This window comes from Sarcophilus harrisii, chromosome 3, assembly GCF_902635505.1.
Source record: "Sarcophilus harrisii chromosome 3, mSarHar1.11, whole genome shotgun sequence".
NCBI lineage: Eukaryota > Metazoa > Chordata > Mammalia > Dasyuromorphia > Dasyuridae > Sarcophilus > Sarcophilus harrisii.
In genome coordinates this window covers 389,640,654-390,217,369 of record NC_045428.1, presented here as the reverse complement: position 1 = coordinate 390,217,369, position 576,716 = coordinate 389,640,654, and the positions used below count along the sequence as shown (strand labels likewise).

General features: G+C 33.3%; 2 protein-coding genes and 1 pseudogene across 7 annotated transcripts; 2 read left to right on the top strand and 1 right to left on the bottom strand.

The window, feature by feature from the left end:
• The first annotated feature begins 257,989 nt into the window (after positions 1-257,989).
• On the top strand, positions 257,990-258,607 carry LOC100925686 (annotated as a pseudogene).
• Positions 258,608-283,122: 24,515 nt separating this feature from the next.
• On the top strand, positions 283,123-375,915 carry ITGA4 (integrin subunit alpha 4). Of its 3 annotated transcripts, XM_003764019.4 has the most exons (28): positions 283,126-284,097; positions 284,626-284,747; positions 306,672-306,778; positions 306,873-307,002; positions 310,058-310,125; positions 311,175-311,304; positions 318,341-318,426; positions 319,274-319,336; positions 319,427-319,564; positions 321,140-321,251; positions 330,423-330,517; positions 333,108-333,198; positions 335,931-335,976; positions 336,449-336,603; positions 339,190-339,344; positions 349,095-349,244; positions 350,936-351,012; positions 360,697-360,847; positions 362,090-362,185; positions 362,876-362,955; positions 363,354-363,443; positions 365,311-365,401; positions 367,421-367,528; positions 368,690-368,815; positions 369,603-369,722; positions 371,834-371,932; positions 373,439-373,558; positions 374,105-375,915. In XM_003764019.4, the coding sequence occupies exons 1-28, from the start codon at positions 283,904-283,906 to the stop codon at positions 374,195-374,197; spliced, it is 3,093 nt and encodes a 1,030-aa protein (XP_003764067.2). In that variant the 5' UTR covers positions 283,126-283,903; the 3' UTR covers positions 374,198-375,915. The 3 variants fall into 3 exon arrangements, with proteins under 3 accessions (XP_031816231.1, XP_023355090.2, XP_003764067.2); XM_031960371.1 differs by lacking the exons at positions 360,697-360,847; positions 362,090-362,185; positions 362,876-362,955; ... (6 more) ...; positions 373,439-373,558; positions 374,105-375,915 and adding an exon at positions 354,765-354,803 and having other exon boundaries at positions 283,123-284,097; XM_023499322.2 differs by lacking the exons at positions 336,449-336,603; positions 339,190-339,344; positions 349,095-349,244; ... (10 more) ...; positions 373,439-373,558; positions 374,105-375,915 and adding an exon at positions 334,176-334,303 and having other exon boundaries at positions 283,123-284,097; positions 335,931-335,975.
• CERKL (ceramide kinase like) lies at positions 322,657-565,699 on the bottom strand. Of its 4 annotated transcripts, none has more exons than XM_003764024.3 (14): positions 565,290-565,699; positions 491,888-492,130; positions 453,057-453,188; positions 428,704-428,767; positions 401,552-401,694; positions 395,079-395,153; positions 393,880-394,057; positions 393,699-393,764; positions 391,835-391,860; positions 391,630-391,738; positions 388,156-388,252; positions 377,171-377,343; positions 376,833-376,892; positions 322,657-322,819 (listed from the first exon to the last, which is right to left on the bottom strand). In XM_003764024.3, exons 1-14 carry the CDS (start codon positions 565,537-565,539, stop codon positions 322,741-322,743), a joined length of 1,695 nt encoding a protein of 564 aa, XP_003764072.2. In that variant the 5' UTR covers positions 565,540-565,699; the 3' UTR covers positions 322,657-322,740. The 4 variants fall into 4 exon arrangements, 3 of the variants coding, with proteins under 3 accessions (XP_003764072.2, XP_031816233.1, XP_031816232.1); XM_031960372.1 differs by lacking the exon at positions 322,657-322,819 and adding an exon at positions 348,882-349,205; XM_031960373.1 differs by lacking the exon at positions 395,079-395,153.
• Positions 565,700-576,716: the final 11,017 nt, after the last annotated feature.

Genomic DNA, 576,716 nt, shown 5'->3' with positions numbered 1-576,716 from the left:
TTGTAGTTTATGCTAAAAAATAGTGGTTGATCTGTATTGTTTCTTTCTCATAAGTACCATAAGTATTTTTTATTCTCTGTACCACTTTGCAAAAAATTATTGAGAGACCCAAAGAGCTTTTGTTTATGTGAGTTATAGCTATTAAAACTGATTATACTATAAATTAAAACTGATAAAATTTAAAAAAATACTTAATTTATGTGAACAAACAATATTTATCATATTCACATAAATAACATCTTAAGATGCAAAATAACTATATTTCCAAATCAAAAATAATAGTGACAACAATTCCATTGTTTTGTACAGTTTTATAAAACTCTTTACTCTCTGGTTTAATAAAAACCAGCTGGGATCCTCATCTTTGCTTTTGTGTTTAATCTCTTGGGTTATGTTATTTTGGTTGATGTGAATAAAAATAATTTGACCTCTCATAGACATGTAGTTGGAAAAGGAAAGAAAACTTTAATAGGCATAAGTATGAAAATAGTTTTGCCTTTGCAGACCTCTTGAAAGTTTCTTTGAGCAGACCAAACTGTTTGAGAACTGTTGACCTACATTGATAAAATTGTGGGTCTGGACAAAAAAAAAAAGGCCATTCAAAATGTTTTATATATTAAGAAGAAAGAGAGTGCTTAACTATTTGCTTTTTGGAAAAGGTTCATGGTGACAGTTTTGACTGGAGCTGGACCTTGAGAGATAGATAGAATTCTGATAGCTAGAGATCAGAAAAGGGGTAAGGGATATTCTAAGCACTAGGAATTGGCCACAATAGAAAAGCACTCGGTATATAATTAATTAGTTAAAAAGCATTTCCTAGACACCTAATACATGCCTGGTCCTAGAAAAACAAAACCAAAAGACTCTCTGTCCTCAAAGAACTTATGTTCTACTAGGAAAACCAAATAAACAGATAAGGACAATATTTAAAAAAAGTAATCACAAGGTAATTTTGGGAAGTGGGGAACACTGAAAACTGTATGAGACTTTTGAGCTGATCTTTGAAGAAAACTAGATTCTTAAAGGAGAAGATGGTAATTCATTTTAGGATTGAGGGAGAACCTGTGTAAAGACTTGAAGGCAAAATAGACCTATGTGTGAATGACTTAGAAGAATCATAATATGCATGAAGGGAAATAATGTATAATAATATTGGAAAAGTAGCTGATGGCAGACTGTGAATGACTTTAGATGCTAAGTAGAGAAATTTGTATTTTATCCTAGAAGCAATAGGGAACCATAGAATTCTTTGAGTATGGGAGTATATACATTATGAATATCACTTTTGTAGTTCGTTGGAGGATAAATTGGAAAGGGAAGCTTAAGTGAAGACAATAAATTAGGAGGATATTAACAGTTCAGGGGAAACATGATGATGGTCTGAATTGGGATAGTAGCTATGTGATTAGACAAAAGCAGATGTAGATGAGAGCCATTATACAGAATTGACAAGATTTGCCTATTGTTTGGATATTGACAGTAAGAGTCAGTCAAGATCCAAAAACCTCTTGACAGTTTTTAAGCATTGGGCTGAAATGAATAAGATGAAATTCAATAAGGATAAAAGTAAAGTATCACACTTGGGTACAAAAAAAGTCAATTTTTAAATTCAAAAATGAAAGAAACAGACAGTAATTATTCTGAACATGATATAGAGTTTTTAGGATTCTGTCAGCTCAACATGTCAACAGTATAATGTATTGGCCAAAAAATCTAATGTGATCTTGGACTGAATTAAGGAAGGAATAGGTTCCAAGAATAAGGCAATAGTAGCCCCACTAAATTTTACCTTTGTCATAAATCTTTTAGAAGTATCAAACTTGCCTCCTTAAAAGCAGCTGGCAAAATTATTGAGTACAGTCTAAATCAGATTAAAATATAATTAGGAAATGTTAAACAAAGCAAAAATACAATTCAATACACATAATGCTAACTTGCATTTAAAAAATCAATACGTGAACCATAGGCAATTTGTTTCTATTTCAATTTAACACCCCTGTTCTAGATTATTATATTTAGTTCTGGTTCACCAGAGTTTAAGAAAGACTGATAAACTGGTGAAGAGTTGAGGATCGGTTGAAAGACCCGGTTATGTTCAACCTGGAGAAGAGAAGGCTCCCAGAGGAGAGAAACAAATAGCTATCATGTAGATGAAAAATAAGAGTTGTTCTGAATAACTCTAGAGGACAGAATCAAGAATAGTGAATAGAAGTTGCGAAAAAAAAAATTGGGTGTGATATTAGGAAAACTTCCTAATAACGAGAATTATCCAAAAGAAGAATGGATAGCCTTGAGAAGTGGGTACCTTTCCCATTCCGGCAGGATATGGACAGCAATTTATTGTCTATATTAGACTGGGCATTCCTTTCATGTATGGGTTGGATTGCATGACTTGTAAGGACCCTTTCAACACTTCAGTTTTGTAATACTGTCATTCTTGGGAGTGAAAAATCAAGGGTAACTCTTAATTACAAATCTTTGGTCCCTACAAGGATGGTTGTTGTGATAAGGGAGCCGCCTGTCAGTGGCTGCTGAAGGTCTAACTCAGACCCTGTAGAATGGATCTCTTCATGTGAGAGGAGAAGAGGAGGAGGAGGAGGAAGACGAGGAGGAAGAGAAGGAAGAGGAGGAGGAAGAGAAGGAGGAGGAGGAGGAAGAGGAGGAGGAGGAGGAGGAAGAGAAGGAAGAGGAGGAGGAGGAGGAGGAAGAAGAGGAGGAGAAGGAGGAGGAGGAGGAGGAGAAGAAAAGGAGGAGGAGGAGGAGGAGGAGGAGGAGAAGGAAGAGGAGGAGGAGGAGGAAGAGGAGGAGGAGGAGGAGGAGGAGGAGGAGGAGGAGGAGGAGGAGGAGGAAAATCTGTTCTCTATTGCCTCCAATTTATTTCATTCCCAATCCACAAAAAACATCTTCGAAAGCTACTTTGCAACTCTTTCAAATTTATGATTCACAGTTGTGGAGGCTCTCAGAGAACTGACCTGTCCCTTCACTTAGGCATGGTTCTTAATAGGTGGTGGTACTTTAAATCCACCGATACTAAGGTTAAAAAAAAAAAAAAAAAAAAAAAAAAAAAAAAAAAAAAAAAAAAAAAAAACAAAAAATATAACAATCATTTGATTTGATTTATATTTTTTTCAAATATATCCTTTAAAACTCTGAATTTCTTCAGAGCTCTACCTTCACAGAGGTTCTTAAAAAAAGTGCACTTATCTGAAGGGGAATTTCCTATCTGATACTCAAAATAATTCATATCTCTATTCAACATTTTACCTCAGAGGTTGTTATTTTTCCCTTAAATTAATTTTTTAAAAGTTGGTTTCCCTTACAAGATTTTCATTCTTTCTTGTTCAGCAAATGGAATGTCTGCATTTAAAAAGGGAAGTACCTTACAATAGAAAAAGGGGAAGGCAAATGTAGAATAACAGATAAAAGATGCAATAAAGAGGAACTGATTAACAGAGAAAAATGTAGAAGAGATGGGATGAAGGCTTTTGGATGAGAGTTAATTTTGGAAAATGGAGGGATGACTCTCCCTCTGAAATAGGAGAAAAGTAGACAAGGATGGACATAGATTTTTTTTTTTTTTTGAGGTGAGGACAGTGGTTAAGTGATTCTTCTTTAACATTTACATTTAGTTATTGTATCAATTTGTCATAATTTATTAACACATTTCATGGCAAACTTTCTCATTCCTTCCCTGATAATTCCTTAATTTCACCTAGTCATACTTTAGCAGAGGAAGGACTAATTTTGACATAAAAATATAGAATAGGAAGATTGGATTATAAATGCAGAACATTGTACAAGAAATTATACTATTTTCATAGTTGAATGATGTGTTCAGTATAGATTTATGGAAGAAAAACTCTGTGATTATTTTTTCTGTAGTGTCATCTCAGCAAAAATGCCTTACCTTTGAGCTAATTGTCTACTTAGCTTACTGTCAAAAATAGGTGTACTGGTAGGGACTTGTAAACTATTGTTTTAGAAAGCAAATCTAAGGTATACCGCAAACTTAGAAGGAATTTTTCCAATGAGCAGCCACTTTGGACCCAGATCTTACTTACCATAAAAATGTTCCTATTACTATTTGGAGATATATGTATAATATTTCACCTTTGTTTGTGCTTTTGATCTTCTTAGGATGAATGCTTGCATTTCATATTGATTGTATAAACTTGGTTCCATAGAAAACAGTTAACCACTTACTATAATGTCTGTGTCTAAATAAAGGTAAGCTCTAGTTGACAGATTTTAAAAAGTGGAAATACAAAATTTGACTTTGTAAACCAAACTTTTCACAGGATTCAGTTTGAACAAGATTGAAACTCTATGTCAAAAACATCATTCATCAAAATTAGTGTTATTTGTTTTGTATTTTGGGAGGGAGTGGGTGTGGTCTTATTGTCTTTTTGTTTCATTTTGGAATTAACCATATCTGCACTGAAACTTGAAGAAGTTAAATTAAGGAATTATTTAGATAAACAACCAGGGTAAATTCCTCCAGTCCTTAAAGCTATGAATGATAAAAAGCAAATCCCTCAACTTCCCTTCCTCTCTAAACATATGGATATTTGAATTAGGCTAATAACTGGAGTCTCTAGTCATGCATTTTATCTCATCTATCACTGAAACTTCTCAGCCCTTAGAAATGTAGGAGTGGAATATAAATGAGCAGGCTGTTCCAAATGGTAGGGGACCACCTGTCTAAAAATGGCAGCAGTCCAGAAGCCCAGTGTCTAATTTATGCTTTGCCACTGATGTGAAAACTGTGGGCCTACTCTTGAATGGTCATTCTTAGAACTATTTGTCAAAAAAAAAAAAAAAAAAAAAAAAAAAGAACATTGTGGAGGGGAAAAAAGAAAAACAACTTGTCTTCATGATAAGTCTAAAATGGCAAAACCCACTTCCTGCACTTGGTAATTCAAAAGTAGGTGTTAGGATCTGAGGAAGCAGTTGGGGAAGCAGTTATGCTTGCCTCATAATCTGGAAGTTTTGACATCCTCTCTAGCCCTTTAACTTTAGTTTCTAACCCATAATCTGTTTGTTTCAATAAAAGATAAACCAGTAATTTAATTCTTACTCTTTACATGGCATTGCACCTTTCCCTATTCTCTTTCATGCCTATGTCTTCCCTCAAAAATGTTCTCTAATTTAATTGGTTTATATCTTGTTTATTCATAAATGCATGTTGTCTTCCTCGTTAGACTAGGTACTCATTGAAAGCAGGAAGTGCCCCCTTTTTTTGGTATTCCCAGCATGCAGCATAATGCCTGACACACAGAACGAGCTAAATCAACTCTCCTCAACTACCTGTTGATGAGAATTTGAAACTATAGACTGTCTGTGCTAGTGTTGCTGTGCTGTTGGGATGCAGAAATGAAAACAGTGCCTAACAATAGGGAAATTATAGACTAGTAAGGAGATGAGACATGTAAATAAATAGATATAATATATATTAGAAAATAACTAAATACATAGGAAAGGCTAATGGGAATGGCCTGAGAAATTGGGGTTGCTTGCATTTGGGGAAATCAGAGAAGGTATCATGGAGCAAGTTATACCAAAGTTGAATCTTAAAGGAGGGGAAATGTCAATAGAAAGAGATCTAACATAATCCATTCCAGCTATGGAAAAATAGTGTGCCAAAAATTCAGAGGAGAAGGGGCAGGATGAGAGCAGAAAACAATGAATGAGTTTGGTCAGAGTGCAAAATATTTGAAGGAGAAATACTCTGAAATAAAATTGGATTGGCAAATTGTCACCTTGAATTACAAGCTAAGAAATTTTTATTGTATGGGCAATATAAAACCAATGAAACTTTAATTAATTTAATCACTTGATTTTTCAGGGAACAATATGGACAGGCTTATATATAAAGAACATTCTGCAATAATGTAGTAGAGTTGGAACTCTACACTTTATTTTATAACTATATCACTAATTAACATTTATATAATGTTTTAAAGTTTGCAAAGCACTTTAGCTTCATTTTTTCACTGGATTCTGACATCTCTGTGAGTTAAGTACTTTCTACAGGTCTTGTTATCTCCATTTTATGCATGAAAACACTAGAGTTCAGTGATTGGCCTAAGCCATATAGGATCTGTCAGAGTCAGGATTCAAACTCATTTCTCAACTAATTTCAAGTCAAGTGCTCTTCCCATTACAGCATGTAGTTGCTAAGGTTTTACAAGCATGAAAAAAAAATGCAGTAATAGTATTTATATCCCAAATATTTTTGTCATCCCCATTTTTCTTACAAATTAGCATTTAAGGCTTAAAGTAATTCTATATTTATTTGTCTAGTATCTAATTTTTGTCTTTTTAGACATATGTATATATGTGTATATTAATGTACACATATATGTATACATATGTATCAATTGGGACCTGCCTCTTTAATAATAATAATGGCAATAGTTAACTTCATATAGCACCTAGTATGAGCCAGACACTGTGCTAAGCACTTTATATTACCACATTTGATCCTCATAACAACTCTGGGAGATAGGTGCTTTTATTATTATAACCACTTTACAGATGAAGAAACTGAGGCAAATAGCCATTAAGTGACTTACTCAGAGACCTATCTAGTTAAATGTCTGAGGACAAATTTGAATCCAGATTTTCTTATCTCTAGGATCAAAGCTCTATCCACTGCATGTCTTGGTTGCCTCTTTACATAAAGGGTTGGACCCCGCTTAGTGGGTCCTCAGTAATAATGTTTATACTTCTTTTGCCTTCCCTCAGCATTTCCCTGCCATTGACAGAATTACAGTTGTGTTTGTTCCTAAATATCTATCTTTTAAGAGAACTTTCAACTGTCATATAAGTACTCAGGTTAACAAGATATTGAATTTAGGACAGTATTTAGTCCAACAAAACACAAGCCAATCCATAAAGGATTCAAACAACTTTCACCTCTAGGAGTTTCATCTTCCTTTAGACAGATACTGTCTACCTGACTATACACTGAAGAAGAGATTATTCCAGTTTCTTCCTCTGCATGTGTTCTCTGCTGGGCAGATTATTTTACTTGGGACAGCTTGCCCAAATTGTCTTGGTGTATTATTCCAAAACATTAAAATTAGTCCTTTCACAAAATCTAAAAATCCAAGAGTTGAAATTGCCCTGGGGGCTATTTAAAGCAACCTATTCTCAACCAAGAATTCCTTCTATAGCATTCCCAATAATTATTTAGTTGGATAGCTTTTGTTTAAAGACCTTGAATGAGAGAGATTCCATATCTCTAGAAAGAGCTTGTTCTCTTATTTTTCCTATTTTTGTCTTTTGGAGATAAGCAGGTCACCCCTAATCCTTTTATGTGGAAGCCCTTCAAACAATTTAAAGACAACTATTATTTTCCTAATGAGTCTTTACTTTCATAATTGCCCAGTTCCTAAAATCATATGGTATATTTTTCAATGCTCTTATAATCCTGGGCACCTTTTTCTGGAAAGGTCATTCCTAAATTGTGACATCTAAATCTGAACACAGTATTCCACATGTAGTTTAGCCAAAGAAGAATAAGAAGAATGGGGGTGGGGAACACATTTATTAAGTACTTACAAAGCATTCTGTTAAGTGCTGGAAATACTGTTTCTTTCAGTATACCTTAGAATAGCCTTTTTTGGCTGCCATGTCACAATATTGACTTATACTGAGAATCAGTCCACTAAAATCACCACATTCTTTTTATAATAATTGTAAGTTAGTCTTATCTTCCCCTTGTGAAATTACTTGTTTTTAATCCAAATATAGAACCTTATCTTTATCTCTATTAGGTTTAATCACATACAATTCAAACTTTTCTAGACTGTTGAGATCTTTTTAGATCCAGACTTCATCATTCCATATGTTAAATATTTCTTAAAATTTAAGCTCATTTTCAAATTTGATAAATATTCCATGTAAGCTTTAATTCAAATGTCTAATAAAAATATTGAACACAAGGCTAAGTAAAGACAAATGATAACCAGGGCACTTGACCATTTATAACTGACTACTTTTGGGATCTTACTTTTCAACCAATTACAAATCCACTTACCTCTACTTTTACCTATTTCATCTCATTTCATAAACATTGCATGAGAGACTTTGTCAAATGCTTTGCTTAAATCTAAATATACTATATTTACAAAATTCCCCTAGTTAACTAGTCTCTATGCCCTATGAAAAAAAGGAAATGAAATCAGCCTGGTAATGATCTATTCTTCATATTTTCATTCAGTGATCACTGCTTCCCTTTCTAAATGCTTACAAACTATCTCCTTAATAGTGTGTTCTAGAATTCTATCATCAATAAAAGTGAAGCTCCCTGGTGTACAGTTTGAAGAGTCATTTCTGTTGTTCAATTTTTTTCTTTAAAAGAAGGCATTTGCTCTTTTCTAATCTTTCATTATCTTTCCTGCACTCCCATATCTTTCAAAAATCACTGACAGTAGCATAATAATCAAATTTATTTTTTTTCTTTCAGTACTTAAGGATATAGGTTGTCTTTGATTGGTAACTCATTGAGGTCAAATAGATTCAGTCTGTCATTGTCCACATATCATGAGTTTCTACTCCCTGCTAAGCATTTCCATTCTATCTTCTTTAGTCCAAAGGGCTTTGATTAAGAAAACAGAAATATAATAATAGTCAAGCATTTTAGCCTTCTTGCCATCATCTGTGATGATTATTCCACATAACACACAGAAGAATTCTAACCCTTCTTTGCTCCTTCTTTTCTCCCCACCAAATTAAAATTACACATTGAGAATTCACTCAGTTTATTGTGGATATGTACATTTTTGTCACACTTCTTATAAGACAATACTACTCTTTCACAATGATAATACTTTTATGAATTTGAGCTGAACAATAATTTCTGATTGGTTTACTTTTGCCTCAAAAGAATCATTTAATTCTTGTTTTATTATACTGAATTCAATTAATAAACATTTATTCTCTCTCTCCCAATCCTCTTTTAAAAATGGGGGGAAATATTATGTTACAATGATACAGTCAAGCAAAACAAATCCTTATATTGGCTATGTCAAAAATATGTGTCTCCTTCTGTCTCTCCAGAATTTTGTTCTTGAACATTTCTGATCCTTTGCGTGCTGACTTCTCTATCAATTACCACTCTGTTTTCTAGGATGCTTGTCAAGCTGGATAAAGCTATGCTCTCTTCTATTATACAGATGTTCTGTAGTGGTCCCTAGCAAGTAAAGTTTCTGCCATTTCTATTTCAGCAGCCAGTTCTAATTTTTATCAAGACTGGGCTCAGAATAGCAACTCTACTTGTCATCATTAATGTATAGTTACAAAGTATAAGCTACTTTGCTTTTAGTAGAGAGAGAAGGCACCCCCAAAAGTCCTAACACATGATTATTATGTCATCCTTCTTCCTATACCATTTCATGATCTCTGTTCTCTTTGATTCTGATTTGTTGTTGGAAGACAATATGGTATAATAGAGAACTGTCAAGAAACAGGCTCTTTTACTAATTAGTTATATGAGTCGGGAGGAAAGTCTCTTGAACTATCTGGACTTCAGTTCTTCATACTTAAAATAAACAATTTGAGCTGGATGACCTCTACGATCCTTTCTTTACATCTATCTCTCTATAAGATTATGCATTTCCAGGATTGTGAGATATAAAATCATAAAGTGTTAGCACTGCAAGGGAACATAGACAAACCACCTTATTTTATAGATGTGTAAACTGAGGCCTATAGATTTTTTCCAGGTAGGATCCTTAGAGAATAGAGTCTGAACCATTGATTTTATTTATTTAGAGAACTTCTTGATGAAGAACCTCCCTGTAATAATGCAAGTTGGCAGCTTCACTGTAATTTATAACCTTAAAGTATTGCCTTGAATATTGAGAGGTTAAGTTACTTACGTTGGGTCACACAGTCACATATATATCAGTTATTTCTGACTTCAAGGCTAGCTTTCTAAACATTGGTATTAGAAAACCTTGCTTTCATAAATTTACCAAATAAAGTCTATGGATTTAGTTAAATGACTTGCTAAGAAGACATATGGTTAAGTGGAAGAATTGGATGTGGTGTTCTTTCCACTTCACCATGAAGCTTTCTCACCATTTTAAGTTTGTACAGATTCCATGATATTATTCATTAGACTTATAAAATCAGCAGCAGTTGCCCTGAATGGAATGTTTATGTTTCAATATTTGACATTACTTTATTTGATATTCATTATTAACATTTCATTACTTGTAATTTTGGTCATTTTCTCATTAAGCTGCTTTTCAGAGATCATAGACCTATTGACTATTTTACACACACACACACACACATATATACACACACACACATATGTGCTATAATACCGAGACATGCCTGTAGAACTCTATTTACCTTTCTTTGTTTTCCGAGAATTTAAAATGCCTGGCACATTGTAAGCATTTAACAAATGCTTTTTAATTGATTAATCAAATTGTTACGTGGTATCTCCTTTTACAATCTCCTCTCCCATCAGGTTGGGCAACTGATGCACTACCTTGACTGTTTAACCCATTTTTGGAAGCTCAGATATAAAGCATTTAAATTCACACAATATTAATATTTCAATGTATTAGTGCCAGAGAATAAGCAGATTTATTTTAGACTCATATTCCCACAGCAACATCTTCTCATACTTTAGGTATACTTAGCAACTGAATGTTTTCCTTCCACTGCATTATAGGCAAAAATCAGTCTTTCTTTTTAGGATTCAGAAGCAATTTAGCATTGCCCCAGGCATGGAAACAACCACCATAGACACTGAGACACTGAGAAACCTTTTTCCTCACAGCATGAAGTTAGTTTTTATCATGGCAACCCACCAGTATTCAGTGATAGAAGTTTCTTCTATTTCATATAATTTATTTGAATATAATTCATTCCCTGAACACATTGATGCTGAACTCAGATGGCATCTTTAAGCATTCTTAGTAGCTCCATTTAGGATTTAAGACTATGCTATCTGTGAACTTAAAAATGTTCCAGGAAAAGAACATGAATGATCTTTGCAAGCTGATGTCTCTAAACAGTGGGATTCCAACCAAAGATATTATCTCATTCACAGCCTATCTGTAGCTTGTGAATTTACAATGAAAACACCATGATAACTTGATGATAACTTTACAGTAACTATTACATGACTATTATCTTTGCTTTTAGTGGGTCTTTTGGCTCCAGGATACAATGTGAAATCCTTAAACTAGCATTTTCCACCTCTGGGAATTTTTGTAAATCAGAGCAATAACTATTAATATTTTCTCATGGGACCAAAACAAGTGAGCAGGTCTAGAGAGAAGGAAACAGAGTGTTGCTATGTCAGGAGAAGGACTGGTTTGGTCTTTTCTTCGAGGGGGATTGGCAGGAGAAAGATGGACCCTGTGACAAGATACTATAGCAACTTGGATTATTAATATGAGTGTGGCCTGAAGAGAACTGCATGGTATGGTGGGATGAGTAGAGCTATGAGATAAATTATGGGCAGGGAGACAACAGTCATGATGTTGAGTAGGCTCACTAGATGTCAGCATTGTGAGGGACAGGCTAGATGATCAGAGATATCTTCAGGTACAAAGAGGAAGCTTTTATTAGTCCCTGCAGAGAGAGAGAGCCAAGCACACCTGGGAGACATCTCAGCTCCCACCATGTGCTTGTGTGACAACCCAGAAACAGGAAAGGGGTTAAATAGCAAAAGACACAAGCCTTTTCATTGGATAGACTAAAAAAAGTAACCAATACTGACCAATGGTCACCAATGTTGTCTGCTTCCTGGGGCTCACATCACTTTCTGTCACTGACCTGGGGTCTGACCTTTAGAGACCTCTAGACTTTAGAGATCATGTGACTTCCTGCAACCTGGGCCCAAAACCTGATCTTCCTCTCTGCTGATCTCTGGGAATAGGGATCACATGACTTAGGCCTGGTCTTAGACTTCTTGAGAAAGCTTCACCTGTCTCTCAGCATCCTTGGACAAAGCCCTGTTTGCTCCATGCTGAGTTACAATTTAGATGAAGGCTCTCCCTTGTGATTATAATGTCTTTATCCTTTCTGTCTTTTAGAATCCCTCTCTTCCCTCAAGACTCAGCTCAGATGTTCTTTTCTTGTAACCTTCCCTGATACAGGAAATTTGATGGTTTTTTTTTGTTGTTGTTTTTTGTTTTTCCCTCCAAATATTCTTTTAAAAACACTTCGCTACTTTTCTTTCCTTCAGTTTCTACTTAACTTGTTTTGTGTTTATCTGTGTATACATTCCATCCTACCTCTTTTACTGCTTCTACCTAATGGAGTATAACATAATTCAAGGCAGGGATTTAATAATCCAAACCCTTTATTTTACAGATGAGAAAAAATAGGATTCCAAAACTCATAGAATCATAGCTCTAAAGCATGTAGAGACTTTAGAATCCATCTTGTCCAAACTTCTCACTTTATAGATGAGGAAACAGGGACTCAGGGAGTTAAAAGATTTGAATAAAATCCTCTCCTGTATCAAGGTGGCATACATGAAGCAAATGGCTCAAACAGCTAGTTAATAACTAACATCACTTCTGACTTGCAATATCATGTATATTTTTCCCCTGAATGACTAGAAAGCCATAAACCCATATTTCCACATTTCAGCAATTGAGGAATCTGAGAATAAGATTAGAAATCAAACAGATGCTGGTAGATAATAGGTAGATACTGACATCTGACAGCTGGAGGATGGTTCTCTTCTTAACAAAGGTAAAAATATTTTATGTTATTTTATTTTGGCTGCTTCTGTTCCATGCTCTGTCTCTTCAGTTGTAATTCTGACTCCTTTATAACATAATCTATTGCACACAAAACAGGGAGAATTGGGTCTTTGTTTTCAATTTTTTTTCAAGTAGTGACCTTTTGTGAATGCTGTAACTAGATAACCTCAATCTTAGTAAATCAGAAAGGTCTAGCATCACGCCCATTTTTTTTTTAATCTAAGGAACAGTTTTAACTATATACATATGAATGTGATTAACTTTATAATTTTATGGAGAGTAGATGTGCTTACTGTAACTCTGATGCTATGTACAGAAAAAGCTTTTTTCTCCTTTTTTCAGATCTATCTGTAAAATTTTGTCTTTTAGAATGGATATATATGTATCTCTCTATATAAACACTTATTCTCACACATATGTAATACATATAAACAAATATATATGTGTGTATGAGTGTAAATATGCACACATGCATATACATTTTATGTATGTATGAACACAGGAATGCATTTGCCATGATTAAAGCATGATTTCATATCTAGGTCATATCTATGAGTTAGGACATAAAATTTAAAAATGCATATTAATGATTTCTTAATGTTGAAATTAATTTTACTCCACATTTCCCTTCTATTTCATTCTAGAGCTTCAGATCAAAATAACTAATTTATTTGACGCAATAAAATGAAATCATTATTATGAATCAAGGGACCCAAGTTTTGGTCTTTCAATCTAGTAATATATCAAACTAGAGAAAATTTTTGAATCATTCTGTACCTTGGTTTTTTCATCTGTTAAATGGAGACAATGATCCCTACTTTCCTACCTCACCAGATTTTGTTGTGAAACTTAAATGAGACAAGTTCTAAGAAGGCTATTTAGAATTAAAAAGACATCCAGTCAAATCACAATACTAGAGACACAAAGAAAGGCAAAAGACAGCTCCTGCTTTTAAGGAGCTCACAGTGAATTGGGGAGATAATATGTTATTGAATATGCACATACAAATTATATTCAGGACAAGATAGAAATAACCAGCATTGGGAAGGGAGTATAATTATGGGGGATTCAGAGAAACTGGAACTTCAATTGAGATTTGAAGGGATCAGGAAATCTAACAGGTGGTATTGAAGAGAGAGCAAATTTCAGGTATAACGATAGCTAGAGAAAATGTGAGGAGCTAGGAGATGGAATGTCATGTTTCAGGAAGAGTAAAGGAGGTTCATGTCACCAGATCAAAGAAGGAAGGTGGAAAGAAGGTATAAGGTATAAAAATACTAGAAAAGAAAGGGGGTAAGTTATGAAAGAGCTTGAATGTTAAACAGATGACTATGTATTTTATCCTGAAGGTGATGGGATCCACTGAAATGTATTGAGTAGGAAAGACACATGATTAGACTTCTGCTTTAGGAAAATCACTTTGGTATCTGAATGAAGGATGGATTGACGTGAGGAGAGACTTGAGGCAGGAAGACTCACTAGCTGGCTATTATGATACCATAGACACATACTATTTTGGTGGTAGTATTAGGATAAGAAGGCTTATTTGAGAGATATTGAAAAGAGGAGATCAACATATTTTGGTCACAGAATGGCTTGCTCAAATAACTTAAAAAATATGTGTGTGTGTGTGTGTGTGTGTGTGTGTGTATATATATATGTATATGTATGTATATATACACACACACATATATATGTAAATAAAACATTTATAGTTACCAAAACTACAATTCAATGTAGTTGGTTTCCTTTGTAATTCTTTGTATTTTTTAATGTGTTTAAAAATGTTCTGGTAGGGATCCATAAGTTTTACTAGACTGCTAAGAAGGGCATCTTCTCTATCTCTCTCTGTCTCTTCTTTTTCTTTCTCATATATACGTAGATACACACACACACACACACACACACACACATACACACACAGAGGCACACACATCTCTGATGTAAATATTTATATAGTATATATGACAGCACAATTGGAATCATATATACATATAAATATCTCTATAGCTGTCAAATATTAATGATAATCTTTAAATTCCCTCTCATCTATAACTTTCTAAGAATTTACCAGGCCCTTTAAAATGTGGTCATGATATTACATTGTTTGGGATTCTAAATATGGATTATGTTATATAAAATGAACATAACCCTAATAACACATTAGGCATTAAAGCAGAAATTTCATGGAGAACTCTGTAAGTATCAACCACCATATAAATATGTATATATATATATATTATACATAATATATATATATATATATATAAATTAGTATTATTGTCATTATAATTTTTGTTAATAAAATGTCAATATTAAAGATGTTGTACAACTATTTGTTGTACCAGAATGTAGGGAATATTTAACAGCAAAAATATATTTTTAAATATCATTTCACAGGTTAGCTCTCTTCAATATTTAAAAAAATACACATCTACCAAAATATTTCTGCAACACATTGAATAAGGTTAACTTGGAGACAATGAAAAAAGTTTTACTTTCAAAGGTTATTTTCTGCAAAATGTTATGCCCTTATGCTAGAGTTCAATGGAATTTGCCAATGTTTTTGTTTTTCAGAATGACTCACTCAGTTGTGCAATGAAACAAAAATCAGTCATGAGAAATGAAGATAGTGGATGAAATAGAACTATGTGCTTCTCTTTTCCTTGTTTCTTCCACAGGGGAATCAGCATAAAAATCTCATGTCACCACATCCTATGGAGGAAAAAAAAAAGTAGCATTAAATCATTCACTTCTCTTTATAATAGAAGCTGATTTCTAAATATATTCATTCATGTTTTGATTTGGATACATTCCCTAGAAGGCAATATGATATTCTCTATTATTTCTATCATATAAAAGTGCTTCTGTGGTTAAAACTGATTCATATAAAGCAATACAATTTTGAAAATGAGAACTACCAAAAAGAGGAATTGAGTCAAATGTTATGGCTCAGGAGATTTGTGGGAAATTATTGTAAACTGCTGAAAACTAAATCATTTCCAATTTTTTTTTCTGTTTTTATTTTCTTAACACCATAGTATACATACAACACACACACAGATACACACACACACACACTCACAGATACACGTCCTTAAAAAAATATTTCAGTTTCTTTTTAAATGAAATTACATAGTGGGATTTTCATTTGGGGAAGTAAAATTGTTCAGTGTTAGACATATACAATATTTGAGTCCACAAATAAAACCATTATTTGTTGTGTAATGCTGGAGAAACTGAGGCAAGATAGAGATTAGAGAGTATTTAATAATTCATTTAAAAGGGAGAGATATACTGGGACCAAATGGATCCATGGTTTGGTCCCAGGGCTGAATGAGACTATCATCTCCAAGAATCCAGCAAACAATGTGAGTTCTCAATGATATATATATATATAAACATGGCTCAGACTCAGGGGGTAGATTAAGGCAGGGGCAGAGTCAGGGTGCTGAGAGCAGGAACGAGGACTCTGACAGGGTGGGGTGAGCCACCGGAAAAGGGGATAACATAATAAGGGGAGGCACCCCAGAGATGGGGAGAAGTATCTTGATAAGACGGTATCTGATATTCTGATAGCTTGGGATGGGGAAAGGCATTCTGATATTCTAAAATATAAGATCTTTTATCCTTTTCATATTCTCTGATTAAGAGGGAGGAGTGGTTTTGCAGGACTGAGCAGACAATTATAAACTGAAGCAGAACAATTAGGGAAACTGAGGCAGGACTGGATCAGGATAATTAGGGGAACTGAATCAGAACAATAAAAGAGAACTATGGCATAACAGTTGGATCCCAGAAATAATTATTTTGAAAAACTAAACCAGAGAAAATAGAACTCTTGAAAAGAGTACACCAGAAAATGTTCTCCATACACTTCAGGCAACTCCCTTCTGGTCCTGTTCTTTTTATCAGCTCTTCGTCAAATAACCAGGTCAGGCTATATTCTAGAATGTGTGGAATTCCTTTTTTTTTTTTTTTTTTTTTTTTTTTTTTTTTTTAAACAAAATGTAATGTTTCCTTCTGTATCAACTGGCAGATGTTACAAGTCCTTTAGTTTGTGTTTAGGGAATCTTTACAATGGCAATTAATCTCAACACCTTACATTTTTCTAGTGCTCTCATGTCTATAATCTCCTTACTCTGACAACAATCATATCCTCTCTATCCCCATTTAAATAAGAAAACATTGTATCATTGAGAGGTAAGTGATTTGTCTCATTTGCATAGCTAGCAACACCTTTCTGTTAGACTATTGTACCTTTCAAGGGATAAGCTTCATACTAGAATCTGATGATAGAAAAAATATTCTAGGTAAAAAAATCAAGAAAAATAGTTTCCATCCAACATGAAAACCAAAAGATGAGAACTGGGAAAATATCAGACTACACAAAATTAAATATGAAAATGAAAGGGATTTCATGAAATAAGATAATGAAATGAAATATGAAGGGAAAAACCAAATGATAAAAAGATACATTAATATAATATACACAGAGAAAAAAAGTGAAGTCAAATATTAGAAGCGATAAAAATAAGAAGAAATATGGGTAATGGGTAATGTGGGTAATGTGTCTTAAAGTCAGGATTATTATTGTTGCTTGTTGTGACACTAACATTTAAGTGAGAGAAGGAAATCCTCACTTTCTCCTCTGGAGTTATCTGGGTCCAGTGGCAAGATGCAGATTAAAAACAATGGCCCTCGAAATAGAAATGGAAATGGTTTTTATAACAGTGGGACATCTTTTGGCTTTTATAAAGTAGGGTGTTTAACAAGTCTTGGTGTTACTGAAGCAATGGTCAATAAGTGATTAAAACTATATAAGAAATAAAGCAGAGAAGGATCTCTTTTATTGAGTCAAAAAACGATAAACCTATCAATTTGGGAAGGTAAAATACTCAGAGCATCTGGTAAAAATAGAAACAATTGTTGTTTATATTCACTCTGAGACAATCAGGTCCCAAACAATGACCACACAGGGCTTGGTCTGGGACATATTTTTGGCCAATCAATGAGAGCTAGAGTGATTTGGGTTTAAGATGTGCTTAAAAAAGAAATCTATATTGTAAATTTCAAGAAATCTTGTGAGGAGATGACAAAGTAGAGAGGAGAGGAGGGAAGGGAATGGTCAATCTAGTACAAACCAGTATTGATCATCAATTGTTAATAATGGTTTTATGTAGATAAAAATGAAAGATATGTCAAGTTCTCATTTGATTTATAGATCATAGGTAATATACTGATGCATAAAAATCACTTCTCAATGTCTAATTGTTGTTTATTATTAAAGACAAATTTAATCATTTAATTGAAATATTTGCATCATTCATATACATTGGGAAACAGCATATATTTGATCAACATTTTTAAAAATAGATATTTCATTTCTTTTTACTACCTATGTAGTGACAAGTTTACTGTTGAGATAAAGGGTTGATAAAACAATAATAGCAACAACCTAGTATTGATTTCTATTTTGGTAAAACCTGCTATATATAATATAAACCTTAGTTCACTCTGTCTTGGAAATGTGCTACTTTAAGTAAACGCAAGAAGGACTTTAGAAGTCATTCTTTGTCTTAAGAACAAAAGATAATATCACGGTGGACTTAGAAATCAATTTAAAAAATTCCTTTACCAACCAATTATTATGGAACCTCCCAAACTTGGAGAAGTAGCCTTGAATAATACTATATGGTAAAAGGTTGAATCTTAATCAAAGCTAAAATAGCATGTGATTATACAAGCTTTTGTGGAGGAAAACCGTCTAGTTGAAATAGCAAGGACTATGGCTTTTAAATAAATACAAAGAAATGTTGATTTGTTCTTTGGAAACTATTTAATGATTGATTGAACATTAGTAGGAGCCCTCTGACTTTAGGGCAATTGGAGATCCAATATAGGAAATTAAAGAAGGCATACTGGAGAAAGAAAATTTAGATGTTTTAAGAATTCTGCCCTAGAAGTTGGGTAACAGATACACTAAGGCAATCTTCTGCTTAAAGGTTATAAAAATTTTATTTCAAGAGAAATATTCTCAGATATAATTCTTGGTGCATATTTTTAATTTAGTGCAGAATATAAGAATTTTATTATGGATTATAATAATTACTATTTAGAAATAACAGTTGTCAGACTTTAAATGTTGGGGTTAAAAGAATTAGATAAAAACATATTGCTAGGAGAGAGAAAATGCATCTTGGGAGCAGCATGTAATATACAAAAGAAACAAACAAAAATTGTCTATGTACTCATTTATTAAAGATGATCATAGTAATTGATGTGGGTAAAAAAAGCATAAATATACTTTTTGAGGTTATAATTCATACAAACAAGAATTGTTTTAAAATTACTAGAAGTAATTGAAAAGAAAGGTACAGTCCAGTTCAGACATGCATGATAGGGAATTTCAGACTATTATGAAGGAAGGGCTACAATGTTATTGGATTTTAACAGGACAAAGCTTATCAGTTGTCAAGTTTTAACTAAAATGTACACATGATTAAACATTAAAAATAATTTTACCATTTCTGTCTATAATAAATCATGTTTTCCCTGTAACTAATGGAATGATAAGTAGAGAGGATTGTGAGATAAACAAACATTACTGGAGTATACTGCTATAATTGTTGATCTACTTACACAGCTTAAGTAAAAAAGAAAGAAAAACATATCTTTATATTTCACATAATAGAAAATGTGATGCCACACTAAAATTGCAATTACAATTGCATTTGTAGTGAATAGGCTTAGTTTTGAGTCCAATCTTTGCTCACACTATCTGTGTGGTCTTGGGCAAAATTTCTTCTACTCTCTTGGTCCCAGTTTCCTCATCTATAAAAATGAGAGAACTGCACTAGCTGATTTCTAATATTCCTTCTAGTTTTAAACCCTATAATCTATGACCCTAAATTTATTTTCTATGTTACATTTCTACTAGATCAAAATACAAAAACTACATAAAGACAAAAATTCATCATCTTATCTTCATTATTTAATGAGGCGATCTTTATTCCATTAATATAAAGTAAATAAAGTAAAATGTTAAAGACCTCTACTATTTTGTTATAAATATGAAGTGTTCGCTTACTAAAAAAAGAATCCAAATTTCCAACGAGCTCTTATGTGTTCTCAATATTACTGGAAATATGATCATGCAAATACATTGAAAATGTTAGATTTTGGAGAGGTATCTCATCTTGCTGATTTTGCTTAAATCCTCAGCTGCCTAAGAACTTACTAGTCAGCATCTGCCAACTATCCTGAGATTTTACATCATGTTAGTTTCCACTCTAGTCCCAAAGAAAATCCTGAGTATCTTGTTTTTTGTAGCAAAAACATGACCATAATTTCACTCATCCCATTACCATGTGTATCCTGCCCTTTTTAGCATGTGCCTTTAAAGGCAATCATCTTAACTGTTCCAAAAAGGTTTTAGTCTAAGGAAGTTAATGATACTGTAGTTGACTGTAGCTATTAAGTCAGGGTTCATCTACTTTAAAACAGAGACATTTACTATGTAATGTACAGTAAATGAAAATGAGTTGTTTCTCTTAGAGCAGTGCCTTTATGCAAGACTATTATTAGTATAGTTGATGTTTGTGCATAGCATTAAGGCTTCCAAAACATTGTAGTATAGCTGAAAAAAAATTAAAATGTCTTAACTTGAATTCAGATTTAGACAAATTGGAATGATAATTCCATATGACATAGAAATGGGTCAAAAATTAGACCTTAAGAACATAAATATAGAGTTAGAAGGATTTTTAAAAGGCATCTTGTCCCATTCCTTCATTTTGTAGTTGAAAATCTGAAGCACAAACAGATTAAATAATTTGCCCAAGGCTATTGAGGCACCCAGGAAAATAGGTTTGAACCTAACTCTAACCACCCTACATCCAGTATTCTTTTCACTATATCACATTACCTCTCATAAAAGATGTGATGGCATAACTAGGATTTTTACATTTGTTTCACCAAAAAATGTGAATTTCCTATGGTATATGTAAATTTTTAGGTATGTTTATCCAATTGGTATATTGTTAGGGATTATAATATTTGCTGGATTGGATGTAACTTCCTTGGTTACATTATTAACTGAGGTTAACATTATTTGCATTTGAGGTTCAAGTCTGAGTTGGTTGGAGTTTCCAGTATAACTGCCAGCTCAACTCTATTATTGTTCATTTATTAATTACTGAAAAACAGGGACAACAGAGTATAGTAGAGAGAGGGCTGAATTTAGAATTAGCAAGACCAAGATTAAAGTCCTGCCTTGGACACATATTGACTATATGATCATGGGCAAAACTATAGTTTGTGGCTTAGTGATTAATCATTTTGTGGTCATTCATTCACTTTCCAGTTATATCCAACTTTTTATGACCCCATTTGGGGTTTTTGTGGCAAAGATACTAGAGTCATTCTCTGCATCATTGTTACAGATGATGAACTAGGGCAAAAAGACTTTAAGTAATTTGCTCAGTATCACACAGCTATTAAGCATTTGAGACCAGATTTGAACTTAGGGAGATGAGTCTTGCTGACTCCAAGTCCTGCACTCTATCAGTTATGTCAACTAGGGGTCCTATTGGTTAGTTTACTATAAAGCAAAGTCAGGAATAAATAATATAATATATTCCACATGTAAACCTAGGTCACATTCTCCCATTGCTAAACTTGGAGTTCACAAACCACATTAGTGGGGAAAAATTTGCTCATGGCAACTTGCAACTCTTGACTGAAAGACTTAATGTTTTGTTCTATTCAGGATCAATATGCTCCCACATAAAACTACTTCTCTAGAAGCTTTTGGTCCTCCCCTAACTCCTACTGGGAAAATCTTCCCAAAGGATTAGAGATTTAGAGGTAGAAAGAAATTTGGAGCCCTTCGAATTTAATACGTGAATTTACTGCTTGAAAGTTTCAAAACACTTTACATATGTTTCATGATGTTTACAACAATCTTATGATGTGTCATTTTTATGCCTAGTTTACAGGTGAGGAAACTGAGACAGATTAAGTGATATATACAAGGTTAGCAGCCAACAAGTGTCTGAAACAGGATTTGTGGTCTTCTTTATTCCAGTTCTTATACTTTTATCCACGATGCCAACTAGATGCCCCATTTTTTGCATATGTTTAACATGTCTTTTATGTAATATACATGTTGTTTCTCATTGAGGGGAGGGATTATTTCCTTTCTGACTTTGTATCTTTAACATCTGGCACAATGTCTATAAGTATAACAAGTGATTAATATGTTATATCATAGATGGAAATATATCATCCATTTTATATTGGAGAAAACTGAGTTTAGGAAGTTAAGTGATTTGTCCCAGTATATACATATAGTTAAGGATCTAAGATACGATTTGAACTTGGCTCTTGTTTACTCCAACACCATGCTCTATCTCTGGAGTCACCTAGCTAGGGAATAATTATAGTTTGATACATCAAAAATAATTTTTTAAAATGTCAAGTACTTACAATGTGATGGGAAATGTGCTATGCACTGAAAATATAGATATGGAAGCAAAATGCTTTCTTCTTTCACGGAATTTAAACTGTTCTAGTTGAGAAAACATGCAAACAAATGGTTACAAAGGAAGAATTAATGAACTTAACAAAATGTGATTTGATTCTTAGCATTTTAAATTATATTTATTACCTAACATTCTTTTAAAATGTCCCAAATAAACTTTGATAAAATTGTCATATTTCTATGTTCTATGAATTAAAATTTTAATTATTTCTTCAAATTCTCATTCTCTCTTATTGATTAAAATTTTCATTTTGCTAGGGTCAATAAAGAATACTTAACGCTTTTGTATTTACTTATGGGGTTTTTGTACCTTAACACATCGTCACTTTATGCAAAGGTGTTATATGCATAACTGATATATGTGTATATTTTTTATTTTCCTATTCAGAAATTTCCAAAGTTTTTCATAACTAACTTTTGTGAAATTCTACTCATGCTCTTAACTTCTTTTTATTTAGATTTTTTTTAATTCTAGAAGGTTTCCAACTATTACAATCAATTAAAGTCTCCAACTATTGTAGATTTCATGTCTATTTTCCTCTAAAAATTGATGGTGTTTTCCTTTAAATACCATTTGGGGCATTATGTATTGATATTATTACATTATCTATGGTATCTTTAAACATAATTCAGTCTCCTTGTTTCATTCTTTTAACCATGTCTGTTTTTACTGATGCCTTGTCTGAGATCATCATGACAACCCCCACTTTTAAAAAATTCACTCAAAGCAAAATAAATTTTGGTGTGGTCCTTCAGTTTAGCTCCATGTAAATCAAAAATTTAATAACGAGATTTAAGCAGTTGCTTTGATTAAGGGCAATTGAGGATATTACCAGACAGCTATGTAAGTGTGTGTGTGGGATAAACTGTATAACTAATAGGTAACCCATATGCTCCATTACTAGCCATGCAGTGTTAAGAAACTGAGAGGAAGACCTTCCAAATGTGGGGTGATCCCTGTGGAGAATTTACAGGATTTAAACAAGGTTCACATTGGATAGGCCGGCACACATAGCTGTAATCCCTTCTCTTGACGAAGTACTCAACTCCCACAGCCTCACATTAAAGTATATAAAAGTACTCTTGTTTCTAAAATAACATTTAAATTCCCTGCCATTACTATGAATGTGGTTTCATCATCTAAAATGATCTTCTATCCTAATTCTCTTTCACATTTTATTTTGTCAGACCATAATTTAAATACTATGGTAAGAAAGTTTTCCAGAAAAAAAACAAATGATAAAATTTAGCATTTCTCCCCACATAACAAACCACTTTGACTCTAGGATTTTCTTCGTTTGAACTAGTTTTCAGGTTATCCTTAAGGGCATATTTTAATGAGAAGGTACTTTAGGAAGAAACTAATTTTTCTTTTTGTTGGAGGCATAGCAAGGAGAGTCAAAGAAAGTGCCTATTAATTATAGCTTGTTTTGCCAGACACTTTAGGTTCAAATTTTGGACAATTTCTGTCCCATGTGAAATCTGTCACTAGAAAGAACTGAAGTGAACTTAAAAATCCCCAAGTGTGAAGATAAACTTTTGACTCCTTGGCTATGGAAGATCATTCAGTGGTTGCCACCCCATTGTAGAAAATATAGCCATGTGTAGGAAATCCTAGAAAGGAAATCCAGTGAGTCCCAGGTATGCCTTTGGTTAAATTTGTTTGCTGAGAACTTTGAAATGAACTCCTAGCTATCTGATAAATCTCAAGAAGCATTAGGAGGATTGACCATCCTTCTATCACCTTTTTAAAAATGAATATCCTTATGGCAGATCTGTTAACTCCAGAAACCTGGCTAGTTCCTGGAGTAAATATAATTCTTATAAAGGAATAAATAAATATTCTCTTTGTTGGACTTCTTGTGGTAGAACATCTCTGTACCTGAGAGGGTGCTCTGTCTCAAGGGTCATGTATCAACTGAGAATATTAAGTGTAGTACCTTCTTTGTTCTCAGTCTATAAAAACCCCTTAGCGGAAAGGAACTTTGAGAACTCAGGAAATTTGGTACCACTTGCCTTACAAAGCTTCTCACTTGACTCTGGATAGCTGTGATCTGGAATTCACTGTTGGAATTCAGATGCTGGTGTTTTCTTGGAGTGGTGATGATATGTGATATATGATGATATATGTTGTATGTTGTCTATTGTCTGTTTCTTATATTGTTTTGGCGATCACCATGTTTGTTAATTGTACATTATTTTCATGCTATGTTCCTCTTTTGAGCAGTAATAAACTTGTATCCACCATCTTTACGACTGCCTGTTGAATGCAAATTCTGAAACTAGATTAATCCTATACCATGTATGTTCCTCAAGTCCATGCATGAAAGAATGTGATTCAGTTACACCTTAAGTATCCTTGATAACAGATAGTGTTGTCCCTGGCCTTTAACTTCTTGTCAGAAGGCTTGAATAGGTTGTTAACAGAACAGAAAGAAATCTGACAAAAATCAAGCCTGAATTACCTCAGTTGTTCTCCTTATACAGTAAAACTCTTTTGTAGCTTGTACGAAGATTCTGTAAAAAGTTCAAGGCTTTTATAGAAATTCTGTATATGTCTTACTGATGAGGTAAGGATTTTTTTTTTAATCTTTAAGGGTGTTCCAGCAATTGAGGTATATTGATAAAAATGCAAACTGTATGTAGTAAGAAAGCTCAAAACTTGACACTTCCTCCCTCTTGTGGCTTTTACACAGTTGGCACCTGTGAGCTCTGATAAAGAGCAATATAAATGCCACCCATAAAGCAGCTACTTCTGGAGGAAAAAAAAAATCCCCATATAGATTTGTTTCTAGTTTTCTCCTGCTCTCAGCAACTATAAAGTAGGAGGGCCAGGTTTCCTATAAAACTGTACAAAGTTGATGGCTTTTCAGAAAAACTCAATAGAAATGTAATTTCATCTCATAAGGAGAATTAAAAGGAAATTTTTCTAAAAAAGCAGATTTGAGTTTATGTATTAGTGGTGTTTATTAACTTATAGGAGCAGTTAGATAGTGTAATGGATAGAGGGCTGGGTCAGTGGGATCTTCTGGGGTTCTCTGACAGACAAGGCAGACATTAGCTGTGTGATGCCAGACAAGTCATTTACTTCTGTTTGTCTCAGTTTGCTCATCTGTAAAATGAGCTGGAGAAGGAAATGGCAAGCCACTTCAGTACCTTTACCAAGAAAATCCCATAGGGGGTCACAAATAGTCAGATATGTCTCAACAACAATAACATGGATTTATATTAAAATCAAGGGTATTTGGGCAAAGTTCTTATTTAGATAATTCTCATTTTCTAAAGAAGAATTAGATTAAGTAGTATTGCTTTTCACTACTTTTTTTTTTGGTCCCTGAAGCTAAAGTATTTATTTGTTTGTTTTTGGTAGCCATCAATTCAAAGCATCAGCTACTGTGGGAAAGCTAAAGACATTTGAATTAGGGAACCTGGATTTAATGTCCAAGCCATGTCACCTTCAAATTATGTGACCTGGGTTGTGTTATTTTTATTCTCTGAGGCTCTGTTTCCATATTGATAAAGCAAGGGATTTAAATGAGATGAACCCTGAGATTCTTTTCAGCTCCAAATCTACAGTTATATATATGTATACAGAAATTACATAATAACCTACTTTATCAATGAACTCTCATTCACCCCACTCTTGGGGGGAAAGCAAGAATACATTATGAGAGATATACACATTTTGGAATTAACAAAAAAAAATTCACTTTGTCTTATAGTTGAGAAATCAACAATCAGTGATTTTGTTTCATTAAAAGGGAAGGAAATGTCCCACTTGTTACTTTATATGGGACATTATCATTGATTTCCTCAGTTCTGTTGAATTTTATTTTGGTGGCAAGGCTACTGAACAGATGAATTACCCATATAGCTGCCATGCCTTGTTCAATTACTCTTGGCAGAGAGTACCAGACATACATAGAAATGTTAGTGAATACACCAGAACCTTTAGATGTTTGACATTTGGCAAAGACTCTGGGCCAAGACTTGTTTAGAAGTTTGAAGAAGCCCTGTGATTATTTGGAGTGTCTCAGTGAACCTTAAAAGCAGTATTCCTAGGCACTATGACAGACTTAATGCAAGTCTCAGAATAATAAGCCATAGTCATAAAGAGAAACAGGAAATAGTCTTTTATTTATTTACTTTTAGTTATTCTAACAATACTTTTCCTTCAGTTACATGTCAAGACAATTTTTAGCATTCATTTTTTATAGAATTTTTAGTTTCAAAATTTTACCCTTCCCTTCCCTCTTCCTAAGTTGATGATCAATTTGATATAGGTTATACATGTAATATGAATGTATATTTCCATAGTAGTTACAATTATGAAAGAAGAGTCAGACCAAAAGGAAAAAAAACACAAAAAAGAGAATAGAGTAAGTGAAAAAAGTATGATTCAATACTCATTTAAAGTCTATCAGTTCTTCATCTGGAAATGGATAGCATTTCCCTTTGTGAGTCCTTTGTATTTGTTTTGGATGATTGTGTTGCTGAGAACAGCTGAGTCATTCATAACTGATCATGCAATATGTAAAATGTTTTCTTGGTTCTCTCATTTTATCTTGCTTCAGTTCATATAAGCCTTTCCAGGTTTTTCTGAAATCTAGCTGTTCATCATTTCTCACTGCACAATAGTATTCTATCACATGTTCAACCATTCCCTAGTTGAGGGGCATCCCTTCATTTTTCAACATTTTGCCAGCACAAAAGGCCTACTATAAATATTTTTGCACATCTAGGTCCTTTCGTCCTTTTTATGATCTCTTTGTGATACACACCTAGTAAGGTTATTGCTGGATAAAAGGCTATGCATAGTTTGGTTGCCCTTTAGGTTTAGTTCCAAATTGTTCAACATAATTGTTGGGTCAGTTCACAACTCTATCAGCAATGCATTAGTGCCCCAGCAGGAAAGAGTCTTTTAGAAGAGTCTGGGAATTAGTGAATTATGTATTTTAATTATGTATTTCAGGGGCCCTGAGAAACTAAAGTGATATTCATCAATTCAAGAATGGCTGAATTAGGAAATGTATGGGAAGAAATAAGGAAATAGATTTTTTTTTTGCCCCAGAAGAACATGAAAAGACTTATATGAACCAATGCAGAATGAATTAAGAAAAAATAAAACAATTTACACAACATTAGTTTTTAAAAATGAACTATTTTGAAGACTTTGATAATCTGACAAAGAATGAAATAAGCAGAACTAGGAAATAAATATTGTTATCCAAAGCAAAAGTTACCTTGCAAAAATGAACAATTTAAAATTTTAGTTCCCAGCAATGTTTTACATTCTCTAGATGAAAGGCTCTTAATGTGTGTTCTGTAAAATTATTTTAAAATATTTTGATAACTATATTCCATTATAGGTTTTTTTGGTCATTCTATTTCATTTTATGCATTGAAAAAATGTCTTTCTTTTCCCCTATGTAAATAATCTCTCCCTATTAGAATGTAAGCACTTAAAGGAAGAGACTGTATTTGTTTTTGCATTTTCCAATTATTTATAAATACTTAGCACTTAATAATTGCTTTTTAAATTCATTCATCACTCTTCAGGGAAAGCTAATAATTTTCAGAGAAAAAAGAGAAAGGGTGTCTAAAAAAAAAAAGAAAAAAGATGGGAAGAATGGGTACTAGAAAGAATTATCCTGATATATGTGAAAAGAGTGAAAGACTTTTGTAGCATTTCTCAAGTCTTAAAAATCTCTTGGTTACAATTTTTTACTCTCTTGAGGCAGGATGTACATTTATAGACTGTTTACTAAGTAACTGAAACTTTTATTCTTCTTTTAGAAAAAAAGTAAAATGCTAACCTTATAAGAGAGCTTCATCTCTAGGCACCTTAAAAAACAATATACAAAAACCAAACAAACCCTAAAGCCCTCATGTGGTTTCAGCTGCGGTGTTTTCAGAATATTCTTTAGTGACTCAAAACAGTTACACAAAGCTCCTTAACTTCAAAGACTTCTTAAAATGTCATCTACAAGAAAGTATTTTCAGATTAAGTAACTTTTCAGAGAAATATTTTAATAAATATTACATGATCTAGATATAAAAGTTTACATTATAAACAAATTGTAAAAACATGGAGAAAATTTACTCAGATCTATAGTTAAGAAAAAAGTTGGTGAGTACACAAAGACAGAGAAAACCACAGAAGATAAAATTGAAAATGTTGATTACATAAAATCTTAAAGATTTTGCAGAAACAATTCCAACAAAGCTAAGCTTAAAAGGGAAGCAACTTTCTTTGCAAATTCTTTCAGCAAATTTCCCTGATGATTTCCAAGGTATATAAGGAACTGAATAAAATTTATAAAAATCCCTTCCTTAAATGATTAATGGTCTAGAACATGAAATGACCATTCTCAAGGAAAGAAACCCAGAAAATTGATAGCCATGTTGAAAAAAAAGTTCCAGATTTCTTTGAATTAGAGAAGTATAAATTAAAGCAACTCAGCTCTGAGATTCTATGTCATCCCCATCAAAGTGGCAAGATAACAAAAAAAGAAAATGATATATGTTAGAGGGGATATAGGAATAGAGGCACAATGCACTATGATGGACCTATGAATGGGTACAAAAATTCTGAAAAACAATTTAGAATTATACATTAAAAATTATTAAACAGTGTTTATCCTTTGAACCAGCTATACTATGGTTTGGTCTATAACCAAAAGAGAGCAAAGAAAGAAGAAAAGATCCTAGGTTTACAAAATATTTATTATAAATTGTATATTTATTAATATATCATAATATGTTATATAATATACATTATATATTAACTAATATATAACATATATAGCATAATAATAATGTTACATTAACTCTTTGTGAAAACAAAAAGTTGGAAACTAAAGGGATACTTATGAATTTAGGAAGGTCTAAGGAAATGTGATGGAACACTATTAGGATATACAGAATGAAAACTCAGATGATTCAAAAAAGACAAGGAACAATTTGTATGAACTGATACAGAATAAAGTAAGTAGAAATGGAAGAACGATTTATACTAAAACATCATCTTATAAAAATGAACAATTTTCAAGACTTTTATAAAGTGATGAAAAATAAAATGACCACAACCAGGAGGACAATTTACACAATAGCACCATAAAAACCAACAAGTCTGAAAGTTGTAAGAAATATGATTAACACAATGACCACTCATGGTTTTGCAGGATCATTGATGAAATATGCTACCCATGACAAAGAAATGTTGGCTTTAGGATTCAGTTTGAGACATGTCTGCATATGCATATAAATATATACGTGTGAATGTACACATGTATATGTATGTGTATATGTACACACACACACACACACATATATATATATATATATATATATATCATTATACATATCCATACAAATTTATGACTTATATGCTTGGGTGACCAGGAGACTGTATGATGGAAATAAGCCAATCAGGTCCTGAAAACTCTTTGTCTACTTTAGGGAAAACTTTTCCTTATTGTAGGAGGAAAGAAGAAGGAATAGACCTAACCCAAATTGTGGGGAAGTGCTGATAGGTAACACTTCTATTACAGACAACTCGTGTAGATGGAATCACCATATTTCCTATTCTGGTTTTTCTAATTTGCCACTTGAGACTCCTAAGCTATTAGGACTATTAATTCAAATCCCAAGAGAATTAGTTGGGATCCTGCATGGACTTTTGTAACATCTATTTGTGTGACTCAAAATAAAAATATATCAATATAACTTTTTAATTGAATCTGCAATTTGATTAGTGTCAGAAAATCTCAGAGAAAGCTACTTCTACCAATTGAAATGCTAAAAGTTTACTAATTTTCAGAAAACCTTATAATTTTATTTCTTCTCTCCAAGGTTACTGCATCTACTTCCTATTCCATTTTCTCTCTTGGAATCTGTTGGCCACATGTCTTTGTGAAATTTGAGATGTGCAATTCACTTTGGGTAAAATAAGAAATGCCCCTTATGAAAGTTCACTTTGTATTTCAAGTGTTCATGCTGCAAACAGAAGTGCTTAGGTCCCGTGAGAATGAGCTTAAAGGGAAGTAGGAAGTGCTGCAAATGAAATGAAACCACATGCACATTGTGTCAGAATTTTTCATTCCAAATTTTTTTTGTAGATTTTTTTTTTTCATTAAAAATCATGAAGTTGGACTGAAACTCTAATCTTTTCTGGTAAACATTAACTGTATGATGGAGAACATGCTTGGGTTATTTTTAACTATAAGAAATTTTGCTATTTAGAGATCTGGATGGGATGAACCCAGTTTCAAAGTCATTTGTGATAGTGGCCCTGGGAGATATTTATAGGAAAATTGGCTAGTGTAGTAAACAAAATCCTGAAGAATCTAAATCCTAGTTCAGGCTCTACCATTGATGGGTTTTTTTCCCTTCTTGTCAATAGTTTTCATATGTCAATAGACAGAATTATTACATTTTCATTTAATATCCTTTAATTTTTCCTCATAAAGTTCCTATATTGATCCTCTAAGGGACTAGAATACTTTTTTGTTTTCATATTACATTTGTGGAAAGTGAGTTGTAGAGAATTTAAGATCAGGTAATTAGCTAATGGCAGAACTGAGACCAGGGATTCAAGTTTCCTGACCTGTAGTTGCACTGTTTTCTATGTGACTGCAATATTCATTCCACTAACTAGCATTGATCTCAGTCACATTTGGGAAATACTAATCCAGCTTCTTCCTATTACTTTTCTGTAATATCAGGCCAGAAAACCTAAGGGTTCAGTTACCATAAATATACTAAGCATAGACTTGGTTTCCTATCAACCATTTGTTTATTAATTAAAATACTTATTGAATGCCCGCTATATGCGAAGTAGTACACTATATTAGAAAACTCCCCACTGCCTTTAGAGACAGAAAACCTATGCTTGTTACCATTTAAAAAAATTATTTACTTGTTTGTTTAAAAGCAAAACTTTGAATTCCAAATTCTTTTCCTTCCTCCAAGCCTTCTTTTACCCATTAAGATAAACAATATCAATTATACATATAAAATAATGCAAATTATATATTGCAATTATATAATCATGAAAAATTATACATGAAAAATGTATTTCCATATTGCTTAATTAGTTGCTTGTATGACCAAGTAGCACAGTAGACAGAGTGTTGGGTCTGGAGTTTAGAATATTCATCTTTGTGTGTCAAAGTCTCACTTATTAATCTTAGACATTTACTAGTTGTATGGCCCTGGACAAACCACTTAATCCTATTTGCCTCAGTTTTCTCATCTGTCAAATAAGAAAGAAATGGCAAACTACTCCATCAACTTTTGCCAAGAAAATCCCTGATGGGGCTGAAAAATCAGACATAACTAAAAAATGACTTAACAACACTATTATTAGCTATGTGACCTTTAAACTTTCTGAACCCTGAGTTCCTACATATGTAAAATAGTGATAATAATATTTATAAATGTATCTTACCTGGTTTTAAAGGAGCATATTATAACTAAATATATACATACTATATATATTATATACTTAACTGTTTTACTCTTAGTGTTCTAAATTACTAAAAGCTAGACAGTTATTATTATTTCTATTTTGTAGATTAGGAAATTAAGGTCTACAGAGATTATGACTTATAGGTGACACAATGGATAGAGTGTCTGAAGTCACAAGGCTCATTTTCCCGAGGTCAAATCTGGCCTCAATACTAATTATGTTACCCTAAGTAAGTCACTTAGCTCTGTTTGCTTCAATTTCTTCATTTGTAAAATAACTTACAAACTACTCCAGTATCTTTGTCAAGAAAAGTCCAAATGGAGTCACAAAGAATTAGACACAACTGAAAAATGATGAATAATAACAGATAAAAAAACCAGGATTTAAATCCAAATCTTATTAAATGCAATACCATTCAAGGCATCTATTTCCTCAGCTACAAAATTAGGTGGTTGGGATGGATGGTGATAGCTAAGATTCCTTTCAGTCTCTAATTGTTTTTTGCTTTCACTGACAGCATATCTCCAAAGAGATTGATATTCCTAATCTTAGTAACCTGACCTTGATTTTTGTGCAGCTAACAGTGATTAGTTTTTGGATTTTAACCTTGGAGATTAGGACTATAGAGTTAGAGGTGGAAGATATTTTAAAGGTCACCTAGTCCAAATCCCACATTTAAAAATAAATAAAGTGAGGTTCCCCTTAAGTTAAGAAACTTTCCTAAATAGTAATTAAATTATACACAAATAAGATTACATACAAGTATTGGGACTCCAAATCTATTTTCTTTCCAGGGTATTTTACTGATTCCATTATAGACTCCACACACTCAATGCACTATGGCATTTACAAGTCATAATCTCTGTAGATCTTAATTTCCTAATCAATAAAATAGAAATAATAATGTCTTGTTTTTACTAATCTACTAGGCTTTTCTTACATCCTTAGAATTTTTTCCACTCACACAGAAACAACTTAAGTTTAGGACTTAAAATTAAGAACTAAAACTCACACAATAACTGCTCCAACAACCTCCTCACTGATCTCCCTGCCTCTGGCCTCCTCTATACAATCCATCTTCCACACAGCTGCTAATTGAATATTCCAAAAGGATAAGGATGATCAAATCATGTTCTATTCAAGATAAAAACCTTTCTATTGGCTGTCTAATGTCACAATCTTCTCATTAGTCTATCTTTTTAAAGTGATTACTCCCTCTCATGCATCTCTATGCTCACCCAAAATGGCATTCTTGGTATGGCCTGTATATGAAAACAAGACAAGCAGATGGCACAATGGATAGATTACTAGGCTTGGAATGAAGAAGACCTGAGTTCAAATCCAGCCTCAGACACTAGTCATGTGACTCTGGACAAATTGCCTCACCTGTTTGCCTCAGTTTCCTCATCTTTAAAATGAGCTAGAGAGGGAAATGACAAACCACTCCAATATCTTTGCCAAGAAAACTCCAAATGGGGTCAAAAAGAATCTGAAATGACTCAATAACATGTATAGAATCCCATCTTCCATCTCCCACCTACCTGCCTATGAATAAACTTTCACATGTCTAGGATTTTTTCCCTCGTTACCTACATCTATACCTAGCAACTTTCAAGACATAGATCAAATGCCATTTCTTATATCAGAACTTCATCCTTTCTTTCTCAAAAGTTGTCAGCAACTTCTCATATCCTCAAATTATTTTTATTTATTTTGTGAAAATTAGATATTTACTTTATATGAATACATGCCATCTCCCCATTCTACCACCACCACCACCACCACACATACAACACACTATAAACTCAAGGGCTATAATTGCTTTTTATTTGTGTCCATTGGCTTAGCAAAGTGCTTCCTGATACTAAACTCTCAATAATACTTGTTGAATTGAATTAATAGTGGTATAGTGGGAAACAAAAAACAGTAGATTAGGAAGCAGGAGATTTTTTATTATAGTCTTACCTCTGCTCCTAACTGCATGTCTTTAGTCAAGTCATTTACCTTTCCCCACTATAGTTTCTAATTCAAAAATAGGCAAATGATTGTAGAAGAATGTTAAATAATTTCTAGGTCTCTTCTAGCCCTAACCTATTATGAATCAAAGTCAGCTAACATGGTGCCATAATTCCAATAAACAGATAACAGAAGTATAGAAGGAAAAAAAGAAAGAGGAGGAGGGAGGAGAGATGAAAGATAGAGAGATAGAAGACATGAGAGTAAGGAAGAAAGAAGAAAAGAAAGGAAGGAAGGAAGGAAGAAGAAAAGAAAGAAAGAAAAAAAACCAAAATAAACCAAAACGCTGTTTTTTGCATTGGTGCTTCCCTTTGTTCAGCAGTATTCTCTGTCATACTTAGCATTATAGAAATTTTTAAAAATGTCTCATAGTCTGCAGGAGTCTCACAGTATTAATCTGCAGTGGCAGTGAATATAAGGTATATAAAAAACACATATGTTTGTATACCCGCTTAATGGAAAGATTCAACATTGTCAGGATTTCATATAATTTTCCTGAGAATCCTCTAGGGCTGAGGGGTGAGGATGGTAATGGGGTGGGAGTGAGAATAGATTGTAAGAATTTTAAATAAATGTTTCCTGGTCTACCCGAAGCTGAACCACAAAAGGTTTGGCTGGAATCAGCTGAGGAAATTAGAACCCCAAAATGAGTTGCTTAAGATCTATCTTTTGAGAACAAGTTTTCTGGGGAAAGCAAAAGAGAATGCAAAAGGGGGCAGTGGGAAAAGTGCCTCCCCCCCAGCTCTCTAGTACTAAATGGAAAGGGGCAGCAGCTGTGCACAGAATTGAGGCGATATGGCAATCTTATGCACCTGCTCCACACTTACATCTGGAAGCCACCCTCCCTTCCCTCTCTCCTCCCCCCAAGTCATTTTTCACTCCTGGAAATGCAGTAGAGATTGTGAATAGGGCAGACTCTTCTGAACTATTCACATTCCAGATGTCTGGTTTTCAAGGAAGGATAGGGAAAGGGGAAAGGGGGAGGCAAGAATAACCATAGGTGTTTTCAATATTTATTTTCTTTGCTTTAAAAAAAGAAATGCTAGAGTGGTCTCTAGCAGCACATGGCAATTAATTAAAAGATAAAATGGAGTTCTCTTAGAAAAGAAAAAGGATATGGCTCATGGCAACATGGTTTTTTATGTATAGCTGCTTTGGTTTTCAACTCTCTCCTTTAATGTGTTAGCTGCTTATTATGCATGTAACAGAAATAAATGAAAATACACAAATATGCGAATGCTCAAGTGTATTTGTGGAGAGAGAGGAGAGAGAGATAGAGAGATTGTTGTTGATTATTTACTTCAATGTTCAGGTGAACTGTTCATCATCATTGTGTCCTGTCTATGTGATTGTAGAAACCTTAGAAATGTGATAAAGGACATGTGAAGTCATTTGCTTCTAGAAAGGAATATTGAGATGCGGATAATTTGACTCATGGTAAAAATTCCCCTTGGTAGCAGTATTTGTGAATTTTCCTTCCCCCCAGATATGGACATACCTTCTATTTCCAACTAAAGGAACCAGTTTCCTGTCAGCTTCTGTTTTCTTTATTTTTCTCTGCATAGTGAAAAAGGCAAAGAACTTGGGGAAGGTTATTTCTCATACAGAATTTTCAGAGGATAGCTCCATATTAAAATATAGGGAATTGTTTTAGCTATTTCCAGTAAATAGAACCTAGATTAAAGAAATATGTCAGTAAGAAAATTAATCTTCAAAAATAATCAAATTCAATTCAATAAACATTCATTAAATAGATTCTATGTTCCAGGCATTGTGCTAAGTGCTAGAGATACAAAGAAAGGCAAAAAGTATTCCCTGTCCCAATAGAGTTTACAATCAATAGATATTCTTTTAGTAATAAAACTTGTATTATTTAAAAACTGATTTACATTTAAAATAAAATCAAGGCATTAAAAGGTGACAAATTTGAAGACTGGGGACCTTAGTTTTTTTTAAAAGTTTTCCATTCTATATTCCCTCCCTTCCTCATCTCTCTTTCCCCATCCCTGAGATGGTATGGAATTAGATATAGGCTATACATGTGCAATTATGTAAAATGTTTCCATATAAGTCATTTTGTATAAGAATAATTTAACACAAAATGAAATTGTGAAAAATAGCATGCTTCAGTCTATTTTCAGTCAATATCAGTTCTTTCTCTGGGGGTGGGTAGCATGCTTCATTATTAGTCCTTTGAGATTGTCTTGGATGACTATATTGCAGAGAACAGCTAAGTCATTCTCAATTCTTCATCAAACAATATTCCTATTACTGTGTACAACATTCTCCTGGTTTTCTTCATCTAAGTTTACATCAGTTTATATAAGTCTCTCCAGGCTTTTATGAAATCATCCTGTTTGTTATTTCCTATAATGCAATAATATTTTATCACAGTCATATACAATAGCCCATTAAGATATTTCCCAGTGAATGAGTATCCCTTTGATTTCCAGTTTGTAGACACCACAAAAAGACCTATTATAAATATTTTTGCACAAATAGGTCCTTTTCCCTTAAAAATATCTTGGGGACAAAGACCTAGAAATGGTGCTGTTAGAAGAAGGGTATGTACAATTTTATAACCCTTTAGCATAGTTTCAAATTGCTCTACACAATGGTTGGATCAGTTAACAAATTCCACAATATATTAATGTACCATTTTTCCACATCCCCTCCAACATCCATTTTCCTTTTTTGTCATATTAGTCAATAATATAGGTGTGAGGTTAGTTAGAATTGTTTTCATTTGCATTTCTCTAATCACTAGTGATTTGAAGCATTTCTTTTTCATGGTAGCTTTGATTATTTTGTTTGAAAACTGCCTGATCACATCTTTGACCATTGGTCAATTGGAGAACAACATGCATTTTCACAAATTTGACTCAGTTCTCTAACTATTTGAGTAATGAGGCTTTTATCAGAGATATTTGTTGAAAAATTTCTCCCTAATTTTTTGCTTTCTTTGCAAAATTGCATTAATTTTGTTTGTGCAAAACTTTTAAATTTTAGAGAGTAAAAATTATTTATTTTATATTTTGTAATGCCCTTTATATCTTCTTTGGCCCCAAATCCTTCCCTTTAGCAGATCTTGTTTCAACTTAGTGTCACTCATTAAAGAGGCATGAATTATCTACTTTGTGCAAGGCACCATATTAAACATTAGTAGGACTAAAACATTCTCTCATTATTATATAAATACTAATCTGGCACATCTTCCAATTCTCAAGTAGAATGAAAGATTCTGATATGTGGGACTGTTTTTGAAATTTCTTTTGTTTCCCCAATGGCTGCTACATAGCAAATGCATTTTAAATGATTATTGGATTATACTCTAATAAACTAAAATCGTCCCCATTTTCAAGAACCTTATATTCCCCTATTAATTTTTTCTAGCACTTTCAGAATTTCCTCTTATTTTTACTCTTCTTCCTTTCCTACCATCATTTGCAAATAGTGTCATGATTTTTATCAATTCAAGACTCAAAAGACAGAATAATCAACCATAATCCTAAAATAAGAAAGACAACACAGGCAGTTCTCCATTATGCAGTGCTGGGGTTTTTTGAGATTTGGCTGGGTTTTGGCTAGGTTTTTATTTTGGGTTATTTTAAGATGATCCCTGACATTCATAGCAACTCTCTACAAATGAAATTATTTCACAGTTGACTTTCTCTCTTTACAGTTTCTTACTTTGGGCATAATATTTTTGAGTATTTAGACTTTTACTCCTTTTCAAGAGGAAATCTATGTACCAAGAATAACGATGCCAATAATACCAGAAAAGGAAATAGGTATTCAAAGATTCAACACCCATGATTGGAAGGGGAAGAGAGAAAAAAAAATAAAGAGAGAGAGTGAGAAAAGAGAGGAGGAGAAAGAGGAGGAAAAGGAAGAGGAGGAGAAGGAGGAGGAGGAGGAGGAGAAGGAGAAAGAAGAAGAGAAGGAGGAGGAGAAAAAGAAGAAGAAGAAGAAAGAAGAAGAAGAAGAAGAAAAAGAAGAAGAAGAAGAAGAAGAAGAAAGAAAAAGAAGAAGGAAGAAGAAAGAAGAAGGAAGAAGAAAGAAGGAAGAAGAAAAGAGGAAAAAAGAAAAGAAGAAAGAAGGAAGAAAAAGAAAAGAAGAAAGAAAAAGAAGAAAGAAGAAGAAGAAGAAAAGAGGGAGGGAGAGAAAGAGAGAGAGAGCATAGGTCAGAGAGAGAAGCAAAGAGAGACACACAGAGAGATTGTTAATTCATTCACCTCAATATTCAGGTGACTTGTTCAGCATCATTGTCTCCTGTCTATGTGATTATGACACATAGTGTGGAGATCTTAGAAATGTGATAAAATATCTGTGAAATCACACATTTGCTTTTAGAGAGAAATATACTCCATTTCACCAACATAAGTGAAAAACCTCAGTATTGTATCTTGCAATCTGGAAATGGAATATTGATTTGTAGATAATTTGACTCATGATAAAAATCGCTCTTGGTGTCAGTGTTTGTGAATTTTCCTTCCCTCAGATATGGACACACTTTCTATTTCCAATTAAAGGAACCAGTTTCCCATCCCCTATTTTCTTTATTCTTCTCTGTATAGTGAAAAAGGTACAGAATTTTCACATAAAATTTTCAGAGGATAGCTACATATTACATCATGGAGAATCACTTTAGCTATTTCCAACAGATAAAACCTAGATTAAAAAAATATTTCAGTAAGAAAATTAATCTTCAAAAATAATTTACCAAGTAGATACTATATTCTAGGCACTGTGCTAGAGATACAAAGAAAGGCAAAAAGTATTGCCTATCCTTATGGAGTTTACAATCATTATATATTTTTTTAGTGAAAAAAGTTGGATTATTTAAAAGCTGATTTATATTTAATATAAAATTAAGGCAGCAAAGATTGACAGATTTGAAGATTGGGGACCTTGTTTCAGTTTCCCACTCTGTTATTTATTTGCTAGTTATGTGATTTTAGGCAAGTCCCTTAACATTTCTAGATCTCAAGTTCTTCTCACCCACAAAATTAGGAGGTTAGATTAACAGGCCTAGAAAGTTCTTTCAGCCTTGGGGCCTATGATGAATGCCCTATCGTTGTACAAAAGCAGTAGCAGCAGCAGCAGCAGCATGTCACTTTTACAAAGCATTTGACCATTTAGAAAGTCCAAAATACTGTCGAATAGTTTATATGAGTAGTATTACCCCTTACTACCACTCTGCAAATAAGAAAATTAAAATAGAAGTTGTCACTTATCAAAGTCATACAGCTAACAAGCTTAGGGGAAAGAGGTTGAAATCTCAATCTTTTGATTCCAAGTTCAGGATTTTTTTTTTTTAATTGCACACTACACACTTTTAACTAGGAGCAGCTAAGTGGTTTGGTGGATAGAGTTTTGGGCCTGGAGTCAGGAAAATTCATCTTTCTGAATTCAAATCTGGTCTCGGACATTCACTAGCTAGACAAACCACTTAGCCCTGCTTGCCTCAGTTTTTTCATCTGTAAAATGAGCTGGAAAAGGAAATGTCAAATCATTCAACTATCTTTGAGGAGAAAACCTCAAGTCAGACATAATTTAAATAATAGACAATAAAAAAGAGAATACGAGAAACTAATGTCACCAATTTGAGGGATATATCCAATATTGTATATTTCTTCAAAAAAATATTCCCTAAAAGAAAACAAAACTCCAAAATATAGTGGAAGAAATGCCATAACATGGCATGCTTCCTAGACATCATGTATATTTAACATGTATTATTAAAATTGCATTATATTTTAACATATATCTAAAATAAAAAAATAAGATTTGCTATAAGGAATCTATCCTATTTTCCCATTTGTGTAGTTTGAAGAAGCAAAAGTTTTGTAGTGAGACTTCTTCCCTTGTATTTTGGGTATAAATTATATTTGAGTAAATTTAAAAGGATTGACATGGTTTGAATTTGTTCATATAATATTTTCTCTGAAAAATCTTCATAAATTCCAGTAGGTACAATACCCTTGCTCTGACTATAAGAGAGCACCCCAGTACAATGGAAAGCTCACTGACTCCAAATTCACTGGATTCAAATTCCAAGTCTAGTGCTTATTACTTTTACTAATTCACTTCTCCTTAGAGCTTAGTTTCCTCAAGTAAAATGAAGGTGTGAGATTCCTTCCGGATCTAGATCAGGAGTCTAAGACCAGTCCTCCTTTTGTGCAAAGAGTGATTCAAAATAGATCTATCAGTGATATCAAATTAAGATGCTATCTCTTTTATAGTATTATATTATGTTATAGTATCATAAGTATCTCTGAGGGGTGTATATTAATTAAAAAAATATATTAACATTATCTTTTTTTTTTTTTTTTTGTACTGTTGTTTGTTTTTGTAAATACTTCCCAGTTACATTTATGTCTGGTTCCTGAGCTGTGTGTTTGTCCCTTCTGGTCTACAAGTTATAATGGGACCAAATGTTTAAGACTCAGAGGAAAGCCTGTAGTATATTGGATAGATTCTCTGTAGAGGATTTATGGAAAATCAAGAATTTTATAAAGTAAGGAGATATTGATAGATGTAATCTATGTGAGAAACTACATTTTTGTTGAGATTGAGTATCTCTGGATATATTGAATAAATAAAATTATGCCATTACCACTAAGGAAGAAAGACCCTATATTTGCAAATAAAGCTTATTTCAATTTAATATAATTCATGAAAGATTTATGAAATGTCTCCTATGTGCAAGGTACTATGTTAAATATTAGGAAGACCAAGATATTTCCTCAGATTATTATGTAAATACTAATCTGTTTGCACATACTCCTTCCAACTGTCAAGTAAAATGGAAGGTATTAACACCATGGACTGTTTTTCCCTTTGTTTTTGTTTCCCCAATGCCTTGCAAATAAAAATGCTTTTTAAATGATTGTTGGATTAGACTCTAATAAACCAACATAGTCCCCTGCTGTCAAGAACCTTACATTCCCCCATCATCTTTCTCTAATATTTTCTGAATTTCCTCTTACTTTCACCCTTCCCCTTTCCCACCATCTTTTGCAACTAATGTCATGATTTTTATCATTTCAAGATTCAAAAGACAGAACAGTCAACCATAACCATAAAGGAAGAAAGATAACACAGGCAGTTCTCCTTTACAAAATGCTAGGTTTGTTTTTTTTTTTTTTTTTTTTTTTTTGTTATTGTTTTGTTTTGTTTTTGTTTTTGTTTTGACCACTTTTTTCTTTAAATAAGATGATAATTGGAAAAAATCCAAGATGATCCCTGCAGCAACTCCCTACAAATGAATTATTTCATAGTTGACTTTCTCACTTTACAATTTCATCCTTTGGGTATAATGTTTCTGGGTACTTAACCTCTTACTCCTTTTCAACAGGAAATCTCTTTATGTGTTGAGAATAACAATGCCAGAAAAGGAAGCAGGTGTTTAAAGCTTCAGCACCCATAATTGGAAGAGTGAGGGGAGAGAGAAGAAGAGAAAGGGGGAGAGGGAGAGAAAGAGAGGTAGGGGTGGGGGGGGGAGAAGAGAAAGAGAGAAAAAAAAAGAGGAAAGGAGAGAGGGCAGGGAAAAAGGGAGGGAGGGAAAGAGGGAGGAAGGGAGAGGGAGAGACAGAGAGAGGGAAAAGGAGAGGGAGAGGGATAAGGAAAGGGAGAGAAGGAGAACACACACACACACATAAAGAAACTACATCTTCAACTGAACTAAATATATTTTATGCTTTTTTTAAAAAAAAAATATATATATATATATATGCTTCCTGAAGCATCTTATTGAAAAATTTACTGTTTGCTTGTCTTTGAGATCACAACACCATATTTCTTTGTTTTCTTGTTATTGCTAATAATAATAAAACCCTAGATATTATAATCTTTCTGTGAAGAATACATCCTTATTTAGAATTCAAGAATTTCACTTAGAATGAGAACAAGATATACTTTTTCAGGAAAATACATGCTGTACTCTGGAAACCAAATTTCTCTAAGTCCTTTAGTCTGATGATCATTATATACACATTTTTAATGTCTTGTAATTCTTTTAAATTTTACTTTTCAATGTGAATCAACATTTTCCATTTCTATACAATATTTTACAATATGTGACCTATTCATGCAAAATAACATCAGTACCAACTTCCTCCAGTAGGTTTATGATCTCCTTGATGTGGATACTCCTCATAATGGTAATCTCCAAATCATCCATCCCTGCTCATTCTGCATGATTCTTGTTCATTTCCTCCTAGGTATTCAAAACAGGAATAGATGTTAAGTGGTAGCAACTCAGAATTTTGACAAGAAATAAAAGGTACTATATTTCAACTATGTTGTGCCACAGTTCTCTTTTAATGTCTTGACCCAGTTTTTCCCTAATTGTCCTATTCAGTTACTCTGCCTCAGGTTATAACCATTTCCTCTTAATTAGGATAAAAATTTTATATCTTAGACCTTAGGCTATAATCATTCCCTCTTACTGTTTGATGGGATAAAGGTCTTTATTCATTTTGATGTCATTAGAATATCAGGAGCCTCTCCAGTACCTCCCATTATGTCATCCTAGGTGCCTCCCCATATTGGGTCATCCCCATCCAGGTACCTCCCCCACTATGTAATTTTTCTTGTTATCCTGTAAAAGAATCTTGTATCTGACATTCACTGCTGGATTCTTTGAGATGATAGTCTATTCAGCCCTGGGACCAAACCATGGATCCATTTGGTCCCAGTAAACCTCTCCATTAAATAAATTATTAAATTGTTCTCTAATCTCTATCTTGATCAGTTTCTCCAGCATTACAACTATACTTAAAATATTTGCTATTTAGGTAGAAGATGTGATCCAAAATACATTAGAGTAGCAATTTGAAAAACATTTATAAAGTTTTCAAATTTGCTTTGAAAAATTTTATGTCATTTGAATGACTCCTCTGCATATAGGGATGTACTCTTTAAAGTTGTTTTGATTGGCTCTATTAGACTGATGAAACTTGGGAAGAGGCAATATTTTCTTTACCTGTGCTGCTTCCTTCTTAATTTTTCTAATTGTTTTACACCTGACACTTTAAAAGAAAAATCAGGATTTGAGGGGAACTTTTCAATTCTTCCTCTTAAATATTCTAGAGAACAGAATTTCTTTATAATCAATATTATTCTAGCATAACTCTTTTTTAGAGTTTAATAAAAAACTTTCAGTTAAATAGGTGGTATTAGTTGTAGAGGGCTGGAACTCTGAAAAGATGTACTTGAATCTAAGACAGCAGAGTACTTGAGGCTAAGTATCAATGGTTCTATAAACATATACTTAGATAATATGGTGATGTGATGGCTCTTCTCATGATTGGTGCCTACTGAATGTGTTGTAGTGATGTAATTGTAGGAAAGGATTGGAGGGCTGAGGGAGAAAGTCAGTCTCTCTGCCATAGCACGCTCAGCAGGGAAGACTTCAGGCTCCAGACTTCAGAATCCTAGATCCATCTTTGATGAGCCACATGGAAGGTTGCCTGCCTCCTTCATTTCTCCTTCTAAAGACCAAAGACTTTGATTGATTCTGACTCTGACTGATCCTGAGGCCAGACGTTACAATTAATATTACTATTATCAAAATCATTGGTCATAAAAAATTAATGTAGCATTTTAAGCCTTATGATAAGGTAGGAAATTCAGTTATCTAGACTTATAGATGAGGAAGTGGAAACTTGGAGAGATTTGATGATTTAAGTTTAAGACAGTATAATGATGGTTAGATTCTTTTTGAGATATTTCAGAATGCAGAAGGCATGAACAGCTGGAGAAAATTGGGAAAGATCTCATAACAAATGATAACACAACAAAGTCTTGAAGCAAAGCAGGATTTCTTTAAAACAGAGGTGTGAAGTGAGAGCATTTTGTATCTGAGGGGCAGCTAGTTCAAAAACACTTGAATGGGAAAAGACTTGCTAAACTACATTATAGACTTTTCAAATAGTCCAATATGGCTGGACTAGACTGTAGGATTTCTAGAAGAGAGTAGTATATAAGAATAATGGAAAGAGAAGAAAGTTCAAGATTGTGAAGAATTTTATATTCAAGTAAAAAATTGTTAACTTTCAGTAATTACAAAAGCTCTATCACAGTAAAAGCTCCTTTTTTGAAATAAACAAATCGGTGAATCTATATTGCTGAGACTAATAAAATACAATTGTTCTGAAAGGATAAAAATTACAAATAAGCTGAAGGACAATGGAAATTGGCAAGTATAGGTAGGCTGCAACATATTACCAATAACTACTTGCATTCCTGAAATGAACACAAAGAATTCTATACCCAGAAAATGAGGTGAGCCAGTCACATACTGAATGAGAGATGACAGATCAGCTGCCTTGTGTGGTACTCTGGCATTGTCATAATAAAGATTCAAGAGGAAGACCTCCAGTGTTTGGATAGATCCTTTTGGGAGGATTTATGGAAAATAAAAAATGGACAAGAATTATATAGGATGAAAAGGCCAGGAATACATATGACAGCAAATGCCTCACAGTAAAGAAATCGTTGATTCAAAGTACTTGCAAGTCAAAAATTGTATCATATAGTATAGCACATAAGACATTCTTAATCTAAACAATACAATGGAAATTTTCTTGATTTGTTACTTGGTTAAATTTTTGTGATGAATCACTATGTTTGGAACTTTCCCCTCAAATATGATCAGGAGGAAATATCTCAAGGACTTGGATTTGCAGAACTTTGAAGTTATCTTTATCTTCCAGTCCAGTGAAATTGGATAAATGAGCAAAAAAGAAAAAAAATTGCCAAAACTCATTTTGATGTCCTTATGGTGGCAGGAATAAGAGTTCTGAGGTCCTCTACCAATCCTTCAAACGTGAAAATGGTTGAAGTAAATAGGACTAACCAAACAAAGCCTTTTTCTGGTTCATAGATTTAACCAGCAGATTATTCCTTATCATATACTACTTTGAAACATTTGGCCAGCAATCCTAAAATCATAGAAATGTTATCATTAGAAGAAATTTTGGAGATACTTTAATGCTATCCCTTAGTTTCTAAATTAAAAAAAAGTGAGATGGAGAGGATAATTAGATGTCTTACATTAAGTTACTCTGCCATAGATTAAATTTTTTCTATAAAGCCTCAACAATCACCTTTCTATCAGGTACGAATATCTATAACTATTTAGATATCCAATATCTATATCTATTTAGGTGTTGTGAGATATGGTTGAATAACAGGATAATTTGAACTTTTAAATTCCATTCAGCTAAAATTTGTAATCTGTTTTCTGGGTAAATATAGTTGTTTGTGAAATCTAGAATTAGTCCTCTGGCCTCCTTTTTATTTATTCTATACCACAAATTAAACCACAAGCCTATGTCTTTTTAAAATAACAAATAGCCTTTTATTATCAAAACATGTGCAAAGATAGTTTTCAGCATTCACCACTGCAAAACTCTGTGTACCAAATAGGTGCTTAACAAATGTACATCAAATTAAATCAAATTCCTTAGTAAAAAAAAAAAAAAGGAAGCCTCTGTTTTAATTTGGTTACTTGCCATTTTGCCTTCTGTGTGTCCCAAAAATAATTCCTATAAATGAATATTTATTTTGTCCCAAATAGTGGCCATTAAAACTATATAAGAAATACATGTGCTACATCATAAACTGTGAAAGATATAATAATATCAGGGCATATCATTGGTTGGATTTACTGTTGTCATGGCCAGAGAAATATTTGGTCAAGCTATCTGTCTTTTTCCAGCTTGAAACTGTGCTGATTTTACTTTGAATCTCTATCTCAGGATTGATTTTTGTGTGGATTCTACCAAAAGCATAAAATACTTAGTATAAGATAATGATATGACTCCTAGAATGATAATCAATCAACCAGGATTTTTTAAGCACCTCCTATGTACCAGGCATTATTCAAAGTTCTAGGGACACAAGTCAGAAATGAAGCAATCCATCTGGATGCTGCTTAAATGTTTTACTGTGGGATGTTTTTCATGTTGACTCATGGATGATGATTTCTGTCACAGGGAAGGGCAGTGACTATTTTTACCTAGAAAACCTGAAAATGGCTAATCCATTACCTTCTGTCTGAATAACAACTGCTAACTCATCATTGCTGACAGAATGTATGTTCATTTCTAGGAAATGAGATGTATTTTTTCTTGATAGATATCATTGTCTTTTTAAACCAGCATGTCTTTAGAGAGGTGATAGGAGATGTGCTTTTGCAATTCATGTGTTATAAAATCTTTTGGGCTTCTGAGAGGAAAAATATAAAATGAAAAGCAATCATATCAGACCATCTTCTCTGGGCAGAACTAATGCTTAAGACAAATCACTGCCAGTACACATGGATAAGGAAACCAAGAAAATCATATGAGATTCAGAAAAAGTGTACATTTATTTCAACATTTTCATGTGTATTGCCTTGGATTTTCACAAATCATTCTGGTTACTTATCCAGAGCATTGGAAAACTTTCTAAAGCTCTTTTGCTAAAGTTATAGCCAGAAGGTTGTTGTTTTGTCTAGACCTGTAATTTATTAGTTCTCCACGAGGAAACAATGAACATCTATATATTTTTTGCTGTTTCTAGTTTTAAAGAGTTGCCTTTGCCAGGGAAGTGTGAAGTGGTTTGCTCAAAGTCACAGAGTTAGTATGTTTCAAAGACAGTATTTGAATACAATTCTAGATTCTGAACTCAGTATTCTATCTACTGCCCAGTGTTGCCTCTCTTATATGAGTTGGGATCTGAAAAACAAATGGTACTGCATATAATGACATGTACAGAGACAGCTTCTGGATTAAGGAAGACCAGGTCTCAAGTTCCATCCCTGGGGCATGTTGGTAATTTTACTCTGGAAAATTCATCTAATTTCTCAGCATCTTGGATTACCCCTTTAACTCTGAAAGTTGTAGAGAAAATGCTGATCTGAACTGGAAAAGTGGTTTCTTCACCAGTAGCTCCTTACATGGATGAAATTACAAGTTCCATTTTTAAAAAGGGTATATCCTTAATATAAAATATATACTTTAATTTTATCTCATTAAAAGAGAGCATATATTTTATAGGCAATAATGTTAGCCATTATTAAATGATGAAAGGGACAGTTTTTGGGAAACCTTTTAGAGTTTTTTTTTACATCTCCATAATTAATTATATATTTAAATGCTTGAATATATAATTTTAATTTTTTACATATTTAAAATGCATATAAAATATTTCTTAATACATATATTAAGAAGCATGTATTTATTTATCATATATTCTGTGTATATATTCAAAGACATATATACATATATGCGCATGTCATATATGTATATGTACACACATATATGTATCAGCATAAACATATTTTTAATACACACTAACATACACATAGAGGCAAATGAATACTCAGATAGAATACTGAGTTTGGAAGCAGGAAGGCCTGAAATCAAATCTACTCTCAGATACTTCCTAGCTGAGTATCCTTAGCAAGTCACTTAAGCTCTGATGGTCTGACACAATTGATCTACTAGTCCACTGAAGAGGAAATGGCAAACACTCCAGTATCTTTGCCAAGAAAAACCCAAATTGGGTTACGCAGATTTGGATATGATTGAAATGAATGAATAACAACAATAACACACACATGTACATATGTGTGTGTATATATATATATATATATGTGCATATACACATAGAGGGACAAGTATATACACATATGCATATGTGTGTGTACACACATGTATGTTGTGCATGCTTATGTGTGTATGTGACAATAATAACAAGGCTTGGGTTGGCTATTACTGAGCCACCTCTTTCTCTATCAAGACCATTTCACTGGTCCTCACTACCTAATGACCAGATTTAGTCCTGGGGGAACTTAAAGAGAAAGTTTATTTTTTCTTGTATTCTTTGGGTTGTTGCATCCACATGTTGTTTTTCTAGGGGTGTGTGTGTGTAAATTCCTCAGAGATTAGGTTTAGTTCATATCTAGGGTATCCCCAAAGAACGGAGTAGAAAGGTGTTCAAGGTATAATATAAACCATGTATGGAGTAGCTGTTTATTTTTTAGACATAAAAGAATACTTAACATACATAAGATCTGCCAAAACTCACTGACAAAAAGCTTAAAACAATAACATAATTACTATGAATTTTACCAAGTTAAGGCTTAAAACATTAAAACAAACCATTTTATAGGACTGACAAATATATATTATTATATTTAATTTCAAACCTTTTTAAAGTTTAGCTACAATGGGCTGAAGAGATATAGGATGATAACAAGGATGGAAGGATCATGTAAAGATGTATTTCAGAAGAGGGGAGACATGACTATGTTTGTGGGCAGTAGGAAATGAGCCGCTAGAGAGGGAGATGAAAGAATAGGGATGACAGAGAGAGCAATTTGTTGGAGGAGATGGGATATAATATAATTACTTGAATAAGTAGAGGGATTAGCTTTGGTAAGGAGTAAAATCATTTCATCACATGAACATGAGTGAAGTAGTGATAGTGGCAGAAGGCACCTAAATAGTAGAAGATGAGGAAGAGGAAAGAAGAGGGAAACTGGCAAATGGCCTGTTTTGTTTTTTGATTATAGGCTCCTTAAAAGACAATTTTATTTATATATACTCACATATACATTTATATGTTTCACTATGTAGAATGAAATATTCATGAATTCATCTATATAAACATTTATATGCATATACATACATGTGAATAGATATACACAATTGCTTATAGTCTAAATGTGAGAAATCTTTATCCAGTAACAATGAACAGAGAAACCAAATCTTATTTTCTTGACTTAAAACCGGAAGATAAAGGAAGTTGCTACTAAGTAGAAGGATGACACAGGTTTTCCTTTGGGGGGAAATAAACAATCTCTTCTTGTTTTAGTTTTAGTTTTCACATCTCCAAAGTCAATGAGAAATGTCACCTCATCACATCCTAGTCCTCTAGTATTGCAGGCTTCATGATATGCTCCATAAAAAAATCCAATTCAAACCAAACCAAAACAAACAAAAAACCTTGAAGATAATTGTAGCTTGATTAAAAACAAACAAAAAAGCAAAAAAAAAAAAAAATTAACCCACCATGAAGATGTTACCATTTTTCATAGATGATAAAGAAACAAAGTTCTATGAGAAATTCAAAAAGCCCTTCAAATTAAGGCAAGTTATATGTTAACATAAACAATTCAATTCAAAAGAGGATAGAGGAGAGAGAAAATTAAGTTGCAAAATATAATGCAATTTACCCTCCTCTCAACTCTGCAAAAAAAAATATGGGACAAAAGCATATAGACTACATGGCAGCCTAAACACTTTCATATTCAGAATACTTTTTCAAGAAAATTCTTTGGAGATTATATACTTGGCAAAGACCAAAGAGCATTAAAAAAATAAGATTGTTTTATAAAAGAAAACAGAAAACTGATCACCGTGGTTGGAGTCACTTAAAAAAATGATAATAGCCTTTTATTTTTCAAAATACATGCAAAGGTAGCTTTCAACATTTACCCTTGCAAAACCTCATGTTTCAAATTTTTCTCCCTCCTTCCTCCACCCTTATACTACAAGTAATCCAAAATTATTAAGCATGTGCAATTCTTCTAAACATATTTCCACATTTATCATTCTGCACAAGAAAAATCAGATGAAAAGGGGAAAAATGAGAAAGAAAAATAACCAAGCATACAACAACAAAAAAGGTGAAAATACTATTCTATGATCCACATTCAGTCTTCATAGTCTTTTCTCTGGATGCAGATGACTTTTTCATCACAAGTCTATTGGAATCTCCTTGAATCCCCTCATTGTTGAAAATAACTAAGTCTATCACAATTGATTATTACATCATCTTGTTTTTGTATACCATGTTCTCTTGGATCTTGTCATCTCACCATCAATTCATGTATGTCTTTTCAGATTATTCTGAAATCAGTCTACTCATCATTTCATATAGAAAATAATATTTCATTGCATTAATATGTCATAACTTATTCAACCATTCCCCAAATGATGGGCATCAGCTCAGTATCTAGTTCCTTGCTACTACAAAAAGGGTTGCTACAAACATTTTTGCACATGTGGGTATTTTCTCTTTTTTATGATCTCTTTGGGATACAGATCCAGTATAGACGCTGCTGGATCAGAGGGTGTGCACAGTTTGACAGTTTTTTGGACATAGTTCCAAATTTCTCTATACAATGGTGGGATCAGTTCACAAATTCACCAACAATGCATTGATTTTCTAGTCTTTCTACATCCTCTCCAACATCCATAATTTTCTTTTTTTTAAATCAGTCAATCTGATTGGTATGAGATAGTACCTCAAAATTGCTTTAATTTGCATTTCTCCCACCAGTAGTCATTTAGAGAATTTTTCATATAACTATAGATAGTTTTAATTTGAAAGTGATTTTTGTAAAGCATAAATCTGATAATGTCACTCTTTTACTCTTTAAAATCCAATGACTCCTTATTACTTTTATAATCAAATATAAACAGCTCCATTGGGAATTTAAAGGCTTTACAACCTAGTATTGTTTGGTTGCTTCAGTCGTGTCTAATTCTTTGTGATTCTATTTGAGGTTTTCTAGGCAAATAAATGGAGTGATTTCTTATTTTCTTCTCCAAGTCATTTTACAGATGAGAAACTGAGGCAAACAGGATTAAATAACTTCAAAAATAAATATTTGAGGCCAGATTTGAACTCAAGTCTTCCTGATCCAGGCCTAATGTTTTAGCTCCCCCAACCTGGTAACTAGTTTTCTGACCTTACTACATAATACTCCCCTTCATGTATTCTAAAGTCAAGCCACATTAAGTCTCATTTTCATATGTGGCCCTCCATCTCTTATCGCTACATTTGCATTGGTTGCCCAACATACATATTACTCCTTTCTTATGTCTCTTATTTCCTCCAATTCTCTTTCAAAATGCCACCTCAAACACAACATTTTTCCTGATTCCCTCCAGCTATAACAGACATAAAAATTGAAAAGTTATATCAGAGTTTCTATATGAAATGATTTTTCCCATCAATGACAGTGGGACATTAATATCACAATCTATAAGTTACAACATGAAAAATCAAAAATGTCACAAAAGAAAATAGAGGTTGAAAGAGAAACTGAATTAAAATGGGTATAAAGATGGTTATACTGAAGGCATTGAGGGCTTCTCAAGAAATATATATCAGAAGAGATATCAAAATCAAACAAAAAAATTCGAAGACATCATTTTAAAAAGGCCTACATGCCCACAGGTCATCTTGCTAAAACTAGTGGGAACATACTTGTTTTTTGGACTGATAATTGCTAAAGTTGGAAAAAGGGAAAACATAGGTATTCTCAAGCAGTATTCCATAACCTTTTACATCTTTATCTTAACACAATTCACAAAGTGGAGAACATTCATGATTTCTTTGTGCTTATTGATTATTGGTTATATATATATATATATATATATATATATATATATATATGTATGTATGTATATGTAAAACATGCTTCAATAGAACCTTAAGGGGTGGTCCCTGCAAGGTCTTCTAATACATATTTTAAAGTAATGTGGAATTGCTTGAAAGCAGTAAAATGTATGACTATTCAAGAATACTTTACCATTACTATCCAGTGAGACCAAATATCAGGGAGATGTATTTGCTCAAAGTATTTGCTTCTGTTGTGGAAGATATACCAGAGTCCTAATTGAGTAGGAATTCCCCATTGTAGATAAAGTTCTCAAAATGTTCAGAAGATATTATGCCAATTGCAACAAGTCCTATAAACTTTCAATGCCTCTCAAAGACCTCTATATTTACTCCATCTTTAGACACACTATCCATAGGAGAAAATTTGAATAGATGAGGCTAGACATATATTTAAATAGTTATCCCATAAAGATGTTTCATTAGAATATATCTTTGACAAACACCACAACAGCAACGACTATAACAACAGCAAAAGGCTAGGTCATGAAGTAAGTAGAGCAGAAATTAGGAAGATTCAACTTCATGAATTCAATACTGGCCTCAGACTTACTAGCTATTTGACACTGAGCAAGTCACTTAGCCCTGTTTGCCTCAGTTGCCTCATCTGTATAATTAGCTGGAAAAGGAAATGATAAACTACTCTAGTATCTTTGCCTAGAAAACCCCAAAATGCAGTCATAAAGACTTGGGTGCAACTGAAATGATTGAATAACAATGACAAAGGGGAAGTTGAGCACATTCTTCAATTAATGATATCCCCTCAGTTTCAAATTCTTTGCCATCTCAAAAGAAATTGAAAATGTTTTTGCATGTTCTTATTATTTGTTTTGCCTAGGATTAATACTTTCTTCAATCTACTCTCCCTTTAATCTCTTCTTTCCCTTTTCCCTTCTTCCTTTCCCTTTTTCTTTCCTTATTTTCCTGTTGAGTGAAATGTATTTTTGCATCCAATTCTTTTGTGTATATTTTTCTCTTTTGACTAAGAGGTCAATATCTAACAAAATAAATAAATGAAATAGAATATAGACAATGTTATTAATAATATATAGTTTTCTAAATCAATATATGACCAATAGGGATCTTTATGTGGGGTTTAGTGGCCCCATTTCAATTTGATTTTGATAACTTCTCTATTTCATTAAAGATGCATTTTCACCTAAAGGATTATACTCAGTTTTTCTGGGTAAATTAATCTTGGTTATAAAAGTATAACCTTTGCCTTCTCAAATATTGTATTCTAAACTCTCTACTTTATCATAGTAATGGTTGCTAAATCATGTATAATCATTCCTGTCACTCCTTGGTACTTATATTTTTCTTTATGGCTGTCATATTTTTAATTTGACCTAGAAGTTTGGGATTTTGGTTATAATGTCCTCTGGATTTTTTTTTTTCACTTGAGGATTTCTTTTAAGAACTGGCCAATGTTCAGGACAGTTTTGTGACTTCTTGAAATTTAATATCTAGGTTCTTTGGGGAGGAATGTCTTTTAGGTGTTATAATGATTCTTAAATTTCCTAGACTTTTTTCATATCAGTTGTTTTTGCTATATCTTACATTTTCTTCTTTTCCCTCTTTTCCTTTTTCTCCTGTTTCTTCTTGTCCCTCTTCTTCCTCTCTCTCCTTCTTCCTCCTCCTCCTATTCCTTTTCCTCTTTCTCCTTCTTCTTCTGTCTTTTGACTTATAATTTTTCTTTCTGGCTCATTGAATGATTATCTTCTATTTGGCCCACTCTAATTTTTAAGGCAAGGTTTTCAACTGATTGTGCCAAACTATTAATTCCCTTGCCAATTCATTTTCCCATATCTCTTGTTTCTTTTCCAATTTTTCCCCTCTAGCATTATCCTTTCATTTATCAAGCTATTCTTTTTTTTAGCTAATTCAAAACTCTTAATTAATTTCTTCTAAGAATGCAAATTGAATTTGTGTCCAAATTGTATTCTTCTTTCAGGCTTTGCTCATTGTATATTTTGAATTAAGTTGCTTTTTGGAAGGAGATGGATTTGTGTCTTGTCACTATTATAGGTTTTTTTTTCCCCTGAGGAAATTGAGGTTAAGTGACAGCTAGGTAGTGTTAACTGTCTGAGATCAGATTTGAACTCAAATCCTCCTTCAGGGCTGGTATTGTATCCACTGCATCACCTAGCTGCTCCTATTATAGTTTTAAATGTTGGGATTTACTTGTTTTTTGTTTGTCCATGTCCTTATTCAGATGTGATATTATAGCTCTCTACACATCTAGAGGGAGATAGCTAGACAACTCAGATTAGGGATCTGTAAGCTTTCAGTGCTCCCCAAGTGATTTGATCCAGAGCCAAATTTAAATTCCTGTCTAAAGGATTTGAGTTTTGCCAGTCCAGATCTGAGTTTAGGTACAAAAACTAACTGCTACTATATTCTGGCATCAACAGCAAGACAAAATACTCTCCTGGTTTAGAGTCACAGAACTGTACGCTTCCATTTTGTTTGTATTTCCTGTCTAGCTTGTTCTTCCTTGGGTTTCAGTCTAACTTGGTTAGAAGCTGGAACTGAGACTCTTCTTTGCTCCTGGAGGGTCCAAGCCACAAATTTACTGCTTGCTTCTTGGTTGGTATACTGTCTAAGGTTCATGATTGCTCTTTAATCTGGAACACTACTACCTATTCTAGGTCTATGACCTGAAAGTAGGAATTGAATGACAAAACTGACAGTTGGCACCTATTCCTTCACCCTCCACAAGTTTAGATCCTTCACTGGGGGATTTGGAGCCTCCTTTTGCCCTTGTGCACAGTCTTTCCCTGTTCTGAAAATGGTCTGTGCAATATACTTTCTCTATTTGTCTCCCTATATTGAACTAGGCTGGAAAAAATGACTCATGGTGATTTTTTCCTGGATTTGATTTAGTACGTCTTTTAGATCTGTCTGGAGTAGAGTCTAGATCTGTCTGGGGATGGGGCAGAGCTTGCTGTTTCTTATACTCTGCCATTCTGCCTACTAATGCAAAAATAAAGTTAGCTGTATTTTGAGAGATATTTTATGGTTATCTTAATGAACCAAACTTCTCTCTAAAAGAAAGGCTTGTCTTTTAAAAAATTGCTTTATACATCATCTGCATTTTTCAGTATATTCTTTCCTCTTCTCTCTTTCAGAGAATTATGCTTTATAATAAAAAAGGTATGGAAAGTTCAACAAAACCAACAAACACATGGAAAAGGTGGAAATTATTTTCAGTGTTCCATATTCATAGTCCCTCACCTATTCAAAGAAGCAGTGGAAGTTGCCTCCTCATATCTTTTATTTGGAGCCATGCTTTGTCAACATAATTTCATAACATTTAATTTCCATTATTTTGTTGTTCTAGCATTTTATATTGTAGTCATTATTTAAATAATAAATAATTATTTATATATTTAATAAATTTATATGTTTAATAAATAAATAATAAATACTTCCTGATTCTGCTTATTTCACCTTATATCAGATCATGCACTATTCTTCTATGCCTCCAACATATTTATCATTCATTTTAACACAGTAATTTGTTATTTAGTAATTTTTCAATTATATAAGACTCTTTGTAATCTTATTTGGGTTATAAATTTGTAATCCTATTTTCTTGGCAAGGATACTGGAGAGGTTTACCATTTTCTTCTCTAGCTCATTTTACAGTTGAGGAAACTGAGACAAATGTATCTAGATTGAGTGACTTGCTCGGGGTCATACAGCTAGCAATTGTTTGAGGTCAGATTTGAATTCAGGAAGAAGAGTCTTTTTGATTCAAAGTCTGATATTTTATCTACTGCACCACCTAGCTGCCCATCTCCAGGCTTTACATCACCTGAGTTTCTGAGGAAATTTGTTTCACAACTTTGATCATTTTTATATAGCATAGTCTCACTAAGTTCCTAGTTCAAAGCTACTCCTCACCTCCACTTCTCTGGCTTGTATCCAACACCTTAGTTTATTAATAATTCCCTGTTGTGATGACACAATATCTAGGGAACATCTTCATGGCTTGAGATTCTGCATCTGAGAACTTTATCACTTAAACCTAAGGTTGAAAAGACAAATGAAACAAGACCAAAACTCCAAATCCATTTTTCAGGGTCAAAGTACCTAAAGAAAGAAGAGAAAGGTAGCTTTTCCCAACTCAGTTTAGTGCATGGTGGTCATGCTTCAGATGAATGAACCTTCACCCCCTGCTCAGACATGACTAAATACAGAGACAGACAGTCTCTCAGATAATGTCAGATAAATGTAATTATATAACCCATTCCACGCAATTCCAAGCAAGCAATAGAAAGTGAGTGTTCCAATCCATTTGGAAATGGAACACAAATTATTTTTCTTCCAGAAACAAGTCCATTATATTTCCCACATTTTTTCCCATCTTAGTTGATATGGGCGCATGCCTAACTCTGCTATAATTGTCAAATAGAGAGGTCCTAGCCAGTTTGTATTGGGTGATTATCAAATAGATTACTATTTTGCTATATAGGCTATATAGTTTAAAGTCTAGGAGTGATATAACCACTTCAATCATATCTTTCAAAATATTTTGCTCTGATATTCTAGATCTTTTGTTCCTTCAAATGAATTTTGTTATTTTTAATTTGATTTATATAGCACCAAATCTATAAATTAAGTTCTATTTTCATTTCTATTTTTTCCCTAGTATAATCATGAGTACTTACTATTCCTTCAGTTAATTAATTTGGTTTTAAATTATTATTATTATTATTATTTGCTGAGGCAATTGGTGTTAAGTGATTTGCCAAGGGTCACACAGCTAGGAAGCATTAAGCATCCGAGACCAGATTTAAACTCAGGTCCTCCTAATTATAGGACTGGTGCTCTTATCTATTGTACCATCTAGTTGTCCCAGTTTTAAAAATTATTAAAGGAGCATTTTATAAGTATACTTATCTAAGTATTGAGAATTTTGAACTCCCAAATATTTAATTCACTTTGTAGTTATTTTGAATGGGACTTTGCTTTTTCTTAAAACTTTCTGAATTTTGTTATTGCTATATAGAACTGCTATTGGTTTTTGTGGGCATAATTTACAACTTGCAATTTTAATGGAGTTTTTGATTATCTCAGTTTCTTGACTAATTCTCTAGATTTTTCTATATTATCTATCCATCATGCCATCAGATTAAATGAATAGTTTTGTTTTTACTTATCTTTATGTCTTAACTTCTTTCTTTTGTTCTTTTTTTCTAGTTAACATTTTAAAAAATATATATCAAATAACTCTCGGGAAAAAGAATAGTTTTGTTTTATTCCTGTTTTCACTGTAAAATCTTCTAGCGTTTTCCTATTGGATACAATAAATGCTTTTAGTTTTAGACAGAAAAACCTATACTTTTGTATTTTTTTTTTCCAGAGGATAAATAGGTACTGTATTGTACCTTACCAAAGATTTTCTACATCCATTGAAATAATTATATGATTTTAGGTGATTTTTTTTTTTTTCTGAGGCAACTGGGGTTAAGTGATTTGCCCAGGGTCACACAGTTAGGAAGTGTTCAGTGTCTCAGATCAGATTTGAACTCGGGAACTCAGATCCTCCTGAGTTCAGGGCTGGTCCTTTATTTACTGTGCCACCTAGGTGCCCCTGAATTTGTGGGTTTTTAAAAATATAATTAATAAAGTTAATTATTTTTATAAAGTTGAACTATTCTTGCATCTCTATGATGAACAGAACATTGTTACATATAGTGAACGACATTTAGCTCTTTTTGACCCAGCCCTCAAGCTGTCTACATCTTCTCTTTTAAGATTACCTCTTACCTATCTTGTATCATATATATGCATGGATGCATGCATATATCTCCCCTACTAGAATATAAGCTCATTGAAGGTTCAAGATGTTTCATTTTAGTCTTTGTATATTTCTAGCACATACCACAATGACCGTCACACACTAAATACGTAGTAAATGTTTGCTGAGTGATAGTTTAATATCTTCTTTCAGATATCATCACCACATGAAACATTCCTACTTCTTTCAATGGATCTTCTTAGCACATGTCTCCAGTTTTACCAGCCAGGTTGTTTATATTTTTATTTATTTATATACTGTTTTGTGAGAATTGCTATAAAGGTTTTATTCATTTATCTTAATTCCCTTCATGCTACAGATACTTTTATTTTTCTTTAAGAAGGAATGGAGATTAGCTATCATCTTCTTTGTATTAGAACTTTGTAGTACATTTTATATTAATGCATTTCATTTACTGGTTTGATTAGTCTATAAGATCATTTTAATACCTTAAATATATGCCCATATTATGCCAAATCAAATGTATTGTAATTAAATCATTTGTTCAAGATTTGTAAAGATTATCATTTTTTGGTTTATTCCTTTTCCTATCCTTTAGCAGTACTGAAAGTAATGTGATAAATCCCTAGATTCTTCACAATAAAAGTATCTGGTAAGCTGGATTTGAGATTAAAATGCATTAAATTTCAAAAGCTTGCATTTTTGCATACTTAATATTTATCATTATTGATTTGAGATTTTTAACATTTATTATGTTGTATCTGTGCTTTTAAATATTTTAAATATTAGAAATAGAGTAAGCAAGTAATTTTAGTAAGTAAATAGATTTTCTGCATGTGAAAAGTAAAAGTTTTGTCTTTTTTCGGATTTTAATATATAGCTTTGTGTCTATCTTTCTTTTCATTTTGATCCTTTCTAATGTAGTGAAATTGGATATAATCAACTAGTCTATAGAATTTTTAAGTATCCGGTCATATAAACCAGGAAACACATCTTACCTGTTCTGCATAAAGCCCATTTTTCAGTATCCATCTTGGTTCATTCCCTCTATGCCTCCTTCCTGGGCCATTGTATTTATCTCCTACTCCACTCATTCTAATGCAAGCTTTACAATTTTACTAGATTAATTTTCCTAATTCACAGATCTCTTGCTCAAAAATTACCTATTATTCTCCACTAATTCATGTGGAATACAAACTCTTTAGGCTCACTAAAAGACCTTCACAATCCAGCTCCAACCTTTGCACCCTCATTCCAAACTACTATTCTTCATGGACTCTATATTCTAGCCAAATTGTATTGCTTACTTTTCCCCATTCTTGCCTGCCATAACCTGCCTTTTCTCTTTTGTTCAAGATATTACCTAGCCCTGGATTTCAATCACCCAATATTTTTACCTGTTGGAAAATATTGGAATGGAATGGAATATATATATATATATATATATATATATATATATATATAAAATATATATATATATATATATATATATATATATATATATATATATATATCATGTCCTAAGTGCATTCCATATGGTGCCACCTCAATGAAGATACTAGCAGCTAGAAATTGTCTCTATCTTTTCCAGTATTGCATGCTACTGAACTTAAATGTTCTAAATACTTTGTTGACTCAAAATCATATTTTTTGTCTGCACATCACATCTTCTCTTTCTATATTGTAACCTTCTACAAGAGGAAGACTGTCATTTTTATATTTGAATTTGATTTTTATCTTGTCGCAGTGCTTGCCCATAGTAGATAACTAAGAAATGTTACTTGAATTGGTATAGATTTTTGTAGGCCTTAATACTGTCTCACCTTCCAAACAAAGAAAAATAAAATTGCTTCCTATATTACAGCTGACTGAATTTATCTGATCTACAGGATACTTAATGGATTAAAAAAAATCCTTACAAACTAAAATAGACCATATCAGCTAGAATTTCTAGATAAATTTGCTTAATTTTTTTTAGAGTTCTGAGGACATGCATAAAAGCTGTGAATGCTATGACTCCCTAGAGTTGGAAAGTGGTGACAACAATGGCATCTCTCTAATCTAATACAGCATGTTGAGGATTTTTCTTAACTGTCTTTTAACTTCTGGATTACTGAGAATGGTTGATTTCATGACTTTTGATAGGAATAGTTTCTCTAGTGGTACTCTAATTGTGGCTCAAGCTAATTAACTCTATGACCATTTGTCTTCAGTCTACTGACTGACATAACCTAAATGTGGTCTAATCACCTAACCAAGTCAGCAATAGAAACTCCAGAGAACTGTCACCCTCTAAATATATGAATATAATATTCTTTTTAACCACTAGATAAAGGCAGGCTATTTTTTTCCTTGATCGGCTTAACTACAAAAGAATCAAGTTGATGTTGAAGAAAACACTGTATGATGGTATGTTCTATGATTCACAATAAAGGGTATTTTTTTTAAACCATCACATTTTGAGAAATCTCTTTTTAGTGTCTCAGCATGCAGGACAACAAATCATCTCAAATGATACTTAATCTTTAGAAAGTATTTACAACAAGCCAATGCCCTCTAGAATAAAAGAGAGCATTTAATGTGACAGACCATGATGTAGGAGAAGTCATATAAAGGGAAAACACAGCTTGAATTGCAGTATTACTGGGTGACTTACACCTCCCTGCTGAAGGCAGCAGACTTGCAGTTACTGAACTGCTAATCTGTTCTACTGTTTTTTAATCAGATGTTGGCATTATCTGCCACTAATTGCTTTTTCATTTCCACTTGTAATTATTCCATTGCATGTTTGTAGTGAGAAGCTGAAAATGAGGCAGATCACTGAGAAAGAATTAATTGTTAATGAATAATCATCAGGAGGAAGCCAATTTCATTATCTTCAAAGAGGTAGCCAGAGATTAACCGCTAACAGTAGTTCTTCTACTTTCTGTGCATGACTGTAAAGTAATCACAAATAATCACACCCTCCAACTTCATCAATTATTTTCTATTATGTGGATTGATACCCATTTTTGTCTTTGTTGTTTAATGATAATGGTGGGGCTCATGCTGGGGAGTGCTAATTGGAAGGTGTTACATTCAGTGGGCTCAAGGCCTAATTATTAGAGCATCTTCTTCATTAGCACATGATCATACAAGGGTTGCATGATGGGAGTTAGCAATTTTTTTTCAGGCATAGGAAAATCATGGAGGCACATTTCTAATGCCTGTAGGCCCAACAGCCTTCAGAAAATCAGCCTCTATATCTTTATTTTATGTTTTGCTTATATAATTGCTTCTTATAAACAAGGCAGGATGAGCAAAATTTGAGAGAATCAGATTTTTCTTTTGTTATTGCTATTGTCATTAATTTGATATTGGTTTCCTGTAAGTCTTCAAAACAAAAGGTTTGTTTGGAGGCCATTAATCATTTTGTGTATTTTAAATTTTTCTCTTTTTCTGTCCTTTCCAATTTTCCCTTTTCCCCTAAATTTGACATGGTTTCCTCTGGAGTCATGATGACTTACTGTCAACTAAGTTGGGAAGTCCAAATGTTACCTGAACAATCAGACAATATTACCTTCAAACAGTGTTACTACCTTGATAAAGGCATAAAATAATAATTCTTCACATCTGCATAACATAGCATTATTTTAAGAATCTCTCTCCCCCTCACACCCTGATTTTGCTCTCCCAAACATGGTAAGGAATAAGGATGTACTACTCTAACATGCAATAAATTGGGTCACACAGGGTCACACAAAGCTATATTTATGCATATTTCCTTCTTGAACAATCACAAAGACCTTTCTATAGCTTTGATATCACTTTTTCTGGACTTTCACATTGCAGAGTATATCTATCTTTGACTTAGTTTCTAACATAAGATGTAGGAAAGTATACATCACTATATCTAAATGGTGAGTCCAGGATTGTCTTACCTTTTTAGAGCTTCATCTTTAGGTGTTTCTATTAAAAGGTGCATAACATAATGTCAACAACTTAATAAGCATTTATTAACTCTTTACTCTGTAGCAGGCATTAAGCTAAGCACTGGGGATACAAAAAAAAAAAAAGCAAAAAAAAAAAAGAAAGATGTTGCAGTTCTTTTTAATGAGGGAAGAGAATTTTAATGGAGTAAAGCAATGTACACAAGGAAGCTGAATGGAGAGTATGGCTGTGGATGTACCCCCACAAGGATGTGGTGAAGAAACAAGCCCAGAGAATCAGGAAAAGGTATCAGAGAGGAATGAAAACGTAAATGTGATTGATTTGAAAGTCCTTCCTTGAAATGAAGGTTTGGGAAGAAATAAGCAATCAGAGGAAGGGGATATATGACCAGAGGGATTTTTCAGAATGAGAAGACCACAAGAGAAGGGTTTATGAGAATGTGAAGTCTGTTGGAGCATGTAAGTGATGGCAGTTTCCAGGATGAGAAAATTTATCATTATAAATTGTACCACTATCATGAAAAGGAGTGCCTACTATTTACAAAAAGCTATCTACAGTGTTATTATACCATAAACAGTAAAGGGGTTGAAAAGCTGGTCAAAAGGTCTCTATTAGCACTGAGGAAGGACTCTGTTGCTTTAGCACATTAGTATTTACAACTACAGCGCAGTGGGAACCCTCTTCATAGTTCCAGGGCAGAAAAGAGTGCTTATAATTAGGTCCTTAGAAGAATCTCTGAAAACAATTGCACAAAACTCTTGAGGCTTGAGGCATTATACCTTCTAACCTGGAAATAGAGTCCTACTTTAATAAGGAGTTAAAATATGGGTATAGGTTAGGAAAAAGAGCAAAGAATTGAAAAGTTTTCTGACCATTTCTGACCATGTAGCAGGCATTAAGCTAAGCACTGGGGATACAAAAAAAAGAAAGATGATGCAGTTCTTTTTAATGAGGGAAGAGAATTTTAATGGAGTAAAGCAATGTACTCAAGGAAGCTGAATGGAGAGTATGGCTGTGGATGTACTCCCACAAGGATGTGGTGAAGAAACAAGTCCAGAGAATCAGGAAAAGGTATCAGAGAGGAATGAAAACGTAAATGTGATTGATTTGAAAGTACTTCCTTGAAATGAAGGTTTGGAAAGAAATAAGATCATTTCTGACCATAAAGTTACCATGGTGACAAGGAAGATCAAAATACACACTCAGAAGAAGATAAAATAAAATCTCCTATATCTAAAGCATCCAAGAAAAATGAGAATTGGTCTCAGGCCATGGAAGAGCTCAAAAGAAATTTTGAAAATCAAGTAAGAGAGGGAAAGAGGAAAAATTGAGAAAAAAGTGAGTGATGTAAAAGGAAATACAAAATTCTAATGAAGAGAAGAATGCTTTAAAAAGCAAAATTGGCAAAATGGGAAAAGAGCTACAAAAATTTATTGAGGAAAATAATTCCTTAAAAATTATAATTGAGCAAATGGAAGATAATGACTTCATAAGAAATCAAGAAACAATAAAACAAAACCAAAAGAATGAAAAAAAAATAGAAAACAATGTAAATGTCATTATATAGAGATACATGAGGACTCTTTAGGCAACCAACCATAGAGAAGTATGTTTAGGCCTAAAAATATAATGCTCAAATAACTCAGTGGATCCATGGTCTCAAGTATGTGACTATCTCACCCATTAATACAGACAAAACTCATCCATGCCCACCCATTATATACCATTATTCTTTTTCATGTCCTATCAAAAATTCCCCACAGAGAATCCATTGAACATTCTAGGAGACATTTTCAAGTTTTTATTATATAAAGATCCCATTGGAAAACATGGACTTTGCATTTGTTATCACCTATTCTCAGCATGTGCTCAGCCCTCCTCCTCTAGGTTTTATTTCATTGGTGATGTCCATACTCCTCCTTGTGATGTTTTATTTGTAATATGTTGCATTTTGCTGGTGCCATATGTGCTTACTTTGATGCCTCCTTGTGGCATAGGTAGCAAAGAAGCAGAAACAAATTCCACTGACTAAGAAATGGTTAAACAATTATAACACAGGAATGTAATAGAATATTCAATGGAGTAACAAATATAATGAATAAAAAGACGCATGAAAAGATTTACATGAACTAATACAAAATGAAATAACAGAACCAAGAAGCCACAGACATAATGATTACAACCATGTAAACTGGCAAGAACAACCACAAAACAATTAAAAATAAATGTCAAAAAATTGTAAAGAATAAATATAGTCCTAAGAAAGAGAAAAGAGAAGTAACCTCCCTCCACTCTTTGCAGAGATGAAGATCCATAGGTATAGAACAATGCTTTTGTTTTTTGATTTTTTTAAAACCAATTAACTGATTTTGCTCATATCTTTAATTAAACTTGCTTTTCATGATTAGCCAATTAAATGGAGACATGCTTATCACCTGTTTGTTGGCTGGCCAGATGATCATGAATTCTTTAGCTATGACGACTCATGAAATGCTGAAAAACACAAAATTACTCTTGGTTCTGGGTAGTTCTCTTTTAACTCTACAATGATTATGGTAAAGTAGAAAGCAGGAATCACAAACAAACAACAACAATAATTTTGTCATATTTATAAAGAAATTTAAAAATCTAAATATTGCAATGTAGGGGAGACATTTCAATCTAGTGATAATAAAAGAGATCCAAATGGAAATGAAATGAAGATGTCAGTTTTCCTGACTCTTTCAAGATTGTTTTGAGACTAGAGGTTCAGCTGTGGGACCTTTAAGCATGAAGAATAGCCTCTAGAGTTGAGATTGGCACTCCTTCTCCATTTTGTCCCCGTCTAGAACTCCATTTTGACATTGTCAAGGCAGGAAAATTTTGAAGTATTTTATTCTGTATTGGGCTGGGGCAATCAAAAAAATGTTTTTTGGTTTGTTTTTTCCTCTAAGGAAGGGCTTGTGGTACTTCAGGAGTTAAGTAAATCTAGCATTTAATGGAACTAAGAAAGGTATCGTAGGGACTATTTCTCCAGAGTGACACCAGTGTGGACCTGTAAGAAGCAATGCCTTGCAAGACTCCTACTGAAGCTATATACATATCTTGGGAAATGTGTCAGTTATTTTTCATAAGCCTTAAGATGAGTTTTATTCATTTTCTTTGACTTAGAGATAAAATTTTTGCTCTTTGAATTATATGAAGTGTGTGATTGCAATGAGATTTGGCAACAGTATCCTGGTTGCTGTGATATAGTAATTTCTGAGATCTCAGAGTAGGGTTAATGAGTCAGAAAAGAAAACCCTTTTTCTTCTCCCTTTGAACGCTCCCCCCCCCCACTCATGCATTCAGATCCTTATTTTATATTAGTTGAGAAGTTTTTAACCTTTGTATGGTTCTTTAAAAATTTGCAAAACACTTCCCTATCAAAACTGTACAGCATAAAGCATAAATATTATCAAATTACTATTTGACAAAAGTGAACACTAAGGGGAAAAGGGTCAAAGTGACCTGTCCTATGGTGACAAATTTAAAAATCAGAATTGGGATTCAAACTCCTGATTCTAAGGGCTGGATTATACTGGATTATACTCTGAATCAGCAGTAGCTTCTGTGTAGACATTTTCATGAGTAGTTCCAAATAAATCATATCTTTTCCCTGATCCTTTTTCTTGCTCTATCCTTGTTGTCAACATGTAAAAAAGGAAGAAGAATTACCTTCCTAGTAAAGAGAAGTAAACATAGCATAGTTGAAATAGGAATGGCTTTGGGCTCAGAAGGTTTGGACTTAGATTCTGACTTTGCTACACACTGTAAACAATCTTGTTCAAATCAGATTCATGACCTTTGATTTCTTCATTTCAAAAATAGTGCAAATACTGTTGAGGTCTAGATTTGGGGTACCTAAATGAAATTAGGGTTTAGTTGAGGTCTAGTGGCAGGTTTGGGGTACAGGAAGTCAAACATAGCTCCCCTGCAAGCCCCTTGGAATCGGTGCAAGGATACAGTGGTAAATGAGGTCTAGTAGCAGTTCGAGTTCCCAATAAAGGAATTTATTGGCCCAAGAGCTAGATTGATACAAGAGGTTTATTATTGGGTAAGCAAGGTTAAAGTATAGGCGAAGGTAGAGATAAGAAGGGCACCGGACAGAGGGTCCAGTGGACAGAGGGTTTTCACATGGCTGGCATGTTTGGAATCTCTGCAAAGAGGGGGTCCCAGCATCTCCCTTTTGTTGTGGGAGATTTAGTTTGAGGGGCTTTGGGGTGTAGCCCCAAAGTTGGCTCAGATCCAGATGGGGCTGGGACAGGTCCGGATCTTCTATTGGAATTCAAAGGGACCAGGATTTGTGAGTCAAAGGGTAATTACATTCACTAGAAAGGTTTGGGAATCAAAGATAGGAATCTTTCCCACATCAAATGCATTTTCCTATCTATTATTACTTGGGTGTGCTCATCCAAAGGATCAGGGCTGCACAGAAGTAATCAGTAAGATTTGGGTATTGACTCTCTTAAATTGGGCTTAACCTGTGATTCACAATTCCATATATGGGGTCTTGTAACTGAATATGGGGGTTGTGAAATGATATACCTATATGCCCAGAGTCCCACAAAAATTATTGGATGAAAAAAAGATCATAAGAGGAAATAGTATAAGAAGCCCTACCAAAGATGACCAGAAGTTAACTATGACATCTGGGGTAACATTCTTGACTAGTCACACCTGCCAGATATGAGCCAGTATGAAGAATGAGAAGATACATTTCTTCCCTTCATATTGTTCCCTAGCACAGAGGGAAGAATGCACTTTATCTTCTTTTAATAAATGTCTTAACATGGTTGAGTATAATAATAATGACAACGAAGATGCTTCATAATTTCTTTGATGCAAATTTTTCAAAATATTTTCCTATATATTAATTCACCACAATAATAGTTTTATTCAGAACCATTAATAGCAATGAGGTATTTGGGCTTTGGAGGAGATGAGGGAAAGAGCAACAGAGAATTCTTTCTCTGCTCCCTGAGTTTCACTTTGTGATCCCTGAATCCCCCCAAGGCCGGGCCTCTCTGGATGAAGGAAGATACCTTCCTAATGTGATTGTATTCATGGAGGGTCTGTTTTTTACATAACCTTCCCTCCCAACTGATTTTGCTCCAGGAACAGTTTCAACTTGTCCTAGCTACTTTCAGCCTTTGTAATATTCCCAGTGGGATGATGTGTCAATGAAGAACAAAAAGATTCCTAAAGGGAAACACTTGGTGCTGGTTTAGAAATAATTATACTTTAAACATATAAATATTGTTGCTTTGAGAAATATGTAACTCTTCATGAGTTTATAGTACTAAACTTGAAGATGAAAGTCATTCATTTCATTGCTTTTTAACATATTGTAGGTCAGGGTGGTTTATGATTAGAAGAAAGGTGAATAAATCTTGGCACAATTAAAGAAACTGCTGTAGAGCTGTTTCTGTCTGCAGCCCAGACTTTGGGAGCATTAATTCTGACAGTCACCTCTAGCCACTATGCACAACTTGCTCTTACAAATGGGATCTTATTAACACTTAATAAATTTTCTGTACTGTATGCAGGAGATATGAGCTAATTACACACCACTGAGTTCACATCCTATTCCTCTCCGTGGGAAGAATCGGGCTGTGAATCAAGTGGAACGCGAGGCAGTGCTTCCCAGGAACTCTGCCATCAACAAAACCCCTCAAAGCAAGTGAAAGACAATCCTCCAAGCGATGCTAATGTTCCCATTTTGTCATGTGATATCAATTTCAATAGTTTATGTCTCATCAGAGAGGAGTGATTCTATAACATGCTCCCTCCTGGTGCAAGATGGCAGCTAGTAAAATATAAATCACAATAGACAATTGCCAGAGGTAGAGCCAATTCTTTTCATTGAAAATACCAGCATGTTAATTTCTGAGTTTGGATGCCACTTTTTATGCTGTGAAATGAGTATATATGTTATAATGGGTGTCAACTAGTACATCGATATATACCTCAAACCTCATATGTTTTACATTTAGAACAAGATGACTTTCATCATCTTTCTTTCCTTCTTTGTGCTTATTTTTGGCATGGATTCTGGCAATCTATTAAATAAATATTAATCCCTAGTTGCCCTCAAAATAGGCTTTGCCATATTATGACTTTAAATAAATATCTTCATTAATTGCTTAACTACATTTTCTCAAAGTCCCTAAGGGATCCTTTGATGCTAGTCTTTCTAATGTGTTACCAAGTGATTCATGACTTCAACCTGCTTAATACAGAAAGTGTTTTTAGCTGGAAATTTTTGCAGATACTTTTGCCAGAAAAAAAGCAATCTTTTTTGACTTTAAAGTTCTAAAGTTATAAAAGTTGGTTAAAAGCTTCCACTTATGCTAGGTAAGAATAAATATACTGCCATTTTTGTATTGACTATCTAAAATGAACTAATATGTTCAAGAAAATCCATTCAATTAGACAACTATATAAAAATGAAGGCAAAGATCCCCATTCCATGGAAGACAAGCACTATGAGAAAGAAAGTTCTGGTATTGTTAATTTTGTATTGACTCTCAATAGATTGTATAGAAAATTTTGTTTTGTTTTACAGGAAAGTTAGAAAAAAAAGAGAAATAAAGGCAAATAATAATAGTAGTTAGGTTTAATAACATTAGTAAACATTTATACATAACAAAGCTTCTTAAATTCCACATGAGGTTGTGTAACTAATTATGGGGGTCATGAAATTATCATATATTATCAGTAAATGTTTGATTTGCATGCCTATTTTATATAGCTATATGCCTGGTGTCTTGTAAAAATTTATCAGGCTAAAAGGGATTGTGAATAGAAAAAGTTTGAGAAGCCTTGATTGATATATAGCACTTTGAAGTTTACAAAGTGCTTCACAAATTAAGGCTATTATTATCCTGTTTCACAAATGAAGCAATGGAGACTGAGAGAGACTGGGTTGGACACAGCCAGTAAGCATTTAAGACAGAATTTGAATAAAGAATTTATAATTCTAAGCTCTTTATCCAATGTACCAATTAGATGTCTTGGGAGAAACCAATATGTAAGGGATGAAAGGAATAGTAAAAGATAGAAAGAAAAATAGAGTATAAGAAATATGACACTCATGCAATATGAAACCTTAGGAAAATGAAAAGACAAAGAAGGAAAAACAATTTTGTCAAAAGTTGAGAAAGGTCAAGGTAAGAAAGACAGATTGGGATTGAGTGATAAAGAAGTTTTTAGTAACTCCAGATAAAGAGATTTTGACAGAATTGTGTGCAAATATGAGTGGAAACATATATAAAGAGTGGCTTGGTGGTAAGGAAGTAGAAAAAGTCACTGTTCTTTCTAAGAAGTATATTAGTGAAAGAAAGTAAAGGGCTAGGACAACAGAATGAAGAGAACACAGCACAAATGGACAGACATCTCTTAGTTTTTGTTTCTGTTTGGTTTTGTCTAGGAGAAACTTGAGAATGTTTATAATTTCAGAGAAAAGAGTCAATAGAAAGGGAAAGAGTGTAAATGGAAGAGAAAGAAGATATTATTGAGGTGTCAGAGAAGATCCAAAGAGGTGGGCTTGAGAGCAAAAGAGGTGGATCACTAAACTCTCTGAGATATTAGAGATAAGAATAATGAGTGAATATACAAAGAAAGTATTATCCAGTCCAGAAAAGACTAAAAAGGAAACTCTCCTGTCCCAAAAGATAGAAAGTAAGGAAGAAAACATGAAAGAAGCTCCTATATGTGTAGGCTCCATGAAGGTAGGAACAAAGTATAATTTAAAGTTTGCATCATGAATTCCAAGATGCTTAAAGTTTTCAAAGAGCTATATATTTATGTCATTTCATCTAATCTCTTCATCTTTGTGAGACTGGTATTCTAGTAATGATTATCCCCATTTTACAGATAAGTAAATTAATGCTCAAGGACAAATGACAAAAGTGTCTGCCATTCTTGCCTTAATTTCTTTTCCTTTCATTCATTCTAAATTCTCTGCAGTATGGATCCTATCCTCATCAGTCAATGGAAAATTCTCTTTCCAAAGTTAGCAAGCTCTCTTAATTTAAAACTCTGTTGGACTTTATTCAAACCTCATTTTTTCTTGAATTCTGAAACATTTGATCATTCTGTCATTTGTCTGATTGTTCTCACTCACCTTTGCGGATCATTATTGAAATTCCTCTTCCTAACTACAGTTGTTTTCCAACATTCTTTTCCAATCCATTGTTTCTCTTTATTCTTTTTTGGTGACCATATCAACTCCATTGGGTTTGATGAATATCATTATGAAAATTATGCTTAAATTTATACATCTAGCCTTAGGCTTTCTCCTCAATCATAGTTTCACATCAACAACTGCCTATTGTTATAATACTTCATAGATATTGTGGGTTTAGTTCCAGACCATCTCAATAAATCAAATGTCTCAATAAAGAAAGTCACATGGATTTCTTGGTTTCCCAGTGCATATAAAAGTTATGTTTATACTATCATTTTATCTATTAAGTGTGCAATAGTATTATGTCAAAAAAGAAATATACATACCTTAATTAAAAATGTTTTGTTTCTTAAAAATATTAAACATCATCTGACTCATCAGAGAGTTATAATCTTTTTGCTGGGAGGTGTGGGTGAGTCTTGTCTTGATGTTCATGGCTACTGACTAATCAGGGTAGTGGTTGCTAAGGATTGAAGCACTTATGACAATTTCAAACAATGAAATTTAATGCCTTAATTCACTCTTTTTTCATCTAAATATTTAGGAGCTGTTGTAAGATTATTAATTTGCCTGATTTAAATATTGTTATGTATTAGGGAATAGGGAGGCCTGAGTGAGAGAAAGAGATGGGAAACAGCCATTTTTGAACAATTAGAACCTATACAACATGCCCATTCTGTATGGGCATGGTTCATGGCACCTCAAACAATTTCAATAGTAACATCTAAGATCACCAATCAAAGATTACCATGATGGATATAATAATAATGAAAAAAGTTAAAATATTTAGAATTACCAAAATGTAATACAGAGATATGATGTGAACACATTAGAAAATGGCAAATAGATTTATTTGAAGCAAGATTGACAAAAACTTTCAATTTGTAAAAATTCACAATATTTGCAAAGTGCCAAAAACACAGTGCAATAAGATGTATGCCTGTATTTCCCCATATGTTTCATAAATATATCAAACTAAACAGGTTTAATATAGACCGCATTATTCTACTTTTCTCATCACCACTACCCAAACAGTTCCTTTTTCTAACTTCTCTTTATGTAATTCTTTTGAAAATCAACAGAGTATCAATCAATTCTGTGTTATTTGTGCTAATTTTGACCTAACAATCAATACCAAGAAAATAGGGTCTTCAGCCACCACCATCATGCCAGCAATTCATAGAATCATTGGTTATGGCAAATGTTGAAATTTTGAATGCTATGAATGAATTCACTTACTTCAGGAGAATACTGATTTTCTTTTATCTTGTGAATAATGCAGATTATTCAAGAGTCAAGCATTATAAACAGAGGACTTTGTCAGTGGGGAGAAAAAGAAATGGAGAAAAAAACAAATCTGGAAAGACATCAGTGAGAAAAAAATGCCTAATTCTTGTACATATATTTGAGTGACAAAATTGGTCAATAATTTGAAGTACATATTTAGGAGGTTGCTTATATTGCATAACATGTCCTTCAGTGTCACTATTGGGATTTTTGCAGCTGTAACATTTTAGTAATGATTAATGCATCTGGGCAGCATTCTTTGAACTTTACTTTTCACAAACATAGAGAGTATTACCACCTTTCTAGTCACCCAGATTTGAAACCTTGAAGTCATTCTTACTATCTCACATTCAACATAGCTCAGTAGCTTCTAAATCTTGTCCATCATATCATCACAAGATTTTCTACATCTGTTCCCTTCTCTCCATTCACATGTCCATGCATCTAGTTTTGGCCTTCACTATTTCTACAGAGTGACTACATTGAAGTAACCTCTGGAGACTGATCATGGTAAAAATAAGCAGTGAGATTTATTCTCAGAATTTGGTATATGAAGTCCATCAAACATTGCTTGTTGAAAAAGTTGGTATTCTTATGAGTGAGGCATAGCAGAAAAAAGAAAGCTAGAATATCATCTAAAAAGACAATAATACAGAAATTGGGAGGGGGGAAGGACCCTTAGAACTAATATTTTTAATGGTTAATTATAATGATCATGATAGATCAAAGATGAATTTTTTCAAAGAATAAGAGAATTGTTTATCATCCATAAAATGAAAGTCAGAATAGACCAAAAAGGAAAAGAATCAAGGATGACAATGAGAATAATGTGGGAGGTCGTATGGTACCACACAGAAAGAGTACTGGTTCTGGAGTTGAAATAATCTCACCTCTTTTGCCTACTACTTCTGTGACTCAATCACAGCCTCTCTAGGTCTCATTTTCTTTAAGTGTGAAATAGAAAAGTTGTACTTAGACGTTCTCAGAGTGTTGCCTTATTATTTTAATAATTATGTACCTTAATAACTAATCTTACAACTTAATAACTTCCTATCATCTTAATTTTTAAAGAAATATTTTACATACATTAATAAAGTAACTTTCCTAAGTTAATTCAAAGTTACTGAATCAGGGTAAAATTGAGACTGAATTACATGTGCTTTTTGAGTTTCTTTCCCTTTAGTTTCAAAGAATCATCCTACAGACTCAAGATTGACTTCATTCATCATGAGACTAGAATAATCACTCAAAAGCCCAGCTTCAATGTATCGTCTCTTTGAGCATTTTTTAAATAAGAACAATCATCAACAAACAGAAACATTTCAACATACAAAGAACAAAAAAAAAAATCAGTGTATGAATGCATGAAATTTTGTGTAAATACATTTTTAAAAATTACCCTTAGAGTAATAAAATTGCTCTGTATGTGTTCCATTTTGAACTTTTTGTTTTCTGCTGTGTATTTTTAAATATTTTATTGATGTTCTTTCCTTCTCCATAATAAGGCAACAAGCAAAATAAATTAGCACTATTAATTATACATGAAAATGAACGTATCATTCTAGTTCATCACTTCCCTTCCAAGATACAAGGCCTTCCTGAATTTCAGCCTCCAGTTTAGCTCATTTCCTCCAATTTTTCTAGTATTCATGCCTCTCATGCTAATTGCTTAGAGTTCTTTCTATATATGCAAGGTTTCTCTGGTGTGAATTGATACTACCTGTTCTCTAACTGTTGTTGAATACTACTATGACATTGTTTCAAGACTTTTAATAGATTGTCAATTGCACTGCATATAATATTAACAATAGGTATTTTGGGGTTCTCTTACATAGGTAGGATAAATTCTTTTGAGTAATTTTGGATGTATTTTAAGCAGTACTGCAGTGTTCAAGAGCAAGATCTAATTAGCACAGTACATCATTTTTATAATACTTCATATTCTAAATTTTTTCCCTCCTTTCCTTACCTCTCCTCTCTCCAAGACAGTAAGCAATGTGATATAAGTTAAATAGGTACAATTTTTTTAAACTCGAGAAAGAAAAAAAAACAAACAAAAAGGTGAAAATACTATATTTTGATCCATATTCAATCTCCATAGTTTTCTGTCTGGATGTAGATGGTATTTTTCATCCAAAATCTAATGGAATTGCCTTGAATCACCAAACTCTTGAGGAGAATCAGTTGATCATTACATAATCTTGTTGGTGCTATGTACAGTGTTCTCTTGCTTCTGCTTGCTCACTTCACTCAGTCTCAGTTCATTTCTAGGCTTTTCTGAAATCAGTCTGCTCATCAGGAAATTTGCATTTTCTATAGCTATTTGTATGATGGTAAAGATGTGATCTTATGCTAAAACTGATAACTTGTGAAAATCCTTGTGTTACCTTCTAACATATCCCATGTGATAGGAACATTATTTCTCTTATACATCTTTTCTCTCACCTATAAGTAGGAAGCCTTTTCTTAAAAGGAGATAATATTGCCGTGAGACCTGATTAACTTCAACTTCTATGATACAGCTTTCTGGTCATATAAGGATACAAACAGTCCCAGCCATATGGAGTCATACTTGATAGACTTCTGAAGTCCCTTGAATTACCATGTACTTCATTATATCCTTCTTAGATAACTAGATATATTTGCATATGGTGAATAGAGGACCCAGTGAAGCTAAATGATACTTGATCCTTATTGTATATCCTTAATGTGTTAGGGAAAACTAAATCCTCCTTTTCTTAACTATTCAGTGACATGAGAGATCCAGCCTCATAGAGGCCCAATTTGGAATTCAAATTAAGAAAGTTCTTGTGCTAGAGTCATCTCTCCAGTCTGCCAAGGATGCCCCTGATGTGGAAATTTATTTTCACAAATATTTTCTATCAACAGGAAGGAAAGGATATATATGGGTAGTTATTGATGTTCCTTAGGTACTAGGTAAGTAGGTTTTCCCCCTGTTTCAGTCCTTATATAACTTCTTTTCCTTTAGATATTTTAAGAATCAATCTCTCTGGAATATTGTTATTCTATGGGAAATGATGAGCAGGAAGCTCTCAGAAAAAAAAAAGAGTCCTTCATGAACTCAAGCAAAGTGAATTGTTCTGGTATGACCAGTTGTAAATGACTTTGCTATTCTCAATAATACAATAATCTATGACTACTCTGAAGGACTGATGATTAAAAAATCCTATCCATACCCAGAGAAGGATGAATACATATTGAAGCCCTTTCTCTTTCTCTGTTTTTTAAACTTAATTTTTCTTAAGTGTTTTTATTTTTATTAGGGTGGGAAATGTATAACTTGAATTTTATAGAAATGTTTTGTAAAACTTCACATGTGGTTTCTTAATTGTGGGTGGGGATAAGGAAGAGAATCTGGAATTCAAAAATTTAAAAAAAAATGTAAAATTTGTTTTTTAAATGTAAATGGGGAAATATTAAATAAATAAATTAAATATAAAATAATTTTAAAATGCAGTAGCCTATTCTCTGCACACACACACACACACAAACACACACATATACACACACACAAACATATACATAGGTAGACACACACAAAGAATCACTCTTTCAATACCTGCACATTTTTGCAAATACAGACTTCCTAGCCTACTGCTTTTCTTATTTTTGTTTTCTTTACATGATTTCCACATTTTCTTTGAGCATATTGGGGTCTATGAAATTAGAATTCAAATATAATGGCTCCACTATCCTTGATGAGAAAGTTAGTTATAAAAACTTTTAATAAATCTTTTATATTTTTTCCTCTGTTGTTTTTCTGGTTTCATTCTTATATGAACTTGAAATGACTTCGCTTAATTGTTTGGCTCAACATACTTTCTTTAACTGTTAAATGTAATGTTCTCTCTAAAATGTAATGTTCTCTTTTGAGGTTTTCTTGGGGTCTCTAGAGGCAGCCTTCGTTTCAGTTCAGTAATTATCACAAGTACAGTCAGGTGTTAAAGTCCAAATCCTTTGTTATCTCTTTCAAAGTCTTATCTTCTTCACTTAGGGCTTGGCTAGTTTTCTGGAGGTCTTCTGGAGTCTTGGTTTCAGTGAAGAAGCAAAGGAGGAGAGTCTGCCACCAAGGTGGTGTGAGATGGGATGAATCTGTCTGAGTCCAAGGGTTTGTGCTCCAGCCTCCAGTCTTCTGTCCACTTGTCTCTGAATCTCTGAATCTCCCTGGCTGTGGCTTCTAGTTTATATGCTACACACTGAGTACAAATCAATCATTATATCACTAGGAAACCATTATTTGTTGTAGGATTAAATCAATGCTAAACTAGATTTAACCATTGTCTCCTCAATTCCACCTAGTTCCTTGTTTCAAGCTCTGGCCCATAACATCTCCTTGTAGCATTAAATCAATCATACTGAACCATGCTGAATTAGATAACTATTGTCTCTATCAATTCCACCGACTTAGTACCTTGTAAGAATCCTTTGTTTCAAGTTCAGAGTTCTGGCCCATAACAGTTAAAACTCCTGATTTCTTGCTAATTTATGAGGTCATGCTGTTAATAAGGATCCATTGTCCTTCTTTGTAAAATTTTACAAATGAGTATATATTTAAATTGGTGTTAAATTCTATTGCCATTCCTTTCCACTTGGCAAGTAACTCAAGTGTTTAATGCCTAATGTTTTTTTCAAGCATTTTGGTCTCATAATTATACCATATGATTTTTGTTATTTAAACTTTTGAATAAAATGACTACAAATAGTGATAATGTGTTCTCTTTTAGTCCTTTCCCCCTTTTATCAATCATTTAGTTAGATATCAGAGATAGAATTCCTTCAAATGCATATTATATTTTTCCCTCATTTTTATTCTTGTTTTGCATTAATTTTGACTTTTGCTCCAAGAAATTGGTGGGCTGTGTGTATATAGACAGCAGATTCAGGAATGACTTCCACATTAGTAACAAGACATTTCCTGTTTGTGAAAATATAATCAATTTCGTTTTTGTTGAATTGTTTGGTGTTTGTCCTGCCTAACACTATCCAATTCCCACCCCCAAATACTTTGATAACATATGTAAGGCTTCTGTATAGTTTATCCTTATTTGTCTATTATCATTTTTTCCCTTAAGTTCTTAAGCATAAATTACATAATGACATAATTTGGAAAGTCAAAATCATTGTTCAAAGAATTTCTCTATTGCTTCATAGCTTGTAACAGATGTTTTTTCTGCAAGTACTTAATAGGAACACAGGAATATGGGATAACCAAATATCCTATGAAATAATCTTTCTTACTGAGTGGATGCCCATCAGTTGGAAAATAGGTGAATAAATTATGGAATATGAATGTTATGGAATATCATTGTTCTATAAGAAAGGATCAGTAGAATGATTTTGGAGAAACTTGGAGAGACTTACATGAACTGATACTAAGTGAAATGAGCAGATCTAGGAGATCATTGTGCATAGCAACAAGATTACATGATGATCAATTCTGGTGGATGTGACTCTTTTCAACAGTCCCAATGATCTTGTGATGAGGAGAGCCATTTACATCCAAAGAGAGGACTGTGGGAACTGAATGTGTATCACAACATAGCATTTTCGCTCTTTTTGTTGTTGTTTGCTTTCATTTTATTCCCTTTCTCATTTTTTCCTTTGTGATTTGATTTTTCTTGTGTAGCAAGATAACTGTATAAATATGTATGCGTATATTGGATTTAACATATATTTTTACCATGTTTAACATATACTGGATTACTTGCCATCTAGGGAAAGAGATGGGGGAAAATTGGAACACAAGGTTTTACAAGGGTTAATGTTGAAAAATTATCCATGTGTATGTTTTGAAAATTAAAAAGCTTTAACAAAAAATAATGTTTTTGTTGTTTTTGGACACATGTTTAAAAACTAATTCCATCCACTTTTTTTGTCATGGGGTAATGTTGGAGCCATCCATTCATCTAAGCACATCTTTTTTCTATCTTTTAGTTTTGTTTATACTACAAATATTAAAATTTATCCAATTCTACTATTCTAATTATCCAAGCATACCATGTCCATATCTTGGAGCACCAAGAGCTAAATGCTCTTAAGCAACCTAGAAAGCCTAGGGTGCTTCTTTACTCTTTTGCCTCTTTTTATTACTCTGTGATAACCACAGTAGAATCAAACAGGGGGTAGTTGCAAAGAACTGGCATTCATTTGGGCCAATTACTTCATAATAAAATGGTCGGCCTATTTCTAATGAATCTCTCTTTATTTATTTCCATATTTTTATCTGGAAAGCAAACAGCCTGTTGCTGCAACCATACTCAAAGCTTTTCCAACATGTCAGAATGTACCAGATTGTATAGTCCATAGATATAGCCTTTGAGAAACAATAATCACCCAGGTGAAATGGTTATGTATTGAAGAAGTACTTTGGAAGCATTACAATAATATATATTGGAAGATAATAAAAAAATTAAATAGAAATGATAAATAAAACAATTATGTAGCTGCAGAATTATGTGTGGCTGATGTATTATGTAGCTCTGATAAAGAGCATTTTTGGTGGAACTTTTGAAAATAGCAAAGGTTGAATGGAATCAGGGTCCACATATGTTGACATTTTTTTTTTGCCTAAGTATAGTTTGGATAAGCTCTGAAATAAACTTTTAATTGTCATATTGTGAAGAGGAACTAATAGCTTCATTTTCACTTCAAACACCCTTTCTATACATCATAGACAATCATGGTGAAATTTTTTTAACCCAGGGAAGGGCTCCTCTATTCATCATATGCAAATATATGTAGTTATTTAAGAAGACTATAATGAAGGACATGGTAATTTAAGGGGTTTCAGAAATCTATCAAGTATGACTCCATATGTCTGGGACTGTTTGTATCCTTATATGACCAGAAAGCTGTATCCATAGAACAAAGTAATTAATTTAAAAATTCTATTGGCCAAATACAAAAAGAACTAAAAAAGGTAACTGAAGAAAATGATTTACTAAAAATCAGAACTTAACATATGGAAATGAATGTCTCAATAAGAATCAAGTCAAGCAAAACCAAAAAAATGAAAAGATAGATGACAATGTAAAATACCTACTTGGAAAAACAACTGACTTGGAAAATAGATACAGGAAAAGCAATCTAAGGATTATTGGACTTCCTGCAAACCATGATGAAAAAAAAGAGCTTTGTCATTATCTTTCAGGTTTTCATCAAAGAAAACTGCCTTGATGTCCTAGAATCAGAAGGTAAAATAGCCATTGAACGAATTCACCAGTCACCTCCTGAAAGAGACCCCAAAATGAAAACCCCAAGGAATATCATGGGTAAATTTCAGAACTGTCAGGCCAAAATATTGCAAGCAACCAGAAAGAAACAATTCAAATACTGAGGAGCCACAATTAGGATTACCCTGCTCCCAGAAGCTTCTACCTTAAAGGATAGAAGGGAATGGAATCTGATGTTCTGAAAGGAAAAGAACTTGTAATGCTGCCAAGAATAAACTGACCATTTTTCTTTCAGGGAAGAAGATGGACATTCAATGATACAGGTGAATTTCAATAATTTCTGATGAAAAGACCAGAGCTGAACAAAAAATTTGACCACCAAATATAGAACTCTAGTGAAGCATAAAAAAAGATAAAATGAAAAGAACTCTTGAGAACTTGAGAACTATATCTCTGGCTACAAATAGAGTGAAGCTATAATTTGATTTTATTGTCATAATATTAAAAAAAAAACTAGGGGTGGAAAGGGGATTGTACTGGAAAAAGGGGAAAATTGAGGTAAAATGAGGGAAATTACATCTCATGAAGAGGCAAAGAAGACCTATTATAATTGAGGGAAAGAAGGGAGAGGGATTAACATTATATAAATCTTACAATTATAAGATTTGACTCAAAGAGAGAATATTAAATATATTTGGTTTCACAGAGAAACTTGTCTCACCTTGTGGGGCAGTGAGAGGGGAAAGGGAAAAGGAAAGGGGGAGGCTAATAGAAGGGAAAACAGAAATAGTAGGGGAAAAGTATAAGAAAGGGGGAGGGACTATAAAGAGGGAGGGCTGCTTGAGGGAAGTGGTGGTCAGAAGCAAAATACTGGGGAGGAGGGAAAGGGGAAAAGGAGAGAAAAAAGCATAATTTGGGGTAACTGAGTGGATATCCATCAGTTGGAGAATGGCTGAACAAGTAATAGAATATGAATGCTATGGAATATTATTGTTCTGTAAAAAAAATCAGCAGGGTGATTTCAGAGGCCTGAAGAGACTTACATGAACTGATGCTAAGTGAAATGAGCAGAACCAGGAGATCATTATACATGACCACAAAATTATACAATGATCAATTTTCATTAATGTGGCTCTCTTCAACAATGTGACAATTCAGACCAGTTCCAATGATCGTGAGATGAAGAAAGCTATCTGTAGCCAGAGGGAGGACTGTGGGGAATAAATGTGGTTCACAACATAGCATTTTCATTCTTTTTGTTGTTGTTTGCTTATATTTTATTTTTTCTCTTTTTTCTGGTTTGATTTGATTTTTCTTGTGTGACAAGATAATTGTATAAATATGTATGCATATATTGGATTTAGCATATATATATGTATATATGTATATATATATATATATATATATATATATATATATATATATATATAAAACCATTTTTAATATATATTGGATTACTTGCCATCTGGGGAAGAGGAGGGAGAAAATTGGAACACAAGGTTTTGCAAGGGTTAATGTAGAAGAATTATTATTGCATATAGTCTGAAAAAAATAAAAATCTTTAATAAAAATAAATTAAAAAAGAAAAAGCTGTAGAAAACTATCCTTATGTGTAATGTAAAAATACTATTAAAAAAAACAAAAAAAAGGCTAGGATATCAAAACTATTTTTCAATCTGCACCTTGACCATATGCAATAATAGTATATAATATATACATCATATATATATTATATTCTCTTGGTTATGAAGTGGTTAGCATATTTTATGATAGGACTTCTGGAATAGTGATCAGTCACTGTATTAGTTATAAAGATAAACTTTAAAGAATTAAAGACAAAGAGCATGGTTTTAAGTAAGTTTATTTCCTTTGAATTCATGATTTAGAAAGCTAGAATTTTCACAGTGCTCCTTAACTTAAAAGGTAAAGCATGTTTTAAAGCTAATTACTTATAAGTCTATTTAGATTGGTTTCACTTAGTATTTATATGGAAATATGAAAGCAAGACCTGAGTCCTTATTAGATTTTCTTATGAAATTTCTAGTGTTAAAGATGACATGAAAAGATTGTAGGTACTTGGATACTTATGCTTGCTAACATTTTCATGTAAGTGTATTATTTTAAGACATTTTAAAAGCAAAGTAAAACTGTTTAGTGTAATCACCAGGGGCCTAGGGCAGAGGAAAATAGGTTCTGTCTAAAAGAAAATAATAAATAAGAAAAAAAAATAAGCAAAATTGAAAATTCAATGTGTTGTTCTTCTTTAGGCTTATTGAGATTATTTATTAACTAAAATCAATCAACTAGTTGTGAAACACTTAATATGTGCCAGGCACTATGTTAGATACTAGTGGTACAAGTACAAAAAATTATGTACAAGCTATATTCCCAAAGAACATACATTTTATGGGGAGGGAAACAAAGTATAAACACACACACACACACACACACACACACACACACACACACAAATATGTAGACACTAGAAACTAAAATGTGTAACTACAAATATTTGCAAATTGTTAAATAAATAGGAGGCACAGTATTAGCAGTTGGGGAGGACAGACTTCATGTGGCTATTCAAAGTTAATGTTTCTGATTCTTGTCCCTATGTATTCCTATCAAATAGTACTTAGGGTGATAGAATATCTTCATCTCCCAAGGCAATTGCAATTTGCCTCAGTTTTCCTTAAGCTAATTAAATCTCCACTGCTAGCTTCCCACTCCAGGAAATATCACTCTGGATTTTGGAAAGTCTTTAGTTCTGAGCCAAAGCAGCTTCCATTCCTGGACCTGCCCTAAGATGGAATCTGAAGAAACTGTATTAGCAAATAGTGTAAGGTGGGATGGTAGGTGGCACAGTGAATAGACCACTGACCCTGGAATCAGAAAGAGTTCAAATCCTGCCTCAGACATTTTACATTTACTAGCTGTATGACCCTGGGCACTGTCACATAACCCTAATTGCCTTACAATAAAAAAATATAGGTTAATTAACAATTTTTACAAATTTTATGCTATTTTGTAGATCTTTATTCAGAGATTACTTCAATAATTTTTAACACATTGCAGTTTGAGGTATAGTGGTGGGTTGGTTTATGATGTTTCCTTTAGAATCTCTTCTGAACATGCAGTTAGTGTGGGTACTATGCATGTATAGTCAAGTCAAACCACAACACTGGAGAAATATTATAAAATATTTATCTAAGAATATACATCAGTTGGAGTTGGGGTTTCTAAGCCAAAAAGGTTTAGGCTCTTATCATTTCCCTTCATTATACCCCAGAGCACAAGTGCACATCATAGATTAATGTCTTGCAAAAATTCCATTTTTAAATTGGACTATTTTTATTTCTACCCTCTGCATGCCTGAGTGCACTAACTTTTTATTTTATTCTGTGCTCTGATATAAGGAAAAGCCAAAGAGACCCCAAATAGGAATGTATAATGTAAATGCTGCCACAACCTTCCTCATAATGGTATCAACATTCTTTTTAAAATAATGTTACTTGAAGAAGTAATTTTTTTGCATTTTTTCAGTGCCAACACTGTCAAGAGTAGCCATCTTTATGGCTCTCATCTTTATGAGAGCTCTGAAAGTCTCAGTGATGGAAAAGAATTTTGATTTCTTTTGCATTTATTTTCAGGCTCTATTTCTAATGCCAGAGAAAATTTCATTATAGCATGTGTAATTTAGTCTGGTTTTAGGATTTTCACTAAACTAAAAGTGAATTGCCCTTCTGGCTGCAAAGCTGTTTTCTATTTCTCTTCCCTTGGTTCCTTCTTCCCTCCTCTCTCTACCCATTCTCTTTAATTCCACATAGATTCTGTGGATTTTATTTAAGCAGGACCAACTTGCACAAATGCATCTACCCTAGAGAAGTTTACCACTTTTAACATGCAACTCACTACTAATGTTCCTTTTTCATTTAGGTTTTTAATTTGGATGAATTCCAAATTACCATTTATTCTGATAGGAACACTACCAATTACACAAAGCATCTTAATAAAGAAGGAAAACAAGATTCAGAACTTTCTCCTTGTGGTATTCTAATGCTCAGTAGCTTTGAGATAGGGGCAAGGCACTTTCTCTTTACAGCCTTTCTCTAATCCTAAAAAAAAAAATCTCTTTTTTGGCAATTACTACAATAATTTATTGCCAAAATACATAGTCTATACTAAATACATCTCAGACTATATCTACATGTATCAAACAGAAGCTATTAGACCTATGAGCTGATACAATTTCTTATGCAGCTCCAGTTTGGGGCACCTCTGTGTTTTTTAATTATCTCAAGAGTTGAATTCAATTTAATTTTTAGGAAAAATTAAATGCATATGTTATAACCTAGTTGGATAAAGCTGGAGGGAGAAGCTTATTTAGTATCAAACTAAAGGCTTCTTACTTTAATTAGATTTAAGGGTTCTTAATCCTTTTTTGAGTCAAGAACCCCTTTGGCAATCTATCTTCCTCATAATGGGGTTTTTAAGTGCATAAAATATAAAGAAAGGAAAGTGTATTAAATACAATTATCAAAATGTTTTAAGTTCACAGGCCCCATGAGTTATATAAAATTTTGACTATGACTTCTTTATCAACTTGGTATAGGCTCCTTGGTTAGGAGAGAACTGCATAAAACTCAGAGCATGGCAGATACTTGGATGGACAGGGTCTTCCTCAAGAGAAAGACATAAGCCAATCTCACAATTCTTGTTCTGAGGGCTGCATCCTTTAGTTTTTTAGTATCAGGCCTATTGTTTATTTCCTCTTCTTCAGCCTAGAGGTCACTTCCTTTTCCCTGACCCCAAAAATGTATATTTGTTCCCATCCCAAAATGGTTGTTGTTTGTCTTTCATTCTCAAAGAAGACCATGAATCAGGAAGGTGATGCCGTGACAAACAAGTGAATAAGAATTAAGTGAGGGAGGACTGTTCAAGATAATCTCCCCTTACTTTCCCCTCCCTCATTTTCTGAGCCTAGTGACCAGACATAGATCAACACCATTGGAGATGGCCCTTGGCCTTGGATGAAATGGGAGCCCTTGGCCTTTTTAAGTTAATATCTTCAACAGGTCTCAGTTTTATTAGGCTGCACCCATTTAGTGATTAACTAGGTAGCAATTGAGGCAAAGAATCTCCTCTTTCACCCAGTCCAAAAAAATCTAAATGAATGAATGAATGAATCTGGGAGGGTAAGACTCTGAGGCTTCTGATTGTTCCCATCCAAAGATCATAGGGAATGCCAAAGTTTTCTAGAATGACACTCCTCCACTCTTTTTCTTGTGGCTTAGCTTTCTCATCTACTCTTCTGGAGATGTGGAAAGTACTATGGCAGCTCAAGCTCCCCAGAAGCTAATGCTATTCTTTAAGCGTCTCTGTCTTTTCAGACTGTCCTGTAGACAATAGGCTTGCCACTCAAAAAAAAAAAAATCTCTTCCTCCATGAATGCTGCTACAAACTTTCAAGGCTTCTAAGTTAAAGATTAGGTCCTTTGCTGAGGTGCCTGAAATTTAAGGAAGCCTTTGGAAAAAGCTAAACATTCTAGATGATGGCTTCTTTCTCTGGCTTGAATATTTCTGAAGCTTAAGGCTAATTCTACTGAGCTCAGCCACACTCCAGAATGCAAGACTTTTAAGTTCTCACAGTGTGTCCAGCTGGGATTTAAGCTCTTTTAGCAAAAAATATAAAAAAACCAAAAATGTTCACACAATATCCTGTAACTGAAGAACCTTCACTAAGATGTAGAAAATATAAATAAATCTGAGTGTCAGTCCTTTGGGGGATAGGGAGGGAGAAGGAGGAGAATATTAATGCTGACACATCTTTTCTACTGTTTAATTATGTCCAATGGTACAGCATTCAGCAGCTTCCCCTTTATCATTTACTTGGAAGGAATTTAAGCAGCAGAAATTACTCCCAAGTGCCTTTAGAAAGAAATACACAGGCAGAAGCAAATAAGGACTAGTTCCAGGCAATAGATTAATAATTCTCAAACACCAGCCATGCTTGTGTGACTATGATTGTTTACATGACTTGATCCTTGATCCCCTCATTATTTGGGCCTCCAGGATGTACAGTTCCTATTTGAAGTAGGATCTTGGCACTTTTAGAGTACAATTAAAATGGTACTAAAGAATAATCTGTGCCCCCTCTAATGGCTTACATGCCCATGTGAATATAGCGATGGAAGCATGCATATTTTCTGCATTAATGTGTTTAAGGTTCAAATGCATATTTCATTTAGCATTACAAATTGACTGTCTGACAGAATTAGGTAGAAGAAATATATATAAAGGCCACGATGATTTGTGGATAATTGACTAACCACACAGGTGCATGACTTCTCCCATGAGATATCCCTTTCCACCGTGGCTCATGGGTTGTCATGAGACCATGGAAGCAAAATTCCAATCATGCCTTAGAGCTTTTTAGAGTCCATTAATGCAGAATTACTTATTTTATGATCCAAAGTTCCACAAAATCCTTTCCATTATAATATTAACATTAATGCTAGGATAATAATAAAAGAGCATTGCTTTTCATTCCAGTAGGCATGATTATACCATTGAGAGAATTAGCCTTATTCCAGGGATCATTGTTTTACTAAGAAAGAAGAAAGTCTCTGCTTCCCCCAATGTTCTCCCTTAAATCTGGGGACACTGGTCATATCACATACTGGTCTGTAATCTCATGCAGGAGAATGCCAGGACAGAAACTTTCTCAGCTGGTGCCATATCAGGGTGTATGCTTATGGGATCATCAACTCTGAGAAGTAGGTGCTATTGTGCTATTTTTAAGGGTACATCATTAAGGAAATAGGTAAAGAATTAAAGAGAATTTATAAGCCATGAAGCCGCAGCTGTTATAATTCGTCTTTGTATCCTTAGTATCTGTCAGTCTCTTATTCATGAAGGGATTTAACAGAAGATTGTTAAATTGAACACTTTTTGAAGATTGATAGATGACTGAAGACACCAATATGTGGATATATCAAAGAATGAAGAAGGATGAGTGTCCAATCATTACATTATATTAGAATAAATTCATTCGACAAATGCCTAGTGATCACTTATAAGTGCTATGTAAAATTTTAAGCATTAAGTAGAAGTGAGCTTTGATCATGGTTTAATTATCATCAAAATCATCATCTTACTCTTCTCATCTTTTTGATAGGGTTCAGGTAAAAATAGTCTTAGAACAAGTGTCTATCTTTTATATTTGATGTTCTACTGATTACTGCAAAGGTTAATAAAATAATTACTTTTTGTAGTTGAATAAAAGTATTAGGATGTAATCTCATCATTTATAGTTTTACAAAAAGCATTCTTTGTGCAAAACAAGTAATAGATAGGATAACCGACATGACAGATGGATATATTATTGTATACCCACATGACTTTGATTTCCTTTGATCTCCTTTGCTTTGTCTCTATATTTTGAAAACATTTTGTTCCCAGTAAGTAGAAATGATGGATGTTTGGTATAATGCCATCTACTCAAAACATTGTTCTAAAGTTTTTATGGATCGATGTTACATCTTGGCAATTCCAAGCAATAGCTTAGTCTTCAATGATAGTCCAATTCATGCATTTTATTGATTGGGTTCTCTAGGTTAATATGAGGTCAATATTGACAGTATAGGATTTTATTTACCAGTTAATGAAAAATAGATATTCCTTGAACTTCTGAGAGATATTCCTAGCCATTAGGTTATGTCTTGCTGGGTATTTTGATAGGTGTTAAATTTTTATAACCCAAAGTTTCCTTGTGTTATTGTCATTACCACCATTATTATTAATATCATGTGTAAGATACTAATCCAAGTACTAGGAAGTCCTACACTCAGAAGGCTCACAATCTAATGATGGTGGTGATATGAGTGTGTGAGTGGTGGGTGGGATTGATTTATGTTAAGGGAGGAGTGAGAAGATATATAGGGGTAAGAGCAATATCTATTAGCTTACTAAAAGCACCCTCAGCATTGCTACTGTAATAGAGAATATCAGGGATGACATACTATTCTGTTTCCACATGATTTTGACCTTTTCTAACAGATCACTATATTTTGAATATGGCTATAGATAGCTATTATATAGCTATAGGTATATTTATATCTATAGATATAGATATGTTCATATACATGAGTACCTATAATAACTACTCAGTACCAAATAATTCATGTGAACAATAACTGCTGTAGGATTCTGGGAAGTGAAAGATTACTTTCTGTTTTCATATAAACTATTCAAATTATCAAAAGCACTTGGCATAATCCTTAAAACTTAAAATATCTTAGAATTCGTAAACCTTATATATTATCCCTCCCCCCCCCTATTTTATATAATACCATTGGGTGCCATATTGAAAATGACTGATGTTCTAATATCAGACTCATTCTTTAAAGATCATTTGACCAAGGACAACAGTGAGGTGGGACCATAGGAAAGGCACACATCTGAAGAAACTGTCAGACATCAGTCCACATTGCCTGCAAACAGCTGGCTGATTCAACTCCAGTAGACTAACCATTTCTGGCAACTGGATTCCTGGGGGCAGGGAAGGAGGAAACCCATCAGAATCGTTTAAATCTTTGAAGTGTAAATGGATTACAGCTGACACTAAGGGACTGTTTTTCAGGAGGGAGGTCAGTGTCCCATTGTCTATTGGCCTTTAACAAGAATGACCCTGACAGCATCCTGAGTATTTGGAGAATGTCACTAGGTAGGATTTAGAGAACAGAAATAGTACAGAAAGAATTTTAAAACCATTGACTAGAGCTTAAATGGCATGAAAAGCAAATAGATGAATTTGTATTTGTTTTCTTTCTCTTGTCACAGAAGCATGCAATGTAAAACCATATGGAGATAGCTTTTGCCACAGTTTGATTTTTTTTTCTTTTTTTTACATTCAACATTTTCTTCCACTTGAAATTTAGAAATCCCTTGGATATTTCAATACAATGCCAAGCATCCAGATATTTAGAAATATTCAGGTGATTGCTACTGAGTTCTTCATTTTTCAGTTAACTCTCTGGCATTACATGGACACAACCAGTCAATCCTGGCTAAAGCCTAGAAGTACATCGAGTTATTATACCTCATGTGCTTCTCCAGAAATCTGCATATTCTAGGTGTTTTATCAGGTCAAATTCAGTTGTTAAGTTGTTATTGGCCTTGAACAATTTGTGTTCTATACAGTCAAATCTGGGTGGGTCTCAAAGACTGGAAAGCTCTATTTAGCTAACCAGTTGTCCTGTACTCTCTAACTCTCATCATGTTCAAGGTCTTATAGTTAATTCCAGGTATACATATTGTCATTATTTTCCTCCTTATTCCTTTTCCAACTAGTTCTACCATTCCAGCTCCCAAAGGTAAAAAAGCACATTCCAAAGCTACTTTTGGGAGGAGGACATTCTTCATGGGTTGCTTCCATTGGAAATGGAAATTGAGAGGGAGGGAGCTAATCATTGTAATAAAATACTGATTGATATAGAGATTATGAAGTAGAGTTTACATTTGGGGCATTTGCTTATATTTAGTTTCACATTATTTGATAGTTGTTTTATGCTTACATATTCCATTTTCATAACAAGATTATAAGCCCTTAAGGACTGGAGACTTTCATTAAAATTATTTTGTATGTCACATGTAGGGACATTGCAGAAACTCAAAAAATATATGTTGAAAGAATAACACAAACTTCCTCCTTTAGGTGGCTTTCTTCAATGCTTGGACCCATTTTCAAACCCCTTTAGACCATTTCTGATATTTTCCTCTTTATTGCTCTTTTTGAAGAGGCTTTTACAATCTCTGTAGTTAGATACATGTTTATATTAACAAATTTATCTTCTTATTCCCTACTAACTTATAAAGTCATGTTCTTTTATTCTTAATTATTTATGCCAGGCATTAAGTATTCACTTCAGTAATATGAACCGTCTTGGTAAATACTCCTAATTAAATAGGTACTTGTTGACTAAACTGTTAAATGTTCCCTTTGTGAAGATTTCTTTAAAAATAGCTATGTTGTGATAAGATCTCTGTAAAGAATGATTAGATTTAATAATAATAATAACTTTAGAAGCCTACTAAAATCTAGGCAAAGCAAAAGCCTTGTAAAGGCTTTTGTTTTTGTTTATATCTCTTATAGAAATTTGGAGATATTAACTACTATAGTAACTCTATAGAGTTAGTATATAGAGATAGGCTTACTATAGAAGCCTATCTAAAGTTCATAAAACTGGGCTTGGCTGAGAACAATGGCAGGTCAGTTTTCAAAAGATTCAACTTTTGTTTTTTGGTGAAACTACTTATAATAGTTCTTGTATGATTTGAGACAATAAAGAGTCAACAATATTACTGAGCACATCCTATGCGCAAATTATTGTGAGGAAAGTTAAAATAAGTTAAAATTAGTCATAGTGTCTTTCCTTAAGGAGTTTACAATTTAGTTGGGAAGAGAAGTAAAAGATTTGGCATTAACAATGAATCCTATGAAGTAGTATCATTATTCAAATTCACACTGAATATTTCTATTGGGTTGGAACCAATGTCATATTTTATATAATTATAACTTCAAAGAGTGAAAATTCAACATGCCACTACTTTGTGAAATTCATTCTTTATAATAATAATGAACTAGCTATATCTCTATCATAATAATAAAAGTAACATTTATATAGTACTTGAAAGTTTTAAAAGAAAAAGGTAAGTGCTATAGGTGATATTATGCTCATTTTACAGATAAAAAAAAATGAAGCATTGAAAGATTTTTTACTTATGGTCACACAACTAAAAAGTGACAAAGATATGCTTATTCTTGATTCTTAAGTTCTACTATTATATGGGGTGCTCTTAATCTGTGGTTCTGGAACCCTCAGCATGTCTATGTAAAGATTTCAGAGGTCTGTGAAGTTGAATAGGGAAAAAAAATGTAACTTTATTTTCACCAACCTCTAATTGAAATTTAAAATTTTCTTTAATTATGAATGTAGCCAACAAAACTATTTTCAGAAGACATCATAGGTTTCTAACTTTCATAATTCTGCCTAAGGAATCCATGACACTGAAAGGTTAAAACAAACAAACAAACAAACAAACAAAAACCTCCTGTCTAGTTAGGATATTCCAGATGGAGGAGTTGTGAAAAGAAAGAAGGGTTGGCAGGGACAGGTTGGTGTTTAGGTTCCAGTAAAGAATCCCCTTTACTATCAGCTTTAATCACAATCCTGGGAGAGAATTTAGATGTATAACAATATGCATCCAACCTAACTTTCCAACATTCTTCCAAATTATTCTCCTTCAAGCATTCTCTATTCCAGCAAAATATAACTTTCAGATATTACCCAAACTAAATATTCTATCATCTAATTTCCTTGCTTTTATAAGCCATGTCATTTCCCCTACCTTTATTATCTTCCTTGAAGATTCAGTTAAGAAATTCCCAATCTCAAATAGATTCTTGTGTCATATCTTGATTGCTCTGCCTTCAAATTGCAATGATTAAACCGTGTACCGTTTCTTCATATTGCATATCTTTTCCATGAAACCTCTCCAGTTCTTAACTTCTTTGAACTCTTAACATGAAATTTTTTCCACATTATAAACATTCCATTGATAGTCAAACTCTGGCTCCCAATTCTGCCATTCTTGACCTAAATTCTCAGTATAGATTCCCACTATGCCTTTGGAAATTTGCCTACTAAGTACTCCCAGACTAGATGTTCCTATCCAATTGTGTCTACCTCAATATTAGGTTTAGCCACCTTTTGATACATTCAAAGTATCACTAGTCAGATTTTACTTATTCAATGAGTTGTCTTCCGTACCTAACACTCTACCACATCTTCTTACTAGGTGGTATATAATCAAGGGTTAAAGACTTGCAGCAAAACTCATCTGTTGAAGGAACCTAGAATATGGATAAGATGAGAGATAAAAAAGAGGTCACAAAGCACTAAACAATAAGAGTCAAAACAACTATTGAAATGCCAAAGTCAGATCTGGATAAAACAGACAGAAATCTGGGTGAGACAGAATAAAGAGTCCAGAATAAGCCAAGTTCAAATATGTCAGAGAAATTAGTTCTAGTTTAAGAGCTCATATTCATTAGAGGAATGACAATTTTCTATGCTCAGTACATGCTTCAGTACTGCTCCCTTTAAGCAATTGGTATTGTGTCCCAGGCATATCTCCTTCTGCCTATTAAAATAGCAGACTTGTCATAAGTTAGAATATAGATGCAATCTAGTTGTACTGGAGAATTCATGTAGAAGAATAGTTGTAAATAAGATCAGAAAGGTATTGAAGGTGAATGTCAGACTAAAGAATTTGAACTCTGACATGAAAATAATAGAGGACCATTTGTGAACAGGGTTGTCATAATATTTGAGTCATTTCTTAGTAAAGTTGATCTGTCAATACTATTCAGGATGATTGGAAGGGGTTAGAAAATGGAGACAAAAAGACCAGGAAATAAGACACTAAAAAGGACTGGTCGTAGTGGGAATGAAAACATAGTAGAAGGTGAAATTATTTAGAAAGAATTAATAGTATTCAATAACTTATTTTGAGGGCAGTATCCCATTGATTGATTAATGGGGCATCCATTTATATTGATGGCAAAATTATGAGAAAGGAAGACAAATTTTAAGGAAAGTTGCTGAGATTTTGTCAGGTCAAATTCAATGTAATATTGTACTAACCAAATAGAAAGAAACTAGAATTCAGGAGAGAGGTGGATGCTAGGGAGATTTATGTTTGGAATGAAAATTACAAAGAAGTAATAAGAATACATGAGATATAAGGGAAATTGTAGAGAGTGAGAAAATAATGAGTCAGCCTTAGGGCAAATATTTAGGGGACAAAAGACAAAACAGTAAATAAAACAGGGAAGCTGAAGTGAGGATGATGAGAATACAATAATCAGACAATCATATGTGTAATGAGAAGGATGAACTAAGGACTTTTCTAACCCTAAAATCAATGGAATGGGATTCATCTGCTGATTCTTCTTACAGTCTTACATACTGCTTACAATCAAGTGAAGGAGGTGGCAACTTATGGTATTCTAAGGATAGCAAAGTTACCTTTCCAGCAAATTTACCTCCATAGTATTCAAACTTTGATAGTTTAGGCTCTATGGGTGGTCTGTAACCCTAGCTTGGGGCCAGGTCATCAGCAAGGCTGTGAAAGCAAAAGTGACTCTCTAAGGTAGATAAGATCTAATCCATAGTACTTCTACATGAGTGTCTGAGGTGTTAACATCCAGGAGGGAGCCCATCCCAGTGTACAATCACGGAATCCAGAAAAAAAAAAAAGTTTCAGTAGAAAGATGGTCAATGGTATTAAATTCTTCAGAGATAAAAGACAATGAGCTCCAAGAAGAGACTGGAGAGGAGGTAATGTCTAAAAGATCACTGATGAATCTGAAGGGGGCAATCTTGGTGGAGGGGTGTGAAGAGAAGACAGATTACAGGGAGTTCAAAAGTCATATATGAAAAGATCAAAACAATCAGGAAGTCAGGAAGTCTGGTAGTCATATTATTATAGGCTAACCATCATGTGGCTCTCTTCAACAATTAGATGATTCAAACCAGTTCCAATTGTTCAGTGATAAAGAGTCATCTGTAGATAGGACTGTGGGAACTAAATGTGGTTTACAACATAGCATTTTCACTCTTTTTGTTGTTGTTTGCTTTCATTTTATTTTGCTTCTTTTTTTTTTTTACTAGTTTGATTTGATTTTTCTTGTGCAGCACAATAATTGTATAAATATGTAGGAATACATTAGATTTAACATATATTTCTACCATGTTTAACATATATTGGACTACTTGCCATTAGGGGAGGGCATGGGAGAGGGAAGGGCATGGGGGAATGGAAGGAAAATTAGAACACAAAGTTTTGCAAGGGCTAATGTTGAAGAATTGTCCACGCATATGTTTTGAAAAATAAAAAGCTTAATTAAAAAAAAAAAAGAAACTATAGGCTAACCATCTAAATGAAATAGAGATAATAATTACTTGGACAGTTCTTGGATCTATTTTCATCATAGCCCCCAAATAAGCAATTAATAACCAGTTAACTTAAATATAGAGTAATGCAGCTGTAATAAAGTCTACATTTTAAGAGATATATATTCAATGTGTGTCATGCACTAAAAAAACCTATTTTTTTGTTATTTCTATCTGACAAAATCTAATTCATACTTTGCTCTTTAGAAATGTAAATTAAAGTCTATTTAGGATAGCAGAGGTTAACCAAAACCCCTGTGTTTTAAAAAGAATATCCATATTTATTATTTGGATTATATGTAATTCTATTTATTTTAACAATATTTTTCTGGATACAGTTTTGAATCACATTGACTAGATGTCCATTTTCAACTCTCTCCCAGTGAACAATATTCACAAGAGTGTTTTGTTTAAAAATGCACAAAGGTATCTTATTAAATAATGTCACAAACATGAAGTTCATTATTATGCAAATGCCATCCTTGGAACAGATTTGTTAATTGCAACTCATTTGCATAATTAATGAACTCCCAAATGAATAATGCCTTTGCAGATTTGTGCAGCATTGTTTTAAAATAAATTATAAAATACATGTCAAATGAAGAGTGCTTCCTAGATTCCCATAGCATTGTTTGAAAATTAATTACCAAATGCTTGTCAAATTAAAATGAGTTTGTAGTTTTTACAATGTTATTTTAAAATTAATCACAAAATAAAATGTCATTGCATTAAAGTAAACAACTTGTTCTTTTCTCTAAAAGAAGTACAGAAAATACTGTTTTAACTTCAATTACATTGTTTGTTATACTGATTCCAAGGTTTTATTCATTTTGTCATCACATTATATTTTAACAAAGTTGGTAGCTGTTAGCATGTTAATATTTTAGTAAATTGAGATTTAATTGAATTTTATTATGTTGCTTACTTAACAGAGCTAATGATTAATGTATTGCATATGGACCCTCTATGGGAATGTCCATAACAGATTAATGATATCTGAGGAAAAAAGAAAAGCAAAGAAAAACTTAATGATCACTAGACCATTACTGTTAAAAGACTTAAAAACAGTCTTTCTAGTCCTTGCTTTTTAAAGTCATAGTTTTAGAAACCATAGTTTTGGTCTATTTTAGTTTATAGAAACCTGAACCTATAATTTTATTGTTCTAGGTCTCTCTTAGGTAGGGAAATTCAATCTGTTAGTTTTCTGCAATTTATAAACTTGTAGTGGTTGGGGGTTTTGGAAGCTTCAATGGTTTATCCTTGGCCATAGAGCCAGATCTTATTGCTTTCAAGATCTGTTCTCTCCTCACTATGCTACATTGTCTTTCTTTTTGTATGATAAGATTCTTTTACCATTTCAGCGATAATTATATTATGGTTTATAATCATTACTTGTACCCTTTTAAAAAACTGATAAAGATGCTTCATAATCAGACAAAAGCTTTACCTGCTAGAATATAATGTTTTAGCAAAAACTTATTGCTATGAAAACCTATCTGGTATAAATCAATAGAAAAGAACAAGTTTGCTTCCTGTAATCCAAGGTTACACAAGGCATAGAAGTGGTACAATAGTTTTCTTCAAAAATCAGTTCAAATTTCATTTCTTATATGAAATCTTTCCTGTTCCTCTCAGCTGCTAAGACAATCCACTCAGAATTGCCTTCTATTTGTTCGTGCCAATCAGTTCAAAAGCTTACTAGCTGTGATCCTGGGCAAATTATCTGACCTCTTTTAGGCTCAGTTTTTCTTTTCTGTAAAATGAGGGTGTTAGACTTGATTGCCCCCAGGGTGCTTTCTTTCTCTAAATCTATGATCATGGAACAAACATAAGCAATGTTCTCTGCACTTTTAGGAACAGGCTATTACTTTATATGATGACACCCTAAATGTCCCTTATAGTCATCAAACAACCTTCAGATCATAAATTTCTTTACAAATTTTTGTGCCAAACTGAAACAACACAGAAGATCCAGCTAGGACTGTTGACTTATAAAAATGCATTACACCTATGTTTGGTTTTCTGTCACTAAATGGTTTTTTATTTGAACATCTAATTCAGTTGAACATATGTTCTAGCCTTATGGATATGTGAACACAGCAGAAACATTTGACTGAATCCTGCTGTTTAAACCAAAATACAGTTTTTAAAATGCAGATATTCTGAACTGCACACTAGAAGCATAATGGGACAACAGTTTGTGTGAACTTCCTGAAATGAACAAAGGGGATGTGAGAAGTACAACTGATAGTGTTTGTACCTGTCCTTGCAGTTTCATTGGTGCAGCTGAGCAAAGAAGGATCTAAACCTCTATATAGACTGGTGAGGTGGTGGTAGGAAAGGTCCCGTCCAGGTTGAAAGGCAGAATTTCAAAAGATAGATCACATCAATCAACTCACTTAAACTTTTGGTAGTCTGAGTTTTTATTTCTATGTCCACCTCTGCTGCTTCCTACCCTTTATCTCAGGGAGGTGATGTTTTAAGACTCTCTGACTCCTGATTAAAAGATCAACCCCTACTTTGGGTCCCATTTCTTCTTTTCTTAGCTGGGAATTTTTCTCTTCAGGCTCACTGATGATCCTAAATAAAGCCAACCTGTCAACAATCTCTTGTTGGGGATCTGATACTATTATCTAGTCATAGGAATTGTTAACTTTTTGTATGTGTCTTAAACCCTTTTGTGAAGTTTATGGACTCTTAAAATAATGTTTTAAAAAGCATAATACAAAGAAAATCCATTGTACTGAAATAGTTATTGTTCAAGTCCTTGTTAAGATGCCACCTTCTATGGAAAACCTTTCCCAATCTCTCTAAATCTAGTGCCTTCCCTCTGTTGATTATTTCCAGTTTATATTGTTTATATTATATTGCTTTTATCTTCATAATTGTTTGCATTTGGCCTCCCCCTGTTGACCAGGAGCTCCTTAAGGGCAGGGACTGTTGCTTTTTTTTTTTTTTTTTGTATTTCCAGTGCTTAGCAAAATGTCTGACACATAGTAGGTTTTCAATAAATATATGTTGACTAAATAACTAAAAATTAAAGTTAAAAAAATTCATGAATCTCAGATTAAGAGAAAGAATACCATCCAAACAAATTTCCTCTAATAGACAATGAATCAATCACTTGCAGGTCTTAAAGTACCTAAGGGGAGGATTCCAATGACTTCAGTATTTCAAGTTCAGTTGGAAAAGTCCTCTGAAATGAACTTGCTTCACTTCAAAGAGCATCTGTCATATTTTTAGAAGCAAACTTCTGGCTCTGCCTGTTTCTCTTTCAGAATTACATCTAGCTATAATCTCTCTAGCCAGACTCTGGCCATGAAGTGCCTTCCAGCATTTGAATTATTAGGATTTTGGTTTTGGTTTTGTTTTGATTTAATGTCACTATAGCTAGATGACTGGACAAGAGATGGTAGTACTCTGGATAGAAGGAAAAAAAGAAGTTTGTATGAGATCCTACTTTCATGGATATAACATAGTCACTGAATACCAGTATTTGAAATGGTGACAGAAGCATAAACTTGAGAATCAACCAATGAATAAGTATTTGTTAAGCACCTGCTATTTGTCTGGCACTGTATGAGATAACTAAAGAATACAAAGTAGGTAAAATAGTCCTTGCTCTTAAGTCGATTATACTGGAATGGGAGAGATGGTTTGGGAGCCAGCATACAATAAACATACCAAGTAGAGATTTGTTTCCATCAGCATTATCTCACCAAACCACAGCCTTCATATCCAGGATATCTTCCAGAGAAAGGATTAGATTTTTCCCCTAATAGTAATCAATTCAGTATGACAAAGAATTTTCCCATCATGTCCAAAGGTCCACATAACAATGCAGGTCAATGCAGTTTGAAATTAAAGAATAAAAATCCAAGGAAGCAGACCATATCAAAAAATCATGTCCTTTAGGTTTCTGGTAGGATGCCAACTAATCTTCCCATAGACATCTTTAGCTTGAATTTCATCCCAATTCTGCTCAAAGCTCCTAGTCTCCCATCTTAGTCCCTTAAATTTGGTATGCCTGAGGAACTCATTCCTAACCTGGCTAGCTCTTTGACTTACATGTATATTTTTAGATTCTACTCCTTTTTTTTCCAGGAAGGTGTTCAGATTAGATTGCTCTAATAATTACCAAATTCAGCTTCCTCTGGGGACATCTAACAAGGGATGACAATATACAACCATGGAACTTGCTGATGCATGCTAACTTAACCAACAACATTCTTCATTACTATGGTGTTCTTCATTTCTCCACCTAGAGGGTAATTCTAAACTCCTTGTTTTCTTTTCAAAAGGCAAACTGCCCTTCTCCACCAAAGCTGATGGCAGATCCTGTGAACCTTTATCCCATCCATGATGCACTCAATCAGAAAACACCTGTTAATAATGACTAGTTCTAATCATTTTTTCAAAGCTCTCTTGAATATTCAACTGGTGAAAACTCTTCAACCATAAAAAACCATCTCATAATTTTTCATAATTTAGATAGGCTTAATATAAGAAGGATATCTGACTTAAAGTCCTGGAAATGAAAGGTTCTTTTAAATGATAGCCAACCCTCCCTTTTTGCAACCTTCTGCCCAAACCCTAAACTGATTGTTATGATTTTTTTATCTTACTGTTTTATTCTTGAGACTTTGGAATGTCAGACTTTAATTGTTAACAATTCTACAGATTTCTATTGCATTAACAAAGTTCATTAATGAGAATATGAAGGATTTTCTTTGTGTAATATTCTGTGTGTATCTCAGTGTTGCTGTTCTTTGCTACTCTCTCTGTCAGACTGAATTCCTTTTCACTCCATACCTTACATATGAATAAGAAGCCAAATGGCCTCTAATGGGTCATTAATTTGACCCCCTCTCATTTTCCACTTTCGCACAGATAATACTCAAAGAATTATTCCTACAATCAAATGAAATCTATGTTCATCAGACAAAGATACAATTATAATCCATTCAGATTCATTGTCTCAGAACTTTCATTTAAAAAAAAATAGCATTCTTTTCAGAAATACTCCTGCACAGTATCCTTGTACAGTTAAATCAAAATAAACTTCCTTTTGTTCATTATTTAATAGCTTTTAAAGCAACTTGGAGCATGAACTAAGAGAGTGCTAAAGTTGCCTTCAACACCAACATACTTGGATACTTAATTAATACAACTTCCATTTCTTTCCAAAAAGAGCTAAGAGCCAAGTTTTTCTTCCTAGTAACAAGCATCATCTTTTTCTGAACCATTATACAATATTAGTTCTACTACATTAGATTAATATGTAATCAATGCCTATAAAATTCAGAAAATTTGTCCAAATAAATGAAAAAAAAAATTAAACCATCTCCCCTACTAAACTGATTATTTTGCCTTTAGGACAGTTGATTCGATATTATACATATACATATTTAGAAGGCAATGATTTTTTTTAGAATTTTTATCATGATGTAGAGTATTTTTTTTATTGTTTTTCCTGTATGCACATTTGTGTAAGAGACTTTCTGTAACTTAACTTTGTGGAAAGAGCCATGGGTTTATTGAATATTCATAGGTTTCATTTGAGATCTTTCTTCCCTAGAGTTCAAATTGAAAAATATTGTTGATGTATATCCACTGTGACATAATGACACTCTTTTGCAGTTTTTTAAATTAGGAATAAAATATTAACCCATTTAAGTTTGGAGGAAAGGGAGAAGATAGGGATTTGGAGGGGTGAGGAGACAGAATTTAATTAATGTCTAGAAAAATAATTAATAGTCCTTACTAGAAGAGCAGAATAGGGCTGTCTCTGATGATTCCTTTTATGATCGAGAGGAATAAAAACACAACATCTACAGCCTTCAAAGAAAGAATTGAAAAGCCTTTATTTAGAGTTTGGTCCCCCTCACCAAATTGTAGCAGACAAAGAGCCTGTTTGCTTCCTCTAGAGTTAGAGAGGGTAAGAATCTGAGTGTACTTTTTTTTCATTTGGCTATAGGCTTCTGCTATTAAGGAAGTCACTGGACTGATCTTCAAAGGTGAAGATTTTAGCATTCAAAGAAGTCTAATATGCAAAACATCTAAAGGAATTCTCTGTCTAGTCCAACCTGTGATGAAATTCCAGACTGTCTCCTCAGGAAAAGCAGATCCCCAAGACTGTCTACTGGGAATATTAATAGATAATTAATGCTTTTTATCCAGTTAGACTTCATTAGTGTGCATATCAGGAAATACTTGGTACTGGTAAACTAGTATGCAATTGTTTATCTACTAGTATAATCTGTTTTGACCTATGATGTGAACTTTGCATGTTCAAACACTTTATCCTTACTTTGATACAAAAATATCTCTTGGAAAATATCAGTTCCTTTTATTATTAAGGAAGTTGAATTTAATAGTTACTTAATTTCAACCATTTTTCCAGGGTGCTATATGTTAGTTCTGTTTTATATTCCATTCAATATTGAAGGACAAAAAGCACTCAAAATCATAAAGGCCTTAGACAATCTTAAGTATGAGATACTTGTTCAATGATCAGGTGAGCAGGCATTCTATTGGAGCAACTTAATTGGATCAATCTTAACATTCTCATTATAAGCTAAACCAAAAATCAGAAGGAAGTTATCATTAAATGGAAGTATGATGTTTCTCTTTAAAGAGGCATAAAAAGAAGTCAAAGGCAATTTTATATTGTGCCTAAAACCAAGAAGAAATATCACTTCATGGGGCACTTGATCATTTAATTTTATAGGGTACATGATAAGCATTTGTAAAAAGATGACTGTGAAAATAATTTAGCTTTTATGCAATTTGATGCAAAGGATGAATAAGTAGAAAAATGTACACAGACTTTGATAAGGACTTCCAAATTATGTCAACATATACTAGTTGAATGCAATGCAAAGGCTTGGAAATAGAAGATAATAATAAATATATTGCAAAAAATAAATCAAAAATGGGAGTAGCTGAAGTTTTACTGACAATACAGAAGCTTTCTACCTATATGTCATAAATATTTTCTCTGAGAAAAAATGAATCACTGGTTATAAAAAAGACTGAAGATGAATAATATCACAAAAGTGAAATTTCTTATATATTAATAGATAAAAAATAAACTTACTGATATAGGAATCACTCTGACCTCTGACTTGTTAGAGCAAAGATCAAAATTAATATAAAACTAGGAGAGAGAGTAACAGTATGATTTGCCATACAATTGAAAGTACTTTTTGCTGGCCTATTTAAACAAGATTTTGTTTAAAAAAAAAAAAAGGACATAGACATTGACTAAAGTCACTTTATGTAGAAGTTTAACAAAAAAATAATCTGTCCTAGAAAGGAGGTTAAAAAAAAGTTTAAAAATTTTTTTCTTTATTTACTAAATGCTTTACCTAATACCAGACAACAAAGGGAAAATTGCTTTAGAAATTCATTTGCAAAATCTTACATGAAGAATGGTAGAATATTAAAGAATACTGATTAATAAAACAAAAAGAAACGACAAAATTTAAAGATTACTGGACAAAAAACTCAAATTTCTCAAAGTCATCCTGAGGGGCATTTAAAAATAAAAATGCAAAGCAGATAACTAACCAAAAAATGAGGAAAAATCCAAGATATTTTATAATATTATCCTGGAGTTTATGGGCTAGATTTCTTGTTCAAAGACCATACCTCTCATTTATGGGCTAACAGTCCCAGGCCAAGTCCCACTTGGTCATTGTTTGGGCTCTAATTGGCTCTGGATAAATACAAATAGCAATTATTCCTGTTTTGGCCAAAAATTTTCCCAAATTGATGTTTTTTTTTTTTTTTTTTTTTTTGGATTAAGGAAAAGAGGTCATTCTCTGCCTCATTTTTAATTTAGCCTTAATCACTAATTGGGTATTGCCTTAGTCAAACTGAGATCTGTTAAAGACCTTAATTTTAAAAGGCCAAGGTTTTCCACTTCATCCAGGACTATCTCCAGTCTCCAAATCTATATCTTGCCACTGGACCCAGGTGACTCTGGAGGAGAAAGTGAAGCTCATGACTTTGCAAAGCTCTTCTTCACTTAAATCCAATTCACTTGCATGCCATGGCATCATCTCCCTGATGTCATGATTCTTTTTGAGAATGTATGACAAATAACAACTTCTGTGAGCAGAGCTGCTCCAGTGGGGACGCAGCTGGGTATAGCTCTTTCTTGGTTTTTTCTTTTTTTGTTTTTTTTTTCTTCCTTCCTTGTCCCCTTCCTTCCTTCCTTCCTTCCTTCCTTCCTTCCTTCCTTCCTTCCTTCCTTCCCCCCCCTTCTTTCCTCCCTCCCCTTTTCCTTTCTTTCTTTTTCTTTTTTCTTTCTTCCTTCTTTCCTTTGTTTATATAGAGTATCATAGTATAAAGTGAGGGCACTCTCTACAAAGGAATACATTTTTTAAATTATGTGAAACTTCCCAAGGTATCTTATGGTTTACCAGGTAGATTCTTTCTCAAGGATCATGCCTTAAATCCAAATCACTCTGGTTTTCATTGATTGGCCAACAATGGGTCCCAAACAAGGTCAATTGAATGGTCCCTGATTGACTCAGAGTGTTTGTAAATACCAGTTCTTGAAGTAACATTTGTAATCTGAGACAGAACCATATTACCAGTTATCTCATTGCTTTTAGCCACTTTATAATAAAACACATAGATTTATGGTATAGTGGAGAAAACACTGGACATGTAGTCAGTTAGATCCAGGGTCAAACATCCCTCTCCATAGGTGAGACATGTCTACAAGCATCAGAGTTCTTATCTATAAAATGAGGAAAACAATAGCACCTATCTAACCAGCGTTTTGTAAAGAGTGAATGAGATGATATACAGTGCTTTGTAAATTTCAACATAGTCGATAAAAGTAAACTGTGAAGTATAACTTTTTGTGGGAGTAATACAAATATTATCTCTAGACATCATTATCATCTTGTTTGTGATATAGTTTGTTATTTCCACTTTCTCCCTGATTAAATTTTGAAATCAATTTCCACTAAATTAAACCAATCTTAACTTGATGTTATATTTTGGTTTAATTTCTTTGAAAAATAAAATTGGTTTATCATTTCAGCTTACCAGAAAAACCAAAAAAATACTTTTTTTTAAAGAAATAAAGAATTTGTATAGTTATGATGTAAGAAATATTTCTTTGAACTCTTCAAAGAACATCCTTGAATAAATACAAAGTATTACAACTTATCAACAGTTATCCTCACATAATATATATCATGGTTATCTGAAAAAAAGTACATGGACATATCAGACAATTTAAAAATATTTACCCTTAGCTGACTGTATTTTTAAATTAGATTTACTATGTCTAATAGTACTCCCCAAACCTGCATTTTTTCAGACTCAGAGACACTAAAGGAAACTCAAAACTTGGGTATGTCTCTATATAAAAGGGATACATCCTCTTTAAAACTGTGGTATATTGCAATATTATCTAGTATAATCATATGCTCAATATAACCTTAGAATAAGAAGAATTCTCAGAATAAGAATCATAGATTCAGATGAGACCTTGATGAGACCTCAGAGGTCACCTAGTCCAATTCTCTTACTTTACAGATAAGGGAACTGAGACCCAGAGAGGCAGAGATAAAATTTAAATAGATGTTTTATGATTGTAAGTCCAATGTTCTTTCCATTATATTATTCTGTTTTTTTTTTTTGCCAGGTCCATCCAATTTTATAATTATTTGAAAATAATGCTATTTGGAAAATGCTATAACAAATTCTATACTTTCATTCAAAATAGCATTTTAAGTATCTAATATGTGCTAAGAGCTGTACTATGTCTAGGGACACAGGGCTAAAATAGAATACTGTTGCATTCAAAGAGCTTACATTTTATTTAGGAGAAATATACATAGATAAGAAAATGCAAAATGTATGTATGTGAAATAGCTATCCCACAATAAAGAAGAACTAAAAACTGGAGAAATCAGAAAAAAATCTGTTATAGAAGGTAATTCTTGAGCTGCACTTTGAGGAACATGAGGGTTTTCAAGAGGAAAAAGCAAAGAAGAGGTCAAGTATTACAAGCACAGGAATAACTGATGCAAAGGCACATGTGCTGAAGACAAATTTTCTGTGTGGGGGAAAAGTAAGTAGACCAGGTTGGCTGGAATATAGATGCATGAGGAGGAGTGAAATATTATAATTTGGAAAGGTAGGGTGGAGCCTGAACATTACATTTTGGCACCCCATTACATTTGGGCACCAAAATATAATAGCCAGGCTAGCTTTCTGGAGGTTCTTTGAATGGGCTTTATGCTCAGCAGGATAGACACTATAAGAATGGTCAAGAATAGAGTCTAGATTCTTTATTCTGGCCCAGTCTTGATCTTAGTGCAGGAGGCATGAGAGCCACCACAATGCTGGTCAAAGATAGAATGTTTATCTTTCAGTCTTTCTTAGCCCTTATATACCTTATTGTAATTACATCATTACAGCATACTGATTATATGTGAACTAGAGAACCATTACAACACCATGCTAAGTACTAAGCATACATGTGAACTAGAGAATAATCATCTCATCTATTCCACTGAGTTAATACCTTATTTCAAGTATACTTCTCCAGAGTTCTGCCCTCTACAATTGGTGCCACAAAATATTTGAATACATATCAGAACAAAAGCCTAGTGGCTCATTTAGGTGTATAAAGAGGTAGTCTTTGGTCATTCTGATTAAACAAAAGTCAAGATAAAAACAAAGAAAGGGAGAGTTTTTGTATAGTAATAAAGAGAAAAATAGCAATCCTCAATCTGCTGTGTTTTCATACACTAAAGAAATGTAATTCCTTTAATCCATTTCCCTTTCCTTTAACTCTTTTTTTTTTCTATTTTCTTTTAAGTTGTTTAATTTTTTAAATTAAAGCTTTTTATTTACAAAACATATACATGGGTAATTTTTCAACATTAACCTTGGCAAAACCTTCTGTTCCAAATTTTCCCCTTCTTCCCCCCTTCCCTCTCCTAGATGTCAAATAGTTCAATACATGTTAAATATGTTAAAATATATCCCTTCACTCTTTTTAAAATAATAGCCTTTTATTTTCAAAATGCATGCAAAGATAGCTTTCAATATTCACCCCTGCAAAACGTTGTGTTCCAAATTTTTCTTTCTCTTCCCTCCACCTCCATTCCCTAGACAGCAAATAATCTAAGTTAAACATTTGCATTTCTTCTATATATATTTCCACATTTTTCATGCTGCACAAGAAAAATCAGATCAAGAAGGGAAAACATTATAAAGAAAAAGAAAAGCAAGCAAAAAACTACAACAAAGGTGAAAATTTGTATGTTGTGATCTATATTCACTCTCCATAGGCCTCTTTTTAGATGTAGATGACTGCATCACAAGTCTATTGGAATTGGCCTTAATCACCTCATTGTTGAAAAGGGTCAAATCCATCACAGCTTTTCATCACATAATCTTGTTGTCTCTGTGTACAACTTTCTCTTTGTTCTACTCACTTCATTTAGCATCAATTCATTTAAGTCTCTCCAGGAGCTTTCTGAAATCATTCTGCTGATCAAAATGTTTTATGAATATTCTTACCTGCAAGTTACTAAGAGAATAACTTCCTTAAAAAAACAAAAAACAAAAAAAAAAAACACTTTTCTTTTAAAAATACATTTTGTTTATTTTTTTTTGCATGTCAATTGGAGTCAAGTGACTTGCCCAAGGTCACATAGTTACTAAATTTTAAGTATTTGAGGTCAGATTTGAACACTGGACTCCAGGGCCAATGCTGTATCTATTGCACCAGCTAGCTGCCTCGCCTTAACTCCTAAAATTCCTACTTCCTTCAAAACTCATCCTTCTTAAAGTTCTTCCTGCTCCATCCAGCTGCTAGTGCCATCCCCTCAAAATCATGTTATATCTATTTTATATATATTCAAGCTAGCTGAGTGGATAGAGTATAAGCTTATAGTCAGCAAGACCTGATTTCAAATTCTACCTCAGAGATTTCCTAGCTATGTAATCCTGAGCAAGTCATTTAATCTTGCTCAGTTTTATCATCTGTAAGAGAATTGTTAATAATACCACAAACATAGCATGTTGTATGAGGATCAGAGATGATAACATATCCAAAGTATTTTGTAAACAATACAGTGTTATTATAACGTAAACACACTTAAGCTCCAGGAAGTATAAGTGTTTTAAGGAAAGAAATTGTTTTCTGTTTATTGTTGCATTTCTAGTGCCTAAAAATGCTTCTTTGTTGATTAAGGAAAATGCAGGTAATTTTTAATGTTAATATCTTTTGCATTGATATATTTCTGTTTGTGAGGAATGTGATTAGTCTGTGCAAATGTCTCATTTTGTATGTTCTCATAACAGTTGGAAATAAAAAAAATGATTACCATTTTTAATGTCTACTTGGGAAATGAAGGTATGAAGAAATGAAACCAGCTATATCAGGAGAGAAGAGTTCTATGTTCTATGATGAACCTTCAAGTGACCAGACAGTTAAATTCATTCTAAAGTCAAGGTCTGGTTATTGTAGAGGTACTTCACATCTGTGTGCATACACACACTTTTTTTTTTTTTTTAAATAGGAAGTCCTTCTTGGAGTATTACCATTTTTATGGGAAGAAAACAAATCTATGTTTGGTCATTGTCTATGTTTAGGAACTAGTTTGTTTTGTCATACCCAATTATGTTTTTTGTTTGTTTGTTTTGTTTTGTATGGATCAGTATTTTCCATTGATGTAATTCTCCTGCGGATTTTAATCTTAAAGAATTTTCCAGGCTACCTAAATGTTAAAGATTGGCCTAGTGTCAGACAACTAGTATGAAGTGAAGGCCAATAGCGAATACAGACTTTTTGACTCCAAGGACAGTCAGCTCTCTATCTAATATATCCTTTTACCTCTGAATTCCAAATTCTTGCATCATGATCTGAAAAGAAAGCATTTACTATTTCTGCTTTCTTGCATTTAATTTTGAGGTCTTTATGTCCTAATATATGGTCAATTTTTGAATAGGTTCCATGAACTGCTGAGAAGTAAGTATATTCCCTTCTATCTCCATTCAATTTTCTCCAAAGATCCAACATACCTAATTTTTCTAATATTCTATTTACTTCTTTAATTTCTTTCTTATTTGTTTTGTGGTTTGATTTGTCTAATTCTAAGAGTGCAAGGTTGAGATCTCCTACTATTACAGTTTTGTTGTCTATTTCTTCTTGCAACTCTCTTAACTTCTCCTTTAGGAAGTTGAGTGCCATACCACTTGGTGCATATATGTTTAATATTGATATTGCTTCGTTGTTTATGCTACCCTTTAGCAGGATGTAGTTACCTTCCTTATCTCTTAATTAGATCAATTTTTACTTTTGCTTGATCTGAGATAAGGAGTGAAGTCAAAAAAGCAGGGGTAGCCATCCCTAGATAATAGATTTTCCTCCAGCCTTTTACTTTTACTCTATATGCATCCCCCTGCTTTAAATGTGTTTCTTGTAAACAACATATTGTAGGGTTCTGACTTTTGATCCAGTCTGCTATCTGCCTCCTCTTTATGGGGGAGTTCATCCCATTCACATTTACGGTTAGAATTACTAAATCTGTATTTCCTGCCATCCTAATAACCCCAGATTGTGCTTTACTTATTCTTGCCTCCCCCAACCCTCTTTCCCCCTTTTAAACTTATGTACCCCTCTTGTATCACGATACTTATCCTCTTTATAATCCCTCCCTCCCCCCCTTTGAGTCTTTCCCCCTTCCTTCCCTTATTACTCTTTTTCTTTTCCCTTTTCCTCTCCCCCGTTTTTAATGAGGCGAGAGAGAATTTTCTCTAAAACAAATGTCAATTATTTTTTCTTTGAGCCAACTCTGATGAGAGTAAGATTCACACAATGTTCCTCCCCCTCTCTAAATTCCCTCAGATATGATAAGTTTCCTTGGCCTCTTTGTGGGATGTGGTTTCCCTCTTTTTATCCCTCCTTCCCACCTTGTTCTGCCATCATCCCTTTTCCATATCTACTTCCCTTTTTTATGTTATATCAGTACAATCAAATTATACATGTATTCTTTTTGTATATCCACAACAGAAATACAATTCTCAAGAGTTATTTTTACCTTTTCTGCATCTCTTGAGTTCTATTCTTGGAGATCAAATTTTTTGTTTAGTTCTGGTTTTTTCTTCAGAAACAAATGGAATTCATTTGTTTCAAATTCTTTATCTTGTCATTTAAAGCCAAGCTTACAAAATTAGATGGGTAATAAATGTTGTTTGATAGTAGCAAAATACTATGAAACTTTACTCAGTAAAAGTCATATAGGGAGGAAAATGTCCATTTAATTTTAGGCCATCTAAAATATATTTTATCAATTCATTTATTAAAAATAGAAGTATGCTGTAGTGGTAAGATTTGTGGTCAGAAAACCTCTGAATTCTGATTTTGGTGTGTTTCTTCATCTATAATAAGAACTAGATTAGATTAATTAAAGTTCCTTCTCACTCTAAATTTACTGTTATATATCCTATATTATGAAAAACTTAAAATGTATATGAATTTCATTCAATTCAATACTACTAACCATATGGAAAGGAAAAGGAAAAAAAAGACTGAGTTCAGCAATGAAAACAAATTTCTGACACAGAGGCAGAATGCAGTGATAGAAAACTTCAAACAACTGGATGCTTCCTGAATTTTCTCTCTACCAAAGTCTCAGCAACTAATACATTCTAGACTTCCTTTAATGATAATTTTATTCTGCCAATAGATTCAGAAATGGTATTATTCAATTAGTTGATCTATATTTTTAAAGTATTTACTGTATTCCAGATATTATATCAAGTGCTAAACATACAAATACAATAGATAAAATAGTCCCCAAACCCCAAAAGCATACTTTCTAATAGGAAAGACAACCACATATATGAGTTATCATAGAATTAATGTGAAAAGGTGAAAATAAATTCTTATTAAATTGCTTCAATATAAGATTGTTTGGGAAGGAAAAGGAGACTAAAAGGGTGGTGGTATCTATGACAGAAATGGAAAAGTCTGAAAGAGAGAGAAATTTTGGTAATAATAGTTCAGTTTTGATCAAGTTGAGTTTGAACTAAGACATAGTTTGAAAGGTTCAAGAGGCAATTGGTGATGTCAGATTGAAGCTCAAAGAAAAGAGGAGGTATGGATCAGTCAATTGCATATGGATAATCAAATCTATAGGAATTGAGAGTATAGGGAGAATGGAGAAAAGAAACCAGGACAGAATTGGGGTACCCCAGAAATAATGGGGCAAGATTTAGATGATGAACTAAAAAAAGGAAAAGGGGAAATTATAGTCATATGGCTAGGAGGAGAAAGAAAAATCATTAAAACCCACAGAAGAGATAGTAGCTAATAGAAGTGCATAGTTAACAGTGAAGCCAAAAGATCAAGAATGATGAGGACTGAGAAAAGACAATTAAGGAGCTTAAGAAATTGTTTATAATAACTACAGAAAGGAATTTCTTATAGCTATGAGTTCAGAAGCCATGATGTAAAGGACTGAGAAATAAATGAAAGAAAAAACAAAGAAACATAAGAAGTACAAATAAAAATTGCCCCCCCCCCCCAGGTATTTGATTGAGAAAGCAAGAAAAAATATATAAAACTTAATGAGACATTGGGATCTTATTAAGCTTTTTTTTTTTTTTTTTTTTTTTTTTTTTTTTGATGGCAGAGCCTTGGCTGTGTTTGATTATAACAAAAAGTGAACCAATAGATGATGAGAGAGAAGATTCAAGAAAAGGGGGCATGATTGAAATTGTGGTCTGCTAAAGAAGACAAGAAGAAAGGAATGGAATTAAACACACAGATTAGAAGTTGCTGTTGACAAGCAGCAAATTTGTCAGAGACTGAGGGAAAGAGTGTGGGATGTTATCAATGGGTTTTGAGATGAAGAAAAAAAGAAAAATTAGGAGAGTGATGGTGGGGGGAGGGGAGAATATGAAGAAGGAGCTTGAGAAAAGAAGATAAGATTTGGAAAAGCTTTTATGAGAATTATTAGAGAGAATCATTAGAGAGGGCAATGGAATAAAAATATTGTCTTGCTACAACAAAAACTAAATTGAAGTTTAATCATATGGATTTATTTTTTTCTTATTGATATGGCTTGGTGTAGTGTTCTCTTCTCTAAATCATAATCGTTCTCCAGGAGCAGATTTCTTGGGGGACTTCTGGAGGCAGTCTTAGTTTCAGTTCAAATCAATAATAGCCTCAAATGCAGCCAATTGTTAAAAGTTCAGTCCTTTATTGTCTCTTCCAAAATAGCCCAGTTAGCTTTCTTGGAGGTCTATCTCTCTCCTTGGTTCCAAGAGGTCTTATTGCTAGTCCTTTGCCTCTTCCAGCTTCAGCCTCTCTTCTCCCGAATCCTTTGTTCTGCCCAACTGACTCCTGGCTGAGTCTGTAAGAAGTTCTAGTGAGCTCTTTTAGAGGTGTGAACTCAAAGGTTGACTCCTCCTCCAACAGTGGGATTGTGGGAGCTGTGACTTGTGAATCTCCTCCACTAAACTTGTGAATCTCCTGGACTTGTGAATCTCCTGGAGTGCCTATCAATTCCAATGACTTAGTATTTTGTAAGAATCCTAACAGCTTGGGAAACTTCTTTAAAAAAAAAAAAAACTTATTTTCAAAATACATAGGTAGTTTTCAACATTTACTCTTACAAAACCTTGTGTTCCAATTTTTTTCTCCCTACTTTCCCCCCACCCTCTCCCCTAGATGGCAAATAATACAATATATGTTAAATGTCATATTGACAAAAGGTATGGATGAATGGTAATTTTCAAAGACATAAGGCAAAGCTAAGTTTGTATTATATACATATTTCCACAGTTATCATGATACAGAAGAAAAATCAAATCAAAAAGGAAAAAAATGAGAAAGAAAACAAAATGCAAGTAAATGACAACAAAAAAGTGAAAATACTATATGGTAATACACACTCAATCCCCATAGTCCTTTCTCTAGGTGCAGATGACTTTCTCCATAACAAGATCATTAGAACTAGCCTAAATCACTTCCTTAATAAAATAAATTTATGATGTATCTAATCATCATGGTGGTGAGACTTATTCTAGCACTGTTTAGCAGTTCTTTATTAGAAACAGGAATGATGGGTGATGAGGGTTATTTACACCTCAGGTCTGACAAGAGATAAACAGCAATAGATCAAGGGGTAAGAGATTCTAGGGCAGAAGACTTCAAAAGAGGCAAGGTTGAGTAATAAAAGGAAAAGAGAAAAATATTAATGGAGAGTAGGAAGTATTTTAACTCCTCCTCTAGGACCATGGGAGTAGCTAGTGTGACATATTATTGAGAAAACTGATGGATATGATTGCTGAACCAGTGATAATGATAATGGATATTATTTGATTCTCACTTGAATACAGTTATGCTGTAAGAAATGAAGAAATAGATGATTTTGAAAAGACATGAAAAGATTTATATGAACCAATAGTGAAGTGAGAAGTATAATAATTTATACTAAAACATAAATCATATAAAATTAGTAATTTTGAAAACTATATTAACAGATGAAGAATACAATAAGTAGAAAAAAGAGAACAATTTACACAGTATCAACAACACTGAAAAACAAACTTTGAAAGCTATAAAAGCTATGATCAATACAATGACCATTTGTGATTCTGGAGGACAAATGATGAAACATGCTATCAATTATAGAAAGGTCATAGATTTATAGAAAGAGTTTTTCTACACAGCCACTAGGTTAATTTACTTTGCTTGATTATGTATATTTTCTATAAGTAATTAGTTGCTTTTTCTTTTTCCTTTTTTTAATAAAAACTTTTTATTGACAGAATATATGCCTAGGTAATTTTTTACAACATTATCCCTTGCACTCACTTCTGTTCCAACTTTTCCCTTCCCTCCCTCCACCCCCTCCCCTAGATGGCAAGCAGTATTATTCATGTTAAATATGTTACAGTATATCCTAGGTACAATATATGTGTGCAGAACCAAACGGTTCTCTTGTTGCACAGGGAGAATTGGATTCAGAAGGTAAAAATAACCTGGGAAGAAAAACAAAAATGCAAACAGCTTACACTCATTTCCCAATGTTCCTTCTCTGGGTGTAGCTGCTTCTGTCCATCATTGATCAAATGGAACTGAGTTAGATCTTTTCTTTGTCGAAGATATCCACTTCCATCAGAATACATCCTCATACAATATTGTTGTTGAAGTATACAATGATCTCCTGGTTCTGCTCATTTCACTTAGCATCAGTTCATGTAAGTCTCTCCAAGCCTTTCTGTATTCATCCTGCTGGTCATTTCTTACAGAACAATAATATTCCATAACATTCATATACCACAATTTATCCAACAATTCTCCAATTGATGGGCATCCACTCAGTTTCCAGTTTCTAGCCACTACAAACAGGGCTGCCACAAACATTTTGGCATATACCTTTCCCTTTTTAAGTATTTCTTTGGGACATAAGCCCATAGCATTTCTGGATCAAAGGGTATACACAGTTTGATAACTTTTGGGGCATAATTCTAGATTGCTCTCCAGAATGGTTGGATTCGTTCACAACTCTACAAAGCATCAGTGTCCAGGTTTTCCCACATCCCCTCCAACATTCATCATTTTTTCCTGTCATCTTAGTCAATCTGACAGGTGTGTAGTGGTATCTCAGAGTTGTCTTAATTTGCATTTCTCTGATCATTAGTGATTTGGAACATATAAGTGGAAATAGTTTCTATTTCATCATCTGAAAATTGTCTGTTCATATTCTTTGATCATTTATCAATTGGAGAATGGTTTGATTTCTTATAAATTAGAGTCAATTCTCTATATATTTTGGAAATGAGGCCTTTATCAGAACATTTAACTGTAAAAATGTTTTCCCAGTTTGTTGCTTCCCTTCTAATTTTGTTTGTATTAGTTTTGTTTGTATAAAGGCTTTTTAATTTGACGTAATCAAAATTTTCTATTTCGTGATCAATAATGATCTCTAGTTCTGGTCACAAATTCCTTCCTCCTCCACAAGTCTGAGGTAAACTATCCAATGTTCCTCTAATTTATTTATGATTTCATTCTTTATGCCTAAATCATGGACCCATTTTGATCTTATCTTGGTATATGATGTTAAGTGTGGGTCCATGTCTAATTTCTGCCATACTAATTTCCAGTTTTCCCAGCAGTTTTTGTCAAATAATGAATTCTTATCCAAAAAGTTGGGATCTTTGGGTTTGTCAAACACTAGACTGTTATAATTATTGATTATTTTGTCTTGTGAATCTAACCTATTCTACTGATCAACTAATCTATTTTTTAGCCTATACCAAATGGTTTTGGTGACTGCTGCTTTATAATATAGCTTTAGATGAGGTACAGGTAGGCCACCTTCATTTGATTTTTTTTTCATTAATTCCCTTGTAATTCTCGACCTTTTGTTCTTCCATATGAATTTTATTATTTTTTCTAGGACATTAAAATAGTTTCTTGGGAGTCTGATTGGTATGGCACAAACTAAATAGATTAGTTTAGGGAGTATTGTCATCTTTATTATATTCGCTCGGCCTATCCAAGAGCACTTGATATTTTGCCAATTATTTAAATCTGACTTTATTTGTGTTGAAAGTGTTTTGTAATTTTGCTCATATAATTACTTACTTTGGTAGATAGATTACCAAATATTTTATGCTATATATTTTGAATGGAATTTCTTTTTGTATCTCTTGCTGTTGTATTTTGTTGATGATGTATAAAAATGCTGAGGATTTATGTGGATTTATTTTGTGTCCTGCAAAAGCTATGAATTATTTCTAATAACTTTTTAGTAGAATCTCTGGAGTTCTCTAAGTATACCATCATATCATCTGCAATGAGTTATAGTTTGGTTTCTTCATTACCTACTCTAATTCCTTTAATCTCTTTCTTGATTCTTATTACTGAGGCTAGTGTTTCTAATACAATATTGAATAATAATGGTGATAGTAGGCAACCTTGCTTCACTCCAGATCTTACTGGGAAAGGTCCCAGTTTTTCCCCATTACATATGATGCTTACTGATGGTTTTGAGTATATGCTCCTGACTATTTTAAGGAAAAGTCCATTTAAGGAAAAGTCAAGTGTTTTTATTAGGAATGGATGTTGGATTTTATCAAATGCTTTTTCTACATCTATTGAGATGATCATATGGTTTTCATTAATTTGGTTACTGATATAGTTAATTATGCTAATGGTTTTCCTAATAGTGAACCAGCCCTGCATTCCTGGTATAAATGCTTCTTGGTCATAGTGTATTATCCAGGGCATGATTTTCTGTAATCATTTTACTAATATTTTATTTAAGAGTTTAGCATCAATATTTATTAGGGAGATTGGTCTATAATTTTCTTTCTCTGTTTTCAACCTACCTGGTTTAGGTATCAGTACCATGTCTGTGTCATAAAAGGAATTTGGTAGGAGTCCTTCAATCCCTATTTTTTCAAATAGTTTATATAACATTGGAGTTAATTGTTCTTTAAATGTTTGGTAGAATTCACATGTAAATCCATCTGGTCCTAGGGATTTTTTCTTAGGCAGTTGGTTAATAGCTTGTTCTATTTCTTTTTCTAAAATGGGACTGTTTAGACTATTTACTTCTTCCTCTGTTAATCTGGGCAAGCTATATTTTTGAAGGTATTCTTCCATATCATTTAAGTTATCGAATTTATTAGCATAAAGTTGGGCAAAGTAATTCCTAATTATTGCTCTAATTTCCTCTTCATTAATGGCAACTTCCCCCTTTTCATTTTTAAGACTAACAATTTGATTTTCTTATATCCTTTTTTAAATCAGATTTATTAAGGGTTTGTCTATTTTGTTTTGTTTTGTTTTGTTTTTCATAGAACCAACTCTTAGTTTTATTAATTAATTCGATAGGTTTTTTTTTTTTTTTTACTTTCAATTTTATTGCTCTCTCCTTTTATTTTTAGAATTTCAAGTTTGGTATTTGACTTGGGGCTTTTAATTTGTTCCTTTTCCAGCATTTTTAGTTGCAAGCCCAATTTATTAACCTTCTCTTTCTCTATTTTATGCAAGTAGACATCTAGAGATATGAAATTTCCCCTTATTACTGCTTTGGCTGCATCCCACACATTTTGGTATGATGTCTCATCACTGTCATTTTCTTGGGTGAAGTTATTATGTCTATGATTCGCTGTTTCACCCAATCATTCTTTAGTATGAGATTATTTAGTTTCCAATTATTTTTTGGTCTATTTTCCCCTGGCTTTTTATTGAACAGAATTTTCATTGCATCGTGGTTTAGAAAGGATGCATTTACTATTTCTGCCTTACTGCATTTGAGTTTGAGGTTTTTAATGTCCTAATATATGGTCAATTTTTTATAGGTTCCATGAACTGCTGAGAAGAAAGTGTATTCTTTTCTGTCTCCATTTAGTTTTCTCCAGAGATCTATCATATCTTTTGCCTTCTTTCTTTTCTTTTCTTTTTTTTTTTTGATTTATCTAATTCTGAGGAGTGCAAGGTTGCAACTTCCCCTCCCCCCCCATTATAGTTTTGCTGTCTATTTTTTCTTGCAGCTCTCTTAATTTCTCTTTTAAGAATTTAGATGCTACACCACTTGGTGCATATATCTTTAATATTGATATTCCTTCATTATCTATGTTACCCTTTAGCAACATATAGTGCCCTTCCTTATCTCTTTTAATTAGATCAGTTTTTGCTTTTGCTTGATCTGAGATCAGGATGGCTATCCCTGTTTTTTTGACTTCACCTGAAGCATAGTAGATTCTGCTCCAACATTTTACCTTTATTTTGTATGTATCTCCCTGCTTCAGGTGTGTTTCCTGAAAACAACATATTGTAGGATTCTGGCTTTTAATCCATTCTGCTAATCGCTTCCTCTTTATGGGGGAATTTACCCTATTCACATCTATGGTTAAAATTACCAATTCTGTATTACTTGCCATCTTCTTAACCCCTGTTTATGCTTTTTTTCCTTCCTTTCCCTTTACCCCCCTCCCCAGTATTAAACTTGTGAGCACCACTTGCTTCTCACAGCCCTCCCTTTTTAGTATCCCTCTACCTACCTTAGAGTTCCTCCCCCTGAGATAGGGGGAGGATACTTCTTTTCCTTACAATTTCTGTATTCCCTTCTGCTTAGCTTACTCCTTCCCTTTTCACTTTTCCCCTCCCACTTTTCAATGAGGTGGGAGAAGTTTCACCATAAATCAAATATGTCTAATATTTTTCTCTTTAAGCCAGTTCTGATGTCAGTAAGATACACACTATGTTCATCCCCTTCCATTCTTTCTCTCAGATATAATAGGTTTCCTTTGCCTCTTCATGAGATGTAGTACCCCCACTTTACCCTTTTCCAGATACAATTTCCTTTCCACCTCTATTTTCTAGAACAAAGTATACATGTGTTCTTTATATAACTTTATAGCAGAAATATAGTTCCCAAGATTTCTTTTTATCTTTTTAGGTTTCACTTGAGTTCTATATTAGTAGATCAAACTTTTTGTTTAGTTCTGGTTTTTTCATCAAAAATAGATGAAATTCACTTATTTTGTTGAATGTCCATCTTCTTCCCTGAAAAAAAGATGCTCATTTTTGGCTGGGTAAGTTATTTTTGGCTGCATACCAAGTTCCTTAGCCTTTCAGAATATCATATTCCAGGCCCTTCGATCCTTTAATGTGGACACTGCTAGATCCTGGGTAATTCTTATTGTTGTTCCTCTATATTTGAATTGATTTTTTTGCAGTATTTTTTTCTTCGTCTGATAGTTCTGGAATTTGGCAACTATATTTCTTAGCATTTTGATTTTAGTGTCCCTTTCAGTAGGTAATCAATGAATTCTTTCATTTTCTATTTTACCCTCTGTTTCTATAACTTCCGGGCAATTCTCTTTGATAATTTCCTGGAAAATAGTGTCCAGGATCTTTTTTTTTCATCATATTTTTCAGGGAATCCAATAATTCTCAGATTGTCATTCCTAGATCTATTTTCCAGGTCTGCTGTTTTACCAAGAAGTTATTTGACATTTTTTTCCATTGTTTCATTTTTTTTGGTTTTGCTTGACTGATTCTTGGTGTCTCCTCGAGTCATTCAATTCCATTTGTTCGATTCTGATTTTCAATGAAGTATTTTCTTCACTCACTTTTAAAATATCTTTTTCTAATTGTCCAATTAAATTTTTAAGTGAGTTGTTTTATTCTTTGGAATTTTTTTCCATGTTGCCAGTTTAGTTTTTTAGAGAGCTATTTTCTTTTTCCAACTCATAATTCTGTTTTTTAAGGATTTGATTTCTTTATCCACTCTATCTTTAAATGAATGGGATGACTTATCCAGACTCTCTTGACAAGCTTCTCTTTCCTTTTCCCATTTTTCTTCTAGCTCTCATGTGAAAGCCTTTTTAATTTCTTTTATGAGAGTCTTATGTGTTTGACGACCAGATCATATCCCTCTTTGGGAATTCATCTGGAGACGGTCTGTTTTTAGTCTCCTCAGGGTTTAAAGTCTGCTCTCTATCCATATAGAAGATATCAGTAGTTAGAGTGCGCTATTATTTTTTGCTCATTTTGTCAAAGAAGAGTCAAAGACAAGAAAAACAAATAGTCTGCTTTTTTGGGGGAGCAGGGGTGGGGGAGTGGGGCTGAATGGTATTACCTAGCTTCCTCTGCAGACTGCAGGGGGCAGCAGCAAGGCACTAGCAGGACAGCAATGGTTGGGCTGCATCTGCACTCTGAGATCCTGAGAGTGTGGCCAGAGGTGGGTGTGGCCAGGTCCTGAAAGACCCTAGCTTTTTGGTGTTATAGTCTTCACTCCCTGTGTTTTTAGCTTCTCTGCTTGTCTATTGGCTTGCTGCCAGAGCAAAGCAGCCAACACTGTGTCAAAGCTCTCTCCACAGAAACGGCTGTGATCACACCCCACTCAGGTCTGCTCAGCTGTGATCTGCCTGCCTTACTCTGTGCTGCTGCTGCCTGTCTTCAGTCTGCGCCTGATCTATCCATCCCCATCCATGAGCAAAACCAGACCTTTTCTGGTGAATTTCAAGAATATTTTCTCTTGGTAATTGTGTTTTTTTTTTTTTTTTAGTAATTTTTTTTGTGTTTTTTTTTTCAGTCAAGCACTAATTCTGAGACTTGTCATGAAATATATTATTCTGAGAGAAAACATGAAGCTTAAGTAGATGTGTGCATCCTCTCTGCCATCTTGGCTGGAAGTCCCCATATGCTGCTTTTTATTTTTCAAGGGGGCACTGATGAAGAGAGAAGGTAGATTTTCATAGAAATCTTTTAAAAGAAATAGGTTGGAAGGTGATACAAAAGCAAAATGTTTCATGAGCTTTCCATTAAGTTCATAGAATTATCAGTTTTACTTAATGGTTTTAAGTTTTTATGAAGTGAGAATAACTTTAAACATATGTGATAAGGATACAAAATGCATCAATAAAACTGAAAGTGGTTTCCCTAAATTACAAAGAATAAGAAAGATAGCAAATAACAAAGAGAAAGGCAAATGTCTTATTTTTCAAAAAAGGAAAACAGAGTACTCAGAGAACTATAGGCTTATTAATTTAATTCCAATCTTTGGTAAACATTTTAGAAAGTATCATTTAAAGGGTAAATCTGGAAGCATCCAGAAAAAACAGTCAATTTCTAAGAAACAACATAGTTTCCATCAAAAACATATTATGACAGACTACAGCCATGATTTTTTATTGGCAGAGTTACTATAGACTCTTACTAGATCAGAGAAATAGTTGGATATTAAAACTCAAAACTCAGCTAAGATTTTTGAGACATCCTGTATTATATCAAGATTTCAGTAAGGTATTTAATCAGTCAGTCTTTCATGCTAAGTAATAGAAAACATGCAAGAGATGTGGGACAAATGAAAGTACAGTTAGTTGAATTTGGAACTGGTTGCATGACCTGACCTCTTATCATTAATAGATTGATGTCAGTTTGGAGGGAGATCCCCAGTGAAGTGGGTCAGGTCTCTGTCCTGTGAGATGTAACAATTTTATCAATAATTTAGATAAAGTCATGAATTAGATAGTTGTCAAATTTGAGATTACACAAAGCTGACAGTTAATTCAATGATCAAATGACCCTGCAGACTCTAAGAGTGGTATAACAGAAACCAAAAAGTAAATGAAATTTGAGAAAAATGTAGCCTTGTGTTTGTTATTTGGTCATTTTCAGTTATGTCTAACTCTTTCTTCTTTTGGGATTCTCTTGTCAAAGATACTGGGATCGTTTGCCATTTCCTTCTTCAGATTATTTTGCAGATGATGAATCTTGAGAGGAAAAAGGGCTAAGTAACTTGCCCAGAGTCACACAGCTAGTGTCTAAAATCAGATTTAAATTTAAAAAAAAAAAAAAAAAAGATTAGTCTCCTTGACTTAAGAACTCTATCCATTGATTTCAGAAAGGCCTTGAGAGACTTACACGAACTGATGCTGAGTGAAATGAGTAGGACCAGGAGATCATAATATACCTCAACAACAATACTATATGATGACCAGTTCTGATGGACCTGGCCATCCTCAGCAACGAGATCAACCAAATCATTTCCAATGGAGCAGTAATGAACTGAACCAGCTACAACCAGAGAAAGAACTCTGGGAGATGACTAAAAACCATTACATTGAATTCCCAATCCCTATATTTATGCCCACCTGCATTTTTGATTTCCTTCACAAGCTAATTGTACAATATTTCAGAGTCTGATTCTTTTTATACAGCAAAATAATGTTTTGGTCATGTATACTTATTGTGCATCTAATTTTTATTTTAATGCATTTAACATCTACTGGTCATCCTACCATCTAGGGGAGGGGGTGGGGGGTAAGAGGTGAAAAATTGGAACAAGAGGTTTGGCAATTGTTAACGCTTTAAAGTTACCCATGCATATAACTTGTAAATAAAAGGCTATTAAATAAAAATTAAAAAAAAAAAAAAAGAACTCTATCCACATAACTATCTAGATGGCTTTAAAAAAAGGGAGACAGAAAAACAGAAAGGGGGGAACAGAGAGACAGAGAGGACAGAGAGAGACTGAGACAGAGAGAAAGAGAGAGAAGGAGACAGAGAGAGACAAAAAGAGGAAGACAGAGAGCTAGCAAGGGAGTGAGCGACAAAGCGAGACACAGAGAGAGAGACAAAGAGAGGGTACTGTGCTAGAGTTAGATCTATCTTCTCATCTCCCAAATATTTCTAGTTTGAGAGAAATAATTGTTTTTAATTTAACTTATGTGGGTGGACATAGTGGATGGAATGCTGGTCCTAGAGTCAAGAAAACTCCTTTTCATGAATTCAAATCTAACCTCAGTCACTTATAAGCTATGTGTCCCTGGTCAAATCATTTAACATGGTTTGTCCTACATTCCTCATCTAGAAAAGGAAATGACAAACTACTCCAGGATCTTAGCCAAGAAAACCCCCAAAACTCAAACATGACTAAAAAATAACCAAACACCCAATTGGAGTGTAAAATTCAAGATTTAACCGTTTTCCTCTCAAATTTAAGTTAAAAGAGGTTGGACATAGTAAATAAATAAATTCATTCATCCAAGCTGGTAGCAAACAGAAATTAGAAACATAGGAAGATGAAAATATGCCAGACAATATAAAGCTTTAATGAGTTCTTCAACTATGTAAGATATCTCAGGTCAATCAGCAAACAATCCCAAGGGAACTCTTGGGATGATCTAGGTGCTGGCTCTTCTACATGTCAGCCTTTTCCTCTGCCTTAAAGGTCTTCTCCCTAAAGAGAATCTGGAACTATGTCTACTCTCTCAAAACAGGAAGCCAGAAAAAACTAAGATCTCTCCCAAGTTCCTCTAACTTCCCACAGAGCATCAGCTAATTATGCTCCACCAACCAAGAGAGTCTGATACATATGAGTTTTGAGCCCCTGTTTAGAGAAGTATCTTTGGATCAGTCTTTGAAAATAAATGAATGAATGGATGAAAAAAAGAATGAAAAGCATTTATTAAGCACTTGCTATGTGCTAAGCACTGATAACACAAAGAGAAAAAAGGCAAGGCATTTCCTGCTCTCCAGGGCATACAATCCAGCTGCAGGATATATGATGACAAGGTATAGAGATGTTAGTGAACATGGTAGTCTGGCTGGAATGGAAGGTTCTTGTAAGAGAACGTAACCTTGAAAGATAAAAGAAGTTACTTATATGAAGGTCTTTTCATGTGAGGCTAAGGAATTTAGTCTTCATCTGGTAGATAGTGAGAAACTACTGGCAATTTTTAAACAATGGGGTGATACATTAAAATGACATTTGAAAAAGATAAATGTTTAATTTGGGGAGTTAGGAACAACAAAAGATAGAGGTTTGAAAATGTCTTTAACAACAAAAGATAAGAGGTTTGAAACCATCAATATAATTAAGCCCTAGATTCATAACAATTAGTGGTTACTAAGGAGGACAATTAGAAGTTGCTGAATAATAAAGACAGTGCTTCATAAAAATCTAATACAATGATTGGTTTAAGATAACTTTTGAATGGTTTATCCTACTTCAAATTTTTGTTTGAAGTTCTAATATGCTGTTTCTAAATTATTCCCATTTCATGGTGTCATTTAGATTTCTAAGTATTATATTATAAGATAATAAAAATACAATTTTAAGCCATTCTTAAGTATGATTGGCATTTTAAAAAAAATCCAGGCTGCACATTTATACAGAAAAGTTTTATATGATAATACAATAGATTATTATTTTTCTCAAAATATTTTCTAACTGAAATCATCGGGCCCAGATCAAACTTAAAAAACATGAATTCATTCACAGAATACTTTCTTATTTTCATAGAATATTATTTTATTACTTTCATAGAATATCATCATTCTGATTGTCCTGAATATCATTATTCATAATTTATTTTAAAGACCCCCAAACAATACACTAACAATACATTTACCATTAGTTTATAAAATATGAAATATTCATGAAATAATACAGTTGAAGTTTTGTTTATGAAAAAAAAAAATAGATCACTCTGACTTAACCCCTTTGGGCAGAGACAATCTTCCAGAATTTATTTTTTTTTTTTTGCTTTAGAATTATAGAAATGAGCCTTAAAATCCTATCTGACAGACATCCTAGTTTGTTAACATTGCAGGAAGAACGGTATGCAGAGGTGTTTAAAAATAAAAAACAATAAGCTTTAAATAGGAAAAAAAAAAACAAAACTATTATGGTTTGGGGGAGTTTGGAGGAGGATTCTGGTATATTCATTATCACAAGAACTCAAGACTTCTTTCACCATTGTAGATGAGTGATTCATCTGGAACTTTTAGTATAGTTTGAGGGAACTAAAGATAACATGACTTGTCTATGGTCATAAAAGTACTGTATAGTACATACCAGACTTAGGACTTGAATCCAGATTTTCCTGAATCTGAGGCTAATTTTCTGTCCACTATATCACAGTTGTTGCCTCTCATTAAACTAAATTGTCGTTTAGTAGCTTTCAGTCTTGTTTGACTCTTCAGAACTTCATTTAGGTTTTTTTGGTCAAAGATACTATTTCAATGATTTATGGTTTCCTTTTTCAACTTAGTTTACAGATAAGGAAATGGAGCCAAACAGGGTTAAGTAACTTGCTCAGGATCATATAGCTAGTATGTGTCTGAGGCCACATTTGAACACAGATCTTCCTGACTGCAGACCCAGTACTCTATTCATTGGGTCACTTAGCAATAAGATTTGCTTTTGTTTATCAACACTTAGGACTTACTTCTGGGGATGAAAAAAACAAAAACAAAAAACTTGAGGACAACAGAAATATGTAAGTTTTGAATTTAGGTAATGAAATAAGTGTTCAATTCCTAGATCATTGCTTTTGAACAATGATGTCAAACTTGCAGTGTGAGATAAGCAATACTCTAAAATTGTAAACCAGTCAATTTTAAAATTTAATTGTGAAATATTTAACAAAATAAATAAAAATATAATAGAACAAAAATAATATGAATATGTGTTTTTCTAAGTCAATATGCATTCCAGGGATGTACAGTTATGTACAGTTTAGTAGTTCCCATGTATATTAGATTGCTATCTATTTTGCTTTTGAATTCCAGCTGATTAACCAAATAGCCAAATGCTAATGGACTCTGAATTTTTTCATCATACAGGCCTATCAATTAAAAAAAAAGAACAATTTTGAGCATTATACTCCTATTCTCTCTCTCTGTATGCATATATATTTATATTTATAAATTGTACCTCTGCACTGATACTATAGGAATAGAGTATATTATTACAAAATTTATAAAAAATGGAAATTTACAAAGAATATGATGATATTGAGCTGGAGAGTACATAGAGCTGTTCCTGAGAAAGACAACTTTGGTATCTTACTGGATAATGAAGTTAGGAAAGACTAGAACCCTCAGTGGCCCTAGTTACAAGGCTGTTGCAGTGGTCCAATCCAATTGTGCTGCAGTCATAAATTAGAATAGTGCCTGTCTGAGCAGAGGGAAAGGGAATATGTATTTATATAGCATCTACTATATGCTGGACCCTATGCTAAATGATTAAAAAAAAAAAACAGATGTTATCTTATTAGATCCTTTCAAGAATTCTATGAGGTGTTATTCTAATTTTATAGTTGAGGAATTTGAAACAAACAAGGTTGAGTTACTTGCAAAGAATGACCCAACTAGGAAATATCTGAGGTCAACTTTGAATTCAGGTTTTCCTGATTCAAGGTCTATCACTCTATTTGCTGTACTTCTAAGCAAGAAGGGAACTAATATGAGAGATATTGTGGAGGTAGACATCACAAATATAGGCAACTGAATAAATTTATGGGGAGAAAATGAGCATTGATGATACACAGTTTTGAGCCTGTGGGATTGGAAGGATGATTGTATTCTTAAAAGAAACAGTTGAGTTATGGTTGAGGGAAGAATTTAACATGAAATTATATCTTCAAAGCAAATCACATTCCATCCATGACTTCTCATCCTGTATCCACTCCAAATAAAAGGCAGAAAAAGAGTCTTCCTGGTTCTTGTCTCAGAATATAGAGCCTTCTCACAGAGAGGCAACAGGAAGTGATTTGGAGAGGAGGGGACAGTTATAGTGGACTGGGGATTTTTCCAATGACACCTACATACTTGCCACTATGGATGTCTGGCAATACTTTGAATTTGCCCTGAGGAGAAAGTGAGCGTTTGGGAGAGGCACTGCTAGGAGAAATGGTTGAAAGAGAGAGGGTTAATTTCTAGTCATATGAAAAGGTGCTCTAAATCACTATTGATCAGAGAATTGCAAATTAAGACAACTCTGAAGTTGTATGTACCACCACACCTCTCAGACTGGCTAAGATGACAAGAAAAGATAATGACAAATGTAGAAGGGAATGTGGGAAAACTGAGACACTAATAGATAGTTGATAGGTTTGTGAAGTGATCCAACCATTCTGGAGAGCAATTTGGAACTATGCCCAAAAGGCTATCAAAGTGCTCATACTCTTTGATCCAGCAGTATTTCTGCTGGGTTTATATTCCAAAGAGATCTTAAATGAACATGTGCAAAAATATTTGTGGCATTCTATTTCATCCTAGTGACTCTAGTTCTCAGCAACATATGAGAGAGCTATATATCCTCTTCCCAGTTTTCAGGAGGGTTGCCCAGATCATTGTCATCCTTTCCTTATCCCATTACATGACCAGACCATGGTCACTTGACTTAGGACAATTGAGACCTTTTAGTTTTAAGACAAACCAAAGTTTAGTTATCTTCATAATAACAACATCATACCTTAAAATGTGTGAAAGTTAATCAGTTAATCAGGCATTTTTATCCCCATTTTACAGATGAAGAAATTAAGACTCAGATGTTAGGTGTCTTACCATTGAAATCCAGTAAGTATCTAAGCCAAAATTTGACCCTGGGTATCCTCACACCAGATGCATAGATATGACTGACTCTCATTCTTACACTGATATCCTATAGGGAACTTAGAGAGTCTTCTGTTAGCATGATGGTAAGGTATTTGTGTGTGTGTGTGTGTATGTGATGTGCACATGCACATCAAATGTATGCAGTCAAGTGTATTTTTTTTGTTTTTGTTAAGTTCTAGGCATTTATTCAAAATATTTAGATAATACCATCAAATGTATCTTTTTTTGGTTAAGTTCTAGTAACTTATTCAAAATTTTTAGAGAACAACCCCCTTTTTGCTTTTATTGTTCTTGCAAAGTTATCAAATCTCCATCAGATCTTCTAGTTCCTGTTTGCAGTTATTTTCTTTTGGTCTTGTATGGAATTCCCAGAGACAAATGCACAGTTGTTAGTGGATTTTCCACATTTATGCCCCTAGGACACTGCCCTGCAGTATAATATCTTCTACTAAGATGAGCAAATGGTTATGACAGAGGGTCTAAACTGATACAGCTGAAACTTCCTGGGGGCTTTGCAATGAAATATATAAAACACATGACTAGGAATCAAAGAGATTGCATTCAAGTCTGGCTACTTCTGTACTTGAATTTAAACTATCTTAATTCTTCATGTGTAACAAAATGAAAGTACCTGAAACTCCCTGGAAGGAATGGTTCCACTGTGATTAAAGGCATCCATTCATTCCTGAAACCAATAACATCCCACAAGTGTGTCCCCCAGGCTCAATGCCCTCATGGGCTTCCTTACTATTCAGTCAGTGCCTTCATCACAGAGAGAATTATTCCTTGGAGACCAGGTGGTCACCAGATGCATAAAGGTTTGCCAATCTCACTTCTATTTTTCATTGATGTCCAGGCAACTAAGCTAATGATTCAACTTGCCCATGTGTAGTTAATGGGCTAGGATTGGGTGAAGCATTTAACTTTGACTATACTTAAATGAGCAAATTTGAAATAGAAAAGCATCAGGTCTAACTAGTGGGCTCAGGATTCTAAAAATAGTATGTCATTTTTTCATAAGTATATTGGATACTGGCAATAAAGAGGTTAACAAAATTGGAATGTTCACAGTATCAAGCAGGGAAACAGAGGGTTATTGGTTTCATGTTTCAATGATCTGTTTGTTCCTAAGTGTCTCTGTAGTAGTCCTTTTTGGAAAATTGCTCTGAGCACTCTGCCTTGCTGACCCTTCACCCAGTATGGGAAATGATGGAATGAGGGCACTTTTCTATTAATCTTAATGAAGCAGCTGTAATGTTCATTGTCATATAATATGTGTAAAAACTTCAAGAAATTTGAATTCAGTGAGTTTCTCAAGGAAAATATAGTTATTTACTAATATGTGATGTCAATTGTCAAATCCTATCAAAGGTTAAAGTACCTATTACAATAAATTTGCTAAATTTTTTCCTAACAACTATTTTTATTTATTATTATTAAATATTTATGTTCCATGAAAATTATAATTAGTTGGGGATAAATTAGTATCATGAATACTGTTTTATTCAGAGTTATTAACTTTTACTATCTTTTAAAGTAAATATCAGTTTCAGTATTTTTATAATAGAAATTTGTTATCAGCATAGTGAGAAAACAGAAGAAGCTAAAAAGTTATAACTCCTCATATCATTTGTTATTCCCCCTCTTTACCTTTTTTCATTATTTCTAACTATCTCAGACTACCTATTTTGTATAAGAAATTGCTACAAAAATCAGGTAAGAATCTTTTTTAAAAAACAGATGTTATTTTTGATGGAAATTTCAACAAACATGCAAATATTCAGAATCCTATCAATTTTGAATAGATAGAATCAGACCTATCACATAAAGGGACTTGAAGTATTGCTCTAAGTGTCTCTGACAGTGTCAGCTATTTGATTCTATAGACTACCAGAGACATAGAGAAGAAAGCCTTTTTTTTTTTTTTTTTTTTTACAGTGAATATCAGGTAATAAGAAAGACTTAGAACAAAGACATAATTGAAACTTAGGAATGCTCATAAAGAGCAACTTAATTTGTTCAAAAGTAAATTCTTCCTATTGAGGAAGGGGCACAGTCAGCTTTCTGAGAATCCACGGCTGAGCTATTGCCCCAGACAAAGGGCTAGTTCTTAGCAGCTCCTCACTACTTTTAATCTTGGCATGACATTTCCGGTCTCTGCTCCCCAGCTCAACATCCTACTTTCAGAACTGGGACAGTCCTTCTCATTTGAGAGCTCAGAAAATAAAAGGGGGGAAAAAAGACTCTCAAGAGAAATCAAAATTATAGAAATTCTGTGGATTAATCTTTCCCCCAGAGATTGTGTAATCTCAGGGCAGGCCATTTGTTGCTATTATTAAACTAGTTCAGTTACGCATTCCAAATTCAACCAAGATGAGGAATGTAAGATCCTTGAGGCCAGTACTATGTAGTCTTTATGTTCTGTTAGCCTCTATCCTCAGTTTTTCAGTAGAGAGAACAACATACTTTAAGGATACTCAATAAACAATGTCTTGAATTCAAAGTGAAAAAGTAGAGCGCAAGGGCAGATCTCCTGGGGTGAATGCCAACCCCAGCTCACTCTGATGTGGTGCTGGACAGGCTGAGGTATCTTTCTCATGACAGAAGTCATTTCCTCTGAGCAGCATCAGCTGTTGTCAAAGGTCCGAGGTCAGGCATTTCTGTGAGCCATAAAAACAAAGAGCCAGTCTAGGAGGACAGCTGTGTGAGTTCAACAGAGAAGTGATTAGATAGAAAATAACACTTTGTCATGAGGTCACAAGAGAAGTTGTAAGAGGCAATGCGATAAAGGGATTATAAGAGAAGACTTAATAAAGGGGAAAAAATGAATGTAAATGGAATTAGTTACACTGAATGGAAACAAGATTCCTCAGTGGCTTAACCAAGTGGATCATACCAAAAAAAAGCCTCAAAGTCACACACAAAAATAGAAACATGCACACAAACCTGAATTAAGTAGATCTGAGAATGTTTGAAAGCATTTGGAGATGGGAACATGTGCAAGGCTGCCAAATGGTTCATTGTTTCTAGAAATGATGTGTCCCAAGATGACAGCAAATTTGTTTGCCAGAGACTAGCATCCTTTTTTATATGCTCTCCATGGTCTTTTCTGCTTTCTTTATTTGTCCAGTCTAGTTTCTATTCTGGCAAGAATAGGGGATAGACAGCAACATTTTCAAGTTTTCAGTGGGTGAACATCTGATCTAGGTAAAGGAAAAAAGAAGAAAAGTCTCACTATTGTATTAAACAAGATCAGTTTTGAAAATTGGAAACCAGAATTAGAAAAGAGAGACTCATTAATGAATTCTTTATATTTGTGTTAAAATGTCTAACCCATCTTTGGAGTACTATTGATTATTTTCTGTAATAAATAGAATCTTTTAAAATTACATTTGACTTTTATAAGCAATTGTCTGTTTGTTTTACATACCAATGGTATTTAGAACTTATTTGAGGTACATGCATCATGTACTCTATGTATAATAAAAATGAATTTAAGCATATCAATCTTCAATTCATTTGACATTTATTGAATACCTAACCTTGTATAAGGCATTGAATTAGCATCAGCCACAATAGTCTCCTGGTGATTCTGTGAACAAGTTATTCCCTCTCTTGGCTCTCAGCACTCTTTCTATTTCCATTCCTGGAATGTTCTCCTGCTTGGACTAAAGATCTGCTACATCTCAAATAAAATTCCACCTTCTAGAGGAAGCCTGTTCCAACCCCTCTTAATTCTAGTGCTTTCTCTCTTTAAATTATTTCCTAGTTATCCTAGATATATAGCTTGCTTTGTATATATTGTTTACAAAAAATGGTAAGCTCCTTGAGGACAGGGACTGCCTTTTCCTTCTTCTGGTATCAGCCAGTGATTAGCACAGTATGTTACATAGTAGACATTTAGTAAGTGTTTATTGAATTTAACTGAAAAACAATGTAATAAATGAAACAAGCTCAACTTTCAGAGGCATTAAGGGAGAGGCAGTGTGATGCAATGGCCAGCATATTGGCTTTAGAATCAGAAAATTTGGGTTCAGATCCTCTAGGAAAAGTCTGCTTTAGACTTCTGGCTCTTAGTTTCTTCCTCAGATTAAATGATTTTAAGGCCTTCTGGCCTAGCATCATGTAACAAAGTTTTATTTCAGAAACATGAATAAAATATTGCTAACTTTATATTGCAGAAAATATTATAATAGTAGTGAGAGTGTGTAGTACTTTACTTTACATCTAAACACATTTTTTTCAGAAAAAGGGATCACAGATCTACCGCCATATGTGTTCATAACACAAGAAAGGGTAAGAACCTCCCTAACTTGGAGAGTCTCTTGGGTCACTGAAACGACAAGTAGCTTATCTAGGATAAGTGTCACAGCTAGCATGGACCCAAGGGACTATTCAAGCCAATCTCTTCTTGATTCTTAAACTAGACTGCTATCAACTTCTTGGTGCACTCCCCCTCTTTTTCTCTATCTCTCTTTCTCTCTGGCTCTATGTAAGGATAAAATATATGATATCTGTATCATAGACTATATGGAAAGAGCTTTATAGGCAGGTTTTAAAATATACAGGAATACCACATATCATTATTAATTTATTCAAAAACATGTATTAAGTACCTACAAAATGGCATTGCCATAAACAACAATACATACAGAAAACAGTAGATAAGGAACAGACCAAAGATGGGCTTTCTCTATTCACTAAAGTTTTGGGGGGTGAATGGGGGTGTTGAGAACAGCTGGCCATATATTAGTGTTTTCAGTAGTCATATCCCAACACATAGATAAAATCATGAGTGACATTCTCTGCAAATCTGAAAGCACCTATATAAATCACAGTGAAGGGAAACTTGTAATACATTAAAAGCAGTCTTTCTCATGTCTATTTTTTCTGTTATTTCATAATGTATTTACTGAGAAAACTGAAAAATATTTTGTCAAGGTTAGTCACATAATTATGCTGTTTACATGTTAGCTGAGAATGATAAGAAAAGAGAGAGAATAAGGCCAAGGTCATAATTTTGAACTTCAAAAATCCTAATTTGCTGTGTTCTTTTCCATGATTGATTACAGATACTTCTTTCCTCCCCACCATAAGAGACTCCCACCTTTGCTCTCATCAGTCAGTTCAAAATCTCCAGCATTTAGCACAGTACCTAATATCTAGTAGGTGCTTAACAAATGTTTATTGATTGAGTGATTAAAATGTTGGATCTTGAAGAATGGGTAAGATTTTGATTGATAAAATGGAGAAGTGGGTTTTCTAAGTGTGGTAAGTATCGTGTTTAAAGGAGAAAAGCACAGAGAATGTTCAGGTACCATTTAGTGGTCCATTTTGAGTAGATTACAGAAAAGGGGGTAGATGCTTTAAGGCCAGAAAAAAATATGGCTAAAGTGAATAGAAGGTCTTAAATGCTAAGCTAAGTGTTTTAAAATATATTTCAATGTAGTAGGTACTGGAAGAAGGGAAGAATTGAGTGGACCAAATCAAGATGAGTTTTAGAACAATAAATTGATAAAGAAATGTAAGATATTGAAGTGAGCAAAGAACCTAACCAGGAGAAACAGGAATTTATTGTAACAGTGCAGACAAAAGATAATGAGGGATGAAACTAGGATGGAGGCCATTGAGATGGAAAGCAGAGGAGAGTGGTGAGAGATCTGATAAAATAGAACTGACAGGACTTGGCAAATGAGTGGCTCTAGGGGGTGAAAGAGACTGAGAAATCAAGGCTGACTCCTAAGTTGAGCCTACATAACAAGGAAAATGGTGATTTTATTCTCAGAAATACAGATGTCAGAAGGGAAATTTAAATAATCGTATTTTTCTAAGAACTTTCTCCTCAAAATACAATTTTAACTTTAATTTCATTGAGAATATTGTCAGGTAATCTCAGCAACTAAAGAAGCTCAATAAAAAACAATAACAGCTACCACCACAACCAAATCTCTAATAGCAATAAGAATGAAAATTATGCAGTATCCTGGAAGAGTGGGTGAGTCTACTTGGCTGGGTCTCCTGAAGTAAGTCTTGCAAGCAGCAGGGTACAGCCTTTCCAGCATCTTTTTTATTGACACAGATGAATAGATTTGCAGTAGGGACTGATACAATCTCTAGAGCATCTCCAAGTCTGTTGTATTCAGTGTAGATACACAGTAAATTCTAGTGATAAATAAATTAGAAATAATAAGACTAAAAAATGTCTGGACCTCCTTATTACTTGTTCCCATGCCTAACATCTTTACCTGTGGGAACGTGGGGAAATCACTTAAAAAACGATCTCTTGGTTTCCCCTTATTCCCAATCTGCATTCTGCTCCAAATCCTTTAATGCTAACATAAAGTAGACAATGTAGTCCAATTCCATGTAGTCCAGTTCCCTATAGTCCATAGTTAAGGGAGCTGAGTTTCAGAGAAATAAAATTACTTTGTATTCCACATCTGACACTTATTTGTTGTACATCCAGGGATAAATCACTTAAACTCTGGTTCTATATATCTTCATTTGTAAAATGGGGATGATAATTATAGTACCTCCCTTGTGGTTTTCTAATAAGAATTAAATGAAATAATATATGTAAAGCCCAATGCAAACTTTAGAGTGTTATGTCAATTTCAGGCAAGATATTGCCTAAGGTTCCATAGTATAAGGGGCAAGATCAAGATTTAAATTTGAAGCCTCTGGCTTTAAGTCTCATGTTCCTTCTAATACATTATACTTCTATTACATTGCCTCCTCAAGGTAAAGAAATATTTCAAATGTTTAAACAACTTTTTCTTGGAAACTATATATACATTCTCCCCTATACCATGATGGGAGAGGTAGATGTATGTTTTTGAGAAGCCTCAAGCTAGCAAGATTAAGTTTTTTTTTTGTTTTTTTTTGTTGTTGTTGTTGTTGTTTGTTTGTTTCAACCAAGTGGTGGTCATAAGAACTTTGAGGTAGCAGCTGTAGGCATCCCTGGAAGAGTGGACAGGATTGACAAGTATCTTTATGGACTGATGAAAGTATATTGACTTCATAGCCAGAGGCCCTGAGTTTGAATTTCAATTCTGTTATATATCACCTGTAGAAATCTAACAAATCTGACCCTCAATGAATTTATAAAGTATGAGGGTTGGATTAGATGATCTCTAAGATTCCTTGCAGATTTAAATCATTTGATAACCTATAAAAAAGTAAAGGGGGAACTTAAAGGGAAAAGGAAATCAGGAGCTTTTGAAAGCCCAAGAGAGTAAGAATAGGAAGGAATAGGTTAGAACTCTGAGACATAAGAAAGGAAAGAAAAGGAAAGCAAATCAGGGAAGACTAAGGAAGCAATATGGGGAACTATGGCAAAGTGAGACTGGAAGACAAATGTGGGTTGTGAGAATTATTTTTCAAAATGCTCAGATATGCAAAAGACAATCAGACATGATGAAGTATCCAAAATATAACAAGGAAGAAGGAAGGCCCTGTGCAATGGAGAGAGTATGAAGCCTAGAGACAGAAAGACCTGGATTTGAATTATATTTCCATCACTTCCTAGCTATATTATCATGAACCAATCACTCTGCCTCTTGGATTCTGTTACCCCATTTCTAAAATAGAATTGATAATCTGAGTAGTATTACATACCTCATAGGTCTGTTGTAAGGGTCAGATGAAATGAAGTAGGCTAAGAATTTTTTATACAGATCTTAGAGAAATAGGTAAATGCTACATTTATTGTTGTCATCATTCTTTTTATTTTAGAGTTTTATTATATTTTAAAATAATAAAATAAACATTTGCATAATATAGTTGAGTGAAAAAGATGATGATTGCATGTAAAAATTACAAATCTATTATGTACAACTTGCTATCATTTTAAATATATAATAAAACTATCATGTAAATTTCTCCTGTTTTCTTTCCTCCCTCAGCCTTAGAGACGGTTACTATAAGACACAAATATATATATATATATATATATATATATATATATATATATGTAATTTTGACTATATATATATATATATAATAGTCAAAATTACTTATTCATTTAAAGGTGTTCTTTACAATATATTACTATTATTCTATACAACTTGGTTATATTTATTTTACTCTTCATTATTTTGAGTAAGTCTACCCATGTTTTTCTAAAATCAGTGAGTTCATTCTTTGTTATTTTTACAGTTTTAAGAGACATAATTGAGGGAGGAATGTATTCCAAGTATAAGAGATAGCCTTGGTAAAGGCATAGAGATAGGATACAGCATTTTACATTATTTTGGATAAGACAGTCATTAGAGAAAGAGAACAGGATACTGTGGAATCCAGAACCTAGGAGATCTCACTTCATGGTAAGATAACAGCTGTGGAGTCACAGAAACATCATGCATAAATCAAAATGTATACCTGGGACTCAACAAGAAAATACTCTTTCACTTAAATGGGTCAGGTCCAAGGAGAACCTTGAGAAAGGTGAAAGAAGTATGTGAAAAAGTTATATAGCTTCTGCCTAAAATATAAGAAAACACCTTAGTCCTCCAAACTCTGAGCCTCTGTGGGAGGTAATTTGATAAAAGAAGTAAAGATAAGATATCAACAAAAAAAGAACAACTGGTGACTTTTTTGGCTTATCCAATATTATTTAAAACTATCTAAAAACTTGAGGAAGCAGGCCTGTTTGGTACAGTGAACTACATATCATATTTTCCATCCTGATAAAGTATGGTTGCTTGCCCCTCTGGTTCACTTGTGAGCATCAGATAGTTTAGACCAAGGTGAAAAGAAGAAAACAATATGAAAAAAAAATTAGAATTCAAGAATTTCCTTTTCTGTCTTTCAGTCCAAAAGAACTGAAGAGTCTGGGATGAGCTAGGAAATCCTGAGGCAGATACTAATTCATCTGAAGGTATGTGAGTTTTTGAGGAAGTAAAAGGCTGACGTTTTGTTCTTCATTGTCTTTGTGGAATGAGAGGGTGGAAAGTGAGAGGTAGTGTCAGACAACATTTCCTTTCATTTTCTGGAAACTGCCAGTCTCCCCATCTTGGAAAATAATATTGCTTCAGACAAAGTAGCTTCTTATAAATGTCAGGGCTGTGGTCAACAGTGGGAGATGATCAGTTTGACCCTCAACAGCCGAGCTGATAATAATCAGTCACTTATAGGCTATTTCACAGCTGATACCTCCTCCAATGAGGAAAAAAAAAAGATATTAATTGCAAAAGTTTCACAGATGTCTGCAGCAGTTGACCAGAGCTCTTGGGTTATTGCTTGTCAGACTATTAATGGGGTTTGGCTAACCATGACAGTCATTACTTTTCCCCCTCCTGTGAGCTACTTTCTGTGTAATTTATGCATAGGTTTTGCCAAGATTTGACAACTTTCAGGATATTAACATAAAATTAGACTGCAGAGCTGAACAATGGGTGGCATTAAAATCAGCAGTGGTGAAAACCAATCAAACAGAATTGGTTTTTCCTTTGCATTGTCCCTATATTTATCCTTTTCTTTCTTTCTTTGTGTATTTGTGTATTCTGATCTCTGAGATTCAGCACAAAAAAAAAGGCATAAAAGAAATGTTAACAGAGGTCTGTTGCCCCATGATGTTGGATAATCCTTTATATCTCAGGGTAAACTCATTCATATCAAATTCTTTATAAATCTTAAACATACCTGCCTAAGAATGCTGCTGAAAAAATTCAACATTTCACTTCTACCCCTAGAAAGAGGTGTGTTCAAGAGGGGGCCCTTTAACTTCACCATCACCCATGCCACACAGATTGCTCAGTGGATGCCATTACAGAATGCGATGTGTGTGTTAATAAGCCAGGACATCTGGTAACCAGCTTTTTTCTGATTCATTAACTGACTGGCTTCTGTGGCCAGAGGTGGGGGGAATGAGAGGGAAAGCTGGAAGGTTTTCCCTTTAGTGCATGCCTCCTTTCCTTAAGCCTTTAAAGTGTTTTTGGTTGTGAGTGCTTACATGCACAATATTCTTCAAAAGTTTGCATCACTCTCAACCTCAAAAAAAAAAACCCTATTTATTTTATTAGCTATAATAAGTAACTTCCATGTAACACATTTCACAGAATGCTAAAAATTGGAAAGCACCTTAGAGACTATCTAATTGAACACCTTGATTTCACTCACAGGTGGAGAACCTGAGATGGAGAGAGAGAAAGGGAGCATGTGTTCATAGTCGTGCAATGTATTAATAGGAGTATCTGAACCATGACAAAGGCACCCTATCTCTTAACTCAGTACTTTTTGCATTATACTTCAATGAATTAAGTTACTTTAGCTTTATTCCATTTTGGTCGACCTTGATTTATTCTAAATCATTATTATTATTATCATCTTTATTTTTAACCTCATTATTATTCCCAATTTCCTACTATTCTACTAGTATACTAAGGTATCCTGACTTTATTCCAAGCAAGATTTTCCCACCTCCCTCCTTGTGTCCCATAATAAATGGGTATATATTTACTGTCACTTTGAAAAGAGTGTCAGCCTCAAGTTTGTTTCCAGTTTTGAAGAATATACTGATTATTTCCCCAAACGTTTAGTTGGTGACTGTGAGTGGAGAACAGAATGAACTCCATAAAATGCAATGAGTGAATTAGTCTGGAAATAAATTGGGTTTATGAAAACCTGTAAGAAATTAATGAGTTTGTGGAGAAAAAAAATAAAATCATCATGCCGACCTTATCAAAAGGTGATTTTTTTTTTCCATGTCCAAATCAGAGCTCCAAATGCTCGGGAGAATGATTGAGCAAAAGAAAACTGACTTGATGATACATGTTGAGGGATGAAATGGACAATGAAGTTTCCATATGTTGTTTTTATGCAGTAATTAGAAACTGTCACACACCGTTTCATTTCCCCCTTTCCTTGGGCTTATTTGCATGTTGGAGCTTCCCTTGGAGCAGAATCGAAAGCATCAACCTGGCACCCAGCTGAAATCTGGAGCAATGACACGTGGACTTCCCTCCCTACCTCCCCACTGCCCCACCTCCACCCCCTGGCTCAGCAGCCAGTGGCAGGTCCTGTCACAGCCCAGAGAGCAGCTAAGCTGTGGGCAGCTGCCTCCACACAGGATCCCATTCACATGGCAAGCCATCATGCCCAAACTGAAAATCTGATCAAGTACCAACAATCAGGCGCCATACCATGGATCATTTTAGCCATCATAGGCATGTTATATCTCCAGAAGACTTCTGATTTACTTCTTTTCTTATTTGAAGGATGTTTTTCATGGTGCTATATACACTTATTTCTTATTTTCCAGACCTGATGTGAGTCATGTGTGATAAAGACTGTAAATTACTAACTAAAGCAAATGCCTTCTTCATGTCCTCCTTTTTATGTAATTATTTCCCCCCATTATTTACTGAGATTACAAGTATTGTAGCAAAGCAAAAAGGAGCATGTAATTCTCTATATGACAAACACTACAAATAGATAATGAAAGAGAAAAATGCTTTTCTATGTCAAATGGATGTTTTGAAAAGCAGAATTTTCTCCTTGAGCTTCAATATTTGACAGATTCTGGCAAGATCTGACTGATTCTGAATATTGAAAGAAATCTATTCATTTGGATAAAGCAGATGATCTATCAAAAAAAAAAAAAAAAAAAAAACTGTTTAACTTCTCACTTCTCTTCTTCTTCCAAAAAAAAAAAAAATCTGTGGTATCTCCTTCCACTGACAGATTGAAACTCTTCCACAACTTGATAGATGATTTTCATGGGCCAAATGAAATTCATCACCTACTAATGAGTCTTCAATTCTAGAGTCTCTCTCTCTCTCTCTCTCTCTCTCTCTCTTTCTCTCTCTCTCTCTCTCTCTCTCTCTCTCTCTCTCTCTCTCTGTCTTTGATCTTAGTTAAGTTGGCCCATGTTTGGTCCCAAACAACAAAGATTTATTAAGCACCAACTATGGGTCAAACACTGTCCTTGATGATGATACCAAGATAAAAAGGAAATAAGACTTGCCTTCAAGGAACTTACATTCTTTGGAAAAATAATGGATATGCATTTGGAAATAGAAATAGAAATTTATATGTGTTTATGTACATGTATGTACACACAAATATAATATTACATAACTAATAATTGCAAGTTAATATTCTACCTACTCAACCACTCCCAAGCACTTATATCTTTCAGAATATTCAAAGGCCTCTATGTTGAAAGCAAGCAGCCCATTACTGAGACTTTACCCAAAACTTATCTTCCTTGTAAGAATCCGATTTATGGCACGTTATTATAATGTTTGATATCCTGAGGTGATTTCCTTGCCACAGTGAAGTATCAGAATATTAGAATTGTTCTGCACCAATACTTCCTACCTTTGACTTGAAAAAAAAAAGACACATCAAAGAGACATGATTTTATTCCTTTGGTTTTGAGACTTCCTAAAAACACACATCCTTTCAAACAACCAGAAATTTCTCAGAGAAAGCAAAAGCCATTTTAATTCCTGTTTGAAACAGAGAGAATGGTATCCAATTGCTTCTTAGTCTGACTGGGTTTATCAGCACTCTTAATCCCTAGAAGCATTGGTTTCTATCTTGCAGAAATTTCATTCTCAAATGAGTCAGAAACATTTTGACCTATTAGTTGAGAAGACTGTATAGTTTTTTCTTAGGGAAGCTGAACAACTTTGCAAATATACAATCTTTTGTCTGAAGAGAAGAAAGTACATTAGACAAATTTAGTAAAAAGATAACACTGAATGTTAATTTCACTGAGGGAGAAGTGAGTAGGATGGCAGGGCAATGACAATGTTATTGGTCAGCCCAGTGGAAGGCATGTCATTGGTTATGGCACAGCTGCTGGAGGTGACTGTGTTGGTATCTGTAGCATGTTGATGTGTGAAGTACTAAAATGAATCCTATTCCTCAGGAGAGTCCTGCATATGTCAAGTATATTGTCTCATTAAGCCAATCCATTTATCAACCCACTGAATGCCAATTAAATTGCACAGGATGGTGCAGGTATATGGTGGGCTGATGGTGCCAAACTTTATTACAGCTGAGCTCTTCTGGCTCAGTGTGTTCCACATAGCAAAATGGCAGACATATCAAGCCCAAATTAAATGTTCTTGCAATAATGCCTTTAAAGAGGAGAAAATGTCACAGCCTGGCATAAGAGAATGTGAAATGTAATGTTGGGTTCTTAGTGTCCTTTGAGTTCCAATGAAGATGTCAAGGCTCTGATCCAGCCAGTGCCAAATGTCTTCACAGCGTGCAAATTAGATCAGTGTAATTTCATCAGGATGATGATCAGACTCGGCTGTAGTTATGGCTGAATTCACTGTGGCGGCTGCTGCCGTTGGCCACCTCAGACAGTGGGGCACAGCTGAGCTCTTGCTGCCATCCTCAGAGAGAGACAGAACTTGATTTAATATATTGCTCTCTTAATGCCACAGTTGAAAGTCAATCCCACCTCACAGAGTTATTGCTAAATGAGCATTGAAATGTAGATGACAGTGAACATGTTTGGAATTTTTTTTTTAATCTGGATGGCAAAAAAGCCCCCAACCCCCAAAGAAGTAAATGAGCTTCTAGCCAGCTGCTAAAAGGTTATTGGAAGAGCAGAAAAGCCTTCTGTTTGTGACCAAACATTAGCATCCTAGTGTTACAAATAACAATCAGTATTACTAAAACTTTCAACTCCCGCATATATCTGTAGGTATCTAAATTGATCAGAGGATACATTCAGGATAGCCAAAGAATAAAAAAAAGAGATTTAACTTAAAAAAGAAAAGCAGAAAGAAAACTCAAAGATCAAATAAGTGAGCTGTGATGAATTTAGACTGTTAGACACAGAAAAACTCCTAGTGACAGAAAGAAAAGAGATGAGAAGAGTTAGCCAAGCAAGTAATTGAGGAAGAGAAAAAATAATATAGGCATTGGGAAAAATCAATTTTCAAAGGAAAGAAAACAACACTTACCATCACCAAACTATTATTCATTTTAAAATTACCACTCTACAGATTTTTTTGAAATGGTCATTTTTGGTCATTTTTAATTCAAATATTGTGAGTTCTTTTCCTCTTCTGTTTTCCTATAAATATGAAGACTGTTTTATGAGAGGGCACTGAACAAGGTGGTAGGGCTACAAAAGAAAAATAAATAAAAACTAAAACAATTTCTGCCTTTACAAAGCTCACATATTATAGGAGGGGCAGATAACATAGCATATAAGTAAATATAAAATATATACACCAACTTAATACAAAGTAATTTCAGGTACTAAATAATGATAGAGAATTTAGAAAGAGTAATAGGTTTGAGGGAGAAAGATAATGAGTTCTATTTGATATAAGCTTTTTGAAATGCCTTCAGGGTATCTGATGGAAATGCCCTACAGAGAGTTGTTAAACTCTGGAGAAATAGTTGGGTTTGATATTTAGATTTAGGAATCATCTGCATAGAGATGATAATAAAACCTATGGGAATTTATGAAATCATCGAGAGCCTAGTAGTAGTTGAGACAATAAGGAAAGTGGGCCCAGGACAGAACCTTATTGCAGAGATGGGATATTGAGCAATTGATGATGATCTACCTAATGATATTGGGAAGGAATGGTCAATCAGGTAGGAGAAGAACAAGGTAAGAGCAGTATCATGAAAATCCTGACTCAGACTATCTAGGAGGATAAAATGGTTAGCAGTATCATATGTTGGAGAGAATTCAAGAAAGATTAGAATTTAGAAGAGGCCACTGGATTTTCCAATCAATATATTATCACAAAGGACATAAAAAGTTCTCACAGAATTACCACCTCTTAACAAATATATGGAAGAATTCCTTGAATCAGTAATAATAGGAGAAAAGTACATTAACACAAATCTGAATTTTTACCTCATAAACTGAAAATTGATGAAAATGACAAAATATGGGAATTGTCAATGTTGAAGGAGTTGTAGGAAAATGAACATTTGAGTTGTTGATAATTTTGGATCATTACAACAAATTTAAAAATCACTTTGTTGTTATGCAAATAAAGTGACTAAAATGTTCATATCCTGTGACTCAGAGATTCCATTACCAGTCTTATACCCCCAAAGAAATCATTCATAGGAAGAAAGGTTCCACATAAACCAAAATAGTTTTAATATCAATTTTTGTGATAGCAAAGAATTGGACATGAATGATTGGTTAAATAAATTGTGGCATAAGAAATTGATGAATACAGAGAAGCATGGAAAGGTCTATATGAACTGATGCAGAATGAAATAGGAAGAGCCAAAAAAAAAAAACCCAATATACATAATGATTAAAACAATGTAAATAGGAAAAAAAAAAAACTTTAAAAAGGTTTAAGTTACAATAGCATAAGAAGGAAGTTTGACTTAAAAAGGACATAGGAAAAGACATTTCTATTCCATCCCTCTGGAGAGGTGGGAGATCAACAAATATTGTGCATCCAAAATATTTTCAGATTTTTTCAATATATTGATCTTTTATATTGATATTTTCCTGTTTTTTATTTGTTTTGCAAAATATTTGTTATATGGGATGCCTCTCTTGGAAAGACAGGGGTGGGTAACGGTTGAAACTGTGGTGATATAAAAAATTAACAATAAAATTATTTTAAAAAATCACTGGAAACTTTGGAAAGAGTTTTTCTAATTTAGTGATGAGGTAGGAAACTAGATTTTTAAGGGGCTGACAAGGAAATGAGGGTAAGGTAAGTGGAGGCAAACATGTAGACACTTTTCCTAAGTTTGTAAAGGAAAGGGAAGTTATAAGATAATAGTGGCAAATGATATGGGAAGAAATCTATTGAAGGAGAAAAAGAGAGAATGGAATCAATGATGCAAACAGAAAGATTTACCTTGGAGAGAAGGGCCAAAACTCCCTCAAAGATTTAAGTGAAAGAAGAGATAATAGGGGATAATATCACAGGATTTAAAGAAGTAGAATGGGAAAAGTACTACAAATGCCCTCTACTTTCTTTGCTAAATATAAGGCAACATCATCTACTCAGTAGAATGAAGGAGTGGGTTGCATAGGAATCTTAAAGAGAGAAAATAATTTGGTTGGAATACTACTGAGGAGAATTAAATCAATTAGAAAAGAATAAAAGGATTCCCCTTTGGCAGTGAGGACTCAATTGGAATGAAATAATATGGATCTATAGTAAACCTAGACCCCAAGATTCTGTGATTCTTAATCAACATGTGAGTAGGACAATTAGAAAGAGATTATAGAGGTGACTCAGTTTACATAGATCCCTGATTTAACAAATTAATTTCCTCTAAACATATTTTATAGGGAATAAAACGCAAGTTGTTCTGTCCACTGTGAGATTCTATTCATTTTCCTCATTCCACTTAATACTTGCTGATGAACAATTAATTATATAATATCTCATTTTTGCTCTTATCTTTTCTCTCTTTCATATGTAGAGTTCAAAAATCTGTTCAGCCACTGGTTTGGGTTTTTCCTTTGATTACTTATTCCAACAACCAACACAAAACTCCAGCTTATTTCTGGGGGATGGCAAAACCCAGATGCCAAGCCTCAGAATATTTCAGTAGCAACATCTGGCTTTTTGGTGAGCTCCACAGGCATTTGTGCACACAGCTCTAGAATGGCCTCTGGGGATGTCACATTGTGAAATTATTCTTTAGATATTTGGAGTTTCTGGCTGGGGGGGGGGAGAGAGGAAAATGTCTTTTGTTTATATTGATATTTATATTATATACTGCCTACAAGAACAGTAGTGGCCAACAGATAATAGTAAACCATATTTATTTGGTAAAGCTAAATGTTGCATGCAGAATCTGTCTTTTAAAAAACCTATTACCTTCTATTTTAATTAATCAAGCAAGGCAGAGTATGCCACTAAGAAATGTTAGATGTTATTGATAAATTTGCAGCATTGAAGTGAGTCTAGACTTTATTTCAAATTGGGTATGTTTTTGTACAATCCTAAATCTGTTAAACTTTTCTTTCAAATTTACTCACTTGTTGATGAGAAAGAAAATACTTTTAAGAAACATGTTTGGAATGTTGAAGTCTCTTCAAAACATACTTCATTGTAAATTGTCTTAACTTACTTCCTGATAATGCCTAGAAACGACCCATAATTGTTATTTGGAACTAAGCTCTCAGAGATGTTGAATTGTCATTTAATCAGATCTTTAAACACACACACACACACACACACACACACACACACACACACACAAATACAATCTACTTGTATATCAACAATGATTATTTTAAAATTATTTTCATTCATAGCAGACCCAAAAAAACACAACTAAATGGTCCCCCAGATTGGACATGCAAAAAATACATTTTTTTCTCTCAATTTTTAGACTTCCAAATATTGTCAGCAAAAAATAAAAAAAATGTGAACATCAAATCAAAATGTATGATGTGTTAAAATGGTTAAAATACGAGGTAATCAGAGCATGCATTCATAGAGCTGATACCATTTTAAACAAGGCCATTTCCAATTCATTTTGCAGATTGCTGGGTTTTACCTTTACCTTACTAGGCTTTTACCTATCTGATGTGCTGCATCAGAGTGCATTGTCATGTGATTAGATAGATGTTTCAAGCTATCATTTGACTGAGAGGAACTACTGCAAAGGTTAGAAGCTTTTTATTTTGTGAGCTCTAATTTTATATAATAATTTTAAAAGGTTATATATATGTGTGTATATATATGTGTATGCACACATATATATATAACCTTTTAAAATACACACACATATATATATATATATATATATATATATATAAAACCTTTTAATATATTATATATATATATATATATATATTTTTTTTTTTTTTAAAGAAAACATTCATTCTCATCCTTAGTTAACTCTCTGTAAGCTTTTGACACCCTCTTCTCCTTGTTGGTCTTTTAAGGTTTTCAGGGTCCTACTCTGTCCTGATTTCCCTCTTACTGAGTTGACACTTCACAGCCTTCTCAGCTAACTCTTCATTCAAGCAACATATCCTTACTATGAATGTTGCACAGGGAACTCTTCTCTTTCTATACTATTTCATTTAGTAAACTAATAAGCTTCCATGGATTCAATTATCATTTCTATGGTGATAATTCTCAGATCTACTGATCCTGTCCTAACTTCTTTGGTATTACACATCTTAGACTTAAAAATCTTAGACTCAATAAATCCAAAATTGAACTTGTGGTCTTTTTCCTAAATGCATTCCTCTTCTTATCTTCCCTATTACTATTGAGGGTAATATCTTCTACCTAGTCAATCAGGCTTACAACTTAGATTTCACACTTCCACTTACTCCCACCCCCAATATCCAATATATTACTAAGGCCCATCAATTTTATCTTCATACCATATCCTGCATATTCACTTTTCTTATTTACTATTACCATTTTAGCACAGGCCCTCATCATCTCATAACTAAGCTATTGTAATAGTCTCAGGTTGGTTTTCTTACCACAATTCTCTCCCCATTCAAGTTCATTCTTCACCCATCTGTCAAAGTGATCTTTCTGTTCAGACCTGACCATGTCACTTCCTTATTCAATAAATTTCAAAGGTTATTTATCAAACATGAGATCTGGCATTGAAAAATCTTCATATCCTAACTTCTGGTATCTCAGTAGTCTACTTGTACCTTAACTCTCTCACTTCCTATCCCACCCCCAAAAACCTCATGTACTCTATGATCCAGTGTCATGGCCTCCTTACTTATTCCTTGAACAAAATAGTCCATCTCTTGACTGGATATTTTCATTAAGTATTTTCTAAGACTGAAATTCTCTCTCCTCATTTCACCTCTAACTAAAATTCCACTTTCTACAGGAATTGTAATTCCTCTTAATTTTGGTGTCTTCCATTTGTTGATTATTTCCTTTTTACCCTGTGTATAGCTTATTTGTTTATTATTATTTGCCTATTATTTTTGACATTTTACCTGTGCGGTCCCTTAGCACAGGAACTATCTTCTGGTTTTTTTGGGTTTTTTTTGTTTTTTTTTTTTTTTGTATCACCAATATTTAGCATAGTGATGGCAGTGCTATAGTAAGAGCTTTATGTTTATTGATTACCTGATTGTACAAACTAATCAGAGATTGAGCACTGAATTAGAAAATGCTCTGTCATGAATTAAGGTTATATACAGTCTCTTAGGAATGTCTCTTAGGAAAGGAGCAAGTCTTATTTTTTTAGCTAATTCTAGAAAAGTATATTTTTCTGAGGACAAAGAGAAATCCAAAAATTGGCAGAGAGGAAGAGCACCAGAAACCTACAGAAAAATAATCTGATTTAGGAGTGAAGGAGGAGGAAGCATTCAGGTAACAAAAATAATGGACAGTCACAACAAGGCAGACCACTAAGAGGACCAGATCTGAATATGATAGAAAAGCAGAGGAGAAGCAACAATATGACTGTCCAAGGAAGGGCCCAAAATGGTTAAAAGAACAAGAAGTAAATGGTATGAAAAGACAATTTTCAGATGAAGAAATTAAAACTATCCCTGTTCATATGAAAAAATGCTCTAAATCACTATTGACTAGAGAGATGCAAATGAAAACAATTTTGAGGTGCCGTCTCATACCTTTCAGATGACAGGAAAAAATAATGACAAAGGTTTGAGAGGGGATATGGGGATGTTAATGCATTGTTGGTGAAGTTGTAAAATGATCCAACCATTCTGAAGAACAATTTGGAACTATGTCCAAAGGGTTATACAACTGTGCATACTCTTTGATCTAGCAGTGTCTCTACTGAGTCTGTATCCCAAGGAAATCTTAAAGAAGGAAAAAGAATCCACATATGCAAAAAATGTTTGTAGCAGCTCTTTTTATGGTGATGAAGGATTGGAAAGTGAGTAGATGCCTGTTAATTGGGGAATGACTGAATAAGTAATGGTATATGAAAGTAATGGAATATTGCTGTTCTATAAAAAAATGATGAACAAGCTGACTTTAGAAAGTTCTGGAAAATTTTACACAAACTGATGCTGAGTGAAACAAGCAGAACCAGGAATACAATGTATACAGTAATAGCAAGATGATCAACTACAAAAGATTTAGTTCTTCTTAGTAATTCAGTGATCCAAGGCAATCTCAATAAACTTTGGGTAAAAGCACACTTACATACCCACTCACACAAAGGATAAGAAGCCAATTAATTGACTCCCTTAACAGTTGTCATTGTTTGAGCAATAAGTACTTTCACAGAATCATTGAATCTGAGTTGGGTGAGTCCTCAAGGGTCACCTGACCCAACCTTCACCTGAACAATCCTTTTGACAACCTACCCAACAAATTGACATCAGATGAAACCTCTACCTCCTAAAGCCACCCTTTCCATTTTGGGAGAGCAATATTTTTTAGGACATCTTTCTTTATATAATGTCTAAATTTTCATTGTGGAAAACCAACAGTTATGTATTATAGGGAAAATGCACAAAAGTAGGAATATATAAAGGGTTTTAGTCCTGACATTAATAGGCAAAATCATCATGGAGTCATAGGATTTGAAAATTCATAAGACCATAGATCCAGGATAGGTAGAACTCCTTCATTTCTTAGAAAGGGTCCAAAGAAATGAAGTACCTTCATTGATTCATTGATCCTTCAATGACTGATGGGAAATTTTCTCTTGCATCCTATTAAGATCTCTGCAATTTTCATCCACCATTCGTAGACTATCCTCTGAATCAAAGCAGAAGAGTCTAACTTTTTCCACATGAAAACCCTTCAAATATTTGAAGGCAGCTTTCTTGTGTTGATCTCTCCCTCAAATGTTTTCTTCTCCAGGCTCAACATTCCCAGTTCTGTTACATGCATTATTTCCAGATATTAGCTAGTTTCTTCACTTAAGAAATATGAATAATAAAGTAAATAGATAACTATTTTTTCTTTTCTGTTCTGTTCCCTCCCTTTCTCCTTCCCTATTTCCCTCCTTCCCTCCCTCTTTTTTCCCCTCCCTCCCTCCCTCTCTTCCTTCCTTCCTTCCTTCCTTCCCTTCTTTCTCTTCTTTCTTCATAGTTTTAGAGGCAGCTAAGTGGAAGCATAAATAGAGTCAAGAAGACTCTTCTTCCTGAGTTCAAATTTGACCTCAGACATTTACTAGCTAAGTGACTCTGGGCAAATTACTTAATTCTACGTCAGTTTTCTCATCTGTAATTTGAAAAAAAAAAAAAAACTGGAAAAGGAAATGGCAAAGGAGTCAGTATTTCTGCCAAGAAAACCCTAATTGAGGTTACAAAGATTCAGAGATGACTGAAAAACAATTGAAAAACTGGTTTGTGTATTAAAAACATTTATTAGATACTCTCACTTTTAAAGAAGTATCTTATAACAAGAAAAAACAGATAAATAAAACTAATAACATAGTGATCTCTATATGAAAGTACAGACAACACTTCACATCTATAGTACTTTCCTTACCTCTGTTAATAAAAAAAAAAAAACAAAAAACTGTGTTTTCTCTCTTTCATACCACACTTCATCCCAGTGAATTAAAAGGGAAAAAACCCACATTTTTGTAGCAAATATGTGGAATTAAGGTGTAATGGATTTTCTCAATGTCTATATGCAAACATATACACATTTCAATCGGCATTCTAAGTCCATTGTCTTTCTGTCCTGGATAGCATGTTTCATCATCAGTGCTCTGGTATCATGAATGGTCATTGTATTGATCAGAATTCTTACAGCTTTCAAGGCTGTTTGTTTTTACAGTTGTTATTGTATAAATTGTTCTTCTGTTCTATTTCATTTTTACCAGTTTATAAAAGTCCTCAAACTTATTTGTTATGATTATAGTGATGTTTCAATATAAAACATTCTTTTGGTTGAACTGATATTTCATAGTTACTAGCATTATGCAATATATAGTACAGCTCGCTATTTTTTTGTCACTCAACCAAGGAAGCAATCAGATATAGATTTCAGGTCAATTTGTGGTCATCCACCATTTTAAAATCAAAATGACAATGGATAAATTTTCCAACTGTACATATCTGTAATAATTTAATAGATTCTAATAAAATCTGATACATAGGTAGAGGTTACAAAAAATAATTGCAGAAAAATGAAGTCAACAGTTCCCGTGAGTAATAGCTATTCTACAAATCTCACTGAACAATTGTGAATGTCAAAAATAAATGAGAGATTTGAAAACACTATGAAAAGGCATTTATGATATACTGAATGAGATTCTAAAGTTGGAGCCAAGGTAAAAAAAACACAATTCAAATCCTTGACTTTGCTTTAGCTGTGTGACTATGAATGAGTCATATAACCTGTCTGAGCCTGTTTCCTCACCCATAAAATGGAAAAATAATGCCAATAACAATTGTCATAGGACTATTATTAATCTCATTGAAATAACATATATAAATTGGTTTGTAAGCTTTAAAGTTCTATATATATATAATATGTTTATATCCTTTATAATTATTAATATTTTTTCATTTAGACAGGATCTTGATTAAACAGGAACTGTACCACCCAATCAAATGAATTCAATCACACACATTTTGGTCACAGCTAAACCTGCCACAGTGTTAGAAGTTCCACGCACACTGTGGGTAAGACATTAAAAAGGAATAGCACATGGGCCTAAGGAATGCTGACACTTGTGGGAAAGTGGAAAGCATCTTGTGGAAATTACCAAAAAAGGAAGTATTTACAAGCAGGATATATGAAGCAGACTCCAGAATTGAAGAACATTGAGATTATTCTGAGACTAACCAACTATAGCTCTGCAAAAACAGTCTGGATTACAATAATCTGTGTGTAGATGAAAAGAGTAAGGACAGCTTTAAACTTGAAGATAGTATAATGTTGCCAACTTCAGCACATCAAGGTTTTGATAACCTTAACCCTTATCTAAGCATCTCTGTGGCACCATGATGATTCAAAACATATCTCCAGCATTTGTATCACTAATTACAATAGTTATCATGTTTATAACACTTTAAAGTTTGTAAAGTGCTTTAATGTGCTTTATCTTACATGATATTTACAATAGTCCTATAACTAAACTACTATAGGTATTATTACTCCCAATTTATAGAAGAAGAAAGCTGGCATTTCTTATCATGTTTCTAAAGCATTCTTCTAGTAATGTTCCCCTTTTCATGTGTTCATAACAATAAACTCTGCCTCTGATGGAATGATTACAATTAATCCAGATGGTAACAAATGGCCAACTATTCCTTTTGAGATACAATTTTAAGTGACATCTTCTGAAGTTGTTGATTTTGTTGTTGCTGTTTGTTGTATCGTTATCTTTATGTCCTTGTTTTCTTTTCTGTTTGGATTGAGGCTCCAAGCTAGTCCTAACCTATATGCAGGATGGATGGTCTGGTAAGGGAGCCATCAAGAACTCTAATAACTCTGGGATGATATTGCCCAGAGGTACTCAGGTCATGAGTTAAAAGATGCCTAGAGATTTCCTGGCCATTCTCCAGCTGGATCAGAATTCTCTGGACCAGATGGGGAACAATGTGCTCATCTCCTGTTATAGACCAACCAGGCTATGCACCACAGAGTCTGGCTGAGAGAAAATTCAGTTAGGTTGGATCATTTGTCTTTGGCCAGTAATTATCCAAAAAAAAAAAAAAAAGAGAGAATCAAATATATTTGAATCATTCAAAACTGACATTGCTTAACTAATTCCTTCAAGGTGGTATAATTTACCTTTTTCATTTTAAAAAAATCTTTATTTGTTCTATCACATAGATATAGTCTTAGTAAACCATCTAGGACAAGACTCAAGTTAAGCTTCTGGTTCAGTTTCTCTATTTTAAAATGCAGATTATGAAGCTTTTCCCTCTGGCATCTGGTTGCCATTAGAATGGATAATGCTTTGATTCATACTGCTTCCTTGTCCCAAAGGTTCTGAACACTTTTCAAAGTAGTAGTTAGTATTTTAGGACTAAATGAAATACATCACCAAAATTTCACAATTATACTAAACAATGATATATAATACAAACTTAGCTTTGCCTTATATCTTTGAAAATTACCATTCATCCATACCTTTTGTCAATATGACATTAAATCTGACACAGACATATCTGAGTAGAGAAGGAAGAGCTCAAAAGATGTCATCAAAAACATTGATGTTGCTGACAAACTCATCATTAACTAGTTTTCATTGTTTTATGTACCCCAAATCTTGTAGCTACCGAAATGGCCCAAAGCACAAGCCTTCCTCAAAAAGTTAAATAAATAAGAGAAAAGAGAAACATTTGAAAAAAAAATGCCCAGGAATAGGAAACTAGATAGCTTGGAATCAGCACTGGCTCTGGAACCAAAGAACCTGGGTTTAAACCTTCCTCCAAAGATTCCTGTTTATCAGACTCTAGGCAACTCACATGCCTCAGATTCCTCATTTGTAAAAATAAGTGGTTTCAAGTAATGATCTCTAAGTTATTTTCTAAATTTTAACCTATGATACAAAATACTGCCCTTTCCCCAAGACCCACTTCTCTACCCCAAAGTGGTTTTAAATGACTCATTCTCCACATGACTGCAATTCTGGTGGACCAACTAAAAAAACCAGCTCAAGGTTTTTGCTTCTCCTTCCCTTTATCTTCACCTCAAGCAGTCTCAATGGAGAACTAGATTGAATCTGTTCTCAAACTTGCTTACAAACTCCATGTTTAAATTTCTCCAGCCACTTCCCTGTGATAGGATCTTCATACTCTTGTATGTACTTGATGGAGACATTTTTATTAAATAACATAGTTGCCTAATATGAGACCAGAGGTCAGGTGATACAGATACCTTAATTGACTCCAGGAAAAAAGCATAAAGCTCTCAGAAGATGAACCTATATCTATTAAGAAACATTTTCCCGAGGTCAAAGCTTTAACAAAAAAAAGCTATTAAGAACAATTAATGCCTACATAATGCAAGCCTCACACTTTTGGCATGGCACAATGGATGACAAAGGATCTAGAGGTATCCAAACAAAAATTGATATAATGTGAAAGAAGCAAAAGGCTAATCACCACATGGTAGCTTTAGAAAGATTAACATTTTCTCATCAAATAGAAGGAAGGGGATTAACAAATGTGCTCAGGATAGCCAATAAACAGATTAAAAATGTTCAGAAATACTTTCAAAACAAAAAAGATTTCATTCACAATGAAATGCTAAAGGCTGACAATAAGTATATGGAACTGGATTTGTCAAATATAAACCCACAATGGAATCTGTGAAACAGTTATGATCTAATGGTAGAATCAAAAAGTCCTCCAGGGATGACATCCACATGAATTCAACCAACAATATTTTGTTTAAAAAAAAAAGTCAAACAAGTGGCTGAAAAATGTGGATGTGTTTTGAAAATGAAGGGATTTTTACAGTAATTCAGGATTAGAGCCCTACTACTTAAATGGCAACAGGATTAGTCTTAATGGGAAGCTAAGTGCCTTAGTGGATAGAGTACTAAGTATGGAATCAGGAAAACCTTAGTTCAAAAATGGCTTTAGACATTAGTCCTGTGACCCTAGGCAAGTCACTTAACTTTATTTCATTCAGTTTTGTTGTCTATAAAATGAGCTAGAAAAGAAAATGAAAAACCATTGTAGTATCTTTGTCAAGTAAGCTCCAATGGAGTTATGAAAAGTCAGACACACTGAGCAACAAAAACAATAGCCTTAATGAATTGATGATAATGAATTAATAGATTAAATAAAGGTAAAAGATGATAGAATTTTCAGGCTTCAAAATTTTAATGCCTATGGAATAACTAGAAAGATCAGAGACCTAGAATTCTATACTTAAAACTCACAATTTTTTTTAACAAACTGAAAGATCCTAATACTACTATGAATAAAACAACTTAAAATATCCTTGAGATTTCAACAAACTCTACTAGAAGCAGAACAGTATTTTTGTGGGCAATACTGTTTTCCACAAATGTCTAGATATACCATTAATCCACAAAAATTAAGAATGTTTTAATAGATGTCATGACAATATTCATAATGTCCAAACCATATGGAATAAATAACTCTCAAAATATAGAAACCTACCAGAAGAAATCAAAGCCACAAAGCAATAAGATGAAGTTCATATCATTCTACCTGTTATTAGACTTGTCTAGAAGATGCTTTAAGGGAGCATAAAGAAGATGAGTCTATATCCCAGTACTCATAAGGCACTGAAATAACCCCGTGGACAGAGAGCTGTATATAGAATCAGAATGATCTGATTATGTCTGGGCTCTGACTCTGAGCAGCTGTGTAATCTTAAGTCAGTTAAATTCTCACTACTTCTACGTTTCCTTATCTGTAGAATGGAAATAATAATAATAAGTCCTATATACAAAGGTTGTTAAGAAATATGTATATTATAACTATAAAATGAATTATTTCAATAATCTAAAGCATAACTTCTTAAAATTTTTCCACTCACAACTCCTTTATGCCTGAGAATTTTTTTTTTTTGGTAGAAGCAATTGGGGTTAAGTGACTTACCGAGGGTCACACAACTAGGAAGTGTTAAGATTTGAACTCAAGTCCTCCTGACTTCAGGGTTGAGGCTCTATCCACCACACCACCTAGCTGCCCCTACCTGAAAACAATTTAACCTGACTGGGTATATAGGTATTTAAAATAAGCAAATAAATCAAACATTTCCTGATAATAATAATTTTGTGACTCCCACATTCAGTTACAAGACCCCACATGGGTTTACAAATCATGGGTCAAGAAGCTAGGAACTAAAGAACATTAGATATAAAAGAAAAATAATAGGTAGATAACAAGTTGTAATTAGACCATGTGTATCTCACTTCTACCCAAAAATTATAATTTAATCATCATCATCATTATCATCATGATAAATGCTATTTTAGCAAATCAAGGTGTTATCATTTTGGTTAGAGTGGATATTATCTCAAAGGTAGAAAAAATATTCATAACTGATATTGCTCCAGAATTTATCATCCTGAAGCCAAATGGATACTGAGATTTTCCTAACCTAATTAGAACTCAATAGAAATAGATCACTTTCTATTTGAAATTGACAACTTTCTGTCAAACTGTGCATACCCTTTGATCCAGCAGTGTTACTACTGGGCTTATATCCTAAAGAGATCTTAAAGAAAGGAAAGGGACCTGTACAGGCAAAAATGTTTGTGGCAGCCCTGTTTGTAGTGGCTAGAAGCTGGAAACTGAGTGGATGCCCATCAATTGGAGAATGACTGGGTAAATTGTAGTATATGAATGTTATGGAATATTAATGTTCTGTAAGAAACTACCAGCAGGGTGAATACAGAAAGGCCTGGAGAGACTTACATGAACTGATGCTAAGTGAAATGAGCAGAACCAGGAGATCATTATACACTTCAACAACATATTATTATGAGGATCAATGGGAAGTGGCTATCTTCAGCAATGAGAGGATCCAAATCAGTTCCAACTGATCAGTAATGAACAGAACCAGCTACACCCAGCAAAAGAACACTGGGAAATGAGTGTGGACCACAACATAGCATTTACACTCTTTCTGTTATTGTTCACTTGCATTTTTGTTTTTCTTCCCAGGTTATTTTTACCTTCTTCCTAAATCTGATTTTTCTTGTGTAGCAAGACAACTGTATAATTATGTATAAATATGTTGTATTTAGCATATACTTTGACATATTTACATGTATGGGACTACCTGCCATCTAGGGGAGGGAGTGGAGGGAAGGAGGGGAAAAGTTGGAACAGAAGTTTTTATAAGAGTCAATGCTGAAAAATTACCCATGCATATGTTTTGTCAATAACTATAATAAAAAAATAGGAAAAAAAAAGAAATTGACAACTTTCAATTTGTGACTTTATTATATATTTAAAAGGAATAACAAATTGTAGCTATGGCATTTGGAGTTTTATATACAATCATCTTTTTATTATACTATGTAATGATTGGTTTATTCCATAAATTAAAAATAAAAATATTAAAAAAGAAATTCAAAAAAATCAATAAGTCAAGTCCATCTATGGATCTAAACTCAAATCATTTACAGTTTGGCAGGGATTTCCTTTATTTGACAGAGGCTTTAAGATCCCAAGGTAACCTTCAGATTACAATGAGACATTAGAGGAGGATGTAAAAAAATATATACTTGTCATGGAAAACCCCAGGGTAAGTAGAAGGATTTTCTCAGAATGAAGTTAATTTGCTGACCTCTGACTGTGCTGACTCCTACCGTTTCCCCACCTATGCCATGGAAAGTCCAACTTCATAGATCATGGTTGTGTTAAGATCATTTTCACTTCCTATAATAAAAATAATTTTTATTTTAATTCAAATTTTAAGGATGAAAAGGTATTCTCTTCATAAAATTATATGCTTTATATATATATATATATATACAGATATATTAGAATATCAATATGCCATATAAATAATAATAAGTAAAAATATAATTAGCCCCATTTTTAACCAATGAAGCAAATGAGACAGGGGCATTAAGTGATTTTTCTCTTATCTTTTTAACTCAAGTTTTCCTTTTAATATGTACTCTTTCTACTACAACATTCTACTTAAGAGCATATTTTCCCTGAGTTCATGAAGCTTAGATGAGGAATGCACTTGAGTAATCACCATGTAAAATAAAATAGGAACAATTCATAAATACAGAGAAGTAGACTGAGGCCTTGTTAGACAATTGCCCTCAGTAACAGGAAGAAAGAGAGTCTATGTGACTTAATTTTCAGTACAACTCTCTAAGATGACTAGGTGGTGCCAGGAATGGAGTCAAGAAGACTCATCTTCTTGAATTTAAATCTGGCCTTACTGACTGGTGACCCTGGGCAAGTCACTTATCTCTGTTTTCCTCAGCTTCCTCATTTGTAAAATGAGCTGGAGAAGGAAATGGCAAACACTTCAGTATCTTTGCCAAGAAAACCCCAAATGGGATCATGAAGAATTGAACCAGCTGAAATGACTAAACAACAACAAAAATATGGCACACTTGCCAGTGTGCATTGCTGAAAGAGGCTTTCTCACAAGAACTTCTCTATATCAATGAAATAATGGGTTCAGGTTAAAAAAAATCCAAAGGAATGAGATCTAATTCAAGTGCTACCTACCAATACACAAACTACCAATAATTTTGGAAATATCTCCATAATATATCCTTTTCTTAATGATATCTTAAGGTATCATAAAAACATACCACCCACAAAAAATGAGGAACTTCTCTCTTTTAATGTCCACTTTTCCTTAGGGGAGTGGGCTACTATGATGTTTTTAAGTTAGTGTTTATTTTTTATAAAATATTTTTATTTCTTTTATCATATATACAAAGAAACAAAAAAATTACATTGTTATGGATAATTTTAACTGTCTTATCTATAGAGTTCACAAAATTATTCAACTTGAACTGAAATGATAGTTGTGTTCAAATCACAGATCTGTCTGTTATCTTGGGAAAGACTGGACCTTTACCTCTTTTGACTGAATAACCTTGAATTTTTCTCCCAATAAGCCTATGGGCATTTGTTGTTATTATTTTCACTCATATCTTAGGATTTTTCTTTAAAAATTTTTTTTCTTTTTTTAAGATTTTTTCCCACTGAGGCAATTGGGGTTATGTGACTTGCCTAAGGTAATACAGCTAGGAAGTGTTAAGTGTCTAAAATCAGATTTGAATTCAGGATGTTGCCCTATGCACTGCACCACCTAGTTAACCCTAAAAATTATTTTCAAGTAATAATTTTTTATTGCTTAGTCCTTCCTACTACTTCTCATCCAGTAAGCTTGCTAAAAGGAAAAGAAACCACACAAATACAGCAATTAATTACTATATCATATTATTAATATAATTAATATATAATATATTATATTATATAATATATATATATAATTCCCACTTTAGCTATGTTCAATAATTTAGGTTTCTGAATTTAAAATTTATTACCTCTCAAAGAGGAAGTAAGTGATACATTTATCTTCATTCATTTGATTTTATTGTTTATTATTGTGTTGGTCAGAATTTTAAAGACTGTCAAAATTATTTTTCTCTACCATGTTATCTCTGAAAATTTTTTTTCTCCTAATACTTCTAACTTTGCTTTGCTTAAACTCATAAACATCTACTCAGTTTCCTCTAAAATTGTTCATTTTATAATTTCTTATGGCATAGTAATGTTATAGGGACTAAGTCTAAGTAAATGTTTCTTTATGCAGAAGTCATCAATATACACATATAGCTAAGAATTCCTCTCTCCAGAGCAGCTAAAGTTGAACATGCAAGAAAGCTGCTAAATGATATGTCTCCACATATGTGCCAGCCATTATATATTAGGTATGCATAATGCATGTATTGAATAGATTTTCCTCTAAGGGAAATAGGAAGGGCCAAGGATAGTGCTTGCTCCTGGATGTGCTGACACCCTCTTATTCTTCCCATCCCTATATACCCAGCTACCCAGCTTACATTCTACTCATGGAGATAGATATATAGATAGATATGCATATACATATATAGAGATAGATATAATTATATATATTATATGTTATGCTTGACTTTCAGATATTTACTCAGCCCTCAGCTAACTTCTCAAAAGAGTCACTTACCGCTGTCCTTCTTGATCCAATGACTTACCACGCTTTTACTAAACATCTGTTCCATGCAATACCCTGGGCTGGGTACTAGGACTACAATGACCAAAAACAAACAAACAAAAAAACAAACAAAATCAGTTCCTGCCATCCTAGAGCTTACATTCAAAAAGGGGAGGGGGGGAGATTCAACACATATAGATAAATAAATAAAAGGTAATTTGAGAAGAAAGGAGCACTAACAACCAGGGAACTAGGGGAGTAGGAAAGACTTTCATTTGGAGTTGGAACTTGAATTGAGTTTTGAAGGAAGCTAGGGGTTCTAAGAGACAAGCATAATACAGGGGAAAGAATAGCTTTGGAGTCCAAGGACTTGCTTTCCAATCTTGCCTCTGATATATGTCTATCTTGTACAATTAAGTAATGAGCTTCCTCATCTGTGATGTAAAGGTGTTGTCTTGGCAACATAACAGATGGAATGATGCTGGGATGGATAGGCCCAAGTGTCCTGACTAGTGGTTAATGGGATGTGAGATGCAGTGAGCTGAGGGGAATTTTTCATTCACTCATCCACCAATTGTTGTTCATCCTTTGTTTTCAAAGAGGTCTAATGATATTACAAGTAATATGTTGATTTGATTATGAATTGTATTTAAGTGAGGTACAGTAGTAGAAAGTTATCAGCCTAACTCTTTCTTTTAGTTATCAAAGTCCAGAGACAATTCAACAGTCAAGATGACTGGTGATGGCCAAGAATGCAGTGGATGATGTTGACATCTTCAATAACTGATCAAGCTCCAAGTGCTTCACAATGCCTTCCTCAGCTTCTTTATAGCAATTGGAACAAATTGTTCTCATCTGCCTATTCCACTGGAGGAAAGCTTCACATGCTTGGGATAAACACTCCCTTAAATCACTAACAGGTTTAATGCCTGTTAGTTACCATCAACTTAGTTTAGCATTTAATATGTATAACAACTACTAATTAGTGTCAATGAATGGGGAGGAAAACATTTATCAAATTAATAAACATTTATTAAACAACTACTATGTGCCAACCACTGTGCTAAATGTACAAATATTATTGCCCTTGTCTAATGTATTATTACTTTAAGGATTATAATAGACTAATGAAGAGTCTGTTTTAATATTTTGTTAAATTTAGCAGCAATTAAGTAATCAATTTCTTCTCCTTGCCCCACCTCTTATCCCCAGCTGACTCTCAGAGTCCCTTTGCAGCCTGACAGCAGTACTACCTCCATCAATAGCCAGGCCCAGAACAATTCCCCTAATTCACCATAGATGGAATGGATCTGCTTCTATGTACTTAACTATGTGCAAGTCACTATGGAGACATAAAAGGCAAATAGTTACAATCACTGATAAAAATAATTTGTAGTTTAAGAGACAAAACAGTCTAATGTGAATTGAATTCAAAGACATGTTACCATGTGCCAAATCATACATCCCAAGTTATATACTCGCACAAGAAAACAAAAGCTGGGGTGATATAAGGTGAAAGGAGCTTACTTCAGGAAAGGAAGGCTTTATAAAGAAAGCCATCTCTATCCTTTCCTTTGGGTACCATTGCGATTTTCCCCAAATTATGACTGGATAGATCACTAATTATGTGATATAATTTAATTAATTTTGCATTATATTCCCTTTTGACAATATCATGTCATTAAAATGAAACTATATCATAGCATTATATACTTAAATGTTATACAGCTGATTAAGTTGTTGTGATAAATCATTCCCATAGTATTACTTATATGATATAGCTTATTTTAATGAATTCCAAAGCATCGTATTTTTAGAATGTCTTATCTATAAAGACCCATGGGGCTTATAGATTTATAAGGTGAATTAATAAAAAAGCAATTATTAAATACTTACTATGTTCCAGGTCTTATGATAAGTATTGAAAACACAAATACATGTCTTTAAAATCGTGTTTTCCTTGAGACAAGAACTCACTATTTGACAACAATTCCTGAGAAAACTGGAAAGCAATTTGGTAGAAGCTAGGTATAAATCAATAACTCATACTGTATGCCAAGATAAGATCAAAATGGGTATGTGATTTAGACATATATGGTGATAACATAAGCAAATTAGAAGAGCATGGGATAGTTTACCTGTCAAATGTATAGATAAGGGAAGAATTTATGACCAGAGCAAAGATAGGGAACATTATGGGATGGAAAATGGATAAGCTTGATTACATTAAATTAAAAATGTTTTGCACAAATCAAACCAATGCCACCAAGATTAGAAGGAAAGCAGAAAATTGGAATGGGAGGAAATGATGTTACAAGTTTCTCTGATAAGGTCCCATTTCTCAAATATGCAAATAACTGAGTCGAATTATAAGAATATAAGTCATTCCCCAATGGATAATTGATCAAAGGAGATGAACTAGAAGTTTTCAGAAGAAATCAAAACTATCTATAGTTACATGAAAAAAATGAGCTAAATCATTGTTGTTTATAGACATGCAAATTGAAATAACTGAGACACTACCTCATTCATATAAGATTGGTTAATATGACAGAAAAGAAAAATGGCAAGTGTTTGAAGGGGTGAAAAAAATTGGGACACTAATTTGCTGTTGGTAGAAATGAGAACTGATCCAACCATTTTTGGGATCAGTGTGGAACTACACCCAAAGGGCTGTAAAACTGTATATTTTGATCCTGCACTAGCCCTATCAGTATCCCAAAGGCATATTTTTTTTTTTTTAAAAAAAGGAAAAAAATCTACATGTACAAAATTATTTATAGAAGCTCTCTTTGTGGTAGCTAAGAATTAGAAATTGAGGTGACAACCATCAATTTGAGGAATGGCTGAATAGGTTATGGTATAAGATTGTGAAGGAATACTTATTGTGCTATAAGAAATGATGAGCAAGATGGTTTTGGAAAAAACTTGGGAATACTTATATAGAAACTGATACAAAGTAAAGTAAACAGGATTAGTAGAACATTGTATACAGTAACAGAAATGTGGTAAGATGATCAACTGAGAACAACTTGCTATTCTGATCATTACAGATTCAAGAAAACTCCAATGGACTTATTATGAAAATGCTATCCATCTTCAGAACTAATAAATGCAAATTGAAATATACTTTTAGAATTGTTAAAATTTATTTCTTGTTTTGTTTTCTTTTGGTCAGTGTTTTCTTTCACAACATGGCTAATATGAAAATATGTTTGGTATGGTTGCACATGGATAGCCTGTATCAAGTTACTTGCCTTTTCAAGGAGAGGACAGGGCTAGAATTTGGAACTTGAAATTTCTTTAAATGAATGTTACATATTGTTAATATATAATTTGGAAAAAAAAATTTTAAATTAAGTCTGTTACTGGGACACTAATACATTGTTGATGGAGTTGTGAATACATACAGCCATTCTGGAGAGCAATTTGGAACTATGCTCAAAAAGTTATCAAACTTTGCATACCCTTTGATCCAGCAGTGTTACTAGTGGGCTTATATCCCAAAGAGATTTTAAAGAAGGGTAAGGGACCTGTATGTGCAAGAATGTTTGTGGCAGCCCTCTTTGTAGTGACCAAAAACTGGAAACTGTGGATGCCCATCAATTGGAGAAAGGCTGAATAAATTGTGGTATATGAATATTATGGAATATTATTTTTCGCAGGATGATTTCAGAAAGGCCTGGAAAGACTTACATAAACTGATGCTGAGTGAAATGAACAGGGCCAGGAGATCCTTCTATACTTCAACAACAATACTAGATGATGATCAATTCTGATGGACATGGCCCTTTCCAGCAATGAGATGAACCAAATCAGTTCCAACAGAACAGTAATGAATTGAACCAGCTACTCCCAGTGAAAGAACTCTGGGAGATGACTAAGAACTATTACATAGAATTCCCAATCCTTATATTTTTGTTCACCTGCATTTTTTGATTTCCTTCACAGGCTAATAGTACACTATTTCAAAGTCCGATTCCTTTTGTAAAGTAAAATAATGTTTGGACATGTATATTTATATTGTATTTAATTTATGCTTTAACATATTTAACATGTATTGGTCAACCTGTCATCTGGGGGAGGGAATGGGGGGAAGGAGGGGAAAAAATTGGAACAAAAGGTTTGGCAATTGTCAATGTTATAAAATTACCCATGGATATAACTTCTAAATAAAAAGGTATAATTTTTTAAAAAATTAAGTTTTTTTTTACCAAGGAGCTTATATTTCAACAAATACATAAATGAAACTTGAAGAGGGGTTGTGATATGCTTGTGGATGGCTGATTTGGCAGTGACAAGGAAGTGACATAATAACCTGATTCCTTGTGATATAAAGCAAAAATCTTATCTGAACCAGCATTGCAGGAGAAGAGTCCCAATTCTAGAGGTAGGGGAATTGAAGAGAATATAGGTAATCAGAGTACAGATAGCATGATTTGGAAATGATTAGTTTAAAAATATCTGTAATTCTCAGGGTATTAAATATAGTTGTTTGAACATGACCATGTAGGAAAAAGGAAGAATAATTAATGGACTCATTCATCTACATACATCTTTGAAGATATCAGGAGGAAATAAGGGTGTTCTCCAGCACCTTGGGTGAACATCTTCATGTACACTTTCAGTATGAAATGGACAATGGTCTCACAGAATGAGTAGGCATTGGTGAGTTGTGATTTATATTGATGAAAGGATAAACACAAGGATTGAATCTGTGATTTCATTGGAATAGGGAATAACTTGATGAGAAAATTCCTTCTAATTAATGAGCTTCTCTGTAACTTAAAGTCAAGAGTTAATCAGGGGATCAACTTGCCCAGGGTCACTCAGTTAAGTATGTCAGAGATGGGACTCAAATCAAAGACATCCCAAACTTAGAAGCTGACTACTTCTTTATTACTACTTTAGCCGAAGCTACTAAAAATGCTTCCTTTTAAAATTGTGAGAGGAAATGTGTGAAGACCAAGTTAGCACCCCGGATACCTTAGAATCAGCTAGAGTCAGAATAAGCAAAAGTCCTTGGTCTTTATTCTTGGTTTTTAGGGGTAGAAGTGAACAGGATGGACGCAGGACCTTCCTTCTCTTCCTCTACTGCCAAAGTGACTCTGGCTTGTCTTACTCCACTCCCTAATCCTTCCCACAATTCTCTGTATACACCAAAAGATTGAACCAGCACAAAATAGTGGGAAGGACCATTTTCCAAGCATATGCTAATAGAGTATTATCCAATCTGTAGCTAGCCTTAAGTGCTCGGTTGTCTGTTCTCAATGCATAAATTCAGAGTTTCAGCCCTTTACAGAAATGTCCAATCAATGAGATCACAGCTACATTAAAATATTGGAATATGGACCTGATGTACATGACTGGCAATGGCCCAAGTTGGAATCCTGAAACATTTACTATCTGTGTGACCTGAAGCAAACCACTTAAGCTTTTTCAATCTTTCTTTCATCATCTGCAAAAAGGATTACTGTTGCTGTAATCACTGTAGTTTTTGTTTCAAGGAGTATTTATCCCCCCTGAAAAATTTTAAACAAAAATGATATTCTATTTTTATCCACTTTCCTGCCTCACTTTGAGAGAGTTACTTTTAATGAAGATGTGAATCCAAGATTTCTAATGAAATTGACTTAATAGAAATTGTGATTGAAGAAATATAGGTAAAACCCTCAATTTACATAAATGTTTAAATTAAGTGTCCAATGATAGCTCTTAGGCATTAGAATTATGATTTAAACATTTTAATTTTGCATGTAGACTGCTTGACTATCCTTTTCTCCAATTTTATATTTAAATCATTATTCATTTACCCTTCTACATTAAAAATGTTATTTTTATGGACATGCATGTTAAAAATGAAGTCATAGAGTATTCAATAACAGATATAACTTGAAACATCAACATATATTATGGCATCATGGTATGGTGAAGCAAGTATGAGATTGAGGTTTTAGAAGATCTAATTTCTAATTCCTATTCTCTCTGTCACAAATAATAATAACATCTTTATTTTTTAAAAGTTTTTTTAAAAAGCACATCAGAAACATTAGGTCATTTGGTCTACCCAACAACTTTAGAAGACAACTTTTTTGAGAATACTCTACTATTTTCATTTTACAGGTAAGGAAATAAAGACTTATAGAAGTTTGGTGATCTTCCTTGTAGTCACAGAGAAAATGTGCCAGCTTCTTCAGCCACATCAGTACACATTCTTTTACATAGTGTCTTATCTTTTGGGTTCTATTTCAGTGGCCCAGTTCCATCAGTTCTTTCCTTCTTTTCTGAACTTTTTCATTGTTGCCAGTTATAAACATAACTACTGTATTTTCTTCTTTACTTCCCTTGAAATAATGGTGTCTATCAAAAAACGAAAAAAGAATCTCACTTAAACAATTACACTTATAGGAATTAAAAAAGATTGCTGACAGCGTCTTTTATTAGTTGGTAAAGTCTGTAACCAGGTGGCACACTGGATGAATCATTGTACTTATACTCAGAAAGACGGTAGTTCAAATTTAATTTCAACTACTTGTAATTATGTGATCCTGAACAAATCATTGTAAGCTCAAAAACTGCCTCAGTTTCCTTTTATATAAAATGTCAATAAATAAAGTATTTACTTCCCAAGGTAATTTTGAAGATTAAAAGATTCAGTAGTAGTAAACTATGGACAGCTAAGTGGCATAGTGAATGCCAGAAGAGTCAGGAAGACTGATCTTCCTAAACACAATTTGATCTCAGACATTTGCAAGCTCTAGGACCCTGGGCAAGTCACTTAATTCTGTTTGCCTAAATTTCTCCTTTGTACAATGAATTGGAGAAGGAAATGGCAAATGGTTCCATTATCTTTGCCAAGAAAATCCCAAGTGGGGTCACAAAGATTCAGACACAATTGAAAATGATCAAAGTTGCAGAGTGGTTTGCAAATCTCGAAGCATTAGATAAATGTTAACTATTTTTTTTTTATTCTTACAAGTTTAACAAGTTAAGAATGAAATACTTAACTTTCCCTTATATGTGCACTATTACAGAAACAATTTAGAAAATTTAAATAGATCTTTGACATTTTTTTTCATTCTGATTAGGAGTAAAGGCACATAAAGACAGAGTACTCTGGCATGTTTAATTGCTGCAGTTTTAGCTTTTTGCATTTCCCCTAATGAATTGCATCCATGATGTAAAGAAATGATTCTCTCTAAGGACAATCATTTGTTACACCTGGGTCTACCCACCACCATGTGTGCCACATGCTGTTTAATAATTTGCAATGATTTAGGGTTATCACAATAACCATCCATTCACCAAGCTTTTGCTCTCAGTCTGGAATACGGAATCATGGTGTAAATTTAGAACTCTGTTGTTGGTTTATAATTATAGCAGTGTGCAGCATCATATAGCACTGCAGGTAGTATGTCTTAGGGGGTAGAGTGTGAGACTTGTTATTAGGAAGACAAACGCTCAGATCCCACCTTTAACACTTAGCTATGTGATGTTGGCAAGGCAATTAACCTCTCTGAATCTGAGTCAATCCTCTGAGACTGTAAGTTATAAATGAGTTATGATCCTCAGTGGTGGGAGGAGTTCCCACTGCAAGTTGCAACCATCATTATGTTCCCATCTACAAAATCTTAGATTGTTTATTATTGGTTAAATAAAATTCACTATTCCTAATTTTCTTGGGAAAGATACTACAGTGATTTACCATTTCCTTCTTCAGTTCATTTTACAGATGATGAAAATGAGGCAAGTGAATTAAGTAAATTGCTTAGGGCCCCACAGCCAGTAGGTATCTTTAGTCCTTTGTGAGTCCAAGTCAGGTGCTCTATCCACTGCACAACCACCATGTCCTGCTGCTTTCTCAGCATCATGTTAAGTGGTGGAAAGAAGGGAAAATTTTGTTAAGATACAATCTCTGAAGAGCTTACACTCTAGTATAGAGAAAGGACAAGGATATTTCTCAGTAGGATACATAGTGATACATAATGTATACAATAGCAGTACAGGTTAGAGTGCTGGACTTGGAGGCAGAATGACCTGCATTCAAATCCAGACTTAGGTTCTGACTAACCATATGTCCCTGGGCAGATCACTTAAAATAGGATGATAATAATAATATTTATTTCACAAACAGCTAACATTGAGCTGACATTCATATACAACCTTGCTAATCTTAACATCCTAGCTATTTCTATTGTTATAATTACTGAAGAAGTACAGAACCAAAATATTATATGTCCTATAAAAAAGTTCTTATCAATAGGATAGAGGTACTGTTTAAGAAAGCTTTTTGAAAAAGATAGCATTTGAATTGAGTTTTAAAGGATGGGTAGGAATTCAACAAGCAAAAGAGTAAATAATATCATTCTAGACTCGGGAAGTAGCAATGAGTGATGTAATATGCACAAGTAAACCAGATAGCTGTATGACAGATCAGTCATTCAACAAGCAGTAATTAAGTACTTACTATGTACAGAGCTTTTTGCTTGATGCTAGGAATGCCAATATACAATTGAGAATGCTTTAGATATGTCTAAATGTCTAAATGCACTTATATTCTCCTAAGGGAATAATGCTTAAGATCCTAACCTGAGAATTGGTAGGGACCTCAAAAAGTATTCAGAACAATTGAGGCTCAAGGTTACCTGGACAATAAGGGTGAGAGACAATATTTAAAGCCATGCCCTTTGACTTCAGTGTCAATGTTATTTTCAGGATAGTGAAAGGGGCTCAGGTCTAGGCAGTCATAACAATGATGAGTGGATGCCCTCCATCAATAAATCCATCAATAAATATCCATGCCCTAAAGATTGTAATAAAAACTGAAATGGAAGACTTAGAGAATATTTTAATAATCAGCTTCAGTTCACATCTTAAATCATGTTTTAGAATGTAAACAATACTTATACTGAGAATCAAAAGTCCTGGGTCTGATCCTAACGGCCAGATATTTATATAATAATAATAATCATATAGATGGTATATTTTTATATCACTTAGAGATTTTCAAAGAGCAATCTATATATCCATGTATCTAATTTGATCATCAAAACAACTTTTTGAGATATGTGTTATTATTAATTCCCATTTACAGAGAAAGAATAATAGACTGAGGCAGAATCTGAACTCACGTCTTCAAATCTAGCACTCCTATCCACCATGCTGCCATCTAGTTGCCAAGTGAATAAGTTTACAGTTATATAGCACCTTATAGTTTATGGCATAATTTCATATATATCCTTTTCCTCAGTCTTTACAGAAACCCCAGAAGTAATTTTATTATGCTCTAGAGTATAATTTTTTATTATTCTCCATAGTAGTTTTATCATACTATAGATAACTAGATAGATTGGTTCACTAGGTAATTTTATAGTTCTAAAACTCTAAACAATGACTTAACTAACCTATTCCACTGTAATCATCATGGTAGATATAGAGGAAACAATTGCAGAGAGGTTTTATTCCTGTTTTTTACCACCTGCTTTGGGGGAGAGAAAGAGGTACATAGCTTAACTCAGTTCTAAGGAGCGCATAATTCCATGTCTAAGTCTAAAACTTCATAGAGTTTGAGTACTAGGCACTCTGGTAACTCTGGGTAAAGCTTTCCTGCCAGTCTGGCTGACAATATTATTCCACATGAAAACCTGGCTCCAAGTATATCACGGTTTCAATTGTACTCCATTCCCCACCACACACCCACATACCCACACAGCTACTCCACCCCCACAGACACACCTAATTCTGAGGACAAAGGAAACAAACACCTCTCAGGCTCATTTCTTGAAGCCAAGGTAAAAGAGAAGGACAGCAAAAAGAAGGAAGTCCTTCCTCTCTTATTGGTTTAGTTCATTGTACCAATGCCATTTGGGTGGACTACACTGATTATCCTGTGAGCCAGAAAGAGAGATGCAGAAAGAATTACACATGCTTATTTAAAAAGCATGGCTCAAGTAAAATTGGAACTGAGGCATTGCAAATCCATTCCTTTCTTTACCTATAATACTACTTATACTACTCCTCTAGCAGATAGAATGAAGAATATAAGCTCTCTGAGGGTAGAGACTGTTTCACTATTTTGTTTTCCTAGTCAGGGTACCTAGCACAGTTCCTTGAATGTAGTGGGTGTTTAGCAAATATTTGTTTATAGCTGAATCCCAAATTAGAGTGAATAATGAATCCTTTGAAACAGATATAATATTTAAATTTATATTGAAGAGTTCTATTGGGCTAGAACCAATGATAGCATTTTATATAATTATAAATTTCAACAATGCAAATTCAAATAGGTCCAACTACTCCAGGGAATTCATTATTCTCACTAATTAGGACCTAGATACAATTCAATTGAGTTAACTTATACTAGCTAAACAATCATAGCAATAACAATAATAAGATTTATAAATAAGATTTATTATTTAACAATAATAAGATTTAAGTGCCAGGCTGTGGTTGTTTATATTTCGTTTTCAGAGGACCAATGATATCGCAGAATGAAATTTTATTTACATGTAAAATAGATTTCAGTGAGGCAGAATTGCACAAGCAACAATTTCTCTCTCTTCCAAAGTCATCAAAGCCATCACTGGCAGGACAAAATTTAATGCTACTGTTATGCCACAGTTCTCTTTAACTGTTCTGACTCAGTTTCCCTGAACTAGTTTCCTTTGTCTCAGTTTCCTTAACTGTTCTGTCAAATCCCCTTAGTCGTAAAAACCCACTCTAGTCCGTTAAGATTGGGAACCGTTTACTCTAAGGTTATATATTGCTAGCAAGATAAACAAGAGAGCAGAACTCCCGTCCTCAAGAATTTACAATATCCCTCTAAAATATTCCAAGATACCTCGCTGACATCTTTATCTCTGGGTATTCAGACATCCTGTCTCTGGGCTTTTAGGAGTTATGGTCTCCCCCCAACCTGACAGAAGCCTTCCCGCCTTTTTTGGGAGGTCTTTGTCTCTAGGGTTATTTAAAGGAGGGGGCCACTCTTATTCTTTGCTTCATTCTTTGAGATGACAGCCCTGGGACCAACATGGATTCCTTGGTCCCAGTATATCTTTACCTCTATCTGACTGGATAATTTGAGACGAGAGTCCTGTCCAGTCAATTATACTCTCCAATTAATAAACTATTGAAAACTCTCTAATCTCTCTCCTGCCTCAGTTTCACCGGCATTACACTACTAGTGACAGCACAGGATGCAGGGAATGATCTCTCTTAGAATTTGTCTCACCCAGCTCTGATGTTTGCTTCAACTGCCTTTGTGACTGTTGGGACAAATTGTTCTCATCTGCTATTTCACTGGGGAAGTCTTCACATGCTTGGGGTAGATATCCCCAAGTTCACCAATAGTTTTGAGACCCATTGATTATCTTTTACCTGGTTTAGTTCATCTGTCAAGATAGTTTTAACTGGAATGTGGCAACTGCATACACCACAGGACAAGTGAATGAGCAGCCCTGGAAAGGACTCAGCAAGCTCTCACACCAGAGGTGCTAGTTTTCCCCAAACACCTTATATACCTATGCAATAGAAGCAATTAGATTAGAATCAGTCTAATACTAGGCACTGTGTTGAGTGCATTATAATTAGTTATATCTGTAAGAGACATATGGGCAAATATGGTGATGATACTTGAGGAATTTCTTCCTACTACAAAACACTTCCTGTCTTTGTCTCTCACAATAACTTGATCAGTAAAAATTTTCAACTTTCTTGATAGTTTTATTTTTATCTCATAGTCATTTCCAGATATATACCTATTCAAGGATGGTGCCCTATTAATTCAGGTTTGGTTTGGATCTTATGTCATTGACAATTAACAAAAATTTGCCTTAAGGTATCAAGGATATGTAAAGAAGATACAATGGTTCTCCTTGTCCAGTCATCAAAGGAGGTAGGGTATGGTAGCTCATAGTCTATTAAGTATGATAGGCCCAACATCCATGTGCCAAGATTTTTTTCCCTTTAGGTGATCAGGAAACTACATTAGGAAAGGCAGGAATTAATCAGGTCCAGGAGACAGCCTATTCATCTTAGGCCCTGTAGATGGATGAGCTGTGCCAAGTACAGTATCTATCTGCTACAGCAACACTGACTCTCAAAATATAATTCACCTAACCAGATACTAGACTCAACTTTTCACTTTTCGTCAGGATATTGAAACCCCGATGCTTTTTAGCTGACATTGTCCTATTCATCAATTATACTTTTGGTATATATAAGATTTGCTCTAAAACATTAGCATTAATTTTAAAATAAACATATTTTACCTACTGTCTTAAATAAGTGATACTCCCTTCAAAGGAATCATATTTTGTCTCAATATTTATTCCATTTTTCCAACTTCTTTTTTAGATCTGGTGCCAAATGCCTTAAGTACAAACTTTCAAATATGATATAAGGTATAATCTACATGGAAGGTAAGCTCTTTGAGAACAGGACTGTTCCTTTTGTCTTTTTATTTCTAGCACATAATATAGTGCCTGACACTTAAAAATGCTTATTAGCCTTGGAAGTAGCAAAGTGTCCCTTTGAGAGGGTATTTTGATTTTTGGAAACAGACAAACATCATTCAATGCCAAATCCAATTAGTCAGGTGGGAAATTAATTTGGGCAATAATATCATGGAGCATGTGACATGGTGGATAGAAGCTTGAATTGAGATTCAGGGGACTGAGACTTCAGTCTTCTAGCTAGAAATGTCTTTTTCTCACAGATTGCTTTCATCTCATCTGAAAATATCTTGTATATCCCTTGTTGTTTATGGATTTTCTCCCTCATTATAATGGAGGAGTTTCTTGAAGACAGGGACTTTTTTGCCTTTGCTTTTATCCCTACCCCTTAATCTGGTGCCTGACACATAATAAACATCTCATATAGGCTCTTTGAATAACTGATGATCAGCTCCATGACTGTCTGTCATAGCTTTGAATGAAGTTTTCAGCTGCCAAACCTGTAAAATGAAGAAGTTGAATCAGATCAGTATGCTACTCCTTGGCATAATTTGGTGGAGAAGGGTACAAACAGACAAAAAGCCCAAAATGGTTTGCAAAGTAATAAGATTGATTGCCTTACCTAGTTTATAAGTCATCTCTGAGAACATTTCAAATGATGGATTACCAGAAATGTGTCAATTTTCATTGATGGGAGGAATAGTTTTGCCACTTGCCAGGGGGGAAATATTTCTAAAATGTGTTTAAAATCGTTTTTGTTGTTTTAGTGTATAAATTTTATTCATAATAGAATTGTTATTCCAATCAGTGAATTCTCTTATATTTACAACTTGTTGATTAAGTTTTGTAAAGATTATTTTTCTCTGCCTTAGACTGTCCCTCAGGGGAATCCTAGATGCTCAGAAAACTCTCTTTGGAAACAGACTTGATTTTCTCTTTTCTTTTTCTTTTCTTATTTTGAGTTGAGGAAGACCTTCCTTTTGTAAATACCATGGCAGGTGCTTAATCTATTACTACCTTTAAGAGTGATTTCTGTTTGGAAAAAAAAGTGTTTTTTCTAGTACATATATTTTGTTCAATTTTCAGCCATGTCTGATACTTTGTGACCCCACTTCAGGCCATGAAACCCTAACAACCAATGGTATTTGTCTATCTACTAGGTGATAAATTGAACATCTAACAGAAGGCTTCCTACAGGGTGATTAAAGGATCACCTTTGGTAGTTTTGCAGGTTCTCTATTTTAGTATCTCACAGCAGAACAAATAATGCCCTTAGTCTTTTTCCCTGAGCAGCATGTTCAGGTGTCCTGCTAATTTTAAGATATGAACAAAGTTCTATAACATGACATCTATCACATTTATCAAGAACCTACATAATTTAACTTTTTTTCCCACTATTAGCCATGTCCAGTACATTATAGCAATAATTATACCTCACATTTATTTTTTTTTCAATTGCCACCTTCAAAAACTGCTACCTAAGAACCTATCATGAGAATCAGTATGACACTGAAGAGAAAACTGACAGGAGAAAATGTTTGGCATTAGAAGCCCTTCTTATATTTCTGCCTCTACCTTGTAGTCTCCTTATCCATTATACACTCCCTCAATTTATTCATTTATTTATTTTTTTTTTTTTACTTGACTGGGTGAAGAAAGCCATTATTTCCCTCAATTGCCACTAGTCTTAACCACTGAATAGGTTTAGTGTCATCAAACTGAGACTCGTTAAAGATTTTAGCATAAAAAGAACAAGGTCTCACATTCCACCCAGGGCCATGTTGTCATCTTGATTTGCATCTGGCTACTGGACCCAGATGATGCTGGAGGAGAAAGTGAAGTATATGACCCTTCATAGCCCTCCCTCACTTAAAACCAATTCACTTGTATGTCACATGGCATCACCCTCCTGATATCATGGTCTTCTTCAAGGACAAAGGATAAACAGCAACAACAACAACCACCCCTCACACACACACTTCTCTTTATTATTATTATTATTATAGATTTTAATTGACAGAACATAGGCATGAGTAATTTTTCACCACTGACCCTTGCAATAACGTCTGTTCCAACTTTTCCCTTCCTTCCTTCCACCCCCTCCACTAGATGCCAGGCAGTCTCATATGTTAAACTTGTTAAATTATATCTTAAACACAATATATGTGTACAGATCCATACAGTTCTCTTGTTGCACAAGAAAAATCAGATTCAGAAGGTAAAAATATCCTGGGAAGAAAAACAAAAATGCAAGCATTCCACACTCATTTCCCAGTGTTTTTTCACTGGGTGTAGCTGGTTCTGTTCATCACTGATCAATTGGAACTGAATTGGATTCTCTCATTGCTGAAGATAGCCACTTCCATCAGAATTGATCCTCATACTGTACAGATCTGCATCCATATATTGTATCCAAGATATACTTTAACATGTTTAACATGTATGAAACTGCCTGCCATCTAGAGAAGGGGGTGGAGGGAGGGAAGGGAGAGGTTGGAACAGAAGTGAGTGCAAGGAACAATGTTGAAAAATTACCCATGCATATGTTTTGTCAATAGAAAGCTATAATAATAAAAAAGAATTGATTCTCATATAGTATTGTTGTTGAAGTGTATAATCTCCTGGTTCTGCTCATTTCACTTAGCATCATTTCATGTAAGTCTCTCCAAGCCTCTCTGTATTCATCCTGCTGGTCATTTTTTACAGAACAATAATATTCAAAAACATTCATATGCCATAATTTACTCAGCCATTCTTCAATTGATGGGCATCTACTCAGTTCCAGTTTCTAGCCACTATGCAAAGGGCTGCCACAAACATTTTTGCACATACAGTCCCTTTCCCTTCTTTAAGATCTCTTTGGGTTATAAGCCCAATAGAAACACTGCTGGATCAAAGGGTATGCACAGTTTGATAACTTTTTGAGCATAGTTCCAAATTGTTCTCCAGAATGATTGGATCAATTCACAATGTATTAGTGTCCCAATTTTCCCACATCCCCTCCAACATTCGTCATTATCTTTTCCTGTCATCTTAGCCAATCTGAGAGGTATATAGTGGTATCTCAGAGTTGTCTTAATTTGCATTTATCTGATCAATAATGATTTGGAACACCTTTTCATATGGCTAGAAATAGTTTCAATTTCTTCATCTGAAAATTGTCTGTTCATATCCTTTGACCATTTATCAATTGGAGAATGGCTTGATTTCTTATAGAGTCAATTCTCAATATAGTTTGGAAATGAGGCCTTCATCAGAACCTTTAACTGTAAAAACATACACACTTTTCTACCAAATACTACTGAGCTCCTTGTCATTCCTTGGACAAAACACTCCATTTCTTCATTCTGGGCATTTTCAGTCATGTTATTGCATGGATGAAATGTTCTTCCTCCTCAATTTTGCCCAGTGGCTTACCTGACTTCCTTAGGTAAGTCCTGGCTAAAAGCCTGCTTTCTACAAGAGACTTTTCCAATTATCTCTTAATTCTAGTGCCTTCTCTTTTTTGTGCCCTATTTCCAATATGCCCTGTGTATAGATTATAAGCCATTTTTATCTTATTGTCTCTCACATTTGATTGCAAGATTGAAAGTAGGAATTTGGTCTTTTATCTTTCTTTGTATTCCCAGCACTTAGCAGTGTCTGGACATAATAGATATTTAATAAATATTTTTGGTTTTGTTTTTTGTTTTTTGACCATGTGGCTCTTTACACATGTAAATCTCTCAGTTGCTCTGGACAACTGTCTAAAACTATAAATAGCTTTAAAACAATTGATGAGTTAGTAACACAGATACCAAAATCAAAACAATATGGAGAAGATTAGTTTTATTTTTTCATAGCAAGACATGCACATTTGTGAAGTAATTCATAATTTTAAAAATTCAATGATTTACATTGTTAGAGGAATTTTTTTCACCAGTGAATTCCCTATGCCTCTTAATTAAATCAGAATTTTGGATCAGAAAAAAATCCAACTATCTTATTGAAGACATATACTAAACAGACATATAGGTATTTTTTATGTGAAGGAACCACTATATCTTGGAAGGTTTCTCAGTAATATTCTTGAAAGCCAATTCTTCTTAGTGTGGAAAGAAAAATATTTTTATTTGAACATAAAACAAATTTCAAATAATGCAGACAATGAATCCTTGTATCTATCACTCTGGCATATTTTTATTACATGTTCCAGATGATTTAAATGAGTCTGTGGCTATGTAAACACACAATAGTGTAGAATATCTTAATAATCATGATTTGAAAAGGAAAATAGATCAAAACATGTTAAAGTGAGAGCAGTGCAAATAAGAATGAATTATAGACTCTGTCAGAAAGAAGTAGATGGTAACATAAATAATGTTTTGAAACATTTGAGATACTCATTATTCACTAGTATTGGACTAAGATCTTTAGAAAAAACTAGCAATTGAAACCAAAATAAATTTAAAACACACGAAACAATAAGACATTACACAAATAAATTATGCCATTTGAAATTCAGAATGAACACGTGTGGTTCAAATTACATGCGTAGTGGGAAATTCTTAATTTATTATGGTAAAGGTTTAAGAAATTATATGATATCTTATGGGCATTCTTATGTATTTTGCTAAAATAGGTAGAGCCATGAATAGCAAAAAACTCCACAAATATTAATCAATAATTGTTCCCAAATGACAGGCAAGAAAGAGCTACTTACTTATCTGTCAGCTTTATTCCTGAAAAGAAATAGTCTATAGCTCCTACTATAATTGTCTATACTACTTTTTAAATAGGGGGCCAGTTCACTGTCCCTCAGACTGTTGGAGGGCCCGACTATAGTAAAAACAAAACCTTTGTTTTGTGAGTCTTTAAACAAAGAAACTTCATAGCCCTGGGGATAAACATCCTCAGCTGCCAATCTGGCCCGCGGGCCGTAGTTTGAGAACCCCTGGTATAATGGGGCTTGGGGTCTCCCATCTCTCACTACAGCCACCATGAACCTGGACTGGAAATTAGGATACCACATCAACCCCTGAATATGCTCAGAGTTTGGAAATTTCTTGTTCAAGAAATGGCATGGAAGTCAGAATTCCTGGACAGAAGAGGACATTTGTGTTTGAGAAGGTAGCATAGAATAGTGTAAGGTGTAAGAAGACTAGGTTCTTCTCATGTATCTCATACAAGCTAGCTAAATAACTTTGTACAATTAAGTCACTCATTTTCTGGAATACTGTTTCTTCCTTGGTAAAGTGACTGGATGATTTTTGAAGTCCCTGTTAGTTCTGAATAAATAAATAGGTCAAAAATTTAATATTCCGAATACTGGGGATACAAGTAGAAAAGCAAAGATAATTTCTGACCTCAAGGAGCTTACATTTTAATTAAGAGAGACAGCAGTAGTCTGGCACTGCTATTTTTAATCCAGGAAGTTTTAGGGACTGTGAGTAGGATAGACTAAAATACCTAATCCTTCAAGAACAATGGCAAGATTGATTTGATCATATTTGTAGAATTAAAGTGGGGAGAGAAAGAGCAAACATTCAGCAATAAGGTAATTGTCTAGGCTGTCAAGGAAATGTTTGGAGATCAGAGAGTGAAGAAAAGCAGGATTGTTAAGAATCCAGGACAGAAATTCTGTAGATGAACACTTAAGATCTTCAGGATTTAGTTTCCTGAGTTATTGGCAAGGCAGTAGTCTAGGCTGTCAAAGAAATGTTTGAACAGATTTCTAAAAATAAAATTCCATTTATTCTCTGAATAGGGAACAGAGAGTATTCAAAATGTAGAAAGAGTCATTAAGGAGTATTAAATCAGATGGCCAACATCTTCTCAATCAAATAAGAGAAGACTCATTTTCCTGAGTTCAAATCTGCCTTCAGACACTTATAAATTATGTGATCCAACGTAAGTCACTTAATCTTGTTTGCCTCAGTTCACTCATGTATAAAAATGAATTTGAGAAGAAAATGGTGAACCACACCAATATCTTTGCCAAGAAAACTTCAAATGGAATCATGAAGAGTCAGACATGAATCAAACAATTCAACAACCACATCAACATCTACTTGAAGAATAATATTAAAATATGATACTTTTAGGCTTTTCAACATTTTACATAACTGATTGTAGAGTGTGGCTGGGAATTTTCTATCAGGTATGAAGACCAAATGAGATAATGTATGCAAAAGCACTTTGAAGTAGTTATTATTGAACAGTATGCAAGTAAAAGGCATTATAATCACCAAAAGTTAAAGTTCAAGCCCTTTAAACAGGCAAGTATGATTCTTCCACACTTTCCCCTTGACCTTCCTTTTTCAAGTTTCTATCTCAGTATTTCTGAAAACACCATGGCCAATGGAGTCTAATTTTTTTTTGTCATACTTTGTGTTCTCCCATGTGAACCTTTGCTCATGGTGCAGAGAAATTAAGGAGAATAAAGAGAAAAATCAACTAGATTGGCAATTTGTATGTCATTGGTGACTTTGGAGAAAGCCATTTTAATAGACTAATAAGGGCAAAAGTCAGACTAAGAATAAGGAGAATAAGGAGCAAATGAGTAATGAAGCCTCCAGTGGTCACTTCAAAAAAATGACATTAACAATAAATGAGAAATTATTAGATAAAAAAGGAGAGTAGGGTTCAGTGAAATTGTTTTGCTTTGTTTTTGTTTTAAAGATCAATCTTGTGCATGTCTGAAAGGAAGAGAGTTAGAAGAAAGGAATTTGAAGATTTTTAAAGAGAAAAGAAAGGTCAAAGGAATAAGGTTCTGGAAATGCCCCAAAAGGTCAAGGGCATAAAATGGAATGGTTAGCTTCCTAATGAGGAGACATATTTCTGCTTCTAATCTGAGCCCAGCTACCATTATCAAGAGGAGCAACAATCCAATCTGATATCCCTTTATAAGTGGTACAATCTCTGATTCTTCAGCAATTATGTCTATTGAAGACCCAGAAAAGAAAGTTCTCACTACCAAAATCCTTGAAATTACCAAATGGTTCATTATCAGAAATGATTATATTTTTATTAATAGAAATAGCACTAAAGAAATAATGTGAAAAAATCACAGGAAAAACAATTTACAGTGATGCAAAAACAATTTTCATTTTCCCCCCTCACTTTCCACTAGGTCCTAATGTCTTCCATGCACAGTGCCATCACATGGTTTTGATTGATCTCATAAGAGAACTGAACTTGGACTTGCACAAGAAGGACAACCTCTTGACCTTCTAGTGAATTCCATTTTTACATTATACTGATTTTATGACCTCATATAGAGTTTAAGTCAGTGAACTTCTGTAGGGTTTGGATTTCTCTGGAAGGGAAATACATTTTAGGGTTACTGGACAGGCTTCTCCTTCCTAACCTACATATCTAAGCCACATAGTCCATGGTCTGCTGAAATAGTAGAGCCTGAACAAAATTTCCCTTGCCTCTTCATATCATAGCCTTAGTTCCTTTTACAGCTGTTCTTCCAAACACTTGGGGGGTCATTTGTACAATCTTTCTCTTCTCCTATCCAACACTAGTACTCAGAAAAAGCCCCTTTTTTCAGTTGATGGGTAGGTTCTCAATTCCAAAGCTTGACCATACTTGTAAGGTGGTCCCCCAAACTGGCATTTTTCAACTTACTAATGTAAAGAGATAGACAGACAGACAGACATGTACATTTGTATATGTATATAAATATGTATATAGGTATAAACACACACATTATCTATATGTTATTAATATTTGAAAGATTATAGTATTGAAAAGGTTTTAATTTGTTCCCTTTGTTTTTTTTCAAAGGGTAAAACTAGTAGTGAGTCGGATTACATGAACTCCTAGGGCCTATATAGCTAAATGATTGTTAAGGTGTAAGGAGATATGAACAGACTCATTGCTGTTGATGAGTCATTTTTCAATTATATCTGCCTCTTCATAACCCCATTTGTAATTTTCTTGGCAAAAAATACTGGAGCAGTTTACTATTTCTTCATTTTTCAGATGAGATAACTGAAGCAAACAGTGTTAAGTGGTTTGCCTAGGGTCACACAGCTAGTAAGTGTCTGAGACCAGACATGAACTCAGGTTTTTTTCATTCTAAGTTTAGTGCTCTATACACCGAACAACCCAGCTGTCCACAAGTGACCCAATTAGCTATGATGTTTTTAAAGACCCCTAACAATAGCAGTCCTTGAAAAATAGAATGGGCTATCTTAGCAAATAATGAATTCTCTCTGATTCAATTTCTTTAAGCTAAAATTGAATGAGTCACAATGCGTAGAATATAAAGTAGAGGGGACTATGTTCAGATGACCATTGCAACTCTGATATTTTATAATTCTGTGATGCATTTCTTAAGTGAGAGCCTGTTTCCATCACAAATTGGCCAGCATAAATATGAGTCATCTCTTATTTAATTCCATGAATACCATAAAACTTATATAGCCAATTTGATGGTGCAAATCTGATCACTAAACTTGGATGGTATCTTCTATTCTTATGGAAGGAGTGCCATTTGACAACAAGAACTTTAGATATCATGTAATCCAATTTTCTCATTTCACAGACCAGAAAACTAACGATTAGATTCTATAACTTTCTTAAGGTCACTGATATATTTAAGGTTAGAATCAAGTCAAGAGCACAGATCTTTCTCCTTAGGGTTCTTTTTATTGTTTCCTCCAAGCAAGCAATACTTCCTATTTTTTTCTCTTTGGAAAATGGGGCTAATCAATCAACAATTATTTACTACTTGACAATAACGTGATAAATGCTAGAAATCCAAAATCATAGGTGAAAGTGTCTCTGTCCTCTAAAAGCAACACTCCAACAGAATATGAATAAGTACGCATATATACTGCATATACAATACATATATGCGCATATGTTCTGCCTACATAATAAATGAGTATAGGAAGGTTCGGGAAAGGAAAGGAATAGCAACTGAGAGAGGTTAGGAAATGCTAAATATAGAAAGTTACACTTGAATTGAATTTTGAAATAAAGTAGAGATACCAAGAGGTAGCAATAAAGAGAGGATGCATTTCAATCATGGAGGATAGCCAATGAAAAAAGCATAGAGACAGAAAATGAAGCATCATGTGTACATAGAACAAAAGATAACCTAATATGGCTAGACCATAATACATAGAGGCAGGTGATGTATAATGATTGATAGAAAGGGTTATGAATACTAGATAAAATAATTAAGTATAAGTAACAGGGAGTCACTGGAGTTTATTGGGGTGGAGAGATGGGATTAACAAGGTCAGACCTGGTTTTCAAAAATCACCCTTGCAGTTTTAAAGGGTATGGATCCGAGTAAGAAAAGGCTGTCACAATCATCCAGTGGATCAGTCATTCAACAAACATTTACTTAGCTATGTGCTAGACACTGTGCTACTAAGCACATGGAATACGAAAGACCTCATATTTCACTATAAGAGATGACATGCAAATAAGTAGGCATAAAATACATGTACACAGGATAGATGGAATGATAAAAAGATACTAGCTGCAAAATAGTTTGGGAAAGATATACTGCAGAAGGTAGGATTTGAACTGAGTTGTGAAGGAAGCTGGGAAACTTAAGAAGTAGGAATGTGGAGGGCATAGGGGACAATTCTAAAGCATAGAGGCAGAAGTGATTAGACTTCAAGGAATAGACGGTAGGCCAATGAATATTTAGAGAAGAGTAAAATGCAAGAAGATTGAAAAGGCAGAAAGGAGCTAGAAGATGATGAAGGACTTATCTAAGTGACCATATGAGTGGAGAGAAAAGGAAAATGATAAGAAATATTATGGAATTAGAAACTAGATGTGGCAATGAAAGGTGGGGGAGTAAGATTGTGAAAATAGATGGTTGAAAGGATGGTGATACCCTCTAAAGTAAGAGAGGAGTTTGGGGGAGTAGATGATGAGTTTTATTTTGGATCTGTTCAGCTCAAGATGCCTGTAGAATATAAGTTCAGAAAGCTATATGTCATGATATGAAACTATACTTGGCCTAGATATAAAATATGGGTATAATTTGCATATATATGATAATTGAACCAGTGTGACCCAATAAGAGCACCACTGAAAGAATATATAGAGAAAAGAGTCTTGATATACAACCACAAGTGGTAGATATAACATAAACAATGATATGGCAATAGAGACTAAGAAAATTTGGTTGGACCAATAGAAGGATAATCAGGAAAAAGGCAATATCACAAGAAAATTCAAAGAAAAAAGGCTACCCAGAGGATGATCTACAGAGTCAGTTGATATAGAGTGGTCAAGAATGATGGAGTTTGAGAAGAAACTATTAGATTTGCCAAATATGAGATAACCAATAACACTGGGGAGAGCATTTTTATTGAATAATTAAATAGGAAGCTAGACAGCTGTTGGTTTGGAAACAGGATGTACAGGAAAGGAAAGCTCTTTTTCAAAGTTTGGCTGAGCAAATAAGGAAATATGGATAGCAGAAGGATGAAAGCTAGGGATGGTAATCATCTACTAAAGACTTTATGGAGCTGAGTGTAACTTGATCAGACTTCTAAGCATCATGGAAGTATTTAAACAGCTTATGTAAAGTGATGCTTGTATGAAAAGTGTTTTGTAAAGCACTATTAAACAAAGAATACCTGGAACTTGGAACAGCTGAGTTTAGCTTCTGATAGAATTACAGAATTGGAAAGAAACTCAGAGAAAGTCAGAATTCCTCTAATTCGTCTCTTCCAGCAATATGTTCACTCACTGGGCACTGGGACTGGACTTGAAGATTTTTGACAACCTAAAAGCTATGTGACTCCTAGCACCCTCTTTCCTGCTACTCTGTCTCTGTCACTACAAAATAGGACTGAGAGTATAGTTATGAAGTCCTCCTCTGAGGAGGATAATGTAGAGGGCTGCAGATAGTGGGGAAACTCTGGGTAATGTATAAGACCCTTCAGCCTAGAGTGAACCTGTTGACAATGTCTGGTTTGACTCCCTATTTCCCTTTGGTGCCTCTCACCCTTCCTGAGAAGTCAAGGAGAGGGTGACCACCTGTGTTCTACTTAAAGCAAGGGATACTCACAGTGAGAGGCATTTACATAATAATAGCAGGGTGCTTATAGTTAGCACTAGCTCAGTGTGCTGTGATGATGTAATGGTGCTATAGTTGGCACATGCTCAAGGTGCTGTAATGATGTAATCATACTAAGATATTTAAGGGCTGAGAGGACTTGAAATAAGGACTCCATCTTGATCATCCTTGTGAGTCTCCTACTTCCTTCACACCTCCACTATGACCAAGGCTGGCCCCAAGATCCTCCAGAGAGCTAGTCCGGATGGTATATTTTGGCACCCCAATTTGGGGGCTCTAGAAAGCACACTACATTTTGACGCCTCCAGAAGGATACTACAGGATAATATGGAAATGACCTGGGATTCTCAAAGACTGTGCTAGTAGATCAAGCTGGAACAGGTTGAAAAGGCTTTGAATAAGGTCTGAGTCCCATGGAAAGGCACATTGCTGTTTAGGATGAACACTGGAAATATATTTTTTCTTTGTTATGGCAACCTATGAAACAAAAGGAAAAACAAAACTGAAGTATCAAAATAAGGAGAAGAAAATTTCAAAGACGATAAAGAAGAAAAATATATTCCAGCAAAGTAGCAAAAACACAATTAATATTGATTATAAAAAAGCATTTGCTGGTACCATGCTTTTTCGTAAGTAGTTAGTTAGATGGTATAGTAGATAGAGCACTGAATTTGAAGTAAGAAAAACTTGAGTTTGGTAAATGTTCAAATGTGACCTCACATACTTATAATTAGTTATCTGCCCCTTTTTAAGTCATGGAAACTTGGTTTCAATCAGTTTGCTCATTTGTAAAATGGGGATAATAATGGCATCTACCTTTTGGAATTGTTGTGAAGTTCAAATGAGGTAGTATTTGCAAAATGCTTTCAAATCTTAAAGCACTATATAAATGTTAAATATATTATTAATTTAATTATCTTTGATCCTTAGGTATTTTGTAAGAGAATGAGTGTTATATTTCTTAGCTTATTTTTTTATCTCATCCTAAATATTAAATTTATAAAAATGTTTCTAATCTTAAATATTATGATTCCCTATCCTTTATTCAGTTAAAAAGTTTTTTTTTTCATTTATAGATGAACTACTTCTTATATTGAACAAGTCTCTGGGAGATTCCTCAGATTTAAGAGGATATGTTTAACCCCGCTGCCACTGAAGTTTACATCCTATGCTACATTGGGTCATTCATATAATCTCCCTGAGTTTCTGTTTCCTTATCTGTAAAATAATGCCATTGGACTAAATGATCTTTGATATTCCCATCAAGTTCTAGATCTATGTAATCTAAACTTCCAAACCTTGATTTACTGTACATGTAGGAAAAGATTTGTATTTGATGGAGAAAATGTTTACATAATACTGTGAGCCTGGGTTAATAGTAAGCATGGAAGCAAGAGTTTTTGAGAAGATACATTCTTTGAGTAAGAGTTTGATCTCTTTTAAGTGGAAATTTTCTTTCCAGAACCCCTATGGAAGCAAAATAAGAACAGGGCATATGATGAGATACCAGCTTTCCCCTCATGTGAAGTTTCTCTTTCTTCCCCCACCACACCATATCCCAGTCTATCTTGAATAAAGTTTGGAACTATGCCTATCACTTTCCAAAAGTCCTAACCAACTTTGTTCCTTACACAGAAGTAACACTACGACATCATCATTTCTTTTACCACTTAGAATCACAGAAGCATACACAATATCCAGGCCATAGGTGTACCAGATCTAAAATTATATTATAAAGCAGCAGTTACCAAAGCCATTTGGTATTGGCTAAGAAATAGATTAATTGATCAGTGGAATAGGTTAGGTTCAAAGGGCAAAACAGTCAATAACTTTAATACTCTAGTGTTTGACAAACCCAAAGACCCCAGCTTTTGGGATAAGAACTCACTGTTTGACAAAAATTGCTGGAACAATTGGAAACTAGTATGACAGAAACTAGGCATTGACCCACACTTAACACCGTACAGCAAGATAAAGTCAAAATGGGTTCATAACCTAGCCATAAAGAATGAGATTATAAATAAATTAGAGGAACACAGGATAGTTTACCTCTCATATCTATGGAAGAGGAAGGAATTTATGACCAAAGAAGAACTAGAGATGATTACTAATCACAAAATAGAAAATTTTGATTATATCAATTTGAAAAATTTTTGTACAAACAAAACTAATGCAGACAAGAATAGAAGGGAAACAATAAACTGGGAAAACATTTTTAGTCAAAGGTTCTGATAAAGGCCTCATTTCCAAAATATATAGAGAATTGACTCTAATTTATACGAAATCAAGCCATTCTCCAATTGATAAATGGTCAAAGGATATGAACAGACAATTCTCAGATAAAGAAATTAAAACTATTTAAAAGATGCTCCAAATCATTATTAATCAGAGAAATTCAAATTAAGACAACTCTGAGATACCACTACACACCTGTCAGATTGGCTAGAATGACAGGGAAAGATAATGTGGAATGCTGGAGGGGATGTGGGAAAACAGGAACCATGATACATTGTTGGTGGAATTGTGAATACATCCAGCCATTCTGGAGAGCAACTTGGAACTATGTTCAAAAAGCTATCAAACTGTGCATACCCTTTGATCCAGCAGTGTTACTACTGGGCTTATATCCCAAAGAAATCTTAAAGACGGGAAAGGGACCTGTATGTGCAAGAATGTTTGTGACAGCCCTCTTTATAGTGTTCAGAAACTGGAAACTGAGTAGATGCCCATCAATTGGAGAATGGCTGAATAAATTGTGGTATATGAATTTTATGGAATATTATTGTTTGGTAAGAAATGACCAACAGGATGATTTCAGAAAGATTTGGAGAGACTTGCATGAACTGATGCTGAGTGAAATGAGCAGGACCAGGATATCATTATATACTTCAACAACAACATTATATAATGATCACTTCTGATGGATCTGGCCATCTTCAGCCATGAGATGAACCCAATCAGTTCCAATGGAGCAGTAATGAACTATACCAGCTACACCCAGCACTCTAAGAGACGACTAAGAACCATTACATAGAATTTCCAATCCCTATATATTTGTCCACCTGCATTTTTTATTTCCTTCACAGGCTAATTGTACACTATTTCAGAGTCCAATTCTTTTTGTACAGCAAAATAACGGTTTGGATATGTATACTTATTTTGTATTTAATTTATACTTTAACATATTCAACATGTATTGGTAATCCTGCCATCTAGGGGAAGGGGTTGGGGGAAGGAGGGGAAAAATTGGAAAAAGGTTTTGGCAATTGTCAATGCTATAAAATTACCCATGCATATAACTTGTAAATAAAAAGCTATTAATTAAAAAAATCCAGACCAGTAGTATTTCCACTATATATAATTATCTATCAATTGAAAATAATTCTAACAATAATAATGACCATGTAAAAATAATACCTAGCAATTAGATGAAACTTTGTTTTGCAAAGTGTTTCATACATGTTTTCTTATTAAGTATTAACCATCATTATACAGTGATACGAATACTACTAGAAAAACATAATAGGCCCCAGTCAAGTTTTTCAGTACATTTTCTGGTAAACCCTTCGAAAATCTGCTTACTTCTTAAGCTATGAATTATAGATCATTTAGTTAGGAAATCTGAATTTGAGAGAAAACAAATGATTTTCCCAGATGATAGCAGATGATAAATAATCAGATAGATAATAGGTAATAGAGACATTATATTCAGTAGATAAATGATAGAGACATAGATAGAAAAATAAACATATGCTAGATATTTTGTATGTACTCTGTTGTTTGCATGTTGTTCTTCCTTTTAGAATGTGAGCTCCTTTGAAAGAAGAAATTTTTCATTTGCCTATGTCCTCAGTGCTTTAGTTCCTGATTATTAGTAATCATTTAAAAAAGGTTTGTTGACTATAGACTGCTCCAAATATATAGATTGTTAATGTTAAAAGATATATCACACAGATATCAAAAAAATGGAGCAAAGCTATTTTACTTTGTGTTTAAAATTATCATTCATGCCAAGGACTGTAAAATTTATTTTGTGGTTGAACTCTTCAATCAACATTTCTAAAAAAAAAAAAAAAAAAAAAAAAACACTGGAAATGTGGAGATAGAACTCTAATCAATGAGATGTTATAATAATACATGACATCATAACCACCAGAAGTAAAAATGACAATTCCTCTGTTCTGTTTGACTAGTGCAAAAGCTAGAGAAGCAAAAAATAGCCAAAGGATACTATAACCAAGATGAACTAGATAGGTTTATTTATTGGATTTTACCATATGCTACACATCTACCACATATTTTAAATGGATGCTTCTTCTTGGCCTCCTGATGAATAAACCTCTTTTTTTCTTTTTTAGCAAAATATTCTTCTCATATCACACTAGAGACTATCAAAAGTGACTCTAACTACTGATCTCTACACTATGACATTCTGATTTTTTATGGCATAATTTCTTCAAAAGGCAAATTTCATTGAAATTAGCTGATATTATGATTATGATATATTATGATATAAAAATATGCAACAATATTAGCCATACAAATTGTCCTACAACCTAATAAGAAATTCAGAAATTTTCTAGTATGGTGATTAAGTACAGAAACATACAAAGGCAAGCAAATTGAATGTTAGATTATTTTTGTTTTAGAGTGGCAGTGATGATTGGTCTATTAAAAATGATAACTTAATGTAGAAGACAGCACAGAGGAAAGACTATTGAACTTGAATTCAGAAAATTTGGGTGTATGATGGTAACTAAAATATTTTAAATCTCCCAGGCTGTTTTCAAACCCACAAATAGGCATAATAGCAATCTTACTACCCAGAGCATGCATGGGAGAAAGAGTGCTAGAACTGGGGTCAGAGAATCTGGGTTCATTGTTTTTTTCTCTTTTATTTCCTATGTGACCTTGAGCACATTATTTAATATCAGAACCTCATTTTCCTCACCTGTAAAAACTCAAGTAGAAGTGGGAGTCATAAAGCCATACATAAGTATCCATATTAGGGCAAAGTTACTTAGAACAGAAATGTTAAATAAAACCCTATTGCATTGCAACATTCCAAAGTACAGCTGGAGCAAGAGTAAAACTTAATTGAGAAATATTCAACAAATAAACAAAATACAATAGAACATACACAGTGTTCTATTAATTAAATTAAAATACTGTTGTTATTATAAATAAAAATGTTTAATGTTTCTAAGTCAATAGGCATTGATAAGAATTCTTATGTACAGTTGAATGGCCTATTTCTATTTAAATGTTTTCTTCAATCATATATAAAATAATATCTATATTCTGTTTTTTTATTCATTGTATTAAACAATTTCTAATTCCATCTAGTTGAACTGTACTCCAGAGGACTGTGGGCAGCATGGCTTTCTGCATATTTGAAACCTATTGACAAAATGACTTCTGAAATCTGTTCCAGGGTCAAATTCATGATATTATGACCCAAGTCTGATTATTGTTGTTATTCAGGCGTTTCAGTAATATCTGACTGTTCATAAACCTATTTGAAATGTTCTTAGCAAAGATACCGGTGTGTTTTGCTATTTCTTTCTTTAGCACACTTTATAAATGAGGAAACTGAGGCAAACAGGGTTAAGTAATTTTCCCAGGATTATACAATAAGTGCCTGAGACCAGATTTAAATTCAGGGAAAAGCCCAGTGCTTTACCCCTGTGTCATCTAGGTGCCTATAAGTCTGATTAGGACCATTGTGAAGAATGTATTTCTACATTAATATTAAAATGATAGTAGTGTGAAGACTATACAAATTAGGTCAAGTTCTCTCTGTGGTAAAGTGTTTCAATTGGAAAACATCAGGAAGGGTAATCTAGAATGAAAATAGAGGAATAGACTTGATCAAATATGAATGAAATGACTGTCCTATTGTAGATGAGCTAGTTACCCTGAACCCACCTGAAAGACCTCTGATGAACTCTGATGAAAGATTTTCAAATCTTTAATTTTTTTCCAAATTAAAAGGAGTGTATTTTCTCTCTTTTTGAGCTGAAGAGTCAAGCTTTTCAATCATAGAATATGCATTTATAAAATCAGATATATCTTCTCATTCATTTTTTTGCCTTAATTAATGCTTTTTCTAATCTTGTCACAGGCTCCTTAATAGGTGGTTCTGTTTGCATTACTGCCTCCCTCCCTCCTCCTTCTTCCTCCACCCATGAAGGGTTAATTGAGGGGGGAGGGTCATGAGATGAGGAATGATCTAATTTCTCCTGCTATGAATATGATTCTTTATTCTTTTCACCTAGTTTAGTAGGCACCTCCCTTTCCTGCACTTTCTTCTTTTTCTTCATTCTAACATTTATATAATTTCCTAAAGCCAGTTGTATTAAATTATATGTATTAAGTGTGTCTCTGGAAATTGAGTCAGGTCCATTTTTATTGCAGAATTGACAAAGATCCTCTCCTACTAATTTCCACTCATTTGGATCCAATTCTTTTTCCATAGAGAACCAAGGAAATATGTGCTTTACAATTTCCTAAAGTTCAGTGATCTGCTCCAAAATTATAATCAAATCTTGGCTTTTCATAACCTTGACAAGGCTCTCTAAACATTTTCCTTGAACAGAAACAGAAGGCTGTTTTCTAAACATCTGTCCCATCTTAGCTGAAATTCTACTTTAACTCTTAACAAAATTTATTTGTTGTACTCACCCTAATTTCTGAGTTAAGGAGTCCTTTCCACTGGATTCAGGATCAGAGCCTTTTCACTGAAATCAGAGTCCTATCAATCCCACATTCAGGGTGCCAAAATGTGGTGCTCTCTTCTTTTCTATAATATAATTATCCTTTGAGAGCAGGTTTCTTGGGGAGGTTTTCTGGAGGCAGCCTTAGTTTCAGTTCAGAGTAATAATCGCTCCAAATGCAGCCACGTGTTAAAGTAGTTCCTAATTGTTTCTTCCAAAGCCAGTTAGCTTTCTTAGAAGTCTCTCCTTAGTTCTAAGAGCTCTTGTTGCTAGCTTCAGCCTCCAGCTCTCTCTGAATCTTGGTTCTGCCTGACTGCAGATTAGCTTCTCAATCTCCTGAATTGAACTCTCACTCTGTAAATCTTCCAAAGTGACTTCTGGCTCAACTCTGAACTGGCACTTCTCCACTCTGAATCTTTTCAACTGACTCTGCTGACTGAGCTCAGCTGTTTTTGTGCTCTCTCAAAGGTTGACTCCTCCTCTGAGAGTGGGTTATAGGAGGTGTGAATTCACAAAGTTACAAAGTAAACTTTGTCAATCTCCCATACTTGTGAACTCCAATCTGTGAGCTAATGTGTGAATTCTTAAAGGTGTGAGCTCTAATGTGTGAATTCTTAAAAATTGCAAACCCAAGCACACAAGCATTGCTTCCATCAATTCCATTGAGTTATCGCCTTATTTCAAGTTCTGGCTCATAACACTAAACTATTTTATTCTTTAATGTTTTTTTTCCAGGGAAACCTGAAAACCTGATCTGGTGACAGAATTTCTCTTGGTATTTAAAAAAAATATTTCTTTGCCCCAAATTATAAACAAAAAAAATTAAAAGTGAAATTTTGCATCCTAGGCTCCAGATTAAAATCTTACCTCTGATATTTACTTATATTTATTGTAATTTTGGATAAGTCACTTTGCTCCATTTGGCTTTAATTTCCTCATTGATAAAATTAAGCAATTGGACTAACTGACCTCTAAGTTTTCTTACTTTTTCATGTCTATGATGTTATCGATGTCAACAAACCATTTATTAAAAATTTGTTATGTGACAGTCACTGGACTAAGTATACAGAAAGAACTTGAACTGAAACTTTCAGTTTCTAGAATCAGAGTGATTTAAATTAAATGCTATAAAGAGAAATCCCTATGACTTCATTTATTATTTTTCCATACACACACACACACACACACACACACACACACATACACATACATCTCCATGGAAGACACACATACATATTATAAAACTCATACAAAATGCATGTATATATAATACACATGTACACAAACTGTACACACATACAGACATACATATTCTACTGAACAACACATATTCCTACTGGACCTGTGATTTCTTCAGTGTGAGGAGCTGCTATAAGGAACTTATCCTGCTAATATTGATCTGTACCTTCTTAAGAAGCCTGTATTCCTAAAAAGTTGCCTGCAGCATGAAGAAGATCATAGAATTATAGATTCCAAACTAGAAAGAACTTCAGAGGCGACTGAGTCAAACTCATCACGAAATTGAGGTTAAGAGATTTGCCCAGATTCACATATGCAGTGTGTATTAAGGTCAAGACCTCAGCCCCTTTCTGGTTCCAAAGTCAAGTTTCTATGCACTATAATGCCGATTCTCATGGAATAAGGGAGTAGCAATAAATAATTATGCAATCTATGGCAGTGTCACTGTAGAAACTATGACATAATATTTATTATCTTTTATCCAATGCTTTAAGTTTTGTAAAGATATTAAATAACTTTTTTATATTTTAGTATCATAATAATCCTATGAGATAGCTTCTGAAGGTATTAGTATTCCCACTTTACAGATGAAACCAAGGCTCAGAAATAAATTGACTTGCCGGCACTCATATAGCTAGAATAAATCGGAGGCAAGATTTGTATCTGTGTCTTCCTGGACTTGTTGTAGCACTCTTTCTGGTCTGTATTGGTGCCTTTCCAAGAGAAACACAATAAGGGAGACAGTCTGCTTCAAATTTAGTAACCGGCCAGAGACCAACAGGAAAACTTTGTAGGTGAATGATGGATATTAGAGAAAAGTAAAAGGGATAAAAAGGTGGTAATCATAAGCCCAGCAAAATAATTTATAATTGAAAATGAGTTCTAAATACATAATAAACTTAAATGGGACAAAATTTTTCTTTTTATGATTTACAGTAAGATTATAATTGAAAAGCTTTGCAGAGCAAATTTTCATAAATCATTAAGTTAAATAATCTAAATATTGTTAGTCATCTAGATAGTATAGTGGTAGGACTTTTTCATTTGGAGTCAAGAAAACTTGTTTGAATCCTCCCTCAGATATTTGTTACCTGTGTGGCCCTGCAGAAGCCATTTATCTCTCTCAAACTTAATTTTGTCATCTGTAAAAGGGGATAATTACAACTATCTCATTGAGTTATTATGAGGATAAATTGAGATAACATATGAAAAATGTTTTTGCAAACCTTAAAGAGTTCTATAAATGCTAGCTGTCATCAGCATTGTCATTGTTGTCATTATCATTACCAGATGAATTTTACAGATAAATAAATTGAAGCTAAGAAAACTGACTTAACTTACTCATGACAATATAGTTAGTCAGAACTAAGTGAGACTAGACCCCAGGTTTTCAGGATAGAGAGGATACAACATGGGGAAATTAGAGACTAGATCCTTAAGTTAACATTTATCTTAGTACAAGTATTCAAAAGGAAAGATGCCATTATTCTCATTTATAAAAATCAATATGTTCTTAGTAAATAATCTAAATATTAATTCTATTGACTGACATAGAAAATCAAAGTTTTATTTTTTTATGGACTGCTTTCTTTCAGTGATTTGTGGGAATTGAAGGGTGAGATAACATGGGAAGTTGAAATCCAAAGTCAGTCTAATTTAATTTTTAGCAATTATTTTAGAAATTATTCAGAAAAATCAAATGTGAATATTTATTAAATGCTAGTGTTTGTGAGGCAGTACATTAAGTATCTGTGTACACAATGGCAGATACCAAACAAACTCTGCTCTCAAAGAATCTACAAGTTAATGAGCAGAAGGAAAAGAGTGAGAGATGAGAGACTGAGTCAACAGGTAGCTACTGACAAATAGCACATTGAGAAGAAGGAGCAGGATTCTGAAGAAACATAAACTTCCATCATCAACTCACTAATAAATATATCACACTGCCTTAAGTATTTGAAGATCTGTCATGGGAAACAAGAAATGTATTTGTTTTGTTTGATCCCAGAGGACAAAATTAGGAAGCAATAGGAAGAATTTCTAGGAAAGGAGATTATGACTCATTATACAGAAAAAACATTCTATTAATTGGAATTCTTCAGAAGTGAAATAAGCTCTTTCTGGAGAGAATGAACTCTATGTCACCAGAAGTCTTTATCATCAGCTCCTATAGATTTAACTATCAACTCCATGTAGATATCCCTAGTCTATGTTATCCAGTGTTAGTTTCTCTCTTGAGGTTCTAGTCAACTGTATCAATAGTTATCTATCAGACACTTCAACTAGGCATCTTAAACTTAACATGTCTCAAATTCAATTTAAATCAATTTAATGATCATTTATTATGTGGCTGTTATATATGGATTGAGATTAAAAAAGAAAGACAGTCCCTTCTCTTAAAAAGCTTAGAAAAATAATGGGGATATATTTTTACCATGTTTAACATATATTAGACTACTTGCCATCTAGGGGAGGAGATGGGGGAAGGAGGAGAAATTGAAACACAAGGTTTTGCAAGGGTTAATGTTGAAAAATTATCCATGCATATGCATTGAAAATAAAAATACAAAATACAAAAGGAAGCTGGAAAAGGGAGAGAGAGTCAGGGGATACCCCACTGAAGGAGATGGAAAGATGTTGAGTGTCCAAAGCAAAGTTTATTTTAATAGTATTTTATTTTTACAAATACATGTAAAGATAGTTTTCAACATTTGTTTTTGTAAAACTTTGTGTTCCAAATTTTTCTCTCTCCTCCCTAAGAGAGCAAGCAATCTGGTATAGGTTAAATATGTCAAAGCTAAGTTTAATAATATCTAGATGAGATTGCAAATGATCAGCTTATTCCCTGAGAGGTATCCCATTTTGGGGAGTTCAAACCAAGCAGAACTGCAGATGAATCTCCCCTTCTTTCCAAGTTTCTCCCACTGACTAGAGCCCTACCCCCCAAATTATTTTATACTTTGCCTGTATTTTGCATTTGCATACTTGTGTTTTTATTATTTTTTCCAAATAGGACATAAGTTCCTTGAAGACTATTTTTTTTGTCTCTGTATCTTCAATACTCAGATCACTGCCTGGCACCTAGGTGCTTAATAAATGTTTGTTGAATAAGTGAATCAATGAATGAAGCTAAAGCTTGATAGCCTAGCATTTGTCGTGAATGTTATAGAGAGAATTCTTTTCCAAGTATGAACTGAATTAGATATTTTCTAAGGTTCCTTCCATTTCTCATATTCTATGAACAACAACAAGCTGACTCCCTTCCTTCTTTCCCTTCATTTGCTTCATTCTTTTTAAAACAAAAGAATGATTGACAGATGTTTAAAGAAAATACTCTGTTGTCCTTACTTAAGTTTTAATGGCTGTTGTAGTCTTCGGGGCAATTGTGCCTTAATACAGACCCGTGCCCATTTTTTTCCACAAGCTGCAGCAGTTATAGCTGTCACTCACCAGTGATGGTTTGTAATCACCTTAAATAGAAATGGCTTAAAGAATTGAGACATAAGGGTAAAGCAGATTGTTCTCAGGACATAAAACTAAACTCACCTTATTATGTATTGTTACATTGCTGTCCACTCTCATTACTGAAGGCTATAAAGCAATTTTAACTGGTCCCTGGAATGCCACAGGCAGTAAATGTTTTTACTTTACTGTTCTATTGAGCGGAATAGAGCAGCAACATTTTAGTAATCTCACAGCTGGGGAGCCCAGAAATGACATTCTAATTGTTATGAATTCAGTACAATATTTGGTTTGAGTAACCTTGATATTTCTTTAAGGATGGTTGGGGAAATCATGTCATAATCATTGAATTTGACAGTGAATACCCTCTCCTGATCATAAAATTCAATGGTCCAAGACCTAGTATTGTTTTGTCTTATACTGGTAACTTCATCTTTTCAGTTGCCCCTAAACATTCCAGGCCACATTCTAGTTTCGTGAGGGCACTGTATCCATTGCTGTCCTTCACAGTCAAAGGTGGCAGAGTTCATAGTTCTTTTCCCTGAAAGAACTGATGTCTATGTCTAGCTGATGGTAAGTCTGCTTCTTTAGGCCTTCAACTGTTTTTCATCCTAATATTCAGTGACTCCATTAGCCAAAATGCATGGTAAAGTGAACCCAGAAAATCTGGATTCAAGTCCTACCTGCAATATATACTGGCTATGTGAGTATGGACAAGTCACTTAATTTATCAGTGTTTTAGATGACTGTCTAAAGATGATAAGATGTAAAGAAGCTATAAGCCTGTCTTGCTTAGTAGACGATATTTACCCATATGGGAATTCTCTATGCTGATGAAAGCACATGTCTAGTTTCTGTTCTTCCACAGCACATTATTGTTGGTACTACATCATTATATATTTACTTCATGCACGGTAAATTGATCTCTCCATCACTACCCCCTTCAGTACAAAGAGTGGCTTGTCTTTTCCCTTTAACCCATTGAATCTTAGAAGTCAAAATGCAATTGGAAAAATAAGAAAAAATTAAGGAGTAAAAATTACTACAAGCAAATTTGAGAATTCAGATCCAACCTAATTCAAATAACAGATGGTACTTTATAAAGCTAATAGGGGATGGAAGTAAAAATGCTGACTAATTTCCACTATTTCATTGAGAAATTTAACTGACATAAAATTGTTACCACCATGAGGAAACCTGGAGTCCCATATTGTCTCATACATTAAATACTTAATCTGCATAGTATTAGGTATGTGCCCGTGGTATGCTACATGGAGATATGGAAATAGCACTGAAGAAGACAGAAATTGAAAGACTGGTAGAACAGGACCTTGTATACACAGACCAAGTGTCAGCCCTCCACTATAAGTCATATAGTTGTGAAGAGATTCAAGGATGAGTTTTCAAGAAGTCATGAAAAAAGCAAAATGACAAAAGATTGGGATGGGGGAAATCAGATGTTTTCTTCTAACATACACATACATACACACACAAATAATCATTTGCCTATTTTTTTTCACTTCAATAAAATCTTTATGAAACTAATCTACATAGATATTGAGTTGTTATTGTTTGTCATTCGTTCTCAAAGAGGACCGTGACATCAGGGAGAGAATGCCATAACATGTAAGTGAATTGGATTTAAGTGAGGGAGAGCTGTGCAAGGTCACCTGCCTTACTTTCCCCTCCAGAGCCATCCAGTGGCAGGATATTGATCAAGATGACTGGAGATGACTCTGGATGAAATGGGAGACCTGGACCTTTTTAAACTTAAATCTTTAATAGATCTCAATTTTCAACTGACACCAAATTTATAAGGCTATGATTAAGGCTATGTTCTAGATAGAAATAGAAGGGAATAGAAAGGTTTTCATAATTTTCTTCAGAAAATATTTTCAGTAAAGCATCCTTGAATTATTATTCCAACTTGCAATAGTGCTCTTTGGTTAGCTGTCCAGATAAGCCTACTTTGTAGGGAATACCTTATAAATACCTACTCTTAATATTGTTGTTGAAACTCCCATTAGTGATTTTCCCTTTAATAGTTAGCAATAGACACATTGCTCAGAGTAATGAAATTTACTAAAATGGCATCATTAGAACAACATCTATGAAAAATTAACCTTCTTATCTCATAAATTTAGGTTATGTTCACCTACAAATAGAGTATAATAGTAGTGAGGTACACATGAATTCAAAAGAACTCAGGACTCTATTATTACTAGTCTTCCATATCCTTTTTCTCCTCTTTGAGGTCTCATCTAGATACCCTCAGAGTAATTTTGCTATGTAAGAAACCCATCTGAACCCATGTGAACAATAAGTTCTTGGATAGAAACCCATTCTGTGTCTTTCCTCAGTTCAGTCCTATAGTGTGGAGGCTAGTTCTCCAGGGAATCCAAAGCTAGTTTGTTTCTTTGATGTCAGGGTTCTTATTCCTTGAAAGTGCTTCATAACTTGAGTTGCAACCTCTCTTTGTTTATGTCTATCTGAAGAGAGTTTCTGATGAATATTATACTTTGTACTGAGTGGATGGCTCCATTTCAAAGTACTATGGACAATGGGGAAGGCTAGTTCTCCTCTTAAGAGATGAAGAACAATTCTCCTCCTCGGGCTCACTCCTGTCATAATTCATAGCCACAGATGGTGAACTAACCATTTTAAGAGCTTTAAGGGGGGGAAGGATTCTGGGAAGATGGAGGAGAAGGTTGGTAAATTTCAAGCTCTCTCAATTTCTCCCATAAATAGAACATATTTATACCTCAAAGCAAATATACACTCATGAAAAATCAAACTTGGGGTAGAATAGAGGTCCTCCTAAAACAATCCAAGAAGATCTGAAGATCCAGGCCTAGCTCTGAAGAAACACCAAATGGGAAGAACATTAGGGTTTGGCTGAAGCTTCATTCAGAAGCACAGAGACTTTCACCTCCTGAACTGTTTGTGGAATATGGGTCTGAGACTGGGAAGACCTAGAGAATCTTCTGATTAGCAAAGCCAGATCCAGCTGTGATAAAGAACATGGTCCTTTAGGGGTAGGAGCCAACATCAGGTGAGTGCAGAGGCAGTGAGGCAGGGATGCTGCAGGCTGTGGGCATTTGCTGAAGGTGGTGCTTTTGTTTGGGGGTTCCTGGTCAGAGGGGAGAGCTGAAGTAAAGCCAGAAACGCTATCCCTCCACTCCAGGATTAGAGGTGTTTACACTAATACCTATTATTTAAAAAAAATAAATGAACAGGCAAAGAAGAAAGAATTCCATAGAAACATACTATAGGAATAGGGAAGATCCGAGTTCCTCTTCAGAGGAAGACCCTGACATAAAACAAGCTTCTACCCCAAAGAGTGAGGTAACATGGTTCCTTCTCCAGAGGGAATTTATAGAACTCAAAAAAATTTTCAAAAATCAAAGAACAGGCATTGAGGAAAAAATAAAAAAAATCTGAACCATCTAAGAAAAAGGGGAGACTAGAAACTAGAAGAGGAGAAAAAGAGTCTCAAGTATGAAAATAATTCTAAAAAGTAGAATCAGGTAAGGGGAAACCTGTGGTATTATGAGAGACAAGAAATAACAAAATAGATGTGAAACACCTTATAAGAAAAATGACAGATCTGGAGAACAGATCAAGAAGAGAAAATATAAAAATAATTGGACAGCCTGAAAGTTGTGACCAAAAAAGGACCTTGACATAATAATGCAAGAAATAATCCCCCAAAATTGTCCTGAAATGATAGAACATGAGGGGAAAATAGAAATAGAAAAAAAATCTACTGATTACCACTCAATGAGATCCTTTGTGGAAAATAAATAGGAATATTATTGGCAAATTTTGAAAACTGCAGATCAAAGAAAACATTTTGCAAGAAACAAAACAAAACAAAAAAACCAATTTAAATACACTGGAACTACAATTAGAATTGTACAAGACTTATCAGCAGCCACCATAAAAGACTGCAGGTCCTGGAATCATATCTATGGCAATCAAAAGAACTAGGCCTGTGGCCAAAATATATACAGCAAAATTATCTATAATATTAAACAAAAAATGGGCATTCAATGAACTTGCAGATTTTCAAGGCTTTCTATCAACCAAACCCAAACTCAATAGAAAATTTAACATATAAGAGCCAATATCAAAGATCAATTTCAAGGAACTCAACATGGATAAATTGTTTATAGTTTTTTTACATAGGACATTTATAACATATGTTTAAGATTGACATCAACAATATGACAACTCAAAATAGTCATAGCATACAAATGAAGTGCAGAGGAAGAATGTATACAGAGACATTAGAGAAGGATGTAAGGCTCTCAGTTCTGAAAACTTACTCATATAGGGAATGGGTTTAATAGGCAAGACAGCATATATACTGTGAAGGATATAGCACTCTCCAATATCTATAAAGAAATAAGGGTGGAGGGATAGACGGGGAAGCAAAGAGTGAGTGAAGAAGACAAGAAAGAGATCTGTGGCAGGAGGGCAGAGAGGAGGTTAGTAATAGCAAGGAAAGTTTGGAGCAGAATTAAAGTAAAGTGTCAGGGGGGAATAGGAAAGATTTGTGTATATCTGTATGTGGAGGTATGTGTATGTGTATGTATATATCTATATAAATATATAGTTACTTAACTAACCTACTTGGAGGTGCTGGGGGATGAAAGAAGAAAAAATGAATAATATAAAAAAGATGCGCAGCAGTTCTTGAACTGGTAATTTGTTGTTATATATTTTGAAATATTCCTGCTGTTCTGCTGGGCACATGACAATGTTCTATTTTGTTCTATATTCATTTTCTGTTTTGCTTTTCTCTTATTCTGTTTCTTTAAATAAAATAAATTTGGGGAATAAAGAGCTATCAGGAGTTTGGCATGTCTTGAATCAATGCAATTGCCTCTTTCAATTCAATTAAGAAAATAAAAAGTTTTTTTCACACTTTATGAAGGGATGACAGAATGTTAACAGCATAATTACTATCTAATAGCATGAATGTGGTGTTAATATAGTATTAACTTATTATCTTTGTCATCTTTCCCTTTATTTTTATGACTATGTAAAATGAAAAGAGGGCCAATCCCCCATCACCATCAATAACGCAATAGACTGAAAATTTTAAAGACTATATTCCACTCTAATCATCATTTTTTTCCACCAAAGCATCTGAGTCAATAGAGCCAAATTCAGCTTAAAAGATCCTCTTCTAATGGTGTTGCCCATTCACAACTTGAAATCACAAAAAAATTCTTTTGAGATATAATCAAATAATTTTTTCAATTATCTTTTGGTTATCAATATCAAGCAATGCATAAAACAGGAAAATATAAGTTTGCCGAAGTTGTTTGACACTTATGGAGGATATCCTGTATAAAAAGTCCAAATCATGCAAATATTTAACAACTATGTTCTCTTTTGGGGGTGGGGAGGGTGTATGACCATACATATTTACATTTAATCTATATTAGTAACACTTTATTTATTCTAGACAATCAACAAAACAAAAAGTCTCCTGATTTGTTGCAACTTGAATTTTGATGTGTAAAGGCTTACTTGGATAATTTCACAATGGGTTCTTGCAAACTGGTTAGAGCTTGTTTCAGCACATTGACGTTCATATGGAAGTAAGTTTTCTTACATATGGTAATATGATATAGGTATTCCTTTCAACTGATGTCCATTTTTCATTTTCTACTAAAACCTCTTCTCATTCTGGAGATGTCATCAGGCTTTAACAGCAATCATGATTTCTGAAACTTATATTCCCCAAATCATCTTTTCCAAAAAAATAAAATTGATAGCTAGAATGTTTATAGTAATTTAAGGTTTTCAAAGTGCTCTACATTAACATTTATTAAACAATTAAATAATTGTTCATGCTGAAATTTAACAATCACTTTGGAAATCAATTCAAGCAGCTTTTAGCATATCTCATGCAGACGAAAGGAGGTAGGTGTAGAAATTCTTGGGCAGATTAGACGTTCATGGCATTGAAAGTCATTTAAATAGTTTCTATTAAAAACTTTTAAAAACTATTAATGTGATAACTAATACATTTTCCATACAAAAATGAGATGAAATTGAGAAAATTACAAGACTCCAGTAGTTTGCATATTAAAATAAAAACTGTCAGATGGAGAATGTTGAATGTGGTTCAGTAATATCCATCTGAACTCAATATCAGATTTCCCTCTAATACTATAATTTCTACCTACATAAAGAGCAACGTTACTTTTCAAATACTGCCATGATTCCAGTATGACAGCAAACAGCAATATTTATGCTCAGTCATATACCAGTTCAATGACTGCACTCTTAAACAGGTCCAAAGCTTATAGATCATGACTTGTAAAGTCAGCTTTGGGATAAAGCAAGATGCATCCACATTATGTTCTAATGCAAAAAGACTATTACCAGGCCATTTACAAAGATTGAAAAAGTAATGATGTGCATCATTTACATGCTGTAGGGATCATAAAATACTTAATGCTATTTTGTGGTAGTTAATCTCAAAATTTATTATTACAATAACAATATATCATTGTGTATAATATGAAGAAGATTTCAGAATACTCCATCAGCTAGCACTTCATAAGAATTAAAACTCATAGTCATTATGGATGGGAAGATGTTCCCAGGCAGGAGAAAGCCATTAACCAGCATTCTTTAATATTATTTCATGTTCATTTCATCATTTCCACTATCCTGGAGGGAATTTCCAGGCATAACAGAAGTGAATTTTGTTCAGAGAATAATAGAATTTTTTAGAACTGAAAGGGGACTAGGAGCATGGGATCTTAGATTTATAATTGTAAAGGATCTTATAACTATCTGATCCAACCTCTTCTTTTTATAGAAGAGGAAACAGGCTCAGAAAAACACAGTTAATTGCCTAAAATTACACATTATCCCAAATATTTAAGGGATAAGGTAACTGCATCTCAAAGAGGTTTTCCCAAAGTTACACATTTAGTTAGGAGCAAAGATAGCACTTGGCATAAAATGTTATAACTATAAATTCCATTTCAGCATTGTCAATGATTAACCAATCAATATATTTATTAAACGTCTACTCAAAGTGTCAGGCACTTTGCTAAGTGCTAAGTACATAAAAAGAGGCAAAATATCACCTTTTCCCTTACAATTTATTGGGGAGAGGCAACACATAAACAAAACATATAAAATATATTATAAATAAATATATGCAGAACAAGCTATATATAGGATAAATAGTTAACAAATGGAAGGCACAAGAAATAAGAAGAGTTGGAGAAAAGTTTTTATAGAAGGTAGGAGTTTAGTTGGGACTCAAAAAAAGCTGGGGAGGTCAGTATTCAGAGTAGAGGAGGGAGAGCATTCCAGAGTGTGATTCCAGTGGTCTATGCTAAGGACTGATCTTTTTTTTTTTTTTTAATAGCTTTTTATTTACAGGATATATGCATGGGTAATTTTTCAGCAATGACAGTTGCAAAACCTTTTGTTCCAACTTTTCCCCTCCTTCCCCGCACCCCCGCCCCCAGATGGCAGGTTGATCAATACATGTTAAATATGTTAAAGTATAAGTTAAGTACAATATATGTATACATGTCCATACAGTTATTTTGCTGTACAAAAAAGAATAAAGTACAATTAGTCTGTGAAGGAAATCAAAAATGCAGGCGGACAAAAATAGAGGGATTGGGAATTCTATGTAGTGGTTCATAGTCATCTCCCAGAGTTCTTTTGTTGGGTATAGCTGGTTCAATTCATTACTGCTCTATTGGAACTGATTTGGTTCATTTCATTGTTGTAGAAGGCCATGTTAAGGACTAATCTTAATTTAAAGTTCTAGTAATACTTATTTTTTTATATCTTCTCTATAACCAGTACATCTCCCTTTCATTTAACCCTACCTCATAAATTGCTAAGGAAAATTGTTAAGGAAAACCTCCTGATAAAACATACATGTCTGGTAGAATATGCAACCTTCTTCCATTTCCTCTCTCTCTTTACTGAGAGAATGGAGATATATTTCGTCATCTATTCTAAGACTAAGACTGGTGACTATAATTAATCTGCAATTAATCTGACCAGCTTTTGGTGTTTTTATTTACATTATAGTAACAATGACTTTCTGTTAATAGCATTTATAGGTCTGTGAAAACAGTATTTTTGGAGAAATAAATGACTTTTTAATATAATTAGTCTGAGAGCTTGATAAATAGATAATTAGAATAATGAACAGATTTACAGGAAGAAGGAGGCACAATGTAGAGGAATAGCTGTGGGGAGACTTTAAAAATAGTAATGTTTTCCTTTTACACTTCAGAAAATATTTTGTTTTTGAAAAGACAGAACTAGTCTGTGTATTAGTACTCTTGAAAACTGCTTGAATGTTGTATCAGATATGAAATGTAATGACTCCAGGCAGCCATTTCTCTGAGTTTTTTTTTGAAATATTTCCATCTGGTTGGATGTTTGCTGATGTGACCAAGAAAGTTTTAAACTGAAAATTGATGGGTAGAGAGAAAAAGACCTAGAGAAAATGATAAATCCAGATACTATTGAGGACAAGTAAATACAGAAAAAAATAACAGTAGAAAATTTTCAATAATTCAGAAAAACACATAGCATCCAGAAACAATCTTTGAATGTTTATGCAAATAATTAATACACTTCCATTCCATAAACATATGTTATATGCTTAAAGTGCTAGAGATAGAAATACAAATTGAAAAAAATTCTCTCCCCTGGGGAACTTTCATTTTCCTAAGGGAATACAACAAGTACTCAAATAAGAAAAAATATGTACACAAAATGATTTCAAGAGGGAAATAATATTAAGCACTGGAGTATCAAAAAAGGCTTCATGTAGTTAGTTGCACATGAACTACTCTTTAAAACTACAATTTAATGAGGTGTAAGGGAAAAGACAATGTATTCTAGACATGAGAGAATACTTGTACAATGATATGGAGGCGGGAAATTAAATATTGTGTGTAGGACTAAGTAAATAGTCCGGTCTAGCTAAAATGGACAAGGTGTGAATGTAATTAATATGAAACTATATTGGAAACGTAATTAGGAATTAGATATTGTGGAGGACTTTAAATGAGAAGAGAATAGATGCAAACACTATTGTGAATGTAATTTCATGAAGTACAGTAGCATTTCAACAGAAAGAGAGAGAGAGAGAGAGAGAGAGAGAGAGAGAGATTCCTACTCTTTTCCATCTTAAAAAGTTAAAAATATTTTTGTACAGCCTTGCTTAGAGTCTGTTTTGCTTAGGACTAATCCTTCTTTTAATCTACCCTCCCTTTAATTGTCTCTTCTTCCATCTCTCTTTTTCTTCCTACCTCCCTGTTGAGTACAATTTGTTTCTATAAACAATTCTGTGAGGGTATTTACTTTTCTGCTGACCAGTTGAGAGTGAGCTTCAAGTATCAGTCAGTCCCCTCACTCCTTTTTTCCTTTATATAAACTTTTATTTGCCCACCTTGATTATGTGAAATTATTTTCTCTAACTTCCCTTCCCCTTTCCTCTAATGTGTTTTTCTTCTTTCTTTACCATTGTTCTTTGAAAAATTATGAAGACATATACTCAGGCTTTCTGTTCAATGAGACTCTCTGTAACTCATGAAGATGATAAGGTTCAGAGAAGATATATATATATATATATATATATATGTGTGTGTGTGTGTGTGTGTGTGTATATATATATATCTTGTCTTATCTCTTTTTATGGTTTCTTCATGTTTACTTTTTATGTTTCTCTTGATGTCTGTTTGTATGTCAAAGTTTCTATGCAGCTCTAGTCTTTTTATCAGTAATGTTTAAAAGTCCTCTGTTTCAGAGGTGTCATTTACAACACTCTCAAGTATAACTTGAACCAGATTAAAATGTATTTGGGAAGTATTTAATGAAATAAATAAAAATATAGTGATATAGATAGCTCTAATATATAGCCTTTCCTTGTTCTGGATTATTCTACTGAAATTCATTCCTGTCTAGACTCTATCCCAGTTTCCACAGATTTCTGTTGCCTTATGTTAACATAAGCTGGAAAAATGATTCACTGGGATTTTTTCTTGGATTTTCTCATCAGGATTCAGTATGATCTATTATTTTCTAAATTAATTTGGAAGAGTAGGTGGATTGGCAGATATATGGTACAGTAGGTAGAGCACAGGCTCTGGAGTCAGGAGGACTTGGGTTTAAATCCAGCTTCAAATGTTTGATACTATGTGATCCTGGGCAAGTCACTAAGCCCTGATTGTCTTGCCAAAATAAACAAAAACAAATAAGCAAAAAAGTTGATGGAGAAGGACTTTGTTGTACTGGCTTCTACTCTCCAATCATGGTCTTACTGTTTCAAAATAGCTTAAAAATTATTTTGTCAATTTAGATTATCATATGATTTCTGATTTTTTTTAATTGATATGGTCGATTACAGTAATAATTTTCCTAATATTGAACCAGCCCTGCATTCCTGGTACAAATGCGACTTGGTCATGGTGTATTATCCTGCTGATAAGTTGCCATGATATCTTTGATAACATTTTATTTAAAATTTTTGCATCAATATTCATTAGAGTGATTTTCTTTCTCTGTTTTCTCTCTTAGGTATTAGTATCATATTTGGTTTAGGTATCAGTACCATATTTGTGTCAAAAAAGGGCAATACTACTTCTTTACCTATTTTTCGAAATAGTGTAAATAGTATTATTCTTTAAATATTTGGTAGAATTCACATCTGAATCCAATTGACCCTGGAAATTTTTTCTTAGGGAATTCTTTAATGATTTGTTCAATTTCTTTTTCTAAAATGGGGCTATTTAAGTAATTTATTTCCTTTTTTGTTAATTCGGGAAATTTATATTTTTGTTAATATTCATCCATTTTGGTTATATTATTAGACTTGTTGCCATACAGTTGAACAAAATAGCTTCTATTTATTGCTTTAATTTCTTTTTCATTGGTGGCACCATTTTCATTTTTGATGCTGGTGAGTTTTTTTTTCCTTTTTCTGATCAAATTAACCAAGGGTTTATCTATTTTTGTTTTCATAAAATCAAATCTTGATTTTATTCATTAGATCAATAGTTTTCTTAGTTTAAATTTTATTCATCTCTTTTTTGAGTTTCAGAATTTCTAATTTGGTATCTAATTTGGAGGAGTAATTTGTTCTTTTTCTAGTTTTCTTAATTGTATACCCAATTCACTGATTTCTTCTTTCTCTATTTTATTTAGAGATATAAAATTTCTTCTGTGAACTTCTTTGGCTACATCCCACAGATTTTGGTATGTTGTCTCATTACTGTCATTCTCTTGGATACAACTATGGATTGTTCCTGTGATTTCTTGTTTGACCCACTGACTTTTTAGAATTAGATTATTTAATTTCCAATCAGTTTTTAGTCTATCTTTTCCTGGTTCTTTATTGAATATAAATTTTATAGTGCTGTGGTCTTAAAAAGAAGCATTTACTAATTCTACCTTTCTACATTTGATTGTGAGATTTTTGTCTCCTAATACATGGTCAATTTTTATGTAGGTGCCATGTAGTACTAAGAAACAAGTGTATTCCTTTATGCCCTATTCAATTTTCTCCAGAGGCCTATATCTAGATTTTCTAGGATTCTATTAACCTCCCTAGTTTCTTGTTGTTTTGTGGTTAGCTTTGTCTGATTCTGAGAGGGGAAGGTTGAGGCTTTCTACTAGTATAGTTTTGCTGTCTATTTCCTCCTATAACTGATTTAAAATCTTTAGGAATTTGGCTGCTCTATCACTTGGTACATATACATTTAATGGTGTTACTACTTTATTGTTTATGATATCCTTTATTAAGATGCATTTTCCTTCCTTATCTCTCTTAAATAGATCTATATTTACTTTGTTTTATCTGAGGTCAGGATTGCTAACCCTGCTTTTTTAAAAAAAATCAAATTATAATAAGTTCTGTTCCATCCTTTTACCTTTTCTTTGTATGTATCTCTCTGTGTCAAATATGTTTCTAATGAACAACATGTTGTAGAATTCTATTTTTTAATCCACTCTGCTATTTTATGGGAGAGTTCATTTCACATTCACAGTTATGACTACCAACTCTCTATTTTCCTCCATCCTTTTTTTTTTTGTCCATACTTTTGTTCTCTTTCCACCTTGTCCCAATAGTGACCCCACTCACTATCTTATCTTCTATCACCCCTTCCCCACTTATTTTACTTTTTTTCCCTGTTTCTGCCCTCTTTTTTATCCTGCCTCTGCCTTTTCCCCCTTTTTCTCTTCCTACATCTTTATAGGGTTAGATAAATTTCTGTACTCAACTGAATGATTAAGTTATTCCCTTTTAAAGTCAAAACTGATTAGATCAAGTTTCAAACAATGATCATCCCCCTCCCTTCTTTCCCTTGATTGTAATAGGTCTTTTACACCTCTTAATGTGATCTCATTGTCTCATTATACCTCCCCATTCCTCTTTTTCCATTATAGACTTTTTTCTACCCTTTAATTTCTTTTTTTATATATTATCACATCAGAGTTTATTCACAATCACACCCCTCTGTCTGCCCTAGTGACAGATTACAAAAGTTGTTTTCCTATCTAGGAATGTAAACAGTTTAATCTTTATATATATATATATATATATATATATATATATATATATATAAAATTTTCTCCTCTTTACCTTCTCTTGAGTCCTTTGTTTATAGATTAAATTTTCTGGGTTTTTTTTCAAGAGAAATGATTAAAAGTCTTTTACTTCATTGAATACCCATTGCCTCCCCTGAAAGATGATGCTGACTCTCACTGGGTAGTTAATTCTTGGTTGTAACTTGTTTGGCCCTTTGCCAGGCCCTCCCATCCTTTATTTTAGAAGCTACCAAATCCTGGGTAATTCCCACTGTTGCTCTTTGGCATTTGGATTTTTTTTGTCTGGAAGCATCTATTATTTTCTTCTTGAGATTCTAGTTCTGGAGGTTCACAACAATGTTCCTTGAGGTTTTCCTTGTGGGGTTTGTTTCCATAGGTGATTGATGAATTCTTTCAATGAGTATTTCCCCCTCTATTTTCCCCCAAAAATATTTGGCCAGTTTTCTTAATGATCTCTTGAATAATGATATCCAGGATCTTCTTTTGATCATGACCAAATAATTTTTAAATTGTCTTTTCTAGATCTATTTTCTAGGTAGGCTGTTTTTTCCAATGAGATATTTCACATTTTCTTCCATTTTTTCATTCTTTTTAGTCTGACTGTTTCTTGCTTTTTCATAAAGTCATTAGGTTCCATTTTCCCTGTTCCAGTTTTTAATATGTGGTTTTCTTCAGTTACCTTGTGTATCTACTTTTCATTTGGTTAATTCTATTTTTAAAGTAGTTGTTTTCTTCAGTAAGTTTTTCTCCTTACTTTTCTAAGCTGTTGACTTTCTCATGTATACCTCTCATTTCTTTCCTCAGTTTTTCTTTTACCTCTCTTATTTACCTTTTAAAGTCTTTGTTGAGCACATCCAAGAAGCCTGTTTGGGCTTGAGACCAATTCATATCTTTCTCTGAAATTTCTTCTGTGTACATTTTGTCCTCATTTGAGTTGGTGTTTTGGTCTTTCCTTTTATCATAGTAACTTTCTATGGTCAAGGTTCTTTTCTGTTTTTTACTCATTTTCTTTTCTTTCCTTTTATTTTGATATTTAATTTTTATTTTACTTTTGTATTTGACCTTTGCTCCTGGGGTAAAAGGGACACTATTTCAACCTTCCTCTGCAGTTCTGAGCCTTGGCTTTGAGCACAGGGGGCCCCTTATGTTTGTAGGGGGTGGCTTTACCAGCCATTTTCATAAAATTGCCTGGTTTCCCAGAGTTTGCCTTGTGAGCTAGGACTGGAAGCTGCCCCACTGATCTGCTTCTCTGCTGAGCCAGGACTGATGGTCTTAGTTGCTGATTTGTTGTGATTAGGACTCTCTCACCATCTTTCTCAGAGTCTGACTGAGCTGAACTGAACACCCTTTTCCACCCAGTGACACTGAGTTTTCCTGAAGTTTTTCCAATCTACCTTGAGATGGAGAGTGGTTTCATTCCATCAGACTCTGTTCAGAGGCTTGGCTTCATGTGATTTTTGAGGGAAACTGGGAGAACTTGATCAGCTTTCTGGCTTTACCCGGCAATCTTGGCTCCACTGCCAGATGTGAGTGTACTAGATTACATGTAAAAGTTTAAGTGGAAATAATTGGGAAAATATGAGTGTGTTATGGATTAAAACTAGGTCATATGAAAATATAATATTTAATTAATTGTAAATTCTATATGAATTAGCTATGTGATGTTAATGTCTCTTCAAATTATTAGAAATAGAGCATCCAGAACATCTAAGGGAGCTTTGTTGAATTGTGGTCTCCATATATCAAAAGGAACATTCATAAACTGAACAATCAAGAAAAGGTAATGAAGATGATGAAAGAATTCCAAACTGAGTAATGAAATATGGTTGAAAAAATCAGAGATGTATACCCAAGAGAAGAAAATCTTTAGAGAAAATATAAAATCACAGAAAATGAGAACTAGAACAAATCTTGAAGATCATCTCATTATATACTTTTATTTACAGTTAAAGACATGTGTTCCGTGTAAATGAATTGACTTTCCCAGGGTCATGGAATAAGTTCATGACTAACCTAATACCAGAATTAGATTTACTGATTCTCCATATTTCCATAGATGGGATTCAGAATTGGGCAGAATGTTGAAAGTTATTCAATCCCACCCTTATTTTACCAATGACTAAGCTCAGAGGGCATTAATCCTGGCTGAGATTACATGAGATTACATGAGATTTACATGGTAGTAAATCCAAGATTAACATCCAGGTACTTGTCTTTAAATAAAAATATTCAAAAGGTTATTATTTGGAAGAGAGATAAGACTTTTTCTGAATGGGTTCATAAGTTAGAATTTAGACTGATAAGTGGACATTTTAAGGGGCAGATTTGCATTCAGTGTAAGAATGAACATTCTAAAAAATGGAACCATATGAAAACAAAATTCAGTCTCACAGAAAATACTTATTAGCATAAATTTTAAATGTGTGTATGGGGGGGGGGGAGTGCACAAAGTAAAGCAACACAGCCAAACTCTCTCAACTTCCTCTCCAAACAACTTTAAAATAACACTTCAAATCAAATCAAGTCCAGCATGGCCACACCAATGGTGGACTTTGTAGATGGATGTAAAAGTTGGGGCAACAGCTTCAAAGACTTTCAGTTTAGAATTTGTAAAAGGATAGGCAACTAGCCAGAAAAAGATTTAAGGAGACACTTCACTGGCAGTGGGTGCAGGGCATGGTTCTTTTGGAATCTCAGTGGAGTTACCCATATGCACATGTGGGTCACAGTTCAAGAAAGAAAAGCATTTATGCTAAGCATTTCCTTTTTTAAAAAATATTTTTATTATAATAACTTTTTATTGACAGAACCCATGCCAGGATAATTTTTTACAACATTATCCCTTGCACTCACTTCTGTTCCGATTTTTCCCCTCTCTCCCTTCACCCCCTCCCCTAGATGGCAAGCAGTCCTATATATGCAGTATATCATAGATACAATATATGTGTGCAGAACCAAACAGTTCTTTTGTTGCACAGGGAGAATTGGATTCAGAAGGTAAAAATAACCTGGGAAGAAAAATAAAAATGCAAACAGTTTACCTTCATTTCCCAGTGTTCTTTTTTTCTTTGGGTGTAGCTGCTTCTGTCCATCATTGATCAATTGAAACTGAATTAGATCTCTTTGTCAAAGAAATCCACTTGCATCAGAATAAATCTTCATACAGTATCATTGTTCAAGTATATAATGATCTCCTGGTTCTGCTCATTTCACTTTATGCTAAGCATTTCCAAAGCAGAGAGAAATACTAATACTTGTGGTTGCAGAAGAAAAAAAGAACATGGTCACAATGGTAATGCTGAGAAAAGTACCATCATTTGCAACCCTGGAGAAAGTCCTTTCTGAGAATAGACAATAGCACAGACTAGTAAAACAGGACCACATGTCTTTCTGGATCACACCATTTTGGAAGCAGCAAAAATTTGCACACTCCCCCAAAACTACCCCTGCAAACAACAGCAAGAAAAAGTCTGAAGCTTGTACCTCCCTAACCTCAGATGAACAGATAAAAATTTTAACATAATATGAAACATATTTCAAGGCCAAGAAATAGCCCAGAAAAAAAATTGATTAAGCAGCAAAAAAGAAAAAAGAAAAGGAAAGGAAAAAAGAAGAATTTGACAGTAAAATGCTACTACAATGGCAAAGAAAATTAATAAATAAATTCAGAAAAAGATAGCTATATCAAAACAGCTACAACTAAAGCCTAAAAGAAAAAAATGTTAATTGAATATAAGCTAAATGAAAATTCCTGGAAATTTTATTTTAAAAAAGTGATAAAGGAAAAATTTGTGGAAAGAAATGAGAATCATGCAAGAAAATTATGAAAAAGAATTAACAGCTTGGTAAAAGCACAAAAATTACTGAAGAAAATAATACTTTAAAAACTAGAATTGGCCAAATGTAAAAGAAGCACAAAAGTTCACTGAAGAAAAGAATTCCTTGAAAGGCAAAACTGGCCAAGTGGAAAATGAGGTATAAAAGTCAACAAAAGAATCAATTGCTTAACAATTATAATTGGGTGAATGGAAGCTCTTGGCTCCATGAGACTTCAAAATACAATAAAACAAAGTCAAAAGAATGAAAAAAAATAAAAGAAAATGTGAAATATTATATTGGAAAAACAATTGACCTAGAAAATAGATGAAAAGAGATAATTTAAGAATTATTAGACTTCCTGAAAACCATAATCAAAAAAAAAAAAAAGAACTAGGATATCATATTTTGAGAAAATATAAAAGAATACTGCTCCCATATCTTAGGTTTAAGAGGGTAAAATAAAAATGCAAAGATTCCATAAATCACTTCCTGGAAGAGATCCCAAAATGAAAACTATCAGAAATATCATAGCCAAATTCCAGAGCTCTAAGGTCAAAATATTGCAAGCATTCAGAAAGAAACAATTCAAATGCCATAAAGCTATAGTTAGGATCACACAAGATTTAGAAGCTTCCACATTAAAAGAGCAGACACAATATTCTGTCTGGAAATACAATATTCTAGAAGGCATAGGAGCTAAGTTTATAACCAAATAATAATCTACTCACCAAAACTGAGTGTAATCCTTCAGGGGAAAACGTATATGTACTGAAATAAAGGACTTTCAAGAATTCTTTATGAAAAGACTAGATAAATGTAAATTTTGATATTCAATCCAAGACTCAAAAGAAGCATAAAAAGGTAAACACAAAAGAGGAATCCCAGAGGACTCAATAAGGGCAATTTGTTTGCATTCCTATATGGGAAGATGATACATGTAACCCCTCAGAACTTTGTCATTATTAAGACAGCTATAAGGAGTCTACATAGACAGAGAACATGGGTGTGAGGTTTTTTTTTATGTTGGGGTGATCTCAAGGAAAATGAAGGGGTGGGAAAAAGGGTATAATGGGAAAAGGGGAATGGAGAGGAAGAACAGGAGAAATTATTTTATTCAAAAAGAGAGATACACAAGGAATAGCTTTTACAATGCAGTAGGAAAGGGAATAGGCAGGGCAGGCAATGTTTGAACCTCTCAGTTGGTTCAAAGGAGAAAAAAAATTTAGACACATTTGGCTGTGTATAGAAATCTTTTCCAACAGTGAAAAGAGCAGTAGAGGGGAGGAAATAAGGAAAAGAGAAGGGGATTATAAAAGAAAAGGCAGATTAATGGAGACAGCGATCAAAAGTAAAATCGACTTTTAAAGATGGGTAGAGGGAAGAGAGACAGAGACAGAGATGGAGAGAGACAGGGTAGGGAGAGAGAGAGAGAAAGAGAGAGAGAGAGAGAGAGAAAGAGAGAGAGAGAGAGAAAGAGAGAGAGAGAGAGAGAGAGAGAGAGAAAGAGAGAGAAAGAAAGAGAGAGAGATAAAGAGAGAGAGAGAAATTAAGTGAAAAAAACAACTCCAAGAGAAATATGCAGCCATCATAAATGAATGTCAGTGGGAGAAATTTATCCCTAAAATGAAAACAGATTGTAGAATGAAATAGAAACTGGAATCCAACAATATATTATTTACAGGAGGCACAATTGAAATAGAAAAACACAGAAAAAATTAAATGGCCGGAGCCAAATGTATTATATTTCAGTTGAAATATAAAAATGATCACTATAAAAAGGTTAGGATAGCTAGCTATCATGATCTCAGACAAAGCAAAAGAATAAAATAGATTGAATTAAAAGAAATAAATAGAAAAATCACCTTTTGATAAAAGGTACTATAGACAAATCATATAAAAAGAAACTCTGCACCAAGCTTCTCAAATAAAGGCCTCATTTCAAATACATAAGGAATTGAGTCAGATTTAGAAAAATAAGAACCATTATTCAATTAATAAGAGGTCAAAGGATATGAAAAGATAATTTTTAGAAGAAAACAAGGCTATTTATAGCGATACCAAAAATGCCTTTAAATTTCTATTGATTAAAGAAATGCAAATTCAAATAATTCTAAGGTTACCACCTCACATCTATTAGAAGAGAAAAATGTTCTAGGAGATTTGGGAAAACGGGTACACTAATGAATTGTTGGTGACATTGTGAACTTATGGGAAGCAACAAACTGGGAAAACATTTTCACAGTTAAAGGTTCTAATAAAGGCCTCATTTCCAAAATATATAGAGAATTGATTCTAATTTATAAGAAATCAAGCCATTCTCCAATTAATAAATGGTCAAAGGATATGAACAGACAATTTTCAGGTGATGAAATTGAAACTATTTCCACTCATATGAAAGAGTGTTCCAAATCACTATTAATCAGAGAAATGCAAATTAAGACAACTCTGAGATACCACTACACATTGGCTAAGATGACAGGAAAAAAATAATGACAAATGTTGGAGCATCCCGCTGGAAAACTAGGACACTGATGCATTGTTGGTGAAGTTATAAATGAATCCAACCATTCTGGAGAGCAATCTGGAATTATGCCCAAAAAGTTATCAAACTGTGCATACCCTTTGATCCAGCAGTGCTACTACTGGGCTTATAACCCAAAGAGATACTAAAAAAGAGAAAGGGACCTGTATGTGCCAAACGTTTGTGGCAGCCCTTTTTGTGGTCTAGAAACTGGAAAATGAATGGATGCCCATCAATTGGAGAATGATTGGATAAATTGTGGTATATGAATATTATGGAATATTATTGTTCTGTAAGAAATGACCAGCAGGATGAATACAGAGAGGCTTGGAGGGACTTATAGGAACTGATGCTAAGTGAAATGAGCAGAACCAAGAGATCATTATATACTTCAACAACGATACTGTATGAAGATGTAGGAAGTGATTTCTTTGACAAAGAGGCCTAATTCAGTTTCAATTGATCAATGATGGACAGAAGCAGCTACACCCAAAGAAAGAACACTAGGAAATGAATGTAAACTGTTTGCATTTTTGTTTTTCTTCCCAGGTTATTTTTACCTTCTGAATCCAATTCTCCCTGTGCAACAAGAGTACTGTTTGATTCTGCACACAAATATTGTATCTAGGATATACTGTGACATGTATAAGACTGCTTGCCATCTGGGGGAGGGGGTGGAGGGAGGGAGGGAAAAAGTCAGAACAGAAGTGAGTGCAAGGGATAATGTTGTAAAGAAATTTTTTTCAAAATAAAAAAAAGGGGAAAAAAAGAAATTGTGAACTTATCCAACTCTTCCAGAGAACAATTGCCAAAAAGGAACTATGCCCCAAAAATGATGGTGAAGAAGTGGAAATTGAAGGGATATCCATAAACTGAGGAATAAATGATTGAACAAGTTGTATATACTGTGATGGGACATTATTGTTTGTAAGACATGATGAGGGGGATGGTTTCAAAAAATCCTGAGAAGACCAAGATGAAATGAACAGAGCCAAGAGATCATTGTACATAGTAATTATAATCTCGTAATGATGGCTAAAAACACTTATTTACTTTGATCAATACAATTATCCAAAACAATTAAGAAGGACTCATGATGAAAATTGCGCTTTATCTCCAGAAAGAAAGAACTGATGAAATAACTGAAAATTGCAAGATAAATTTCTCATGATATTTTTCTTGATTTTTGTAACATGGATAATATAGAAATATGTTTTATGTGATTTTGCATATATAAGAGGCATCATATTGTTTGTCTTATCAATAGGTGTGAGAGGAATTAAAGGGAGGGAGAGAATTTGGAAGTCAATTTTTTAATGTGAAAAAATCTTTAAAAATTAATAGCAGTCCAAAAATTACTTCACCTACCTGAGCCTCAGTTTCTTTTTCTGCAAAATGGCAATCTTAGTTGAATCAGTTGTACTTGGGTTACTTTTTATTTCTAAACCAGGGAGATGGAGAGGCAAGGAGAGATGTAGACTTAAATATAGCTGTAGATATGCCTTTCCCTAATTGGACTAACTCTGCATGACAAACTAATTATAATTGTCTTGCAGCTTTGCAGAGAACATGTTGGGGAGAGGGAATAGGAAAATATTTAACTTATGACAATTTCATTGTACCATGAAAATTCCAATATAAAACATGTTTTTTAAAAGAGTAATACACAAATTCTCCAGTGTAGAACTTAAATCATGCCTCTGTGAAATGACATGGAAGAGGGAGTTGACAGGTCAAGTTCAGGAAAGAAGTAGGATTTATCTGGCAAAAAACATAGAATGTATGAACGAATTAAGATAAAATAGATCTGGAAAGGTACGTTGCAGTAGGATTACAGAGTGCTTTAAAATTCAGGGATCCTCAAACTACCACCCCCCGGGCCAGATGTGGCAGCTGAGGACGGCTAACCCCCTCCCCCAGGACTGTGAAGTTTCTTTATTTAAAGGCCCACAAAACAAAGTTTTTGTTTTTACTATAGTCCAGCTCTCCAACAGTCTGAGGGACAGTGAACTAGCCCCCTACTTAAAAAGTTTGAGGACCCCTGCTAATTCTCTATTGATGCATTATATTTATTATTATAAATGCATCAATATCTTAACAATAATAGGGAGCCACAGAAAATTTTTCAATAGGTGAATGATATAGTTTGGCCTGATTCTTGGTAATATTGATTTGGCAGCTTAAGAAATTGGATTAATACTAATAATAATAATGATAATGATAATAGTTAGCATGTATGAGTATTTCAAGGTTTGCAAAGCACTTTACAAATATTATCTCTTCATTCTCACAAAAACCATGGAAGGTAGATACTATTATTATTCTCATTTCACAGTTGGGAAAACTGAGGCAGACAGTAAGTAGTTAAATGATTTGTTTAGATTCACATAGCCTTTAGTGGCCAAGGTCAGAATTCAACTTAGGGGTTCCTCTCTTTAGTTCTAGTGGTCTATCCCTTGTGCCCCCAATTTTCTGTGAAAGGAGGAAAACCAATATGCACATATATGGAAAGGTATTTGAAAAGCAGAAATCACTTCATATTATTATTTTTTCTTTAAAAATACTATATGATTTAAGACCTATAGCTTGAAAATCCTCTCTTTATTGTGTATCATTATGCTGAATTCAGATTATGCTGAATCTTCTGCTTAATTGTTTCTGTATTTTAGTCAATTGGATTGAAGAGTGGGACAGGAAAAAGATTGGAGGACCATAAACTTGTATATGGTAGAGGCAATCTAGCCAATGCTAACTATATTAGTAAGAAGAGGAGGGGAATAGAAGTAAGGGTTGAGCATGTGAAGCTGATGAATTATGCTTGATCAAAGGATAAGTTTTTAGGATTGTGTGTGTGTGTGTGTGTGTGTGTGTATGTGTGTGTGTGTGTGTGTGTGTGTGTGTGTGTGAACTGCACATCACTTAGATAAATCAGTTAGCAAAATCTTTTCAATATGAATATACAGCAGAAAGTTACAAAAATCTCCCACATTTTAAAAATTTAACAGAATCTTCTTTTGGAAATTCTTCTTAAATCTGGGTCATGGTGACATTTTAAGCAAACAGTCTGTGGTTGTTCATGTTATTAGAATCCTTTGTTTGCCCTGATCACCAAAATACCTCATTTTACAAGTGAAAAAAGGATAAAATCACAAACTCATATAAAGTTTAGTAGCTTTTTAATGTTATTGTGGATAACATTTGCCAGAGGTTTAAATTTTAATATTGATGGTTCCTGATATTGTACTTTTAAGAAAATTGGATTAATTATTTAGATCTTATGTTCAGAGGGCAGGGTCTGTATTAGTACATGTTTTATGTTCTGCCTAATGTACTGCTAACACTCAGTGGCATAGGATGCAGAAAATTTAAGCAAAGTATTAGGGTTCCATGGTTTAGGTTTCCTCATATAAAATAATTTTAATCTGTCTATTTTTCATTTTAGATTTCTATTTTCTTCCCTAAATAAGCAAATGGAGGTCCATGCTACTCTTAAGTGTTTTTGAACCATGATTTTTTGCCTCAACAGAAACTGATGTTAAAAACCCTCTGGAGTACACCCTTTATTTCCTTCTAACTTTTTTTTTTTTTCTTTTTAACAAGTCAAAGCATCTCAAATCATGTTACAAGTAGACCTTTGTTTTTTTTTGGGGGGGAAGCAGTCAAGGAGCAGTTATTGAGTACTGGCATACTTTATCATATGCCAGGAATTGCCCTTCCTACTTTAATAATATTTCCTCCCTTCAAAGAGCTCACAGTAGAATGGGGGTAACAATATATAAACAATTACAAACAAATAAGATCTATACCATATAAATGAGAGGTAATCTCACAGAGAAGGAAGGGAGGAAGGGAGAAAAAGAAGAAGGCAGAGACAGAGAGAGGCAAAGACTAAGACAGATAAAATCCAGAGGTTAGGGCATTTTATGTCTGATAAACAAATTAGTCTGTAATGAAGAGAGGATCAGTTTCCTATGAGGAAGGAAGTTTCCTTCATTATAGTGGTAGCCAAATCCTGTCTTTAGTTATTAGGCTTTTCTATAGTATGCACTTAAAATGAATTAATACACAGCTGTTGGCTAGGGGCAGAAAATACTTAACTCATGCTCTTAGAAATACTGGAAGATACATTAGCATCCTGAATCTCATTATTATAAAGAGATCATGTCCTATCATGATCTATATATCTTCCTGATTTTTTCCTGAAAAGTCTCCTTGTTTTTTTTTTTTTCTGTCTTCATCTTGCTCCCTCAGTCAATTATGATTCCTTTATTAGACTTCTTTCTTTTAACCTTTTCGTGTATGGTGAAACATTTCACATTATAATTAGAGAGATAAATTTGCTATTATTTGCTGTATATGCCATTCTTTATTATTATTATTATGTTAAGTCCTGACACTATGTCATTACTTTTTAACCTAAAATCCATTAACTTAACACATTACATAAATATATATATACATGCATACATACATACACACACATAGATACTAATAACTTTATTTCAATGTAACTGGTTTTCTTTTTAATTCTATGTATTTTATTTTATGCATTTAAAAACATTATCCTGGGAATAACTTCATAGGCTATATCAGAAAAAAAATTATAACAAAAACAGCTAAGGCTCTAGCCTCTAGAAAGTCAGTCCTCAAAGGAAGTTATTAACATTTCCCTATACTTAGGGAATCTATACTTAGGCAGTTAGATGCAGCCTACTGGATCAGGAAAAACTAGGCCCAGGATAGGTTTATTTCCTCAGCTATACAATTTGTTCTAGAAACTAGAAAAAGAAATTGTTGCTGCAATCTATAGTGAGAAAATAGTTTTAGAAGGGAACTCCGTCTGGAAGCATCAGGGGTTCTTAAAACTTATAAAAAGGATCTTGGAGGGGATGTGGGAAAACTGAGAAACTGATACATTGTTGGTGGAATTGTGAATGGATCCAACCACTCTGGAGAGCAATTTGGAACTATGCTCAAAGAGTTATCAGACTGTACATACCCTTTGATCCAGCAGTGTTACTACTGGGCTATGTAATGTCCTGGTTAGCTCTCTAAAGGTCTTGGGACCAGCTTTCATTTTAGCAGAATAATCACCATGAGAATAGTCAGGGATAAAATTCAAAGTCTTTATCATCTCCTTCACAGTTTTTCTTCTTGACCTGGGGAGCTTTCTGGAGGCCCTCCGGAATGGGTCTTGGTTTCAGTGGAAGTACAGGAGAGCTACCAGGACAGTTTCTATCTTGAAGTCTCTCTGTGGCTGAGTTTGTCCCCAGTTTATATACTCTATTATGATTACATCATTACAGTATACTGAATATAAACTAATCCTTATATCACTAGGGAACCATTATTTGTTGTAAGATTAAATCAATCATACTGAATTAGAGAACTCACATGCTAAACTAGATAATCATTGTCTTATCAATTCCACTGAGTTAACACCTTGTTATAAGAATCCTTGTTTCAAGTACATTTCTCCAGAATTCTGGCCCATTACAGGGCTTATATCCCAAAGAGATCTTTAAAAAGGAAAAGGGACCCGTATGTGCAAAAATGTTTGTGGCAGCCCTTTTTGAAGTAGCAAGAAAATGGAAATTGAATGGGTGTTCACCAATTGGAGAATGGCTGAATAAATTATGGTATATGAATGTTATGGAATATGATTGTTCTGTAACAAATGATCAGCAGGATGAATACAGACAGAGTCTTGGAGAGACTTACATGAACTGATGCTGAGTGAAATGAGCAGAATTAGATCATTATGCACTTGAACAATACTATATGATGATCAAATGTGATGGAAGTGGCTCTCTTCAACAATGAGATAATCAAAATTCCAATTGTTAAATAATGAAGAGAACTAGCTATACCCAGTGAAAGAGCTATAGGAAATGAGTGTTGACAACAACATAGCATTTCCACTCTATCTGTCATTGTTTGCTTGCATTTTTATTTTCCTTCTCAGGTTATTTTTACATTCTTTATGAATCCAATTTTTCTTGTGCTGCAAGATAACTATATAAATATGTATACATATATTGTATTTAACATGTACTTTAACATATTTAACATGTATTGGACTGCCTGCCATCTAGGGGAGGGGATGGGGGAAAGGAGGGGAAAAGTTGGAACAGAGAATTTCTCAAGGGTCAGTGATGAAAAATTACCCATGCATAGGTTTTGTAAATAAAAAGCTATAATTAAAAACTTATAAAAAGGGACTTATGGTATCCTAGACAATATGATTGCAGAGTTATTTGTTCTTAAGTTGGTAAAATGCTTTGATGCTTGTCTAGAATGGAAGGCTGAAGAAGACAGCTTATCCACAAGGTGATTTTAGAATAAGTGATAGTTTTTTTGGTTCCTGACTCATTATTTATTAGTATTAAAGCTTATTTGAGTTTACAATATTGTCCCTGAATAGAAGGGGGAATCAATGTGAAGTAGTAGATAAAATCGTAAAGTTAAAGTGAATAACATCTTTGTTGAGTCCTATCAACTGGAATGAACCAGCCCCTAACCTGCAAATGGCTGGAGCAGGCTTTAGATAGGAGAGTCAGGCATCAGAAAGAAGTTTGGGTGAGGAAAACAGCTTGCAAGTGAAGTCTTCCTTCTTAAGAAGGGGACCTTAGCTACTTGGGCAGGAGTAAGAATTTTAAGCATGAAAACTACAAATGGCTTGCCTACAGCACAGGTATTCTTAGGTCTTGAGTAAATAGTCTCCAAGTCTAGTAGTATCTAAACATTTTCCCCTTTTGGCCAAAAGGGAGGGAGTCTGAAAGAACCCCTATTCTTTTGGTAAATAAAGGAGAAGGAAATATAAGCCAAGATACCAAAGAGACTATTTGGGCCAGGACAAGATGTTGAGTTGAGGGACAATTGTAGGCTTTGGTTGATGCATTTTTATCCTAGGAGATCAAGTTTTTTTTAAGTAGACTTATTAAGTAATTGTGTTCTAGGTATCATTGCTAGCCATAGTTATAAGCAGAAAAGAAAGGAGGACCAAGAATGGGGATGAAGAAAATGCCAACACATACTTTAATCAGCATCTTAGTGAATGGATGCATAACAAAAGAGAAAAGAAAAAAGACTAGGACAGTATATTCAGTCTTTGTTTAGAATTTTGAAACAGCTTTCATCTGGATGTCAGCTGCTTCTGAGTATGTAGTAGATAAACTTTGAAGTTCCTGTAGGGTTCTGCTGTCCATTTAGGAATACGGGCTTTTTTCAGATTATTCAGGAATATACACCTACAAGTTTGGCAGCTATACAAGTAGGCAGAAGGACTGGGTAGAGGCCCTTAGAAACAATGTTGGATTGCCAGTTTTCAGGTAAGATATATGGATTGCTTGAGATATATAATTGGGAGAAAAGTCCTTGCATCACTTTTTATACTTGCATCTGGGCAGCATAACATAGCTCCTTGCTTAAGAATCTCTAAACAGCATATAGAAGTCAAATTTCCCAACTACACAGAACTCAGTTCCAACAGTAAAATAAAGGTTTTCATAAACTCATAATCATGAATACTTTAAATAAGGTGACATTAATGTTATGTTACTGATCAAACTACTTAGAGAACTCACAATGGACTAATTTTAAGAAGGGAGATTTATGTCACCAACAAAACATGTTTTTAAAAAAGCAACCCAAAACCCTATATCCTTGTATTCTAATTACCCATTCACAATTTCCATTCAATTGGTACATTTTGAGTCTCAACTGTCTCATGTAATTACCTGGTCCCTAGATAGCTTTTCCTGGACACTAGATTTTATTCTCAGGACAGTTCTAAAGGGGCTCTGTTTTTCTGGTTCTAAATCTAGAGGTTCCTATATAATTCTGACTTAATATAATTACTTGAATTTGATTCTTCAATCTTGAAACTTCAAAGAATTTCAGCATAGCCATTTGGTGTTTCTACTCCTCCCTAAATTCTGTACATGATATAGGAAAATTTAATTAAAAATCAATAATTATGGACTAACCATAAAATGGACTCTACTGCTTTTTATGATTATCAGAGATACTTTAAAAATGGGAAAATAACTTCAGTTTATTTACCATTATCATTATAATTTATGTTTAAAATCCTTAATCCAATTTTGAGAATTTATTACCAAAATATACTAAAAAAGTGAATTTCTATGAAATTTGGATAAATAAATTTGGAAGTAAATCATATATATATATATATATATACATATGTATATAGTTCTTTTTTATTTTTTTAATTTTTATTTATTTATTTATTTATTATTTAATAGCCTTTTATTTACAGGTTATATGTATGGGTAACTTTACAGCATTAACAATTGCCAAACCTCTTGTTCCAATTTTTCACCTCTTATCCCCCACTCTCTCCCCCAGATGGCAGGATGACCAGTAGATGTTAAATATATTAAAATATAAATTAGATACACAATAAGTATATGTATATAGTTCTTAGAGAAAAAAGTTTAATTCTGTTGCTTTCTCAAAATGTATTATTCCATTAAGTTAGAAAATTTTTACATTACATATTTGTCTTATTACTTTTTCTAATCATTTTCCCTTTGGAGGATATCACCTCTATATTATAATTTGTCCATAGAAACAGGCTAAAATGGTAAAATGTTCATAATTGCATCCTATTATAGTAACTCAGTGATATTCTAGTATCAATTTATTACTTAATATATTTGCTATTATACTTATAAAACTTCTTGATTATAGAAATTAACTATAAAAGAAAAAAGAGGGACATACTTATAACAATGTTATATATCATAAGAGGGGAAAATTCCCTTAGCTCTGATTGATTACAGGCATGAGATATATCTGACAACCAATTATGTAGTCATAGGTTATCAAAAAAGGGCTTAGAATTAACTAGGTGGGAATTTTTTCCTTTTCAGAAAGAAAATAACAAAATTGTGAAAGAGTCAAGAAGATCCTAACTAGGCCATGCCAAGGTTGTCCCCCAAATTTTTCCCAGACAGAGACATCCATTTTTATCAGTTCCCAGACTGCAGGTTTCTGTACCACCTATTGTTGGTTTCACGACAATTCAGACAACTATCCCTGTAAATAAAGCTCAAAACAATGAGATGTCAGTCCCAGAAATTTTTATCTTATGTTGCAAATTTTCACTGGCTATATCTTAGGGTTTGAATACATTCTTGATGTTTCCCTAACAATTAATATAGCATTTATCTTTTACTAATAAATTAAAACTACCAATATTCTGAAACTTCAGATATACAATAAATATCTAATCATTAACTCACCATTAACATGTTGAAGCTACAGCTTTAAACCACTTTCATAATAGTCAAGAATTTTCAAATGAAAATTCACTATTATAACAAGCCTCTCGTTGTTACTGTTTTTATCTGTTTTGTAACACAATACATTTTGTTAAGTATTTAACAGTCTTCAAATATTTATTTTTAATACCTCCTTTTAAAAGCTCAATTCAGGTATAATAACTTCCAGTTTAAAAAGGAAGCTTTGTATAACAGAATTTCTGTTACAGTGGTCTCTCAAATTTTACAATACTTTTTCCACTCTTAGATTACTTCTAAACCACCTGCCTTCCTTCATTTATCTAGAACAAAAAAGCTATTAATCTTGTTATTTACTTTTAAAACTTTTAGAACTTACTCCTTACTCTTTCTCAAAACAAATTCTACAGAGTAGTACCCTAAAACTTACTAACATATTTCAGAAGAGAGTAGTTCCTAGAATTGCCCAATATATTGGGAATTCTCCCCTAAAAATTTAAAATGATAAATTTTCAAACTTCCAAAATCTGCCAAGATGTTTTTTAGCATTTCTACAGACTTTAGTTATCTGACTTTCTCCCCTATAATTCCAATATAACCAAAGTGTTGAAATGACAGGTGAAAAGTGTCTTGTGTTTTTTGTTTCCTTTTCTTATAACCCAAACTCCCACAGAAAGCTTAAAGTAAGAATTATTCCTGCTTACTGGGATTTTAAGTCTAAAAATTCATTAATTTTCCCATTGTCCTAAACTATTTAGCCATAGCTTTGGTTGTTTTTTATTCTGACTGGCTGTATTTTAAATCTTTCAACATACCAGAATCTACACAAAGATAGATATAAACACTAATAATTCTAACAAAATGCACAGACACAGTCCACAACTAGGAATGTGTTTACCAGTCTAACAAATGCATGCTGCTAACTGAACATTCTCTTAGTCTGCAGAAAGGCCAAAAATTAGAGAAGAATAGGTGAGAACCACCTTGCTTGCAAGTCAGAGCCAAACAGAGCAGGAAGAAATAGTTCTTTTAGAATACACAATATGAAGAAAGTTTATCCTTAACATACAGACCCAAGATGAATTGGATCACTGGAAGATCCCAGAGGTTTCCGTACAAAGAATAGCAAGCTCAACCAAAGTGGGAGCTCAAACACTAGGACAAATGCAGAAGACTCACCAGATAAGGTATTGTGAAAGGAAGAAGAAAAATAAATCTCTGATGTTCTTGGTTTGTTCTTGCTGATACTAAAGAGTCCAGTGGCTCAATTCTATGTTCAATCCCATTTCTGACACCAATTAATGTAAATCAGAGTGACCCAGCCTTTAACTTTTTGATGGCTAGAAACAGAAAGAGGTTAGAGATAAAAGAGTCAGGAATCAAAAAGAAGTTTAATTTCAAAGTGAAGGGAACAACTTGCAAGGGAACTTCGCCTTCCTAATAAGGAGGCAGGAGTAGGATTTTTAAGCATGAAAACCACAAACAGCTTTACCACAACATAGATATTTGGGGATCTTGAGCAGAGTCTCCAAGTCCATGACTGGACCACAACAGTCTCCAAGTCATTAGGATCATTGATCCTTATGGCTGTTCAGTGGAGCATAGAATAGGGTTAGCATGGCCAGGAGCAGCAGTGGAATACCTGCTTTGGTTCTCTCATTTATAAATAATAACTAGCATCTATAGAATGCCCACTATATATGCCAGATACTGTGCTAAGCACTTTACAAAAATCTCATTTTGATCTATAAGGTAGGGATTTTTATCATGCTTATTTTACAGTTGAGAAAACTGAGTTGAGAAAACTTTAAATGATTTTTCCAGAATCATACAGCCAGTAAGTGCCTGAGATTATATTTGAACTCAAGTTTTCCAGGTCTACTGTTCTATCAATTAATTATGCCTACTCAATGGCCTTTCAAATCCCTTTCAACTCAAAATCTATGATCTTATAAAGGGGAATGAAGCTAGTTAACATGTTCCAAATAAAGCAATGCTACTCCATAAACTCAAGGCTAATATACTTTGTTTGCTGTAAAAATTATTTTTTGTAGTTGCCAGAAAGAAAGGTAATTAAATGTTTTATGATGCTTTATTAAATCATCTGTACCACTCTTGGACTGATTTCTGTCAAGTACTCCCAGATCAGACATTGCCTGTTGGCCTGTTATGTGAGTAGCTCATTTGACATCAGTAGCAGCTGGTCTATGTGGCAGTGCTGGTGTAAACACCAATTAGCCAAAGTTTTCACTTGACTCATTTAAATTGGGGCAGGGAAAGGAGTAGAGAGTTCATCTTCATACAGAATTGTGGCAAACACAACCAGGATAACATTTTAGACACCTTGTTTAGCTTCTGTGAGATCCACCAAGAGCAAGATTGGGACGTATTACCAACAGACATGAATGTCTGATTTTCCAATATTGAATGGTCATGGAATTGTATCAACCCTGATACATATATCTATGAATTCTCATGTCACACATAGATTTAGAGTTACCAATTGCTGGAAGGTAGCCAGTTACCCATAAAAGGGTTATAAAGAATATGTTAGATTTCAGTATTAGCTTTGGTAGAATAACACAAAAACTCCCCTCAGGCACAGTCTGATAGACTTCTGCTGTTGCTAGGCTGTTGCCAGGGAAATCAAGAAGTTGCAGAAATGGACTGGCTCAGAGCCCAAGGTAATCGAAGAGCATCCTGGAGTGCATGTTGAATACTGATGCCTTCATAGATGCCAATTGTTTCTTAAGCAAGCATGCTTGACATTCCCAGTCAAGCAGGGCCACCACTCACACATCTGTCCATGAATTTGTGTTTCTTCTTCTCAGATTCCCCAATGAAGAAAATTCTACTGATTTCATACTCTGAGTTCAGAATCAGCAATATTAGAGAATAGGGGAAGAGACTTGTTATTTATATGGTATAAGAAACTCACATGTGAGGAAACTCTTTTTACTCATGTAAGTCAGCATCTTTTCTGCTATGTATGATCTTAAGAGATTTGCCTAGAACATTAAGAAGGTGAGATGACTTGCCCAGTGTCATATATGCAGAATGTGTCAGAAGTAGGATTTAAATTTAGGTCTTTCTGGATTCAAAGATGGCTCTGCCATTGAGTCATTGTGTCACTTGATCTTATATTCTGAATTTATAATTAACAACTTCATGATAAAACTATGATTCCATAATCCTGTAAGTTTTCCTTTACCTATTAATCCTTTCCTTCATAATGATTTCTTAAAGTTACTGTATGGGAAGGGAAATTGAAATAGTCTCTCCTGTGTCTGATTTTATAACAGCAAGAAATACTACTTTATCACTAACTTATCAAAATGAAGTCAGAACTGTTTTTAAATCAATGTGATTTTCTTTGCTTCACACATTTCAATTTTTATCCAAATCTAACTTCTCCATTACATTATAGTGTCTTTTAAATTTTGTCTGTTACAGAACCCTTTGGCTCTCTCTCTCTCAAATTGTTTTTTTTTTAATAGCCTCAGCCACCAACACTAGGGTTCTATTCCCCTGTCATTCAAGGACCTTCACCTTGCCTATCATCCCCTATGTAGGGCACAGCTTCTATAGGAAATGGGCTGCTTGTTTCTCTTCAAAAAGCATTTGCCTAGGATGACATTTAAGATAATTATATCTTAATGTCCCTTCCCTTTATTCCAAGAACTCTATGTCTTTTCCCAACATGTGACTACTTTCCTGATCTGTAACTGACACCTAGAATAGGTAACTAGATGATAGGACTTGGAATCATGAAGGCCCTAATTAAAACCTAATCTGAGACACTTAATAACTGTCGGACTCTGAGAAAGTCATTAAAGCACTGTTTGCCTCAGTTTCCCCAATTATAAAATGGGAATAATAGTAGCATCTACCTCTCGGGATTTGTTATATAGATAATACATACAGATATATAGGTAATATTTATATAACACTGATCATAATGCCTGGCACATAGTATGCTGGCACACACTGATAAATGTTTTCTACCTTTCTCTGCCACTTCAGAATCCACAGTTCCCCAATGTATCTTAAAACCATTATTCAAATAACTTTTGTTCTCACATGTCCTTCATGAAATTTGCCTAACCAAGAGACAAGAGTGATATGGGGGTACAGTGTGACATGAAATCTGAGTTTCATATTCTATTTCTGGAAGTTATTTCTTTTGTAAGCTTGGTCAAGTCAATTAGTCTCTCCAGATCTTAGTTACTCGTCTGTAAAATGAGCAAGTTGGACTCACTTATACAATTCCTTTATAGTTCTAAATCACTGATCCTCTGATCCACCCAACTATGGTCTAGTCAAAGCCCGCACATTTCTCTTCATTTCCTATTCCTATGCTGAATCCTGGGTTTATATGTATACAACTTCTCTTGTTTGTCTACAAAGCTTGTCTGTCTATAATGACAATTTTTAGACTTCGAAAGAGTAGGCACAATATCTGTGATTCTCTTAGACACAGAGGGCCTCCCTTATTCATACAGAGAACAAATTTCTTAAGGCAACAGAGGATTCCATGACTGTCGCTCCCAGTTTTTACTAGTCCTTGGGGTTCAAAACACTTGATGACCATTTCATTTGTATCTGTCATTTTTATGCATTGATAAGTGATTTGTACTATCTTTGTATCTCAACTCTTTCCAATCCATGATGAAAATTAAATATGTTAAGATATACATTCAACAAGCACAGTTAGTATGGCAATAAGGAAAACAATGAAGGAGTTGTAATGAATTTAAATCAGTACAAGCACTCAATTTTCCAGAGTGAACATTTTGAAAAGGAGTCAGGTATCATTCTCTCTGGGGCTTTGCTGGCTTTGGGAAATCACTTAGTTTTATGTTAATCAACTTGTACTTTTCTAAGGTATGGTAACAGGCTAGGCCAAGAACCCTGGATGCTCCTTCATGGAGCAAAATGCAATACTCACAGGACAGCCAGTGTTGGGTGTGGTTATCACAGTAATGGCATGGGCAGTTTTGTATAAGAAGTAAGTGAAAGAATATGAACAGCAAACATGTCCAGCCACCACAAGATGACAAATGGGTAAGAACCAGAAGCAAAATGTCTATTGGAGAATCATAATAGTAGGTTGACAATGTGACAAATACCAAGACAAAATGGGAAAATTCAATGTGAAGGCATGCAAGTGATGCATAGAACTGGATATTGAAACAGATCTGAGCTCATAAAAGAGAATATTCCTAAAATGACTTAATCGTCAAACTCTCTCACCATGCCACATACATTTAGCATTCTAGCATTGAGGCTAACCCTGAATCCCCTATCTCAATCATCTGCATTGGTTCAGTTGGGCATATTTCCTCACAATGGCCCAAATTCCTCATATTGGAAATACCTTTGTTTGTATGGCTGTGGAGAGAACATGGTCCTCCTGTCCTTTTCTTCCTATAAGCTCCCCAAACAAGCAGAACTATCTATACTTATGGATATTTCCAGGAGTAAAATTTTGGGGAAAAACCTGATAAATAGGAAGCCTCCATTGTCAATATATCTGACCTAACATCACTTTTTTTTAAAAAATCATTTTAAAACTTAGCCCTTTTGTCAAATGAAGTTATTAGTAAAAAATCATTTCCTGAAATGGATGTAGATTTTGATCTGTATTGATTAAAAATTACCCTTCATTAATATTTTGGTTTATGGTCAGAGTTATATATAATTTGTCATGTTGCTACATGGGGCAAGTAACCCAAAACACTAATAGAGGAAAAACACAAAATGTGCTTTCACATTTTTTTTCCTGAGGCAATTGGGGTTAAGTGACTTGACCAGGGTCACATAACTAGGAAATGTTAAGTGTCTGAGACCCGATTTGACTCAGGTCCTCCTAACTTCAGGGCTGGTTTTCTATCCACTATGCTACTTAGCTGAGCTGGGACTTCACTTTTGAATAAAGCACATAAATAAGCTATTTTTCTATTTATATCTCTACTTTTGATTTCATCTACAAATAATCTTGGAATAATATGTTTTGGTTGGGTATCATGATAATTTTTTTGAAGGTTTGTTTTCCTAATCACTGCTTTTCACTATTTTGAGATGTGTCAAAATGTGCAATCTTTGTTCATCCTTCTCTTTAAAGCTTTATAAGTGATTTTATATTCAAGATGATGTTGCCCTTAAATGCCATGTCTCTCCACGTGCCAGAGAGATCAGGTGTTTCCTGATTCAGAAAATAACTAGGCTCTTTGGGCCTGTTCTTAGTGACAATTATTTTATATAGGACAAATTTCTCTAAGAAATGATTACAGAGTTAAGGTTCTTGCATTTATCCATTTTCTATTTTTAAGCATCAATACTGTTTGACAAAGTAAATTTAGAGTTATAATTTTATTCTATAAAGTGTCTTTTACTCTTTCCTTTAATGTGAATAATTTTTATTTTCATTCTAATTAGGCAATGAGCTGATGTCACACCAACAATTGACTTAGAGATGAGTTCTGTGTTAATAAACAGTTATTTTGTTTCCATTAAAATACAATTGATTTAATTTTTGTGACTTTATTCAGCACTTTCCTAAATACCTTAGTATTCATTTCTTGAAGAAAGTCTTCTAGATATGCCAGCATGACTCATCTACAAGTTAATCCCAAAGAAAATTTTTCAAAATATGTTTCATTATCCTTTTCCTTTCCACAATTCATCAATAAATTAATGAGCACAAACTTACATGTTAAGGTATTTCACTGTATGTAGAACTACTTGATTGGTGTATACAGACATATGTTTTTAAAACTTAAGGATAAAATTTCATTTGATTGTCAAATCATTTTGTTTGGGCAATCAGCATTATAAGTTGTAAAGTTCTTGCAAAGAGGATTTCTTCACTTTAATTTTATTTATTTTTGGTAAGTGTATTATTCCTAGCTAAATGCTTAACACATAACAAGAACATAATAAGTATTTGTTGATTAATATAGATTCTAATGAATAAAAAATGTACAGATTATTACATATTATGATCTGCTGCAAAGGCAGAGATTATTTGCTATTTTGAATAAACTATCTTTATATCTTCCCTCAACAAATTTATCTTTTTCAAGAGGTTAAAATTCTGAGTCAGTTTCAAATTCTCTTGGAGGAATTCAGAACTTTCAAAGATAGTTTGGATTTATCATATATTTTTGCCATGTTTAACATATATTGGATTACTTGCCATCTAGGGGAAGGGGAAGGGAAAGGAGGGAAAAAAATTGGAACACAAGGTTTTGCAAGAGTCAATGTTGAAAAATTATCTATGCATATGTTTTGAAAATAAAAAAGTTTTAATTTTTTGTCTGAAAATTGTTCATATCCTTTGAACATTTATCAATTGGAGAATGGCTTGTATTCTTATAACGAGTCAATTCTCTAAATATTTTAGAAATGAAGCATTTATCAGAGCCCTTGGATATAAAAATTGTTCCCAGTTTTCTGATTTCTTTCAAATTTGGGCTATATTAGTTTTGTTTGTACAAAACTTTATAATTTAATATATTCAAAATTTTGTATTTCATAATATTCTCTAGTTCTTTTTTGGCCATAAATTCCTTCCTTCTCCACAGATCTGAGAGCTAGACTATTGCTTGTTCTCCCTCATTTTCTTCCTAGATCTTAATGCTAAGAAATAGGAATTAGCTTTGCTGCTTGGCCCCAGAAGTCAGGAACAGAAAAACATTGGTGGAAGCTACAGATACACAGTTTTTACCTTGATATAGAAGCAAACCAAATCCCTTTTTGATAGTTAAAACTACCCAAAAGGGGAGTGGGCTTTTTGGGGAGGTAGGTGTTCATTATTCCTGGAATTTTCTAAATGGAGACTGAATGACCTTTTATCAGGAAAGCTGTTGAAGGGATCCTTGCTCATACACAGAGGAGATAAATTAGATAAACTCCAAGGTCTTTTTTCAAATCTGAAATTCTGTTATTCTAAGATAACACTTTCATACATGAAGGTTTTCTTAAATCTCAAGCAATACCTGGCTTCCAAGTAAAGGTGAATGTGACTATATTTGTATTAGGATGGAAAGTTCTCATAAATATGTGAGGAAAGAGACCCTTTATGGCAAAATTGAAGCAAAAGGAAAATCCTTAACAATTCCAACATTTATACTATTGAACCCCAATCTTAGAATACTTGCCTTCTTTTTACCTCTCCCAACAAATAGGAATTAACTTAGTCTTGAATATATATATATATATATATATATATATATATATATATATATATAGAGAGAGAGAGAGAGAGAGAGAGAGAGAGAGTCATAAAGCTAATGACAGGAGTTATGAGGTAGGACACAAGTTCCTTTTGTATAAGTCAAAGTTTATAGAAAATATGAGATTATTAGTTGCAACCAGGGTACTCAGATTTTCTTAGAGTTGAATTACTTAGGAGCACAACCTCAGGGGGAGTCAAAATCTAAGCCTAAATAAAAGCAGGGATTGATCTCTCTCTCTCTCTCTCTCTCTCTCTCTCTCTCTCTCTCTCTCTTTCTCATTAATAGTGCAGCTGAAATATGAAAGGCTTAAAAGCAAAATAGAATAAATCTGACTACATTCCTGTCACTTGGAATGTGTGTGTACTATTATATTTCACTGAATTCTACCAAATGAATATACTGGCTTACCCAAATTATGTTTCTTTGCGAGACCTTAGTTCCCTTATCTATGTAAAATGAAGAGTTCATACCAGTTGAGCTTCCAACTCTGACATTCTATGAATCCTTCTCAAAGGAGCAAAGAAATGGAGATTATAAATTGGAAGGAACTTCAGACATCATCTTGCTAATCCTTCCTTTGTCAGAGGAGGAAGTTAAGGACCAGTTTACAAAGACACTAAAGACTGGGTTGAAATCTGAACTGAACTTCTCTGACCCAACACAAATGTCCTTTCTGCCTCACCAAGCTGTTTCTATTAGGACAGAACTCTGAACTACAGAGTATGAGAATATATATTAACCTGGTACAATCTATTCTATTTCTTTACATACTCTCTGATTACAAATTAAACCCCATTTGACCCACATTTCCTGTTGCAAATGAAGTGTCTCAGCCTTATTTATATCTAGATTCAAAAAAAAAAAAAAAACCTATTCTCTGCTAGTTGGCTCAGCTGAGTAAAGCAAGGTGCTAATGAGGCCAAAGGATATGCTCTTTCTTCTCTATATAGGTCTTCTTCCTGAATATGAAAACAGAATAAAACAATAAAACAACCCAACAACAACCCAAATCCAAACCAAGTCATATCTTATCCTAGTCAAATAATTTACAAATGTAAATCAGCAGTTACAATCACTACCACTGGAAAAACAACTCAGAGTGAATGTCAGCAGTAGCATCTTTACATATTTAAAGACACAGCATTTAAAAACCAAGTCAATCAATAAAAATGTATTTAGCACTTACTACTTAATAAACTATTTAATACATAAAATAAACTACTTAAATAAATGAAGTACTTACTATTGACCTATACATTGCTAAGTGCTAGGGGAAAATTTTGTGCTCTCAAGGAGCTCACAATATAATAGAGCCCTAAAACTATTCATTACTCTGAGGAATAAGAACTATTAATATTATTTGTAAAATTTCTTTTTACTAATTGCTAGAAAACATCTATGAATTGACAAATTATTTATCTTTTTGGCTCTAGCCCAGGATTTCATTGCTTTGGATAGATAACTTTCTCTACTAATCCAAACTGATCCTTAATTTACAATCCTGGAGAGTTGCCTTTAGCACTGAAAAGAACTTGCCCTGCTTCCCACAAATGCTACATATCACAGGTAGTCCAAGAAGCTGTGGCATTCAAGGGAGCCTCTGGTAGATAGGCTAAATCAGGTTGAGGGTAACCAAATCAGGTTGAAGTCTTAAACCTGTTGGTGAATCAGAGGGCTGAGTACTTCAAGCATGTGAAGATTTCCCCCAGTGCAATAGGCAAATGAAAGGAATTTGTTCCAATGGCCATAATGTATCTGAAGTAGGTTCTGTGGAGTACTTAGAGCTCAGCCATGCAGCAAAGATGACAAGGTCATCCATTGCAACTTGAATCCTCACCAGACATCTTAACTTTTTTTCTGCCACTGGACTACAATGACTGGGATAAAACATGAGGCTGATGAATGTGTACAAGTCTGTCTAACTTAAATCCAATTTACAGGCAAACCAAATCATCACCCCACCATGTCATTGGTCCTTTTCAAAAATGAAGGACCAACAACAACAAAGAGTCAGAGAACCCAGGTATTCTTGGCTCAAAGGCTGGCATTCTTCCCAACATAGCAGACAATATCTCAAAATGATAAGCATCATGAAAATAATTTTAATCAGAAATTCTAAAAGAGCTATACTTCTTTTTAAGCTATGTGTTCCACTGACATAATGATTAACAACAATATATTTGAAAGGGATATTATTAAAATTAATTCAATTTGTAATATTTTTGCTTAGCAAGATCTCTCAAGAATCACTTTTTTCCTCCTGAGTTTCTTAAACGTTTCCATGTTTCCAAGAGAGTGCATTAATTCATGTCTTTTCTATTTTTATATCATTTATTTTTCTGGTTAAATCTTTCCAGTGAGTGCCAATTCAAAGCATCACATAGAGATAGTGAATGTAATTCTCCTGTGTTCAAAATAAACTCTTGGTTAGAACAAATATTTAACACCTGTCAAATATCGGATTGAGTGTAGGAAACTAAGCTTGTTTAGTTGCCATAAATTAAGCCTTCAAAGCAAGTCTGTCTGGGTTTTATTAATAGAATGTAGAATAAGGAACTTTTTAATACAACTTAACTACTTTTATAAGTCCACCTGTTAAAATTTTAAAGCATGTTTTGAATGTAATACATGGTATGTCAACTAGAATTCCTTTATAAAAATGAATGAAATTAGGTACATTGAATCTAAAAGTAACTTACAATATAGAACTAAAGTTTGAGGTTTGCAGGGATTGAGTTCATATTGAATTGGGGTGGGAGAAGAGGGAAGTAGGGAGGAAAGAGACTCACAAAATCTGTCCAGTGTTTTGCTAAAACAATCTAGCTCTATGATTTCACTTATAGAGGGAACACCTAGATCAGGAAACTCTTACAACATAGGTCAACATCTCTCTCATGAAGCTAATTTCTGTCCAAGTTGAGACTTGAATGCAATTCTTCCTAAAACCAAGTCTGGCTGTCTATTATACAATACTGTCTCCAAAACAAACACAAAAACATTTTTAAAATTAAGAACATAATAAAATCTCTAGCTTCCCTGCCGTCACTTAACCTAATAAAACAATCTAGAAATAGTTTTACTTAATCCAAGAACAACCACAACAAATGCAAAGATTCTTACTTGACTTCTTTAATGTAAAGACAACTTTTCTTCTCTCTTCATTGGATTACTTTTTATTTTTATTTTTTTACTTTTTAAAGCTTTTTATTTTTAAAACATATGCATGGATAATTTTTCAACATTAACCCTTGCATAGCCTTAGGTTTCAGATTTTTCCCTCCTTCCCCCACTCCCTCCCCTACATGACAAGCAATCCAATATGTTATACATGTTAAAATATGTTACATCCAATATATCTAAACATATTTATACAATTCTCTTGCTGCACAAGAAAAATCAGATCAAAAAAGAAAGAAAATGAGTAAGAAAACAAAATGCAAGTGAACAACAACAAAAAGAGTGAGAATGTTATGTTGTGATCCACATTCAGTTCCTACCATCCTCTCTCTGGGTGTAGATGGCTCTCTTCCTCACAAGATCATGGGAACTGACATCAATCATCTCCTTGTTGGAAAGAGTCATGTTTATCAGAATTTATCATTCTATACTATTGATGTTGCCAGGTATAATTATCTTCTGGTTCTGCTTATTTCACTTAGCATCAGTTCATGTAAATCTCTCCAAGCATCTCTAAAATCATCCTCCTGATTGTTTCTTCTAGAACAGTAACATTCTGTAACATTCACATACCATAACTTATTCAGCCATTCTCCCAACTGATAGACATCTACTCAGTTTCCAATTTCTTACTACTATGAAAAGGATTGTCAAAAACATTTTTGCACATGTGGGTCCCTTTCCTTCCTTTACTAAGCTCTTCTAAGAAAATTTTCTCTTTTCCAGACTTACAATATCTCACAAACCAAATGTTGTGCTACTTGAAGGTTAACCCTCTCCTCTAAGGAACTCCACTTCTTTCAGGACTTGGACAACCTCCAAATTTGCAGTATTACCCTGGATTTGAGAATCTTCCAAAAAATGGAAAAGCATCTCAGCTTGCCAGAATTGACCCTTTTTCAAAATTTAAACAATCCCCACAATGATTAATATCAATAATTTCACTCAACATATGCTAAGTGCCTACTATTTTGTTCCAGATGAGAATAATTGTTTCATAATAGATAAAAAGGCAGTTTTTAAGTCAGGCAAATCTGGATTCAAGGCCCAATATTGAAATACACTGACTGTTTCTCTGGGTAAATCAAGTTCCCTCTCAATAACCTCAGGCAATTCTGTATGCAGGTACTGACCATTACTGGTAGAGGGAATTTCCTTCCTGGGAAATATACCAATGACATCACAGGTCCAGACTAAAATAAACAAATGTTTCAAGCATTGTAATATTCTTTTCTTAAGTATAATGTTCTCCAGGAGCAGGTTTCTTGGGGGCTTCTGGGAGCAGCCTTCCTTTCAGTTCAAAGTAATAACACCTCAAATGCAGCCAGGAGTTAAAGTCCAAATCCTTTATTGTTTCTTTCAAAATAGCCCAGTTAGCTTTCTTAGAGGCCTATCTCTCTCCTTGGTTCTGAGAGCTCTTGCCACTAGACCTTTGTCTCTTCCAGCTTCAGCCTCTAGCTCTCTCTGAATCCAAAGCCTCCAGCCAGCACAAAGGTGGAAAATGGAATGAATTGACTCTGTCTCCCAGAGAGTAGGCTTGTGGGCTTCTGACTTGTGAATCTCCAAAAAGTCAAACCTAGTTGAGACTTCTAGCTTATATATGCTCTCTAAAAGTGTGAACTAATATGTGAACTCTCTTAAAGGTGTGCACTCTAACGTGTGAACTCTCTTAAAGGTGTGAACTAAGTATATAAGCATTGTCTCTATCAATTCCAGTGACTTAGCACCTTATTTCAGGTTCTGGCCCATAACAAGGCATTATGCTAAGTGTTGAAAATAAAAAAAAAAAGACCAATATGGAAATGATGCCTCAAGAAGTTTAAATTCTACTATGGGTAATGTTTTGCTTGCTATGACCTATCATTGCTTTGTCCCTCTATGTTTGTCAGTTCCTTAATATAGAAATTAATTTACTTGTCCCAAGAACTTCCTAGGTACTTGCCCCTGCCATTCCAATGCTGTGTACCTGAGTTCCTGAAGCTCTCAGCATTGGCCAAGAACTTCTCAACATCTAGCTACTGACAAAAAAACAAATCTTTCCTGAGGTCCCACCTCACCTGAGGCCTGGAACCCATGGAAGGGACTAATGAATGATTCAGCTTTCTAACAGGAAATCAGCCTTTCTCTAGGCTTTGCAACTCTGTTTCTTTCTGTTCTTAAGTATCTGAACTCTATTTGCAAATTCAAGTTCAAGATATAACCTTACTATGTACCAGTTATCAATCAATACATCAGCCTCAAGGTAATATGAATGGGATAGTGAGACTAACAGAGAGAATTTACAATTTATTAATGTACACCAAACATTAATACCAAAATGAAGTTCTCATCAGACCAGGGAAATGAGAACTTATGATAATTCTGGATACACCTAGTAATATACTTTTATAAAGGTTACTTTTAGTGTTGTGCTGACTTGAGTGAATCTATTGTTAAATTTTCAGCTTAGAAATTGGAAACTGCTGCATCTGGTTTTGATTTGTGGTTTTGTTGATTGTCTATAGCTAAAAGGTGATGTTAGGACATTAATAATGCAGATTAGACTTAAAATATAGTGGATTCACTAGTTTTTGTTGTTGTTGTGGAGAGCCAGTTGTGGAATATTGCCAGTATACCCCTAGTTCCTGTATATTGCTGTTTTTTTTAATAATGGAAATTTGTTTTTTCTCCTTTTTTCCAGCAAATTACCTGATAGTTTGTTTACTGGGAATAAGATGTTAAAAGATTTCATCTTATTTATTAAATCATTGGGCTTCTTTTTTTTCAATTTTGTTAATCTCTTGGTTGATTTTTAGGATTTCTATTTTGGTGTTTAATTAGGGCTTTTAAAATGCTGGGTTTTGTAGTTGCTTGACCAATTCAGTGACCTCTTCTTTTTTTTTTCGTTTTATTAATAGAAGTTTTTAGAAATATGAATTTTTCCTCTGAAGACTGCTTTGGCTATATCCTACAAATTGCAATAATGTTTCCTATATATGAAAGAGATACAGTGAACACTCCATCTATTAAGTTTTACTATATATTTCTACCTGTAACTTCTTTAACTTTTTTCCCCTTTAAGTAATGCTATTTGGCAATGTTATTTAGCAAATATATGTTGAATGTTGATATTATTCATTGTCTGTATAATGAAGTTTCACTGTTTATTTCTTTCCTTACTTTTTTCTTTTAATTGAATCTGATTTTGCTGTTGTCTTGTCTGAGAATATGATTGCAATTCCTGCTTTTTAAAGTTGAACTGAAACATAATGCTTTGTTTTCCACAGTACTAATACCTCTCATAATCTACCTTCTCTCTAATTTCTTTCCTCTTTCTCTTTCTTTCCTGTTTTCCTGTTGTGTGAAATGGATTTTTCTACCCAAGGTATGAATATGTATGTGATTATATTTTTCCTTATATTGAACAAATTAAATGAAAGTGAGATCCATATGTCATCTACTCACCCATCCCTCTTTCTTGTGCATGTAGCTATCTACTTGTGGACCCTGATCATGTGAGATAATTTTTTCTAATTTTCTTCCTTTTCTCCCCATCAATTCCTCTTTGTCTTTCTTTCTATTATTTTCTTAAAGTTATCCAGACATAATACAATCATTTTCAGGCTTAGTCTAACTGAATTCCCTCTATAGCTGATGATAATGCTAGAGTTTAGAGAGAATACATGTATCTGTTGCCCATATTTAAATGTATTTTATCCTTATTTAATCCTTTATCATTGTCCACTTATATTAACCTTTATATGCTTCTCTTTATTCTTGTCTTTATACTTCATAATTTCTCCTTAATCTTGGTCTTTTCATCAGGAATGTCTGGAAGTCTTCTATTTCATGAAAATTCCATTTCCTTCCCTGTTGTATGGGTGTATGAAATGCTCAGTATGACTAGCACCACTGGTGTGAGGTCTTGCTGAACCCTTTTTAGGGCTGTTTATTTACCTTTGTGGTTCACCTGATTCACTCAATTCTTACCTATGGTTCTAGAGAGCAGTAGCATGTGCAATGACCACACCCTGGTAAAACCATCTTGGCAGATGATCTGAGAAAGGTGAGGGTAACTGACAGACCTCAAAACTATCAATGAGTTGGGAGCTGTCTACCCTCAAGAATTTCTTGCGGAATGGGTGCATGAGAATAATTTGTTTCTGTGACTATACAGGCAGCTGAAGCAAGCTCTATGGAGTACACTCAATCAGATATCAAAAATGCTAAAGTTAAATTATGCATCCTGGGCCATTTCAAATTGTCTTGATTCTTGTCACTGGACTTCTATGGCTCAAGAAGAGTGTGTGAGATCAATGATTGGGCAAATGACTTACTTAAATTCACAGGAAAGTCAAAACCACTCCATTGATAGTATCAGTCCTATTAGAAAACAAAGGACAAAAAAATATAAAATTCAGTTTTGCTGGTAAGTTATTTCTAACTATAGGCTCATAATCTTTGCCTTTTGGAAGATTGTTTTTCAAGTTCTCAGCTGCTTTATCATTCATAGCTGCTAAATCATGTGTGAGACTAACAGGCTTCTTAATACAAGAATTCTTTCTTTCTGGCTGCTCACAGTACTTTTTTTTCTCTCCTGGAAGCACTGGATTTTGGCTTTGATGATCTTAAGAGTTCTCATTTGGGGAGGTTCTTTAAGATTTCTGTTTCTAACAGAGCTGGGAAATTTTCTTTTAAGATTTCTTGAAATCAAGCCATTCTCCAATTGATAAATGGTTAAAGGATATGAACAGACAATTCTCAGATGAAGAAATTGCAACTATTTCTAGCCATATGAAAAGATGCTTCACGTCATTATTAATCAGAGAAATGCAAATTAAAACAACTCTGAGATACCATTACACACCTGTCAGATTGGCTAGAATGACAGGGAAAGATAATGCGGAATGTTGGAGGGGATATGGTAAAACAGGGACACTAATACATTGTTGGTAGAACTGTGAATACATCCAACCATTCTGGAGAGGGAAACTATGCTGAAAAAGTTATCAAACTGTGCATATCCTTTGATTTAGCAGTGTTACTATTGGGCTTATATCCCAAAGAGATCTTAAAGAAGGGAAAGGGACCTGTATGTGCACGAATGTTTGTGCCAGCCCTCTTTGTATGGCCAGAAACTGGAAACTGAGTAGATGCCCATCAATTGGAGAATGGCTGAATAAATTGTGGTATATGAATATTATGGAATATTATTGTTCATAAGAAATGACCAACAGGATGATTTCAGAAAGGCCTGGAGAGACTTACATGAACTGATGCTGAGTGAAAGGAGCAGGGCCAGGAGATCCTTATATACTTCAGCAACAATACTATATGATGATCAATTCTGATACACCTGTCCATCTTCAGCAATGAGATGAACCAAATCAGTTCCAATGGAGCAGTAATGAACTGAACCAGCTATGCCCAGAGAAAGAACTCTGGGAGATGACTAAGAACCATTATATTGAATTCCCAATCCCTATATTTTTGCCTGCCTGCATTTTGGATTTCCTTCACAGGCTAATTGTACAATATTTCAGAGTCTGATTCTTTTTGTACAGCAAAATAACTGTTTGGTCATGTATACTTATTGTGTATCTAATTTATACTCTAATATATTTAACATCTACTGGTCATCCTGCCATCTAGGGGAGGGGATGGGGGGAAGGGGGGAAAAATTGGAACAAAAGATTTGGCAATTGTCACTGATGTAAAATTACCCATACATATAACTTGTAAATAAAAAGCTATGAAATAAAAAAAATAAAAATAAAATCTCGAAATAGAAGGTCTGGGTTCTGGTTTTTGGCCATAGTGTTCAGATAATCCAGTAAATATTATCTTTTCTTTTGTGACCCATTTTCTAGGTAAAATATTTTAGCTGTGAAATATTTTATATTTTCCTCCTTTTCTCAGTTTTTTGATTTTTCTTTTTGGATATTTTGATATTTCTTGTTACTTCAAGAAGTCATTTTCTTTTATTTGTTTGGACTATTCAAATTTTCAAGGAGTTCATTGTTTGGGCAAGGTTTTGTACCTCTTGGGCCAACCTATTTATTATCTTTCCACTTCTTTCTTCCATAGCTCTCATTTCTTTTCTAAATATTTTTATTTAAATATAATTACTCCATTTATTAAAAAAAAGTTTTAACCCTTTTAGTCCTTCTCTCTCAAAAATTCAAGTTGTTTGTGCCCAAAATGTGTTTTTCTCTGAGGCATTGTTTTTAAATGTTTTAAAGTAATTTTCTTCTTCTAGTTTGTGACTTAAGTATTCTGTTACAATAATAGCTCATTGTGGTGCAGTTGCTTTTATATATGCCAATTATTCCAGCCTATTTCCTGACTTTGGACTTTAGATGATACAACACTTTTGGTAAAAAAGTCTGGGCTAGTCTTGTTGCTGCTTCCTTAGAGTATTGAATGTTGTGCTATCATAAGATCTCAGCCCTGGGAACCTGTAAGCTTTCAATGCTCCCAAAGTAGTGGAATCTAGGAAAGGCTGAATCCTTTCTCTCCTTGTCTGAGCTCTGCTAGTGACTGATTTGGGTTTGGGTCTAGGCAAAAACAGTCTGCTTCTAGATCCTAATTACAATGAATGTGGACCTAAAGCCCAACTTAACATGTTTCTTTGAGTTGATATATTTCCAACTGTTGGTTGATAGCCATCATTCCACTGAAAAACTATGTTGGTAATAGACTCCCCTTTGGTCTAGGTTTCTTGCCTTGATGATTTTTCTTAAGGCTGGGATAGACACTAAAAGTGAGACCCTATTTGGAACTGTGGTCTGAATCACACCACTGCTGCTGTTGCTAACCTCTGAACTTCCTTCTTTAATATACTATTCTGAGCCTCCTTACACTGCACCTAAGTCCCTTCTTACCCTATTTGGAGTAGCAAGATCGGGGAGTGGTGTGGTTTATGTTTGTGTGTGGGTTTGGAAATTCCTCAGTGTAGTCCTGCGACCTTTTTTTATACTGGTGTGCAGCCCTCTCCTAAGCACTGGATTGTTCTTCATATCATTCAAATCCCTGCAGTGACTCTATTGACAGTGTCTGCAGCCTTCTCTGTCTCTCCTGCTGATTTGGACCAAAACTTTCACTTGTAACACTTTTTAGATTTCTCCACTGTAATTAAATCTTGTGAATTTTATAATCTGTTTGGAGGAGTTGTGAAAGTGAGTCAGCTACAATGCTTCCTTTTAATCTGTCATATTGGATTTACCCACTGTTTATGATTTCTTCATAGTCTAATGATATACATACATATATATGTATGTATGTATCTACACATACATATATGTCTCTCTGTTTGGGTGTATAAAAACTCTCTTTAACCTATTTTCTAAACCATTTGTTTTTTATACAAAGTATTTTATATTTTCCCTATTTTTTATGTTCTTTTGACTTTATTTCAACATTTTTTCCATCATGGAATCATTAATTTTCATTAAATCTATTCTAATTTTCTGGGAATCAATTAATTGTGTAAGATTTTATACTTCTTGTACTAAGTTGTTTGTTCTACTTTCTTTTTGAGTTCTTGTTTCATTTATGCTCTAAGAAATTTCAAAGTTGATCTTGTGGTCAAGCTGTGTTGTTTGAGGTTTTTCTTATAGCTATTATGAAGTTATTCTGTTCTCAGTTTGTCCTGGAAATCTTTACCTCCATATTACCTTTTTATCATTGGTTTCTTTTTTTGTTGTTGTTCACCCATTCTTTTAGTCTCATTTTCTGCACTGTAACTTTGTTTTAGAGCTGGGCCCTTCACAATTCTGAAAGGAAATTTGAGGCCTGGTTTGGTTCTCTTAGGTCACGTTACTGTTTTCACTAGGTATTAAATGCTGTGTTCTTTAAAGATATCAGGAGTAACATAAGCAAGAAGCTACAGACTTTCAACATATCCTAGAAGAACAAAATCTGATCTTTGCACATCTAGTCTGACCTTTGTGGGTTTCCAACATCAATTTGAATATGGAGTGCCTCTGGTGCTTATAATAGAAGGCTCTTCAGAAGTTTTCCTGGCTGGCCTTCCTCCTTAGGACTCCCAGGCCTCTCACTGCCTTTTTATGCCTTTATATGACCTATACCAGAAAACTGAGTCAATATGGTTTCTTCTTGGATTTGCTGAACACCAATTGGTCTAATGCTTTTCCATGCACTTTGTTAGGTTATTTGAGGGACAGAAATAACTATGATGCTTCCTCTTCCAGGTTCATTTAGAGTATCACATTACTACATGGTGTGCAGATAGAAATATTTCATAACAAGACATCAGAATTTACAATAGTCAGAAGTATGTAAAGACCACTTGAAGAAGGAATTAGGAGACTTGGGTTTGAGGTCTAGCTCCACAATTAAGCAGTTGCATGACTTTGAACAAAGTATGTAATCTCTCTGGGCCACAATTTCTTTGTCTATAAGATGAAGCAGTTGGAATAATGCACCTTTCAAGCAGGGATTAACTGGAGTCAGCTCATTCTGCCATACAAAAGCCAACTGTTAAATTTCCAATATGTGCATTTACATGTCATAAATTGGCAAGCATCTCAAATCAGGGTTTGATTTATTATTTGATTATTATTTAGTTTTAAGAACAAAAAGAAGAATATGTGAATAATACAGGTTAAATTTAAAATTGTGTTGTATATACACTCTGGGGGGAGAAGCAGCAGAGTCTTTTATTAATCATTTACTAACACATTCTTTCTTTAAAGTTACTCAAAGTTCTAGTAGTCTATGAATCTATTATTTCTCAAGATTCCATCGTAGTTATTAGTAATTAAAGAGATTAAAAGAATTTACAGAATATTTAATCTCCAACTAAATTAGTGATTCAATTCTCTTTCATAATATTGAAAAGTCTTTCTGCTCTTAACTGCTATATCTGGGTTTAAGACAATAATTACAAAAGATTTAAATATCCATTTTTTATTGAAATTTAATTTGTTTGATACTCATAATCTCTGTATTCCTTTCTTCTGTTTATGGTTTTGTCAATATTAATAAAAATGAATGAGAACTAGGATTTGGGCTCTTCACCAAAGTGTCACCTTAATTGTCCAGGATCTAAAAACATCCAAGGTCATTTTCTAGAGAGCTGGTACCAGATTGATACTCTCTTTATGTATCACACTTCACAAGTTCTGAGATCCATTCCTAGAGAAATTGGAATATGACATCAAGTGAACAGAATACCACAAAAGCTGTAAGGATCTATGCTTACAACATCTGCTGCTCACTCAGAGATATCAAGAGTTTTCCTCTGGGATCCTATGAATCTTGTTTGAAGTGTATCAAAATGGTCCTGGGAATGGTGCTTTTATGACATGTATTTTACAAAGCTGATGGAGGTTCCTCAAATGTATAAATCTCTATAGCCCTTTGGATTTTTTTAAAGTTATAATTTGCTAATTTCAACTAAAGGAGTATGAAAGACAGAAATATTTTTAAAAAGATATTTGTTTAGAATTTCTTCCCCATAAAATTTGAAACTAGTATAGCAGAAACTAGGAATTGATCCACACCTAATACCATATACTAAGATAAGGTTGAAATGGGTTCATAATCTAGACATAAAGAATGATATTATAAACAAATTAGAAGAACATAGGATAGTTTACCTCTCAGATTTGTGGAAGAGGAAGGGATTTGTAACCAAGAAGAACTAGAGATCATTTTTGATCACAAAATAGATAATTTTTATTGAAATTATTTGTAGTCATATGAAAAGGTACTCCAAATCACTATTAATCAGAGAAATGCAAATTAAAACAACTCTGAGATACCACTACATATCTGTCAGATTGGCTAAGTTGACAAGAAAAGATAATGAATGTTGGAGGGGATCTGGGAAAACTGGGTCACTGATACATTGTTGGTGGAACTGTGAAAGGATCCAACCATTCTGGAGAGCAATTTGGAAGTATGTTCAAAAAGTTATCAAACTGTATGTACCCTTTGACCCAGCAGTGTTTCTACTGGACTAATAAACCAAAGAGATCTTAAAGAAGGGAAAGGGACCTGTTTGTGGCAGCCCTCTTTGTAGTGGCAAGAAACTGAAAACTGAGTGGATGTCCATCAATTGGAGAATGGCTGAATAAGTTATGGTATATGAATGTTATGGAATATTATTGTTCTGTAAGAAATGCCCAGCAGGATGATTTCAGAGAGGCCTGGAGAGACTTATATGAACTGATGCTAAGTGAAATGAGCAGAACCAAGAGATCATTATACACGTCAACAACAAAACTATACAACAATCAATTCTGAGGGACATGGCTCTCTTCAATAATGAGATGATTCAAACCAGTTCCACTGGCTTAGTGATGAAGAGAGCCATTTACACCCCCAGAGAGAACAGTGGGAACTAAGTGTGGACCACAACATAGCATTTTCAGTCTATCTGTTGTTGTTTGCTTGCATTTTGTTTTCTTTTGCAATATTTTTTTCTTCCTTCTTGATCTGATTTTCCTTGTGCAGCAAGATAACTGTATAAATATGTATACATATATTGGATTTAAACATATATTTAACATTAATGTATTGGATTACCTGCCATCTAGGGGAGCGGGTGGAGAGGAGGAGAAAATTTGGAACAGGAGGTTTTTCAAGGGTCAATGTTGAAAAATTGCCCATGCATATGTTTTGTAAATAAAAAGCTTTAATTAATTAAAAATAATTTCTTCCCCATGCCTCCAAATGGATTCATAAGAATCTGCTCAGCATAGATTCCATAGATTATATGCTGAGTATAGTCAAGAATCAGGGGTGCTGAAGAACAATGCTTGCCCAATCAACCTGTTACCACAACCTTGTTAATAGTCATTCAACAGTCAGTTAATAAGCCTTTATTAGGCGCTAATTATATTCCATGTACTATGATAAGGGTTAGATATATGAAGAAAAACAAAGGCAGTTTCTACCCTAAAGAAGCTTACATTTTAATGGCTAATAAGACAAGACTAGTAACTTCAGGAAGGTCCTATCTTTGTAACTCCAAATATTCCTTTTTATTATCATATGTGTAGATTGTGGTATAAAAAAGGAGAGGTATAAAATTGCTACCTAACATAAGGTGGCTGGATCAAAGACTTGTGGAGGAAGAAATACATACATATGCACATGTTATATACATGCATGTTATACATATGCACATTTTATACATACACATTTGTTTTATATATTCTTACATGCATAATTATATATATATGTTATATATATATATATATATATATATATAATATATCTGTGTGGTGGCTACTATTTGTGGTTCTTAAAAAAAATTCTCTATCAATTTCCACTCTTAGAGGGTTTTGTAAATGATGTCAGTGATATAGAAGCTTTTCTTAAATGTCTGTATATACTTTCACTGCTTCATGATCAAGATGAAAACAACAGAAAATGAGCACTAATTCTTCCAGTTGAAAGAAGATGGCTAGAGAATAAAATATGTCCATCTAGTTGTCAATAAAAGAAAGGCTATTTGGCTTTGGTTCTTTTATGAACCAAACTAGGCTGTTATTGTGATGTGCGTGTGTGTGTGTGTGTGTGTGTGTGTGTGTGTGTCCCAATAATAATGTAAATGCAAAAAAAAAAAAAAGGAAAATATATATCTTTACAAAACTAAAACTTCTCCAAGTGTTGAAACTTATTACATATGTGGCTCACAAATTGGAAGTATTGAAATAACAGAAGTTGGGGACTACTTTGCGTGAATGAGGTTTAGAACTCTGAAAAACCATACCTAGATAGTGACCCACAACCACTCTATCACTCTAGACCACAAGCTGTGGGATATTTTAAGCAAAACTATATTTTCAGAAATCTCATGGGGTGAATGAGCATTGTAAAACAATAAACATAGAAAACAAATCAAAATACCTTCACTGATGCCAAACCATGAAATATTAAATTTAAGAGATTTAATTTATATTTTCTTTCAGCATATTTTGCGGGGTTGTTTTTACATAGAGAACTAAGGGTTTATTAAGGGAAGGACAGACAGATGGACAGAAAAAAACTGAGATATCTGTACTGATATCTACATAAAGATAAATCTCTTATCTCTCTATATATTTGTATATGTGTGTATTACACTGTGTATAGTGATCAAATGCAGCATGTTCATTCTCTCTCTCTTTTTTTCCCCTGAGGTAATTGGGATTAAGTGACTTGCCTAGGGTCACACAGCTAGGACGTGTTCCACGTCTGAGGCCAGATTTGAACTTAGGTCTTCCTAATTTCAGGGCTGGTGCTCTACTCACTGCACCACTTAGCTGCACCAGCATGTCATTTTCTTTTGAGAGATTTAAAGAAAAGCGGAAGAGAAAAGAAGGAATAATTGACTAGGGATGTTTACATACTTAATAAACCCAGATGGGTCACCTTTTCAATGAACAAAATCACAATTCCAGATACAGGGCAGCTAGGTAGGACAGCGAATAGAATACCAAGTCTGGAGTCAGGAAAACTAATCTTCCTTCAAATCTGCCCTGAGATACCTCAGAAAGTCACTTAACTCAATTGCCTCAGTTCTACACATGTAAAAATGACTTGGAGAAGGAAATGGCAAACCACTCTAGTATCTTTGCCAATAAAACCTCTGAAAGGGTCAGAAAAAGTTGAACTTTATCAAAAAACAACTGAACAACATTGTTAACTTCCAAATGTAGATGCCCATAAACAGGCACATCTAGTGTTAAGTTTTTCTTAAAGCAAACCTGAATGTTATGGAAAGATAAGATGAATCAGATGTTCTGTGCTTTTGAATTAATGTTTGAAATGAGCAGAGTGGCTTCAAAGCTCAACAGGAATACGGAAATATTTTTGATAACCCCAGCTTTCAAGTCAACAAAGTATCAGCCATTTTGTTACCAATAATGAAATATCTGAATGGCTAAACAAGTCCTTGAAATCAAAGATATGTCATTATATATTGTATCATGTGCTTAGTATTAGGGATATAAAGAAAAACAAAACTACTTTCCCTGCCCTCAAAGAATTCCCAATATAGCAGGTGAAAAACATGCCAAAAAAGTGGACATATATTACTTATAGAATGTGATAAAAAGGTAATCTCAAAGGGAAGGAACTAGAAGTGGGGGAGAGAAGAACAAGGAAAGGCTCCTATAAGTAGGGTTTAGCTTCAGAGGTGCAGGGAAAGGGGGAAAGCATTTTAGCCATAGAAATAGAGTAAACAGATAAAATATTTCACTAAGTTGGTCTATAGATGTCATATAAGAAGAAGAGCAAGACAGATCATAGAATTAATTATAAATTATGAAGGAATCAGGTTATGCAAATCTTTAAAGGCCCAAGTATTTATAGCTAGTTGGGAGTCATCACACTTACATCAGAACTCAATTTTTGAGTGGCTGTGGCTCTTGCCTAACCCAATTTCCAAACTGGGATTCCTGTTTTGTGCATGAATCAAATCATGTTCCTTTGTTGTATCCAAAGGTGCCAAGTGATGGATTGTCATTTTAATCAGTAAATTCACAACCAGTTTCTTTAGAAATGTCATCACTCATGTCTTGTTCCCAGCTTAGTCCTACATTTTTGAAAACACATTTAGTAGCTTTTGAAGCCATATTTATCAAGAGCTGGCTAGTATCTTTTCAGAATGAGCCGGGAGTAGGGTTCATTCCTTTCCTTTTTTATGAATAAACCTCATGGGAGAGATTCATGGATCCAATGGAACAAGACCAACTTTGTAATCATAAATACTTTAGAAATGACTTACTTTGTAAAATCCAGAAGGTAGAAGATTTTCAAATCCCATAGAAAGATATATTTTTAAATCCTACAGAAAAAATAGTAATATTTACATAAGAATGTAATATTTATAAATAACTTATTGTATATTATCTCATTTAATTTTCATATTAATCCTGAAGAGATTAGGATTGTGATAAAAGTTATGAGACTTAACTCGGGATAACATAATTAAATACTACTAATATCCCCACTTTAAAAATGAGAACAAGAGAAATTATGAGTCTTCCACAAGGTAACATGGTCATTGATATCAGAGGCAGGATTTGAACTAAGGGATCCTTAAAACACCATGCATTATGCCATCTAGCAGCTTCAAAAACAAAGCCAAATTTGTAAAACCCATAGAATAAATCCCAAGAAATCAACTACCAAAATTGCATTGAAATTGAAAGAACAATTGAAATTGATAAATTGTGAGTTCTTCATTGTAAAATTTGGCAAATAAAATCAAAATATCTAAAGTCAACTCTCAGACTTTTATTAAGATAGACACTTTGAAACCAGAATCACAACCTCTTAGTGAATATCACTTCTGATGTTACTGGAAAGCTTGTATGAGATCTGCCTGAGAAAATTCCCAGATGACATCAATAGGCTTGGGCTTAATAATGTCACAAGCGAGAGGCAAACAATATAATTAACAGGTCACATGAGTTAGCAATCAGGGTAAAGAGTGAAGACAATGTCATAGGAGACAAGGCTCATGATATGATATAGCATGATTGATTGAGTGATGTCACAGGAGTGCGATTAGTAACATCAAAGGATTGAAAGAGCACAGGAAAAATGTTCAGTGTCTTCAATAGGAAAAGGTCTCTTCCTGTTATACCAAGAATTTGTGGCTGTATCTAAAAAGTTTATATTAAAATTTGGTAATTTCTTTAAAAGGTATGACTTGATTACTATAAATCTATACTTTTCTGGTTAGATCTAGAGCAAAAATTATTTCTACATGTTTTACATTATGCTAAAGTTAATGACTACTCTAACAATAATAGCATCCTTGTATAAAACTTTACAGTACAAAAAGTGGTGTCCTTGGGACTTTATGCCAATGTTATCATCGTCAATTTTATACTTATTTCCAAAGGTCTAGAGACTGAATAAATTGCTTGAAATCATATTTCAGTAGGACACACAAATGGGCTCCAAATCTAAGTGTTCTGCCTCCAAATACAGTGCTATTTCTATTAAATTGTCTTCTCCAGTCTTCTGCACAGAGGTTCTTAATAGGTGCTGACTGTACCAATCAAGTGCTTATTGACAGAGTGATAAACTTGATCTCAAAATATTAGTGAGAACAAGACTGATGTGTTGACAGAAAAATCTTTATCAATACAAAAACAGTTTATGTTTGTGTGTGCTCAATATGACATGTAAAAATGATAAATAGTGCTTGGTATAATGCTGTATATATAGTAGAAATGCAACAAATAATTGTTGAATGAATATGAATCTAATGAACATTTTAATTAATTCACTAATTCAAATATTAGTCTATTGCAAAATGTCATATAATATCCTCAAAGGCTGGAAAGAGATGTCATTAAAGAATGCCCTATTTGGAATCAGACTTTGGTTCAAATTTCAGAACAAATATTTTCTATCTGTGTGACTTTGGAAAAGTTATTTCACTTCTAGACCTCAATTTCTGCATCTGTAAGATAATGGGTTGCACTAGATAATCTTCAAGGTCCCTTCTTGCAGTAATATGCTATCATTTAATATTCTATACAAAAAGGAAAATATAGAAAAATCAGAATATGTACTTCAAAAACTACAAAATTTTTACAGGTATAAATGACCTCAGAGGTCTTCCAGCTCAACTCATATTGAAACCCATGAGTCTTTTCTACAATATCCTTCAAAATAGTCAAACCCTGCTTGATAATTCTCCAATAATGGATAGAATCATAGAACCATAGTCCATCTTCCTAATGCTAGTGCTCTAACATTTTACTTTGTTATGAAAACTATCTATATAAATGTTTTCTCCCATGACAGAATGGAAACTCCTTGAGGGCAGGCATTGTATTTTGATCTCTGTATTTCCAGGCCAACAATAGTATTTAGAATACAGTAAGTACAAAATAAATCTTTGCCAATTGAGTGATCTAGAGTTCATCTAATCCAATTTACATTTTACCAAGGATGAAATTAAAGCTTTAAGAGGTCAGTTCACTTACCCAGTGTTACTTTAAAAATATATATTATTTTAGTAGCGGGGATATCTTGAGTCTTCAATTTAACCTTATCATGATCTCCCTGGCCTATATAATGTTCTTGTTTGGTTTTCTGGAGGTTTTAGGACAAGCCTTCGTTTCAGTTAAGTAATCACCACAAGAATAGCCAGGTATTAAAGTCCAAAGTCCAAATTCTGTATTGTATCCTTGCCTGGGTCCTGGCTAGTTTTCTTAGAGGTCTTCCAGAGTCTTGATTTCAATGGAGAAGCTAAGGAGGAGAGCCCTGCCATCATGGTAGTGTGAGATGGGATGAATGAATCTTTCCTAGTCTGAGGGCTTGTGCTTCAGCCTCCAGCCACCACAAAGGTGGATGATGGAATGAATCTGTCTCTGAGTTCCCCCTGGATTATATGCTTTATTCTAAGCATAAACCAATAATTATATCACTAGGAAACCATTATTTCTTGTAAGATTAAATCAATCATACTGAACTTAGAGAACTATTAATCACGTTAAACTAAGTAACCATTGTATTTATCAGTTCCACTTTGTTAGCATCTTGTAAGAATCCTTGTTTCAACTTCAGAGTTTTGGCCCATAACATCTCCCACTTTCTTTTGTTTTAGAACATAGGTAGTCATGACATCCCTGACTTCTCAAGGAGGTGAGAACCCAAAAGGGAGGCGATCACTCCCTTCCTGACTTCTCATAAAAAAGGGGGTGAAAACATCATAAAAGGAGTTGGTCATTCCTTCCCTGATGTCTCAGGAAGGGAAAAGGAAAATGGGGAATCAAACCAGATCAGTGGGTTTCTGAAGGGTCTCACTTGAAACAGGTATACATAAATTCATCAGCATGGGAGGTATTACAAAACAAGCAACATGAATCAACATGAGGAATTATACATGTCCTTAAGTAGTACAAATAGTCCAAAACCAATCTATTGTCCATTACGTCATGTGTCAGGAATCCAATAATTTCTTCAAGTTTTGAAGTCCTGCAATAGTCTCATCATGTCTCAGGGAATCCAAGATTCCTGTTGGTTTTGAAATCCTGTATCAGTCTTGTTATCAGCCATGCTCTTTCAGTGTCAAATGTTTTTCAGGTCTTATCCTTTGTTTTGAGGGTTTTCTCTTTTTTGTATCTCTCCAATGGACAAGGCAAATACGGATCATTACCACCCATCTGATTCTTTCTCCATCTGTAGAGATACAAGCAAACTCTCTTCCCCAAGCAGTTAACCTATCTAGTCCCTTTCATTCACCACTTTCTGGATCTCTTCACATCACCTAGTGATTATATTGGAGCTACTCACACTGGACACTATCCTTCTGTTGCGTTAGAAAGCCTATATTCTCCCCAATTGTAATCCCTTTCTCCATGTGATTGCTTCTCTGCTGATTGATCGTATCAGAGTCCTGAACTTCTAAAGACTTTCTGGGTGTAAACTTGGCTGCCATCATGCCCCACCTGTTTTTTGTTTGAGGTCTTGAAGCTGGGCCCTGCCTCTCATTTCCCTGGGTCAATCAACATTCTAAGGCCCAGTGGAAGCCCTTATTGCATTTTAGACATGGGATTCTGGTTCTTGTTCTCTCACCCTGTCTTCTCATTCTATCTCTTTGCCTACATTGAGTTTTCAGATGCCCTACTTTACCACACTGAAAGCATCAATGAGTCTCTCTAGAAGTCCCTTGCCAAAAGGGACCCTGTCTTCCCATGTTCTGCGTCATGCCCTGGGTATAAAATGCATTTGTGCCTACTGTGGCACAGTGTCTTATGATCTCCTCTAAAGGAGCATCTTTGTGTAGTCCCCAAACCTCATTAGCATTTTCTTTAGCGAGTTGTCTTATCAAATTCTTGTAGCTATATTTTTTTAATTGTTCATATGATAGCTGTTTGCAGATTTCCCACAAAATCAGCAAAGGGTTCATTTGTACCTTGCTCTATTTTTGTGAAGACTTCCCCTCTATCTTGTCCTGGAAGGGAACCCCATGCTTTGATAGAAGCAGCAGCAATTTGGTCAAATGCTATCAAAGGGTAATTTATCGGTGCTAAAATGTTTACATGCTGACCTTTACCTGCTAGCTGGTCAAAAGTGATTTGTATATTAACTCTAGTTTGCCTAGTTTGCTGGGTGTGTATCCTGCATAGTTCACTATACTCTGAAAGCTACAACAAGCTTTGTCCAGGTTCTAAACAAATCCTTGCTATAGACTTCCAGTCACAAAGGGTTAAAATTTCATAAGCCAAATTCTCTAATACCATTTTAACATAAGATGATATAACCCCATAAAGAGTACAACCCTTTTTCAAATCCTTGATTTTTTCCAAATCAAAAGGAGTGTATCTTCTCCTTTATTGACCTGAAGAGCCAAACTCTTCAATAACAGGGTATGCATTTATCAAATCAGATATATACTGTCCTTTTTATCTTTAACTAGTGCCTTTTGTAATCTTGTCATAGGCTACTTCATAGGTAGTGCTGATTGTGTTACTGCCCTCCCCCTTCTCCTACCTCCACCCATAAAGGGTTAATTGAGGGGGAGAGGGTCATGAGATGGGGGATGCCCTAATGGCTCCTGCTGTGAAGCATCACACTCCTTAATTTCATCAGAATTGTACTTAACTCCATTGTTGAATATAAGTTAAGTTCAATGTTCAGTTAAGATCAATGTCAGGTCTCTAAGAATTTTAGTTGGTTGGTTAATGAGACCTCAGATAACTTGCCCATGAACGCTAAGAAAATATTAGACTAATGAAAGTATTAGGTTAATGAAATCTGGTCTTTTCCACTCTAAACCTTCTATCTGCTGTGCAAAGCTGCTTCTCATGCAATACATATTAAAGTATGGAAAATAAAATCTCTTCTTTTACCCTATTCCCCCACTAAAAGACACCAAAGGAGATTTTTGAGCAGAGGAATAACATGGTTAAATTTGTGCTTTAAGAAAATCAATTTGACAGCTGATTAGAGAATGAATTAGAATGAGGAGAGATTATAGTCAGGGAGACCAACCAAAAGGACTTATATAATAGTCCATAGTAAGGAAAAGATAGCTTGCATCAGTAGGGTAGTAGTGTCAAAAGAGAGAAGTGGGTATATACAAGAGATATTGGAAAGGTAAAAATTGATAGGACTTGGCAATAGATTGGATATGTGATAATGACTCAAGGATGACATCTAAGTTATAAGCCTAGTTAACTGAAAGTATAGTGGTACCCTCATCACTAATAGAGAAGTTCAGAACAGGGGTGTACTTGGCAAATTGGGAGTGAGAAAGAAATACTAAGCTCAGTTTTCTGTATGGAGATTTAACACATCTCTGGTTCATCCATTTTGAGATATCAAAGCAGAAGATGGAAAAGTAACTCTAGGAGTTAGAAGAAAGGTTAGGATTGGATTAGCAGATCTGAGAGTTCTCAGCATAAATGATAAATTAATCATGATGTCTGATGAAATCATCAAGTAAAATAATATGGAAAAGTAAAGAGGATTCAGAACAGAACCCTGGGGGATACCCATCATTATTAGGCATAACCTAAAGGAAGATCCAGCAAAAGAGACTGAAAGAGAGGATCAAACAAGTAGGAAGTTAAATCAAGATAGAATTTTTCATGGAAACAAATCTTTTTACAAATTCTCAAAGTATATTTAGAAAAAGAAGAATCTATGTTAAAAGGGGAAAGGGGAGGAGAAATTCAAGCTATTACCACATAATTTCCTGATTCCAAAATAGTTATCTGGATCAATGGTGTATTTTTTGAAAAGTGGCATTGGCAACTCAGAAAATTATGTATGGATTACTAATTAAACAATTGCTTTGAATGGACAGCAAATTTGTCCCTTTGGATATGATCTATTCATCTAAATGTCTTCTTAAGCCTACTGAGCATCCATGTATAAAAGAGCACTTCATTTCTACATATGATTAACTAGTTTATTTTCACAGAGATGAATTTTTGAATCTATTTTCTTCTAAAAAAAGGAGAATATTTTTAATTCAGATGATTATTTTAGATAATGGGATCATGGATTTAGAATTGGAAGGGATTCTGTAGGCCATTTTATTTAACTATCTCATTTCATAGACAAGAAAACTGAGACCTAAAGGAATTAATTGACTTCCCCAAGATCACATAGACAGGCATACTTACAGGGATGGTTTTAGTTAAATTATCAACAATCAGAATAATATAATTTCAAAATCAGAAGAACTGCCCTAAGAAGAACATTAAACCTAGTTTAAATGGTACATAAATGAAAGTTCCTACTGCTCACACCTCCCAGAAGCAGGCTTCTTGGCTATGTTAAAAGAAGTACAAAGAAGAGGAAGCTCTTCCTTCTAGTGGCAGCCCATTGCACCAGGATAGAATATGAATAATTAAAAAATATTCCCCTTATATCAAGCCTAAAACAGGCATTCTAAAATTTTACACCCATATTTTTTTCGCTCTGTAGAGATAAGAAGAATTTAATTCCTCATCCATAAATCAGACCTTCAGAGATTTTATATCAATAGCTTATTTTTAGTAATATCCTTATCACTGTTCCATATATCATATAATAACTGCATTGTATTTTGCATACTTTAAAGCACTTTATAAATGCTAGATTTGAAGATGAAGAGAAGAAGGAAGAGGAGGACAAAGAGGAGGAAGAGAAAGACAATGAGGACTATGAGGAGGCAGAGAAAAAGGAGACGTAATATATACCAAATTGGTAAAATCATAGTTCTCTCAAAGTATAGCACATCCTACATTACATTTTATTCAAAGTACTGACTGCTAAGTTCTCTGGATATTTAAGTCTCTGAAAAAAGTAGGACTTAATCACTAAAGTTATAAATGTTTTCTATTGGGACAATATTAACTGTATTTTGATAAGATTCTTTAGTGAAGGCATTTTTTACTACAGAAAATCCAAAAACATTTTCCCAAGAGAAAATGTTTATTCAGTGATTTACCATAGTCAGATGCTTAATAAATGCTTATTGATAGTGACCTACTTACATCCTGACTACATTCCTGCAAAGCATTATAAATGCTTTAGAAATGTTGTAACTAAGTCTTCCAAAAAGATAAACTGCAATAAACTAGCAATGCAATGAAAAAAATTCCAGAGAAAATGGCCCTTCATAAAAGATGCCTCAATCTCATTTCATACTCTCCAACCTTATAGAGAGCCAACACCAGAGCTCAAATATAAGATAAATCATTATAAAATCATTCAAGGTATTATCTTCAATGGTAAGCAGAAGAGAGAAATATACTTAAAGCATGCTGGCCCAAATAGGTTAGGCTTTTCATAATGAATAATATAGGGGTTACCATTGAAACACAGAGAGAACATTCCTCAACACTGTTCAACAATAATGGCTTAGATCTAGTTTTTGAAAATAAAGTATAGTCACAACAGTAATGCATCATGTTAAGGAAAGAAGGAGGGAATATGAGGAAGAAGAGGGAAAACTATAAAAAAGGTGGAGAAGGAAAAGGAGGAAGAAAAGGAGGATGCAGAAGGAGAAGAAGAAGAAAGAAGAGGCAGAAGAAGGAGGAGGAGGAGGAGGAGGAAGAGGAGGAGGAGGAGGAAGAAGGAGAAAACCAAAATATAAAGTATTTCCCTTCCTTTGAGAAGTTAACACTTTATTGGGGATAGATAAGTAAATATAAGGTAATTTGAGGAAAGAGTGTGTACAAACAACTAAATTTAGATTCAGAGGAACTGGGTTTCTTTCCCAGCTTTTTGTTAGCTGTGTGATTTGAGCCAAATCATTTATTGTCTATGCACATCAAGTTTTTTCTTCATCTGTATAATAAATGAGTTTGGAAAAGATGTACTCTAAGTTCCCTTCCAGGTCTGGCAACTGATGATTCTAGGATTTATTATTCTATAACTCTATAAACAGCTAACAATTTTCAAATAGAATCCATCAGTAGTTTGAATTCACTTTCACTATTCTTCCAATTGATTAACTAAAATATGATAAATCAAACAAACAACACTCCAAAAGTTGATTTCTAGTTAATACAATTTAGGGATCATAGAAATTCATTCAAATATCCACTAAATCATGAAAAGGATGCTATTTGCATCAGTTAGAGAGTGTATTCTTAACAAGAAAATCATAATTCTTTGAAGTATCACAAAGTATCATTTGTTTTGAAGTATCAAAACAGACTTTGAGATAAATAACTCTGCGAATGGGTAAGTAAAATATATTTTATAGCCAGGATTAGGAGTTACCACAGAGGAGGGAATTTGTCTTTAAAAATGTTGTCTTGTTCTCAATTCTATTGTAGAAGTTTTTTTTTTCCCTTTTTTAATAGGATGCTCCCATTATTAGATCTCTGAATCTGATGAAATAGCAAGCTTTTGCCAGTAGAGTTTTGTAGTGCCCTGGTTCTCCATGTTTTTATATTGCTATGAGCTCTTCATGTGTTACATTTTATTTTAAGTAATTATTAGGTTCTAAGCTTCCACTCTGTATCCTTATTAATTTTCCAAAATCCTAGTATTAACTGAACCTCCTTTTGGCTAGGCTGAGCTTGAATTGCTTTCAGATCATGTCTTTGCCTTAGAAGCATAATTATTTTATAATCATTTCCTTATTTTTCTTTAGTAATTTTACTCACAACGCAACACTATGTAATTAATATTTTTGAAACACACCACTTTTGCTTCTAGCTGTTCCTTATATGACCTTTGTAATTCAAATAGTAATGCTTCTCATTTTGTTTCATATCCTTCATAAGTGAATATTTAAGTGGCTTTCTTACAGAAAAAATCAACTAGCAAATTATGATTATGTTTTAATGTTGATTTCCAATAACCATAGCATTAATAAAAAGGAGGGGGATTCAGCAAACATTTTAAAAGTCCCTTCATTTAAAATAGCTTTAAACTCATCAAGTATCATCATTAAATAGATCTGATTCATTAGAAGCACTTAGCAGCTTCCATAAAATGGAAAACCCAGTTCTGAGAACCATAAAAATATCTTACAATAAGTAATAAATGGACACGGTATCAGCTGTCCATGGAGGAAGATATCAGTTGTCATCTGCATTGTCAGGAAAGCATAATCCTGAGTTGCTTTTCCAGTAATGTGGATTGCCTTTATCCATCCATATGCTCCCATGAAATTCCTCTTGTAATCAATGGCATACATTTATTTGCATAATGACTCACTAGGCAAAAGTTACTCCTGTTAATATAGAAAAACAATGAAAACTTTCTGATCTATTGGGGTAATAATAATCCATAATCCTTAGTCTGATTTATTGAGGTGATCTATCATTAATAGATTAATAGATTAATAGAACACACCCATTAATAGGGGTGTGGTTCTTTCAGGAATAAATGAAATTCCATTTAAGACCACTGGAGACCTGTAGGATGGAGTTATTATAGTATTAGTCACTTCTTCTTTAGTAAAATGGGTTAGAAGATTCCCAAATGTCCACTTATATACTTGGATTTCACCCTCATGATAGTTCAATTAGAAAACTAAATCATTTATGTTGTTTCTTCACTCAATCATTTCTTTAACAAAATGTTGTTAAGTGTCTAGTGTGAAAGGTGTGAAGGAAAGAGTAATTCCTCTGATGTGAGAGCTGCTAATCCCTTTTCAGAGCTGCTTTCCATCTTTGATGTCTATCTGATTCACTCAAATCTCATCTGTGGCTCCAAGAAGCTGTACCATGTACAGTGGTCACATCCAGTAAAGTCTCAAAGGCATCAATTAGTTAGGGGGATATCTATCCCAAGCGTGTAAAGACTTTTCTGGAAGAATAGATGAATAAGAACAATTTGGACCAATGTCCATGAAGACAGAAGAAGCAAATGTTTGCTTAGATATCAAAGATGCCATATACCTCCATTGCATTCTGGGCTATTAGCAGTCATCTTTATATTTTTCCTGCCAATGGATATTGATGATTCTGGAAGAGAGAGTGAAGCCCACAATTCCTAGTAACTCTAAATCCCTTAAATCCAATTTAGCATGAATCAAAAAATATCAACCATGTCATTAAGTGCCTATTACATGTGAGGCACTAAATAAAAACTATTATCAAAGTCCTGATGATCAAAGATAGATGATTAAATAACTAAACTACACAAAAAAAGTGAAAAAAGTGTTAAAAAGTTGAGGAAAAGGGCTATGAAAAAATTGAGGAAGAAGTAATCTCTTCCCTTCTTTCATCTGCAGCAAGGATTTCAAGGTAGGATCTATAAAGTAAAACCTGAATTTTACCTTGAAGGAAAGGTTAGATTTTAGTAAATGAAGAGTGACAAGCTGTGCAAAGTCTTCTCCAAGTATGGTATACAGTATATGCAAGGCAGAGAGATGAGTCAAAAAAGAAAAAGTGGAGTAATTTTGTTGGGATGCATAATAAGCGCAAGGGAGTAATATGACAAGATACTGAAAAAAAATTGAAGTTAGGCTATATAAAGTCTTAAATACCAGATTTACATTATATGGAATGGAATGAAGAGCCAATGAAGATTTTTGAATGGAGAAATAAAATTATTAGATTGTTGCACTAAGAAGATGACCTAGACAAAGTTCTAAGGGATGAATTGGCTGAGGAAATGGGGAGAGAGCCTGAATCCAAAAACATTAAAAAGAAGGCCTTTATAATAACTTGAGTGAGGAGAATTAAGGTTCTAAACTAAGGTAATTGCTGCTAAATGGAGGGAAGTAGATGGATATTGGAAATACTGTGGGAGTAAAGCCAATGTGATTTGGCAATTGATCAAAGGTATTAATTGATCAATCAATTAATAAATAAATACATTATTAAATGTTTACTGTGTGTCACCACATAGTGATTATGGGAGAAGGGTCAAAGAAAAATATGGTGCTGTAAAACTTGGTGAACAACAGAATGGTGGTACCATTAGCAAACAATGGGAAAGTTCATGTGAGGGATGATTCCTAGAGAAAGACTTGATTAATGTAAGCTTCTCACATTGATTGCAATTAGTTACAAAAGCTCACTGTTGTTTTTGAATTATGGTGCCTATTACAATGTTTAGCTTTTCCTGCATATTAAGTACAATCTTATTGAATAAGCGAATGAATGATTTTTTTTTAATATAAGCTGCTGATTAGATACACAATGGTAGTTAAAGAGGCAACACTTGTGGGAAAGATTTAAAGCAAAATAAGGGATTCCTCTGCAAAGGAATGGAAATTGAAGATATGGAAGTAGATAATATGTCTAAGGAAAAGTATAGAGACATGGAAAGAGGTCAAAAACGAGTATTTCTGGACACATATTCAGAAAAGAGAAAAAAAGAGGAGTCCAAAAAGGATTGAAAAATAGTTTCCACAGAAATTAGAGGAAAACCATGATCAATACAGTGATACAGAAGCCAAGGAGAGCTAAGAAAAGGTTTGGGGAGACAGAGCCAAGATGGTGGAGTAAAGGCTGGAATTCCCTGTGCTCTCCCCTAAACCATTTCAAATTCTTTTAAATTATGTTTATAAAAATATTGGCGCATAAGATCACAAAAACTGACAGAATAGAACATTTTCCAGCTGAAGACAGCTTAGAAAGTCAGCAGAAAAAGTCTATGGCACCAGGGTGGGGCCAATGTGCAGCCATAATGTTCCTGTATAATCCAGATCAAGGCCAGCAAAGCAGAAATGGGTCTAGAGCTTTCTGAATCAGTCGTAGTACTGATAGCTTCCCAACATCTCAGTCCAGAATCACCAAAGATGACCTGGAAGTTTAGGAGAGAATTGTCAAAAGAGTGAGAGGGCCTTGGGAAACCAGCAAACCAAGAGAGAGTGGTCCCTCAGCTCTCAGATGGCTTCTTTAATAGCATTGAGGAAGGACTCATTTGCTTTAGCACACTAGATCTTACAGCAGCAGTGAGACATGGACACATTCAGGGCAGAAAAGAGTGCTTATAATTAAGTCCCTAGAAAAATCTCTATAGAAAGCTGCACCCTACAATTTGAGATAGTGTACTCTCCACCCTGGAAAGAGAATCCTACTTTAATGAAAAGTTAAAAGTTGAGTTATAGGCTAGGAAAATGGGCAGACAACAACAACAACAAAAAAGATTCTGATCACAGAAAGTTATTTTGGTGACAAGGAAGAACAAAACACACTCTGTAGATAACAAAACCAAAGCTTCTACATCCAAACCTCCAAGAAAATAAGAATTGGTCTCAGGCTATGAAAGAGCACAAAAAGGATTTTGAAGAGAGATTAATGAAAAATTAGCAAGAGAATTGAGAGTTGCAAAAGAAAATCAAAAAGTTAATGAGAATAATGTCTTAAAAAGCAAAATTAGCCAAATGGAAAAAAAGAGATCACTGAGGAAAATAATTCCTTAACAATTAGACTAGAGAAAATGGAAGCTAATGACTTTATGAGAAATCAAGATACAATAATACAAAACCAAAAAAGAAAGAAAAAAAGAAAGAAAAATGGGAGGGGGGGTTAATGTGAAATATTGGATTGGAAAAACAACTGACCTGGAAAATAGATCCAGGAGAGATACTTTTAAAATTATTGGTCTATATGAATATCATGATTAAAAAAAAGAGCCCAGACATCATCCTTATAAAAAATTATTAGGGAAAACTGTCTTGATATTCTAGAACCAAAGGAAAAAATAAAAATTGAAAGAATCCACTAATCACTTCCTGAAAGATATCCCAACATGAAAACTCCCAGAAGTATTTTGCCAAATTCTAGAACTCCCATTTAAAGGATAAAACATTGCAAGCATGCAGAAAGAAACAATTCAAGCTTCTATATTATAGAATCAGAGGCTTGGAATATGATATTCTAGAAAGCAAGGGAGTTAAGATTAAACCAAGAATCAGATACCCAGCGAGTTTGCAGTACCCAGCAAGTTTGAAAATAATCCTTTAGGGGGAAAAGTGAATATTTAATGAAATGGAGAACTTTAAAGCATTAAAAGAACCATGTCCATATTGATTAATGATCAAAAATATATGATTTATGTCCAAAAAGATATAAAATCTTGCATATCTTGCACCTAACAATACCACTACTAAGCATGGATTTTTAAAAAAGGAAAAAAAAATCTACATGTACAAAAATATTCATACCAGCTGTCTGATCAGGACAAAAAAAAAAAAAAAAAGCAGAACTTAAGGGAATGCTCATCAATCAGTGTATGGCTGGATAAATTGTGGTATGTGATTGTTTATGATTTGTTTGTTGGGAAATGATGAAGGGAATGATCTAAGAAAAAAAAAAAAAACCTGAAAGACCTTCCATGAACACAAACAAAGAATAATGTACTATGTATAATGTAATAGAAACATTCTGGGATAATCAACTATGCATGATTTTGCTATTCTCACCAATACAATGAACCATGACTATTTAGAAGGATTTATGATGAAAAATCCTATTCATACCCAGAGAAAGAACTGATTGTGTCTTATTACAGACTGAAGCATATTCTCTTTTTTCTCTGATTTGTCTTCCTTTCTCTTTATTTTTCTTGGGGGTTTTTAGGGGGAGGGAGCTGTTTTCTTTGAGAGATCTATGTTTTCTTTTATAACATGACTTTTATGGAAATGTTTTGCATAACTTCACATTTGCTTTCTTTGTTCCCCCTGAGGCAATTGCGGTTAAGTGACTTGTCCAGGGTCACACAGCTTAAATACTCAGAATAGTTTTAATTAGTCAGGTCTCTTACTAAACTTTCTTTAAATAGTTTTTCCCTCATAGTTTCTCTCTATTTTGTGAAGTAATACCACTCATAATTTTCTATTGTACTTAATGAAATTTTACATATCATAAAATATATGTATTCACATAATACATGTTTATAAGAGTATTAATGAATTATATTTACATATTTTATATTATAATGCAGTCTTATACTTGATTATCATATCTTTCTGCTTAGCAAGTAAATAAAATTTTACTAAGGGGTTTCTTAAGGTCTTTTTGTCTTTTGGTTATAGAAAAAAAATTTTTGTGTTCATTAAACTTGAATAAATAATTATTACAATAGATGTCAATGCCCTTTCCTCTATCCATTTCCTGTTTTCATCATCAGTAAATTATTTAAATAAGTAAGGTTAGAGTTGCTTTCATTGCATCCCAAATAATTTTCTTATTTTTATTCTTCCTTTTAGCTTTGTAATAATTTTTATTTTTATCTAAAAGGTTGGTGATCTAACTGTACATATAGTGATGACTCATAAATGAGTCTGACAACAGTATGAGTCATTTCCTGAATATTAGATAACATTAGTTTCATTTTTTTGTCATTTTATTTGGTGAACCATGTCCACTAACTTTTGAATTTTGTCTTAAATATTCATGATGTAAGAAACATAAGGCTTGTGTGTAGTGTATATGCCTAAATCTTATTTTCTCACATTAAAAAAAAAAACCTCCTTGAGAACCTGTCTACAAACAGCACCTTTTCATTGCTCCCTTGCTTAACTCTCTACAGTATGGCTTCAGATTTAATCATTCATCTTCAGATCTCGTTATTATCTCCAAAGATACCATTGATCTCTTAATTGACAAATTTATGCATTTTCTTCATCTTTATCCTTCTTGATCTCTCTCCCTTTCAGTAGTATAGATCACTATTTTCTCCTTATTCTACATGTCTATCAAGATTGATGATTTCTTCTCAGTTTGTTTTGCTAGCTTTTCTAACAGATTGTGTCTGCTATCTATAGGTTACCCACAAGGCTATATTCTGGACTCTTTTTTCCCCACCTTTATACTATTTTGCTACATGATCTTATCAGCTACCATATATTGAATTATCATCTCTATGCTTATGATTCTAATATTTGGTTCTCCCTCACATTCTCCATTGCCTATTGGATATCTCAAACTGATTGTGTCACAGATATGTTAAAACTAATATATCTAAAACTGAACCCATTATCTTTTCCCCCAAACCCTTGCCTCTTCCTAATTCCTCTTACTATTGAGCACACTGCCATCTTCCTAATCACCCAGGCTTACAATATAGACGTCATACTTAATTCCTCATCATCTTTCATCCCCCATATTCAATCTGTTATTAAGTCTTCAATTTTACCTTTTTTATCATCTCTTGAATGTATCCAATTTTTTTCCTCTGAAACTCTGTAATTATCCTGATAGAGACCCTAGTCACCTTAGCCTCGATTTTTGCAATAACTATCTTTTGGTTCCTTCCTACCTCAAAGTCTTTCAAAATCCCAGTCCATGTATCTCCTAGAAATCAAATCTATCTTCCTAAGTCATTGTTAATGTCATCTCCTTAATTAAAAAAAAAAAAAAAAAAAAAAAAAAAAAAAAAAAACTCTAGTCGTTCCATATTAACTCCGGCTTCAAATACAAAATCCTTTGACTTTTGAAGCCCATCATGACTTGGATCTTTCACTGCTTTTCCACTCAGCTTACACCTTCCTGTCTTCCACATACTCTATGACTTAATTACACTTGCCTCCTAGATATACCTCACTCCTGATACAACATCTCTTGATTCCATTTTTACTGGCTGTCTTTCATGGCTGGAACTCTCTCCCTTTTCATTTCAATCTTCTCTCTCTCTGGATTCTTTCAGATTCCAATTGAAATTCCACCCTACAAAAAATGTTTTTTTCCTGATTTTTCTCTATGTTAATGCCTAACTCCTATTTATCCTGTATAAATCTTGCTTATTCATTATTGTCTATAGATTGTCTACCCATTAGACTATGAATCCTTTTGTGATCAAAGCCTGTTTTTGTGAATTTCTCAACTCATTCATCCTTTATAACCAATGTAGGGTCTTAAATTGATGCTATCATCATAGAGATTGCTTTACAAATACATATCATGGATACTTCAGACTTCAACATAACTGTTTTAAAGATAGTATGAAAGAGGGAGAAGTAGCCATGGAGGGGACAAAGAATAGGAAAACCTCCAGATCAGAATAACTATACACAGAGGAGTTCCATGCTGAAGATGACATAATTTTGAGTTCACCGAAGGATCAATTCTCAAAATATAAAAAAGGAGTAGATACCAAAAGTGCCTTAAAACAAAACAAAACAACTTGGACTTAATTATAATACCAACAAGAGTCAAAAAGCACAATAACTATTGACCTATATTATTCCTTTTCAATCTACATAAAATTTATGAGAATAAGTTAAACAAGTATCAAGGTGGTGCTTGGTGATGATTAGAAGGGAAAAGGCCATTTTGTAGATGAAGAAATGGAGGCAAGCAGAGGCTAAGTAACTTGCTTAAGGTTTCACAGTAAGTGGAATTTGAGCCACTGTAGGGAACTATGTTGTCACTGTGCTGTCCACATCATGAGAATGGCCATGATGATAACTATGATAAAAGTGAATTTGTGCAGAAAGCAAAATTGGCTAAGGAGGCTGAAAGTTTTGAAAGTTATGAAAGTATGGATACTGCTATGAAGGCAGTCACTGAACAAGGTTATGAACCATCCATTGAAGAGAGGAATGGCTTCTCAGTAGCCTACAAGAATGTAGTAAGTGTGTGATATTCTTCCTGGTGAGTGATCCCCAGCACTGAGCAGAAGATAGAGAGAAATGAGAAGAATATAGAGATAAAATCATAGAGGAATTGCAGGATATCTGTGATGACATTCTAGAGCTCTTGGACAAGTACTTTATTCTCGGTGATGGACAACCAGAAAGTAAGATCTTCTACTTAAAGATGAAATGTGATTAAGTCAGATATTTTTCTAAGATGGCATCTGAAGAAAATAATAAAAAAGACAGTATCAAATTACCAACAGGCTTATCAGGAAATATTTAAAATTGGTAAGAAATAAGTATAGCCAACATACCCAATTCAACTTGACTTGGCTTTCAAGTTCTCTGTCTTTTCCTATGAGACACTAAATTCACCTGAGAAAGCTTGAAGTCTAACATAAATGATCTTTGAGGAAGTGATGGCTGAACTGGATAAACTAAATGAAGAATCTCACAAAGATAGTACTCTGATCATGCAATTACTCAGGGACAATCTCACTTTATAGAGATCAAAAAACCAGGGTGACAAAACACATTTTGGCAAAGGAGAGAGCTAATGGTTATCATGCTTCACCATCTGTTCCTAGACACATATCTCTCTATGCAACAAAATACCTTATGTCAACTTTTCACAACCTTAACATAGCAAACACATTTGTTAGTATCTGATATCAGGCATATGTAAGTGAAAATCCTTCAATTTACAAATATTGCTTGAATCATGCACAAAAAAAGGACTCTGAGCATCCAGAACTATTGTTTCACACAACCTTCTCACCACCTTAACATTCCACTGAGCTGTCAATACCAACTGTTCATCCATTGCCTAAAACAAGTAAAATTAATGCATTGATTGAAGAAACAGAAAAGAAAATGAAAAAGAAAAACCTACTAAAACACTAACTAGTGGGTAGTGTTGTACACCTTGTGTATCTCTTACTCTCTTGTTTTGTATTTTATGGTCTAATTATCTGTGGATATATCTAATCTCTCTACTAAATAGTAAAATTCCTGAGGACAAAAATCCTGCATTATTTATCTTTGTATTCTCCATTACCCAGCATAATGCCTTGTATGAGTTTGTACATAATACATTTTTGTTGGGTTAATGAATTTTTTATTGAATTAAACTGAATTGAATATATTAACTAAAAGTAAATTAAACAAAATCTTTCTCCTCAGAGAGAAGTATACTTTGAGAAGTATACAGGTAACCTATAATTATTAAATTGTATTTCTACTTGAAATTATATTATTTGTATTCTTATAAAGAGCGAGTAGAAAAAACAAACAAATTTTCCTTTTGAAATTAGCAAACATTCCCCTTGAAACTAGGTTTACAGCATTGATTTGTATTGCAACTCCCATTTCTTCCTATTGTGAAGATAAAAGTGAATTTCATTCAGCCTCTGAGTTTTACCACAAATTCTAAATTACTGAAACTATATAATGTGGTTTATTGTACTCATACTTTTAATATTGTCTCAATTTTTGTTTGCTCAATGTTACCATTCACTTTATTAAAATGAAAAGAGTTGGAATTAATGGAAAATTTTTGATACTTTTAAAACAATACAACCAATTAAGCTGATTGTTATATGGAGGAGGGGGGAGAGAGATAGATGATAGATAGAGAGATAGAGATAGATGATAGACACTTGCTATACATACATTTGAATCTTTTACTATTTCCATATTAATTTTAACTACACATTTCTTTATGAATTATGTTGGGATAGAATATTCAGAACAAAAAGAAAAAACCATGAGAGAATTAAAAAAAATGAAAAAACATGTGAACATAGCATGACCTTGACCTTTTGTTCTTCTATAGGCTATTTTTCTTTGATGATATTTTTTCCCTTGGTTCTCTTTTGTAATTCTTTTTTTGTTATGTATTATAAAGTCAGCTAATGACCATCATGTGCCTATCCATTTATCTCTGGATGATCCTCATTTTCATTAATTTGGAGGCCATGGTGTTTCATCACTTGCAGCCATACTTGAAGAAGACTGGTATTTAAAAGAAGGAATTTCATTTCTGGGTAAAGTTTGGGATAAGCAAAAGAATTTTGTAATTTCCCCAAAGAAACCCAGGATACCCCCTTCTTTATTTTAATTTACAGATTGAAATTGTTCATTTACATCATCCCTTCAAGATAGAAATAATGAGGGATAAGGTCTTTGGGCTATCTTCCCAACAGCTTATATATCAAAGCCTAAATTAAAATTTTAAATATGGACACAATTTAAATAAATACGGTACATTCATATGCTCAAAATGTTAAAAAAATTCTTGTTTGCACTAAGACTTTTTCACCATCATATACAGGTAACAGAACAGGTTATTAGTTAGGCTTCTAACCTAACTAATGTGATGTGATCATTCCTAAGATAAACTCTTATGCCACTCACTGCTTTTCTATAAAGCTATCCATTAATAGTTCCTCTTGCCCTTGATTTATGGGTTTTTTTTTTTAAGAATATATGTTTTAGATACTTTTGTGTGGTGGTGTAATTAAGCAGATATACCTTTTAAAAAGATAATTTTTTTTTTATAAATTATGCTATCTATATACATAGAATACCTACTTTCAAAAGATAGCAAGAAAACAACCTTTTTTCTTAGAAAGTTTTAGCCTGCTTCAATAGTAGGAAAATTATTAGCATAATTGACTATCAATAACCAAATTAACAAAAAACATATGATCATATCAATAGATGCAGAAAAGGCATTTGATAGAATCCAACACCCATTCCTGTTAAAAAAACACTAGAGAGTATAGGAATAATTGGATAAATTAGTAACACCTAGAAATGATTAGAACAATGAAGGTAAAAAAGTCTTTATTTTGAAATAAGAATTCATCCTGAAATCTAATAGAACTTGAAAAGGCATAAATTCATATAGAAAAAGGACTATATGAGGCTCTAAAAAAAATCTAATTGTTATTGTTGTTTTGTTTGTACTTTGTTTTCAAAGAAGGCCATGATATCAGGGAGGTGTTAACATGATGGTGCAAGTCATGGATTTAAGTGAGAGAGAGAGAGTTGTGCAAGGTCACCTGCCTCACTTTCTCCTCCTCAGCCATCTAGTTCCAATGACCAGGGATAGCTCAGGACAACTGGATATAGCTCCTAGATGCAGTGGCAGACTTTGGCCTTTTTAAGCTAACATCTTTAACAATCTCAGTTTGACTGAGACTGCACCCATTTTGTGATTGAGACTAGGTAGAAATTGAGGCAAAGCATGGCTTCTTTCATCTAGTCAAAAAGTATAAATAAATAAATCTGATATGGAAAATTCTTTGATTGAAGAGCCTAAACCAGAAAGGTCTGTGTTTGACTTGCTGATGAAGAAATATGGAATTTATTTTTAGTTCAGCTGATCTCTAGTACATTGGTAACTAGGTCCTCTTTTTAGCATGTTAGAAATCTTATGTCTTGCAAGTATATAGTAATGGTTAGCACTGGAAGACTGATAATAATTACCATTTATTTCATGCTTTAAGACAGTCAAAATGCTTTACACATATTATCCCACTTGATGCTATACCCTCATTGGTATCCAGGGCCACTTTAGCCTACAGATCTTAGCAAATCACAATTCCTCATTTTTGCAATGTCCTATTTAACAAATAAAGAAAACATCATTCTTAAAGTATTTATGACTAGTCATAATTTGTTTAGACAACAAGCTACTGATAAAGTATGAATTAAATCAGAAATTACTGACAAACAAAAAGCTTTGTAGTAAATGTCTACTACCTCACCTAAGAGGAGGAACATCATAGGATCATGAATTTAGATGTTGAATATATTTCTGAAGTCTAGATAGGCCAATTTCCCCATTTTACAGGTGGAAACTGAGGCCTAGGAAAGTTAAGTGCCTTTACCAGATTGAGACAAGAAGGAACCACCAGGAAAGAAAAGAAAAGAAAGAAAAGAAGAAAGAAAGAAAGAAAGGAAGGAAGGAAGGAAGGAAGGAAGGAAGGAAGGAAGGAAGGAAGGAAGGAAGGAAGGAAGAAATAGAGAAAGAGAGAAGAGAGAGGGAGAGAGAGAAACAGAGAGAGAGAGAGAAGAAAGAGAGAGACAGAGAGAGAGACAGAGAGAGAGAGAGAGAGAGAGGCTGAGCAGTCTTCATCCAAAGAAGTTGTTGACACCAGGACAATTTGGGGAAACTAGGTTGAAAGTCAAAGCAAGAAGAGCTACAGCAAAGCTGGGAACAAGGAGAAGAGAAAACAGGATCTTAGATTGATTTAGATTCAAGAATGAAGAGAAACCAGAGAGCAGAGCAGAGCAGTATATTAAAATCCATATTAAATTCCAATTCTCTGTACATGTTACCAAAACTGATTTTCCTAAAACATGATTCTGACAATGTCATTCTCCTACTCAATAAAGTTCTATAGCTCTAGTAACTCTAGGATCAAATATTCCTTTGAATTTGTGTCAGTCATTTAATTTCTATTTTCTGCAAATATTTAATATATGTAATCAATAGCACATAACTTATAAATAAAATATATGCACTTATTGGTGATGTGTGCTTTTTTATACATTGAATAATGAAAAAGTTTGGAAACCTTCCATATATATCAAGTACCTATTGTAAAAGACACTGAAGGGGATAAAAATAGAAATAAAGCAGTTTCTATCTTTAAAGAATTTATGGCCTTAAGGAGATTTTAGAGACACATGTAAACAATACAAAATAGCAAAATTAGTCAGAACCACAGAAGATCTAGAGAAAAATTAATTATTATTCTATGAATGAAACTCAGCAGAAAAGGGGATTACTCATACATTTGAACATTTACTATTATACAATTAGTTCTTGCTAAAGATAAAGAAAAAGGCCTGAGGAGGGAGGGCCATAAGGTCAAATGATACAATTCAGTATCATGGAGCATCAGCCATGTGCAATTGCTGCTAAAAAAAGTAACCATTTCACACTGTAGTGGGCTTCAAGCTTTAGGTGCTAATTGGAATTTTTGGATGTAAAAGATGACAACCTGCTGGAGATATTGGAAGGGGGCGGGGGAAAGGAGTCCTGTGAAGCAGTGATATGGATTTTGGAAAAAGTAAAACTAAAATGGTAACTAATTACTTAGACAAATGGGGAGTACCTCAGTGTTTGGGGTTTGGTTTTTCCAGTTAATAATCTTATTTTGACTAAGTTGTACTAAAGGATGCAGCCAGATAAAAATAATAACAGATTGAATTAGGAAATGAAATGATCTGTCTAGTTTAACTAAATATAATAGCTGGCATTTATATAGTGCTTTAAGGTTTACAAAGTATTTTGCATTTATAATCTCTTTTAATCTCCATGATAATGCTCTCAAGTAGGTGCTATTATTTTTACTTTACAAATGAAGAAACTGAGGCTTACAGAGACCTAGAGTTTCACAGTCAGGAAGTTTTGAACTCAAATCTTCCTGACTTAAGGTTCAGTATTCTTTTTCTACTCTACTATCTAGCTGCCTAATTGGACATTAGTGAGATGACATAGATAATGAGAAATAGGATTTATACTAATGATTCATGACTGCTAGCAGTAAAAGTAAAAAAGTGATGAAATATAATAAAAGATAATATTTCTTTATCTTTCATCCTTCCTTCCTTTCTTCTTTCCTTCTTTCCTTCCTTTCTTCCTTCCTTCCTTCCTTCCTTTCTTCTTTTCTCTTTCTCTCTGTCACTCTGTGTTTCTCCATGTGTGTCTCTCTGTCTCCCCCATCTCTGTCTCTCTGTGTCTCTGTCTCTATCTCTATCTCTCTATGTATCTCCTTCTAGCTGTCTCTGTCTCTGTCTCTCTCGCTCGCTAAATAGATCAGTAGGTAAAATGTCAGACCTGAAGTTAGGAAGACTCATCTTCCTAAATTCAGATCTGGTCTCAAACATTTATGAGTTGTGTAACACTGGGCAAAATACTTAACTCTGTTTACCTCAGTTCTTCATCTGTAAAATGACCAGAGAAGGAAAATGATAAACCACTCTAGTATCTTTGCCAAGAAGTCCCCAAATAGGGTCACAAAAAGAGTTGGACGTGACTGAACAGAAACAACGCTTTTTCCTCTAAATCCATTATCTCAATATATCTAGTTCCACTTCTCAATTCATGCTTATTTCTATTTATACTACAAAGCAGAGCTCTGTTTTCTGATTGAAGAGGAAGTAGGATAGGTTTTGTTATTGGCCCAAATCTACCTCTTATAATTAAGTGAAGATTGAAGATTGCCCTACTCACAATTAATTGCTCTAGGTCAATGACCCATCTTACTACCTCCAGCCTGCTCATAAAGTGACCTAAACTAAATTTCCTTTTTCTGAAGTAAATAATCCACCTTGTTAGCTTCTCTGTCTGTATTATGAGGAGTGTGCAGGAGTGTGTGAGAAAAGTTATTTTATCAGGTAAATATGAAAATGTTGCTGCTTATGCCAAAGATGCATTCATCCAGAATACTTAACAAAGAGAAGCAATGCTAAATATTGAGGAAAACCTTAGTATTATTGATTAATTCTATGGAAGTAGAAAAAAATAAGAAAAAGTCAGCTAAAACTTTGATGTGCAAGACAGAATAGATTCTAAAATGAGAAGGACCTGGGCATTATTACTATTTGTCTTTATCCTCTGCTAGTTTATTAACTCTTTCAGAAAGATCATCTCCATATTCTCTGTGGTTTCTGACTTTCTGAGGCTATATACTTTACAGCTAAATGACATAATAGATATTTGCGTTTAAGAATCAGAAAGAACTGAGTTTAAATTTAAATCTGGCCTTACTAGATGTGATCCTGGAGAAGTCACTTAACCTTTGATTGCCTCTGTTTCCTCATCTATAAAATGGGAAAAATATTTCTCAGAGTTGGTGTGAGGACCAAATGAAGTAATATTTTAAAGCACTTAACACACATAGCAAGTACTAAATAAAAGTTAGCTAGCATCATTATTGTACCAACCCTAAACATAAGGGCGTAGCTGAACCACAAAGAGGTAGTGATGATTTAGGGGGAAAAAACATATCTGACTGAACAATCTGAGACCATACTTTTTCTTTTAAGGATATTCCAGATAGATCCAAGGGGACATAATATCCCCTATACCGTTTCCTCTCTAAAACTTTCTCATACATCAAAAATCTTTTGCTCTAGAAGTAATCACAAGTATGAAGAACACAGATAAATGTGAGAAGAAATGAACTTTTGACGAATGAAAATTAATTTATAATGAGATTGATATAAGCATTGCCAGAGCTAGCTCATTGTTTGGGAGGCTCAGAAGGAAAGCGTGGGAAAAAAGACTGGCTACTAACATGAAGATTTACAGAGCTATGTGCTGACCTCATTGTTGTATGCCTGAAACCTGGGTAATGCCACGAAATTGAATCACTTCTATTTGGAATTGTCTTGGGATGGTTTTGAAGATCACCTGGCACGAAAAGATACCAGACACTGAGGTCATTTTTCAAACTGAATTGTCAAGCATTCCAACTCTACTGCAGTACACACAACTGCATTGGGTTGGCCACATTGTTCAAATGCCAAATGTATGTTTGCCAAAAAAATAGACATTTTATGGAGAACTGACGCAGGGCAAACACTCACAAGGTGGTCAGAAAAAGCCATACAAGGGCACTCTCAAAGTTTCCAACTTTAGATTTTATGACATGGAAGACACAGGCACAGGACTGCCTAGCATGGCATGCCCTCATCAGAGAAGGTACTGTGTTCTATAAGCAAAACAGAGTTGAATTAGCCCAAAGAAACATGAGATGCACAAAATCATTATCTATAGTGATGTAATTTTGATCCTCTTCAAGTACAAAGGACAACAACCAATCATTAACCCTTATCATAACCATCAATTTATAAACCTGAAAGTTGTCTCCTTAGTTTTAAAAAATGACATCACATTTCATATACATTTAAAACTCACTTAAGATGTAAGATATGGATATGAATCTATTTTAGACAAATTATTTTCCAATTTTCTTAGCCATTCTTGTGCAATGATGTTTTTTTTTTCCTCAAAAGTTTTTATTCTTGAATTTATCTAAGCTATTCATAGGTAACCTTCACTTAGTTTATTCTACTGAACTACCTCTTTCTTTTTACATCATCACCAAAGAAATTTTATTGCATGTTAATAGAATTGGAAATTTAACAATATGAGACAACTTAATTGTTAGACTTCTTCAAGTGAAGGCCAGATGACTTCTTGTGGTAGAAGAGATATGTGTACAAAAATAGGTTGAACTAGCTAATATCTAAGGCTCTTCCCAAACCTAAGACCCTGTGAAAGTGTATTCAGGGATTTAATGTTGAATTTGCTTTACTTGTTGCTTTGGTGAATGGATATATTGATGAGTTTGGACATCATTTTAGGAGTTTAGATGAAAATATCTATTCCCAAGAATTATAAGCTCTGAAAGTTAGGGACTGCTAGTTTTATTAATTTGTTTGATATTAACATGGTCAAATTTTTGTAATATGTGCTTCAGAGTTATGAAATTTTAAAGGTGATCCTGATTTTAGATGTTAATTAATGTAATATATACCTTTTAAATACAAGTGAGAATACTTAGGTATTGAGGGAATTAAGGGGATTTGAACATCAAGTTTTAGTGGCAATTTAGCAAACCAGACTGACACATCTTGTGACTGGATTCTGGACCTAACTCAGTTCCTTTTCTATTCAATTGTAGGTTTATTTCAATGTTAATCTTTTGAGAAAACTTTTATTTAGTTGTAGAAATTGTATGGAACACTTATTGCATAGTTTGAATCTAGCTCTGCATGGCTAGGAAGCTGGGGCACCTGTATCTATTACTTAGAGACTCTTAACTAAGGATCTAGGTTATACTAAGCAGTTAGATTGAAGGAAAGAGTTTTATTGCAATTATATATCTCAAGCAAACCATATGTCCTATCTTAAAACTGTTCTAATGCTGACGAATCGGTTATTATTTCTATATTTCTCTGATTGCAGACACTTGGAGGGGAATGAAACACATCTTTTTCTGAATTCAATGAATTGCATCTGTTTGGTCTCCCCCTAGTAACTTGAAAAGTCCCTAATCTTTTTTCTTTTTTTTTTTTCATTTTTATTTACAGAGCATATGCACAGGCAATTTTTCCAGCATGGACCCTTGCATAATCTTTTGTTGCAAAATTTCCCCTCCTTTCCCCCCCTTCCCCTAGCTAGCAGGTAGTCCAATACATGTTAAATATGTTGAAATACACGTTCAATCCAATATATGTATACATATTTATACAGTTATCTTGCTGCACAAGAGAAAATCAGATCAAGAAGGAAGAAAAATTGAGAAAGAAAACACAATGCAAGCAAATAACAAAGAAAGTGAGAATGCTATGTTGTTTTCCACACTCTGTTAACATGCACTCTCTCTCTGGTTGTAGATGGCTCTCTTCATCACTGCACAAGTGGAATTGGTTTGAATCATCTCATTGTTGAAGAGAGCCACGTCCATCAGAATTGATCATCATATAGTCATACTGTTGCCATGTATAATGATTTCTGGGTTCTTCTCATTTTACTTAGCATCAGTTCATGTAGGTCTCTCCAAGCCTCTCTGAAATCATCCTGCTGGCCATTTCTTACAGAACAATAATAGTCCATAGCATTCATATACCATAATTTATTCAGCCATTCTCCAATTGATGGGCATCCATCTAGTTTCTTGCCACTATAAAGAGGACTGCCACAAACATTTTTGTACCTGTGGGTCCCTTTCCTTCCTTTAGGATCTCTTTGGGATATCCAGTAGAAACACTGCTGGATCAAAGTATATGCACAGTTTGATAACTTTTTGAACATAGTTCCAAATTGCTTTCCAGAACTGTTGGATCTATTCACAGTTTCACCAACAATGTATCTGTGTCCCAGTTTTCCCACATCCCCTCCAACATTCATCATTATCTTTTCCTGTCATCTTAGCTAATCTAGCAGGTATGTAGAGGTATCTTAGAGTTATCTTAATTTGCATTTCTCTGATCAATAGTGATTTGGAGTACCATTTATTGTGGCTACAAATACTTTCAATTTCTTCATCTGAAAATTGTCTGTTCCTATCCTTTGACCATTTATCAATTGGAGAATGGCTTGAACTATTATAAATTTGAGTCAATTCTCTATATATTTTAGAAATAAGGCCTTTATCAGATCCTTTGGATGTTAACATGTTTTCCCAGTTTATTTCTTCCCTTCTAATCTTGTCTGCATTAGTTTTGTTTGTACAAAACCTTTTTACCTTAATGTAATCAAAATCATCGATTTTATGATCTGTAACAAACTCTAGTTCTTTTTTGGTCACAAATTCCTTCCTCCTCCACAAATCTGAGAGTTAAACTATGCTATGTTCTTTTAGTTTGTTTATAATATCATTCTTTATGTCTAGATCATGAACCCATTTCAACCTTATCTTGGTATATGGTGTTAGATATGGGTCTATGCCTACTTTCTGCCATACTAGTTTCCAGTTTTCCTCGCAGTTTTTATCAAATAGTGAATTCTTATCCCAAAAGGTGGGGCCTTTGGGTTTGTCAAATACTAGATTGTTATAGCCATTGGCTATTTTGTTCTGTGAACCTAACCTATTCCACTGATCAACTAGTCTATTTATTAGCCTGTACCAAATGGTTTTAATGACTGCTGCTTTATAATACAGTTTTAGATCTAGTACAGCTAGGCCACCTTCATTTGCTTGTCTCTTCATTAATTCCTTTGAAATTTTTGATCTTTTGTTCTTCCAGATGAATTTTGTTGTTATTTTTTTTCTAGGTCAGAAAAATAGTTTCTTAGAAGTTTGACTGGTATAGCACTAAATAAATAGATTAGTTTAAGTAGTATTGTCTTCTTTATTATATTTGCTTGACCTATCCAGGGGCAATTGATATTTTTCCAATTGCTTAGATCTGACTTTGTGTGAAAATTATATATATATACCAGACACTGACTTTCCCTTGGCAGATAATTTCCCAAATACTTTATATTATCAACAGCTATTTTAAATGGAATTTCTCTTTGTATCTCTTGTTGTTGGATTTTATTAGTGATGTTTAAGAATGCTAATGATTTTTGTGGATTTATTTTGTATCCTACAACTTTGCTAAAGTTGTGGATTATTTCTAGTAGCTTTTTAATTGATTCTTTGGGGTTCTCAAAATATACCATCCTATCATTGCAAAGAGTGATAATTTCGTTTTCTCATTACCTACTCTAATTCTTTTGATCCATTTTTCTTCTCTCCACTTATAATACAATATTGAATAACAATGGTGATAGTGGCAACCTTATTTTACCCCTGATCTTATTGGGAATGGTTCTAGTTTATCCCCATTATATATGATGCTTGCTGATGGTTTTAAATAGATGCTACTGACTATTTTAAGTAAAAGTCCATTTATTCCTATACCCACTAGTATTCTTAATAGGAATGGGTGCTGGATTTTATCAAATGCTTTTTCTGCATCTATTGAGATAATCATATGGTGTTTGTTAATTTGGTTATTGATATAGTCCATTATGCTAACAGTTTTCCTAATATTGAACCAGCCCTGCATTCCTGGTATAAATGGTCATGGTATATTATCCTGGGGATGATTATCTGTAATCTCTTTGCTAATATTTTATTTAAGATTTTTGTATCATCATTCATTAGGGAAATTGGTCTACAATTTTCTTTCTCTATTTTTGTCCTACCTGGTTTAGGTATCAGTACCATGTCTGTGTCATAAAAGGAATTTGGTAGGACTCTTTCATTCCCTATTTTTTCAAATAATTTACATAGTATTGGGGTTAGTTGTTCTTTAAATTTTGGTAGAATTCATATGTAAATCCATCTGATCCTGGGGATTTTTTCTTAGAGAGTTGATTAATAGATTGTTCTATTTCTTTTTCTAAAATGGGACTATTTAAGCAATTTACTTCATCTTCTGTTAATCTGGGCAATTTATATTTTTGTAGGTATTCCTCCATTTCACTTAGGTTGTCAAATTTATTGGTATAAAGTTGGGCAAAGTAATTCCTGATAATTGCTCTAGTTTTCTGTTCATTGGTGGATAGTTCTACCTTTTAATTTTTGAGACTAACAATTTAATTTTTCTCTTTCCTTTTTCTAATCAAATTAACTAAAGCTTTATCTATTTTGTTGTTTTTTCACAAAATCAACTTTTAGTTTTATTTATTAATTCAATTGATTTTTTAGTTTCAATTTTATTGATCTTGCCTTTTATTTTTAGAATTTCAAGTTTGGTATTTGATTGGGGGTTTTTAATTTGTTCTCTTTCTAGCTTTTTTAGTTGTAAGCCCAATTTCTTGATTTTCTCTTTCTCTGTTTTATGCAAGTAAGCATCTAGAGATATAAAATTATCCCTTATTACCACTTTGGCTGCACCCCACAAATTTTAGTAAATTGTTTCATTGCTGTCATTTTCTTGGATAAAATTATTGATTGTGTCTATGATTTGATGTTTCACCCATTCATTCTTTAGGATGAGATCATTTAATTTCTAATTTCTTTTTGGTCTATTTCCCCTGGCCCTTTATTGAATGTAATTTTTTATTGCATCATGATCTGAAAAAATGCATTTACTATTTCTGCCTTACTGCATTTGATTTTGAGGTCTTTATATCCAAATTATGGTCAATTTTTGTATAAGTTCTGTGAACAGCCAAGAAGAAAGTATACTCCTTTCTGTCTCCATTAAATTTTCTCCAAAGATCTATCATATCTAGTTTTTCTAATATTCTATTTGCCTCTTTAACTTTTTTTCAAAATTTATTTGGTGGTTTGATTTATGTAGTTCTGAGAGTGCAAGGTTGAGATCTCCCACTATTATACTTTTGCTGTCTATTTCTTCTTGCAACTCTTTTAACTTCTCCTTTAGGAATTTAGATGCTATACCACTTGTTTAATACTGATATTATTTCATTAACTATGGTATCCTTTAGCAAGATATAGTTTTCTTCCATATATATTTTAATCAGATTACTTTTTCCTTTTGCTTCCTTTAAAATCCATATGGCTATCCCTGCTTCTTTTTTTTTTTTTTTTAACTTCACCTGAAGCATAATAGATTCTGCTCTAGCCTTTTACCTTTACTCTGTATGTATCCCTCTGCTTTAAATGTGTTTCTTGTAAACAGCATATTGTAGGATTCTGGCTTTTAATCCTGTCTGCTATCCCATTACATTTTATAGGAGAGTCTACTCCATTCACATTTACAGTTAAAAATACTAAAACTACTATTTCCTACCATCTTATTAAGCCCAAATTAGACTTTTCTTTTTCTTTTTCCCCTTTCCCTTCTCCCCAGTATTTTACTTATGAGCATACAAGCAGTTCTCCCCCTTTAGAATATCCTCCATCTTTCTTATACATTTCCCCTACTACTTCTCTTTTCCCTTCTATTTAGCCTTCTTCCCCTCAATTCTATGTTTTCTTTGTCTCTTTCTGAGATGTAATTTCCCTCATTTTACCTCCACTTTCTCCTTATTTTTCTGTTACAATCTCCTTTCCATCTCGTTTCTTTTTTATATTTTAACAGTAAAATCAGATTATACATGTATACCCATAACAGAAATATAGTTTTCAAGAGTTTTTTTTTTCCTTTTTACCTTTTTATGCTTTGTTTGAGTTTTCTATTTGGAGGTCATTTTTTTTTTTTTTGGTCTTTTCTGGTCTTTTCATCTAAAATAAATGGAATTCACCAGTTTATTGAATATCCATCTTCTTCCCTGAAAGAAAATGCTCAGTTTAGCAGAGTAATTTATTTCTCGCTGCATTCCAAGTTCCTTCACCTTTCAGAATATCAGATTCTGGGCCCTTTGATCCTTTAAAGTGGAAGCTGCTAGGTCCTGAGTAATCCTTATGGCAACTCCTCAGTATTTGAATTGTTTCTTTCTGGCTGCTTATAATATTTTTTCCTTGGCCTGATAGTTCTCAAATTTAGCTACAATATTCCTTGTTTAATTTTGGGGTTTCTTTCAGGAGGCATTTGATGAATTTTTCAATGGTGATTTCACCTTCTATTTCTATGATATCTGGAAAGTTCTCTTTGATGATTTCCTGACAGATGGGCTCTTTTTTCCATCATGTATTTCAGGGAATCCAATAATCCTTAGCTTGTCTCTTCTAGATCTATTTTGCAGGTCAGTTGTTTTCCCAATTAGGTATTTTACATTTTTCTATTTTTTCATTTTTTTTTGTTTTCTTTGACTGATTCTCATTTTCTTATTGTCATTCATTTCTATTTGTTCAATTCCGAATTTTAGTGGATTATTTTCTTTATTTACTTTTTGTACTTCTTTTTGTATTTGTCCAATGAATTTTTAAATGAGTTGTTCTGTCCTATGGAATTTTTTTCCATTTCACAAATTCTGTTTTTTAAAGTTATTTTCTTTTTCTGTTTCACAAATTCTGTTCTTCTGGGAGTTGCTTTCTTTTTCCATTTTATCAAATCTATCTGTTAATGAGTTATATGCTTTTTCCATTTCACTAAGTCTATTTTGTAGTGAATTTCTTCAGATAATTTCAGTGTTGCCTTTTCCAAACCCTCCTGCAAATTTTTCATTTCCTTTCCCCATTTTTCTTCTAGCTCTCTTTTAAGATCCTTTTTAAATTTCTTCTAGAAGAGCCTTGGGTGATGGGGATCAGGTTATATCACCTTTGGGGCTTCATCTGGAGATAATCTGCCTTTAGTATCCTCAGAGCTTGAAATTTGTTCTCTTTTGCCATAAAAACTGTCTATCATTAGAGTCCTCTTTACTTTTTTACTCATTTTTTTAAGGAAGGTCTGCCTTTAGGGTGGGGGAGGTTTTCCAAGGGGCTGCAGCTGTGCTGGGTCAATGCTGATTCACTCCTGGTGCTGAGTGGATGTGGCCAGATCATGTAAGATTCTGGAGTTTTGGGGTTCACTATTGATCTTTTGCATTTGTGTTAGATGTTTATAACTTCTCTGTTGATCTACTGGCTTGCAACCAAGACAGAGTGGCCAACACTTGCTGTATATTCCTGTAGATTCCTCCCCATAGATTGTCTGCCACAGAGTCTGCACTGCCCCAGAACTCTGTGCTATTGGTGCTGACCTTTGTGGTCAGCTGTTTTTGTTAAGCTGCCTCCCTCCCATTTCCAATTGAAACAGACCTTTTCTGGTCTGTTTCCTTCCTTAGATTCCCTGCCACTCAGGGTCTGCACTTCCCCACAGAGACTGCACTGTCCCAGGACTCTGTGCTGCTAGCTTCCTATCTCCTGTTTCCAATTAAAACAGATCTTTTCTGGTGATCTTCAAAATTATCTTCTGTTGATAATTTGCTGCACTTCCAATATTTGTGGGTTCTGTTGGTCCAGACCTAATTCAGATGCTGGATTTAGTGTGAAGGTTATAGAGAAGGTCAGAGAGAAACATGTATTGTCTCTGCCATCTTGGCTCCACCCCCCTCCCCCTTAAGCTTTTTTTTTTCCAATTAGAAATTAGATCATCTAATTTTGTATCTTGGTTAATTGTTTTCTTTTTAAAAATTGATCTTATTTGGTCAATTGTTTTTAATGTATAAAAATCTGTCTCCCCTTGAATTCAGGATCTGGTTCAAAGCTTGTTCTGATTTGTTGAGAAATTGGGATGCATTGCTTAATAAATTTCTCAGAAGTTCAAACCATTATTTCTTCACTCACTTCATTTTTCACCCACCACAGTATAGAAATGGAAAAGCATGTCCAAGGTACCTACTAGCAGGATAGGATTAGAATCCAGGTTGATCTTCTCCCCATATAATATTTGAAACTGGATTCAACAAAATCTGCAGATTTTTAAATATACGTAAAAAGAACAAGAATAAAATGGTATATGAGAGAGAATAAAATTGTATTTGAGGTTGCTCTCCAAAATAGACTAAAATTAAAAATTCTTATGTTCTATTGCATTCTTCCAGATTGCTATGGGCAAGATAGTCTGAAATTATTATAGTTGAAAAATGTCTTATTACTTACTACCATTGTATAAGGACAACATCCTCTCTTAAAAACCAAAGTTTCCCTAGTTTTTATAAACAATGGAAATTTACTTTACTATGTAAATATATAATACATTTGTGATACATACTGCTGATTTATAGCCTGTGCCATCTTACAACATACTACTATACAAAACATGTTTAAAAATTTGGAATGTTTAGTTGTCCAATAAGCCTCAGAAGCACAGGTATTAGTACAAAGATAAATTTGAGCACCCACACACATACATAGACATGTACACACTATGGATTTACATGTATATATAATATATATATACACACATATTTTATATATATATATATATCTTTAACCTCACACTTTTAATCACTTTGCATTTTGCCCTTCCTGCTAATTTGTATTGTTGTTCAAACTGTGTGTGTGTGTGTGTGTGTGTGTGTGTGTGTGTGTGTTGTCTTTTCCTCCAGGACTCCTCAAATATTGCAAATGACTTTTAAAATGTTAAGGATTGCTTCTTCGTGAAATTGCTCTCTGTCTTAAGGATGTGACCTCTATTCTCTGTTTACATTTCTGTGTATCTGATTATTTACTGTTCCAATTTCTGATTCTCTTCTTTAATCTCTTGCATTTAGTTTTCCTAGATTAATCTTTGTCTTCCTCTAGCCCAGATGTGGAGGGAAAAGAAGCATAACTAAATTTAAAACTAAATTAAATTTAGAAAAACTCAGCTGACTAAAATCTCCTAATATTAATAATTGCTTTACTCCACTGGAATACATGCTTCATGTGATGTAATAAATGATGTGTCAATACAGTCAATAACTTTTATAGCCTTTTAAGCTGCTTTTTTATGCATATATGTTTATGCACATGTGTATATATGTGTGTGTGTGTGTGTTATTTTCCCACAGTAGAATGGAAATTTGAAAACAGAGGCAGTTTAATTTCAATCTTTGTACACCCAACACTAAGTGGACACAGTCACATAGGAATTACTTATCAAATATTCAATGAATTGAATTGTCTGTCTAAATGGATTGTCAAATATTTGTAGGATAGAATCACATATTTCACTTCTTTTCCATCTGAGAATGTCTCAGGGCTCTTTCATAAGGACATATTAAGTGGTTTCTAGTGAAATATTTTTGACTACAAATGATCATTCTACTTCTCATATTAACAGTAATAGTTTCAACATAACAGCTATTATTAAATTATGAATAAGCTGATTTCAGAAAAATCTTGAAAGATATACATGAACTGATGCTGAGTGAAATAAAAAGAACCAAGAGAATACTATACATAGTAACAAGATTATGTGATGATCAACTGTGGGGAACTGGGCTCTTCTTAACTATGTGATCATTCAAGGTAATTCCAATAGAGTTGAGATGAAAAATACCATCCCCATCCAGAGTGAGAACTATATGGAAACTGAATATGGATTGAAGCAAGGGTATTTTCACTTTTGTTTGTGTTTGATTTTCTTCTCATGATATTTTCTCCTTTTGGTCTGATTTTTCTTGTACAACATGACAGGTAAAGAAATATGTTTAAGAGGATTGCACATATTTAATCTCTATCAGATTTCTTGCTCTTTTGGGAAAGAGAGAAGTAAAGGAGGTGAGGAAAAAATTTGGAATACAAAGTCTTACACAAATGAATGTTGAAATTATCTTTACATGTATTTGGAAAAATAAAATATCATTGAGAAAAAATAAAACAAATATAATAAAGCAAGATAAATTTATACATTGGGATGTATATGAAAATGTATGTCTTCTTATTTACCTATAAACTATTACCTCTGCCAAGAAGTAAGAACTATTAGTCTTCTGGAGTTGTAACTGATCATTGAATTAAGCACAGTTCTTAAGTCTTAAAACAAAACAAAACAAAACATAGTAGTACCTTATATAATATCTTAAGTTTTATAAAGTGGTGGGTGTATGTTATCTCATTTGATTCACACAATTCTCTGAGGTAAAGGCTATTATTACTCCTATTTATAGATGAGAAAAACTGAGGTTGAGAAAAATTAGGTGACTTGCCCAGGATTACACAGCTAGTAAATCTTTGAGGTGGGATTTGAATTTGGATTTTCTTTATTCCAATTCCAACAGTTTTCTTCATTGCACCATTAAACTTTCTAGTTCAAAGTTTCTGGAAACATTGACAATTCTCCAAATATGCAATTTCTTAATTTATAAACAAAAATAGTCTCCCAAATTAAAAATGGGCGAAGGTAATAATTAATGTCTAAGAGTAAGATATACTATTTAGTAGTACACATATAACAATCAAATCAAGTCTCTGATGAGAGAACTCAGAAAAGTTCTTATTTGTCACTGGCAAAATTCTGAGATCACAAAGATTTCCTTTCCAGTATATACATTCAGTCTTCCAAATAAAACTGCTGATGACATATTGTTGCATAATCAAACAGCTATTAAATCTGTGGAGACAAAACTACTTTTGTAACTGATGCTTCAAACAATAGAATAAGAGGAACTGTTATTTCTTACTTGTGAAATGAGGCATGACAGGAAGTAAGTTTTTAAAAGTTATACACTGAGTGGCAGGTTATCAGCTATAAGTAGTACAAAATGGTGTGTCATAAAGTTGCTTCTCAGTCTGACAAAATTGATATGACAGACAAATGACAGATGTGACAGGGCCTATGAGAAAAAAGAGATGCCCCAGGATATTTTTGGCAGAGCTGAGAATTGGTACAGCTCTTCTGGAAAGCAATTTGAAACTATGTTCTAAAGGTATCAATACTGTTCATCTCTACTGGCCTAAATATATCTCTACTAGATTTCTGAGCCAAGAAATCAAAGAAACAAGAAAATAATCTATATGTACAAAAATACAGGGCTCTTTTCCCACTAGCCCCAAAACAGAAACAAATGGGATACCTTCCTATTGGGGAATGGATGAGCAAATTTTATTACATATTACATGGTGGGATGTTATTGTTCAATAAAAAAATGATGAAATGAACAATTTCAGAAAAAAACTGGGAAGACCTTTATGAACCCATACAGAAAGTAATTAGCAGAATCAGGATAACAATTTACATAATGATAGCATTGTAGGCAAAAACAACTTTGAAAGACTAGAAACCTGGTCTTGCATGAATTTTTTTAAAAATTAAGATGAATAGTGCCACTTATCTCTTAAGAAAGAGGTGACATATTTCAAATGAAAAACAGAAATACATTTTTGAATATTACTAATATGAGAATATATTTGTTTGGAGTATGCAGTTATGTATTGAAGGTCTTATTTTTCATTTTTTTTTCTTTTTAATTTGTTTAATTAACAGTGAGTTTATTAATGAGCAGGTCAGATTAATTTTAATTATTTATAAATTGAAAAATAATAAACTTTTAATAATTTCTAGTCAGGAGAATTTTCTTTTTTCTTTTTGAAAATTATTTTCTTTTTGATTTATGGAATAAAACAAGCATTTACATAACATAATATAATAAAAATATGACTGAACATGGAACTACAAATCTATCATATACAAATTGCTATCTCTTTTAAATATGTAATAAAATTATCATGTAATTTTTTCCTTTTTTCTTCCTACCCCTCTGTCCTACAGGCACGTGCACACACACACACATACACACACACACACACACACACACACACACACCTGTAAATTCTACACAGACTTCTATTTATCAGTCCTTTTTCTCTGTATAGTTTTCTAATTGTTCTTCCTGGACTCAATGTCATCTTAGGGCCTATGTTGAGAAGCTTCTAAGCTGAGCTCAAATATCACCTCCTTGATATAGCTTCCCCTCTGGGTCTGTAGCAGATAAATCTTCTTCCTTGAAACAATGCATTACCTTATTAGTATCTATATTATGTACATATACCATTGATTTGCATTTACCTGTGAAAATATATTAACATGTCTTTTTCTCCCCTTTACAAGGATTACAAGCTTCTTGAAGGAAAGAGTTGTACCTTTATGTGTTAGTAGAGAGAGAAGTAGAATTTTGGAATGGATAGAAAAACCAAAGACTATATAAGTGGAGAAGGTAGAAAACTTGCTCTGAGAACTTTTCACCAATGCTTAGCTATCAAAATTAAAGTTCATATCCAGTGAAGTGATTAACTTATTACTTTTTACTTAGGATGGCTGTAGCTTGAATGGTTAAGGGAAGCTGAATCATAAAGAATATGAGCAGGAAGGGACCCTAAAGGTCATTCAATCCCTATAATTTATATAAAGAGAAATAGGTTTAAAGAGATGAAGAAACTGAGTTTGGGTTTGAGAGTGTAGTGAAGAAAGCTCCAGGTTAAGTTTGCTAGATTAGTGGACAATGAAACCATTGTTCTTCTCACCACCCACCCAGGCATATATATGCTTTAATTATGACATTTTTGCATTCCTGTGAATGACACAAGGGAAGCTATGCCTATGCCCTTGGGGTGTTCAGAATGTGTGAGTCTGGGCTCCTTTTGTCTAGTTTCCAAAGGCAAGGACTTCTGCATGTGGGAATGAGGAACTCTCAGAGAACACTCTGCCTGACATTCCTTCTTCCTCCTTCCCTTCCCCCAGCCTCAGTGAATTCTTCGCAAAAGCCACAAAATCTTAAGAAAGAAGTCACCAGAGACTCTGTTTTGAATGTTATTGCATGCAAATACATGTATATTTGAATATTGATGATTATTGAATAAAAATGAAGTTTAGTAGATATACTTGACTTATAAAATGCAAAATTATTTGAAAAGAAAATCAAAAGAATAGCAATTCTTTAGATATGAGAGCCTGGTTCTTCTACATAACCGTGGCTCACAGACTTCCTCTTTATTCTGTTCCCTATTATTGTCTTTAGTGACTTTAGTAGCTTGCTCTTTTAGTACCTCAACTCCAATAACTTTCAACTAGGCTCCAGGATATCATCCTCTCCCAGATATCATGGCCTTTGTTCATTTCTTCTTCAGGGTATCATAGCTTCTGGTCGGTGCTAGTGGTGGGTCTATGTGTTCCTCTGTCAGAGGTTGCTCCTATCTCTGCCCTGGAGTTTCGATGGCAAGATCAGAGGAAAGAGAGAAGCAAACAAAATAAAGTTGTTGTGTCATGAAGGGATAATCATTTATCCTATAGTGTAACATATCTCCTATTGCATTTTTCCTATTGTATGATATATGTATGATGTCCCACTGCATATATATATATATATATAAATATATATATATGAAATTTCATCCATTTCTTCTTGACTGATTAGAGTTTTACTAGTAAGCTGTCTCAAATATTTCTCACTATTCCCTCTCTTAGTAGTTATACTTGCTAGTATTTTACTGAAATGATGGCACCCACAAGTTTTGAGCACTTTTATCTTAATTCATGTTTCAAAAAATCTCATTAATCCCTCCTGTCCAACTTAATTTTCTTTTGTATCTTTGACTATTTTCTCCTCTTTCCCATGTATTTTAGAAGAAAAGATGTGTGTGTGTGTGTGTGTGTGTGTGTGTGTGATCACTACTTTCTAATTTTGCTCTGGACCTGATCTGTCTTACCTTGCCTTTACTAGGATATTGGTTCTTTTCTGAACCCCTTTCTTTGTGCATCTTCCATATCATTGCTTAGGCAGCCCTTATACTACAAACCAAAATAAAACAAAACAAAAATAAGCTTTCTTTGAGTTTCTTAACTTCTTGAGGTAGTATCACTAACAGCTGAATTATGAGCCAACATGTAACATCTCCACTTCTTGCACATTCACTGACTTCTTAACCTCTTAAAGACTGACTCTCCACTCTTTGTCCCACTGAAAATATTTAAAGATATTAAATGTCCTTCAAAATATTCCTTCCTCACATTCTTTGATCATTCCATCCTCTTTTAAAACCTGCTTTTGTCTTCCATGATACTACATCACCTTTTTTCCTTATCTGTCTGTTTCTTTTCTTCCATGCTTTCTCCACTTATTCCTCCTGAGGGACCTAAATAGATGATCTCAGAAATCCCTTCTAGCGCTAATTCCTATCACCTTAATGATTTTCTATTTTGAATGAAAACTTTTAAAGGAAATAAATAACCATACATCTCTGTGGGTTACAGCTCTGTAATTCATCCACAGCAGCAATCACCCACAGCAACAATCATAACAAATATTTCTTGAAAAGATGAGTGACCCTAACAAATGTAGACAAATATGCAGAAATGACTACTAGCATTGTTTGGTAATTAATGAGTCTTCTTTCAATGCACTGACTACAATAATAAAGAACTCCCCAAACCATTAAGAGTAGGGGAAATTACAAGGAAGGTCTCAAATATTTCATTGTATGAGAGCCAAATATTCATCCCTTTAAAGCTATGTAGGCAAGTAGGGCTTCTAAATGCATTCCTAGAGTATCTTTCTAAAGGAAGACTAGAGCAGAACTGCTTTTGTTTTCTTACCCTTAATAAGGTCTAAAAGGGGCCATTCTTGGAGCTTCGTAGGCATCACATTAAATTTATGGCATGTTAAGATTGGAAAGACTGAATTATTCTCTAAATCACTGAAAAGGTTAAATCCAGGCCTCATGCTTCCATTAACACAACTTGTGTTAATGTGTCATACACATTGACCGTTCTTAGAAGAGTGAATGAAAGAAAAATAATTTTCAAGCACTGTGCAAAGTGCTGGAGATACAAATGGAAAAACCAGTCCCTCCCTTGTCTTAAGGAGCTCACATTCTAATTGGGTGAGACAACACATATCAGCTGCAAGACCAATATAAAGACCTAGGAGTCCTTAATGTGCCTTGGCAGATCAGATTTCCAAGATACATAGTGGAAGAACAGATGGTAATAAAAATAAAAATAATGATGATGAAAATAACTGGTATTTATATAACATTTTAAGTTTTACAAATGTTTTACATAAGCTGTCTCATTTGATCCTCACAACAATCCTGTGAGGTAGGTTCTAGAATTATTATATCAGTTTTACAGATGAGGGAACTGAATTGATTTGAATTAAATAATTAGACCAGCACAACACAGCCATTAAATATCTGGGACATGATTGTATCTTAGGTTTTCCTAACTCCAAGTCCATTGTTTTATCCACTGTGTAGTTGTCTTCTATTGTATTGGAAGTAATATAATTGATGACTTTCTGCTTATCTAAGTGACCTTATCTGCCTGGTAAGGTCAGGAAGGATAATTGGGGTGATATGGTCAAGGATTACTTCTAGATGTTACTACTTTTGGGAAGTGGAGAGAGACCCTGAGAACTCAAGCGAGGCCTCAGTCAATAACTCTGGATTTCCTCCATAAGAACTGGGAATTCATGTGTCAAAGTTCAGCCAGAACAGGAAAGAGGAAAGTGGAGTGGGGAGGTATGGAATCTACTTCTTGCTGGGCTGGTGGGATAGGCTCCCGAGTGCATGTTAAAAAGTTGTATCTGAAAATAAACCCATAGTCTCATAAGTTGTTCATTTCTTCTTTCATTTACTGTTTCTACCTAACCTTATTTGGGGGAGAAAGGTGAAAGATGAGAGAAGAATATCTGTACTATTTCATGAGCTGATGTAGGAAGAAAGATGAAATCTTGGTGGTGGCCTTGGACATACTCTGCTCCCATCTGACAGCATAATAGTGAAGTTATTCACAAAACAGGGCAGCAAATCACCTGCATACAGTTAAATCCATCTATTTTCAGAGGAAAGAAGGAAGCTGGGAAGTACAACTCAGGGATAAAATCCTAGCCTAAGTAAAAATGTCTTAACTATATTGTTAGATGAATTTTGTTAAGTTGATTTTATTTTACTGAGGTTTCATGAATGGGAGGAAAAAAAGAAACATTTTTATTAATTATAATCATAATGAAATATAATAAAATATTATATTAAAAACAAAAAATACAGAGGTCAAAATGGTGGCTCAAACTTTATGAAGCTTCAGGGCTTGAAAATAGGTCTGCCACTTCTTTATTGCCAATGCCTTCAGTTGAAGAGCTAGATGTTGAAAAGCCCTGCAATTTTATGAAATTGTATCTTCCATTCTGGAACTAAAATGGGAGGGGCACCTGGATCTATTTAAAAAGAAAAAGATATGGAAAATAATTTTTCTTAAATGTTCCTCACACCAGAGGTGTCAACATGCCTCCCAAACAAGAAACCAAACAAGATTAAATGTAATTAAGAAATTTTTAATAAAATAAATGAAACAATAAAACAGATTAAAATACTAAATTGTGGTTTTCTAAATCAATATGTGACTTGCAGGACTCTTCTTGTTTGAGTTTGATACCACAGCATTAGACTTTTATTTAACTCTTTTGAGAGGAAGCAATGAGGGTTAAGTGACACAGCTAGTAAGATCAAGTGTTTGAGGCCAAATAAAAATGTACGAGATCACATATTTCATCTGTTCGTCTTTCTCCAGAGAAACAAAATTTATTTTCGGGTTTATTTAATTTGACAATTTTTACTCATCAAACCTGACCATTTTCACTGACCATTACCACCAACTAAGCAATTTCAGGAAGAGTTTGCTTTTGCCTTGCTTTGACAAAGATTTTGCATTCAAATATTATTTATAAAGCACCTGACAACCGGAGCAATAAAATAACTTTCACTACTTCTGAAGCTATTTTTTATTGGTGGATAATTTCAAAATTCTGTCCCTGAGAAACTACTGGAGAGGATCTTATCTTCTACGTACATTTGGGGCCCAGTACTGGATTCCTATTTCTGAGTGGTGGACGGTATTTGGAAAGGCATGTGTATTGCCTAGGCAGGGCACTACTTTCAGGTTTGTGAAATTAGAAAGAAAGTTTAACTGTGACAACTTGTCTAGACATCTCTATTCCCGGATTAAAGTTTTCAACAGGCAGCATGTGCCACTCTCGATGTCCCCCCTCATACATCACTGACTGACCTAATAGGGAAGTGTATGTGGGGGGGGGGAGGGAGTGGCGGGGAAGTACGCAAATGGGGGTAGATATCTTAAAGTGAATAGTGGGTATTTTTTTTTTTTTTTTTTAACACCAGCATTGCTATTCTTGCTTCTTCAGAAGAGTTGCCGTTTGATTTTTGGTACCTATGAGAACCCGCCTTTTCGGCACCCACCTATCCCCTTCCTTTGGACTCGCTACTCACAGCTGAAGAAAAGGATTATCGATAGGATTGTTTGTTGGAAGAACTTGAACATCTACTCCAATCTTTGGATTTCTACAAGCGGCAAAGTTAAGCAGTCTTTGTAACCAGGAGAAGTTCTTTGTAAAAGGAGAAAACAAAATTCTCCGGATTCAGCCTCTCTCGTTCCCCAAGAAAAAACTAAACGGGATCAGTCCGATCCAGGACTTTGGGCCAAGTCTAGACATCCCATCTGATACTAAGGCAGAACAGCTGGATGGGAAACACATCTGGACCTTCATAGAGCTCCTAGCGCCCTCTGCAGCCAGCCGGGCCTGGGACAGGAGGACCGGTGAGAGGGACTCACGATCTCACACCCCTCCAATTCCTTACCACACCCGCGGACCCCACCCAGTCCGATCTATGAGGCAAGGCGGGAGCCCCCAACTTCTCGATACAGAAACAGGGCGTGGGGATACCAGATCCCACGGAACCTGCGGGGCCGTTGCAAACGCTCCGCCCGCTGTGAACTTCCTCCTCCTCCCTCCTCTCCACCCCTTTCACCCCTTGCTGCCAGCTTGCGCCGGGTGGCGGGGCGCCGGAGACACGCGGCTGTGTCCGCGGTGCACTTGGGGCGCTTTTCTCTGCCCGTTGGTGCACAACTTTTGAGCTGCGTGCGGCTTGTTGGATGTCCCGAACAGGGAGAGCATGGCTTGGAAAGAAAATCGAGAGGCTGGCTCCCCAGGAGTGGCCATCTGGAAGGCGGTGATTATCCTCTGCCTTCAGATCCCGAGAATCCATCCCTACAACTTGGACACGGAAAACCCGCTACTCTTTAACGGACCCAAAGGGACCTTGTTTGGTTATTCAGTCGTCTTGCACAGCCATGGGGACAACAGATGGTGAGTGCAGTTGTTTCAGTTTCCTATTTGTGGGGAGGCTTGGAAATCCGTGCCTTGAAGTGATTCCCTGCTTAAAACTTTTTCTCCCAAAGGAGAAAAGTGCTCGAGAGACTGTGCCAGGCATCCTACAGTGCCAGGGCTGTTGATAGGTATTCCCCTGGTGAATTTGCCTTAGAGGCAAACTTATATTGAAGTTGAAGAGCTCGGAGGCGGGGGTGGGGGAGGAGTGTTAGTGGAACCTTAACTTCTTTTGGGTACGGTAGGAGGTGAACACATTAGGCATCCGAGTGAGTGAGCACATCGTGGGGAACCAATCAATCAGCAAGAATTTATTGAGCGCCTATTATGTGACCAGAAAGTGTGTTGCAGGGTTGCAGGTCCTTGAAACGCGAGTCAAAAGTTGGGGATTGTGAGGACGCGTGCTCCCCCATCCCATTCCACCTCCCCTTTTTGCCTAGCTTCCAAGATGTATGGGATGATCTTTTGCCGTTTCTATTTTTTGCGCTTGCGTGTGTGTTCCTGAGCTAGGCTTGTGGTGGGAGCCCCCACCGCCAACTGGCAAACCAACGCTTCAGTGGTCAACCCTGGTGCAGTTTTCAGATGCAAGATTGGAGAAAATCCTAATTGGACTTGCGAACAACTACAGCTGGGTGAGTTCAGAAGGGGAATTGCCACTCTTTGTACCTGAAAGCAAAAAGATTTCTTTGGAAACTGGTTGTAATGCTTACTTAATTTTGGCATTAACTCACTGGGATTCCCTCTTCCCCAGCTGCTCTCACCCCCTTAAACTACCAAGAAGTCTACTATTTCCACCCACAGTGAATTTTGCCTTTTGTTCAAGATAGTCATTTCAAAACTTTTGAAAAGAGAAGATATTGAAGAAAATTTCTTTTATTTAAAAGGACGAGTTTTGATGGATTCCTTTCTTTGCTAGTTAGTGCTCCTCTGGCCCAAGCACATATTTGTAAAGTTTGTATGAAACATACTTTGAAATGAGTCCAGAGGTAAAGTGAAATAGTTTTAAAACTTTCTTGGAAGTGAGGGAGTTTGGATCTTTCTAAGTCAAGAATGGGAATTTTATAATCACCCAACTTTATAGAATCAAAAATTGCCCTTAGAATTAGGAGCACATTTTATTTAGCATCAGTTTTGGAACAAGCACAAACAGTACTTTATGTTAATGAAAATTAACAAAGTAATACCCAAAGTTGCCAGCCCCTCATTTATATAATTAAAAGGAAAAGAAACTTGATGCATAGTTGTAATCTTCCCTATCCAAGTTGCCAGTGATGTTGAATTTAACTTTTTCTTTAGCACAAAGTAGTTTCTTTGGAACCCTCCTCTGTAGCTGGATTTTTAAAGTATCGTTTCTTAGAATAGCTTTAGAAGATCCAAAGCAAGAGCTTCTCCTCACCCCATAGTAAAAAGAGTTAAAGCACCTAATTGAAGAATGCATTGTGGATTTAATATAGTTGAATTTCCCTCCCAAACAAAATTCAGTAGTGGCTCCAAAATCTACAGTTGTTTAGGATCTTATTATGAGCTGAAGATTGTGACTTAAAAATAGAGTAAGAATTATCTCTACTTTTAGGACTTTATCTTCCCACAGGCAAAAGTCAGATCATATTGTTAGATATGTGTTCATTTTGTAAAATGTATTTTTTCAGTGTGCAGTTTTTGAGAGGAAGCCACTAGAAATTATGCAGTAAAGTCTTTAAGAAGGCAAGTTTACTTTCTAGAAAAAAATAAAGACTGAAAGGAGAAGAGTTGTTTATGATTAGAAGATATACTAAAAGGGCTGACAAGAGCTCAAAGGAAAACAAGTAAATCTTCCTATTGTCTTGCTTTGGCCTTGGCTATCAAAACTACACAGCAACAGCTTCCTTTTAGGAATAGGAAATATATGCTTTCCCAGGAATTCTAGGAGCAGCTGAAAGACAAAGCATTCATGTTTTAATATACTTTTCAAAATTTAGGATTAAATATATTTGCTTACTAAATGAACAGAAATAAATATATAATAAAAAAATTGAGATCACTGGGCATTAAGTTTACAGCCATGTGTAAAAGGAACAGTGTTAGAGACCTGAATTTAGATTCTGATCCAAACACTTAATAGCTGTGATTTTGAACAAGTGAAAAGTTATTTGAGCTTCAATTTCCTCATTTGTAAAAATGGAGATTTTAATACCTTACTAATAGAATTGTTATAAGGAATTTTTTTTTTAATCTTGTATATTGATACATGCTATCTCCAGGGTTCAGACTTAAGTGAAGAATTGAGTGTTTTGGTGCAATGATTTAAGATGTGTCAGAGGCAAGATCTGAACACAGGTCTTTTGGCTCTCAAGTTAATTTTCATTTCACTACTACCCCATGCTACCTCTCTACCCACTGTCTAGCTTCTGATGCATAGTTCTGTGACTGGGAAAGTTGACTGAATTTCAAAGATCATAGGTCAGTTGCAGAGAATATGCCAATCTGCATTAGCAGAAGGAGTTTTCTTATCTGGAACTCCCATATATTAAGAAAATTACAAGTCTAATCTCTGTCCCAATTTAAAGATGGCTGAGTTGCCATATTTGGTAAGAAACAGTTTTCTTTCATACAGAAAGTAATCTTATTGGGGGAAAAGTGTGTTACTCATTTTGTATTCTGTATTCTCAGTGCTTATTGAATTGCCTTCTAAGTAGTGGATACTTAATAAATACTTGTGCTACTGCATTGAATGGGGGTTATGGCTTTAAGTCCCTGAGACTATATAGAGCTGGTATATTCAGGGCGTATTAAGACTATATGAAGTGTGGCCATATAAATTGCATAGTTTTAATACCAGAAATTAAGTGGAAAATGAGTGTTTTCTCTTTCTAGCCTTGAAAGCTATATAGATATTTCAGTGATGTTTCAATTACTGAAGATGGTTTTGGCATTTTAACTTTGAAACTACTTTCAGAAGTAGCTAGTGGGTCATACGAGTTATCTATCTTATTATTATTTATGCAGACTTTTTGGTGAACTTTAAAAATTCTACTTATTAAAAAAACAAAATAGAAAAAAGAAACACAGCAAAGGAAAATAAAATAAAACAAAACAGAGCATTGTTATTTGCCCAGCAAAATATCAGTAAGGATTCAGAATATAAAGCAATAAATTCCCAATTCCAGAAAGGATATATAATAGTAGAAGAAATTATATCCATGAGTGTACATCTTTTTTTTACTCCCTTGTAATATAGACCTCTTTTAAGACAAAATTTGTATTATCCATTGCTTGTTCATTTGTGTAGTTTACCAGTCTTGGGTCAACACTACTCTTGGGGGAAAAAAGAAAAAGAAAAGTTAACTTGCTGTCTAAGGATGAGCATTTGGAGAGGGACCTTGAGGAATTTAGTATAATTTACATTAGATTGAAATTTAGTCAAGCCTTGACTCAGATGCATGACCTTTGGAAGGCACCTAACCTCTTTGATATTTTTGTTTCTCCTTCTTAAAGGTAGATACACTGATATTTGCATGTCTTATAGGTTTATGTGAGAAAGGTATTTTTAAATTGAAGTGATTACATAAATGAGTTATTTTTATTCAAAAAGAGTATATTTCATAGGCCCTAAGGCACTTTCAAAAGAAAAGTTTCCCCAAATTCTTGAAATAGCATTATCTTAGTTTCTCATCCCCCTCCCCTATCAATTTATAGCATTTCAAAGTGACTTTTATAAAAGGAAAGACATTTTTTCTGACTGTGTAAGTATTATTTGTTAAACAAGTTTTATCATTGGTCCCAAAATTATCTACATTTGTTAGACTACTTCTTGAGTTTTGGTTCAGTTCCTGAACGATCCCTATAAATAAAATGAGACAGCTGGTGAAACAGGAAAGAGAGTTCTGGGTCTCTGGGCCTTGAAGTCAGAGAGACCTGAGTTCAGAATCAGTATCAGACACTTGGTAGCTGTTTGACCCTGAGCAAACTGTCTGATGTCTATGTTATTTAGCTTTTTTAGTAATAAAACAGGTATAATCATGGTACCTCCCATGAGAATCAATGAAGTAATATTTGTAAAGCTCATAGAATAGTAGCATTCTTTTAAGGGAAGGAAAGAGGGAAGGGAGAGAGGGGGAAAAGGAGAGGGAGAAGGGAAGAAGAAAGAAAGGAAGGAGGATTTAAGATTAGAAGGCATAGAAATGTAAAGGATATTGTAAGATTTGATTAAATGCTAATTAAGAGGTTTGATAGAAAAAAAAGTGGAGAATGGTTTATGAGTATTTTTGTAGAGTCATTAAGAGATAGGTGATGTTTCCTAGAATCAGAAAGAAAAGAAATATGCTCAGAATACAATATTAAGTTTACCTGGTAATAATAATAATAATGAAATAATAGGGGGCAAGAATATTGGTCAGGGATGAGGTGAAGATTGCTTTAAGTACTTCAAAAATAGCATATGCAAAAAGAAAAGTTGAAAAATTCATACACACACACACACACACACACACACACACACACACACACAAACTCCTTTTTTCCCAGAGTCATGAGACTATGAATGTGAAGCATTTTATATTGTCACAGTTTAGTGATGTGTTCACTTAGTTTTGATGAACTTTTTTTTTTCGTTTTTCTTTAATTGCTTCTTTTTGTAACAAAGAATGTTTCACAGGGTAGTAGAAGAAAAGATAGTTAGAAATGAGATGATATAAAAGGAAAAGGTATCAGTACAAGTTTGACTTTTTTAAGAGAGAGACAGGGAAAGGGAGAAGGAAGAGGAGGAGGGAAGAAGAAAGGAAAGTGTGATGGAGGGAGAAAGTGGTAAGGATGGAGGAAGGGAGGGAGAGGTATAGAGGGAGGGAGGAAGGAGAAGGGGAGGAAGAGAGGGAGGGAAGAAAGGAACAGAGGAGGGAAAGAGAATTAAATGCCAAGCAAAGAAATCCTAGAATTCTGGAAAACTCTCCATTACTATCTATTAAGAAATAGTAAATAGCAAATGGAAATAGAATAGTAACTTTACTATTTACTAAGCATACAGTAATAGTGCTTTATAAATCCTTCTTTCCTTCCTCCCATTCTACTTTTCCTCCTTCCTTCTCTCTTTTCCTTTTTTCTTCCTTCTTTCCTTCCTTCTCTCTCTCCCATTCTCTCTCCATCCTTTTTCCTCCCCTTTATTCTTCCTTCATTTATGTCTCTTCCCTACCTCCTTCTTTCTTTCCCTCATAGCAGATAGGATCCTGATGAAGGATCATAGAATGAAAGAACAGGGAACTCAGGGGTCATTTATTATACATGATGAAACTGAGGTCTAGAAAGGTTAAGTGTGCCCATGACCATATTGGTAGTTGTGGCAGAACTGGGATTTCAATCCCAATATATGGACTTTAAATTTGCTCTCTTTCTACTCTGTTATTAAAAACTATATCCCCAATTGGGAATATTTAACCAGGAAAAGAAAAAATGTGATAGAGAAACATGATCATTTTTCTAATATAATTAATGGGCTGTCATATCAAGGAATGGAAGTGTTCTGAATACTTCCTTAGGACATAACCTGGACAACTAAGTAGAAATTATAGTGAGGCGCATTATGGCTCAATATAAATAACTTTGTGACATAAAAATTGAAATGGATTACACTATAGTTACACTATACTGAAAGTAAGAGGCTAGGGTGTGTATCAGAACATTTTGAAGAAAAATGCTTCATTGGAAATCAGGTGAAGGTATTATTTGTTAAGTTTCTTCCCAACTTTTAGCTCTTCTAGATTAGATTAGAGAGAGAATAATTTAGGAAAGAGTAAGACACACGAACTAAAGTATTACCGGTCTGATACTGATAATAAGTGACAAAAAGTCAACAAGATAATCTTTGGCCACAAATAAGCTCTGTGTCTTGTTTGAGGATTAATTTTCCAGGTGAGATTTATGCTTATATATGCAGTATATCAGAGGGCTTTATTTTAAAGGGACAAAAGATTGTCCTTTGAAGGCCAGAACCTACAAAATATTTATCCAGTAGAAGAGAACTAGAATATGGACTATCAAGATCAAGATGGTAATCAAAATGCATATGAGGACGAAAAAATTGGGGGGGGGTAGTTGGTGGAGAGAAGGGAAAGGAAAAAACCTAGTCTAGAACAGGAAGAGGTAATAGAAATTTAAAAGATTTTGTAAAGTTGATCAAATGCCAAAAGGGAGCTTTGGTAAAAAAAAAAAAAAAAAAAAAAAAAAAAAAGAGAGAGAGAGAGAGAATGATTGATTGGGTGTTTTTGTAACTTTATTCAGAGATAGATGATATTTCCTGGAATCAGAGAAAAAAAACCTGATCAGAATACATTATTAAGTTTACCTTGTAATAATAATGATGAAATAAAATATTTATTTTTACTATTATAGTGGACAACAGTTTGGTCAGGGATGAGGTGAAGATTAATTCATGCAAATAGACAAAGAATTTAAGCCTTTCAAAATATGACATATGTAAAAATAATTTTAAAATGTACCACCTCCCCCTACTCTCCTCTTTTTTCCAGTAGTATGAGATTCTGAATATGACAAGTTTTATATTCTGTCACACTCTGTTGATGTGTTGGCTAGTTTTACGGAACTTCCCTTATTTTGTTTTGTTTTCTTTCTTTTATTATTCTTTGTTATATATAATGGTTCATTGGGTAGCAAGAAAAAAATATATTTAGAAATGAGGTGATATAATAACAACAGGTATCAATACAAGTTTAACTGGGGTAGCTACGTAGCACAGTGGATGGATAAAACACCAGTTCTGAAGTCAGGAGAACCTGAGTTCAAATCCTAGTTGTGTCATCCTGGGCAAGTCACTTAACCCCAATTGCCAAAACAACTACAACAACAACAACAAAAGCTTAACTTTTTTTTTTAAAGGAGAGAAAGAATGGCCAAAAATGCCAATTAAAGAGATCCTAGAATCATGGAAGTCCTTTATCCTTCTGATTATGAATGTTGGGGGAAGTAGGCCCAGGAAACCTCTGAATTATAACTGCCCTGAATTTTCTTCTCACTTAATATCATCAACTTTCTTCAATTATAAGTCAAGTGAATTATTGAATATTTTTACTGAAACCTAAGGTATTACCAAAATGTGATTTTTATGATAGGAGTGGAATTTTTATAGATTTTTAAAAGGTGCAGAGAAGGACTAATGACAATGCTTTTGTAGGAATTTCCTTTCCCCCTTTTGAGAAAGGAGCCAGTTTATTGGAATAAAGGGTTTATTTTTTTGCCTAGGAATAAGCTTTTGTTATGATTGGAAAAGAAAAGAATTAACTTAAAGTAAACCCAATAACACAATTTGGGAAACTTATTTACTGTTCAGAATTGTTGCTTCCACAGTCTGCCTTACCTTATGGAGGATATATAGTCAGTAATAGTACAGAAGATACTGTTCTCCCTTTTTCACAATAATATCTCTATTGTTCCCAATATTAGTGCTCTAATATAATTGAATATTCTGTTTTAAAATCAGCCAAGAAACATTTTAATATGTTTTTTTCTTTGACCAATTAATAGATTTTCAAGAACTGTGAAAAGTATAGGTCAAGGAGATCCATATTTCATTTGAAAGTAATATTACTTCACATAGTGAGGTGTTGAATTCTTCTGCTTAAGAAAGCAGTGGTTTGTGTATTAGTCAAGGAGTTTTTGTTCACATTTCCCCTCGAAGCTTTAAGAATTAGGTAGGAGTACCTAGCCATGCTAGTGACAATATTTAAGAGTGCTATGTCTTATTCTCCCTCTTAAGTCCTCTTATCCTCCTCTTAAGTCAGGATCATGACCTTTAGCTGAGTAAGTGGGAAATTAGGGGAAAACACTGGTAGCTTAATACACCATAGAGGGGTTCTTGTAGATATATCAGTTTGAACTTGCTCCTAGTTATGAGCATTTTCCCCACCTTTTTGGAAGTCTCATTTACTTCTGGAGTGTTTATTCTGTTGTGAATTTATTTACTTAACTACACAATTTAATCAACATGAAGTACTAGGCTTAAAACATTGTGTTTGTCCTTCATTCTCGAAGAAGACCATGATATTAGGGAGGTGATGCCATGACAAGCAAGTAAATTGGATTTAGGTGAGAATGAACTGTTCAAAGTCACCAGCCTAGGTTTCTAGTGGAGATGCAGAGTCAAAGATGGAATTTTTTGACCTCTTATGTTACTGTCAATAAATGAAAGATATTGATTGAAATATGAGATTGAAATATGAGAATGGGCCAAAAAGATCTGGATTTGAATCCTATCCTGATACAATTGTTTTTATGACCAAAAGGCTATTTACAAGTCATGTACCCTTTTGAATCTGTTTCTTTACCTGTACACTGGAGATAACCAATATCCACAGTATCTACCTCACCAAATTATTGTGATTTTTCAATACATAGAAAGTGTTAAATAAATATCAATTATTATTATTATTACTGTTCATTTAACTCATTAAATATTGAAGCTTTACTTTGAGGCTTTGAACAAATTTGCCAGTTGTCTCCTAAAAGGATAAACACATGAATTTTCTATTTAATTAATTAAAAAATAGAAAGTATTCTTGATCTCTTAACTTAAAAGTTTATTGTACTTAAGTGAAATCAATTATCATGTAACCTTTAAACAAAATATCTTTTCTTATTATAATGCAACATACTATGTGCTGTGAAAGGTTCCTGATGAAATACAAGGAAGAGTTTCTTGAGAGTGAAACACTGAACCACTCCTATTTTAAGGGTAGACTTTATCCACATTTTTCAGCAAGACTTGAGTATATCCTCCCTAAAAGAACTGGCTAGATAATAGGGCTTAATTCCAGGCTTTTCCTTTGACCCATAAAAACTGTATTTTCCATGCCATTTTTTTTCTTTTTAACAAGTAAAGGAAAGGTAGAGAACAAAAGTATAAAATTAGAATTATAAATAAAAACAACATTTGAAATATACCATAAATGAGAAATATGTTATTCTCAGCACAATACAAACTGTCATAGTATCAGTAATCATGAAACAAGCATCAAGATTTCCCCTTTAAAATAGGCCGGTTGGTTTAAAGTGGAAGCATGGAACAGTTAGCATCCTGAGACATCTCTTCATTTCTGAGGCAATGTAGTCTTGCCCTTGTGACACTTAGCCTTGGGCCCAGCACAAAGGAATAACCACCTCAGATCAACTTACTAAGCTTATGCATTTTACATAATAGCCTATAATCATCAAGCTGAGCCTTAGGGAGATTGAAACTTGAGATCATGTAAGTAGTATAAGAAGAATGATTTAAACTCGGGTCCTTCTACTTCTGAGCCATTGTGCTTTCTGCTGTTTCATGCTTCCAAATATGTTTCTGTCAATCAATATAATCAATAAGAATTAAGTCCTCTATGATAGGCACTGTGTTTAGCAGTTAACAATACAAACACAAGTGAAAAGCTTACAGATATTGCATAAGTGGAACCTGAAAATGGGGCATCAGAGGTACTGCTATGGACATTTGATAGAGGAAGTCCAGAGCACTGCTTGGAAAGCAACGAAACATAACTGAATTGGGCATCCTTATAAAATGAAGGCTCTAAAAGAAGCCATCCAGTTAGAGTTGGTGGTGACAGGTGTAGAGAGCACTCCACATATTATGAGACTGAGAAACTCCAGTCTGTCACTAAACCATCCTGTGTACTTGGGTGAATCCTACTTCTCTTATCTATCTCATTTGTAAAATGAGAGGGGAAGGATGACTGAAACAAATTCATCCATTTCAACATCATTTTTACTTAAATTCTGTGATTCCACTACTGTATATTTCAATATCAAGGGCAAAATAATCATCGATTACAGATATGCATTCTGGGAGAGGGCTTCTTTCTATCCTCCTTATTCCCATCCTTCCTTATTTATAAGCAAAGAGAGCTCCAGATCTCTAGTGCTTGTAACACATTTGGGATTTTTATGCCTCTTCCAGGATAGTTTGTGCCCAATGATATGCCCCAGTTTGCCTAATCCAATCCAGTAAATATGAATTGAATGCCTACCATGTGCCAGAAACTGCTAAATTCTGGGGATACAATTAATAAAAATTCATTTTAGCTAAATAATTTGTTAATTAATGTTCTCTTCTTCGTTGTACAGTAGCCTGGAGGCCTGGAGTGCCAGGCTTGGAGGCAGGAAGACCTGAATTCAAATCTGATCTCAGACACTTATTAGCTTTGTGGTCCTAGACAAGTCATTTAACCCCGTTTGTCTCAATTTGTTCTTATTCAGTCATTTCAGTTATGTTTGACTTTGACTTTCTCTTTGTGAGCCAATATGAGGTTGTTGTTTTTTTTTTTTTTAATAGTACTGAAATATTCTAACATTTCCTTTTCAAGCTTATTTTACAGTGAGGAAATTGAGGCAAAAAGGGTTAAATGAGTTGTCCAGGATCATCACATAGCTAGTGTCTGATTTGAACTCAGGAAGATGAGTTTTTTTTTTTTTTTTTAACTCCAGACCCCCTGCTCTATCAGCATGCTGCCACCTCAGTTTTCTCATGTGTAAAATGAACTAGGGAAGGAAATGGAAAACCATGCCTGTATCCTTGCCAAAAAAAAAAAAAAAAAAAAAAAAACTATATGGGGAGACAAAGTATTAGATACACTTGAAATATCTGAACAGCAGTAACCTTAAACTTTTAGGTGATTGTCTTAGTAATACTGAGGCTTGGGTCTGCCGTAAGCAGAAGCATTGCCTCTATTGCTGTCCTCACCTGACATTGCTGATAGTCCATTGCCAAGATCAGAATTTACTTCACTTCTCACCAGAGTATTTGTTCAGAGAAGCACTGTTTCTAGATTTATTGACTCTGATAATGTTATAATGGAATGTTTTAGCTAGGTGAGAGTTAACTTACATGTTATGTGTGGATTGACAATTTTTAAAGAATTCAGTTATAGTAATCCACCATGGGAATTAAGACTCAATGCAGTTTAACTTTTATTTGATGATTCAAAAAGAACATTAGCATCTTATTGTACTTCAGGTTTGTGACTGTAGAATTCAGTTACCCTAAAATACGTTGTGAGAATACTTGTGGTCATATGAACTTTTTTGATTATTGTCCTCTGGGTAAATGGGAATTTATCAACCAATATGAAAATATTCTTTCAGGAACTTTTCCTGACCTTCATGTACATAGGATTCTTACCTTTTTACTGCTTACTCCAGTATCCCTATATAAACTTAACCTTTTTTGATTGGAATGAAGATGTGGTAAGTATATAATAAATACTTATGAACAAAGTAACTAATGACCTTTCCGGCCCTAAAATCATGAATTATGATCTATTAGAAGGTACCCTTTATTATTTTCTTTCTCTACTGCCTTCCCCCCTAGAAATTTTATTCTCCAAACTAAACTTTTGGTTTATATAGTAGAATATATTTGCAAAATGTGAGCGGTTACTACTAAAGCAATAATCATTTGTCTGATTATCTTTGCTAACTCTGTCACTAAAAGGCACATATATTGCTGTGGTAATTCCACACATGTTCCTTTAGAAAACTCTCATCTGTTTTTATTTCTTTTAAGAAATGAAATGACCCATGACTCCCATAAATGTCACTTTGGAAGTCATCCATCCTAAAGTCCAGAGTACCATTAATATCTTCATTTATTAGAGTAGCATAACTCATTGAGTTTATTGCTTTCTAACAATTTATCAAGTTATGGCTTTCAAGGGATTGGATTTCCCTTCCTTTTAGTTTTCTGTTGGTAGTTTTCTGTAACCAGATTCCACCTTTTGCCTAATACTAGCTTGATCATTCCTTTGTACTTTGGATGACACCCTTGATAATTAAGAAATATATCCTTTTGGCAACAATCATGAAGCTAAATATTGAAAAACTGGTATCTAGTTCATTGTGGTCATGTATCTGGATCAGTTCTGTCCAGGTTTCTTGTGCTTGGAATGAATGCTTGGGAGCTGTTAGTACCTGTAAATAAAACTAAATCAGTTCTGGGTAACAAAGGCCCCCTTAGCCAAACTACATGAGCCAAACAACAAAGGGGAAATCTGAATGAAGAGGGGCAGAGATTTGCCTCTGTAACAAATAAACTCTAATGTTCTTTTCCAGTTCTGACATCCTAATATCATATGAAAACCTCATAATATTTAGAAACAGATATTTTATCACTGAGAGAGGCAATCAGTATCACTTTATTCAACATGTATTTTATTAAGTACAGAAAACATGGTAGGTACTCTGCTAGGTGCTAGCTAGAGACATAAAGATCTAATACTGGGTCTTCAAGCATCCTCTATTCAAGGGAGAAACAATATCTATATTGATAAGCAAATATAAAATATATAGAAAATAAATTGAGGAAGAGGAACATCACCATTTGGGAGGATCTGATCTGACATACCTATTAGAGATTATACCTAAACTCAACTTTGAAAGGAGATAAGGATTCTCAGAGGCAGAAGTGAGGTACATAAGAGCATTCTTCATATGGAGGACAGTCTGAACAAAGACAAAGAAGAAGGAGATGGAATATTCAGCTGGAAAATAGAGTAAATAAGGGGAAGTAATTTTTTAAAAGTCTAGAAAGATAGATTGGAGACAGATTGTGAAAGATTTTCAATGGCATGTAGAGAAACCTGTATTTTATTGTAGAATCAAAATAGAGTCACTAAAACTTCTTGAGCAAGGGAATGACATTGTCAGGCCATCATTTTAAGAACATCTCTTTGATATGTTAGAGGAGAAGAAATTATAAAGGGGGCTAAGAAACAGGGAGACCTGAGGACTATTACAATTTAGGTTAGGAATAATGAGAGTGTGAACTTGTAGAGGGGCCATGTGAGAGGAGAGAAGAGATGTTATGGAGGTAGAATTTACAAATGTTGATAATTATTTAGATGTATATGTATGTCAGTTGTAGAAAGGGAGAGTAAAGGAATATATCAGAGAATAAAGCATTTGAAGAGGACTGTGGATGTGAACCAGGAAAGATGGAACTGAATCAGCCTTAAGAAGGCAGTAAGTAATGGATGGAGATCATTATAATATAATAATATCATTATAATACACAAGTATGACTCCCAATATATTGGGTAAGTACCTTTCCTACAAGAAGACATGGATAAAATTTGTACAAAATAGGTAGGCATAGGTGGCTTGTACCCTGGTCATTGGAGGAAATAACCACAGTTGAGTCCTTGGAATTTTTAGTGTCAGAACATGAATGAACATACATATCCATACTAACTATACATACTACATGGATACATATATACTATTCACATGCATAAGTGTATATTTATACATACACATATTATAGTCTCATTTTTTTTTTTAGTTAAAACATCTTCTGTGGGGAAATTTATGATGGTTATATCTTGGAGTTTGGAAATAATTTATTTAAATCATACACTCTTGGAAAGATACTATTATTCTTGTGTCAGCCTAATCCCATTATTTTAAGATTTTTCTCATCTTAAAGTTGTATTATTTTAAGTCTTCTAGAGTAGAGCTTTCTTTTGTTAGTTCTTTGAATCTGTTTTAACAGAGAATTTGAAAAAAAATATTTATGATCATATCATTGCATGTTCAGCCTCCTCTACCCTCTACTTTCCCTCTCCTCCATGCCTGAGTATGTCAGAGTGCTAGCTGAGAAGGTTTAGATGATATCAATGTTCTTCACCTCGGTCTGAGTCTCAGGACATTTATAACTTGATTGATTCCACACTAATAAAGAATGGTGGGGCAAAGTCTCAGAGTGATGTTGAGATCTAAGCAGGCTTTTAGATTTCCAGTGCTTTAAGCTATATCTTTTTTCTTGAATTCCCACTACAGATTTGCTGCCCAAACTCCTTATGTTACTCTTAAATTATAGATTCACAAATCTTGCATAATATTTTAAGTAAGGATTTCCTGCTATTTAATAATACCAACAGACAAGTCAAAATTAAAAGTTTGATCATGATTATTTCAAGGACACCAAAAATATGGCATATTTTTGAATGTTCTTTATAAATCTTTTTTTATATTATATTTAATTTAGTTTCAAAAAAGGCTTAAATCTAAAGTATTCTAAGCATTAAGAACTTGACCCCTTTGTTTCCTAAGACTGGAAATTATTATATTGTTTCAATAGCTCAAATAATAGGTGTTTGTTTGTATGTGTGTGTATGTATGTGCGTGGTATAGTGGTAGTAGTAATAGTAGTAGTAGTAGTAGTAGTAGTAGTAGTAGTAGTAGTAATAGTAGTAGTAGTAGTAGTAGTAGTAGTATGTGCTAGGCACTAGGGATGCAAAAACAAAAGAATCTATCAATTAAAGGAGCTAACATTCTATTGGAGAGGGGATGTGGAGGGAGGAGAGAGCAAATACATATAAAAGTACATAACACAAAAGTGTGTTAAGAGAATAAATACAAGTTTGTTAAGTACAAAGTAATCAGTAAGGTAGGACTGGTTGTGTAATCAAAATTAAGTGATCATAGATTATTTTTGTAGAATGTAATATTTGAGGGTTGAGTCAATAAAAGGGATCTTATAAAATACAGATGAAAAAGCTACACACTCCAAAAATGTAGAATTACCACTGGAAACTTATGGAGATAGAAGATAGAATTTTGTTTGAACCATATAGAGAAAGGGTTGCTAAGTCCATAATAGCCTTCTCTAAATAGGAGAGAATGATAAGGTTTTTTTTTTGGGGGGGAAATATTTAAAGTTCTGGCTGCAAATAATAGAATAAATTACATGACTATTATATAGTATTGTGTTGATAAGAAATTTAGCTCATGTAAATTTAGTATCTTTAACCAGTAATAGTCTATGATTTGTCATTCTTTGAATGCACCAAAATCCATTGACAATCATTGTTAGAGAACACATGATTTATAGTTGTTGCTTGACCACTTTCTATATTATATTTAAAATCTTGTTAGCAAATAGCCACGCTAAAGAAAAAGAATTTTAAAATTGTAGTTTAATAAAAAGTTCAGTCATTTCCTATGTAACCCCCTCAACTTAGAAATTATTTTTTTTTCTACATAACATAGTTTCTATTGATGTTCACTACATGTTTTAGTTTGAGTTAATTATCAACACATCTCTATCTATTGCTAAAATGTTTTATTAGGTGTTAAGGAAACATCCAAATTAAGAAGTTAAGTTTAAAGAGAAAGAGTGGATTAAGAAAAAAAGCTAAGACTTTCCAGGAGGGTCATATTAACATACAGATTATTATTTGAGGTCATAAATGTTGCCTATTCTTACAACACCGAGAGCTCCCTCTGCTGGTTATTTAGTAACAAGATATTGTTATTTGATTTCATCAGTCAGAAAGTCAACTTGTGTAGCCTTAGGCATATTTTTTTTCTGATGTGCCCAACTGTGGACTTGTAGAAAGAAAAGAATAAAGACTCGGGCCAATAAAAAGTGTATTTTTCTCTCAACAAGGTAAAAATAAATTATCTTCATTGCCTCTCCATATAAGACTATTTTGAGTGGTGAACTTCATGAAAAATATGAAATAAGAATAGCTTCCCTCTGTTAATACCCGTTTGTTGATATATTGCTAAAAAAAATTAGAATAAACATTTGGAAGCTAAATGTTAATAAAGTCAAACCTCAATATTATTTTAAAATGAATTAGATATTTGGAAATGAGGATCAGTCACACATTTAATAAGCATTTGTTAATGTACTGGATATTAGGAAATACAAAGACAAAAGTGAAACCATCCCTACCCTCAAGGATCTTACATTTAATTGGAGATCACCATTATTCTTTATTTTACTGGAACTTGGGGCAGTCTATGCCCTCATGGAGCTTAGAGGAGGCTGAAAAGCAAGAGATGTGGGGGTGCGGATGGGAAGAGATATTTGACACAAAAACATGAAGCATAAAGTCAGAGAGCAGCATAATCTGAGAAGAAGCATAAAGTCCCTGAGTAGTATAACCAAGTGAGAAATGAGAAGATACCTGAACTTAGTTCCTTCCTTAAGTAGAGGTTTGGGCATTCATGGCTCCACATCCTAATGAGAGTGACTGAAAGTGATGATGAGATGGAGTGCCAAAATTGATAAGAGTTTTGCAGGTTGATGGATGAGATTTCCTAATAATGAGCTTCCTGGGGTATAGTGGAAAAGTCAGAAGAATCCAAGAGAAGTGTAACCAGATTGAAAAATGAGATGATACCATTGATGTATTTGGAGCAAACAGAAGGAAAAAATCATAAGAATTTTGAAAATAGTAAATAAACCCTCCATTATACATAGATTCATCTTAGTGATCTGTCCTGTTTTAATATAAAGCTTTTTAATAGCAAAGTATAAGAAAGCATGCTTATTGAGTGTTTAATGAATATAAATCAGTAATTGAACACTTATTAAACATCTGCCATTTATAGACACTGTGATAGGTTCTGTAAATATAAAGACAAATGTGAAATAGTTCTGGTACTCAAGGAGTTTTATGTTCTGCTATAATTTACATTCTCTATAATGGCATGAGGAGTTTGGAGATAGAAGCAATTTAGATATCTAATTCAATAGATTTATTTAATGAATTAGGAAACTGGAATCCACAAAGTTTATAACTGCCTTGAAATCTAGAGCTTCTAGCTAACCATGAAACAAAACTTCCCAGAAAGGAATTGAGATGAACATATCAAGCTGCCAGAAGAGTAACATACTTTATATTGTGTTTCTCAGAAATGTTTACCCAAAGTAATTGCATAGATTTGAACAAGACAGTAGAGAAAAAGCTCAAGTATTAAGTAAACAATATCACATTTTCTTTTTCCAAAGGAGAAATGAGACTCTTTGAGATTTATCTACAGCATGAGCTGGGGAGAATATAGTTCTATGTGACTTTTTCCATTGGGGAACTATATTCAGCTTTGCTTAGAATTAGTCATTTCAGTTCTATAAAAGCAGGGAAAGTTATTACATGTTAATTCTTTCTGACCTCTTTTATGTTAAGCCATACAAAGTACTTTTAAAATTATAAAACTGATTTGACTTACTAGGAATTAATAGGGTAAAGTATGAACTGAATTGAAAATCAGGTTATAAATCATTTCAGCATGGAATTTGGATAAAATATGAAGATAATCTGAATTTACTTATGTTCCCTTGTCAGAAAAAATTAACAGAATTTGCTTTCTCTTGACATTTCCAATAGTCTTCAGATTTGGCCAAATCAGAAGTACTATATTGCCACATGAATATCATTCTTTTTAATGTTTGGCTTCTATTTTTCATTCTGGTTGAAACCAAGAATGATAGAGATCTATAAATATAACTTTCAAACTAGAATAAGGGTTTTTAAATTGATACAATTCGAAAATGGACTTGGCCATTCTCCTTAAACTCTAGAAATGTGGAAGATCTTATTGCATAAAAATACACCTATAGTCATGAGAATGAAAATATCCATTTCTTTTTTGCATGAAAAAGATGATTGATGCCAGCATATTTTAGTTTCTAAATAAATACAATTTAGTTTATATTTTTAAACTTTTTATTGATTTCATTTATTTCCAGGATCCTTTTTCCAGAGAGCCATACTTTCTGACAGAACTCCTTAGCTTGGGTTTTTTTTTAAATAGTTTGATAACTGTCTTTCAGTATGATTAATTTCTTTTTGATCCCATGCATTTTATTTTTATGCATTTTAAACCATCCTTCTGAGAAGGGATCTGTGGGCTTCAGCACATTGCTGCAAAAAGTTGCAGCACATTCTGCAACTCACAAAAAGGTTATGAACCCCTTTCTTTAAAAAATGAAGAAAATAGAGTGGGGGTTGAAGCAGTTCAGCAAAATGACTCAGTACATTACTTGAGTTTGATGGTATCTGCAATGTTCCACAACCGAAAGGGAGTTCCAATCTTTTCAAGGAAGAAAGGGAGAAATATTCTCACATTTCTTCATTGGGGCCAAACTTCAGCAAGCATTTGTAAGCTCCCTCTATGTGCTAGTAACAGACAGAAAAGAAAAAAAAATAATTCTTGCCTTTAAGGATCTTGCATTGAATTCTTGGGAATGCTATCCTGTTTCCATGCTTATGTAATGCATTTCAGGTCAAAAAATGAGTGTCCCTAATTAGGTGACTAATTATAATCAAAACTTTTCTCCTACTAAATAATATGAAGTTTTAAAGTGTTTTTTAATCTTACCAATCACATTTTGATAAAAATCGAGTGTGTTGAGTGGGGATCTTACTCTTGTATATTTCTTAAAAAGATTATTGTTCATTCTTCATTTTCAAAGAGGAGCAATGTCATCATGGGTGATGTCTTGACTTTCATGTAAAAGGTCTTGAGATCCTGAGGGAAAGACATCCTTAAAGTATCTTTAAAGTAGTTGAAGTATTAGGGAGGAGGAGAGGAGGCTGGTATAATGGGAAAGAGTTCTGTGTAGAGTTGTAGGACCCAAGTCTTACCACTGGATACTTGTGTGGTACTTATGGTTTGGGGTAAGTTAATAACCTTTCAGAGTCTCAGTTTCACGGGATCCTAGACCTAGAACTGGACAAGGTCTTAGCAACCATCTAGCCTAATTTCCTTACTTTGCAGGGTGGGATACTGAGATCTATCACAATTAAATGACTTCCTCAGAGTCAAACAAATAAATCAATAAGCATTTATTAAATACTTACTATGAATCAGGAACTGGAAATACAAATAACAAGATGTGAAACAGTTACTATTCCCCAGGAACTCAGAGTTGAGATATTCATCAAAGTCTCCTATTTCAGAATCAGTGATTTTTTTTTCCTGCTATAACAAACTGCTTTATTGCTGTAAAACAAAGGGGTCAAATTATCCTGTTACGTGTGCGTGCATGTGTGTGTGTGTGTGTGTGTGTGTGTGTGTGTGAAGATAGATATAGATCTCTTTCTATATATGATAAATAGATACATATATCGATAAATAGATAGAAATATATATATTATGAGGTGACATGACTAACAACGTAATAGGAGTTTTTACATTAAATTGTATCTTTTTGAGAATCAAACAAATGGGTAACTGAATGAACAAATCAGGCTACTAGAAATTGGACACTATGTAGATAGTTTTGTTTTTGGCATCATGTAGGTACAGCCATAAACTTTAGCTACAATTTTCTATATTCAAAATTTTTGCCTAAAGCAGAAAATGTTTCATTACTATTTGCCATTCTTGATCTTAATAAAGAGGTTATTTCCATTTAGAATATTACTCTTTGTAGAAAAGTAAAATGAAAATGTCTCCTTTAAACTATATCCCTTCAAATGCATTTTTTTTGCATTTTTCTTTGCCATGCTAAATAAAAATTATGCACCATCTTTGGGGAAATATCTAAATGGCATAGGGATAAGTGATTAATACAGCTTCTGCCTGCATATGGAATCTCCTACCTATTTACTTATGTAACAATGCTGTTGTAAAACCATACTGCATTGTTCCTTGATGGCTACATGATTGGCTTTTGTGTGCTGTTTGCTCAGGGCAGCTGTGTTTGATGGTTTGGTTGTTTTCCCTTGACATCTTTTTTGTAGAATAAACAAATACAAGCTTATCCCTCAGTCTTTGAACTGCAAGATTATGCTCCTGGGTGGAGATGGGAGATGAAAAACCATGTGAAGGAATCACATATCTTGTATATTAGCCTTAAACATGTAATCAAGTCCTGTGAATGTGGATTTTTCCTTTAGAATCCAGGGATTCTTCACCTTTTTCTGTGTGTCTCTCCTTTGTGGATTTCTTTGACATTCTGGTGGAAACCTAAGGACCCTTTGGCAGAATAATGTTTTGAAATCATTGAAGGAAATGCTCAGTTTCACCTGGAGCTTAGTGAAAATAGAGAAATGCAAAAAAATTTTCCCTATCCAAGAGAAAGGTTTCATGGAGCCCCCAAAATCTGTTCATGGACTTTAGATTAAGAAGCCTTGCTTAAGTAAATGGCCAGGTTTATAGAGAAAGTGACTCCAGTGTGGTCAATGTAATGATTCACATACAATGAAATTTAAATGAAGTGACCAAAAAAAAATGGATCAATATGATATAAAAACTAAGTTAAAAACTCCAATAACCAAAGCTCACACTTTGCTGAGTCTTCCTATGGTAACTCCTTTTTTTCCTCTGGAATTTAAAGAGAAAGAAGAATCAATCGACTTGTTTTTATTAAGTACTTACTATGCACCAAACACTGGGAACATATGATAAAGCAAGAAACAATTCCTACTTACAAGGGGCTTACATTTTTATGAGGGACAAATTGTGAACATATATAAATATATACTGCATAAACATAAAATGGGTAAACAAATATATTTGTTGTTGAGTCATTTCAGTTGGAACCTACTCATTATGACTCCATTTGGAGTTTTCTTGGCAAAAGTATTGGAGTAACTTGATGTTTATTTCTCCAATTCACTTTATAGATGAGGCAAACAGGGTTAAATGACTTGTCCACAGTCACAAAGCTAATAGGTATCTGAGGTTGAATTTGAATTCAAGTCGTCCTGACTGTGGGACCAGCATTCTATCCATTGTACCATCTAGTTGCTGAAATAAATATATGAAAATCAGTTAAATACAAAGTAATTTGAAAGAGACATGAGGAGTTAGGAAGAGCTAGAAGGATTTATTTGTGAAGATGATGCCCGAGTTGTATCTTAAAGAAAGAGAAAGACTCTATGAGGAGTGTCCAGGTGTGAAAACACACAGAGACAGAAGATGGAATATAATGTAAATGTATTGACAAAGGTAGCATTAGATACTCCCCTCCCCCCACTTTTTTTTTGGTGAATACTTCATAGACAACAACAAGCATTAATAATATGTCAGGACAGGAAAAAATAATGATGATTGTTGGAGGGGATGCGGGAAACTGGGACATTGATGCATTGTTGGTGGAGTTGTGAACGAATCCAACCATTTTGGAGAGTAGTTTGGAACTATGCTCAAAAAGTTATCAAACTGTGCATACCCTTTGATCCAGCAGTGTTACTACTGGGATTATATCCCAAAGAGATTATAAAGAAGGGAAAGGGACCTGTATGTGCACGAATGTTTGTGGCAGCCCTTTTTGTAGTGGCTAAAAACTGGAAACTGAATGGATGTCCATCAGTTGGAGAATGGCTGAATAAATTGTGGTATATGAATATTATGGAATATTATGTTCTGTAAGAAATGACCAACAGGATGATTTCAGAAAGGCCTGGAGAGACTTACACGAACTGATGCTGAGTGAAATGAGCAGGACCGAGATCATTATATACTTCAACAACAATACTAGATGATGACCAGTTCTGATGGATCAGGCCATCCTCAGCAACGAGATCAACCAAATCATTTCTAATGGAGCAGTAATGAACTGGAACTAACTATACCCAGAAAAAGAACTCTGGGAGATGACTAAAAACCATTACATTGAATTCCCAGTCCCTATATTTATGCACACCTGCATCTTTGATTTCCTTCACAAGCTAATTGTACAATATTTCAGAGTCTGATTCTTTTTGTACAGCAAAATAACGTTTTGGTCATGTATACTTATTGTGTATCTAAGTTATATTTTAATATATTTAACATCTACTGGTCATCCTGCCATCTAGGGGAGGGGGTGGGGGGGTAAGAGGTGAAAAATTGGAACAAGAGGTTTGGCAATTGTTAATGCTGTAAAGTTACCCATGTATATATCCTGTAAATAAAAGGCTATTAAATAAAAAAAAAATTAATAAAAAAATAATATGTCAGGAACTGTGCATGAGACACATGGACAAATGAAATAGTCTGTCCTTCCTATAGGGAAAGATAACCTATCCATATCCATATATATATATGTAAAACAAATGTAAAGTGGAGTAGGGGAAGATCTGGGACATGTAACTAGGAGGAATCAGAAAAAGGACTTTTGGAACAGATGGTATTGGAGTTGAACTTTGACGAAAATTAGGGAGGAGGAATGTGTGTCATGGGCCTTTGGGTAGATATGGAAAGCTATGTTTAAGGACTAGTAAAGAGGCCAATCTATCTGTGGCGTAAAGTATGTGAAGTCAAGCAGTGTAAAATAAGGCCAAAAATGGTAGGTTGGAGATAAGTTGTGAAGGCTTTAAATTCTAAACAGAGAAGTTTGTAGTTGATTTTTAGAGATACTTGAAGCTGTAATATTCTTGAGTGAAGAAGTAATATAGTTAGACCTTTATTTTAGCAACTAAAGGGGCTTCAGAGGCTATCTAGTCCAAGCCCTTGATTTTCCAGATTAAGAAACTGAGGCTCAGAGTGACTTATGACCATACAATTAGTAGATGTCAAAGGCAGGGTTTGAATTAAGCAGTGTCAGCAAGATACTAGGTCTATCACTATAGTTAATACATCATAGTACCTCTTACTACACCATATTTGTTTTTTTTTCTTTCTCTAAAATATTTTGTCTAACCCTGAAGATAGCTCAGTCTTATAAACACTGAATACAGAATGGAAAAACAGAGTTTAATTTCATATGTGATTTCTTAAATTTGTATACCTATTTTTATTAGCTGGTGTAGCATAATATTTTTCCAAGATAACTATGGAAGGTGATCTTTTTGTACATTCTATAGGCAGCCCTGCTGGAGACTACTGTGGAAAGACATGTTTAGGAGAAAGAGACAATCAATGGTTGGGAGTCAGTCTTTCCAGACAGCCAAAAGACAATGGAACTATTGTGGTATGTAGTAATGATTTTGTCCATAGTTGATATTGTACAAACATTTACGACATGGGTATGTCTGTTACATACTTTGTATTTGTGTTTCATACAGGCTTGTGGACATCGATGGAAAAATATATATTACATGAAAAATGAATATAAGCTTCCTAGTGGTGTTTGTTACCTAATGCCTCCTGACATGAGAACAGAGCACAGTAAAAGAATGGCTCCCTGTTATCAAGGTGAGGTGAGATTGTAATACTGGATCACAAGAAGCAAATACGTGTTGCTTTAAAATGTAGATGCATATTGGTTCATGATTCTCATGTTGAAAATTATTTTTCCTTACATATAAATAAATTGGTCCTACATTTTCACCAGTTATTTATTTTTTAAAATTGTTTTAACTCCTAAATTATTTCTCTTTCATTTTATACTCTGTAGCTAGTAGGGCTAGCTCTAAATAATTAATGCAATTTATGTACTTAAGGAAAAATTATTATAGTCAACTCTTCTATTTGGATAGGGGATTCTGCCAATAAAGTGGATAATTAAGTGTCATTTACATTTAATTTTGTGAAGAAAATGTGTTCTCTGTAGTTTATATTAAAAATATTCTGGAAATTTCCAATATTCTGGAAATTCATTGCCCATCTATTTCTAACAAAATAGAAAAGCTCTTCTGTGAAAATTACTCTGTTTAATTTTCCCTTCATCTCAATACTTTTCAAAATGCTTTAGAGTCTAAGCAAATTCCATGTGTATATTCTCTCTGTATCTCCTCTTCTTTCTCTCTCTCTTTCATCATCTCTGTCTTTGCTTCTTCTGTTTCATTTACTGTCTCTTGTATAGAAGTATAAATAAGTGAAAATTGAAAAGCTTTTCCTTTTTGATCCAGCTAAGATGCAGGCAGCTTATAGGAGTAGTCAACAAGTGAAGTGAAAATACAAACACAGAGCTTAAATAAGTTGAGTATCTCTTCTACTAATGTCAACATGAAATTGAAAGCAAGATTTGATGCATAAAAGCTTCGTTACTCATTAATATTTAGAAAATTAAAAACTGGTAACATTTAACAATAATGTTTTCTTTTTGGAGTTCAAAGGACATTCCTAATAATGGGCAAAACACATCTTATATTGTTAAAGTATTCTATTTAAATAACAGTCATATTAATAGTAGGGTTTAGGATTTTTATGATAGCTTCTTTTCCCAAAAAGTTAAAAATTATTACATGGCTCCAGAACAATTCTCCCAATATTCAAAGAAGCTAGCTGAAGTAAAGATTATATGTTCCTTGAGGGCAGGAACCATATCTTATAGTCATCCTTGTATAACTAGAGCCATTCTTTACTAATTCATTCAGTTAATGATGAAGCTTTTGTGTAGCAAGGACTGTTGTAGGCCACATGATAATAGCACTCTGAGTGAAATTAAAATGTAATTGGGGAGAATTTATAAAAAATAAAAAATATAGTAGTATATAGATTATGTTAATATGTGATTTTCTATATCAACATTCAGCCTTCAGGGATATTTATATATGTTTTAATGGCCCCTATTTCTATTTGTATATGACACCATTTACCTAAAGTGCCTCGCATGTTGCTTTGTACTTTAAAACATATCCTATTTTATAGATGTGGAGGATAGGAAGAAATAATGTTGCAGCTTTTTTAAATGAATATACAGCTGCATTCTAACTTATAGTTTTGCCATTATGCCATACGAGTCATTACACAGAGAAACATTGTAGCTTCCTCCTCTACAATGGTCCCAACATAGTTCTTACACAGGTTGTCCTTATACTAGCATTACCTACAGTTTTTTAAATAACAATGTATATACGACCTTTTGGGACACCTTTGAAACTTCTCTTCAACCAGAATGCTGGTCTGGTCATCTTTCTATTCACAATCTACCAATTCTACTTCTCTTTCACACTCCTTTATATATGATATAAACACACATGCATACATTCAAAGTCTTCTCTCTCTATTGTCTTTTATATTCCTTCTTCTCCCTATCAAAAATGTTGCTTAAGATAGCAAATATTGCATTTCATGAAAGACTTGTGACCCAGAATTATCTTGTACTCATTGCAAATAGTTGAAACTAAGAATGCTGGTTGAATTTAGACATGGCATTTTTTTATTAACAGGATAGAAAATATCCTATTTGCCTTATTTTTAAAGGTAAAATTGATTGCATTCTTGCCCTATGGTTTGATTTCTCAAATTTCTCTAATATATTGAAATAGGCATAGAGTGCTAGAAACCTATATTTCTTTAAGCTTCCTTAAGCCTGCAATATATTGCCTTTAGATTGGTGAGGGGTAATTTCTGTTTAGTGAAATGATCAATATCATAAGATAAAAATCTTCACCCAATATATCTGCTATAGCTGTTAAAATTTCCATTAAAATAGTCATTTAGAACAGAATGAACTCTTTAGTGGAAGGGAAATGGGACTTGGGGATCTTAAATAGTAATCTTGAAAAATTTATTTAAAAACTTCCACTTAGAAACCATGAGACCACATACAAATTATTTAAGGAGAGGGCACTTCATTTTCTTCTCCTAAAAATGAAATCAATGCCTTCTGCAAGAGTGAGCTCTAAATGGGAGCTCTAAATATCATAGCTGAAAGGGCCTTACTCAGATCACATTTTCCAGTCTCTCACTTTACAAATGACAAGATAGAAGGGGTTTGAGGGAGAAGAGTGTAGAGTATGAAAACTGGAGTTTGGACATTTGAGGTCCAGCCATAATCTGCTTCTCCCTATGTTATTGAATGTAAAATAGTTTTGAATTTTTCAAACAACAATAATCTGCTGGATAATCAACAAATATTTAAAGTATCTACCATGTGCCAATTGAATAAACAATGAGGGATGCAATCATAAAACATGTCAGTTTCTTCAAAATTTTATAGAGCTCAGTTTTATTTCCCTTAGCTTTTGCCTTTTGAAATTGAAATCCTTATTTTGGTCCTGCCTTTGTGTTGTCTTGACTATTTTGCTGCCTTTCTATCGACCTTTTCCATCTTCATCACAATTCCAGAGACAGAACACTAAGCTAGACAGATGGGTGTTGGAGATATAAATTCAATGAAGGAAACAATCCCTAGGGGCTTATATCTTTAAAGGTATTCATGTGGTATTCTTGTTTTTAAAAATGAGATAACAAAAGACTACGCATTTAAAAAATTTTAAATTAAAGGTTTATAAAGTCACATATAGTCAATGTACTGTTTTAAAAATAGTTTACAAATTATTTTCCTTTTATTTTTCTTTAGATAATCTAAAAAAATTTGGAGAACAGTATACATCATGTCAAGCTGGAATATCTAGTTTTCACACAGAAGTAAGTATTACAATTTTTAAAAACAATTTAACCTTTTAAAATTACAGAATCGTCATGAATAACTTAAATTATTTATATAACTAATCATACTTTTTGACATTGTAAAAAGTGCCAGGTTTAGCATAAAATGTTTTTCCTAGAATAGCCTAAATTATCATCTTCATTTTTTAAAATAAATTTATGTATTGAGAAAATTCTAATAAATCAACAATGTAAAGAATGTCTTATCCTGAATGGTCTTCTTTAAAAAGTAATATTATTGAATACATCAAGATTTCAATTCACTAAAGGATATTTTTTTTACATTTTTTAGAATCCATACTTAAAACATAACTACCCAAATATTTTAAAATTAGTTAAAAATTGTAGGAGTTGTAAAACTACATTTTTACCATTAATAAAATTTCTCTTACAACAAAATTTGTTTAATTTGGTGTTCTGCTTATGAGAGTAACAAGAATATGGAAAAGATCAAGACAAAGGGATAAACCACTATTTAAGGCAAGACCCAAATGAAAAAAAAATGTCCATCTTAAAGTGTGAACCTGAGAGGTCTATAAAATTATGAGGAAATTTGTTTTGTGGGTACATCAGTAATCATTTATTCAATGAGAAAGGGATGTCTTTCCCAACTCTCTGTTTTCCTAAATACCTTTCTCTTTGGTCTATGATACATCCTGAGTAATCCTTTATTTTAGAAGCCTCTGGCTTTTCTGATGTAAAAGTGAATAGAGAAAAAAAATATATCTTTACTAGTTTAACTAGTAATTTACTTTTTAAATAAATTTAAATTCACTTAAGTTACTTTTACTAGTCATTTACTAGCTTATTCTTAGAGTTTTCTCCAGAAGCCTTTTGAATGAACTGAAGCCTTAGTAGCCATCTTGCATGGCTTCACTATATTGCTTATTTTTAATAAATTCTTTGGAATTAAAACCATCCTTTCCCCACCCCAATGTATTAAATATCCACATAAAATTTGTTTGTTTCATACTGGATGATGAAAACACTTTCCCATTGATAATAAAGGTGCTTTATTTTCTTTCTAGGATTTAATTGTCATGGGAGCCCCTGGATCACATTACTGGACAGGTTCACTCTTTGTGTACAGCATTACAGCGAACAAGTACAAGGCTTTTGTGGACAGACAGAATAAAGTAAAATTTGGAAGCTATCTAGGTATGGTAAAATATTTAACACAAATTTAATAACCTTAGGTCTACAAGGAGTAATAAATGTTGATTTAGGGCTTACTTGCATAAGGCATATAAGAAGGCATTAAAACTTCTTAAGAGTTCAGAAATGTCCTGCTTGTCAGAGAACTCCATAATTTATGTTAATTTTAATTTTACACTTGCCAATTGTAGTTAAACTACAGGATGAAAAAGGGGCCCAATAAAATAAAAAATATAAATTCAATACAGCAAACTTTTGTTGAGTGCTTCCTTTGTGCAAAAATCACTGTGTTGGGGACAGCACCCCATAGTCTACATTCAAATAAGCCTTGGGAAGTAAAATTAGAATCTTGTCTCTTTGCCTAGGTGACTATGGCCAGGTTTATAAAAGGTCCCCAAGGACACAGATTATATGTATAATATCATTTTTTAGAATGTTTGATAATGGTTAAAACATACTTTTATATTAAAATCCCATTTCTAACTTTACAATTCAATTAAAAATATTAATGATATGTCTGCACTGTGCCAAGCACCAATAAGATAATTATTTAAAAATGCAATGGTTCCTGCCCCCAAGGAGCTTGCATTCTACTAGAAATTTATTGATAGTTGAATTCTTTTTATTTTTATTTTAATATCTTTATTTTCCCCAGTTACATATAAAACTTTCTTTGCTTTAAATATTTAGTAGAATGGACATGTAAATTCATCTGACCCTAGATATTTTTTTTTCTTTGGGAGATGATTAATAGCTTGTTCAATTTATTTTTTTCTAAAATGGGATTATTTGAGTAATTTACTTTATTTTCTGTTAATCTGGGCAACCTATATTTTGTAAGTATTCATCCATTTCACTTAGATTATCAGATTGACATATAGTTGGGCAAAATAGCTCCCAATTATTGCTATAATTTCTTCTTCAATGATGGAAAGTTCACCCTTTTAATTTTTGATACTAACAATTTGATTTTATTCTTTACTTTTTCTAACCAAATTGACTAAAGATTTATCAATTTATTGGTTTTTTTATAAAACCAACTTAGTTCTGTTTACTAATCCAATAGTTTTCTTACTTTTAATTTTATTAATTTCCCCTTTTATTTTCAGAATTTCAAATTTAGTATTTATTTGGGGGTATTTAATTTGTTCTTTTTCTAGCTTTTTTAGTTGCATGCCCAATTCATTGATTCTCTTTCTCTTATTTTATGCAAGTAAGCATCTATAGAAATAAAACTTCTCCTAAGAACTGTTTTGGCTGCATCCATAAATTTTGGTATGTTCTCACATTATTGTCATTCTCTTGGATGACATCATCAATTGTGTCTATAATTTGTTGTTTCACCCACTCATTCTTTAGGATTAGATTATTTAGTTTCCAGTTAATTTTTGGTCTGTTTTCCCTGATTTTTATTGCATTATGATCTGAAAAAATGCATTTACTATTTCTATCTTTGTGCATTTTATTTTGAAATTTTTATGCCCTAATATATGATCAGTATTTGTGTAAGTTCCATGTACTGCCAAGATAAAAGTATATTCCTTTCTGTCTCCATTAAATTTTCTACAAAGGTCTATCATACTTAACTCTTCTAAAATTCTATTTAGTTCCTTAACTTCTTTCTTATTTATTTTATGGTTTGATTTATCTAGTTCTGAGAAAGTAAGGTTGAGATCCCCCACTAGTATAGTTTTGCTGTCTAATTCTTCTTGCAGCTGTCTTAACTTCTCCTGCAGGAATTTGGATGCTTACTATTTGGTGCTTAGTATTGATATTACTTGATTGTCTATGATACCCTTTAGCAAGATGTAGTGTCTTTTATTATCTCTTTTAATTAGATGTATTTTTGTTTTTGCTTGATCTGATATCAGGACCACTCCCTCTGCTTTTTTAAATTCAGCTGAAGCATAATAGATTCTGCTCTAGTCTTTTACCTTTACTCTGAATATAACATTCTGTTATAAATGTGTTTCTCATAAACAACATGTTGTAGGATTCTGGACTTTTAATCCAAATTGCCATACACTTCTATTTTATAAGAGAGTTCATCCCATTCACATTCACAGTTAAAATTACCAACACTGTACTTCTAATTATCTTAGTTCTCCAACTTACATGTTTCTCTTTCCTTTCCCACTTTCTCTCACTCAAACAGCTCTCCCCTTTCACCGTCCATCTCCCTTTCTTATCCCTTTCCTCTGGTATTTCTGTTTCCCTTCTATTAACCTGCCCCTTTCCTTTTCCTTACCCCCCTTTCCCTTTCTACTATCTTATAGGGTAAGACAAGTTTCTCTGTGAAGCTATATATGTTTGATATTCTTCCTTTGAACCAAATAGCATGAAAAAGTCACAAAATGCTTAACCTCTTCCTTCTTTTCCTCAATTGTAATAGGTCTTCCCCCCCCTTTGTGGAATGTAATTTACCCCATTTTACTTCCATTTTCCTCTTTTTCCAGTTCAATTACCTTTTCACCTCTAGTTTTTTTTTAATATCATCACAATAAAATCAAATGATATCTGTATCCTCTAAGTATGATCTATAAATAAAGTTCTCAAGAACTAAACATGTCCTCTTCCCATAGAGGGATGCAAACTTTTAACTTTTAAAAGAAATAGCTTTTTTCTTTCCTTTTTGCCTTTTTATGCTTCTCTTGAGTTATGTATTTGAAGATCAAATTTTCTGTTTAGCTCTGGTCTTTTCATCATAAATAAATGAAATTCACCTGTTTCATTGAATGTCCATCTTTTCCCCTAAAAATAATGCTTAATTTTGCTGGATACTTGATTCTTGGCTGTAATCTAAGTTCCTTTGCCTTTTGGAATATCAGATTCCAGGCCCTTTAATTCTTTAAAGTAGAAGCTGCAAGGTCCTGGGTAATCCTGATTATGCCTCATCAATGTTTGAATTTTTCTTTCTGGATAATTATGAAATTTAGCTACAATATTCCTTGGAGTTTTCATTTTGGAGTCTCTTTGAGGAAGCAATTGGTGAATTATTTCTATGGCTATTTTACCCTGTGATTCTAGGACATCAGGGAAGTTTTTCTTACTGATTTCCTGAAAGATGATGTCTAAGCTTTTTTTTTTTATCATGATTTTCAGGTAGTCCAATAATTCTTAGATTGTCCCTCCTAGATCAGGTCAGTTGTTTTTCCAATGAAGTATTTTATATTTTCTTCTACTTTTTAATTTTTTTGTTTTGATTTTTTGTTTGTTTTATTGGTTCTTGATGTCTCATTGAGTCATTCACTTCCATTTGTTCAATTTTAATTTTTAGTAAATTATTTTTGTCAGTTAGCTTTTTTATCTTTTTTTTTGTATTTGGCCAATCGAACTTTTAAATGAGCTGTTTTGCTCATTGGAATTTTTTTTCCATTTCACAAATTCTGTTTTTTCAGTGAGTTGGTTTCTTTTTAAAATCTATTTTGTAAGAAGTTACATGATTTTTCCATTTCATCAAATCTATTTTTAAGGAGTTTTCTTCAGGTAATTTCTGTTTCCTTTTCTAAACTCTCCTGTAAACTTATTTCCTTTCCCCATTTTTCTTCTAAATCCCTTTTAAGATCCTTTTTTAATTCTTCTAAGAGAGACTTGTGAAATGGGGACCAATTCATAACATCCTTTGGGGCATGGAGATGATCATCTGGAGATGATTTCTCTTTAGGGAGCTCAGAGTTTGAGGTCTATTCTTTTCTGTCTCCATAAAAGCTATCAGTGGTCAGAGTTCTTTTTGCTTTTTTACTCATTTTTTAAAGGTTGAGGTCTGTTCTTGCGCAAAGGAAGATTGTCCCAAGCTTCTTTTACAGGTAACAGTGAATTTACACTGTCCTGGGCAGGTGATGCTGACTTCCTTCCTGTGTTGGGTGGATGTGCCAAGTCCCTCATTATTCTGAGGTTCAGAGGCTCACTATTTGCATTTTGTATTTGTGTTGGATGTTTCATAGCTAATCTGCTGATCCACTGGCTTCTGAACTAGGAGAGTAGTTGACTTGCTGTGTTTTGGCTAAGAGCCTCCAAGTAGATTCCTTGGCATGCAGATGTCTTTTTTATCTCTTTTTGGCAATCCCCATTGCCCTGGATCCCTGTGCTGTGTTTGTGCTTGGCCAGCTTCCCACCATGCCCAATTGAAACAGACCTTTTCTGCAGTTCTGCCAAAATATCTTCTGCTGTAAATATGTTACACTTCAAATATTTGTGGGTTTAGTCACTCCAAAACCAGTTTGGAGACTTGATCTGGTGCTGATCTGAGGAATGCCAGGAAGATCTCAGATAAAGACTTATCTACTCTTCACCATCTTAGTTACACCTCTTGTAAAACTTTCATTCACAGCTTTTTTTAAAAAATTTTGAGTCCAAATTTCCTCTTTTCCTCTCTACTTTCACTTGTTATAAGAAGGTACAGGTGAAGTTATGCAAAACATTTCCTTAGAACTCATGTTGTAAAAGAAAGCATAGATCTCTCCCCCACCCCTAAAAACATCCTTCAAGAAGAATAAAATTTAAAAGAGTATGCTTCAAACTGTATTCATACACAGTTAGTTCTTTCTCTGGTTATGGATAGCATTTTTCATTATAAGTCCTTTAGAGTAATCGTGAATCATTGTATTATTGAGAATAATAAAGTCATTCACAGCTGATCATCCCAAAACATTGCTATTACTTTCTACACAGTACATTACACTTTGCTTGAATTCATTGAGAACTTTTCAGGTTTTTCTGAGGGTGTCCTGCTTATTATTTCCCATAGAACAATAATATTCCATCATAATCACATGCCACAATTTATTCAGTCATTTCTCGATTGATGGGCACCCCCTCAATTTCCAATTCTTTTCCTTGAGAAGAGAGCTGCAATAAATGTTTTTGTGCATACAGATCCTTTTCCTTTATTTCTTAAACTATGTCTTGGGATTCATGCTTAGTAGTGATATTGTTAGGTCAAAGGATATGCATGATTTCATAGACCTTTTGGACATAGTTTATCTTTTGATCAATTGGGGAATGACTCTTTTTTTAAATAGAATTGACTCATTTCTCTATACATATGATAAATGAGGCCTTCATCAGAGAAACTGGCTTCAAAACTCTTATCCCAGTTACTGTATTTCTGTTTATTCTATTCTCTCTCTCTTTTCACCCTGACCCTTCCAATAGCATTTTGCTACTGATCCCCTAACCTCCCCCACAATATGTCCTCTCCTTCTATCACCCTCTTCCTTTCTGTATCCCTTTCCCTTTGTAATTTCTTGCAGGGTAAGAGATTTCTATTCCCATATTGAGTATGTACCTCTTGAAATGAGGAAATACTCTGATGAGAGTAAGGTTGTCTCACTCCCATGCTCCTCTTCTCTTCCAGAACTCCACTGTATAATCTTTTTTTGGCCTCTTTTATGGAAGATAACTTATGCCATTCCAAGCCTCCCTTTCCCATTCTACCAGTACATTCCTCTCTCACCCCTTAATTTTATTTTAAAGATATTATCCATTCATATTCAACTCATATCTATGACCTCTGCCTACATATATATATATATATATATATATATATATATGTAGTTTCTAACTTCTATATAATACCTTCTAAGATAAACATTATTAAGTCCTTTATGATATCCATTTCTTGATTACCTCCTTATGCTTCTCCTGATTTCTGTATTTGAAAATCAGATTTTCTACTCAGCTCTGATCTTTTTGTTATTAATACTTGAAAATTCTCTATTTCATTGAATTTTCACCTTTTCTCCTAAAGGCTATACTGTTTTGCTAGGTGATTATAATCCTAGCTCCATTGCTTTCTGGAATATCATATTCTAAGTCCTCTGTTCCTTTAATGTAGAAGCTGCTAAATCTGTTATCTTGATATGACTCCACTATATTTGAATTGTTTCCTTCTTGTTCTTGCAATATTTTCTCCTGGACATGGGAGTTCCAGAATTTAACTGTAATATTTCTTGGGAGTTTTCATGTTGGGATCTCTCTCAGCTCTCTTCCCAAATTTCCCTCTCTCTTACTTGATTTTCAAAATCCCTTATGGCTAGCTTAATCATATACTTCCAAAGGACAAAAATTAGTTGAAAGTACTTCCAAAAGCTTTTATTTGATCCAGAAGCATGTAATACTGCATATATTATCTCATTTAATTAAGAACTCTTGTCATAACATGGCTAATATGAAAATGTTTTACATGATTACAAATACATAATCTATATCAAATTGCTTACCATCTTAGAAAGGAAGAAGTGATGGGGGGGGGGGATTTGGCACTGAAAAAAATTAAAAGAATGTCAAAAATTATCTTTATATGTAATTGGGAAAAACAGAATTTTATATACATATATGTATGCATGTATATACATAAACATATCTGTATAGAAAGTTACACATACATACAGGCATGTTTTTGGCTGGCTTGTAGGTGGGATGGAATTACCCTCTTGTCTTTATGAGAGATTTTCCCTCAGAGGCAACTAGTTTCAGACATCATAGTTCTATTCAGGGAATCTGCAGACTTTAATCAATTTAGGTTATAAATTACAGAGTAAAAATCCTTTACTAGAGAATGACTTCTTGATACGTGGCTTTATGATTCATATTGCATTGCTGAAGTATCTGAGTTTTAAGTATTCCTCTGGTGATGGTTCATTTTCATTCTCTTTCTTATCTCTATGTGTCCTAATATTTTTTGCCATTTGCCATTACTGATTTTTCCCAAGACTCAGACTTTTAAAATACAGAATTAATATACATTGATTGAATGATTGAACATAATTTAAAAAGGAATTGTTTGACTAGTATAGAATTTTTTTTTCATTTTAGTGTTTTTCTAAAATCAGAACTAAGGCATTATTTTACAATAGACAATTCAGGAACACTGTTTTCCTATTAAAAATGTATTATTTTTGTTTAACTATGGTAAATAGTCTAAGAAATGAAACATAGTATAATCTTTAAAAAACAAAACAAAACAAAAAAAATACCTAGGATGTGAAGATATATCCTCATAATGAAATTCTTTTACATTCTTCTCTTCCCTTCCTAGGGTATGCTGTTGGTGCTGGTCATTTTCGAGATCACCAACGTACAGAAGTAGTTGGAGGAGCTCCACAACATGAACAGATTGGTAAAGTAAGGATTGTATTTTTAAAATCATCATTTGCCTTCAGAGATTCAATATAAATTTTGATAAGGGCTGAAAAAAGTATGGCAGAAGAGAATCTAGGAGCCTTGAGGAATCACAAGGGAAAAATATATTTCACTAATATTAGATGGAATTACTATGTATCTAATATATGAAAATTTATGAATACTCTTGTTATAAAAGCTACACAATAGTGTTTAACAAAGGAATATAACCTTATTGGCTAGTTACACATTTTGTTTTGTGTTTAGGTAGGGAAAATTCCCTCTCTTTAACATATTCATATTTGCCTTCTTTTATAAATGTTTCATTTATTTTACTATGTCAAAATGTAAACACTAAATACTATAGTGTAAAATAAAAGCTAGCCTTTATTTGTTCTTGGGCCCTTTATGGGTTGTATGAATAGAAAGCCTTGCGTATGTAATATAAATGGAAGCTGGGAAGGAGTAGAAGGGAAGCAAAAATATTTCTTCTGGTCCTAGCTCTACCACCTTAATCAACTCATTCTCCCTTGACCTTAGTTTTGTCTTAGTTTTCAGAAAATGGAGATAATATGAATTCTGCCTTATTAAAAAGGAGCTCCCATAAGATAATAATGGCAAAGAGTGTTGGGAACATAAAGTGCTAAACATAAATCAAATATTATTAGGTATGAACAGTTAATGCTATTCTACTTCAAATTATCAATCTTAAGGTAAACTATAGGCTTTAAACTTAATTTGCTAATAGTTCATTAGATAAATAAAAGACTTTAGAATAAAATGAAAAGAGGATTTTACCATATGTGAATGTAATTTAAGGATATTTTTTGTTGCCTTTTTAAAATTTTAGGCATACATATTCAGTGTTGAAGCAAGGGAACTGAATATAATATATGAAATGAAGGGGAAAAAGGTAAAATACTTCTGTATTTCTTTACACATGGAATTTTATGATGACATTACTTCTTAGTATCATAACCAGATTTGCTTTGACTTGATGCAGCTCGGTTCATATTTTGGAGCTTCAGTTTGTGCTGTGGATCTCAATGCAGATGGCCTCTCAGATTTACTTGTTGGTGCTCCTATGCACAGTATTGTCAGGGAAGAAGGAAGAGTTTTTGTTTACATCAACTTGGGCTCAGTAAGTTATCATATATCAGTAAGCAGTTATTTTCAAATATTTTATGGAATTGAAATTGTCTAAAATCTGTGATTGGTTTAACTGAAAACTGTTTTTACCTGTTTAAGTTTCTTGTTGATTGCTTTAAGTAGAATGGGAATAATTGGTTATTGGCTTACTTTACCCCTATCTTTCCAAGAGTATGAGAGAACTTGCTAAAGAGTGAGTATAATATTATGGATGCTCATTTAAATCATTTTTGGAAATGTCACCCCAAAAATAAACTTTCTTCATTTAACTACCTTGGTCTTTTGTCTTTCTGTTGAAGTACAGTCAGCCTATAAAAAGAAACCACACAAATCTCACTTCTAATGAAATTAAGTTTTCAAGTTTCTTTTCTTTGTTTTTTATTGATTAGATTTATTGTTTACAGTGACTTGCAAAAATTTTTGAAGATCTCTGACAAAGATCTTTGCCTTTTGTCATATCACACACATGATGAGAGTCTAGATTTATTGAAGTGATTTTATGTAAGTGAAATCCTTGAAGAAATTATTTAAATAATCTAATGCTAATTTAATTTTATTTCAATTCCAATACTATGAATTAGTTATATTAATAATGATTATAATTAAAATCAATTATTAATACCAATTATATTTCTCAATTATTAGCAATTATACGAGTTTTTTCCTTAACTTGAAATTCAAATCTCAGTTAACAATTTTTGTTCTGTTCATCCTATTGTTTTCTTGTTTTCTTTGATGGAGAAAAAAAAGAAATGACAAAGGGTTGAGTAGTTTTATCTTCATTTCATTCTCTCTTCTTATTGCTCTTGCCCTCTTCATCCTCAATAATGATTCTTTCTGTTCTGTATTTTCCTTATACCCAAATATGGTGTCTTTAAAAAACAACCCTTTTGTTCTTAACATTCCCCACTAGATTTAATTCTATTTTAGTGCAGCATTCCCAAAACTATTCTCACAGGACCATTTTCTTTGTTTACTTGCTCATTTCCTATACATGTCTTTTATTTTCATGTCCATCTGCTTTAGTCTCTTAGTTCCTTGTATATCTTAATTAGTTTTGTTAAATAACTTTCCTGTTTCTTCCCCCTTTCTAGTCATCTCATTATTTGCATCATGAGCATTTTTTTCATGGAAGTATTATATTCTCCTAAGATCTGCTTCCTTCAGAGAATTTTAGACTATCAGGTCATATTTATCTTTTTGTAGACTTTTTGATATTGGTCTTTTTTTTCCTTATAGATCATGAACTCTAAAATGTATAGTCAGTCACTTCCTCCCAAGTTCCCATTTCTACTTTGGTAGCAATTCTTCTTTATTGATTACACTCTTGTCCATAATAGCAATTCTTCTGAAACCTTCTGTTACAATGCCATCTATACATAATGATTCTAAAAACTACAAGCCCCAACTAATAAAATTTGTCAACTTTTAAATAAACAGCAAATCTCAGCATGCATATTCCCCTACCCCAGGTTTTAAGGATTTAAAAAATGCATGTTGAAACAGTTTTATTAGATTACAAGTCTAAATGATAAAAGAGTCTATAATGACATTTTTCCCCTTCTAGGAAGCAAAAATGAAAGAAATGGAAACTGAACTAGTTGGAAGTGACTCATATGCTGCAAGATTTGGAGAATCCATAGTCAATCTAGGGGACATTGATAATGATGGCTTTGAAGGTAATGTCAAATGAAATATTTTTGTGGTTGATTTCACCTTATACAGTAATACATTGAAGTGAATATTATTGGATTGCTTTGGCTTCTGCAGGAAACAACTCAGATTGCTGTCTTTTTAAAATTCTTTTATGTGTTTTTAGTAGTTTCTCTATTGCTTTCTTCACTATTAATTATCCTCTCTTGACCCTGTCAGTATGTCGTCTTTTTAAGCACAAAATCTGGGAATACTTCCATGAGCTTAATAATCGGCGGAGATGTATGTGCATAGTTATAGGATTAAAATATGCTTAATAATTGTTAGTTTTTCCTTTAAGAGATATCTCAAGCAGATTCTTATTGTCAAACTTTGTATCCTCATGTCCTCCCTATTCCTAAAAGAACATCTAGTTTTGTTTAATATAGTTGGATAAGCACCTTAAGCTGTTTCCTATGGATGTATGTATCTGAATGTTTTTTGTTGTTTAAGTAATTTAAGTTGTGTCCAATTCTTCATGATCCTATTTGAGGTTGTCTTGGCAAAGATACTGGAGTAGTGTTCCATTTCCTTCTCTAGCTCATTTCACAGATGAGGAAACTGAAGTAAATGAGGTTAAATGACTGGCCTGGAGTCGTGTAGCTAATATCTGAGGCTGAATTTGAATTCTGGCCTTCTTGGCTCCAGGTTGTACCATCTAGTTATATTAGATATTAAAATAAAGTTGTGAGGTAAGAATGTCCTGGATAACTGGCAAGATTATCTTTCAGGAGCAGGTACTGTCACGTCTGAGAAGATTTTGATAGTGTTTTCATTGGTAGAAAGAAGGAGGAAGGGTCTATCAATGCAAAGAATGTTGGAATAGAAAGAGTAGGTCAGTGCATTTCTCTGGTGGCTACAGAGCGAAGTTGAGGTTTTCAGAAAATTTTGCTGTAGGTTTCCCTTCGGTGGAGATTTGCATCATTCATTCTGTTCTTTTTTATTGTTTTAACAAAAAGAAAACATTTTATATTCAGAAAGACATTTATTCAAACAATTACTTTCAGCATATTGTTTAGTAGTTAGCTGGACACCAAATTGAATTCTAAATGGCATGTTTACTGATTGCATAGACATTGACTCCATTGAATTCTTAATTTCTGAAGAATGCTGCACATCTCATTCTTCTTGGAATATTCATTTTCTATATTTCTTTCCTTTTCAGATCTTAGCAGGGCTTAGACTGATGAATACCAAAAGTATCCCAGTTTGCCCTGATTTTTTTTTTTGTTCCATAGCTTAAATTTCAGTTGACTGTTCCTACAAAGATAAAAGACCTCAGGATGATCTTGATTTTTTATTTCTCCTCTGCTTTCTTCTCTTCCTTATTCCTTCTATTTCCCCATGATGGTGGGGGTAATGAAGTAGATTTCAAATTTTATAATTTTGGCATGTGTTGATGAATGAAGGGTTTAAGTAGAAAAGAAGATACTCTTTTTCTTTAATGTTTTTCTCCCCATAATCCATGAGTCCTTCTCAAAATTGCTGTACTTGTATTGTGATGCATTTTATGGCTGCCTCCTGTAGTAGAATTGTTACAAAACCAATTACTTTTCTGTAAAAGGAAAGTGAGAAAATGAGCTGTATTTATTGTATCCAAATGATTTAATTCCAATGACTAGCATAGCAAAAAGAAAGTCGTACTTAGCAAAGTGAAATTAGACATATTCTAAAGAGGACATTAGTTTGGCTGATATCCAGTCTGTGAACACGTCATTATGAGCTGGAGATTGTATGTTATGTAGTAGGCTTCTGTTAGCTAGTACTATAAAAATATAAGCATGTGATGGTAAATTCCTGGGTTTGTTGGATTTTTTAATTATATTAATTGATACAATATCTTCTGTCTTCACTAAGATATTTTCAGATTTGGTCTTAAATGTTAATATGCGTGACTTGGCTTATTTTGTGTTTTTAATTGGCACTTGAAAAATTTTCAAATGATAGCCATTTAAGGTTGTTTTCCAAAGATAATATGGTTTTGGTTAGCCAGGAAATACTTCTTAAGCATTTATACTGTGGCAGGCACTGCATTAAATTTGAAGATACAAAGAAAGGTATATAAAATGGTCCTTGTCCTCAGAGAGTTCACATTCTAGATGGGGACACAGCATGCTAACAACTCTGTCTGTAGAAGCCACAAACAAAATAAATAGAAGATAATAATACAGGATAATACGGGGGGGGGGGACCAGAGAGAATTTCCTGCACATGCTGAAATTTGAGCTTGAAGGAAGTCAAGAAAAATTAAATTAGGAGGGGTTCATTATTGTACTTAATAGTTTTTTTTTCCTTTTATACAGTGCTAAGTGATATAGATGATAAAGGTTAAATACATTTGTCCTCAAGGCAAATAGAAAATTCAAATAAAAAAAACTTTCAGTTATTGATCTGTAATTTTAAAAAATAAGTTCAATTCAACAGATAGTTTAAAATATTTTTATATGAGAGACACTGTGCCAGTTATTGAAAATACAAAGACAAAGTTGATAAAGATCCTGTCTTCCAGGAGCTTACATTTTCCTGGGGAAATATCACATACACGCAGGTAATTGAATACAACATAACTAGTTAGTGGTGCAGTGGATAAAGCATCAGATTTAAGGAAGACTTGAGTTCAAATGTGGCTTCAGACACTTATTGTGTGACCCCAGCAAGACATTTAATTCTGTTTGCCTCCGTTTCCTCATCTGTAAAATGAGTTGTAGAAGGAAATGGCAAACCACTACAATGTTTTTGCTAAGAAAACACCCCTCAAAAGGGTGAAAAAGGTGAAAAGAGAACCTGAAAAGGATCTCTAAAGAGTCAGACCATTGAAGATGATTAAATGATAACAACAACTGAAGAAGGAATTTTAAAAACAGATAGAACCAAAGCTTTATAGCAGAAAGCAGCATCAAAGCTTCAAAGAGGGACAGAAGGTGACAGTGAATTCTATGCGTAGAGGACAGCTCATATAAAAACTAGCATGTATGTGATGTAAGATAGAAAGGTAGACTGGAACCAGATTGTGGAAAACCCTAACCCCCAGAATAAGAAGTTTATAACTTGCTTTCAAGATATTAGGAAGATGCCAAAGGTTATTGAATAGTAAATTCACATAGTTAGATCTGGACTTTACAAAGATTATCTTCCATCTGTGTGGAGGATAAATCAGAGAGGGAATAGACTGGTAGTATTAGGCCAGTTAAGGGATTATCATAATACTCAATGTGACAGCTGCTGGCACCCAGAATTAGGACTGTGGTCATGTGATCAGGGAGAAGGGGACAGATATGAAACATATTATAAGGGTAGAGGTTAGTAGGTTTGATGGCTGATTAGATAGAATCCTTGGGAATAGGGAAGCATCCAGTCTTATGAAGCTGAATGTGAGGATTCTGGAACCCTTAAAAGAAAGAGAAACAGGAGAAATTTGAGATTAAGAAAAAACGATGATGAGTAGTATTTTGGAAAGATGGAATTTGATATTTTGAGGCGGACATATTTAGCAGAGTTTGGCACTAAGGAGCTAGAATTAAAGTGAGAAATCATGATTGAATATATAGATATAGAAATTATATGTGAAGAGATAATGACTGAACCCATGGGAATTAATAAGGCCAGCAAGCAAGAGAGAAGAGCTTTTACACAGAAAAGAAGAGAGACCATCCTGAAGCAGGTAGTAGTTCAGAGTGTTAGCAGCCAAAAGAGAAGTTCAAAAGAATAAGGACTAAGAAAGGTCCTGAAGCAGGTGGTACTTCAGAGTTGTATCAGCCAAAAGAGAAGTTCAGAAGAATAAGGACTAAGAAAGGGCCATTGAATTTGGCATTAAAAATTGCTGGTAAACTATGAAAGCAATAGAAAGATGGTATAAGGAGGCTTAACCACAAGGTGTTAACTCAGTGGAATTGATGAGATAATGGTTCTCTAGTTCACATATATACTTAGTACTTAGTATAGTGATGCAGTTGTTCTCTAGTTGACACATAATCAGTATGCTGTAATGATGTAATTACAATAAGGTATGTAAGGTCTAAGAAGGACTGGAAGAGAGACATTCTATTTTTGACCAGACTCATGGTGGCTATCCTCCTGCACTCCTGCACTAAGATCAGGGCTGGTCCTAAGGTTCTCCAGAAAACTAGCCTGAACACTACAGCTAATAGAGGTTGAAAAATTGGTGAGTTGTGAAAAGACATTAAGAATATGTAGCTGGGCAGCTAAGAGATGCAGTGATAGAGCACTGGGATTGGAGTCAGTAGAATCTGAATTCAAATTCTGATTTAGACACAGTACTTACTAGTTGTGTTACCCAGGGGTAGTCAATATTCCTTATTGCATCACAAACACAAAAAATAGTATATAGCTCTTTCTAAGAAATAAGTGATAAAAGGGAGGCAAGATAGATAATACATCGGGAGACTGGCAAAATCAACTTAATGCTATAAGAGAATCAAGCATATTTTTAGATAGCAGTAGAGAGCTAGTACAAAATAGAATATTGAAGATGAGAGAGAAAAAGACAGAGACAGAAACAGACAGAAATAGAGATTGACAGAGACAGAAAGAGAAAGATAATGACCTCATAAAAGAGAGATGGTTATGAGTTGTAAAAAAGAGTCAACCTTTCCTCAAAAATTAGAACAGAAGATCAAAGGATGCTAGAAAATGTAAAGGAGTTTGAGCTTGGAGCCACGGAGACAGGAGAACTGGTGACCTCAATTTTCTCAGTGAAGTAGGAGGTGAAATTATTAGCTCAGAGTCAAGGTTAGGGTATTATAGGGATTTAAAGAAGTGAAGAAAGGTTGTTAACAACCATTGTGGGGATCTTAATAGTCACTCAGAGAAGAATAAAAGATTTGTTCTACAAGTGAGAGCTATTTGATATTGAGTGGTGGGGCAGGATGGATTTCAAGAGCTGTCATTTTGGGGCAGCTAGGTGGTGCGGTGGATAGAGCATCAGTCCTGAAGTCAGGAGTACCTGAGTTCAAATTTGGCCTCAAACACTTAACACTTCCTAGGTATGACCCTGGGCAAGTCACTTAACCTCAATTGCCTCAGGGGGGAAAAAGAATTGTTATTTTGTTGCTGTAATCTCCCTCCACAAGAGCAGAAATACAACTCTTTTATAACTTAGAATTTGATTGATTGACTGGTTGTTGTGCTTCATTCTCTAAGAGAACCAAAATGACATGACTGTTTAAGAGTCAAATTACAATGTGTCTGACTTTGGTATCAGTCATTACAAGCTCAAAATGCTCTACCACAGGTGAAGCACAACAGTCCCTATGGATATTTGGGGTAGATTCTTTGCCCATCTTAAATTTTTTGAGCTATTCTGCTTTGCTCATAGAGCCCAGCACTTTTTCTTTTTCTTTTTTTAATTTAATAGCCTTTTATTTACAGGTTATATGCATGGGTAACTTTACAGCATTAACAATTGCCAAACCTCTTGTTCCAATTTTTCACCTCTTACCCTCTACCCCCTCCCCCAAATGGCAGGATGACCAGTAGATGTTAAATATATTAAAATATAAATTAGATACACAATAAGTATACATGACCAAACCGTTATTTTCCAGCACTTTTTCTGATGAGGGTACCTATGCTGGGCAGTCTCAGATTGCTGCTTGTAGGAGTAGAAAAGAATAAGAGACTTTCCCATGCTCACATGACATACGTAAATATCAATTTATGTTTTTTCTACATACAAATGTGCTCTGTGTCCATTTTTCTATGTTTCTATTTCTATTTTTATATGCCTGTATCATCGCTTTCACATCTCTATATATCTACATCTATCTTTGTCTGTATATCTTCTATCTATTATTCCACATTTCCTCCATTTGAGGTTAGTTATATGTGGTTGGGCACATTCAATGCATATGGCTTTTAAAATCTAAAGGTCTTCATTAGGATGAGAGTTGAAACAATGAGGGCAGATGACAGGAAGAATGTAGCATTGGGTCTTTGCAGAACATGAACAGTGATGGAACAGAGGCAAGGGATTCCATAATAAAGTACAACATAGTTAAACTTGTCAAACATGGAGTCAAAACTATGAAAATAAGAACATGAGGCTAATGCAAGGATGACACCTTGTGCAGAAAGGGAGTGGATAAGATCTACCCAAAAGTCAAGGATGTCACGCATTTCTAACACTCTTTTTTACAATTCTTCTAATGCCTCTGTCTCATTGAGACTCATATTCTTTGGTGATTCTAAATTCCTAGCAATTTTAAATAATGATGTTTGATTAGATTCCAAGGCTAGATACTAGACTCAGTGACAAGGCATAAAGTATACTGAGAAAGATATAGCTACAGAGAACATGCATTCATGTCTTATTTTCTGAAGATCCTAAGGACCTGGCAATGGAGATTTTATTTTTCAAGTGCCACTGGCTCCCCCTATTACTGTCTAGCAACAGACAAATGATTCCTTATATTTTAAGGATACTGATTTTCTTATATTCCATAATATGTGTCCTAATGTGATATATTTATTAGTAAAATCTAATAATCCCGGTATTTTTTAGAAAGTTAGGTTTTGCTCATATATATGTCAGAGATTAAAAAGTGAATGAAGTTTTCACCAAGAAAGGAGTAATTTGAAAAGTTGTTGATGAGAGCCTTATTTATTCTTCTTCTCTGAAGGCTCATCATTTATTTATTTTAAGTAAGATGTTTTGTCTTAATTGACGTCATTAGTGCCCATGAATAAATAAAACTATGCTTGAATTTCCATACACATAGCATTTCACAGCAGGGATCCAAGCTAAGTCAGCATTTAAATTGATTTACATCAACATTCAAGCTATAGGCTCCTTACTTAAGCAAATGATTATCCTTTACACTTCAAGGATTGTTATTTCACTGGTGTGGCTTTTCTCTGTACCTACACAGATCATAATTCCTTTGTAATTTAAGAGTAAGTTTGGGAGCTGAAGTTGGGAGCCAAACCTATCAACCTACAGTTCATCACTAGGGATTAAAAGAATTTCCAGTATGGTAAAAAGAAAAAAAGAAAAAAAAAACAGCAACAACAAAAAACGAGCTATAGAATCTTGCAATCTAATGTCATAGATTTCAAGAACCCAAGATGACTCCTATATCATAATGGGATTTTAAGTAGGAATATAATGGAGATAGTCTTTATAATAGAAGTAGAAGCAGAGCCCTTAGTTGGTGCAACTGTTAATTGTCTTCTATGGTAGATAGGAGCTACTTGTTGGTGCTTATTTTATATGTATGTATATATTTAGGTATTTATATACAGCATCTGGGGTACCAACTTTCCTCTCATCATGAACACAAGAAAAACTACCTTAAGTTTGAGATACTCTGTGGATCAACATCTGTTCAAAAGCACAGTTCTTGAGTCTCCATTAATGTGTTTGCTTTTATTACCCATTCAGAAAACATTAATTCAAAGCAAAGTACATTTAGTCAAAGAGTCTAGCATGTATAAGGGTAATGAAAAATCCCCCTATAAAAACATGGAGAACATCTTCACTGGTTGTTAAATCACATAAATGGGACACCATATATAGAAAGTATTTATGAGTGTAAAAAACACAGTAAGGGTACTCACTGAGGGAGATTTGTGATCAAGGCGTTCACATGGTAAAGATAATTGACGTCTAATGCAGGGTTTATACTGCCAGGGTCTTCTGGTGAAGTACAGCTACATTCTATTTAATAGAATGTTTCTGTTTTCCACTGGGTACATCATCTCTGCTGGGTACATCATCTTTGCAGGAAATCCTGTTTCTATTGATTATATTGTTTCAAAATTTCTGCCAAATGTTGTAATAACTAAGCTTTTCTTTTCTGCTTTCTGCTGAGCTATCTACTCTTTAGAAACATCTTATCTTGGCTCCTATTTCTAAAGTGTAATGATGTGAAAGCCATTCCCTGACAAGACTATGTTAATTATTTGTTAGTTTATATATTTGGGATATTGAGTTATCACACATACTTCCTTAAGGACAAATAATCCAAGCCAGCCAGAGTATCCCAAGTTAAAATTATCTGGATTTTTTTTTTTTTTGGATGCTTGTGCTTGGTATTGAAGCACAGTTACAGATAAGGATCCAACTTGCCAAAAATAATTGTAAATTTTGTTAAACATCTCATGGGGATCTTGTGCTTCCAAATAGGCAATGATTTTCTCTCTCAAAATAACTTCCCAAGAGTTTTGTAGATTCTAAGACTATAAGATCTACTACAATTCCAATATCCTTATATAAATGAGATTGTGGAAGAACAGAAACTAAATGAAGAAGTTAGTTATTTTCCCAGATTCTGTTTCATCTTTATCAACAATAAGGAAACCCTTGATTTTGCTTTATATTCTAGCATATGTAAATCCTTGTTCTTTGACTACATGAATAAGTTATTTTTGAATTTTTTTTTAATATTTCACTGGACTGTGATTTATTTAATCCATACATATTCTCACGTAATGAGAGATAATCACCAATCTATATCTTGTTTTGGGTAGATCTTATCCACTCCCTTCCATAATTCTCACCTGGCCCACCTAGCATTTTTGATAAACACAAACTCATTATCATTATTTTGGCTCCTAGGTAATACATTTTTAAATTACGGTAATCCATTTGGATATTTACAGGACAAAAATTATGTTTTTTATTATTTATATTTTAACTTCCTAAGTAATCCAAGAAATGTATTATTTTATAGATTTAATTTTATAGATTTAAAATCTTTTCCTGTTTTTATAGAAAAGATAGCATGGATTAATGAATAGAATTGAACTTGGCATAAGGCTGACTTTCAGCTTTCCTCAGATACTTGCTAGCTATGTGACTGGCAAAGTCAGACTCTCTGAGCTTCAATTTCCTATCTGAGCCTCAATTTCCTTATCTATAAAATGGGCATATAATGGCACCTAGCTCACAGGTTGTGTCATAGGATCAAATGAAATCTTTGCAAATATTAATGAACTGTGTGAATGGGAGTTATTCTGAAACTACATTGGCATTTTGTGTGTATTTGCCTGATGAATATTTATTCTTTTCAGTTTGAATTAAAATACCATAAAGGTTAGTAATCAAATTAGCATAACCAAAGATTAGTACTTCACAAGTACATGGTTATTTTTGCTCCTATTTTTCTGAATACTAATTATTTTTCTTAATGCTTTTGCAGATGTTGCCATTGGAGCACCTCAAGAAGATGATTTACATGGAGCTATTTATATTTACAATGGCAGAATAGATGGGATATCACCATCCTTTTCACAAGTGAGTATTCTATTTTTTTTTTTACAAAGACAAAAACATTGAAAGTAAAAGCTTGCTTTAAATGGCTAGTATTAATAGTCTTGGAAGAGGGTATGAGAGAAAATGCTTTGGGATGTGTGTATGTGTTTGTATATGAGAGAAAAGAAGAAAAAAGAGAGGATGTGGTAAGAGGAGGAAGAAGAGGAAGGAAAAGGGAGTGGGAGGGGAGAGATAATGTTAGAGATAGAGAAGAGAAAGGAAGGAAGAAGAAGGGAAAAGAGGGAAAAGAAGAGAGAAAAGAAAGAAGAGAGTGAGAAAGGAATGAGGGAGGAGGGGATAGAGGGGGAAGAAAGAGGGAGGAGAGAGAGAAAGAGAATGAAAATAAATTAGAGAACAAATTTTTAATAGAAAGAGTTATGAAACTGAGTCAGGAAATCATGTTTTCAATCCTGTCTTTGGATCTTTGAGCAAAGTCACTTTAACTTTCCAGGACTTATTTATAAAAGAATTATTGAATGAGATAACTTCTAAAGCATCTTACAGCCCTAACATCCTTGTGTTGTACTGAGATATTTAGTTCTGTCAGTTTGTAGAACTAATATAAAATAGCCCATTATTTTATTGCAATAATGATAAAAATTCAACATTTGTACAGCTTATGAAGAAGCATTTATTAAGTGCCTACTATTTGCAAGGTACTTTGCTACTTTAATTTTTTTTTAAAAAATTAAATCATCCTTGCCATCAAGGAGCCCACATTTTGTTGGATTTTGAATCACTTATGTTATCACAATTTAAAAAATAAACTCTGCTACTGTGATTGTGGTTTCTCTTGAGACTTGATTAATTGTGGCTCATAGGAAGATAGATAGATGGTGCAGAGGTTAGAGCACCAACAATGAATATAGGAGAATCTGAATTCAAATCCAGTTTATTAGCTATATGGCCCTAGACACGTCATTTAACCCTATTTGCTTCAGTTTCCTCATCTGTAAAAATGAGATGGAGAATGGGAAACCACTCCTGTATCTTTGCCAAGAATCTATGATCACAAAGAGTTGAACAAGACTAATTGACTAAATAATAGGGGAGCAAATCTTTGCCACATTGATTGTGTCAAGAGAAAATCCTTATAATACATTTAGTATTTTGTAGGACAGTTAAGGGATATGGCAATTCAGTATTGGGAATAGTAAATAGATGATTGGCTTTGGAGTCAGGAAGACTTGATTCAAGTCTTGCATTTGTCACAAATTCTGTGGGAGCTTGCATAAGTCATTCAACTGTTTAGTGTCCCAGGGAATTCTCTGAGACTATAAGTTATAGATGAGCTGCTTCCAATCTATGAGAATGGAAAGATTCCTTACCAGGAGTCCCCTATGCTAATAAACTGTGAGTCTGATTCAAAAGTATAGTTAGCAAAATCAAATTAATCAAAAAAAATCTACTTACTGATATTCACATTTGATTTATTTGCAAATTAAGAAATTGTCATTACTTAATGATTTATCAAATATTCAGTAACTTTCAATAAGGTTTCATAATCCCTCATTTTACCTCCATATTTTACAATACAATTCTTTTTAAGTGAAGACATGAAAAAATCTCATAAAAAAGTGGCTCACTCCAATTTGAAAAAGAAAGACTTACTCCAAGATTACTTACTGGTATAGAAGTGTCATTTGAAACTAAAAAGAATGTTTTGATGTGAGAATATTTAAATGTAACCTTATATTGAAGTGAATGGTTTACTTCTATGTATTATTGTACAATAGTCATGTTTGATTCTTTAGGACCCAATTTAAGATTTTCTTGGTGGAGATACTCGAGTGGCTTTTCACTTCCTTCTCCATATTTTATAGATGAGGAAATTGAGGTAAATAGGGTTGTGACTTAACCAACCAACACCATACAGCTAGTAAGTATCTGAGGCAAGTGAATTTTCCTCATTCCAGACCTGGCACTCTATCTACCATGTCACCCAACTGCCCCTTATTATGTGTACATATGACCCAATAAAAAGACCATTTTTAAGTCAGCTAAAGTCCAAAATTTATAAATTGGTATCTAGAGAGTGAAATAGGACATAAGGATTGATTTCTAGATATCCTATTTTTGTCAGCATTTGGTAAAAACAATACAGTTAAATATTATGTTCTTAGCTAGGTCTTGGATAACAAAATAATAATAATAGTCAACAATTGCATAGCACCTACTGTGTGCCAGGCACTCTGCTAAGTACTATACAAATATTTCATTTGTTCAAGAGCCTTTGCATAGTCTATAGTTGCCTTATTTTCAAACTGTGTTTAGCGGTTGGGACAAATAAGAGGACAAATATGTGAGAATAAAGTGAGGTGGAACAGGCAAAAGTTTGAGAGTGTAGTGCTTTGAAACTGCCCCTTTTCACTTTTTGAAAGGATGCAATTTTTCTTTGAATGAATATTCTGAATAATCATTCTTTGCCACAATATATGACCAAGTTCCTATTTCATGCCAATAAAAGAACCATGGAAAGAAGACATCTCAGAGTTTAAATTAATTCATTATTTCCTTTTGGAAAATGATATTTTCCAAAACATCTTCCCATGCAGTTCACTTGTTTTTACAGAGAATCCAAGGACTTCAGATCAGCCAGACCTTAAGCATGTTTGGGCAATCAATATCTGGAGGCATTGATGCAGATCATAATGGATATTCAGGTGAATGAAAATATTTATTTTATAAATATAAATTTGACAATTGGTAGGTGTTTTATCACAAAGTGATAGAAGACTCGTCTGAAAAATCTTTAATCTAGTCAAGATTTTATCCAAAAATTGGATTGCATTCAGAGAATGGCCCTGTGCTTTCTCTAAAGTGACTGAGCATCTCTGGAGGAAATCTAGCTTTCTCCTTAACTTGATCATCTTACTTGTCTCAGTGGAGTAGAAAAAGGACTGGTGTTGGATCAGGTCACTTTGGAATCATTCTGGTTCTCTCCCTTATGCCTTTTCTCCTTTGAGCCACTTAATTTTAAATGTTACTTTCCTTATTCAAAAAGAAAGAGGGGAGAGGGATTAGATAATATATAAGATCCCTTCTACTTCTAAAATCTAAGGTCCTTCAAATCCTAGTATTACATCTATGTGCAGGGAATAGTAAATTGGCCTTAGAATCAGGGATGACTTATATTCATGAATTCAAATCCAGTCTCAGACAATTATTCATTGTAGAACCCTTGGCAAGTCACTTAACCCTGATTGCCTTAGTTTCCCCATCTGTAAAATGAGCTGGAGAAAGAAAAGGTAAATCTTTACTATTTTTGCTAAGAAAACTTCAAATGGAGCCATAAAGGGTCAAATATTCCTAAAGTAACTGAATAACAACCATGCCTATGATCTTAGAAAACTCACCTGATTTCTCTGGGCCTTAGGTTCCTCAACCATTAAATGATAGGATTAGACTGGAAGATTTCTAAGGATTCTTCCAGCTTTAAATATAGATTTATGGTTCTTTGGATGAGAATTTTGAAAGAACTAGAAAGCAGATACATGTTAATTAGAAGAGGTGGTTGTTGTTTATCCTTTGTTCTCAAAGAGGACCATGATAGCAGGGAGATAAGGTCATAACATCTAAGTGGAATGGATTTGAAGGAGGGAGGGCTGTTCCAGGTGACCTGCTTAACTTTCTCCTGCAGAACCATCTGAGTCCAGTGGCCAGATTTGGATCAGGATGACTGGATATGGCCCTGATGGAATGAGAGACTGGCCTTTTTAAGCTAAGTTCTTCAACAGGTCTCAGCTTGACTGAGAATCAGGGATTAAGGTGAGGTATCAATTGAGGCCAAGAATCTCCTCTTTCATCTAGTCGGAAAAAAAATCTAAATAAATAAATACGGGAAAAGAAGACATTCAGGGTTTCTGGCCAAAGAGAAATGATTGCTATATACATTCAATCTGAGTTAATCAGGACCCAAACATTGATCAAATGGGACTTAGCCTAGGACCTATTGGTGGTCAATGAGAATCAGATTGGTTTTGGTTAAGGCCTTGGTCTTTAAGAAGAAAAGCTAGCCAGTAAGCCCCAAGATATCTTGGAAGAGTTCAGGTACAAAAGAGAAAAAATGCTTTTAAAAACATTTTTAGGTAAGGATATGATAGTCTATAGGGATAGAGGGAGGGAAGGAAGGAAAGAAAGAAAGAAAAAAGGAAAGGAAGAAGAAAAAAGGAAGGAAGGAAGAAGGGAGGAAAGAAGGAAGGAGGGAGGGAGAAATAAAGGGAGGGAAGGAGGAAGTTAGTTTTCCAACTGATCAATTCCAGTTTGCAGGCAAGCTTTACTCACAGAGGTTATTGTTTGTCCTTTATTCTCTGAAGAGGACCATGACATCAGGTAGATGCCATGGCATGCAAGTGAATTAGATTTAAGTAAAGGAGGACTGTGCAAAGTCTCACTTTCCCCTCTAGGCAGGAATAGAAGAGAGAATTCCTGTGTAGAAGCTTCTGTTTCCTTGGATGACTACCAGTTCAATTTTAACAAGCTCTTCTCTGTATTACAGATACTTAGCATTGATAAGAATGTAGGTCATTACCCACATGTGCAAAAATATTTGTAGCATCCCTTTTTGTACTGACAAGGAACTGGAAGCAACTGATAGATGCTCATCATTTGGAGAATGGCTAAATAAGTTATGGTATATGAATATTACATCATATTATTGCTCTATAAGAAATGATCAGCAGGATGATTTCAGAAAGGCCTGGAGAAACTTACACGAACTGATGCTGAGTGAAATAAGTATAACTAAGGAAACATTGTACACAGTAACAAGATTATATGATGATCAACTCTGATGGATTTTGCTCTTTTCAGCAATGAGGGGATTCAAAACCAATTCCAATAGACTTGTGATAGAGGGAGACATCTGCATCCAGAAAGAGAACTATGGAAACTGAATGTAGATCACAATATAGTATTTTCATCTTATTTGTTGTTTGCTTGCTTTTTTCTTTTTCTTTTTTCATTTTTGATCTGATTTTTTTCTTGTACAATATGATAAATAAATGTGGAAATATGTATAGAAGAATTGTACATGTTTAATATATATTGGATTACTTGCTGTCTACGGGAGGAGGGTGAGGGCAAGAAAGGGAGAAAATGTTGGAACATAAGGTTTTACAAGAGTGAATGTTGAAAATTATATTTGCATGTATTTTGAAAATAAAAAGCTATTAAAATATAAAAAAAAGAATGTGGGTCATTCTGAATGAGCTGATTTAAGAAAAACAAGATAGTGTATTCTGAGATGTTAGCATATAATGTCTAATTAATTATTTCTTAATGGTATTTTGATACAATGGAAAAGTGACTATGCTATACAGTATTTAAAGTTGAGAAGTAGTTCCCTTTGACTAATGGTGATCATCAATCTGTGTTGATTTCCCCCCCCTTTCAGATGTAGCAGTTGGTGCCTTTCGGTCTGATTCTGCTGTGGTGCTGAGGTGAGGCTGATATATTTCAATGCTTAAAGACAATTGGACTTAATTGTAAATGATGAGAGACAGTTTTCAAAATCAGCAAGATGATTGTGACCTTATAATACTCTATATGGTATTCTAAACTTTAGTTATTGACTTCGAAGATTTTTCACCAGAATTGTACCTTAAATAAGTATCTTCAGGTAGAGTTAAAATATTTTAATGATTTTTAAGTAAACTATTAACTTAGGTCAGTACATGAAGTAGTTGTCTGGCTCTGTGTATATATGTATATACACATACATGTATATGTGTATGCATGTATATATGTATAAATATGTGTGTATATATGTGTGTATGCATAGTGTGTGTGTGCAGGTATTGATTTAAAAAAAGGGTTTGAAATTATGACTGCCACTTTTTAAGGCTTAGGCATTAGGATTTTCTTAATGATAAATTATTCTGTAATTTAAAATGTGCCTTATTTCCTTTCTAGGACAAGACCAGTAGTGATTGTTGAGGCTTCTTTAAAACATCCTCAATCAGTGAACCGAACTAAATTTGAATGTACTGAAAATGGACAACCTTCTGTATGCATGGACCTGATCCTCTGCTTTTCATATAGAGGCCGAGCAGTTCCAGGCTATATTGGTAAATCTACCTTTATGTATTTGGTGGATGAATATATGCTTATCACTACATACTTAAAAACACTTAAATAGTGTTGGTCCTGATGTGTCAAGAATCCTTTGAGAGCAGATTAGCAGATTGTTTTTGATCTGTATTTTCTTCTTCAATCTTCCCTATTCTTATGAAGCAAGCAGGTGATGAGGAAGAGGTTGCCATATAGGTACCTGGAGGTCAGGGGGTGCTGAAAGAGGAGGTTGACTATTCCTCAAATATATTGTAATACAACCAACTTTGAAGGTATCTGAGAAGTCTATTTATAATCAAAAGATGTCATCAAAATTATTTTGTAATAGTCTACCATATTTGCCTCTATTGGGCTGGTTTGACAAAATGGATTGATGAGAACAAAGTGTTTTTATATAGGACAGCCTGATTATTATCATTGAAGCTTTGATGGTATATAAGTTCAGGATAACACTCTAATTTAAATGAAGAACAGCCTGCTTCTTAATGATTTATTATGACAACAAACAAGCTTCTGGGAGTAGGGCCAGTTACCTTCTTAATAGCCAATTCTCAGTTATATATACTACTAGTAGGAGAGCACTGATGTGAATAATCCAAAATGATGGTTAATCCAAAAATTATTTATATTTGATTTTGAAATATATTCTTAGTTTAACAGATATTAACCCAGTATTTATACATAAAATGATTGTTTATATTATTAATTATAGTGTATATGGGCCAATATTAAAAGTAATTCAAATTATTTGAAAAAAACTTAATAGGAATAGCAATGGGTATATGTTTGTTAGACTGTGTTTATACAAATTAATTCACAAATTCTGTAGTTAACATGTTAAAGTGGATAGTAAAATCCAAAGGTTACTATTCCAATTTAATGATCATCTTAAATATAGATTATATTATATAGATTATATAGAATTATATAGAATACGTGAGAGCAGAATAAATACTAGAAATTATCTGCTTCAGCTTCTCCATTTTAGAGTTAAGAAAACTGAGATCCAAAGGGGTTAAATGATTGATCTAAAGCTACACAACAATTTAGTGGCAGTCAGAACTAGGAGCAGTCAGCATTGACTAATTACTCAATGATTACCTGCTATCATTATAGATTCAACTAACATTAAATGAAAAAAAATATATGCAAAGAAAGAGAAAGAAATAAAGAAAGAGAAAGAGGGAAGAAAGGAAGGAAGGAAGGAAGGAAGGAAGGAAGGAAGGAAGGAAGGAAGGAAGCAAAGGAAGGGATCAGGAATAGAAGGAAGGAGAGAAAACATTTGTTAATTGACTACCATGTGCCAAGCACTGTGCTTCATAAATATTATCTCATTTGATCTTCACATATAGATTCTATTGTTAAAATAGCCATTTTACAGTTGAGGAAATTGAAGCAAACAGAAGAAAGATTCCTTGTCAAATTGTAGTCAGAATTGCCACTTAGAGGGGGTGGATGGTCTCAGAGTGAGAGACTTAGCAATACATAAAAGCCAGTTTATTGGATGTTAGATCCCAGTTTATCACATTCTATTTTTTCTTCTTTATGAGTTTTTTTTTTTAATTTCCTTTGTACCTTGCTTTTACTATCAATGGAAAAGTGCCTAAATACAACCCAGAGGTCTCATATATAACCCCTGAATTGCTGCAGGTACATTTTTTTTTTCCATTTTCTGAGATGGGCTTCAAGGGAGACAATGCAAAACTAGCACTTTTTGTCTCAATAGAAGTAATTTGTTCTTTTTCTTTCACTCCCTGTTTGCCTGCTACCATTTTACACTTACTGAATTGGTTCACTTTTATTTATTTACCTACAAAAAACTTCCACTGAACTAAGCTTTGGAAATTGTAATTTTTGCCCAGAAGTGCTTAGCTTCATTATTGTAACAGTAAATGGGAGTTCCACATCTCTTTAGTACATATCAGTTCTTGGAAAAAGTGGATGACATGATTAAGTTACTCCTAAAAGATAAACAAGCATTTTAGGAAATGTTTTAATCTTTTCAAATTTCCTTGAGGGAATAATGACTCAAGTGTATTAAACGATGCTGTCGTAGACAAATAAGAGTGATTTCTTCTCCTAAAGTGCTTGATTTCTGCTCAAGGAGATGATTTATTTAGTTTGAAAAGGTAATGATTACTTTTACAGGTTAAAATTTGTGAGGCATGTTATTTCTGTAGGGTACAGCTGACTTAATAAAAATTAATAGAATGTATTTTATTATTTCTTTTTATTTAAATTTAAGCAGAAATTTTTGGGGTATTAAAATAATTTTTTCATAAAATAGCTTCATCAGCAGATGTGTATCTACTATGTTTTGCTTAATATAATTTCTAATCAGATTGTCATAATTTTAATGAAACAGTATGTAAATATTTTTGAACTTTTATGTAAATCAATATTAAGTGCATTTTTACTATTTTTTTCTTTCAAGTGTTTTCAAAAGTCTATTTGATGAGTTACATAGTATCTGGTGCAATTTAACAGCATTATTATCAACAATAATAAACTATACAAATTTCTTAATGTCAATTATTTTTGGAGAATTGGTGTTAATGACTATCCTTTCTTTAATATTGCAGTTTTGCTTTATAATATGAGCCTGGATGTGGGCAGAAAGGCTGACTCCCCATCAAGATTTTACTTTTCTGCTAATGGAACATCAGATGTAATTTCAGGAAGCATCAGTGTATCCAATATTACAGAAAACTGCAAGAGTCATCAAGCATTTATGCGGGTAATGTGACCTATTTTCTATTACTAATAAAACATAAGCCCAATTATATCTCATTGAAATGTTATCTGTTTTGTAGGATATAATCCAGTGAATTTGCTCTTCTCCTGTAGACTACAAGAATGAAAGTCTATCATATACATAATATATCTATATATTATGTACACGAGAAAACCCAAGCCTATTCATTAAATCTCCATCCTCTATCCTTTTTGTTTCATATATATTACTCAAGGAAATAACATATGGTAAAGTTTGTAATTTTACTTTTCTTGTTCATAACCTTCTTCCCTAGAGGTATACAGTTCCTGGTTCAATTCAAGCCAGAGTTCCTGATTCAGTTCAAGCCTCAGAAATAGCCCAACTGAGCCAATCCTTCTCAATTCTTCAGTATTTGTTTCATTGTCCTTTGAGGAAGCTGTGACCACCATGGCTGTTTAGCAATTATTTCTTTGACCTTGTGCCCGCATTTTCAATGATATCAGTTGGGCTCTAAACAGCTGTAGCCAGCATTTGCTATTGTCATAAATGGAGTATGTGACATTTAAAAAAAATCTAAATCATAATCACATTTTTTTTTACCTTGGTCAAATGTCAGAATAGAAAGTATCACCAATGCTTTGTTCTGATGTACATCTATTGTCACATTATCTCTTGTTACAAATATACACAGAACAGTTAAACTGCCCCCAAAAGCCCTTTCTAGGATTCCAAATACTAGCCTCAGCTTAGAGCTTAATTTTCTCTAAGACACTTATTCTAAACAAATGCAAACAAACACAAAGAATCCAATATACTATTAAATGCTAAGAGCAGTAATCTCCATGTTATTTCCCTTAATGGTTTTTATTTTAGCACTAGAAAAAAACTATTGGATGGTAGAGCTACAACTGCATAGGATGATATTAACCTAATAATCACTTGAATGGTAGGGATTAAATAAATTCTATTTTTAATCTTTCATAGCCAGAGGTAGTCTTAATCAGTTTTAGTGACAAATATTGTAGGTTTATTTTTTAAAGGAAAGGTCTAATGAGCCATTTTAAGAGGACACTGTGTTGAATTATTGAACAAAAGGAACACTGAAAAAACTTTTTTCTCCACATCCTCCTACTTGTCATGGTGGTGTTCAGACAAAGAAAGGTTCTTGGAATTTATGCATATACTTCAGAATGCATCACTAGTTGAAATCATATGGGATCCATAGATATAAATGTCTTCATATTATATACTTATATTCCTAGCATATGTTTTGATTTGATTGTTTTATCAAGGAGGAAAGATTGAAAACTTTGTTGACCACAGTATTTTAGTGGATATTCCCTTCCCACATCTGCAAGATTAGCTTTTTATGATTTCCTGGCATGTATCCCAATTAAAACTAAGTGGAATGGGCCCATTTTATTCTATTAATTATTTGGAGCAGTAAATGGATGTTTGTAGAATGTCATTGGCTTTTAAAATTTTCCAAAATGCAATAAAAAGAAGTGACTTATATCTTCATTTTTCATTTCAATATGAAAACTGCAATTTTTCTGCAGATAACAAAACTTTCATCTCTTATAAGAATTGTATAAAGAAGATTAGATTTTTTGCCAATTTGTTAAGGAATATAAAACATTTGGAGTCAAAAGCTAATGGACATTTAGTTTCTTTGAAATTAGTAGGATTATTAATTTTAAAGCTCCAGATGTCAGGGCTCCTGGAATATATTATATACTTTAGATGACTTTTTGACATAAGGAACATTTTCCTCATGAATTTGTAATGCTCATTAGTTATTGTTATAATATTCTTCTCCCAGCCCACTCCTTCATTGGATCCTAAAGTTTTCACAAGAGTCTCCCATTTTATAAAATCCTTCCACAGTCCTGCTTAATTTTGGTAAATCAGAAGATTGTTTGTTAATTGGTTACATTATTTGGGACTGTTTGGATAACTATACAATGGAAATTTAGCTGAGAATTTTGATGAGTAAAATTTCATTGCAAATTCTGGCCTATTTCATTTCTGCTCAGGGTCCTGGAAAAGAAGATATAGGCCAATAGGGATCAAGCCACTTCAACTACCTATCTCCAATCTCTCAATGCAGCCTTTAGTCCTTTACTGAACATTTTCTCTCCCTCCTTCCGCTGTCTTCCAAAACAACCAATCCAAACTCTGCTGGTACTGCTTCAGCTGTGCTTGTAATCTCAGTGATCTATAGTAATCTTAGACCCTTCTAGGTGGAGAAATGATGTAGACTCCACTTTTCAGATGTTCCCACAACTATTCCTCCTGTTAGTAGCAGAAATGTCTTCAAAAACCTGCTGTTCTATTAGCTCCTTCTTAGAGGGAGCTGGCAGTGTCTACTAATTGGCTTCCTATTTTTCTTGGTACCATATAGAACTCATGAAAGGAAGTGGGGTGTACTGGAACAAGAGCTGGTTTAAGAATCAGAAATTTCTGGATTTAATCCTGCTTCTAACATATTCTGTTTGCATGGTCTTGAGCAAGTCATATAACTTTTGAGACAATGCATTAAGATTCAGGATCAACCTGTCTTAATAGAAAAGAACTCTCTATATACGTGAAATCACAAGTTTGATTAAAGAAAATTTTGGGTGCTGGATTAGGTGACACAGTGCTGGCCTGGAGTCAGGAAGAATTCATCTTCATAGGTTGAAATTTGGTGTCAGACATTTATTAGCCAGTTGACCTGGCCTCATCACTTGATCCATTTGCCTCAGTTTCCTTATCTGTAAAGTGAACTGAAGAAGGAAATGGCAAACCACTCCACTTTGCCAAGAAAATATATTTCTATCCCATCAGTGAGACACAGTCAGTACTGAAAATGACCAGGCAACCACAATTCCTAAGGATCTAATGGTATCATGAAATAGTAGTCACTTAATAAAAGTGATTGTTGAATTGAAATGAAAATTATGGTGAAGTGAAAAAGAGTTCTAGAATGGAAAAGCTAAGGTTGAAACTTGCCTCTTGATTCTTACTACTTGTGTTATTACCAACCCTCTCTGTGTATCAATTTCCCTCTTTAAAATGGGGGAAATAACTTTATTTCACAACATAAGGAGCAAATGAAATAAAGCATATAAAATACTTTGGAAAACTTAAAATGCTATTAAAATTTCAACTCTACGTTACTAAAAGATTGTGAAAGAAGTCAGATACCACACCTATAATCAACTGCCATTATCCCACCATACCCATAAATTACCTATTGACCAAATTAGAATACTTGTCTACAGCCAATCTCTCAGGAGTCCCTGCAAATGCAAACTTCTGTGCAAACTAAACAGAAAAATAATAGAAAGAGAGTAGGTCTTAGCCCTTTATTTTAACCCATGTGTCAGTTGTCAAGGCTGTGGGGTGTATCATCTTAGATAATTGTCTATAAAAATGTATTGTAACATTTTCATTATCTTTAATATAGATATCATCCCAGCAATTCAACTTTTTTCCCTTCAAAATTTTAATTAGTAATCTGAAGACATGTTTTGGGTACTGAAGCTTCATTCCTTACATAGAGCAGTTAAAGTTAAGTAAGTGTGACTCTCTGTTGAGTAAAATCCCTGAAAGAATGCATGTGCATTTTTTTCTATATTGTGAGAAAAGAGTAATTAGTAGATAATTAGGATAATGGAAGTAATATATAGCAGATGTGGAGGAAGACCTTGTGGAAAATTAGTATGGATTAAATCACATGTGATTTAGTCAAAGCAAGTTAGTTGAAAAAAATTAAAGCAGTGGACACATGGAAGGACAATCAGCGGCTATTTCCCACACCTGGGGAATAATTTAATTAAGTTTGTTATTGTAAAATTCAGTGCTTCAAGCTGTTCTATTTTCACAAGTAGATAACTTGGTATTTTAGGCCTCAATTTGCAACATTTTGCATAGTTAAGGTTTCATGTTAAAACTAACACTTGTTGAATAGCTTAAAATAATTTCACACATATGTATGCATGTGTATGTGTATATATGTATGCTAACATATACATATATATGTATACATATTCAACAATAATATGGAAATGTAAAAGTAAAACCTCTTACCTCTTTGATTCATACTAGACATCTCTCAGATAACAATATAATTAATAGAATGAGTCATATATTAGGCTTCCATTAACACTTGCTTTTCAATCAAAATTCATGGCAGGACCATCTTGGTTCTCTTGTTACTCCCCACCCCACCCTACCCCCTTCCTCTTTACAAACAATATCAAAGAGACAATGTGGCATAGTAGCTAGGTGGCCTCCAAACCAAGAGTTCTGGTTAAATTCTGCCCAGATACAGGTTGGCTCTGATACCTTAGGCAACCTTCTTAATCTCTTTGTATTCTAAATGGCTGTTTTAAGATTCTAAGGAGGAGAGAAGGTCCCAACCTACATAAGAAGGTAGGGAGAATTCCCTGTTTCTATAAAATCACAAATCTATTCCTCCTAGCCATATAAACGGTCAACCAAAGTTCTTTGTTTTTAAGAAATCTACCTTCTTGACTTTTATTTTTTGGTGGCTAGCAAAAGTTGTAATGAACACATGTTCATTTTATTATATAAAGACAAGAAAAAGAAAACTTTAATATAATATAAAGTTGGAAAAATAGATTCTTTGTGATACTTTTACTGATCTGCAAGCTGCATAATCGGCAATGTGAGATAGGAGTTTAAAAAAAATCAGATTTGAGGGGCAGCTAGGTGGTACAGTGGATAGGGTACCAGCACTGAAGTCAGAAGGACCTGAGTTAAAATATGACCTCAGATACTTAACACTGACTAGCTATGTGACTTTGGGCAAGTCACTTGTCACTTAACCCCCAATTGTGTGGGGCTGGGAGGGGGAGAGGAAATCATATTTGGAAGCAAAAATGACCTGAGTTAAATCCCTGATACATATGGGATATGGAATTTTGAGCAAGTAACTTAATCTTTTCTAATTAATTTTTGGGGTGGAGGGTTAATGTATTTTGGGCTAATGACTTGTCTAGGATAACACAGTAAGTGTTAATTGTCTAAGACCACAATATGGTCTAAAACCATAAGAACTCATTTCCTCCTGACTCCAGGCCCAGTGCTCTATCCATTGTACCATCTAGCTACTCCATATCACTTTACATAAATTTTGTAGCAACTCTCTAATCTGTAAATTACAGATGGAGAGGAATTACAGATGTACAACTGTGGAGGAAGTTTCTGGGCTAAGAGAGCAGTTTCCTGCACTGAATAAAATGTATATCTGCATCCTCCCATCTTTCAAGCCAAGGCGATGGGCTAAGGATTGGAGAAATAAAGGCAAAAATGAGTCCCTTTCCTCAAGGAACTCAAGTTCTATAATACAATATAGAATATAGTGTTTTATAATACTATAAGGAATTTTGTGTGGTGATACATTCTAAATATCTTTTGTATTCATAGTTGTTTTTATATTACCTTTCCTATTAGAATGTGAATTATTTGTGAGTAGGGACTACCTTTTTGCCTTTCTTTGAATCCTTAACACAGTGTCTGACATACAGTAGTCACTGAATAAATTCTTGTTGATTCGTTAACATTAGGACAAATTTTCATTTTCTATTGATTTAGATAGATAGCTGGATGGATGAAAATCTGACCTACTGACACTAATCTATGAGAAGTTTATGATCTAGGACAATTGCATGAATTTATGTCATTCCACTGAAGAGTTCACCTAGTATAAATGTTAACCCTTGTTACATTTTCAGGAATTATGTAGTTCTGGTTAAAATCTCCGAGCCTAATTTCTTTAATGTTCCATGTGTACTTTATTGAACTGCCTCCTTCATCATCTTTTTTAAAAATTATATATACTTTTGAAGTTAGAAACTTATCATTCTCTCTTGATTAGAAAGTGTGTTTTAGAAGTAGAGGATCAAAATAGGCATTTAAATTTAAATTGCAACTACAATAAAGGTAGCCTAATCTGTGATCAGTTCTATAAACATATAGTAAAAATAGTTATAAATGTAATTATGATAACATAGTAATAATTCTAAAGCAAAAAAGAATTAGAAAGAAGGTATGTAGCATACAAAGTTCCTATAGAAGTAGACCATGCCAGCTCTTTTCATAGTAGCAAGAAACTGGAAACTGAGAGGATGTCCATCAACTGAAGAATGGCTGAATAAGTTATAATATATGAATGCTATGGAATATTATTATTATTCTATAAGAAACAATCAGCAGGACGATTTTAGAGAGGCCTGGAGAGACTTACATGAACTGATGCTAAGTGAAATGAGCAGAACCATGAGATCATTGTATACAGCAACAACAATATTATTTGATGATCAATTCTGATAGACTTGACTCTTTCCGACAATGAGATGATTGAGACCAGTTTCAATGATCTCATGATGGAGAGAGCCATCTTCACCCAGAGAAAGAACTGCAGGAACTGAGTATAGATCATAACATAACATTCTCATTCTTTTTGTTGTTGTTCATTTGCATTTTGTTTTTTTCATTTTCTTTCCTTTTTGATCTGATCTTTCTTGTGCAGCAAGATAATTGTACAAATATAGTTATATATATTGGAACTAACACATATTTTAACATGCATAACATATAATGGATTACTTACCATTTAGAGGAGGGGGTTGGGGGAAGAAGGGGAAATTTTGGAATACAAAACTATGCAAAGATCAATGCTGAAAAATTATCCATTAATGTATTTTGAAAATAAAAAGCTTTAATAATTAAAAAAGAAGCCATGCATGTATAAACTAGTTGATTTATAACTTACCCTTACATGTTTTGGGATCATTTGGATTTTTAACTAGGGTTGATTTTACAATATTTATGCATCCTCATAAATGGGTCTATATACCAAATGATCTAATTAAATTGGTTATTTAATTTAAATAACCTTCTCAAATCATCTTCTCAAATTACTTAATTAGAATTCAAATACTCAATATTTATATAGATCTATGAAGTCACCAAGGTGGATTTCCCTCCAGATGGCAGCCTATCCATAATTTGCCTATGTTCTGTCATTCTTGTTTTTGATCTCTAATAATTTTAGAACAGAAGATTCACCCAAGGTACTAGTGTTTTCACTTAATTTTTCATGATATTGTGATGATATTTATGGAGAATTAAAGAAGTCTATAGGTAACCAGCTCATATTTCTTGCCATTCATATATTTCTTTGATGGCATCCTTGCTTTTGTCATTTTTTAAAATGTTCATTTTTTGACAATTAAAAATTGTTGTAATACTTTCAATGGGTACACCTGCTCATTTAAAATTTTAATTTTATTCTATATCTTGTTAGACTCATTTTGTTTTAACATCCCTTCAAATACAGTGGGGTATAATTCATTTGAACTCACTTGTCCTTAGGGTGACAATCATTTTGGGTTCTTTAGTCAGTAGTATTCTATGACTCATAACCAATAGATAACTAAGAGAAATAAAAAAAAAAAGTTTTTGTTTCAGGATAATGTTTGGTACAAGTAAAATAACTTTACAATTTGTCCATAAGTTATCTTCTTCCTGTTCATGACTGGCCCAATTCACAGTGTCTATCTAGGATATGTATCCTAATGGATAAATCTTGGGTTTATCTATCTAGCTGGCCAACATAACCTAGGCAACTTGAATTCCTCATCCATTTTGTTTTTATAGTATGGATAGATGAAATATTTTTGAGTGTTTAGTCATAGATACTCTGTAGGAGACTACAACATTCTAGGGCTTGATGCATTTAGTAAAATTCCATACTCAAATAAAAGCATCAGGAACATCCAGAGGATCCACCAACTTATAAGGAATTCCTTTTTGACTTAAACTTGAAATAGATAATATTAATTCAGTCCTTTTTTAGAGGATAACAATGTATAATCTGATCATCATCTTGATGTCCAGGGAAACTCTGACTGATTTCAAGAAGATATCAAATCTAAATGAATCCAACAAGGCCAAGAGCAAGACCTGACATTTATTTAATTTCTCAGTTTAGAATTTTGGATATTTTTAAAACTGAAGATGTACCTATCCATAAAAATGGGCAATAATGGCAATTAGGGAGCAACTTAATTTTCTATAAAATCAAACAATCAAATCAAATTGACATACATATAAATAAAATTATGTTCTTCACTCCCTCAAATTCAAATTCTGTGTGGTGCCAAAACACTCTTCCCTAGGCATCATAGCATAATGGGAAGAGCACCAGAATTAGATTGAAGAATTGACTTGGAATCCTACTTAGGAAAATCATTTATGATCCCCTAGAAGAGGAAATACATCTAGGAAAGTGGATCATCTAGTCCATCTGTCCTATTTTACAGATGTCTTCCCTCTGGTGGAAAGGAAAATAACATATGAATAGCATAATCTCTTTTTTTGTTAAAATTTTTTTCTTAGCTTTATTCTATAATGAGGCATTGGAACATCTGTACACACAGCTGCTGCATTCTCCTTTAATTCTTTGAGTTACTTTGGGTTACAAGAACAACTCAGAAGTACATTTAAAAAAAAAAGACACCTTTTTTGCATAACTTAGGCTTTCTAAAGTATTGCTGGTGCAACTCCAGTGTTTTCCTGGCAATTAGAACTAGCATAAAAAAACACTAAAAATGGTGATGCTGTCATCATCACCACCACCCTCACCATGATGTTTACTAACCATGGCCTTGAAACAAGATTTGTGTATGATATGTGCAGTGTTTTGAGGACTTTGGAAGAAAGAGTATGAATAATATTAGGCAAAGAAAAGGAAGCATTATGGGTATCTGGAGAAGAGAAAGTTCAAAAAAAGTTTTGCAGCTCTAGTCTGAATGTGTTCTTGGTACAGATCCAAGCATCATTGACATTCTTCAATAGGAATATCTGAAATTTTTTAAAAGGAATTCCTTAATGGTTCTCATTACCCTTTAACTGTCTCACAACCACACCAAGTATACAGCTGTCAGGGATAGTTTAATGGTCCAGTGCCATGATGCTATGTTGTATTTTCTAAAATGGAATGCTAGACACTATCTTCATAATTTTGCTTTGCTTCAGAATTGCTGCCCTTCTCATGAAAGGCAAGATGTGTATGATTGTGTGTGTGTGTATGTATGTGTGTGTGTGTGTGTGTGTGTGTGTGTGTGTGTGTGTAAGGTGGGTCTAAAATGCTTCCCAAACTTCTTGTCCTCCATTTTGGATTTCCCATTCACTAGCAGGACCTGATGGGTTGGCATAATGGCCGCAGGGGTGGTAGCAGCAGCTGAGGTAGTTCTGGATTAGCTATCCCCCTAAATGACATAATCTCCAATTTAGAATCCATAAATTTTGTTTTGTTTGTTTTATGTTTGTTTTTGAGACTAGGTATCCCTTTCTTGCTCAGACTGGAAGTGCAGCAACTAGTCATGAATTACTGCTACTGGTTAGCAATGGAGTATCTTTGTTTTTTCTTGGGCTATCTGGTAGTTGCCCCTTATCTCAGTGGCTCAGTACATTGGTATTGGGCTTAAAGTAGACAGCCTATCAACTTTAACCCACTGCTGCCTAATTTTTTCAAGTTCAAGGTATTCACTAACCTCATCCTACCTTAGTAGCCAGATTCAGTGTGCCTGATCATAATTTTATGTTAAGGGAGAAAAAAGTTTTGGTGAAACAAATGTGAATAAAATATCTTGGTTTTTGGTATTCTTTTGTATAAGAAAAAAGTTCTTGTGTTTTGAATTTTCTGTTGTGGTTATATATTTATTAAGCAAGTAATAAAATTTCCAATTTTCTTAGAAAGATGTAAGGGATATCCTTACTCCAATTCATGTTGAAGCATCTTATCAACTTGGGCATCATGTGATCAGTAAAAGCAGCATTGATGGATTTTCACCTCTTCAGCCAATTCTTCAGCAGAAGAAAGAAAAAGATATAATTAAAGAAAAGGTTGGAATATTTTCCTTTATTTTTATTTTTAGTAGAGGCCTTTAGAAATTTCATGGAACTTAAAATGAGGAATTTTTATATGAGTTCTTCCTTTAAAAACATTTATATGTAGTAATTCATATCTTGTCTTGTATACTGATGCTATTCTTACCAAAAAAAACCAAAACTTTTTAAGAACGTTTCCCCTTTTTTATGCTCATATGGTAAAAATACATTAAATATATGAATATGTATATGAAACTTTTATTTACTCTGCTCTATGATGAAACGATAAAAAGGAACTCAAAGTGGCATCTTTTCTGTGTTAGAATTATTTGCTTACGCAAAATACCCTGAGCTCCTGTTCTGGTTTAACAGATCTTTTGTTAGAATCTATTGCTCATAGTCATATGGTTTTGTTACTCAGTAATTCCTCTTTTTCAGTTTCATGCTGTGCTTCCCATCTCCATCTCTGTACAATTTTTTAAAAATAAATCTGATGTTAAGTTCCCTATGTTCATTGCTTATGCTAGTTTGTACAAGTTTTTTTGTATTATTAACAGTTCTTTATAGACTCAAATATATACATTTGAGTCTTTACTCTTCAACTATAGAAAGATACAGCCAGCTGAATATATTTGGGCAGAATAGTGGCACTAATTAAAACATTTTCATAGCAAATAGGAACTTAGAATTTGAGAGACCTCAAGAGGTCATATATAGCCCATATTCATTCTCAGCTGCAAGTATCACAAAAAGCACATCATGGTATCATAGGTAATTTTAGATTGGGAAAGCTCTTTAGAGGTCATAAAAGTGAACACCATTTTATAATATAAATAAACTGAGACTCAGAGAGGTAAAGTGACTTGCCCACATATTTGAAATGAGATTTGAATGTGAGACTTAAGTGATTATAAATAAACTGATTCATTTTTATAGTAACTGAAACAAGGTATCAAGGAAAGGTAACAACTCAGGACAAAAGTCTTTTCTATCTCAGTAAAGATTAAATTCCCCAAGGGGCCTGAACAATTTTTATTTTTAATTTGTCCAGCCTTCCATCATAGTAATTCCTTCACTTTGTTGGGGACGTCTTTTACCTTTTAAGGTTAATTTAGAGGTGCTTTATCTTAATATAAACCTTATATTGGAAATACAAGTAATAAACCACCAATAATTTTTGTTTCATTCATTTTCTTGCAATGAGCATAAATGAATTAAAAAATCTAAAAAAAAAAAAAACAAAAAACAAAACAAAACAAAACAAACAAACAAACAAACAAAAAAAACAACAGCAACAACCACACACCACAAATACACCAAACAAACATTTATCAAGCACTTACTGTATGCCAGCACTCTGCTAAGCATTTTCCAAATATCTCAAATTTCACATTACTGAGTTTGGCTCACTGTTCTAACTTCATCATTGTTGTATTTATTTTTATGCTTTGGGTACTTTTTTTGTTTGTTTATTTTGGGGGTGGGGGGGTAATTGTTCATCCATAGTATTAGCTATTCCTCCTGGTCTGAGGAATTTGGTATATTTTCATAAGTGTGTTACTTAGGCCTCCTGCCATGTCATTGATTAAAATTATAAAAAAACAAATTAAATACCATTGGGTCAAGCACTGATCTCTAGGTACTCTATAAAAGAATCTCAAATTGATAATAAGCCTTTGATTGCTTCTTTTATATTGTCTTTTCAGATAACCTTTGCAAGGTTTTGCAGCCGTGAAAATTGTTCTGCTGACCTACAAGTGTCTGCAAAAATTGGATTTCCAAAGTAAGTATTATAAATGTTATGGTTGATCACTGTCAGGATTTGAAGTGTTTTGATTATATAAATATTATGGGTAATTTCACACCAACATTAATAATTTTTTGAAAACTTGAAATACACTAAAGCTTTCTGTAACATAGTCATTTGCTTTTGGTCATATCAAGCACATACCATCTGCTAGAACTATGATAGATAAAGCAAAAAGCATAAGGCATTCTTTGCTCAGTACAATTAGGAAGAAAATCAATGAACTGCCCTGTATAAGCAACATATTTGTTGTGGATATTCAGTTGTTTCAATTGCATACAAATCTTTGTGATCCCATTTGTGATTTTCTTGGAAATACTGAAATGGTTTACCATTTCCTTTTTTGCCTCATTTTACATATGAAGAAACAGAGGCAAACAGGATTAAATGACTTTCCCATGAGTCTTCCTACTCTATACTTAGCACCATATACATTATGACACTACTTAGCTACCAAAGCAAGATTAGAGATGATCAACAGAAAGATATTAACACTAAAAAGGAGTGAAAACATAGAACATTAGCTGGGATTACAATGTCAGGTCCACTGTCCTGCTGACTTTTATGATACTGTAAATACTCAAAGTGCCTACAGATAAACCAAGTTGAAAAGTTTAAATTTGATTTTTCATAGAATAATTAAATACTAAAGGCCCTAGTGAAATGGAAATAACACTAGTCTAGGAACTAGGAGGACTTTCTTGATTCAGATATGTTAATAGTTGTGAACCCTTAGGCTAGTCATTTCTTGGTTTATTTATAAAATGAGAATGTTATATTAAATAATCTCTTCTAGTTCTAATCCTCAGTAAATGCTAAATCCCTATTGAATTTGTTGCACATTACAATCAAGATTAATTGCCTAACTCATCTAAGAATCAAAGGTATTTTTAAGATATTCATATATTTTAGAGCTATTTCATAGCAGGGTAGTAGTAATAGTGTTTATCTGTGGATAAATATATGCTAAGCCCATTTTACTTTATATATGTATCTGACATCTATGTAATATGTCCTCAGTATTTCCTTTAGATTATTGGGAATATGGCACCAATTAAGTTAAAACACACTATTCTCCCTTCATCTGAAACATAGAGCCTTATTTCAGATTGTTTCCACTCCTTTTCTCTGCCATATTTATTAAGATCCTGTAGTGATTCAGGTGTGACAAGTGAAACTATCTTAATATAAGGAAGTGGTAGCTGAATGGAATTTCAACCCAGACAATCTATAAGATTTTAGTATTCATGAATCAGTGGGTGAGTAGATGAAAAAAGCATCTATTAAGTGCTTACCCTAAGCCAAGCCCTGTGCAAAATGCTGGGGATAGAAAGGAAGGTAAGGAGCTCGTATTCTAAAGGGGAAGTTGGCATACAAATAATTATATAGATGTAAGATATAAACAGCATTAAAAGAATATACTTTAGATAGAAGACACTAGCAATGGAGGAGTGGGGAATAGGAGATCTGGAATGGGTGCTGCAGAAGTTGAGATTCAAGTTGATTCATGAAGGAAGACATAAAAATAAGCAGATGAGGAAGGAGAACATTTCAGGCATGGGGGACAACCAATAGAATGAAATCAGGAGAAAGTGTGAGGAATAACAAACAGGTCAATATACTTGGATAGTAAATTGTATGGATAGGGAATAAAGTATAAGAAGATTGGTAAGAAAAGAGTAGCTATGTTTTAAATGACAGAAGATTTTAAATTTGATCCTGGGGCAATAGGAAGCTAGTAGAGGGGTGTGTGTGTGTGTGTGTGTGTGTGTGTGTGTGTGTGTGTGTGTGTGTAGGGGGCAGTGGAGTGCTCTGGTCAGAATTCATTTAGGAAGATCATGCCAGATGTGTAAAAGATAAATAGAAGGGCAGAGGGGCAAGATTTGAGACAAAGACATCAATTAGAAGACTGTGCATTTCTCTTTGATAATTTCCTGAAAAATAGTGTCTAGCCTAGCTGTACCAGATCTAAAATTATATTATAAAGCAGCAGTTACTAAAACCATCTGGTATTGGCTAAGAAATAGACTAGTTGATCAATGGAATAGGTTAGGTTCAAAGGATAAAACATCCAATAACTTTAATAATCTAGTGTTTGACAAACCCAAAGACCCCAGTTTTTGGGATAAGAAGGCATTATTTGACAAAAATTGCTGGGAAAATTGGAAATTAGTATGGCAGAAATTAGGCATTGACCCACACTTAACACTGTACACTAAGATAAGGTCAAAATGGGTTCATGACCTAGGCATAAAGAATGAGATTATAAATAAATTAGAAGAGCATAGGATAGTTTATCTCTCAGACCTGTGGAAGAGGAAGAAATTTATGACCAAAGGACGAACTAGAGATCACCATTGACTACAAAATAGAAAAGTTTGATTATATCAAATTGAAAAGTTTTTGTACAAACAACACTAATGCAGAAAAATAATGTCTAGGCTCTTTTTTTATCATGTATTTCAGGGAGTCCAATAATCCTTAGATGGTCTCTCCTAGATTTATTTTCCAGGTCAGTTGTTTTCCCCAATAGGTATTTTACATTTTTTTAATTTTTTCATTTTTTTTGGTTTTGCTTAACTGATTCTTGTTGCCTTATACAATCATTCCTTTCCATTTGTTCAATTCTGAATTTTAGTGTTATTTTCTTCATTTACATTTTTTAACTTCTTTTTGTATTTGTCCAATTGAATTTTTGAATGAATTGTTTTGTTCTGTGGAATATATTTCTATTTCACAAATATAGGTTGCCCAGAAGACTATGCAATAGTCCAACTGAGGGGTCATAAAGACTTGAATCAGAGTGAAATTGTGAATGAAGAAAATAAAATATATATGGTTAATATAAAAGTAGAAACAAGATTTGACAAAAAAAATTGGATGTTATGGGAAGAGGATAGAAGATGCTAAATTGTGATCCTGTGTGACTGAGAAGATGGGGTTGCCTTCCACAGTAACAAACATTGGGAAGAAAGGAGGATATAATGAAAAATATAAGTTGTGTTTTGGACATGCTGAGTATGAGAGGTCTATAGGACACCAATATGTGAGATGCCCAAAAGGTATTTGGTGTAATGCAAGACTGCAGGTTAGAAGAGAAATTGAGGTTAGATTATATTAGATCTGTGAATCAACTACAAAATGATCATTGAATCTGTGGCAGCTAATGAGATAACCAAACAAAATAATATAGAGAAAAGGTTAGAAGACAGAGCCTGATATATGGTCACATTCATGGTTAGTGGGGTATAAACCTGATAGAGGAGACTGAATAGAAGTTAAGAGAGGTAGGAGGACAATAAGGAGAAAGTAATGTTATGAAAACCTAGAAAAGAGAGGATACCTAGTATAATTAAGTGTCAAAGATGACCTTCTGCAGAAAGGTCAAGAGGGGTAAAGATTGAGAAAAGACCAACTTGGCAATTAGGAGAGAGCAATTTGAATTAATGAAGTTAGAAACCAGGTTTCAGAGGGAAGAGAGAAAATGGAAGTCCTAAGTGTAGACAGCTTTTTGAAGTTTAGGCAAGAAGAGGATGAGTATAGGATCAGAAACAATATATATATATATATATATATATATATATATATATATATATATGTTAAGTTAAATAATGTGCAAATATTATAAACATATTTCCATAAAAATCAGACCAAAAGGGAAAAATCATTATATGGGAAAAAAAACAAACACACACAAAAAATGAAAATATGTTTTGATCTACATTCAGTCTCCATAGTTCTCTCCCTGGATGAAGATGATATTTTCCATCCCAAGTCTATTGGAATTGCCTTGCATCACCTAATTGTTGAAAAGACCCAAATTCATTACAGTTGATCATCACATAATCATCTTGTTATTGTATTCTGATTGCTTCACTCAACATCAGTTCATGTAAGTCTTCCCAGACTTTTTTAAAAATCAGCCTGCTCATCATTTCTTATAGAAAAATAATATTGCATCCATGTACCATCATTTATTCAGCCATTCCAATTGATGGGCATCTATTCATTTTCCAATTCCTTGCAATAGCATAAAAAGCTGCTACAAACATTTTTGTACATGATCTCTTTGGGATATAGACTCATTAGTGACACTGCTGTATCAAAGGGTATGCACACTTTTATAATCCTTTGGGCATAATTCTACATTGCCCTCCAGAATGGTTAAATCATTTCACAATTCCACCAACAGTGTGTTAGTATCCCAGTTTTCCCACATTCCCTAACATTAATCTTTATCTTTTCCTATCATTATCTTAGCCCATCTTAAAGGTGTGAAGTGACACCACAGAAAACAACAGAAATATTAGGATCAAGTAAGCACTTTTTAAGTAAGACAGTCTCAGGTCTCACGGAGCAAAGAGAAATAAAAGAGGAGAGTTTAGATATAAAAGTCTCATGGTTCTTAGGGTATAGCGGCAGATCACATGAATGTGTCCAGGTATCTAGAGAACACAGTGACACAAAAGATGCTTAGACTCATGACCATTGGGAAAAGGGTATATAAGACATTCCTTAGTCTTGTCATTTCATCTTATGTTATTAGCAAGATTTGATCAGATTGGGCTACAGGGTTAGGCCAGAATTTGGGAAAAGAACTCTCCATAGTTTGGATCTATCTGCTTTTGGTTTTGAGTGAAGTGGAGATAGAGTTGGAATTTATATTTATCCACCCATCTTAAGATCCTTCCTTGCAGTTCCACAAAAGAAGCTTACTGTTTCAAATGGGATCAGATTACATTCATAAATTCAAATTGATGCTCATGTCTTTCACAATGAAAAGACTTGAATATCCTGTAGCTGCAGCACAATGAAAATGTATTTGTTCAGGCTTCTGTGGCCTATTTAAATAGGAAAAGTCTAAATAATCTAATACATTTAATCATGGGTTCCACTCCTTGTCATGTTTGATTATTCCTCACTATGTATTTCTCAGTGTTTGTTTCATTTCTGTTCTTGATGATACTTCTGTTGATAATACTTTCACTAACGGCCTTAAATATGTTGCGATATTTAACTTTAATGTTTTCTCTAAATTAATTCTCTTTCACTTAAACCAGGCCTATGTAGCCTTAAGTAACTTGCCATTTTTATACCAAGGAAATCCAGCTCATTACACAGATGATTATTGGAGTTTATTTCTCAATTATACAAATTGACAAACTACACTATCTGATTCCAGTGAAAATGGCTTTATATCCTCAGTGCCTGATACATAATATATTCGCTCTTTAAGTGAGTGATTTTCAACCCTTCTCATCCCACTTTGCCTTTTTCAAGAACATTTTGTCTGCTTTGTATTCCCATCTTCCACTGGTTTTCAGCAAGAATAGCTGGGCTTGGAAATTCCCCACCAAGTCTTTTTTCTAAAATTCTATCCTTTAATCATCTTTGGCATTCTTGAATGAAGTCCCTCTAATTGCTCTACAAATTAATAGGTTTGCAAAATATAGAATATGAAAATACAAACAATAATAATGCTTCATATCTAAAGAATTAAAATACTTTTATTGGAACATCTAATCTACGCATTTATTCTAAACTTAATTAAGCATGTTTTCCTTAACATAAACCACATAACTTGAGCTTAAGTCTTATGATAATTTTAAATGATAATTCATAGCTCTTGGAATATTGATATAGCACAATAAAACTAGTTTAGCACTTCTGGGAAATTATAAGCATTAGTTTATAAGTTTATGTAATATTTCTTTAGCAGCACTTCCAGTTCTAAATCTCAGTCTCTGAAATAAATATATTATCATGATTTATTTTGTGATTCCATGGAATGGATGATGCTAATATATTGTTTAGTATGTCAATGTGTAAAGGTCACTAAGTCCCACCATGTGTGCTGTTATAAAAGCAGGAAGCACTAGAACTCTTGTGTTATTTTTGAGTTTAAATGCCTACTTCTGATAGGCATCTGACACTGATTTAAGGTGTTTTCAGGGAAGAGATTCTGATCGCTTTCTAGAAACACTCTGACAGAATGCTTTGTATATTTAGTAAAATATAGAACATTTCATACAAGTGTTCTTGTCCCACAAAGGCAACAGAAACAGGATGAAAATCCTAGCCTTATGTTCCACAAATTCTCTTATGTATAACTCCATAGGCACTAATGGTATTTATGTGCCCTACAGCCATAAACCTGTTTTAATCAAATACATTTACTAAGTGAAGAGTATCAGTTTCTGAAGACATCAGAAATGGACTTAATCCTGTATCAAATAAGATTGAATCTATAAAAAAATTAATATCTGACACATAGAAGGTGTTATATTAATGCTTATTTCCTTCCCATATTGTATACTTTACCACTGTAATGCCCTATAATTCATTTAATTCATTCCCTGGTTAATTTGAGCCTTCTTACTGAACATCTCCTTGTACATGTGATGAATTACATTTAGAGGGTCTTTGGTTGTCAAAGAGACCTGGCTAAATGCTACATGACTAAAATTATAAATTCAACAGCAGGTATTAACAATACCATTAAAATTTGAGTATTCTGTGGGAATTGTACAGCATTAAATGCTTTGGTGACAGTCTCTTATGTTAGAAGAGGAAAGAAGATAGTTGTTTTTTTTTCTGAGTAGTCTCTGAGAGCCAAAGATGTGGAAAGAAATTTAGAGGTCATCTAGCCCATAGCTTCTTAAATTGTGGATCACCATCTCAAATGGGGTCTCATAACTGAATGTGAGGGTTGTGAAATTATGAGTTATTGTCAATAAGTGTTTGATTTGTAACCTATTTTATATATATTTAATACCTGGGGTCATATAAACATTTCTCAGGAGAAATTGGTTATGAGTGGAAAAAGTTTAAGCTACTATGATCTAGCCCACCCCTCTCATTTTACATATAAAGAAGCTGAGGGTAAGAGAAGTTAAATGATTTTACCAGGTGATAGATACAGAGTTGGGCACAGGCTGGGCTCAGATTCCAAAACTTGGTGTTTTTCTCGTTGCTGAACACTTTCTCTGTTTCTGATCAGGAGGAAGAAATGGAAAGTGGCCAAAAGAATAACTCTATGATTTACAGGCAGAAAAATAATCTGACTAAGCCTATAAATCCTCCTTTTCCATTCTTTTCTTTCCTTCTCTCTTTTGACTGCACAGGGGATTCCAATTAATATAACCTTCCCTCAATGAAATGCCCATCCAATGCCAGTTAACTCACTTACCTCACTTAGCAATTCACCTTTCACATGTGTTACTTGTTTATGATTAGCAAGTAAGTGAAAAGAGAATATAGGCACACATTTTTTTCCTACAGCTCAAATCTTTTAACCTCAAGAGTCAGGAATTTTTTTTAACTCAAATAAATGTGTTGTATACCTTGACATAGCAAAGTGTGAGATATCACCCTCACATTACCTTTTGTCTTAGTATCTTGATTAAAAACTATTTAACTGTGAAGTACTCATCTATTTTGTCTAGATAGTGCATATTCATTATACAGAAGCTCAGGAAAGATTTCTTTCCAAATAAGACATCCATTCCATTCATTCAGCTCAGAGCAGTTAAAAAATAGGAGAGCAGAAATCCATTTCCCTTTTTCCCCCACTAACCCCCACCTGAACCCTGTGCTTATTAAGTTATGATTCGTATGTACACAGTACCTCGCTTTGTTTAAACTTCTAGGATCTAGTTGGCTTGGTAAATTTCAAGTATGCATTATGCATGTCTTAATGAAGAATGAAATATGATTACCAGGGAAAAGCTTGAGTGCCGCTTTGTCACACTCCCAGATGTGCACCTGGTGCTTTATTGTATCTCCTGGAATAAGCTGGTGGGCATCTTTCTGATGTCTTCTTGTTAAAGAATCAAGATGCAGAAAGATATAGAACCCTTCCCCCAAAAAAAGGATGGATGGAAGAGTAATTATGGTAATGTGTTAAAATGGCTTTAAAAAATGTAAAGGAAACCTAAGCTCCAGCTCCTAAATGTTAACATTGTGTTTTTCTTTAATTTGCTGTTGTCTTGGAACCTCGCTGTTTATGCAGTGCTTTCACCTTCTGCTGTTTGTCTAAGTGCCAACTTCTTTCCCAAAGGTGTTTAGTGACTAATGCTTTGGTTAGCAGCCAGAATATTTTATAAATGTCTATTTCTAGGCAGCTCTTCCACAAGTCTTAATTAAACTTTAATGTCAAATGAAAGTTTACTTTTAGAACCTCTTAGGTTCCTTCATTTGTAACATGATTACATACTAGAAGGGGAAATTGGGAGACTCTGATGTCCCCTCACATTTCCTCTATCCTTTTTAACTTAGCTCCTCTGCTTAGCAGATATAACTCTGAGAGACAAAGGCTTGCAAATAAAAGTCAAATTGACAAACCTTTCCCTATAGTTGGGACAATAGTGTAACTCTTGCTTAATCTGTTTCCTTCACCCTGAAGAGATAGCTATAGGCTTTTTTTTTTCTTAAATAGTATTAGTACTTTAAATGATTATTTTTATATAGTGCATTTTACTGACAATGAACCAAAGTGGAGGTTTTCCTTCCTGTGCTTCCTCACCTGCTCCCTGTTCCCCTCCCCCTAAGGATTCAGGAGCTGTCAGTTGAGAATTTTCTGTACTCACAGCTTCAGAGGATGAATTGTTTCACCCTCTGGAGCTGAAATGGGAGAATTAAGGAGAATGAAAATGTATTTTAAAACAAAGCTTGTATTATAGACTAACAATTCCAGAATGGGTTGTATCTAAGTATTATTTTTGCTTGCATGTTTATTCTGCAGCTAATTCTGGCCATAACTTAGACTGTTCTATATAGGATGTGGTATTTTTATATTATACTAATTAAAATAAGTGAAATACTTCATTTTAATACAATTTGTCATCTTTTTTAATGGCATTGCTAGAACATTTCATAAGAAATTAGGCTGAACTTAAAAGATTGTAGAACATATGAAAGGGAATTTTATTATTTTTTTTAACTTCTGAAGTATTATTTGACTTATTAGATCATGTTAGTTATAATACTGATAAATTAGCAATTGATTTAGTAATATGTATATAAGTATAGGTATGTATGGTTGAAAGATAAGTAAAACATTTAAGGACTTTACAATATATCAGGGCTAAGCACTCAAAATAGAAATACAGGCAAAAAGACTATCCCTACCAAAGAGACTTGCTAAACTTTAAAATGTTATATACACATTATCTATTATTACCATAGCTCATTATGCACATACAATGAATTTTAAAAGTTTTGAATTTTCCAGTTTCACAGAAGCAAAATACTTCTTAAAGTTATTAAAATGCAAAAGGTAAATAATTTATTAAATGGAAAATAAATTGGTGTGATTTTATCCAATAAAATATTTTGCTTATATGACAAATCTAAGAGAAGCTAGGTGATGTAGTGGATAGAGCACCAACCCTGAAGTCAGCTACTGTGTAACCCTGGGCAAGTCACAAACCCAATTGACTTAGCAAAAGTAAGTAAAGGTTAAATCTGTTATATCAGTTTGAAAATTTAGCTGATGTAAGAATTATTGATTATAGGAATTTGGGCCTAAAACATGTCATATTAAAGATTGTTTCACTACTAGAATATTTTCCATATATTAATTCATATTAATGTTTAAGGCAGGAGATAGGATTTAACACTCTTAAAAATGGAACTTAACCAATATTGAATTATTTTTAGGCCACATGAAAACAAAAATTATCTTGCAGTTGGAAGTATGAAGACATTAATGTTGAATGTTTCATTGACTAATGCTGGAGATGATGCATATGATACAACTTTACACATTCATCTACCCAAAGGTCTTTACTTCATTAAAATTTTAGAACTGGTAAGGAATAAGTTGCAAAGTATATAGATTGTTCTTTAAATTATTACTAAATGTTTCTCAGTTAAGGCATGTAACTTGTCTTATACTTGCTCTCAAGAGTGTAATATTTCCAAATATTTGGAAATAAAATTCAGCTTCATGTTTTAGCTAATCCACATTTATGTCAGTATCTGAGCTTGACAGAGTAAAAAATGCAGTCTGAGAAGGCCTCAACAAATTAAGTAAAGAATCAATTAAAAACAATTAGGGGAGATGTCCAGGAAGAATAGCAAGAGTAGTAGAAATTGACTAAGTAGGTATTTGACATCAATAAGGTCTAGTTGGAGACAGCAGGTGGATGTCTTCATAGGTGGCTGAAACCCACATATTGCCTTCAGCAGAGCAGTGTGGTGATATCCTGATAGGGCACTAGCCAGACATGTGGTTTTTAACAGGTGACATAGTCCAGGGCATAGAAATTTTGCTTTGGGGGCAATAGTCAAGTCTCTAAGAGGTACAAAAAGAACAAGATGAAATCATAATTTTATCTTGTTCTACAAAGTAGAATATTAAGACAAGAACATTAGCACAGAAAACAAATTGGGGACCCAGTTACTGGGACAGCAGTAATGGACAAGACAAGGGCCCCAAATGCTAGAACTAAGGTAGCCTTTTAAGGTAAAGACTGACAATACTCAATCACTTGAATTATGGATCCACAGACTCTAATCTTTACTCCTTCTGAAGTACTTGATTATCACAAAGTCCTGGTCAAGAATTAAGAGTGGACAAAGGTCTAAACCTTCAAATAGCCTGATCTAAAATATCAAAACATGTGACATGTTAATATCATTTAGTCCCCAAATAACCAGAGTTTTAAACCCTCATTATTTTTTTCTGTTTCACAATCACAGATCAAACACAATGACTGATAAGGGAGTAATTTTTGTAGCCCATTCCATAAACTTTCACTAAAAAATGAATCCATAAATAAGCAGAGTGTCACACAGAAGTGGACCACCAGATTAGAGAGTTGGGAATTTTGTTCATGTATATGTGGGAAGGATGACAGAATTTTGGGCAATGTTTAGCAGAAAGCAAGGGAGTTCAAGTTTTTGTTTTTAATTTAGTACTCAAACTAAATAGGAAATGTCCCTCTAGGAAAGGTAGAAATATAGTCAAAGATGTGCTTTTATAAAAGAATGTTTAAAAACCTTAATAAACTAAAATCTTCCCTATTTTTGATTCCTCCCCCAATATTAGGAAGAAAAACAAGTGTATTGTGAAGTAACAACCAATTTGGGTGTAGTGAAACTTGTCTGTAGGGTTGGTCATATATACATGGATCATCTTTCAAAGGTAAACTTTTTTTTGTTTTGTTTTGAACCCTATATGCCGTACAGGCATAAAAAGAAGCATAATATTTTGTTACTAAAAATAACAAAAGGAAAACTGATTACTTATGGATTGTTATGGACTTGAAAACCTGATTAAACTCTTGTGAGAATTCACTGTAAGAGGATTTACTATATGCTTGAATTGTGAGAAATTTAACAAAACATTCTTTACTGTTTTGTTGATTGTTTTTGCTGAAGACAGTACAATGTTTGGGCATTGACAGATGGGACTTTGAAAATTCTTCAGTAATTGCCTTTTCTTTTTTCTGCTACATATTTTATTTACTGTTGTTGAACAACAGGATTCATATTTCTTCCAAAATCTTAGGATATCTCATCTTCTTCCATTTTGCTTTTATTCTAAGTGTAGGGCTTTCTTGTGAATGTTTTCTAATGTACATAATTTTATATACTTAAAATTGTCATCAAATATGCTATTTGCCATGTGCCACATAAAGGTAACATTAAAAATAATAAAAGATTTGTTCTATACTCCACATAACTGAGAAAATTAAATAAAAAAATTTAGTTTAGATGAGAAAACTTTATTTGATGTATTTAACGTCCGTCTTTATCTACATTTTTCCCTCTACTTTATCTGCAACTATTGGAATGTGGAAAATTGTTTATTCAAAATTCTGTTTTTTTATAGGAAAATCTTAGTTTTCTCCTGGATGCAAGTTCACTTAGCAAAGCAGAAGATGATCTCATCATTACAATTAATGCTACCTGGTAAATTTTATTCAAGAATTATTGTTGTACTTAGTAAAAAGTATGTGTAGCATTCTAAGGATTAGGGATGGGGACACAGAGACATAAGGAGCATGACACTTTCATTTTGGGTCAAAAAGAAAATATTCTTAATTATTTCATCTATCAGGAAACTGAATGAACAAAAAATCAAAGAATAACTATTGAAATAATTAGCACAAATTCTTGTCAACACCATCATAAAAATAATGGCCACATCTGTAATTAAAAACAAAAGGTGTTATTTAAACAAACCACAAGATATATGTAATATATATATATATATATATATATATATATATATATATATATATATATTCTCTTTAGAGAAAATTTGCATTTTAAGAATTCTAACAGGATTTTTAAATTTGATTCTCTAGTGAAAATGAATGGGACATGGACAGTCTGTTGGATAATAATATAACTTTAAGAATACCCCTGAAGTATGAGATTATGCTAAATGTTCATGGGTAAGTTAATAATGAACCACCACTTTAGTCTTAAAGGTAATCCTTTTCAATTCTCCTACCTATATTTTGAGATTAAAAATCACTAGGTCATTTTTATTCCTGACACAATCCCTTTGGCATTATCAGCCCTTATATGGTTATTTGCCATTTTTAGTCCAGTACGTATTTACTGATGCAACAAATTCCTCATAATGCACATCTAGGGCTAATTAATAATTCCTGCTAGGAATCTCAACAGCCTTATGCCACCAGTATAATGGAATGAATAATGGTGGATCTTCCTTATTACCTTCTCATTACATTAAGTAGAGAGGCTGACTGTGCATGTGAAGAATATAGTTGTAACTTCTTATCAGAGTTGGAAATTCTAAGAAATACTCTAAGCAGGGTGTCCCTCTTCTACTCTTTGACTTCTGTGAACCCGCTGGCTTTATAGATAAGATACAGGAACTGAGGCTTTCCTGATTTCCCAGGATTTCAGTATTTTTTTTAAATCACCAGGCTTTTAACCTGATATTGGTAAATTGTAATAATTTATTTTGGTATAATTTATTTACTTTGTAATTTTTGTGTTTTATGCATTGAAAAACATTATTCTGAGAAGGAATCTACAGGTATCATTGACTATTAAAGAGGTACATCTCACAAAAAAGGTTAAGAAAAAGGGAAAAATGTGGAATTAGAATTTGTGTTTCCCTGGCCTTAAATGGTGGCTAAGTGGATTGGTGAAACTTATTTCAAGTTTTTGGTTCCCTTTGTGTATATATGAGTTTTAAAACTAGAAAATATTAAAAATGTAATCATTGCATAACTTTAAAGCAAGCATACTGGTTATAGACATTTTGTCCTTTATTATCTAAACCATTACACAGAGTTTTCTGTACAATTCAGGGAGAATTGTATTATATTATATATATACATATATATGTATATATAATATATATGTACTACATATATATAATATATTATGCTATAATATATATTATATATATGTACTATACTATATGTTTTATATATATATATATATATTACTAACTATATTCAAAAGACAGCATCTTAAATTGATGTCTACTCTTCAGTGCAAGAATCATTCAGTCCTGAGCTTTTAGGATTCTATGAAATATAAAAGAGTGGCAAAAGTTTTTATTAGTACATTGGCAAGAAAGCAAGGTTTGAATGTAAAATTTCCCAAGTTTGCATGTAGTAGGCACCTGGTCCTGAATATCCACATTTGATTTTTCTAAAAGTAACTCTATTTTCCATTTATTAAGTACTTACTATGTGCTTAAGTACTTACTTACTCTAGAGATATAGATGTAAAGTTAAAGATAGTCCATGCTCTCAAAAGTTCCATACTATTTGGAGGACATAGTATATATAAGTAAGTTCAGCTTCAGGGCAAATGGTAAGACCTGTTTGTTGCTGTTGTTGTTGTTGTTGTTTTGCCAAAAAGAATAGAAGGAGTTAAAAGTATAACAAGAAGGCAGGGTTTTTCTGTAGTCCTGCAGTCTAGATGATTTCTTCCTATGGTTTCAAAATCTAGATGGTAAAGGAGGAAAGTTTAGTGGAGATAAAAAGGAGGAAATATGCCTCCAGTCTGGCTCATTAAAGCAGAAAGTAATTGATAATGTTGGAAGAAGAAGGGATGCAGAGTAATTCTGTTGAGAGTGGTTCTTATGTAAGTATTCTCTCAAAGATGATATATGTCAAGTTAATTATAATCAGTGTAAATTTTTTAGGCAGATAGAAATCACTATATGTTTCTTAACTCCTCCAAAAATATTGGATTCATAGAGAAAAGTCAATTTTAATATGGTACCAAAATAATACATTTGATAATTTTTGTTTTTTAAATTATTTTAATCAGATTTGTAACACCAGCATCATTTATTTATGGACCAAGTGAGGAAAATGAACCTGAAGCTTGTATGATGGAGAAAATCAATTTTACTTTCCATGTAAGATTTTACTTTCCATAAGAGAAAATTGTTTTGTAAAAATATTTATATCAAATTCAGAATTTATTTTTGACTTATTATCAAAGAAAGCTTTACTTTTATCAGTCTGTTAGACCAAGGAGGGTAATAACAACGGATGGAAGAAAGCAACTTAATATTTTTATTTTGAGGATGTAGTACCTAAAGAGGAAAATAAGTTTGGTAACTGAGATCAAAGTCAGGTAATGGTGGTATGGACTGAAGCTAATTTAAAAAAACTGTCTAAAAACTTTGAAGTTAAAAAAAGATTGGGGTTTTGATTATTCTTTGCCAAATAATAATGGCTGATATATCACTTGAAGGTTTGCAGAATGTTTTACACATATCCATCTTTTATCCTCCTAGCACCTCACCGAGAAGCAAAGGTTTTTAATGCTATCATTTTCCTTCTGCAGATGTAGAAACTAAGACTCAGAGAGGCTAAGGGACTTCTTCATGGATACACAACTGATGAGTGACAGAGACTATACTCACCCAATAATCTGCCTTGACACTAGAATGTCTCTCACACACACCAGTGATTTTTGACCTTTGGCATTTTTTTTATATCCAAATATTTTTCAAGAGTATTACAAAGAGAATATCACATTTCACAGATTAGAAAGAAGACCTGTCTTTATTAGAGAGGTTTGATTTGTTTTTGGATCATTGGGATATATTTGGGTAGCCAGTCAGTCTATAGATATTGATTATTCATTCATTTATTGACTGATCATTTCTAGCATTCCTGTCATTACGCAAAACCAATATTATACTATCTTAAGTCTGAAAAAAAATCTTTGACAGAAAGTATCAAACTTCAACTGATAAATTACTACAGAATTTGCGTGTTTAATGACATCTAATCACTAACATCTTAACACCTACTTTTTTTTCCAAGCACATTAATGTTGAGGGTATCTCTTTAGAACAGAATTGCTGAAACCATTAAAAAAATGATTTATCATAACGATTGAAAGTAAAGCTACATTTCTTTATTCCTGACAGTTTATTTTCTCATGGCTTCAGTTGTATCATGAATAGAAATTGCCAGTCTCTGAAGCTTAATTTAGTTGCTAAAAAGGGAAGCATTAGGATTTAGGCATATAGAGTAAAGGAGAAAGGAAATTCAATAAAACAAGTATTTACTGAATATCTTTTTTGTGCCCTGCATTGTGCCAGAAACTGAGGAAACAAAGTAAAAAATGAAAATAATCTGTGCTTTCAAGGAACATTCAATTGAGTTGAAACTATTGTATAAGATGTGAAATTTTCTTATCTATAGAGTTTTTCTGCATGTACCATGAAAAGAAAGTGATTACAAGTGAATTTATATCATTATAAATGTCAAAAGAGAAACCACTTCGAGGTGATATGATCGCTTGAAAAGAGTACTGGGTTTGAATCCCCCCAATCCTCTCTATCTCTGTTTCCCTCTTCTTTTTCCCTCTCTCCCCCTTCTTCCTTCCCTTCGCCTCTCCTCCCTCCCTTCTCCCTTTCTCTTTTTCTCCCTCTTCTCTCTCTTCTCTCTTCTCTCTCTCTCTCTCTCTCTCTCTCTCTCTCCTATCCTTCTTTCATTTTCTATCTACCTCCCCTTCCCTCTTCTGGCAATCAAGATTAAGGGAATTGCCCAAGGTCACACAGCAAGTATCTGAGACCAAATTTGAAATCAGATCCTCTTAACTCTTGAAATGGTACTCCACCCACTATATCATCTAGCTGCCCTCTGCCTCTTCTTTTAATAGTTTTGTGATATTAAGCAACTTACTTAACTTCTCTTAACATGTTTTGACTTCTGTAAAATGGAGATGATAGTATTCACTTTATTTATTTCATAAGATTATGAAGTACAAATAAGATAATGTGTAAAGCACTTTCTAAATGTTAAAGTACCTTGTAAATGTCAGCTATTGTATGGTTTTAAAATTGTCCTAGTATGTGACCTTAAAACAAAGTATTTCTAAAATTGAAAAACTAATTCTTCCCGTCTTTCCTCTTTAGGTTATCAATGCTGGACCTAGCATGGCTCCTAATGTGAGTGTGGAGATCATGATACCTAATTCATTTACCCCATATCACAACAAACTATTCAACATTTTGGATGTCCAGGTATCGTGATTTCCCTGTTAAGCTATGTTATGAGTCTCAAAAACTAAAAAATAAACTAAGTTCATACTTTATCAGACATGAAACTATCTTTGAAGTAGTTTTTGCTTTTCTTTTTCATTCAATTCTGTTAACTTAGAAAAGGCATATCTGAAGTAATTTCTCTTCATCAAGCGTCTTCTACGTTCCAAGTAAATATTTTGCATCATAGGTTGTTATATTACAGCGCATAGGTGATATTTGTGTTTACTTTGTAGTTGCTGCTTTGGACTTTGCAAATAACAAAAATATATTTAGGAATACAGTTTTGCATCACTTCTTCCAAATGATTTTTTGGTGACAAAATTCTTCAGAGAATTTGAATTCCAAATTATCCAGAGAAACAGCATATGAAATTTACTTAATACAATAAGATGTGCAGTAAGAACTCCACAGAATGAGTTTTTGCCATCCTAGCTTCAAGTCAAACAAGTGACAAATTATTCTGGCAGATCTTCATTTGGCCTGTTTTAGCCCCATATTTTCAGTATTTATTCTAATTCTATTGGAAGTATTCTTTTGTCACATTGCCTTCACTTGGGCAAAGCTCCATGCCCCTAGACTCAAGAAGACTGTAATCTATTGGAGAAACAAATTGTTCTTTATTAATCACAGAATAAATTTGAAGCCTTCTATATAAACTTATTGATCTAAAACTAAATGAGTATCATTATATGCTCAAATTTTAAGGATCTGTGAGAAAAAGCAATGTAGAACCAGATACGAAAATTCAAATTATGTAGCTCCACCAAAATTCTTCTCTGATGTCCAATCATGATTCATGATATCAAGGTAGCCCTGGATTCTGAAAGTTAATGGTTGTAGAACCCAAGTTCTGCCAAACTGGAAAGCTTTAAGTATAAACCCAGTCACCAAGGAGTCTCATAACTAGATTAGCTGCTCACTATCAGGTTAACAACTTAGTAGGAAGAAAAGGCATATTTTATAGTACACACTTTATAGTAACTCAGTCATCTGCTAAGACTTTAAAGATTTGTGATCCACATTTGTGAAAATAGTTATCAGCTTGAGGAAAGCATAAATCTTTATAAATTCATTAAGTACAGCATTTTTTACTAATATGAAAAATAATGCAATAATAACTTTTCTACCTTGCTTTTTTAGACAACAGCTGGAAAATGTGATTTTGATGATTATCAAAGGGTGTGCACTTTATCACAAGAAAAGAGAAAAATCGAACCACTAAAAGATATAGTTAATTTCTTTTCAAAGACTGATAAAAGGCTGATGGTAAGGTTACAGTAATTCAATGGATTTATTAGTTTTTGATCTTCAGGTTCCTTAATAATAATAGTTATTAAAATACTGTTTTAACCATAGAATCTTTAACATTGACCAGAAGTGGGCATATGACCACATGTATAGTTAATTACAATGATATTTCAAATGATGAGATAAATCTTTTTAAAAGAACCAACCAGATGAAGACCTGAGATTGGACATCCATATTGCAAATTCATGATCAGTGAATATCTTCCCAGAAACCATCCTGTGCTTATATAACTAAGCACTTTACTGAAGTTTCAATGCCTCACTCTTTTTATTATTCTCCTATATCATAAAAAACTAGGCCAAGGAAGAGGACTGTTTAGTGGGTAAAGTTAGTTTTGCACCAAGTTGTGCTATAGGCCCTTCATGTTTAGCCTAGCCCTGTCAGGTTTTGGTTGACTGGTTAGACTCTGTTACATTAAAAGATATTTTAATAATGCAACATGTATACACATATACATACATATACATGTATTTGCATATTACACACAGTTTGGAAGATTGTCTTATGTCTACTATGTTTTAAATGTTGTAATATATATATATATATATATATATATATTATGTTATTTAGATAGACATTCTGATTCTGAAACTTCCAAGTTTCATTGCAAAGGATGAGAAACAGACATTTGTGTTTTATTTATACTGAGCTATGATTTTCACTTAGAATACTATTGTATTAACTTACTTAAAATGTGGGAAACATTCAACTTAACACTTTTGTGTTGTTTTCTTATTTTTTTAGTACTGTCTAAAAAATGATCTACATTGTTTAGTTTTCTCCTGCAATTTTGGAAAAATGGAAAGTGGAAAAGAAGCCAGTGTCCACATTCATTTGGAAGGTCGACCATTAATTTTAGAAATGGTAAACATGCATGTGATTTCATATGAATCAATTTTAAAATATTGATATGTAAATTTAACTGAATTTATTTGGGTAAGAGTGTAAAGTCTATTTAGAGTTGAGTACAGTTAAGGTTTGAGGTATAACTCTAGAGGCAAGAAGAATATAGTTATCACAGTATTTTATTGTTGGAAGGGACCTCAATGTCAATCTGATGCAACCCATATCTAAAAAAAATAATTCACTCTAAAGTGTATCCAACAAGTGGTCATGTAGGATTTGCTTGAAAACTTCTTAAATTCTTAAGCTGCTCTCTGTAACAAATTGAGTGGGCTGCTTTGGTAGCCACATAATTCAGGACAAGAAATTAATAAATAAAGAAGGATTTATTTTGAGTAGATTGGCTATACACTTTGATTATACTCTGATTTAATTTACTATAATTATTCATATCACAATTGAAGTTAAAGTATTGAAATTTTGTGAAATTGGAAAGCTTAACTCCTTGCTTCTAAAAGTCCTACACTTCTAATATTTATATGTTGAAAGTTATTATTAAAAGAGAAAAGTGCTAAGGAGAAAAGAAAAAAAACTTTTCTAAAATCTAATTGAAGTATTGAAATCCTTATGTAATATCAAGAGAAGTCATTTATAATCTTTAAATTTGTACTTGCTTATCCTAATTTGAATTTGAAATCCATAATTATTTAATATTGTATTTTTCTATTAAAAAATAAAAAGGAAAATATGTTTTTCCTAGAAAGAAGAAAAATAATTAACTTGAATTGAATGGTATAATTTTTAATGAAAATTAGGAAGTCCAAGGTTTGAAGAGTCATAAAATATATCAATTATGATTGTAGTCATAATTGACAGATATATCTAAAGAACTGGATGTAGAATAGACATATCACAGAACTTCATCTTAGAACTGTGTGTAATGACAATGAAAAATATTATTCAACCTTATGGATAATAATTTCTTCCACAATTTTTTAAAGATCTTAGATTAGGAAATGAGGATATTGAGGATCTAGCTGGTTATATCATTCTTTTTTTTCTGTTTTAATTGCAGAATATATGACCTTAAAATTATATATTTTATGCTTCAGGTTCTTGTACATTTAGAAACCATAATTGCTAAACACTATGCTATTATCAAGCAGGTGCTCGCCTCCAAATGGAAGGACTATTATCCTTTTTCCCCAAACCCAAGGGGTTTTATTTTTGAATATCTTTGCTATATATATATATATATCTTTCTAAATGAATCATGAAAGGCAGTGGTAAGGCAGATAGAAATCCATCTTTGTAGTTAGGAATCTGACCCTAACACATACTAGCTATTTTATTGTAGCTAAGTATTAATGAAATACCAAGGAGTTTTTATCAGTGTTTGAGAATTCTAAAGATTACTTGTACCCATAGAGAAATATGCAATTAATTCCAGTTTAACTACTATTTGATGATAACAAAATAATTCAAGGAAATGTGGCATTTCTTATACACAAAATCTAACAGGATTTTTCAATTTCTTCTCTGTTCCCTTCACCCTCATATACACCCTCCAGAAAAATCACTTCTCTCAGGGTAAGTTTGAGACAGTTTGTGAACTGGAGAAGGAAGCTATGCTAGGCTGATATTTTGATTATTCATAAAAGTTTTTTTTTAACTATGTCCAAAGAAAAGGAGAAAGATTTAGTATTTGGGGGAGGGGAAGTGATAGGTGATCTATTGATGAATTCTTATAAAAAAAAATAACAATTTAAAAACCCTTCCTGTCTAGTAACCTTATTTTTAGAAAGGTTTCACTGAAATGAGTTTATTAACATCACCGGACCCTTGGTATTTAACATATACTTAGCAGTGAAGTAAGCTACAGATCATGGAACATGTTTAAAAAACACTAATAATAATAACTTTGAAAATTCCTAGGTAATGGGTAAAGATTATGAAATCAGTTATATAAAATTGATATGGATTGATATAAAATTTATGATATATTATGATATAAATTTATATGTAAATTAATTTTAAATCAACATAATGGTTAATTTTGATTTCAATTAAATTTATATGAAATCAATATAATGACATAAAACAGTATTTTTCCCTCCATTTCATAATGATAGGATGAGACCTCTGCACTCAAGTTTGAAGTAAAAGCTACAGTCTCACCAGAGCCACATGCAAAAATTGTTGAACTACACAAGGATGAAAATATTGCATACGTAAGAATTCTTTCAATTGATGAAGGGTGAATGTAAAAAATATGATTTAGGTGTTCAATTGTTTTTGTTCTGTGTGACTAAACAAAATAGAGTAGATAAATTATCTTTTACCATCTTAACAGGTATCTTTGTATTATTCAATTAATCAGTGAACATTTAATATTTACTCTAGACCAGGCACTTGCTAAGTGTTAGGGCTACAAAGAAAGGCAAACAGTCCCTGCCTTCAAAGATCTTACATACTAATAAGAAAGACAACACATAAAAGAAAATCCACTTTTAAGGTGGATGGAAAAGGTACAAAAGTCCAATTAGAGTAGCAGAGTGGAGAATAAGACCCAGGGTCCTTAGGTTACTACAGGAGGTCAGATGACAACGTTAGGAATATGTAGAGGCCGAAAAGATGGTAAAGGATGTAAGAACCTCCAGTTTACTGGAAGCAGGGAGATTAGTGATTCCTATCTCATTAAAGTGATATAAGAAGTCAAATAGGCTTGATGGGGTCCTGGATAGTCCTGGTTGAGGAGGAGAGCAGATAGTGAAGGGGTAAGGATACCCACAGTGTTGTTGACTGGTATGATGGCAGAGATGGGACAAAAGAAGGCAAAACCTTGACCACTGATTTTTTTTCCAGCTCAGCTATCCTGAAGAATTCTGGATAGTTAGGCTAGGGAGACAATGAAGGGGATCAAGGTGGAAGTGGAACCTAATAGTTTGTCTGCATTGCAGATGATGGGGCAGCATCAAGATGGGAAAGGAATTGAGTGTGGGGAGGCAGGAAAAATTCTAAAAGCATAAATTTATAAATTATCCACTTGCCATGATTATGTGATTTCCTTCAGCAGTGTCAGCAGTTTGTAAGTAGAATCTGATAAGGTAAATGGGAAGATTGATCCAGACATAGAGTTTAGAAATAGTATCAGTACAACCAGGGGCAAGGGATTTTACAATAGAGAATAATGTAAACTGAACTATTAACTATAGTGTCAACATTTCAGAGGGAAGAAAGTAAAGAGAGAACAGAAGGATAGTGGGAGAAAAAGATCATATTTTTCATAAATCAGGAATACATTTTGATTTATCAACTTTTGTTATCAGCTTTTCTGGAATCCATGGCCATCCCCTTTTTATGGATATACTCTATGACTGTCATAGGCTTTCTCTTCTCTCTTAGTACTTTCTCTGTATTCATATATTTGTAATACTAGTGACATTCTACTACTTGATTTATTGCATTTTATTACTTAATTTATTTACTACTTCATGTGCTGCCCAAAGTACTCACTGTGAAGGAACACAAGATCACAAAGTTGCCAGTTCATAGATGTGAATGTGAGATAAGGATGCATTTAACTGGTGTAGGTGTTCCTTCCTCTTGCATATTGTAAGCCTTTTAAATTTTCTTCATTCCTTTTATTTTTTGGTGGGGGACAATGATCCATGAATTATATGTTAGCTTTTTGAAGTGATGTGTTAAGTTTTTTTGTTTTTTTTAAATTCATGCAGGTCCATCTGGAAGGATTGCATCACCAAAAGCCAAAACCATATTTTCGTATGATGATTATAGCAACCAGTTTTATACTGGGTTTCACTGTATTTTTATTCCTTTCATACATCATGTGGAAGGTAAGTCACATACCTATATCTCAAATTTTATCAAATCCAGTAGTATTATTTCCTTTTTAAGACATTTTAATATTGAAATCTAGTGGTTTCACTCATTACTCTCCAAATCCATTTTATTCTGATTTCCTGTTATTTTTCCAACTTTCAATTTATTGATATCTTTCTCAAGAAAAATTGTCTTCTAAACTTAGGATTATTACATTTTAAATAAATACCCAAACCAACTTATTTGCTTTCTGGTTTCCTTAATTTCTTTGATGAGAGAAATCTTGGAAATCCAGAATCATTTTTTTCTCCCTTCAGAGTTTGCCTTAGGTCAAATAAGAGACATTTTTTGGCCTTCTCCTAATGTATTTGGTAATACTCCCACAGTATTTGGTCATTGTTAAAGTTACATTAGGAGCTATAGCACAAATTAAGGGAAAGGGGGGAAAAGAAATACTAGCATTAACACTATGTGAAGAGGTTACAATGTCTTTTGGGGTTTATTTTCATCCTCCATTATAATTTTGGTTAATGACGGTGAAATGGCATTGTTTTATTCAGGCAGGTTTCTTTAAAAGAGAATACAAAGCTATTCTTCAAGAGGAAAATAGAAGAGACAGTTGGAGCTATGTCAACAGCAATAAAGAGAATTAAAGACTTCTTTAAAGTATACCAGTCTCAGGTTAACTAAAAAGATGGAAGACACTTCTTACAAGAAAACGTTGTCAACTGAATTTTCCTGTTTACTCATCTTGATGTTCTTTTAGTGGGGGAAAAAGCTTAAATTTGACCATGTGGTATAATGCATTATAATTCAAATAAAGGATCTCAATGGTCATTGTTATTTCAAGAAAAATGAAGAAGAGATATCTGAAATAATCAAAGACAGCATTTTTCTCATGTGTCAGAAGGATTGAAGAACACTAAAAAATTTTATTTTCTTATGCTAAGTAGTTCTCTGAAGAAATTGTGGGATGCCAGCATACGTGAATTGAGATAAATCATGGAAAGAATAAGTAACTCAATTTAGCAAACCTTTTTACTTGAAGCATTCTTTTGAATACATGTACTTTCTAGCTGTACTCATTATAGTGATGAAACAAACTCTTATCAAATGGACATAAGTTGCTTTGGAAGAAATAGTTGACATATTTAAAGTAAATCTTCTTGAAGTATTGTTCATTGCATTTCAAAGGGCTGTTTTCAGATCTTCCTATATAAGATGATCAGAAAAGGATTACCTTATGTTAAAACAAGTGCATCTTTAATAATCTTTGATTATAACTTGCTTCACTTGGATTCCAATCAACAACTATTTATTAAACAGCTTATAATACTTAATAACTGAAGAAAATAATAGCTGAATTTTATATATATATATAAAATATACTGATCAAACATGAGACTAAAAGGTTTGTACTATAAGAGGGTAAATGATGTGTGGGGGTTTTTTAGGTCTATGGATTAACGTACACATATATGTAAAATAAGCATTATTATGTATAAGAATATAGAAAATTCATTTGTGCTTCTTCAGCTTGTGTGAATATATATATATGTATATATATATACATATATATATATATATATATATATACATATATTCACAATATACTTTCTTCCATGGTAACCATGAACAAATCAAAGAAAATAGTTTTTTTAACTGATTGTTTGTAAATTTGAAAAAGTATTTACTTCCATGATATTTTTAATATTGAGACAACAGATTGTGAGTGTTGCACTTTAGCTAATATCTGAATAGGAAATACACCGATGTATATGATGTATGTATTGTGAAAACCATACCTCACTAAAGATGAAAACAGCATTAAAGCTGTTTAGGGATAACCATTATACAGAAATACTTCTATGATTGGAGAATAATGAAATGCACTAATATATATTTGAATAGTAATGTGTTCTATTCAACTTCTAGTATTAAATGAATATTCATCAGTTTTTATTTTGTTTTTGTTTTTTCACAAGATGGACAAGAAATCAAAAATGTAAGCATACTAAAATATTTGGGAATTGAAGGATAAATACAAAGAATCTAAATATAGCAAATATTTCCATTAAAATGTAAAGTAATTTTTAAAGTCATGAAATAGTTTTTTACAGGTTTTTAGGTAATTTATGTTGTATTTGCAAATGGAAATGCATTTCAGTTGTACTATTTATTACATGTATATTAATAAGATGATAGAAAAAGTAGGCAAATACAATTTTATCAGAATCTGCTTGTCTGTATCTTTGTATATGTGGCAAAATATATAACTTTTTAAAAACCTGATAAAATCTGTTTCACAGTTATCTAGCTCTTTGATTTATCTTTGTAGCTCTTTATTTTGTTGTTGATTAAATGTAAAATAGCATGTTTTACACAAAAAGAAAACAGCACAAAATATTTAATGAATATTTTTGTGGTATTTCTATATATTTGTGATTCTAGAATTCTTAGAGCTTTCTTTTCCAGATTCCAATATCTGGTAACATTAAGTGGGGTCAGACCATCATCACATTTTTGTCATTGCCTAAAAAATCCCCCAAACTTTGACTTTTGATTGTTTATCTCCATAAGAATTCTCTGATAGAAGAACTCTATAATCTATTCTCCTTGCTAATTTGAAATGAGTATTTCAATACTAAGTGTAATGCACTTGCCACAATTATGTACTGAAATGCAGTAATTTCTAAAATCCCAAATATGAGAGAAAATATAAACTTTTAAAATCTTCTCTATGAGGAAGAAGCATTTTAGAGAGTTACATGAATAAAAATTTTGCTTATTTTTAAATGGAATGTGTAAAAATTTGTTTTATGAATTAACATTTTAAATATTTGAAAGATGAGTTCCTTATTTTGTAGAAATATTCACTAATCATCTAGTGAATTTGAATAATGATAGAATTTTGGAGAGATGTGATAGTGAGAACAGAAATGCTATTTGCAAAAGATTATATGGAGAACATTTTCAAATTCAGTTTATTCATTTCTAAAAATGCAAAATCTTAATTTTAGTTTTAATAATCTAAGTTAGAACAATTGTAGTTATTTGGATGATTTACTCTATGAATAGTTAGATAAAAAAAAACCATGAAAACTTGATCTGCACTATCAATAAATATATATTTTGCTAAAATTATTTAACAACTCATTCTAATTTTTCTAGATTTTTAAAAGCTAAAATTTGTTTTCTATAACACAAATAGGCATTTTCATTTTAAAATTATCTGGGCTATTAATATCCCAATTTTATACAATTCTTCTAATAACAATTTAATATTACTTGTAGTCATTCATTTCTTCCAGATGTCCTCCATAAAGCTTCATAAGTTGTGGATGCACCCTGTAAAGAAAATATTTGTCATTTATGATTCTATTAATTTATTCATAATTACATTATGAATTATAAAAATGTTTTGTCACCTGCACATAATATTAAGTGTCCTATGTGTCATACAACCATGTCTTTTGTCAACTATTAGACACACATAAAATGCAAATAGGTACTGAGAAAAACTGAGGTAGCTACATGCTGATTCAATATCATGAATTAACTTTAGCTGAGCATTCACTGCATGCCTGACTACTTAGTTCTCAATGAACAATGGTAGATATACTTACTTAATATGAACCTCTGATACCACTTCCATTAAATCTCCATCAACATTCCAAGGGTAATTTTTTTTGCTAGATGTTCCATGAAACTCAAATTCTCCTGTGTCACACTCACAATTATTTCTTGGTTGGATTTTTACTTCTGCAACATTGTAGGTCTCAACAAATGGAAAATTAAACTAAAATAAAACATTTTTATTTATTTTACTTTGAATAGGTAATACAATCAAGTTAGGTTGATATACTATAATTTGCATATAAACAAGTTAGATTGATATACTATAATTTGCATATAAACATGACTCCACTGACCTCTGTCAGTGATGTTATCCATGGATGATAGATCATTTGGAACTCCTTAATCTCTTAATTGTTTACTTTAAAATCAAAGATTTTCAACATTTTTGTTAGAAGCAATTTTTCATTTCCCTGAAGTCCTTGAGATCACTGAGATAAAGGATGTGTTTTCTGATGGAAATTGAAGCAAATTCATGATGGCAGTCAATCAATGAACATTTTTAAGCACCTACTATGTGCCAGGTATTATGCTAAGCATTGGAGCAATCTGCTTAAAGATACAACAAATATGGCTTTTAGATTTGCCAGTAGATCCCAATTTACTCATGGGAGGACTTGATTTTCACTAATTATACTTTTATGAAATAATTTGTTATAATTAAGAATATGACATGTAAAGTGGCCCATGTTAAAAGGCTAAATCTGAATATTAACTCTTAAATTATGATAGGAAAGTAGTCTGAACAAAAATCTAAGTTTTATACATAAAGCAATTTCATTTAATTTACTAATAATATTTAATATTTTGAAATTTTTATGTAAATAGCATAAATTTAGTGCAAGTTCTAATCACGTTCTGTACATGCCAATTACAGAACTTTAGTCTGATGAAATTAAGGCATAGGTGTTAATTTCCCAAGGTCACACAGCTATTTAGTGACAGAATTGGAACTAGACCTTATCTCCCAGTGTTCTTTATATATATATATATATATATATATATATATATATATATATATATATAACCAAATCACCTCCATTAAAAGATTAAATTCATAAGTAAGATATTTGGGATAATTACTGCTGAGCATTTTCTACTCAGGTAATTATAATCCTTTTGGCTATTAGAATAAATGATAAGTTAAATATTTCCTGCTTCAATTTTGGGTAGAAAGTAGAAGAAATAATATTATAAACACAGAATATAATGTGTGATTTTGTAAGTGTGGGCTCTCCTCCTGTGGATATAGAGCATAATGCTCATATCTTAGTAATCTTAGTGGTCAATCTTCTTAAGTAGCCATGGCTAAAAAAGAAATGGTTGCATAGTGAAGCTAGTGAATTCTTTAGCATTTTTAAAATTTTAATTCTTTAGCATTTTAAAAAGAAGCGTTAAAAATGCTATTTTTTCATGTACATGTACACATTAAGTATAAAACTTTTAAAAATGAATGTGTTGACACTTCAATTTTCAATACCACTGCATATATTTATGCAAGATTAATAACCTGTGACTTTTAAAAATAGCTACTTCTGATTATCAAACCCAATTACGTTACCAATTCTTCTACCATTATCTACCATTAAAGCTTCATTTATTGAGTTAAAGAAAGAAAATTGCTTCAAAATAACTGGTAAGAAAAGCAGCAAAGAATATTACAGTTTGAATAATTGAATGTTAAAAAGAAGAAACTCTGATTCTGAAATGTGAAAATATATTTTCTATTCAGCGTAACTCTAAAATGACTTACATCCATCATCATCCATATTTGAGTGCACAATGTGTAGCAAATTGTAAATTAGTTATCACTTCATCAATTTTTCCATTCTACATATAAATGTGTTAGTCAACATGTTAAATATATTAGATATATAATATATCCATCTGTAAATGTGTGTTTATACATGTGCATTCTGGTCTCAAGAACTACTTTTTGATATATACTAGCTTTGATCATGAGCAACCTCTCATAGTCAACTCTCTAGAATTATATATTACAGAGAAGTTGTATGTACATTACTGAAGGGAATTTCCACACAGGGAAGTTACAGCACAGATGAAATCACAGGTTTGAATACATGAATACATAAACAAAAAGGATTAGATTATAATGACTTTCTCTTTCTGTATACATAGACACAGGCACACACCTATGTATATACATACATATATGTACTTATGTATGTATGGTATGTGTTCATGAAAGGACTGCCATATGGATAACTGTGTAAAAATAGCAACAAAACAAAGGAGTAAACTATAATTACAGGGTCATTCTCCACTTCCTCTATGTTGAAGTAAAGGGGGATACTATAATCCTTTTATTGATTGTCATAGCTAAAGTATGTTTTTCATTAATAGAAATAAAAATATTAAAATACTATTGTTTGTATTTATTTTTGTCTCTTCACACTAGATTGGAAGTTCCCAACGTGATGTAGTAGACAGAGTTCTGAACTTGGAGTCAGAATCCTAGGTCTTCTATTTCTAACCATAAATTGTCTCAATAAACAATTAAACCTGGGTATTTCTCTTTACCTATAAAATGATATATGTAAATCTACTTTAAAATAATAACTTATGTAATTAAATTGTACAAAAACTGAAATATGATTTTTAAAAAATTTGTTTTTATTAATATCTTCTGTTTCTTATACCTTAATAGTTATTCCAAATGGCTTTTCAAAATGGCAGGCCTATTTCACTGCTCCACCAACAATATGCTATTGTACCTATTATTCCATAAACTCATTAACATTGAGTATTGCCATTTTTGTCTCAATTTGTGAATTTGTGGTCTGTGAGATAAAACTTCGGAGTTCTTTTGATTTTTAATTCTCTATTAGTGATTTGGAGCATTATTTAAAAAAAACTTAACATTTTATATTTTCCGAATTACATGTAAAAACAATTTAACATTTTTTTTAAATTTTAAGTTTCAAATTATCTCCTTTCCCCTCCCCCCTCACTTAAAAGGACAATTTTACATAGATCATACATGTGTAGTCATGCAAAACATTTTCATGCAAGCCACTTTGTAAAGAAAATATAAGCAAAAAAAAAAAAACACACACACAAGAAAAACAAAGGAAAGGTAAAAATATATCTTTTATCTTCATCCAGGCTCTACCCATTCTTTCATTGGAGAGAGATAGCACCTTTCATCGTATAGTTCTATAGAAATGTCTTTGGTCATACCTAAGATATTCATAGTAGATCATCATGTAATATTGCTGTTACTGTGTACAATGTATCCTCATTCTTCTCATGTCACTTTGCATCAGTTCATGTTTTTCCATGTTTTAGAGGGCATCCTGTTTATCATTTCTCAAAGCACAACAGTATTTCATCACAATCATATACAACTGTTCAGCCATATCACAATTAATAGATATCTTCTCAACTTCCAATTCTTTGCCACCAGGAAAAGAATTGCTATAAACATATTTGTACACTTATATCCTTTTCCTTTTTGCTTTTTTATCTCTTTGTGGCACAGTCCTAGTAGTTGTATTACTTAGCTAAAGAGTATGCATGGCTTTATAGCCTTTTGAGCATAGTTCCAAATTGCTCTCCAGAATGAATCAGTATACAACTTAAACAACAGTACATTAATATTTTAATTTTCCCACATCTCCTCCAACATTTCTCATTTTCCTTTTCTGTGATAATAGTCAATCTGATCAGTGTGAGGTAGTAGTTCAGAATTATTTTAATTTGCACATATCTCATCAAGGTAGTTTATTTTTACATGATTATAGATCATGTTTATTACTTTGAAAACTTTGGATTCATATGCTTTGACCATTTATCAATTGAGTAATGGCTCCTATTTCTGTAAATTTGTCTACATTTTTATATGTTTGAGGAATAAAGTCTTTATCAGAGAAACTCACAAATTTTTTTTGGCATGATTGCCAACTATGTATTTCTCTGCATCCTATTTCCCATTTTTCCTATCCTCTCTCATTTATCCTGTCCATTCTCAGAAGTGTTTTGCTTCTGACTTTCACTTTCCTTAAAAATACCTCAATTCTATCAATTCCCCTCCTCCCTTCTCTTATCCTCTTCTCTTCTTATTTTCCCATAAGTAAAATGGATTTCTACCCCCAAATAAATGTATTATTCCAATTCTAAGGAGACAAAGGTTTATATGCTCCCCTCCCAACTTCCTCCACTTTACCCTCCACTGTAAAATTTCACTCAAGCCTCTTTTATGTAAGATAATTTATCCCATTCTGCCTCTCCTTTTCCCTTTCTCCCAATATACTCTATTTTCTCAAATTTTAATTTATTTTTTAAGTAATCATCCCATTGCATTCAATTCACACAACTGTTTTCTATCCTAATTTCCCTAATAATGAGAAAGTTTTTAGGAATTATATTAAATATGATTTTTCCATGTAGGGATATAAACATTTTAATCTTATCGAATCCCTTATGATTTCTCTTTCATATTTACCTTTTTATGCTTCTTTTGCATGTTTAAATTTTAAATTTTCTATGTAGTTCTGGTCTTTTCATCAGGAAATGTTGGAAGTCTTCCATATCACTGAATGTCAGTTTTTCTGTCTGATGGATTATACTAATTGTTGCTGGGTAAGTGATTTCTGGCTGTAAGCCTAGCTTTTTTGCCCTCTGTAATATCATATTCTAAACCCTCTGGTCCTTTAATATAGAAGCTACTAAATCTTGTTTTATTCTGTGAGATTTATTTTTTTTTGTCTGCTTGCAATATTCTTAACTTGATTTGGGAAGTTTGGAATTTGGTCATAATATTCCGGGGAGTTTTTGTTTGAGGATCTCTTTCTAAAGGTGATCAGTAGATTCTTTCAATTTATATTTTACCCTCTGGTTCTAAAATATAAGAATAGTTTTCTTTAATAATTTTCTGGAAGATGATGTCTAAGTTCTTTTTTTTATGATGACCTTCAAATAGTCCAAATATTCTTAAATTATTTCTCCTGGTTCTATTTTCCAGGTCAGTTGTTTTTTTCCAATGAGATATTTCACATTTTCTTCTATTTTTGCATTCTTTTCATTTTGTTTGCTTCTTGATTTCTCATAATGTTATTAGCTTCAACTTGCCCAATTTTCACTTTTAAGAAATTATTTTCTTCAGTGAGCTTTTGTACCTTCTTTTCCACTTGGGCAACTCTGCTTTTCAAGGTATTCTTTTCATTGGATTTCTGAGCCTCTTTTGCCATTTGGCCTATTCTGTTTTAGGGTATATTTCTTGTGTCTCCTCTACCAAGATGTTGACTCTTTTTGTTCATGGTTTTCTTTTATCATTTTCATTTCTCTTCCCAATTTTTCCTCTACCTTGATTTTTTTAAAAATCCTTTTTGAGTTCTTCCATGATCTGAGTTCAATTCATATTTTTTTCTTTGAGACTTTGGATGCAGAAATTTTGACTTTGTCTTCCGAATGTGTGTTTTGATCTTCCTTGTCAACATAGTAACATTATATGGTCAAATTTTTTTTCTGTTTTTGTTTTTGTTGTTGTTGTTAATTTTCCAATTTCTTGAGTTTGAATTCAGAGCTAAAGTACTTCCCAAATGGAGTGGACATTGTTTCAAGCTGCAGGTTTTTTATATTTTAGAGGCATTTTTGGGAATCTATATACCTATATATCTATATATCTATATTTATAGATATTTATATTTATATATCTATATCTATATTTATAGATATAGATATATAGATATATGTTTTTGGTTCTTTCAAGGGGTTTTGACCCAGGGAAAGGTGTGTTTACTACTCTCCTGCAATGTGCACTGATTTGTAAGGAACTACAAATCCTCTTTTCAATCCTAGAAGTGTGACCAGGGTCCTTGCTTCCCTGTGGCCACAAGCTCTGCTGGGTTAGTGCACCTCCTTGCCCTAGGACTACCATCCAGTTTTGTGAGTCAGATCTAAATACTAGCAAAGGGACCACTGTAAATTTCTTTCTGACCTGTTATTCAATCATCTTATCACCTGTGGTCTGAAAGGTCTGGAAACTACCACTGATGTCAGTGAGTCACTCACCCTGAAAGATGCTCCTCTTTGTGCTTGCACTGGTGCTCCTGGGCTGGATTGTGTTTATCTCTCAACCTGGTCTAACTGACCTTTCCTGCTTAGTTCCAAGTTGTATCATTTAAAAATTGTTTCACTCCATTCTTTTTTGGGTTCTGCCACTCTAGAATTTATTTAGAGTCATTAAATAAAGGTATTTAGAAAGAATAGGGGAAGAGCTCAAAGCAATTTCTGTCATTATTCTGCCATTTTGGTTCTGCCTTTTGGAGTATTATTTAAGTGATTATGAATACTTGACAATTCTTTTAAAAACTATCTATACCCTTTCAGCAATTATGTATTGGGGAATAAGTATTAATCTTATATAATCATAAGTCATTTCTATATCTAGAAATATGTCTATGCCATAGAAATGTGAAGCAAAATATTTTTTGGATTTTTTTAACCACTTCTTTTATTAGCCTATGCACATAAATCTCGTCACTGAAGAAGCTATTTAGTTTCATGAAATCAAAGCTACCTTTTATTTTATCTATTTTTAATTGTCTCTCTTATTTGGTTAAGAATACATGTCTTAATTCTCAGATGAAGAAATTGAAACTATTTCTACACATATGAAAAGATGTTCCAAGACATTATTAATCAGAGAAATGCAAATTAAGACAACTCTGAGATACCACTATACACCTGTCAGATTGGCTAGAATGACAGGGAAAGATAATGCTGAATATTGGAAGGGATGTGGGAAAACAGGGACACTGATACATTGCTGGTGGAATTGTGAATACATCCAGCCATTCTGGAGAGCAATTTGGAACTATGCTCAAAACGTTATCAAACTGTACATACCCTTTGATCCAGCAGTGTTACTACTGGGCATATATCCCAAAGAGATTTTAAAGAAGGGAAAAAGACCTGTATGTGCAAGAATGTTTGTGGCAACCCTCTTTGTAGTGGCCAGAAACTGGAAACTGAGTGGATGCTCATCAATTGGAGAATGGCTGAATAAATTGTAGTATATGAATATTATGGAATATTATTTTTCTGTAAGAAATGACCAACAGGATGATTTCAGAAAGGCCTGGAGAGACTTACATGAACTGATGCTGAGTGAAATGAGCAGGACCAGGAGATCATTATATACTTCAACAACAATACTATATAATGATCAATTTTGATGGACGTGGCCATCTTCAGCCATGAGATGAACCAAATCAGTTTCCATTAGAGAAGTAATGAATTGAACCAGCTACACCCAGCGAAAGAACTCTGAGAGATGGCTATGAACCACTACATAGAATTCCCAATTCCTCTATTTTTGTCCGCTTGCATTTTTTATTTCCTTCACAGGTTAATTGTACATTATTTCAAAGTCTGATTCTTTTTGTACACCAAAATAACTGTTTGGACATATATACTTATATTGTATTTAATTTATACTTTAACATATTTAACATGTATTGGTCAACCTGCCATCTAGGAGAGTGAGTGGGGGGGAAGGAGGGGAAAAATTGGAAAAGGTTTGGCAATTATCAATGCTGTAAAATTATCCACGCATATAACTTGTAAATAAAAAGCTATAATTAAAAAAAAAAAAAGAAAAGAATACATGTCTTACCCCTAGCTGGGGAAGGTTTATGTTTTGTTTCTCTTCTAATTTTTTTCACATTATGATTTTTAATATTAAGATAATGTACTCTTATAAAATTTATTGGATTACTTGTTGTCTAGGGAAGAAAGTGGGGAGAAGGGAGGGAGAAATAATGTTTTGCAAAAAAGAATGTTGAAAATTATCTTTGTGTATATTTTGAAAATAAATCTACCTACCCACAGAAAACTTATATACATTTAAGGTAATTCGTGCCTATTTTGTAGGATTTCAGAAATGATAAATGACTGAGGGAAATGAAAATATAACATTGTGTTCCTTATTAAGCAAAGAAATTGTAGAATTTGTTTTTGTTTTTTATCCATTAGCAATATAATACTATGGTTAAATCAAGTGTTAAAAATAATACCTTACCTGATATATTATTTACATTTTCTCATTTGATCTTCACAAACCACTTTGTGAAGTCTGTAGTGCATTTGATGGGAGATGGAAAGGAGTGGGAAGTACATTAATGGTACCATTTTTTAAAATGATGACAACATAGAGATATGTCTCTGGGTAATAAGGTGAAAATAACTTTTATAGCCAAGAGTAGTTCTAGGGACAAAGTTCAAATTGTTGATAGGGGAGAATTGAACACAATAGCTAGAATACACATGTCATGGAAATGGTGAGTAAAAAGTAAATGAATAAAGAATAAATATAACAATTTTTGAAAAATAATTTATGGTGGAATGTAATATAAGGTGTTCGGCCAGAATATTTTGCATTTTTCTCAAAAGTTTTTACTAAATATTTTTCCCCAAGTAATTTTTATTTTCTAATTCATCAAACACTGAGTTATTAAGTTCTATGGTTTCTGCTTCTCTCTTGAAGAGTCAATTAAGTGATCTAGTTTTTAAATAATATCAAATGGTTTTGATGATTGTTGCTTCATGATAGCATACTGAGGTCTGCAAATGCTATTCTCAGTCCATCCCTAATTACTCTTAATTTTTTTTTATTTTCCAGAAGAATATTATTATTATTTCATCAAATTCTATAAGCACTCCCATGAAACTTTGATATAGCATTCAAATTGAAAAAAAAGTTTGGTAATGTCATTTTTATTACACTAGCATGGCCTAGACTTGTTTATTAAAGTTAGGTTTTTTTGTGTGTGCTTTAAAATACATTAATCTATTCAAGTATTTTGTGTGCTTTGGTACATTTATCCTCAGATATTTTATATGGTAACTATTTGAAATTGTATTTCTCTCTCTTTTTTGTTTCTTGTATTTTGTTATTATGAAGAAATGCTATTAATTTTTGAATATTTATAGTCTCAATTAATATCTTTGAAGATTTTCTAGGATTTTTTTAAGTATATCACCATAAATCAGCAAATAAAAATAGTTTTAACTCTTTTTTTGGTTTCTTTTCCTAGCCTTTTTATTGCTAGGTTTTCAAAATTATTTCTAATAAGAATATCATTTCTTTGTTCCCATCTTTATTCAAAAAGGTTCTAATGTATCTATTGCATGTGATATTTGCTTTTGATTTTATAAAGGTTTTTTTTTATTATCTTAAAAAAAGGTCCCTGTATGTCTATACTTCATAAAGTTTTTAAACATAAATGAGTGCTATACTTTGTTAAAGGCTTTTTTTCTGAATCTATTGAGAAGATCATGTGTTTTGGAATATTTTGGTTTTAAATATGATTAAAATAATATTTTTTTATGATTTTGCACTATTTTATCATTCTGGCCATATCATTCCTCATTTCTTCCAATTTACTCCAGGAGCTCCCTATTACCTCTAAGATCAAATATAAATATCTTTGTTTGGCATTCTTTCTAATTTCTAATCTTCTTATATAATATTTTTCTCTGAACTCTCTATGGTCCATCCTATACTGTTCTAGGTTTTTCCTCACACATGATAGTCTATCATTTCTGGTACTGGTAATTTTCCCCATAGATAAAAATCTCTCTCTTTGGTGGAAGGAGTGGATAGAAAGTATTAAGGCTTTTTTTTTTTTTTCTTCTGTGGGGCTTGTAAAGTGCTCTACAGGGAATCTAAAATGATGATTTCAAAAAAAAATAATAATGGCAGCATTGTTGAAATAAATGTTTGATTTCTCAACTTGGGTACTTTGAGGACTAGTACACACTTAGATGACTTAAGTTTGGGTATGCTTGCATAAGACAGACAAAATTCACTGTTGTAGTACTTTGTTGTAGTACTGCATTACTTTGTAATAATAGAACATTTTGTGTAATATCTGTATTTGTATATCTTGGCTACCCTTTAAATACTGATATTTACTGAGATTGAGGGAAAAATTTGTAAGTTACCATAGAAACTCTACACTCCTGAGTAGAATACCATTGACACTGTATAGAAGCAATACAGCTCAGTGAAAATCATGAAGAATTTAAAGCCAGGAAGACCTGGTGTCTCAATAGTTGAGAATGAAAAAAGGTTTAGAAATTTACAGATTTCTTCATATATGTAGTTCAGTCTTTTATTCATTGCATCATATTGGTCATAGAAAGGATGTGATTTATATTCCCCACTTTGTCTTTTTTTGTTGTTGTTGTTGAGACATTTGGGGTTAAGTGACTTGCCCAGGGTCACACAGCTAGGAAGTAGTACGTATCTGAGATCAGAATTGAACTTAGATCCTCCTGACTTTAGCCTGGTGCTCCATCCACTGTACCACCTAGTTGTCCCTCCCACTTTGTCTTTTAAAGATATAATGAATCCCTTGAATGGTTAAAAAAAAATTAAAATTTATTCTAGTTCCAAATGTCATTCTAAACATTGTTTACATTTGAAATCCTGTGCATTTTGGATCAGTATATTTTTGCTAACTGCTGAATGTATGTTCATTTATACAATATTATCTGAGAAATTTAAAGGACACAATCTGAAAGAAAATATGCTGCAATAATATCAACAACAAAAATTTTGAATTTCATCATGTTTTCTTCCAAAGTTTTCTTTTCTTTCCAACAGATAGCATCCATATACAAAGGCAGGCTGTTAATCTCATTTTCTCCATACTTCAGTATAACAACTCTTTTTTTTTCCTGAGTTTGGTTCATTCATACTCTCTTTTGAGGTCTGATGGAAATTACACAGAACTGAATTATAGCAGATGGTACTAAAGAGACTAATCTCTATTAGACTGATTAGAGATTTCCAAACTCAGATAAGTATAGGCTAATATATTCAGACAAGAAACTAAGCCTTCGTAAGGAAGGACATCTATGTGAGTATTGGCAGCAAAAATTCCTCCATGATTAGCAAGCTTTTTTATTTTTTTTTGCAAGATAAACCAAAAATGATTTACTATACCTGGTTTTTTAAACTGGCATATCTTTTCAGATGTTTTACAAATTCTGGTCGAGAAGTATTTCGTGCAATAATAAGAGCCATACTTCCATTATTTAACCTGTAAATTAAATATTTTTATTATATTTTAAGAAATCTAATTTAGAATTCTAGAATAAAAAAGAATTTACACAGTTCCTTTTATATAAACATGAATTATTAGCAGATTTGGAAGAATCAATTTAATAATATACTATTTTGTTTTTTTTTTTCTTAATACTTTACAGTGATTTTAAAACTACTGGTGGAGCACTTCTAATCAATTCTGCTTATGAATTAACTTATTCTCAAAAACCCATTTTATTAAAAAGCTCCATGGAAGCTCCACATTCTTTTCAACTATCATGACATAAAATTACTAGAAATCCACAATTAAAGAATCATAAAAGGAAAAACCATTAATCAAAATGAGTATTTCTTAGACATTATGATTAAAATCTCAGAACCTCCCAGACAGGTAAAGAGGTTAGGGAATTAAGTGCTAGTAAAAAAGGGAGAATAGGAAAGGGTAATTTTGGTGTTATGATTATATTTAACTCAATGGCAGCTCTGTATAGCTCACTTTAAAAAGTCACCCAATCCTACAAGAGCTTTAAATGCAAATGGGAAAAATTATCCTCAAAGTTTTAATGTAAGGTGTCAAGAAGATATTACTATCTTTGGCATTAAAAGGTAGGGAGATGTTGACATTCACATCCATTTGATATTTTTAAGCTTTTTGGTCATTTGAATATCATAATCCTGAGTAAAAAAAACTAATCATAAGTTCAAAAAGTGTAAATGTTTGTATTTATTGTAACTTAAATAAGTATATTAATATGCAGAAATTTGTATATTAATATTCAGAGACATTAAATGTCTTGGGAAAATAATGTAAAAGGAGTTTTTGACTAGAGACATAAACATAAATATTATGTTTATTTAAATGATTAAAATTCTATTTTAAGGAAAAAGTTTGGAAGTCGGCAACAGGGAAATAAAAGCTCTTAAATTTAACAAGTCATATGATTTTATAACTATGAGAATTTAAAGATTATCTACTTTAACCACTTCAATTTACAAAAGAAGCAATTGACAGCTTACCATATAGCTTGTCTAAGGATGCATCACTAATTGAAGGAATATCTAGGGGAGAAGCCCAATTTTGTGAATCTAAGAACTGTACTTTTTACTATACTCTACTGCTTTTATTTAATTTATTTTTTTAAATATCATGTCCTCTTTAATGTTTTAGACTTTACATTAAAAGAGAATAATTTTTTTGAAGTTTATATTGACAAAAGTTATTTCTAAATACATATGTATTGATATATTTCTTTTAACATGGCCTAAATTACCCTATCATTCCATGAATGACAAGATATTTTATTTTAAAGATATTATAGAGAGGAAGAAGAGGAGGAGAGAGCCAGAAAAGCTGATCAATAACTTTTAAACAATCTCACAAAATATGGAATATTATATGTCTGTAGTTAGTCCATCTCTGCAAAGGAAGAATTTTCTCATATCTCTTCTTTGGGGCCATATTTATTACAACATTTACTTTTAATTGTTTTGTGGTATTCTTTCTATTTATATTGGCATAGTCATGCATAGTATATATTCCTTCCTTGGTTCTGTTTACATACTTTGTATCAGTTCTTGTGAGTCTTTCCATGCATCTGTATGTTTATCATAACCATAATTTCTTACAATCCCAATAATTTTCATTAAATTTATGTATCACAATTTAGCCTTCCCCAATCTACTGATGCCTACTTTGTTTCTAGTACTTTACTACTACAAAAAAACTGCTTATATAAATTCTTTGGAGTTTGTGGAGACTTTGTTTTCATCAATAATCTCCTTGTCTAGCTGTAGAAATTTCAAATTATGGACATTTTAGTCATTTTATTTGCATATTTCCAAATTGCTCTCCAGAATGGTTGTATTAATTCATATCACTACCAATAATTCATTAATACAGTTCTCTTTCTACAACCCTCCAACGTAAACTATTTTTATTTTCTCTTTGCCAATTTGCCAATATGAGGCAAAATCTTAGGGTTGTTGTAATGTGACTTTTTCTTACTTATTGTTAGTTATGTGGAATATTCTTTCATATGTTCATTAATTATTTGCAATTCTTCTTTTGAGAATTGTTTCTTTTATCTTTAACTTTATTTATCATAGAAAGATTTTTGGTCATATATTTCTGTTAGCTGACTATATATTTTGGATACCATACCCTTATCCAAGAAAATTAATGAAAAAAAAATGTTCTCATTTGCTTCCTTTCTAAGCCTAGATTCAATAATTTTGTTTGTGTAAATCCTTTTAAATTTCATTAATGATTTTTTAAAATCTTTTTATATTGTCATTCCCCTTTGTTGGTTAGGAATAAATCCTCTACCTATGGAAGTAAAGGATATATGTTCTATTATATTTCTTCAAATTTTTGATAGTGTCTTTAATATTGAGGCTATCCATTTTGAATTTATTGTATAATTTTGCATAAGCACTTGATCTAATCCTAATTTCTGAGAGTTTGATTTCTAGTTTTCTCAGTAGATCTTATCAAATAGTAAGTATTTTTTCCTAAGTAATTTATGTTTGAGGGTTAACCAAACATTGGATTACTGGGTTCTATTATTTCTTACTCTCATTTGTCTTGTATTCTATTATTCTACTTCTCTATTTTTTAAACAATACCAAATGGTTTTGATAAATGTTGCTTTATAATATAATTTGAGATTTGGAGATGCTATTGTCTCTTAAGTCTTACCTTTTTTTCATTATTTCCTTCCTATATAGATCTTTTATTATTGAAAATTAATATTATTATTCTATCAAATTCTGAAAAGTATCCTTTTGATTATCTAAATGATATAGCATAAAAATGAAAATTACTTTTGATAGTACCATTATTATTGTATTAACCTTGCCTTGCTAAAAGCAATGAATATTGCTCCTACTATTTAAATTGTTTCTCTAATAAAAATTGTATAAATAGATATGTATAAACACTGAGAATATTTTATGCATTTTTGCATATTTTGAATTTCAATTATTGCCTTTTGGATTCTGTTGTTATTATATACAAAAATACTGTTGACTTTTGTGTTCTTATTTTGCAGCCTGCAACTTTGCTGAAGTTATTAATTGTTGGACCCAAGTTATTACATTCACCTCTTTTCTATATTTTATGAATAAATATATATCAACAGGGGAAATTGTCTCCCAATAGCTTCCCACACTTATGGGATCAAGATTTTAAGGAAATAATCTCATTGAACTGTGTTCTCATTTTATAGATATCAAACATTATCTCTGAGATTAGAGGCTATGATAAGGTAACAAAATATTAATAGCAGGTATTTTGAGGAAAAATTCATTTGTCTTAGAAGAAGACATCAAAACTTATAAATATTACTTGAATTCTTTTAAACTTTTACTGACCTGGTATTAGGAACCAAGCCTTCTGAGATCATTGAACAACAGCAAGGGATTGCCATGATGTTGATGTTCAGGAAATGACCCTGAATCTTCTGCCACTGGTTGTTATAGTCTAAAAGTCATGAAAAATAATTATTTCACTGATTTACTATAACAATATGTTGGCAATATCTTATTCAAATTTCACAAAGGCCATTTTAGAACCTACCAGATTCTGTTGTTTTATGTTCATTTCTAAAAAGAAAAATGCATTGTGTGAAAAAACACACAGGTATACTAAATATAAATTAAAAGACTTTAAAATAAAGTAAGTACTACATCTTTTTTCTAATAATAGTAACTTTATTTGAAGAATTAAATTATAATGTATGGAATATTTGGTGATTTCAAGAATCATTCAAGAATAGAAAATTATGTTGAAGATGATAACCAGGTAAAGTTAGAATGTTCTTCCATTTCTTGGTAAATTAGTCTTGTCATACTCTTAACTGTGGGTATCATTTTTTTTCTTCTCCATTTACCTTTTTTTTCTTTTTCTTTTTTTGTAAACCCATTTGCTACTAGTTCTTTATGCAAATTATTTTCAAATCAATATGGATTGCTCCTTTCTTACTCATGATAGCCAATACAATATTTTCAACTATCAACTGAAGATCTCCACCTATCCCACATCAACCCTTAAAATTCAACATTTCCAAAACCAACATCTTCTCCCCAACCTACTTTTTCCCCAATTCCCAATTTCCCTATTCTACTAGCATTCTAGACTTGAAGTCTCAATATTTGATGGTTCCCTGTCCACTAACTGTATCTGATTATTTGCCAAATCTATTAAATTTTTCATATTACTCCATTCATCTGTATTTCCCCCTGTCTTCTCCCCATTCAAGTCCTGTCAAACATTTTATCTGGATTTCTCCTTTTTTTCAATTACACCTTACCTTATACATGTTTATTTTGTACTTAATTTATTGTGAACATTATATATGTAAATTATTTTATATTATGTACATTTTATTATAGATAAATATAAATTATTATATACATAATTTATAATGTATTTTTCTTTTAGCTCTATGATTTTATAATTCATGGTGAAGCTAGGGAGAAATTAATAGGACAAAAAGTTCAAAAGAAATGTTAGATAATATCCTGTTTTGTAAAAAACAAAACAAAACATGTTATTACTCCTTCTGTCCCTCTTGAAATTACATTTACTTACTTGTCAACTTAATTTATGCTCCTAATAAACTATAAATTCCCTGAGAGAAAAGACCATGTCATTTTTTCTTGGTATATCCCCAGAGTTAAACACATAGCAGTGCTAAATACATGATTATAGGATTAAGTCCTCTAAAGTAAACCATTTCAGATAATTATATTTACCTAGAGCATATGTATGCTGGTAAAAATAACTTGAACCCCAAAATATTATAAATTATCAACATGTTCTGTTTCAGGAGTACAGGATAATGAAATTAATTTCTTAGAAAATAAAGCCTGGTGAGAAGAATAGGGCCAAAGTGCAGAAGGCCTTCGCTACTGATCCTCTATACCTATCCCCATGATAACCTAAGTAGCCACTTTAGGAAGGGAAGAATAAGGAGTGGGTACCACTCCATTCAAAACCAGGTCATCTTTCTTCTTCTGCCTTCCATTTCATCCAAAAATTGTTGTTCTCATAAAACAAAGTGAAAAAATCTTTATTACTTTCAGGAGCTGTTGGGGCCAGAATGAAACCTGCCCTAACCTATCTTAACATTTTTCTTTGGGGACGAAACCTTCAGAGGGAGGCAAAACATGATGCAAAACCCAGAAGTCTGACTTTAGAGTCAGAAAGACTCTATATAGAATCAGACTGAGTCAGGAAGATAGAGATTCAAAATAAATCCTGGATGTGTAACTTTAAGCAAGTCACATAACTTTTCAAATAACCTAGGAAATTCTAACTAAATCTTGTAGGAAGGTGTGATTCTGTAATGGCAGAAAGAATTTCCTTATTGACAGTTCATCAAATCAATCAAGGGTCTGGACAATAACATATACACACATTAACACACACAGTTACATACCTACTGCCTTCCTGGAAGTTTTGTGAGGTTTTTGCAGGTAAAAATAATATTTCACAGTTCTCAGGTCTAAAAGATAATAAGATTTCTTATAGGCTGTGCAGCATTACAGAGATATGAATTTTTTCTCATACATTGCATTATGCTAAATAGTATATTCTAGAGACCTAGAGAAAATGCTTACTTGAGGCTTGCCAGTGTTTTAATTGTAGCAAAGTCCTTCCTTTGATTAGGTGGCATCCAACGATGTTTTTCTGCCAAAGCCAATGTCCTTCCACCAAAGCCAAACATAGCTGAGAATCCAAAGCGAAGAAACTTGCCTGTACTACTGAATGTGCAGACATCTACTGTTTGCATATGTCCTGAAATATCAAAGAAATAAGATAGTAAAAACTGTATGATGAATTTCCATAAGAAGATAATAAATCTGAAGCACTATGTTTAATTAATTAAAAATAAAAGCTATCTTGAGCTCTATTGTATCATAATGAATGGTCTTTTCTTTTCCATTTATATCTCTAATTAATGAAATCTCCATTTGGTTCTATATCATGGTACAAAGGAGGCAGACACTAAGATAAAATACATATCTACTAAAACTGTGGGTCCAATGTTGATCATGATAAGAGTGGTGAAGTTACAGCAATCTAGAATGACTTTATTTCATGGTATATTTGGTTTTTTTACTTATCTGAGTTATATCACCTTTCAGTTTTATGATAAAATTTAAATGTTAACCCCACTTTTCTGAGATGATCTTTTTCACTTCAAAAATAAATTCAGCTTGTACCCTAACATATTTACACACACACACACACACACACACACACACGTAAAAAAGTATACAAATATATTCTCATAATCCTAAATAATAGTTAAAAACAATTCCATTCTTTTCTTGGCTTTTAGCAAGCATTATGCCCTTTATATATATTTTCTGAAGCAAAAACTTGAATTCATAGTCCTAATTTTGATGTTTAAGAAATTTATGTTACTTGACTTTTTAACATTCAAAAAATCTTTCTTAGTTATGCCTCTTAGACATGATATTAAAGTCTCACAAATTTTGCTCTCATAGCTGAAGTACTAGGCATCTAGGTGGTACAGTAAATAGAGGGGAAGCCTGAAGTCAGGAATACTCATATTTCTGAATTCAAATCTGGTGTTAAACTCTTACTAGCTGTGTGATCTTGAGCAAATGATCTTGCCTCAGTTTCCTCATTTGTAAAATGAGTTGGAGAAGGAAATGGCAAGCCAATCTAGTATCTTTGCCAAAAAAAAATTGACTCAGGCAAAACTGAAAGGACTGAACAACAAAAATTGAAGCACTATTATTTGTTACATAACGTAAAATATCCTTCTAAGGCATGAAGTAATTCTTACCCATTATAATATGTAATGTGGCAGTCTCTATGTGGGTGACTCCATAAATTGAATGTGCCAGTGCATTAGTAGAACCTGTCAAATTGAGCAAGAGTTGATAATAAAAGGAAGTATTTAGGAGAAAAATTTAAATATCAAAATCACATCTTAGTACTTAAATAATAACATTTTGGGAAAAAATGAGTATTTTTTTACTTCTTCGCCCAATACCCCTCCACTTACACACACACACACACACACACACACACACACACACACTCAATTTCAAAGAAGCTCAGCAAAGGGCCACTTTCATCAAGAGATGGCCACTTGACAAACTCTTCTATGAGTTTATATAAAGGCAACTGTAACACTACTGATACTAAAATCAGAGGGAGTAGAAAGGAACATCAGAAATTTAAACAAATCATCTAATTCATCCAAGACAGATGAAATTATTCTGAAAACCAAAACAAGACACTAGACCCTCCATTAGAAATACATTATGTACCTCTAGTAAAAAACCTGTTTAACAACTAACCTTTTCCCATTTCTTAGATTATGGTATTTGTATCTCTATTCAGCTACAGTTATATTTGATTATTTGATTTTGTTCCTTTGATAAATCATTAAGTAAACATATTCAATTTCACCACAGAAAGTAGAAACATTAAGCCTTTTTTCACCATGGTTTGTAAAGGCTTTATCAAACAGCCTAAGCCTAGAACCTCAGCTAAAGAAAGGTAGAAGTGAGAATCAACAATTCCAAAGCACTCCATTACAGGAGAAATAGGGTTTATGAACAATTCTGCTTTCTGGAAAGGGTAGGAAAATCAATGATGCCTAAACTTTGAAAAATTATTAAAAGAGGATCCAAACACCAAGTCTCAAGGGTGCAGACTTGATTTAGTCACTGACACTTCAGAAAACCAACAAACAAACCAACAAAAACCCAACATTTCCAGCCATTCACTACCATATCAAGAAAGAGAGAGCTACCAACGCTTCCTGGAAAGGCTGATAAAAATCAACCAGAATTCAACAGAACATCCCAAATTTATCTTTCCTTGCTACTACTTCTGGCTCCTTTGACTCCATTGTCTTGGGCTTACTTCTCTAGATTATTTTTCTTGCTCTGCTCTCCTGTTCTACTTTGTTTTGGAATTTTTATTTCTGCCATTAACAAACTTCCCATTATACTAGATATATTTTTCTCTCACACTCTTTTCCCCTACTTGCACTGACCAAAATCTGGCTAAATATAAAAAAAAAACACTGTCCCTGGCCATCCTGTTCAAGTATCAGATATACTTTCTCTCATGTTCTTGGACATACTAGTCCTGGAAGAAAGTAGGTATACCACTTGATCCTCACTACTATTTCCATACCCTCCCTCTGCCACCATCATTTAGCAATCTGTTAACTTTCCATATTCTCATTCATCTATCTATTTTCCTCGTTTATTTATCTAATTATACTCATTTACCTATCCAATTCCTGGTTGATGTAATCTAATGTTCCCCTAAGTTTTTCATATATAGGTTGACATCATCCTCAAACATGTTAGCTTCCAAGTTCATCATCAGTCTCCTCAATTTCCATGATCTGTACTTTTTATTATTCTTCAGTCATATATGAAGATGGCCATATGACTCAATCTAACACTATCTTCTATCCACAAATGCTTTCTGATCAAATTTGTATCTGAGAGAAAGGAGGCAAAATGTTTTCCTAGTAATTCATGCACTGGAGTCTTTGAGCCAACAATTACGGATTTTATCTGGCACTATCCACTACCTTTCTGCCAGTTTTACAGAGAAACTAAAATTTCAGGAATTTTATCTAATGTACTTTTCCTCACATTCATTGTATTTATGATACACTAAGTATTTTTTTTATTTTATTTTTTTATTTTTATTTTATCCAACTAATTTTTGTGGCATTTTGCAGCCATGTTAATGACCAGAATCCTCCAAACTCAGGGGTTCATCTCTCCTCTAAATTCCTTGCATCTTAAATCTTGGTAGTAAAGCTTCTGAAAGATTTAGAATTGTGTATTTTGTTCTTTGAATTTCTTTGATTTCTCTCAATACCTTAATCTTTTGACTTTCATTTTTAATTTTTAATTAAGGAAAGCTAGATTTTGGAAGATACTTTTATTTTGTGGATTCTCTTATGGATTTTTTGTTGCTTTTAACTGGATGAAATGGCATTGAAATACTCTACTGCAATTACCTATTACACATTAATATAATCTGAAATTTTCCTAGGGTTCTTCAAGTTGTGGACCAAAGATGGTGTTTTTGATGCTTGTCCCTAGTATTCCTGAATTGTTCCATCTCTCCTCCTCTAGGATTTTCTATCACAAATACTAAAACATATATTACAGTAGACTAGTCCTGAAATGTTTTTATACTTTCTGTCTTTAGGAAAAATTAGTTTTGTGGCTAAAAGAAATGTGAGCTACAAAGATCTGAAGCAGGTAGGTCCCCTTATAGGCTATTGCAATAGTCCAAGCATAAGATGATGAAGCCTTGCAACTAAAATGTTTACAGTATCAGAAGAGACAAGGGGGTGCATTTGATAGATAATGCAATGGTGAAATCAATAGGCTTTAGCAACAGATTTGATATAGATGGAGGACAGAGACATGGGTATGTTTATAGGCTGCAGAAAAGGAATCAGTGGATCATGGAGAGACTGTGAAAAACCAGGAGTGATAGGCCAATCTTTTGGAGCAGATGAACTGGAATGGGGCAGATAGAGAGGTTTAATATGAAAGATATCAAATATTTACATTGATATATATTATATAACAAGTTAAGTAGAATGTCTTAAAATTGCTTTGAAATCATCAGTTATAGTTTCCCTATTCATGCTAAGTTTTTTCCAACACAGGACAAATCAGTTTTTCTATTTTACAATATTAAAACAAGGAAATTCTGGGAATCTAAAAAGCACTTCATTCAATCTCAGTCAAGTGATCTGTCACTGTCATGTCATATACTGACTATAATAATGATGTGCTTTAACATTAGTAGTATTAGTAATATGAGCTTGAATATATTGAACTGATATGGAACTGGAAAAATCCACTTGCAGAATATACCATCTCAAATTAAGATTTGGATCTTAATTTATTATAAGCTATTGACATTCTGAACAGAATCATACAATTACTAACTATTAGAGCCCAGAGACTATCAAAAATGATTATTATTCTCAACAAAATAATTTATAAGAACCTATTATATGAGGATATTACTGAGTCATTGATATCAACAGAAATGTAATAAGTAGCTATGAAAAGTAAGGAACTATACTAAGTCCAAAGAAGTCACAGTCTTTATTTAGTCCTCAAATAATATTCAGTCCAAATGAAAACATAAAACTGGCCTAATGGAAAAGAGATTGATTTGTGAGTGTTTTGTAATGGTATAGCTGTGAAAGCAGGCAACTCTTGATTACTGAGAAGCTAATTATGCAGGAGTGGATTAACCAGGCCTCTTGAATTATCTTCTGGCCTTCTGGTACCTGTCTTTTGACCATTCTCTTGCTTATTAGCACCCCCCACGTGAGAATAGATGGGAGAAATAAAAAAGAGCTGAAATAATCCATCATGCATTCTATTAGCAGATATGGTAAAAGTTTTGGTGCAGGAGAGAATACAACTATTAACTAAAATGAATTTTTTTATTACCTATGGATTTCAATTATCCATGCTGTCCCCCTTTTCTACTACTATAGATAATTACAAGTTGACTATAAAAACATTCCTGTAGAAAGGCTATTAAAAAGCAATAATGTAATGCTGTGATGAACAATGGAGAAGGAAACACACCATGACCAAGGCAACAAAGACCGCTTATTCCTTCTGTGTTATAAAGGAGTGCTCTTGTGAATTATGACAAAGCATAGATCCTCAATAAGCTATTAGGGAATATATTTGTAACTATTCCTTAATTCTGTAGCCAGCACCCTTGGTGGTAAGGAAAATCATGATATAGAGGCCAAAAATTACTTCATTTAATTTCTTTTTGTTCTAGTGAACCTGTCCACTTACAGTCTTATAAGTCTTAAATAATCCTTATAGTCTTAAATCCTTGAAGAGAATTCCACAAAGATATATTTAACAATATTAAAATAGGGACCAAGAACTTAATATATAGTAATAAGTAATAAAACTATGAACATCTGTCAATATGTGTATTTCCCTCCTTAAATTATGTAAAAGAAAATTATAATGAATGGAATATTTTGTGTGAAATATGATTCATAACAATCTGTGCTTCACTGTTTTTGACAGACATAAAACCATGACTAACCATTTTATAAGCCATGCTGACCTTTCAAGATGTTGACATATAAAATGCTCAAATGAATTCTATAGATCAACTTTAACTTCTCAATTCCTCAAACACTACTTTTTGTAAAGAGGTCTATTCATTGAAAGGCACCACTGCCCAAAATGGATAATAACAATGTAACACATTCTCAGAAAAAGCTATAAATGTTCTACTTCAAATTGAACATTTTAATTGGAATGAAAAGTTGTTTTCCTGCCAACATTATTCTCTTTCCCTCTTTCTTCTCCCTCACCCCTAAAATGTGCCAAAGCAGAAGAGTAAGGACAAAAGTATCAGCTCATGTAGAGAATGACTGATGAAGGTACCAAGCAGAAATTGTGATAAAAAAAATTGTCCTTGGAAGTGCAAGCACTTCTGCAGAACAATTAACTTAATTAACCAGACAACATGAATATTCATAAGACTGTTAATGTCTCCCACATCCAAACAGATAAATGTGATGTAATGACTTCCTAGTCAAGCATATCTAAAATTCTCATGAAAACTGTACCTACACTTTGGTTCTTTGCCTGAAATATCATAGAAATTAACAGTCCCTTGGCAATATTTTATTCTCCCCAAATTAATTGGAAAGCATGAATTTATTTAAATGAACTCCTTAAGACTATGTTGTTTTGTAGCCATCAGTCTGGGATCAAGCCTTGTTTTACAACTAGATTTTTTTTTTATCTTTATGTCCTTCTAGTTTTTCTCCTCAACCTGAATCTCTCGGTATAGTTCCTTAGTACCAGTTCCCATAGCAACAAACACCATTGCTAATGGCCAGGATTACAAATACAGGCTTCTCCACATCTGATCCATTTGATTCTGACCATAATTCAGCAGCTTAGTCTGCTGGCTCAGTAGAGTAATTTACTAAACACCCTCCCTCTGGGTGTCTCTCTCCAGGAGGCAAATGACTTCAAAGGCAGGCTGTCTCCTCATGTTCTGAAGCTTGCAAACTTCCTGCCTAGCACTTGTTATTAGTATTCTTTGCCTATCAAAGTAAGAAGTAGGACTTTAGACCTCAAACAAATGTGCCCAGTAAATCATTTCCTATTCCCATTACATATAACCAGTTAGTTAGAACTGGTTACTCAGATAGCTGGTGCTCAGGTAAAAAATGCTGACACTTGAATGCTCTCTATCCAGCTATTCTAATGAAAATTCAGTATGTAAGCATGTAGTGTGGGTTAAAAAGATTTGTTTTAAAACTGTAACATCTACAAAGCTCAATTATCATATGGTAGTTCCTTTTTTTTAAATTGAGCTATTAAAAAAAAAGAAAAGAAACATTCTCATTTAACTTATTCCTTGAGACTGCTGCCCACTTGGTAAAAATGCATCCCTTTGGGTGCGCCCATCTCCTTGCTTTTGATATAAAATTGTTAACAAATTATCTCAAGAGTACAAATACTAATGAACAGAAACAGTGACCCAAGCACGTTCAATTTCCATGGAGTGAAATATTGGAAAGATTCCATCTCATAACATCATCATCACATTCATAGCAACTAAAATGACCTGTCAAGGTCAAATTGCTGGCCTAACATGCATTTGCTTCTTTGTAGCAGAGGTTGCCTCTCATGGTATAATTTATTAGAGATTAAAAAAAAATTATCAGAGATAAAAAGCAACATTTTAGATTGGAAATTTATAGGAGATTGGTACATGGCAATACAAAATTAAAAAAAAAACATTGTTTTTGTAGGTTTCACAATGCAACCTATTGGTTCTTACAATTTTAAAGAGTCTTAGGAAAATTTTATCTCAAATAGTCTTAAGGCATCTTTGAATGGATTGCATTTAAAAGTCTCAAAATACCTATGAACCAACAGTAAGGGACTGAGAGATAATAAAATAAATGTTGGTTGAATATAATATATTTTTCTATCCAGTGATGAAATAAAATTTGATATTTTTAAGACTTTTAGAAAATTACCTCTGTATATGTATGTGTATGTGCAAGTGTAAAAAATTAAGGAATATACAATTACATAAGGTTTTTAAAATAGAAGTCAATATTAAATCAACCTCAACTCTTGCTTATTCATTTAAGAGATAACCTGAGCTGCCTAAATTGTATAGCAAAGCAGATTAATTTCACAAAATTGCATAATTCAGTGAGTCTGCTGTCAATATTCTTACCTGCTGGTATTATCCCAAGAGGAAGTGAAGTTCTGACAGGTGTCAGGATATAATTTGTGTCTATCCCAGCATCCATCTGGGCTCTAAGAAGTAATCCTTGAGCCACTTCACTTGCAGACCCATCACCACCAACACAGATAATCCTATATTAAAAAGGAACAATTCAAAAGAAAAAGAGAAAATCTAAATATTTGGTGAATAGTCATAAAATTCGGATTTCAAAATGTTTAGAAATTTTTTCCTTGTATACACAAATTTAGCATGTACATGAATAGAGAATAAAAAAGAATTGCACATGTAAATTTCATTTCCTAAACAAAATAACTAGCTCGCCCTAAATAATCTAAGTATAACAAACTGGCTAACAAGCATGATAAATTTAAACATGTTAACACATGTCTGAATCATCTTTTGTTCTATCAATGGTCAATATCATATAATTCTTTTATTAATAAACTGTTATCAACAATATGTTCAAATAGCACCCACCAAACCAATAAAACTCTGCTAATTTTTAACAAATCACTGAGAACTCAATAGTCAGTAAAAAGACATATAAAGAAGTTTGGGATTAAAGTACTGCTGATTATCATTAGTATGTGAATGTTGTATCTGAAACCAAGTTCCAGCTACCTCTCTCTAACATTACTTTTAAATGATACATTTTTATTAATATGCCTACCCTTTAACATAAGTTAAAAGACTAATTTTTTTGAATGTTTGAAAATATAATTACAGGGAAATAGTTGTAAAGTAGATCTAATGGTATTTACTAAAATATTCACAAAGTAGTTTAGAAAATGCATAATCTTAGAAAAATATGGATTCTAAAAGTATATTCCATACTTCCATTATTCCATTATTGATCTAAATTACATGTTATAAATTTACAAAGGAAAATAAAACTATATAGATTGAGTAGTGCCTTGTCTATCCTGACTCCCCATTCCTAGCTTTTCATTACCAATTCAGGTTATAGTTTAGCTTGTTTTGTCACTAGACTTCCTTGTAAATTATTAGAGATGGGCTAGAAGCTCTAAGGATTCTTATCTGTTTCTCCACAACCATACTTTCTCCAATTTGGAGTTTTACAACCGTGGTTGATTTGTCTCTTTTTGTTTTGTTCAGTTTTATATGTCCTTCTTAGCTGAGTCCTTGCTCTCTAACTCAGGGCAGAACAGGAATTCTTTATTCACATACTATATATTGAGCAACGAGTCTAATTGTGGGTCCTTGGTAATCAATATGTGAGTGGTCCTTAGAATGTAATCTTGTACTAAACAGATTAACCAGGAAATTTGCTATTTGAAATGAGGATTAATGGACTCCCTTGAAGCATAATGAATTGTAATCTTCTCATCTTCAACTGACAATAACTTAAGAATAAGAGAGAATAACCAAATTTCTATAATAATCTGACTCTGTCACAGTATAGAATTCATATAAACTAAATTCTCAAGTAGCAAAAGAACCAGTGACTGTGATAGTTGAACTATTGAAATAGAAATGATTGCAGAGAACTAGAGAGATACTGTGCTGAAATGGTTTACTTGGCAAAAATAATTAAACTAGAGGCTAGAGAGCTTAAACTTAATTCCCAGGAAAATTCTAGAATAGGTCATCAAAATGGTCAATATCCAGAAAAGGAAGTAGTGAGGCAGCATTGCTTCACCAAAAATAGGATATTTTCACAGAAGTAAAAAGAGTTTTCCTAAAACCATCATTTCAATTATACATAAATCATGCTGCAGCAGTAGTTTCTAAAGTACTAACAAAGATCAGATACAAAAGGATTTCATTGCATCCACCAACAAACATTTATTAAGCACCTATACAACAAACACTTATTAAGCACCTACTATTATGCAATTATTCAGCACCTACACAATATCATATACTATGCTAGTCACTGAAGACAAAATAATATATAAACCAATTTTTGCACTTAAAAGACTTACAAGGAGAATTTCTGAAACCATTCCAACCTTGAATGGTCTTTGGGGGAAGGAGACATGAGCCATTCAAAGAAATATTTATCTTAGGTATTAGTTCACTGATAACATATAGTATAATGAATTTGAATTCAAATGTTATTTCTAACTTATTATTTAGACCCGTGTGTGTGTGTGATTTCATAGGAAAAAACATACAGTATTATGATACTGTGTCCCTTTAACTCATGCACTAGTCAATCTAGGTTTGCTGAGATAAGGGTGTAGTTTAGTGTCTAAAGAGACACAATGTCAGGGAATCAGGGAGATCTGAAATCAAATTCTAATATATATTAATTAGGCAACTTTGAATAAGCCATTTGACCTCAGTTCCCCCCCACAGCACTCTAAGATTATAAATTGCAAATATGTTTAAAGGGACGAGTTTTCCATAGGAGTAGATCCAAACAAAAAAAAATTAATTTTTCTTTTACTAACAATGCTACTGTGGAAGAAAAAAGTTAACAAGAAAGTTAATGAGGAATCTACTTGAGCTATGCTAATAATGACTAGTCATCAACATATTTCCAATGTCCTTGCACAAATGTAGAGAATTTAACTTAAGGAAATTTAAGTATTTTGTTTACTATTGAATACTGTATAACACCGATAAATCACCAGCAAAAGAAGAATTGATTCAAAAAGAGCTTGCTTTAATCACCCAGATATTTGAATGCTATGCCATAGTATAAAACTTTAGTGCCAGCAGCCATTTAGAAGTAGGTACTTTTTCACTGTTTTCAGGGGAGGTAATTAAAATTCCCCCTGCTGTGGACATAAACCAGAGTGTTTTCCCTTAAAATCATACTGCTGAGACCTAATGTCTATTTCCTTTCTTTAAAGAGCAATAAGAGTTTGTTAAAACATTGCTATTTATGTTTTCTTCTGAAAAAGAAATTGTGATTACTCCTCACCACCTTCAGAGACCTAAGAATTTCATTAATAAATTTTTCAGCTTCTGTCCTTTAGGTTAAAAAAAGGTGGAAATTTTGCTGACTTTAGTACTTAGTACATTTGTCATAGCTAATACATAGAGTTCAGTTGTAAACATTAGTGAGATAATATCTGGATTAATCATACTGTCTGGTTAAGATCATAAAGAATATTAGGGGAAAAAACCTTAAACAAATTATTTTATAAGATTTAATTTTTTAAAAAATCATTTTAAAATATTAAAAATTAAGTATTTCCATATGTTAAGTTGTAAACTATCATCATAAAATAAGTGATAATTTGGACTTTTGTTAAAACTACTTTTTATTAATACTTCACAAATAAGATGCAATATACAATTTGAAGCCTCTAAGAGCATTAGCAGTGAGTCTAGATATGCTTGTTTGTCAGGGCAGGTTTCATTTACAAACTAATTGTGTTTAGTAAAAAGTAACATGTTTGTCACATTACTTTTGTAAACATAATCCAATTGCTAAGTTGCTTTAGTATATGTAATACCTTCAGAAATGTGAGAATGTGAGCCACTGATAACAGAAATGGTTTTACTTTTCTATTTATATCTCCAGAATTTTGTATATAATAAGTGTTTTAATAAATACTACATCCATCCATTCATTTAGATCACATCATATGGTATCGTTTTAAACACAATTTATGGAAATAATTTACTTTCTCTTATCTAGTATAAAGCTGGTTGTTTAATGCCAATAAGTGCCCAGGGTTTGGTCTATGGAGTGGGTGATTATGGATCATCTTGATTAACCAAGTAGATCAGCAGTCAATGCTATGATCCCTCTGAGAAATTTCCATGCTTTAGTTTTAAAAAAAACTAATAGGCTAATGAATTTGGCTAAGATCACCTTTCTTTTTGTGACTGAACAGCAGTAACACAATGAAAAACATATTCCATGTCAGCTATCACAAAATTTTGAAACTCAAATGGATGCCTTTGTATGGGAGATTTGTTTCATCTAATTGAAAGTAATATAATATGACAATATGGAGGAACCTTTACATGCTATTCTGATAAACCATTGTCAGTAGATGAGCAGAATTTAGAGAAGGTACAGCAGTGTATTCTTGAGATTTTTATTGTTTTGAAGTAATTTGGGTTGGGCATTCTGTGCCTCATGACAGAAAGGACTGATGAAGCACTTTAATCCAGAATTGGAATGAATGATGACTCCTCAATGTTCATACATGTATCTCCAAAAAATATGATGAAGCTAGATAAACTAGGATATTTCAAGGCCTAATTCAAATGCTTTCTTCTTCATGAAACTTTACCTGGATCTTTCAGCTGAGATGGTTTCTTCTGCCTTTAAATTCTCATTACACTTATGTATATATTTTATATATTTAACATTCTATCATCTATGCACTGCTTTTCCATATATTATTTCATTTGGTAGATGGAAAGCTCTTTGACAGAAGAGGCAGGTTATTTACAGAATTATAGAATCAATGAATCTCAAGAGTTCGAAAGAACCTTGGAGGTCTAGTGCTCCAAACAGCAGATGAACAAGAATACTCTACATATTTATATCATAAAAAGTCAAGACTTTCCTTAAAGGCCTCTAGTGAAGAGAATAAGTCATGTTGAAGTTATAAATTCTGTTTTCGTGGGAGTTCATTACCTTTTCAATTTCACATATTATGGAGTTGGGAGTTGTTTTCTTTTTCCAATTTATCTTTTAATAAGTTATATGCCTTTTCCAAACACTCTTACAAAGTTTTCCTTTCCTTTCCCCATTTTTCTTCTAGCTCTCTTTTAAGATCCTTTTTAATTTCGTCTAGGAGAGCCTTGTGTGGTGGGGACCAAGATATATCACTCTTTGGGACTTCATCTGGAGGCAATATACTTTTAGTCTCCTCAGAATTTGACATCTGCTCTTCTCTTTCACTATAGAAACTATCTATAGTTACAGCATGCTTTGCCTTTTTACTCATTTTCTAAAAAACATTGTGTGTAGAGGGCCAGAACCCTGGAGAAGTATACTTGAAACAAGGATATTTACAACAGGGTGTTGTAAATATGATTAATGAGATGATGGTTCTCTAGTTCACACATATTTAGTGTACTGCAATGCTGTAATCATAATGAGGTACTTAAGGGCTGAGAGGACTGAAAGTAGAGACATTTCATTTTTGACATCTTCCTGGTGACTTTCCTGCCTCCTGCACTCCTCCACTAAGATCAAGACTGGATCAGACTGTGACAGACACATTCTGTGAAGGAGACAGACTGTAAAGGAGACAATAAAGATTTTAGACTCTATTCCATGTCCAAAATGCATGATGACTATCCTGCTGAGACCAAGTCCCATTCAGAGGTACTCCAGAAAACTAGCCTGGACATTACATTTTGGCACCTGAACGTGGGGGCACTGAAAGAAACACACTACATTTTGAGGCTCTGGACACAAGGACATACACAGCACTTTGAATGATTCAATCATAAACTCAATGGAGAAGTCCCTGTGACCTGGAAATAGGGTAAGTACAAAAATAGAAAAAGCAGGGAACTTGGTAAGGGTTAAACTAGTCACTTTCTTTTTCAGCTAAATTAGAGCAAATACTAAGAAAAAAAAACCTTTCCCACCCCAAGGGAAGTGTGTAGCAAGCATAGTTAGGTTAATAAAGAAGCAAGGTTTGTTGGTAGCTTGGGAGCAGATCAATGGACTCTTAGAAATACTAGAGTGCATGTTTCCTAGGTTCTCTAAGGAAGAAAAATTAGAGCCAAATAAGTGGAAACTGGTGGGAGAGCAACTATTTGAATATTACAAAGATAATGTTCCTGATTAAGTTCCTGAGGAAATATTCTATAGATACAATATAATACAATTGGCTTTAAGGAATCCCACAAGTTTGTAAATAAGGAAAAAGGAGAAAGAGCAGGAGGGGGATGATACTGACAAAGCAGCTGAAAAGCATGAAGAATTGGACAAGAAAGGAGTTAAGTACAGTGCTGATGTAACTAATGAGTGTGATGCTTCTAATCAGGAGCCATTAGAGCATTCCCTGTCTCATGATCCACCCCCTTAGTGGGTGGAGGGAGCAGGAGGAGTGGGAGGAGCATCGACACCATCAGTACCACCCATGCAGCAAGTGTGTCCACACCCTATGACACAATTACAAAAGGCATTAGTTAAAGCTAAAGAGGAAGGTCAGGATACATCTGATTTGAGAATAGAAGCATACCATGTGATTGAAGAGTTTGACTCTTTGGGTCAAAAAAGAAGATATACTCCTTTTAATCTGGAAATTGTCGAAGATTTGAAAAAAGGCTTGCACTTTTTATGGGTCTACATCATCTTATGTTAAGATAGTATTAGAGAATTTGGCTTATGAAATTTTAACCCTTAGTGATTGGAAATCTATGTTTAGAACCTGGATAAAACATGTTGTGGCTTCTCTTCTATCTTTTCTTCTGGGGAGGGTGACCCATGCTTTGATAGCAGCAGAAGCCTTCACAAAAACAGTGCAAGATCCAAATGAACCCTTTGCTGATATTGTTCCTTTACGTGCTTTATATGATATATGCTCCTTTAGAGGAGATCATAAGATGCTATGCCCCAGTGGGCACAAATACCTTTTATACCCAGGCTATAATGCAGACATTTCAAGATCAGAATATGGGAAGACAGGATCCCTTTTGGCAAGGAACTTCCAGAGAGACTTGTCAATGCTTTAATGTGGTAAAGTAGGACATCTGAAATCTCAATGTTGGCAGAGGAGACAGAGTGGGAGAACAAGACCACAAATCCCATGTCCAAAATGCAACAGAATCTTCCATTGGGCATCAAAATGTAGAACGACTCAGGGAAACAGAAAGGGTGGCCTAGCTGCAGGGCTCCAGGCAAAAAACATTGGAGTATGATGGCAGCCAATATTACACCCAGAGAATCTTTACAAGTTCAGTACTCCAATGTGATCAATCAGCTGAGAAGCAATCTGAAGGGAGAAAGGGATTACAATTGGGGAGAATAGAGTTGTATGCAGCTGGGGCTACTGAGATGTCCCCTGGAGAAGTGAAATCTGTCCCTGTAGGCTTATGGATCCCTTGCCTCCACACACACACAGTTGGTTTAACTATTTCACTTCCTAAAAGTGCTTACAAAACAGTGTCTATCCATGCATTGATATGGGAAACTGTAAAATGTGTAACTAATACCCCTTTCACTAGTTCAGGAAAACAATGTGTAACTTATCGACCAGGAGAAGTAGTAGCATCAGGTATACTTATACAGACTCCTAATAGGCAATCTGGTGATATTACCTAGATTTTGACTCCCAACAACAGAATCAAAGAATATTCTGGACTGCAGCTGTGACACCTGACTAACCTATGCTCACTATCTATGTAAATGGCATACCATTGAAAGGGTTGGTAGACACGGGTGCAGTTTGTACAGTCATTAGAGGTGCTAATTGGCCCAGTCATTGGCCAAAGATTAAGGCAGACAACTATATGTCTGGCATAGGAGGATCAATAGCAGCTTGAATTAGTGCTACCACTTTGAGATGGATATTTGAAGGTGAAACAGGAGTTTTTACCCCTCTTATAGTTGAAAAATTCCCATCAATCTATGGGGAAGAGACATCTTACAACAGTTAGGATTACAAATGAGTACTTCGGCTTTTTAGGCAGGGCTGCTGTTGAAGGCCTGTCTGCATTCTCATCTGGTCACATTCAGTGGAAAACTGATGCACTAGTGTGGGTAGAACAGTGGCCCCTAACAAATGATATAATCCAGGCCTTATTAGCTATAGTACAGGAGCAACTTGAACAAGGACACTACACCTTCTCTAAGTCCTTGGAATTCCTCTATTTTTGTTGTAAAAAAGAAATCTGGAAAATGGAGGATGTTGACTGATTTAAGGAAAGTAAATGAACAGATGGAAACTATGGGAACTCTTCAGCCTGCACTTCCATCTCCTACTCAATTGCCTAGGAAATGGCCTCTTTGGGTTATAGACATTAAGGATTATTTCTATTCTATCCCTCTAGATAAGGAAGATATGAAAAGATTTGCCTTATCAGCGCGAATTTATATATACTTTTTATACTAATGCACAAATTAATGTATGCTGTGAAACCTTCCCAGAGCAGCAAATTTTATTGGCCACAACTCCAAATTTTGCATACAGGTCTCTTTTAAAGATAACCCAGCTATTATATAGTTGGCAACAGATTTTTGAAGAAAAGGTTTTCTAAGGTTCTTCTTAAAGGACTAACTATCTTTATAGATGCATCCAAATATAACATTTGTGCTGTATACTCTCATGACTTAAGTATAAAGAGAGTAATCAGAACTCCCTTTTAGTCCACTCAGTAGAATGAATTGTATGCAATCATGCTAGCTCTTACTTATTATGCAGGAGATGTAAATATAATATCTAATTCAGCCTATTCAGTAGGTGTGGTACAAAGAATTGCCACAGCCCAAATAAAATTTGTAGCTTCTAATCTATATCAGCTTTTTATGGAACTTCAAGAGCAAGTAAGAAAGCATCAAAGTAAGATTTATATCTTGCATGTCCACTCTCATAGTAGACTTACAGGTCCTATTTTTTTATGGAACTTCAAAGGCAAATAGCCTTCTAACCATGTTAGCCAATGATACTTTATTTCAGGCAGTCCAAGAATCTCATTCTAAATATCATCAGGCTGCTTGAGCTGTACGTTTGCAGTTTGGGTTAACAAAACAGAAAGCTAGGAGTATAATAAAAGGCTGTACAGCTTGCATTCCTTTCCACGCTCCTACACTCCCTCCAGGGAAAAAACCCTCATGGTTTGAGACCCACTGAAATTTGGCAAATGGATGTGACCCATTATAAATCTTTTGGTCATCTGTCTTTTATTCATGTTGTGGTAGATTCCTTTTCAGGATTCAGTTTTGCAATACCAGCAGCAAAAGAGACAGCCCAAGTAGTCACTGAATTCCTTATACAAGCTTTTGCAATTATGGGTGCACCACAAACAATAAAAACAGATAATGGACATGTATATACTTCTAAACATTTTGCACCCTTTGGTGCACAGTATCAGATTTTACACACCACCAGCATACCTTTTAATCCTCAAGGACAGGTAATAGTAGAGAGGAGAAACAGAGATAGCAAGATGCTCCTCCAAAAACAAAAGAAAGGGGGAGCCACAGGTAACCCTAGAGAATTTCTAAATCTAGCTCTTTATACTATTAATTTCTTGATTTTTGACAAAGATGCACTGGCTCTTGCAGACAGGTTTTATAACCCACTGGAAGGGCAGTGTCCAGTGTGAGAAGCTCCACTATCTTTAGGTAATCACCCATTGATGTAGAGAGATCTAGAAAGTGGTGAGTGGAAGGGACCACATAGGTTAACTGCTTGGGAAAGAGGGTTTGCTTGTATCTCTACAGATGGAGAAGGAATCAGATGGGTGCTAACAGGCCGTATTCACCTTGTTCATTAGAGAGAGACAGAGAAGACCCTTGAAACAAAGGAGAGGCCCAAGAAACATTGGGTGATTCCATCTCTGACTATGTGTGTCATTGAAGAATCATGACAGTGAACATCAAACAGACTACTACAGGACTTCAAAATCTGCAGGAATCATTGGATTCCATGACATATGAATTAATGGCCAATAAATTCGTTTTGGACTATCTCTTGGCTGCTGAAGGAGGTGTATTTTGATTGTTATTTATATACCCTCCTTCTAGGACTTAAGTACATGTATAAAATTCCTCATGTTCATTTATGCTGTTTGTTACATTACTACTAGCCTGTGTTATATTACTATGTACTTGTGTAATACCTCCCATGCTAGTGGATTTATGTATATCTGTTTCAAATAAGACCCTTCAGCCCAGAGGAAACCTGCTAACAATATTTAGTTTGGCTCCTCATTTCCCTTTGGTGCCTACCTCCCTTCCTGAAAAGTCAAGGAGGACGTGACTACCTGTGTTCTAAAACAAAAGAAAGCAGGAGATGTAGAGGGCCAGAACTCTGGAAAAGAATATTTGAAACAAGGATACTTACAATAGGGTGTTAATTCAGTGTGATAAATGTGATAATGGTTCTCTAATTCATATATATTTGGTATTTAGTATAGTGATGTAATGGTTCTCTAGTTCACACATACATAGTGTGCTGTAATGATGCAATCATACTGAGGTATTTAAGGGCTGAGAGGACTAGAAATAGAGACATTCCACCTTTGACCATCCTCCTGGTGGCTCTCCTTCCTCCTGCACTCCTACACTAAGATCAAGACTGGGTCATACTGTGACAGACACATTCTGTGAAGGAGACAATAAAGATTTTAGACTCTATTACTGTCTGTCCTTGTGAGGACTATCCTGCTGAGACTAAAGCCCCACTGGAGGTCCTCCAGAAAGCTAGACTGGACATTACAATTGAGATCTGTTTTTAGGGCAAGGAGGTTCCAACCTTTCTCTACAGATCAGGAAGTGACAGTGGCTGCACTGGGATCATGCTGAGTTATTCCCAGTGTTGGATTGGTGTGGCCAGGCCCCATGAGACTTGGGCACTTTGGGGTACACTCTTTACCTTTTGTGTTTCTGTTGGATGTTTTATAACTTCTCTGCTGATCTCCTGGCTTGCAACCAAGGCAGAGTAGCAAACACTATGGTAGAGTCCTCCCTGTAGATTCTCCACCCTGTGGAGACCTCACCCATCCTCTTGTAGCATGATTTTTTGAAATAAAGTTTAAGACCAGATTTATATTACTGAATTTCATCTTATTAAATATGGTCTGATATTTCAGATTAGTGACATCTTTCTGAATCCTGATTCTGCATCCATTTTGTTAGCCATATCTTCTAGCTTTGTGAAATCTTCAAATATAACTTATAATCATGCCACTTTACCCAAGTCACTACTAAAGATATAAAATTGCTCAGTGTTATTTAATAAATGGACAACATAGACTTTAGGATAGCCCACTAGAAACCTTGTTTAAAATTGAAATTTTTACATTAATGGCTATACTTTGCATTCAGTCATTCAACAATTCCAAATCACCTTCCATAATATGAATCTGAAAGAGTGATATATTGGTCTCAAGCTCAAAGTGCTTCTTGGAAGTATTCATAAAAGATTTTAAAAATCAATTAAGAGAGGTAGATGAAAAATGAGAAAGGAAACAATAGGTATAAGAGAGTCAACAAAGAAAGAAAAAAATGTTTGAAGAAAACAACTCCTTAAACAATAGAATTAACCAATTCTTTGGAAAAATATATACTAAAGCTAACTGAAGAAAATCACATTAAAAACTGGAACAGGGCAAATGAAAGCTAAGACTTTGTGAGACAGCAAGAATCAACCAAACTAAAAAGAATGAAAAAATAGAAAAATTCCAATATTTCATTGGAAAAACAGATGACTTAGAAAATGTCCAGAAGAGACAATTTAAAAAATTATTGGCCTACATAAAGGCTATGACCAAAAGAGAGAGAGAGAGAGAGAGAGAGAGAGAGAGAGAGAGAGAGCCTGACTAGCATTCTACAAGAGATCATTAATGAAAATTGTCCCAATATTCTAGAAACAGAGGAGGAAATACTGATTGAAAGAATCCAGCAATCACATTTGGAAAGAAATCCCATAAGGAAAACCCTAAGGAACATTGTTGTGAAACCCCAGAACCACTACCTCAAGATAAAAATACTGCAAGCTTACAGACAAAAACAGTTCAAATATCAAGGAGCAACAATCAGGATTATCCAGGATCTGACAGCTTCTACAATAAAGGATCAGAGGGCTTGAAATACAATATTCTGGAAGGCAAAGGACATGGGGTTACAACCAAGAATTAACTACCCCAGAGAGATTCAGCATCATCTTTCAGGGGAGGAGATGGAGCTTCAATGAAATAAGAGACTTTCAAACATTTGTATTGAAAAAAATAAAACACAACTAAATGGGAAATTTAATCTATAATTACAGGACTCAAGAGAAGCATAGAAAGGAAATAGGGGAAAATATGTGCATGTGTATATACTCATACATATATATTTTTCATATTATATATATTATTTAAGTTTAAATTGTTTATATCCCTAGATGTGAAAATGATATATTGAGAACTGTATCACTGGGGTAGACAGAGCAGGGCATCACACGGACTGAGAGTATAGTTGTGAATAGACTAATGTGATGACATCAAAGAAAGAGACATTAAGGGGTGGAAAAGGGTCTTGTAGTAGAAAATGAGTAAAGGGGAGGTATAATGGGAAAATTAGTTCACATAAAGATGTGCAAAAACCTATTACAATCTAGGGAAAGAAAGGAGAGGGGGTGAGCATTGTCTGAAGCTTGGTTTCATCAGTTTTGGCTCTAAGAAAGAATAACAATCATTCAGTTGGGTATAGAAATTTGGCTAACTATATAAAGAAGTAGAAGAAAGAGGAAAAGAAAAGGAAGGAACAGGACAGAAGGGAAAGCAGAAACACTAGGGGAAAAGGTAATAGAAGGGTAGAGGGGTTGACTGATAGAAGATAAGGTTGTGTGTGGAGTGGGTTAAAAAAAAAAGCATTACCAAGAGAAGGGGGGAGGGGTGATATGAGATAAGGTAGTGGATGGGATGGGAAATACACACACACACACACACACACACACACACACAGTCGACTAAGGACAGTGTGGAAAGAGAGAACAAAAGATTCTACAGGGAGAAAATCAGATGGAGGGAAATACAGAACTGCTAATCATAACTGTGAATGTGAATGAGATGAATTCCACCATAAAACAGAAGGAATAGCAGAGTAGGTTGAAAAATAGAATCCCATAATATTTTTTTTACCAGAAACACATTTGATACAGAAAGACACATACAGAGTAAAAGTAAAAGGCTGGAACAGAATTTATTATGCTTTAGCTGAAGTTGAAAGAAAAAAGCAGGATTATGGAGCAGCTAAGTGGCACAGTGAATAGAGCACCATCCCTGAAGTCAGAAGGACCTGAGTGCAGTCTCAGACACTTAACATGTCCTAGTTGTGTGACCCTGGGCAACTCACTTAACCCCAAGTATTTCGGGGGTGGGGTGAGGGGAGGTAAGCAGGGGTAGCAATTCTGATCTCAAATAAAGCAAAAGTAAAACTAGATCTTATTAAAAGAGATACGGAAGTAAAATGCATCTTTATAAAGTGTACCATAAATAATAAGGTAGTAGCAATACTAAATATGTATGCATCAAGTGATAGATAGAGCAGGCAAATTTCTAGAGAAGATTTTAAGCCAGTTACAGGAAGAAATAGACAACAAAAGTATTTTAGTGGGGGATCTCAACCTTCTCCTCTCAGAATCAGACAAATAAAACCACAAAATTAACAAGAAAGAAACTAGGGAAGTTAATAGGATCCTAGAAAACCTAGATATGATAGACCTCTAGAGAAAATTGAAGAGGGGCAGAAAGAAATACACCTTTTTCTCAGTAGTATATAGCACGTATACAAAAGTTGGCCATGTTAGGACATAAAAATCTCACAATCAAATTCAGAAAGACAGAAATATTAAATCTTTCCTTTTCAGACTATAATACAATAACAGTTATATTAAATAAAAGGACAGTGAAAGATAGATTAAAAATCAATTGGAAATTAAATAATCTAATTCTAAAGAATGAGTGGGTCAAACAATAAATCACAGAAATAGTTCATAATTTAATTCTACAGAATAACAATAATAAGTCAACATACTAAAATGTATGGGAAGCTGCCAAAGCAGTTCTTTTTTTTTGTAATTATAATAACTTTTTTTATTGACAGAACCCATGCTAGGGTAATTTTTTACAACATTATCGCTTGCACTCACTTCTGTTCCGATTTTTCCTCTCTCTCCCTCCACCACCTTCCCCAGATGGCAAGCAGTCCTATACATGTTAAATATGTCACAGTATATCCTAGATACAATATATGTGTGCAGAACAGAACAGTTCTCTTGTTGCACAGGGAGAATTGGATTCAGAAAGTAGAAATAACCCAGGAAAAAAAACAAAAATGCAAACAGGTTACATTTATTTCCCAGTGTTCTTTCTTTGGGTGTAGTTGCTTCTGTCCATCATTGATCAATTGAAACTGAGTTAGGTCTCTTTGTCAAAGAAATCCACTTCCATCAGAATACATCTTCATACAGTATCATTGTTGAAGTGTATAATGATCTCCTGGTTCTGCTCATTTCACTTAGCATCAGTTCATGTAAGTCTTGCCAATCCTCTCTGTATTCATCCTGCTGGTCATTTCTTACAGGACAATAATATTCCATAACATTCATATACCACAATTTACCTAGCCATTCTCCAATTGATGGGCATCCATTCATTTTCCAGTTTCTAGCCACTACAAACAGGGCTGCCACAAACATTTTGGCACATACAGGTCCCTTTCCCTTTTTTAGTATCTCTTTGGGATATAAGCCCAGTAGTAGCACTGCTGGATCAAAGGGTATGCACAGTTTGATAAGTTTTTGGGCATAGTTCCAGATTGCTCTCCAGAGTGGTTGGATTCATTCACAACTCCACCAACAATGCATCAGTGTCCCAGTTTTTCTGCATCCCCTCCAACAGTCATCATTATTTTTTCCTGTCATCTTAGCCAATCTGACAGGTTGTAGTGGTATCTCAAAGTTATCTTAATTTGCATTTCTCTGATCAATAGTGATTTGGAACACTCTTTCATATGAGTGGTAATAGTTTCAATTTCATCATCTGAAAATTATCTGTTCATATCCTTTGACCATTTATCAATTGGAGAATGGATTGATTTCTTATAAATTAGAGTCAATTCTTTATATATTGCCAAAGCAGTTCTTAAGGGAAATTTTATATTTTTAAATAGCTCCATGAATAAAATAGATAAAGAGGAGATAAATGAATTGGGCATGCAACTAAAAAGCTAGAAAAAGAACAAATTAAAAACCCCCAATTAAATATCAAATTAGAAATTCTGAAAATCAAAGGAGAGATTAATAAAGCAGAAACTAAGAAAACTATTAAACTAATTAAATAAAACTAAGAGTTGGCTTTATGAAAAAAAAACCCCAACAAAACAGATAAACCTTTGTTAATTTGATCAAAAAAAGTAAAGAAAAACCCAAATCATCAGCATCAAAAATGAAAAGGGTTAACTTACCACCAATGAAAAATAAATTAAAGCATTAATTAGGAGCTATTTTGCCCAGCTGTATGGCAGCAATTCTGACACTGTAAATGAAATGGATGACTACTTACAAAAACATAAATTGCCCAGATTAACAGAAGAGGAAATCAATTACTTAAATAGCAATCTTAGAAAAAGAAATTGAACAAGTTATTAATGAACTCCCTAAGAAAAAATCTCCAGGGTCAGATAGATTCACAAGTGAATTATACTAAACATTTAAAGAACAATTAATTCCTATACCCTATACACTATTAGAAAAAATAGCTAAAGAAGGAGTATTGCCAAATTTCTTCTATGTCATAATTATGGTAATTATATCTAAACCAGAAAAAGTCAAAACAGAGAAAGAAAATTTTAGACCAATATTCCTAATGAATATTGATGCAAAAATTTTAAATAAAATATTAGCAAAGATATCACAGCAATTTATCAGCAGGATAATATACTATGATCAAGTGAGATGTATACCAGGAATGCAGGACTGGTTCAATGTCAGAAAAACTATTACTATAACCGACCATATCAATAACAAAACCAACAGAAATTATATGATAATCGCAATAAATGCAGAAACTCTTTTGACAAAATATAGCACCCCTTCCTATTAAAAGTATAGAGATCATAGTGATAAAGGGAGCTTTTCTTAAAATAATAAGCAGTGTAACTCTAAAAAACCTACAGCAAGCATTTTTTGTAATAGAGGGGATCTGGATGCATTTCCAATAAGATCAGGGATGGAAATGAGATGTCCATTATCACCACTATTATTCAACATTGTACTAGAAATGTTGGCTTTAGCAATAAGAAAAGAAAAATAAATTAAAGGAATTAGAATAGGCATATAGGAAATAAAACCATCACTCATTGTAGATAATCTGATGATATACTCAGAGAATCTTGGAAAATCATCCAAAAATTCATTAGAAACAACTCAGAGCATTAACAAAGTTGCAGGATATAAAATAAACCTACAGAAATCATCAACATTTCTATATATTACTGACAAAGCCCATTATCAAGGGATAGAAAAAGAAATTCCATTTAAAATTATGGTAGGTAAAATAAAACACTTGGGAGTCTACCTGACAAGACAAACCCAAGAACTATATGAATATAATTACAAAACACTTCTCACACAAAAAGTCAGATTTAAATAATTAGAAAAATATCTATTTTTCATGGCTAGCGCAAGCTAATATAAGAAAAATGACAATTCTGCCTAAATTGGTCTACTTTTTCAATACCATATCAATAAAACTGGAAAAACATTATTGTATAGAACTAGAAAAATAATAACAATATTCATCTAAAAGAACAAAAGTTCAAGAATATCGAGGGAATTAATGAAAAAAATACAAGGATGATGGCTTAGCAGTACCAAATCTAAAATTGTATTATAAATCAGCACTCATTAAAACCATTTGGTATTGGCTAAGAAATAATGTGGTGGATCAGTGGAATAGATTAGATACACATGACGCAATAATCAAGTTCTATGGCAATCTAACATTTGATAAATCTCCAAACTCCAGCTTCTAGAATAAGAACTCAGTATTTGATAAAAATTGCTGGGAAAACTGGAAAATAATATTCAGATACTTGGCATATGCTTACGTCTTACACCCCAACACTAAAATCAGGTTAAATTGGATATATGATTTGGGCATAAAGGATGATACCATAAACAAATTAGGAGAACAAGAGATAAATGTATTTATCAGACCTTTGGGGAAGAGAGGAATTTAGGATCAAAGAAAAATTAAAGAACATTATGAAAGGTAAAATGGACAACTTTGATTACATTAAACTAAGAAGGTTTTGCATAAACAAAACCAATAGAAACAAGATTATAAGGGAAGTACAAAGCTGGAAAAAAATCTTTACATCTAGTGTTTCTGATAAAGGTCTCATTTCTAAAATATATAAAAAACTGTGTCCAATTTAAGACAATACATTCCCCAATCAGTAAATGGTCAAATGATATGAATAGATAATTTTCAAATGATAACATTAAATCCATCCATATTCATAAGAAAAAATGTTCCAAATCAATACTGATTAGAGAAATGTAAATTAAAACAACTCTGACATACCATCCATACCTCTCATATTGGCTAAAATTACAGGAAAAAATAATGATAAGTGTTGGAAGGGATGTGAGAAAACTGCGACACTAATGCATTGTTGGTAGAGTTGTGAAATGATCCAACCATTATGAAGAACAATCTGGAAATATGCCCAAAGGGCTATAAAACTCTGATACCTTTTGACCCAGCAGTGCCATTACCAGGATTGTATCCCAAGGAAATCATAAAAGAGGGGAAATGACCCACATGTACCAAAATGTTTGTAGCAGCTCTTTTTGTGATAGTACAAAAAATGGAAAATGAGTAGATACTCATTAATTGGGGAATGGCTAAATAAGTTGTGGTATATGAAGGTTATGGAATATTATTGTTCTATAAAAATGATGTACAAGGTTATTTTAGAAAGGCCTGGAAAGATTTATATGAACTGATGCTGAACAAAACAAGCAGAACTAGGAATACATTGTACACAACAACAGCAAGAATGTGTGCTGCTCAACTATGAAAGACTTGGTTCTTCTCAGTATTTCAGGATTCAAAGCAATCTCAATAGACTTTGGACGGAAAATTCATCTGCATGCAGAAAAATGAACTAAAGAGACAATGTAAATCAACACATACTATGTTCACTTTTTTTCTCTGTTTTTATCTTTCTTATGCTTTTTTCTTTTTACTCTGATTTTCCTTCCTAACATAACTCATAAAACAATGTGGGTTAAAATAATCTATACAAACAAACAAAGAAAAAACATACAATAAAGCAAAACCAAAAAAATGAAAAAATAGGAAAAAAATGTGAAATATCTCATTGGAAAAACAACTGACCTGGAAAATAGATCCAGGAGAGATAATTTTAAAATTATTGGTCTATCTGAAAGTCATGATCACAAAAGGATCACAAATTCAAGGAATTATCAAGCAAGACAGTTCTGATATTCTTGAAGCAAAGGGTAAAATACAAATTGAAAGATTCACCAATCATCTTTTGAAGGAGATTCCAAAACAAAAACACCCAGGAATATTATAGCTAAATATTAAAATTCCCAAGACAAGGAGAAAATATTGCAAGCATTCAGAAGGAAACAATTCAAATATAGTGAAAGTGCAGTGAGGATAACACAAGATTTAGCAGCTTCTACATTAAAGGACTAGAAGGCTAAGAACATGATATTTCAGAAAGCAATTGAGCTAGGATTGCAACCAAGAATTACCTACTCAGCAAAACTGAGTATAATCCATCAGAGGAAAAGGTGGCCATTCAGTGAAACAGGGGATTTTCAAACATTTGTGATGAAAAGACCAGAGCTGAATGGAAAATTTGGTTTTCAAATATAGGGCTCTGGAGAAGCATAAGGAGGTAATCAGGAAAATGATATCATAAGGGATTTATTAAAATTTATCTGTTTACATACATGGGAGGACGATACTTGTTACTTTTTAGGATATTCACAATATTATGTCAGTTAAAAGGAGTATATATAGACAGCAGGCACAGGTGTGAGTTGAATATGAAGAGATAATATATTTTTTTAAAAAAATGATGAAATTAATGGATGAGAAATGAGTGTACTGGTTGAAAGATAAAGGAAGAAGTGGAATGGTATAAATTATCTGCCATAAAAAAAGAAAAATCATTTACAATTGAAAGGAAGTGGGGGAAAAGAAGAGGGGGTGAACCTTGTTCTCATCAAAATTGACTTAAGTAGGAAATAGCATACATACTCAATAGGGATATAGAAATCTATCTTTACCTTGCAAAAAATAAGAAGGAAATGGAATATGGGAATGTGATAAAAGACAGTGCATATCAGGGGAGGAAGTGGTCAGTAGCAAAATATTTTTAAAGAGGGTCAGGGTGAAAGGAAAGAAATAAATGGTGTGGAAATAAAATTAGCAATAGCAATTGTAAAAAAAAATCAAAGCAAGTTTCTCCAATGGAATGTTATTGTTCTTTGGGAAATATTGAGCAGGATGCTCTCTGGGGAAAAGAAATCTGGAAAGTCCTACATGAATAAAGTGAAATATACAGTGTACAAAGTAATAGTAATTGCCTGGGATGACCAGCTATAAATGACTTTGTTATCCTCAATAGTATAATCATCCACAACTACTCTGAAGGACTTTATGATGAAAAATACTATCCATACCCAGAGAAGGAACTGATGGTGTCTGAATACAGATTGAAGCATTATCTATTTCTCTATCTCTCTTTTTATTTTTAACATAATTTTTCTTGAGGGCTTTTATTTTCCTTTGGGTGAGAGATTTACTTTCATAACTTGACTTTTATGGAAATGTTTTACATAATTTCACATATGATTTCTTAATTATGGGTGGCAATAATGGAGATATCTTAGAGCTCGAAAATGTTAAAAACAAATATAAATAATTATTTTGAATGTAACTGGGAGGCAATATTAAATCAATAATTAAAAGATGAAAACAAAATGAGGTGATTCAGGCCAATTCCAATAGAGCTGTGATGCAGAGAGCTATCAGCATCCAGAAAGAGGACTGTAGGGACTGAATGTGGATCACAGCATAATATTTTCACCTTTTTTGTTGGTTTTTTTTCTTGCTTTTTGTTTTCTTTCTCATTTTTTTTTCCTTTTGATTTGATTTTTCTTGTGCATCATGATAATCAAGGAAATATATATAGAATAACTACATGTTTGACATAAATTGGATTACTTGCTGTCTAGGGGAAAGGATTAATTGAAGGGAAAGAGAAAAAATGGAACACAAGGTTTTGTAATGTGAATGTTGAAAACTATCTTTGCATATATTTTGAAAATAAAAGAAAAGAAAAAGCTGCTGTTAACAAATTCAAACTCATCAAATGGTTTCCTGTGGTGATTAATGAATGTTTACATAGCACTTTAAGGTTTGCAAAGTATTTTACACATATTATTATATTTGATCTTGAAAACTGAAGCTTAAAGACATTAAATAATTTTAGCAGACAGCTATTATCTGAGGCAGGATTCAAATGGAAGACTTCATGTTTCTAAGTAAGATGTTCTGTCCACAATGCCACCCAGTTGCTCATGAAACTTGTGTAGCCATATGTCTCTAAACACTTCCATGAAAACTTTTTTTTCTTCCTCATTGGAAGTGCTTCTATGTGCCTTCAGAATTTATTCTTGAGATCTTTCAACTTCTACTGGTGTAACTACAATAGAGAATTTTAGGCCATTGGACCTTATATATAATTGTTTTGAAGCTTCTGAAATCTATTCTGTTCACATCTTTATACCAATTATGATCATCTTGCTTCTTCTTCTGTCATAAATTCTAAGGCAGGGGTGTACAACTTTCAGCCTACGGGTGGTATAAGGCCTGCAAACTCATTTGCTAAAGCAAAGGCAGGCAATGATGAACTAAAAGCTAGGTACAATCTCTCACCACTTAAGTTCTATAAGTTGATAAATTTTTTATTGGCCTGCAAATGTTATAATGTACAAATGATCCTTGGCAGAATAAAACATTCTCCACCCCTGCTCTAAGGTAAAATATAGTATGGCCAACCCAGATAAACTATGACTGTTACATTGTTGGCGGAATTGTGAATATATCCAGCCATTCTGGAAAACAATTTGGAACTATGCTCAAAAAGTTATCAAATTGTGCATACCCTTTGATCCAGCAGTACTACTACTGGGTTTATACCCCATAAAGATACTAAAGAAGGGAAAGGGACCTGTATGTGCCAAAATGTTTGTGTCAGCCCTGTTTGTAGTGGCTAGAAACTGGAAAATGAATGGATACCCATCAATTGGAGAATGATTGGGTAAATTGTGGTATATGAATGTTATGGAATATTATTGTTCTGTAAAATGACCAGCAAGATGAATACAGAGAGGCTTGGAGAGACTTACATGAACTGATGCTAAGTAAAATGAGCAGAACCAGGAGATCATTATATACCTCAACAACGATACTGTATGAGGATGTATTCTGATGGAAGTGGATTTCTTCGACAAAAAGAAGATCTAACTCAGTTTCAATTGATCAATGATGGACAGAAGCAGCTACACCCAAAGAAAGAACACTGGGAAATGAATGTAAATTGTTTGGATTTTGGTTTTCTTCCCGGGTTATTTTTTACCTTCTGAATCCAATTCTTCCTGTGCAACAAGAGAACTGTTAGTTTCTGCACACATATATTGTATCTAGGATATACTGTGACATATTTAACATGTATAGAACTGCTTGCCATCTGGGGAAGGGGGTGGAGGGAAAGAGGGGAAAAGTCGGAACAGAAGTGAATGTAAGGGATAATGTTGTAAAAAGTACCCAGGCATGGGTTCTGTCAATAAAAAGTTATAATTATGAAAAAAAAACCTATGACTGTTAAAATGTTAAAATGGTGGCTATTGTGATTCTTCCTGTAATGTATAAAATAAATGTTAGCTCTTTAGTAATTTTATAACTGCTGATACCCTCCTTCCTCTAAGAATATAAATGACCTGACATTGCTTTGTGGAAAAGGTACATACACATATACACATTATTAATTTCCTGCTGGCTTCATATGTTGATATGAATTGTTAAACAAAAAGTCTTGAGTAAATATTAATCTGTTCAGTATAACTATAGAATTTTAAAGTTTAGAGATTTGTTCAGGAAAGTTGAGTTAAATCAGAAATTTTTCATGAATAAACCTAATGTCACAATGTCACCTTTGCTTTTTTTTCCCCATAAGGTCTACCATCTATGCTAGAGATGAGTTTCTAGGCTATGCCAATATTTCTCAGGGTCCAGCTAAGGCCATTAATAGACCCCAATCTTTATAAGAAGAGTTCTAATTAATTAGTCATTAGGTGTCAGACTACCCCCTTTTTTCTTCTCCCTATTTTACCTCCCTTCCCCCAAAGCGTTTTACTACTTAAAGATCCCTTAAAATTTGCATTTGGAGCAAAAGTTATTGATATTACTCTGCTTTCCCATCAACAACTAATTATCTCTTATTGGATGGTCTGTTACCTGATAGCTCCAGTGTAGACACCCCATTATTTTTAGAGAACAAGAAGCTGTTTCCTTCTAAAAGAATACAAGTTTGTCTTCTGTGGAAAATCTCATATCTAGCACTTAGCAAGAAGTGGTTAGTGATCTTTCCTCCCCCTTTTTGCCTTGGAATTAGATTATTTTACTTTCCAAGCCAAGGGTTCTATATTCCTTTTCCAATCCTTTATCTTTTTTTTTTTTTTTTGGTAAAATTAAAACTTGTCTCACAGTTGATTTTGCTTGAAAATAACATTTAATTAAACTTCATGATGACCCAGAGAGGTATCTTAACCACTTTAACTTCTTTTCTAGGAGAAAAATCAGTGTACAGTTTAAGTGCCGATAACACTTATTTGGCCATGGCATAAAAGCAAGCTGCTCAATCCATGCTAGTCATTACTTTTCATACTTTAGATTGATGAGTAGGATCAGCTCATATGGCTAACTTTCCTAAAGAACTTTCTTCATCTACTTAGCACTTGATTGTCACCTACTAATTCTGATACCTGTACCCATCATCTTCCTTTCTCCTGTCTTTTCAATATTATTCTGAGATTTTACTCTAATTTTTCTTAAGTTCTTTTCCTTTTGGTTTCCCACTGCTTCTTCTCTTCCTTTTAGTTCTCATTGGTTCTTATGCTTGAGTCCTTTATTTTCCCCAACAACTGTAATCGTTCACTGCACCTTAGGTGTCTTCCAAGATAAGTGCTGGGCCTTTCTCTTTCTATCCCTTCTCTTTTGGAAAGTTCATCAACTCCCACAGGTTCAAGGATCCTTTTTAGTCCAATGACTAAGGCTGTATATATAGTTTTAATCCTAGTCCTGAATCCATCCTGTTTTATTAAATGTCTTCTGATATCCTGAAGGTATCTTAAAGTCAACACATATAAAGCCATAACAAGATTTTGAGGGCAAGGGCTTTTTCATTTTTTGTCGTTATTTAGCATAGTGCCTGGCAAATAACTGAAATTTAATAAATACTTCCTGATTGATTTATTAATCATATTTTCCTTAAATCTTATCTCTCCTCTAAATTTCTGTAGTTCTGTAGAGCAGTACTTCTTAAACTTTTTTTTCATTCATGATCCCTTTTTACCCAAGAAATGTTATGTAACTCCAAGTATATATATATATATATATATATATATATATAATAGAGATATGAAGCAAACATTTATTAATAATAAATCATAATTTAGGACCCACATATTCCTTATGTGACTCCATATGGGGTCACACTCCACAGCTTAAGAAGCTTTATTGCAAAGGACACTACTGTGCCCCCAGTCATCAACAGAAAGATTTTCCTGATGCCCTACAGAGCTATGGATTTAGAGTTAGGAAGACTTGGATTCAAATATGGCCAAATATTTACCAACTGTGTAACCTGGGAAAGTTACTCAACTCTGTTCTGTCTCACCTTGCTCATTTGTAAAATGGGATAAAAAGAGTAAGTATCTCTTAAGGTTGCTATGAGGCTCAAATTTACATTTGTAAATTGCTTTTTAAAACAAAGTTCTATATAAATATTAACTTTCACTATCATTATTTATTTAAAATAACTTTGATTTGTTTTGCATATATGTTTTATATAAAGTATGTGAATAGTTTTATGTATACATACATATCTCACATATATATAGGTATATCTGTGTATATGTGCATATAATATAGACTTCCTGAAAGCAAGGACTCTCCTTTTTGTCTTTGTATCCTTAGCACTCATTGAAGTATTTCATATATGGAAGAAGCTTTTTAAAAATTTGTTGATTTGAATTGAATGTTGAGGTTTAATCAATATTAATTTATAATTAAATTATTTCATGCAAATAATTAGGCTTTTCCAAGATCCCTCTGTAGCACTGATAAGGACAAAGGAATATGAAAGAAATTTTCTATTTTCTTCCTACTTTGACTGCTAGTTACACAGAAACAGTTTCTGAGAGACTACAAGACAAAATAATATATGAAAATGTCTATCAATTTACAAAGGCCAAAATTCAGGGCAAAAATATCATAGGATACTATAGTCAAAATGCACGACTCTGTATTTTAAAGAAACAAATTGGCACTAAATTAATATTAACTATCTCTATGCAATCCATCAAAAACAGTATACTAAGTTCAGGTCAAATAAAACTTAACTTTATACTCATAAAAGTTATTTGAAAATAAATATTTGCTGTTTTATCCAAATACTCTTTTCCATTATTTTTTCTAATACTTGTTCTGTTATAAATGATGTTTTTGTAGTACTTTATTTTCTGACATTGACATTTCATACATCAACAAATAATTAAAGTGCTATCCATAAATGCAACATATATGCTTAATATATATATATATATATATATACATATATTCATTTACTTTTGGTTTTACTCTTCCTCTGTTAAGATTCTTCTTTTTTATTTTTCCTTATTCATAATAACTATTTTTAATTCCTTAGAAGCACAATAACATATAATATCCCATTACTTTTCTCACATAACTCAATCCAAAATATAACTGTTTAAAAATGACATTATATTATATTAATTACTCCTACTGTTACAAAACAAGACAAAACTGAAAGGCAGATTAAAGGTGACATCAGAGTTTGAGCAAAACAAAAGGAAAAGAAAAGTAATATTATATTGATTGGTTCTATCAGATAGTATTGATGGGTTATTTATCAAATAACAAAATGTTTTTTAAGATTTTGAATGATTATAAGTACTACATAAATCAGGGTACTTCAAGGTGATGAAAATCAGAAATCAATGCAAATCAATTCAGTTCGAGAGGAAATATTTAAATAGTTTTGTGGGCAATAGCTAACCACTTTTATTCAGTCTGTCCAAAAGCAGAACATTATCTTCTTTTCTAAATTAGATCATCATCCTGTCTTCCCTGTTTCTGTTAATGACTTCACTATTCTTCTCAGTACACAGATAAACCTCTTTAGACAATTATCTTTGATTTTTTTCTTTTTTCACCTCAACAACTAATTTCTTGCCAAGTCCTAGAGATGCTAATTCCAGAACTTGCACATTTATCTTTTTTTTTTCATTTCATCATAATTCAGTAAGTAACCCCTCCTTACTTATTTTGAGGGGGGTTTATTTAAAAATTTTTATTTTAATTTCCACATACTTAATAAAATTAAAAAATAGAAGTGTAAATGAAACTGGAAGTCTCTGTTATGTACAGCTTATTTTTCTTTTCAAATGTATAATAAATTCACCACCCTCAATTCCTCTGGTTTGGGCTTTCCTAATAGTGTTGTCTCATCTTGATCCTTTTAACACATAACTAGCTACCAGAGTAATATATAAGGACTATTGTGATCATATCTCCCTGTAGATCAGAAACTTTCCACTCCCTTCTTAGTGCTGATAGAGCAGAAAAACAAAAACACTAAACTCTTGAGCATAATATTCAAGGTTCTTAATCATTTGTTTTCAACCTAATTTTTCAGATTGATTTCTTACTACTTCCTGTCATATCCCAAGTTCTCCCATTACACTGGATTATCTATATCTACTATTTTGTAGATTCACTGCACACTTTTCTGCCTATAGGCCTTTGCCTTTGCTTTTTTTTTTTTTTTTGAATTCACAAAGCTTTTTAATACAACTCATTTGATACTTGCTATAAATACCTCCTTTTTAAGTGTTTAAAGAAATTGTGACTTGCTCAAGGTCACATACTCAGAAAACAACTCAGGCAAGATCAGAATCCTGGTTTTCCTGATGCCAACTCCATCCATTGTGTCATTCTTTTACTCCAAAGCATTATGGAATTACTAGAATTACGAGAATGTAATTACTAGAGACCTAACAGATTAAGTAACTTGCCCATAGTCATAAACCAATGGAAAATTTGAGTCATATTTGAATTTTCAATCTCTTGAACAGCATTTCATCCACATAATATTATGTTGCCTATATGGGAATAGTTATAAACATGCAATTATATGTTCTCCCACTTGGTGGGGGGGGAGAGAAGGCAATTGGATTACATGCATGAGGAAGCCCTAATGCCTTTGTCACATTGTTCTTTCCATCCAAAATGGCTTTCCCCTATCCAAATCATACTCCTACCTCACCATCCCCTCTCCTGTCAAAATATTAGCCATTCTTCAAGATATAATTCAGAAGCCACCTGTTCTATGACACTTTCACAGATTTACTCAAGGTCAAATATGATAACCACAATAAAATGTTATGAAAGTCAAGAGAGTGGTTATGTTATTTTTAGCTGTATGAATCTGTTTTTCCCTATACATAAAAGTATCTATTTTAAAATTTTGAAAGGTTGAACTCCTGGAAAACAGCCATCTTTTGCCTTTCTTTGCATCCTCAGTGCTTACTTAGCACAGTACCAGCCATTGCGTAGAAGCTTAGAATAAGTTTCTTGATAGACTAATAAATTTATGAGAAGTAATTCACAAACTCCCTCCATTATACCTTGGAAATCCATTGGCAAAATAAATAGCCTTATAGTTCACATGACCACTGTAATATCATGAGAAAAAACATTTTTTTCCACTTCTAAATGCTAAATCCCCTCACCAACAGCACCGGATTTTTATTAGTGAGAATGCTTAAATATGTCTTATGATTTCATTGAAATAGGGGCATTCTATTCAGGAAACTCTTCTTATATAAATTATAGTATAATTTATAATATTAGATCATTAGCAGGGGGAAATGACAGGTTAATTAAGAGACTTGCCCATAGTCACATAATCAGTATATGTCCCATGTGAAACTTGAAGCAATGTCTCTCTGATTTGAGGCTTGGTCTTTTTCCATTATTTCATTGACTCTTTCTTGGGCAAGAATATATGGTTCAATAATCATTCTATAATTAAGCATGATTCTTGTTTTAAGTATTCAGACATAGAAGTTCCAAAATATTCTACATTTAAAAATAATTATTATATGTAAAAACACATGACCTACCCATCAAATTCTTGAAGTTCACATTCCTTTAGCAGTGATAGAGCATGTCCTTCATATTCTGTTACTATTTTAAAAAAACACATGAAAATATTTTAAAAATTAAAATTAATGTATTTAACACCATTTAACTTGGTCTGGCACAATGTTATGATAAACATATGGTAAAACAATGTAACAAAATTTATTCTTGAATACATTTTAATCATGGGAAAAGACTGTCTGGTATTTCCCTGACTTTTAAAGATTTATGAAAAATACTATCTCATATTTATTCAACTGAAGAAATCATTTGGAGTTATTCCACAATTAGCAACATTCTAATTTGCCTTGCTGTTAGCCTATTTAGTAGTCCTAAATTAAGAAGCATTTACCTTATCTGTAAGAAAATTAGCACCAGTAGCATTTTGAAAAATAAGGCATGTTTAGTTACTATCTCACAGACAATATTAAATTATATGATTCTTATATTGATAAATTAGCTGAATTTTTCATTTATAAGATTAACATATTAAACAAAAATATGGAACTGATATACTATGAAGAAAAGTTGTATAAAGAATTGGAAAATAAAGTCAAAACCCAGGAACAATAGGCTCTAATGCAAGAAGGAGAAGGAAGAAAAGGAGGAGGAGGAAAGAAGAGGAGAGTGATGAAGGTGGTGCAAGTGTACACCAGTGTCTGTAGTCTCTAGAGGAAATGAATCTGTCACTCTACATTGCTGTTCCTATGGTTGTTGATGCCCTGTGTAGTATTGTAAATGCCAGCAAAGACACGATAAACTGGCATACTGCAGATGGCACAAAACATCATAACCACATTTAGCATTTTCCAGGGCAGCTTTGCCAGAAGAGACAGCCCAGCTGTATCCACTCATCAAAGATTTCTGCTGACTGACATGACACTTGCAGATGGATTTTTTGTGTAAGAATGTGCATCATTATATGCGAGATTACATTAATCTTTCATGCCTGTCTGTCCCTGGTGCCAGCATGATTCAAGTTTTTCCTACAATGTTTTTAGATATTGTTAAAAATTATTAGTCTTGGTGTCCAAAAGAATCATTCTGTATCCACCAGTATTACAGCATAATTCTCCCATGACTTAATCAAATAACATTGACCTATAGAAAAGTCTTCTAAATTAAAATATATAAGAATAAAAACAAGAGTGATATCAACTAGTTTTATTATTGAATATTAATAATATTTGAAGGTTACTTGAAATATGCAAGATAAAATTTATTATTAACTTACATTCACATTAAAATTACCTTAAATGCACACTATCACAATATAATTCAATATGATTAGTGCCACATTTGAGATGACAAAATATTATACGTAACCACAAGACAAAAATTCAAGGTAGGTTATCATGAAGAAACATACTACAACTTGCTATCTCCTCCCAAAAACATAACTTTATTAATAATTCAATTTTCTCAAATCCATTATAAAAAATTAGTTGCAGCATGAAGATGATATTTAAACTAACGGGGGAAAAGCTCAATGAAAAATATTGTTTTCTTACTTTGTTCTCTCAGGTAGAATTTTAATTCCAGGCAGATTAGAACATCATCAAATTCAACAGAACAATTTTGGAGATTACTACACTCAATTAATGTAAATTTTTACAAACAGAATTTTAGTACTCTGATAAAAGAGGGAAATGATCAAGTCAAACCAGTTGGTAATTATTTGGTGTGTCTAGTAAAAATCTTTGCTTCCTGATACATGTATTATTTAACCCATTATTATCTTTTGGTTAAATTCCTGTTTGCATTAAAATTATGTTATTGAATCTTAAGTGGCATACTGATTCGATGGGTTGTAGGCTGATTACTATGGATTTAAATAAATAATGAATATATATATATATATGTGTGTGTGTGTGTGTGTGTGTGTGTGTGTGTGTGTATGAAAGAGAGAGAGAGAGAGAGAGAGAGAGAGAGAGAGAGAGGCAGAGACAGAGACAAAAAGGGAACAAAACAGTATCCAGAAGCTAAGAAGCAGTGAGAAGTTGCAATCATATGGAAACCTAAGGAGGGTCTATGATATGTTTATGCGTTTATCATTTCCTTTTTATCAAATTAAAGTTCTGAGCATTAAGTCAAGTTAAGGTTACCTGCTTTTATATGACAAGCATCTATTTAATGATTTTTCCTTTCATCCTCCAAATCTTTTTTAAAAGGCTAGATTTGACTACAATACTTTCTAGCAGAAATTTATAAAGAACAGACAAACTTATTCAAATGATGTCATATTGTTGTGTGACAAAGTGCCATTGCACATTTTCTTGTTTCTGAAGTGATATTGTGAAACTGTCACTGTATTCTGTCTCTCTGACTACTAGGCTGAATAATCATCATGGTGAAGAGAATTGGTGCTCAGTAATGAGACCTGACATTCATTGAACACTTTTAATTTTGATGAAACATATTGGTTGTGATGATAATCATTTTGGAGGAATATAGATTATAAGCTAAAAGACAAAGGAATGAAGATAAAGCAGTAGTTTTATTATGTATACATTTTACACAATGAAACATTAGACCTTCCCCAAAGATAAAATAATAAAAAATGGAACTGTAAAGAACTAGTTATTAATTCTGATACTTCTCGAGTACCCCTTGTAACTCCTGACCAAGAAATACTGAAAACATTTAAGGAATTTCTGCCCCAAAAAGTGATTTAAAAATGAAATGAAATTCCTGCTACACACTGTAGCAATGATTCAGTGGAAACACCATTCTCAATAATGACCTGGCATCTATACTTTCATTAGCAACTAATGACTCTGTGACAACTGCTTATGGAAAAATAGAATGTCAGCCTACTAGTACTATTGCAAAGGGCACAACATGGAAAATGCCAGTTCTATTCAAAAAGACATCCCAACCAGGAAAAGAAGATGAATCCTTTGCATCTCTTCAGATTATGATTTTTGCAAAAAAAAATTAATTTTTTCTTTTTTTAACAAACAATCTAAGAATGTTTGAGATGCTTCATTATATATTATTTCATGCATTAGAATTGTCTTTGGAAATTTTTCAAGGCTTAGCCTGTTGTGTCCTGCTTTCTTCAAGTTGGGGAGAGAAAAAGTATCATTGCTTTCTAGAGCCCCCACACTAGGGTGATTAACATATACCTTCTTCCTAGTGGAGAAAGTGATGACGCCTAGGACTCCTAAGGATGGTGGGAAAATGGAGTCCATTTATTTCAAGGGCTTTCCCCTTTAAATAATGTAAGAAAAACAACATTGTGCATGTAGGACCACATAAACAACTTGCTATTGTATGTAGAATGCTACTTGGTATCACTCTTTCACCTGGTATCACTTTGCTTCAATCTCAACAAAGGTTGTCACCACCCCCTGACTTCTTATGAAGACCAAGAGCCCTTAGGGGAGATGGGGAGCTGAACCAGACATTGTTAGTAGGTTCCCTCTGGGCTGAAGAATCTTATACCTTACCCAGAGTTTCCCCACTGACTGTGACCCTCTACATTAGTTTTCTTTAGCTATTATCTTTTCTTCCATCATAAGAAACAAAACAAAATTGTGCATCACTAAATGAGGTTACTATACTACAAACCTTATGCATATTCTTTTAAAAGATGTAATCTACAAACTATTTACCCCATGAGCAATATTACTCAGCCCAATGTATATGAACATGAGTTCCTTTGAGCAGCCCTGCCAGTAAATGGGGATAACTAGGAAAGCAAGAATTAAGTGAATGTGTTAGAAATTAGTATTAATTCATTGAATCATCACCTTTAGAGTATTTAATATCTTAATCTGTGAGGCCAGTTGCAATTGCTTTACCTCTTGCAAATAATTTTAAGTGGCTGAGAGAATTAGAGCAAAATGTCTCGCACTCCATCTTGCTGGTCACACGATACAGAAATCCAATCCCACTGTGTTCATCTATTTCACTAAAGTTTAGACTCAGATGTGCAAGTTATGGCATTTTGGTATGCATCTTGAGCTCTTTTGGCCTTTGCAATATGTTTTTATTCCATTCCCTTCTACAGTTTGTGGTGGTCACCGAATAGTCTTGTGTTACTTGAATTTCCTTTCCTTTATATTTTGAAGTAGACACTTAGTACAGTGCCTGACACATAATAGATGCTTAATATATACTACCTGACTTAAAGATTTTATGTTTCTGAAATACTTGTGTACTACTAAATATATTTCTCATCACCTATAGAATTTGTTTATCATAAAATTGTTCAATTTAACCTTTATTTTTCTTGAGATCTGAAGCGTGATTTGTTTTTCCCCATAAAGGCAACTTCTTTCAGTGGATACTTTCTTTTGCAGAAGTTCTGAACAGTTTTTTTTCTTCTACATTATTATGCTCAAGATTTTAATTTGTCATTTATATTTATTCTGCTGGAAGGCCTAAGATCCATAAATAGTCTTCCTATATCATACTTAAAGATCAATGCACTTTGCTTATACAAAGATATTGTGCTAATTTAATGTTATTACCTTTTGCTTTTCTTCTATCAGATTTTGTTTTAATTCTGTATATTTCTGTTCTGAATTTTTTGTTCTCTTTAGCTTCTTTGAAGAGACTCATCATTGGAAATTCAAGATTTTCTATTCAGCTAATTTTTAAGTCATAGAGACTATAAATTCTGTTGTTGATGATTTCAAATAATTTTTTTCTTGTAAGTTTCTCATTACTCTCTTAGAGCATCTTTGATGCAGTTTTATGCTCACTTAAGAATCCTTGGGCTTCTGTGTTTCATCATGTTCTACTTCAACTTATTTTTTATTGCAATATTTAGAGATGCTTTTAGTATTTTAAATATCTTATAACTCATTGTCTATTCTACTTTTGTTGAATTCTCTATTGACTTATCATGCTCTATTTATGCTCCATGTTTCCTAACTAAAAGTTTTTCTTTCTGAGATCTCTGTTTCAGTATTTTTTTAATATTTATATTACTAAATTTCAGAATATCCTCTCTCCCTCTTTTGATATTGTTTACCATAAGGATTTGTGGGGACTTTCCTTTCATCTCAATCCCTGTCCCAAGAATATTCTGGCTTTGACAACACTGGCCATAATTGTATTCCATTCATCTTTTTTTCCCCCACAGAATCCTGCATCCTAGCTTCTTGTCCCAGTTTCTTCTTTATTCTCTGGATAGGCAGAGTCAATGTCAGTTCTTTTTGCAAGTTTAGGGAAGATTGAAATAGTTGTAATTGGTAGAGTTGAAGTTTCTATTCATGGAGAACAGCGATTTCTTCTACTTCTCCTTCAGTACCTGATTAGACAGAATTGACATACTTTGCTTATTTCAGCAAGATTCTGGAGAAAGGGCACATGTGAAAATTGTAATAAGACAGAAATATCTGACTTGGTCAAGTCTGTAGGTGATGTATCCAGCCTACTGGAGCATGGTAACTCATATCAAGGATGGAAACGATTTCATATTAATTAAGCACCTGGTCTTTGCTGGACACTTTACAAATATTATTTCATATGATCTTCCAAAAACATATGAAGCATATACTATTATGATTCATGTTTTAAAGTTGACAGATTTGGAAAAATCAAATGTCAAGTGATTTGCATAGGGTCACCCAGCTGATAAGTGCCTAAGATCAGATTTGATTTCAAAACTTCCTGAATTCGGAATTCAGGTCCAGTGTTCTATCTACAGTACCACTTAACTGCCTATTTGAGGCTAATTTATAGTTGTGAGACTCACAGAATGTTAATGATGATAATGATAATGATGATGATAACTAGAATTTATATCGCACTTTAATGTTTGGGAAGTGATTTACATATATTGCCTTATTTGATACTCATAATTGAACTATGAAGTTAATGCTATTACTATCCCTGTTTTACAAATAAAGAAATTGAAGCACACAGAATATAAGTGACTTTCCTAGGATTAATCCTCTAAGTAATGTCTGAAGCAAGATTCAAACTTAGATTCCAAATCCTAAACTCAAAATTCTTTCATAAATCTCCAATTGCCTAGCAAAGTGTAGTTTAAAAATCTTAATCATGGTGTATACTCTATATTTTGTGCCCAACCTTTCATTCCCTTTCACATGCAAGATACTTTAGCCAAATTGAACATCTCTGCTCATTCCTATTCCTAGAATGGGTTTCAAGTGCCACATTTGTACTGAAATCTTTCTGTTTTCTGGAGTCTAAAATCTGCCACTTCTGCCATGAGATTATTACTGTATATTAGAACTAAGCAATGTCTCTTGTCAAATTTCTTCTCTCACATTGCCTTTGCTCTCTTTCTTTGGATTTGACACGATCAACCTCATTTGGATGATGGGGAGGAAACAGCTATTTTGCCTATCCACTCAGAATAGGAAAAAGAATGTGAATTTAAATTGCTTAGGAGGTATTTATTTTAGAACTAATAAGAAAAACTCTGTGCTGTAAGATCTGAAATAGATTACTGAAGGAAGTTTTAGAAACTTTAAAACTAGGAATTTTTAATAATAAGAAAGATTATGTAACATCTTTCTAATATGGTTTAGAATATAACTTTCTATAAACATGTCATGAACTTGATAGCAGTTGGGAAAAGAAACACAGATCCTATGAAGAAATATTAAAAGGACAGACTTATTTAGTCAAGCAATGGGCAAAAGGCAATTTGTTATAGTAGAAATACATATATAACTTGCTGCTCCACTGTAATGATGTCCTGATACGTTTGAATCTATTACATTGTAGCATAGTACCCTAAAATGAACATTTGCATATAGGTGATCATAGAAGTCTAGCATTAGATGAAAGAATCTGTTGCATTGCCCATATGGGGATCCAAGATGCAAGCCTGAGTCATAGTACCAGGGAAAGAAGGAACACTAGTAAACTAGAGCTCACAATAAGAGGGAGTAGTAGAGGGGAATTGGTCACAGTTCCAGTGTAAAAATGAATACTTGAGGCAACTCATAGATCATACCACAGGCCAAGAGAACAGTGACTACACTCCTCCTTAGATCATTATCCCCTTGCTCACAGTCTCCCCTCCACCCCCCACCCCCGTCCCAAACTATTCTGAAAACAAAAACAAAAACCCCCGAAGCTTGGGACAGTGTCTCTTTTATCCCAGGAGCAGAACAAAACTTTAACATAAAGTTGGAAATTGAGAAATATACAGGAAAAATGAAAAACCAACTCCCCCAAAAGAACCTGAATATAGAATATTACTATAATATTTTTTTTTGGCCAGGGAAGATTCCTAGAAAACAGTGTCAAAATAGCTACACAAAAATATGTATTTCTTTGAGCCCCCCCAAAAAATTTTTGGAAGCATTCAAAATGGATTTTAGAAATCAAATAAGAGAGGTAGAGGAAAAACTGGAAAAAGAAATGAGAGTGATGGAGCAGCTAGCTGGTGCAATGGATAGAGCACCAACCCTGGAGTCAGGAGGACTGAATTCAAATTTGACTTCAGACACTCAATACTTACTACCAGTGTGACCCTGGGAAAGTCACTTAACCTCAATTGCCTCTCAAAAAAAGAAAGAAAAAAATGAGAGTGATGCCAGATAACTATGGAATAAAGAGACAGGAATATGGTAAATTTAGCACAAGAATTGCAAAAGGAGGTACAAAAATTCACTGGAAAAACAATCCTTAAAAAGTAAAATTTGCCAAATATAAAAAAAAGGCTTAAAAGCTCACTAAAAAATATAGCTTCATAAAATTTAAAATTGAGCAAGTAGACACTAACAACTCCATGAGGCATCAAACAATAAAACAAAATCAAAAGAATGACAAATAGAAGAAAATGTGAATTATTTCACTGGAAAAACAACTGAACTAGAAAATAGATCAAAGAGAGATAATTTTAAAAGTATTGGACTATTTGAAACCCATTATTTAAAAAATGAAATCAAATTATATTTCAAGAAATTGTTAAGGCAAACTTTCCTTATGTTTTAAAATCACAAGGTAAAATAGTCATTGAAAGTTTCTACCAATCATGTCCTGAGAGAGATTTAAAAATTGAAATTTCCAAGAATATTATAGCCACAGCCATATTTTCAAGGAGAATATCCTGCAAGCAGCCACAAAGAAACAATTCAAATATCATGGAACCGTAGGCAGGACAATGTAGGATTGAGCAGATCCTACCTTAAAGAGCTTGGAATATGATGTTCTGGAGGGCAGAAGAGCTAGGATCATAAGTAAGAATCACTTATCCAAGGGTGGAGTCAAGATGGCAGAGAGGATACATGCTTCATTCTGAACTCCCTTCTACCCTCACTTATCAATTATCTAATTCAGGTTCAGAAATAGTGCTTGACTGGTAAAACCCAGTAATATCGGGAGTACAGCAAATTACAACCTGAAGATAACTCGAAAGATCACCAGAAAAGGTTTGTGTTGATCAGGAGAGAGGAGGCTAGCACACTGAGCAGACCGGGGACAGGGTGCAGTCTCCACAAGTAGAAAATTTGCAGGGAGGACTATACCACAGGTTGTCTGCTCTGCTTTGGTTGCAAAGCAGTAGATCAGCAAAGAAGTTACACAAACGCCAAAGATAGAGTGTATTCCCAAACCCCAGAATTTAACAGGACCTGGCCACACCCACCCAGCACCAAGAGTGACTCAGCACAACCATAGCATAGATGCACAGCCACAGTCCACAGCATGGGGCTCTGCCCAGGACAGTGACACTTCAGCTGCTCAGTCACTCCTCCCAGGGTAACAGGGCTCTGCCCAGGGCAATTGCACTTCCTACATAGTGGGGCTCTGCCCAGGGCAGTCACACTTCCGCAGCAGCATGGCCATTCTTTGCAGCCCCTTTACAGGACAGCTATTGTCCATCTATCCCTGTCTGTACAGGAAGCTGAGAACCTCCTTGCCCTGAAGGCAGAACCTAAGGGTTTAAAAAAAATGTGTAAAAATGTCAAGCAAACTCTAACTATAGATAGCTTCCATATAGAAAGAAAGCAGATTTCCAACCCTGAGGAGACTAATAGCAGTCAATCTCCAGACAAAAGCCCAAAGGGGGATATAATCTGGTCTCCATTACACAAAGCTCTCCTAGAAGAAATTAGAAAAGATCTTAAAAGAGAACCAGAAAAAAAATGGAAAAAGGAAATAGAAGCTCTGCAAGAGAATATGGAAAAGGCATATAACTCATTAAAAGAAAGATTTGATAAAGTGGAAAAAGAAAACAATTTCCTGAAATGTGAGAGGGAAAAGGTAAAGAACAACCAGGGAAACAGAATTAGTGAACTGAAAAAGATGAATAACTCCCAAGAAAATAAAATTTGTGAATTGGAAAAGATAAAGAATTCCCAGGAAAGTAGGATTTGTGAATTAGAAAAAGGAAATAACTCATTAAAAATTAGAACTGAACAAATAGAAATGAATGATTCATTGAAACATCAAGAATCAGTTAAGCAAAACCAAAAAAATAGAAAAAATGTTAAATACCTACTTGGAAAAACAACAGACCTGGAAAATAGATCTAGAAGAGATAATGTGAGGATTATTGGACTTCCTGAAAATTATGATGAAAAAAGACGCTAGACACTATTTTATAGGAAATCATCAAAGAGAACTGCCCAGATGTAATAGAATCAGAAGGTAAAATAGGCATTGAAAGAATTCATCGAACACCTTCTGAAAGAGACCTTAAAATAAAAACTCCAAGGAATATTTTGGCTAAATTTCAGAACTATCACACTAAGGAAAAACATTACAAGCAGCCAGAAAAAAACAAATAAAATACTGCAGAGCCAAAATAAGGAATACTCAGGATCTAGCCACTTCCACATTAAAGAATCAAAGGGCCTGGAATATGATATTCCATAAGGCAAAATAACTTGTAATGCAGCCAAGAATAAACTACCCAGCTAAGCTGAACGTTTTCTTCCAGGGAAGAAGATGGACATTCAGTGAAACAGGTGAATTCCATTCAATCCTAATGAAAAAGCTAGAGCTAAACAAAAAAAAATTGACCTCCAAATAAGGGCTCAAGAGAAGTATAAAAGATAAAAAGAACTCCTGAGAACTGTATTTCTGTTATGGGCATACATAAAGAGTACATGTATAATTTGATTTTACTGTTATAATATAAAAAGGTAAGTAGAAGTGGAAAGGGGATTGTATTGGAAAAAAAGAAAAGGGGGAGATAAAAACAGGGAAATTACATCCCATGAAGAGGCAAAGGAAACATCATATCTGAGGGAATTAAGAGAGGGGGAGGAACATTGTGTGAATCTTACTCCCACCAGATTAGGATAAAAGAGAAAAAGTTAGACATATTTGGTTTGCAGAGAAACTTCTCTCACCTCATTAAAAAGTGGGAGAGGAAAAGAGAAAAGGAAGAGCAAGCTAAATAGAAGGGAAAGATATAAGAGAGGGAGAGGGACTCAAAGGGGATGGGAGGGATTCTAAAGAGGGAGAGCTGTGTGAGGCAAGTAATGCTCATAAGTTTAATACTGGGAAGAGGGGAAGAAAGGAAAGGAAAATAAAAGTATAATCTGAGGATAATAAGATGGCAGAAAATACAGAATTGGTAGTTTTAACAGTAAATGTGAATGGGATGAACTTTCCCATAAAGTGGAGGTGGATAGCAGACTGGATCAAAAGCCAGAATCCTACAATATATAGTTTGGAGGAAACACATTTAAAGCAGGGTGATACATACAGAGTAAAGGTAAAAGGCTGGAGCAGAATCTATTACACTTCAAGTGAAGTAAAAAAAGCAGGCGTAGCCATCCTTATCTCAAATCAAGCAAAAGCAAAAATTGAGCTAATTAAAAGAGATAAAGAAGAAAACTATAAAAAAGCATTTGATAAAAGACAACATCCATTCCTATTAAAAAACACTTGAAAGTATAGGAATAAATGGGCTTTTCCTTAAAATAGTCAGTCACATCTATTTAAAACCATCAGTAAGCATTATATGTAATGGGGATAAACTGGAACCATTCCCAATAAGATCAGGAGTGAATTAAGGTTGCTCACAATCACCATTACTATTCAATATTGTATTAGAAATGCAAGATTTAGCAATAAGTGTTGAGAAAGAGATTAAAAGAATTAGAGTAGGTAATGAGGAAACCAAATCATCACTCTTTGCAGATGATATGATGGTATACTTAGAGAACCCCAGAGATTCTACTAAAAAGCTGTTAGAAATAATCCACACTTTTAGAAAAGTTGCAAGATACAAAATAAACCCACATAAATCATCAGCATTCTTATATATCACTAACAAAATCCAACAGATAGAGATACAAAGAAAAATTCTATTTAAAGTAACTGCTGATAGTATAAAATATTTGGGAATCTATCTGCCAAGGGAAAGTCAGGAACTATATGAGCAAGACTACAAAACATTTTCCACATAAATAATGTCGGATCAAAACAATTGGAAAAATATTAAGTGCTCTTGGATAGGTAGAGTGAAAGTAATAAAGATAACAATACTACCTAAACTTTTCTGTTTATTTAGTGCTATACCAATCAGACTCCCAAAAAACTATTTTAATGACCTAGAAAAAATAACAACAAAATTCATCTGAAAGAACAAAAGGCCAAGACTTTCAAGGGAAGTAATGAAAAAAATCAAATGAAGGTAGCCTAGGTGTACCAGATTTAAAACTATATTATAAAGCAGTGGTCACTAAAGCCATTTGGTATTGGCTAAGAAATAGACTAGTTGATCATTGGATAGGTTAGGTTCACAGGACAAAATAATCAATAACTTTAATAATCTAGTGTTTGACAAACACAAAGACCCCAGCTTTTGGGATAAGAATGTTCTCTTTGACAAAAACTGCTGGGAAAATTGAAATTTAGTGGGAGAAACTATGCATGGATCCATCCTTAACACCATATACCAAGATAAGGTCAAAATGGATTCATGGTCTAGGCATAAAGAATGAGATTATAAATAAATTAGAAGAACATAGGATAGTTTACCTCTCAGACCTGTAGAGGAGCAAGAAATTTGTGATCAAAGAAGAACTAGAGATCATTACTGATCACAAAATAGAGAATTTTGATTATATCAAATTAAAAAGCTTTTATACAAACAAAATTAAAGCAGACAAGATTAGAAGGGAAGCAATATACTGGGAAGATATTTTTACAATCAAAAGTTCTGATAAAGGTCTCATTTCCAAAATATGTAGAGAATTGATTCTAATTTATAAGAAATCAAGCCAATCTCCAATTAAAAATGGTCAAAAGATATGAAGACAATTTTTGGATGAAGAAATAGAACCTATTTCTAGCCATATGAAAAGATGCTCCAAATCATTATTAATCAGAGAAATGCAAATTAAGAAAACTCTGAGATACTACTACATACTAGTCAAATTGGCTAGGATGACAGGAAAAGATAATACTGAATGTTGGAGGCAATATGGGAAAACTGGGATACTGATGCATTGTTGTTGAAATTGTGAATGAATCCAACCATTCTGGAGAGTAATCTGGAACTATGCTCAAAAAGTAATCAAACTGTACATACCCTTTGATCTAGCAGCATTACTACTGGGCTTATATCCCAAAGAGATCTAAAGAAGGAAGGGGACCTGTATGTGCAAAAATGTTTGTGGCAGCCCTTTTTGTAGTGGCTAGAAACTGGAAATTGAATGGATGCCCATCAATTGGAGAATGACTTAATAAGTTGTGGTTTATGAATGTCATAGAATATTATGGTTCTTTAAGAAATTACCGGCAGGATGATTTCAGAAAGCCTGGGGAGACTTTCATGAACTGATGCTGAGTGAAATGAGCAGGACCAGGAGATCATTATGTACTTCAACAACAATACTATATGATGATCAATTCTGATGGACGTGGCTTTCTTCAACAATGAGATAAACCAAATCAGTTCCATTTGTTCAATAATGAAGAGAACCAGCTACACCCAGTGAAAGAATTATGGGAAATGAATATGAACCACAACATAACATTTCTATTCCCTCTGTGTTTGTTCACTTGTATCTTTGATTTCCTTTTCAGGTTACTTTTACCTTATTTCTAAGTCCGATTTTTCTTACACAGCAAAATAACTGTATCAATATGCATATATATATATATCTGTATAGATATATAGATATATATATTGTATTTAACATATACTTTAATATATTTAACATGTATTGGTCTACCTGCCATCTAGGGAAGGGGGGTGGGGAGAAGGAGGGGGAAAGTTGGAACAGAAGGTTTTAAAAGGTTCAATGCTGAAAAATTACCCATTCATATATCTTGTAAATAAAGCTATAATAATAATAAAAGAATTAATGCAATTCATCATATTAAAAACCAAAACTTCTAAAAAAAGAATCACTTATCCAATGAAACAGTATAAATCTTCAGGGCAGGAGAGAATGAGTATTTAATGGAATAGAGGATTTTTATATATTCCTAATAAAAAGACCAGAGTTAAACAGAAAATCTGATTTTCAGATATGACTCAAGAAAAGCATAAAAATAAGCAGGAAAAAAAATCACAAGGTATTCCAGAAAGTTAAATGGTTTACAATTCTACATGGGAAGATGGCACCTAAAGTTTTTAAGAACTCTATCATTATTAAGGCATACACATATGGCACAGGAGAGAGTTACCTGAAGGAACAATTTTAAAAAGGGGGGACAAGAAAGAAGGATACACTGGGAATGGAGAAGTAGTATGGGATAAAATATCTCACATTATAAAAGGCCTAGACAACAATTGCGATGTCATAAAAAGCAAAAACAAAAATAGATCTAATTGAAAGAGATAAATAAGAAAACTACATCTTGCTAAAAGGTTCAATGAAATAATATCAATACGAAACTAAACACATATGTACCAAATGCTTAAATGAAGAAGTCAAACATGTTTAAAAAAAAGAAAGAAAGAAAGAAAGAAAGAAACACTAAAACTATATTGGTGAGGGATCTCAATTTCCCTCTTTCAGAAGTAAATAAACAAAAAATAAACAAGAAATTGAATACACCTTTTTTTTTTTTTTGCAACAGTACATGGCACCTAAACAAAAAAAAAAAAAAAATGACCATGTATTAGGGGGAAATTCCTCACAACCAAATGCAGAATAGTATATTAAATCATCCTCTTTGGCTCATAATACAATAAAAATCCCCATCAATAAAGGGTGAAGGAAGGATGGATTAAAGCTTGATTGGAAACAAAATATTCTAATTCCAAAGACTAAGTAAATCAAAGTAGAAGTAATGGGGAAAATCAATAATTTACACTAAAGAGAATGATAACAATGAAAGAACATACTGAAATTCTGGGGATATAACCAAAGCTGTATGTATGAAAACTTATATCTTTAAACATTTATATCAATAAAATAGAGAAAGAGCAGATCAATGAAATGAAGTCAACTAAAATATGTTGTTTTCAAGAAATATTGTAAAAATAAGACATATATACAAACAAAAAATAAAGATCAGGAGTACAATTTGTTATGTGAGAAAAGCAAGTTTTTTTCATAATTTCATACAAAGTAAAAAATAAAACTTAATCAAAACAGAAAATAAGGGGAAATATGTCAGACATATTAACCAATATTATTTTAGACCATCTAAAATAACTAGACAGCATAAAGTTAGAATATTGCTGTGGTATAGGAAATGATGACTTGGTTTAAAGAATATGGAAAGACTTCGACTTGTGAAAGTAGATGCTATTGAGTTTCAGAGAAACAGATGACAAGTGAAAATAAGCATAATACAATCTTACATATATGTGTATGAATGCATACATGTATATATGTGAATTATTATAGATATCTTATGTACATGTGTATGTCTGCATGTATATAGATGCATGTATATATATATATATATATGTTTAACTGTAACTTTCTTGGGAAGGGTGAGAGAGGAAAAATTTAAATTCAAAAGTGCACAGAAGAGAGTAAAAGAAAGCCTACAAGAAAACAAAAAGATGGATAGCTCTAAATATAATGCATAGTATTCTGTATAGTATTTATTATATGGGCTTTCTTGAAACAGAAATTGATTTTTTTATATTTTGAGTCCTCTCTTATGTTCAAGGGCTTTTTCTTATTATTTTGTATTTAAGCTTAAAAATTAAATAAAAAGAGTAAAAAGTCAATAAAAATAAAATCATGCATAAACTCTGCTCTAATACCACTACTCTGTCTATATGCCAAAGAGATATTTTTTAAAAAGGAAAAGAACCTATGTATTTAAAATGTTTGTAGCAGCTCTTTTTGTGGAGGCAAAGAGTTAGAAATTTAAGGGAAACCTATCAATTGGGAAATGGATGAACAAGTTATATTATATTATTTTGATGAAATACTATTGTGCTGTGAGAAATGATGAACAACATGGTTTCAGAACTAACTTGGAATGACTTACATTAATTGAGGCAAAGTAAAGTTCTTACCTAGAACTTAAAGTTCTTCTTAGAAGAACTTAGAACTTGGAATCAAGAAAATAGGAAAACATATTGTACAGGAAAATATATTATATAATGCTCAATTACAAATGACTTAGTTATTCTCACCATACAAAGATCCTAAACAATTACAAAGGACTTATGATGAAAAATGCTATCTCCTCTCAGACTATCAAAATAATATAAATATGATTTTTCCTTTTATTTTATTTTGGTCTGTGTTTCTTTCACAACATGATTAATATGGAAATACATTTTCCATGACTTCATGTATATAATCATATCAAATTGCCTGCCTTCTCAATAAGGGAGGGAGAGAGAATTTAAAACTCAAGTTTTTTAAAAGAATGTTTAAAATTGTGCATATAATAGAAAAATTAAAACTTTTAATTTTTAAAAACCACTTGAAGTCAGTTATATGTTTCCTGAGTTATCTCTTCTCTGGAGCGCAACATCTTACATCCTTTAAACAAATTCTCATATGGCAGAACCCCCCACACTTTTCCTTGATCCTTCCTAGCTTCCCATCCTTCTGGATGCTATGCAGTCAATCAATGTCTCTTATAACTGGACTTCCTGGAAATAAAGTTATAGTTTGACTATAGCATAGTAAAGCAATATTATCATCTCATTGAATCACCTCACTTGGAAACTAAAGTTTCACTTCATGCTAACTAAGAGTAAAAGAATTTTTCTGGCAACCATATCTAGCTTGCAATCTAAAGCCACTTGATCATTTTAAGACAAACAGGCTATTAAATTGTACAATCTCAACTTTCTACTTATGAAATCATCTTTTTGAACCTAACTGCAAAGTTATCTATGTATGTTATTTATGACCTGTTCACAATTAAACCAAGTTGATTCTTTGATTATATTGTTTCCTTTCCTAAGATATCCCTTATATATAAATGCAATTATACAATCAAAAATACAATGATCAAAGATAGTCATATCCTTGAATTTCCATATTAGATCTGAGATTCTCTTATCTGATCATAATCAGCTGTCATTCCACCTTCAATTCTTGTACCTACTCTGTTCTTTCCCCCTTGATGTGATCTTGCTTTGTGGTGAACCACTTCAATTCTATACTAAACTTTTTTTTTCCCCAAGTGCCATACCTTGCCCACTGATATTACTCAGCAAAATCTCAGCCTTAGGTCATTCCACAATCATTTGCTTTCATTTATACTCACATGCTACTGAATGCAGCTAAGGAAAATAACAAAGCCATAACAACTGAATCCTCTAAATGTTTTTGTTAAAAAATCCCAATTTTTAACATCTCCAATATGCCCCAGGGACCTTTATATTCTGCAAAATTTTATCAGCCTTGCAACTCACACTTCATCAGTACCGACTGTATCTTGGATCCCCCCACCCTCAAAAGGGTGTCAGAGAGCTTCTCTTAAAACCTTTACATTAAAATGCACCAAGCCAACTGTCTTCATTTCCCACCCAATTGCACTCCTTTGAATAGCTCAGTCATTCTCCAGGAATCTCTCCATCCGGAAGATCACTTCAATGCTGTAACTCAAACTTTACCAGAGCCCTCTGCCCTCTGGTGTCCCCCCTGATAGGAAAATCGAAAGATCTTCTTCCAAAACCACCATTTAAGGAGGGCACCCAGGATATCCCTCTCTTCCTTTTCCTACCTGATTTCACTTCTTCTGAACTTCTCCAACATTCCTGATCACTAAGTACCTTGCTTCCCCTATACTATCTTTTATTTTCCTTTTGTGTATTATATTCCTGCACCGTACTATAAACGTTGTAAGAACAGAAATTTTTATATTTGTACTCCAACAATTTGGCACAATTGCCTGTCACAGGCAATTGTTTATGCGCTGATTCACTAACTGGTTTGGGCTCCTCTACAAAATGAAGACATCAGGAGGAACTCAACAATGTTAGAAAGGGTGGAAAAGTCAACAATTTTCAGAGAAATTGCTTAGATAAAGAAAGACAAAGGAGTGGTTAGATGTGCCATGGCAAAGAATTCCCAGGTACTGAGGGAATTTCCTGGGTTAAGACCATATAGTTTGGCAGTAAGGGAGCCAGGAACTGTTGAAATAGGAACTAAATAGCAATACTAAAAATGGCTGGATCAAAAGATAAATCATAGAAACAAATAGACAAATGGAGTGTTTATCAAAGTAGTTTGAGAGGATAATTTTTTTCTTTAAACACTTTCATTAGCAAAATGTACCAAGAATAGATCAATGAATTGGATCTGAAACAAACCAACAGAAAACCATACAATATCAGCAAATCAAAACACCAATTAAGTATCAAAATGAAAATTCTGAAAAGCAAAGTAATTCAATAAGGAAAGCAAAAACATTTGGAAAAAATAATATTAATTAGGTCCTTTGTGAGAAAAACAAACTACACAAAAATCATTAGCTGATTTGATTTTTAAAAGAAAGAAAACTAGATGAGAAGGAATTCATAACAAATGGAAAGCAGTAAAATAATTAGAAATTATTTTGTCCAACTATATATCAATAAAACTGACAAATTATTTGAAATAGTTGAATATTCACAAAAAAAAAATAAAGTTCCCAGAATAACAGAATTAACAGACTGTAAATAGCCCAATTTCAGAAAAAAAAAAAAAGAAATTAAAACTCTCCTAAGTAAACTTCCAAAAGGAAAAAAGTCTGGGGCCAGAAGTATTTACAAGTCAGTTCTCTGATGTGATTCAATAAGCATTTATGAAGTCCCTCATATGTATCGGGCACAGTGCTAAGTGCTGGGTATACAAAAAAAAAAAAAAAAAAAAAAAGACAAAAGGCAAAAGGCAGTCTTCTGCCCTCAAGGAGTTTACAATCTAAGAAAAACTAATTCAAATACTATACAAGTTGTTTACAATGAAAGGAAAGGTCTTACTAACTTCCTTCTATAATATGAATATGAGCCTGATACTTAAATCATGGAAAGTCAATACAGAGAAAGAAACATAAAGATTAATATCATGGCATATGAATGCTAAAAATTTAAATAACATAGTAGCAAGAAGGGTATCAAATATCTAAAATATTATACATTTTGACTTTGTTGTATTTATGCCAGTAACTTACAGTGGGTTCGTTAGAAGTGAAAGCTAAATGTATAATATATTAATAATAAGAACCAAAAATGTAATTTATGTAATTAGAAGCAGAAAAAGCTTCTGAGAGAATGAAAAAGGCCAAAAAAATCAAAATAAAAAATAGGAATTAATAATCCTTTAGTTATTAGTTTAAGTGATATCTGTTTGAAAACAAGGATCAACATTATATGTGATGAACATAAACTAAAAGCTTTCCCAATAAGAAAAGGAAGAAAAAACTAAGTATATTTATTGTCACCACAATTGTAAGATATAGTTCAAAAAATGCTAGTGATAACAATGTCAAGAAAGAAATAAAAGGAAGAAAAATAAATGGAGTAAATAAATTCATCACTTTTTGCAGATGATAATTTTTTCCCTTAGGGAACTCTAGATTCAACTAAAAATTAAATACTGAAAAAACTTCAGTATTATAAAATTTTTAAATAAATTTCCATAATCACTAGCATTTCTCACAACAAACCTAAGAGGAATCTATAAAATACATAATCCCATCAAAAACAACTATAGGATGTATAAAATATTTGAGAGTCTACCTGCAAAGACAATAACAGGAACTACATGAATATAATTATAAAACATGACAACATATTCTAAATTAATTTACTTAATTTTTGGCAAAAAATTAAAAATCAAGTGGATGGCGATAAGTAATAAAGAACCAATTATGACATCAATGCAATGGAATATTATTATCCTGCAAGAAAGAATAAATGTTATGATTTCAGAGAAACCTGGAAAGACATAAACTGATACATAATAAACTGAACAAGGAATAACAATTTACACAATATCAAAATTACAAAGAATAGCATCTTTGAAAAACTTGAGAACTATGATAAATAGATAATCAATAGATCAAGTACAATTTGAGAGGTCCAATGATGAAGCATATTTCCCACCCTATCAGAGATAATGGGCTAAATAGGCAAAATAGCAAAATAAAGTAAATTTTTTGGACATGACCAATGGTGGATTTTTTTTTTTTACTTAACTATGAATGTTTATTTTTTTAAAAAAAAGTTTTTGCTTTTCTTTTTTTGATTGTGGGAGAGAGAAAGGATAAGTATAGTTCCTCAAAAAAAAAAAAAGAGAGAGAGAATGTATATAAGCATGATAGCTTTATTAAATTTATTATATATTTTAAAGTGTATCATAAGATATATAGAAAAAGATGTTAAATTTATTTTGTACTCAAAAAGAAAATCAAACTCTAAATAATAGAAATCCACAATTTCACTTAACTATTCCCTCTTTTCACATTACAATATATGTAAACGTTACTTTTATTTGGTATGTGCTAAGTCCAGAATTTTCTTAAAAAGAAATTTACCATTTCTTTCAAGAATGATTTTAGAAATACCAATTGTTGAACTCTAATTTCTAATCTATCTTGCTATATTCTTCAATTTATATAATGATACAGTCCTCCCATTCATTTTGTTGTTTAGAATTCTTAACTGTATATTCTTCACATCCAGTTACAATATGATAAATATTAATGAAGTTGATATATTCGGCACTGTGTTACATTCTAAAGATACAAATAAGAAAAAGAAAGGCAGTCCCTGCCCTCAAGGAGCTTACAATCTAATAACAGAACACAGTACACAAAAAACTGAAGAAGACAGGAAGGGGATAGGATTGAGTAGCTTTCAGGGTAGCCAGCATGAGGGCATGAGGAGAAGCCAAAACCAAAATGAGTAACTCATGAGAAATGAAGAGATGGCTGGAAATACTGAATGTTCTATAAAGAAAGTATTGGGAGATTTTCCTTTTACTCTCCAGCATTATATGGATAGAGGCAATTGATGAAGTATGAATACCAAAACTAAAGTAATGTCCATAATGAAAAATTTTCTGGTGATGTTTATGGTGGGGGACAGGACATAGGGAAGGGAAAGAATGATGATGTTGAAGTGGAAACCAAGTAGTAGAAAGTAGTAGAAAAGTAATGTTCATTTTTATTTTTTCTTCTTCTTACTCTCAAACTCCCTCTCCACAAAGAAGATGAAAGATAAAAATGGTGTTCTTACTACTAACAAGTGATATTTTTCTGCTCCAAAGTTCCCCTTTTCTTCCTCTCAACCAGACAATAATAGGCTTTTACTCCTTATTTCCTTTTAATCTTTTCTTCACAACTTAATCTCCAAATCTAGAGATTTTGTTGCTTATTATTTCTCTCTCCCTCCTTTTTAACACTTTCCCATTTCTGTTTCCTCAGTAAATTTGATATTTTTTTTACTGAATTCTCTGTGTGTTTTAAACTCTCCTCTGTCAGACAAAAGGAAGGTAACATGTATTTGATGACTGTTTACTCCACTCACTTCTTCCAAATGTTAATAGCTTCTTGTTTCCTTGTGTCCCTCCAGCAACTACTTGAAATTAAGTGATATTTCTCTTCTCTCCCATTTCTTCCCTAGTGTATTATGTTTTTCTTTCCCTTTCTTAGTTGTAACTATTTATCTTCTTTTGAAACATCATCCTCTAGGCTTTCTTTTTCTTTATGGTGATAACTTTCAAAACTTATGTAATAATGGATACAGTTCTTTGGTATTTGAACTCTTTGTATCTGCTTACAGTATATTTTCTTTATCTTGGTAACTCTGGATTTGAGGCTATAGTACTCCTTGGAGCATTTACTTTAGTGTTTCTTTCAGGAGGACGCAGGTGGATCTTTTTTGTCTGCTTGCTTTGGTTTTGTTTTGTTCTCTGATTCTAATAGGTCTGAGAAGTTTTAATGTACAATCTTTTTGAAATGTGGTATCCAACATTTTTTTTCTTTTTAGTTTTCAGGTAGTGTAGTGATTTTTAGATTAGTTTTCTTTTGATATGTTTTCTAGATCAGTTCCTTTGATAGGAGATATTTTAAACATTTTAATCTATTTTTTTCAGTATTTTGATTGATTTTATCTCATGAAATAACTGATTTTTCTTCCATCCTATTTTCAGGGAGTCTGCTACTAGGTTAAATTTTTGTACTTCCTGTAATGAGCTTTTCATTTTCTTTCCATTTTTACACTAAGGATTTAATTTCATTTAAAATGTTTTAGCTCTTCCTGGAAATCCATTAGACCTTGTGACCACACCATATGAGATTGCCTAGAGTCACTGTGAAATTTCTCTTTCTCTAGGGCTTGTATCCTAGAGATACAAAGTGTTCTGAAAAATAACATTTCTTTATCATCAGTTTACTTTTCTATTTACTCCTATATCCAACTTTACTTCATGAATTGAATTTTTGGGGTGATCAGAGCAAGTTCAGACTATTCTAGTTGTTGTTGTTGTTGTTTGTCATTTGTTTTCAAAGAGAACCATGGTGTCAGGGAGGTGATACTAGGACAAGCAGATGGATTGGATTTAGGTGAGGCAGGACTGTGCAAGATCACTTTCCTCATTTTCTCCTGCAGAGCCATCTGGGTCCAATGGCAAGATATAGATCAAGATGACTAGCAATGACCCTGGATGAAATGATAGATTTTGGCCTTTTTAAGCTAAGTCTTCAACAGCTCTCAGTTTCACTGAGGCTACATTCATTTAGTAATTAAGACGAGGTAGCAATTAAGGCAAATAATCTCCTCTTTCACCCTAGTTCAAAAATTATCTAGATAAATGAATGAATGAATGAATGAATGAATGAATCTGGGAGGGGAAGACCCTAGGGTTTCTTGGATGGGATGATGAGCATCTGTTTGGTCCAAAGGTACATTCTCTTCTTCTGGTGTTTATTACAAAGTACTAGCGGGTATGAAATTCACCTATAACTTTTCCCAGGTTTTCAGGTGTAGTTAAGTCAACTTGGTGTAAACTTTCATACCCCTAAGAGTATATGAAATGATTGTTGTCCTCTTGGTAGAATTTTTATTATTTTATTCACTTCAGTCCCCATATCCAAGTTGAAAGTTTTGTAGATATTTAATGAATCTGGAACTTCCTTGTTTGAGAATTTGTCTCGACTTTCCTTGCCTGAAGTTTGCTTCTCTACCTAGGAGCTTCCTAGTTGAAACATTATAAAATTGTTGGAAATGAAAGGCCTTTGAGCACTGAATTTCCCTCAATCTGGCTCTTCTGATTGGGACTACTTTTTGGGGTCATCAGACACTAAATGTGGAAATGTTCCCTTTCAGCCAAGGTCAATTGAAAACATTCACTGTAATTTCTATCCTTGTTGCCTAAACATTTAATACACTACTCAATCCAAAAGAGACATAGCACATAGAAGGAGCTTAATAAATGTTTAGTTAATAAATAATTATTTGATCTGGTGGTCTTTTATATTTATGGCAAAGTAAAAGGCAAGTTCTTTAGATTCTATGGTATGAAAGGGTTAGAGCATGCAACAAATAAAAAAAATTCAAAGAAGAAATGTAATGAAGATGTCATCAGCTTTGAAAGAAGCATAATATTTGAAAGGACAAGAGGATACATTTATATGTGTACCTCTTAATTTCATTTCATTTCTAAGCGTTAAAGACATTCTCAAAAATTTAAGCTTCAGAGAAGATGCTGATCTGCATGGGTAGTGGTAGTTCCCTCAGCAAAGTTCCTATTATCAGTTAAAATCATGTGTTTAGATCCTTATCTCTAATACAAAAACACACATAGACATAGATCCATGTGTATATATGCATACATATATATATATAAATATGTGTATGAATATATGTATAAGTATATGCACACAAACACACAAACACACAAATCCACTTACACAGATACACGTGCATATGTGTGTTTCTCTATGTATTCAAGTACCTTTGTATATGTTTCTACATTTAGCACTTTAAGCAAATATAATTATGTACTCTGATGTTATTCAGTCATGACTGACTGCAAATAATGCCATTTGGGGTTTTCTTGATAAAGACATTAGAGTAGATTCCCATTTCCTTCTCCAACTCATTTTCCAGATTAAAAAAAAAAAAAAAAAGGAGCCTAATTGGGTAAAGTAACTAGAAAGTATCTGAGGCCAGATTTGAACTCAGGAAGATGAGTTTTCCTGACCCCAAGTCTATACACTATCCTACCCAGTTGCCCATGTACTCTGTTAATCAACACTAAATATTTTTATCAGTTATATATCCTTATTTTAACCATGAACTTTTTTCTGGAAGAGGAATTAATATGCCTAGGCCCATGTACCAATCTACATATCACCAAATTCACAGTTAAGCATATACTGCAACATGGAGAAAGCAATATAATGAAACAGAGTTACTTCTGGCCATGGAAACAGAAGATATGGTGGAAACTTCAATTCCCATCCTTTCTACTTGCTTCTTTGGCAAATTCTTTGTTTTTTTAAAGCTCCATAATCTCAATTTCAAAACAAGGGTGACAAAATTTATAAGATCTATCTTGCAATGAAGTTGTGCTCTATTCCACTATCTGAAATAAGCAATTAAATACTCACTTTTGACCTAACCAGTAGGGGTCAGAATCAGAACAAAAACAATGGAAGGAAAGCATTCCATGGAAGGCCATCATACATACACTTTTCAGTTAATCAGCTAGGTTGTCAAACTTTAAAAATAATTCACATGTAAAAAAGTCACTTACATGCCTAAAGTTATATTTCACTTTAACAATGATGAATTTTGGGGGTAGAAAGAATCTCAATTCTTTCTTTTAAAAAATGTATTAATATGACATAATAAAATGTTTCACAAACAAATAAAATTATATTACTTTAATTAAAAAATATGATTTTAAAAGGTCAGGCTTCCAAAATTCTATTTTAATAATGATTAGGAATAAATTCAAGTGACCCTGATTGATTGTGTAAATTTTTTATGAATGAAATTCTTAAAATCACTTACTTGTTACGTCCGTCTTTATTTCTGCAAGCTTCAAAAGAGGTTCAACGTGTTCATAATAGATATGGGCAGCTTCTTTTTTGTGACTCTGTGGGTTTATAAGTACTTTTAAGGATTTGGGACGGTTTGAAAATTCTGAAAGAAAAATGTAAAAACTTTACATTTTAAAGACAGTGCCTTGACATTTTAATTTTAATTTTTAAATATCTACCCACTTATAAAGAATATAGCTAGAAAGTTGTAGACAGATTAAAAATTGTTAATTATCTATTTTTAGAATGAATTTTTAACATTTTCTGGACTCCAATGCTATGTCAGCAGATTTACTTTTAATTAGCTAGCCTGATAAAGATAATTCAAAACTGCTTTTGTAAATATAAATAAGTATGTATTTTCCCATTCATATATAACATGTTAAATGTTTCTTGAACTTTAGTTTCTAGAGAAAAGCAGTGAACCATAGCATATATACTTATCCATTTCCTCTCCCTAAATAAATATGTTCATTATCTGAATTGGACACCTTACCCACCCTGAGGCTGCTGACGCCCTGACCTACTAATGAGTTCAGGGTTAAATAAAACAAGTAAGGATGAGTCAGTGCAAAAGCACCTATGGAAATATATTTTAGTAAAGGAGAGGAAGGTTTTAGGTCACAGCTTAAACCTGAAAAAAAGAGACCAAGGAAGAAAAAAATATTCTGTTGGGAATTAAATAGGAAACACCTCTCAGCAGGGATTTGATGATAGTGCTACCTCACAGTTGGCGCTGAGATTTGATACTGCAATTTTCTGGGTCTGCAAGATGCTTATCACTTAAGACACAGCTGGAGCAGGTGCAAAGCAAATTTTCTGTTGTTAGTCAGGGTCAGGAAGAAAAGGCAAGCTACAGAAAGTCAAAAACTAGTTCTGTTTTAGCACTACTGCATAAGAAAACTATTTTTTGATTTACACTGTCTTTTTGGAAATAAGACAGTTTTATGGATTTTAATAATAGCATTACCAAAGATTTAAATTAAAATGTCCATCACACCAATGTCATATTTTGAATAGCCCAGGAGTCTGCTCATCCTTATCCTCATTTTTCTTCTCTGATGTGAAATTTTCCAATAGTATAGATTTCTTTCAACTTCAGAGATCCAAAACAAAAGATGAGGATGGTGAAATTATTTTTAAGATAAAAGTTCTTCAAATATATAAAAGCACTAACATTTTGGATATTAAATAAATAAATAAATTGTCCTCAGGCACAAATTGGACCAGTCATTAAGAATTATTTTTTTTAATGAAGGATCCCTACAAAAGAACAAAAACACATTCAACTAAAATAATGTATGATTAAAGTTAATGCTTAACTTTTAAAAAGAGACATTTTTAAATGATAGTAGAGAATAACCCTGTATTTCTCAAAACTTATGATGAAAATAAAAAACATAAATATTTAAATTATACACTATATATTAAAAACTACATAGTACAATACCAAAAAAAACAGATTTGAAGTCAGAGCTGAGTTTATATTCTAACTCTGCTACTTAAACTAATTCAATAGGTATTTATGAGCATCTACTATGAGCTAAGGTAATAGGCCCTGACCAAAAAAAAAAAAAAAAAAAAAAAAAAAGCTTGTTCTACTCTGGGGCAGAGGGAGGAGAGAGAGTATATAAATAGACAAAAATCTTCTTAAATTGTAGGTCATGAGTCCATATGGGACACATAATAATATGGGGATTGCAAAATTATGGTTTATTATCAGTAAATATTTGATTTATTATTTTATATATCTATATACCCAGAGTATATATAGGGTATATATAATTTATATTTTATAAAATTTATAAATTTATATATATTTATCAGGTATAAAAACTTATCAGGGGAAAATGGATCATAAATGGAAAAAGATTAAGAAGTCTTAAGTTAGATGATGCTGAAGGAAAGAGAAGAATATGGGAGAAGAGACAGAGAGAGAAAAGAGAGACAGAGGCAGAGATAACAAGAAATAGAGAAATGGAGATATAAATAGTCAGATATAATTAAATAGAAATACAAAATAGATACAGAGCAAATGCCAAAGGGGGTCACAAATCTAATAGCAAGGGCAGTTTGTTCATAATATAATGGGAGTGACAGAATAAGTAGGAGTGGAATATGTGAACATGGAAGGGATTCAGGTGAAGATTGAGTGGAACTGACTACTAAGATTGAAAACTTCCATCAAAGCCAGTATACAACATGAAATCACAGGGATTCTAAGTGGAGAGACCAGCAAGTAGCAGATGGTTGTAGTGGATGGATGTACTACTTACAGTAGTGTGTGTGACCACGTCTTGACCTCAGTTCCTTAGTTGATAAATGAAAGAGCTGAACTAGAGTTCCTACAATTCCTTCTGGCTGGAAATCCTATTGCTGAAGTTATATGCAAAGGACTAAATGGTCACCATGAGCACTGATCTTTTTTCCCCCCTGAGGCAGTTGGGATTAAGTGACTTGCCCAGGATCACACAGCTAGGAAATGTTAAGTATCTGATGTCATATTTGAACTCAGGTCCTCCTAACTTCAGAGTCAGTGTTCTATCTACTGTGCCACCAGCTGTCCCCAATGAACACTGATTGTTATTGACTCAGTTTAGGAAATTTTAATTGAATTTTTTCTCAAAAGAGTTCAAAGTATTAATTCTTATTTTTTTTAAAGCAAATCACCCAGGACAAAAGCATCAGAGGGCTAAGAAACAAAACTGGTATAAAAGTATTAAAACATAATATGATGCATCTGCTATAATATGATACATCTTTGAAAGACAAAGTCTTTCAAAGAAAATTATCCCACTTAACAATTAAAAAGTTCTTTGATTCGTTCTATTTTTGATTTCAAAGATTTGCTTCAAACCTCAGGAGCTTTTCTTCTAGAGAAATATTTCTTGCATTCCTTCAGAAAGAGGCACATTTTGATGGTAATAAGGAAGAAAATGATAGTACCATCTTTCTACAGATGTCCAAAATATTTGTAATTATTTTTTCCTTCTATCTATAATCATCTGGGGCAACAAGTGGCCTTCATTAGAAATGTTAAGTCATAGGAGAGAAATTTTGAGTTATAAAGGTTTTTCTGTCCCTGTCCTATAAAGCTACAATATAGATAATTTATTTTTTAGAACTTCTTCAGTTATACTGTATGTAGAACACAACAAACAATGTGGCAGAGCAAAACCTTAATCAGAAATTTCAAATAATAATGTCCTCTCTGTCTGTGGCATACAAATCATTTTAAAGTTAAAGATAGAAAAGTATGTATATGATAGGATCAAAGTGAATTTAACTTAATCTGTCCTGCAATCTAAATCTATAATTATGTACAGTGATCTTTTTTTATATAGATGATGATTGGCTTAAAACCTATATTCAAAAGTTCCAGAATAATTAAATTATATTTACTGTACTATACTTAATAAGCCAGGAAAATGAATTTATTGGTTCTAGAAAGACTGGAAAGTAATTGGGAGGATGGAAAGAGACCTTTAAAAGTTATACTTAACCACAAAAACAAATTGATAAAAATTCTCCATTCTCCAGCTTTCCTGGTAAGTCAAGGTTTTCCTATACTTGAATCAAAAACATTATTTTAATTACATTTGCCATTTTCTATTTTTATTTTCTTAAAAAGTTCCATTAATGTAGAAAATAGACATAGAATTGATATGCTTTAATCAGCAATTAGTTGATGATTTTCAGTATATAGAGACTTTTTGTATGAGGTAAAATTTGTAGAATTGTAAATGAAACAAATTCTCAAAAATGAATTTAATTTTTTTCAAATAAGTATAAGCCAAAAATATAAATGATTTATTGAATTCTAGTACATATGCCAATGAAGCATCAAAAAATCATGTGTTTGTCACAAAGTTAGCTTACTTGGTCATAAAAGAACTTCAGAACAAGCGAACTTGTTTTGTATGAATCATGAAATTTAGAGAAATGAATCAAGGCTCTCAAACAAGTATTTGCATATGAAGCCTAAAATATTACAATACTTGAAGATTTTTCTTTAACTTATTTGAGTTTATCCACGATATTGAGCAAAACACTTAAGTGAGAGGTCTTCAGCTCTTCATTTATTTCCTGAAAAAGCTAGAAATATATCAAGTAAAAGAACAACAAAAACTAAAGTGAGGAGAAAGGAAGGAAATACCCACAAAATAAATTAGTAGAGAGATTGAAAAATATGATCAAGGAATGAAAAGTTCTTAATAGTGTTATGTGCCAAGCTCTAGCAAAAGAAAAAGGACTAAATGTCTTCTCAAGAGACTTGCATTCTAATGGGAATGACAATAAGAATATAATTAAGAAAGTATATAACATATACAAAATATATAGGAAATAGTTTGGAGAAAGAAAGTACTGCCAGATGGGGAGGCTTCATTTGCAGGTGTTTGGGCTGCCTTTTAAAAGAATCAAGGCATTCCAACAGTTTGGGGTTGATGAGGAAACACATTAAAGGCATGGAAGCCAATAACTGCAAAAATACATGACTATATTCTTAGAATATAGTAGAGTGTAATAAAAAAGATTATAATGGAAGGAAGGTTCCATATATGGAGAACTTTAAATATTAAACAGAAATGAAAATGTTATCCAATATGCAATAGGGAAGTTCTTGTATCTACTGGATAGAGATAATATGAACAGACTTCTAATTTGGGAAAATCATTGTATAGAGTATATACTGCAGTAGGGAGAGGCTTAATATAAGGTGACAAAACAGAAGGTTATTAAAAAATAGTTTGGGAAAATAATGATGAGCCCTTGAAGAAAGGTGGCGGCTAGGAAAGTGAAGTAGAGGGGAGAGATATCAGATATATTGGAGAGAAATAAAGCATAAGATCTGGAAATTTGTGGATAAGAATATACCAAAAGAATTTAATTATTTTAATTAACTTTTGACTAATTAGTTGAGAAGAGATTACTTCTAAAATAGAATCCCTCCCAAAAAGGATTCATTTGCTCACAAACTTAAAGAGTAGTTAGAAGTTCAATGGGGAAAAAACTGAAAGGAAAAATAAATCATGAATTTAGAAATTTTAATGAAAAATTTAAAATAATTGTTGACTGAGCAAAACATAAAACTTTAAGCAAAAGAGTGAAGGTATTTAATGGAGAAGAATGCAAACATTCAATGATTCAATAAAATTTATTAAAGCAAAATCAAAAGACAACAAAATTGAAAGAAAAATTTGTATGAACAAAAATAATTGATCCAAAAGAAAAGGATTGGAGAAAGAAACAAAGAATTATTGCTCTCCCAGGAATGAATGATGAAACCAAATGTTTATACTCTGATTTTTTTAGGAAATCATAAAATATTGCCCAGAAATATTGGAAACTAGGTCAAATGCAAATTGATATTCATAAATGATCACTAGTTATCAATAAAATATCACTAGAGATAAATCTTAGATTTAACTCCTCCAAGGTCAAGAGCTCAAAAGTTTTTGGGGGAGTAGAGGGATCCCTTATAACCCTTTCACAATTAATCAGTCTAACATAAAGAGAGGTCTTAAAGCAGAGAGGATTTTAGAATCCACGAGAATAGTAAAGGTAGTACTTGAAAGTAATAAAATGCTTTAAGTTTCCCTGCCTTAGCATCCTTATAACCTTCACCATAGATGATGGACCTTGCTGATCTCTATTTGTACCAATCCTATTTCAGAGTAAGCAGTAAAGCCAGTGAAAAAGACACAGTATCTCTGAGCCTTTTTAAATGAAAAAAAAAAAAATGGCAGAAAGAACATGTTCTACAAGGATACCATAGGAAAAAATATCAGAGTGATTAAGATAGAGAAAATCTGACAAAAAAAGAAATACGAGCCTTAGTTTGAAGAGATCCATCTCAGTGAATAAACACTATGCAACAAAGGAAATTGAGGCAAATCTCAAGAATAAGAAAAACAAATTCTTTAATCCCTCTCAAATGACAATGGAACAACTATAAGAAGCAATTTACTAAAGAGTGAAAAAATTAAGAAGAGAAATGAGGGCTCTAGAGGAAAAACCCCCTCAGCAATTTAAGTGGAAACTAAGAGTTAAAACAAGATAAAGTAATCTTTCGATATAAATAGATTATCCTAAAAATATGATAGAATCAAAATGCAAAAATGCACAAACACAAAAATAATAGAATAAAGATTTTAAAACAAGATTTGAAGAATACATGAGAACTCTATAACACAATTATACTAAACTTGAAGTTAAAATATAAAGTGATATAACCATTATTAAATATTTTCCATAGAATATTATGAAAAAAAATCTGAGCACCATACTCCAAGAGATAATATAGAAAAATTACCCCAAAATAATGGAAGCAGATAGCAAAATATATAATAAAAGGATCCACAGAACACCAAAAGAAAGATATCAAGTTTAACTCATCAAGACACATAGGAGTCAGATTTCTGAATTACCACAAAAGATGAAATATTATATAGATGAAAAGAGAAAAAAAATCCTCAGATCTAACTGAAAGAATTAGAAATTACGGTTTTCAGCTTGCAAACTTACAAAATACCTAAACAAATTTTCAGAAACCAGTGAAAAACCAAGAATTGAAATCTTTGCTTTCAGCACATAGTGGAAGAATTTCTGATTGATATTCATATATATGCATGTGTATATGTATAAATATATTTATATATGCATATGTGTGTACTTACTTTCACATACTAACAGTGAGAAGACAAAGAGCACTAATGAGTTAACAAGTATAAGAAGTAAAATATATAATAGGAAAAGTCAGGAGAGTAGAAAATTGATTTAATAGTTCAAATATCAAAATCTATTTTTTCACTAGTAAATCAATACTAAAGATGTTAGAAAAATATGGAAGAATGCCTGTCCAATGAGGGAGCAGAGAATGAAACAAGGAGGGATTATTTCAAAAAAATAAGCAATGATGGAAAAAATAAAAATAGAATTGGTCCCACAAATTAGGATTACACAATAGTTCCCACTGCAAACAGTTTTCTCCATCAATAATTAGGTTTCTTGAAAAATCTAGAGAATCCCATAAGGGGTTAGGGATAAGACAGAAAGTAGAAAAAAATTACAATGGGAAAATACTAATTTAATGTCATTGAAATAGAAGAATGGATAAATTACAAACTCTTTGAAATTAGACAGAGTAAGAGAATAGCAAGGAGATGATCAGATTTATATTTGTAAAATCAAGTTTTGACTTTTAAAAGGAGGTAAATTTGTATTATATGCATGTATACATTATATTATATAGAGAGAGACACAAAGATATATAGTTTTTGAGGGTTACATAAACATAGACATAGATGATGTGATATTGGGAAAGTTTTTTTTTCTTTCAGTGCTTCAAGGCAAGGCTCTTGCCTATAAATTTCAGAGTTGGGATACATTTACAACAATAAAGAGAATTTCTTCACTGCTTCCCTTAAACCGAGCTATTTTAAAAAGCTAAAAAAATATGATATATGAACAGAATGGAATATTATTTTACAGTAAAAAAATGATGAAGGACATTTGGAGAAACGAAGGAAATATATGAAGCTGGTATGAAGAAAAATTAGGAAGATACTAAACAAAAATGTAAACATGTATAACCAAAAATGTTTTACATGTAATTGAAGAAAATTAAAAATTTTAAAATAAAATAAAATAATTAAAAATTAAAAAATGTAAACAGACCATCATTAACATAAATGAAAAATTCACTAAGTGGTAACTGAACTTCAGATAACAGAAAAATCAATCAAAGCCATGAAATATTGATAAGGAAACCTACTTCTTCCTCAAAACAGAGAGGTAGGAGATAAAGACAGAATGTTCAATGTACTGTCAGACAAGGTTTCCATTTAAAACTTTTTTAATGCTTAATTGTTTTACTTTGTCATAAGAGAGGATTTATTCTGAGGGTCAGATGGGAAATGGTTGATATAAAGATAAAAAGCTTCAATAAAATATATATTTTTAAATTTCAAAGATACATAGGCCCTCCAAAAAATACGAGCACATAACTTTTATAAAAGATTAATTTGCAAAAATCTGTAGGGATATGAATTGAATCCATATAAAATTGAGAGTTGTTACCTAATAGAGAAAAAAGGCAATCAATAATTTTCAAAAAAATTGCAAAATATCAATAACTACCTAAAAAATTCAAAATGATAATTATAGAAATGAAAAATCAAACAATAGAAAATAACAATTCATAATCATCATATTTAACATGATAAAAGATGGAAAACATTATCAGATTGGATATCAGAAGATACTCCAGTAATTTAATGCTGGTAGAACTGTGGATTGATTTAATACTGTGAAATTTTACAATAGTTAATAAATTGTTCATATCCTTTTGTTCTTCCAGAGACTCAACTACTTAAGCTGTATCTGTAGGAACTTACTGATGGTTAAAAAAAATAGCCATTCTAAGAAAATATCTACAGCAGCATTATTAGTGATCATTAAAAGCTAGTTTACAAAATAAGCGATGAATAATTGAAGAATGGCTGAACAGAATATTGTATGGGACTGCCATAGAATGTAACTATATCATATGGAATAACAAATGCAGAACCAAAATATTGAAAGACTATTAAGAATCAATATACAGAATAAGAAAATAGCATCAAAAGAACAAAATTGCAGTCATTAAGATGATGTAAGAGAGCCAACACTGGAAAGAAATAAAATTGTTCAGATATAATGCCAATATAAAATTATCTAAGCTAAAGAATATATCTTTCCTTTCTTCATTTGATATTTTTTTAGAACTTACTCTGTGTGTGTGTATATATATATGTGTGTGTGTGTGTGTGCATACATATGTGTTAAAGGGGTGACTTTGTATTTGATGGGAAGTATCTGTTTTGTCAAAATAAAATTATTTATTCATTAGAGTTTATAAAATTATTTATCTATTAAACTTAGTTTTTGTTTAAAGGGACTAACTCCTTTCTTCCATTTTCATGCTTCATACAAAATAAAAATAGTAATTGCATGAGATTAGAAATCTTTTTAGAAATTTCCTAAATTTAAGTCTCATGTAGCAACCATTGGCCTTTTTTTTCCTCTGGAACTAAAAGAAATCAAAGTGAGTCATTTGAATTCATCTAAAACGCACGAGTTAAATATAAAGAGTCATATGTTCCCTGTATTTAGTAACTAGTGCTTACTAACAATACAAATATCTCTATAAACATGTTATATAATGAGCATAAAACAAACATGATGGAAAACTAATTTTAAGGAACAATATTTTTAAATGTTTCCCAACTTAGAGAATTTCATATTATATAAGACAATCCTTTCTTTTCTCTATTACTTTTAATTAGAAGTTGTATAAAACAGTCATCTACACCTTAACTTGAAAGTAGTAAATATCATTTGTCTTCTTGGTTACAATATTTTAGTACTGCTGGAATCTGAAATCCAATATTAATACAAAAGATAACCGTCAACAAAAGTTTTTTTAGCCCTATAATAGCTTCTCATTTAATATTCCAAGTATAGTTTCTTTATCACCTCAGTTTGAAGTGAAACAGCAGTATACCACAGAATGACCAACTGTTCCTCTGTTAGAAACAAATGTGCTAATATGTACTAGTTTAAACTTGATCTATGAGTGAATCAATGAACCATGAAGGGTGGGGGTTAATCAGGGTGTTCTCAAAACAAAGGCTAGTAGGGCAGTAGAGACGCCACTCTCAGACTTCACATCTGTGCTGCTTTTGTCAGAGTTTTACTGAAATAGGTTCATGTTTGCAAAAGTTAAGACCTTCAAGCCATGTCACAATCCCATACATTTGCAAGTACTTTACAAAGAGAAACTTAAAAACATCTAGCAACAATTTTTGTAATACAAAAGACTAACTAATGGAAATTAACTTTTATTGTCATTAATGACAGCTGTATCAGAGTCATAATAAACTATGCCCAGTTAATATATAAAATCAAAGGTAACAAATTTATATCATGTTAGACATATTTAAATTCAACCTCAACATGGGAAGATAGTATATATGATAACCAAATTATATTTTTTCACACAGCCAGTTACATCTAGTATATGCTTATTCATTTAATACTTCTATTAAATCTAATATTATTTTTAAAATGAAAAAAATCCTAATTAACATTTAACCTGAGACTATAAACACAGAAACTTACTTTGTAACAGAATTGAAAATTTTAACTTTGAAGGATGGGGACATTGTGATAAAAATATCTCACTCCATAGCTGTCTTTCAAGAGTAATATCTGAATTTATTTCAATAAGTCAGTTCAATTACAACAATCATCATTTTGTAAATTTGATATCCAAATAACATGTATTTGATTTTAAATATCTGTGTAAAATATACTTCACATTAAACATATTAAACAATTAAAATTTACTATTATAAATATAAAGTAGAAAAATGATTCTTGCTAGCTTTAAAAATAATATCTTTTAAACTAAAGAATTCCCCCTCAAAATACTTAGTGAGTGAGCTCCCTTTGCGTTTTTAAAATAAAAATGAATCAAAAATTTTTTAAAAGAACATCTGATGTTCTTTTGGCAAGTATCTGTACATTATAACAAGTTATAAAGAAATAAAAATTTTATTCAAATAATTAAAATGGAAAAACAAAGCTTAAAGCTCCTGATTTGGTCAAGGGCAAAATCACTATTTTCTGCTTAGAAGAGAAGTTGAAATTTTTAAAAGAGAAGAAATGATTTATTTCCAGGTTTTTTTTATCTGTAACAATAGCTCTCTAGACCTAGAACATATGTTTCCTAATAGACAATGAAATGTTCCTTATTAGGAGAATTAATGACATCCCTGTGAAAGCAACCAAATATTTAAGACCAGGTGAGTAAATGTTTTAGAAATGAATGTTCAATTAAGAAGTTTAAAAATTCCCATGACCAGAAATTCTTTAAGCTCAAATGACTCATTACATACCCTAGAGTAAAAGTGAGTAGTCTAATTTCAAGCCGCAAGATATGGAATCATTAGGACCTTAGAGATTAAATTATCTATTCCAAAACCATCATTTAATAATTAAGTAAACTGAGGCTTTCTTCCAGAGCTGAGATCTTTAAGTTTATCAAATACTTAATTAATAGGTTAGTTTGCTGACATATTCTTTGTTATCTAAACAATTCAGCTAACTGACCTCTTCACTTTTTAACCAGCATCAAATAATTTTTTGATGATTACTGCTTTGTAATATTCTTTGAGATCTGATACTGAAAGTTCTCCTTCCTTCAGTTTCTCATATGATTTCCCTTAAGATTCTCGACCTTTGATTCTCCAGTTCATAACCAGAACAGAGGTCTATCCAACTTGGCATTTTGCCATCTACCTCTTGCTACCACAGTTCTCCACTTCCCTACCCCCATCTCTTGATAACAGAAGAATTAAAATGACATTACTTCTGCTACTAAGAACAATGAATCTTGTAATACTTCATTTTGATATGATTCAGAATCTTGAGCCCCTCAGGTAGAAGCATTCTACACTCTCTCTTTCCTTTATGTCCTCTAGACTCCTATATTTTTTTGTTATCAAACCTCTTAATAATGTGCACTCTTCACTTTGTAAAAATGGAGACTTGCTTCTCTTAGAAAATACTGTCTATTTTCTTAACAATATATGTTAACTTCTTTTTCTCCTACAGCCCTTCCCAACCTGAGTCAAAAGGATATTTAGACATGTTTAGTTTTCACTTGGAGCCTTTCTTTGACCATTACTCCTTGAAGATTCATCCTATTCAGCTCTATCAGCCTATTCAGATCTTCATGGATATTATCTACTGGCCTCATCATTCTCTCTCCTTTTTCAAGGGCATCATTATTTAGATAATAACTCATAGTCTAGCTCTTTACTTCAACTCCTTTCCTTATATTGAAGGGCTTCCAGCTTCAGGTTAGTATCTGCTCAAATAATCTTGCTATGTAACTCATAATTGTACTGAAAACATACAATTTTATGTTATCCTATCCCAACTGAGTCCTCAATGTTAAATACCAATTCTTTTTATTCTTCATTACTTGTCTCCTTATTTTATTCCTCTGTTTTCTGCAGCTATTCCTCTGCAGCTATTTCAAATCTTTTGTCTCTTCAAACAACCAGTATTATTCCTTACTCTCTTCCTCTCAACACATTCTTCACTAAAAAAAAACAAAACTGAAGCATCTTTCCCAACTTCTTTTCCTAATAAGCTTCAACTTTAACTACTTCTATCTCATCATTAATACTTTCCTTTACTCTACTCTCAAGAGTTTAAGATGATCCTTCTTCCTTGCTACTCCCCATCTTCCCTTGTGCCTTTTGTTACATTACTTCCTATTTTATGCAGGAGTTTTCTCCATTCCTTTGATCATCATCTGTCACTTCCTAAATTTCATATCTTCTTGTCCCACCAGTTTCTTCCCTGCTGCTTCCAAGCATTATGACATTTTCTTCATCATTAAAAAGCCTTCACTCAATCATATCATTCCTTCAAGTCATAAGTAAGTTCTATAGTCTAGTTCTATACTCCTAGTCTCTGTTTTAAATTTACTACTTCTCTAGCTTTTGTAACCTATCTTTCACATGCATTATTCAACTAAAACTATCTCCAAGATTGTTAATGGACCTTTTAAAATTCTCATTCTTTACCACTTTGCATCATTTAACATTATTGATCACTGCTTCCTTAAGGATGATACTGCCCCACTAAGTCTTCATGGCATAATTCAATCATGATTCTTGTCTATTTTCACTCAATCTTTCTGGCCAGTTCTTATTAGACTTCTTTAGAAGATTATCATCTATTCTCCTGTTCCTATGTGTCCCAGGACTTCTGTTCTAAATTCTTTCTTCTGTCTCTTGGTGAGCCTCTGAGCTACCATGGTTTTGACTACTTTTTTATGTAAATGACTTCCAAATCTACTTATCTGGCTCTTCACTCTTTCTCCTGAGTTCCAGATTCACATATTCAGCTGCTATAAGGATACACCAAAGTTATCTCAAACTCAACATGTCCAAGTCAAAATTCACAATTCTCCCTTGTATTCACCTCTAACTTCCTTATGCTTATGCATGGGACCACTACTTTTCCAGTCACCTAGGTTCATAATCTAAGAGTAATCCCCAGCTTGACAATTCTGTTTACTTATTTAATATATTATGTTTCAGTCTGCTTTGATTCATTACATCACAATCATCATAGTTTGGGTCTTCATCTTCTCTCAATTAAATTATTGCAAAAATCTTATACTTGATCTCACTGCAATCTTTTTTTCCCTCCTCCTCTCCAGCCTCTACATGGTTGGCAAGTTGGAATTCCTGTTTAGGGCTGAATGTATCACTCCTCTGGTCCAGAAGTATCAATGGCTCCCTTTTATCTCTAATCTAAAATACAAATTCCTCCATCTTCTATCTCAAAACCTTTATTACCTGGATCTAAACTCTTTACATTAATTAATCCCTTCAGTCAAAGCTGAAGCCACATTGACCTATTTGTTATTTCAAATTATGATGTTGTATTGTATCTTTTGCTTCTGTGCTTCTGTCCATACAAGTTATCCTCCAAAGTTGGAACACTATGCCATAAGAACACCCTTCCATTTAATGTTCAACGTAAGTGTTATTTCTTTCAGGAGACCTTGCCTTATTCTCTCAGGAGTAAGTGCTCCCTGCCCCCCAAAATTTGTATTTATTTTTAATATATTTTGAATTTCCTTATCTATGAATATCAGTCAAGTAAGAGAAGATTCAAGCACATTGGGAACAGAAAATGTCTTCCTTTTCATTTTTATAATCAGTGTCTGAAATATACTAGGTATCTAATAAACCAATTGTTGATTGGTTGATGTCTGGACTAATTATTTGGAACAATATGTATGTGTGTGTGTCTGTGATTCTTTAAATGATCACTAGTTTCCTTTAAAATTCTGAGTAACCAAAAAATCCCTAGTAGTAATAGCCTGGTTACATTTTCCTTTATCACTAAAAAGATTAGTTATTTTATTTTATTTTTGCTAACATAGCAGAGTAGTGGCAACAATATAATAGCAACAACCGTTTTGTAGGCCAACCCATAATGTCATGGAACATAGTAGGGGAATTCTACTCAGGCAAATAAATATACAATGGGGAATTTGTGTGCCTCCAGACCTCCAAAGCAGTTGTGAGGTCCTCTCAGGAACCTTAAAATGCTGTCCAGTAGGACTTTGGAAATACTCCTAATTAGGTTGGTAGACCAGCCAGGGTTATAAATCTCTTTCTGTGAATCTAAGAAACAGAAAGGAAAATATAGGGGAGGAGAAGAGTCCAACTTAAAATCATCAAGCACAAGATAAGAGATGGTCCTTTGTGATCCAGTACCACAAGAAGGCAGACATACATAAATAAATTACAAATACCCTACTGGTGGAATGCTTTGGTTCAAATTGTACATCATTAATATTATGAACTATAACTCCATGCTTATGCCAAAACAAGTAATTGAAACTATGCCTTTTCTATAAAACTGAAAAGTTGCAAAGCTAGACAAAAATATTCATTGGATGTCTGCTCTAAATTTATCATCAGTAAGGAGACTGTTCAAGTGAAATGGAGAGGAAGAGAAAGAGTGCCAAAAGTGTCAAATTTGTCCAAGTCTAAACCAGGTCAAAGTGCCTATTCATATGCACTATTTCACCTTCCTTTCACATTCAAGCTTAAGCACACACTTTTAAGATATTTTACCAAAAGATGAGAACAGTGTCTCTTCCAAATAAAGACCAATTACATGTTTATGTACTATATACAAAACCTATAAGCTTGTATCACAGAAACATACACATTCTCTCTCTTCCCCCTCCCTCCATCCTTCTCTCCTTCCCTCTCTTCCTGCTTCTCTCTCTCCCTCTCTCTCTCTCTCTCTCCCTCTCTCTTTCTCTCTCTCCCTCTCTCTTTCTCTCTCTCTCTCTCTCTGTTTCCCCTCCTTCTCCTCCTCCTCCACCTTCTTCTCTCCCTCCTTCTCTGTGTGTGTGTCTCTCCCATTCTCTCTCTGTCTCTGTTTTTCTCTCCTTGTCTCTTTAGCTCTGTGTATCTCTTTCCCTCCCCTTCCCTCTCCCCAATCTCTTTTTCTCTCTCTCAATTTTTCCACACTTGCTAGAAAATAATGTGCTGTCTCAGTAGAAGAAATGTGCCAAGAAGTATCAGGACTATATTGAGCAAGACAATTACTAAACAACCAATCTGTGAGAATGTAACATTTGTACTAACATTTACTGATTATTGAAAAACTATTAATTCAGTTCCATATTAAAAACTTATTCATAAAAATAGAAATTTTTATCAAAGAATAAAGATTAAAGAATAGTAAAAAAAATAGGAAGAGAAATGAAGAAATAGAAAAAGGGAAGAAGATCCCTTCCACAAAAAGCCTATATTCTAATAGGGGTAGACAACATATAAAGGCAGCCTAAGAGAATAGAGAAAGAGAGTGTATAAATGCCTACCATCATGGCATGGACATGGCTAGTGTGGAACGGTGGAAAGGTATGGTTTGGGACATACTAACTTTTCACACTTTTCTGTTAGGTTAAAAAATGAGGTGGAAAATGGGTAGGAAACATGATGTCAAGTTAAGTAATGTAATTCCAGGTAAGATAGATTCCATTACTAGAGCCCAGAACAAGGTTCCAGTGGAAAGATGAGGATAATGACTAGACTGCATTGCAAATGCCATGAATGAAAATGCTATTTATTGTCAATAATTATACAGAAGATGGACTTCTGTATAGGCAATAGGTAAGCAGTAACTGGCTGTGCAACATGCTATGAACAATTAAACATGAAAGGATCATAAATCAGCAACCATATTTATTCAAACTCCACCAAGAAAATAAAGAACTTATATAAAATAATAATTTTAGCAATAACAATAATAATAGATTAGGAAAATATGATTATGATGATGATAATGATGATAGGAATGGGCAAAAAAGGCTAGGAAAAAAACAGCCTATCCTTTGGTCTTACAAAGAGAAATGATTGGGAACTGCTCCAAAATGATGAGACTTCATTCACCAAAGCACCTTAGAAATATGTATGATGGTGATGATAATAACAACATTGATAATTTTTACTGGTGCATAATTTAAGAAGTTAAAAGCTAATTTAAATGTCTTTTCCTAGAATATAAATATAAATTTATAGCATCTATATTTATTTCTCCTTGTTTAAGATCACAGATAGAAGCTGTTTCATCCACACATGAATCAACAGAATATTTCTGGTGCTAGATTCAAATGAACAGAAATTTCAAGTTACATAGTATATGACACTATGTAGCCATTGCCCCAAAATAATTTTTTTTAAAAATTCATTCCTTAGTTAAAAGTCTCATGAATTGGAAAAATTTAATATTCATAATATTTCTAAATTTTAAATGTCAAATATTTTTAAAATGTTTATCCATCTTTCAAAAATTTTCAATTTGACCATTATTACTGCTTTATCTATATAAAAAAATTATCTTAAAGGCATGCGGTATATATTATCACCATAATATCAACAATATGAGCCTATTTACATAATGAACATCAATACTGAGTCCAACTTTAAAAGATTTACTATATTGTTGCATACTAATATAACATATGCATTTTGTGGTGTCAGATAAAAATTTATAAAGCATACCCAAAGGCATTCTTGAGCTACCTCAATAGGTATCAATCTTAAAGTCTAGAAAGTAACACTCATTCATACTTGACCAAAATAATTTGAACAGGGAAGAAAGTCCTATTCTCAGGGTCATTTGTGAACAGGATAATGATATGCTATTATAAGGTGCCAATTAAATTCTTTAATATGTAATTAAAACTAATCAATTAAAAAATTTTTCCCTGGGGCTAGAAGTGATAGAGAGGTAGGTGGGGAACCCCCCCCCCGCCCCAGAAAATTAGCTTTCTTATATTACTCAATTCAATTATAAATAGCATTAACAGGTTCTGAAAGGAATCAGCCTTAGCTGAAACAATGACTTGCTCCAAATTAATGCCTAGTCTCAGCAGAGAAATGAAAGTAAAGGAAATGTTCCATCAGTGTTACATCAGATTAGGATCTTGTTAAAGTCATGATAGTACATTTTGGGAAAAAAATAACACTCTATCTTAAGTCTAAAACAAGAAAAAAAATATCATTTTCTTTCTTTACTCTGTAGTCAATTTTCACACACACACATTCTATATACATACACATATACATGTATCAATTACATCATACTGCAAATCAAACCACAAACATTTCTCTTTTAAAATTTCTCTTCTTTTTTAATTTTTTTTTATTTTTAATAGCTTTTTATTTACAAGTTATATGTATGGGTAATTTTACAGCATTGACAATTGCCAAACCTTTTGTTACAATTTTTCCCCTCCTTCCTCCCATCCCCACCCCTAGAAGGCAGGATGACCAGTAGACATTAAATATATTAAGGTATAAATTAGATACGCAATAAGTATACATGACCAAATCGTTATTTTGCTGTACAAAAAAGAAGCAGACTCTGAAATATTGTACAATTAGCCTGTGAAGGAAATCCAAAATGCAGGCAGGCAAAAGTATAGGGATTGGGAATTAAATGTAATGGTTCTTAGTCATCTCCCAGAGTTCTTTCGTTGGTCATAGCTGGTTCGGTTCATTACTGCTCCACTGGAACTAATTTGGTCCATCTCATTGTTGAAGATGGCCACCTCCATCAGAATTGATCATCATATAGTATGGTTGTTGAAGCATATAATGATTTCCTGGCCCTGCTCGTTTCACTCAGGATCAGTTCGTGTAAGTCTCTCCAGGCCTTTCTGAAATCATCCTGTTGGTCATTTCTTACCGAACAATAATATTCCATAATATTCATATACCACAATTTATGCAGCCATTCTCCAATTGATGGGCATCTACTCATTTTCCAGTTTCTGGCCATACAAAGAGGGCTGCCACAAACATTTGTGAACATAGAGATTCCTTTCCCTTCTTTATGATCTCTTTGGGATATAAGCCCAGTAGTAACACTGCTGGATCAAAGGGTATGCACAGTTTGATAACTTTATGAGCATAGTTCCAAATTGCTCTCCAGAATGTTTGGATGTATTCACAATTTCACCAACAATGTATTAGTGTCCCTGTTTTCCCACATCCCCTCCGACATTCCGCATTATCTTTCCCTGTCATTCTAGCCAGTCTGACAGGTGTGTAGTGGTATCTCAGAGTTGTTTTAATTTGCATTTCTCTGATTAATAATGACTTGGAGCATTTTTCATATGGCTAGAAATAGTTTCAATTTCTTCGTCTCAGAATTGCCTGTTCATATCCTTTGACCATTTATCAATTGGAGAATGGCTTGATTTCTTATAAATTAGAGTCAATTCTCTATATATTTTGGAAATGAGTCCTTTATCAGAACCTTTGACTGTAAAAATATTTTCTCAGTTTATTGCTTCCTTTCTAATCTTGTCTGCATTAGATTTGTTTGTACAAAAACTTTTCAGTTTGATATAATCAAAATTTTCTATTTTGTGATCAGTAATGATCTCTAGTTCTTCTTTAGTCATAAATTCCTTCCTCTTCCACAGGTCTGAGAGGTAAACTATCCTTGCTCCTCTAATTTATTTATAATCTCATTCTTTATGTTTAAGGCATAAACCCATTTTGACTTTATCTTGGTGTACAGTGTTAATTATGGGTCGATGGCTAGTTTCGGCTATACTAGTTTCCAATTTTCCCAGCAATTTTTGTCAAACAGTAAGTTCTCATCCCAAAAGCTGGGGTTTCTGGGTTTGTCAAACACTACATTGCTATAGTTATTGACTGTTTTGTCCTTTGAACCTAACCTATTCCACTGATCAACTAATCTATTCCTTAGCCAATACCAAATGGTTTTGGTAACTGCTGTTCTATAATTTTAGATCTGGTACAGCTAAGCCACCTTCATCTGATTTTTTTTTCATTAAGTCCCTTGAAATTCTTGCCCTTTTGTTTTTCCATATGAATTTTGTTGTTATTTTTTCTAGGTCATTAAAATAGTTTTTTGGGAGTCTGATTGGTATGGTGCTAAACAAATATATTAGTTTAGCTAGTATTGTCATCTTTATTATATTTGCTCACCCTATCCAAGAGCATTTAATATTTTTCCAATTGGTTAGATCAGACTTAATTTGTGTGAAAAGTGTTTTGTACTTTTGCTCATAAAGTTTCTGATTTTCCCTTGGCAGATAGATTCTTAAGTATTTTATACTATCAGTGGTTACTTTAAATGGAATTTTTCTTTGTAACTCTGACTGTTGGATTTTGTTAGTGATATATAAGAATGCTGATGACTTATGTAGGTTTATTTTATAACCAGCAACTTTGCTAAAGTTGTGGATTATTTCTAATAACTTTTTAGTAGAATATTTGGGGTTCTCTAAGTATACCATCATATCATCTGCAAAGAGTGATTGTTTGGTTTCCTCATTGCCTACTCTAATTCCTTTAATCTCTTTCTCAACTCTTATTGCCAAAGCTAGCATTTGTAATACAATATTGAATAGTAATGGTGATAGTGGGCAACCTTGTTTCACTCCTGATCTTATTGGGAATGGTTGCAGTTTTTCCCCATTACATATGATGCTTATTAATGGTTTTAAATAGATGCTGCTGATTATTTTAAGGAAAAGTCCATTTATTCCTATACTTTCAAGTGTTTTCAATAGGAATGGATGTTGGATTTTATCAAATGCTTTTTCTGCATCTATTGAGATGATCATATGGTTTTTGTTAATTTGGTTATTAATATGGCTAATTATTCTGATAGTTTTCCGAATATTGAACCAGCCCTGCATTCCTGGTATAAATCCTATTTGATTATAGTGTATTATCCTGGGAATGATTTTCTGTAGTCTTTTTGCTAATATCTTATTTAAGATTTTAGCATCAATATTCATTAGGGAGATCGGTCTATAATTTTCTTTCTCTGTTTTCAATCTACCTTGTTTAGGTTATCATGTCTGTGTCATAAAATGAATTTGGTAGGACTCCTTCATTCCCTATTTTATCAAATAATTTATATAGCATTGGGACCAATTGTTCTTTAAATGTTTGGTAGAATTCACATATAAATCCATCTTGTCCTGGGAATTTTTTCTTAGGGAGTTGATTAATAGCTTGTTCTATTTCTTTTTCTGAAATGGGACTATTCAAGCAATTTACTTCCCCCTCTGTTAATCTGGAAAGCCTATATTTTTGGAGGTAGTCATCCATTTCACTTAGGTTATCAAATTTATTGGCATAAAGTTGGGCAAAGTAACTCATTATTTCTCTAATTTCCTCTTCATTAGTGGAAAGTTCTCCCTTTTCATTTTTAAGACTACTTATTTGATTTTCCTCCCTCCTTTTTCTAATCAGATTTACCAAAGGCTTATCTATTTTATTGTTTTTTTTTCATAGAACCAACTCTTAGTTTTATTTATTAGTTCAATAGTTTTTTTTTTACTTCCAATATTATTAATTTCTCCTTTTAATTTTAGAATTTCAAATTTAGTATTTGATTGGGGATTTTTAATTTGGTCTTTTTCTAGCTTTTTTAGTTGCAAGCCCAATTCATTGGTCTTCTCTTTCTCTATTTTATTCAAGTAAGCCTCTAAGGATATAAAATTTCCTCTTATTACTGCTTTGGCTGCATCCCAAAAATTTTGGTATGAAGTCTCATCGGTGTCATTATCTTGAGTGAAATTATTAATTGTGTCTATAATTTGCTGTTTCACCCAATCATTCTTTAAGCTGAGATTGTTTAGTTTCCAATTACTTTTTGGTCTATTTACCCCTAATTTTTTGTTGAATGTAGTTTTTATTGCATCATGATCTGAAAAGAAAGCATTTACTATTTCTGCCTTCTTGCATTTAATTCTGAGGTCTTTATGTCCTAATATATGGTCAATTTTTGAATAGGTTCCATAACTGCTGAGAATAAAGTATATTCTTTCTGTCTCCATTTAGTTTTCTCCAAAGATCTATCATACCTAATTTTTCTAATATTATATTTACCTCTTTAATTTCTTTCTTATTTGTTTTGTGGTGTGATTTGTCTGATTCTGAGAGTGCAAGGTTGAGGTCTCCCACTATTACAGTTTTGCTGTCTATTTCTTCTTGCAACTCTCTTAACTTCTCCTTTAGGAAGTTAGATGCTATACCACTTGGTGCATATATGTTTAGTATTGATATTGTTTTGTTGTCTATGCTACCCTTTAGCAAGATATAGTTTCCTTCCTTATCTCTTTTGATTAGATCAATTTTTGCATTTGCTTGACCTGAGATAAGGATGGCTTCACCTGAAGCATAATGGATTCTGCTCCAGCCTTTTACCTTTACTCTGTATATATCTCCCTGCTTTAAATATGTTTCCTGTAAACAACATATTATAGGGTTCTGACTTTTGATCCCGTCTGCTATCCGCCTCTGGTTTATGGGAGAATTCATCCCATTCACATTTACAGTTAAAGTGACTAATTCTGTATTTCCTGCCATCTTGTTATCCCCAGATTATGTTTTTCTTTTACTTGCCCCCCCAACCCTCTTTCCCAGTTTTAAACTTATGTGCCCCACTTGTATCACGCTGCTCACCCTCTTTAGGATTCCTCCCTCCCCCCTTTGAATCTCTTCCCCTTTCTTATACCCTTCCCTTATTACTTTTTCTTTTCCCTTTTCCTCTCCCCCTTTTTAATGAGGCAAGAAAGGATTTTCTGTAAAACAAGTATGTCAATTATTTTCTCTTTGAGCCAACTCCAATGAGAGTAAGATTCACACAATGTTCCTCCCCTTCTCTGAGTTCCCTCAGATATAATAAGTTTCCTTTGCTTTTTTGTGGGATGTAGTTTCCCTCTTTTTGTCCTCCCCTTTCCTCCTTTTCTGACATTATCCCTTTTCCATTTCTACTTCCCTTTTTATGTTATATCAGTAAAATCAAATTATAGATGTTGTCTTTTTATATATCCATAACAGAAATACAATTCTCAAGACTTCCTTTTACCTTTTCTGCATCTTTTGAGTCCTATGGTTGAAGATCAATTTTTTTGTTTAGTTCTGGTTTTTTCTTTAGAAACAAATGGAATTCATCTGTTTCATTAAATGTCCATCTTCTTCCCTGGAAGAAAATTATCAGCTTAGCTGGGTAGTTTATTCTTGGTTGCATTCCAAGTTCTTTTGCCTTTCAGAATATCAGATTCCAGGCCCTTCGATCCTTTAATGTGGAGGCAGCCAGATCTTGGGTGATCCTTATTGTGGCACCTCAGTATTTAAACTGGTTTTTTCTGGCTGCTTGTAATATTTTTTTCCTTAATCTGATAGTTCTGAAATTTGCCCACAATATTCCTTGGAGTTTTTATTTTAGGGTCTTTTTCAGAAGGTGTTTGATGAATTCTTTCAATGCCTATTTTACCTTCTGATTCTATTACCTCTGGACAGTTCTCTTTGATGATTTCTTGTAACATAGTATCTAGGCTCTTTTTTTCATCATAATTTTCAGAAAGTGTAATAATCCTCAGATTATCTCTCTTAGATCTATTTTCCAGGTCTGTCATTTTTCCAAGTAAATATAACCTGTTTTTTTTTCCAATGTATCATTTTTTGGGTTTTGCTTGACTGGTTCTTCCTATCTCAATGAATCATTAGTTTCTATTTGTTCAGTTCTAATTTTTAATGAATTATTTTCTTCATTAGCTTTTTTTTTTACTTCTTTCTGTATATGTCCAATTGAGTTTTTAAATGAATTGTTTTACTCTATGGAATTTTTTTCCATTTCGTTATTTTTTTTTAGTAAATCATTTTCTTTTTCCAGTTCACAGATCCTACTTTCTTGCGAGTTCTTTGTCTTTTCCAATTCACAAATCTTACTTTCTTGTTCACAAATATTACTTTCCAGGGATTTATTTTTACTTTTTCCAATTCACAAATTTTGTTTCCCTGCACTTTCTGGCAATTTTTTACCTTTTCCAATTCATATTTCAAAGCTTCTCTTTCCTTTACCCATTTTTCTTCTAACTCTCTTTTGATTTTAATGGTCTCTTCTATGAGAGTGTTATGTAAAAGGGGACAGGTAACATTCCCCTTTGGGTATTGTCTGATGACTGTTTGCTATTAGTCTCTTCAGGGTTGCAGATCTGCTCTTTTTCTGTATAGAAGCTATCAATTGTCTTTTTAATTTTTTTACTTATTTTTTAAAGCCTTTAGAGCAGGGAAAGATGTAAACTGTCTTCTGGCACTGAGGTCTGAGAGTGCTCTGAGAGAAAGTTTCCCCTTTCTCCAACCAGAGGTGATTTAGCATGGGCCAAGCTATGGAAGTGCCCAGTGGAGCTGTGTGGTTTAGCAACTCCCCTAAGGGTAGAGACTAAGAGGTGAAAGTGTCACTGTCCCAGGCCAGAGCCCCTTGTGGGGCTGTGGGTATTAGCAGCTAATCAGCAAATATCCTGGCTCAGACTGGAAGTCTCTGCCCCAAAGCAAATAGCCCTGCAAAAGTTCTATTGCCCCAGGCTGAGCCCCCCACTGTGCAGATTAGAGGCTGCCCCAGGCTGTGCCCCCCTATTGTGCAGGTTCATAACTGCCCCCAAGGAAAAGCCCTGTACTGTGGGTTGGGGCTGCCAGCTTGTGCTGTGATCTGTGCTCTCACTTCCGATTTGGGGTTCCACTTGGTCTGCCTCTAGTTTTCTTCCTGCCTGTGCTGATCTTCTCCCCGGCCCCTCAGGACAAACCTTTTCTGGAGAGATTCCAGATTATTTTTGGCTGCTGAGTTGTTGTACTTCTAATCTTTATGAGTTGTAGCAGTCAAGCACTATTTTTGAGGCTGAATATAATATTGATAGTGAGGGTAAGAGAGAAGTTTAGAAAGTCGCATGTGCCTTCTCTGCCATCTTGGCTCCACCTAAAATTTCTCTTCTTAAAATCTTCTTCCTTTCATTTGCCATTTGCTAAAACAGATAATTTACAAGTCAAAATGGTACATTTTAACTGCATACTTACATGGATATCTTTTTTTTCCTTTTTTGCTTGCATTCTGTTTATTTTTTAAATTTAATTTTATTATATTTTCTGATCAATAAACATTTATTCTCTTCCCCACTCTCTCCATGCATTCTTAAACAGTTTAAGAAAGTAAAGAAAGCTCTCAAAACTAATACTATATTGAAGCAAAACAGATTCTCACATTGATTATGTCCAAAAACAAAGACTAAATTTTAAGTACATCACCATTCTGACAGAAGGAGCATAGTATATTTCATTGTTAGACCTCTGGAATCTTTAATTTGTCACTGTAGTGATCAGTGTTCTAAAGACTTTAAAAAGTGTTGGTTTTTTAAATATACTCTTGTATAAATTATTCTCTTACTTTTACTTATTTCACCCCATATCAGTTCTTTCCAATTAACACTGAAGCTCCATTTCATCATTTTTCATAGGATAATACTATTCTATTACATTACATTACATTACATTACATTAGTACAATTTTTAGTCATTCTGACACAGTGGATTTTATAATGGGTTCCTCCTGGTTCTTTGATATTATAAAGAGAAATACAGAACTACTTCCCCTTTATTTGGTGTCTTAAGTATATGTCTCGTAAGTGTACCACTATATCAATATAAATATAGTTTATTGGCTTTTTTACATACCTCCAAAATTTTTCCAGAATCACTGAAACAATTAACAGTTCTGTCAACAATATATTAATGTGCCTGTGTACCCAAAATTCCTCTAACATTTGCCATGTTCTTTTTCATCATCTTTACTAATCTTAATAGGTGCAAATTAAGCTTCAAAGTTTTCTTAATTTGCACTTCTCTATTACGTATTTGGACAATTTTTCACCATGGTTGTTAATGCATGAGATTTCTTTCTGCAAAAGAGTTTTTGTTCTTATCCTTTGACCATTTGTCTATTGATAAATGGCCCTTAGACATAAATATGAAAGTTTTATCATGAATATGAGACTTTATCATAGAAGGTTACTGTAAAAAAATCTCCTAGTTCATTAATACCTTTCCAATTTGCATTAGTTTTCTTTGGAAAAAAAACTTTTTAAATGTATGAAATGAAAATTGTCCATTTTTGTCTTCTGTGATCCTTTCTATCTATTATTTAGTCATAAGCTCTTCTGCTATCTATACATCTCAAATACTCCTCAGATTTAATGATTTCATTATATACAGGTCAAGTATGTATCTGGAGTTTATCTTGATATTCAATGTGAAAAACCACTGAGTAAATCTAAAACTTTGATACTATATTCTATTCCTTCTGAATGTTATATACTCAATTTGTTTGAATAATCAACTTATATATTGTAATAAAGACTAAATAGTTTTGATAATTATAGCTTTGTAATATAGTATTGGTCTATAGAGATGAGAAAAAGATTATATAACATTTAACTCTCACTTTCATCTGAACTGGGCACAAAAATAATTTGATATGACAATCCAACTTATTAGGGCACTAGGAGGAAACGGGGAGATGGGGAGAGGGATTAAGAAAGAGGGTAGATTCAGGGAAGAATTAGTATTTTTATTAAATTTTTAATTAAAAAATCTATTTTTTTTCTTTTATGTGCCCTTTCTGCATTGGGGAAAAAATCTCTGCAATAAGCATATATGATCAAGAAAAAAAAAACACCTCTCAGAGGCTATGCTCAAAAAATGTGTTCTTATTCTGAACATGAATCTATCACCACTCCAACAAGAGGTAAAAAGCATACTTCATCCCTGATTTTCTTGATTTTCTGATTGTCATTTCATAGACTGTATTATCTTTATGATGCTGCTGCTATTTCACAAATTGTTTTTCTGATTTGACTAATTTCATTCTTCACTAGTTTAGTGAAGATTTGAAAATATTTTTTATAATATCAATGTTGTGGTATAAGTTTTTTATAAATCTTCAGTTTCCTCTGAATCATTTCATAAAGTTTTTTCATCTCTTTGAAAGTTTCTCATTTTCTACATTCAAAATTATTCAGTGAGATCTATATATTACAATTTGTTCAGCTATAGCCCAACTGATGAGTATCCTCTTAATTTATAGGGAGTTTTGTTTGTTTTAACACAACAAAGAACTACAATAGATATTTTAACACATAAAGGACCTTTTACTCCTTAGTTTTGCTTTTCTGTAGTGGTATGGCTGAGTCAAACACCTTAGTAGGCCCTAGAGAATCAACTAAAAACCTATTAGAAGCAATCAACAACTTTAGCAAAGTTGTAGGATACAAAATAAATGCACATAAATCATCAGCATTCTTATACATCACTAACAACATCCAACAACAAGAGATACAAAGAGAAATTCCATTTAAAATATCTGTCAATAGTATAAAATATTTGGGCATCTATAATGACACGAACTATATAAGCAAAACTACAAAACACTTTCCACACAAATAAAGTCAGATCTAAGCAAATGGAAAAGATATCAAATGCTCTTGAATAGGTCAAACGAATATAATAAAGATGATAACATTACCTAAACTAATCTATTTATTTAATGCTATACCAGTCAGACTCCCAAAAAACAATTTTACTGAACTAGAAAAATAACAACAGAATTCATCTGGAAGAATAAAAGGTCAAGAATTTCAAAGGAATTAATCATGAGAAAAGCAAATGAAGGTGGCCTAATTGTGCCAGGTCTAAAACTAAATTATAAAGGAGCAGTCATCAAAACCACTTGGTACTGGCTAAGAAATAGAGAAATTGATCAGTGGAATAGATTAGGTTCACAGAACAAAATAGTCAATGACTATAGCAATCTAGTATTTGACAAACTCAAAGATCCCAGCTTTTGGGATAAGAATTCATTATTTGACAAAAACTGCTGGGAAAATTAGAAACTAATATGGCAGAAAGTAGGCTTAGACCCACACCTAACACCATATACCAAGATCAGGTTTAAATAGGTTCATATCTAGACATAAAGAATGAGATTTTAAACAAATTAGAAGAACATAGGATAGTTTACCTCTCAGAGTTGTGAAGGAGGAATGAATTTGTGACCAAAGAAGAATTAGAGATCATTATTGATCACAAAATAGATAATTTTGATTATATTAAGTTTAAAAGGTTTTGTACAAACGAAACTAATGCAGACAAGATTTGAAGGGAAGCAATAAACTGGGAAAGGATCTGATAAAGGCCACATTTCTAAAATATATAGAGAATTGACTCAAATTTATAATAGTTCAAGCCGTTCTCCAATTTTTAAATGGTCAAAGGATATGAACAGACAATTTTCAGATGAAGAAATTGAAACTATTTGTAGTCACATGAAAAGGTGCTCCAAATCACTAGTGATCAGAGAAATGCAAATTAAGATAACTCTGAGATACCACTACACACCTGTCAGATTGGCTAAAATGATAGGAAACAATAATGAACAATGTTGGAAGGGATGTGGGAAAACTGGGACACTGATCCATTGTTGGTGGACCTGTGAACAGATCCAGCTATTCTGGAGAGCAGTTTGGAACTATGCTCAGAAAGTTATCAAACTGTGCATACCCTTTGATTCAGCAGTTTTTCTATTGGGATGATATCTCAAAGAGATCTTAAAGGAGGGAAAAGGGACACACATGTGTAAAAATGTTTGTGGCAGCCCTCTTCCTAGTGGGAAGAAACTGGAAACTTAGTGGATGCCCATTAATTGGAGAATGACTGAATAAATTATGGTATATAAATGCTATGAAATATTATTGTTCTATAAGAAATGACAAGCAGGATGACTTCAGAGGGGCTTAGAGAGACCCACGCAAACTGATGTTAAGTGAAATGAGCAGGAGATCACTATACACAGCAACAAGAAGACTACATATGACAATCAATTCTGATGGACATGGCTCTCTTCAACAATGATTCGAACCAGTTCCACTTGTTCAGTGATGAAGAGAGCCAACTATACCCAGAAAGAGAACCGTGGGAACAGAATGTGGAACACAACATAGCATTCTCACTCTCTCTGTTATTTGCTTGCATTTTTTTTCTTTCTCAGTTTTTCTTTTTTTTACTTCTTGATCTGATTTTTCTTGTGCAGCAAGATAACTGTATAAATATGTATACATATATTGGATTAAACATATATTTTAACATATTTAACATGTATTGTACTACCTGCCAACTAGGGGAGGTGGTGGGGGAAAGAAGGGAAAATTTGGAACAAAAGGTTTTGCAAGGGTCAGTGTTGGAAAAATTACCCATTCATATGTTTTGTAAATAAAAAGCTTTAATAAAAAAAGACCTTATTAGGGTTTTTTATATAACAGCTTTTATTTTCAAAATACATGCCAAGATAGTTTTCAACATTCAGCCTTGCAAAACCCTGTGTGCCAAATTTTTCTCCTTCCCTCCCCTAGACTGTAAGTAATCTAATTTAGGTTAAACATGCACAATTATCCTAAACATATTTCCACATTTATCATGGTGCACAAGATCAAAAAGAAGGAGGAAATGAGAAAGAAAAAAACAAGCAAACAACCAACAACAAAAAGGTGAAAATACTGTGTTATAAATCCACATTCAGTCCCCATAGTCCTCTCTCTGGCTGCAGATGACTCTCTCCATCACATGTCTATTGGAATTAGCCTGAATCTCCTTATTGTTGAAAAGAGCCAAGTCTATCATAGTTGACCATCATCTTGTTATTGCTATATACAGTGTTCTTTTGATTCTATTCATTTCACTCAGGATCAGTTCAGCCAGGTTTTTCTAGGCTTTCTGAAATCAGCTTGCTGATTGTTTCTTATAGAACAGTAATATTTCATTACATTCATATACCATAACTTATTCAGCCATCCCCCAACTAATGGGCATCCACTCAATTTCCAGTTGCTTGCCACCACAAAAAAAGGGCTGCTAACAAACATTTTTTGCACATGTGGGTCCTTTTCCCTTTTGTGTTACCTTTGGAATACAAACCCAGTAGTGAGACTGCTGGATCAAAGGGTATGCACATTTTGATTGCCCTTTGGGCATAGTTCTAAACTGTTCCCCAGAATGACTGGATCAGTCCACAACTCCACCAACAATATACTAGCGGCCCAGTTTTCCCACATAACCACCAATATTTATTATTTTTTTTCCTGTCATCTTAGCCAATCTGAAAGGTGTGAAGTAGTATCTTAAAATTGTCTTAATTTTCATTTCTCCAATTAATAGTGATTTAGAATATTTTAATATGACTAGAAATGGCTTTAATTTCTTCATCTGAAAATTGTCTGTTCATATCCTCTGACTATTTATTAACTGGTGAATAGATTTTATTCTTATAAATTTGAGTCAGTTCCACATATATTTTAGAAATAAGGCTTTTATCAGAATAGTTGAATGTAAAAACTTTTCCCAGTTTTCTGCTTCCCTTCTAATCTTGACTGCATTGGTTTTGTTTACACACAAAAAAATTTTAATTTAATAAAATCAAAATAATCCATTTTGCATTTTATAATGTTATCTAGTTTTTTTTTTTACCATATATTCCTTCCTTCTCCATAAACATGATTAGTTCTTAATAAGGCTTTGTAGATATTCCAAATTACTTTCCATAATGATTATATCCACCCACAGATTCCCCATGAAATATGTCAATGTGTCTTTTTCCTTTGGCTCTTACAATATCTGTCATTTTACTTTTTTGTCATCTTTGCCAATATGATACTTTTGAGGCAGAAATGCTGTTCCTTTGTCTTCTCAAATTAGTTGACATTTATAATACTGTTCCTATATGGTATATAAATTATTTCTTCTCTTGAACACTGTGTATTGTTATCATTAGACCATCTATCAACTAAGAAATGGCTCTTTCTATTATAAATTTGAATCCATTCCATAAGTAACCTGGAGACCTTTATAAGAAAAATGTTCTACAAAATTTTTTTCTTAGTTGTTTTCCTTTTAACCGTAGCTTTATTCAATTTAATTTTTTAATTTTATTAACTTTATGTAATCAAAACCGCCCATTTTTGTTTTCTGTTTGTTTGTTGTCCTATTGCTTGTTTTATCATGAAATTTTAAAAAATGAAAAGCAAATTGTACATAATAGATCTGTAATTCTATTTTCCCTCTATTCTACCTTGTTATGAAAGTGTTTTATTTCTGAAGTTCAAAATTTTTACAAGAGATTGTTTTCTATTTATCTGATAAGTATTTTTCTAATGAAAATTATTTTCCCCAATTATCTGATGCTATTATATCCCTTACCACTATATTTTTCCTTATTTATCTGAGTGCTAAGCTATAGTTCTCTTCTTAGAACTGGAAAATCTAACCATAAAACAAATAACAAGGGAGTTAAGCAAATTAATAGAATTTTAGGTAGAATATACCTCTAGAAAAAAGCTGAATGGGAATAAAAAAGTATACCTTTTTCACCTGTATATGACATTTTCACAAAAATTTACCATGGAGTAGGTCATAAAAACCTTAAAAATGCAATATACATATATACATACATACATATCTCAAAAACATCCTTTTTGGACCATAATGCTATAAAAATTTCATTCAATAAAGGGCCATGGAAGTGTATATCAAAATTAAACCTAAAGATTCAAGCTATTGGGGCAATAACTCACTATTCCACAAACTGCTGGAAAAACTGAAAAATAGTCTAGCAGGAAAAGACCACTCTCTTATAGCAAGACTAGGCAGAGATCAACATTTCACACTTTTTACAAGGATAAACTCAAACTTAATACATGATTTAGGCATAAAAGGTGACATCATAAGAAAATTAGGGGAACATGTCAAAAAATACCAGCCAGATTTTTTGATAAGGTAAGAGTTTAGCCTAAAGAGATAGAGAAGATCACAAAAGGTAAAATGAATAATTTTATTACAGGAAATGTAAAAGGGTTTTGCACAAAGACAATTCAGACAAAATTAGAAGGAAAGTAGGAAAATGAAGTTTCTCTGATAAAATAAAATTTCTCAAATACATAAAGATCTCAGGAGCATATTTTATATGGTAGCATCAATGTTGTAATGATAATTAACTGTGAAAAACTTAGCTGTTCTGTAATTCTAAAGGACTCATGATGAAAAATATCTATCTCCAGAGAGAATTAATTCTCAGTTTATAGTATATTTTCCCCACTTTTTTCTCTCTCTTGTTTTTTTGGCAAAATGAATAATATGGAAATATATTTTGCATGGCATTACATGTATAACAGATATTGCAATGTTTGTCATATTGATGTATAAAGGAGGGGGGCAAAAGGGAAAAAGAAAATGGGCAATTAACAGTTAAAATTTTAGAAAGTAGTGAATTGCCAATTAGTGACATTTAATAATTTTCTTTCACCCATGATTTTTTTGAAAGAATAGTAAAACCTGGCTCCATTATATAAATACTAGGTCATGGATTTAAATATGTATTATTTATAATTTTAAAGATAAGTCCATTTATTCCAATGTTTTCTAGTTTGGGGAGATAACTGGTCTATAATTGGTCTAGTTCTACATCCCAGATGTGTATTAACACTATTATCTGTATCATAGAAGAGACCTAGTAGGGTACTTTCTTCTATTGTTTTTGCAAATAGTTTATCTAAGATTAGAATTAATTATTCTTTGAATATTTAATTAATTTGTGAATCCATCTGCTCATGGAATTTTCTTTGGAAGTTAAATTATACTTACTAAAAATCTTCCTCTGAGATTGAATTAAGTTTTCTGTTTCTTGTTCTGATGATTGAATATTTTAAATTTTTATAAATATTAATTTATGCCATTTAACTTGATTTTATGCACATATAGTTAGATAAAAGTTTCTAATATTATTTATTTTGTTTGTGGATTCACTCTCATTTTTAATACTGGTAATTTGATATTTTTCCTACCTTTAAATCAAATTAGTTAGTGGTTCATATATTTTATTGTTTCCCAATCCCCCCCAAATAAACAACCCAGCTATTACCTTAATTTATTCTTTTTTTTTCCATTTTGTTAATATCTTCCATGATTTTCAGGATTTCCACTTTGTTGTCTTTTAATTTGTTGGGGTTTAGGAGTTTGTTAAATTGCATTATCAGTTCATGGATCTATTCCTTCTCTTTTGTATTAATGAAATTGTTAAGAGATATAACTGTATCTACAAGAATCATTTTGATTACAATCCAAAAGTTCTAGTATGTTGTCTCATTTCTGTCAATATCTGTAATAAATAGTATCTATATTTCTATGATTTGTTCTTTGACCCATCAGTTCTTTAGGGTTTCTATTCAGTTTCCAGTTGATTTTTATTATTTTTATTCAATAAGTATATACTTATTTTTGCCATATTATGGAACCTGTTTTATAATATTTCTGCTTTTCTGTAATTGTTTATGAAGTTTTTATATTCTAGGATATCATCAATTTTTGCAAAAGTGTCACATGAGTGAGAAGTATGGAGACTCCTTTTTCTTTCCATTCCATAAATGCCAAAGTTCTATCATATCTAATTTTTCTAAAATCTATTCAGATTTTTTTCTTCTTAATTTTGCTTATAATTATGTGAAAGGAGTATATTGGAGATACTGCTATAAAAATTTTACTATCTAGTCCTCCCTTAAATTCATTGAGTTTTTCTTTCAAGTACTTACATGTTAGGCCATTGAATGCATATATAGTAAATATTGAAATTAATTCTGTTTGTTGCCTTTTAGCAAAACATTCTTCATGTTTATCTCTTTTAATTTTTTTTAGTATTGCCTTATATGAAATCATTTTTATATCTGTTTTTTTCATTTGTTCAGGTAAGATATAATAAATTTTTCTCCAATCATTTATTTTAATCGAATGAATCTTTGTGTTTTAAATGTGTTTTTCTAAATAAAATATTATTTGAACTTTGCTTTTAATACATTTTAAATAAATTTATTCTATTCACATTCATAGCTATAATTATTAATTTTTTTATTCTCATATTTTTTTTTCTTTGTGGCACTTCTTAATTGCTCCTTATTACAAGTTCTCATACTTTTCATTTCAATCTCCTCTTCAACTTAGGGTTTGTTTTGATTATGATTAATCCCTTCCTGAACTTACCATCTTTCTTATGTATCATCCTTACCTCTTCTTGTCCTTATCTATACCCTTGATGAATTCAATATATAACAATAAAGTCAGTCTCTCTCTGTTTCTGTCTCTGTCTCTGTCTCTCTCTGTCTCTTTCTCTCTCTCTTTGTCTCTCTCTCTCTCTGTCTCTCTCTCTCTGTGTGTGTGTGTGTGTGTGTGTGTGTGTGTGTGTGTGTGTGTGTGTGTGTTCTGGCATTGTTTTGACCAATTTAGATAAAAATTAAGTTCTACACAGGATATGGTATATTCCTGATCAGAACAAATTCCTAATGTCCACAGAATCTGATTCTTTATTCCAGTCAGGGATGGACAAATGAGTCACTGTGACTTTTTTCCTGGATTTCACTCTCAGAATTGAGTCTCATATTTTCTAGATCTATTTGAAGGAGTTTGGGGAGTGAGCTTATTATCTTCCTTCCTGCTACTTCATCATCTTGGCTCTGCCCAAGTTTTGATTCTTTTTTTTTTTAATTTTACTCCATTGCTTTCATTTCTTTGTTATATGTTTTCATAAACTTGAATTATTTATATTTGTTCTTTTGAGGAAATTTTGTGTTTTCCCCCCTCCAAATCTCAATTATATGTATTTTTGAGTTGTTCTGTTCTGAGTTTGTGTGTTTAGTCATACTAGACACCCAAAAAGTCCTTTTCTGTTTGTTTATTCATTTTTCTGGCTAAGGCACTTAAATTTGAGATCCTCACATCAAGATGAGAATCTTTTCTTTGCCTGAAAGCTTTCTTGGGAATCGGGCTTAATTAGTCTCTTCTATGGATCTGTGCCTTTTCCTTCATCAGGGATGCCAAGAATTACTCCTCCTTTTGTACGCAAACTTAGTTGAAGTTCTTTCCTTGGCAAAAGGTGATAGAGGGGAAGAAAACTTTTATATTAACCCCCTCTTATTTCTTTGGTTGTTCCCCTGTACTGAAGCAGACCTGGCTGATGGCTTTTGAGAAGGAGGGCTATAGAGTGACTTTTTATTTACTTTATTAAAATCCTTTTCTTCCACAATCATCTAAGATCCAAAGCAACTAGTCATCTGGGCTGATGCTGCTTTTCTTCACATCAAGGTATGTTATTTTGTTTTTTTCCCCTCAGCTTTACATTACACTTTCACTTTTTAACCTCCTGAGAATCTTTCGCTAAGGCTTCTTTATTTCATAAAGCTTTTAGTGTGCCTGAGGCTTTCACTTTCCATCCTTCAGGGTAAGTCTTACCTCTTAGACTTTGTTATTCTTCTACAGGAAGGTTTTTAAATTTACTTTAACTTTTATCTCTTTGGATTTTTTTATCTTCTTCACTGACTTGGAGGTAGAGATGGATTTGGGAAGTTCTGTGGTAATCCATTTCTTATGAACCAGAGATAGAGATGTGGGTTATAGACATATAAAGGTAGAAAAAGTACATTTTTCTTCTTTATGTATTCTGTGTACTCCTTTCCTGACAATATATCCTGTCTCCTTTACTTTGCATAGATAAGCTATCTACTACGTATGCACTCTACATTCCCCCTCTGGCACATGGAATCTTTCTTTTCTTCAATGGTCAGCTCAAGCATCACTTCTACATGTGGACTCGTCTGGATCTCATCACATGCCCAGTTGCTAATGCCTTCCCTTCCCTCCAGAAATTACCTAATTTAATTTCATGTGCTTACCTGTTTTTATATAATTTCCTCAAAATGGAATGTAAGCAATATATGGGAATATATGGATTTATCTCAATATCCTTAATACTTGGTATGTAGTAGACAATGGCATTTAATAAATATATTTTGAAAAAAAGTCTGTTGTCTTTTGAAATACATGAAAATAAAAATATGACATGATTAAATAGAGTTGTATCATTCCTTTTGCTCATACCTAAAATAAGTCTTGAGCTAGATGGCCTACTAGGTAGAGTGCCAGGCCTGGAGTCAGAAAGACCTGAGTTTGAATCTGACTTTTGAAGCTTACTAATTATAAGGGGGAGTCACTTAATCCTGTATGCCTCAATTCTTCATTTATAAAATGAGCTGGAAAAGGAAAGAGCAAACCATTCCAGAATCTTTGCCAAGAAAACTCTAAAGACTGAAGAGCCAAATATAACTGAAGTGATTTAACAACAACAAAAATAAGTCTAATTGTCACACCTGTACTATACTAATTAGGAACTAGTTCAATTGACAGCAGCTACCTGAGATTCAAATTCAGTGCTTAAAACAAATTTAAAAGTTTTACCAACTTACTCTGCAATTTTTTTTTGCCCCATGTTCCAGCAATAGAAGGTCATAATAGTTAAAGGGCTAGAGAAAAATACTTTTGTTATACACTACTCATTAGATCCTTTTATATAATTTAAACCAGAACTTGCCATCATACAATTAAGATGAAACTACAAAGAATTCATAAAGGAATTGCAAAGATTATTAATGGTTGGAAGACATGCTACGAATTGAAGTTAGAATAACTATGGTTATATAACCCAGAAGATAAAAAGGTACAGAGTTGTTTGATTATTGTCATTAGAGCATATGAAGAGATTTTTATGAGAAGGGTGAACATCAATTTTTCTCCATGTCTGCAACAGGCAAGGAAATAAACTTAAATTAAAGCAAGGGAAATTTGAGGTTCTATAAAAATCAATCCCCAAATCCAAAGATAAAAAAAAAGGCTCAGTTTAGTTTTCAGTTAATTACGTATCTTTTTAGAGTATTCACATTCTATGTTAGTAATTTCTATTGTTTAAAAACTTAAACCTATTAATGTAATTTTTGATTTGGAAATTTCATGAAATTTTTTACAGTATGTTTCAATGAAATTATTATTTTCTATATTAATATTCATTTCCCAAGGAATAAGGATTTGTGCAATGGACAGTCACAGTATACTGTCTTCATTGCTCTTTTAAAATATTTTTATTACTCAGCACTATAAATATCAGCAGACATTAGCATTTCCATATACATAGAAGGTTTATGAACTTATAAATCTCTTTTATGCAAAGCTTTCATTTAAAAAAATTCAATGTTACTCTTAAAAGTTTCTTTTCTGTGTCTCCTCAAACTCTTTGTCTTCTGTATACTGAAAAAAATAGAATGCCCCTCCTTTTTTTCAGGAAGGGAGGAAACATCATTAATCCTACTCTCTATACCATCATCATCAACAACAACAATCTTATAACATAAATGTAGCCAAGTAAAACAAACCATGCATTAGCTTTGTTCTAAAAATACCAGCTCAATGTATATCTCAAGTTCTTCATTTCTTTAATCAGACAATAGGTGCAATATTTCCACTTTGTTGCTCTGGAGACATAGTTGGTCAAAATAATTAGAGTTCTTAAATCTTTAAAAGTTGTCTTTTTATGAGATATTTACAAACTGTTTTCTTGATTCTACTCATTTAATTCTGCATCAATTCACAAAAATTTTAGTTTTTCTGAATTTTATCATTTGTCATTTTAATTCTTTAATATTTGTATTATATTCATATACTATATTCATTTAGTTGTTATCTACTTGCACCCCCATAATTTCCAACTCCAGTGGTCTTGTGTTGGAAGTAGTCATCTGCACTCAGCAAGAGAACTGTGGGAACTGATTGTGGATCACAACATAGTATTTTCACTTTTTGTTGTAGTTTGATTGCATTTGTTTTCTTTTTCATTTTTTCCCTTTTTGATCTGATTTTTTCTTGAGTAGCATGATAATTATAGAACTATGTATGGAACTGCATATGTTTAACATATATATGCATATGTTTTGAAAGTAAAAAGCTTTAAAAATACATAAAATTGTTGTCACACACACATACACACACACACACACACACACACACACACACAGACTCCTTAGAGAAAAACACAATATGAGTACTGGGACTTGACCAAGGTCAAAGACAATAGGTTCTCATTTATCCTACAAACTTATATTTCTCTTAGTAGAGTACAATATAATATTTGCCTTTTTAGTTCCCATAATGCACTAATGATTCATACTGGGCTTGCAATCGACTAAAAGTTTTAGATCTTTTAAACAACTCTCTAGCCATCCTTTCCTTAACTTTCATGCAGGAAGTTTATCTTTTTAAAATCAAATGTAAAACTTTACACTTGCTCTGGGGCTCAATAATATCTAATTAAATTTAGACCAATGTAGCCTATCAGGTCTGTCATCCAATTATTAGCTATTCACCCCCATATTAAGATCATCTTTAGATTTAATGAGCATACCAGCTCTCTGTTTTTAATCCATCACCAATAAAAATGTGAAATGGCATAGGAATAACCACAGATCCCTGGGGCATTCCTTGGGAGATCTCCTAAAAAATGACATTGATATAGTAACAAATAGTCTGGGCCATTCAACTTCTTCTAAATTGATCTCATCTTATTCTTATCTTTTCATCTTTTTCAAAAGAAGTTTATGAGATACTAATAAAATGATTTGTTAAAATTTAAGTGATTTCTTTCTAAAGCCTTCCTCCAATCTAACAGTTTAGTAGCCTTGACAAAAGGATGAAAAAATTAATCTGGCATGAGCTGTTCCTTGAGAACAATTAAGTGATTAATACACTTTTTTCTAGATGTATATTACCTTTTTTTTTGGTCTTAAACCCTCATATTTTCTTTTTTTTATTATAGCTTTTTATTTACAAAAACATATGCATGGGTAATTTTTCAACATTGACCCTTGCAAAACCTTGTGTTTCAACTTTTCCCCTCCTTCTCCCCACCTGCTCCCCTAGATGGCAGGTAGTTCAATACATCTTAAATATGTTAAAGTATATGTTAAACACAATACATGTATACATATTTATACAGTTATCTTGCTGCACAAGAAAAATCTGACCTAGAAAGAAAATTAAGAAAACCTAAGAAGGAAAACAAAAATGCAAGCAAACAATAACAGAAGAGTAGAAATGCTATATTGTGGTCCACACTCTTTTCCCATAGTTTTCTCTCTGAGTGTAGCTGATTCTCTTCATTACTGAACAACTGGAGCTGGTTTGAATTATCTCATTGTTGAAGAGAGCCACATCCATCAGAATTGATCATCATATAGTATTGTTGTTGAAGTGTATAATGATCTCCTGGTTATGTATACTACCTCTTTAATGAGTCATTTTAGAATCTTATCAGCAATACAAGTCAAGTTTATAATTTAGACACTTTTTAAAATAAAAATATCAGATTATTTTCTCTTTTTTCCAATCCTGCAATTTTCTCATTTTTCAACAATCTTTCAAGTATAACTAAAATGATATAATGAATAAACATCCCTTTTTTTCAGCACTATAAAATGTAGCTCAACTGGGAAATGAGATTTAAATAGATCAAGACCTTAGGTACTCTTAAATGTCTTGATTTATCTTGTTTGTCAACTCCATTACCCATATTTCATTCTAACACTTTCTGAACATCTTTTTTTGGCAGAGAAAACAGGAAAAAAAGAAAAAAGAAAAGAATTATATAACTCTATCTTTTCTCTATTTTAATTTATAATTTTCTACCTATCCAAGCAATAGCCCTCTAACTTCTTGAATCCACTTGAAATAACTTTTTTTTTTAAAAAAGAATCACATTCTTGTTTTGAACTTAGTGTTCCGTTCCAGAGCCCTTTCTATGGACTGTTTTATATTGGAGTATCTAATCATGAATTGAACAGATAACAATACTCACTCAGGTAATATTTTGCTTGACTGATACTGTAATAATATATTTCTATAATAAAGTACTTACCAGTTAATATTTTCTTCAAATCTTTAACCCACAAGGCACAGTGGTCTTCACTTAAATTATTAAGATTTAGGATATAATCCTTTAATTTATTTTGTTCCTTTTTCATACAGACAAAAAGTGTGATACCTAACAAAGTACCACCTTTCTGTTGTTTGGCAGATCGACGCCATTTCAGTTTCACAGAGAATAAATCTTTGAGTTCAATAAATTCTTCTTTACTCAAGAAGTCACATTTGGAATTACCTAGAAAAGAAAACTTTCAATTAAAAACTATTCTCTCTATTCTGGAAACTTGTATTCCCAGTACATAGCACAGTGTCTTGGACATAAGAAATCTTTAATTAATCCTTGTTGATAAACTTTCCTATGTTGTCTGCTGGCCTTCATATGTCATCTTCAGATTCTGCAAAACTCCCCCCAAAAATTCCCATTTAATTTCTTATGCTGACCCATGATATATCAAAACTGTGAGAGGAAAAGTCACAATGTGGAAGGAATAACTTCATCAGAAGAATCTCTCTCTCTCTCTCTCTCTTTCTCTTTCTCTTTTTCTCCTACATATATTATAAGCTATTTTTCACTTGACACACATATGTATGTATATATGTACATATTTGATGTATGGTTGCTCAAATCATTTATTTTCCGCCATATATTTTCATTTATATCATTTAATAATTCCCAATCACATGTAAAAATTCTAAAATCTTGTTAGCAATCCAAGTCAAGCCTATAATTCATACACTTCTTAAAATAAAAAAAAATCAGTATGATATTTTCTCTTTTTTCCAATCCTGACATTTTCCCATTTTTCAACATTCTTTCAAGTATCACTAAAATGACATAGTGAATAAAAAACATCCCCTTTTTAGCACCAGGCATTGTGGCTCATCTGGGAGAAGAGATTTAAACTGATCAAGGCCTTAGGTACTCTTAAATCTCTTGATTTTTTTATTATAATAACTTTTTATTGACAGAACCCATGTCAGGGTAATTTTTTACAACATTATCCCTTGCACTCACTTCTGTTCCGATTTTTCCCCTCCCTCCCTCCACCCCCTCCCATAGATGGCAAGCAGTCCTATGATATGTTAAATATGTCGCAGTATATCCTAGATACAATATATGTGTGCAGAACTGAACAGTTCTCTTGTTGCACAGGGTGAATTGGATTCAGAAGGTAAAAATAACCCAGGAAGAAAAACAAAAATGCAAACAGTTTACATTCATTTCCCTGTGTTCTTTCTTTGGGTGTAGCTGCTTCTGTCCATCATTGATCAATTGAAACTGAGTTAGGCCTCTTTGTCAAAGAAATCACTTCCATCAGAATACATCTTCATACAGTATCGTTGTTGAAGTATATAATGATCTCCTGGTTCTGTTCATTTCACTTAGCATCGTTCATGTAAGTCTCTCCAAGCCTCTCTGTATTCATCCTGCTGGTCATTTCTTACAGAACAATAATATTCCATAACATTCATATACCACAATTTACCCAACCATTCTCCAATTGATGGGCATCCATTCATTTTCCAGTTTCTAGCCACTACAAACAGGGCTGCCACAAACATTTTGGCACATACAGGTCCCTTTCCCTTCATTAAGATCTCTTTGGGGTAAAAGCCCAGTAGTAGCACTGCTGGATCAAAGGGTATGCACAGTTTAATAACTTTTTGGGCATAATTCCAGATTGCTCTCCAGAATGGTTGGATTTGTTCACACCTCCACCAACAATGCATCAATGTCCCAGTTTTCCTGCATCCCCTCCAACATTCATCATTATTTTTTCCTGTCATCTTAGCCAATCTGACAGGTGTGTAATGGTTATCTGAGAGTTGTCTTAATTTGCATTTCTCTGATTAATAGTGATTTGGAACACTTTCACATGAGTGGTAATAGTTTCAATTTCATCATCTGAAAATTGTTTGTTCATATCCTTTGACCATTTATCAATTGGAGAATGGCTTGATTTCTTATAAATTAGAGTCAATTCTCTATATATTTTGAAACTGAAGCCTTTATCAGAACCTTTAACTGAAGATATTTTCCCAGTTTGTTGCTTCCCTTCTAATCTTGTTTGCATTAGTTTTGTTTGTACAAAGGCTTTTTAATTTGATGTAATCAAAAATTTCTATTTTGTGATCAATAATGGTCTCTAGTTCATCTTTGGTCACAAATTTCTTCCTCCTCCACAAGTCTGAGAGATAAACTTATCTTATGTTCCTCTAATTTATTTATAATCTCATTCTTTATGCCTAAATCATGGACCCATTTTGATCTTATCTTGGTATACAATGTTAAGTGTGGGTCCATGCCTAATTTCTACCATACTAATTTCCAGTTATTCTAGCAGTTTTTGTCAAATAATGAATTCTTATCCCAAAAGTTAGGATCTTTGGGTTTCTCAAACACTAGATTGCTACAGCTGACTATTCTGTCTTATGAACCTAACCCGTTCCACTGATCAACTAATCTATTTCTTAGCCAATACCAAATGGTTTTGATGACTGCTGCTTTATAATATAGTTTTAGATCAGGTACAGCTAGGCCACCTTCATTTGATTGTTTTTTCATTAATTCCCTTGAGATTTTCGACCTTTTATTATTCCATATGAATTTTGTTATTTTTTCTAGATCATTAAAATATTTTCTTGGAAGGCTGCTTGGTATAACACTAAATAAATAGATTAGTTTAGGGAGTATTGTCATCTTAATTATATTCGCTAGACCTATCCAAGAGCACTTAATATTTTTCCAATTATTTAAGTCTGACTTTATTTGTGTGGAAAGTTTTTTTGTAATTTTGCTCATATAATTCCTGACTTTCCTTTGGTAGATAGATTCCCAAATGTTTTATGCTGTTGACAGTTATTTTGAATGGAATTTCTCTTTGTATCTTTTGTTGTTGGATTTTGTTGGTGATGTATAAAAATGCTGAGGATTTATGGGGATTAAATCTCTTGATTTATCCTGTTTGTCAATTTAACATTCATTTTAAAATTTTTAAGTTCCAAATTCTCTCTGCTTCTCTTTTCTTCCCCTCTGTGAGAAAACAATTTGATATTGATCCTATTTGGAAAGTCATGCAAAACATATTTCTATGTTCACTATATTGCAAAAGAAAACAGATCAGAAAAAAGTTTTTTTTTAAGCATGCAATTATTTTTTCCACATCATGAGGGTTATGAGCATAGTACTCTTGCAATCTGGAAAATCTGTGTAAAACCCATTAGACTTTTCATCTTCATTTTCCTTTAAGAAATCATATAAGGATCATATAACCCTTTTCTTCTATGATGCCAGAGACTATTGCAATATCTCCTATAGCAATCCTGCATTTCTGAGTTTCTAAACTTTTCGGTGTTGTCTGCTGGCCCTCATATGTCATCTTCAGCTTCTGCAAAACTCCCCCCACCAATTCCCATTTAATTTCTTATGCTAACCCATGATACATCAAAACTGTGAAAGGAAGTCACAATGTGGAAGGAATAACTTCATCAGTTTTTTTCTCTGGATGTGGACAGCATTATTTTAAATCATAAATCCTTCTGAATTGATCTTTTATTGATCATAATAACTAAGTCATTCATGTTGATCATCATACAATGCTGCTATTACTGTGTACAATGTTCTAGTTCTGCTCACTTCATTTTGTATCACTTCATATGGGTATTCCCAGGTTTTTCTGAAATGATATAATGCTTATTTATGCTCAATAAATATGTTCAATATTTATCACAGCACAATTAGAAAGTATGACATCATGGTAATATACCACAACTTGCTCAGTCATTCCCCAGCTGATGGGCATCCCCTCAATTTCCAATTATTTACCACTATACAAAGATCAACTACAAATATTTTTGTACACATAGGTCTTTTGCTTATTGTGTTTTTTTTTACCTCTTTGAGATATAGACCTAGTAGTGGTATTTCTTGGCCAAAGAATATACACAGTTGTATAACCCTTTGGGGTAGAACTCCAAATTGCTCTCCAGAAGGGATGGATAATTTCATAACTCCACTAACATTGTATTACTGTCCCAACATTTTTACATGCCCTTCAACCTGATACATGTGTGGTAATATCTCAGAGTTGTTTTAATTAGCATTTCTCTAATCAATAGTCATTTAAAGAATTTTTTCCCCAGGCCTCTTCTGAAAATTGTTTGTTCATATCCTTTGACCATCTGTCAACTGGGAAATGGTTTATCATCTTATAAATTTTATTCACTTGCCTATATTTTAAAATATGACATCTTGATCTGAGAAATTTGCTATAAAAATGTTGCTAGTTTTGTGCTTTTCTTCTACCTTTGCATTGATTTTGTTTGTGCAAAAACTTTAATGACATAAAAGTTATCTCATTTGTATTCCGTAATTCTTCTCTATCTCTCATTTGGTCATAAATTCTTCCTTTTTTCATATATTTAACAAATAAAATTTTTCATGGTCCCCAACTTACTTTATGTCTAAATCATATGTTTATTTTGGCCTTATTTTGGTATGACTTGGTATAACACAGTAATTCTATATCTAGAATTTAAAAAGTTCTGCAAACTTTTTTCCAGTTTTTCCAGCAATTTTTGTCAAATAGTGAGTTTTGTCCCAAAAGCTACAATCTTTGCATTTATCAAATACTATATTGCTACAATTATTTATAATTATAGACCTAAGCTATTGCACTGATCCATCACTCTATTTCTTCCTCTATAACATTGTTTTGTTAATAACCATTTTTTACTTGATTTTGAAATATAGTGCTGCCGGACCACCTTCTTTCATATATTTTTCATTAACCCCCTCGATTTTTTTGACCTTTTATTTTCCCATATGAATTATTATTTTTTGTATCTCCACAAAATAATGTTTTGGAAGATAGACCGGCATAGAAATTAATAAATAATTCAATTTAGATAGAATTGTCATTATATTGGCTTGATCTATGCAAAAGCAATTAATGTTTCTCCAGTTGTTTAGATCTGATTTTATTTGTATGAAAAGCATTTTCTAATTGTGCTCATATAGTCCCTGCATTTATCTTGGCATATAGGTTCCGAAGTATTTCATATATTGTCTATAATTACTCTGAATTGAATTTCTTTATCTCTTATGGCTGGGTTTTATTGATATTATATAGAAATTGTGATGGTTCATGAGGTTTTCTTATATATCCTGCAACTTTGCCAAAGTTAATTTTTAGTTGATTCTCTAAGAATATCATATCTTCTGCAAACAATTATGGTTTTATTTCTTCATTGCCTATTTTAATTCCCTAAATTTGTTTTTCTTAGTTTAATGCTATAACTGACATTTCTAGTATGATTTGAAAAATAGTGGTGATAATAGACATCCTTGCTTCACCCACAATTGACGCTTGGTGGTAGTTTGAAATAAATATTACTTAACCTTTTAAGGAAAATTATTTTTATTCTTACACATTCCAGTGAATTTAAAATGTTATTTAATATTTAGTAGGTTAAATATATCTTAATATGTTGAATATTTTTTCAAAACATTATAATTTAAATGTTTTGTCTTCATATCATGAATTATATATTGATATTGTAAATAAAAGATAAAATTGTTAAAATAAATCAGTCTCAATAACCAGCAGAATGATTTCTGAGAGGCCTGGAGGGACTTACATGAACTGATGCTAAGTGAAATGAGCAGAACCAGGAGATTATTATACACAGCAACAATAAGATTATGAGATGATCACTTTTGATGGACTGTGGCTCTCTTCAACAATGAGATGATTCAAACCAATTCCAATTGTTCTGTCATGAAGAGAAAAATCTATACCTGGTGAGAGGATTGGGGGAACTGTGTGGTTCACAACATAGCATTTTCATTCTTAAAAATAAATAAATAAATCAGTCTCAATTTGAACAACCTTACCAGTAAATTAATTTAAGACTATGTCTTAGGTCACAGTAATTGTACATTATTGTACAACTGTACAAAGCCATTGATGCTTTAAACAATTTCACCTTCCATTATTTCTTTTGTTCTTCAAAATATCAAGATGAGGTAGAAAGGAGAAATTTTATTATTCCCATTTAGGAGAAAAGGAAACTGAGGAAGAAGCAACTTGATCTAAAAATCATATCAAGATATTAGCAGAGCCAGTTCTGAAACACAAATTTCCTGATTCAAATTCTAGCATTTTCTCCATTAAATAATAGTTTCCCAAACTTCTACTGCCAATTCCTTTTGTATATTATTTTATATTATGTATTTTTTTCCATTTTCCTTTCTGTTCTAATCTGTGAACTGAGTGATTCTTTCTCTCTACAGCCTCTATAGATTTCATCTTTTCTTCGTTTTACATACACACACACAAATAGGCTTTTCCTAGTTTTTGCTTAGATGTAGCCTTCTGAAATATTGTATAAGCCTTCTGAATCATTCTACAATTTTCAGTCTAATTCCTCCAAACCATTCTTTGATTTCACAACTTTTCCAATTCCATAGAAACTCCATTCTCTGGAAGAAAAATGTAGAAATTATATTTAGGATTATCTTTGTCTTCCCAAACATATTAAGTACCTATTCTTTTAGTTGGCTACAAAATCCCTAAAAAGATGAGCCCCAGTAATGGTGTGTATGCATAAAGCAAAAAAAAAATAATAATTCAGTTGGTGGGATCTTAGCTAGGGTGACTTGTATGATAAGTTCTAAGCAATCTTCCTTAGATGTCTTTGCGTACTTTCCATATTAAAAGTTCCTTTCCCTCTTTTCCCAAGTACTTAAAATATATTACAAAAGAAGGAACATCTGCAGAATTATATAATAGGTTATGGCCATACATGAATAACCCACTTGCCAGATTCCTGTAAAAGAGTTAAAAGGGAATAGGCAAAGCATAGTTTTAGAGCTGCAAGCTTAGAATAAATGTGGTTTTTTTTAATTATTTTCTAAATGCTGGCCAAAATAATTTCCAAATAAAAATAAACCTTCTTTAGAACAAAATTATTTTTTAAAAAGTCTGTGTATTGTCACTATGACAAAGATGACATTACTTATTACAACAATGTTGCATGTCAACATTATTGTCATTAATAAATTAATAAAATGAACAATTATTTAATTGTTTACTATGTGCCAGGTACAATGCAGTTGCTATTGAAACTAAAAGAAAAAAAGAAAAAAAAATCTGCCTTCTTTGTCTCTTTATACCACTAAAACCCACCACTGACCAATTACCACCAATGGGCAAGTAAATCCAAAAGCTCTAGGAATTATGATCACTAGTGTCCAGATCACTAGACCTGCTTCTAGGTCATTCCTCAAAATTATCATGTAGAGAAGCAAGCCCTTTATTGAAAAACCCAGTCATATCCACTAACTGTTGACCACAGAACAGATAAACCAGCCAACTTGTAGTGGCAAAGCACCCTGCTAAAAGAGAGGCAAGAGGCAGTATGTGCTAGGTAAACCCCCCTACTACTTGAACCACTATCTCATATCCTGATGCAGGTGAACTAGGACCTTGACCCAAAAAGCTTAGGAAGAGAAGTACTTCCAGACCACCTGTCCTTTTTTTTAACTCAGCTCAACCCCACATAAGGAAAGCAACCACTATAGAGATGCAAAATAGAAAATGTTTATTGTAGCCTCCACCTCCCCAGCAGCCACAGCCACCAAAAATGAGGCAAAATTGTTTTCTCAAATCCAAAGTCCTTAAAATTGTCAAATGAGTCAACATTAGAAATAGATATGACTCTGTGAATGGAATCAAGATTAAAGAAGGTACCTTTCCATATGCTTTGCCACTCACTACACCCTATGATGCAGCTGAAACCTCCTAAATGTGCTGTCTTCTCCTTAAAAATGTGCATATCTGAAAAGCAGATACTATCTTCTTTTTCTGTTAGTATTGCCCATGCTTAAGCACACTCTCTGATATATGGTATGTACTTAATGCTTTTACAATCATTCATTCTTTCCACAAAACAATCCCTACACCTAACAACCTAATATTAACAATCCAACAGGAGTATTATCCAGCTGACCTGGTTACTTATTAAATTTGAAGAGAATTTCATGTCATAAATTTTATAGATCTAATATTGATAATTGTAAGAGAGAAAGCCCCATTTTCTCACTTTACTTACATGATTTTCAGAATAAAATTAGGACATAAGAATTTCCTGAAAGGGAACATTATCAAATTAGGGAAAATAGCAGTTAAAGTTTTCAGTTGTTTTAAGAGTTATCCAGGAATTCTTTTCAGTGAAAATTTAAAATTTTTAGTTGAGATGGATATAAGGAGGGATCCTGCTGGCCTAATGGCAGAATATTCACTGACTTCCTAGAATGCAAGCAAAGCAACACTGCACGAGATGAAGGAAACTCCTCTACTGCATAAATGATGCTGATAAGATTCTATAAGTCATGTGTGAAGCCTATAGATTCCTTCTCAAATTTTTGAATGTATAAAATAAAATGCACAAAATTACACCCCTGCCAAAAAAACAAGTAGATTGAAATACATTTACTAAAATATTTTAAAACAAATTCATGAATCTTAGGTTCAGAGCTCTTCATTTAAAAGTTAATGAAAAATGGAAATTTAAAAGGTTGATTAAAAAGAGAAAGTGAACATTGTTGAAAGAATAGTCATTGGTCAATCCCAAAAAACTTTAAATTTAGATGATCTAAAAGGACATGAATATGATTTTGTCAAGAACAAATATTGTAAATAATCATATTGAGAGAGGATTATATTTTATAGGTATTCCAAGTACAAGCCCAATTAAAATCCACTTTTATGTCTAATACCTATTCAGTTTCCTTAAAAAAAAAATCCTGGCTCATTTCTGTCCCCATAGGAATCAGGAGAAAGAAATGCAACCTTAATTTTCAAACTAAAACTGGAAAAACTTTAAAATCCCAAATCAACATAAGATGACAATCTACTAAAATTCTCATCTACTGTATTCATATTCCTATGGCAGTAATATATGTGTGCTATACAACAACTAAATTCTACTACAAAGTAAAAATCAAAGCTTTCATTAACATGGATAAGTTTTACTTACAATGGAAATCTAATAGATGCATATAGAATATGTATATAAAATGGTAGTATCTTTTAAATAAATAATATAAATATTATTTATATCACAAGCTAAAATATTCATTTTTCATTGGTAAAAAAATAACAACTTGTTATATAAAATAAATTGTATTTGCTATTTTTAGAACATAATCTTAAGAATCATGAAAAAAATTGTTTGCTATGAGAACTAAAATTACACAGTGTATTATTTTGTTTTTGATGTGTTTTATCATTGAAAAACTATTGGTTCATTAGGATCATATCGGTTATAGCTAGCTATTTCAGAACATTAACTGTCCTCTCACATTACTTACAAAGATACTGGGTACCATCTGTTCTTGAAAGGGATTTAAGTATACATCTATTGGATATCATGCTATTTATTTAATTCAGCACTCACTTCCTATTGTTGTATCTTCTGGGAAAAAAAGTCAATTTAATTACAGGGAATAAAGATAATCTCTCCTGCCAAGTTATCCCGTCACCATGAGAGCAAAGCAGAGACTTATATAAAGTAGGTTACAGCAGTTAGAAGAATAAGACCAACAACACTTAAAAATATTTAGCAGAGATTTAACAAAAATAGAATAGTGAATTGCACTTTTAAAAATATTACTGTAAGCTGAAGGCTTGTCGAAATCAATCTTGGCACATCTGTCTGATGTAGACCGTAAACAGGATTAGAGCTGGATTTATCTGCTGGACGCTAATTGTGCTTGCAGTTTCTGCACATGTCCACATTTTAAAATACTGCCTGAAAAATGAGGCTCCCTGATATATGAATCCATAACAACAGAGTTTATGTCCACACGTATGGTATATTAGACTTTTAAGCAACATGGAGTCTAACATTCTGGGCTATTTAGACTTACTTATCTAATCCCCTAATTAAAAATACAAGATTCTGTTTGAATACACCACATACTGAGTTAAATATCTGTGAAGCAAAGGACCAATAAATTTGAATACACTTTAATTGTAAGAAGATACAACAATGTAATTGTTAACAACTGGGTTAAACTAGGGTTTAAACAAACAAGATTATTCTTTCATTTCAGTAAATATGATTTTAAAAAAAGATTAAATGCCCTCTAGATTAAAGATTTAATCATTGTTAAGCCTAAACACAACATATTTAGAGAAATACAACAATAATACTAAGGATAGGGGGCAATATTCACCTTCCTAACAGGAATTTTCTTTAAAAACTGAGAAAAACTGCTATCTACATCAAAATCTTTTTTTTAAAATAAACACCAAGTACTGCTCTTTTTTCCCTTGATGATAAAAATATGCTGACTTTCAAGTATGGGTTTCTACCCTATGTTATGATTGAAAGATTAGCTAATCCCTGGAAGAATTTAAATGTCAATGATAAATATACTTCAAATTGAACAATTATCTATCAAATACTAAAATCAGGAAGTCAAATCAACTGCTGTGCTTTTTTGAATGTGTTTCTGAAAGTTGCAAACAACAAGAATGCAGATACACAAACACACATACACAGACACACAGACACAAACTTCTAAATATATGTATACATATATGAATACACATGTACATATATACTTCCAAATAAATAATAAATATCATATAAATGATTCCTTATTACTTTTAAAGTAAGCTATTAAGAATATATGATTACATTTTAAAACCAGTTACTTCTAAACTTCTAATAACATTAAGGAAATGTCATTTTGATACTAAATATTTATATGAAAAGAAAACACCAATCATCAACATGCCTTATTCAACACAAAATCAATCATTCAACTAACCATAAAAATCTTGATGACTGTCATCAAAGGAATGAGCAAGACCAAAGATATGATATTGGACTATGTCATCTTCATTAACTTTCAGCAAATATATGTCTTTAAAATTTAAATTTTCTTTATACATTTAAGAAATTATCCTCTGCTTCAGCTGGACTAAAAATAACTATAACATGTTGAAATGTTTTCAGAGAGCAAATATTATAAATAATTGGTATGCTTTATTCCCTCCTGTATGTGCTTTGTATTTATTTATCTCTGTGTCGTGTCATCTCAGTTGAATGTGGGATCTTCCAGGGAATGTTAAATGTTCTTTATTGAATGATTATATTCGTAATGATATATATGTATATATATAAATCAGAATGTAATCAATTATATTTTATCATTTTCACTTTAAGATGAATAAGACTGCTAGGTATTACCATAGTGCACAGAGTGTTGGGCAAATCTGACCTCAGCTACTTCCTAACTGTCTCACCATAAGCAAGTCATTTAACCTATTAACCTCTTTTCCTCATCTGTAAAATCTAGAAAAGGAAATTACAAGGTACTCTAATATCTTTGACAAGAAAAACCCCAACTGGGGTCACAAAGAATCAGACATATCTGAAAAAGTACTTTATTGTTATATTCAAATTTTTTGACCCATACTGATATTACTTGTTCCAATTGCTTTATTATCATTATTATTATTATATTATACTATTTCATTTTTTGTTTTATTGCATATTTTTATTTATTATTCTATTAGTAATTATGTGCACATTTGTAAATTTTGTCATATATAAGTATGTATGTATATGTGTATATATGTACATGTATGTGTATATGTAGATCTGTATTATGTATTTGCATATAATTTTACCACTGGACCCAGATGGCTCTAAAGGAGAAAGTGGAGCAAGTGACCTTTAACAGCCCTCCCTCACTTCAGTGCAATTCATTTGCATGTCACAGCATCACCTCCCTGATGTTATGATCCTCTTGGAGAATGAAGGATAAACAATATTTATAAACATACACATATAAACAAATCACGCATACACTAATGTCCTTTATATTTATCTGAATTTTCTTGATGTCTAAATGAATGACTATTAAATGAAAAAGGCATTTAGTAATTACTTAATGTGAGCAAAAACCTATGCCAAACACCAAAATTACAAACAAAAGCAGAGATAATTTCTGCTAGTGAGGAAAGGCATTACATTTGGAATTCTCAGGTGAAAGTCAAATGTCTTTATAGAGTGTAGTAGTAAAATAAATGGTAAAGAATCTTACTTAATGTCATTTCCATTAACATAATTACATTCATTTGTGATGCTGAACCATTTGACAGAAACAAAGACTCTAGTACCCAGAACTTTTTTTTCCCCCTAGTTCTTCAAGAGCTATAGAAGCAGGAGCTATAACATGGCTGTGGAAATTACCAAGTCACATCATCACAGACTGCTTCTCTGGACAAAAAATAACTCTAGGAGTTGGACTTTAAGTGGATCCAATAGTCTGTGCAATATTAATATGCTTGGGGCTCTTAGAGGGTTAGAAATTCTCTTACTATTGTAACACAAACAAATGAATTATTTTAATCTTATTGATGGTTGTGAAAGCACAGTCATTTCTTTAACAAAGGATTATATATGTAACTCTTGATTAGTTGAATGTGTGTGGTGTGTGTGTATGTTTGTGAGTGTGTGTGTGTGTGTGTGTGTGTGTGTGTGTGTATAATGATGCTGTCAGGCATTTTGCTTTGCTTAATTGTCTTTCATTGTAAAACATTTTCTCTGGAGTGGTCCTTTAACTTTCCCTTGCTATGAAATCATTTAAGGGATATGAATTCTCTGGTGCCTTGAATTCATAATTTGCTCTCTTTTCTGCTGCCAGGGATCCCGCATACACTCATGCTGAGTATAGACTCCTACTGAATATGAAGGTCTTCTACAAAACACAACATGACAGACTGGAGGAAGAGGAAGAAATGGAAAGAAATAACTTTTCTTTGACTGTTGCCCTCTGGTAACAAGAAAAAAAGACAAAGTACAAAACTTTCTTAAGAGCTGAGGGTTCTTCCATATTTGATTCTCCTCTCTACTGTCAGAGATCATGCTCTTTAGAAAGAAAGGAGGAAATATGTGTTCATACAGAACCTGTTAAGTGGTAGCCTTTACAAATATTTCATTTCTTCTCAAAGTTGGTGGGATTTTTGTTTTGTTTTGTTTTTTTAATAAACTATCAGAGATACAGTTGATCTTCAGTCAGAAAATGGCAAGCTACACTTCTAATTTCATGGAAGAGAAGTAATAGGAGCTTAGTAAAGGAGTAGAAAGTAAAATCTTTCTTTGTGTTTAAATATATTAACATCTCTCTAGAACATGTAATTTCATCAGTTTGGGAAAGGAGATGAAATTAAGTATACGAAGACAATCTTTTCATCTTGCCCAAACTATATTAGTATTCTAATATATTAACATATATTATACATTCAAATTAAAATACAGATACTATAATATTCATTTCCTAGAGGAGAAAACAGATTTAAAGGGTTTGCATGGTTCCTGGTAGGTATCAGTAAATAATGAATATATATTTGTATAATAATATAATAAACATAATGAATTTATATGTATGTATACATATAAAGTTAATTGCAGAACAATTTTCCAATTAAATGCAAATGAGGAAGATCATAAATAATTATGTATACATTCATTTATCATATCTTCATGTGTATATATATATGCATATGCCATTTATATAAGAATGTTTATGCACGTAAAGATAAATATATTAAATCTTTGTTATTAAATTATAATTTTAGAAAGAGGGACATATTTGCATTTCATATACAAAGTTCCTGGTAGTCAAGTCAACAAATATATATCAAATGAATATATAATTAACATGTATACACACATACATGCACACACACACACACACACACATATATATATATATATACACACAGATATATGAAGACTTAAAGGTATGGGACAACTTTTCAACTAAATGCAATTGATGGTATAGAACAAATTATAAATAATTATTTATAAATACAAATAATTACATATGTATTTTTCTATATATAGTATATATATGCATATAAAATAATATGAAATTTTCAATTAACTTATGATTTTTGAAGGAGGAACCATATCATACATATTTACATTTCATATGCCTAGTCCCTGGTAGTCAAGTCAATATACATTTGCTGAATGAATGAATGAAGACATCTCATTACCTCAACCACTATCTGGAAAATGGCTACAATTAATCATTTCCTTAAAAAAAAACATGACAGGGGTTAAAAATAATAAGAAATATTATAATTTCCAGAAAAGTCCATATCAATCAGATTTCACCATTTCTTCATCCAATTCTCTATTTTTATAAACCTTAGCATTATATTTTACCTCTATCTGAGCTTCCAAATCAGTTTCTAAATTCTGTGTATTCTATTTATGACACCTCCCCTCTGCACACATATTGCTACCACCACAGTGTTGATCTTCATTCCCTTCCTCCCTATTATAGTAGCTTCATAAGTAGGTACTTCTACCTGTATTCTCCCTAATCCTGACTAATTAAATCCAGCCGGCCACTTTAATAATAATAATATTAATAAGCAATTGTGAATTTGAATTGATCTCAATGGCCTTCTAGTCCAAACTATATCTAAAAGGGATCCCTGTTGTAATAAACTCCATTCAGTCTCTATTTAAAGACCTCCTCCAAAGGGAAACCACTCTACATACTCTTTAATCTAGCAGAAATCACTATGTACAATCTTTAACCCAGAAATATCACTCCTATCATCTATCTTAAGGAAATCAAAGAAAAAGACATCTATTGTATATAAATATTGATGGCATCTTTTATTGTAGTGGCAAGAAACTGGAAATCAACAGAACATCTATTGATTGAGGAATGATTGAACAAATTATATGTAATGGAAATATATTGTGCTATAAGAAAATAAAAAGGCCTGTTTTAGAGAAATTTGGGAAGACTTGTACAAATGAATGTCAGGGGATTTTTTGGTCATTTCCAGAGGAAAGGTCATTCCCTTTGACAGAGAAAACAAGCAAAATCAGAATTGAGCATCTCTGTATTAAAAACAAAAAGTATTTTTGTTGTCCTTAACTTTCTTTTCAACTTTCATCTAGTTCAAAGCTTTAAAACTCATGAAACAGACACAATTTTTACAGGGAACTTTCTCATTTTCTGTTGCCTGGCCTGGCATTCATCTCTTCAGACAACTCCTGTTTATCACAGTGCCATAAAAATGCCATGCTTTAGCATCTTCCCTCTCTCTTGAACTGACTTTCCCTGAAGAATCCTCTACTTCATGGGATCCTATCTATCCTTGTTCTGAATATGTGTTCCCAATAACTAGAAAGCACATCTTTAAAAGAAAACTTAAATTTTCACTCCCTTTCTAATCACAAACTCTAGAACTCAGCTTTCCCTTCCTCCTGGGGAATCAGCATCTAGGTGCTTTCCTGCCTCGATGCACTATTTCATACACTACTTCCTATAGCTGTAATATCCTCCTCATTTTTTCCATTTGCTGAAATCCTATGCAATTTTTAAAGACTAGGTCATAAACCACATCCTTTTTTTTCACTCACTCAGTAATCTCTCTTTTCTCACAACTTGTATAGTACTCTGTTTCACACTTACCTTGTATTGTATTTATTGTCAGTTATATGCCCTTAAGCCCAATATGGCAGGAATTTCATCTTGTCTAAATTTTGCATATAATCCAAAGTCTAGTACAGCATTAGTAAAATTTTAAAGGCCTGATTTTCATTCCCCTATCTACTATTCCACCCATTTTCCATCTCTTGTCAGCCTCCAAACTACTGCTTCACCCCAGTTAACACTAAGAGAAAATGACAATCTTCCTATCACTAAGAAGAGCTGTATCATCCAACTGAAATTCCCTCAAATCTTTATTCCAAAGTTTCTAAGGATAAGAAACTATTTCCGCATAAAGAATGATAAAGAAAGAATCATAAATAAATTGGAAGAGCATAGGATAGTTTACCTCTCAGACCTATGGAAGAGGAAGGAATTTATGACCAAAGAAGAACTAGAGACCACTATTGACTACAAAATTAAAAATTTTGATTATATCAAATTGAAAAGTTTTTGTACAAACAAAACTAATGCAGAAACTATTTCCTCCTGTTATCTGATCACAGAAGTATCACTATACCTCACTAAGACTAGATCTGTTACTTGAGTTCTTAATTCTATTTTTTACTCCTCCTTTTGTTTCTTGCCCCCAAAATCATTTCCATTCTCATAATGACTTTCTTCTACTCCAACATCCTAATGAAATGTTTTTTCCAGGGCTCTTTTTTTGATCGTTATTTATAGATTGACCAATAATTTTAAAATTATCTCTCCTGGATCTATTTTCCAGGTCAGTTAATTTTCCAATGAGATATTTCACATTTTTCTTATTTTTTCATTTTGGGGGGGATTTTGCTTTTTTGAATCTTGATTTTTCATAAAGCATTAGCTTCCATTTGATCAATTCTATTTTTAATGAATTATTTTCCTCAGTGAGCTTTTGTACCTCCTTTCCCAATTGATCAATTTTACTTTTTAAGGCATCCTTCTCCTCATTAACTTTTTGTATTTCCTTTTACACCTCTCTCAATTATTTCCCTAATTTTTTCTCTACCTTTCTTACTTGATTTTCAAAGTTTCTTTTGAGCTCTTCCATGGCCTTAGCCCAATTTTTATTTTTCTTTAAGCCTTTGGATGTAGGAGCTTTGACTTTATTATCATCTTCTGAGTTTGTGTTTTGATCCTCCTTGTTACCATAATAACTTTCAATGGTCAGAAATGTTTTTTGGTTTTGGCTTATTTTTCTAGCCTGTTACTCAGCTTTTAACTGTTTGTTAAAGTAGGGCTCTGTTTTCCAGATGGAGGGTGCATTGGCCCAAGTTTCAGGGGTTTTGTGCAGCTGTTTTCAGAAATCCTTCTAGAAATCTGACTACAAACACTCTCTTCTGCCCTGAAACTTATTAGGTGTGTCCTTGCCCCACTGTAGCTGTAAAATCTACTGTGCTGGCAGGGATTGGGGTTCTGCTGCCCCTGGCTATGCTGAGACAATACACCAGACTCCCACCTTGTTGTCACAGACTCTCTCCACTGACATTCCAAGTCCTTCCTGGTGTCCCAGCCAGAGAGGTCTAGAAGTTGCCAGCAGTGCTACAGAGGTCTCACCTCACTTTGATGCTAGGGTCCTAGCTGAAGGTGGGATTGAGGTGGACCTGCACTGGGATTGCATACTATGGTCCCATTATGGTTCCTTTTCTGCTATCTTCTAGGTCCTCCTTATGTCTCTGGGCTGAGAGGTTGGAAGCCACCAGGACTGCAACTGATTCAGAAGCTGGGCCTCGGCTGGGACTGGGTCTGGGCCAGCATTCTCACTCTGGTGTCACAGACCTTTTCTACCGAGTTTCTAAGTTGCCTTTGGCTGGGAAGTATTCTTCCCCATCTTTTTTGAGAGTTCTGATTCCCTAAAACTTGTTTAGGGTCATCATTTAGAAGACTTCAGAGCAATTTGGGGGAGAAGTTGGGCAAATTCTTGCCTTTACTGCACCATCTTGGCTCCGCCCCTTGAAATCATTTTTCAGAGATCATCAATAATAGACAAGTCCAATGTTACAAAGCTATAATTGAGAAATTCAATTTAATTCAATAAATATTTATCAAGCACCTACCTTGTTCAAGGAATGATAGAATATGCTAGAGACATAGAAATAAAAATTTTAAAATACCTCCTATCCTTCCAAGGAAAAAAAACACTTTATTGGAGGGATAAGTGGAGAAGGGCACAGATTTTCCATTATACAGTCTTAGCTGGCGCTTCCCTATTACTCAAAAATACATGTTCAATTTAATTATTAACTCCCAATCTTATTTCCAAACTTTTCCCCTCCCTTCTCAACCATACCCCTATCACCCATACACTTACAGCACATAGATTAATCTACTGAACACCAAAAAATATAGTCATCGGACAAAAAGCTTCCTCAATCTATGTCCTCTATTTCTTAAAAAACATCTACTCGAGTACTACCAAATTCCTTTTATGACACAGACATGGCATTGATACCTAAACCAATTAGCATGAAAACAGAGAAAGAAAATTAAAGACAAATCTCCCTAATAAATATTGATGCAAAAATCTTAAATAAAACATTAGCAAAGAGATTACAGAAAGTCATTCCCAGGACCATACACCATGACAAATTAGGATTTATACCAGGAATGCAGGGCTAGTTCAATATTAGGAGAACTATTAGCATAATTGACTATCTCAATAACCAAACTAACATATTGATTATCTCAATAGATGCAGAAAAAGCATTTGATGAAATCCAACACCCATTGGATTATTAAAAAATTAAAAAACACTATTTAAAAATACTAGAGAGTATAGGAATAAATGGACTTTTCCTTAAAATGATCAGTAGCATCTATTTAAAACCATAAGCAAGCATCATATGTAATGAAGATAAAGTAGGACCATTCCAAATAAGATCAGGGGCAACAAAATTGCCCACTATCATCATTACTATTCAGTATTGTATTAGAAATGTTAGCTTTTGCTATTAAAGAAGAAAAAGAGATTAAAAGAATTAGAGTAGATAATAAGGAAACCAAATTATCACTCTTTGCAGATGATATGATGGTATACTTAGAGAACACAAGAGAATCAATTTTAAAAAAAAATATTAGAAACTATCCATAACTTTAACAAAGTTGCAGGATATAGAATAAATCCATAGAAATTATCAGTATTTTATATATTACCAACAAAGTCCAAGAGATGCAAAGAAAATTTTCATTTAAAATAATTGTTGATAATATGAAATATTTGGAATCAAGAATTATTTGGACACAACTACAAAATATGTTCTAGGGAGCCAAGATGGTGGAGACAACGCATGTTTCTCTCTGACCTTCTCTACAACCCTCACAATAATTATGAAATCCAACCCCTGAATTAGCTCTGAAATGATAGAACCCACAAATATTGGGAGTGCAAAAAATTATCAGCAGAAGATAATTTTGAAGATCTCCAGAAAAGGTCTGTTTCAATTGGAAATGGGAGGGAGGCAGCCAGTGCAAACAGCTGACAGTGCAGAGTCCTGGGGTGTTGCTGACTTTGCTGGTGTTTCTGACTCCACTTGGCAGAGAATCTTCGGAGAGGAATTAACAGGAATCTACAGCAGTGTTGGCCACTCTGCCCTGGATGCAAGCCAGTAGATCAGCAGAGAAGTTATAAAACATCCAACACAAATACAAAAGATCAATAGTGAAACCCCAAATACCAGAATCTTATGGGACTTGGCTATGCCCACCCAGCACTGGGAGTGAATCAGCACTGGCCCAGCACATCTGTGGTGGCTTGGAAAATCTCCTCTGCCTTAAAGGCAGACCTTAACTTTAAAAAAAGAATTAATAAAAAAGTAAGAAGGGCTCTAATGACTGACAGCTTTTATGGCAAAAGAGAAGAACAGATTTCAAACCCTGAGGAGACTACAGGCAGATTGTCTCCAGATGAAGCCCCAAAAGGCTATATAACGTGGTCCTCATCAATAAGGTTCTTCTAGAAGAAACTAAAAAGGATCTTAAAAGAGAGGTAGAAGAAAAATGGGGAAATAAGATGAAAAATTTGCAAGAGGGTCTGGAAAAGGCAACACAGAAACTATCTAAAGACAGTTCACTACAAAATAGACTTAGTGAAATGGGAAAAGCATATAACTCACTAAAAGATAAATCTAATAAAATGGAAAAAGAAAGCAATTCCCAAAAAAACAGGATTTGTGAAACATAAAAAGAAAATAATTCCTTAAAAAACAGAATTTGTGAAATGGAAAAAAGAAAATAACTCCTTAAAAAACAGAATTTGTAAAATGTAAAATGTAAAAAAATGTAAAAATGGAAAATGGAAAAAAATTCCATAGAATTCCATAGAACAAAACAACTCATTTAAAAATTCAATAAGACAAATACAAATACAAAAAGAAGTTAAAAAAAGTAAAGGAAGAAAATAACTCATTAAAATTCAGAATTGAACAAATGGAAATGAATGACTCAATGAGACAAAAAGAATCAGTCAAGCAAAACCAAAAAAAAAAAAAAATAGAAAAAATAGGGAAAAAATGTCAAATACCTAATTGGGAAAACAATTGACCTTGAAAATAGATCTAGGAGAGACAATTTAAGGATTATTGGACATGCTAAAATACATGATGAAAAAAAAAGAGCACTATCTTTCAGAAAATCATCAAAGAGAACTGCTCAGATATCACAGAAACAGAAGGTAAAATGATCATTGAAAGAATTCGGCAATACCTCCTGAAGGAGACCCCAAAATTAAAGCCCCAAGGAATACCATGGCTAAATTTGAGGACTATCAGACCAAGGAAAAAATATTACAACCAGCCAGAAAGAAACAATTCAAATATCGAGGAGCTGCCATAAGAATTACTCAGGACCTAGCAGCTTCCATTGTAAAGGATCAAAGGGCCTGGAATCTTATATTCTGAAAGGTGAAGGAACTTGGAATGCAGCCAAGAATAAATTACTCTGCTAAACTCAGCATTTTCTTTCAGGGAAGAAGATAGACATTCAATGATAGTGGTGAATTCCTTTTATTTTTGATGAAAAGCTAAAGAGCTAAACAAAAAACATAACCTCCAAATAAAGAACTCAAGAGAAGCATAAAAAGGTAAAAAGAAAGGAAAAAAATCTCTTGAGAACTGTATTTCTGTTATGGGGATACATTGAGAGTACACATATAATTTGATTTTACGGTCATAATAAAAATAAAACTAGAGATGGAAATGGGATTGTAAAAGAAATAAAAGGGGAAAGTGGAGGTAAAATGAGGGAAATTGCATCTCAGGAAGAAGCAAAGAAAACATTATAATTTAGGGAAAGAAGGGTGACAAATATTGTGTGAATCTTACTCTCATCAGATTTAGCGAAAAGAAAGAATATTAGATATATTTGGTTTCCTCAAGAAACATCTATCATCATTTAGAAAAGTGGGAGGGAAAAGGAAAAAAGGGAAAGGGTAGGCTAAATCGAAGGGAAAAGAGAAATAGTAGGGGAAAGATATAATAAAGGGGGAGGTTCTCTAAAGGCAAGTAGTATTTGTAAGTAAAATACTAGGGAGGAGGGAAAGGGGAAAAGGAAAGAGGAAAGTATAATTGGGGTTAATAAGATGACAGGAAATACAGAATTAGTAGTTTTAAATGTAAATATGAATGGGGTGAACTCTCCTATAAAATGTAAGTGGATAGCAGACTGGATTAAAAGCCAGAATTCTACAATATGCTGTTTACAAGAAATACATTTAAAGCAGAGTGATACATACAGAGTAAAGGTAAAAGGCTGGATCAGAGTCTAATATGCTTCAGATGAAGTAAAAAAGCTGGGATAGTCATCCTGATTTCAGATCAAGCAAAAGCAAAAACTGATCTAATTAAAAGAGATAAGGAAGAAAATTATATCTTGCTAAGGAGTACTATAGATAGTGAAGCATTATCAATATTAAACAGGCATGCACCAAGTGGTGTAGCATCTAAATTCCTAAAGGAGAAGTTAAGAAAGTTGCAAGAAGAAATAGATAGCAAAACTACAATAGTTGGAGATCTCAACCTTGCACTCTCGGAACTAGATAAATCAAACCAGATTTTGGTTTGAATGAAGTTAAAGAGGTAAATAGAATACTAGAAAAACTAGATATGAAATTTCTCTTATTTCTTTCTTTGGAGAAAATTGAATGGAGACTGAAAGGAGTATGCTTTTTTTTTCTTGGCAGTTCATGAAACCTATACAAAAATCAGTGATGAGGCGCTAAGGCAGGTACTCTAATTTATTCTTGTAAAGTTGTGAATTGTTTCACTCTATTGGAAAGTTACTGAATAAAAGTTACTAAATTGCTTGTACACTTCAAAAAAACAAAAACAAAAATAAACAAAAAACACCTACTCTCTGGCCACAAAGAAATACCTGCTCCTAACAGGCTAAAAAGCATTCTTTATGCTAATCCTAATCCCTATTTTTTATCCTCATTCTGTTTATGCTACTTCTAAGATTTGTCATTCACATTTCCTTAGTCTTTCCCTTCCAATTATTTCTTAACACATACCAAAAAACATGCTCTACTTCCTCTCAATATAAAACTTCTTGAAAAATTGTGTATAACATATACTTCTACTTCAATACCTGTTCTTGACTCAAATCCCTTAGTTTCTGTCCCACCAGTATGCCAAAACTGCCCTCTCCATAGTTATTCATGCCTTCCTGATTATCAAATTCAATTTTTTATTCTAAATTCTCATATTTCTTGTGACTTTGGACTCTATTGGTCACTTCCCTTTATGTTAATGAGCTCTGTTTTCTTAGCTTTAGAAACACACATTTTCCTGTTTCTCCTACTATAATTCAACTACTCCATCTATGTTTATCTTCCCCAGATTCTTTTCCTTAACTTAGTTATTTACCAAAGGTTCATATTTAAACTTTCTTCTTTCCTTACACACTCTCTCAGGAAATACATTCATTCATAAACCTTTTATTCTAGTTACATGCAGATGACTTCCAGACTTTTTGCCAATCTGTATTTCAAACACAGAGAATATAAAATTGGAAGGAACCATTCAACACAACCCACTCCTATCTCCTTAGTCTTGACAGTAATGACTCTTTTCTGACTGCCAGAGAAGTCTGAAATTGAACTTTTAATCCTCTAACATCTCAAGCCTGCTATCTATTAAAACCTCTAGATTTTTTTCTTTGTCATTTTATAGATCAAGTACTTACTCTTCTGATCTTTCTTTAATGAAATTGATTTTTGAATCCAACTTTATATTTATCCATGATATTGAAATTTATCTAATTAAAATCAGAGCAATACTTCTACCATGTCAAGTTTTTTTTTTTGAGATCCTGACTCAATTTACTATTCCTCCAAGCTTTATGTCATCTGCAAATTCTAATACATCTATATCCTTAACCAAGTAATTTTCCTAGCAAAAAAAAATGAGAGAGAAAATGAGAGAGAGAGAGAGAGAGAGAGAGAGAGAGAGAGAGAGAGAACAACATAATTTCAGGAAAAAAGACTATTAGCAGCTGGGGAAATCAAAAAAAGTGCTGTTTTGGAGGAAGCTAAGGTTTCAACACAGTGGAGAACAAAAAGAAGAGTTTCAGAAAACAGCCTTTGTAAAGGGATAAATGTGGAAGATGAAATATACTGTAAGGGCAATAGTAAGTATATTAATTTACTGGAATATGGAAAGCATAATAGGGAATAACATATATTCAGTTAAGAAAAGTTAGTTTGTAAGTAGATTTTGAAGGCTATTAAAATTAAATGATGGGTAGAGTCAATATTTTATTCTAGAGCCATATAGTTTCAACTGGAGAGTGATAAGAATCAGGCCTATATTTTACATATATCACTTGGCAATAAAATGGAAAATAAATTGGAGAGAGAATGACAAAAGTCAAGGAGATCAATTAGGAGAATATTGTAATATATACCTAGGAGGAACTAAATTGGATTGTTGGCCCAGTGAGTTAAGGAAAGAAAAGGAAAGGCTAGTTGGGTAGAGGAAATAATAGGTATTATAGAGATGACACTGGAACTAACAAGATATCTCATGAATTAAATGTCTGAGGTAAGATACAAGGAGGAACTTGAGTTAAATGATATTGGCTTGAGAGCCATTTTCATTGGGAAATAACAAACTACAAATCAGAGCTTGATTTATTGTTTTGTTGACTGCCTAAACTTAAGAAAGTGACGGAAGAAATGTTAATAATGTTGATTAAATTTAAAAGTGTGTTAATGGCTGTTAAAGATTTACCACTATGCTTCTGTAACTGAACTCACATCTTCTAATTCCAGGTCTAGAACTGTACACATCTTTTTATTTTCTCCAAACTGCTTTTCAATATACTGAGAATTTAATACAACTCTGCTGACTAATGTTCCTAATATGTGAAAAAAATTAACTACCAGGTAAATTTTGTAAAAATGTACTGTGTTCTCCATACTTTCTAGTGCAGTTTCCTCCCTCAATAAAACAAACACCAATTTCTTGGGAAAGGTCATATTAGAGGACACTGTGACTTTGGAACCTAACCACAAAATCCCCAGACCCTCAGATGTTCTGATGGTCTGAGTAATGGAAGACTAATACAATCAGACTCCAAAAATGCTGAACCCATCACCAATCTTTCTAACTTTATCATATTTGCCTATGCACATGTTAACAGAGAAAGAATTAAAGAATCCTGAATCATGTAAAATAAAATAATAATCTTAATTCAAGATGTTCTAAGATCTATCCATTCATTTATTCATTAAATGAATATTGTTTCTAGATAGAAAAATGCATTTTAAAAACTATAATCTAAGTATAGAGCATTGTTAATGAGTTTTTGTTATTAATGAAAAACTAGAAAATCCCATTAACTATATGTGTAATTATTGTTTTTCCATAATTAAGCGAATATTATAAATAAAGCACATATCAACTTCTTGTTTTTCAAAAAAAAAACAAAAACAGCTGCCCAAAAATCTCAATTACTAAGAAACATGAGAATAATTACATTACAAAGGGTAAAACATCCTCTCTTTGTCCCTCTAAATTAAATTGATAGTGAGCTTAGATATAAACCATAGGTTTAATCTTTTTAAAAATTTATGTTTTACAGATTCAAAAATAATAAATAAACTCATAAACTCAATGGATTAAGCTGTCTCATAATTAAAAAGCACTCTCGCTAAAAAACAAAACAAAACAAAAAAAAACGAGTGTCTTTTTCTTTCAATTAAAAGCAAACACTTTTAAAACAGAAAAATAAATCAAATTTGTGAAAGTTATTGAATCTTTCTGGAAAGGCCTAAAAGTTCACTTCAAATGGTCTGATCTTAAAAACGCCTCAGATTTTAGATCACTGGGTTCCAAACATAACAATGTATTTACTCTCAAGTAAAAAAGATTTGTTTTTGGATTTTTTTTCCCCAAGAGAAAATGTATCCGGTATAAGACAATAATGAAACTTGGTACATAATTTTCAGTTTCTTATAGAACTATAGTTGAAAGCTCAAATAAAAATATTTAAGTACTATAATGTCAGATAATATAATAGATTTGGAAATATTTTAAATAGTTTATCTGTAACAAAAATAAATTATAGATACAATATGCTACTGTATACAGAGTATGTCTAAAGCAAAGTTTGTAAAATTACAATATGCCATTTTCTCCTTGATATTGTAATACTTCTATCACTGTTTTAGAAAGATAAATTTGATATCAATATGATGTGACACAACTGCATCAAACCTTAATTTCGCTCACAGTAAGAAGTCACAGGATTAAATAACACTGTGCAGTCTTTTAGAAAAGTTTATTGCTTCCAGATGGATGCAAGTTTCCTTTCAGCAATGATTACATCTAATATGCACAGGGTGCCAACATTATGAAGGACATGGACAAAATGTTATCTAATATGTCAAAATGTAAAAACAAACAAACAAACAAACAAAACAAAACAAGACTTCTGATTAACCTTACACTTGCAGTTGGATTGTGACTATTTGTTTCACCCTTCTGATGAGATAATCATCCTGTAAATGTTTAACAAAATGGCAATAAACACAGCATACTTTATGAACCCAAATGGTAACTATTACATGAGAAAACACAGACAGCAAAATATCCATAAAATGAATGCTAGGTCAGAATGCCTGCTCTTTGCCCCCATGTTGTGTAGTGCCATGTGTTACACTGCATGGTGCTTGCTACCCAAGTGTCCACCTGTGCTCAAATGACAGAATAAACATCGATGTTTATTTTGTTTAACACAAAAACTGTTGAATACACACCATAATCCACTTAAGCCCAGGTACAACTAAAGATATTGTTAATTTGGTGCTATTTGTTTTCTTTAAGGTTGGTAGAAGACTATAATTTGGGGGTTTTAGTGTGTTTTTTTAAAATAATATATTTACTCCAGGATTTAATGAATTGCAACTGAAGAAAATAAAATCCTTCCTTTTAAGAAGTCTAAATAATATGTAAAACTGAGGAATAAAGGATTAAAAAAAAATCTTTCATACAAGAATGAGAAATTATTCACATTTGCTGTCTAACCTACCAAGACAAGAACAATATAAACTTTACTTGTTAAAAGGAAGCATAAGTTAAAGATAGTAATCAGTAATTCAAGGCGTAATTTTATATAGAATAAAATTTTGTTACTTCTAGTTTGTCATTCCCTTGCATATAACTTTCCAAATATTCATATGCTAATGTTACATAAATGAGTATAAAATACAAAATGTAGCATTTCTAATATGATTGTGGTTCCGATAGGGCCAAAATAGAATAAATCATGTGTTTTCTGGAAATATATTAACTTTTGGGTAATTGGAGACTCATATACATATATATAGGAGGTCACATTAATTATTTCCCATACCTCATTGCACTCAACTAAGACAGAAACATGAGGACAAATTTGTATCTGAGAATTCTTTCAGAAAATTTGGAGAATAATTCAGGGAGGAGATAGATGGTGGAGTGGGTTGGCAAATTTCAAGTTCTCTTTATTTCCCAAACAAATAGAACAAATTTGCACCTCAAGGTGAACATAGACTAGCGAAAAAATCAGGAAGACTTGGGACAGAACAAGGGTCCTCCTAATATAGCGACAAAAGATCAGAAGAAAGCTGCCAGGCTGGGGATTAACTTGTCTGAAGTGCAAACACCTCCCGGCTACCTATTGAAAAAACACCAAGTGGGGAGCCCAGGACTAACCTGGGGTGTGGCTGGAACCTCAGCAGGAACCATTGAAAATTTCACCACCAGATCTGTATGTGGAGTTGGAGTCTGGGTCGGGGAAGACTAAGTGAACCTTGCTAGGCCCAGCTGTGCTCCTGAGAAACGGCATAAAGAAACTAGCACCCGGTTAGTGCAGAAGCAGTGGGGCAGGGGTGCTAATGGCTGTGGGCACTTCCAGGAGGGTTGGGGGTTCCTAGTCAGAGTGGAGAGCTGAAGAGAAGCTTGAGACACATCCACTCACCTAATACCTCTCATTTAAAAAAATGAACTGGCAAAGAAGAAAGAACCCTACCATTGAAACATATTATAGGAATAAAGAACACCTGGATTCAGCTTCAAAGGAGAACACTTTATAAAAAACAAAACAAAACAAAACAAAACGTCTACCACAAAGAGAAAGAAACATGAAATGGCTTGCTGTTCAGAGAGAATTTATAGAAGAAGTCAAATGAGAATTTTAAAATCAAATGAGAAACATTGAGAAAAAACTAAAAATAAAAAATAAAAACCATCCAAGAACAATAAGATTATGAAAAAAGAGTTAACCAACTAGAAACGGAGGTAGAGAGTCTCAAAGATGAAAATAATTCCTTGAAAATTAGAATTGGGCAAGAGGAAGCCAGTGAAGCTACGAGAGACCAAGAAATAACAAAACATAAAGAATGAGAAAATAGAACAGAATATGAAACATAAGAATAATGACAGACCTGGAGAATACATCAAGAAGAGAAAATCAAAGAATAATTGGACTGCCAGAAAGTTGTGACCAGAAAGGGAACCTTGACAATATAGTGCAGGAAATGATCCAAGAAAATTGTCCTGGAATGATGGAACAAGTGGGGAAAGTAGAAATAGAAAAAAAAATCCACCAATCACCACCCCAAAGATATCCTTTGTAGAAAACACACAGAAAAATCCTCTAGATCAAAGGGAAAAGTTTGCAAGAAATAAACAAACAAACAAACAAACAAAAAAGAACAATTCAAATATGCTAGAGCTACAATTAGAATTGTACAAGACTTATCAGCAGCTCCAATAAAATACCACAGGTCTTAGAATCATATTTACAAGCAATCAAAAAAACTTGGCCTGTGGCCAAAAGTATCATATCCAGAAAAATTACCTATAATTTTGAATGAGAAAAAATGGACCTTCAACAACTTTAGATTTTCAGGATTTAATATCAACCAAACCCAAACTTAACAGAAAATTTGACATATAAAAGCTAATATCAAAGATCAATTTTAAGAAATTCAACATGGACAATCTTTTTAAACATGGAGAAATTTGTTTTTTACATGAGAAAATATATACTATATGTTTAAGATTCACATCAACAATAGGGTAATTCAAAAGACTGATAGAGTTAAGGTAAAAGTAATCCTCATGTTATACAAATGAGATGCAGAGGAAGAATGAGCATATTAAAGCATTAAGAGGGAAGGAGAGCTCACAGCTCTGAAAACTTATATTGGGAATGGGTTTAATAGGCTATGTATATATATATACACACACATATATACAATGAAGGTAAAATCTATAAAGAAACAAGAAACGGATGGGCAAGCAAAGAGTGAGGGAAGAAGATGAGGGATCTTTAGTGGGGGAAGGGAGGTTAAGTAATAGGCAAATTATGGAGCAGAGTTTAATTAAAGAATAAGCAAGGATAGGAAAGAAGTGTGTATGTGGGGGAGGAGGGTATGTGCAAGTGTGTGTATATGCATGCATATATCTATATATGTATACATAAATATATCTTTTATATTTAACTTCTGTTTGCTTGGGAGTAGTGGAGAGATGAAAGGGCTAAAAGAATAAAATAAATGAGGTGCACAGCAGGGAACCAAAGAACAATTTATAAGAAAGTAAAGAAAAAATGGACATTCGTGAATATAATTTCTTCTACTAATAATACATGCTTTCCTGATCTGGTAATTTGTTGTTATACATTTAAAATCCTCCCTGATGTTTTATCAGGCACATGACAATGTTCTCTTTTGTTTTGTATTACTTTTCTGTTTTTCTTTTTCTCACTGTTTTTTCAAATAAAATAAATTTTTAAAAAGAATAAAATAATTCCTTCATTATTTAGGAAATTAAGCATTAAGTTTATTTATGTAATAATAAATTTGGGGGAAGTTTTTCTTTATTTTAAATTTCTTTTTGAAACATGATTATGTGGTAATAGCACATGACCTTCATCCTCTCCAACAATGGCTTTGCAACTATGATGTCATGACCATATCTAATGGCTACAACTAAGTTCATTTCTCTTACTTTTTGATTATTTTTCTCAAGTGAAGAATTGAGAGCAAGTATATTCAACTATGTCTCCATTAAAAAAAAAACAAGAAGGAATTAAAGACAAAATACCAAGTCCATCTTCACCCTTGCTCTTGGGAGATATTCTCAGATGCCAATCAACTATTATATGCAGTGGTGCTGAACCAACCAGAGGTTCAAATCCATGGGAGCTATAGGCATCTTGTCAATACCAGGTCTTCTGATCTCACTTGTCTAGAAGTATAGCTTAGAAACCAAGGGACATTAACACAGAAGCCAAATCCATGAAGATCCATGAAGTCTAGGGCCATCACTGTGGAGAAAGCCAATTCTGGGGCTAAGATTAAGACCACATTTGGAAATATCAATTATTCTAGGAATATATACCTAAAGGAAGAAAATCATCCTGGGTTTCACCTTTTCTAAGGTCTGTTGGCAGCTTTCCTCATCCTCTTCACTATGTGGAACTATTTTTACTCCCCAGCTTTCTTTCTCCTACTGCTCCTGCTCTTTATATGCCTCTTCTACCTTATGTGTACCTTTCCCAGTCATCTTCCCAGATAGCCCTGGAGAAAGCCTTCAACTCAGGATTTGGCAGAAAGAAGACAAATAAATACTGTTAATAAATTAATTTTAAAAAAGATAAAAAAGACATTAGGTCCTCTTACTAACATTTTCAGGGCTACCTATTGAGATAACACTTATCAATAAAAAGAGAACTCAATTAACTCTATTTTCCTGTTCTTGGTAGCAAGGGAGAAAGGAAACAGTGAAAGGAAGGTTATTTGAAAAGATCAACAATCTTGACAAATCTATAAACTAACTTAATTTTTATAATTATCATTGTTCAAATAGACAAATGATCTCATTGATTGGGATGTGCCCTTCAGTAATGTCAACCACAAGCCATCCATGCCTATTCATCCTGTGAAACTCTTGTCCATGTTTTCCATAAGTTTACAAAAGGGGATAAAACCAACCACAGAGAGAGACCTTGTGAGGGCACGCTCTGAGGAATCAGAGGATTCTGGTCAGTTCTGGTCAGCACAGATTACCTGTGGCTAGTCCTCTGTCCTATGGCTGTGGTAACTCAGGATGTTGGCTCACTATTCCTCTGTTCTATTTCCTGGGAAAACAACATGTTTGGAGATTACAAGGAAGAGAGAAAATGGTCATGATGACTTGGTGGTTAATATTCCTATAAGTGCTTGTTGCTGCTTTAGTGAAAGACATAAAAAGTCTTACCCTCAAATTAATACATGGAGTTTGTTCTTCACAAATGACCCGTGTTTCATTTCAGCTGGTCTTCCAGTCCTTCCCTCCAAGGTCTAAAACCTCACTGACTGCCTTGCTGTTATGGGCTGGACCAGTAGCAACAAGGCCTTACAGTTCTCTCCTTAAAAGGAAACCAGAGAAGTACCAGACATCCCTCACTCTCACATCATAACCAATCTATCTTTTCAATTAATATTTAACATCTTTCACTTTTTTCACTTTTGTTATTCTTTGAAGTTTCCATTTAGTTATAATGACAGCTCCACAGTGCTCCTCTCATTAATGCCCCAACCAAATTCATTTAGCATCAATTCATGTACGTCCTTCCAGGCCTCTCTAAAATCATTCTGCTGATTGTTTCTTATATAAAAATAATATTCCATTAACATGGATATACATTTTTATTATTTATTTTGCTGAGACAATTGGGGTTAAGTGACTTGCCCACAGTCACACACTTAGAAAATGTTAATTGTCTGAGACCAGATTTGAACTCAGGTCCTCCTGACTTTAGGGCTGGTGCTCTATCCAGTGTACCACCTACCTGCCCCTTGTGATAAATATTTTTAATTCTTCAGAAAATGTTATCCACAATACATACTTTTCTGCCCCAATAGTACCACCTATAGAAGATTGGCATTATGTAGATGGACCTCTGCTTTCCTGGGAAACATGAGGTCATTAAGAATATTGTACATTCTCAAATTATCATGCCCTTTTAATGACTCCAAGTTGCTCTCCTCCTTCTTATCAACTCTGGGACAATTAACCATCCATCTTTATTATCTGTCCTAGATAGATACAGTGACAGAGAAGCTCTACAGGTTGTCTATATGACTGTATATCACAATGTATCTCACAAATGGTCATCAGTCTTCTCCAGGAGGCTCCAATCAGCACAATGCCATCTGCAAACAGAAACATCTAGAGGATTTCATCATTAACAATGAATTCCTATTTAACTTGACCTATGAATTAGATTTTCTCCACCAGTGTCTCACGTTTTTGGTGAGCATACATATCCCTATTTTGTCTCTCCTGAAAGCTATGATCAGAGGGTCAGTGAACAGGAATATTTACATTGTTTTATCTTTCAAAAAATATTGAATGACTTTGATGTATGGATAGCTAACATCTTTTTGCAGGAGAGCTTTAAGCAGGAATTTTGCTCTATGTGTGAAATAAAATTCTTTTTCATAATCAACAAAATATAAATACAAAGTGATCTTACAATTCTTATATCTTCCCATAAATTGTGAAATGGTAAAAATGTGTCAACCACTTCATAAAGTTGTTATGAGTATCAAATGAAATATTTGTAAAACATAGTTCATAATATATAGCAGTCACTTAATAAATGCTTATTCCCTTGGAGAGAAAAGACAGAAAACACAGGAAAGGACAGGTTAATATGGATTTTAAGAATTAAACTGAGGATTTTATATTTGATGTTAAAGGTGATGGGAATGACTAGAAATTGTTGAAAAGTGACATGGTCAGACCTATCTTTATAAAGATTACTTTGATATCTGAATGAAGGATATCCTGGAATGAAGAAAGACTTCAGGGAGGTCCACTTATAAAGCAATGAATACCAGTCTGGGAGAAGGATAGTAACAATCTTAAAGGACATAAAGGAGCATAGAAAAAGGTGGAAACAAACAATTTTGGCAACTTGTTGGATATATGGGGTGAAAAAGAATAAGAAATAGAGGATGACAGTTTCTGGGAGGATGGTGGCGCCCTTAACAGTAATATAAAAGTAAGGAAGAGAAGAGGGATTAAGAATAAGATTGGACATTCTGAATTTAAGATTTCTATGGGACATAATGGGACATAAAATGGAGATGCAAAAGTGGAAGTTAAGATAAGGCTAGATAGATCTGAAAATCAACTGCATAGAGATGGTGGTTGAATCCAAGGAAGCTGATGACAGCATTAAATAAAATAATATAGAAGAAAAGGAAGGGCCAGAGAAGAGCCCCAAGGGACACCTATAGTTATTCAATGTGAACTAGATGAAGATTTATAGGTATGAGAAAGGGAAAGGAACCACAAAGATGGAAAAGACAGGAAGGAGGAAAATCAGAAGGGAGCAAAGCCATGAAAATACATGCAGAAAAGACTATTAAGAAGAGAGTAATAAACACTGTTAAAAGCTACAGAAAGATCAGGAAGGAAGACAATTGAGAAAAGGTCATTGAATTTAGTAATTAAGAGATAACTAGTAACTTTTTTTTGTTTTTTATTAAAGCTTTTTATTTTCAAAACATATGCATGGATAATTTTTCAACATTGACCCTGGCAAAACTTTGTGTTCCAAATTTTCCCCCCCATTCCCCTACCCTCTTCCTTAGATGGCAAGTAATCTATGTTAAACTTGTTAAATATAGTGTGTGTGTGTGTGTGTGTGTGTGTTAAATCCAATATATGTATACAAATTTATACAATTATCATGCTGCACAAGAAGAATCAGACAAAAAGAAAAAATGAGAAAGAAAACAAAATGCAAGCAAACAACAACAAAAAGAGTGAAAATGCTATGTTGTGATCCATACTCAGTTCCCATAATCCTCTTCCTGGGTATAGATGGCTTTCTTCATTACAAGATCATTAGGACTGGCCTGAATCATCTCATTGTTAAAAAGAGTCACATCCATCAGAATTGATCTTCATAGAATGTTGTTGTTGCCATTTATAATGATCTCCTAATTCTGCTCCTTTCATTTAGCATCAATTCATGTACGTCTTTCCAGGCCTCTTTAAAATCATTAAGCTGATTGTTTCTTATATAAAAATAATATTCCATTAACATCCATATACCATACCATCATTCAACCATTCTCCAATTGATGGGCATCCACTCAGTTCCCAGTTTCTTGCCACTGCAAAAAGGGCTGTCACAAACATTTTTGCACAGGTGGGTCCCTTTCCCTACTTTATGATCTCTTTAGGATATAATCCCGATAGAAATATTGCTGCATAAAATGGTAGGCACATTTTGATAGCCCTATGGGCATAGATAACAAGTAACATCAAAGAGCAGTTTCAGTTGAATGAAGAAATCAGAACCTAGACAACAGAACATTAATCAAAGAGAAGGGAACAAGTTAAAAATCACAATAGTGAAAAAATAGAATCATTACAAATTATTATACAATATTCTGTGCTAGTAAAGCCAAAAAAATCAAAGGCAAAATACTCAAATCAATAAAAAAGGAAATAGATATTTTAAACAATTCTATCCCAGGAAATGAAAATGAAGGTAGAAAGGACTTTTTTTTTTTGAGGATTCTGTTTTTTAATCTACTCTACTATGTGCTTCCACTTTTTGGGAGAGTTCGTCCCATTTACTTTCACAGTTATGATTACCAGCTTTGTATTTTCCTCCATCCTATTTTTACCCCTTTATATAGTTTTGTTCTCTCTTTCCACCCTGTCCTTAGTCTTGCTTTTTTTTTTACCTACACTACCCACTATTTTCTCTCCTATCATCTCTCCCTCCTTTTCTTAGTAGTATTTAACTCACTCCACCCACTACTTTATCTTCCAGCACTTTGTACCTTCTTCACTTATCTTTTCCCTTTGTGCTTCTGCCCTCACTTCTATCCTGTCCCTCCCTTTTCTTTTCTTTTTTCTCCTCCTATTTCTTTATAGAGTTAGATAAATTTCTATACTCAATTAAAAGATTAACTTATTCCCTCTTAGAATCAAAACTAAGGAGATTAAGCTTTAGACAATGCTCATCCCCTCCCTTCTTTCCCCTTGAATGTAATAGTTCTTTTGCACCTCTTTATATTAACTAATTGTCACATTAATAGCTTCCCTTTCTTCTTTTTCCAGTACAGACTTTTTCCCACCCCTTAATGTTTTTTTTTCCTTTGGTGTTATCACATAAGAGTTCATTCACAACCACATCTCAGTCCATGTGATGCCTCTCTGTCTGCTCCAGTGATAGATACAGTTCTCAAGAGTTGTAGCTATCATTTTCCCATCTAGAGAACCATTTAACCATTAAATAATATATATTTCCCGTTTATCTTTCTGTACTTCTCTTGAGTCCCGTGTTTGTAGAGTAAATTTTCTGTTTAATTATGATTTTTTTTCAATAGAAATGACTGATAGCTCTTATTTCACTGAAGCTCCATTGCCTCTACTAAAAGATGATGCTGAGTTTTGCTAGGTAGTTAATTCTTGGTTATAATCCTAGGTGATTTGTCTTCCAGCATATGGTAGCCCAGGCCCATTGATCCTTTATTACAGAAGCTGCCAGATCCTGGGTAATCCTGACTATTGATTTTTTTTTTTTTTTTTTTTTTTTTTGCTGAGGCAATTGGGGTTAAGTGACTTTCCCAGGATCACACAGCTAGGAAGTGTTAAATGTCTGAAGTCAAATTTGAACTCAGGTCCTCCTGACTTCAGGGCTAGTGCTCTATCCACTGCACCATCTAGCTGACCCTCTGACTGTTGCTTCTTGATATTTGAATTGTTTTTGTGTGGCAGCTTGCAGTATTTTTTTCCTTGAGATTATAGTTATGGAGCTTTGCAACGATGTTCCTTGGGGTTTTTCTTGTGGAATCTTTTTCTGAAGGTGATTGGTGGATTCTTTCAATAAATATTTCCCCCTCTGTTTCTAGAATATTGCAGTAGTCTTCTTTAATGATCACTTGAAGAATGATATCCAGATTGAAAATCCATAGCCTTCAGATAGGCCAGTGATTTTTAAATTGTCTCTTCTGGATCTATTTTCCAGGTAGAATGTTTTTTCAATGAGATATTTCTTTCTTTTTTTTTTCATTTTTTTTAGTTTGTTTGATTGATTCTTACTATCTCACAGAGTTATTAGTTTCCATTGCCCCTGCTTTAATTTTTAATGTATGATTTTCCTTGGTTAGCTTTTGTATTTCTTTTTCCATTTCCTTAATTCTATTTTTTTAAAGAGTTGTTTTCTTCAGAATTTTTTTTTTCGTCCTTTTCTGAGCTGCTGACTCTCATGCATACCTCTCATTTCCTTTCTCATTTTTTCTTTTACCTCTCTTATTTGCCTTTAAAAGTCTTTTGTGAGCATTTCCAAGAAGTCTCTTTGGGATTGAGACCAATTCATGTCAGTCTTTGAGATTTCTTCTGTGGACCATTTGTCCTCATCTGAGTTTGAGTTTTGATCTGGGCTGTCACCATAATAGCTTTCTTTGGACATGTTTCTTTTATGTTTCTTGCTCACTTTATTTCCTTTAATTTGGGCAATTCCTCTTTTTTTATTTTTATGGCTGAGCTCTACGCCTAGGGTAAAACATTGTTCCAAGCTTCATGTGCAACTCTGAGCTTTGGCTTTGAGCACAGGAGCCCTTTGTGCTTGCAGGGGGTAGCTTTGCCTACTCCTTTCTTAAAGTGTGTCTTCTGAGCTGGGGCTGGAAGCTGCCCCACTGGCTTGCTTCTCTACTGAGCCAGGACTGAGGTTCTTAATAGTTAATTTGCTGTAATTAAGAGTATCTCACTGGCTTTCCCAGAGTCTATCTGAGTTGGGCTTTTTATCCTAGTGAGACTAATCTTTCTTGAAGTTTTTCTAATCTATCTTGAGCTGAAGAGTGCTTTCATTGCATCAGACTCTGTTCAGTAGGAATTATTGATTAAAAAATAACTTAGTGCCAACAAATTTAGAAATGAATTCTATTAAACATTTATAGAACAATCAATAACAATATTATATAAATTAGACACAACAATTGAAAAATAACCAAACTATATATTATTAACATATAATTATATACAAGTACATAATAAGGAGCAAAATATAATTTAATATAACTACAAAAAAATTAGGAATTGACCTACCAAGACATAATAAAAACTTATATAACCCTAATTACAAAGCCACTATTTAAAGAAAAAAAAATCTAGATTTAAATAATTACAGGAACATTCTTTGCTCAAGGTTGAGCCAAAAGCAATGTAATAAAAATAAAAATACTTCTTAAATTAATGGATATAATTATATATGATGGGTATACAGTTATACAAAATAAACTACCAAGAATATATTTCATAGAAATAGTTAAAATAATAACAATTCATTTAGAGGAGCAAAAGATTTAAAATTTCATGAGAAATAATGAAAATAATAGTAATTATGGGAAATCACATTTCCAGGCCTCAAATTATATTATAAAATGGCAATCAATAAAACTATTTGACATATGCTTAAAAATCAGAAAATAGATCAATGGAATAAAATAGATGAACAAAAATTTAAAACAATAGAAATCAATAACTCAGTGTTTAAGAAAGCTGAAAATAAAATTTACTTGTGAAAGGGCTCCCATGTGATAAGAATTGCTGGGAAAACTGGAAAACAAGCAGAATCTGGATTTAGAAAATGATCTTATGTCATATATAATAAACTCAAAATGGATACACAACCTAAATATACAAGGTCTATGATTAAAAAAAAAAATGACCTGATTGGGCCAGCTCAGTTTCTCAACTATTGTTAGGAAGAGAAAGGATAGAAGAGAACATAAGAGAAAAAATAAATAAGATGACTGTGTGAAATTTAAAAACTTTTATATAAATAAAATTATTTCACTTGGGAAAATAAAGGGAACTAATAAGTGAGGGAAAGATTTTTAATAAATATTTCTGAAAAGGGTCTGATAAGATTTTTTTGGAAATTAATAAGGTATGCATACATACATATATGTACAGATATTATGCATATCTACATACATATATTTATTTGAATGTACATGTTTGTGTCAAGCCAAAAAAATCCTTGGAGGTTTTACCTCATACTCAGGATTAACAAAGATGACAAAAGAGAGGAAAAAACTAGTATTAGAAAGCCTTTAGGAAAAGAGGCAGATTGCTGTATTCTTAGTAAAAATATGAATTAAATGGTTATACTACCACATTGGAAAGTAATTTAGGATTAACCAAAAAAATATGCTAAAGTGATCATATTCTTTAGCCCAGAGATCCCACTACTAGAAAAATAACACTGACTGATCCTTAATCTTGAAGATTAACTTGGAAGACATACCCTGGAGTCAATGTGGCTTTAGAAAGAGCTGAGGACTGGTCAATGTGGTGTTTACTGCCTGACAACTCCAGGTGATATGTCAGTGAAACAGAGTTCCATATACAACATTCTTTGATCTGACCAAGATCTTTGATACTGTCAGCTTGTAAAAGGCTATGGCAAAATTTGGTTACCCAGATGAGTTCATGAAGTTCACAAGTTCTATGAAGGTATGTTTGCACAGTTCTGGATAATCAATGTTCTCACACTTTCCCAGTCACCACAGACATATAATAGGGCTGTATGTTTGTCCCATGCTTGTTAGTATGATATTTTCAGCAAGATTGTCAACACCTTTACTGACAATGAAAATAGCATCAAGATCAGCTACCAAACTGATTAATTACTTAATTACTTAAAAAGGCTACAAGCCAAAACTAAAGTGGAGGAAGAGGTATACTCAATACAACCTCTGAAATTTAAATGCAACAGAGTATGAATGGATTCTCTACTCCTTGTGTAAATTTTGGCCTAGCATTTGACACCAAGAAAACAGAGGTTCTCTACTAGCAAGGACCACAGCATCTATATATGGAACCATCAGTTACAACAAATGGAGAAATTTTGAATGCTGTGTATAAGTTCACTTACTTTGACAGTATGCTTTCCAAAGATGTACACATAGATGATGAGATTGATAAAAGCATTGGCAGAGCTAGCTCAGTGTTCGGGAGACTCCAAAAGAAAATATAGGAAAGAAGAAACTACCATCCAGCCTGAAGATCTACAGAGCCATTTTGTTGACCTCATCTTGTATGCTTGTGAAAACTGGACTATATATCCATATCATGCCAGAAAACTGAATTGCTTCCATTTGAATTGTTGTGGAAAGATTCTGAAGACCTCCTGGCAAGATAAGATACCAGACATTGATGTCCTTTCCTTCTTTCTTGAGCTGAACTGCCAAACAAACAAACTCTATCATAGAGATTGCAATTCCAGGGCATTGGCCACTTCGTTCAAATGCCAAACATGTTTTCCCAAAAGACTACTTTACAGAGAAATCACAGTGCTCACATGAAAGACAAGTACCTAAATGAAGGTCACAAGTGATACAAAGACACTCTCAAAATCTCTCTGAAGAACCTTGGAATGAATTTTTAGACATGGGAGACACTGGGACAAGACCAATCAGCACAGCATGCATAATACTTTATGAACAAAGCAGAATTTCAGTAGCTCAAAAGATCCATAAGATGTGAGCATTTAGAGACATCTCCACCCCAAAAGATTAGGTGGACTCTATGTCTGTAATAGCAGATCCCTCAGAGCTCCTATTGGTCTGTTCAACCATGGTCAGAAATACTGTACCCAAACATAGTGATGTCATTTTGGCCTCTTCAAACCTGAAGGACAATCATCACTGACAGGCTGCATGACCATTGGCAAATCAGTTAATCACTCAGTGGGAGAGATAACTGTTTAGTTATCTAATATCTAATAAGAGACACATAATACATGGAATATTTTCATTAGAAGTTTCTTAGAAATGAAATCAGAAGTCTAATCAATATTTTTGTCTTTTCATTGAAGAAGTTGAAGAATAGTGATATGGAATTTTGGATCTGATTTTAGACAAGGTCAAAATATTGGTTGAGTATGCCAATTTTTTTCCTCTTTGTTTTGGTTAAATATTTGTTTTAAAAAATGACTTAAAGAATATATGCATGGGGAGCTAGTTGGTGTAGAGGGTCACAGACAGTGGAGAAACTCTGGATGAGGTATAAGACCCTTCAGTACAGAGGGGAACCTGCTGAAAATGCCTGGTTCAGTTCCCCATCTCCTCTAAGGACTCTTGACCTTCCTGAGAAGTCAGGGGATGGTGACAACCTGTGTTGTGATTGAAGCAGAGTGATACCAAGTGAAAGAGTAATACCAGGTGGCAAACTACATACTGTTGTGATATGGGACCCACCTGCTAGTGGCTGCTGAAAGTCTAACTCAGGCCTATAGAATGAATCCCTTTTTCATATGAAAGGATGATGATGATACAAGGAGACTGAAAGGCAGTTGCTGTTCTCTGACCTCCCTACTGAGAGGCTGTTGCATTGTCTGACCTCTCTCCTCTTCCTTCTGCCTCCAATTTATTTCATTCCCAGTCCACAAGCAATACCTGTGCCAGTAATGGCTGCCTTGCAACTCCTTCAGATGTTATGATTCACAGCTTTAGAGGATCTCAGAGAATTGACCTACTCCTTCATCTAGGCATTGTCCTTAACAACAGCAAGTTGTTTATGTGGTCCCATGTGCACAGTATATACTGGGCTCATGCCCAGTGTTTTTGTTACATAAGGGTATGAGGATATAAAAGGGGGAAAGTCCTTGAAATAAATGGACTCCATTTTTCCACCATCCTCAGGGTCCTGCATCATAACTTCTCCACTAGGAAGGTACATTTTAATCACCCTGGCATGGGGGCTCTAGAAAGCAATGATATGTTTTGTCACCCCAACTTAGGGGCTCTAGAAAGCAGAACAGAACAAGTTGGAACAGTGGATAGAGCTCTAGCCCTGAAGTCAAGAGGACCTGACTTTAAATCTGACCTCAGATATTTAACACTTCCTAGTTGTATAATCCTGGGCAAGTCACTTAACCCCAATTGCCCCAGCAATACACACACACACACACACACACACACACACACAACACACACACACACACACACATATGTATATATATATATATATATATGCAGAAATAAATATTAATCCAAAAATATGCTAATTATACTCAGATTAAACTAACTTCCATTTTTGGACAGGTTACTAGACTAATTAAGGAATGCTGTGGAGAAATTATAGCTAAACTTTAATGAGTCATTTTACATTCTTTTGAGATATTTTTATATAAAAGATGAGGACAAAGATTGAATGATAGAGTATAGTTAGTTTGGTTCAAAACTCATTTAGTGACTAGATCCCAAAATGTTGATTAATAACTTGGTGCCAATATGGAAAAGGGTTGTTAGTGAAATGCTGTAGGGAGCTGTCCTTGACCCTGCCTAATTCAATATTTTTATTTAATTGACCTTTGGGAACATCTCATAAAATACTATTGACTACTTGAGAGGCCATTTTGACTTCCTCTACTTCATTGAACCAGCTACCTTCAGCCCTATCATTTATGTTTGAGAAACAAGAATATGAGAAGGATGGGTAATATTTTTAAAAATTAGTACATGAGAAGAAAGTTGATTAAGTTTCATTAGTAGTGAAGACAAAATTCTCAGGTTTTGGCTATATAAAATGATTATCAAAACTTCAGACTTGGCTTCCTCCCTAGACATAAATTAGAAGTGAGAAAATATGCAATGTGAACATAGTTCATGAAAGTCTAGTTAACCCCAATCTTGATTAGCTATGATTTAATTTTTGACTGGATTCTGATTGCTTTTTTTTACTACCTTCCAAATTTCAACTAGAAATTGCAATCTCTATTTTTTCTCAGAAAACAAGCAAAAGGAGGAAAAATACTTGGGTTAAGGCAAAAATGGTAATAAGAAAATTTCGGAATGATACTTAACTAAAAAAGAGAAGTAACATGTTGGATAATAAGCTAGAATTATATACATTAGATAAAAGAAAATCATTTATTAAATGTTTATTATTATTATTAATGTGCTCATTGTTAGAGCTAAAAATATGAAAAAGCAAAGCAGTTCCTGTTCTCAAGAAGGTTCATTCACATTCTTGAATAAGTGGTCAGGGGAGGCTGTTTTGATCTGAGAAGTCACAGAGATGGTGAATACAGTCAGATGATCAGCATATCCTTTTCAGTAACGATACTAATTTGATTGATGATCCTAGAGTAAGAAGTAGAAATCTGGGAGGGTCAAGAAAAGGATGAAGAACGTGCATGTCATAGAAAAGATCTTGATAGCAGAGTAATGAGTGCATGGAAACTTGGATTTATTGAATTCTCACCAATAAGAAACACGGGATATGTTTACATGGTATAGCTGGTATAGCAAAAAGATGAAAAGTATGTAAAGTTAATAAATAGAAATTTAATAAAGACATATGTGAAGCCTTATATTTTGCTTCTAAAAATCCAAGGATTCTTATAGGATGGGTAAAATGTGCCCTAGATGACAGTTCATGGAAAATACACAGATAAATACATATACATATGCTTGTGCATATGGGTTAAGATTCATTTAAATGGGACAAGAGCAATAGCCAAAAAGAAGAATACAAGTCACTAAAATGTATGTAATTTAAAAGTAAGCCTCTATCGAGATTCTAAAATCTGGTACAAAAAAAAAAAAATCGGGGCAGCTAGATGTTGTATTGGATAGACTCACGCCTAGCCTGGAGTCAGGAAGATCTGAGCTCATTTTTGTGAGTTCAAATCCAGTTTCAGACTAACTAGCTGAAAGACCTTTGGCGAGTGATTTATCACTATGTACCTCAGTTCCTCTTTTATAAATGAATTGGAGAAGGAAATGGCAAACCACTCCAGTATCCTTGCCAAGAAAACCCTAAATGGGGCCATAAACATAGACATACCTAAAAAGCAATTCAACAACACCAAAATGGGAATAAAGGAAAACATTGTGGGTATAAATAGTTTGTACATTATTTGCAATGATTATAGGTGTGTAAGAAATGATGTAAGGATATAATCCAGAAAAATGTATGATTAGAAAAGAAAAGCAGACTAGTCATATAGCAAGAGCAATTGATAGCAAATGGATGACTGAGTGCTGCATGGATACTTCCCTTTTTTTTTCAACCTACAAGGAGTTATTCCAGCTAGTTGAGAAGAGGCTTTATGAAAAAGTTATGGGAAATGGTAAAAGGAAATGAAAAAGATGAAAGCATGTGAATAGGTGTTGATCTACAATGATGGGAAGAACAGTGACAGCAATGAGATCACAGATTTACTAAAATATTGAAATTTTGATAAACTGGAAAAGATCTAGAAGAGAAGACATTTAACTTGGGGAAGAGACATTTTAGGAAAAGCAGTTTTCAAAAAATATTTATGAAATGGCAGTCTTCACATAGCTGAAGGACATTAACATTAAAAAAAGGAATTAGGCTTGTTCTGTTTCTCATCCAACCAACTGAATTAAGCTCAACATAAGGAAAGAAATGCGAAACTTTCAAAAGATCAGAAGAGAAAAGAATGCTATCTATGATCCTAATTATTAAGTAGTCAAAGAAATCCATGAAAGACAGACTTTCTATTTGATGGAAAGGAAAGGGTACTATCCCTGAGATCAGGGCATATGGGTTCAAATAATATGTATAATATTTATTTTATCTATAGAACTCTAAGGACAGCTTTTAACCTTCTGTGGGGCTCAATTTCTTCATCTATAAACTGAGGCGAATGGAGTGGCAGAACAATTCTCCTCCCCAGCTCTAAACCTCTGATCAAAGAGTTTCCCATTATTAAAGGTATTTAAGTACAGTCTTGATGTCTAGATCCCAGTTGGGATATTATGGATAAGGTTCATGATTTAGATAAAGATCATGCTAAATGATATTTGAGGTCCCTTCTAACTCTATTATTCTATAACTTATGTAGTAAAACCCTGAGTGCTATGCCCTTGGTATTTCTCAGTAAATATTAATTGATAATGATTGCAAAAAAAACTCAGTTTACAGCTATTTTTTAAAAGATTTTTTCCTGTGAATGAACTCAGAGTAAAGATGATCAGTTATTTCATTTTAGTGGGTTCTCCTATGTACTTTGATCTAAGCAGTCGATAAGATTGATTAAATCTCTGTTAGGTTAGCAATACTGTGCTTGGTACCAAGTATTATGAGAGATGTTATCAAGAGAAGCTAAAAGCTAATGAAGCAGAACACTAAATTCCCCTTTTCTATTTTACAAAAGATGCCATAGTTTGTTTGCAGTTTACAACATCTTTTATCCTGAATGCCACTAAGCAATATCTATTGGTGCTACTCCATAGCCTAAGGACTAGGCCAAAAAAAAGTAAGGAAATAATAAGAGAAAATAGACTTTGATAGGAAAAATGAGAAATGAAAATAGGAGAGACTTGCTTTAAAGGTCCCTCATGCTTATGTATGCCTATCTTTAGTGATCTCTCTATTTTTCATCTATGCTCAAATACTCTACTAGACATTTTAGCAGACACATCAAAATCAGTTTGCTTTTGTCTTATATTCCTTTTACAATTTAAAATACCTGATCGATCTCACACATTATGGTGTCAACTCTGGAAGATTTTGGCAAACATTACTGATGATTTTATATAGAAGAGAAATTTGATCAGTGTCACCTGCCCTCAATCCGTGGTTTATTTTTTCCCTTGAATCTTGGTTTCATTAAGAAAATACAAATTATGCACAAGGGAAAAATCTCCATCTACATGGCTGCAGGGAAACACTACATATATCACTGTCCTTCATACTGAAACACTAGACTTGTAACAGCACACCTATTTAAATTATGCTATTATTTCTCTATTTTCATTTTTCTCAACAGATGTAAAATCTATGCCATGAGAACAATTTATAGGTGAAAAAAGCACTAAAGATCTAAAAATTCTTAAAAAAAAATCTAAAAAGATTTTTTGGATCTAAAAAACAAAATCACTTCCACAGAAGTTATAGGTTAAATATCTAATAAATATTGATATATATGTAAAATGATCAGCCAACTCAGAACCTTGTAAATTATTTTTCCTACAGGTTTGGTTTTTTCAAATTATTTCTTTTTTTCAAGGAGAGTCTTTTTGTGCTAATGACTTATCATATGGTCATCACTAAATACTATTCCTGAGGTCTAAATCTCCAAAAATTACCATCATTTTCAGAATATGCATAGAACCCCTAGAAATCTGAACTTTTTTGCTTTAAGAAATAGTTTAATGACAGAGGCAACTATGAGACTGAGTAGAAAGAACATGGTACCTGGAATTTAGTAGATCTGAATTCAAATTCAGCCTTTTGTCACTAGCTATGTGATCCTGGGTAAACCACTGTTAGTTTCAGTTTCTTCATCTGTAAAATGAAGATAATAGTCTCTATGTTTCAGGGACATAGTGAGAAACAAATAAGATAATAATTGTGAAGTGCTTGGCACAGTGCCTGGCACATAGTAAGATATATATGCATATATGTGTATAAGTTTACATATATATAAAAGCTATATTATTTTATATTATCATTGTTGTTATTATTAAATACTATAAAATTAAGTTAACATATCTTAAAAGGCTTAACTATTTGACTTATTTATCATGTGTTGTAAACTCACAGTACTCAGGGATAAATCTGTAAAGTTTTTGAGAAAATATCTAATTAAAACCAGAAATATGAAACATGAACATGATTGTGTATAATTAGAAATACCATTAATTTTACATGTGTCTATACCAAAATGTAATGTGATTTGGAATTTATATATATGACTTTCATTCACATGTATGTATATGTGTATATATATATATATATATATATATGTGCATATATACATATGTTTATTCAATACCGTGCCATAGCCTATTTGCAAAATAGTACTTTAATTTTCTCATCATCTAATTAAAAATTCTTTTATTGTCCTTTAATCTGTATTTTATATAAAAATGCAGAGTTTAATTATATAAAGTAGGTACTTAATAAATATTTATTGATTATAGTACTTTAGTCTGTAAGGTTATATAAATTACAGAGAAAGTTAGAATTAGCACTAGTGAAGAAATTACTCATTGAGAGTGCTCTGCCCTGATGAAATTACAGCTCCAGTTTAAAAAAAAAGTTTCAAAGGTGTAATTTACATAACAGAAAAAAATTTCCCCAACATTTCACAAAATCAAGGAAAATTCATTGTATTCAAGATAAAAATCTTCATCATCTAAAAGATAATGAAATTTGTTTATAAATCCAATAAGGAACACTAGTATTTGCTGCTAATTTTAAAGGGAAAATGAAGCTCTCAAAATAAGAAGTTCATTCAAGATCTCTTTCTCCCATCACAATTTGAGAATTCTTTCTTTTAAAAGTTCCTTTATGTGAAATCTACTCCATGACAACAATTTATAGGTTAAAAAAAAAAACACTAAAAGTTTGGATCTCAAAAAACAAAATCACTTCCATAGAAGTCTGCATTTTTGTACTTTTTTTTATAAATATAGGTACAGAATTGGATATATCAACTAGAAAAAAAAACATTATAGTCAATCATAAGTAATTACTGCTGTAGTCAGCAATTTATTGTCATTTGTTTGCTAAATTTTTATTTTTCTAAGAATCAATCTGCACTCTATAAAGAGTTGTATCCAGGATACATATAATTGTGTAGACTAGAACATCTGTTGCTCTATATTTCCAGAGTCTTACAAAACCTAGATAAGCACAGGTTTCTATATCTACTTTAAGGGAATGATTGACAGGAAAGACAGATTGTGAAAGCTCAAACAATCTGCTGATGATAAACTGTAGTCATTCCAAAAGTAGCAACAAATGGATAAAATTAACATTAGCAATCTTCTTCATTTAAACTTATAAATTCTAATACTTGTAGTATTTACCTTTCTTAGAATAATAATTTAGGTCTCAGAGAAAAATGGTGGATACTATAGGACTAGAGAGATAATATGGAGTCTCTTTTCCAATTTCAGTTTATCCAGAGATGACCAGAATATTGCAAACATAAATCATGCTATTTGACAATTTTCAGAAGTATACTACAAAACAAAGTAAAGGTTCACCATGTTACAGGAAAACCAGGGAAAATAATCTGATTGGTGTTATGTTTGCTCTGTTCAATCATTCATGAGTAGTTAACAAATTATCGTAGTGGGTTCAAGCAACAGATAAGACAACTCTGCAATATGCTTTCAATAAAGCAATGAAAAGTACATTGTTTTTAGCTGTATAGAGATCTATGATCTCATAAGAAGATGTCCTAATTTGATCCAGTAATTCAGTATACAAAGTAGCTTGTGCCATTCAGGATAATTATTTTTATGCTAAAAGATATTCAAGAGAGACACAATACTATAGTGGATTGGGGGGTCCATCATAGAGTCCGTAAAACATTGATTCAAGTGTACTCTCCAATATACAGTGGCTGTGAGACTGTGAGTAAGTTGATCATTGAGTATCTCCAGGAAACTCTCTTAGACTAGAGATAGGTATAGAAGAGTTGTCGATCTGCATTAGTCAAAGCATTGTCCTCATCAGGAATATCCTAAGTCAGTGAAATGATATATCGGTCCTAACAAATAAAATAAAAAATGTTGATCACTGATTCCAACATAAAAGACTTAAACAACTCTTTAGGTAATTAACAAAACAGGAAAATATTTTTACCTTTCTAACATCTCTCATATATGTTCCTTCTTTTTCCAACACTGACATCACTCTGATGCAGGCTCACATAACCTCTTGCCTGGGCTATTGCAATATCAATCAATCAACATTTATTAAGCATATACTACTAGGGATACCAAAGGAAGCAAAAAATCAGTCCCTCAAGGAGAGACTCAAAAGAGCCTTCAAGAGGCTTACAATCTATCAGGGGCACAACATGCCAACAAATATATACATACAAGCTATAAACAGGACACATAGGAAATTGTAGAAAGAAGATATTAGAATTAAGAGGACTGGTAGAAGGCTTCTGGTAAAAAAATAATAATAATAATAATAAAACAAACAAACAAACAAACAAACAAAGCTTGCTGCTTGCTTTCCCTGACCAAAGTCTTTCCTAACACAAGTCCATTCTCCACTCAATTGCCAAAGTCATCTTTCTAAATCACAGGCTTGCTTTCCCAACCTCTCCTAATTCTAATGTTTTCCTTGTATTCATTTCCAATTCAACCTGAATATAGGATGTTTCTACATAGTTATTTGCATGTTGTCTTCTTCACTGAATTCTTTAAGGGCAGGTAGCTTTTTGCCTTTTTTTTTTTTTTTTGTATCCCTAGCACTTAACACAATGTCTGGCACACAGTAAGCATTTAATAGATTTTTACTGCCAGACTGAAGTTGCATCATATATACTTCATAAATAAAAAAATTATATATTGTGTGTATTTGCTTCATGGGACTACAAAACCCAGGTACATGATAAAAATAGTTATTGTTTGTTGTAACATAATCTAAAGCTCATTTGACTTATTTCCTGGTTTGCAAATTCCAATTTACAAGGTCTCCCCTTTTCTTCCCTGTAATATTATAATTAGCCCCTTATTCTTACTGGATCAATTAAATCTTTCCACTACTCACGTGAATCTAATTCTGGTTCTACTGAATTTATAGGCAACACACATCAGATCACTTCAGTATTCCTGGAGGAACTACAGATGATCTAGGAATGTGTATCCACAATAACATGTTACTTATTTGGTAGTATTTCTAAATGCTAAGATAGTCCTAGAGGATATTTGTCAGAGTTAACTGCTAACAATATATCTAGCCAAAAGCATGACAGAAGAGAGGGTGGTATCTCTGTGTGTGTCTCTGTCTCTGGATCTGTCTGTCTGTCTCTGTGTGTATTTCTCTCTCTCTCTCTCTTTATATATATATATATATATATATATATATATATATATATATGTTTCTCTCTTTCTTCAGAGGGATATATATATATGTTTCTCACTATGTCCCTGAAACATAGAAACTATTATCTTCATTTTACAGATGAAGAAACTGAAACTAACAGTGGTTTACCCAGGATCACATAGCTATTGACAAAAGGCTGAATTTAAATTCAGATCTACTAAATTCCAGGTACCATGTTCTTTCTACTCAGTCTCATAGTTGCCTCTGTCATTAAACTATTTTTTAAAGCAAAAAAGTTCAGATTTCTAGGGGTTCTATGCATATTCTGAAAATGATGGTAATTTTTGGAGATTTAGACCTCAGGAATAGTATTTAGTGATGACCATATTATAAGTCATTAGCACAATAAGACTCTCCTTGAAAAAAAGAAATAATTTGAAAAAATCAAAGAAGAAAGAGAGGGAGGGATATATATATATATATATATATATATATATATATATATATATATATATCCCTCCCTCTCTTTCTTTCTGAATCTCTGCCTCTTTGTCTCTGTCAGTCTGTCTCTGTTTCTCTCTGTGTCTCTATGTCTCTTATCTCTTTCTCTCTCTAGCCCTCTGTGTGTGTGTGTGTGTGTGTGTTTGTGTGTGTGTGTGTTTGTCTCTGCATCTCTCACAATTTCTCTCTGCACTATTAATGCTGCTCCTAGCTCAATTTCTAGCCTGAGGTCTCCAACTCTGATTTAAGGGGCTAGTAAAAGGATTTTAAGAGGGTTCCAGATGGAATGGAGCCATGCCTCAAGCAAAGCACTCTCCTCTCTTAACACTCTCTGGTGCTTATCCTGATCCTGGCTCAATATATCCCCTGAGGGTAGGATTCTCTATTATTTAGAAGCTTCAATAAGGAGAAAGTACAGAATGTAGTATGTTTCTTTCATTTCAACAGCAACTAAGCCTAAGCCTGTTACTTCTTTCCTCCATTCCTATTCTTCCAAGTACCAATCACTTTGTTATCCTTTTCTCTCAGGTCTAGTATCCTACTTTAGGGCATATATTTAAGAAACTGCCTAACATTCACTTATATTTAAAAATGGGAAAATTAAAGTTATTAAGAAAGAGATTCAACAAAATTTTTCAAGTAATAGAATTATTTATACATAATGAGAACTATCCAATGGAGCATGCAATTTTAGATATGATTTCTGTAGAAGTTATAATGATTAATTTATTCACAATTTTAACATTTTCTACTTAAAAGTTATTTTCAGCATTCTAAAATAATTATTCAAACTTGCAAACATGTTAAAAAGTAATTCTTTGTGTCATTTCCTGTATCTTAAAATGTTTTTTATTTGTGCTACATTATTTTCTATAACAGCTTCCTTGCTTCAGATAAACTATTTTAGAAGTAATTCATTTATTAAGGCTGAGGGATTATGTAACAAGAATATTCTAATCTAAGAATATTTCATATCCCAAGATACCCTTAAATTCCTTCTAATATAGAAGGATCATTTAAACAAAGGACAAAAATCCAATTATTTAAAACAGTAATCCTTTAACACTGGGATTTCATTTTAATTATGAATAGTGTGTTATATTAAAAACAAAACAAAAGCACATATTTTGAGAGAAAGGCCTAATATTCATCCAGCACACAGATATGAGATGCTATCCCCCAGTTTCCCATACCATAATTTACTTCATTATATAATCATAAGATAAATAAATGTCTACATGTTTATGGTACCATGGTAAAAACTTTATAAAACAAATAGAGTTTTCCCTCTATTTTTGGTGCTGCAATGTCATTCTAATTACCCACAAAGTACATTCAAGTTAAATAACATTCGTGTATGTAAAAGACACAAATGAAAGAAAAATAATTCATGTATTGCTTAATAAATGAAAACTATGAGATATTCCTTCATGCACACCACTTATTGGGACTTCTGGATATTCCTGGTTTCCTGTAGGTAACTAGGTGGTAAAGTGGATAGAACATTGGGCCTGGAGTCAGGAAGCCCTGAGTTCAAATTTGATTTATGATACTAACTAGATATATGACCCTGAGAAAGCCCTTGATCTATCTGCCTCAGTTTCTTCATATGCAAAATGGAGATATAACACTTACCTCTCAGGGTTATTGCAACAATCAAATGCTTAGTATAATGCCTTGCACTTAGTAGATGCCTAATAAATTAGTGTGTTTTTTTTTAATTCTTTAGTTAAGATTTTCCCTAATTTTTTTCACTAGCTGGGAACTGTCCTTTAGTTTGGAGGTATTACCTTTAGCCTATGATTGGGAAGAAGTTCCAGATTCTCTTTGTACTTTGCTCTATCTTTTGAAGCATGCATAATACATACACATATACACATACCATTAACAAATTCCAAGTGTCAGGCACTACAACATGTACTTTTAGTTGATAAAAATTTATGGAAGCAGTTGCAGGAAAACAGTCATCTGTTTCTCATTCCAAAGTTTCATCTTTTTCTCCTTGGGAGCACAATCATACTCCACTATCATGAGAAGGAAGCTGCCCACCAACCAACACACTTCTTTGCAACACCATAACTAGACTCTTTTAATCCTGTTTACCCCTTCCCCATAGAAGATATTAGACAAAAGTTACAAAAGCACTATAAAGAATACAGATGAGCATAGCACCTCAAAATAACTGGCTTTGGCATCAATTCTGCCAAAATCAAGAGAAAGTAGTAGGAGGGTTGTCAGGCAATGAGAAAAATGATCCAAAAATAATGGGGTGTGTGTGGGTGTGTGTGTGTGTGTGTGAGAGAGAGAGAGAGAGAGAGAGAGAGAGAGAAGAGAAAGAAAGAAAGAGAGAGAGAAGAAGAAGAAAGAGAGAGAAGGAGAAGAAGAAGAGAGAAGAAGAAGAAAGAAAGAAGGAGAGAGAGAGAGAAAGAAGGAGAGAGAGAAAGAGAGGAGAGAGAAAGAAGAGGTCCTGAGGGGTGGAGAAGTTAACAGACTTAGGTATAAGAATGTGAGTACTCACTGAAAGTGAGTAAAGAAAAGCAGTGATCAGCATCATTTTGTGTATAATTTATTTTTTTTGCTTTGATTTTAAATTTAAAATTGTTATTTGAGGCCTAAATTTATTACAAATTAAGAATCAAATAAAACATTATAGATAAAGTTCTAGACTGTCAATATTATAAAGAAAATTGAAGAGAATGCAGTTTGTTCAACACCAAGTCTTCTAATTTATAGGTTTAGTCAACATTTCTATTTCCTTAAGGTTCTGACTCCCCCCCCCCCACAAAAAAAAAATGACTATAAACAACCAACTGCTTAACTTTAAGTAAAGCATACCTTCATGTTTAGAATTTGGGGACAATGGAAATAAGGACTCTTTTATCACTCAGAAATAGCCAAAGTTTTGTAATTTAGATATTCCATTACAGTGAATTACTCCTTTACTTTTTAATGTCATTAATAGCATAACCAATTTTTAGTTCATTTTTTATGGAACACTTTGTTTAAAAAAATATGTAGATATTTCTATAAAATTGGTACTGAGAAAGATTTGGGGAGAAAATTGGACTAAATTATTTCTAAAATCCCTTTACGTGCTTTCTGTACTCTTGATTCAGTTATTTTTCAAATATATTTTCACCAACTTTTTAAACAAGGTTTGACCAACCTCTTTTGCTTATACTTTTTTGCTACTAACACTAAAAGGTGTTTTCCCTACCCCCCAAAAAAGTTCTATTTTATCTTGTGTTTGGGGTAAGCCATTTTAGAAGTTAACAAAAGATTACTGACACTAAAATATGAAACCCACATAGACTATTGGCCTAAAAAATCATTCCTAATATGAAGCAACACTTTAAAGTAATCATATTGCAGTTTCACTTCTCCCTAAGAGAGGTATTTAAAAAACAAATGGTTTACAAATAGGACTCTTATCTGTCAAGTTTCAAGTTTTCAAACAAATAAGGCTAAGTAAAGTAATGGGCTTAATAATCATGAAGGTGAGGAGTAAAGATCCCAAAAAATAATGAACTAAAATTTTTGAGAATTAATACCAACAGAAAAAAAAAAAACAGAGAGGAAATTCACCCTAATGAAATATTGTACCTTCCCATTAGCAAAGTGACAGACAGGTCAAATTCTCAAAAAGACATAGGAGATAGTACCACAAAACTAGCAGATGTTTTTTTTGGGGGGAGTCATCTGCACAAAAACATAAGCATATGTGAAAGAAATTTGACACTCTCATGAAATCAGTCGGTGTCTAAAATAATGGCAGCTCCTTATGGCAATAAGGCAATATCCGTATCAAATGCACAACACATTATATGGAAACAGTATGCAAAGATAAAAGAGCATCCATAGTACCAATAATGAACAATATTTTTTAAGAAAAAAACAAAAACAAAATTGAAAGACTATGGCAAGGTTAAGGTTATGGCACTTGCAGATAATTGATAACTTTAGATTGTAATTTTAATTTTAAGTGTTTTGCTAATTTTTAAATATGTTACATGAAATAGTTAAGAACATACATGTTAATTTGGAATTCAAGTAAGGACTTCTCAACCTTTCCAATGTTTTTCTGGGTATCAGGATATTTATTACAATCATTTGTTGTTCAGGAGAAAATCAATTTTATATTTTCATAAATCAGTGTTCTCATTATAGTTTTCTATAGCAAGTCTTGTTTACAGTCTATATAAAGATTTTCTAAGTAACTTAAAATATGACAGAAAAGAGCTCATAGATCTATTAGATTATAAACTTTTCTGTTACATCTTTGAAGTTAGATATCATATCTTCTCCTGTATTTCATTTGTAACTGGTTATGGCACCTGAAACTGTGCTACAAACATGGTAAACATCAATTTTAAAACTGTTATTTGGAGTCCAATGGAACAGCAAAACAAAAAAAGATGGTCCGTGATTTTCCATAATGGTTATTAAATAAAATAAGTTGAAAAATATGCCAGAACACTGACATATATACTGTCTAAAGAGTGGAACTCAATACAAAACAAATTTCATCCAAAGTTACCAAGATGACCTCATTATAACATGGTTCTATGATATACATCCCAAGAAGAATATTATGGCAAGGTTGCAGTTCATAGTCAGTTAGCATTCATCAAGCACCTACTATTTACTCAACACTCTGCTGAATACAAGGGATACAAAGAAAGGCAAAGGTAAACTCTGCTCCAAAGGAAGCCACAGTAGAATGCAGAAGACAATATTCAGATAATTATGCATAAATAAATTAGAAATGAGATAAAGTGTTGATAAGCACTTGACTTTGTTATCAATTGTATTGCTGAAGAGGTGAGGGCTGTAGTACCAAAAGAGGTAGGATCCAAATCACCAAAGGGTTGATCCTCTAAATGAGAGACCTGGTTAAAACTTGGTTAAAAGCAAAGTCATTGGTCTGGTCAGGCAAGAATTGAGGTACTGCTTTTCCAGGGGCTCTTGAATATTTCTGACCATCAGCCTCAATCAATTGTTTCATAATTGTTATTAGTAATGGTAGAGATTCCACCTCATTCCTCAACAACATGCCAACCAAAATCAATCCCCCAAAATTTAAGAGTCAGAATCTTAGAAATGGGAATATCTTTAGAGATAATTTAGTTGATCCAACAGTTTTCTCAGAGCAAGAATTGTCTCTACAACACTGAAGAGTGGGTATAACTTTTGTTTGAACACTTCCAGTCATAGCAAGCTCATTGCTTCAAATAGAATCCCATTTGATAATTTTGGATAGCTCTATTAGTTATTTTTTATTATTCTGAGCTGAAATCTATCTCTTTGTAACTTCCAGTAGTCATAGTTTTGTCTTTTTTGAACCACACAGAATAGATCTAATCCCTCCTCCACATAGGAACAATCAAAAGTCATTTCCCCCTAATGTTTCCTTCCTCTACTCTTCATCTTCACCCAGGATGGTTTGGTTCTTTTACCGTGGCAATTGTGTTCCTTCTTGATAGATATTAAATATCTTAAAGTTTGGTAGATTGTTATTGTATATCTGTAAAATATAACCTCTTTTACCAAACTCTGCATAGACTATCTATAATGATTGTGCTATAACATTAACTATCTAATTTTCAAAGATCATTAGTAATAAATAACCAAAAATTTTTTCATGTTCCTAATGAAGGTTGAACTGAGGATCTGAGGAAATTAAATAAAGCTATTAATCTCTCAATAAGCACCTATTAAACATGTTCTATATGCCAAATACCATGCCCTACGAATATAAATTAGTCACTAACAAAAGTATTTGTTGAGTACCTATGATATGCCAAGCACTGAAATAGGCCATGAGAACAAAAAGAAAAAAAAGTCTCTACCTTTGAGTTTACGTTCTGTTAGAGGAAACAACAGGTATATTGATAAGCATGTCTCAAATACATGGAAAATACAAGGTAAATTTTGGTAGGGAGGACCCTAGAACCTTGGGGGACTAAGAAAAGTTTTATGTAGAAAAAATGAAATTTACATGATAATTTTATTATGTATTTAAAAGGAATACCAAATTTTACATAGTAGATTTGCAATTTAGTGTGCATTTTTTTATTCTATATCATTTAAATGCTTGTTTTATTACATAAATTAAGAATAAGATAATTTTTAAATGTTCCAGTTCAGCAAAATTTTGACGTTAATAAAATATTCTAAGAGGAGGAGGTAAGTTAGAACAGGTGATGAAAAAAGTAAAAGACAAAAGATCTTGTGTAAGGAACAGTTAGATTAATGTGCATGGACCACAGAGTTCAGAAATAGGAGTAGTATGTAAAATTAAACAGATAGGTTAGGGACAATTTGGGAAGAGCTTTAAAAGCTAAACAGAGTTTTGAGCCAAGTGTCTAATAATCTGGCAAATTATTCACTTTTGTCATCCAAACTTTTTTCCAAACATTTTTTTAAATATGAATTGTATGTCACAAGAAGGAATTTTACCCAAATCCACAAAAGAAAGAAGGAAGAAAACTTTTGAGTTCCAGGGGTCCTCAAACTACGGCCGCGGGCCAGATGCAGCAGCTGAAGATGATTATCCCCTTTACCCAGGGCTATGAAGTTTCTTTATTTAAAGTCCCACAAAACAAAGTTTTTGTTTTTACTATAGTCTGACCCTCCAACAGTCTGAGGGACAGCGAACTGGCCCCCTATTTCAAAACTTTGAGGACCCCTGTTAAACAAAACTCTCATTCAGCACTCTTCCTTCCCAGCATGAACATAAGTTAACTGAAGACTCCCTTGAATCCTGCTACAGAGACTGTCTGAACAATTCTCAGATCCCCACTCTTGAAGGAATAAGAGATTCTAACTTTGCCTAGCTAAATGGAACCGAAGAGGAGGAGAAATGGGGGTGAGACAAAATTTACACTTCCTTAGGACTGTAGCCAGACCCTATGTTAGTAACACCCAAGACTTTACAGAGACTGCTCAGAATCCTTCCTCTCCATCTTCTCTGTCACTCTACAAAAAAATACTTAAGAATTACTCAAAGAGCTTTACAAAGCTGGCAGCATCAGGATTATTGGAAAGAGGAATGGAACAAAACTAGAGCTATTCCTGTATCCTCAGAGGATACTCAAAACAGTGACTCAGAACAATTTATCCTATATCCTCCAAAAGAAGGGTGGAAGCAGTCTTTCAAGGCCAGCCTTTGGGTAAGGGTCAGAAAAGGGTAATGAATGAATACTCCCCCATGATGATTCAAACATCTAAGATTTCAAGAGAAAAATATTACTAAGGACCAAGAGTACAAAGAGATAAAGCAATGGAGTAACCCTAACCCTTCTGAAATCAGAAGGATAATTAATTCCTCAAAAAGACTACAAAGTTCTCAATAAATAAGATAATACAAAGGAAAGTAAACCAAGACTTGAAGAAAAACAGAAGCGGCATGTCCACATACATGTGCATGTGTATACACACAAGCACACAGACACAAACACGAAATGATGTCAAACTTTACTTCACATAATGGTTACATTTAATCATTTCATTCACAAATAAATAGTACACAGAGAAAAATTTTCAAAAAAAAATAAAAGAAATTTGAATGACACAAGATTATTCTGCAATCATGAGAAACAGCTAAAAGAAATGGAATAGTATATTCCAAATAGCAAATGAACTCAAACTGCATTCCATAATAATTCTGTCTAAATAATGGAGAAAAAGATTTCAGTTTAATTTGAGACATTATTTTTAAATATATAAAGAAAACAAATTAAAACAGCGGGCTGGAGAATGTTTATCTTGTCAACACTGAAAACAACACAAATACAAGAAAAATAAATAAATGCAACTTATCAAAAATGATCAGAGAACGTCCTGCTAAAATGGCTGCCTCAACAGGAAATAGTCTATTCAGGTGTCCTACTCAGGTGTCACAGACCTACTACAACAAAATATTTAAGTTCCCCTTAGATCAAATAATGATCAAGTAATCCAATGAGAAGCTACAGAAAGTGACTTCCTCTGCCCCTAGAACTGCTCTCAAGACCCTGATTTTGACCAGCTACATGAAGCCTGAGACTAAGAATAAAGGAAGCTGGCACAAAGTTATTCTCACAGCAGAACCAAGATGTTCAGAAATAAGTATAATAAGTGGAAGACTATGTGTTTGGAGGTAGAAAGAATGAAAATATCACCTGAGAAAGTTCCTGGATGAGGGGGAAGGCAGGCAGGCACAAAAGAAGCAAGATAAAAGAAAAACCCACAGTGGGAACAATGGACATCTGAAGGAGTTCAATCATAAGTGACCAGTTTGAAGCAGTGCCCTATCATTCAGGTCTTTAGAGCACAAGTCCAGGAAATCTAAGCTCCCTAAAACATTGTTCTGAATCATAAGAAAGAACCCTGAAGATTTAATACTCTGAAATTTAAAAATCCAGCAAAGTAGAATCACAGGAGGCAATTTAATTTAAAGGCAAAATATCTGAAAGAAAAAATAACTGACCTGAAAAACAGGTCAAAGAATAATAATTTAAAAGTTTTTATTCAGTAAGCACTTGACATCATGACTTTTTTTTAAACCTGGATACAATATTTCAAGAAAACATAAATTAAAGTTGCCCAGATCCAGTAGAACCAGAAGCAAGAATAAAGAAAGAATATACTAATCACCTCTTAAAATTAATCCCAAAAGGAAAAAAAAAGAAAAGTCTTGGGAACATTAGAGTTAAAAACTAGATCTCTCATGTCAGAAGAAAATTATCGCAAACTTCCAGAAAGAAGCAATTAAAATAGTGAGGAAATACCTTTAGGATCACATAAGACCTGACAATTGCTACTAAAAGAAAAGTGAAATATCTTGGATTATAATATTACAAAGAGGAAAAGAAGTAAACTTGAAAACAAGAATAACTCCTTGCAAAGCTTAATATAAGCCTACATCGGAAGTGCCTTTGATAGACTTGACCATCATAAAAATGCACTGTCCTTGGCAATGTTTATTTTATTAAATAGGTCTACTATTGTTGGTTGTGTTTTGTGGTAGTAGTGGTTTGTAGTTTTCTTTCTGTTATTCTTCTTAAATATGAAAGGGCAACTCTGTCTCACATAAACTTTGTTGTAATTCTTTTAGAGAAAGTATTGTGGGAATAATAGTTTAATCCCTTTTCCTATGCAAGTTTTACTAGCTTTTCCTTGATTTTAAAACTGTTTGCAAAACTCAATTGGCTTAGGGGAGTAAAGGCTCAAGCTGTTGACATTATTTCTTGGTAGTCTGATTATAAAACAGCAAGTAGCTCAAGATCTCCTCTGATGTTAGATGAATCACAATGGCCAATTCAAACTAGAAAACTTGGCACAAAATTAAATCAACTTGGCTATCCTCAATGCATGTTCTTACTGAGTAGCTTTTTCTGATAGCTAGGTAAATTTCATTTTATTATCTATTGAGTGAATTACAAATGTCTCACTTTGTCCCGATATTAAACATATTCTACCATACTTACCTGAAGGAACAATCCAAAATACCTTTTAAACCAGGTTTTCCTGCAAACTTCCCTATATCTGCTGACAATACCATCCATTCAGCCACAGCTAAATCCACTATATCTGTCAGGATCTCTCAATGATGATATCCAATCACTTTCAATTCCATCTCTGCAATCTATTTCACCTTTGGACCATTTTTCTCCACTTACAAGGTTACCCAATTTGTTCCAGGCTCTTCCACCAGATCCTTGTATTAATGCAATAGTTCAAAATAAACTTTCTAAAGTACAAGTCAGTAAATCCCTTGTTCAATAATCTTCGATGACTTTCTCACTGCTTCTCTGGTAAAATGAAAATTCTTCTTTTGTGCTTTAAAAGTTATTCACAATCTGGCTCCAATGTGTCTTTCTAGGTTTACTTCATATTATAAATTCTCACATTTATATTAAAAATGCAAAACTCCACAGCTACACACACAAACCCCACCCCCATACACACACATTATATCACCATCACCATCACCACCTTGCTTTTGCACGGGTTGTTCCTCATCCCTATAATGTCCTATTACCATACTTCCTCATATTCATACATTTAGCTTCACTCAAGGCTCATGTCAAGTGCAATCTCCTGAGGGAAATCATTCCTGATTCCCCTAGTTACTATCATGTATGTTAATTTCTCTTGATCATGACGTTCATGTTGAACTTTTCTCTTATTAAGCAATAATAATTTATATTCATTTTTGGCATATATTTATCTTTAAACAAAAATTAGTCCACATAGTAGACATCAGAACCAGTACACATACATTGGCAGAATAATATGATGATACACACCAAGGGGAAGAAATCAAATAAGGGAGCAATCGTGATTCTTCTCAATATCTGAGGACTGCAGGTAAAGAATTCAGAGAAAACACTGAGAATGAAGCATTCATATCAAGAATTGCAGATTATCACTGTGTGATCCTGGGCAAGTCTCTTAACCCCAATTGCCTCAGCAAGAAAAAATAATTGCAGATTGGTTCCCAAAAGTAATGCAAACTGCTTCATAATGAGATGAATAAAATAATGACCCATGGAGATGAATGATCCCTTTCTTGATGTCTCAACAAGAATGCAAAACATTTATTTATTATTTGGATGGAAATGGGATGATTTTGGAGGTAGGGAAGGTGTGAAGAAATAGAGCATTATTTTCTTTATTGAAATGAATGTAAATCAGATTTCCATTATATGGATTTTTTTTCTTTTTTGCACAATCGACTTCAACCATATAGTAAAGGATGGATAAATTTGTTGCTATGTTTATCTGTGTTAGTAGATTGAAGTCCTTGAGGACAGGTATGGCTTTTATTTTGTCTTTGTATCATTAGACATTACTATGGTGCTTTTAAATGTTTGTTGAATTGAACTGAGATCATGACTTTTAAATAAAATACTGCTTTATGTATTAAGGACTCTTAGAGGGATTTATTTGAGGGAATGAAATTGAAACTAATAAATAAATGAAGAATTTCACTCAATTCTGTTCATTCCCTAATCAATGTAGACAAAAAAAAATTGGTTATTGAAACTAAATATGTTATCTGTGGTTGATTGAGCTTTTATTTACACATATAATACTGAATAACACTGCTGCTGATAGAACTTTTAATGAAAGTTTAATGATATATCCCCACTTACTTTATTTCAAAAGTCATGATAGCCTTTTTGATTGATCAAAATAAGAGAAAAAAGACGAGAAGGGAAGATGAAGGGAAAAGGAACAGAGGGGAAGTGGACTTCATTCTGCAGTGGACAATATGATAAGACGTATTTAGTGATTATTTTAAATTTTTATTTTTGGTGAAAACCTTGGACTATTATATTAGGCATTCTTTATGCTAAATGATACATAATCTCGTTCTTATCTTTATATGTATCATTAATCCACAGAAGTATGCCAACTATACCATCTGAAGAAATTATATATCTTCTTTCATGTATACTTTGGGGGACATAATCATCTGCTATATTAGACAGCTACAGTCTCTGACATCTAAGCCAAAGATAGCATGTGGGCTGATTTCTTTTGGCTCAAATCCCACTTCTTTGAGGACTCTGATGCCAAATACAATTGTGTACAGACAGCAGTGACTTCAGAATACCATGGCAGGGGGAGGGGAAGCTACACTGCTTCCTTGTCTCCCTGATCACATAAACCATCACTTTCAATACTACCACCCTAACAGTTTTGATATACTACTTTAACATTATTGCCTATCCCTGTGTTGCTGTTGGTCACATGATGTATTCTTAGTAGAATCATGGTGCACTGAACTTCCAGGTATATAAAAAGAGATTCCACTTGACACCTTGTGATCAGCATTCAAAAGTCCTACTAATATTTATCTAAAAATAGCTATAGATGACCACTGAATAATTAGTCTAACAGTATGAGAACAATAGGGTGAAACTCTATTAAGGCTGGATATGGGGGGGGGGGTGATAGCAAGATGCTCAAGCAGTTAGTATATGATTAACTGAAATTTGATAACAGAAACAAAGGAATACAGAAGAACTTAAAGAAACACAAACAAAACTTCACAAAATGGAACTCTGCTATGAACTCTTCAGAAGAAAAAGTAGATCTTCATAGTTGTCAGTCATTAGTAATAAAGTAAAATGATTTGAGTAGTAAAAGCTTTTAAAACTAACTTCAAATCTATTAGACAGGCTCTGGTGGAAGCTACAAATGAGAAAACATGTGGGAACACTATATATTTATCATTATCTGCATTCTGTTCCAATTTTTTCATCTATAAAATAGGGTTAGACTAACTGATCTATACCATGCCCTCTAATTCTTTAAGCTTTAATTCTTTAATTCTTTAAGTCTTTCTCCGAAACATAATACCATAAAAAATTAAAATCGCTGATGGTAGTTATTATTTTAGAAAACAAGTTTTTAAGATCCATATAGTAATGATGATTGAAGGAATAATCAAAATAAATAAAAATAATGAGTATATGTATAATTAAAAACCAAAGAATTTGCCATATTTTGATGATTAATCATTCTGAAATTCTTGATTATTTTATGTCTCATTTATCTTTAGTAAAAATCCAAAACATGCCAACATATTATAAAATTGATTTTCTAAACAACTAGTTCTGTTAAAATAATATAAATTTACATAGATATGACAGTACAATTGAATTCTTCAAATTACCTTTTGAATATGTCCTTTAGATCAGTTTAAGGGTATAGAGCTTGCTACTTTAATAAAATACAAAAAACAAGTATATTGATGGGCCAAAAGCTTTGAATTTGATCAAGTAATTACTACTTCAATAATGTACTGGTAATAGGTCATTTGAGGGTTTAACCCCTCTTTCCATTATTCCTGACCACAAGAAGACTGACAGATGTTGTACTTTAGATATACAAAACAGACTACACGTATCCATTTCACATACATCTGTTCCTAAATAGCTTGGGTAGATTAATACTCAGACTGCATCATGCTCTGCTAAGTCCTTTATGACCACTGGTTTTTGTTGTTTTAAAGCTGATTATCTGGGTTTTTGCATCTTTATATTTACACTAACATTTTTCTGTATTTGCTTTCGTGTACCCATATTTATGTGTTGCATGTTTAAATAAATTTGAATCACTGGAAAAGCAATATTTTTTAACAGGACTAAATGATACATTTAAGGCTTTGTTTATTTCTTTTACTTTTTCTCCCCCACTTACAAAAAGAATACAGTTGAAGGCAAAAGTACACAAGGAATAGTACCTGGAAGATCAGTAAACAGAAACTATGCAAGCATTAAATCAAAATTTAAAATTTGAAAATTTGTACCAGTAACTGAGGTTTGATCATTTTATTTCATAATAAAAACACATTTAATTTTATTTGTACCAGTAACTGAGGTTTGATAATTTTATTTCATAACAAAAACATATTTAATCCCATAGAAAGATAATGGAATGAAGAGGTTTCTAAAACCTCTACTTTACAAAACAGAGAATTCTAGGAGATAGGAGAAAAGAAAGGAGGTGAGAGGGAATAACACTACCTTCCTCAATTTCATTTTTTTTTTTACTTATTGTCAGCTTTTTTAAGCAAACTGATTGCAAACTGAAAACAAATAAATGGGTACAGAGGACTAATTTCTGACTAGTAACTATAATTTCTGACATCAGTCTCTTACCTTCTACACACATTCCAAACAGTAGTGTTACTTAGGTTAACAAAATTTTCTTAAAATGATAATAGCACAAAATAATAGCACAAACATGAATTGATTGGTCACATCTTATTACAACTCAGACAATGACTAATATTTAAATAAGATATGAACTGAGAGTTTCTGAGAAAAGAGAAGAAAGAAAGGTATTTATGTAGCAAAATAAATGATACTAAAAACAGAAATGCTTAAAAATTTAGAAAGCAGAAAACTATAAATTGAAGTGAAAACGAATACCCTGAAAGAAATAAAAGAGAAATAAGATAGTTAGGCAGTAGAGTGGACATAGTGTGAAAACTGGATCAAGGAGGACCTGAGTTCAAATGTGAGTAGACCTGGTCAAGTTACTTATCTTAAGAGTTTCACTTTCTTCATCTGTAAAATGAGGATAATAACAGCACCTCCAAGGGATTATTGTAAAGATCAAATGAGATAACATGAAAAGCATTAATTAAATTGAATTAAAATATTTTGTAAATGCTAATGATTATTGTCATTATTAAATTATCTATGCTATAAAATGCAGGAAAATTTTGGATGAGCTAAAGGTGAGAGAAGGTACATTGAATTTGGAGGAAAAAAACATAAACAAAAATTCACAACTAAAAAAGTTATTTTTTCCAATTATCTCCCAAAAATTATCCAAAATATTGACTACCTTTGTCTACAATGAGCCAGCACTTCCCAATGTTGCACCCAGTCTCTATTTAGATTTAATCTCACTTTCCTGACTATTACCAGGTACTTATCTTGATCCATCATTTCTCCCTTGAACCTGACACCCAAGCCAACCATCAGATTTACTCTAGACTGAGGATTACATGACTTAGGAATAGTCTGGGCTCCTATCTAGAGTCCTTGCACTTATTCCAGTAAAATGAATGCTGGAATTCAAGTTGGAAAATTCTGGGATGCAATTCCCTCCTCCAATTCTTAGTTTACTATAAATTTAATATCTAAGTCTCAAACTTACAGTATCACTGCAAAACTCAAATGAGTTGTTTTATACAATATGCTTGCAAAATTTACATAACTATAAAATTATTAGTTAGAATTATTATCATTTCTTCTCTTGCAGACTCCTGTAAACTGTTAAAAGAGTTTTAGAGGGGCAGTTAATTGGTGTAGTGGATAGAGCACCAGCCCTGAAGTCAGGAGGACTTGAGTTCAACTGTGACCTCAGACACTTAACACTTCCTATTTGTGTGATCCTGGGCAAATTACTTAACCCCAACTTCAAGAGAGAGATAGAGAAAGAGATCACCTTGTTCATTACCTTTATATAGATGAGGGGAACAGAGGTTTACAGCGAGGTTCCAAGTCACTCATGTTCACAGCTTCTCTCTCTCTCTCTCTCTCTCTCTCTCTCTCTCTCTCTCTCTCTCTCTCTCTCTCTTTCCCCAAATCATATTTCATTAGTTACCAAGTTTTACTGATTTTATCTCCACAATATTTCTCATATCCAATGCTTTCTTCTCCATTCCCAAGGTCACAAAATTAGTATAGGTCCTCATTTCCTCTCACCTGGCCTTTTGGAACAGACTTCTTCCTAATTCAAAACCTGGCTTCAAGTATTTCTTCTCCCCAATCTATTCTTTGTCTGACTGAAATCACAATATTCCTAAAGCACAAGTCTAGCCATGTCAATCTGCTGTTCAAGAGTCTTATGTAGTTCCCTACCGATTCTAAGACAAAATACAAACTGCTCAGTTTGACACTTAAAGCCTTTAACAGTCCAAAAGTCTTCACAGTTATGAAGTATTGGGCAAAAAGATAAAAAAACAAATTGTGTTTTCCTCACTATTATCTACTGAAAAAATTTTTTTCTGGAAAGTGAACAACTAGCTAAGAAGGTAATATCAAATAACTGAATTTGTATTCTTGGATCATGGTTTGTAGTAAAGAATGGCAGATTCTTGACCAAAGATGTATTATGTTTAACAAAGTTTAGCAAGATTGTATTTTCCAGGTATTTCATAAATCTAATAAAGAGAGCTTTAAAAAAATAAAAGATGGTAAAAGGAAGAGCCTGCTTATGCTATGTCCTAAGTTAGATACTATAGAGAGTAGCCACAAAGAAGGAAGAATCACAGTAGTAAAAATAAAGATATTCTCAGTAGACAAAATTCAAGAAAAGTCAGTACTCTTCAGTATGCAGAACCTTATGACAGAATAAACAATGTGATTCTGAAAATTTTTCTGGGCAAGTACTATTGTATTTATGATAAAGCATGGATGGAGAACATTCAGCTCATGGGCCAAATAAGGCCCATGAAATCATTTGCTATTCAAATACCTAAAGTTAAGGAAATAAAAAAGGGAAACGAGACACTGTTGCAAAGATGGAAATCTGACCTCATACATGTTTTATTCATTCACTTGTTCATTTAGCATAATTCCCCATGCTACAACTACCACTATGGATACTCATGTCATAGCACAATCCTATCTCTTTTACTTGGCAGAAGCTCTTATCTCAGTCACCACAGTGGTCTCCTTAAAGTAGGTCTCACAATATCATCCCATTACTCAAAAAAAAAACAAAAACCCAGTGGCTCCCTAATATTTCTCGTACACATATGGTAAATTGAAGTGATGCATACTTTAAATTGTTAGTAAAAAAAAAACACAAAGTACTTAACTATTTTCTATTCTAAAGTTAATCAAAAATAGAGTTCAAAGAATCTAAAAAAATGACTAATACAAGATCACATTAGAGAAGCAGAAATTTAGAGTTGAAAGATACCACTGAGGTTGTTTAATACAGCTCACTCATTTTACAGATGAGGAAACTGAGGTTTAATGAAGTTAAGAAACTTATGCAGGATTACATAGGGTGAACCACTTGTAAATTCATTGGGCTATCTCTGAAATATCTTATTTCCTAAAGTAGTCTTGGAGAAGTGTTGGAAAGCAATCATTTTTATTTATATTATAATTTCCCAGTAAGTGCTAGAAGTGTTGGTGCTCTGATGCTGATCAAAATAGGAAACTATCCTTCAAATACCACATTGTAGGAGTCAAATTTAACAGTCTGTTAGTAAAATTTTAGAGACCGATCTATATTTTCTTAGCAACATGGAAAGCCAGCTCACCTATGCTTGGGATGGGCTACAAGAAGGCCTGTAAACAGAGCCAATATTTTCTTCATAAAGAAGCTTTGAATATACCTGAGCAATTTGACTAACATCCTTCAGTATCCAGAAACTCAAAATACAAAATAAACATGACACTGAAAGTTTTTTTTCTGAGCAAGTACTATTGTTTTTACTATAAAGCAGTGGTGGGGAACATCCAGCCCGTGAGTCCTTACTAAGGCTATTGCTGGTGATGATGACCAGAAAGTTAGATACAACCACCTCCCACTGCTCAAGTTCTTTAACTAGATAATGTTGCATGGCCAGCTATGTTATAAATATACAAATGGTCCTTGGCAGAAGAAAAGTTCTCCACCCTTGCTATAATGGGATCTTAAGGTATATATACCCTGTACAACAATTTATTTTGAACGCAAATGAATCCCAAAGTGTAGAGGGCTGAAACTCCAAAAAGGTATGCTTGAATCAGACAATCAAGCACTTTAGGCTTAATTACCTATTCAATGTGAGATAATGACTCTATTAGCATATATTTGGATAATGGCTCTCCTCACCATTAGTGCTTGCTGAATGTTTGATGTTAAGATAATAGTAGGCAAGGATTGGAGGGTGGGGGGAGAGAGGCCAGAGTCACTTGGTGATAGGACAAGGAGGAGAGAGGCTGGAGACTCTGGACTCCAGAATCCAGGATACATCTTTGGCAAGCCATGGCAGCTTCACTGCCTCCTTCACTTCTCCCCCTAAAGACCAAGGTCTTTGATTTATGCTGACTCTGGCTGACCTTGAAGCCCTCCAGAGAGATAGCCTGTACTTTATACCAATGTACTTATGTGCCAAGATGATTTAGTTATAAAATGAATCCCTCAGCAATTGAATGAACTAACTTGTTAATTAATGTTATTTCATATTCTTGAGCTCATAAAGAATTTTACTATAATTAAAACTCTAAATAGCACAAAAGATATTCCCAGAGAGTTAATTTAATGCTAAACTGCTCTTTCACATATGTATAAGTCAACAAGGAGGTTCAGCTCCTTCTTGGAAGGTAAAGCAGCTGATTTAAGGGTACAGAGGGACAGTACTTCTCAATAATAGCCCTAATAAATTCCTCTCCTATGCTTATGTTATCTGTAGATAGCAGTATAAGCAGCTAGGTGAAAGTGGATAGAGTTTCAGGTATAAAGTCAGAAAGACTCATCTTCTTAAATTCAAATCTAGTCTCAAACATTTATTAGCCATATGACCCTGGATACATCACTTAACCTTGTTTGCTTCAGTTTATTCATCTGTAAAATGACTTAGAAAAGGAAATGACAAACCACTTCACTATTTTTGTCAAGAAAACCCCCAAAAGGGTCAAAAACAACTGAACAAAAACAAGACTATAATATAGTCTTATATAAAAAGGAAGGAGAGATAATCTAAAGGATGATATTTGGTATAATAACATTGCTTTAAAAATTGTGTGAAAGATAAAAACAGGAGTGCTGATACATGAAAAGTATGAGAAATAGGCTATTGGGTTCTCCCAAATATAAAAATTGTAATCTTTTCCTACGGATTACTGAAAATATACTTTTTCTTTATAACATTAATTCTAGTAATATACAATTTTCTAACATAGTAACCATGAAATAACCCATAAAATGCAGTTACACAAAATAAAATTGTTAATGTGATTTTTCTTGCTAATACTTCTCTTGTATTCTGTGATCTTTTGTGCTAATATCTCAATTTTAGAAATTATTTTAGACAACATTCACTTTTCATAACACATTAAATCTATTGCACTATAGTACAATATCACACAGAAATAAAATTATTAAAACTAAAACATTTTTAAACCTGAATCTTATTTCCACAATGTTGGATTATTATGTGAGGGTATTATACAGTACACAATACTGCTATAAAGCTTCCTATCTTGTCCATCCTCTGAAAACCAAGGGAAAGATTATTGGGACTTTAACTGAAGTTGTTTAAAGAATCCAGAACTCTTAATGTACTGACATCATCTCCCACATTCCTATACTTAATAGCTGCTGGATGACACTGGAAATCAAATGCATGAGCTTGAAATATTCCAACAGAGACTGACATTTGAGAACCTTAAGGATCTCAGAATATGAAAACATAATAGAGGTAAGTTGACAAGATAATGGGATTGACAGCCTGGGTATCTCTAACCAGCTGGTCAATTATGCCAAGACACTCTTCAGGCTTAGAAAATGAATGGCATAATCTTTTCCTCCTACTTCACATAGCTGAATATGCATGGTTAGCAACCCAAAAGTGAAAATAAAGTATTAATAAAATAAAAAAATCACTGATATGCTTGAAGTCATGAAAGTTAAATGTAGTAATATTGAAGCTTGACTGTATTTGAATCTGTATCTTCAAAGAAATAAAGGAAACCACAATTGATTTGGAATGCAAATAAACTAAAGTAAAGGACAATGTAGAACAATAGAAGCAAAAAACAATAATGCTAGAAGAAAATATGCTTTCTTTCCAAAGAAAATATTAAGATCTTGAAAATAGGCTGCACAGAGTTAACCAAAGGATTACAGGTTTCCCAGAAGTTAAAAAATGTGATCACTTACTGCAAGAAATAATACAAGAAAACTACCCAGAATACTTCTGAGAAAATTTAATACCATTTGAAAGAAATCATAAATGGCCTCCAGGAAAAAAAAGTTTTAAATTCCTAAACCCCCAATGATAAAATTTAAGAAATCAATTCAGGGAAAAAAAGCTCTACAAGGAACCAAAACCTGTCATTTGCTGTTCAATCATTTTTCAGTCATGTCTAACTCCTGACGACCCAATATGGGGTCATCTTTCATGTCAAAGATAGTAGAGTGGTTTGCAATTTTCTTCTCCACCTCATTTTACAGATGAAGTAACTGAGGCAAGCAGAGTTAAATAACCTGTCCAGGATCACACAGTTGGTAAGTGTCTGAGACCAGATTTGAACTCAGAAAAAACAGACTTACTGACTCCAAGCCTGTCCAAGTCTATCCATTGCACCATCTAGCTACCTACTAAGAACTTTAAATAAAAAGGAAAGGAAATGCAAACATATTATAAATTGATTCTGCATCCTTCACCACAAAATAGAAACCGCAGGAAAGTGGAAAGAGGGCACCATGGGATAGAATTAAGTGTCTAATGAGTTCAATTCAAATCAAGGCCTGGAAATGAGGGGGAAGTGATCTTGGTAGTCTTTTAGGAAGAAAAGAGCCTGCAAGGGAGTGAGTGAGGAGGGAGAAAGGATCAAAAGGAAGAGGGAAAAGGTAAGCTTTGTTTTAATAGTGAAAGAAGGTTCTACTAAAGGATACTCCTAAGGGTGAAGAGAAATATTCTGTGAAGGAAGATGGAGACTTTGTACTAGGTGTCCTCTGGGGGATGTGGGTGCTTGAAAAAACCCTCATCTTCACCTTAGAAGGACATGACTTGGAATCCTGGGAGTTTTTGGCACTTGATGGAGTAAAAGGGCATGGCTCTAATGAGGTTTTGAGACAAATGGCAAAAGAATGTATAATCCTGATATTAAAGACCACTTGCATGGGGTCCTTCCTCATTGATGGAGATGAATACTCTGTACCACATGGGGAGTGAGGAGAGTTTGTTTTCACAAACTAAAGTGAAAGAGGAGATTTCTTCAGTCTTAAAGACTCTTCAAGCTTTGAATCACTGGACACTTCTGGCTTCCAGCTTTGAGAAGGATGATGGAGAAGATCAACCTTGATTCAGGTTGCTGAAAGAAAGAATTCTAAAAAGACATGAAAAAAGTGATAATCTCCATTATGTCCCTATCCCCAGCCTACCATAATGGAGACTTCAATGAAATTCCCTTTAGAGATGTACAAATAAATAGGAGCACTTGTATAGTAAGCCTGAAGCCAAAAATTGGTATAACCATTCTTGAAAGCAATTTGAAATTATGTCCAAAAAGTTACTGAACTGTTCATACCCTTTAATCCAACCACTAAAAGTCATACCACTACTATATAATCTATACAGCAAAGAGATCAAAGAAAGGAAGAAAGGTCCTCCCAATAGTACAAAATAGTTATAGTAGTATTTTTGTGATGGCAAAAATACTGGAAACTAAGGCAATGCCCATTAATGAGGGGAATGACTGAAGATATTATGATACATGCATGTAGTAGAAATGAAGAGCCTATCTCAGTGAAATCTGGGAAGACTTGCATAGACTTATGCAAAGTACAATGAATTGAACCAGGAACAATTTATACTATAACATCAACTTGTAAAAACAAACAATTTTGAAGAACTTAAGAAACTTGATCAAAAAAATGACCAGTCATGAACCAAACAAGAGGACCTGAAGAAACCTACCTTCTAAAAGAGAAATGAAGGATTACTATGCAAAATAAGACACATTTCTTTGAAATAACTAATTTAGAAATTTGTTTTGTTTGATTATACTTGTTATAAGAGTTCTATAATTCTCTTTTTCCCTCAATAGAGAATGGGAGGAAATTAAAAAATAAATACTTCATATTAGAAAAAAATATGAAAAATCAAATAATTTAAAATATATACATGTACACATATACACATATACAAAAATATGCATATTTATTATATACAAGTATGTATATTACAGCGCTATCCCAGACAAAAACTTATTTCTTAAAAATAATTGGGTTGTTGCTCAATTAGTGGCTTGTTTCACCCTGTCCCTGATCCAGTTCTGATGCATTTAGCAACTGCCTTTTTTATGCATTGAATTCCCTCTTTGGAAAGCAACTAGGAACAAGAGCAAATTAGCAAGTATGCAACTGTAGGCAAAAGGTAAAATCTAGGAAATCTAGAACTTCTGGGCCTGTTACAGAATTGCTCATGATACTGAAGTTGTAGGTAAAAGACAAGAGAATGAGAAACTGAGGTAAAACCTTCTCAAGGCAAGGCAAAGTTGCAAAGAGCAGGGCTGTCTTTTGCCCTTTTTGTATCTAAAGCATTTAGCACAGAGACTGACACATAGAGGGCACTTAATTTTTTAATGATTGATGATCCTAAAAAAATTGCAGGTACAAAAAAAAGAAAGCATATTTCGTTTAAGTCCCATTTGAACCCATAAAGAAACTTTTAGTATTCACAACCAAACTCATTTATTGTGCCAACAAAAAGAATGATAAGGAACCATTTTGGCAGTGCAAAATTTGGCAATTCTGGATATCCTCAGAAAAATATCAGTAATTTCACTCCTTAATTAAGACATTAAAGTAAGCATAAAACATCATTTTAGTAATGAAATTAAATTAAATACAAAACATCAAATCTTTATGTATCTGATATATGTGTGTGTATCCATATGAAAAGTAAGTTGCATATGGCCTCCTACTTCTCCTGTGTACCTTAAAACTATTCTTCCACACCAACTGTTCTTGGGCAATGATACTATTTGATCCTAAACCCCTACCTTAGTCATAAATGATTTTTTTCTTTTTCTCCAAACGCTCCAGCTGCTTAAAAAAATCTCTTATGCATTAATTTGTATCATATATATATATGTATGTATGTATGTATACATTCCTCTTCCTCTTTCCCCATTCCCAATGCCTATGTGACTTTTTTATCTTTACATCCTCAGCACAGTACCTTTATCAGGTAATTCATACATATCTCTTGAGTCAAAGAACCTCTATAACTGTTGAGTCAGAATTCTTTTGTGGATTATTTTTTTTAAATACTTCCTTCCAATTAGCTTTAATTAAATCTACTTTTCCTCAATGAACAAGTATTTAAAATAAAGTACTATTTCTTATTCAGTCATATTCTGTTATATTATAGCAACAGTATTCTAAACAACTAAAGTTACAAATTGCTGAACTATGACCACACTTGCAAAAGATAAAGGGAATATCCCCACACCTAGGAAATCTAAACTATTTCAGTTTAGACATTATGGGCTAAATAGACTTTTGGAGACTAGCATGTGAACCTAAATACCAATTATAATAATGTTTCTAGAGGGAAAAATACACCAAGAATTGTAAACAACTAATTTTAAGAACACAATTCATAATTGGGAGACTTGTTTGTATTGCCACACAAGCCTTTTATTTTCATCAAAATTAGGTTAATTGTTCAATCTATGGTCATTCACAATTTAAAATATATTTAACTTCATATATTCAGTATTAATTATAGCCATTCAATAAAGGCTATGGCCTTTGACTAATTAACTTCATTGTTTTTTTTTTCTTTTGTCTACAAGAGATTTCTAAGCCAATTACTTGTTTTGGTTGAATTGTAGTAACAGAATGTTACGCTTTGTTTTCCAACAAAGAAAGGAAATGTTTATGCTTAAAATAAAAAATAAAAATAAAGATATTTTATTCAGTGAGAACAGCTTGACAAAATCCTGTCTTCAACATTTTAATGCCTTATACAAATCTACTCCAAACAGAGATCTGGATGTGGTTTTTTTCCCCATTTATCTGGGCTTTCTTCCCTTGTTAGAATATAAATTTCTTGAGGAGAGGGACAGTCTTTTGGTTTTTAATTGTATTCCTGTTGCTTTAGCAAAGTGCCTGACATAAAGAAAACACAATATATTCTTCTTGTATTCCCTTTGTAAATTAATTACATTGTATTATAGAATAGCTTATGTATTTATTTTATGTAATTAATGTAATGAAAACTATTCCTTAAATAATGAACAATCCTACAAAATAATGTAATGGAAACTATTCCTTAAATAATAAACAATCCTGTAAAAAATGAATCAGTGAAAACGAATACAGGAAAAAAAAATTAAAAACTTCCTAGTTCAAAAGTACTAATATTATATTTGAGATAGAATATTAGAATTGAGTAGCAGCATAATGTACTTGGACAGAATGCTGGACATGAGAGTCAAAAACAGGTTCAGATCTCACGTGTGATTTGTTATTTGTATGACCATATATCATTTAACCCCTGCAAGCCACAAGAAACTGTTTTATCTATCAATACCTTCTAAAAGCCAGTCATGTGCAAAATTACTACGATGACCTAGAAAAATTGCTTATAGATGGGTTGCAATTGGATGGGAAAAGATCCTGGAGGCCATAAAAACAGGCATTTAAGAACTTAAAATTTGCAAAGCATTTTACAAAAGTTCACTGGTGTAGTTGGAATTCCCAAGAAGAAATTTCCCCTACCTAAACGGGGAGGCATTTTATTTTCTGTAATTTGAAATCTTTGAAAGTTATTTAGCTTCCTGAGACATGCTCAAGTTTAAGTGACTTGCCAGAGGTCACACAATCAATATGTATCACAAGGGGAACCTGGTGCAAAGGCCAGTAAATGTCTCACTACTGGCATGGATGGGGAAAATGAGGCTCAGAGAAGTCAAATGACTTGCTCAAAGTCACAGTACTCCTAAGGGAAGGGTCTTAACCTGAGGATTGTGAACTTGTGTTTTTTTTTTTTTTATGTGATCACTTTATCTCAAAAATATTTGTTTTTCTTCTTTGTAATAGTACTCATTTCATTTTATGCCTTTTAAAATATTATTCTGAGAAGGGGTCCATAGGCTACACTAGCCTCCGGTTAAAAAGACCCAAAGACACAGAGAAAATAGTCCCTCACGCTACTCTTTGGAGGGTTGAGTTTGAATCACTGGCCTCCCTGAATTTCAATGCCAGGGTTCTTTCCTTCTCGGTTTCCAAACTACTCTTCTTCCTCCGAAATTCTTTTAAACCTGGCTAAATCACCGAAGAATTAGAGAGGCCCTGGAGAGGTAACTCGGTTCCTGGTTCTCAGGCACACGGACCCAAGACACTGAAGTGAAAGCAAAACTACTGTCATCGAGAGCACTACATATGTATGTCGGTGGTTTCAGAAACACAAAACAAATAAAAAGCATTGTTTTGTGTTTGTTTAAAAGCTCTTCTTGACTAAAAGTTAAGTTTGTGTTTGGACTTCAGACTCGCATCGCCCCTTCATTTTGGAGCAGCAGGTGCAAGACAGGCTCAGAAAATCGCCCGTTTCCCAAAGTACCCGGTAGCGATGGCTTGATGAAGCGCGGGCAGACACGAGAGACCGGGAGACACGCGTGGAGTGGCGCGCCCTGAAGAATGCTTAGGGACGCGGTTGCCAGGGAGGTGCTTGAGGAAGGGGAATGAAGAGCCCAGAGGAGCCAGGCTGAAAGAAGCTGCTGGGACAGAGAGCGGGGGGCGGCAACTAGAGAGGAGCGGAGCTTCGCGAGGACACTCACCGACTGCGGGGGCAGCGGGGTGCTCGGGTTGGATGGGCTTCCACCGCAAAGCGCTGTCGCTCAGCACCACATCGCAGCTCCTCCCGTTGATCTCAAAGATCCCCCGCTGCAGGATGCGCTCGGTCGTGGGCACTGGCGGCGTGGATGGAAGCAGCACCAGAGGTGGCCCGGACTTGGGTCTCTCCGTCTGCTTCCCGGCCTCCGGACCCCCGGGCAAGGCGCTCACCCGAGCCCTGACCAAGCGGAGCATGGCGAAGCCTAATAAGGACTGGGTCCAGAGCAGGGTCCCGGCAAGGCCCAGAGCAGAAATTACGGCTGCGTTATTCCAAAGCGTCCGTCGTCGCCTTAGCAACGGCGCGCTCAATGAGCATCTTAGGAGACCCGCCCCTCCCTGTGCCGGCTTGTGCCTCACGCCCTGCTGGAGTCTTGGAAAGTACTTAACTCTACTGTACAGTTTTTGAAGGACCTAAGGAGCTCTCGGCACGCGCTTGCGCGTGTCAAAATCTGCTGCTTTGCAATTTACATCCGTGGCTCCACGCACTGACCTCTAGGGCTAAACAAATCTAATCCTTTTTTCCAAGTTAGCTATCCGCCATTGGCCCTTCACAAACACTGGAAAAGAAAAGGCTTAGAGCAAATGAGATCTTAGGAGCCGGGGTAAAAGAGATGGGCGATTTCAATTTCAAAGATCCAGATCTTGGAGGTGGTGCTATTCCAAATGATTTCTAGGTCTTAACAGTGACCAAATACCAGTGGTTGTTGTTAAAATGAAGAAATAAGGTGCTAGAGTTGTAAAGGTTAGGTCGTTAGCAAAGTCATTTGCATAAATAATGAAAGCTCTGAGAGTAATGGCGAAGAATTGGTTAGATTGGAAGGCTAAGCTGTCATTTTATCCTCTTTTGAGCCACAACTCCAGCATAAGCCTTCATCACCAATTTCATGCCAGTCTCTTAATTGGTCTCCCTTTTTCAAGTTTTTTTGCAATAATATTAGAATGTAAATCTTCCCAACACAGGTGTTTGTTCTGCGTTAGTAAGTCTTCTACCTTCGACATGTTCTGGAAACTAATTGGCTGTAACCATATATGCTGGCAGTTATCAGTAAGTATGGGCACCCCAGTTCTGTGGCTAAATTCCTATACCTTTTGACAAGTCATATCATCTCTCTGAGCTTTAATTATCTCATTTTTAAAATAAAGGATTTGGATAAAATAAGCTCCAATGTCTGTCCAGAGGTCTAAAATTCTATGTTTATATTTGAACTACCATTAAAATTCACCTTATTTGGAAGGAGTCAAAGACTGCTCACATTACCATAGATTTATGAGATTAATTCACTTTTGAAAAATAGCAGAAACTTCAGCAAATAATAACTAGAATAATAATCTTTGCCAAGAAAACCCCAAATGAGGTCATTAACACTGGACTTGACTAACATCACAGAATTTTAGAAGTAGAAGTAACTTTAAATATTATCTAATCGAACTTCTCTATTTTACAGTTAAGGTAATTGAGGATCAAGAAATTTAGGTGACTATCGGTTAGTAGTAGAACCTAGTGCTAGAGCAGAGGTAGAATTAGAAGTCAGCTCTCCCATTTCCCAGGATGGACTTTTCCTACTTTTTCACCACATTGACTTTTAAAAGGCTGCTGAAATAAAGACCACTTGCTTCCAGGAAACAAGAAATAAGGATAAGGATTATCTCAGAACCCAATCAAACTCTGAATGAGCCAGAGATTGGCTTTCAGTCTTGAGAGCCAGCCAACTTCCTTTTGAATATCAAAATCTTATATGCTTGTCAAGCTGGTACATACATTGTTTAATGTCCTGAAAATGAGTAGCCAAGTCTCCAACTGAAGCTGAAAGCTGATTATCAGCATGATTGGGCCTCAACTAGCTAGTTTCTGAACAAGTAGCAAGTTTCAAGTGGGTTAGGTCCCCAGTCATAATTTTAAGACAGCTGTTCTCTAGTGAGTTTTGATTTTCAATTCAACTTTATTATTTACAGCTGATAGATGATCAATAAAACTAAAACTTCTTGGAAGACAAAAGCTTCATTTGTGATCCAAGCAAATAGGGCAAAGTAGTGGCAATTTCTTCTCAGCTAACTCTATACCAGACCCACAACTCTGACCATTATGCTCTTTTCCCATTCTCTTCCTCTCACCTCCAAATTTGGATTCTGTTCTGTGTCTAACACACATAGGTGAGATTTATCTTACCAAGAGCCATACCTCAGTGCTTCTTTACTAACACCTTCCTCCCCATACCTTTAAGTATGCACTTTTCTTTCTATGTCCCCTTTATCAATGAATTTATTTCTTAAAATTTCCTCCAAAGGCACAAGTAAGCATTCTCCAAGCACCAATCAACACATAGCCAAAAACAACAATTTTGCTTAGGCTTTGGAAATTTGACCATAGTAATGATAATAGCAACTCAGTTTCATATATCATTTTAACATTTGGCAAGCACTTTCTTCACAACATTCCTCTGAAATATGGGAATATGTAGTATAAAGCATTATGATCCTCATTTTATAGATGAGAAAGCTGAGGTCTTCTGCTGCTGTGTATCTATGGCGATTATGAGAAAGATTTTGAACCTGGTTGTACAGACTACAAATTCAGCCCTCTTGTTCCCATATCACAGATTTTTTTTTATTACTATGTCAGTATTCTCTTTGTGTGTATGTGTCTGTCTTTTTCTTGGTCTTTTTCTCTGTTTCTCTGTGTCTCTCTGACTCTGTCTCTATGTTTCTGTCTCTTTCTGTCTCTGTTTCTCTCTGCATCTTTCTCTGTCTCTCTCTGTGTCTCTCTTTGTTTTTTGCCTCCTTCTCTCTCTGCATCTCTTTCTCTCTCTCTCTTCTTCCCTTTTCCTCTTAACCCCCTATAATCTGTATGAATCTGCAAATTAAATAACTACTAACATATAAGAGCAGATAAAAATATATGGGTATATTAGGAGTGAATAAAATATAATATATCATGTGCTTTTTATAAGAGCATATATCTAGATATCAAATGAAAGAACCATTTTTAGAAATTCTATTCTAGATGAGTCTTGATTCACTTTTGTCTGATGGTTCAGGTTTAGGATTGAAATGAAATGAGACATCTGTAAGCTACACAGTTTTTAACCAAAGGAAGTTTATTAATCAATAGCATGAAAAAAAAGATATTCAGCAAATTCACATTGTAAATTCAGTTGATCCCAGCTCCCCTATCTTCACACTGGCCATGATAACACTTTCAGTTAGAAGAATGAATTGACTCACATGACAATGGGAAATGGGTACTTCTTGTGAACTGGACTTTTATGCCTTTTGTGACCAGAAAACTCTGGTTTTGAGATTTAGTCCCCTGGACCAATTAAACTTCATGGACAGGAAATTGCCTTCTTAGAAAAAGCCCAATTTGTGTGGCTGAAAGCTTAATTTTCAGCTACACGTGGAGGCCTCCTGTCATAGATCTTCACTACATCACTGTAATAGATATCTACTACAACTATGTAATATGATCAGGAATTGTCAGGCAACTATCCCAAACTTGGGAAGCTTCTCCATTTAAACTATGTCCTATGAGAAGTGCACCCAAATGGAGATATTCAGAAAGGAACTTCTCAGTTTGAGAGATAAAGAAAAATAGAATTGAGCTACTTTATCATATTTCCAGCAGATCAGAGATAGTCTTTTCCTCTTTATTATTATCAAAGCACAATGTAAGGCTCAAATGATCTTTCAAACCATCCTGTAGTCTCCTAAAACATACATATGTGAAATTATTATTCTTTATCTTCAAAATGATTCCTTTATTCCTGTTTTCACAGAAATAAAACAATTTAGTACTTACAAAATACTTACAAAGTATTTTCTCTCCTAAACTTGAAAATTTTCTATTTACTTTTTTCCTACCTGTCTAATTCAAATAATCTTCTTTACTAATATCCATTCAAGTGATAATCTCTCTTTGTGCTGCCAAAAGTGAGCAATATAATGCAATTATGCATTAAAGCCCCTGAAGAGGTTGCTTTATTGGCAAGACCCAGAGAAACTAGAAAGGAGGGCTTTTTTTGTTGTTGTTCAGTCATGTCCAACTCTTCATGGGCCCATTTTGGATCTTTTTTTTAGCAAAGGTATTAAAGTGGTTTGCTATTTCCTTCTTCAGATTATTCTACAAATGAGGAAATTGAGGCAAACAAGCTAAGTGACTTGCCTAGGGTCATATAATTAGGAAGTATCTGAAACTAGATTTGAACTCAAGAAGATGAATCTTCCTGATTCCAAGGGCAGTGCTCTATCCACCTTGTCATCAGAGCCTTGGGGAAATCTAGACCAACATCATCTTACCAGAACCAGATCCATTCCATTTCCAGCAAAAAGTTCAAGGCCATTAAAAACACAGTCTGAGAGTATACTGGTTTTCTTCTAATGAGAACATCTTGATCATATTTTAGGCTAGATCCAAATTTTTGCCTGAAGATGACATTTTTCAGTTTTTATTCTGCCACTTATCTGAATTCTACAAGGACAAACTGGCCTCTAGATCTAGAAAATGGCTGTTTTACCAATTTTGTTTCACACCATTTAAATTAGATCTTAAGCCTTGCCCCCTTCACTTCAAAAAGCCCTCCTGATTATTTTTTCCAGTGTGCTCCTAAATTGGCCTCTCTGGTTATAAAATACAGCCACTGCTTCTTCAATGCAGCCACAGGCAAAATATAATTTCCCAAAGTTAGATGCTTTGGGCAAAAAGAGATTTGACTGCTTCTATCTCTCAGTCATTTCTGATAATAAGTGGGCATGTTTTCAAAATGTCAGAGGGGAGGTTGTTTCCCTTTCATGCTGAGTGTAGAATTTGCCAGGATCTTTCTGCTACTCTGACTCCTGCTGCCTTAAAGGTAGAAGGCCATATGCCCCTACAAACAATAACAAAGATAATACAGAAAATTTTGGAATCTCACTAAACTAGTTGAACAAAATTTTTCATTGCCCTTTGTTTTCTTTCATATTTTCAATTCAGTTAGAACTTTCTTTGAAAGTGCATTGTAGGGTTATAGTCAGGTTCTTCATCCTACCATTTAACTTTCTCATTAAGCCAAATAATCTCTTTGACAAAAGAACTAAACATGTAGACTAAAGGTAGTATTCATCATTCCTTTCTCCCTCATTTTAAGGCATCTTTTTCTAAATAGAACTCAGTTTTAGATTAGCTGAAAGCAAGAATTGACACAAAACTTATTGTACAGAGCTAGAAAATGTACATTTAAATGTGCAATTGAGATAGAAGTATGTGCTGAGTATTTCTAAAATTCAGTTTGTGCAAAATGAATGAATGCTATCTCTTTAGATATGAAGCAGAGAGGATGGAAATAATTTCCAAACAGCCATTTAAAATTCCTAAAAATATTTTTTTAATATGAGCAATTACTCAAAGAGGAAAAATTATGATTAGTGAATATAAATAGCAGAGAGGACAGGGCTTGATGATATTTAAAAAAAAAACTTTTTAAGACTGAAAACTGTCCAAAAGTGAATCAAATCCAAAGGAGATAGTGATTTCCTTTCCACGGCAGGTCTCCTAACAGAGATTCAGCAATCATTTGCCTAGGATGTTGTCAAAATGATTCCTGTATAAATATAGGTTTGATAGTATCTCTGAAGAGCCTTCCAGTTGTAAAATGCAATGATTCTAATTGTTAGCATTATGGGGAGACAGGAAATATGTTAACTACTGGCAAGAGCATTGGATTTCAAAAGTCTAAGCAAATCCTGAATTTGAATCCTGGCTCTTCTACTCTTTGTACCAATTATGACCTCACTGTCCATCTGCATTATGGAAGTCAATCTGTCATTCTCTCAACCTCATCAATCAGTTATACCTAACAATATAAAGAGAGGTTTAGGTAGTGTGAGAATAGAAAGATATTGATATCTTGCCTCCTCAAAAAGATTGAGAATTTATAATGATTCATTGTCTTATACAATATCTATATATTGTTATAATTTTACTATCAGAATTGTACACTACACAGTGTTGACACAAAGTTAAAATCTATGGTGTTATAACCCCTCAAAAGTAAAAATTACAAACAAGAATAAACTGCCAATGGGCCAATGTGCAATCATATTGCTACAGTAAAAAGAGACCCAGATTTGCATTCAGAGGAATTGTATTCAAATTCTTATTCTGACTCTTACTACTTGTATGATATTGGACAAATCACTTAATTTCTTTTTGCCTTAGTTTCCTAATTTTTTGAATAAGGGATTAAATTTGACAGCTTCTAAAATACCTTTTAGTTCTAGGTGTAAATTTCTATGTTTTTTCTGGAAATATTTTAAAATATATTCATCTATTAATTGTTTTCTATGTACAAAGCAGGACGTCAGAAATTGATGTTTACATATATTTTACTAAAATAGAATCTCAGCAACATGGAGCAGATTATAGAATCTGGTCATGAGATGGGCTTGGAGGTAAAAGTAAAGAGATCAAAACTGTACAATCATTCTAGTAGGCCAATACTGAATTTACACTAGAACTTCAGGTATTTACAATTACAAGAGAAGCTACAATAATAGATCTTGCCCCAAGGGAATCAGATGACAGCACAAATTCCAAAATTAAATTTAGTTCAATTTAACTATTAATTATCCAGAACCTACTATATTTTAGGTACTGTTCTAGGTCTTGGGGCTCCAAAGACAAAAACAGAATAAACTCTAATTCTAAGAAACTTATACTCTGCAAGAGTAGGGGTGTGAGTGGAGTTGAGAAAGATTCAAAGATAGATTTAATCTCTGTCATTCCAATACTAAAACAACAGGTGAATTTGGTAATCTCCCATAAGAAATTAGTGAGACAATTATTTAAATAGCAACTTAAATCAAGAGTTAAATCAGTTAATCAAGAGTAGAAAATACCTGTTTTTCATCTTCTTGGTGTGATCCTATAAGAAGATACAATGTTCCAAAACTCTCATTTTTGATAAATGAGTTCTTAATGCAGTGCAGTTTTACTTGGAGTCAAAAAATCTGAATTTATTTCTGTCTCTAAATTGTATAATCTTGAACAAGTCCTATTATCTTTCTAGGTTGTATCTCTAAGGTGATGAGTTTAGATTAGAAGTTCTATAAAATATTTTTGCCTCTTAATCATGATTCTGGCATTAGTGTTCTCATTGGAAAAGTACATTTTCTGTACTAGAATCAATTTTACTGGAGTGATCTCTCCAATAAATCTTTAAATATTTTGAATTAGGTTAAATGGCAAAATAAATGATCTGTTAGAGCATTACATATAAAGTCAGTGTATAAGAGTTTGGATATTGGCTCTGGTCCTTCCTACCTGACCTTTATAATATATTGTGCACTCTTTTGCTTGAAATGAAAAATCACAGTTTGTATTATAATTAGTATATCATCTTTCCAGGCTGATTTTGTTGCTACTCTAGGCCCTGCTGAAGAATAAACAATAATGCAAGTCTTTAGAGTGAAAAAAGTAGCTCAACCAATTGTTTTAATTCTGATTTTTAAAATTCAATATTAAGGACTCCTTAAAGTTAAATACTAACTCCTAGATATTTTTGTGGCCTATTCATATTTCATTGATTTTAGATATCATCTTCAAGATCATTATATGCACAAAAGTCACTAAATTGCATTTTCCACAATTGAATCACAAAAAGAGATATCTTAAAAAAAAAAAAACATGTTCTGGAAGCTTTGTCACTTGTGTGGCACACAAATACATATAGTTGATTTTTTTCTTTATAGAATCTCTATAATTAAAGAATTCTTCAAATCATCTTTCATTTTATAAGAACAGGTATTCTTTCAATAGATTCAAGTTGCCAACCCCATCATGCTTCCCTTAGAATACAATTTAATGTGATACTGTGGACAAAAATAGGTGTCTAATGGCTGAACTTCTTGTGATGACCTTTTCTAGGTTAGACTTCAAACAACAATCTCATCTCTGTCCTTTCTAGGTGGATAAAAATCAATCAAAGCTTATGCTTTAGTAGCATAACCTTAGAGAACCCTTGGGCCTCCATGTAAGATGTTTGATGCTATGTGTTGACATTTTTAGAGTGATTTCTCCATTAAATCTTTCAATATTTTGAATTAGGTTAAATGTCAAAATAAATGGTTTCTGTTAGAAGACTGTATTTAAAGTCAATAATTAAGAATTTGAATACTGGCTCTGGTCCTTCCTATCTGACTGAATTTGGATAAGCCAGTTAACTGTATTATAACTGCCTCAGTTTCCCCATAAATAAAGGAAACAAAATAAAGGAAGTAAAATAGATTGATAATTTCTAAGGTCCTTCTTTAAGATCTATGAAAATAAAGGATATTTAGATAATGACAATAATAAAAAGCATTTGAAATGTTTAACACCCAAATCTTTCTATGTTCTTTTTAGACCACATTCTATTAAATTATCTTTATTTGGGGATGTAAACTTTATCTCATGGCTTATTTATCTGTAATCTACAAGAAAATTTAATTCCCTGCTATCAATAGACAGGTATTACAATTCTCACTGACATCAATGGTAAGGTATTACCATATCTCTTGAGAGTTGTAATATCCTTTCATTGACGTCAAAGCAAAGATACTTGTTTAACTGACATAATTTAAATGATACTCTAAATTTAAAATATTTGTATTTCAAATTTATGAAACTGAACATACTAAAGGTAAAATAAAGTCAAGATATTTAGCTGTCATTTGAATTTATCAAATGAATCCCCCTAAAGGAAATATTAGTTCTTTAGTAATTTTTAATTACCTAATAATACCAGGCCTCTTGACTTCCCTTTTTTCTGTTAATGAAACTTCTACTTCTCAAATATTTAGTTTAAAAATCAGGTACTTTTCTTTGGTTCCCTCCTTTCCCTCAAGAACTATACCCTACATGCATCTCTCAAGTTTTGACTCATAAAGTACTTTTTGAAGAATTTAATACCTTGTCCTTTTCTTGAATACTTCCTTTTCTCTTGCTTTCAATTATATTCATTTAACTGCATTCTTCTCCCACCTTTCAAACCTTCCTTCTCTGTCTCCTTCACTTTCTTCCCTAAATTTCTAATTGTGGGTGTCTCCCACAGCTCCACCCTCTTTTTTCTCTTCTCCACTTGTTCCCTTGGTGGTCGCATACTTCCCCTTGGGTTCAATTATCAAATTCTCAAAGAAGACTTTTAAATCTTTTTTATCCAGTTCCTTTTTCCTCTCTGAAACTCATACACCTATTTTCATCTGCCTGCTTTACATCTCCACTTGTATTCCAATTGGCACCTCAAACTCAACCTTTCCAAAACTGAACTCATTTTTTTTCTTCCCTATATCTGCTTTTTCTTCCTTGTTCCTCATTTATGTTGATAGCACCACCAACCTCCTAATCAACTCAGACTTAAAAAATCAATTTGATTCTAACATCCATTATCTTCCATATCCATTTCTAATTTTATTGCTTATTCCTTTCCCTCTACTCACCTTGCCAACCTCCTATTTGGGATTCCATCCCCCTGGGTTATTATGATACATTTTAGCTGATCTCCCCGTTTCCTATCTCTCTGCTCTATCTGTTGTTTGTTTGTTTTCATTTTTTGTATCCCCAGTTATTGGCACAGTGCCTGGCACATGATATATGCTTAATAAATGCTTGCTGACTGACTGCCCTATATTCTTCACACATCTGCCAAAATAACCTTTCTTAGTCACAGATATATCAATGTAAATTACAACTCAAACATATTCAGTGGCTCCCTTCTGCCAATAAAAATTCAAGATACTTACTAAGAACATTTAATTCGTTCATGATAATCGTTCATATATGCCATTTTTGATATATTTTATGTTATTTCTCTTCACACACTCTACATGTGAGCCAGCCTAGACTAGTAGCTGTTCTCCAAGTCTGAAATGCTCCCCCCCCTTGTTTTCTTATATAAACAGGCCACATACCATGCCTAGATTATATTTCTGTTTTATCTCTGCATTTATGGAATCTTTTTTGCCTTCAATATTCATGACATAGAATGAATGCTACTTATGATATTGAACTTTTTCTTAATCTTATGTTATAAAATAGTTCACATCATGAGGTGAATGTCACAATAAATATTTGGTATTGTTACAATTAATAACTATCTCTTCTTCCTTGTATAATTATGTAGCTATGACTAGTACAGCCATAGTTCCCATTACCTTGATGTATTCTAATTCATTTTGTATTTCAAAAGGAGATTAATTTAATCATTTCCCAGGATTAATTTATTATCATGAATCTAAATGTTATAATGCATACTCCTTGAACCTAGGGGTTTCACATTGGATAAGTAACACCACAAAATTATCCTTTTGTGAAGCCAAATAAGCTAAATTTTCTTGAAGACTATCTCTGTTCTCCTACAACCCTCTATGAGAGCTGTGACTGGGAGAGGTAGTTAGCTGGTCAAAGCAAACTGAGTGGCTCAAGTTTAATCAAATGAATTAACATGTAAAATACTTTACAAACTTTTAAGTGTATATAAAAGCAATCATAATCATTATCAATAATTATCATCTTCATTATTTTAAAAGAGAAAATGGTAAGAGAAAACTGTTAAAAAAAATTAAATGCCATACAGTTATGAAAGTGCTGCATGAGAATTAAATATAAATGTGGTTTGGGGAAAAAAACTACTAAATCACTGCCATTTTTCTTGAATTTTTATTCTAGTGCCAATATAGAAACTAACAATTATGTTTTATTTTATTAAGAGTATACAATATAAATGATAATTATTGAATGCATTCAACTAGCTGCCTTGTCTTAAGTAAGTCAGATCACTTCTTTTTGGGTCCACAGTTCCCTCAACTGCAAAACAAGGGAAATGAAGTAGATGACTTCAAAGGTCTCATATATACACCTAAGAGCTCAAATTCTGAGCAATGGACATTAAGGATATGCTTATTTTTCCCTCAAAAGGGAAAAAAAGAAACATAAATATACATTATGACAAGATAATGCCAAAATGTATTCTATGCTGACAATGTTTAAATATCAGACTCTCAATTAGAGAGTGCAGTTATCTTACAAGCAGCAGCATCAGGTGTTTCTTGAGTTTCTATATAGCCTACAGTGATGTGCAAATTAATTGGACAAAGTAAAACAACTAAATGTGTTGGTTTGTAGAACACAAAACTTATTACATTAAAAAAAAACTTTTAAAATGTAATATATACAACTTTGGCCATGGACACGTGTTTTAGATCATTTGGTATTGAATTTCCAAACTTTTGACATATTAATTTATCATCATAATCACATACTGTGTTAAATACTGTGTGTTCCTTTGCTGCCCAATCCATTTTTCCAAGTCTTGACTTAATTATGAATCACAGATTTTAAGTAATAAGTCAGATAACAAAGGAAT

Excerpts from the sequence above, each read along its gene's own strand:
- ITGA4 (XM_003764019.4), top strand. The coding sequence starts at position 283,904 with ATGGCTTGGAAAGAAAATCGAGAGGCTGGCTCCCCAGGAGTGGCCATC. Across the intron at positions 319,337-319,426 it reads ATGAAATGAAGGGGAAAAAG|CTCGGTTCATATTTTGGAGC; the intron begins GTAAAATACTTC and ends GACTTGATGCAG. Across the intron at positions 333,199-335,930 it reads AGATCATAATGGATATTCAG|ATGTAGCAGTTGGTGCCTTT; the intron begins GTGAATGAAAAT and ends CCCCCCTTTCAG.
- CERKL (XM_003764024.3), bottom strand. The coding sequence starts at position 565,539 with ATGCTCCGCTTGGTCAGGGCTCGGGTGAGCGCCTTGCCCGGGGGTCCG. Across the intron at positions 492,131-565,289 it reads CCCCGCTGCCCCCGCAGTCG|GTAATTCCAAATGTGACTTC; the intron begins GTGAGTGTCCTC and ends TTTCTTTTCTAG. Across the intron at positions 401,695-428,703 it reads GAACTTCAAGAATTTGATGG|GATTATCTGTGTTGGTGGTG; the intron begins GTAGGTCATGTG and ends TTTTTAATATAG.